Raw genomic sequence first — 470347 nt, forward strand, 5'->3', positions numbered from 1 at the left:
ATGCTACCGATGCTCAATAATGGAGAGAATACAAAAATCCTTTCCACAAAACAAAATCCTACAAACCAGACATGGCTCAAAATTAAAAAGCAGCAGCATAAATTATTTGCTCCAGAATTAAACTGCCTGACATTTAAAAAAAAGCAAAAAACACATTAACATCTCTTAGATGCCTCAACAGTGTTAAAACCGAAATACTAGCCGTGATCTAAAAAAGAGTGATAGTGAGTGTTGACAGAATCCCTTATTATTAAATTCAACTCCCTTTTGGAAGTAACATTTATTCCCCCCCACACACTTTAAAGTAAATATCTATAGGTTTTTAATAAATCCAAAGGCTGAGATATAAAAAAGATAAATGTCTTGCAAAATTTTCTATTATATGAGAAGCTTTTCAGAAACGGGAAAACGACCCTATCTTAACAAAGGGATTTCATTGGGAAGCTACAAGACATCAGTTAAGGAGCCTAATTTCATTTGAAACACATGGCTTTATCCTCACAACCCCCATTAATGTTTATGGAAGTTAAAGAGCACCATGCATAGAGAGTAACCTTGGTATGGAAGACTAGTTACTACTCTACTTTTTTCTTTAAGGCGCTTCAGCGATTAGTGTACATTTGCACAGGTTTGGAAAGAAATTCAATCACTTAACAATATTAGTCATTCAATCCTATTTTACCCTTTCAGACCCAAAGGTTGGCTGACATCTTCACTAATTTGTTATGCCTCTTCCTGAAGATCTTATGGATATGAAGCTCAGGAGATGAAAGACCTTGAGGCACGTACTTGCATTTCTTAACAAAAATTGTACGGTAGCCAGAAGAGTTTGAGTAAGGCCACCATCAGAGTTTCTTCCAATTGGTACTCCCAATTGTGGAGTTTCTCATTTAGCTACCATGTCTAGGAAGTGAGTTACTTGCAGGTATGTATAGAAATCCCAAGAAAGATTAAATTTAATTCTGAACAGTTCAAAAGTCAGTTGCATTATGACTTGGGATAAAAATCTCCAAGAATCTACTGTCCTTTGACAGCCCAACCTTTGAAGTTACCTGAAGTTACCGAAAGAAAAGCTGGTACCCTGCACACATCTGGGAAGTCAATGAGAATTTTGATAATAGACCAAGGTGTGGAACTGCTTTTTCCCCACATTTGCAGAGTGGTCCCGAGGACAGGATGTTCTCTGATATCCTGATGGAGCAATGTGCCTTCACCATAAATCAGATCTGAAGAGGTTAATATCCTCTTTTGTTTTCTGCCTTTCAAGCCTCATCAAGCTGATCATCAGGACCTCTTATGTCACATAAAAATCAATACCTGATCCATCCAGTGTTTTTTGGTTTAAGAGAGGATAGGGAACACTTGGAGAAAGACATTCATTTTTATCCAAGGTTTCAGAGTAACAGCCGTGTTAGTCTGTATTCGCAAAAAGAAAAGGAGTACTTGTGGCACCTTAGAGACTAACCAATTTATTTGAGCATGAGCTTTCGTGAGCTACAGCTCACTTCATCGGATGCATGCCGTGGAAACTGCAGCAGACTTTATTTATACACAGAGAATATGAAAAAATACCTCCTCCCACCCCACTGTCCTGCTGGTAATAGCTTATCTAAAGTGATCATCAGGTGGGCCATTTCCAGCACAAATCCAGCCTATTTCCTCTTGTTTTTTCCTACCCCCCCGCCCCAGATGTTCTGGTTTAACTTGGATTTAAACTTGGAGAGTGGTCAGTTTGGATGAGCTATTACCAGCAGGAGAGTGAGTTTGTGTGTGTATGGGGGTGGTGGGGATGTGAGAAAACCTGGATTTGTGCTGGAAATGGCCCACCTTAATTATGCACATTGTAGGGAGAATGGTCACTTTGGATGAGCTATTACCAGCAGGATAGAGAGTTTGTGTGTGTGGTTTTTGGGAGGGGGGTGAGAGAACCTGGATTTGTGCAGGAAATGGCCCAACTTTATTATCATGCACATTGTGTAAAGAATTGTCACTTTGGATGGGCTATCACCAGCAGAAGAGTGAATTTGTGTGGGGGGGTGGAGGGTGAGAAAACCTGGATTTGTGCTGGAAATGGCCCACCTGTTGATCACTTTAGATAAGCTATTACCAGCAGGACAGTGGGGTGGGAGGAGGTATTTTTTCATATTCTCTGTGTATAAATAAAGTCTGCTGCAGTTTCCACGGCATGCATCCGATGAAGTGAGCTGTAGCTCACGAAAGCTCATGCTCAAATAAATTGGTTAGTCTCTAAGGTGCCACAAGTACTCCTTTTGATTTTTATCCAAGTGACTCAGCCAAACATAGATCATGGTAAGCTATGCCACCTTTTATATACTTCAAAGAGTGGGTGCAGATACAGAATCTTAGTATGTATTGCTGTGATCAGGTTTAAGGTAATTTTTGTCTGATGGGTGGCCAGATTACAGTTCCTCATGCAGTGGATGTGTATGGTTTTGCAGACCCGTCTTCCTGATCTGCTCAGACTACTTCAGAGCTGTGGGTCTGATACCAAATTCAGCAGGACGGGCTGTCTCAGAGCTTGGTTTAGAAAACTATTTCTGCAATTTAATTATTTGAGGAGCCACAAATTAATGCTTGAAATCAAGACCTTAAAAGGATTCAGCTAAGATCTTAAGGACACTCTGTTTTCCTTCAATGTTGTATCTCCTGACCCTCCATTATTCTTTTTTTTTTTTTTTTTTTTTTAACAATTAGTAACATATTTAAGTTATAAAGCATTTAAAAAACAAAGTCAATGAAGTAATGGCTTGGTTCTTTTGATGCATCTGTCACAACCTAATGTTTATACATTGAAGTGTTACTATTAGAGCTGTTTATAGCATGTTTATGTGACGCAAGTGTGAAAGCAGAAATACTCAAAGATGATGATTTTTAACTTTTCTTTAAAACATACACAAACACTAATCTTGCCATTAGAAAATTACATCAGGTGACCAGTGCTGGGGAGGTAGCTATTAAAAATCATTAGTGGCATTAGCTTACGTGGGATCCCCCTTGCCCGTAGAGAAATCCCACCTTATGTTTCCACCTAAGATTTGGAAAGAGTGCTCTGTTTGGTAGATAGTGTTTCTGGAGATTAGCCACGGAGTCTTCCTGGTTGGTGGAAACTATTACAGATAAAGACCAACCTTTCTCACTGGTGGAGCAAATCTGCCTGGGCAGCTAGTGCTATTAAATGCAATCTACGGAGCAGTCTCTACTGATAGGTGAGTGCAATCAATGACTGTTGAAGAATGAGACAAATCATTCGGGTGGCCTGCTCACAGCACTTTAGTTCTAGACTAATAATGGTCAAAATGAGTGTTTCTAGAAGAAAAAGATGCATCACCTCTTTGAGGTAGCAGATCTGGAGCTGCAGCTATAAAATACAAAACACATTAGTGCAATATGTTAGGAAATACTACCTCCTTAACCAAAAGAGAAAAAATATAGTGTTTTAAGGTTTAAAAAATTAATGCTGAAGTTTAAACATTTTGCAGTTCTTGTTGAGGTTTAAATCAGTGTTATACTCATTTTCCAAGTTTGTACCCCTGAGTCAGATATTGAATAAACATTGTACAGTAGGTACAGAAACTAGTGTTCTGGTTAACAAACATGAATAGCCATTGTTTAAAAGTGTTAAATGATTATGATATTTTTCCTGTGGAAGTTTAACTAAGCACAGATTGAAGTGCTAATTGTAATGTCTAGGTAACAGATTTAATTAACTACCAATCTAAGCATGTAATTTCCAGCTGTTAGACTAAAAGTTTGCCTACCGCCATCACCCTCATCTAGACAGTTTGTAAATTGGTTTGGATTTAGTCATTCTGAATATTCATAATAAGAACCAGTTAACAACAGAAGCAGAACCCCTTTCAAAGTAACAAGTTGTATGAGATCATATTGATTTTGAAACACAACTTGAAAGCAGACAGAGTTCTTTGACTAGGATTCCGAGGAGATCCAGCCTCAAAACCCCAATATCTTTGTAGTGTAACAATTGAGTTTCTATAACTTTGGGTTTTTAGCCTGTATTAAAATGGAACATTAACACTTTAACTTAAATGTGGTAACATTCAGCTCACGAAAAAAAATGCTGCCGACTGTCTCCAAGGATAACCCATGCTGTTACGACAACACTAGGAACAAGAACTTCTTGAATGGCAGGTTCAGATGAAATGACGATTACCATGATTGCTAATCATTTGGTTTGTTCTGAAAAAAATTTGTAAAGGCCCACCCTGTGTTATTAGGGGTGGGAGAGTCTTCATAATCCTTTGGGGGGATCAAAAACTGTCGAGAATTAATGGAGCACGGACTTCCAAAAGATCCATTTTCATTGTTGCTTTGAATTGATATAGGAGAGTCTGGAGAGTCTAACTTCCAGACATTAGTGTTTGCTTGAGGTCTGTAGCCCGCAGTTTTATCTAAGTCCTCTTCTGTAGGTGAGTGACACTCCATTTTCATAGAATTAATTGGCAGTTGCATTTGCGGCTTATAGCCTGCTGTAGTGACAAAGTTAATTTCTGGCTCTTCCTCTGGATTAATCTGAGGCTGATACATTGACTGAATGTCAATATAAATGAGCTGAGAAGATCCCACAGGTTCATCTATTAGTGGACTGGAGATCTCCTCCTCAATGATTGGTGGGCAGTATGACACTACCACGTGGCTTCCTGTTTCTGGGTCAGACCCATCTTCAGGAAGCTCACTATCCGCTACAGGGGATATAATTTCTGTGTCTTCTATCTTAAGGACTGTGGATCGCGTTTCCACCACTTCCACACTATTCGGGGTACAAGGGTTCATTTCCAAGGTTTTAAGAGCTGTGTTCCCCTAAAAATAAGCCACAAGAAAAGCAAGAAAGTGAGGATAATGCAAAAGAGTTTGATATTAAGAAAACTGAATACTATTTTAGTTTATATAGACAGTATATTGTACTGTGGTTTGCTTAGTTAAATTGAGAAAAGTGTCACCATCTGTACACTGCAGCAGAGCAATTGTTTACTGTTTAAAAAACTATTCAACTTATTCAACTATTCAACTCCCCAGCTTCCCCATATATCTATTTGTATATCTGATGTTCAGCTCATTTTAAAATATTTTAGCAAGTTCAAACTATTCCTAAATTTTGCCAAAAAATATTTCTAATATAAAACCAACCACTATTTCCCTTTAATGCTGTCAGAGTAGATTACACAAGAAAGATAAGTTTGCCTTTCCATTTACTTCCAATTACAAAGTGTTAGTAGTGGGCATGGAAGGGAGCTGGCGAGAATGCCATACCCTCGCTTCGCACTGCTGCCAATGCAAGGAGGAAGGAAATTAACAGCAGGGGATAAGCCAGATCATACCATCACTTCTACTGACCCTTGGGACATATCTTCTTGATGCAACTGTACATTTTAGATCAGTGGTCCCCAAACTTTCCCTCTCGCACCCCTCCTTACCTGTAATAGAATGTGTTCTCACACCCCAACCCCCACTCCCACCCCCATCCCTCAGGCCGGGAGTGGAGTTACAGCCAGGGGCTGGTGGCTGGGCCAGAGCAGAGCTGGGTGGTGCTCCCTCCCCACCTCCGGGGGCTGGCCCAGGCTCCACAGTTTGGGGACCACTGTTTTAGATGCTTAAAAACTGAATTAAAATGAAGGTTACCTCACATATATTCTTCTGAAACTGCAATGCCTTACTGTTCTCAGGATTTGGAATGTCAGGGTAGAACGTTTCTTTAATCCTTTATAGAGAAAATTTAAGGAATTTTCAAAATTACCAACAAAAGTTCAGCATGTCAAAATAAGAATGCAAGAAAAACAGTCATGATGTTACTATCAGGTCATAATCCTCAACACAGGATTAATAAACTTTAACTGTTCAAATTTTTCACTTTACACAGTTGTGCTTTGGGCTGCATGTAAAAAAATGCACACACACTCTTCTGATGCTTCCACTGGAGTTTCAGGTTTCTGAAAGCTTGAAGATGGACTGCAAATTGATTGTGGGCAGATCACAAATTAAAAGTATGCCTAATTCTACACATTGTAATTAGGATTCTTCTTCATCTGACCTTGAATGCAGCCTCAGGTGGAGGGGAAGAGGATCCTAAGAGATCTTCTACTGCTCCCTACACACAGGCTAATGGTTAAGAGCATTGGACAATGAGCAGAAGATTTGGGTTCTTCTGGCTCTGTCACTGACTCACTGTGGGACCTTGTGGCCAAATCGCTACTTTTCTGGGCCTCCCTTCCTTCCTATCCTTCCCAACTATAAAATGGGAATAATACTTCTCCTCACTCAAAAGTCTTGCGTAAAGCCCACTGAAATCCTCAGGTGTTTTGGGAAGCATGACAGGGGGTACCAGGCCTTTTGAGGCCCCCTGCAGGAGCAGTGAAGGTGGGTCCTCCAGGCCTTCCTAGAATGGTTGCTTCCTTGCAAGCAATCAGAGCCCAACAGGCTCAGTTAAAAGCAGCTGAAGGGGCTTAGCAGGTCAGTCAGTGGTTAGGACCAGAAGGGTGAGGAAGGCTGCAAAACTCTTCAGGGAAGGAGGCCTGGGAGAGACCCTGCTCAAGCAGAGATAAGGCAGAGAGAACCCAAGACTAACCCTAAGGTAATAGGTGAAGGCAAGGAGACCGAGTGTGAAACAGCCCAGGGAATGCAGCAGCAACTATTAAGGAAAGCAGCACGTGGCTGCTGTCTGCAGGGTCCCTGGGTTGGGGCCCAGAGTAGCAAGTGGGCCTCGGCCCCCTCTCTCCCACCGGCCAGTGGAGAAGTGGCCTAAACCCTGAAGAGGGTAAAAGATTCTTTACTAAAAGCCCAAGAAAGGGGGCTAGATTTAAATGTGCCCAACAGGGACTGAAGAGAGAAGGCACCCTCAGGAAGAATGAGCTGAGTCCAGTTTGAGCCAGGGAACTGGAAGACTTGTTTATGTTTGTTTTTTACTTGAGTACCCCAGAAGAGGTTTGTCCATTTTAGATTGTGTGTGACTTGCCTGGAGTGCTGGGCCACTGAAAACCTGCCTTTAGCAAAGTCGGCAGCCTACAGGGGGTGCCAGGAGGAAAATAAGATTGCAGCACCACCCCCAGCCAACCAGAGGCACTCATGAGAGGTGAGGTCCACGTCCACCTCCCGCCCCAGGAAGGCAATAAATTACTCAACAAAAACAGAATTTAACTGAAAATGAGCGTTTACCATTCCCTCTTTTGGTAGCAAAGGATGCTGGTCACCACTCCAAGCACAACAGCTACTGCCACTGGGATGAGAATGGCAATGATCAACCCCATGGCTAGGAAAAAATAAAGAAAAACAGTAAGAGATATTCAAAGTTATCAGCAAAGTTCGTGGCTCACAACCCTTTTGTAACATTCCCAGATATTATAGGCCACTTTATAGATCAGTGGAGGCTCATCAAGCCCCATCTGCCTATAACGTGACCTATAGCACATCCTTCATTGCAAAAGACAAATCCTCCCAGTTGGTCAATTGTGAAATAGTGTGTAGAAAAGGAAGACGTTTCTGTTTGATCCCCTATTGGTACTAAGCCTCAGACGCATGGTGATAGGCCTGATTGCAAAGTTTATCCCAGAGAGCATAACTTCTAGTGTTTATTGTATTTTAGATGGCTATTTAAAATTATCAAACTATTTGTCTATTCTGTGGCAGTGATTTCTACAGGTTAATTACATGTTGCATAAGTGCATTGCCTTTTACTTAGTTTAGTCTTTTAAGATCACTGAGCATCTCCTCCTCTTCTCCCCTAACAAAAGTTGCCTGTTTAGCCTTCTGGGCAGAGTTGTTTCATGCACTTCTTCTTTCCAAACTGCGTAACCCCCTTTCCTCCCCCTTCCCCCCACCCCCCCCCCCCAACCCCATCCTCAGGTGGATTTAGTCATTTTCAATCTTTTGAGCAGTTATGAGTTCAGACCCCATCCATATGTATGAGTAGATGAAGTTTTTAAACATTAAGCATTAATTACTATGAGCTTCATAGTAGCTGTAACAGTTAAACAGCTGTAAGGTTAATTTTTTCCCCCAATCTGCAATTTAAAAATATGGATAACAGGCCTGGGATAGCTCAGCAGGAAAAGATGTCAGATGAGTCCAAGATAAAGATCATGATGCTCTTTGACTTAAGCACTGCCATGCTACAAGTATTAGCGAACAGGAATGTTCAACTTACAATTCTCCTTTGTCACCACATACAGGTCTTTCGATGGGCCTATCCCACCAACGGTATAGGCTCGTAAGTCCAGTCGGTAACTTGTTTTGCCTTGAAGATCAAGTATTCTCAAAGACTTTTTTGTTAGGTCAGTAATATTCTTAACTGTTAGCTCAGGAGACCCTGTTTTGTTTTGTGTTTAAAAATATAGGGAATGTACACATTAGAATATGTTCACAAAACTCAAACTTTCATATTGAACTGGAAAACAATCTTTTTAATGGAGCGAAATCATGCATACAGAATTATGCTGCAGAAAATCCACTACTGTGTCGTGTAACAGGGTGTTAATTAAGCGGCACAAAGGGTATATCTTCAGTGCAGAAGTAACTCTCATTATGTACACTTGCGTTACTCCTCTTAAGTTAGCCCAGCTCGAGTGAGGGCAGCCCTGCTATGAAGTAATACTCAAGCTGATGTGTCCACACTGATGCTGCACTAAGACTTCTGATGACATATGTCTGGGTTCTTAGCACTGCAGTAAGCTGAGCCATTCTATGAATTCTTTCCTAATGAACTGTGGGAGAACTTGTTTGCCCTGTCTGGCACATGGGGAGGAACTGTGAGAAGCCCTTGGAAGACTTGCATCCGTACTACAGAGTCATTGTGTTAGCAGATGACTAGTTGTGTTAACTTAAGTTTTAGCCTCTACTTCCTGATGGGCCAGCCAGCTTGAGTTAAAAGCATCACCATACTGGAATTAAAGCCTACTCACAATCCTAACCTTGAGTTGGGAGCAGAACTCGAATTTTAACTCTAAGTTTTCAGTGCAGACAAGCCAAAGAGTGAAGAAAAAGGATCCTGGCAGACTAAACATTAATAAACTGCTAGCTGAAAATAAAGATGTCACGCACTGAACTCCATCATTTGCTACAGACTTCATATAATTACATTTCAGAACATCTCTCGTAAGTGCAATTACATTTTATAAGGTTATTTCCTCTATCATTTGCACACTACCACAATTATCAGTTTTGGAATGAACTGAATGAAAAGTATCACACTGACAGGGAAAGAAACTGGCCTTCTCTATCTACAGAACGGAGATTAGCTTGAGCAATGGCAACACAACATTATCCCAACCACACTGCCGATGCTCTTAACTCAGTTCTGGAGGGTTCGCCATTTTCACACTCTCTTCTCATTCAGTGTTTTCCTCAGAGACTGGATGTTCATTGTCATGGTGACTTGTGTGGTGTGGGTACCCTAGTCAAGTAGAAATTCCACTTAATTCATTTACTCTTGCCCACATGAGCTGTTAGTATTTTAAATGTCTTCACCAGTTCTTAAAGGCCAATTTTAGGTGCTGAACAATGCCAACTGAACTGTAATTAAACAATTGTTTCTAAAGGACAATTCATTAGCGAGTGTAAGGAGTTTACAGGAAAATTGAGGACCATATATTTTATTTACCTTCTTCCATAAAATTAGTCTTTGAAGTACCTTTCTCCCCTTTTGCAAAGTAAAGAATATATCCCTTTAAAAAGCCCTGGCAGTCTTCAACAGGAATGTCTTCCCATTTTACTAATATTGACTCTGAAGAGGTTTCTTCTACAGTAAAATTTGGTGCTACCTTTGGAGCTGTGGAAAGAATTGAAAAAAAAAAAAAAGTTACACAACTATCCTTCCATTGTATGCTAAGAGTATGTTAGTATTACAGCATTATTATTAAGACTTACATGTTGATCACTACACTGAAAATGTTCTTAATAAAAAGAAAAGGAGGTGACATTAGCCAAGTGTCACTACATCAGCCTCCCTGTTGGTATATTATCACCACTAATTTGTATTGCAAGGGCATCTACTAATCCCAGTCATGGACAAGGACTCTATTGTGCTAGGTGCTATACAAACAGAACAAAAAGATGCTCCTGCTTGCAGTATGAACACACGTTAAAAATAAATCCAACTAGTGCAAACATTTAGAAAGACGCAACTTAATAGAAATTGTCTCGTTTTCAAATGTCTGTAACTTTGCTTTATTTGAAGAAATTGTGTTTAGTAACAACAGAGCCTGCATTCTTCACTGAGAAAAATATTAACGCTGTTTAAAAGCACTGCTGCGTCCCAGCCGGAGTCACAAGTCTCCATTGCAATACATGGGATCTAGTGCAGGGATCATAGCCAGGCAAATTCACACAACAGGCCTTAAGCTGGAGGTACAGATACCATCATGAGTGAAATTTTAGAAGCCAACTGTGTTCTTACAAAACAAGAAATTATATATCTATTATATCACAATTTCTGTTTTGAAAAATGACAAACTTAGTCCAAATGCTTTTTTGTTTTTTAAGAGAGGTGTAAATGGTTGAAAACAAGAGTTTAGAGTAAACATTTCATTTCATCTTCCATCATAGCATTAAGCAACAAGCAATGATCCCTACAAAGCATTACCTTGGCTCAGACTACGTGATCAGAGAAAGTTTCCAATAAAATTATTCCAAGCACCTGGCAGAAATGAAATGGGTCCTATAGCTCCAAAATATGCATTTATCCTTCACTCTCCTAGCTATTAAGTATAAAGAGGAGTTCAGACTTCCAGGAACAGAGCAAAAGGGAGTGCAGGGGTTGTCCTTAAATGTCTAAGGCATTCCAAATCAATATCAGCATATATCAGATATAAATGCAAATAGCAGTAGCTATAGAAACTCTGGAATTTTAATTAATGAGACAATTTGTACATTCATATTTTAAAAATGCAATTTTACTCTAAAAACTGATTTAGATATAAAGAACATTGTAGGTTTCTTTATTCACTGTGTCTCACTGATTTCTATATTAAATATACTCAGACATATTTTTACGTGCAAAGTAACTGAGCCCCACACACTCACTTTGGCTTCAACAGTCAAGATTAGAGTTGCGTGAATGACTGATTTTTTAGTTCACTGGCCAAACAAAAAAAATTGTTTTGCATCGAACCAAAGACAAATTTTTTTAAATGTTCTGGTGACCCAAAAAAGTAAAGAAAATGTAGGTTTCAGGTTGAAAAAAATATTTTTATTCAAAAACAATAAAACCTTTCATTTGTTAAACAAGCAAAATTGCATCATTTGAACCAAAAATGTGTTTTGAATAAAAAGAATCTACGCTTTTTGTTTAGAAAAACATTGATGATGAGATGAAATGTTTTAATTTTTCCAGAATTTTGTTTTGTTTTCCAACCAAAACAATTTGGTGAATTCAACCTGAATTCACAAAATGTTTCAGTCAACCTGAAGCTAATTCTTTGGGGAAAAAAGTTTTGGCCAACATTTTTTGCCCAGCTCTCGTCAAGATGGACTCTTTTCACACCGCAGAAGGCTGGTAAAAATGGTTCCTTGAAGCCCAAATTATACCTCAGCTTTACCTGTACAACCACTATCTTCACCTGTACAACTGTCTTTACCTGTACAACCCCTGTGCAACCACACTGGCTGTAAATGGGACTGCACAGATGTCACACAGCATAGGTGCTGACTCCATGCGTGCCCCAGGGCTGGAGCACCCACGAGGAAAAAATGGTGGGTGCTGAGCAATCACTCACAGCCCCCCTGTTATTCTCCCTCCCCCCAGCGCCTTCCGCCCATCGGCGGGCCCCGTGGATCAGTACCTTCCCCTCCCGCCCCACACCTCCTGCGCGCCACGATCAGCTGCTTTGCAGTGTTCAGGAGGGTCGGGGGTGGGGGGTGAGGGGAGGAGCGAGGATGCGGTGTGCTCGGGGGACGGGGGCCAAACTGAGCGGGAAGAGACGGGGCGGGGGTGAAGCTGGGGTGGGGCCTTGGGAAAAGGGGTGGAGTGGGTGCGGGGCCTGGTGCAGAGCCGGGGGTTGAGCACGCCCTGGCACTTTGGAAAGTCGGCGCCTGTGTCACACAGCATAATCTGAAGACAATGCAGTTACATGAGCACAACAAAGGGCATATTTGGATGCAGAGTGTGTTGTTGATGATGTGCAATATGGAAGCCAATCACCAGGCTGTCAAAACTCAGGATAACATTGTGGGGGTGACAGTGGGAAAAACGTCTTTTGACTTGCAAACTGAGCACATTTGTCACAGAAGTGAGTAAGACGAGGAAGGTGGAATTCATATTGCCATTTATTCAAACATTTTAGGGCTGAATCCCCATTTTAATGTCTGTATCCCCTCTCGCATTAAATATTACAATAATTTCAATCTGATTTTCAGACAACAGAATAAGAACCAGCTAGGATGCAGAGAGTGGAAGTTCACTGAATTAGTGAATAAGTGATACATTAAAAATCTTTATTAATGAACTCTGAAGGCTGGTGGCACTGAAAGAGAAAAAGGAAATATTCAGCAGTAAGGAGATTCTGCTTTCAGACTTGTTTTAATTTATCTAGCAAAAACTAGTACAGGTTAGTCATATTTATTTGATCTTGTATTTCTAAAGGATCTTAACAATAAAATGCACTTACGCAATTCTTTCATGTATCCCGTTATATTCTGTAATAACTGATATCCATTGTGTTTGCAGCCATATAGTGAAAAATTGTATCTCACACCAGGTTGAAATAGAGCTGCAGAAGAATATCATTGGTAAGCAAAATCTTTTTAGCAAGAGTTATATTTTAAGCTTTTACATGCATATTTTCATACAAAAACATTTAAAGTAACACCACCAATAATTAGACCACCAATTCTAAACTGGGGGTTCGTGGCACGCTGGGGGCCACAAACAGGTTTCAGGGAGTCTGCCAAGCCCCGCCACACTGCAGGGGCTAAAGCCCCACTGCCCTGGAGTCCTGCTGCCTGGGGCTGAAGCTGAAGAACACTGAAGCCGCAGGAAACAACTGTTTTTCTGCATATAGAAGCCTGAGCAATTGAGCTTCCTGGGGCCCCAGGCAATTGCCCTGCTTATTACCAGCTCTGGCTTTTATATGCAGAAAAACAGTTGTTGGGACACAAGTCGGCCTGGGAAAGAAAAAGCCTGAGAACCCCTGAATTAGACCATACGGTATTTACAGATAAATATTTCCCCTATTTAATCCCTACTGTATTTATACACAAAAGGTGTGCCGTTACTCGCACAGTTCAGAGTCAGTAAATCATTTTGGCCCACTCAGAGCAACCTAGACAGTTGAACAAATATAAATTACGAAAACGTTGGAAGCAGCACGAATTGTTGCTTTCCATTATGAAAGACACACTTGCAATGTTAACAGAGATGCTATTTTTCCTTCAAGGCTGTCCTGGTGCTTCTTTTCCCTCCCCAGATATAGTGGCTCATCAACTGATTTCTTCTTAGTTATTATAGCCATACCCATTACAGCACTGTTATTCAGGGTGACTATTCTCTTCAATAATGAGCTCCAGGCTTGAATCAAGTCTGTATAAAACATACATTGTTTTTCCCTCTTGTTTAGAGAGAGAAGATCCCAGGGGAAGAAAGTCTAAGGGACAAAGGAGTTCAAGAGAGCTGGCAGCTTTGCAAGGAGGCAATATTAAAGGCACAACTGCAAACTACCCTAATACAATGGAAAGACAGGAAGAATAATAAAAGGCCTATATGACAGGTTTCAGAGTAACAGCCGTGTTAGTCTGTATTCGCAACAAGAAAAGGAGTACTTGTGGCACCTTAGAGACTAACCAATTTATTTGAGCATGAGCTTTCGTGAGCTACAGCTCACTCCATCGGGAGCTCTTTATGACCTGAAAATCAAAAAGGTACCCTACAAAAAGTGGGAACATGGACAAAATGCTAACAAGTAGTACCAAAGAATAGCACAAGCATGTAAGAAAAAAACCAGAAAGGCTAAAGCACAAAATGAGTTACACCTGGCAAAGGACATAAAAGGTAATAATAAGAAGAGGTTCTTTAAATACATTAGGAGCAAGAGAAAGATGAAGGAAAGTGTAGGTCCTCTACTTAGCAGGGAAGGAGAGCTAATCACTGATGGCATCAAGAAAGCTGAGGTGTTTAATGCCTATGTTGTGTCAGTCTTCAGTGAAAAGGCTCATGGTGACCAGATACTCAACACAATTAATATTAAACAACCCAGGGGAAGGAATGCCAGTCAAACTAGGGAAAGAACAGGTTAAAGAATATTTATATAAGATTAAATATGTCTAAGTGACAAGGCCTAATGAAATTAAGGAACTACCCTGAAATAGTCTCGGAACCATTAACAATTATCTTTGAGAATTCCTGGAGTACCAGTGAGGTCCCACAAGACTGGAGAAGGCAAACATAGCACCTATCTTTAAAAAGGGGAACAAAGAAGACCTGGGGAATTATAGATCAGTTAGCCTAACTTTATACCTGGAACAAATTATTAAACAATTAATTTGTAAGCACCCAAAGGATAATGGGGGTAATAGACAGCCAGCATGAATTTGTCATGAACAAATCATGCTAAAACAACCTAATTTCCTCCTTTGACAGTGTTACCGGCCTAGTGGATGGGGGGTGAGGGGGAAGCAGTAGATGTGATATATTTTGATTTTTGTAAATCTTTTGAAACAGTCCCATATGACATTCTCATACACAAGGGAAATGTGTTCTCGATGACATTACTATAATGTGGATACAAAACTGGTAAAGAGACCATACTCAAAGACTAACCATCAGTGGTTTGCTCTCAAACTGGAAGGGTGTATCTAGTGGAGTCCGACAGGGGCCAGCCCTGGGTCTGGTACTATTCAATATTTTCATCAAATGTCTTGGATAATGGAGTGGAGAGTATGCTTATAAAATATGAAGGTGACATGAACCTGGGAGCGATTTCAAGCACTTTGGAATACAAGATTGGAATTCAAAATAATCTTGACATATTGGAGAATTTGTCTGAATTCAACAAGATGAAATTCAATAAAGACAAGTGAAAAGTATCAAAGAAGGAAAAATCAAATGCACAGCTACAAAATGGGGAAGAACTGCCTAGGTGGTACTACTGCTGAAAAGGATCTGGTGTTATAATGGATCACAAACCGAATATGAGTCAAAAATGTGATGCAGCTGTGAAAAAAGGCTAACATCATTCTGGGGTGTATTAACAGGAGTGTCATATGTCAGACACAGGAGACAATTGTCCCGCTCTACTTGGCACTGGGGAAGCCTCAGTTGGAGTAATGTGTTCAATTTGTGGTACCACGTTTTAGGAAAGAAGCAGACAAAGTGGAGAGAGTCCGGAGGAGAACAATTATTTAATCAATGATAACGTATTTAGAAAACCTGACCTATGACGAAGGGTAAAAGAAGAAAACTGGGCATGTTTAATCTTCAGAAAAGATGACTGAGTGGGGACCTGATAAGAATCTTCACAATATATTAAAGACTGTTATAAAGAGGATGAGGATCAATAATTCTCCATGTCTCCTCAAGGTAGAATACAACATAATGACCTTAAGTTGCAGCAAAAGAGATTTAGGTGCGATATTAGGAAAAACTTTCTATCTATAAGGGGAGTTAATCTCTGGAATAGGCTTCTAATGGAGCTTGTGGAATCCCATCACTGGAGGGTTTTAAGAACAGGTTGGACAAACACCTGTCAGGAATGGTCAAGGTTACTTGGTCCTGTCACAGTGCAGGGTGCTGGACTTGACTTCTCGAGGTCCCTTCCAGCCCTACATTTCTATTATTCCATCATTCTATAAGATGACAAAAGATTCAGCCCTCCAAAGCGCTGCATGCCCTTGACACTCGGTGAAGTTGCAGGAGGTGCTCAGTAGTAGTCTTTGCGCAGTCAAATGCTCAGACCTTGAGCCAACAATCTGATGCATGTGGGTTGATCCCTATGAGTGTTGGGAGCCTCGGTGCTGCCAAATGGGCTCCGGGCAGGTGCAGGGGTCTGACTACAAGAATTTCATTGTAGGGTTGAGGCTCTAGGTGACTGAGTCTTAAATGTTGGCTCTAGTTGGGGCCTTTATATTTAATTTATTAAGTTCTAGTCTTTGTAATGCCTTCTTGGACAGCAGGAAATATGCCTCTTTTCCTGCTTATTTCTTTTCTCCCCACTTTGCTCCCCACTGTTCCCATCACACCTGCCTTTTGCTTATTTCTTAGCCTGTCCACCTGCATCTAGATACCTGGAATGTGCCTTGCTCCAGGAAAAGTCAATTGTCTACTTATTGCAAGCCAACAGAGGAAGCTCACACTTTCTCACACTCAAAAAACCAATTCATTCTTTTCCCCCACCCCTCCCCTTGGTGTCCAGACTGGTACATTTGGAATCTGGAAGATTTGCCTGGGATTTTAACAATTTTACAGAATGCTAAAGTTTGGGCTTCAGCTACATTTCTTTTAGTAACTTCAAAACATTATGGAAAGTGTAAAGAAAATAATAGTTGAATCAAGAACGAAGAGATGGAGACAGCTGAGGAGAGAGAGAAGTTAACAGAAATATTAGCACAAAGAAGGTATTTTAAAACAGTACCTTTTATCCTTTTCCCCCTGATAATTTTCGGCATTCACTTGCATACCATGCAAGCTTTGAATTGGACAGCCTAATTTAAACAATGATTTTCTCTTACCAGATTTTATCACAGCATCTGTTGCATTTGAAGGAAACGTTTCCCAGTCCACACTACAGGGTTCAGATCCAGATGAAATACACCATTTTAATGTGTAGCCACAGGTCACGTTGGGGTCAGAATGCCAAGAAATGTAAATTCCATTTCCCATTGCAATTGCCAGCTCTGTTTTGACATTGTCTACAATAAAGACAGTATATAAAAAACATTAGATCTCAGCCCTGTATCTTTAGCTCAAAGGGCTTTCTTGAAGCCTGAACTACAGTTCTTAGAAAACAGGTATCATGAGAACACACATACAATGTGTTCACACTTGGAAAGAGGATCACGCCACTGGTTCTGTGAAATTGTAGTAAATTATACTGTACTTTTTGAAGCACTATAAATCAAGCTTAGACGTCCATAGTGAAGTCTGCAAGAGTAGTGCAGAAAGGAGATAAAAATTTCAGCAAATCCTCAGGTTTGGATACAAATCACCTTCTGGGGATAAGTTTCTGTTGCAGGGGTTCTGGTTTAAGTCAAATTGACAGCAATTTGGTAGAAGACTCCAGCTACTAATTCCTTTCATTCATCCACCCCCCAAACACCAGGCTGTTAACTAGTTCCTACAGAACCTCACCTCCACCTATGGCCACTATTCAGGTGGGGCCCAGTAAGTCTTAAAGATCCCCTCCACGAGCAACCAAAATACTTGAACACCCCATCACATCTTCAGAACCTCCTCAACTTTCCTTGAGTTTCAATGTTCTTAGCCTTGATCCCTGTTTGCTTGGATCATCACATTTTATTAAAACTGTCCAGTCTAGGCAAGACTGACTTTAAAGGGAAAGGCAAACCTCAGTAATTAAAAAAAAAAAATGTTGCAAAGAGAAACACCTTAATTCCTCACTGAGGCGTTGTGAATATTAAAGGGCTATGTTAATGCTGAGTGTTCTATGAGACCGTATGCTGTGTGCTAGCCGTACAACTGTTTGGAAGAAAATATCATTGCTGAATTGCCACTTAAAGCCATGTCAATTTCACCTCTTTTTGTATTCATTTCTCTCCATTTGATGGGACTATAAGGGTAAATGTATAGACAGGGCAAGTTCTTAAACTGTTAAAAAAACAACCCTGAAACACATAGTTTCTAAAAAGTTGAACATTCAAAGAAATCACAAGTTAGGGTGCTCGTTTTTTATGACACTTGCACAGTATTTTATTTCTAGAATTTTGTTAATATGAAATTAATTTACTGACAGCCGGCTCAATAGCATTCTCTCAGCAAAAAACAACACTGGATATTGAAGTGCTGTACGTGCATCTTTTTGCTGCAGTCTAGACTAGCAGCACAAATACTGCCACGAAGGAGGCCAGATAAGCACCCACATAGTAAGTTTGCTTCTCCTCCACTGTATCTTTTTAATTATGTTGAAAGCTCACATTAAGTAGGATATGACATAGGTTTTGCTTCCCTTTCAATTCTTTCATGAAACCTGTCTCGAGCATCAGAAACGTTTCTCTCTTATTGATGTTATAAACATGTACAGGATGCAGCCAGAAGTGACTGTATAGCAGCGTAATCCAGGTCAGTGGTGAGTCATGTTTCAAATAATTCCTATGTCAACTCGGAAGACAATTCAGAATGAGTATATGTTGGGTAACACCAAAGGGAAATTCAGTCTTCCAAATGTTACCTTTCCAGTACTATGCTGTAATAATCACAGAGTTCCGGCTGTCACCCTCGGTCACAGGCTACAGAGCTGAATTATCTAGAGAGCCCTACATTCTGCAGAGTCAGCTGCATTTGTTGCTCATGATGTGGAGTTATTAAAGTGATGCCATTAATTTATCTATCCTGCCCAATTCCTTTTCTTTCACATATGCAGTGATAAATTAATAGGAAGTGTCGCTATACAGGAGCTGAAGGCTATTTAGCCTGAGGACAAAACTCATTCTGGATAATGGGGGATCATGGTTACTGACATCCCAACTATCAATCTCAAACAAAACACATTTCTGCCTCAAGAGATGTGATTTTATTTTCAGAACTTCAGACAGAAAGTGCACAACTGTGATGTCTGTTACATGCCCACATTGGGTGTATGGGTCACATTATGTGCCTTAAGACAGGTCACAGCATAGGGCTGAGGGGCTAGGAAGCACAGCTTCTGCAGAGCTGCTACTCCCCGCTCCAGAAGAGTTGGGCGAGAGCTAGCAGTGCCTTGACTCTGTCTTCCCAATGTGCCAGACGACCCAGATGAATGGGAGTGGATGGGGAAGTAATCTGCACCAGGTATAGAGCTGACAGAGATTACTTTCTCCCTGGAGCAAGAGGGAACTGGGACCATGTTGTGATGTACGTGGTCTGCTCCTACTCTCCCTTCATGTGATCAACTACAGATGCATTTAGTTGATGTTCGAATCCCACAGAGTGGAAAACTGTTAAACAACTATGCAGCATTGAGGAGGTTCCACTGAAGAAAAACCTATTTTGATCCTCTTACATTTAATCATATTCATTTGAGTCAAAAAGATGGCACAAAAATAAATAAAACCTCCTAAAAGTTGAAGATTTGTGGCAAAGATTTAGCCTCTCCCTTGTTATTCCTGGGAAGTGTCCAGAAAACTGCAACACAGCAACCTAGCTTGTAACTGCTGCCTTCCTTCTATGCAACGAGTATAATTTGCTGGTGAGACGCTGCACTTAAAAAAAAAGCAGTGACTGTAGATTGAAAAAAGCACTCGTTACTTGCGCAGATCAGCTCAATTTTCTGAAACACAACCACCCAGCTGTTCCACAAGCTTCGAATGTTTTAAATCCTTGAATCGTGTACTCACCACTTGGAAGATCCACACTAGTTATCCTAGAAGGGGGAGATAAGCCAGCATGATTTTTGGCTGCAACACTAATTAAACAATCATTTCCCTCAAGTTTTATTTCAGTGCTGTTCAAGGGTACAGGGACTTCAAGCATGGTCTCCCGCAGGTAACATGACACTTCATGGGACAGTATTATTCCATTGGCTTCAGAAAGAAGTAATGGCTATGCAACAAAAAAAGCACAAATCACATTAAAACCAAAACTTTTGTTAAAAATCAGGACACAGGATTACATGCATCTAATACTCAAGAGTTGGGATTACCAGGCAAAAGAAGTCAGTAAAGCAAGAATGTTTTTAGGAGTTAACACATGAGCACTGAAGACAACTCTCAAAAGGGACAAATTTAAGGAAGTTATCCTGTTTGTGAAATCCTACTTAATTCCATATGCAGCTGTTTTTAGTAATATCTTTTTTTTTTAATCTTTTTTTTTTTTTAAAAGCATAGTCCACATTTCTGGAACAATGATGTTTTCGTTTAGGACACTAATTTTCTGAGTAAAGGCACTATAAAATATTTAAGAACAACAATTAGATTTACTGGCTTTAAACTTTGCAGACATTAAAAATATGTAAGAAAAGCAATGGACACACACACACACACACACACAGAGGTACATACCTTCCAAAAGACTGTTAGAGTTTCTCTGACAGGACTTCTCTCTCTCCAGATATCCGGTCCTCTTGCAGGAGCTAAGAAAGGAGATTTTACAAAATAAGGCAACTTTGTTAAGCATAATGACAGGTTTCAGAGTAGCAGCCGTGTTAGTCTGTATTCGCAAAAAGAAAAGGAGTACTTGTGGCACCTTAGAGACTAACCAATTTATTTGAGCATAAGCTTTCGTGAGCTACAGCTAGCTCACGAAAGCTTATGCTCAAATAAATTGGTTAGTCTCTAAGGTGCCACAAGTACTCCTTTTCTTTTTGTTAAGCATATGGCTTACAAGTTCAATATTTTGACATAAAAGACAGTTCAATAAACTTACGGGCTTCCAAAGTTGTGAGCTTTTTTGTCTCACTCCATTTACTCCATCTCCAGAAATGCTCAGAAGCTGAACAACGCACTCGGAACGTGTATGTGGCATACGGATGTAATGCGTCCACCCGAGCTCTGTAATTTGAGTTTTCTGCACCGGCCATTGAGATATTCCGCTGTTAAGAATTAATAGAATTCTATATGAAAACCTTTCCCCTGTCCCGTATCATGCTAGTACCATTACCTGGAAAATGTTTTTTAAAAGTCAACTACAGTATTAAAGTTGTACTATCAGGCATCTGTGTGATTATTTAAGAAGAATCTGTTATATAAAGTCTCGTGGGATGTAGTTTCTTTTAACGGGCAATGGGAATGTATGCTAAAAAGCTTCCAAACCAGAATATGTGGGGAAATAAATGTAAATGAAAGAAAATATATAGGGAAAATATTTTACATAAAATCACCGTTCACCAGTGAAAGTTTTTCAGGGGCCTATCATAAGAAGTTACACCTAGTATAGAAATTAAAATACCAATAACTACTTTAAAACGCATGTGGGTATATACTAAATTGTCAACATTAGATGCTGTATCCCATGTGATACTGGGAATTATCCTATACCATAAAGGAGAGTAATCACAATGCTAACAACACTCTCTCTGCTTTCCCAGCCCCCTACCATTTGATTCCCCAAAGTATTGCACTCTCTGAACCACCAGGAAGGACTGGTGGTCCACTGACCATAATTTGAATACCCCTTTCTTTTGAGCCGGTTCCATGAGGCTATATATGACAGCTATTATCACTGAACACTCTTTCTACATATGCATTAAATCCTGGCTCCACTGAAATCAATGGCAAAATCCCCACTGATTTCAATGGGACCAGGATTTCACCCGGGGTGCTCCTATGCTCAAGTGATGGGCATGGTATGAGAACCTGGACAGATAAAAAACATTCTTCCTCTGTAAAATGGTGCCTGCACAAAGCACACCCAAGAAAAAATGCTTGACCAACATCCATATCATTCAAATAAAATATATATCAGTAACAGTATTCCTACTAAGTGCTCCTTTTTCCTTCGAAGGAAAGCAAACATAATCAGGTTTTAGTATAAACAGTCAATTGCATAGTATTGAGTTTAAAGCAGTTAAAACAGTGCATAATAGTGACACATATGCATACTACTATAAATGTGTACAGTGACTCAGTGCCAAGGCTGCTGTGAGAAATCCTGACCCTGGGAACATTTCTTACTGAATCTACTTATCAATACACATCTATCGTGGCTGCCAAGAACTGGTCTCCAAAGTTAATTTTAGTCTGAAATTAGTTATAATTTTTCTTCTAATCCAAATGACAAATAGAAAATGTCAAAAAGCCAGCAATTGAGCATATGAGTGGAAAAGCTTCTGCCACCGTCACCAAAACATCTTGCAGTATCGATAACAATTTCACATCTATTCCTTGATTACACTGTACCCTGTTCACTTATATTCTAGCACAGTGTTTCTCAAATGCGGCCATGCATACAGCCACCAGGGGCTTTTCGTGCGGCCACAGCCTCCTGGGTAGTGATGGGGGCAAAGCAGCAGCTCCTCCCGTGGGCCGACCAGCAGCGGTTTGTCCCTGCCCCCTTCTGGAGCTATAAACACTGTAGGAGCAGGAGATCAGTGGGAGTTCACTGCCTTCCTGGGCCTTCATCCATGTGGAGCTGGGCTCCTTCCCCCAGCCACAGAGTTTCATGCTCTGACCCCAGGCTCACCCCCCACCGTCGCCCTGGCCTCTGCTTCCTCCTCCAGCCCTCCAATTGCCACTGCACCTCCGCCCCCATCTCCCCACCCAGGGCTTAATTTGTCCCCCATCTTGCCGGGGCTGAGTAAGTCTGCTCTGAAAAGTAGTATTAACAAATATACAAATATCGCTTTTCACAGTAGCAGACTTACTAACTAGCAAGTCTTAAAAAAAAAAAAAAAAAAAAAAAAAGGCAAAACATGCAAAGCACCTTATTTGTATTTCTATTCTGTTTAGGTCCAGTAAAGAATAGAGACAACTGTCAATAATTTTGTCTGGAAAAAAAACCTCTACATAAATACATTACAATGATTTGGACATGTATATATGCATTTTTATTTGTTTTTTCCTAAAGTTAATTAAGTATTTTAGGAAAAAAACTGTCAGAACGGCCACCAGCAAGAGTTGGTGGCCGCACACTGAGGCCACCAAAACATGTCTTGTGAGAACCCCTGCTCTAGCGTCTGGAGAACAAGGTAACAAAGCTACATCTTTTGTAAAGTTTTGGCCTGTGTTTCAATAGCAGCCGCCTAGGTCTAAACTTACTCATGTCTAAATGTCATTTCTTTCTGCTCTCCCCTCAAACCCTCAAGCAACCTGTATGGATTTTACTTGTGGTACTTAACCTACTAGTACTTTTTAGCACATTTTATAATTTTAATACAAAAGACTCAAAATCTCTCAAACCACAGAATACAAATCAAGATTTTGGAGTGCACAGCTTAGAAAGACCAGGTCAACACAGCTTTGAAACACTAGTCCATGAAGCTATATTTAAACCCAGAGACTTCCCCTCAGTGTAGTTTATTTAAAAAACAAAAACACAGACATTGCCAAAAAAAATGTTTTCTACTGACTACAGCAGGCTTTGGACCAGGGTCCAGGATATGGTAAAAGCTCTTTATCCCTAATACTTTCTGAGTTCTCAGGTGTTACACACTTACAGTAGATTTTTTTTGTAACGGTAGCTTTAAGAGATGAAGGGGGGTAATCTATAACCTTAAAAAGGGGCCAATTAATAAAATGTCTGGTGCTGCCAGCACAATAGAGCAGCTTTGCAAGGGACCTTACGAGTTTTTCTGGAGGCTGTAAAAATGTTAAATTAGGCTATGCCTGTACGTGGAGCAAAGGGGGTGTGTGATTCTCAGCTAGCGTAGAGATGCTCGAGTTAATACACTAAAAATAGCAGTGTCAGGGCTAACATGGGTGGCGGCTCAGGCTAGTTTCCAGGGAGTCCAAGCAGGAATGTTCTCAGGACAGCTAGCCTGAGCCATCACATGTGCTACCCCAACTACACTGCTATTTTTAGCAGGCTAGCTTGAGCAGGGCTAGTACAGGTATGTATATGTGAGCTCAGAATCGCACCCCCACCTCTAGTGTGGATCTAGCCTGAGAGGGACCGTTTATGATGGCTGCATGGGGGGGAAAAAAAAGTGACAGAACTCATAGTAACTGTACTGTGTGCATGGCCACTGAATCCCAATCAGCATCAAGTTCCAGGAAGTGTACCTCGCTTCTTCAACTTTGACTGAAATTTTGAGAACATCTGACAGGTACTTTTAGTTTTCTCTAAATGACAGATATAGAGGACTTCAGTCGGGATATCCTACTGACACACGCGGCTCATCTCGCTCAACAGGAAAATTCTTCCCCTCTCATTCTTTATATCATCCACAGATTGCAGTAGCGAATTGCTGAAATAGCTGACAAACACGTACACAGCATTTACTGAGATGCCACTTACACCAACTGTAAAAGTGACTTGGAAACTGCAAGACTGGAATCTTAAAACAACTTCAAAGAAAATTTTCAGAGTACAAGAGTAGTGATAATGTGTGCATGAGTGCTACCTACCTCCCAAAGACACAACCACTATAGTCTATCGCCTAAAAGTGGCAATTTAATAAAGAGACATCTTCAGAAAAGCAATTTTGCAAACTTATGATAGAACTCAAATATTATGGCTAATTTTAATGCTTTGCAACGTCTCAAAACACTACTTAGTTTTAGCCTGTTATGACCTACCACTGCACTGTGAAAAGAACTGGAAGTAAACGTGACTAGAGCTTCTCTGTAAGCTTAGGTTTCAGAGTAGCAGCCATGTTAGTCTGTATTCACAAAAAGAAAAGGAGTACTTGTAGCACCTCAGAGACTAACAAATATATTTCTTATTTGTTAGTCTCTAAGGTGCCACAAGTACTCCTTTTCTTTCTGTAAGCTTAGGAGCTAGACTTTTGACATTTAACACAGTTACCTATTGGTATAACCTATCAGTTTCTCTTTTACTGGTACAAAATTGTAAAGAAATGCATTTCAATAAAACCAACATTTCAGCAGAGCAAAATTACATTAAAAATAATACTCACCAGTTGTCGTTCTGAATTACTGTTACTAATTTCAATTTGACACAAAAGTCTGATTTGAATAAAGTTGCCAGGTATATACCAAGACAGATGGGCATTTGTTGAACTATTAGCGCTCACAGTGAATTTATCAGGAGTTTCCAGATTAACTGAAAATTAAATTTATAAAGAAAATCAACTAGGATTTTTAAAGGTGATAAATAATAGCTTTATTATTATTTTTAATTCTGTAAGAAAAATCTTACTTTTAAAGTAGTCAAAAATAATCAACAGAACAGAACATTCATCAGATTGATAATTATTGTGACAGCTGAGTGTTGTTTTAAAAATCAAACAATATATATTAGTCTCTTGCTATGAAGGCACGCCAGCAAGCAGTTTTTGTCCATACTGAAAATTTGGCTGACACTCGTGGGAATAGTTTTATTTTAGTCAGAAGCAGTAATTGGCATAATGGCCCAAGGAGTTAAAAGTAAAATTACAGCATAACATTATTCCTGTTAACTGCTACTGATTTTACTATAAAATAGCTACACTTTCGAAGATCACAGTGGCTGTTTCACAAGATCATATCAGTATTTGATCAAACAGGAAATTAACCAAAAACATCCATAATTAATAATTGGAAAGTGGGGCAAAAATATAAAACTCATATCCTACCAAACATAGCAGAGCAATGTTACATAACACACCATTTCCCACCCAGCTCTTTTCATTTCTTCACCTCTTTTGTCCTCCTTCTATCTTTGGGTATGTCTATACTACCTGCCGGATCCGTGGGCAGCAATCGATCCAGCGGTGGTCGATTTATCGCGTCTAGTCTAGACTCAATAAATCGACCTCTGAGCACTCTCCCGTTGACTCCTGTACTCCACCACCATGAGGCGCAGACAGAGTTGATGGGGGAGCAGCAGCAGTCGACGCACCGCAGTGAAGACACCACGGAGAGTAGATCTAAGTACGTTGACTTCAGCTAAGTTATTCACGTAACTGAAGTTGCATAACGTAGATCGATCCCTGCCCCCTAGTGTAGACCAGGGCTTTGAATACTGGCCACAGATCCTCTATGCCTCCTGTTGAGAAGATTCTCAGCCACTGGACTCGATGTTTTTGGGAAATAAGCACACAATGCATATGCAAACCCTGCATTTTGGTCACCTGACAGATACAGGGATGTGTGAACTCTCTGTTTGAGAACTATCTGCACAGTAATAGTACCAATGAAGGATAGAAAGACTGCATGCAGAAGGAAGAGAACTGAAATGGCAGAGGGGAAATGGCAAAGAACAGCATCTGTACAACAACCCTACATTCTAAGTAGTTGAGACAATTCTATTTCAACATTACATGATATTTTGCAACTTCATTGCCAATTCAAATAATAAAGCTGCTGTACATGGAAAAATGTATTAAAAATGCAAGCTCTATAATAAACATTTAAATGCAATTTTCTATTTATTATTTGCCATTAAAGTTTTCAGGAGGAAAATATGAACACTGAAGTTGTTAGGACACAAAATGCATGCATGTGTTATGGAGGCACAGAAGGTAAGTTCCACATTTTATTGCTACTTTGTAAAGACATGATCCTGTTAAGACATATGCATGTGTTTAATAACATCATGTACCATGAGCAGATACATGGAAGTCACAGTGTCACTCTCAGTGCAGAAAGTTAAGGCCACCACGGCCGCACATAAGACTTTGCAGAATTGGGTCCTAATAATGTTGCAAATTTAGTTATTAGAATTGACTGGAATATTATGTGCCACGTAAATTACAGATATTTAGCTAGTTACTAGTGCATGCATAAGATTCCTCTCCTAACATGGGGCTAAGCTATATGGTTTCTGTGCAGATCTGTCATCTCACCACATCCTTACCCGCTTGTCGGCACACACAATAGGGGAAAAAAGGACCTCTAATCCCAATTACTGAGAATCTAAACCAGTGAAGAAAATAAACCAAAACCAATTACAATTGCAACATTCCATATTAGTGCCCAATGAGTTATTATCTATTGCACTAACCCTCTATTTGATAACCCTTTTTGGTTTTGCACACTTGTTAAATGCTCACCTCTTTGATTTACATCAATTAAGAGCGATGATTCTGCTCGACCAAGAGGATTGGAAGCTCCTAGTGTGAAACTGTAGATTTTTTGATTAGCATGCACTGGAAAGTCACAGTGATGTTTCTTATTCAATTCATCTACTTTGCATGTAACATTTTCTCTAGATATTCTGTGAATTGAAAAAAAGATTATTTTTAATTTCTGAGCAACCCATTTAACAGCACTGAATTGAAGTTTCTTAGTACAGACTTCACTGGATGTAGATGCTAAAAGGAATGAATGGCAAGTCACTATGCCATTATTTAGTTAATGCAGTGTCATTATTTGCCTACCCCATGCTGCATTGTATAGTACATACAATTTAATGACACAATGTAGCTTGGATTGGCATTAGTCACAAAATCCATGGCTCCCAGCCCAAAGAGAATCCCTTTCCTTCTCCCTAGCACAACCTAATTCATCCTCACTTTAATTTTTACTTCCACCCTACTTCCTCAGAAGCCTGGGAAAATAGATAGATTCGGTAGTGAGCCCTGAGGTCAAAACTAGGCTTTAGAGTCCTGATTCAGGAAAATATCCATATTCAGGACAGCACTTAAGCACATGCCTATCGTTAATGGGATTTAAGTATTTGCTTAAGTGCTTTCCAGAATCAGGAACTAGTTGACTCAGCAGAAGGAGTAGGTTCTAGTGTTAAGGTCTTTGCACTGAAGATGACCAATCACCAGCCCCTCCCCATCTAAATCAGAGTCAGGCACTTTGTGTACCTCAGCTGATCTCGGGTATCTCTGGGCCACACAAGGAGAGAAGTTGTCCATCCCGTAGCCAAGACCCACATTATTTAGGTTTTTATATAATAAAGCCAAAATTTTGAATTGCATCTGAAAACAAACTGAAAGCCAGTGCTGAACAGAGAGCATAAGTGTAATATGATCTCTGTAAGCAACCAGCCATCCTCATCTATACTAGCAGAAATTTGAGTGGTTTTTAGGGGTAGCTCCATGTATTTGGGGCTGCAATAGCCCACTGTGCACTCAGAACAAGGATGAGAAAGCTTGGCTCGAGAGCCCTCAACAAATGTTAGGCAGCCGTGATCACTGGTTTTTGTGTTGACCAGTCCAATCTCATTGTTTTCTTCTGCACCCGCACCTGTTGGTCTTATCCACCTGTTGTCCACAGTCTTACACTTAAGTTGTAAGCTCTTCAGGACAAGGATCTTCTTTTTGTCATGTTTGTACAGTGCCTACCCCAATGGAGCCCTGAACTCAAGGTTCTACCATAATATAAGTAATAAATAATATAACTATCATCATCAAATGTCTTATAAAGAAATGTGCCCCCCAACCCTGACTATACTATCACCATACTACTGCAGCACTATATTGCAATCACGTGATTCTGTCTTCAAGTAATTTAAAAATTAGTTCCAACTTCCTGTGTATTTTTATATTTATTTTAAACTCTAAGCAGTGGAGAGTTTAAATGACTTGAGTGGGCATGCAGCAGTCATTCAGTATCCTGGGAAGCCCATAGTGGACCAATTTGTATTCTAACTTTTTAATCCTTCCTTGCTAAATGACTTTACCTTTCAAATAAAATATACTTTGTTTGCCGTTGCCTGTACAGTCCCGTGGGTCTGCCTGGGTTCCAGCTACACGTTATAGTAATAAAGGTGCGTGTTTCACAGTTCAGGTTTTGTGGCGTATCAGGGGCATCTGTAGCACGGAAGTAAGACAAAACAATTAGCCTGCATGTTCACAGAATACGTCCTAACATAGAAGGTCAGACAATTGCTTGGAAATCTGTAAGCAATATTTTGTTTCCAGAACACGTAGCATAAATAAACAGTGACAATTATGCCCCAAACCTGCAAACAGTCATGTGTGTGCTAAATTTTAAGCACATTAACAGTGCCCATTGAAGTCAAGCATTAGACAATGGGATTACTCCTGTATTTAAAGTTAACCACATATATAAGTTTTTGCAGGATCAGGGCACTGAACTATAAGCATTACACAATTTTACAAAACATGTTTCAAGATCCCAAACTGCACAATTTTGCCTCCAAGCGATTTAGGAAGGTTATTAGGTTGTGTGCCATGTTTTGGCAAGTGCAGGCCTCACTGTTGCTTAGAATCCATTTAAACAAATTATTCAAACAAGTGAACCCACATGCACTCTATGAAACATGAAATACTTAGTACATGCGCACACTGTATTTTATTTTAAAAGTTTCTGATTTTTTTAAGAAGACCACACATGTCATCCTCCTCCAAGATGCTTTACAAGTCTCCATCCCCCACTTTCATTTAAGCTTGTCCCTCAATTCTAGACCCCAGGACTGCAATGATCATAATCCCTAGCATAGGATTGATGGCAGCTCTCTCCGTAGAAGAGTCACTGCAGAATGACATGCCATACTCCCCCTAGAAACCAGAGCTGAGTAGCTGTGATGGGGATGAGCCTCTAGGGAGCTCCTTTCTCCAGCTGCTTGTGGGCATCTTTCCTCCCAGAAGCCAGGAAACCAGTTTCTTTCTGGCCACCCCGGACGGGACGGGCTTCACACTGTGTTCGTTTGGCGTGAGTGGTAAGGATGTCTCAGTTAGGATTATGAGAGACCAATATTCCCTCTGATTTTTGACAGTCCATGTGCGCAAAAAATTTCTTCTGTGCAAATTTTTGACAGGCCGCGTGCGCAAAAAATTTCTTCTGTGCAAATTGTTGTGTTTCTGTTCAAATTGTTGTGTGTGCAGTGTTTCGCCGTGTGCACAGGGTTTAAGATCTGTGTGTGCACGCACACGCGCACAGCTGAGAGGCAACAGTGTGAGTGATGTAAGCGTACACAATGAATATAGGTCTAATGTGCTAGGGGAAGAGCATTTAGCTCACCAGAGCCACAGGTACTCAAACTGACATCTCTGAAGCACATATAAACACCCCGAGATAGAGATGGTGCACTGTCCCTTTCCCCTTTCTATCTGGCTTCTTATCTTGTCCCTTTCCCCTGCATCCCATTGTCTTGCTGGACTGGTGCCTCCAAACAAGATGTCTCCGCTCCCCTCATGGAGTAGGCGGCAGAGAGACAGGAGTTTGTAAAACGCTAGGAAGGAAGTGGCTTGAACACACTAGACCTTCAAGGATGGACACATCTGCAAACCCTTTGTGGGCTGCACTGTCACTGACCTACAGCCAATATTGTGTGAATCCCTGACTTATATTTACATGTAGAGTTATCCATTTTAAAAATTCCATACGACTGGATGGTATATTAGAGGGATGTCCCCCCCGAAAAAAGGGTTCTTTTGTTTTTGTTTTTTTTAAATGACCTGTTTAAGATTCAAAATCAGTAACAGAATGTGCAGACTGAAGTACTAAACACACACCTTTAAAAACAGGTTTCAGAGTAACAGCCGTGTCAGTCTGTATTCGCAAAAAGAAAAGGAGTACTTGTGGCACCTTAGAGACTAACCAATTTATTTGAGCATGAGCTTTCGTGAGCTACAGCTCACTTCATCGGATGCATACCATGGAAACTGCAGCAGATATTATATACACACAGAGATCATGAAACAATACCTCCTCCCACCCCACCGTCCTGCTGGTAATACCTTATCTAAGGAGATCATCAAGTTACACTTACGCCTGTTCCTTTTGCAAAGCCCTAGAATTTCTTTATTTGAGTCTGAAAGGGCAAATAGTGGGGCAAGAAAGCTAAGATGTTAAACCTTATGTTACCAGCATTTCCAGCTGAATCTCATTTAGTGTTAAACTACCAAAAATACACATTGTGGTGTTCAAAGTGGCAGGTTGAATGTTGAACTTCCCTATCCGGTGCAGTAGCTTTTGGGTGTCTTGTAATGGTAAAGAATCAAGTTCTAAAATTATTAGTTTCTCATGGAAAATATCTTTTGAATGGAAAAACTTTAATCTGTTTTAGATACCAAATCATTAGCTGCTTGTGTAGGGTCATAAGCCTCAAAAACCTTCTACAAACATAATGACACCTTAAAACAAAATACTGCAAATGTTTAGTTCCTCTTTCCCATAACAGGCAATTTCGGAGTTCTGTGCTTTTCCTGCAGTGGCAGAGGGCACCACTAACACCTTCAACAACACAGTGCAGCTCCTTGCCAGTTTTAGGTGTATATTGTTTGAACAACGGATTGCTTCTCTGCTTACTTGCTAGTCTCCAAGTTTAAGGTGGTGTTTATTTCCCCACTGCCTTTGATGTAATATAAACTGGTTAAACCGCTATTCCTACCTGCATGCCTCCAGCTTTCACCCTGACCACACCACACGATCCATCATCTACAGCCAAGCTCTGCGATACAACCGCATTTGCTCCAACCCCTCAGACAGAGACAAACACCTACAAGATCTCTGTCAAGCTTTCTTACAACTACAATACCCACCTGCAGAAGTAAAGAAACAGATTGATAGAGCCAGAAGAGTTCCCAGAAGTTACCTACTACAGGACAGGCCTAACAAAGAAAATAACAGAACGCCACTAGCCGTCACCTTCAGCCCCCAACGCATTATTAAGGATCTACAACCTATCCTAAAGGATGACCCAACACTCTCACAAGTCTTGGGAGACAGGCCAGTCCTTGCCTACAGACAGCCCCGCAACCTGAAGCAAATACTCACCAACAACCACATACCACACAACAGAACCACTAACCCAGGAACTTATCCTTGCAACAAAGCCCGTTGCCAATTGTGCCCACATATCTATTCAGGGGACACCATCACAGGGCCTAATAACATCAGCCACACTATCAGAGGCTCGTTCACCTGCACATCCACCAATGTGATATATGCCATCATGTGCCAGCAATGCCCCTCTGCCATGTACATTGGTCAAACTGGACAGTCTCTACGTAAAAGAATAAATGGACACAAATCAGATGTCAAGAATTATAACATTCAGAAACCAGTCGGAGAACACTTCAATCTCTCTGGTCACGCAATCACAGACATGAAGGTCGCTATCTTAAAACAAAAAATCTTCAAATCCAGACTCCAGCGAGAAACTGCTGAATTGGAATTCATTTGCAAATTGGATACTATTAATTTAGGCTTAAATAGAGACTTGGAGTGGCTAAGTCATTATGCAAGGTAGCCTGTTTCCTCTTGTTTTTTCCTACCCCCCCCCCCCAGATGTTCTGGTTTAACTTGGATTTTAACTTGAAGAGTGGTCAGTTTGGATGAGCTATTACCAGCAGGAGAGTGAGTTTGTGTGTGTATGGGGGTGGGGGGGATGTGAGAAAACCTGGATTTGGGCAGGAAATAGCCCAACTTGATTGTCATGCACATTGTGTAAAGAGTTGTCACTTTGGATGGGCTATCACCAGCAGGAGAGTGAATTTGTGTGGGGGGGTGGAGGGTGAGAAAACCTGGATTTGTGCTGGAAATGGCCCACCTGATGATCACTTTAGATAAGCTATTACCAGCAGGACAGTGGGGTGGGAGGAGGTATTGGTTCATATTCTCTGTGTATATATAAAGTCTGCTGCAGTTTCCACGATATGCATCTGATGAAGTGAGCTGTAGCTCACGAAAGCTTATGCTCTAATAAATTGGTTAGTCTCTAAGGTGCCACAAGTACTCCTTTTCTTTTTGCGAATACAGACTAACACGGCTGTTACTCTGAAACCTGGTTAAACAATGGCTCATCTTCAAGCAAAGTGTTCTTGGCCATACAAACGGTGACTCTGGAAATGCAACAGGCAGAAGAAAGAGCTTCTGACAGTCACAAAAACATTCTGCTAGGTGTCAGAGTTTTCGCTGCTAACATTTCACACTTAGGCAGGGTACTGTACATATATGATGGGCAGAAGCCAATAAAATAAGCGTGGTAATGACTTATGTGTGCATGAACAGTCACCACTTCTTGACAGACCAAAAATCAGGAGAGGGTCCTCTTCTATAACATGCCTGCCCCTCTTCAGTGATCAGAGATAATCAAAATGGATATAAAATTGATATTTTGGTTTACAAACTTGGCTAGTGGGAAGTTGAGGATGGAGACACTTATCCCCCACCCTGGACCCTGGGGGGCTTTCTATACTCCACTCTCAGGTGGGTAAGGATGCTCTCAGCAGCTCTTTACCTCTCCTCCTTGTCTCTCCCCCATCCCACATACGCTCATCACAACTTTGATGGATCTGGGGCATCTCCTGTTGCTCTCCCCCATGATCATGAATAGCAGGGACATGATGGCTTTGAGCTGCCAGGTTATACTGGAGATTATCTATTTCTATTATGTTTACACTACATCTTTATCACTATGGCATCTGAGCATTGGGGGAGTTAACTGGGTCATTACAATAAAAACCAAACATCCCCCCACCCCACCCCCCAAATGTAAACTATCCTTGGAAACCAGGTAGGCCAAACTAAACCACTGTTTTAAAAGCAAGAGGGCTAGAGTCATAAAACCTTTTAGTTTCCTACTTATATTTTGATTTTATCAAGGTGAATAAACCATAGTGAACCTCATTTCAGTAACAGTATGGTATACTTACATCCTACAAATAATACTGTTCCTGCTGCATTATCTGGCAGCAGCGAGCACCATACATTTGTCCCACTAGAAATTGAAGCACTGACATTCTGCACTTTGATTGCACTGCTCCACTTGCTGAGGTGAAGGAGTGAATAACTTTTTGATCCGTATTTCATGTATTTTATACTTTCCCCTTCGTTGTATAAACAGCAAAATGTGACATTTGAGCCCACTAGTACCACTTTGTCTTGAGGAAATACCACAGCACTACTGAGCTTAGTATCTTTTCCTAGGAGGAAGAAAAATAATACATGATCAAATGATTTTTATAGCTCAATAAAGTAATATTACTTTCTTATATATTCAGCTGGTCAGTGCTAATACAAAGTAGGAGCACTCAGGCTATTCCGTTTTGCATAAAAACTCTCTTGTAAAATGTACAGAAATCTATTTTTAACATGTTTCACCCACTCAAAACATTTGTTACTGCACTTTACACATCTTTACATATTTAACTGAAACAGTCCCACAAGATCTACAATTGTCTATCAACTTTCAGAATTAAAAGGGAATATTATTCATTTAACGTTTATTTTTAATTCAGCACAATTTTAAAAGTAGCTAAATTCTGTGCAACATGCAAGAAAGTAAACGTACCAGGAACTGTTTTAATTGGGCTCCATTCACTCCATTCCGTCCTACCACTAAAATATGGATCATTAATATAACATCTAATTTTCACATGGTGTGAAGTACACTCCAAAGGTATGTCAGATGTCCAATTCCAAGAAAGAATAGAGTCTTTGCCAGTCAATTTTGAATCATAATTCATCTAAAAAGAAAAACAAATAAAGCTTTTTCAAAGATAGACATTACAGGCATTACAACCTAAGTTAGTACTACTTAGAAAATGGGGTTTCCCCCCATGAAAATTTTGACCCCAAAACCCCCCATAATAATGAAAAAAAACCATATATGCTGAAGTTTTCCAAGGAAATTTCAAATTTTTGGCAAAAGTTTCAACTGAAAAATGTCAAATAGGAAATGCTGGCATAGTCCCTCATGCCCCATTCTCCTCTATGTGCCGGGCTCCCTACCTGGACCAATATCCCATGTACCACAGACTCCCCTTGTGCTAAGCAGCCACAGTGCCTCATGGAAGGTGTCATCCAGCTAGGGAACCCAACCCATAGAGGATAATAGTGTCAAGAGACACTGTGATGGCATTTCTGCATACAAAGTTTTCAGGTTTTGGCCAAAGCCAAAGCCAAAACCAAAACCACTTTGGTTTTCAAGTGTTTGTTTAATGAAAAGTTGAAGTCTTTCATAGGAAGCAGACACTTTATGAAACACTTTATTTAGCCCCAACTCCTCCCCAATTTTCCATTAAAAAGCAGTTTTAACAGAAAATTTTCAACCACTCCTATTAGTTAATCACCAAAGATTTGTAGCGAGAACTAACTGGTAAGCAGGGATAGTCTTTCAGTGCTGTTTATTATATTGTAAAGTTGTATTCCAATGCTGGCCACAATTTTGGCCAGTCTGCATTGATCAGCCAACTCTACTAGAAACTGTTTTCAACTGGTGGTTTTTGTTTTTGTTTTTTTTTAAAGCATGAGTAGAAAGCAGTCATCCCAACCTGGCCTCTTTACCAAGGCCCTACCCTACCTCAAGACTGGAAAACATGCTGGCATCACAGGAAACATATTAAACCTGGATCTTAATAGAATGGTGCTAAGTCAATAGCTAATTACAGAACTAAACTAAATTCTTCTCATTTGGGCTTCTAAATACTGACAAACTACTCAATTGTGCTGAAAACATAATTACATTTTACATATAATAATATCTCTGAACAACATATGGACATTTTAAAAGTTCATTAATTATGGCATAGGATTTAGTCTGAAGCTGGAAAATGAATGCATTTTAAAACAGACAGTTTACTACTAGAGAACAACTTAAATTTACTGTTCCTGGTCCAGTTCTAGCTTAGGAAATTCATTCAACCCCCCCATCTACATCCAACTCTGTAAGATATCCTTTATTTCCTGACCTAAATTGTTCGGTGGTTTTGCTGTGCACAATTAACAACTGCTATGTTCCACCCAAGCAGTGACTACATTTCAATGTTGGGTGAACACACACACACACACACACACACACAGAGCAAGGTGCTCTGTAAATGTTAAAAAAACTGTTTCCTAGAGTATTCAGATATAAAAAGCTTCATCACAAACATTTTAGCCCTGTACGTTTTTTAGATATTCATTCTAGAATGAAATGTTTCTGTTTTGTGGGTGTATACTCTGCCTTCAGAGAGCCTTTAGCACATATCACAAAGTGGACACAAAACTAATACAGGAAGTGTTGTTATTCAGCAGTGTTTTCTTTTAGAGGGAATTGGCACTGTTTAAAATTTGCAATATTTCATTAAGTTTGCTGTGGTCTTTCTACTTCAACAAACTGACTTAAGTTTTTCTAACTTTATACAACTTCATTGACAGATGAAATGTAAATCTGTGATCACTATATCAGAACTTAAATTACCTTTCTTAAAGCCTTGAATTAGCTGTAATTCCTCCACCCGCACAGTACCCCCAGCTCACTTGTATTCTAATACTGAAACAAAGACTCATTTGCAATCACTGATAGTGAAGAGTCCTTGTATGAAAAACTACAAGAAAGTTAATCTTTATTTGTTAGAATAAAATACCTGCCTTACTGTCTCACAGACTTTAAGGCCAGAAGGGACCACTGTGATAATCTAGTCTGACCTTTTGTACATCGCAAGCCACAGAACCTTACCCACCTACTTCTGTAACAGACGCATAACCTCTGGCTGAGTTACTGAAGTCCTCAAATCATGATTTAAAGACTTCATGTCTTCCCTGACCAAATAAAAAAAATTATACTGATGTCATCCCCTTATCATCCCCAGCCCTCTCCCTTTAGTTTTGTCACTCCCTTCACTGCATAATATTTGGAATTAGGTTGTGAGCTCTCTGGGTGAAATCCTGTTCCAACTGAAGGCAATGGCAAAACTCCCATTGACTTCAATAGCAGCCAGGATTTCACTCCATGTCATCTTATCTGTGATGTGAAGCACCTACTATACTTCTGGATTATCTGAAAATAATAATATAAAAAGAAATTTAAAATCAGATCACTATGTGAATTAAATTGGTTTGGTTATTTTAAAAGAGCAATTCATGATCTGAGTAAGTCCATGCTTGCAATCTACACTGACACACAAGAGGAGAATACAGGCAAGCATTTCACTCCTATTAATCACATCTAAGAAATCAAAATACAGGACAAGATACTGCAAATACTTACTACTCATGCATTCAGCACTGTTAACAGCAATGGGACTCCCTGTAGGAGGACTACTCACGTGAGCAAGAGTTTGCTGCAGGAGGCCCTTACGCATTAGCCCAAACTAAATATTGTACCAATGTTTTAACAGTTACAGCATCTAGATAGGAAGTCCAGGGAGGTACCTGACAGGGGATGGACCTGGTGATGTAATATGCCTTTTCTTATCTGTAATTGCAACGATCATCTACATACCCTAGTGCACATATTTTCTCAATTATTAAACTTACAGAACAAAGTCACGTGTTGACAAAAATCTGAAGAACTACCATCCTCCAAATGTTTGTTTAGTTTATGACATTACACAATACCTTTATAATACGCACTATATTTACAGAGTACTGCATTAATTGCCAATGAAAGTAATCAGCCATTTGAAAAACAGAAATCTTTCACAGAATACAATACAATATACTTAATACAGTTTTGAGGAACCTAGGAAATAGCACTGATGAAGAAAGCTTTTTATTACTCTGAAAGGAAAGTACAGGGGCTTTCACTAGATCTGGAATCTCCTTTTTGGAGACTACAAAAGGAGCATTAAAACTTGACTATTTAATAGCACTCTTAAGGCAGTCACCAATCAGGAACAGAAAACAATGAAAGACCAATTTCATAAGGAAAATGTACCTCCACAGCAAAGACCCACAAAAAGTAAGATCTACTGGGAGAATAACATCCACTGGAAGATTATATTTTTCTTTTTTAAAGTAACTCTTTCCCATAATGATGATGAACTAATTTCTTATGGGCACTTTCTAAAAATTCAAAGACTGCAATTGTCATTGTTATGATCCTACCACATTTTATATAAAATATTTTTAAAATGTAAAATTGAACTAAGCAGAATTAACGTTTACGAGATGAAAACTTTACAGCACGTCATGTAAAGTATTTCGATTTGGCTTGTTTATAGAAAATTTTACATTTATCATTTAAAATAGAACTGGCAAGCCATGCCCTGGGTCGTGGAGTAATGTAGGTCATCCAAAAGAAGCTGTTAGGAAGATAAGATTAATCCTTTAAATCAACAGTATGACTGGAAAAGTGGTTTGGGATGGAATCTGAATTGCCTGCTTTTGAGCCTGCTGCGTTGAACCCAAAATCTGGAGTTCAGGTTCAGTGGCTATTCTGATAAAATGAGTGACTAACCTAGAAAAATCTCCCCTCCCAGTCGTCATCTCCGGTGACAAAAACGTTGGACTCATTCTACTTGCTACCCATCCCACCAGCACTGAGCAACCACAACCTATTGAGTTACTTAAACAGCACTTTTCACCATGCTATCTCACTGGTACGGACCTGGCAGACTGACACATTCAAAGTTATGCACCTTGGATTTAACTGGCACACCATCCCTGGGCCTAGAGTGAGGGAGGGCTTGTCCATGCAGCCTTGGCTCCAGGAGGTGGTTGGCTTTGCAGCGCTGCAGAACCAAACAAGCAGGGGTGGGGGCAGGTGGGGCCATTAATGGGCATAAGATACCTGCACAACTCTTAAAATAACAGGGAAGGGAAACAGTAAAATTCACTTGGTTCTAAATGGCACTGGCACTGCACAACTGAACAAAAACTGCTGAAGCTGCCAGTGCCGTGTGGAGTAAGTGCAATAGCCATGGCATGCCTTTCTCCCTATCACTTTCAGTTGTTTTAGTGCTAGGAGGTTCTCAAACACTAATAAAAATAAATGAACAACACCTATGTATAGCATGAGTCCGTAAGGTCTGTGTCCATGTTTTTCTGAACTCTCCTGCTTGTGTGACCCCTCCAAAATGTATGGGGGGAAGTGGGGGTAAAGAGGGGAAATGCATTTTCATAAAAAAAGCGAAAAAGAGGACTTACTAGTGTCACTGTCTCCATTGTTTCCTTACGCAGAATCTGAATCTGCCAGCTGGCATCTAATTCATGTTGGAAGACTGAGCCACTATCGTTCCACTTCATATATAATGTGTAAGTTGAAAAGTCGGCATTCAGATTAAGAATTTGGGGGGTGAGTGGAATAAGTGCTTGAAAAGAAACAAGGGAAAAAGCATACATTCAAAATAATTACCAGCAACAGCGCTTACAGGTGTTTAATAGCTGCAACTCTGAACTGGCCTGCTGCCATACCAATGTGAGGTTTGTTCTCATTAATTAAACTGGGTTGGGATTTGCCATTCCTCATGTAGGAAGCTTCCCAAGAAAGCACAGAAACATCCTCTGAAGTTTTGTTGGTGACTCCGCAGGCAGCATTTCTCCTGCTACATTAGGGGTGCCAAGTGCGATCTCCTCCAAGCTGCTCTAACACGTCTTTCCCACAGTTTTCTGTCAATGATTGGCTGAGAAAAATCTTTTCTTCATCCTAGCCCCTTTACCTTTTGTATCTATACAAATGAGACTAAGTCTCAGGATCGGCACTTGTCTAAATCATAAATTGTTGTGAATGCAAAGTAACGATCCTTCCGTGTTTGTTAGGAAGTAGTGTGCTCTTGGAGGGGCTGTTCTTCACTTGAGATAAAATAGAGGCCCTTTTGTCACTAAGGTCTCATGGTGCTTTTTGTGAAGTGTACCTATTCTACACAATTCCAAGTTGGGAAAAATATATTTTAGTTCCTTCTTCCCCTCTGCTTTAACTAGAGCAGAGGTTCTCAAACTTCAATGCATCGTGACCCCCTTTCGACAATTACATGCCCCCATGAGGGGGAACCAAAGCCTGAGCCAGCCCAAGCCCCAGGTGGGGGCGGGGGATGGGGAGAGAGACAAAGCCTTCAGTTCCAGTCAGAGGCCTGTAATCTGAGTCCCAATGCCCAGGACTAAAGCCCTCGGGCTTCAGCCCCAGGCCCCAGCAGTCTAAGTCAGCCCAGGCAACCCCATTAACATCGGGTCGCAGCCTACTTTGGGGTCCCGACCCACAGTCTGAGAACCGCTGAACTAGAAGGTTTTTTCCCATTTCCCCTTCTAAAAATGGTTGTTTATAATACTCATTCCAGAGTGACAGTTCCAACATGGGTACATTTCTAGGGGAGATGACAAGATTATATCTACGTTCTGTACACTGCTATGAAACCCATTAAGGAGGGAGGCAGCCCTGAAGCCAGCGCTGTGCAAGAGAAACAGCATGTCATTCCAGGGTCCCACGTCAGGAAGTTAGCTTCAGTCCTGGGGCTCTGCTCTCCAGCTACACATCAACTCAGCTATTCTCTCCCCAGCCAACCCTAATTGTTGTGCTTCCTCCCTTATTAAGTTCTACACCCAGCACAGGTGCAGCAAGGCCGAGCTAATTAAACAAGGCCTTACAGGGCAGGCCACCCTATTACAGATTGTTTTATTTTGCTTTTTTGGTCCTAGCAGCTGTGAGAGAGACAAAGGAAGATATCATTTCCCCTAAAATGTTGTGAAAAAATGGGCATAAATGGTGCTCAAGCAGTGATGGTTCAAGGAAATATCTTGGAGGTGAGAATTACCACTGATGGTTTTTTTTTTTTTTAATGTAATTCGCCTACCTCATCCCCAAACAAATTAGCCTGAGGGAATAAGTTGTTTTCTATCATGGCATCAAATACCATACTTGGCTACCAAAATATGCATTTAGCAGAAGTGCCTGTGCATGGTGGAGCACGGGGGTGTTCTGCATCTCAACAAGAGAAGCTCTTTATACAGGGAAATGTTGCCAAAGACAACTATTAAATCATCGTATCCATTTCCAGAATGTTATAGTTAAGTGTTCATATAAAGCCATTATACATAAACTTGATACTTACAAACATTTTCCTCAGGCAATACAAACGTTTCAGTAGCTAAAGGAGTTCCAGAAGCATTTAGTGTGGTTATCTGTATGTTAGTGGAGCCCATTGCCACTGGAATATCTGCCCTTTTCTCCCCAGTTTCAATACACACTGGAGAGAATGGCTCACTGAAACAATAATAAAGAAGAATTAGAAAAGTTCTCCATGTATTAGGAAGTTAGAGAGCTCCCTACTAAATTTAACATTGCAAACCTTTAAAGGTCCAATTTATTCTCAGAACAAAACTGTGAGAGATCAGAGTCAAATTTCAGAAGTAGTAAGACTTGGATAAGCTTTGGCAAAAGAAAGAAAGTTAAAAATTGTGATATTTTATTCAGAACACTACTCCAACCCTTTACTCACTCCAGACAGTATTTTTATCAAACGCCACAAAATAGCTTTGCGTTCTGGCCTTTTTTGCTTTTCTCATAACTTTTTGTGGTGAGGATGTGGGTGCAGAAAGGATGTTCATTCCCATCAGGGGACAGAGCTGGTGCTTCCTTTTGGGCTTTAGCCTACAGGGGAATAAGGGGGTTAATAAGAACATAAGCGGTTTGGCGCAGGGGACGGCCTTTTTTGGGGTGGGGGGCGGTATATGTAGAATGCTTGGCACAATGAGGTTCTGGTCTGTGACTCCTCAGCAATGCACATAATTAAGGCTACAGAGGTCACAGCAGTCACGGATTCTGTGACTTTACCAGACTTCCATGACTTCCAAGGCTTCAGGAGTTGGAGGTGGGACTGTGCGCCTCTGCCCTGCAACTGGAGCTGGCTGGAACCAGGACCCTGCAGCCCCAACCTTGCAGCTTCCACTGGGAGCTGCAGCCAGGGCCATGCACCCCATCCCCGCGGCGTCCTGGGCTTGGCGGGCCCCGCAGCCAGGGCCGTGCGCCCCATCCCTGCGGCGTCCCGGGCTTGGTGGGGGCTGCAGCCAGGGCCACACACCCCAACCCTGCAGCATCCTGGGCTTGGCAGGGGCTGCAGCTGAGGCAGTGCACCCCAACCCCGTGGCTTTCGCCAGGGGCTGCAATTGAGGCTGCGCGCCCCTGCCTGGCGGCTGCAGCTGGAGCCATGTGCCTCACTCGTGGCTTCCCAGGGCGATATGCCCCCACCCTGGCTGCAGCCAGGGCTTTGTGGGGGCGGGGGCACTGCAGCTGTGACCAGTGTACCCCTGTGCCGCAGGTGCAGCCAGCTGTGGAGCACAGGCTGTGTGTCCCCCATGGCTGCATCTCCCGCTGCGGCTGCTGACGCTGAGGCTGTGTCCCCCACCATGGCAGGGGGCTCAGCCTGTCAGCCGCCCACTCCCACCCTATGGGACTCCATTCCCCCCCCCCCCCGGCCTAGCCCTGCCCCCTGGTTATTTTTAGTAAAGTCACGGAGAGGTCATGGGCTCCGTGAATTTTTGTGTTTTGTCCCTGACTTTTACTAAAAAATAACTGTGATAAAATCTCAGCCTAACACATAATTAATGATAGATTTGATGGATAGATAGGATGCGGCTTGAGTCCTCACTCTCCTTAACATTTCATATGTAACTGGAGAGGAGAAAGAGATTGGAAAGTGCCCAGATCTTCCTCTCAGGGCTGGGGGGGAAAGGAAAAAGTCAGAACAATGCCCAACTTCCTGCTAATTAACTATTACTCACTTAAATGGGACCCTGGAGCTTTCCCCTTTTGAAGTGGTTTAAATAAGAGGACTGGGGAGGTTTTTGGACTTAACCCCGCAGTCCCTGACTGATAAGGCTAATACACCCTGTTGAGTCTCAAGTGCTGAAGAGGACTAACCCTCCCCCAGTGCAGAGACATTTCCAAAGGGATCTTGGCCACAGAGTATGTGGAGAGCATCAGGTGAAGGTCTGGAGGACGGGATTAGCTGTGGCTGAGCTCCCTTTCTGTGGATCCCAAGAATGTCTCCTCACCTTATTGCTTTCTGTGCCACCTGCCTACTCCACCATGCTAAGGGAAAGGGAATAAACAGAGGCAGCAGCTCACTGGGTGATCTTGTTCAGGATGCAGTTGCTCCTTCAAACAAGATGGTGGTGAGGGGATTCATTCAGTTCACTACTGACACACACACACACACACACACTCTTTGCAAACTGGGATGGCAACTGAAAATTCAGGCACACTAAAGTGCCACTCTCTCTGCACCACTGGAGGCAGAGAACCTGGTGTGTGAGGTGGGGAAAGGAGTGCAGCCAAGCCCTGGAGCTGCATGAACAAGTCTGAGCTGTCTTCACTATTCACAGGAAGAGAGGCATAGCACAAATATCAGCACCGAGGAAGAAGTCAGGATCCAGAAAAGACTTCAAACCTCATGCCTAGTGCATGACAGAAAATTGGCAGATTTTCATTCTGGTGAGTTACACATGGAATGCACAAAAGTTCTAGAGATGTGTCTGAAAATATTACACTTTTTTAGCGTACCTTAAAAATCTAAACTATACTCCATTTCAAATAGGCTATTTCAATTTTGTTTTCTACTCCAAAAGCATTTATCTTCAAAAGGGATTTAATATTTAAATTGGTAAAAAAAAAATACAGCCATTAAGGGATTTTACTTAGATGTAATCTAAGTTTCCTAAAGGCATTTTCATGTCTGAATCTTAATGCTTAAGGTCCCTGGTATTTCAGCACAGAACATATTTCAGGCATTTCCTTTTGGACTAAACCAAACTATGAAGATAACCTTTTGAGAACTGAAAACAAGGGCCATATGGACACTGAGAATTCAGAAGTAGGAGTGTGAGCACTCCCTACCCAATGTGAGGGGGTAGCAAGGTGTTCTGGCAAGAGAATCTTTGGCATACAGAGGTCCTTTGCTGGGAAGCTTACAATTGCCCAATTTAGAACTGAAAACATTCAGAGCAGAAGACACCATTCTAGATGTAACTGACTGGTGGACAGACATGCTCTGAGAAACACAGGATGATACAAATTTTATGAATATGGATTGAAGAACAATAATACATACATAATTTGATAAGAAGAAACAATTACCTGTTTGTATAACAGATCTTGTAAGTCAGTCCAAGGTTTGCACTGGAGGTGGCATCCCAGGAACAGATCATTCTGTTTAAGTCATGTGTAATACATTTCAAACTCCAGGGTGCTTCTGGAAAACCTGAAATTGCAACATCTACATAGTTACAATGTAACAATTTAATGCTCTCAGACTGATGCTCCATCAGATATACACATTTTACAGATTACCTCACGCTCATTTACAATACTTTTAAACTTCCATTACATAGTTGCAGGCCAAGATTTTCAAACATGACCAATAATTTTGGGTACACAACCTGAAACACCTTAAAAAGTACTCATCTTTGGAGGGTGGGTTTTCAACAGTTTCTGAAAAATGAGGCTCCTCTAAGGCTGTCTCAAGTTGGGCGCCCAAAAACTGAGGTGACTTTGTGTTTTGAAAATCTTGGCCCTTGACTGGTTCTGTATATTAGAGTCAATGGTATTACACTAAAGCAATAAGAGTAGCAGAATCTGGCTCCATGTTACGAGCAGACTCCCTCTGGTTGGGTCCGCACCATGGACTCCATGAAGGAAGTACACAGAAGATTCCTGCACTCAGACACATAAACCTGTTAGTCAATTCTCCCCTTCCACTCCTTTTCACACACAGAGGTGAGGAGTTTGTGCCATTTTTGTTTAGTTTAATGCCTGGGTCAATTAAACTCCTATTGAACCACAAAAGGACCCAATCCTGAGAGGTGCTGAGTAATGTCAATTCCCCTCCACGCCTGAGGGGTGTCAATGAGAGCGGAGATTGCTCAGCATCTTGCAGGATCAGGTCCTAAGTGGTTCACCCTCAGCATTTTGATTTGACAAGTGAATTCTGCTTGGGAAACCCTACAAAAGTTGTGTATATCCGATACACTTGCTTTGAAATAAAGTTTTAAAATCCCAACTTTCTTTTAATTGTTTGTAGTTATTGATTTTGTTGAGTGCTCAAAGGAAGTTGTCAGGAAAAAAGTAAAAGCTCTAGTTCATAGCTGGCCACATCACTATTGCTTAAAAAAATAAAATAAAATAAAAAAATCCAAGCTACTACTGTGCCTCACTGCAAATTAAACAGCTTTCTACCACTGGGTGTGATATGTGCAGTGCAACCTATCCAGCTTTGATCTGGACAATTCAGATGCTGTAATTCTGGTGAACTGAACTTGTTTAGCTTCTTGAGTTTTCAGTAATTCGAATACTTCAAACATACCTACACAACTTGAGAGGAACAAGGCACAACAGAATCCCCTTTACTACATTAAAGCTGAATGTAGAATACTTAAACAGCTGGGCCAGGGATTCTGTTACAGCCTCTGGGTGTAGCTAAAAGAAAAGGAGTACTTGTGGCACCTTAGAGACTAACCAATTTATTTGAGCGTGAGCTTTCGTGAGCTACAGCTCACTTCATCGGCCTTCTACAATGGATCCCTCCATTATGTGCAGGGTTTGGGCCAGTGAAGTTGCATCTTGCATATATCCTGTGTCCAAACCCCCAAACTCCACTGGTCAACTTACAATACTCTCCTCTACAGTCCAGCCTAGACAGCATTGCTCTACGGTGCGTGGAGCTGTGGAACCTCCGTGTGCAGGCTCTATGCACAGCAGAACTGCAGTGGGCCTGAGTGTCTGTTGCCCTGCACACTGTGGAGTCATTTACACCAGTGAATGTAAATTGCCGCCATTGTGAGGCAGAAGCACCCAGCTTTGCACTGGTGTTAGAGGCTACACAAGATGCAGGAAATTGGAGCATTAGATCCAGCATTTCTACTCTTAAGATCTTTCATTCCTAGAGAGGCAACATTATTTGACCCTGAGTACATAATAAATGCAGCACATTTATAGAGTAGGCACATATCCTAAGAGCAAGCAATCTAGCAAACAGTATCAAACTACACTTACCTGTCTCCTGACTATATATTAAGCTCAGCAAATGTAAGAAAGCTATTGCTAGGAGACATCGGAGACTTGGATTATCCCACATTCTTTTACCATTTACTATTTAGGATGACAACCTTAAGCAGGAATAAACTTCATCTTCCACACAAATTTGCCAGTTCTGAAACCAAAAACAAAACGAACAGTCTCTTTAAAATCACTGACACCCCCTGCTATGCAGCAAATAATACAAGTTTTCTATAGATGTATGTTTGAACAAGACTGAAATGCCAGACATATTACTTGTACAGATGCAGCAGTTACTTTAAAAGACCCTGACAAAAAGTTAATAAAGAACATAAAATCACTCTAAAAAGAAACCCGGACCTGTAAGTGGACATTCCAAATGGGAAATCACAAAAGTAGAGCTGGTCAGAAAATGTGACTTTTTCTAACCCCATGAAAAAAATTTCAACACAAATGAAAAAAAAATATTTTTTTTTGAAGAGCCAGCTTTTTATTTTAAAAAGTTGAAGTTTTCTGTGGAAAATATACACATTCCATGGAAAATTTAGTTTTGCTGAAAATCCTATTTTCCACTGAAAAGCAGTTTTGGTTAAAAAAATTTAAATTGCACTACACAGAAGTCTTTTGCACAGAAAAAGAACCACCACAAGAGAGAGACCTGACATATCAAGTCATTGACAACTTCCACTATATCTATTTAGAGTATCCTAAAATTGTTGTAGGAAGGAATCTTTCTAATAAAACAGCAAATTCTTACATAGATACCATGAATATTTCTTGAATTGAACCAGACAAGCACTTTTGCAGAACATGCTCACAGAAATCCCAACTCTATCCTGATAAGCAAGCGCAGCCCACATTGAATCATTTAAATACTAGGCCACCAAATTCTTAAATTCTTACCACCAAAAGCACTAATGTTTGGGGTGGGGGTGGGGGGTTGCCTTTTTTTTTTTTTTTTTAACCTGAGAGAAGTATGTAACTGGTGAGTTACAAGAAAGCCAATGACAAAATGTGGTTCTCCAATCCATACGCACAAGGTAACAATTCACTTATTTTCTTCATATACCTCCACTTACTTAAATCTTTTTCATCAAGATTCAAGCTCCTCACTTGCTCATGTTAACATCTCTTGCTCAGTATCTCTGCCTAGTATAGCTTTCTCTCTCTCTGCCTATAAACTTCTCCCAAGTCTCTTGCCTAACCACATCTTTTATTTTCTCCACTTGTCTTCCTCAGTACTGCCCTCAGGCCTTTCTTTGCTTGTCAAGCAACCTCCCTCACCTTGCTCATACTCCTTCTTAGTACATATTTCTTTTACAAGGACTTTCAAAGATAATTTCAAGTACTGTGTGCATGTCTAAAATTCAATTCCATGTATACTTGTCCTTCAGTGGATGTTTTATGCTGGAATAGGTTTGTATGCAGATTATGTTAGGACTGTCAATTTAGACTAAGCTGCTGGGAGAGGCAGAAAACATTCCACTCCATCCACGCCTTTTAAAAAAAACATCCCTATGCATGCTGGCACTCAAATGGTCTCAATTCGCTGGCAGAAGTAAATAAACAGTTGTCATTTCTTAACCAGTGTTTCTTTGCAACTGTATGTCAACCTCCTAACGGTCAAAACTATCTACATTTTTGGCTGTATCAGTGGACACAATGTTATTTTAGGACGTGTGAATTGAGGGTTTTACAAAGCGACCTTTTCAGTGTTTTGCAGTTTCTCTGGAACAAACTTTGTTTAACCCGTATTCATGTTTAATAATTAGCTTCTGTGTCAATTTTTGCTCCTAGGGAGGAAGATGGGAAAAGTTTACCCCCCAACACCTACCCCGTCCCTGCGGCACAGACACATTTGTTTTCTCCTTAATGCTGGAAAACTTTGAAAACAGAAGACTGAACACATCTATGAACATCATGGTTGCAATACAGGATGTGGCCTTATTATACTGAAGAACCATAAAAATTAGATGAGAAAGACCTAACAAGCATATAATCCAACCAGTCCATTTCCCTGCAAATCCAGAATAGTTCCCTATAATCCATTTACTAGTATTTTGTCCAGAATACTTTTAAAAGTCCCTAATGACAGAATTTCAATTCTCATCTTAGGATAGTATTTCCCAAACTATGGGTCCCAGGAAGGTTCTAAATGGGTTGTGGACCCAGGATGGAGGGGAGACCTGGGAAGGTGTGGGGTTGAAGGTGGAGAGTAAGCCCACCCCCCATTCATCCCACAGCAGTGGCTCCTGTCCCCACCGGTATGGGACAGATCCCTGCTCCGGGAATTACAACCGGGCACACAAGATCTCATAGCACAAGTGGACAGGCCAAACCAGAGTAGCACTGGGACACCATGTGCCAGGTTGCAATACCTCTCACTCAAATTTGGCCCAGCCATCCCTCTCTCATGACAGTGGCCAGGCCAAACCTGAGTGGTGTGGTGACTCCATGTGCCAGATCACAATGCCCGGAGCAGAGAGCTAGGCACAACCCCTTGGGACAGGAGCTACCACTGAGGGTAGGTGGGATCACTCTCCAAATATCCCTTCCCTCCACACCAGGTCAGGATTAGGTTGTGGTGCCAAGGCAGAGGTGCTGCTGCAGGTGGTCAGTGCCTTGTAAGTGGCGAAAGGAGCTGGCAGAGAATGACACTGGCCTATGATTCCTCCCCCCAAGTTTGGACATTGTGTGGGTTTAAAAACATAATGCAGTTGGTGGGTCACCTTTGTAAAAAGTTGGGGAACGCCTCCTTATGATTCTATTCCACAGCCAAGCACAGGTCACCATCAGGGAGGTTTTCAAGACTTTTATTTTTTTCTAATTTCATGTTATTAGATCTAGTAATATTTCTGTACACCAACCAATCTTCTGCTCCACTGGGCATTTACACCATTTGACTATGTATAGCTACGTGTCCCGCTCAACCCTGAAATTTAACCAAGCTATATTTAAGCTCTTTTAAAAACAGACTCACCCTCACAACTCAATCCCATTAGACCCCCAATCAATGTAGTTGTTCTTTTCCTAACACCCTCCAATTTATCAATATCTTTCTTGTAGTGCAGAGACCAGAACTAAATGAAATACAGTACACGCCTGTTTATCCAAACAGCCTCTGGGACATCCAAAACTTTTGGATAACCAGGTGTTCAGATAAACAGAAGTGCTATTAACTAACATAGGGCTATATGGGGGACACACTGGATTCAGATAACTGGGAGTTTTAGATTACTGGAAGAGTGCTGTATAGAAAAGGAATATCAGCTCCTTTCCTAATTTTACAATGCCAAGGCTTAGGGGAAAATATCCAGTGGGGAAAGGAACTAGGGGGATTCCAATGGGGAGATTTTGAGGAGGAAGAGAGAAAGATGTCATCTAAGGATGTTACAATGACACAAAATTAAGCCTCTCCAAACCCACAGGAGGTACATAAACACCACATCCTTTTTATATAATGGTGAACTGTGGTACAGAAACAGTGACATGTCCAAGGTCAGGCAAGTCACTGTTGGTCAGAAATGTAACTGAGTGTCAGAAAGGAGAGGAAGGGAATCGAATGTTTAGGGCATTGAATTCTCTTTCTGTGTGGCCTTAGTTAAGTCATTTAGCCTCTCTGTGCCTCAGCTCTCCATCTGTAAAATGGGGATAATAGCACTGCTCTACCTCACAGAGTTGTGAGGATAAATAAAGATTGTGAGGTGCCTGGATACTATGGTGACAGGTCATTAGCTGTAAGGATGAGATAGCTCATATTCATTTACCAGGGTTCATTTTTGATATAACCAGGCCAAACTAATTTGGGATCACACCCATGTGTGCTCAACTCTAATATTACCATCCGATGAATTGAGCTGTAGCTCACGAAAGCTTATGCTCAAATAAATTGGTTAGTCTCTAAGGTGCCACAAGTCCTCCTTTTCTATTAGCCTAAGGGTTGCTCTAACACTAGGAACTTACATCAGCATAGCTATGTTTCTCAGGGGTCTGAAAAATCCACACCAAAGACATAGCAGCTGTACCAGCCTAACCCCGATGTAGACAGTACTACATTGATAGAAGAGTTCTTCTGTTGTCATAGCTACCGCCTCTCAGGGAGGTGGATTACCTACACCAATGGGCATCAGTAGTGTCCACACTGAAGCGCTAGAGCAACGCTGCAGCTGTGCTGCTGTAGTGTTTCAAGTGTAGAAAAGCCCTTAGGTAGGCATGCCCAATGCTGAAAACCTGTGTTCAGACAATGACAGCACTTTCCAGTCTACTATAGGCCCAGAACTTCAGCTTCAAAGATCTCGAAGACAAATGGAAAATTTAAGTGGTTCTAGGAGGTCAATGCTGCAACACAGGATTTCATGTTTATTGTCTCTCAGTGCCTTCAGACCAGATTTGTTCATATTATTTTTTAAGTAGAAATATATTTTAACTATTTCTGTGCAAACTCAAGACCGATATTAGCACACAAGACCAATATTTTTTCAAGTATGCATGAAAAAACTGCACATGCACTTTTAGGAACAAAATGCCTGATCTGTATTGATATGCATACCCAACTCACAGTTGTGCATATATAAACACTTGAATTATCTGATCATTGGGCGTTTGTTTATTTTGTAAAAAATAAAAAATGCAAAAATAAAAAAAATGCAAACACTTAAGTTTGGCCTTCAAACCAGTTGACAGTTTCCCTTCAGCTAGCACAGTGATTCTCAATTTTTTTTTTTTTTTTTTTTACTGGTGACCCCTTTCACATAGCAAGCCTCTGGGTGCAATATCCCCTCTCTCTCTCCACCCCCAATCAATTAAAAATGCTTTTTTATATATTTAATACCATTATTAATGCTGGAGGCAAAGTGGGGCTTGGGGTGGAGGCTGACAGCTCACAACCCCCCCATGTAAGAACCTTGCAACCCCCTGAGAGATACCGACCCTCAGTTTGAGAACCCCCTAAGTTAGCAGCACTGAAGCAGTAAGAAACACAGTATGGGCCATATCCAGACCTCACTAGAATGAGTAGGGGGTTTGCCACCAAAGTCAATGGGATCAAGATTTGTTCTTTTATACAACTATATAATATGAACCTATCTGTTTCACTATGGCAATGGCTGGAGTTCTGACATAGCTCAGTACTATGACAACTGTGTGTTTATGCCTTGGAGGAAACAGTCTTGTCCCTTATGTATTGTTGCTACAAGCAGGTGTAACTCATTTACTGAACTGCCCTGCTGTGCAAAGTTACAAAACAACATTTTAGCAGAGGCACACTAAAAGTTCAAATAAAACAAGACAATCCTAAATCATTTCTCAAAACAGTTTGCTTCCAAGTCAGTGAGACACTAAAACAATGAACAAAAGAAACATATGCACATATGTACGGAGTATTAAAAGCATTAAATATAATCTGTTACAGAAAAGGAGTAGACTCATTGGCTCTTGCCTATTCTTCGGTGAACTATAAAATGTACTACTAGAAGAGTCACATACTGTAATTAAATGTTATTAGTCAGGAAAAAATCCCATTTTATAGGTTTCTTTTTCAGCTATAAAGTTACAAAATACATGAAGTAATTTTGAAACAGAAAGTTCTTTTGTCTTTTGATAAAAGCTGCCTCCAGTCTCCTAAAGCAAATTCACATGAGAGTTAAAAGGTCCTTCATTATCAGAGTGGAATACAGTTGTTTTAAATGAACCATGCAGCAACTGTATTCTTAAATCTCAATAGAACAATGCAAGCTTTAGCTTATCAGTTATATGATATACATTCACTAGAGCTCAGTATCTTATTAGTTTGTTAAATTAAAGCAAATTTTTGCCTGAGGCTTCTCTGAATGTGTCAGGAGTGACACTGGCTTTAAGTAGAAGTGATATTTACTGGCATACAGTAGACTAATTTTCAAGAGTTTTCAGAAACAGATCTTCTACTTTGAATTAAAAACAAACAAACATGAAAAAAGGCTCTTAAACAACAGTGTAAGTGTGTATACCCAAAGGCATATTCCTGCACTCTCTAAAATGAAGCCACTTCTAGGGTAGAAATGTAGCAGCCATTCTTACAGTATACAAATGTCCAAGTTGTGAAAAGAGCTAAGATCTTCTATATTAATGGCTTTTATTCCACCTACCTAGACAGACTCTTACTGTAGCCTTCTCAAAAGCTACATTAATGAAGATATCCTAAAGTTCATTCAGAGATTTTACATGTAGAAGGTTCAGGTATTTGCCTGCATACCATAATTGATAGAAAAGGTAGACTAATTCTGATAAGCAGCATGGGTGACATTACACCTGGATTAGGATCTGATCCTGAACCACTTAAGTCAATGGGAGCTGGTCCATACTAAACAGGAACAATCCTCAAAAGAGCCATTAATAGTTTAACAAACAGTTGACTAGCGAGGACTAACTTGTACAGATGATTTTGATGCATTCAACACAGTCATCTGTAGGGAGTGCTAGGTAATATGTCAGAGAAACAAAGGAGTGAATACAGTACACCTGGTAAAACATTTATGAGAAATTTATATTACACTTTGTGACTGTGTATCCTGCTATGAGGGAACAGGTTTTTGAATTTCATTTTCTCAGCTCGTCACAAGACCTTTAAACACATGCACTGATTACTTGTCAATGTGACACAAACACACACATCTCATTCCACTAAAAAGTAACTTTCACATAAAATATTTTGGTTGACTTCTATTCCCCCTACCTTTCTGCTATGTTTTAATATTTGAACTTATTGACTAATTCCTGCATGTCCCAATGACTGAGCATGTGTACCTAATAATTCACTTTCTGAAACAAAAATATTTATTTGCTTAGGTAATTGAGGCATAAAACTCAAGTTTTGTTCAAATGTAGCAGTTCAATGATGCTCCATTAAGGAGAAGAAAAAAAATCAAATGTAGAGTTCCAAATCTCTCTCTATGACAATTTACTTTAGAGTAAGTGTTTGGAAAAGACTTGGAAAACAAAGGAAACTATATGCAACTCTCTGGCATATGTTCTGCTGGAGGTCAGGCTAGATCAGGGGTCATCAACTTATGGCACGCGTACCAAAGATGGCACGCGAGTCAATTGTTAATGGCACGCTGCTGCCTGCCGGGTCCCAGCCGCCGGCCCTGCTCAGCCTGCTGTCAAACCCAGGCCGGGACCCCAGCAGGCAGCAGCATGCCATTTAAAATCCTGCCCACCCCGGCCCGCTCTTCTCCGTCTCCTCCCTCCCCCCCTCCCCGTTCCCCCACAGGGGCAGGGTGAAGAAGTTTGGTCCTGCCGGAGGCTGCCACACAGCAAGCAAGGTCCTCCCCTCCCCCGCCTTTTCCCCCAGTGCGCTGGGTGCCTGCCCCTCCCCCTCTCCCTCCCTGCCACCGATCAGCTGATGGCCCTTGTGAGGGAGGGGGAGAAGCGGAGCCACAGCACACTCCCTGATAAAGGGAGGAAGCGGAGTAGAGGGGGGGATGGGGCCTTGGGGAAGCGAGGTGGAATCAGGGCATATTCCCCTCCAGCCCCCTGCTGTGAGCCGCTCAGGGCTGGGAGCACCTCCCATGACCCCAGCCCACACCCCCAGCCTCCTGCCCTGACCCCTGCACCCCCCTCTACACCCCTTGCCCTGACTCTGCACCCCCTCACATGCCCCCAGGTCCCCCACCCCATGTCCTGACTCTTGCACCCCCCCACATTCCCACTCCCACCCTGAGCACCAAACAGCAGCTCCTGCACGCCCCCACACACATTCCCACCTGCACCCCTCGCACCAAATGGGAGCTGCCCAGGTAAGCACTCCACACCCAAACCTCCTGCCCCACTCCTGAGCCCTCTCCCTCATTCTAGCTCCTGGCCAGACCCTACACCCCAACCCCCAGCCTGCTCCTTCACCCCCAGCCCTCTGCTCAGTGCCCTCCCACTCTCAGCTCAGTGCAGAGAGAGAGGAAGAGAATGGGCTAGAACCAGGGAGAAGGTAGGTACCCACTCTATGTGGGCAGGGCCGGGATCCCAGACTGGCAGAGGATAGAGCGGGGCCGGCAGCCGGGACCCTGGCTGGCAGGAGCCGGCAGACGGAACCCCAGACTGGCAGCGGGCTGAGCTGCTCAGCCTACTGCCGGTCTGGGGTTCCGGCCGCCGGCCCCGCTCAGCCCGCTGCCGGTCTGGGGTTCTGGCTACCAGCCCCTTGCCAGCCGGGGTCCCAGCCGCTTGCCCCGCTCAGCCTGCTGCTGGCCTAGGTGAACGGAACCCCAGGCTGGCAGCGGGCTGAGAAGGCCGGCAGCATAAGATCAGCATTTTAATTTAATTTTAAATGAAGCTTCTTAAACATTTTGAAAACCTTGTTTACTTTACATACAACAATAGTTTAGTTATATAATATATAGATTTATAGTGAGAGACCTTCTAAAAATGTTAAAATGCATTACCAGCACGCGAAACCTTAAATTAAAGTGAATAAATGAAGACTCAGCTCACCACTTCTGAAAGGTTGCCAAACCCCTGGGCTAGATGATCCTAATGGTCCCCCCTGGCCTTGAAATCTCTAAGTTAGGGTACAAAGCTTATATTTTTTAAAATGTTTAGTTATCTGAACTAACTAAAATTGTGTCTGCCATAAACAGATAATGAGGAACAGTGAAAATATATACAGAAACCTTGGGGACAGCTTTTTCTGATTACAGGAAGATGCTGTGAGGCTGTGAAACTAGTGAAGGATAAGTATCAAATGCTGTATGGGAAATCTGCTCTACAGTGACTTATGAAACCTGTAAATTTTCTTTCCCCTAAGGTGTTGGTGTCACCACCAAGACAGCCAACTGAAGGTAGAAAAGATTGTTGGGGGAAGTGATTACATAGGGTGGTAGTGAAAAATCTAAAGGATAATAGATAATTCATATAGTGTTTGAGCCTGAGCAGTACGGAGCAACCATAATTCCCAATTCAGCCAAAGAGAATCGCAGGCACTTTGTAGGGTCAGGCCCTTGATGCCAGTAAAGATAGATTTGAGACCTGGTGATGAGCAGGAGGGAATGAAACAAATGTTCTCTTTTTTATTTAAGTGGAGTTGCATGTTTCTGAAAATAAAGGAATTAATTAGCAGCCAAAGGAAGAGAACACCCGTGGCTCTAGAGAAAAGATGTACATATCATAATACACATCCTAGTATTGCAGGATGCACAGACAAAAGTTCCCCCTAATTACACATTCATTCCAGAAGTACACATTTCTGGGAAACAAAAACACATTGCCAATACTGCTGACACTAAAGATAATAGGAATAGAAACAGAAGATTAACTTGCTTCCTTTAAGAATAGGCTTTGCTGTGACCTTCCAACATTCTGTCCTTGGCTTTCAAACTAATTGATGTGATACAGAATGAAACTACAATTGAGTGGTCATGCCAACATTCTTCTTGGCTTTTCTTCAATGGACTAAATTCTTTTCCAAAGAAATTCCCAAACTTAAGGCACAAATCTCCCTTTAGTCATCTAAAATGTAGGCTTTCCTTCTGTGTTTCGTATTATGGCAGTATTCCAGAGTACAAAAAAAAAAAGTGGGACAGTTTGTGAAGAAAAATGAATCCCCACTGGGGAATTTGGTTTCCACCAAGTTCCATGGAATCAATTCAGGGACTGGACTGTTAATTTTTTTCTGAAGGCAAACAGAATCAAAGAATGAAACAATTAATGATTGTAACTTATGCATGCACATGTGCCTTAGTAATCTGCAAAGGTGGAAAAGGATTTCCTTGTAAAGACAGCAAAGAGTATAGGATAGTTTACTCAAATATTGTACTCAAGTAAGTAGGAGAATGCTCAGGCAGCTCTTTGAACACTTTGCAGCGAACGCTTCTTGTACGTGCACATGCCAAGCACAAGGAGCTTGGAAGGGATGAGCGAGGTTCCACAGCAGTTTCCTCCAGCTGCGGAGTTGCAGTACAGAGTCTTTCAGTAGTTGGAACTGCAGCATATGTTTTGCTCCTGTGACCAGTGATCTGAGAATGGAGCAGAATTAACTTATGTGAAGGACTGAGACTTTCATAAAACCATTTTGCAAGTGATTTGTCATGAATACTATTTGCTGAGGGACACATTTCAAATGAATGACAATATAGGCTTGCCTGTAGAACCATTGTGCAGTAGGGATGCCCTTTATTTTGAGAAGTACATTCTGCCAGGACAAGAATTCTATGACAATTTCACAAGTGTTCATGGTTGGCTTCCATTAAAGTCAACATTTGAACCATTATACACACAGGTAAACTAAAGCCCTGAGGGTGACTTACCCTAAGTCACAAAGTTTGTGAGAGCAAGGAACAGAACTCCAATCTCTAATGATCAAAGTGGAAGCTCCGTGTGTTTTTTCAGTCATGAACTGTTTGATATTTTAGGCCAGTGGTCCCCAAACTGTGGGGCACGCCCCCCCTAGGGGGAGTGGAGGAACATTTTGGGTGTGTGCAGCAGGGCCCGTGCCAGCCCCCATGGGGGGGTGGGGAGGGAGTGCCACCCAGCCCAGCTCCACTCTGGCCCCTGCTCAGCTCTTCCCTAAATCCCTCTCTGCCCTCAAGCCAGTGCTGCCTCTAGCCCCAACACCTCCCCCACCCCCAGCTGCACCTTCAGCCCAAGCTCGTTTGCTGAGCCAACTGTACAGCAATGGATGGGGGAGCACAGACAGATTCCATTACTGGTAACGGGGGTGAGGGGGGCGACATGACGTGAGAAGAAAAGTTTGGGCACCACTGTTTCAGACTATATATTCCTCTATTTCCAATTTCCCTTTCCTTCACGCTATTTCCTGTGTATTTGGATCAATTAAAACTAAACTGTCACCTGATTAATATGGGAGATAGTTCTTAAGGGCAATTCTTTTCTTTGTTGTCTGCAGTATTGTTGTAGTTGTGCTGGCGCCAGGATACAAGAGAGAAGGTGGGTGAGGTAATCGGTTTTACTGGACCAACTTCGGTTGGTGAGAGAGAAAAACTCTTTAGCCCCACAGAGCTCTTCTTCAGGTCAAGTCTGACTATCTGGAAAAGGTAATTAAGAGTGTCATAGTTCAATACAAGGTGAAATAGATAGTTAAGCATAAGAAGTTAACAAGTTGTAAGAAACCATTCAAAATGAACTGTGCAATTAATACCTCTTCAGTCATAGGACAAAGGAGAGTTAGTGGGTTACAGATTGTCTCTATTGAGTCCAGGATTTTTAGTGTCTAGCAGAGTTATGACTAAGCTATCTTTTAAAGGTGTTGTGCTGGTTTCCTTTGAGGACGAGGACTGAGAGGTCACACATGGAACAATGCTTTTGTGAAAAGTGTTCACCCATGGGTGATAGGGTGATTGTGTTTATCACTTTTCTTTGAGAGTTCATTCAAGAATGAATAGCACAAAGTGTTTCACATAGGTGAGAGGGTTTTGGGGTCTTGTTGATTCATATAGAAAATCCCTTTTCTTGTTTCCCCTTCCATGCTCTCTACCCATCCATCTGTCCTAAAGGTGCAACCTTCACAAAGCAGGGGAAAGCATTTAATACATTGTGGTCAATAGAGCAAAACAAACGTGGACTAAGACACTTCTATTGTGCCTATTTTTCTTCAGAAATAATTCCTGTATGCAGGAAACAGGAACCAAAAGAGCTTAATCAAATTGTTGAATATAGTCCTGAAGGCATTTGGGATGAAAATAATGAGACGATGGCATGAGATTCCCCTAATCCATGTGTGTGCAACAACAGGACAGGAAACTTAGGCCCTGTCTACACCGGCAATTTTCTGCAAGTAAAGCAGCTTTCTGCGCTGTAACTCCCGATGTGTACACACTGCCACGCCCCTTAGTGCGCAGAAACTGCAGTTGTAGCACTGTAAAAAAACCACCTCAGCGAGAGGCGTACAGCTTTCTGCGCTGGGGCTACAGCGCTGCAATGCCAGTGTAGACACTGTGGTTCATTACAGCACTGAGACTGGCCTCCGGGAGGTGTCCCACAATGCCTGTTCTTGCCTCTCTACTCATTGGTTTGAACTCTACTGCCCTGCCCTCAGGTGACCAACTGTCATCCCCATCCCGTAAATTCCTTCGGTATTTTGAAAGTCCCGGACCTGTTTGCTCGGTGATGCATGCAGTGGTCTCAGTGCATCTTTCCAGGTGGCCATGCCTGCTCCACACATAAGGCAATCCCCCGCTTGGAGGAATGCCAAACTGCTGGTCCTCATCAGCATTTGGGGAGAGGAGGCTGTCCAGTCCCAGCTGCGTTCCAGCCACAGGAATTATGATACCTACAGACAGATTTCACGATGCATGACAGAAAGGGGCCAGGATCGGGACGCACTGCGATGTAGGGTCGAAGTGAAGGAGCTGCGAAATGCCTACCACAAGGCACGGGAGGCAAACTGCTGCTCCTGCGCTGCGCCCACGAGCTGCCAGTTCTACAAAGAGCTGGATGCGATACTCGGTGGCAACCCCACCGCCACGGCAAAGGCCCCCGTGGATACTTCGGTGGCTCACGTGCCAGTTGAGAGTGGACCAAGACAGGAGGAGGAAATCTTGGATGAGGATGTGGAGGGGGAGGGGCCCCAGAGGCAGAGGATGATTCGGAGGTCAGAGATGCATGCAGCCAGGCGCTCTTTTCTAACCCGGAGGAGGCTAGCCAGTCACAGCTGTCGGATGTTGGCGAAGTGCAAACAGGAGAGGAGGCCCATGGTAAGTGGGTCTGATTTGGGGAATTGCCGAAATGAGTTGTTGGAGGCAGGAGGGTTGCAGAAAGCTGGCTTGTCTCCCACCGCATGCCTAGTCTGAGCGGCGGAACAGGCTGTTTGTTGACTGACTTCCATGCTTCTCGGGAATCTCCCTCAGAGATCTCCAGGAAACTCTCGTGGAGATACTGGGCAATCCCCTGCCACAGGATCTTCAGCAGAGCTGCTTTGTTTCTTGCCCCATTAACGGTAACTTTCCTGCGCCACTGTGCTTTCACGGGGGGCGGGGGTGGGCAGGAGGGGTGACCATTGCTGCACACAGGCAAGCCACATGGGGGCCAGGGCGGAAGCTGCAAGCTTGGAGAAGACCCTCCCTTGATTCCCTGCTCACCCTCAGCAGCGAGATATCTTCCATAATGATCACATCCTGTGGGAAGTGTGGGGACAGGAATGATTATCAGGCCCCCACTAAAGTGCTGGCTCTCCCCAAGAGCCACATACCCAGTGTACAGCAGGGTCAGGGAAGCAGCGAACAGCGGAGAGTCTAACAGAGGGAGTTTGACTGTGATTTCACCTGGGGAGAGCCCACTGAGGCTTTCATCTTGCAGGCTTCTCTAAGTAGTTACTGCAACAGCTAAGGAAGCTCTTAGAAGGAAGGTAATATGGATGGTGAGCGATCAGCTGTTGTGACCTGCACAGGATGTGCTATGTTTGTCTTTCTTTCATAGGACAGAAGTGACTTTGTGTGTACAAAGTGCAAGCTGGTCTCCATATTGGAAGAGGAGGTTCAAGTTCTGGAGAAACAAGTATCAACCCTGCGTTTCATAAGAGAAAATGAAGATTTCCTGCACATACGTCAGGATATGCTTCTACCGGCACAACATTCTGAAGAATCACAGCAGGCTGTGTGGCGGGGACAGAAGGACAGTGAGGAAAATTGGCAGCATGTGACTTCCAGAAGAAGAAAGAGGACCATCCATGTACCAGCAATGCAGATACAGATGAGCAACCGTTTTCATGTTCTCTCCACAGGTACTAATGTGGACAGTGGACTAGATGATACATCTGATAGAAGGGAGCAGAAGGAGGCTTCACTGATTGGAAGGCATGAGATGCACTGTCCTAGGGATGGGGGTTCCACGACCACCACTCCCAAGAGAAGGAGGGTGGTGGTGGTGGTCAGGGACTCTCTCCTATGGGGGACTGAGTCATCTATCTGCCATCCAGACCAGGAAAACCGAGAAGTGTGCTAACTGCCAGGAGCTAGGATTCATAATGTGACGGAGAGACTACCAAGACTATTCAAGCCCTCAAATCGCTACCCTTTCCTGCTTCTCCACGTTGGCACCCATGATACTGCCAAGAATGACCTTGAGCAGATCACTGCAGACTACATGGCTCTGGGAAGAAGGATAAAGGAGTTTGAAGCTCAAGTGGTGTTCTCATCCATCCTCCCCATGGAAGGAAAAGGCCCAGGTAGAAACTGTCGAATCATGGAAGTCAACGAATGGCTACGCAGGTGGTGTCAGAGAGAAGGCTTTGGATTCTTTGACCATAGGAAGGTGTTCCAGAAGAAGGATTGCTAGGAAGAGACGGGCTCCACCTAACCAAGAGAGGGAAGAGCATCTTCTCACTACGTTAGCCAGCCTGCTTGCAGAGGGCTTTAAATTAGGTTCACTGGGGGAAGGAGACCAAAGCCCTGAGATAAGTGGGATACCAGGAGGAAGCATCAGCAGGATAGCGCAAGAGGGAAGAACTCCTGCCTCACACTGAGAAAGCAGGACAATCAGCAAGTTATCTTAAATGCCTATACACAAATGCAAGAAGCCTTGGAAACAAGCAGGGAGAACTGGAAGTCCTGGCACAGTCAAGGAACTATGATATGATTGGAATAACAGAGACTTGGTGGGATAACTCACATGACTGGAGTACTGTCATGGATGGATATAAACTGTTCAGGAAGGACAGGTGCGGCAGAAAAGGTGGGGGAGTTGCATTGTATGTAAGGGAGCAGTATGACTGCTCAGAGCTTCAGTATGAAACTGCAGACTCTCTGGATTAAATTTAGAAATGTGAGCAACAAGGGTGATGTCGTGGTGGGAGTCTACTATAGACCACCAGACCAGGGAGATGAGATGGACAAGACTTTCTTCTGGCAACTAATGGAAGTTACTAGATCGCAAGCCCATGTTCTCATGGGGGACTTCAATCACCCTGATATCTGCTAGGAGAGCAATACAGCAGTGCACAGACAATCCAGGAAGTTTTTGGAAAATGAAGGGGACAATTTCCTGATGCAAGTGCTGGAGGAACCAACTAGGGGCAGAGCTCTTCTTGACCTGCTGCTCACAAACAGGGAAGAATTAGTAGGGGAAGCAAAAGTGGATGGGAAGCTGGGAGGCAGTGACCATGAGATGGTCAAGTTCAGGATCCTGACACAAGGAAGAAAGGAGAGCAGCAGAATACGGACCCTGGACTTCAGAAAAGCAGACTTTGACTCCCTCAGGGAACTGATGGGCAGGATCCCCTGGGAGAATAACATGAGGGGGAAAGGAGACCAGGAGAGCTGGCCGCATTTTAAAGAATCCTTATTGGGGCTGCAGGAACAAACCATCCCGATGTGTTGAAAGAATAGTAAATATGGCAGGCGACCAGCTTGACTTAACAGTGAAATCTTTGCTGATCTTAAAACACAAAAAAGAAGCATACAAAAAGTGGAAGATTGGACAAATGACCAGGGAGGAGTATAAAAATATTGCTCAGGTATGTAGGAGTGAAATCAGGAAGGACAAATCACATTTGGAGTTGCAGCTAGCAAGGGATGTTAAGAGTAACAAGAAGGGTTTCTTCAGGTATGTTAGCAACAAGAAGAAAGTCAAGGAAAGTGTGGGCCCCTTACTGAATGGGGGAGGCAACCTATTTACAGAGGATGTGGAAAAAGCTAATGTACTCAATGCTTTTTTTGCCTCTGTCTTCATGAACAAGGTCAGCTCCCAGAGTACTCCACTGGGCAGCACAGTATGGGGAGGAGGTGACCAGCCCTCTGTGGAGAAAGAAGTGGTTCAGGACTATTTAGAAAAGCTGGATGAGCACAAGTCCATGGGGCCGGATGCACTGCAACCGAGAGTGCTAAAGGAGTTGGCAAATGTGATTGCAGAACGATTGGCCATTATCTCTGAAAAATGATGGCGGTCCGGGGAGGTCCCGGATGACTGGAAAAAGGCTAATGTAGTGTACATCTTTAAAAAGGGGAAGGAGGAGGATCCGGGGAACTACAGGCCAGTCAGCCTCACCTCAGTCCCTGCAAAAATCATGGAGCAGGTCCTCAAGGAATCAATTATGAAGCACTTAGAGGAGAGGAAAGTGATCAGGAACAGTCAGCATGGATTCACCAAGGGCAAATCACGCCTGACTAACCTAATTGCCTTCTATGATGAGATAACTGGCTCTGTGGATGAGGGGAAAGCAGTGGATGTGTTATTCCTGGACTTTAGCAAATCTTTTGACACTGTCTCCCACAGTATTCTTGCCAGCAAGTTAAAGAAGTATGGGCTGGATGAATGGACTATAAGGTGGATAGAAAGCTGGCTAGATCATTGGGCTCAATGGGTAGTGATTAATGGCTCCATGTCTAGTCAGCAGCCGGTATCAAGCAGGGTCGGTCCTGGGGCCAGTTTTGTTCAATATCTTCATTAATGTTCTGGAAGACGGCGTGGATTGCACCCTCAGCAAGTTTGCAGATGACACTAAACTGGGAGGAGTGGTAGATACACTGGAGGGTAGGAATAGGATACAGAGGGACCTAGACAAATTAGAGGATTGGGCCAAAAGAAATCTGAGGAGGTTCAACAAGGACAAGTGTAGAGTCCTGCACTTAGGACGGAAGAATCCCATGCACTGCTACAGACTAGGGACCAAGTGGCTAGGCAGCAGTTCTGCCGAAAAGGACCTAGGGGTTACAGTGGATGGAAGCTGGATATGAGTCAACAGTGTGCCCTTGTTGCCAAGAAGGCTAACGGCATTTTGGGCTGTATAAGTTGGAGCATTGCCAGCAGATCGAGGGATGTGATCGTTCCCCTCTATTCGGCAATGGCGAGGCCTTATCTGGAGTACTGTGTCCAGTCTTGGGCCCCACACTACAAGAAGAATATGGAAAAATTGGAAAGAATCCAGCAGAGGGCAACAAAAATGATTAGGGGGCTGGAGCACATGACTTATGAGGAGAGGCTGAAGGAACTGGGATTATTTAGTCTGCAAAAGAGAAGAATGAGGGGGGATTTGACAGCTGCTTTCAACTACCTGAAGGGGGTTCCAAAGAGGATGGATCCAGACTGTTTTCAGTGGTACCAGATGCTAGAACAAGGAGTAATGGTCTCAAGTTGCAGTGGGGGAGGTTTAGGTTGGATATTAGGAAAAACTTTGTCACTAGGAGGGTGGTGAAGCACTGGAATGGATTACCTAGGAAGGTGGTGGAATCTCCTTCCTTAGCGATTTTTAAGGTCAGGTTTGACAAAGCCCTGGCTGGGAAGATTTAGTTGGGGATTGATCCTGCTTTGAGCAGGGGGTTGGACTAGATGACTTCCTGAAGTCCCTTCCAACCCTGATATTCTATGATTCTAAGAGTGATTTACCCTGCCCCTGTGGCTACTCACCATTTTGGGGGTCTTGTGGCTCATGTGTGCTTGCCTGGGGTCAGCCAGTTAGTGACAGGTGAGAGAATACTGGCTGCGTTTTAAAGCATTGAATCAGTGTTCTCTGTGTTGCAAACATTACTGCTTCTGTAAAATGTTGCGTTGAAACTTCACAGAGATGACCTTGGGAGCCCAGTCTCCCTCTGTTATTGGCAGCTGAACGGCTGCACAGAATTAGAAAGCGGCCAAGAAGAACTAAGGAGGATTTTCTGCATGATGTTATGATGCACTCCGCTGCCGAGAAACAGGAATTGAAGGCGTGGCAGGACAGCGAGAAGAGGGACCGAAAGGAGAACACAGCATGCCAGAATGAAGCCATGGAGCAGCTCTTAAAGGTTATGGAGTGCCAAGCAGACATGCTCCAGGCAATACTAGCTCTTCAAACCTACCAACTCCGTACCCGCCCTCCCCTGCAGCTGCTGTTGCAGAGCTCTTTCCCATATGCCCCCCAGACACCGCCAACACACTCTTATCAACCTCCTGGTTCCAGTCTATACATATACCGCAGCATTCCACTCCTCCCCCTCACAGTCCAGCCCTGCGGACTCCCACTACCCACTGCACTCAACACCCATCCCTCTGCAGTTTGGCCCTGCTGAAGCACAGCACCCGCTGCACTGTACTCCAAAGGAGAAGGAAGGGTATGATCCCTGGACATACACAAATCTTTAGCCACCCTGGGACCCCTCCTCCTCCTGGGACCTTCCCTTCCCCTATCCCCCTCACCACTGATGGGGTTTTTTTTGGTTTGACTCTCTCCTCTGGTTGTTGGTTTTTAATAAAAGAATTGTGTTGGTTTGAAAGCAATCTTTATTCTATTATTTGAAAGCAAAAAGAGCCCTGCAAAGCAACATACAATTACGTTAAACCCACATATTGCATCATCTGCACCAATCACCTCCTAGCATTACAATCACTGCACTTCTGAGCATAGCAACAAATATTAGTGGCTTTCAGCTTCAAATTGCTGCCTCAACACATCCCTGATTCTTACGGCCCTGCGCTGCACCCCTCTAATAGCCCTGGTCTCTGGCTGTTCAAACTCAGCCTCCAGGCCCTGAGCCTCTGCGATCCAACCCTGAGTGAAGCTTTCACCCTTCCCTTCACAGATATTATGGCATGTTCAGCACGTTGCTATAAGCATAGGAATATTGTCATCGGCCAGGTCCAGCTTCCCATAGAGGCTGTACCAGCGGGCTTTTAAACAGCCAAAGCACACTCAACAGTCATTCTACACTTGCTCAGCCTGTTGTTGAACCGCTCCTTGCTGCTGTCAACGTGCCCCGTGTATGGCTTCATAAGCCACGGCATTAAGGGGTAGGTGGGGTCTCCCAGGATCACAATGGGCATTTCAACTGCCCCTACTGTGATCTTCTGGCCTGGGAAGAAAGTCCCTGCTTGCAGCTTCCTGAACAGGCCAGTGTTCTGAAAGATGCGTGCGTCATGCACCTTTCCGGACCAGCCTGTGTTAATTTCTGTGAAACGCCCACGGTGATCCACAAGCGCCTGGAGAACCATTGAGAAATACCCTCGTGATTAATGTACATGGTGGCTAGGTGGTCTGGTGCCAGAATTGGAATGTGTGTGCCATCTATCACCCCTCCGCAGTTAGGGAAGCCCATTTGTGCAAAGCCATCCACAATGTGACGCACGTTGCCCAGAGTCACGGTCTTTCAGAGCAGGATGTGATTAATGGCCTTGCAGAATTCCATCAACACAAGTCCAATGGTCGACTTTCCCACTTTGAACTGGTTAGTGACCAATCGGTAGCAGTCTGAAGTAGCCAGCTTCCACAGTGCAATCGCCACGTGCTTCTCCAACAGCAGGGCAGCTCTCATTCTCATGTCCTTGCGCCAAAGGGCTCAGGCGAGCTCATCACACAGTCCCATGAATATGTCTTTCCTCATCCAAAAGTTCTGTAGCCACTGCTCATCATCCCAGATGTGCATCACGATGTGATCCTACCACTCGGTGCTTGTTTCTCGAGCCCAAAAGCAGCGTTCCACTGCGATCAGCACCTCTGTGAATGCCACAAGCAATCTTGTGACGTAGCTACTACGCGTGGTGAGATCAGTGTCGCACTCCTCTTGCCTTTGTAGTCTAAGGAATAACTCCACTGCCACTCGCGACGCGTTGGTCAGAGCGAGCAGCGTACTGGTCAGCAGATCATGTTCCATTCCTGCAGCCCGAAGAGGCAGGGTGTGCAATACAGAAACCGTTGAAAGATGGTGCCAAATGAGGACAGAAGCACAGGGACTGCTGGGATGTGAAGCAATGCATCACAGGGCACTGGGTCTGGACCCAGAATGCCCCGCGATTCCCTCCGCCTTCCCACAACTCTTAGCGCCAGAAGAGGAAGAGGTGCTCTGTGGGATAGCTGCCCAGAATGCACCGCTCCGAATAGCATTGCAAATGCTGCAAGCGTGAACATGCTATTGCACAGGCAGCTGACAGTGTGAACACACAACAGCGGTTTCCCTTCAGCGCTCTCTGAGCGGCGCTGTAACTCCCAGCGCTGTAACTCTGCCAGTGTAGACATGCCCTTACAAGAAATCTGAAAGGTACAACAGTGCTGTAAGAGTCAGACCCAGAGAAAAAGGAGGACACAAGACAAGTGAAATCAAAAGCTATACTTAGCAGGCCAGATGAAAGGGTAAGAAGGGAGAAAGAGGCACCCAAGAAATTAAAGATTTATTTTTAGTCACCGTATCTAAACTTAAGGTGAACCTACCTAGGAGCTTTTGCAGAATTTCAGGCCAGATATAATAACAAACATTATGCAAAATGTAACTGGATAACCACTCTATTCTTAATAAATTTTGTATTACGTTAAAACAGACCCATGACTTGGGTGTTAACCTGAGACTCCTTTCTCATAACGTGTTCCAACGTTGCTATCTACAGTGGGACCATTAGCGTAAACTGACTACTAGCATTTTAACCTCTGAAGGCAAGATTTTACAGAGCATGAAGAGGACTTTCAATGGGAGCTGAATCTTACTCTTGAATCAAAAATCTCAGCCTGCGCTATCTAGACTTTTTCCATGCAAGTGGCTAAAATACAAGCACATCCATCATTGCTACATTTGCAAGAGCTGCACCAAGAGAAAAAAAAATCTAGTATAGACTGTTTGGGAATTTCATGCAGACTGTCCCAGAGAGGCGACCAGTCTTCATGCTATCACATGAGACCAGGATCCTTCAACAAAAGAGCACAGATTCCTCTCCCATAGGGCGTATCATTCCCAGAACTGCAGATGGGCAACACCTACTCATCTAGATGAAAACTGAGTTAAAAGGGCCCGAAAGTACTTTATCAGTTAAATCAGAAGTATCGTTTTCATGCCTTAAAGCTCAATATACCACATGATGGAAGCTACTATGATAGTTGAACAAGAAGTCACTAGCATTAGTTCATGATATTTTAACCTGTTTGAGCAAAACATTTTGACACCTACTGTAAAAGGCAAGTCAACAATATCATCTTAAGGTGAAGGACTCTACTATTTTATCTTTGTGAGTCTGAAAAAGTTATGCAAGCTTCTTGCTACCCTTGAATTCAGTGAGCTCAAATTCACACTTCCTTGAATTCTTGAATTGTGCAGCTATTAATTGAACAAGTACACTGACCAAGGACACAAGTCCAGGATTACTTCAGGCTATTTGAATACCCACTGCATATTTTCAGCACTTTGTTTCTATGCTATAAAGAAGTATAACCCATGCACAGAACACTGCAAACTTCTTTGGTAAATTTGTTTGAAAATATAATTAAAGTATACTAGACATAGATTTTCCCACTGTCAATCTGCATAATAAATCATTACATATATCAAACACTCACAGACATGCCAACATATGGTCTGAAATCTGAGAAATAAATTTTTGCTAATATAAGAACTCAATACAACTGTCATAAGAGCAAAGTTTTCAGAACAGAAAATTATTCACAGCAATACTGTCCACTGTGCTTTACTAAATGTATGCCTCAAAGCCCAATGTCAATGCACCTACTCAATAGTGTGTGTACAGGGTTATAGGAGAGGGAAGAGAAATAAATCTTGCATTTCTATTTTGGTAGATTCTAATACAGCCCCTATCACCACATTATCCAAGTGCCTAGTTTAGTAGATGCCATGTAGAGCCTGCCACGCAGAACCTGCCACTGGATGATCAAGGTATTAAAGGAGAACACAAGGAAGACAAGGCTATTGCAGAGAAGCAAACTGAATTCTTGACGTTAGTTTTCACTGCAAAGGATGAGAGGGACATTCCTACACCTAAGCCATCCTGGCAATTACAAGCCAGTAAGCTTAACTTCAGTACCAGGCAAACTGGTTGAAACTATAGTAAAAAAGATAATTATCAGACACACAGATGAACACAATATATTGGAGAAGACTGTACATTGATTTTGTAAAGGGTAATCGTGCTTCACCAATCTATCAAAATTCTTTGAAGGTGTCAACAGAGTAATCCAAGTGCACTTTGTCAACTGGACTTTCAGAAAGCCTTTGACAAGGTCCACACCTAAAGCTCTTGAGCAAAGTGAACAGTCATGGGATAAGAGGGAAGGTCCTCTCATGGATCAGGAACTGGTTAAAAGATAGGAAACAAAGGGCTGGAATAAATGGCCAGTTTTCACAATGGAAAGAGGTAAATACAGTGTCTCACCCAGGGATCTGCACTGGGACCTGTGCTGTTCAACATAATCATAAATGATCTGAAAGAAGGGGTGAATAGTGAGGTGGCAAAATTTAAAAATGATACTAAATTACTCAAGATAGGTAAATCCAAAGCTAACTGCAAAGAGTTACAAAGGGATCTCACTAAACTAGGTGATTGGACAATAAAATGGCAGATGAAATTCAATGTTGATAAGTGCAAAGTAATACACATTGTAAAAAATAATCCCAGCTATCCATACAAAATGATGGGATCTAAATTAGATGTTACTGTTCAGGAAAGATCTTGGAATCATTGTGGATAGTTCTCTGAAAATATCTGCTCTGTATGCAGCAGCAGACAAAAAAAGCCAAAAGAATGTTAGGAACCATTAGGGAAGAACATAAGAATGGCCCTACTGGGTCAGACCAAAGGTCCATCTAGCCCAGTATCCTGTCTTCCGACAGTGGCCAGTGCCAGGTACCCCAGAGGGAATGAACAGAACAGGTAATCATCAACTGACGCATCCCCTGTTGCTCATTCCCAGCCTCTGGCAAACAGAGGCTAGGGACACCATTCCTGCCCATCCTGGCAATAGCCATTGATGGACCTATCCTCCATTAATTTTTCTAGTTCTTTTTTGAACCCTGTAATGGTCTTGGCCTTCACAACATCCTCTGGCAAGGAGTTCCACAGGTTGACTGTGTGTTGTGTGAAGAAATACTTCCTTTTATTTGTTTTAAACCTGCTGCCTATTAATTTCATTTCATGACCCCTAGTTCTTGTGTTATGAGAAGTAGTAAACAACACTTCCTTATCTACTTCTTCTACACCAGTCATGATTTTATAGACCTCAATCATATCTCCCCTTAGCCATGTGTCATAAATATAAAGGGAAGGGTAAACCCCTTTGAAATCCCTCCTGGCCAGGGGAAAGCTCCTCTCACCTGTAAAGGGTTAAGAAGCTAAAGGTAACCTCGCTGGCACCTGACCAAAATGACCAATGAGGAGACAAGATACTTTCAAAAGCTGGGAGGAGGGAGAGAAACAAAGGGTCTGTGTCTGTCTGTAGTCGTCTTGGCCAGGGACAGAACAGGAATGGAGTCTTAGAACTTTTAGTAAGTAATCTAGCTAGGTATGTGTTAGATTATGATTTCTTTAAATGGCTGAGAAAAGAATTGTGCTGAATAGAATAACTATTTCTGTCTGTGTATCTTTTTTGTAACTTAAGGTTTTGCCTAGAGGGGTTCTCTATGTTTTTGAATCTAATTACCCTGTAAGATATCTACCATCCTGATTTTACAGGGGGGATTTCTTTATTTCTATTTACTTCTATTTTTTATTAAAAGTCTTCTTGTAAAACACTGAATGCTTTTTCATTGTTCTCAGATCCAAGGGTTTGGGTCTGTGGTCACCTATGCAAATTGGTGAGGCTTTTTATCCAACATTTCCCAGGAAAGGGGGGGTGCAAGTGTTGGGAGGATTGTTCATTGTTCTTAAGATCCAAGGGTCTGGGTCTGTAGTCACCTAGGCAAATTGGTGAGGCTTTTTACCAAACCTTGTCCAGGAAGTGGGGTGCAAGGTTTTGGGAAGTATTTTGGGGGGAAGGACGCGTCCAAACAGCTCTTCCCCAGTAACCAGTATTAGTTTGGTGGTGGTAGCGGCCAGTCCAAGGATAACGGGGGTAATATTTTGTACCTTGGGGAAGTTTTGACCTAAGCTGGTAAAGATAAGCTTAGGAGGGTTTTCATGCAGGTCCCCACATCTGTACCCTAGAGTTCAGAGTGGGGGAGGAACCGTGACACCATGTCTTTTCCAAGCTGAAAAGTCGCAGTTTTATTAATCTCCCCTCATATGGCAGCCATACCCCTAATCATTTTTGTTGCCCTTTTCAGAACCTTTTCCAGTTCCAATATATCTTTTTTGAGATGGGGCGACCACATCTGCACACAGTATTCAAGATGTGGGCGTACCATGGATTTATACAGAGGCAACATGATATTTTCTGTCCCATTATCTATCCCTTTCTTAATTATTCCCAGCATTCCGTTCGTTTTTTGACTGCCACTGCACATTGAGTGGATGTTTTCAGAGAACTATCCACAATGACTCCAAGATCTCTTTTTTGAGTGGTAACAGCTAATTTAGACCCCATCATTTTATATGTATAGTTGGGATTATGCTTTCCAATGTGCACCACTTTGCATTTATCAACCTTAAATTTCATCTGCCATTTTGTTGCCCAATCACGCAGTTTTGAGAGATCCTTTTGTAGCTCTTTGCAGTCTGCCTGGGTCTTAACTATATTTAGTAATTTTGCATCATCTGCAAATTTTGCCACCTCACCTGTTTACTCCCTTTTCCAGATCATTTATGAATATGTTGAACAGGACTGGTCCCAGAACAAACCCCTGGTGGACACCACTATTTATCTATCTCCCTTCTGAAAACTGACCATTTATAGCTACCCTTTGTTTCCTATCTTTTAACCAGTTACCAATCCATGAGAGCATCTTTCCTCTTATCCCGTGACAGCTTACTTTGCATAAGAGCCTTTGGTGAGGGACCCTGTCAAAGGCTTTCTGAAAATCTAAGTAATCTACATCCACTGGATCCCCTTGATCTACATGCTTGTTGACCCCCACAAAGAATTCTAGTAGATTAGTGAGGCATGATTTCCCTTTACTAAAACGATGCTGACTCTTCCTCAACAAATTATGTTCATCTAGATGTCTGACAATATTGTTCTTTATTATAGTTTCAACCAATTTGCCTGGTACTGAAGTCAGTCTTACAGGCCTAAAATTGCCGGGATCACCTCTGGAGCCCTTTTTAAAAATTGGCGTCACATTAGCTATCCTCCAGTCATCTGGTACAGAAGCTGATTTAAATGACAGGTTACAGAATACAGTTAGTAGTTCTGCAATTTCACATTTGAATTCCTTCAGAACTCTTGGGTGAATACCATCTGGTCCTGGTTACTTGTTGCTGTTTAATTTATTAATTTGTTCCCAAACCTCCTCTAATGAGATATCAGTTTGGGACAGTTCCTCAGATCTGTCACCTAAAAAGAATGGCTCAGGTTTGGGAATCTCCCTCACATCCTCAGCCATGAAGACCGATGCAAAGAATTCATTTAGTTTCTCCGTAATGGCCTTATCGTCCTTGAGTGCTCCTTTAACACTTCGATCGTCCAGTGGCCACACGGGTTGTTTAGTGGGCTTCCTGCTTCAGATGTACTTAAAAAAATATTTGCTATTACTTTTTGAGTCTTTGGCTAACTATCCCTCAAATTCTTTTTTGGCCTTCCTAATTATATTTTTACGCGTCATTTGCTAGTGTTTATGCTCCTTTCTATTTTCCTCACTAGAATTTAAACTTCCACTTTTTAAAGGATGCCTTTTTGCCTCTAACTGCTTCTTTTACTTAGTTGTTTAGCCACGGTGGTTCTTTTTTGGTTCTCTTACTATGTTTTTTAATTTGCAGTATACATTTAAGTTGAGACTCTATTATGGTGTCTTTAAAAAGTTTCCTGTCAGCTTGCAGAGATTTCACTTTTGGCACCGTACGCTTTAACTTCTGTTTAACTAACTTTCTCATTTTTGTGTAGTTCCCCTTTCTGAAATTAAATGCTACAGTGTTGGGCTGCTGTGGTGTTTTTCCTGCCACAGGGGTATTAAATTTAATTATATTATGGTCACTATTACCAAGCAGTCCAGCTATATCACCTCTTGGACCAGATCCTGTGCTCCACTTAGGACTAAATCAAGAATTGCCTCTCCTCTGGTGGGTTCCAGGACCAGCTCCTCCAAGAAGCAGTCATTTAAGGTGTCAAGAAACTTTATCTCTGCATCCCGTCCTGAGGTGACATGTACCCAGTCAATTTAGGGATAATTGAAATCCCCTATTATTATTATTATTGAGTTTTTTATTTTAATAGCCTCTCTAATCAGCCTGAGCATTTCACAATCACTATCACCATCACTGTTCCCTCTAAGCTGTGTGCGTGCGCACGTACACAGATCCTAAACCCAGCGCACACGGCCAAATACCACATGCACAAAATTTTGCACAGAAGCACAACAATTTGCATAGAAGAAATTTTTAGCGCACACAGCCTGTCAAACATTTGCACAGGAGAAATTTTTGGCGCACATGGTCTGACAAAAATTAGAGGGAACACTGATCACCATCCTGGTCAGGTGGTCGGTAATATATCCCTACTGCTATACTCCTATTATTAGAGCACAGAATTTCTAGCCAGAGAGATTCTATGGGACAGTTTGATTCATTTATGATTTTTACTTCATTTGATTGCATGCTTTCTTTCACATATAATGCCACTCCCCCACCAGCACGACCTTCCAATATATTTTGTACTCTTTTATATTTTGTATATTTTGAAAGAGAAAGACAATAAAGATAGAACATATAATAATGCCTCTATATAAATCAACAGTATGCCCACACCTTGACTACTATGTGCAGTTGTGGTCACCTCCTTCCACAAACAGTACATTAGAATTGGAAAAGACACAGAGAAGGGCAACAAAGTGATTGGGGTATGGAACAGCTTCCATACGAGGAGAGAATAAAAACTGGGGACGTTAATCTTAGGAAAGAGACAACTAATGGGGGATATGATCAAGGTCTATAAAATCACGTGGAGGAAATGAATAGGGAATTTACCCCTTCACATAACACAAGAACCAGAGTCACCCAATGAAATTAATTGACAGAAGGTTTAAAAACAAGCATAAGGAAATACTTCATCACAGAACTCTGAGTCAATCTGTGGAGCTCATTGCCATAGGATATTGGGAAAGCAAAAAGCATAAGCAGGTTAAAAAACCATATATAAGGTTATAGAGAATAGGTCCATCAATGGCTATTAGACAAGATGGTAAGGGCAGTAACCCTACGCTCTGAGTGTCCCTAAACATCCAACTGCCAGAATCTGGGAGTGGATGACAGTGGATAGATCATTCAATAATTGCCCTCTTCTGTTCGTTCCCTCTGAAGCAAGTGGCACCAGCCACTGCCAGAATATAGGATACTGGGGTAGAGGGACCATTGGTCTGACCAAGTGTGGCCACTTAAATTAGCCTAGATCAAAAAAGGCTGGTTGAATATAAAAATCTTATTTAATGAAATACTCTCAATTTTTCTTGTAGTGTTTATAAGCAAAAATATCAAACTATTTTGTACTTCATGGCCTTTGCTCTTCTTGCCAAAACAAAACAGCTTATTTAGTTTTATGATGGGATAACAGCAGCATGTTGCAATTCCAGCTACTTATCTAATACAAAGGATAATGATCTGAAATTGGAATCATACACTAAAGAACCTACAACTTTTAATACTGTGAAGTTTTTCCAATAAAGCATGTAACTTAACTGCTTAAAAGGAGAACACTTGAATATCAAAAAGCAGCACATTTGCTAAAATAAGCCTTCCGAAACGCAAAGTGAAAAACTGATCAGTGATGCTTCCATAATTAAATATCAGACTATCAGAGAATTTGATTTTCTACGGTGCCATAGACAGAAGTGCCTCACATGGAGATGCACAATCTTTATATTATAGTAATAAAATAATAAATTATCAAGACATAACTTTTCTATACATATTTTCCTTCATTAACTCATCTTTGAATCTGGAGCTTGAGCCTCCCCCAGTGTCCCCAACTACCAGCAGTCATCTGGAATCGTCACACTTCTCTGGTTCCCACAGAATGACTATTTCCAAATCTCTGAACAAGACTAACATTGGCTACTGAGTAATGAAGCAGTAAACAAAGAAATTAAGCATATCAACTATGTCTCATGACTCCCAGACTAATCTCCAATGGAAAAAGGTGCGTCTGTGACGATAATTTTACAGTTCAGTCCAGAGTGGGGGAGGAGTTATCAGAGAACAGAAACTAGTAGGTAAGAAGTCTTTCTCCCTCGTAAATCAGCTGCTAGCCCAGTACTGAGGAAATAGTGTATTAAGTTATGAGAGCTACTAATAAATGACAGGAAAGAAGCCCCAAGCTGAACAGACATAGCAAACTTGGAATTATTCCTTTAGAAAAAACATAAAACAAACCCACAACCTTGGATTTCACACAAAAACCTCCACTTAAGAGAATCCTCCTCCTAAAGGAAGCATTAGAAGAGAAAAGCAAATCCAATTTGCAACTTGTAGTGGACATGTGAAGTAAAGTCCAGCTTGCGCCTATGCAGACTGCTTCTTCCACCAATAATACTAAGGCTCGAGTGCGCCAGGAGAAGGCTGCTGTACCTACAGTGAGCGAAGTCTAGAGCAAATCACCCTTTTCGGTGTAAGGGTCTCAGATTAAATGCCATATAGCAACACTAGTCTTATAGGTTTCAGAGTAACAGCCATGTTAGTCTGTATTCGCAAGAAAAGAAGTACTTGTAGCACCTTAGAGACTAACCAATTTATTTGAGCATAAGCTTTCGTGAGCTACAGCTCACTTCATCGGGTGCATACTGTGGAAAGTGTAGAAGATCTTTTTATACACACAAAGCATGAAAAAATACCTCCCCCCACCCCACCAGCAGGAGAGTGGGGTGGGGGGAGGTATTTTTTCATGCTTTGTGTGTACGAAAAGATCTACACTTTCCACAGTATGCACCCGATGAAGTGAGCTGTAGCTCACAAAAGCTTATACTCAAATAAATTGGTTAGTCTCTAAGGTGCCACAAGTACTCCTTTTCTTTTTACTAGTCTTATAGTGCTCCCATCTCAAACTTCTTGGGTGAGCTGAGGGCCTATGAATACCCCCTTGTTTTTCTAAGTTTTTTTTTCTTTTGACTATTCAAAAAAAGTTTAATTTTAGAACAATAAAGATACCCATACCTAGATTCCAAAAACCATGTCTAGTATTAAAAATTACCAAATCAAATACAGATCTCAGTATGCTCACTACTTCTTCCAATCACCAGCTTTATGACATAACCATGGCCTGCAATATAGTTTGTTTCTCTTTCCTCCTGCCGGCAATAAAAAAATTTCATATTAGAAAGTCAGGTGTTGGTCACCTTTGAAGACCCTATGGCCAACTAGAGAACTGGCAGGTTTATGACAGACTCCAGAAATTAAACCTGATAAGAGAGGGGATGTGATTATTATTCACAGTGATTTAAGCAATGGTGTTTGTTTAACTTAAATGAGGACTCAGGAAGTTTCCAGTACGCAACTGTGTCACCTGTGACGTGACCCCACAAAACACAAGACAAGAGCCGACATTCTGAATATTTAAATTTAAAGAACAAAACAATCTAATTTAAACTTTTCTGGACTTCTTTATTCATTGTATGGCGGCCAAAATAACCCATCAATAAATTACTTGAAATGAAAAAATGTGTTTGACAATTATAAAACAAAACCCGCTTTTTTTGCCTCTGATATTGTAATCAATGGGGCTACTCATAGTAGTAAAGTTAAGCAATTGCCTAGTGTTTGCAATACTAGGGTCTTAGCTCTGATGAAGGCTAAGTTCACATTTCTGGAATCATCGTATGTATTTCTGTATTTAACTTGCTCACAGGCAAAACTAGCAGAATTAATATTTATACTTTGTATTGCAGTGGGAGCCTCATTGTGCACGGTGCTGTACAAAGGGATAGTAAGAAAGAACATGCTCCAAATCACTTAAAACATTCTATTTTTAAATTATACATGATAAATTCCTGTTTTTTTCTTTCACTCTGTTCTTTTAAATTAACAGCAGAGTGGATAAAAATTGATTTTTTAAATAAATCAATTTTTTGTATTTAATTTAAATATATTTTTCTTTTAAAAATAAACTACTTGAAATTAAATTTGAAATTAGGACAACCTTTAAAGCCTAAATTTAGTATAATCTATTAAAAGAATCTGAATTAAAAAGTAATATTCGAACAGTACATGTTTTCTACTGCCATTTTTAAGTCAGACCACTAACCTGGAGGAAGTCACCGGCTGGGCATCTGGAATCAGAATTTGTTGAAGTGCAAGAACAGCTTTTGATCGCAGAAGCCTCCTATGCAGATGCAGAGAGAATATTTTCTTCATTTCCATTTATTCAACTACTTCAGTTCAGTGATTAGTTTATTCAAAGTTGAGAAATTGATTAGCAGTTGAATAAGAAGCAGGAAAACTTGCTGTCCACTTCCCATTCTAAAGATGGGAAGTAGTACAGAGAGGAAGAGAGCTACTAGTTCTAAAAACATAAAGGACACGGTGATTATAAATAATACTTTCTTTATTTAATAAACCAATTTTAAATGAAAAACATGTTTTGATAAAACATGAGAAAAAATACACATCTAACACATCAGGCAGTGTTATTTAACTAAATTTTAAAATGCTGGTTTTGCGCATTTTAATTGAATTCTAATTTTCATTAAATAATCATTTATATCAAGGTTTCCTGCTTGCCAATTTAAATCATGATTAAGATCAGTGATTTAAGTCAGTTCACTCAGAATAGTAAACCTCATTCCTTGACCAACCCTGCCCTTCCCCCCCACACACAGAGAGTGAGTGTCAGTCACTTCGCAATGTTGTGGGAGAAAAAAGTCCACAGTGGGTGATGACAATAGTGTACTGTGAGGTATCCACGTCTAGTTACATAGTCCATAATCACCCGAACAGAATGGTTGTCTAGTTAGATTAATTTACAGATGTTAAAAGAAACTGACACACTGTAGGCAGGTGTCAAGAGCTGAAATACTACATGTCATGTAAGGTTTTAAGACACAGGAAATACTAATACAAAAGTAATTCATCAGAAAGTATGGATCTGTAGTTTCAGGACTATCTTGTTCCTTGGATTACTAAGAAATCAATTTAATTCTCGTGAACTACTGTCATTCCTTAAAAATGTCTTAGACATTCCAAGCTAAATAGATATTGCATAACCACTACCCGCTATTCTGTGTATTATTTATTTAATATAAAACCCCTAGGTCTATTTATACAATATTCATACACAATTGTTTGATTCTTTTAAGATACACTAAACTCAATCCAGACAGCACACATTTATTTTAAACAAAGTATTTATTATAAGTAAGGCTATGATTTAGTCATGGTACTTTTAGTAAAAGTCATGGGCAGGTCACGGACAATAAACAAAAAGTCACGGCCCATGACCTGTCCATGACTTTTACTATATAAATACCCCTGACTTCGGTGCTCTGGGGTGGGAGACATCCTGTGGACAGTGGAGGGCGTTCTGGCTGCTGCTCTGCTCGGGAGGGGAGAGGCCACCTGGGGTCCCACTGCTGCTGCTTCTCCCGGACCATTGCTCTGGGGCAGTGCCTGGCACCAGCTGCCTGGGGCCAACCAGTCAGTCGAACCAGCCACTGCAGAAGTCCCAGAGGTCCCGGAATCCATGACTTCCGTGACCGCCATGAAAGACTTGCAGCCTTAATTATAAGCCCATCTCTATAGAGATTTTTTTTCTTCATTGTGTATTTCGCAGAATTCAGCCAGAGATATAGTGACACTCCAGTCACAAGGCCAAGGTTTCTCTTATCTCACTTTTCTAAGTTCGGACATACGTAACACAATTAGCTTGAATGTCATGGTGTAACACTTTAACAAGTCACAATTGACTTTGTGTATGAAATGTTCTCATTCAGCAAAAATGTTCTCGATAGCTCACCAGAAAGCAAGAGTCATAAAACCTACTTAACATTTAAAACCCAATAACCCTGAAAGCCTTTGGAGAGTATTTTTTCAGTTCTATAACCTTACATATTGAAGATCTTCCCCTAGGATCCCTGCAGTCATTACACATGCAAAATTTATTTCAATTATTACATGAATACATAAGACTGCTGATATGTATGTTATATTGCCACCACATGCTGTACATCGGTGGTTCTCAAACTAGGGCCGCCGCTTGTTCAGGGAAAGCCCCTGGTGGGCCAGGCCAGTTTGTTTACCTGTCGCGTCTGCAGGTTCAGCCGATTGTGGCTCCCACTGACTGCGGTTCGCTGCTCCAGGCCAATGGGGGCTGCGGGAAAGGCGGCCAGCACATCCCTCGGCCCGCACTGCTTCCCACAGCCCCATTGGCCTGGAGCGGCGAACCGTGGGCAGTGGGAACCGCGATTGGCCGAACCTGCAGACGCGGCAGGTAAACAAACTGGCCCGGCCCACCAGTGGCTTTCCCTGAACAAGCAGCGGCCCTAGTTTGAGAACCACTGCTGTACATCATACTATCAGCAAACCAGGTTCTCAAACCTTCTCACTAGATTCACTGTACAATAGATGTTTAGAGAACAATGGGGACATAAACATAAATTGTTTTACTTACAAACATTTGCTCTTTGAACTTGAGGGATGTGGATTTCCCAACCCTCAACTTTTCCCCTAGTACCTGACACAGGACATTAAATATACTTTGTTTTCAAGTAACTCTGATTTATTTTTTAAATTTAGCAACCAACAAGAAAAAACCACGACTGTACCTTTGGGGCTTCCAAAATAGTAAGAATGTATTTAAAAAAAAAAAAATCACGAGAAGGCTTTCCATACCCTGTATTTTGTACTGCAAACTCAACTTCAAAGGAAATTAATTAGCATTGCCAGTAATTGGATCTAGTTTACAGCTAGCAGGAAACCACTATAAATGGTTTTCAAACAGAATAATGAAAGCTTATGTTCAAATAAATTTGTTAGTCTCTAAGGTGCCACAAGTACTCCATTTCTTTTTGCGAATACAGACTAACACGGCTGCTACTCTGAAACCAAAGATTATATGTGCCAGTTATTGAAAAGATGAAAGTGTCTAAAGAGCCTTTGCATGCTATTCTGCAGTTATGCTACAGCTGATCTTATATAAATATTGTAAGTAACCCCCACCCCACACACACACACACACACAGAGTCATGCACCCTGGTCCCAATCTTGCAAATATAAGCATGTGAGTAACTTTGCTCAGATTAAGAAATACATGCTTACAAGTTTTTGCATTGTAGACCAGGGCTGATTTTCCATACTCCTATGATGGAAGGCTCACACCTAAATTCTATCAAGGCAAGATTGGGAGCTAAAGCATTAAGAGCAACATTTAAAACCTGTAAAAGTGTGTGGGGTTGTTTATATGTGGCAGTTCTTGTCGAAACGTTGGTCCTATTAGAGAGACAAGGTGAATGAGGTAATATCTCTTATCAGATCAACTTCTGTTGGTAAGAGACACCAGCTTACAAACAAAACACTACAAACACACACATGTGTATAAGTATGCATAAAAGGGGAAGGTGACATTTTGTTTCATAAAACCACTGAGAAGCTGATCCTGCAAACACTTTACAGAATACCATGATTACACCCCATTATGTTCAAGAGACCACTTGCAGCAGTAAGTTTTACACTGTAAGTATTTGCAGGATATATCCCTAATATAGCACGAAATATTGAATAACCTCAATAAACATTAAACCAAGGGTAAGCAACAAAACCCCCAAACCTTATTTTTTGTATAAACTCAGCAGTAAAGTTTTCTATGTGGGTACTTCCACAGTGTGTACTAACAATGAAAGAGAACAACAAAAGAAAGAAATTGTTGTTTCCACAGAATTCAGAGAACAAAGCAGCACACACTAACATTAATATAGTACAGTGCTTAAATGTATACTTTCAACATAAAAATCACTTCTAGTATTTTTTTCTTTATAACATTTACAAGAAGCATTTGTTTACTGTAATGGGGGGGGGGGGGGGGGGAAGAAGTCAGTTTACCTGACAGCACTTTGCATATAATCATTTAGGTCCCAATAATGCAAATACTTAGTTGTGTGCATATGTATTTTACAAGGTTAGGGCCTAAATCAATTTCCCCTGCTTGAATGGGTACTTCATACTATTGGAAAAAATGGAAAAATGGGAAAATGCATTTCTAAGGGAACTACGGCATAAGGGAACTACGGCAGATGTAGTACTTAAAAAAAAAACATTTTTTAAAAGTACAAAGTTATATTAAAGTTGACTTTGTCCCTTTATTGACTCCCATTACAACCACCTATAGTAAAATACAATACTTACTCCATCCTTTTTTTTCCCAGCTTCCATTATTTGTTTGAAGTCATCAACTAAATAAGAATTAAAACCTTAAAATAGAATTTCTACTTTGCAAGTTTCCTAAATATCAAAGATGACGAGTTTGTGTGTGTATGGGGGTGGGGGGGATGTGAGAACCTGGATTTATGCAGGAAATAGCCCAGCTTGATTGTCATGCACATTGTGTAAAGAGTTGTCACTTTGGATGGGCTATCACCAGCAGGAGAGTGAATTTGTGTGGGGGGGTGGAGGGTGAGAAAACCTGGATTTGTGCTGGAAATCACTTTAGATAAGCTATTACCAGCAGGACAGTGGGGTGGGAATAGGTATTGTTTCATATTCTCTGTGTATATATAAAGCCTGCTGCAGTTTCCACGATATGCATCTGAGGAAGTGAGCTGTAGCTCACGAAAGCTTATGCTCTAATAAATTGGTTAGTCTCTAAGGTGCCACAAGTCCTCCTTTTCTTTTTACACAGAAAAGAAATACAGTAATACTATTAATGTGCATATAATATCAGTAATTAAATCTAGTCATGTTTTCAATCAGCAGTTTTCTAATATAGGCCATTTACACTCAATATCCTTACTAGTATTAAAACCCTTACAACCCTTCCCCCCAACTGCTGGTTTTATAAAACAAACAAGCATAGCCCAAAGCTGTATCAATCTTATTATATAAGGCCTCTTGGTCTTAGAAGTGTTATAGTCCTTATAGTAACAACATGGTACTGTGAGGCAACATAACTCAAGAGAATAAAAGGAAAATTTACCAATAGGATCATAGAAGTTAGTGACAGAAATTGTTTAAATAATCAGTCCATTCTCTTGCAGAATCAAGCATACTCTCCTAAAAGTGGGCATGACGAACTACAAGAGCAGCCCAAGGTCTGGATACCACGCCTTACTGCAAGAGGCTACCAGAAGCTCCATCGATTTAGTTCATCCATTAGAAGCTTAATGTGACTTGATGATAATTTACAACTACTCACATGGAGAGAAGATTTCTGATAGTAGAGAGCTCTTTACCCTAGTAGACAGAGGGCATAATGATCCAATGGCTGGAAGCTGAAGCTAGACAAATCTGGCTTAAAAATAAGTGCAATTTTGTAAACAGGGAAGGTGATTAACTCTTGGACCAGCTGATCTACTGATGTGGCAGATTCCTCATCACTTAAAGACTATAAATCAAGACTGGATGTCTTTCTAAAAAATATGCTCACCCAGAAATGATAGGCTTGATGGAGAAATTACGGGTGAAGTTCTGTAGGCTGTGTCATGCTCAACATCAGATTAGATGATCCAATAGGTCCCTTCTTGCCTTAAAAAAAACCCAATCTATTAACCAAGGAATAAAAAGGCCTACGGAAGGCAGCGTGGAAGGAGCCAATCCAGCAAATCTTTGAACGAAGGTTTGTAGCACAGGGTGCCAAATTTGTTATAAAGCTGATGTCGAAGAGAAATGATCCTCTGATTTGAACTGAGAGACAGCATTTGGTCAAACACATCTTCTTATGAACATATCATTTCATTTCACTGGAAAAAACAACAGACAACTATCTGTAATATGGAAGATGTGAGAACATTGTTCTATATCGGGATCTCATGCAATATTAATAACTCATATGCTTCAAGCAGATAAATGTATATGCTTAAGGCTTTATGTGCCAACAATTCTCTATAGCTCTATTTTTTTTCCTGTGGTGGTGGGGGGGAAAGGGAGGAGAAGTAGACACCTGATGACAGACAAAACGTGCTGCCTTCAAAACCTGCAAATAAATCCTGACAGAAGTTTTCTTGGTGACACTTGTGCCCATCTGACATTAAGATTGTGATTTTTTTTTAAAGTTCCATAGCAAACACACACACCATGTATTAAAGTCTCTCAAGAACTAAAACATTAAGAGCTTCTCTCCTTTGTCCTAGCTCTTGAGTGGTTCTAAAACCTCAAAGATTAAATGTCTGCCTTTTTTACCACAAGCTCTGAAGCTGCTCCAAAACCTGAAATAATATGAAAAGATCGGTTTGAGTGATTTCCTCTGAAGAAAGGATGCTTGTAATTCCCATCCACCTTTGAGCAGCAGAGTCCGAAGAAGCTCAGATAATACTGGGCAACATAATTTTCTTCTAAATTTCATTAGACATCAGAAGTACTTCTCCTCTGCTGTATTAACAGCAATTATTACTCAAGAGTTATTTTATAAGTCCATATTCAGACATTTTAAAGCCACAGGGTAAAATCAGATTATCTATTCTAACTTCCTGAATATCACAAATTAGAATTTCACCCAGTTACTACCCTTGTAGTGTGCCCAGTTACCCGAGCTTTAGCTAACATCACCAGATAATTTGTGAAGTGTTGACAAAAATGAGTTATATAGATTAAAGGCATACTGAAGTTCCTCAAACAAACGTTTACAATCCAGAAATTAACACAAACATTTATCATTTATGTAGTACCGTAAGAACACACTCCAGGTTCCTAAGGCCAATCTGCACTAATGTAGATATAGATCCCTCCTAGCATAGATGCAGGTTGGAATAGTTTATACCACTTCCCTAAATGAAACAAGCTATACTGGCAAATAGCACCTTTCTTGCCAGTGCAACTGATTCTCCAGTAGGGCATCTGCCAGTAGAGAAATGTTATTTAAAAAAACAAACAAAAACTACACATACTTACACTCCACTAACCAATATTACTGGTTATTAGCCCAAGTTTATAGCCCAATATTATTAGCCCAAGTTTCTACTGTAGACCTGCCCTAATACTGAACACACAATGTAGCCGAAACCCTCATTTAGTTATCTAAAGAGTGGCACCTTCAGACTCCCCATGGCTGGTAATGCAGCTCTGCATTGTTTGGTGCTGAAAGTATTAGCACCTGTTGTAAGGGAAACAGAATCCTGAATCCAAAGTGTGTCAGTTCTCTCAAGATGCAAAATGCACTCAATTTCACCAAGTGAGGCATGTGAAGTCCCGGTCCCAATCACTCCCAGCACCAAAATCACAGAACTTTTTTGGTGAACCACTTCCTTAGTTTTCATTGAATGTAGTGGAGACTCTCTTTCAAGGCAAATTTTACAATGTAGCGAGAGGGAGGAGTAGGGCATAGCTACAGTGTTCTCCCTGCTCCCAGGAGATGCATTTTATAAATGGAGCCTAATTTATGCCCCCCATCCCTCCTTGGAGAGAACCACATCCAAATCACAAGCAGAACCCAGCCTTTGGAGGAAGGGAGAGCTGTCTCTGCAGCACCATTCCCTCTTGACCTCACCTGGATAATAGTTCTGCAGTGTGACTACAAGAAGAGGGTTGGGGGACAGGGACTCTTCAGTAATCTTACATCCCCAAACCCACAGAGATTCACTGACCTAAGTTCCTACTCACAGGAGTCATTTTTTAAATTAGGCCCAGCCCCCCCTTCCCATGCAGTAGAATCCTTCCTACTAAGGAGGATTCCAGAGGTAGTGGCTGATATGGGAGACTGAAATGAAGCAACCATGGAATCACTGCCAAAAACGTAAATTATTGCATTTCCCCTGAAATCCAGGCTGAATTCCAGTGAACTGTAAGTTCAGGGGTCCGAATCTTCCATGTGCTCATAGGGAGGGAGGACAATGATAAACAAGAAGAAACTCCACAAACAGAAACTTACAGAGTTCTTAGTCTTTATGGGGCCTAATCGGAGATCCCTCTGGGGACAACCTTGGATAATGGCAGCGAAAGCCTGAAATTTGGCTGTTGTCCTACAAACAGGAAAGTACAAGAGTAATTTCAACATTAAATAGACTGTAAGGTCTTTGTGTTTGCAAAGCGCCTAACAGAAGAGGTCCCTGAGCCAACTGGGTCCTTTAGTCACTACTGCAATACAAGCAGTAATAAAAACAAGAGCAGCAGCATTCCAAATGCAGCTCCATCATTTGGACTGGAATTTTTTCACATGCTTCTCTCAGTCCAGCAGTGACAAAGGCAACTAAAACCTTTTGGGCCACAAGTCAGACACTTTTTTATTCGTTTTTGTTCTCTCGTTGCACCACTACCTCCAGTTCAGAGGCATTCTACATAGTGCACAGCAAAAATCAATGACCAAACAGGTAGCACATACAAAAAGAAAGAAATCAATGCTCCCATATCATCATTTAATGTATCAAATCAGAAGGCCTAGTTCTACCCAGGTAATACTTATTTAATATTTGTATTGCAGTAGTACTTAGAAGCCCTAGTTATCGACCAGGACTGCAGTAGGCACTGTACAAACACAGAACATGGAGATAGGTAGAACTAGGTGAGGAGTGGACCACCTAGGTAAGTTATATCACTGTAGTTCTGAGCAAGGCGTTTTCAACCTCATTTGCATAATTGTATTCCTCTGTAGTTCACTGTACTTAAATACACCTTCCTCATACTTCAAAACACATTCAAAGTCCAAGACTCCAATGTGAGATTTTAGTATAAAACAGTTTGCCTAATTTATGTAATTTAAATGCTTTAGCATTGTTTTAAGAAGCTTCCTGTTTCCTCCATTTCTTCCTTCCACTATACAATAGTAATGATTAACACACACAAGAAAGGATCATAGCTTATTTCAAGGTAGCTTTCTTTTATGAATAAGAATGTATATAACAAGATTGTTGGAGGAAAACAAAGACAAATATGCCCCAACAAGCTTTAGAACTACACAGAAAGGAGTGGCTACATTTGCCACACAAATCAGCATTCCTATTCCAAACTAATACATAAATAAAAAGGTTCTCCAACTCTTCAGGGGATGTAATAAAAATATAAATGGAAGGGGAAAAAAAACCCATGTACCTAAACACATCATCTACTGAATCATCTGTATGAAAACCTAATCCAGTTGCATCAACCTTGCAATATATTAATTCTACACCACAGAGTCAGTATAAAATGTGTTGTCAAGGTTCCTCCCCCACTCTGAACTCTAGGGTACAGATGTGGGGACCTGCATGAAAAACCTCCTAAGCTTATCTTTACCAGCTTAGGTCAAAACTTCCCCAAGGTACAAAATATTACACCCGTTATCCTTGGACTGGCCGCTACCACCACCAAACTAATACTGGTTACTGGGGAAGAGCTCTTTGGACGCGTCCTTCCCCCCAAAATACTTCCCAAAACCTTGCACCCCACTTCCTGGACAAGGTTTGGTAAAAAGCCTCACCAATTTGCATAGGTGACCACAGACCCAAACCCTTGGATCTGAGAACAATGAAAAAGCATTCAGTTTTTTACAAGAAGACTTTTAATAAAAAATAGAAGTAAATAGAAATAAAGAAATCCCCCCTGTAAAATCAGGATGGTAGATATCTTACAGGGTAATTAGATTCAAAAACATAGAGAACCCCTCTAGGCAAAACCTTAAGTTACAAAAAAGATACACAGACAGAAATAGTTATTCTATTCAGCACAATTCTTTTCTCAGCCATTTAAAGAAATCATAATCTAACACATACCTAGCTAGATTACTTACTAAAAGTTCTAAGACTCCATTCCTGGTCTATCCCCGGCCAAGACCAGCATACAGACAGACACAGACCCTTTGTTTCTCTCCTTCCTCCCAGCTTTTGAAAGTATCTTGTCTCCTCATTGGTCATTTTGGTCAGGTGCCAGCGAGGTTACCTTTAGCTTCTTAACCCTTTACAGGTGAGAGGAGCTTTCCCCTGGCCAGGAGGGATTTCAAAGGGGTTTACCCTTCCCTTTATATTTATGACACGCCCCCCAAATCTCAGCTAGGGTGAAACACTGGCTGGGATTTCTTCCTGGAGCTCTAGGAAAACAGAGTTAATAAGACACATGCATCTCTAAATATACTACCAAGTACATAAAGACTAACAATATTTTCCACATCTCAAGGACGATTTTAACCAGTTGATTCTGGGAAACTTTCACGGGAGAGTGCATCAGCCACTTTGTTAGAAGCTCCTGAGATGTGTTGGATGTCGAAATCAAAATCTTGGAGAGCTAAACTCCACCGAAGAAGTTTTTTGTTAGTTTCTTTGACGGTGTGAAGCCACTTTAGTGCAGCATGGTCGGTTTGCAGGTGGAAACGCCGTCCCCAAACATATGGGCGTAGCTTTTCCAGAGCGTAGACAATGGCATAACATTCTTTTGAAAGTATCTTGTCTCCTCATTGGTCATTTTGGTCAGGTGCCAGCGAGGTTACCTTTAGCTTCTTAACCCTTTACAGGTGAGAGGAGCTTTCCCCTGGCCAGGAGGGATTTCAAAGGGGTTTACCCTTCCCTTTATATTTATGACATGTGTGTTTAAAAAAATAAGACTAACATTTTATAAACTTGACCCGCAACCAAAAAAAGCATATCTATTGAGTCTCTGGTCTATTTTTAACTGAATGTTTCTCATAGAAAGTTTACTATATTGTTTTTATACAAATCCTATTAAATGGGCATGAAACAACATTACATTAGTCATTTCTGCAATAAAACAAGTTAATGCTCTAACAGGACTGTTACTGATAGATTTACAGAATCATATAATGTTCTAAAAGTGTCTATGGAGATTTATATATTCAGATAGCTTTGCTGAGGCACAAAAGTGTATAATATGTGTAAACCATGCACTGTCTGAAAACAGATCTGACCTTATTGCAGCAGTTCCCATTCTACAACAAACCCTTACAAAAATATTCAGAACTCTTAATTTCTGGGTTAAAGTCATTGTAGCAGTGGCTTTATGACCATAAATATGCAAGCTTATCCATAAGTATCTACACGTCTCTTGCAAAGAGAATCCCACTCCAGACCACAGCTGGCTGGTCCATGGTTCCACACCATTTAGAGAGGCTAGAAGCCTGGCTTCCTTGTGCTCTGTCCCTGCCTGGAGGACCAAAGGATTAGTGGGGAAGTCTCTCCTTTTCCTTGTGCATCTGCAAAGGGATTGGGTACAATATTTTCAAAGAGCCAGACTGTCCAGTTCAGGTCGCTATATCTGATTAAAGATATTGTTAAAAACTAGAGATAATACAGTGGAGATTTATCAAAGGTGATCTATCAAAGACGATGAAAAGATTAAATGGTGATAAAGGAGGGATTTACAAGAGGCCTATGTAAACAACAAGAAACAAGCACAGCAACTAACTCAAATGATCTGACCTCTGTACAAAAACTATACTCCCCCAACAGCAGTATTTCTATCTAAATAATCAGTTAGCTTAATGCAGTTTGTCATGGTCTTCACCAACCAAGACTGTTGACAACAGAATTCAGACACAGTAAAATTTCATAGATCCACCCCTTACCTTTTCTGCTTTTTCCCCAGCCTCCACCATCTCTCTTGTTCTTGGTCTACACTAGGCCCTGATCCTGCAAACCCTTATACACATACTTAACTTTCCTACTGAGAGCAGTCCCATTGAAGTCCATGGTAGTTAAGATAAGCACAAGCGTATCCTGTTTGCAGAATAATGGCTTACATGGTAAGATCCTTGGGGCAGGAATTTTCTTTATCTTCTAGTAAAAAAAAAAAAAAAATGCATACCTATGGTCCTAAATGAATTATTAACAACATGGGAAACTGGTTCAATTAGAATTGTTAAATCTTGATAGAAAATGGCTGAGAGGTGACAAGACTTAACATTTAAGTTACCTCTGAGGTACTAAACCGGTTAAGTCTGATGATCTGTTCAAGGTCATTCAATAGGCCAGAACTAATGGTTGTAAGGTTTGAGAGAACTATAACAAGAATTCAAATGAGGTACTATTTTGCCAAAAAGTGAAGAGGAAGAATAGACTTCCAACTGGGATGACAGACACAATCAAGATTACTTTACTTAAACTTGGTAACTGTATGGACTTTAACATGAGACATTAAGGTGTTTTGTGTTTGAAGTAGCCAGCCTACCTTCAGGAGGCAATGGGGACCTGTCCAATTTGGTTATAGTCTATGAGACTGGTTTTACAATACTTGGTACAAAAAGTTTAAGTGTTTTTAAATGTGAAAATCTCTGTAAAAAAGTGGGAATGATAATTCTTGGCATGAAGGCTGACAGCTGCTTCTGGCACTTGCTCTAAAATAATTTCTAGTACTTACCCATGGGTCCAATCCTACTTACAATGAAATTAGCCGGCAGTTGATCATTGATTTCAGTAGGAGGATCAAGTCCTTTTTATCACTATAACTTGTAAATCCTTTCAGGCAGAGCAGAGAGGGAGCAAATATAACACAATATTGTTGGTTCTGAGTCAAATTTACTTACACTTGAAGAATTTTAAGTCACGATACTATAAATTTCTCTCTTCTAAGCCACTTTTTATAAAATATTATCAAATAGATCATTTTTGTGTTGCATTTTAAAAAAGAAATATGTAAGACAAACTGGAAAAATGGGCTGAAATAAATACAATGAAATTCAATGAGGACAAATGGAAAGTATTGCATAAATACAAAACAAGAGATGATTGCCTAGGAAGGAGTACTGTAGAAAAGGATCTGGGGGTTTTAGTGAATCACAAACTAAATGAGTCAACAATGTAATGCTGTAGCAAAAAAAAAAAAAGCAAAGATAATTCTGGATGTATTAGCAGGAGTGTTGTAAACAGGACATGAGAAGTAATTGTTAAACTCTATTCAACACTGAGAAGGCCTCAACAGGAGTATTGAGTCCAGTTCTGGGTACCACATTTCAGTAAAGATGTGAACAAATAGAAGAAAGTCCAGAGGAGAACAACAAAAATGATCAAAAGTCTAGAAAACATGACCTACAAGGAAAGATTGAAAAAAATGTGTTTGTTTAGTCTGGAGAAGAGAAGACTGAGAGGGACATAACAGTCTTCAAGTACATACAAAAGATGTTAGGAAGAGGAAGGTGATAAATTGTTCTCCTTAACTACAGACGTCAGGACAAGAAGCAATGGGCTTAAATTGTAGCAAAGGAGATTTAGGTTAGACATTAGGAAAAACTTCTTAACTGTAAAGCCGTAGTTAAGCACTGGAACAAATTACCTAGGGTGGTTGTGGGATCTCTGTCATTGGAGGTTTTTAAGAACAGGTTAAATAAACATCTGTCAGGGATGATCTAGAGAATACTTAGTCCTGCCTCCATGCAGGGGACCAGACTAGATGACCTATCAAGGTCCCTTCCAGTCCTATACTCCCATGATTCCACAAACACTGAGCACTTAAAATTAAAATAGGCACAAAGTCCCTGCACAGATCTAGGACAGTATATAGTCCTGTACTGATAAAAACCAACAACACAGAATAAATAACCTAACCTTTTAGAACGAGAGTCATATTGCATCAACATGTCTAAGAATTTCCCATATAATGACTACTAATTGAACTAAATTATTCATATGTATTCCAAATTTCCCTCAAAAACCCCATCTAACAAATAAAAATTTTGTTTACATTTTGCTTTAAAGAATTTAATAAATACACAATCTATCAACTGCAGTCTTGAATAAGTAATAACTGTTTACAAAGCAAAACTCAATGTAACTCCTGCTCAGGATGGCAGTAGAGGTATAAATAGATCCTAAGACACCATTAGGCGTTCCTAACAAGTCATTCCTTTACCATGTACAGCGGACATTTATTTACCCTCCAATACCAACTGAGACGGGGGTTCAACGATTTTTTTTTTGAAGAGTGATTTAATAACTATTTTTCATTCTGAAACAAAAAACCGCTTAAACGACAGAATTCCTCTAGCAGAATCATCCCCCACCCAGGGAGCCCACCGCCGGTTGAGGACTGAACAGCAACACAGAAAAGCCAGAAACGCGTTTCCACCCACGCAGAACCGCATCAGCGAGCGCCAGCGCCGAGTCCTCCCTTACCCGCGTGTAAACACAGCCACCTCCTAAAACGGGAGATCCAGCGCCGGCTCCAGACCTGCGGGCGTCCGATCCCTGAGCCAAATAACAACGGCAGTGACCTAGCCGGGCTGCGTGGGACGGCGTGTGGCAGGGGGCACTGAGCCCGCTCCCCGGGGCACCTCCCGGTCCCTGTGTCCCACCCCCGCCACCTAGGGGGTAACCGGACATTTCTCTGACCTGGGGGGCTCGGCGCTGCGTGTTGGGGGAGGCGGCCCAGCTAGGGTCAGCCTGGGGAGAGCTCCACCGCCCCCGACCGGCTGAGAAGCCCTCGCAATGCCCGGTCCCCCTCCCCAGCCCTGCAGGGCCCCTCCGCCGACACTCACCCTCCAGCGCCTCTCCTGCAGCCTGGTCCCGCGGGCGGCGAGCCCTGAGCAGCGGCTACGCGGGGCGCTCCATAGCGCACGGGGCCCAGCTCCGGCTGCCGCCGCCGGCTCTGCGCTGCACAGCGGGGGCAGGAAGGCGGGGAGGGGAGTGCGAGGGCCGGCCTCTCCACAGGGATGGAGGCGAGCGGAGCCTGCGCGCTGGAGCGGCCGGCGGGCTGCAGGCGTTGACACGGCAGGACCGGGGTCGGGCCCCGAGGCGGAGGCGGCGGCGGCGGCTGCCCGGGCTCTGCCCAGCCGGCAGGGGAAGGGGAGGAGGCGGCCTCGCCGCCGGAGCGCACTGCAGCCCGGCGTGGGGGGAGGCGCTGTCGGGCTGGCCGGGGCTTGAATCTCAGCTGGCCCCTGACACTCAGTCACTTCTACTGCCCGGGGCTGGATTGTGCCGCAGAGCAGCAATGATACGGCAGGGACAGAGGAGGGTGCGGGGACTTGGAGCTAGTGTCACAAAAAAACAAAGGGGGGGGCGGAATCATTGGGCTGTTCTAAAGTCTTTGATCACCACTTTCCCCTTCCTCCCTCTGTCTCGGAGGCCCTGATCCTGCCAGCAGAGAGAGACATGACTCCGTTTCCAGTGAGCTGAGTGAAGAGCAAAAAGTAACGAACCAACTAACCACAAAGATTTATAAAAAACCCTTCACAGAGTCAGTTTCAGAGTTTTCCCTCTCAACGATCGTGGATTGCTGAACCCAGGCAGATCTGATTGCAGGATTAGGTCCCTGCCCAGTAAGCCTTTGTAACAGGAAGGTGCATTCCCTTATGTTCCTTTAATACATCATCTCCGCGTCCAAGTTTTACAGTGATTATGGTATAAACCACATTCCCATTTTAGAGTACTCTGTATTTTGTATGAAAGATGACAATTTTAATACAAGCATTCTGCAGATGAAAGGCTTGGTTTATCTTCCACATGCTGGTGCTCCTGATCTGTAATAAACAACACGCACACTTTTTTTTCATCCGGTCTTATCTTGCTTCCTCTCCCATCATAATATAGCACGGCTGCCACAGTTAAAGCAAAACTCATTTGCAGATATTGGATTTTACCTTTAGGACATTTATTTTACTTGTTGCATTATCTCTGGTTTCCCAATAAAGGATTTTCTGTCTTGTAGGGCTGAGTTTTGGAAAACAAACTGAACCTTCAAAATCAAAGTGCAGAAGCATAGGTCCAGATCTAAATTCTGTTACTGACTTTTATAGAAGCAGGGTCAAACCCTTGGGTGTTAGCATTCTGGACAGCCAGTGAAGAGGATTAAAATCCCCCTAGTAATAGGCTAGCTAACTTGTTTTATTGGTTATTACTTATAAAATAACTTCTCTGATGTCAGAGAAAACTTGTCAGTGGGTTGTAAATGTCAAATGAAAGTAAGTAGCACAGGCAGGGGCTATTTCCTTAATGAGAATTTCCTGGAGCCATTTAGTCTTGCCTTTAAAGACATGTTGAATTTATTTATGGCAGGGGAAAGAAACGGATGCCTTAATGGTGTGGGACTTTTCCTCTACGCATTGTTTCCCATTTCCGCAGTTGTATTTGGCAATCACTTTCCTTCAGCTAATGAAAAATAGGAGAGAAATGATGTGCTGAAAAGTAATATTTTGCATACTCTGTGCTATGCACATTTGATAGTGTGTGGACTTTTGCCAAATAGATTATATGAACATTTTAAAAAATTGCCTGGCCTATTAGTTGATACCAGTCCACATGACACTGTGCAATGTAAGTCAATGTTGTCTTGGAGGCCCTGTTAGATGTGACAGAGAAGTCTTTTTTATTAACTTTATAATCCCTTTTTAAAGTTATGTTTATAATGCAGTTAACAAGGCAGCTTTGGGGCCTGCTCTCACTGAAGTCAATTGCAAAACTCACATTGACTGCAATGGGAGCTGGAGCAGGCCTTTTATAGAAGGCATCATACTTGCAAGAATAGTTTTTTAGGAACATTGGATTGTGGATATATTTTTGGTACATCACAAGACAACAGCTTTTGCTTAAGAAATCTCAGTGGAAGCATCTGTGTGTTGCCAAGCTGCTTCCTGAGCTATTCTTGAACCAGAGTACCTTCTAAGGAATTCCATAATTAAGACTTTTAAGAGATAAAGATATCTCTCCATCATTAGGGACCCAATCCTGCAAATCCCAGGGATGAGTTGGCAATATGTTACCAGGGAGTCTCCACAAAATTTCCTGTTCTCCTTTGCCTATGACAAATTGTGTCCAATTTAAGAGGTGCAAAGTTTACAGAGAAGAGCAATGAAGGACTAAATATCTGTATCCTCATTTAATTTAAATAAATTACATTAATGAATTGTACATGCTCACGAATGTAAAAAAAAGAGAAAGATAAATCACCTGGCCCCCCCAAAAAAAATTAAATCTAATGCATGTGCTGGAAATGTTTATACTTTGCTTGTGTTCCGTTCCTGAAAAACATACCAGGTGAAATTAAAGTTAATGGCAGAAATCTCATTGGCTTACATGGAGCCAGGATTTCACCCACTGAGAATACCCAGGATTCTGAGAATTCAGCAGATGGATTGTGCTCCCTGTGCTGCAGGGAGCACTACATCTATCTTTAACACCCATGCTGCAAACTTTATTCAATTAATACTTATTGCAATGTTAATCAGCTATTTGCATGATTAAATGCTCTAGGAGGGAGCCTTTGTCTATAAAACTATTCTGCATGATGTACACTAACTCAGTATATTGTGGGATTGATCCCTATATGACACTGCTAGTGCAGTATCCAATAGGATTACTCACATGATTAAAGTTAAGCACGTGCTTAAATGCCGTACTGGATCAGATAGCGACTTACCTATATGAAACCAACCCTGCAAATCAGTGGAACAAGGTACAGAAGAGGTCTTGAAAGAAACCAGTGCAACTAAATACAAATTTCTAGATAAAGGATAAAAAACAAAAAAATGGTAACAGTCTTACTAACTGTGTAGTGGTGAGTGGAATTTAAATCTGATTTATGGATGTGAAATTAAACTGATTTACTTTAGTGTGCACAGTAGTAGAAAGAATTTGGGAATTTTAATTAGAACATATACAACAAGAAGATTTGTTAGTGTAACTATTTTGAATCCTTCCATTGGCTTCCTTATTTCACCACATCCAGTTCAAGCATCTTGCCTTGTGGAATAAGACTCTTCACAACTCTGCCCTTCTTTACTTATCTGTTCTTGTCTTCTATTGTGTTACCTCCACCTCCTTCATCCGGTCAGTGATACCAGCCTTGTCTGTCCAGCTTCTCACATGCCCTCATCAGTCCTTCGCTTTTCCTCTTCCTTGTACCCTTGAAGCACACTGTAAGGCTACTGCCCCCTTCCTCAAATCTCTGCTCAAGACCAACCTCTGCTGCCATGCATATAAGAACTCAGACAACCAGGAGTAGCGGGGGGGGGGGGGAATAATGCTTACTTTATGATTTTTTAAAAGCTTGATTGGTTCCCTCTCACACCCTTTATAAGCCTACTGCTTAGGCCTCAATCCTGCACAGCGTTGTGCTGGAATGGACTGCTGTACCCACCTAGAGCTTCAATAACTTCAAGGGGACTCCATGCAGACACCGCAGTCCACCTGCACACCACTGATCAGAGGGGAGGAGCTGATCGGCGGGGATTCTGGTGGGTGCTGAGCATCCACTTTTTTTTTCCGTGGGTGCTCAAGCCCCAGAGCTCTCATGAAGTCGGTGCCTATGAAGGGCGTAGCTACAGGGGGAAAGGGATAATTGTAGGATCAGGGCCTTCGGGCAGAGACCTGTATTCTGTGTGTTTCTGTGAAACACCTAGCACACTTGTGGGCACTATTAAATAAAGATTTTTACCCCTGTACTCCTAACATTTAGAATGTGGACAGAGGTGGATAGTCTGTTCTTATTTAAGGCCTGGATATCTCCATTTTCCACATTTCCCAGTGTTTAAATTACTCAGGTACTTATATGACCCAAATAATCACAGTGTCTGAGCACCTCACAATCTTCCATGTATTTATCCTCACAACACGCTGGGCAGGTAGTGCACTGCTATTATCCACATTGTACAGATGGGGAACTGAGGTGCAGAGAGGCTAAGGGCCAGATTTTTAAATGGATGTAGGCACCTAAGTCCCAAATCAATGGGAGTTAGGTGCCTAAATACTTTTTATCCCTTAGTGATTTGCCCAAGATCCCACTCCTTCCTATTGCTCTTGCAGGACCTGTGCAGCTATTAGGTGGGTCCCCCTGCAGCTCAGTCGCATCCAAAAAAGGTGCCCTAGGGAAAGTGAAAGCTGGTGACAGCTCAGAGATGGGAAATCTAGAGAGGCAGTGCTGTGGAGCATGGCTGGTCCTGTCCCCACTATCTGTGGACCCAAAATTCTATGTTTTGCTATTATCCCCCCACGTCATACACACTTACTTTGTCTCCTACATGGTTTTCCTTTCCCCCTTTGTTATTGCCCACTTCCCTATCCCTCCACCTTTGTCTCTTTCTCTTGTATCAGGCTCAGGATGACTAAGAGGCTGCTCAGGGCTACTCTCATGCTGCCCTAAGTACTACTAAAGCTTCCCCAGAACCTCTTTCCAATAAGCTCGCTTCATGGCCGCAACAGCAGTGACCACTGACCAGACATACTACCGCATCCTTAATGGGATACTGCACCCAGCAGCAAGGACCCACTGAGCACCCACTTGGAAGTCCAGGCCTTTGACAACTGCCCCAGATTTCCTCCTCTGGTGGCAGTCCTGCAAAGAGGAGTACCTGCTATGGACACTTTCCTCTTTGTCAATTAATGGGAAATATTGGACTGTATAAGAGCTAAAAAAGCCTTTGTGAATTTATATTTCAAGGGTCATTAATTGGTTAATATTTGTGCAGTGATCTGAAAATATAAAACATTATAAGTGTTAAATATTATTAAGTGGCATATATCAGCTTGGTACAATGGACTCCAACAGCACTACTCCTGTTAGCATACAAATTCTGCTGCAGATGTTAAACCCAGCTCTCAAGCAAATTAAACATGAGCCCCTAGCCCTGATGCTACTGCAACTGAAGTCAATGTGAACTTTACTATTGACTTCAATGAGAGCAGCACTGAGCCCTTCTGTTTATAACCTACGTTCTCACGAAATCTTTCCCATAAGATGAATTTGGCGGAGATGACTATTTTAAGAGAAATTTTATTAGAAAAATGGACAGTTTATCTCTTTACCATGATGCCTCACTGCTCATTTTTCATTCATTTTTTTTCCTAAGTGGAAAAATTTTAAAAGCCAATTAAGTTTAAAGAAATGCTTTAATGTCTTATCACAAACATGATTAATTCACAGATACAGCATTACCAATTAATACTCAACTTTGGCCATTGATAGTTCTGAAATTAACTGAACACTTCGCATTCACTATAATTTTAAATATCAGCATTATTTTACCTTATCTTGAGGAAATATGAAATCATTTATGTAAGCAGAATTTCAACAGCCGATAGAAAACTGCAAGGGTGAGGATTAAGTAAGATAAATTGCATTGGGGAGGGAAAGCAAGTTCTCTGTAGATGCTAATGGGATAATATTATACAGTCATGACTATTTTGGGTCCTGATCTTGCACTCTGTATTCAGAAAAACTTTGGTGAAAATGTTGCCTGAGAGCAGGATCAGATTCTTATGCAGCCTGGCAGTTATAATCACATGGATGATTACACCAGTAGATACATATTAGTACAAATCATTAGATTTTTACTTTGGTTGGGATCACAGAAACATTGAAAGAGACACAGAGATATCTGCCTAAACTACAAGAAAAGAGAGAGGGTTACCATGTCTGAGTCATTTTGCTCCTAAAGACGAAGGCTATAAACAACTTCCAGTGAACACATCTGCTCACAATTTTAAATGAATTTACTTTACACACACTCCCAGATCTTTTCTCTGTTTTTTTCTGATTATTGGTTTAACAGGCACAAGTATTCACAGGTACTGAATTTTAAATTGATAATCACAACTATTTGGAAGTGGTTTCCACATTGATCCAATCAGGAAATAGAAGTGATATCCTGTGACTTCTGTCCATTCACAACTAATTAACAACTCAAGTCATAATTATTGAGAGAGAAATTTGTGATAGATCTCAAATATCCCTTTATTCCAAGGGACATTATTCCTTTTACTCCCAAAATTACCACAAATTTGACAAATTTTATTGTTGAAAATTATTTATATTGAAAATTAAAAAAAATCATGAAAACAGATTATAGAAAGAGTTATTGATACTAAAGGAATGAATCCCAGTGTTTTAACTTCCCTGGATGAATGTTTTGTGCCCTCCATTTTGGGTCTTTGTCACAAATAGCATCACATTTGGGCCTTGGGAGGTTGAGAGATATGAATCCATACAGTTAAGAGACATAAAAAGAGCCAGACGAGGAAATTGTGATATTCCATGAGCAGAAAGGCTACACTTCTGTAATATGTTTTTATTTGTTGAAGCATTTTTTTCAGCTCTATTCTTCAGAAAGCCTGAGGAGCATATAGAGTAAAAAGCACAACAAGATATGCAGATTCTAAACTAGTGAGGAGCAATAAAGAGATAGCCAGATAGCAGAGCTACCATAGACTACTGAGATTTGCTGTCCAGGCATTTGAAAGAGAGAAAATGGTACCACCGATTCCTTCCTCCCCAAGGCTCTTTTGGTACTAGCTGCATAGACCTTCCATGGATTACTAAAGGAAGTCACAGAAATGAGTCAGTGCACTGTACCCAGGAGTATAATTCTATTTTAGGATGTTATGTTCCAACTTCACAACAACTAAAAAAACAAACAAAAAACTCCAAGGGAAGTTATGTTTTTGCTGCTTTGTAAAAGGTTCTGGGGTAATTAACTGCATTCATGTTACTGTTATCACTCTACAGATAGGGAGCAAGTCCCTTCCCATTGAAGTCAATGGCAAAGTGTCAATTGACTTCAATGGGAGCAGAATCAGGCTCTTGGTGATAGATATTTAAGGCCAACTTTACCCTAATATAAGCACATACAGTTTCCACTAAAGACAATAGTACTTGTATATGTGTATCTTAGAAATAGCCTTGATCCCAAAAATATCTGAGGTGAGAATATTAATTTGCATGTGGAAATCACAGCTACACAACTCTAGAGGACTGCTTGATAGGGTAATTCAGCTGTAGACCTGAATCAAATGTTACTATTTATGGTTTATTACTAAAGGTGAATAAAGCATCATGAGAAACATGCCTAACTCTAAGCTCATAACCAGGGTCCCAACAGATCATCTGAAAACAAAAGCTTTGAATTAACATACATGTTTAAAATGTTTGTGACTTTGATCAAACAACACAAAATTGCGCATGTCTGTGATTTATTTCTCAGGGCTTGTCCATATTTGAAATGTCACAGCTTCACCACTGCTAGTGTTGCCAACTCTGACTGAAACTATTCCAGGAGATTTTTTTCCCCAATGTGATGTAATGCCATTTTCTTAAAATATCCTACTCAAAAATATCCCAGATTGCTTACAATAGTCATTGGGGGGATCAATGCCAATTCCAGGGAACTCCTGGCCAATCCTGGAGGCTTGGCAACACAAAAACTGCAGCTGCACTGCTGAATTACCTCAGTGTAGACACTACCTACACTGATGAGAGGGGTTCTCTTGTCAGCATAGGTAATCCACCTCCTCGAGAGGTAGGTAGTTAAATAGAAGAATTATTCTAATGAGTTAGCTCTGTCTACACTGGGGTTCGCTCAGCTTAACTACATCGCTCAGGGTATGGATTTTTCACACCCTTGAGTGACATAGCTGGGTTGACTTAACTTTTTAGTTTAGGCCAGGCCTCAGTGTGGTCAGAAGGCAAGGAGCAGAGTTTCCCTGATCCAGGGATTCCTGAATTTTTTTTTTTTTTTTTTTTTAGCATTGTCAAGGTTCCTCCCCCACTCTGAACTCTAGGGTACAGATGTGGGGACCTGCATGAAAAACCTCCTAAGCTTATCTTTACCAGCTTAGGTCAAAACTTCCCCAAGGTACACAATATTCCACCCATCATCCTTGGATTGGCCGCTACCACCACCAAACGAATACTGGTTACTGGGAAAGAGCTGTTTGGACACGTCTTCCCCCCCCAAAAGACTTCCCAAAACCTTGCACCCCACTTCCTGGGCAAGGTTTGGTAAAAAGCCTCACCAATTTGCATAGGTGACCACAGACCCAAACCCTTGGATCTGAGAGCAATGAAAAAGCATTCAGTTTTCTTACAAGAAGACTTTTAATAAAAATAGAAGTAAATAGAAATAAAGAAATCCCCCCTGTAAAATCAGGATAGTAGATATCTTACAGGGTAATTAGATTCAAAAACATAGAGAACCCCTCTAGGCAAAACCTTAAGTTACAAAAAAGATACACAGACAGAAATAGTTATTCTATTCAGCACAATTCTTTTCTCAGCCATTTAAAGAAATCATAATCTAACACATACCTAGCTAGATTACTTACTAAAAGTTCTAAGACTCCATTCCTGGTCTATCCCCAGCAGAAAACCAGCATAAGACAGACACACAGACCCTTTGTTTCTCTCCCTCCTCCCAGCTTTTGAAAGTATCTTGTCTCCTCATTGGTCATTTTGGTCAGGTGTCAGCGAGGTTACCTTTAGCTTCTTAACCCTTTACAGGTGAAAGGAGCTTTCCCCTGTCCAGGAGGGATTTCCAAGGGGTTTACCCTTCCCTTTATATTTATGACAAGCATACAGGCATCCTTACCTCCAACTTTCTAATTTGAGATCTTAAGTGGAATGTAAGTGTTTCACAGGCCTTGTCCTGGCCCTCTGTATAGCAATGAATTTCGCTTAGACAGCTGTATTTAACAATTGTCTCCATTCCCAGATCTTTTGAAGCTGCCTTGAAAGGCCTCAGGCTTGCCAGTGTATTGCTCAGTAAATTTAACTAATTTACAGAACACATAGGGTAAAATCCTGCCCCTGCTGAAATAAATTGGAGTCTCTACAGACAAAATAATTATAAATTCAAAGCTGTGTTAAAAATTAGGGCAGTTAAAGCTGCTCCTGAGTTAGTTTAACTTGCACAGCTGATAAATATACATCAGATAACCCAGGCCTCCAGGAGCTTAATCATTTTACAGGAGAGTCTGTAGGTCTGAGAAACTATTTATTCACTGTAACTAGTACAAGTAGGTTTTCTTCTTTTTTTTAGTTCATGTTTTTCCTTCCCTCTCCACTCCCATTTTAATGGACTGTTAACAAGATTAAACTGTAGAAGCAGTTTTTCCTGTCTATGAAACTAAACCAAACCGTTCATATGAAAGCAATTCATGTACATCACCAGTGGAATGATGAGAACTATTTTCTTACTGTGTCCTGTATAAAGTGCACAGTCAAGTGTAAAGACAGCTGACTTTCAAAAGTGCTGAACACCCACCATTCCTATTTGCTTCAATGGGAGGTGCTGGCACTCAGCACCTGGAAAATTCAGGCCCCCTTCTCCCAAATGGTCCCAAATGGTCCAGAATTAGGAAATGTGTATACATATGCTTGCAGAAAGATTGTGTTGGACCAAATTCCACCCAAACACCACTTCCTTTGAATGTTTAATTACTTTACATACAGTATATCCTTCCTGTTATATAACCATATTCTTATGGGTTTGCTTATTTGTTTTATTATAATAGGTTTATACTTTGGCTGTAACACTAAGGGACCTGTAGGCCACAGCCTGTATTTTGAGCTAAGGCAAAGTTAACATACATATGTTTGAGACCTTTCACCTTGATAGATGGCGATGAGCTAAAGCATAAGATCCACTTATGGCTGCGACCTTTAACAGAGAGGATGCGTTAAAGCAGGTTGGTATAGGAATTTTCCTAAGTTCATACCCTTTTAAACTGAACAGGTACACCACAACTTGGAACTTGGAAAGAAGCAAAATAACCAGTTAGGACAGAAATAACAAATGTTATACCTAATCACAAAAGAGCCATGGTAACGAATTGATGTATATGATAATAAGTTGAGATCACTGATATACTAATCTATAGGAAAAAGACACTCCAACATTAATAAGGTGAGGAAATACAAATGAGGAAAAGGGGGAAAAATCCCCTACTGAATATGCATCAAACACAGCGGTGTCAGCATAACATATTATAAAAGTGGCATCCCAGCAGTAGGAGAGAGATATGTAGTTCTTAGGAGGTGCCAGATTGATGGTCACTGGTGATGAGGGGGAAGGTGATGATGATGAGGAAGACAATGGCTAACATTTCAGATTGTCCTGCTAGGGTTGGTGTGAGTATGTGGATGTGCAGATGTACATTCTGTAGTATCTCTAGATATATCTTATTAAGCTGGGGTGTTTGTGACTGTGCTAAATGTATTAATAAACTATCTTTGTCAATATAAAAGAGTTTCTATAGTGTCAGTGTTGCATCTGTGCACATCAGAGTTCCCAACTATGTAATAATTTGAATAATACTGGGCCTGATCTTGGGGCAAGAACCTGGCAACTCTCAAAGTGATAACTGGGGATTCTTAAGTAATCAATATAATTAATACATAATTTAAAGGATTGGGCAACAGGAACCCAGGAAGTAGAAGAAACGCTTCAAAATAAAATTAGATATGTTTAATTAATTCATGAGTGAGCTATACCATGTTAAATAAATGATGCACATTATTTAATAATTTAAGGCCCTGATCCTACCTTGAGAATTGTGCATGCACAGACAGTGACCATGCAAATCCAGTGTGGGATCAGAGCGAAAGCCATATAAAAAATAACCAGCTTCTTGTCAGAGATATGAGGTTATTCTTAATCAGGTTATTCACCTCTTCTGTCTAAGGTCCTATATTTCTAAGGATGCTTTACTATCTACCTCTGCTGAGAGGTATAATTTGATCACTATAGAGCTCCCAGCATTCTGTGATTCCCAAAATTTTTAAAGAGGTGAAAGAGCATCTCTTAAAAACCCAAAACTTAAGTTGGCAAAAGTCAGGGTTTTGGAGATGTGACATTTGGAGAGACAGATCTGAGTAGCACATGAGTAGATATGGAACCTTCAAACAAAGCCAGAGGGTTTTCTGATTAAATATTACATTGAAAACAGAGTCCCAGGTTTCTGATTTATTCCACAAAAAAGTCCTTGCACAAAAGTTCCAGCTCACTTCTTGTTTACTTGATGTTGCAGAAAAATTACTTAGGCTTTCCCGAAGGAATCATGTACTCCAGTGATACAGCTTCCTTCAGTCAAATGCACAGAAACACGCAGATAATCCCATTCTTTCAGTATAGTCAGGAAGAAATCATCTATCCTCAACATTTTTGGTTCTTGTACTACACCAAGAGCCAAATAATCAACTTTTTCAAATGGCTTTGTGTTCTGAAAAGCATCTATATCCTTATCTGTCAGGTTTATTCATGGCATCGTCTACTTTTCATTTTATGAACAAGTGAGATGTAAAGTAACCCTGATTAGATGAACACTGTAGGTCTGCAATTTTGCATTTTTATTGATGGGAAATACTCTCTGAAGACTGAGGTTCAGATCTGCAAGCTCTACTCACATGAGTAATATCACTGAGATGAAACAAACCTCATCCTGCAGGCCAACGTAGCTTTTTAGCCTTAATGGGAGTACGACAGGGCCCAAGGCAGGCTACAGTACGGTTGTTCATAAAGAAGGGTTTATGCATAGTGCACAAAGCTTCATGTGCTCCCTAGTTTGGTATTGATAGAAGCACTGTTTAATATTAGTCATTCACTGGGCTACTGTTACAGTACTAAGGGCCTAATACAGGGACGGGCAAATTTTTTGGCCTGAGGGCCGCATCGAGTTTCTGAAATTGTATGGAGGGCCGGTTAGGGGAGGCTGTGCCTCCCCAAACAGTCAGGCGTGGCCCAGCCCCCGCCCCTATCTGATCCCCCTGCTTCTCGCCCCCTGACTGCCCCCTCAGGACTCCTGCCCCATCCAACCCCCCTGTTCCCTGACGGACCCGCCCAGGACTCCTGCCCCATCCACCACCCCCCGCTCCCTGACGCCCCCCCAGGGACCTCTGCCCCATTCCCCCCCAACCCCCCGCTCTTGGTCCCCTGACTGTCCCCAGACCTCCTGCCCCTAACTGTCCACCACCACCCATCCAACCCCCTCCCCCGCTCCTTCCTGATGCCCCCCTGGGTCCCCCGCCCCATCCAACCCCCACTTCTCCCTGACTGCCCCGGACCCCTCACCCCTAACTGCCCTCCACCACCCCGTTCAACCCCCCCTCCTTCCTGACTTTCCCCCCCGGGACCCCTGCCCCATCCACCCCCCCTGCTCCCTGTCCCCTGACTGCCCTCGCTGCCCCATCCAACCCCTCCTCTCCTTCCTGACTGCCCCTCCGGGACCACTGTCCCCATTCAACCCCCGTTCCCCGCCCTTTGACTGCCCCGACCCCTATCCACACCCCTGACCACCCACTGAACTCCCCTGCCCTCTATCCAATCCCCCCCCCCCGCTTCCTGCCCCCTTACCGTGCTGCCTGGAGCACTGGTGGCTGGCGGCGTGGCTGCACCAGGACAGGCAGCCGCGCCGTGGCCACGCAGCACAGAGCACCTTGTCAGGCCAGGCTCTGCAGCCCCGCCGCCCAGAGCACTGTGCTGCGCAGCGGTGTGGCTGCGGGGGAGGGGGGACAGCCTCCCAGGCAAGGAGCTCAGGGGCCGGGCAGGACAGTCCCATGGGCCAGATGTGGCCTGCGGGCTGTAGTTTACCCACCTCTGGCCTAATACAATGCCCACTGAAGTCAATGGAAGGACTCCCATTGCCTTCAATGAGCTTTGGATCAGGTCCTATGTACTTGACATCTTTAAAGTGCCATTCTAACCTGGACTAATTAATCTTGACAAGCACCCTGTGAAGGAGGTATTGTCTCCATTTAACAAACAGGGAAACTAAAGCAGAGAGAGCTTTTAGTGACTTGTCCAAGGCTACACAGGGAGTCAGTGTCAGAGGTCAGATTAGTGCTCAGAAGTTCTTGCTTCATATTGCATGATCCAGCAGATCACACTTTATCTTGAAATATATCCTTAGCTAGATCCCTGAATTGTAACAGCAAATGTATTGAAAAAGACTACTGAGATTTTTTTCCCCACATAACACTGCTCAGGCTATGCCCACAACTGCACAGCTGCATCTCCACTGTTTCCTCTGAATCCCTGAAATGTATAGCACACTGCACATTCACTGAGCCTTACGCAGCACCACACAGCAGGAGTTAATGCTTAAACTAAACTTTTAATCTGCTGTTGTGAAAGGATTGCATGTTGTTTAAAGTCTGGGTTTAGTTCTGCTAAGACAAATGGAAATTAAAGGTTTTGGCAACCATTTTAAGGTCACCGTATAGACTATGCACAAACTTTGTGGTCACTTTTGCCACTACAGTCAGGACCAATGACTCACCCTAAAATATTTTTGTTTTCTTAAAATATAATTTTGATCTCAACTCCAGTACAGCACATATGGCCACATTTACTGGACAGCATCTTCAGGCCTAGAGGATATTTGTAAAATGCTCTCTGTTCTGCCTGTGAAGCTAAGATTGAATTCAGTGTTCCCAATAGGCAACAGATAGGGCTATAGTTCATTATTATTTTCAATTATTGTACTTTGAATCCAGTAGCAAATTGCTGGCTAAAAGTGTTTTAGTTACAAAATACCATTCACTGGATTCTTGTGCCCAATGACTATATATTCTCTATGACTGTGTCTAATCACATTAATGGAGAATCCTGAATAAACAAAGTCAATCAGTGGAGGCTGGTGACATGTGAAAACGGGCAAGGACACTTGACGTAAACCTTATTTTGAAAGAACAGAAGCAGGTTGGCTTAAAAAAGTAAAGTAAAATAAAATACATCAGACTCTGGCAACTAAGGCTTCAAATTTGGCTGTCCAACGTAAAAGAAGTTTGTCCCAATTTTTGGTATGTGATCTCATTCCCTCACTGAAATTAAAATGAAATACTATTTAAGCTAAAAGAACAAGGACTTGTAGCACCTTAGAGACTACCAAATTTATTTGAGCATAAGCTTTCGTGGGCTAAACCCACTTCATCGGATGCATGCAGTGGAAAATACAGTAGGAAGATATATATACACACAGAGAAGTTGAAAAATGGGTGTTGCCATACACACTGTAATGAGAGTGATCAATTAAGGTGAGCTATTATCAGCAGGAGAAAAAAACCTTTTGTAGTGATAATCAGGATGGCCCATTTCCAACAGTTGACAAGAAGGTGTGAGTAACAGCGGGGGGGGGGGGGGAATAAGCATGGGGAAATAGTTTTACTTTGTGTAATGACCCATCCACTCCCAGTCTTTATTCAAGCCTAAGTTAATGGTGTCCAGTTTGCAAATTAATTCCAATTCAGCAGTCTCTCGTTGGAGTCGGTTTTTGAAGTTTTTTTGTTGTAATATTGTGACTTTTAGGTCTGTAATCGAGTGACCAGGGAGACTGACATGTTCTCCAACTGGTTTTTGAATGTTATAATTCTTGACGTCTGATTTGTGTCCATTTATTCAGCGTAAAAAAGGTTTGTCCCAATTTTTGGCATGTGATCTCATTCCCTCACGTAAATTAAAATGAAATACTATTTCAGCTGGGATTGTCTAACTTGGCAGCATCTAAATCGGGGATCTAGACCTGATTCTTCTTGTTTTTCCAGGACCCACCATGGGGGACCAATTCTGTCCCTATGACCTTCCTTAGTCTGCCTACCTCAGCCCTTTCCCCGAGAGAGAGAGAGAGAGAGAGGGCAGGAACTCCCTACCTCCTCTCTCCTGGGTCTTCCCTCCCCAGCTGAGCACCCTCTTTCTAGTTATAAGGCCAAGCTTTGCCTCTTCTTGCCAGGAGGCAATTAAGTAATCAGCCACCCCCTAGACAAAGAGCATGACTAACTAGTGTTTTATCCCTTACCTTAGGTGATGGGGGTTAAGACTCATCACATCCCTAAAGATTTTTTTTTTTAACGTAAGGGCCAGGATTGTCTCTCAGTGCTGAGGCTGGGTCTACACTAGAAAATTGGGTCGGTTTAACTACATCGGTCAGGATGGGGAGAGAGGGTGTGAAAAATTCATACCCCTGAGCAGTGTTTTTAAGACAGACTAAGTCCCCATGTAAACAGCACTAAGCTGACAGAAGACTTCTCCCATCAACCTACCTAACACCTCTTGGGAAGGTGATTACCTATACCAATAAACGAACCCCCCAAGTCAGCGTAGGTAGTGTCTACACTGAAGCGCTACAGCAGCACTGTTCTAAGGATAGACCCTATACGCTTTTTCAAACCCTCAGACAATAAGACTTCCTTTCCTTGAAAAAAATGGGAAGGACTTTCATTTACAATGGTGATTAAATCCATTGTGAACTCCATAAGAATGTCCTCAGGACAACTCTAGCTATATTAGCCTGGCTTGATTTCTGCAGCATGTTCCGAATGGGTGACAAGCCCAATTACCATTTTTGATTGTTACCTTCAATTTTGGGGCCTGACTAGCAACCCAATGTACATTATATTTAGCTACAAACTGGCATGCAGTTACACCAAATGGCTCAGCATGAGCTTACAGTTACTGTCATGTTTTGGGACTTAAATAGTAAAATTAAAAAATATCCTTAAGCTAAAATGTAACTTTTTAAAGATAGGGATCATTTTTTTTAAGAGCCAGAATAGTAAGCTCACGGTTGTCTGACTGCATAAAAATAATGAAGAGTATGGCATGCCGCTGGTGATATGGTCTGAGGCTTGGCTTGCACACTATTTAAACAGCTGCTATCACTGCTGCACTGTCTAAGTTCAGGCCAGTCAGTTTTGGTGTGAACTCCTTTGCCATTAAGTCAGTGGGAGTGGAAGCTGTTCCACACCTTGCAGAATCTGGCTAGTTTTAATAAGAACATTACAACTAATATCATAAGGCCTTACTCTGTCAGGTGCTGAGTGTCCTCAGCTCCCATTAATTGGAGCAGAATTTATAGGTTTGTTTCAGAAGAATTTCACTCAAATGTATGGGTTTTTCATGCACAGAGGGCCTGTAGGATTGGAGCAGATCTCACAGCATCAATTCTGGCAAAGAATATGGCTGGGAATTTCAAAGGGGCCTAAGGGAGTTAAGTACCCAACTCATAGAATTTCAGTGTAGCTAAATCCCTTGGGCTCCTTTGACAATCCCAACTCAAGTGTCCAACATTGAGTCTGTGTGCCACAGAGTTTGAGACATCCCAAGGGAAATGAAATTTCTGTGCTTTTCTCTGTCAACATTTATTATTGTGCAATAGAACAATGAAGCCTAATAAAAGAGAGAGGCTCTCTTTAAGCAGGTACATTCCAGTATTTTTGTTTCCTTAATAAAATTGATTAAAATTGTTTGGCATAAGACAGCATGTGCCCATCAATGCCAGGTCTAGAAGTCTGTAGGAATTCCTGCAAGGCAAAAATAACTGGGCATTCTTCTAACTGAAAATATAACTATCTATATCAGCAAGGTGTTATTGCTCATAGACCCTGCAATTCTAATGTAGCTGTTAAAAAGAAACACTGAGATTGGTTTTCTCTTCAGTATTTTCTGATAGGTCTAAATCCCATTGTTCTACAACATTTACGGACTCTTTTGGGCAAAATTCTTCTCATTATATGCATTCTGGTTAAGTGGGAAAAGGGCAGTATTGCAGCCACAATAAAGTAGCAAGTAAATCTTTACTAACAGGAACCATGCTTCTTTTAATGGCCTGATTCAGCAAAAGAACTTAAGCATGTTCTTAGCTTTAAACATGTACTTAATTTCTTTCGTAACCAGGCGTGGTTTTAAAGTTATGAACATACTTCAGTGCTTTGCTGAATTGGGGCCCACAAACTGCCTGGAAGAAGAAGAAAAGGGCCAGTGTAGTACAGAAGCCACTACAACTCCCTGACATAATCTGCAGCACACTGGACCAAATTGCGTTCCAAATCTGCACAGGGGAAAGGGGGTTCTCATTGTGTTCATCTCCCATCCCCTACGTGAGGAAGGGATTCCTGGGCACTGTCCCCAACTTTCCAGATCCCGAAGAGCCTTCTCCACATGGTCCAGGGTCCGGGCAAGTGGAGAAGGGGAGAGCAGAGCAGCAGTGGGATGCGGGGGAGGCACCTGGGAGGGCAGATAGTTACCTGAAAAAGCTAATGCAACCTAGCCCAAGTGCCAGTGTACTGAAGTTACCAAGAAATTATGTATTATTAACATGCTTCCGTACAGCTGTTCTCAGACTGTAGGAACTAGGGTACTACTTCTCAGGGCCAGTCTTAGGCCAAATAGTGTCCCAGGTGAGGAGTATCTTTGGTGGCCCCTTCCCCCCCGCATTTGTTAAACTCTTGACTACCTTATTTTTATTGCATTTGTAGCCCATTTCATTACTTTGATGCACGATTTGCATGCATGATTTATCCCTGTCACATAAGACGATATGTTTTCACGCTAAGATCTATAAATCTAGGAGATTTGAGGAAAATGTAGTTCTAAAAAAGTCTGGAAGATTCCATGAGATTCTACAAGGGTCCAGAACATTGTAGGAGGTTAGTGAAAAATGAATCCACATATGGAATACCTGAAACATTTTACTTCAAACATTCTATTTTCCCTTTTGTCAGTAACAACAAAAACAGCACTCCAGGCTCGTCATCCCCTAAGTCCGGCACTCCAGGAGGTTGCCTTCCCCTAAATCTGGACCTGCTACTTCTGAAACTCATAAGTACTTGGGGTACCTCCTTTGTAATTTTAATCAGTGCAGATGGATTGTTACATTCTGAAACTATAAATCACGCCATGTAACACCTGGTTGTGGCTTTCACACTACAGTTTAAAAACCATTTCCACATACTAAATAGCATGGTAAATAGGAAAGATGGTCTTATAGAGATGAAGGTTCAAGGTGCTGGTCTGGAAATCAGGAGATCTGGGCTCAATTTTTGATTTCACCACAGATTTCTGTGTGTATTTGGACAAGCCACTTAATGTCTCAATTCCCCCAACTGTAAACAGATGATGATACTTTCTTTCTCCCATGATTTGGCTGTCTTGTCTATTTAGATTTCAAATTCTTCAGGCCAGGGCAGGGACTGTCCTATTATGTGCCTGAACAGTGCTTATGAAAATAAGGCCTCAGTTGGGGCCTCTAGACACTATTGCAATACAAATAATTTAAGACAAAAATGTGTGATAATGACATTGTAACTAGTTTAGCTACAATGAAGTTAATTTCCTGCACATTGTAACAGCAAGGTGACTGCAGTGCAGTTCATGTATAAAATAGCATGGTGATTATCAAAGTTAAATTAAAATGTTATTACATTATACCCTTTGTAACTTGTAGGGGGTTTAATAGCTGTAATTAGTTTTCTGAATCTTTTAAAATCACAAATTGTGCCCCCAAATCTGTATTGGGGGGTTCATTGTGTTCATCTCCTATCCTCTACATCAGTGTTTCCCAAACTTGGGACACCGCTTGTTCAGGGAAAGCCCCTGGCGGGCCGGGCCGGTTTGTTTACCTGCTGCGTCCGCAGGTTCAGCTGATCGCGGCTCCCGCTGGCCGTGGTTCGCCACTCCAGGTCAATGGGGGCTGTGGGAAGCGGCGGCCGGTACATCCCCCTAGAGATCTATATAACCTCTCTGTCAACCAAGACATTTAATTTACACCCTGCTTATCTCCATAATACCTGAGCACCTAATATTGTATGTATGTTATTTACATTGATATCGGCCTTTTTTGTTTTGGGGTGTAAAGAAGAACCCTGCAATGAATGTTTTAAATATAGCTCTGGAAAAATAATGTAGACCTGCAAAGTCAATTGAGCAGTTTTCATTTCCATAGAGCAATGGTTCTCCATCTTTCCAGACTACTGTACCACTTTCAGGAATCTCATTTGTCTTGTGTACCCCCAAGTTTCACCTCACTTAAAAATGACTTGCTTATGAAATCAGACATAAAAATACAAAAGTGTCACAGCACACGATTACTGACAAATTGCTTACTTTCTCATTTTGTCTGTATGAAATTTTAGTTTGTTTGACTAACTTTGCTAGTGCTTTTTATGTAGCCTGTTGTAAAACTAGGCAAATATCTAAATGAGTTGATGTACCCCCTGGAAGACCTCTGGGTACCCCCAGGGGTACACTACCCCTGGTTGAGAACCACTACCATAGAGCACAGCCATTATCAGCCTTGGTGAATTGAGCAAAGGAGAGCTACAGATTAAGATTTGCACTTTTGGCTCAAAATAAACTATTTATTGCAAGGACATAGGGCAGGAAGGTGAATTTGATGAGGCTGGAATACTAGCCAGTAAACAGGATAAGCACTCTCACCAAGAGGTTATATGTTATGAAGTGAGAGTCCTGAGAGAGAACACAGGAACAAGAGAAGTAGGTGGTAAGAAAAGAAAGTAAGTAGGCAATGATAATATTGTTCTGCTAAAAGAGTAAACAGGAGTAGCCTGTAATGAGATTATCAACTCATTCTGTGAGGTGACACCCAAATAAAATAACAAGGGAACAGGAGGAAACTGGAAGATAGCATTGGGTTTATGACAGCAACATAGTCCACGAGGTTACATAACACGAATAAAGACCTGTTTATAATATATTTCACTACAGTTGTAGCCATAGGACTGAATTATCATAGAATCATAGAATATCAGGGTTGGAAGCGACCTCAGGAGGTCATCTAGTCCAACCCCCTGCTCAAAAGCAGGACCAATCCCCAATTAAATCATCCCAGCCAGGGCTTTGTCAAGCCTGACCTTAAAAACTTCTAAGAAAGGAGATTCCACCACCTCCCTAGGCATGGTTTATATTTATATATTTATATTTATATTTAAACATGGTTTTTAATAGCAAGGGTTTCCCTGCCTAGTGCACTGCAAGCTATAGCATGGGCCCCTTTTGGCGAATGAAGTGTTTTTTCTTAGTCATGCCACCTGTAAACTCAGTTTAGTAAAATGATGTCTGATGTCACATCCGTGTGGTGAAACTGCATTTTTCACGCACCTCTGAATGCCTCTCTTGCCCAGTCCTTGTTCAGTAACTGGAGCAAGAGCAGATTTAAAGTCCCATGGCGAGATTCTCTAAGAAACACAGCACAGAACTTGCAGCCCCATGGGAGGGTAGCTTTAAGCCTTTGTACTCTCCTGATACTGGGCTTCTCCAGGGGCTGAAGGCCCCCAGAGTAACTGAGTCAGCCCTGCAGGAACCTCTCTTAATTACAGCTGCCTCCATGGGCCACCACCTGGAATCTCCATGGGGCTGTGGCCTGCAGTGGACACATCTTTCCAACCCCCACCCTGCTTGTGGCTCACCCCATACCAAGGCTTGTGAAGGGGTTCTCAGGAGCCAGCCGTATGGCTATCTTCCACTGTGGCTGTGCCAGGGCGATCCTCTCCCAGCCAAATATAGGGCTTTTGGAACCCCTTTATGATAGCCTGGCCCTTTTGCCTTCGGTACAGGAACCAGACTGGGAGTGAGGTTCTCATACTCAATACCTTGTTACTATTCATGGCTAGAAATGGGAGATTGGAAAAGAGAAGATTCTCAGCTACCCAGTGGAATACAGAGCATTTGCCTCTGATCTTGGAAGGCCCTCCAGTACTGTACCTCAGAATTATTACATATAAATCATCCACTGCAGGGTAATTTTTAGATTTCTATATGTTTTTGTTATAACCTCTTTCTCTGTGGTCTGTATACTTGTCTGCATACCAATAACATTTTTTAAAACTCTTTAACCACTTCTAACCTCATGGGGTTTGGGTTTTGTTTATAATGTAGCATTGTGAGGAACTCAGATACTCCAATAATGCAGGCCATATAAATACTTTAAATAGACAGATAGCATCTACAAAATATATGCTGGTTTGGCGTAATGGTTGTATTGGTACTTGTTTGGGATGACCTGCTTAACTCATTTATGGTGCAAGATGAACATTCCAAGCTCATGTCTATAATAAAACGGTTATAGCACAAACATCTGCCATGATTGCAGGGATTGCTGAACATCCATCCTCTCCCTGGTTTTTCTGAGTGCATTCCCACAGCTAATACCTAATACTCCCACAGGCTTTACCTTTGTTTGAATGGAATCATGTGATTTCTCCACTCGTAGACTGGGTTGGGGCTACAGTGCATTGATCGTGTTTACCCAGAAGGTACAAGTAGGTTTGGGTACCTGCAGTTCTTCCTTTTCAGAGTTTGAGACTAGTGGTGAACACAGATCAAATAGCCTTCTCCAACCAAAGCATTGTTTAATCTTAAAAGTAGGAATAAAGTATAACATAAGAGAAAAAGGATTTGAAAACAACAAAATGTCTACACATGTTTATCTCACCTAAGGGCTCATCATCCTCAGGATGGAGCTTAGGAAGGCTTCCCTTTCTTAATCTCCCCAAACCTTGGGGTCTGAGTGTCAGTCGGTTTCCTTCCACTGTGTCACCTCTCTGACCCCTGCTTGAGGGAGTGTCTTTTCAAAAACTAGTTGGGGGTCTTTATTCTCCTGTGTTTACAAGCTTAGACCCCAATCTCAAAACCAGTTTGGTAGTAACTACAAAGTTACCAACTAAGCTCAGCACTGGCCACAGCTGTTGAAAATAGAACAACAAAGAGAAGCTCTGGGATTGTCCTTTAAATGTTGGCAAATGGGTGGCTAGAAGAATATAAGAATGGCCATAATGGGTAAAACCAATGTTTCATCTAGCCCAGGATCCTGTGTCTGACAGTGGCCAGTGCCAAATGCTTCAGAGGGATTGAACAGAACAGGGAAATTTTGAGTGATCCGTACCCTACCATCCAATCCCAGCTTCTGGCAATTGGATCTTTAGGGACACTCAGAGCATGGGGTTCCTTCCCTGACCATCTTGGCTAACAAAAATTAACGGAAATATGCTTCATGAATTTATCTAATTCTTTTTTTAACCCAGTTATTCTTTTGGCCTTCACAATATTCCAACGCAACAAGCTTCACAGGCTAACCATGTGTTATGTGAGGTACTTCCTTATATTTGTATTTAACCTGCTGCCTATTAATTTCATTGGGTGACTCCTTAGTTCTTGTGTTATGTGAAGCAGTAAACAACACTTCCCTCATCACTCTCTCCACACCAGTCATGATTTTATAGACCTCTATCATATCACCTCTGAGCTGTCATTTTCTAAATTTATCTATCCATCCCTTTCCTAATGGCTCTTAACTTTTTGTTAGCTTTTCTGACTGCTACTGCACACTGAGCAGATATTTTCAGAGAACTATCCACTATGAGTCCAAGATCTCTTTCTTAAGTAGTAACAGCTAACTTAGACCCCATCATTTTGTATGTATAGTTGGGATTATTTTTTCCAACGTGCATTACTTTGCAGTTATCAACATTGAATTTAATCTGCCATTTTGTCACCCAGTCACTCAGTTTTGTGAGATCCCTTTGTAACTCTTCACAATCAGCTTTGGATGTAACTATCTTGAATAATTTTGAATTGTCTGCAAATTTTGCTCTCTCACTGTTCACCCCCTTTGTCCATATCACTTAAGAATATGTAGAACAGCAGAGGTCCCAGTATTGATCCTTTGGGGGAACGCTCCTATTTACCTCTTTCCATTATGAAAACTGACCATTTATTCTTACCCTTTGCTTCCTATCTTTTAACCAATTACTTGTCCCTGTGAGGACCTTCCCTCTTATCCTATGACTGCTTACTGTGCTTCAGAGGCTTTGGCGAGGGACCAGTCAAAAGCTTTCTGAAAGTCCAAATACACAATATCAACTGGATCACCCTATCTACATGCTTGTTGATTCCCTCAAATAATTCTATGATTGGTGAGGCATGATTTCCCTTTACAAAAAAACATGTTAATTCTTCCCTTACATATCGTGTTTATCTATGTGTGATAACTGTTCTTTACTATCATTTCAACCAATTTACCTGGTACTGAAGTTAAACTTACTGGCCTGTAATTACCAGCATCACCTGGAACTTTTTTTAAAAACTGGCTTTACATTAGCTGCCTTCCAGTCATGTGGTACAGAGGGTGACTTAAGCAATAGGTTACATACCACAGTTACAGGTTTCAGAGTATCAGCCGTGTTAGTCTGTATTCACAAAAGGAAAAGGAGTACTTGTGGCACCTTAAAGACTAACAAATTTATTTGAGCATAAGCTTTCGTGAGCTACAGCTCACTTCATCGGATGCATTCAGTGGGGAGATTTATATACATAGAGAACATGAAACAATGGGTGCTATCATACACACTGTAACGAGAGTGATCACTTAAGGTGAGCTATTACCAGCAGGAGAGCGGGGGGGGGGGGGGGGGGGAGAACCTTTTGTAGTGATAATCAAGGTGGGCCATTTCCAGCAGTTGACAAGAATGTCTGAGGAACACCCCCCACTGTTCCTTCTGAACTCTTGGATGAATACCCTCTGGTCCTGGTGTCTATTACTGTTTATCAATAAGTTCCAGTATGCTACTCTATTGACACCTCAATGTGGGAAAGTTCTTCAGATTTGTCACCTAAAAGGAATGGCTCGGGTGTGGGGATTCCCTATATCAGGGGCCGGCAACCTATGGCACACTGCTGCCTGCCTCAGCCGCTGGCCCCGCTCAGCCCACTGTCGAAACCAGGCCGGGACCCCGGCAGGTAGAAGCGTGCCATTAAAAATCCTGCCCCCCCCGCCCGCTCTTCTCCGCCTCTCCCCCTCCCCCCACGGGGGCAAGGTGAAGAAGCTTGGTCCTGCCGGAGGCTGCTGCAGAGCAGGCAAGGTCCCCCCTCCCGCGCCTCTTCCCCCAGCACGCTGGGTGCCTGCCCCTCCTCCGCTCCCTCCCTGATGCCGATCAGCTGATGGCCCTTGCGCGGGAGGGGGAGAAGCGGAGCCGCAGCGCGCTTGCTGCTCCGGGGAGGAAGCAGAGAAGAGGTGGGGACGGGGCCTTGGGGAAGCGGGGTGGAATCAGGGCATATCCCCTCCAGCCCCCTGCCATGAGCCGTTCTGGGCAGGGGGCTGGAAGCACTCTCATGACCCTTGCCCACACCCCCAGCCCTCTGCCCTGACCCCTGCACCCCCCACACACCCCAGCCTCCTGTCCTGACCCCTGCATCCCCCACGACCCCAGCCCTGACTCAAGCACCCCACACACATACCCAGCCCCCCATGCCCTGACTCCTGCACCCCCCTCATATGCCCTCAGCCCCCTGCCCTGACTCCTGCACCCTTCTCACACACCCCAGCCCCCTGCCCTGACCCCTGCAGCCCCCCATGACCACAGCCCTGACTCCAGCACCCCCCACACATACCCGCAGCCCCCTGCCCTGACTTCTGCACCCCCCACACCCCATGCCCTGACTCTTGCACCCCCCCCAATTCCTCCCCCCACCCTGAGCACCAAACGGGAGCTCCTGCACCCCCCCCCATTCTCACCTGCACCCCTCACACCAAATGGAAGCTGCCCAGGTAAACACTCCACACCCAAACCTCCTGCCCCAACCCTGAGCCCCCTCCCTCATTCTAGCTCCTGGCCAGACCCTACACCCCAACCCCCAGCCTGCTCCTTCACCCCCAGCCCTCTGCTCAGTGCAGAGAGAGAGGAAGAGAATGGGCTAGAACCAGGGAGAAGGTAGGTACCCACTCTATGTGGGCAGGGCCAGGATCCCAGACCGGCAGCATGCTGAGTGGGGCCGGCAGCCAGGACCCTGGCTGGCAGGAGCCAGCAGATGGAACCCCAGATTGGCAGCGGGCTGAGCCGCTCAGCCGACTGCTGGTCTGGAGTCCTGGCCGCCAGCCCCGCTCAGCCCGCTGCCGGTCTGGGGTTCTGGCTACTTGCCCCTTGCCAGCCGGGGTCCTGGCCACAGGCCCTGCTCAGCCCGCTGCTGGCCTAGGTGAACGGAACCCCTGGCTGGCAGCGGGCTGAGCGGGCCGGTGGCATAAGATCAGCATTTTAATTTAATTTTAAATGAAGCTTTTTAAACATTTTGAAAACCTTGTTTACTTTACATATGACAATAGTTTAGTTATATAATATATAGACTTATAGAGAGAGGCCTTCTAAAAAATGTTAAAATGCATTACTGGCACGTGAAACCTTAAATTAAAGTGAATAAATAAAGACTTAGCACACCATTTCTGAGAGGTTGCCGACCCCTGCCCTATATGCTCTGCAGTGAAAACCAATGCAAAGAATTCATTTAGCTTCTTTACAATGGCCTTGAGTGCTATGTTAGCACCCTGATCATCCAGTGGCCCCACTGACTGTCTGGCAGGCTTCCTGCTTCTGATATTCTCTAAAAAATTTTGTTAGTTTTTGTGTCCTTAACCAGTTGCTCTTCAAATTCTTTCTTAGCCTGCCTTATTATACTTAGTGGAAACCAGTTTGTTCTCTGCTTTTGTGCATTTCAAGATTCTTCCTAATCCGATTGAGTGTGACGCGGGTGAAGACTTTATACACTTGTGAGAGGAGTGTGATCAGATGGTAGTTGCTCAGTTCTTCTGGATTGCCTTTATTTATCAATAGTATTGTTTTTGATTTCTTCCATGCATCTGGAACACGCTTGCTATTGATGTAGATAGTGAACCGTTGCACCAACGCTTTGAAGAGAGTATCTTCCCCTGCTTTGAGATATTCTGGCCAAACATCGTCTGCTCCCGGACTCTTCCCTCTCTTTATGTTATGAATTATGTATTCAATTTTTTCCCACATAACGTTGGGAACTTCTTCTGTAACCTGCTGCGTTGGTGTATGCTGGACATTGACATGCAAGGAGTAGAAGTCATTGTAGAATTTTGTACATAGTTCATTCATCTTGCTCCTTTCCAATGTCCTTTCACCATTTTCATCTTTCAGTGCTGCCAGGATAATCTGTTTCAACCTAACATCTCTTTCTACCTTCTTCAGACTCTCATTTTTTTCAGCCACCTCTCTCAATTTCTTCTTTCTAGTCTTCTTTGATCTTCACATGAATTTCCTTGCATGGCATTCTGTATTCTTTGCCCATTTTTCCTTTTAATTTCATGCACGCCCTCCTTGCCACCAGATTCTGTTTCCTCACTGATCCTCAGAGGATCAGCAAATATGAATGTGACAGTACCTAAATAAGACATTTTTAGAATGAAATATTTATCATACAAAGGCATTTTTCCCATTGCAGGACTGCAATATTACAAGACTTCTTATTCTACCCAAAGTACATAAAGCAGAATCTTTTGATAATTGTGAACCACTTATCACCTACGAGTAAAGTATGTACTTGTACACCATGACTTCATCTTAGCCTGCTTGGAATGGATCCTCAAAGTCATATTTTGCATGCAGAGCAAATGAGGTCTTCTTATACCAGTCTTAGTATGGACATGGGCAATGGTAGTGCAGAAGTGGCTGAGGCACTCTTCTTTGTGGAAGGGGAGCAATCTAGATGCAGAGAGTTCCCTCCATCCATGGACCTAGGCAGAGAATCTGGACCATCTGTCTATTCCACTGGATGCATATTTACTGGACTTCATTCTGAAGAAACCTCTACTTTTTCTTTCTTTTCTTAAAAGTTCACTCTGTTTTATGCTTGCTATTTAAAAGTGGGTTTCTGCTTTGCTTTTTTAACCTTTTCTGTCCATGACCTTTAAAACAATAATTAGTAAATAAAGGCTCAGCTGGTCTCAATCCAACTGGCGGGCAGCAGCAGCTGGAAGGAAGCCAAAGTAAGCTTGGATCATGGTTGTGTAAATAAATATCAGCAGCACCTTGTTATTCCACTGTTTATCTTCTGTTATTCCCGTTCACCTGCAAGTGTATGGCTGTCAGTTGCCTCCCCCATAGATGCTATGTCAGTGTTGCTGCAGGAGTTATGTAAGGAAAACAGAGGTGAAAGTAAGCCAGTACGCCCCTGTATGGCGTACCGGCAAGAGACAATGAGCCGTACTGGGGTGGATCAGCTTCCCCAGGTGCAATTTAAAGGGCCTGCGGCTCCCAGCAGCAGCTGGAGCCCCCAGTCCTTTAAATTGCTGCCAGAGCCCCGCTGCTGGAGCCCTGGGGTAACGGTGGCAGGGCTGGGGCGGTGATTTAGAGGGCCCAGGGCGGTAGTGGCCTTTTAAATCGTCCCCGGAGCCCCACCGCTGCTTCCCCAGGGCTCCAGCAGGCTCTGGGGACGATTTAAAGGGCCCGGCACGGTAGTGGCAGCCGGAGCCCCGTCCCTGGAGCCCTGCTGCTGGAGCCCTGGGGAAGCGGCGGCGGGGCTCCAGGGATGATTTAAAGGGGACTGCTAGAGTCCCCGGCTGCCGTGGTTACCCCAGGGACCAGGGAAGGAGGCACTTGCCGGTACAGGGAGGGCTGGGGCTGGCTCTGACCTCCCCGAGCCATGCCCCTTCTGCCTGAGGTCCTGCCCCTTCTGGGGGCCAGAGCCGGCCCCAGCCCAGCCCCATACTAGTAAGTCCCTAGACTTACTTTCACCCCTGAAGGAAGAGAACTGGAAAATGAAACCAGTAGCACTAGATATTGCTCTGTGCTGGTGTGCAAAGGGGCTGTTAGTTCATGCATACCTGAACAACCTGCAGGTAGGATGGCATCAGTGGATGGGATATAGGTGATGTCTCTCTCACATCCTGCCCTCAAGCAAGCAGCAGGGCAGGATCCTTCTTCCCTTGCATTCATGACAGCACTAGATAAGTTGCCTGTTTACTAGCCAACTCCATGCACTCCAAGGATGTGCGGTCCGCCAGCTGGTGGTGGGATGTCCAGCCTCTTAGCACCAATGTAGACAGCAGTATGCTCTAGCCTGGCACATGCTGTTCCTTTTGATTTGCAACAGCCGTGAAGTGCAATCAACGGCATGCTTCCTATGCCCACTGAACGGAATGCAACAGGTGATCAGATATGGACAACAGGGGGTCATCTGGAGCCTGGGCTAAAATTCTTCCAGTAGCTGAATGAAGGATTAAGATAATTTCACTGTCTCTGATGGAGTCACGCTCTCCAGATATCATTACAGTAAACTACCCTTCACTAAGGCTCATAAAAATGCTTCTGAGGAGCATATTGTCTGCTTTTGGAATGGACTGTATTGCATGAATGGCAGGTATTGTGTCTCTCCTTGGTTATGAGGTTTGACTCGAGGAAATTGTGTAACCCCATTTTGTGAAAAATTACTGGCAGCATAGCACCAGCCTTCCAAATAAAGCATTTCTGTTCTCCTTTGCAGCATCAGCCAGGGCAAAATTTGGCCTTCACTCATTACATATCGTGAAACATTAGAGCGGGGACTTGGAGCCAGGACTCCTGATTTCTAATCACTGCTGTGCTAATGACCCACTGCATGTCACGGGCAGGTCTTTAAGGCTTACATTTTCAGGTGTGCCCTAATGGGTGCATCAGTTTTTGGGAGCCTAGGTTGAGACATCTTGGGCCTATCTTCAGAGTGTTGAGCACACACAGCTCTTATCGACTTTAAAAGGACTTCAGCATTGCTCCTTCATCACTGGTTTCTGGCTCTCTCTCTCTCCTTTCTGTTTATAATTATTCCACTCCTGTCTCTTAGCAGCCATTTACAATCATACCTTAATTCTAGCCAAGAAAGCAAGCAAATGTCTCCCTTTAGCACTCAATGCAAGTGGAGTTAATGGACTGTCTCCATGGGGTGCTCCCTGAGTGGTACAGTCTGAATATCTACACCAAGCTCCCATCAGCTTGTACTGCCATCAGGAATGGGATGCTGAGACTACCATCAAAACAAGTGTCTCCTGTGTGATCAGCAGAACAATATGCTGCTGGCTGATCAGCTAGTGTTACAGGATATGCTTTTCTCTCCTAAGATGTGCCATAAGGACTTGATGCACCAAATCCAGATTTGAATCTTTGGTATGTTGTGCTTCCTTTGAGCCTTCCCTCTCCTTTACAATGAGTATTAAACATTATGTCAAAACTGAGGAAATCTCTTTCTATATTTCAAGATATGCCTGCATCTATCTGTATGTTACAAGTGCATGTGCATCTGTTTGTATGCACATGCTAGCTTCATATGCACATGCTACATTCTTGTAACACGACTGCTGTCTTCTAGAGTTTTCTCATCATATTTTGAACTTAAATTTGTCTTAAGTATTTCAAAGGAACCCTAAGTCCTGCAGTAAATGTGCTGAGTACTGAAACTAGTAAAATGATAAAAGCCAAATTTAATTTTTTACTCCCCAAATGCCCCCTATTTAACCCATCTCAAGGCATACACCTAATTAAACATACATATTTTGCTTCCTTTATCAACAAGAACACAAGTTCAGATGACCTAGACTGGCTGCGTACTGGGCCAGTCTCTCAGCAGATCTTACAGTTGCCTGAAAGGTGCTCTAAATTACACTAACTGCCAACAGCTCCAAGGGGCCAAAATGGCAGCTAGGGAGCAGTGAGATGTAGGGGAGCCCCAGTGATGCCTCCTTTCCTTAGCCTGTCCCCTTTAGATGGGCAGGTTGTGGGAGCTACTACACTGATTCCATGTCACCAGATGATCCTGTTGTCACACAGGAGTGATCCTCTGACAGTTGGCTGCATTGGCTCTACAGCCAGATTCTGATCTCAGTGAGTGCAAAAGGTCACACCCCACCTAAAGATATAACCCTCCACCTCAGTTGGACCAACAGGAGAAGCAAGCACCAAAATCTATGGCTCACTGAGCACCATCTGTCAACAAGTCCTCAGATATTTAAATAAAGGTATTGTTAGCTTGAGCGTTCCAGCTGACCAGAACCACTGTGGTGATACCATCTACGGCTAAAGTGTCCTCACTAGGTAGAATGTAGTTGAAATGTTCTTCACTCTGAGGAGACATAAGTGATTAATTCCTTATTTGTCACAACACTCGCACACTGAGAACTAATTTCTCTGTTGCTCAGACATATTGTACACTACACAAAATACATGATAAAAGATTATGATAATCCTAATTCTCTGTACTTCCATGGTATAATAAGGCAGTGAGATGCTGAGGCAATGTTATGTGTAACTTTATTACACTCTCCTTCTTCCTGTACTTCATCTTAACTCTGCTGCAGCACAGACAAAATTTGGTCTTTTCAGAAATTAGCAGAGTTAAACCTCAGGGTTATTGTATGTAAAACCTTGGTAAGCAGGTGTTAGTAGTTACCATTGACTTCAGAGGGAGTACCTACAGTTTCTCAGTAAACAAATATTTAATGCACACAGAAAACATGGTAAATAGTATGTAATATACTAGTATTTAAAATACTATGAATAACTTTTAAACAAAATCTGACAGGCAGCAAATCTACTGGTGCTCCTTATACAGCCTTCCCCACTATGTTGATGTTACATATATCCTCTAAATCTTCAGAAACAACTGCTGAGCCTGTGAAGAAACTGCCACACACCAGTTCTGGGAGTTTCTGGGCTATTTTAGGTGAGTTGCTCTGCCCTGCACTATGCACATGTGCAGAGACACAGAGCAGTCAAAACAAAATTCATGTCTCCTCCTCACCGCCTCTCTCCTTTCCTTTGAGTTGTAGTATAAAATTTGTGGGTTACAATAGCAGCCAAAGATCTAAAAGCACTTATAAACTTGAATTATACATCACAACATGCTTGCGAGGTGGGAAGTATTTTAACCATTTTGGCCCAAGCCTGCTCCCTTTACTCATATGAGAAGTCCCATTTAGGTCAAGGACTACTTGCATCCACAGCAGTTTTCAGAATTGGGCCTGATCTTGGGAAAACTGCAGCCGAAAAAGGTTCAGGGCCAGATCATAAATAGTGATGAGCAACCTCAAATCCCACTGCTGTAAAGGGAAATTGATAACACTCAGCACTGAACAAGCCCTCATTGACAGATTTTCAAAAGGGTTCAGCATCCAGAAGCTCCCTTTGTCCCAGCCCCAATTGTGAGTGCTGAGCACTTTCACCAGTCAAACCCAAAGAGTCAGATTTTTAAATATCATTAGGTGCCTAAAGATATACCTAGGGACCTAGTAGGATTTTCAGAAGCACCTGGGACCAGATCCTGTAGCATATTTAGGCATCTAACTCCCACTGAAATCCCACTCGGAACAATCTACATCTTTAGGTGCCCAAATACCTATAAAATTCTGATTCTGACTTTCCTAGTTAGTGGATATGTCAAGAACTGAACTCAGTGGTTGTGCCTCTCAGTACTCTGGACAAACTGCATCTCCCCACAGCACACCCCTCTCACGTTACATTGTTTTCTTGCAATATCTGCAGACACTGTGGCACCAATGGGGCAATCTCTAGCCATCTTCTTCAAATCTAGTCCAGCAAAGTGTTTATAATGTGTGAAGGACTGTTATTTCCTGTTTTTAAGCCGCTTGTTATCTGGCACAATAAGAACTTTATTATTACAATGTTATTATTCTCCGGCACAATGAAAATACATTAAAGCTGAGAACATAACAATGTCTGGAAGATTAGGCCATTTATACTCACACTGATTAGTTTCATTCCTTTGGAAACTACCTGTTGGGTTAGAATTAGAGACTCACCCTTATCTACCCCCAGGATGGAACACTCACAAAATTCAGACCCAGATTCAGATGCAAATTTCACAATGGCCCCTATATTTACAACGTTTTCAACCACCTCCAAATTTTAAACCCTCTGATGTTTGGGTGTTCAAAATCCAGAGCAAAATTTTGCATATCAAGCCCATCCCTGTTGTTATTTGTATAATAGCAGATTGGAGCCTCATTGTGCTAGGTGTTGTACAAACACACACTGAGGGACAGTCCCTGACAGATTAAGACTGGGAGGAGAAACAATGGCACGGAGAGGTGAAGTGACTTGGCTATGGTCACACAGCATGTCAGTTGCAGAGGCAGAATAGAGAATTGTTAGGGATGGAGGGAGAAAGTTCCTATTCCTTCCCTCACCCTGATTCCCACGACCACCTTACTCTAAATCCCTATAACTCTTACTTGACGTGAGGAATGGAATTTAGCCTTTATTGTGTTATTGCATTTAATTTGCCATCCCAGCTGAAAATAGATGAGTTCTGAGATCACCTATGGTCTTATTTCTTGTGTCTATCATGCCAGTCTCCTCACCTACTCTAGGAGGAGCTTGGGAGAGACCACCTATGGGCTTCCTTTTATCTTGGATATGAAATAAAGAGATCTTTATATTGCTGGAAACATTCACAACTTCTATAACAAAAAAAAGCAAACAGACAGTTCCCCTCAGCCCAGACAGTACAGCACTCCCAGCCTGAAAATACAGTTTTAATTGAAATTACAAATATGTGGCCCAATTCTGGCCCTCCCCACATTTTGCCCCCTTTACACTCAAATCCTGGCTGTCCTAAGATGTACAAACCCAGCAGGATTCCTTGTGCTGTGAGCATGAAAAAAACAAATGAAAGAGGGCATGTAGGAGCTGTGGGCTGGTCTGGGCAGTATGTGCTAAAAAAGTCATAACATGCTGAACCAAAGATTCAGAGGTAGGGAGCACCAATATTCTCCAGGCTGGAGGAATTTTCTCCCCAGCAACCTGGCTAGATTCCACATGCCTACTTCCTTAGCCATGCCATAAAATGCCACAGGGATCTGCAAAAGGTCAGATATGATATAATTTGGGAAGGCACCCTCAGGAACAGGGTACAACAGTTTTGCTCACTAATTCCCCTGCTCACCATAGCTTGGGATCTGAGTTTCAGAAATGCCCACAAAGAATTGTAACTTCAAACAGATTAATAAATTCATAGATCTATAAGGGCAGAAGGGATTATCAAATCATCTAGCCTAACATCCAATACAATACAGGCAACAAAATTTCATCCACTTCCTCCTGCACAGAGCCTAACTTATCTGCATTTGACTAAAGCATATCTTCTAGAAAGTTCCAGTTTGGATGTGAAGACTTGAAGACACTACAGCCACAATTGTTTGCAAGTGCAAATGATTAGGTCAATTAAACGTCTGCCTATCTGATTGCACCTTCTAAAAAACCAGGCCCTGAAAATCAGGATGGTTAAACACAAAATTTAATTAAAAATAATAGGCTTGCACTCTAGTCAGCATTTTTATATGCTATCAAATACCAGTTCCTTTGTCTGTAAAAACACAGCTGAGGAGATAAAAAGTAAGAATCTGTAAGGCACCCTTATATTTATTATGCTTGAACCGATCCATTGTAATGTACATTACCCACCCACCTTTCTCCAAAGGAGGATGGATTTATGGGTTCAGCTTGCATGCTATTGTTGCATGACTGAACTTTTTTTGATTCTGGAATAGCACTATAATTTTTTTTAATCACTTGTGACATCTATCCCACTAGATAGTGAGCTCCACCACAAACATAGGTCTTGTCTACACATAAAACTAATCCAGAATAAGGTATGGTGCAATTTAAAGTGGATTAACTATTCCTGATTAACTCCATTTATTCTTATTCATTTAATCCACTTCCAAAATGGATTAAGCAAATTTGGAATAAGGTGTTTTTATTGAGGAATAAAATCATCCACACATGGAGTTAATCAGAAATAAGTCACGTGTAGACAAGCCCATAGGTAAATATCCCATGTTATTTATGTAGATCATGTTTTGGGAGCTGTGGTGCCTAAACTGATATTGCTGGGTTAAAATTCATTCACTAAAGCCAGAGATTCCTTGGCCCCTGCACAAGCATGCACTGTAAGGAGGTCAGAGGGGGGACCCAAGAAGCCTACTTCCCCTTTCTGTCGCATGCACGGCCTTTGCACTCAGCATCTCTGAAGATCAGACACTTATTTAGGTCAATGGGCCTGTGCATATAGGGACAAATCCTGGTCCCATTGAAATCAGCTGCAAAATTCCCATTCAGTGGGATTAGGATTTGACCCACAGGGGAAACCTGAGGACCCACACCAAATCTGAGGACAGTAAATGAGCTTGGCACTAGAAGGCTGAGATGGGATCCTTCTCCCCCTGAAGAGCAGCAGTTGAACTCATCTAGCCAGCTGCAGAAAAATTCCATTTCTGCTGTCTCCACTCTGACATGTAGGGGAAGAAGAGAGGTCTGGCTGGTAGGTATGCATAGTTATGGATCCACTGGCTAGTAGGTATGCATAGTTATGGATCCACTGGCCCTGCCCCCAAACCTCCTGTATCCTGTGTCAAGAAAGCACATCTGTGCTAGGGCATAAGGAGCCTACGGTGCAGCACAAGGGACGTGGACCCACTCTCTGCATCCTGTCCCTCCATGCTGGAGGATGTGCAGGGGGATTCAAACTGCCCCATCATGCAAGTGTGAAATCCTCCGATGGTTTGTTTGGTTATTTAAACTTGTACTGGAAATTTCTGGAATCCCGAGGCATTTTGTTTTATAATTTAACCCTTTATTGTAGTGTATTGGGGTGTACAGTCCCCCCCACAGAAACTAAGGGATGGAAAAAGCAGTATTCGGTCAAGAGGGCCCCACAAGGATTGTTAGGCAGAGACGGGCTCCACCTAATGAAGAGAGGGAAGAGCATCTTCGCAAGCAAGCTGGCTAACCTAGTGAGGAGGACTTTAAACTAGGCTCACCGGGGGAAGGAGACCAAAGCCCTGTGGTAAGTGGGGAAGTGGGATACCAGGAGGAAACACGAGCAGGAGAGCGCAAGAGCAGAGGACTCCTGCCTCATACTGAGAAAGCAGGATGATCAGAGAGTTATCTTAAGTGCCTATACATAAATGCAGGAAGCCTGGGAAACAAGCAGGGAGAACTGGAAGTCCTGGCACAGTCAAGGAATTATGATGTGATTGGAATAGCAGAGACTTGGTGGGATAACTCACATGACTGGAGTACTGTCATGGATGGATATAAACTGTTCAGGAAGGACAGGTGCGGCAGAAAAGGTGGGGGAGTTGCATTGTATGTACGGGAGCAGTATGACTGCTCAGAACTCCGGTATGAAACTGCAGAAAAACCTGAGACTCTCTGGATTAAATTTAGAAGTGTGAGCAACAAGGGTGATGTCACAGTGGGAGTCTGCTATAGATCACCAGACCGGGGGATTAGGTGGATGAGACTTTCTTCAGGCAACTAACAGAAGTTACTGGATCACAGGCCCATGTTCTCATGGGGGACTTCAATCACCACGATATCTGCTGGGACAGCAATACAGCAGTGAACAGACAATACAGGAAGTTTTTGGAAAGTGTAGGGGACAATTTCCTGATGTAAGTGCTGGAGGAACCAACTAGGGGCAGAGCTCTTCTTGACCTGCTGTTCACAAACAGGGAAGAATTAGTAGGGGAAGCAAAAGTGGATGGGAAGCTGGGAGGCAGTGACCATGAGATGGTCGAGTTCAGGATCCTGACACAAGGAAGAAAGGAGAGCAGCAGATTGTGGACTCTGGACTTCAGAAAAGCAGACTTTGACTCCCCCAGGGAACTGATGGGCAGGATCCCCTGGGAGAATAACATGAGGGGGAAAGGAGTCCAGGAGAGCTGGCTGTATTTTAAGGAATCCTATTGAGAACAAACCATCCCGATGTGTAGAAAGAATAGTAAGTGTGGCAGGCAACCAGCTTGGCTTAACAGTGAAATCGCTGCTGATCTTTAACACAAAAAAGAAGCTTGCAAGAAGTGGAAGATTGGACAAATGACCAGGGAGGAATATAAAAACATTGCTCAGGCATGCAGGAGTGAAATCAGGAAGGTCAAATCACACTTGGAGTTGCAGCTAGCAAGGGATGTTAAGAGTAACAAAAAGGATTTCTTCGGTATGTTAGCAACAAGACGAAGGTCAAGAAAATAGTGGGCCCCTTTACAGAATGGGGGAGGCAACATAGTGACAGAGGATGTGGAAAAAGCTAATGTACTCAATGCTTTTTTTGCTTTTGTCTTCATAAACGAGGTCAGCTCCCAGATGATTGCACTGGGTAGCACAGTGTGGGGAGGAGGTGACCAGCCCTCTGTGGAGAAAGAAGTGGTTTGGGACTATTTAGAAAAGCTGGACAAGCACAAGTCCAGGGCTGGATGGACTGCATCTGAGAGTGCTAAAGGAGTTATCGGATGTGATTGCAGAGCGATTGGCCATTATCTCTGAAAACTCATGGTGATTGGGGGAGGTCGCAGATGACTAGAAAAAGGCTAATGTAGTGCCCATCTTTAAAAAAGGGAAGGAGGAGGATCCTTGTAACTACACGTCTGTCAGCCTCACCTCACTCCCTGCAAAAATCATGGAGCAGATCCTCAAGGAATCAATTATGAAGCACTTACAGGAGAGGAAATTGATTAGGAACAGTCAGCATGGATTCACCAAGGGCAAATCATGCCTGACTAACCTAATTGCCTTCTATGACGAGATAACTGGCTCTGTGGATGAGGGGAAAGCAGTGGACGTGTTATTCCTTGATTTTAGAAAAGCTTTTGATACGGTCTCCCACAGTATTCTTGCCAGCAAGTTAAAGAAGTATGGGCTGGATGAATGGACTATAAGGTGGATAGAAAGCTGGCTAGATCGTTGGGCTCAATGAGTAGTGATCAATATTTCCATGTCTAGTTGGCAGTCGGTATCAAGTGGCGTGCCCCAAGGGTTGGCCCTTGGGCTGGTTTTGTTCAATATCTTCATTAATGATCTGCAAAAAGAAAAGGAGTACTTGTGGCACCTTAGAGACTAAGCAATTTATTTGAGCATGAGCTTTCGTGAGCTACAGCTCACTTCATCGGAGCTGTAGCTCACGAAAGCTCATGCTCAAATAAATTGGTTAGTCTCTAAGGTGCCACAAGTACTCCTTTTCTTTTTGCGAATACAGACTAACACGGCTGTTACTCTGAAACCTGTCATTAATGATCTGGAGGATGGCGTGGATTGCACCCTCAGCAAGTTTGCAGATGACGCTAAACTGGGAGGAGAGGTAGATACGCTGGAGGGTAGGGATAGGATACAGAGGGACCTAGACAAATTGGAGGATTGGGCCAAAAGAAATCTGAGGAGGTTCAACAAGGACAAGTGCAGAGTCCTGCACTTAGGATGGAAGAATCCCATGCACTGCTACAAACTAGGGAACGAACAGCTAGGGAGCAGTTCTGCAGAAAAGGACCTAGGGGTTACACTGGATGAGAAGCTGCATATGAGTCAACAGTGTGCCCCTGTTGCCAAGAAGGCTAACGGCATTTTGGGCTGTATCAGTAGGGGCATTGCCAGTAGATCGAGGGATGTGATCATTCCCCTCTATTCGACATTGGTGAGGCCTCATATGGAGTACTGTGCCCAGTTTTGGGCCCCACACTACAAGAAGGATGTGGAAAAATTGGAAAGAGTCCAGTGGAGGGCAACAAAAATGATTAGGGGACTGGAACACATGACTTACGAGGAGAGGCTGAGGGAACTGGGATTGTTTAGTCTGCAGAAGAGAAGAATGAGGGGTGATTTAACAGCTGCTTTCAACTACCTGAAGGGGGTTCCAAAGAGGATGGCTCTAGACTGTTCTCAGTGGCAGCAGATGACAGAACAAGGAGTAATTGTCTCAAGCTGCAGTGGGGGAGGTTTAGGTTGGATATTAGTGTTCACTAGGAGGGTGGTGAAGGACTGGAATGCGTTACCTAGGGAGGTGGTGGAATCTCCTTCCTAGGAGGTTTTTAAGGTCAGGCTTGACAAAGCCCTAGCTGGGATGATTTAGTTGGGGATTGGTCTTGCTTTGAGCAGGGGGTTGGACTAGATGACCTCCTGAGGTCCCTTCCAACTCTGATATTCTATGATTATATGATAAGCAGGGGGAAGAATGAAGGGGAGACTTTCTGAAGAGAGGAAGCTGGGTTGCAGCTTCTGAGAGCAAAGTGATCTGCTGGAGAAGGCTTTGGACAGAGCATAAGACCCCAACCAGAAGGGTAGGGACCTCTTTTCCCTTGCCCACTTCCTGTGGAGGGAGGACAACTGAACACTGGGGAAGAGAGCTGGCGAATACTTATTTGACCAACTGAGCCGGTCAGATTTTCTAAACCTTTTATTATTTTTGTTGCAGCCTTTGGAATCTCTCCAGTTTGTCCCCATCTTTCCTAGAGTGTGGCACCTCAAATTGGACACAGCACTCCAGCCAAGGCCTCACCAGTGCCGACTACTGTGGGACACCTACCTCCCATGCCTTACATACGACACTCCCATTAGTACACCGCAGAATTATATTAGCCTTTTTCGCAACTACCTCACATTGTAAATTCGTATTTATTTTGTACCATTATACCCCCCAAATCCTTTCCAACAGTACTACCACCTTCTGAACCAGCTACTCCCCATTTTGTAGTTGTGCATTTGATTTTTTTCCTTCCTAAGTGTAGAACATGCACTTGTCTTTAGTGAATTTCAGAACACTTCTCCAATTTTCCAGGTCATTTTGAAGCCTAATCCCATTCTCCACAGCTAGTAACCCCTCCCAATTTGATGTCATCTGCAAATTGCATTAGCATACTCTCAACTCCATGATCCAAGTCATTAATGAAAACATTGAATAGTACTGGAACAGCATTGACCCCTGAGATCACACTACATATGCCCTCCCAGTCTGATAGCGAATCACTGTTAAATACTCTGTGAGTATGGTCTTTCAATCAGTAGTGCACCCACTTTATAGACATTTAATCTAGACAACACTTCCCTAGTTTGCTTATGAGATTGTCATGTGAGATGGTGTCAAAAGCCAACTAGAATCAAGATATATCATGTCTACTGCTTCCTCCCGCCCCATTTTTTGCCAGAAGCTAGGAATGGGTGACAGGGGATGGATCACTTGATGATTACCTGTTCTCTTCATTCCTTCTGGGCACCTGGCATTGGCCACTGTCGGAAGACAGGATGCTGGGCTAGATGGACCTTTGTTCTGACCCAGTATGACCGTTCTTATGTCATCCTGTCAAAGAAGGAAATTAGGTTGGTCTGGCATGATTTCACAAATACATGCTGGCTAGTCCTTAAAACCCTATTATCCTCTAGGTGCTTATAGATGAATTGTTTGCTAATTTCTTCCAGTATCTTTCCAGCTATTGAAGTTAGGCTGATTGGTCTGTAATTCCCTGGGTCCTCTTTGTTCCCTTTTTAAAAGATAGGTATTATATTTGCCCTTCTCCTGTCCTCTGCGACCTCACCTGTCTTTCCTAAGTTCTCAAAGATAACTGCTAACAGTTCTGAGATTGCTTCAGCTAGTTCCTTAAGCATCCTAGGATAAATTTCCATCAGGTCCTGTCAACTTGAATACATCAAATTTATCTATCTATTCTTCAACCTGTTCTTTTCCTAAATTTGGCTTGCATTTCTTCCCCTTTGTGGTTAATATTGTGTTGAGTATCTGGTCACCATTAACTTTTTTTAGTGAAGACTGAAGCAAAATAGGCATTGAACACCTCAGCCTTCTTGTTGATGGTACAAGCAATGTGCCAAGAAATGCATATCAGAAATGAGACTGGCTCCTCAAGCATCAATCAGGTCTGGATTCAGCACTTACAATGGGCAAACTGGTGCATGGCATTAAAGGTCACCCAGTATCTACTAGGCCAAACTACGCAGCCCTGAATCTGCTGATGCCTCAACAAGCCACAGAGAATTCGGATTTCTGTGATTCTGGAGCAATAACAATGACTTCAGTGGATTTATACCACTGCTACTGAGGTCAGAAACACTATGTGAGCCAATGATCCAACCAACAGGGCAATGCAAGGAAAATGTCATAAGCTGCATTGATTGAAATAGTTGTCTGTGCATTACCTTCAAGAGGACCTAACCATGTGAATGTTCAATTGTTTTCAAACATCCACTGTTTGTCATTCTTTTCTAAGTATGAAGTAGGCTTTTAATTCATCCACAGTTTCACTTTAGATTCTCCCTGCCAGGGTGTTTGGGTTGCAACAGTGGGAGAACATTTAATTTGGTATAAAAAATAATGTTCATTCAGATTTCTCTTTATGGAAACCTTTCTATTATTCTCAAATTTGATAAAAGCTTTTTTTTTTTTTATCAAATCTGAAGTTGGTGCCAAATTGGAGCTTGCAATATCTCTTTTAAATGTGTTATGCTAAACATAAACAGGAAACTTTTAGCGTGCTGAACCAATGATTAGTGCTTCCATATAAATATAGGAGTCACTCTTTTCTTTCCTTGGAGGACTCTCTGTTGCATAATCTGCAAAAGGTCAATGACCTGGGAGCTGCCCAGGACATCCAAAACAGAAGCATGTGAAAAATAGCATTTATATGCAAACCCAAAGCCTCTTCCCCCTGAAATCAATGACCAAATTCACATTTACTTAGATGGGAGTGCAGTCCATGCCAATTTCTGAAATATTAATGCTTATTTCTCCTTTTGCTGCCAAAGATGCTTCCATTATAAAATTGCATAGGAACTCTCAGACCCACATTCCACACTCTAGCATTAATAATTCTTTCATGGATGCCACTCAGAAGTATTAGATCTAGCTAGAGTTTGGTATAAACCTATTGATTTAATCCCTTTTAAATTGCACAGCACTTTTTCATTCTGAAGAAAAATTAAACTGTCTCAATGCTTCCAAGCCAAGTGGTTGTTCCAGTTATATGGATATAAATCTTAGTTAGCCACCCACATTTCTCCTTTAATGCTGCCTGCCACCTTCCAAATGCATGTTAAAAGCAGAACCTAAGAAAAGGAGCTCTCTAATGTCCAGGCATGTTTCCCAGACAGTGCCAACTTAGGACAACAAAAGCACAGGACAGAATTTGTTAACTAGTACTCACTGTCCCCAGATCAATACACTCAGGAAAGGGGGGCAGGGAAATAGGAGTGTGCATTTCTTTAGCCATTTCTATTCCTTCAACAAGGATATAGGAATCACAGGAGCCTCAGAGATTCTATGACCTTCATGTGCCAGTCTTAAACTCCAGGCCAAACCAATAAACAGCTTTGAAAAAAAATAGAAACAGCTCTGGCTGAAGCATCTCTGAGCAAACCAAAAGGGAAAACTGATTGGTAAAAGAAACTCATGCACTCAGCTTTCTAATTTACTCACAGACAAGTTTAGACTTTACGCCAAGAGCCAGGTGGCTGCTTGCCTCCTGAAAGGTACTGAGAGCCCTGAACTTCCACTGCCACCAAGGGGAGATGATGGAGTTCAGCCCTGGGCAGGATGGGGTTCCAGAACAAGATTTCTCTCTCATTTTAACTGTGGATGTAGTTTGACTTTTTTTTCTTTCAGTTTTACCACAGGCAAGACCCCATTGTTCTTGCCTTTGGGAATACTGTACATCTGAGCTCTTTGTGCAAGACGTATAAATCTCTCTGTAAACACTTACGTACAATGAAAACACCATATTGGGCAATTATTTGGCAGAACTAATTTCTTCTGTAAGGGAAGTTGCACCACTAAAAACAAATTCCACCATGAATCTCACAAGAGTGAAGAATTACTTAAAGTTAATAACTAACTGTAAAATAGTTAACTTGCGAAAGTTTTTGACTGTTAGTTTTTACAGCAGCCTGTTGTGGCGCAAAAAAAGAAGTAGTGATGTTGTCTCCTCTACTCTTGATTAACAGGTGTTGAAAAAATTCAATACACAAAGTCTATAGATGAGACACAAATACATGCATCAAAGACCTGATCCAAAGCTCACTGAAATCAGTGGAACTGCCATTGACTTCAATGGGCTTTGGATCAGGCCCAGATTGTCTAGCATAGTTGCTGGAGCCAAAATCTTCACACTCGGGTATTTCTAGTTAGGCACCACCTTAAGTGGCCTGATTTTTCAAGCTTCAGTTTTAGCTTGAGGTGCTCAGCACCTCTGAAAACTCTGGTAACTTGTTTAACATTTCTACCTACAGATGTAGGTGTCCAATAGGATGCAAGTTTGAAAATATTGGTTTGTATTAATGTTTAGAGAGGATTTCAAAGCTATCTATCTGCCTGTGCCAAACTTACACACAAATCAAATATTTTGTATATTCACATGGCTACATGCTTGATTTGTTAACATATATTAGGTATGTGCTTGCAAAAGCCAGGCATGAGCAAATGTATATTCACGTGTCTAATCCTGACCATCTGCCCCTTTATTTACTAGGATTTTTTAGTGATCTTCTTGTAGCTTGATGATACCTGAAGCCTCATAAAACTGGTGTGGGTTTTGAACACTGAATGAAAGAACTAAAAGCTGTGAATATATTGCAAAGTTTGCTTTTGTCAAACATAATGAAAGTGAAAAGAACTTTCTTTTATTAATCATTTTCACATTTTTTATGTGGTTAGACTGGATTTTTGCTCTGCATTTGACCTCTGGTTTGACTATTTAACTTACCCTGGAATATTGCCTTTTTTTTTTTTTTCTTTTCTTGCCAGAAGGTTTGGAAATAGGTATTCGCCATCTTTAATGGGCGTGAACTTGCAGTCTGGATGCCGGAAAAACTCTCAAGAAGGTTACATTCTTGAAGTGAAATTAATGAGATTTTTGCCCGCATAAGGACATTGGGTCGTCTCCCATTTACTGCAGAATGTTTTCTCTCATATACAGATTCTCTACATCATGTTTGTTAGCAAGACAGCATGCACACAAATATTCTGGCAAGCAAATCTTCCACATGACAGATATAGATATGGGTTTAATTATGTAGAGAGACCCAAACCAGAACACTAGAGCTGAAATCCCCACTTTGGGGGAAATTTTAAGTGTGTGGTGTGTTTTATGGCTGGGGTCTTAATTTGTAATGAGCTAAACTAGAACACCCTGAACTTTGGGGCCTTTGGATTCAGATCTGACTCTGTATCTGAGCTAGCTTGGGTCTATTTCCAAATATACATTAGTTATATATAACTGCAGGTGGGCCCAAGTTACCAACCCTGAAACTATTCTGCAGTAAATGGAAGTCTACATAATCTTTTATGCAGGCACAATTTAATTATCTTCTCTTAAGGGGAAGTCTTTTTGAAGTGGTATAGACATTTTGGGCCATATTTTTAAAGGTAGTGAGACACATAGGGAGATTTTCTATATCATATAGTTGCCTAACACCCACTGAACACAATGGCTGTCAAGTGCCCAGGTGCTTTTGAAAATCCCACCAGGTGCTTAAATACCTTTTAAAAAATCTGGCCCTTTGGGCTTAGTTGTGATTTGGGGCCTAGCAGTGTCACTTTAAGAAAAGAAACGGCAACTGCAATTTGTGCCATTGTGAGTGGATCTTGCCAGTGGGTACCCACAGCTGTACGCACACATTATGCATAGTGCGTACCATTGTGGGGGGCAGGGTAGTCAGTGGGGCCAAGGGGCACTGTGCCCCAGGGCTCCCAAACAGAGTGGTGTTGTGACCCCACACACTGGGTTGGTGATCCTGCTGGGGAATTACTGAGCAATCCAATCTGGATAATATTCTCAAATCAACTCATGCCAAGAATTAGTTCCTCAGTGTATTCAAAATGATCTGGAAATAATCACTGATATTCCTTTGCCCATGATTGTACTGCAGATTTCCATTCAGTTTTCACTGGCTCTGCTGGTCTCTCAGCCAGCATCTACCTTCATATTGAGGTTTTCATTTGAAGAACCCTGACATCAGGGGTTTTTTGCCACACACTTGCAACACTGAGCTCTGTCCTTGAAACCCACCTGATGTAATTCTGCCTACACTTGATCAGTCATGTGCTGAGCAAGAAGATACTTAAGTCCTCCAGTCTGCAAATATTTTGATGACAGCTCAAGACAGTAAGAGCCTATAACTTTTCAGAAACCGAGATGTTAGATCTGGTCACTGCAACTGCATGCTCTGGTTTCACTGTATGTTTTTGAAAACAATGAGATGTGAGGGTGTTCAGTCACTTATGCTGAGAGTGAGACACATTATCAGTGTCAAACACCATGACTAAAACCATAGCCTGCACCATCAGAGAAGAAACAAAGATTTAGAAGAAAATATTCACAAGATTGTTTTGTTTTTCTTTAAGTTTTAATTTCTCTAAGAATTAGACTCTAGATATTAAGCATGTACAGCTCTGCGACACTTGCTTTGGATGTTTCTTTTGAGCACAGTGCCTCAGATCTCTAATCTCAACAGTATCAGAATGTTTAACAGTATTATTATTTATTTGTATTACCACACTAGTAAACATTACAAACAGCAGGTGCCTTAATTTCAGGATTCCATCCTGAGCTTAAATACGTAGAGAGGAGGCTGAACACACTGGTCTCACTGCAAATTTTACAACTGCACTGTATTTTTTGAAATGTTAAACCACCGTCAGGTGCCACCCCATATATCCCATCTGCATCTCATATTTACATCAGCCCTTTCGTCACGTGCTTCTGTGATACACATTAAAGGGCAAATATTGGGGACCTAGTAGGACCAGCAGGATTCTGCTGTGCATGAAAAGAGTAAGCTGCATGGAGACTGCATCGAAGGTCTACATCACCTGTGCTTTGCAGAGCACAACTTCACAGAAGCTGCCTGTCCATATGTACGGAGGGGGAACTTTGGAGGCTGGGCAGGGCTGGCAGATCTGCAACTGTGTGTGGTTCCACGCCCCCAAAAATGGGGTTATACATCAGCTATGGGAACTACTTCAACCTTCAAGATGTAGTAGCAGCTGCTAAGTGGAGTACCTCTCCACTGCCTCAGGGGGTGGATCCCTTCTTTCTGTCCCCTAAGGCTAAGCTCTTAGCAGAGGATTTTAGCCTAATTGCCCTTTAAATCAATTCACCCTGCTTGCAGTTGCACAAACATAGTCCACAAACAGCTGAAGACATGTGGGTTGGTAAAAGTCAAGTATTTCTCCCTGACGAGTATAGCAACTTCTCATCAGTCTCATCTCATGGCCTCCACGGATGGGGCTTGTGCTGTCTTGTATGACACTGAGTGCTGAACTTTCTATTACCTAAGCAAAAAAAGCCCAAACAAAATCATATCCTAGCTTCCTTGCTAGGAAATAAATTTAGAAAACTCATTTGTTCTAGGAATGACTTTCTTGCAAGTTGAAACTTAGCTGCCCTGCTCCTCATATTTAGTTTGCTGCAGTTCAGTTTCTTGGAGCTAACACAAAAAGTTCAATCTTAAAGTTTAGCTTCTAGTGGAAATACTGTGATGTAATGCTCCTAAGCAATTAAGTCTATAACAATAATAGTAGCACTGATCACAGGAACAACCTAGAACATATTTCCAATACATAGAAGTTAGCACTGAGCTGATGGATTATATTCATTTCCATTCGGCTGTGAATTGTCTTGATCTACTTAGCTGTTTACAGTCTGATTATCCCATTCTTATCAAGATCCATTCATCATTACAGTTGTTTGGTCTGTTTTAGCTTACCAATATTATGACTAGGATCTCACCTAGATATATATATCTATATATATTGATGTGTTGGCAGTACAAAGTTAACAAGGAATTAATCATTCTATCATGGCATAAACATGAACAAAGAGTCAGGTTGTCTGGTATCTCCGTTGCTCTGTATACAGTAAGGGGAGAGGGGTGTGGTTTTATTTTACGTTATATATTTTGCATTTCTCTCAAGCAGGAGCGGAGAAGTTAAATTACCTCAATATATGACATTGGTGAGACCACCATTAGAATGTCCAGTCGGGTGCCCATGTTTTTAAATGGATATTGAAAAAATTTGAAAGAATTCAGAGATGAGCCACAAGAGAGATTCTTGAAAACCTGCCTTACAATGAGAAAGACTAAAGGAGCTTGATCTTCTTAGTTTATCAAACAGAACATTAAGAGCTGACATGATCATGGTATTTTAGTACCGACACAGGGAGAAGAGATCTGATATTAGAGGGGTCTTTAAGCCAGGAGACAAAGGCATCACAAGGTATACGGCTGAAAATTGCAGTTAGAAAAATTCAAACAGGAAATAAGATGCATATTTTAATAGTAAGAAATTAACCATGAAAATGGACGCAGTAAATTCTTTCATTTGAAATCTTTAAATTGGAATTTAATGTCTTTTCTAAATGTCTTGCTTGCATATTTATACCTGCCTCTGGAAATTTCCACTACATGCATCTGACGATGTGGGTATTCACCCACGAAAGCTTATGCTCCAATACGTCTGTTAGTCTATAATGTGCCACAGGACTCTTTGCCACTTTTACAGATCCCGACTAACACGGCTACCCCTCTGATACTTGACACCATGCAAGGCACTGCATTTAGCCGTATAGAGTGGAAATCCATCAACCTCATGAAGAAACTTGCACGAGTACAGACAGATGTCATTTTCCTTTCCAAATGCAAACAGGTGGACATCATACCAAATGGACTGAAGGTGAAAAATCCCTTGCTATCTACACACTGCACAGACCACAGTGAGAGATTATGCCATACACTATTAAAGAAACTGAGGAACCACCTGATCAGCATCCTATACAGCAAACAGGAAAACATCAAAAAAGAGCTCTCCAACCTGGAGACTCTCATAAATAACTAACCTTCCATACAAACAGCCTTTACTAAAATAAGACAGGAGATCTACATTACACACTTCACCTCTCTACAAAGGAAAAAGGACTGTAAGCTGTCTAAAATCCTACCTGCCACATAGGGCCACAACAGCAATATTGTCAATCTATTCAGCTACACACTCAGCCCAGCAGAAGAGTCTGTCCAGCTACACAGTCAGCCTGGCAGAAGAGTCTGTCCTATCTTGGGGATTCTCTTTTTGCCCCACCACCCCCACAAACATGATACAGTTCTGCGGTGATCTGGAAGCTACTTTCACTGTCTCTGACTCAAAGAATACTTTCAAGATAACACTGAACAGCGCAATGATATACAGATACCCTCCCACCAACAGCACAAGAAGAAGAACTCCACATGGACTCCTCCTGAGGGTCGAAATGATAGACTGGACCTATACATAGAATGCTTCCGCTGAGGTGCACAAGCAGAAATTGTGGAAAAACAACATTGCTTGCCTCATAACCAAAGTCATGCAGAACGCAATGCCATCCACAGCCTCTGAAACAACCCTGATATTATAATCCAAGAGGCTGATTGTCATAAATATAAAGGGAAGGGTAAACCCCTTTGAAATCCCTCCTGGCCAGGGAAAAGCTCTTCTCACCTGTAAAGGGTTAAGAAGCTAAAGGTAACCTCGCTGACACCTGACCAAAATGACCAATGAGGAGACAAGATACTTTCAAAAGCTGGGAGGAGGGAGAGAAACAAAGGGTCTGTGTGTCTGTCTATATTCTGTCTTTGCCGGGGATAGACCAGGAATGGAGACTTAGAACTTTTAGTAAGTAATCTAGCTAGGTATGTGTTAGATTATGATTTCTTTAAATGGCTGAGAAAAGAACTGTGCTGAATAGAATAACTATTTCTGTCTGTGTATCTTTTTTGTAACTTAAGGTTTTGCCTAGAGGGGTTCTCTATGTTTTGAATCTAATTACCCTGTAAGGTATCTACCATCCTGATTTTACAGGGGGGATTTCTTTATTTCTATTTACTTCTATTTTTATTAAAAGTCTTCTTGTAAGAAAACTGAATGCTTTTTCATTGTTCTCAGATCCAAGGGTTTGGGTCTGTGGTCACCTATGCAAATTGGTGAGGCTTTTTATCCAACATTTCCCAGGAAAGGGGGGTGCAAGTGTTGGGAGGATTGTTCATTGTTCTTAAGATCTAAGGGTCTGGGTCTGTAGTCACCTAGGCAAATTGGTGAGGCTTTTTACCAAACCTTGTCCAGGAAGTGGGGTGCAAGGTTTTGGGAAGTATTCTGGGGGGAAAGACGTGTCCAAACAGCTCTTCCCCAGTAACCAGTATTAGTTTGGTGGTGGTAGCAGCCAATCCAAGGACAAAGGGTGGAATATTTTGTACCTTGGGGAAGTTTTGACCTAAGCTGGTAAAGTTAAGCTTAGGAGGTTTTTCATGCAGGTCCCCACATCTGTACCCTAGAGTTCAGAGTAGGGGAGGAACTTTGACACTGATAAAGGAGGTGCTGTTGTCATCATGAACAGGGCTGACTACCAAAAGATGGCTGCCAGACAACTCTCCAATACCAAATTCTACAGGCTACTTTCCTCAGATTCCACTGAGGAATACACTAAGAAACTGCACCATCTACTCAGGACACTCCCTACACTAACACAGGAACAAATCAACATACTCTTAGAGCAGTGGTTCCCAAACTTGTCAGCCGCTTGTGCAGGGAAAGCCCCTGATGGGCCGGGCTGGTTTGTTTACCTGCCGCGTCCGCAGGTTCGGCAGATCGCAGCTACCAGTGGCCACGGTTCACTGCTCCAGGCCAATGGGGGCTGCTGGAAGTGGCAGCCAGTATGTCCCTCGGCCTGCGCCGCTTCCAGCAGCTCCCATTCGCCATGATAGGCCGAATCTGCGGACGCGGCAGGTAAACAAACCAGGCTAGCCCACGAGGGGCTTTCCCTGCACAAGCGACGGAACAAGTTTGGGAACCACTGCCTTAGAGCCCCAACCGGGGCTATTCTATCTACTACCCAAGATCCACAAAGCCGGAAATCCTGGATGCCCCATCATCTCGGGCATTGGCACTCTCACTGAAGGACTGTCCGGATATGTGGACTCTCTACTCAGACCCTACGCCACCAGCACTCCCAGCTATCTCTGTGACACCACTGCTTTCCTGAGAAAACTACAATGCATTGGTGATCTTCCAGAAAACACCATCCTAGCCACCATGGATGTAGAGGCTCTCTACACAAACATCCCACACACAGCTGGAATACAAGCTGTCAGGAACAGTATCCCTGATGATGCCACAGCACAACTGGTTGCTGAGCTCTGTGACTTTATCCTCATGCACAATTATTTCAAATTTGGTGACAATATAGACCTCCAGACCAGTGGCACCACTATGGGCACCCACGTGGCCCCATAATATGCCAACATTTTTATGGCTAACCTGGAACAACGCTTCCTCAGCTCTCGTCCACTCACGCCCCTTCTCTACCTATGCTACATTGATGACATCTTCATCATCTGGACCCGTGGGAAGGAAACGCTGGAAGAATTCCACCACGATTTCAACAGCTTCCACCCCACCATCAACCTCAGCCTGGACCAATCTACATGGGAGATCCAGTTCCTAGACACCATGGTGCAAATACATGACGGTCACTTTAACACCATCCTATACTGAAAACCCACCAAACGCTATGCCTACCTTCATGCCTCCAGCTTCCATCCCGGACACACCACGTGATCCATTGTCTACAGCCAAGCGCTGAGGTAGAACCGCATTTGCTCCAACCCCTCATACAGAGACCAACACCTACAAGATCTTCACCAAGCATTCTCAAAACTACGATACCCGCATGAGGAAATAAGGGAACAGATCAACAGAGCCAAACGTGTATCCAGAAGCCTCTTGCTGCGAGACAAGCCCAAGAAAGAAAGCAACAGAACTCCACTGGCCATCACATACAGTCCTCAGCTAAAACCTCTCCAGTGCATCATCAGTGATCTACAACCCATCCTGGACAACAATCCCTCACTTTCACAGGCCTTGAGAGGCAGGCCAGTCCTCGCCCAGAGACCACCCGCCAACCTGAAGCATATTCTCACCAGCAATGAGACACCGCACCATAGTAACTCTAACTCAGGAACCAATCCATGCAACAAACCTCGATGCCAACTCTGCCCACATATCTACACCAGCGACACCATCACAGGACCTAACCAGATCAGCCACACCATCACCGGTTCATTCACCTGCACATCCACCAGTGTAATATATGCCATCTTGTGCCAACAATGCCCCTCTGCTATGTACATCAGCCAAACTGGACAGTCCCTATGTAAAAGGATAAATGGACACAAATCAGATATTAGGAATGGCAATATACAAAAACCTGTAGGAGAACACTTCAATCTCCCTGGACACACAATAGCAGATTTAAAGGTAGCCATCCTGCAGCAAAAAACTTCAGGACCAGACTTCAAAGAGAAATTGCTGAGCTTCAGTTCATTTGCAAATTTGACATCATCATCTCAGGATTAAACAAAGACTGTGAATGGCTCGCCAACTACAAAAGCAGTTTCTCCTCCCTTGGTGTTCACACCTCAACTGCTAGAAGAGGGCCTCATCTTCCCTGATTGAACTGACCTCGTTATCCCTAGCCTGATTCTTGCTTGCATATTTATACCTGCCTCTGGAAATTTCTACTACATGCATCTGATGAAGTGGGTATTCACCCACGAAAGCTTATGCTCCAATACATTTGTTAGTCTATAAGGTGCCACAGGACTCTTTGCCGCTTTTACAGATCCAGACTAACACGGCTACCCCTCTGATACTTTTCTAAAATAGAGGCTGTAGGTCAGCCACAAGCTACTGGGATTGATAGTGTTCACTTATCTAAAAAGGAGGAATCAATTTCTTCCACTGCAGGAATTACTGGGTGACATTCTATGGCCTGTGTTTTGCAGAGGGTCAGACTAGATGATCATAAGGGGCTCTTTGGCTTTAAAAATCTATGACTCAAAATAGTTTCCCGGGTTAATGAATTAAACATCACAATTCTTTTACAAAGAGGAAACTGATGCACAGAGAAACGAAGGACCATATTTTCAAATCCAGATGCTTAAATTACCAGCAAAACTTGTGCACAAACCTGTGTGTGTGTACAAACACAAATAGGTATTAATGTACACACAAAAATTATTGCACATACAAATTTTTTGGGCTTAATTTAGGCACCAAGTAGTGTAAGTTTATTTTTTTCATGAATTGAGCATCCAAATTCAGAATGTGAATACTGAAAATTGTGCTCTAAATGCATATTTCAACTTCAATTTTGGTCATGAACTGGGTCAGGGCCTGATAGCTCTTTGCCTTATCTTCTCTCAATGCTTGTTCTTCGTGTTGTCATTTCTTTTATGACACACTCATGAACATGGATAACTTCTGCCATTCAGCATCTGCAGCAACCTCCTCATAGCTCACTCACTAGCCTTTTTGCCCAACAGCTAGAACCCCCTCTAATGCTCAGCTTTCACAAGCCCACCAGCTCCCGTACCCAACCTCCTTCCCCGAGTGCTCCTAGTACCCACAAGCCCTACATCCTCCACCTAGCATCCAAAAAGGTTGAGAAATACTCATCTATAGGGAAACTCCAGCATCTTTGCCTCCACAAAACTTTTTCTTTGTATTAATGGCTCACAGATTAGGGTCATGAGCATAACCAGATGTTGGTGAATCCTTTTCCACCAGCGCCACAAACTTATTCCTTATGTCTGTTGCACTGACTAACATTTTCCCAGGTTCAGCCAATTGCATATGACAAGGAGGTGGTTTGTAGCAGAGGTAATTAATAGCAGCAGGATCAGACTGGACTGAGTGAATATTCAGAAGTACATTTGCAATAGTCCTGTGGGGTTTAGCAGTCAGATTTTGAACGTTATGGACTTTGCCTGTTGTATTTTCTCCTTTTCAGATTCTTCACAGTCAGATGTAGTATAGCAATTTTTTTTCCACTTCTGGGATGAAATACTCATTGAAAGAGCATGTCAGTGATATCAAAATGGATCCCTCTGTGAAAATGCAGCAACAATATTCCTCATATGTTCTGGCTAGTGCCCACAAAGCAGGAAGTTCTTTCAGTATGTGGATCCATAAGTAGGGGATGGCACCACCATGTTGCATGACGGACACATGACAAAATTACCGTACTTCGTGATGGACATTGGGGAGGAGGGGTTTATGTCATTCAATTTTTTGAAAAATTACCACGGACCTCAACGTTTTTACCACAGGCACTTGTGTCCGTGTACAGACACGTTGCTGACCCGTCCATGAGAAATGGAATAGGCGGTAGGCAGTCTGTCACCTACCCTGTTCTGAAGGAAGCCATGACTCTGAAAGTGTGGCATGGCAAAGTGAGACCTCCTGACAACAGTTATACAAACAGCTTGTTACACTGCTTTGGCGGCAGGATGGTACAATATTCTGCTGTGGGCAGAATAAACTGGCTTTCACCATGGCCACACCTTCTTTGTAAACAGTGCACCCAGACTGCCAGTAAACCAGCACAAACATCCAGGCACATGTGCTATAGCCTGCCACAGTACTGGCAGAATCTCACCTGGGCACAGTGCAGGTGTGGGAAGAATTTCACAAAAATAATGCTGTTACTTCATTACTCTTGCTAGGACCTGAATTGTTTCCTTTCCAGCCAACAATGTTCTCCTTGATTTGCTGACAAGTAGAAGTTTCCATTTCTTTGGTGAGATGACACTGGTAAGAAAAATGACAAGCTAGCGTGTTTCCTTATCCAAGCGTCTAATTTGGGTTTACTTTCCATGGGCTGCTTGATTTTCACTGGTGTTCATTGCTGAAAACCAATCTCCCTTTGGGGCTCTGTTTGTGGTTCCCTCAAGGAGCAGCACTGCAGAAAGAACCCAACCTAGCAAGGGGCAAGGACAACAAGCTTGAGTGATTACACCATAAAAAAATGTCAGTTGCAAAACACAATTTAACTTTGATTCCACAAATTACAGATAAATACAGAGGCAGAAAAATCAAAAGCAGAAACACACTGTTCTCTTTATTTAAAAATCCCCAAACTCCTATCAAATTACCCAGACCAATTCCAGACATTTACACAAACAAACTAGCTTCTTCCTTTTGCTCTTAGTCCACATACAAAACATGTCTGGATATAAAAGCAGACCAGAGAACTTGAGTTTAAAACACATTCTGTTTTTAAAATGCAGACATGCTCATCTTTACTTAAACACAGCAAGCACAGTCCTTTCCCATTCCCCCAAGATGCACTGGTGAGGAGGGGCCCACATATAAGACCCATTCTGTTGGAGCAGGGCCGAAAGCTTAAGAGGCTGTATAGGATGTGAAGTTTCAAAGAGTCTGGGGGCAACATCATCTCTAGCACACTTTGCTCTTCTCACTAAAAGGACCAGTGTGTGCTTCTCCACTCTCCCTGCCTCTGCCTAAGACCCCTCTACAGACTGTGCCATCCTTGAGATGGTGGGCTGCCAGCAGGTGCATTAGTAGGATCCCTTCCTTCTGAGTATTCAAGAGAGCAATAGACTTATAGTCTGTCCTGCTCCTGCTTGCATGCACAACAGGTAGGGGAGAAGGCTCCCAGAGCTCTCTGCCTTCACCCCATAGTACACCCATGCAAGACAGGGCAGGATTTTGCTTTCTAATATACAGGGAAATACATCCAGGTGGCACTTTTCTATTTTGACATACATCATAATAATCCTTTGCACTTCTGTAGCATCTTCTAGCTGAGGATCTCTAAGTGTCCACAAGCAGTAATGAATTAATCCTTTCAGTACTGAGGCAGGAAAATATTACATCTGCATTTCACAGATGGGGAAACGGTGATTAATTGACTTGCCCAGGATCACCAGGGAGCCTGCGGCAGAGCTAATAACAGAACCATGATCTCTTGACTCGGACCTGTATGTTTGCCACAAGACCATCCTTGCTTTCATCTACTCTGAGCCCTATGGATATTACACTGACGTGGTCATGTGGACCTCTGTAAAATCCTCTCATCCACTCTACATATAAATCTTTGACAAACAAGGGCACAGAAATTCTGCCTCTTTCAGCTTCTCTGCATCCTGTTTTGACTTTCTGTCTTCTTTGTAGCTGTCTGTGGTTTTCTAGACTTTCTCTCCGAGGTTGTCATCATTCAGACCAGGGTGAGAAGAGGCAGGTCAGAAGTTCTAAACTGCTCCTCTCCTGCAGGTCTCATCATAATCAGGGCTTATATACAGTCAACTACATCTAATATTTTATTGACAACATAACTCACAAGTTATTAAAAGATTAGGGGCAAACAGTTTGACCTTCCTGTTCCCACACAAATTTTTCATGATTGTCCTCTACACTAATTTTAGTCTTGTACAACAATGGGAGGAAAAATATGCATTGCAAAGTATTGTATATTGGGCATCAGGGGAGTCCATCGGAACCTCCTGCATCTCTGAGTCTCAGCTGGAACTTTCAGATTTAGCATCTGGAATCCCCACCTGATTTGCAGTGCTTCCTCCTGTACCTGGCTGTGCCAGCTTTTAACTTGCCTTGCACTTTAATCTTTGCTGTGATACTGTTATGCTGAGGGGTTGGACAAAACCTCATTGAGGCTGGTGGGCAAAAAAGCTGCTTTTCAGTTAGGAAGAACGTAAGAAATAAACAAGCTCTTTTATGGAACCACAGAGTTGAAACAATAGGAGCCACCACCCAAAACACAGGCACACAGCAAGGCTTGAGTAGAAGCTGAACCATGTAGCCCAAGGGGTTTCTCTGGAAACTGACATAGCAAATGCTGGGGCTGGGACATTGAGTGGTGGAGCTGTGTGTGCCTGTATTTGTTGGAGAAGCAGTAGCACAGACAAAAGGACACAGAGAAGGAGGAAAAAAGCTCCAGACATAGCTAGAGAAGCTGTGGTGGCATGACCCTGAGGAAAAAAACCAAGAGAGAACTTTTGGGTAAAGTTTTGACTGAAAGTGTCTTGGAATTACAAGCAAAAAAACTCTCTCCTGCTGTTTCTTTCCTGCTGTGTTCAGGGAAACCGAATTTGAGGTCCATTCTCTGTAAATAAATAGGATTGCACCCAAGAAATAACCTGACTCCATCAATTTATCCTAATGGAAGCAACCTGCTAGATCCCCAAAATTGGCTAACCACTTGGATAAAAAAGGGGTAACAAAATTTTTTTTTATGTTTAAATATTTTTGTCTGATTAACCCATCAACATTATTTGATTAACTACCTTGCCACAATTTATTGGTCAGAATTCTCATTTACTCCAAGACCCTGTTACACAGCCAAAGTGGTCTTAGGCCTTGACTGCACACAAAAGTTGCACCCCTTTAACTATACTGTTGTGAATACAGTTATGCCACTATAGCTTATTCCTGTATGCAAAAAAGAATAAGTTCTAGCAGTTCAGTGCAGCTTTATACCAGTATAACTGCATCCACACTAGGGGATACACGGGTATAACTATTCTGATATAAATGAAAATCAGCCCTTTATCTTTATCGATTAAAGTCACACTCCACACCCCACACTGGCTGGTGAGCATGGCCAGTGACAATAACTGACTCTGAACCTTGGAGAAAAAACCCTCAGCAGACGATCGTACGGTAAGCCACTGGTCTGAACAAGTTCAACACACCACAGCACAGCACTCGTTCCTTCATTAATCAGACATATAGGTAGCCAGATTGTTGGCGGTGTTGACAGAAACATGATCAAAAAACACTGAAATGGAATGATTGCCTTGCTTGTTCCTTCTGGCACCCACCCCAGGAAGCATTTCCCTGTTACACTCTATGCTCTGGTAAGGAAAGTCCCCATTTCCCTCCAAACCCAACCTCCTTCCTTTTCCTCCCTTCAAACTACTCTAACCTGTCACATGCTGTGCTGCCATTGCAAAGGGCTAATCTCCCGCCACTTGTTTCTGGATGGATGGCATTGCTTCTCCTTGTACAGCTTCCCAGAATAGCGATGGAATCGTTGATTTCTGACGCTCCATAAAATTATTAGTGGGGGCTCGCGCCACCAAGTGGTCAGACAGGGGTGTCAGGTCCTCCTCTTTCCTGGCACTCCTATGGACAGCTGCTGTGGTCCAGCTGTGGCCTGTCCTTTCCATGAGCCAGCCCACGTGTTTTATGTCCACTTCTTTCGAGGTATATAGAAAGAGTTCAGCAACAAGGTAGCCCTCTGGGTTAGGCGAGGGTCTCCAGGTCTCTCCCCATGCTGAGGTCTCACGGTCTTGATCTCTCAATCCTCAGGACTTTTTCTCTCCTAGACTCCTCCTATCAGGGCTCAGCTTCTGCCTTTGACACCCCCTAGTGGCTGATAGGGGAACTCAGGCCCACCCTCTCCACTGGGTTCCAATCTGGGGCCCTGCACCCCAAAGTGCTATACAGCTGCCTCATTGGCTCACTTCCTATCAGTCCCCTCTTTCCCAACAGGTAAAGACATTAAATAACTGTAAATCAAAGAATGAATTCTCAGGAGGCCTGAGTCTCCCAAGTCTCTACATTGCTATAATCAAGGCCTCAGGCAGCAAGAGCTCCTCCTCCAAGCCATGTGTACGGGGACTGTTGCCCCCCTACTAACATTCAGTGGGGGTGTTTTGGTTGGCTAGCTCCTAGTACTAAAAAGGGGGAAGGGTCGAAGGGGAATCAGGACCCTAAGACTGACAGCCCCCAGGAACAATCGGGAGAGGCCAATGCTCCAGGTCAGCCTGAATGACAGGGTGGGCAGGCTAATCAGGGAGTCAGGAGGCCAGGGAGGTCCCGTCCTCCGTGTGAGCTGGAATTGCCTGGGTTAGACAGAGTGGGGTCGAGCTGAGGAGAAAGCAGGGCCCCAAGCTGAGCTGGGGAGCAGAACTGCGCCAGATCCAGAGGGACCAAAAAAGCAGCCTAGAGAAAGCAGACCCTGTCCTGGGAGCAGAGCTGCAGCCCCAAAGCCAGAGGCACAGCCCAGAGAGAGCAGACTTGCCCTGGGAGCAGAGCTGCAACAACCAGAGCCAGAGGGGCCAGGAAAACAGCCCAGAAAGCAGGTCAGTGCTGGGAGCAGAGTCACAGAAGCAGCCTGCAGAGCAGACCTGTCCTGGGAGCAGAGCTGCAGCAACCAGAGCCAGAGGGGCCAAAGAAGCAGCCCAGGGAGCTGGAGGCAGAGCAGCAGCAGCAGTGCTGAGACAGAGTGGTGCAGCTGGGGCTGGAGCATTCCGGAGCTGGGTGCGGTGAACAGCTGGGGAGAGCAAGGGGGATCCTGGGCAGCGGGCCCAGCACAGGGAGATGCCTCAGCCAAGAGGCTCTGCAGGCCAGGCTTGGCTCGTAACCCCGACAGGGTGGGGGCGACACTGGAAAAAGGGTCCTACCACTTAGAGCCTGAGAGCGTGTGGCCACCACCAGAGCAAGTATCCAGCCAGGGCCTGAGAAGAAGGCCTGGGACTTACAAGGAATAGACTGAACTGCCCTGACATTCCAGAGACACTGTTTGTGATGTTCCCTGCCACAGAGCGGGTTGATGTGTTTCCTTTAACCTTTCCCATTTTCCCTTATTCTTTTTAAAATTAATTGTTGATTAAATAACTTGCATTTGCTTTAACTTGGATGTAATGGTCAGTGGGTCAGAGAAGTTCCGAGTGCAGAGAGAGTGTACCCCGGAGTGGGGACACCCTAGCCCCTGTCCTAGGTGACCACAGCAGGGTTGGGGGTCGAGCCCCCCAGGAATCCTGGGCCCAGCCTTATTGGGGTTATGAGGACTCTGCCATACAGGAGAGTGGAAGGGGAGTCCTCAAGGGCAGAGAGGTCACTGAGTAAAGGAAGTGGGAGTGAGGACTCAGATCCTTTTGCTAGCCCACTTCACCGGGGTAGTGCAGAAACCAGGAAAGTTCCCCACAAAAGCGGGACTATTCCCCTGCTTACATGTGCATGCTTTTCAGGTGTGGCAGGGTGGGGTTGCTTGGGCCCAAAGCAGCTGCTTAACCCCTTCCTTACAGGTGCGGGGTTTGTATACCTTCTGTGACATCTCCAGTAGCCTCCCATTGCTTGTTTTGTCAACCTAAAGCTACCGCCTGATTGATTAATTTTCCTCTGAATAGAGTTGTTCAGGAGCACCAAAAAAAAGGCTCTGTCCACAAAACACTTACACCAAATGTGAAACTTGACAAGATAGAGAGCCTTCATCACATTTGCAGATGAGTTAAAAGAGCTACCTATGGAAACCCTGACTAAACCCAGTCCAGCTGTGTTACCAGAACATCCTCTCATATTAGATCTGTTGTTATGTTGACATCATTACAGATGTATTTTTAAACTGATAATATATAGAATCTTTCATCCTAAAGGACTGCAATGTATTTTATAAGCTGCTTTTTATACACATGCCGGGGCAGAGCCACATGGACAACTGGAATGTGAAGCCTGAATAATAAATTCTCTGAATGACCAGCATTATTGGCCTCTCCAGGGAACTGGAATGTTGCCCACACAATGTGCATATAAGCCTATTTCTCCCTTCTGTGGGACTCCCTGCTCCTAACCCAGGCCTTGCACCCCTCCCTGCCATAAGCCCCAGGACTCTGCTGTTTCCTTTGAGGTTCTCAGTGACCTCTGCACCAATCAGATGCTCTCTGAGGCTGAGTACCCACTCTTCTTCCTCCCCGATTATCAAGGGCGTATCAGGTTGCTACTCTCCAATCAGCTCTCTTTAGGAGGGATGCCTGGGGTGCCTACTGCTTCTTACTCCCAACCTCAAGATCATTTTGGGGGGAGGTCAGGAGCCTGCTCTCTCTTCCCATCTGGTAGCAGCGTGGACATGAAATACTGGCTTCCGCTGAAGATATTCCAGTGCCCTTTTGTCACCCAAAGTCAGGTAAGTAGTTGATCAAACTGTCTCCTTATCTGTGTTTGCACAGAACCCTGCACAACTGGGCCCTGATCCCCAGTGGTGTCTTAGGGATTTAAATACTAAGTAATGATATCCCCACTGGGTGACTCTATATATTTTGGATGTTGTTTGTCTGTAGTTACCACTGTCCAGATGTGAAAAACAGATCTGACGGGCAGCAGTAGTGAACTTTGACTCGAGTCGATCAACATTTTTTTCATCAAAGTGTTGTTTTCAACAAAAAGTGGCTTTTCAGCTCAAGAAAAACTAATTTTCCATGGAAAATTTTCATTTTGGTTGAAATTTTTCATTTCTTTAAGCCAAAAAATCTGATTTTTTTTAAACCAAAACCTGAAAATTGTTACCCAAAACAGTGTTTCTTATAAAAATTCCTAAGAATAAAGAAAATTTTAAAATTTCCCATGAAAAATTCACTGATCAGGTCCAATTAACACCATGATCAGTGAGTCCCAGACGTGTCAGAACAAGCACAGTTCCTCATCCCTGAGCCCTGGTCAATACTACAAACTTATGTCAGTATAACTATGTTGCTCAGGGATGTGGAAAATCCTGAGCAACACAATTAGGACCCAATTCCTGGTGTGGACAGGGCTGTGTCAATGGGAGAGCTTCTCCATGGGCATAACTACCGCTTCTTGGGGAGCACCTACGCTGATGTGAAAGCTCTCCCGCTGCTGTAGGTAGCCTCTTCAATAAGTGTTACAGCAGTGGGAAAGCTTTCACATCAGCAACTGCAGTGCTGTAAGCTTCAGGTATGCTCATGAACTGGCGGAGACAGGGAACATTTCTCACTTGTATTCCAGTCTCCCCGCCCCATTTCAAAATACAAATTGCAGCTAGGGAGCAGCTGTCTGAGGAGCGACACAATGCATCACATTGTGTAAGCAGAGATTGCTGTGAAACCAACTGAGGCTAGAGCAGAGATTTCTGGGATACTATCTGAAGCAGACGGAGGAAAAACAAGCTAGTGAAATGGCCCGAGAAAAGAATGCAAAGTGAACATTGTGAGTTAATTGGGCAGGCAGGGAAGTATTTTTTTATGTGAGATTCCAGTATACAATCAATCAATAAATAAATAAATCTGGTCCTCCCTCAAAAACACAACAATGCAATACCCTTACATTCTCATTTATCAAGAGACCTGACAGTCAAGACCCCATGTCTCAGGAAAGGGGTCAGATATACAGCTACTTCGCTTCCTTAAATCTCTTATGGCTCTTTTGCAAGTGACAAGAAGCATACCTCTTTTCTTTAAAAAGAAAAAATGGAAATGAGCTTCTTGTCAACAAATAATACCAGAGCTTGCATTAATTTGCTTTGCTTTCCACGAAGACACAAGAGTTCAAAGAAGCTGTGACCTCCTGTGATAGCTAATAACTTGGCTCAGTCTAAAACTCAAGAACTAGAAATAAACAAACCAGGGTTGTAACTGGAAATTCAACATGACCCTTCCCAGCAGTTATAATCTCTGGAATGCTGCACTTTGTGTATGAAGACTCACATTTGAACTCACAAAACAGCATGTTTTGACAGTGCTCTGTAAAACATAAAGCACAATATAAGTGCTTATTTTGTGCTTTTGGTTAAAAAGATGAGGGCATTCTGTTTTCAGTGTACTGCAGTTCTAAATATGTAGGAGTCTTGTTGCCAATACCAGAGGCAACTGTAAGGCAACTGCCATATTGTGTGTTAATTCAGCTGTAGAATGGTACAGGGAGTCACACTGTGTTCTCTCTTGTAGAAGTTTATAATTGTACTTACTTGGTTAAACCAAAATAAAAAATGCATGTCTCTGCTCTTTGTGTACAGGAATACAGAACCATGCTACATGTCATTAAATGAAATCTGGTATTATCAGCTTTATGGGCATAATGCACCACTCTGAAACACATATGCTACTTTAATGAAAATGAGCTACATCAAAAGCTGGCAGTAATAACATGCTATAATTACATGCTCTGAAAGTGTTTACATTAAACATTTGAGCGAGTAAAGCTCAATTGATCAAGTGTTCACACAAAGCAAACACAAAACATGCGGGAGTGTGGCAGGACCAAAGCAAATTCATTACAAAATTGGAAATTCACAGACATTTTTAGCATTAGTCTCCAGCTGTGGTTGCAAAGCAGAAGGCAAATTCTAGAGTGTGCAGCCTCACCAGGTTTCAGAGCTCAGGGCCCAGCCTAAGTGGGAATATTTACACTACTGTTTCTAGCTCTGTAGGATCAGCCCAGTGGACCCAGGCTCTGAGACTTCCTGTCATAGTTATTTAGTTTTTTTGGTTTTTATTTTTGTAGCGTAGCTTTACTCACAGATTCGTAACCAATTCCACATCCTACTAGCAAAATATTGGTTCTTAAACCTTTCGACTTTTAAATAGATTTCATTCATAGATTGATAATATAGGGCTTGACCTTGCAAACCTTTAATCATGAGAGGGGTCCCACTGATTTCAGTGTGACTACATGTGTGAATTCACACAAACAAATAGAGGTTTGCAGGATTGGTCCCAGAACAACAAGCCACACCAACTTGTGTATTCTCCAGATTCCATCTCCACCCACCCAACTGAAAATAATATCTATACACACACAATAGAGCCTTGCAGAGATTAATGAATTAACCCTTACAACAACCTGCTCCCTTTTTCTTCCCAGATATCAAATCCCCCTCTATATGTCTCATAAGACGGTGTCCCCTGACTTTACTTTGTTGAGGCCCATGCCAGTACAGAATAAAACAGCCCTGCCCTAATTAATTATTGCTCAGATTATGCAGACCAGAATTCACAGATCCTTCACTTGCACCATGACCTGATCCAGCCACTAATATTGATTCTTAAAGCTTCCTCCTTTTAACCAGACTTGCTTAAAATGGAAGTCATGCTGATGCAAGTTTGGCGTCGATAATCTGCTTTACTGGTATCAGACTTCTTTCTTAGCTAGCAAATTGCCAGTTTCAATGTAAACTCTATTGCAGGCTGCAATAGGACAGATAATTTCTGCATACACTGTATTTCTTTTCCATGTTTTCCATTTTCTTCATTTTATGTAAATCCAGTGTATATTTTCATTTACAGTATAATTCCAGTATCCAAATTCCTTTTATCTGAAAATCCTAGTTATCCGAACCACAGGACTATATGGGAGACATACTAAATTAATTAATCAGCACTTCTGTCCTTCTGAATGCCTATGATCTGAAATTTTTGGATGTATTGCATGCCATTCAGCTAAACGGGAGTGTACAGTAAATGTGGCAGCTAAGCATTTCCTTGTCTTATTTCCTTCACATAAAGTTACTATGTTCTTCTAGCAACACTTTTTCTCTTTAAATAGCAGTTCTCTTCCAGTCAGGTTCAATGGCTTCCACATTAAACATGAGAAAAATATTGAAAATCAGCTTTAAAATATTTGGTAATAAATTACTCCTTTATTACACAGAACCATTAGGGTGTCTCCAAGGTATTGCAAATAAAATAATTTATGGTAAATGAGATTATTATTGCTGGGAAAAGGACCACTTAATGCCAGTTTTTATGGGCAAAACCAAACCAGAGCAAGTCAATGGGGGTGATCAGAAATATATAAAGCAAATACTTAAAAGCTTCAAGGATACAAGGTGGTAAATGGAAAATATATGCTGAGACTGCAGAGTTTAATATTTTGTAGAGATTTGGAACTCAGTCTATTTATTCTTATCTCAGGAAGATAGTGTGTCCAGAACATGAAGATAATAGGCTTGATTCATGACTCTGTTACTGTCATGTTACTGTCTGTTACTCTGTTAGATTTATGCTATGCTACTGACAGGAGTTACGCCAATGTGAAAGTGGAATAATATAGCGCTGAGTCAGGCACAGATAGGGTGTAACTGAAACAAAAATGTTCAGTGCTAGGAGGATTTGAATTCCTACCTGGAAACTCAGTCAATGGATCATCTCTGGTGTAACTACACTGCACTAAATAGTCACACGAGGGGAAAATTTGGCCCAATGTCCTGATGTATCAATAATATATCACTGCCTTACTTTGAAAAAAATTGTATTACTGAAAAATGAGATGCCAAGACCAGCTATACTGCTGCATCAATAAACCAACTGTTCAAACAATTAAAAGAGTAATTCAGAAAATACAAAACAGAAGGGCGTAATACATATGGGAGCCTATTTATTATCATTTGTGTTTTCAAAGTAAAGCTAATTTTATTTCCATATTTCTAGTCCTTCATTTAGTTCCCTGTTGCCAAATGACATCACAACAATTCCTTAGTCAAGGAGAATGGCGATGGAAGTATGTTAAAATCAGACATGCCCCTTCATCAATCTGGACAGCAAGGACCAAATCCTATAAGGAGATCAATACTCTCAGCTCCAGATTTGGCCTTCAGGGCCTGAATTTCACACTGCCCAAACTATATGGATCTGGCTCTTCTGGATGGCTGATGTCAAAATTCCAGACTTTTACTAAATTAATCTGGATCTTAAATCACAGGTTCAGCTAATCCTCAGATTATCATTAAGTATGAAAATCTGTCAGATAAATAATGGTCTGATTGATCTCAACAGGAACTGTATCTGTGAATCATTTTGAAAATCTTATTTAGATGCCTAAATACAGCTCTCAGTACTTAACTTGAGGCACTCACATTTAAAGTTTTTGAGATAAGGCTCACATCCTCACAAGGTATTCTTCCTCACAGTATTCTTGCCAGCAAGTTAAAGAAGTATGGGCTGGATGAATGGACTATAAGGTGGATAGAAAGCTGGCTAGATTGTCGGGCTCAACGGGTAGTGATCAATGGCTCCATGTCTAGTTGGCAGCCGGTATCAAGTGGAGTGCCCCAAGGGTCGGTCCTGGGGCCGGTTTTGTTCAATATCTTCATAAATGATCTGGAGGATGGTGTGGATTGCACCCTCAGCAAGTTTGCAGGTGACACTAAACTGGGAGGAGAGGTAGATACGTTGGAGGGTAGGGATAGGATACAGAGGGCCCTAGACAAATTGGAGGATTGGGCCAAAAGAAATCTGAGGAGGTTCAACAAGGACAAGTGCAGAGCCCTGCACTTAGGACGGAAGAATCCAATGCACCGCTACAGACTAGGGACCGAATGGCTCAGCAGCAGTTCTGCACAAAAGGACCTCGGGGTTACACTGGACGAGAAGCTGGATATGAGTCAACAGTGTGCCCTTGTTGCCAAGAAGGCCAATGGTATTTTGGGATGTATACATAGGGGCATTGCCAGCAGATTGAGGGACGTGATCGTTCCCCTCTGTTCGACACTGGTGAGGCTTCATCTGGAGTACTGTGTCCAGTTTTGGGCCCCCCACTACAAGAAGGATGTGGAAAAATTGGAAAGAGTCCAGCGAAGGGCAACAAAAATGATTAGGGGACTGGAACACATGAGTTATGAGGAGAGGCTGAGGGAAGTGGGGATGTTTAGTCTACAGAAGAGAAGAATGAGGGGGGATTTGATAGCTGCTTTCAACTACCTGAAAGGGGGTTCCAAAGAGGATGGCTCTAGACTGTTCTCAGTGGTAGCCTTGGCAGAACAAGGAGTAATGGTCTTAAGTTGCAGTGGGGGAGATTTAGGTTGGATATTAGGAAAAACTTTTTCACTAGGAGGGTGGTGAAACACTGGAATGCGTTACCTAGGGAAGTGGTGGAATCTCCTTCCTTAGAAGTTTTTAAGGTCAGGCTTGACAAAGCCCTGGCTGGGATGATTTAATTGGGGATCGGTCCTGCTTTGAGCAGGGCGTTGGACTAGATGACCTCCTGAGGTCCCTTCCAACCCTGATATTCTATGATTCTAAAGTATTGAGGTGTCCAACTCCCATTGAAATCAGTGGGAGTTAGGCAGCTAAATACTTTGAGATTCGGGGTCTAAATGACCTGTCCAAGGTCACACAAGTCAGGGTCAGAGCCAGAATTAGTGCTCACTTCCGATCCTTGAATTTGTGCACATGTTAAGGCACGCCATTCATACGGTTTTAAGATGGACACGCTTCTTTTTCTGTGGTTCAGTGCCCTGACTGGTACGGAGACAAAACTGGATGTAGTTTTCTCCAGTATAACAGAAGGGGACGCCATTTTGCAAAGCACACTGCTCTGCCCCCACTGGCATGACCTCGCATGCACCAGGCATGGTAGGTCATGCTGACAGGGCAGCACACTCTTCAAAATAGCATCCTCTGTGCAGCATGACCTTGCACACGCTGTGTGCGTGACATCATGCTACCGGGGTTGGGCCCAAGCCATTCCAGGAAGCACCAGAATGTCCAATACTCTGGGGATGGTGGAGGGATATGTGTGTGTGTGTGTGTGTGTGCGCACGCAAGTGAGCATGCATGTGTGTGAGAGAGTGAGCAAGAGAGAGTGCACGCACGTGAGAGAAAAAAAACCATATTCTTTTTCTTAAACGTTTTCATTTACATTTGTATATCGGTGATCGGACTCTCCTGGAATCACTAGCACATAACATGCTATAAATGATTAAATGGACAAGCAGTAAGTTATTGATAAATTAAAAAGAAACAGATTTATTCTGAAGACTTCTCACTTCACTTCCCTGCTGATGTGTTTTCAGGTAAAGAGCTCTGCTAAGAGCACTGGAACACCCATCCTATTAATAAACAATGAGGAATTGCTGTCTGTTGTTGATTATACAGTGAAGAAGCAAATCAAGACAGCAGCTAAAGAGAAAACATACCACTTAACAGAGAAACAAGAAGCAGAACATGATCTGACAGGATGAAAACTATGAATAAACTGCCATTCTGGCCTAGGTGAACAAACAAGGGCCAAATCCTGCTGGTAATGAAATCAGTGTGAGTTTTGTTGAAGGTGCAAGCTAGATACAGTATGTACTCTGAACATCATGTACTGTGCCAGCTCATTAATTTTGCCTAAACTTTCCTGATCAAAAAAGCACACTGCTCTGCCCCCACTATCCAAAATTTGAATCATGTAGTAATTCATAAAGACATAAAGGAGGAAGATTGGACACTTACTTAAGCATAAAAGCGTTGTAAGTGTAAGCACCCTGAGAGCTACATTTTTAGTTGAGAGCGTATGGGGATTGAGCTGCACGACTCCCAGCATTAATTGGTGGGAAATTCCTACACATCACATTAATGATGCACCCCAGCAAGAACAGATTTATATATATGAATAAGATATCAGGGGAAGAGAGGAAAAAAAGAGAGAGAATTCACTGGGTTTATAAACTCTGACCTAATCTCTCACTTTACTTCTCAGATTTTATTACAGCCTGTACAGTATGATTGTCCGCGATCTTTGACCAGCATGTTAATAAGCACCATTCACAGCACAGCAGAACAATATGCACAGTGTATGCTGAACTGGGAAGTGAGGCAGAAATATTTCCACTATATTCCTTTTATAGTGCATGTTGGAGTCATCTTTGCCCTCCCCCCCCCCCCTCAACCTTATGAGCTTTCAGGTTCAACTCCCCTGCCTGCTATGAATGCTCAGTGAAATGCTTGGGCAAAGCAGACCCCCGAGTAGTCTTTGTTTGACCCTCGGATCTGTTATAACTTAAGCATTTCGGTGGTTTACTTGGTAACAGAGTGCCATTGGAAACAAAGAACACCGCAGGGTCAGTTTCTTCTGTAGCAAGGAGTGGGATCACTGAGTGTTGTAAAGCCCCCAGACAAGATTGTGAATTCAGTGAAAGGGGCTTTAAAGAAAGATTTTGGGTGATAATATATTTACTCAGCATCAATGTTTATTGTTTCTCCCACATCATGTATCTTCTCTTTATCATGACTGTCATTTTGAAAGTCCCTTCCATGGTTTCTGGAATTGAAGTAACCACTGGGACGATAAGAACAAACAGAAACATTTTTAGCAAATAGGCCAATTAGCCAGAATTTTCAGCAGTTTTTTTCAGTTCACAGTCTTGAGTGAATTCACAGTCTTTGTCAGGACTGGAATGTGGGCCGTTTCACCTAATGGTTAGAGCTAGTCAGGAGCTGGGAGCCAGCACCACAGACTAAGCCGGAGTCAGGAACCAGGAATCAAGCCAAGGGTCAGGGTCAGAGCCAGGAGTCAAAAACCAGAGGCAGGGGTGAAAGCCAAAGCTACAGCAAGGGGGCAGGGCTGGGTCGGACTGGAACAAGACCAGAACAGGAGCAAGGTTAGGTACAAGGCAGGCACAGGTGCAATCACAGCTGCAGGCCTAGGCATTGAGCAGCCAGTGTGCCCTGCTGCTGCTGAGCTTAAATGAAATCTTGGCTCCTTTTAGCCAATGGGGGCCTGCCAGTCAGGAAATTCTGCTGCAGTCCCGCTGGGTTTATTAACCTGACTGAAAGCTGAACTGGCTAACCCCAGGCTCAGTGGAGGGAACTCAAGCCCATGGTTCCTGACACCTTTTGTGTTCTCCGTCTGCAAAGATTTGAGCGATCAACTTTTATTAGCACAAATTTGTGCAGAAGTGTGTACATTTTAAGCTCTTACTCTGGAATGCTCAAAGTAAGCAAATTGCTTTCTTGTGAGCATTCGTGGTAGAAATCTGATTCTAAGAGTTATGCTCATCCAATCAAGGAACAGAAACAATATCATGTGACTTACTAACCAGCAGTTAGTAACAACTAACCAGCAATTAGGACAACTAGCAGCAGTTTGAATTTAACCTACAAGCTAGAGAGAGTTCAAAACTTTGTGAATGATTTTTAACAATTTTTAATTCAGCGATGACTAAATTTGAGGAAACCACAATATTGTTATGGACAATCCCCAAACAAAATAGAAGCAAAAGTACATGCTGAATAGATCTAATTTACTTTAAACTCTGATTAGAGAATCTAAACAGGAATGTAGAAGGAACTGGTCTGAGTGTAGCAGAAGAGTGGCAAAATCATTAGGAGGCTCTCCTTCAGCATGTAATTTTCATTTATTTAGCAGACAAAAGCCAATAGCAAACAGTCTTGCCTTTTCTCCAAGAAATTTTAACAAGGTATTAATTAAAGAGAGAAAGAGAGAGACTAGCAGAAAATGGACAGTTTAAGCAGATATATGCCAGAGATCTGACACACCACCAACTTCCTGAGGAAACTATAATGCATTGGTGATCTTCCTGAAAACACCATCCTGGCCACCATGGATGTAGAAGCTCTTTACACCAATATTCCACATGAGGATGGACTACAAGCTGTCAAGAACAGTATCCCTGATGAGGCCACGGCACACCTGGTGGCTGAGCTTTGTGACTTTGTCCTCACCCACAACCATTTCAGATTTGGGGACAACTTATACCTTCAAGTCAATGGCACTGCTATGGGTACCCACGTGGCCCCACAGTATGCCAACATTTTTATGGCTGACTTAAAACAATGCTTCCTCAGCTCTCGTCCCCTAGCGTCCCTCCTCTACTTGCACTACATTGATGACATCCTCATCGTATGGACCCATGGAAGGAGACCCTTGAAGAATTCCACCTGGATTTCAACAATTTCCACCCCACCATCAACCTCAGCCTGGACCAGTCCACACAAGAGATCCACTTTCTGGATACTACAGTGCCAATAAGTGATGGTCACATAAACACCACCCTATATCGGAAACCTACTGACCGCTATACTTACCTACATGCCTCCAGCTTTCATCCAGACCACACCACATGATCCATTGTCTACAGCCAAGCTCTACAATACAACTGCATTTGCTCCAACCCCTCAGACAGAGACAAACACCTACAAGATCTCTATCAAGCATTCTTACAACTACAATACCCACCTGCTGAAGTGAATAAACAGATTGACAGAGCCAGAAGAGTACCCAGAAGTTACCTACTACAGGACAGGCCCAACAAAGAAAATAACAGAACACCACTAGCTATCACCTTCAGCCCCCCAACTAAAACCTCTCCAACGCATCATCAAGGATCTATAACCTATCCTGAAGGACGACCCATCACTCTCACAGATCTTGGGAGATAGGCCAGTCCTTGCTTACAGACAGCCCCCCAACCTGAAGCAAATACTCACCAGCAACCACACATCACACACCAAAAACACTAACCTAAGAACCTATCCTTGCAACAAAGCCCATTGCCAACTATGTCCACATATCTATTCAGGGGACACCATCCTAGGGCCTAATCACATCAGCCACATTATCAGAGGCTCGTTCACCTGCACATCTACCAAAGTGACACATGCCATCATGTGCCAGCAATGCCCCTCTGCCATGTACATTGGCCAAACCGGACAGTCTCTACGTAAAAGAATAAATGGACACAAATCAGACATCAGGAATGCTAACATACAAAAACCAGTAGGAGAACACTTCAATCTTCCTCGACATTCTATAACAGATCTAAAAGTGGCAATACTTCAACAAAAAAAACTTCAGAAACAGACTTCAGAGAGAAACAGCAGAACTAAAATTCATTTGCAAATTTAACACCATTAATTTGGGCTTGAATAAGGACTGGGAGTGGCTGGCTCATTACAAAAGCAGCTTTGCCTCTCCTGGAATTGACACCTCCTCATCTATTATTGGGAGTGGACTGCATCCACCCTGATCGAATTGGCCCTGTCAATATTGGTTCTCCATTTGTGTGGTCACTCCCTTCTCTTCATGTGTCATTATATAATGCCTGCATCTGTAATTTTCACTCCATGCATCTGAAGAAGTGGTTTTTTACCCACGAAAGCTTATGCCCAAATAAATCTGTTAGTCTTTAAGGTGCCACCGGACTCCTTGTTGAATACTGATATAGGCCTTTAAAATGTAAAAATATCTCATCACATCAAATTATACCAAATTGCCCTAGTGCAAATCAGGGCTTACTCTGTCTGTACTAGGGATTTGCATCTCTGCAGCTTCATCATGGGTTGGCTTTGATGGCAGGAATTGCAGAAGAACCCCATTGTAATCAAGGCCCATGCAGCCTACTTAATATCTGAACTTGGTCCATGACACAATTAACTTTGCAGCAGCATAAAATTGTCTTTATGTAAACAATTTAGACCTTTTTTTAATCTACAGAGAGAGAAGAATTTCTGAACATTCAGGAAAACATTTAGGAAAACCAGTAACTACTGCTCACCATATAACACCCAGAGCACAATCTCCCAGGCTGCTAAGTACTGCCTGCAAAGTGCGAGGCACTTTTAACTCTGCAGAAGTCAATGAGGCAATCAGGGCTAGATCCGCAAACGGGACTTAAACTCAGTGTCACAATGCCTAACTTTAGTTCCCGTGCTGTCTGTGGAATCCACAGGCTGGAGGGAGGCACCAATCTCAACCTGGGATTCTTAGCCATGAACCCTCTGCTGAAGTTAGGTGCTTAAGCAAGATCAGCCCTTTCTTGCACAAAAATAAAAGTGATGTGCTGTCTCCTTGCATAACCCAGCTGATAGGGAACTCCTCTGGATGTGGGAGAGTCAGGTTCAAGTCCCTGCTCCAATTAATATTTAAGTATATCACCATCTCTCTGAATCCCGCGGCCCCACCCCCAAGCCTGGAGCCCCCTCCTACACCCCAAACACCTCATCCCCGACCCCACCCCAGAGCCAGGACCCCCAGCCAGAGCCCGCACCCCAACTCTCTGCCCCAGCCCAGGGTCCCCTCCCACACCCTGAACCCCTCATTTATGGCCCCACCACGGAGCCTGCACCCCCCAGTTAGAGCCTTCACCCTCTCCCGCATCCCAACCCCATGCCCCAGCCCAGTCAAAGTGAGTGAGGGTGGGGGAGAGCGAGCCACCGAAAGAGGGGGAACGTAGTGAGCAGGGGGCGGGGCCTCGGGGCTAGGGTGTTTGGTTTGGTGCGATTAGAAGTTGGCAACCGCAGGGATTGGAGGAAGTACATTTTGGATTGAGGTTCCTAAATCCCTTTGTGAATCTAGCCCTCATTGTTTTGGAGGAGTAGGCCACTGGAGAAGAGCACTCCCATCTATTGAACTCCAGTTCACACCTTTTCCTCGAGGCCAGCTGCGCTATCACTACTTTGTTGTTTTCCTGTCTCTCAGAACTATACTTTTTTACAGGCTGGCAGTCCTTAGGTAATTGCTTTATATTTGAGAATGCTTAACTATAAAGAGAGGATAGAAGTATGAGGTTAAGCAATGCCATTTTCTTTATATTTTTCCAACTAAAATGCATAATGGTACTTCTATAAGGAGGCTGGCCCTGTATGGGGAGCTGGGCCCAGCTTCAGGTGTGACTGATCAGCTGTCTCCCAGACTGATCAGCTATGGATCTGGTGATTTTAAAAGCCAGCAAGTGGCTCCATTTGGGTTAAGAGCTGTCAAGAAGCCCAGGAGTAAAAGGGGGAGTTGCAGGGAGGAGACCTAGAGGAAGTGGTTTGACTCCTGTGGCAGGAGAACTTCCAGGCAAACAACTTCTAGGAGGACTGTAAAAGCACTGCCAGGAAGCAGGAAGGCTCTGGCAGGAAACCCTTGGGGGAGGGGTAAAAAAGCACAGTTTGTGGATGATTCTAAGGCAAATAGCCTGCAGATAGGAAGCCTGAAGGGAATAGATAGCTCTTGCAGAAGATGCTGGATTAGGGAGAAGAAACGATTGATGTGGAATTTGTGTTACCAGCTTTTATTAGCAAGAAATATAGCTGAAACCCTGAGGAAAAGGGCCTGAACCAGATGCTGGATGTGCTATCAGGCCTTCCTGGGCTGGGGAGACAGGCCAGCAGCCTACAGGGACTAATGAAGAGTGAAGAACAAATAAGGGCAAGAGACAGGAATATAGTGTAGGTAGCTACTGGGTAGCCAATACGTCTCAAAACTAATATGTATCTGCAACGCCTTTCCCTCCCCTATTTTTATTCTCAGCTGATCTAAAACAGAGACTTCCAAGAGTGCCAACTATTTAGACTTGGGTATGTAGAGAGAAAGCCAACTGATAATAATAACCTAATACATACAAAAGATTAAGTACAGTACTCCCAAATAGTGAGCTACTAATAATCTGTAGGTTACCTGGTGATAATATAAAAAGTGAAGACCAAAGTACATTAAATCCTTGACAGATTTAAAGAAGCAAGATACAAATTTAGCTAAAACACGCCCCCCTCCCTACACCCCCCACAAATCACTGACTCAGGTTTTACTATCACTTTATTTTAGAACTTGAATTTGTATGTTACTGTTTGCTCTGTTCTCCCATTAAATTATTGGTGGAGTTGGTAATGACTATAAAGTTGCCCAATACTTTCCATTATACACACCTGTTTTTTGTCACCAAACTTCAGCCATTCAAGATGAATTTTTAAGTTTCAGCAAAAATGATTCATCCCTTTCAGAGAATGAGCTTAGTGCAAAATAGGTAGGTTATCCAATGCTAGATGTTTCCAAAGTTATCTTTGAAGAGCTCTAAGAACTTCATGCTTTGGACGAGGATCTTGAAATATGGCACTGGTTCAGTCCCTGGGATATGAGCTCTTTTGCTATCTGCATGAAAACCCACCCAGATCTGGTCACGTTACAGGCCACTATACGGTATGTCTACACAGCAACTAGACACCTGTGGTAGCCAACTCTGTCTTAGCATGTCTACTGCAGGGGCAGGAAGGATGATACAATGTACCTCATATACATCATACACTAAAGTTCCACATAATGAGTTTCGCCTTTAAACTAGAGCTGGTTGGAAAAAAATATTTGTCACAAAAAATATCATCATTCTGTCTCTTCCTTAAACCAAGCAGCGTCAGGGAAGAGAGGGTGCAAGCGGTTAAGGCCTGTCTGGTGAGACTGTTTGTTTCTTCCTGGGCTACTTCCTATGTTAGCTCACTTTCTTCCCATGGGACTCGTATTCTCATCAGGGCAGGGAGAGAAGTGGGAAGGGTCTGGCTCAGGGTCAAGCCCCTAGTGCCTGTTTCCTAGACAACAAAGGAAAGGAAACTAAATTAACAGAAATAAAGAGCAGCATCAGCTTCTCTGTCCTTCCAGGATCCTCCAGCCACCTGTCCTACCACTTCTGTGCTCACAGGCAACTGAAGGTAGTTTGGCTCTCTGCTGTGCTCGTCTAGGAGTGGAGGATGAGATGCCTCTCTGTCTTCCCAGACTGGGCTTTCTGAATTGAACTTATCTCTTTTTTAAGCTCCTCCGAGACTGGCATACTTGGCAGGTGCAGTGGCCAGCTCCTGTTTGAGCCCAAGGCTGCTCTTTAACCCCTTCTTGCCTGATGTGGAGTTTGTACACCGTGTCACAATGACCATTTGTTTGTTTGTTGTCAGTAGTGCTCCTGATACACTAGGCAATTAAAACGTACGATATAGGGCCAGTCCCTCCCCAAACAGGTTAAAAACCCAACCTGGACAGACAAGAGTAAAGTGTTCAGGTGGCAACTGGCCAGTCCTATGTTGCCATGCCACCTTACCCAGGTGGGGGTCATGCTGGCCACTGCCTCAGCATCCCTTCTTGGACTCCTTAGCTTACAAACGGCTTTCGCATGTCCAATACTAATACCCCTTCCCATTGTCTTGTTTATTAACAACGTTCAAAAGGAAGACAAGGCTTCCAGCTGAGGCTTTTCCTTCAGCCAGCTTGTTCTCTACATTGCAGCCTCTCGAGCTAGTATTGGCTCCTGTGTTGGTGACCTGTCCCTCTGGCCAGGTCCCTTCTGAAATTCTTACCAAGCACAAAAGAGAGTCTTCTGCCTACTCTCCAACTGGGCCCAGTCCCTCCTTCCTGAGGATCTCTCCTCTGTCCTCAAATTTCAGAGGCTCCTCCTCTGAGTTCAGCCTGCAGCCTTTCCCAAGCTCTGAGTCTTTCCCCTCAATCCCTTCTGGGCTGTTTGAGTCTCTCCCTGCCCTTTACCGAGCAGGAACACCCAGAGCTTCCTGGAATCTTCCTCCTCTGTCTGGCTTTTCACAGACCTTTCTTAGCTACCTCCCCAGAGGCCCCACATGACCTATCTGTCACAAGACATAACTCATTTCCCTCACCACCACCTGGGGAGACAAGTTAAGTGTGTCCCAGGTGGGGCTGGGACCCATCGCGCCTTAAAGAGTACAGCAACCCGTTGACATCCTGATGCTCTCAGGTTGCTCTAACACAGCACAGAGTAGAAGATATGCACAGAGCAGAACAGGATTAGGGAAAGCTTTATGTTGGTTTGAACTTCACTCTCCATCTTCTAATCTATGCATTTTGCTCTGATCCTGTGTCCATTAAGTCAATAGCAAAATTACCATTGACTTCAGTGATGCAGGATCTGACCCTTTGAGAATAACTGAGAATCTGGTGCAATGAACATTTTAATCTGTGTTGAAACAATGGGATCCCAGCTGTACACCATTGGGAGTTGTTGCATGACTGGCATCATCAGAAAAAGGCCTAACCAGACAATCAGCATGCAGTATGGCATTGGCTAATCAGTGACTCCTTATCCTTCTGCCCTTGTCATATTATAATCTTTATTAAATCTAAAGAAAAACAGAATATATAAAGGAAAGGCATTTCATTATACATCACAGCAGTGTTTGCTTAGAGTCCCTGAAATTTGTCTTTCCTAGGAGGCCTTGGTACAAATATAGATTTCTCCTGTTGTCTAGTACACACTTACATATGACTTAAATTTGCTGAGAAAGTTAGCTTTGCTTTGTCTTAGTATTTAAAACAAGCTATTAAACTCAATAAATCTGTCTGTAAGGAAAGAAAATGATAATTTTCCAGCGCTGATGCTATAAAAATTCTTGGAATCAACCCAGATGAAAAACAAGCTTTGGGCAAAGTTTCATGTATCCCAGAGTAGCAGTAGTATACTTTCCATTGTGGTGATTGCCCCCAAATTAAACCTGCTTAATAGTATGTTACAAGGACGTGATCCTGTAGAAAATACCACTGCCTTTTGGGCTGTACAAATCCCAGGAAAGTTGGTGGCAGGCCGAATATCAAAGAGAGAGTGGCTCAGTGAAACAAGGAGGTATTGGCAAGCTCATAAGAACGGCCATACTGGATCGGACCAATGGTCCATCTAGCCTAGTATCCTGTCTTCCAACAGTGGCCAATACCAGGTGCTTCAGAGGGAATTAACAGAAAGGCAATCCATCCTGTCATCCACTCCTAGCTTCTGGCAAACAAAGGCTAGTGACACAGAGCATGGTGTTACATTCTTGCCCATCCTGGCTAATAGCCATTAATGGACCTAACCTCCAGGAACTTCTTTAGTTCTTTTTTGAACCCTGTTATAGTTTTGGCCTTCATAATATCCCCTGGCAAGGAGTTTCACAGGTTGACTGTGTGTTGTGTGAAGTACTTCCTTTTGTTTGTTTTAAACCTGCTGAGTATTAATTTTATTGGATGGCCCCTGGTTCATGTGTTATGTGGAGGAAAAAATAACATTTCCTTATTCACTTGCTCACACTAGTCAAGATTTTATAGACATCTATCATATCCCCCCTTAGTTGTAGGGTGACCAGACAGCAAATGTGAAAAATCAGGATGGGGGTGGGGGTAATAGGCACCTATATAAGAAAAGAACCCCAAAATCAGGACTGTCCCTATAAAATCAGGACATCTGGTCACCCTACTTAGTTGTCATTTTCCAAAGCTGAAAAGTCCAAACCTTTTTAATCTCTCCTCATACGGAAGCTGTTCCATACCCCTAATAATTTTTTTTGCCCTTCTCTGTACCTTTTCCAATTGCAATATATAATTTTTGAGATGGGGTGACCACTTCTGCACATAGCATTCAAGGTGTAGGCATACCATGAATTTATTATATTTTCTGTCTTATCTATTCCTTTCCTAATCAAATGTTAGACACTGTAAGCTTTTTTTGACTTCCACTGCACATTGGGCAGATGTTTTCAAAGAACTATCCACGATGACTCCAAGATCTCTTTCTTGAATGGTACCAGCTAATTTAACCACCACTATTTTGCACGTATAATTGAGATTAAGGGGGGGTATGGATCAGCGTTCTTGTCACACTCCCCATCAATACCCGGCCCAAGACAGGGAAGCTAATGATCCAACCAGCGGATCCAAATTTGGTGATGAATCCTTGTCACATGCCATGTGTGGCACATTGCTCATACACTAAGAAATCTGGATTATGTTTTCCAATTTGCATTACTTTGCATTTATCAACATTGAATTTCATCTGCCATTTTGTTGCTCAATCACCCAGTTTTGTGAGATCACTTTGTAACTCTTTGCAGTCTGCTCTGTGCGTAACTATCTTGAGTAATTTTGTATTGTCTGCAAATTTTGCCACCTCACTGTTTACCCCTTTTTCCATATCATTTATGAATCTATTGAACAGCACTGATCCCAGTTCAGACCCCTGGGGGACACCACGATTTACCTTTTTTCATTCTGAAAACTGACCCTTTATTCCCACCCTTTGTTTTCTGTATTGTAACCAGTTACTGGTCCATGAAAGGACCTTTCCTCTTATCCTGTGGCAGCTTACCTTTCGTAAGAGCCTTTGGTGAGGGACCTTGTTAAAGGCTTTCTGAAAGTCTATGTCCATTGGATCACACTTGTCCAAAAGTTTGACCCCCCCCCCGCCCAAAGTATTTTTGAGTCTTTTGGCAATTGCTCTTCAAATTCTTTTTTGGCCTGCCTAATTATACTTTTATACTTGACTTACCAGAGTTGATGCTCCTTTCTATTTTCCTCAATAGGATTTAACTTCCAATTTTTAAAGTGTGCCTTTTTGCCTCTACCCACTTCTTTTACTTTGTTATTTAGCTATGGTGGCACTTTTCTGGTCCTCTATGTTTTTAAATTTGGGATATACATTTAATTTGAGCCTCTATTACAGTGTTTTTAAAAAGTTTCCATGCAGCTGACAAGCATTTCACTTTTTGCTCCTATGAGTATTGCTGCTAGTGGAGAGGCGTGCTTCTGAAGTTCACTGTTTATTGCTGCAAGGAAGGGATAGTAACCTTTTGAACTACAAGGCTTCTCTTCAGGGTCCCTGGGTGACAGCTCTGCCTGGAGAGACCTGCTGGAGAACAACTGGAATGCCTGAACCAACATCCTCTGGCTTCTGTGGAGGGAGAAATACTCCCTACGGAAGGAAACAATTTCTAAGAAGTATATAATTCTCAGAAGCTTATAAAGCCTGCTGCAGCTGAACAGGGGCTAGATAGACTCCTTTGTTTGGAGGAGTTGGCCTCCCTAGCGTGCAGTGGTTCTGCCACCTATGCTTTGAGAAGTCAAATCTAAGATTCAAGATTGTGGTGGAAGTGCTGGTAATGGTAACCCCATTAAGGAGACAAAGTGTATACAACAAATTAGTAATCAGTTGGAGCTTGAGAAATATTATTTGAAATTATCTGAATTTTTAACACGTTCCTTTAAAAGCTAGATTTGAAAGCTTCTCATTTACACGAAGGCTTCTTTTTCTTTACCTTCTGAGACCCTATGAAATATGAGTTAATTTGCAGAGTACAGGAGAAAAATGCAAAAAACCTCTCAAACCACTGGTTGGCTGCTGATTTACAGCTCTGTTATGCCTTGTGGGGTGAATAGCACTAGAAGTTGTGGTAAGTACCTAATCATTTCCCCAGCCTTCTGTTCATTCAGCTCAGACTTTCTTGAAGGGAACCCTATTGAGAGGCAGAAGAGATGGTTTATGGATCTATGCTGGTGTATCTAGCTTTCATTGATTCTTTCTCCTTCACTTGTGCTTTTATATTACCTTTTGTGAAGACGGACATAACTGCTTTTCCTCGAAATTAGCCCTACTTGCACAGATATTAGTATACTCTCAGAGTGCTTATGAAAGGTTATGTTACCAAGAAGCTATGTACAGATTGCATTTTTATTAAATCACTTAGAGTAATTCTGTTCCAAAATCCTGACTGTCACAGAAGATCTTGAAGCAACTTAAAAGAAACTGAAGCATCTTCTTTGTTTCTCTCATGTCTAAACGAGTTGCTGATGCAAGTCCTCTCTGAATGTAAGATTAAAGGGTTTTATAAGTATTAGGTAAAGGTTTTGCTATTTTCATAGGAAGCAGATGACCAGGTTGATCTATAGCTCTAGCCACAAAGAACAGCTACATTTCTTTTTGTATTGAAGTTCACAACTTGGAAAGTCTACCGCCTTCTACCAAGTGGTCAAGAAAAATCAGGAAATATGCTACCATGTGAAAAAGTATGTACAGATCCAGCTTACTGTAAAGCAAAAAGTGCACGCATAAAATGGCACGATTGTCAGCAGCAAGTAGTTCCATTAAGGATGGACTTTTTTGTTTATCTTTGCAGAGCTCTTCTGCCAGGTAGAGCCAGCAGCCAAAGTTGATTATTTGACACATCTGATAAATATGTAAACTAAGTAGGAGCAAACTGTATTTACATAAACACACCCATAGTCTCTTTCCCTCTCAGGTAGCTGTCAGGGAAGCATTTATTCAGACCCTGCTACAAAAGCAAGCTGGGGGAATGTGGAGTAGTGCTGCATTGCCAAAACAAATAGTGCCGTTGTAGAAGTATTGTGTTGTATTGTGCTTGATGGTTCTGCAAGAGACGTCAACCACTATGAGACATGTTAACCATGGTTCTCCTCAGAAAAGAGACCAGGTGGTCTTTTGGTATGAGGAAAGGCCTGGGAACAGGGAGAATGCTAGCTGAGCAACCAGTTCTCTAATCTCTGGGAAGCCCCTTAATGTTTCTATTCCAATTAACCTGACTTGAAAAATTGAATAAAAGAACTTCCAAATTCAGAATATTTCTGAAAACCAGTGCTACAGTGTAGTTGAGCTTAAGTTTCCTAGACATAAACTGAATGTTAGTTTCCAAATTGTTGGGTTTTTGATTCAAACAAATGAGTCATGAGCAAAAGGGTATTCATCAAGGCAAAATAAACATTCTCTATGTTGAGAAGGGCATTATTAAATCTTCATGCCTCACAGAAAAAGACTGTGGGAATAAACACTGGATAAATTTAGCTTGCCTATACAGCTATTTATTACAAGGTCAGATCTGAGCTAAACACTTGCTCCCAGGTCTAGCAACCAGCCTTACATTCCAGACTCATAAGACACCTGGTATTCTTATTAACAGTAGTATATTATACTCTGAAGACACTAACTGAGATCAGGGTTCTTCTGTCCGTTAGGAATAAATACAACAGTATTAGACTTGTCAAGGGATGGCCTGGCAACTAGGAGACCACACAGTGTCTGTGCAAGATTCTGAATTTGAGGACAAAGCAATGGAGGAGCAGGGATGATTTATTAATGCTGGTGCATCAGGAGTTCTCCAGACAATCAGAAAAACGTGTGGAGTTGAAGGAGAAGCAAAAGATGAAAGGGAAGAAGGCTGAGGAGAAGAGAAGGAAGGAAGAGAAGGAGCTGCTGGCAGAGTATGTCTGCCATGATTGTGAGATGAGGGAATGAGACATGGAGTTTCTCTCAAAGCATGAGGGACATGTTTGAGAATCTATTCAAGGTCATGAGCCAGAGGGATGAGCCCCCATGAATCTTGGAGCCCCATGAAATTGCCTTAAAGTTACTATGTAGTACAAAATATTCGGAACAATTCCTGAGAGAGACAGACACTGAGCCACAGACCACTACACCATCAGCAGTATCAAATTCACTCCATAACTGATCCTGTGTGCCAGAAAGAGATACATTAGTGAGCATACAGTTCTTATGAGTGACAAGGTTTTGTCTAGAGTCTTATGTTTGCACATACTTTCACCAAGCTAGGGCTGCTGATATGCCCACTTTTTTAGTCTCAAGTGAATTTCAATAAATATAGATCCCTTTCTTTTCTCTTGTATTTAATGCCTGAAGAAACACAACATTTGAATACCAGTCAAGAGCATCAGTGTACCATAAAACAACCCCAGTGTGCCAAGCAACCCCATTATTTAGCCCCACGGTACTTGTCATGCAGTTCCAATATATTATCACAAATGAAATGGCATCCCATACAGCCTTTCCTTTAGCAGATCCTATGGCGGTAAAAAGCTAATTTGTTAGTTATCTGTAACTGCACCCCAATTCATAACTGTCCATCCCAAAGTATTCCCTGTGATCCTCACATATACAAAACACGCCCCAGTCACATGTATGGCATTAAAGATACTATAATCCAACCGAATTAGTAAGCAATGCCATCTTGTCTTTAGTTGACTAAAGGCACATTCCCGCACCATCCTGCAATTGCTCAGCCTGTAGCTGAACTGTCTTTTGTCCTATTGGTGCAGATCACGATAAGACTTTATCATCCAAGGCAGTGTGGAAACTGGGTCACCTACAATGACAGCTGGCCCAGACACCCCACTGATGATGACTGAGTTGTTAGGGAGGAACAATGTACCAGCTTGCCCACATTGAAACAGGCCAGATCGCCACAGCACCTTTGCATCATGCACCCTGCCGGTGCATACAATATAGATGTCCATGAATATGCCATTGTGGTCCACAAGGGTCTGCTTAAAGAGGGAATATGATCCTTTCTTGATAATGTACTTGCTTGTTTGAAATGGCAGGCATAGGATAGGTGTATGCGTCCCATCAGTTGCACTTGTGCAATTCAGGAACCCATCTGTTCAAACCCCTCAAATATTACAGAATTACAATATTTCTAGTTTTTACAATCCTGGGGGACAGCACAGCATTAGTTGTCTTGCAAACACCCGTGTGCCAGCCATAGATTTTCCAACCCCAAATTGATGGCCAAGATCCATAGCAGTCTGGGGTTCCAAATTTCCTCAAGGTGATAGCATCACGCTTTTGGACCATTGTTGGCTCTCTCATATCTGGGTGCTCTGCCACTCAGGTGCTGGAGCAAGCTCCTCACACAGCTCCATGTATGGGCCCACTGCTGGTCATCCCATGTTTCCATCACAATGTGTGGCCTTGGCCCAGAAGCAACAGTCTACGCAGAAGTAATCTGCCATTAAAAACAGCATCAGCTTGGTCCATGCCAAAAATTTCTAGAAGATAAACAGAAGAGGGAATTGGATTTTTCTTGCTTTCCATCACTGACTGAATGCTAATGGCCTTATCCTGCCAGTAGCTAAGAACCTCCTGAAAGGAAATGAGTTCCCTCAATTCCCATTATTTTAATGTAATTTGGGCTCACGCAGTGCCTCACTGAGGCTGACACTCAACACCTCACAGAAATAGATGCTAAATTAACTGTCAGGCTTTAAACCCACCTGTTCCCCAGCTGAGGTATTTAAAATTCCTCAGCTGCAACAATTTTCTTACATGCAGCTGCCTGAGTAATGATAACTTCTGTGTGCTGACCTTTTCTAGAGAATATAAATAAATTATTAGTTGCCATACTGTTATCTCCTGCACATAATGATATATGGGATGCACTCTTATATTTGGCCTCATTTAACTTAATAAAATCATGTCTTTGTCTGACAAATTGCCTTCACGCAAAATGCTAATTTAGTAGCAAAGATGTGCTAGATCTAACCTTAGTTCATGAAGCTTTGCAAAACTATCCATTTTGGTTTTGTGATTTTTCCTCATTTAAAAATAGCAGCTTTTCACCTCCAGAAATCAACTTCTGTTTTCATGGAAAAGAGCAAAATATTTATAAGAAACCATAATTGCACATTTTTGGAGTACTCTGTAAACCTGAGATTTTCCCTAAAAAGCCAGTAGTGAGGCCTAATTAACTAATTAACTTCCCCAAGTACTTAGCCAACATTCTAACAAAGTTGATGCAAAGGACTGTCATTGTTATGTCATGAGAGTCTGCACATGGCTTTTCTATGTGGACTTTCATTTAACAACCAGTATGAAAAGTTCCCATTCATTAAAGCCACAAGGAGGAATGTGCTGCTCCCATATTTATTAATGCTTCACTGTGTCAAACATGTGACTCTGTGGAAATTTACAGGATTTTAGGGACTAAACTTTTCTGGATATTTTATAATGTATTAATCTACGGCGCCACCTAGCGGCCACTAGTGGGTATTTTCTCTTAGGCCTTGTCTACACAGGAAAGGTATTGCCATAAGTCAGTGGTTCCCAAACTGGGGTTTGCAGAATGTTACAGGGGGTTCGCCAGAAAAATTTCACTAATGGCGGACAGAGGACCCAGGGCATTGGAGGCAGCAAGTGGGACCTGGTTGTAGGGCAGACAGCTCAAGCCCAAGGAAGAGCGGGGCTAGGCAGTTGGGGCTTGCAGCCCAAGCCCTACCACTGTCAGTGGGGGAGCCACCAGCCCGAACCCAAATGCTCCGTAGAGGACTGGCAACCCAAGCCCCAGCAAGAGAAGGGCCAGGTGCTTTGGGCTGGCAGGCCGAGCCCTGCCCCTGTCAGCGAGGGAGCTGGTGAAGCCCAAACCCCAGCGCTCCACGTGGGGTTGGTAGCCCGAGCCCCAGGGAGAGTGGGACTGGGCAGTTGGGGCCGGCAGCCCGAGCCCTGATGGTCAGCAGGACCTGCAGCCCAAGCTCAGTGGAGCTCAGTTGACCAGGGGGTCAAAGGGGTCCAGCAGCAGGAGCCCCACGGCGTGCAGAGCTGGGAGCCTAGACCGTGGCACAGGGCCAGTAGTCTGAGTCCTGTGGTGGGCAGGGAGGTAGCTGAGACCGCAGGCTTGCAGGTGGCAGCTCGGACCCCTGTCCTTGTCAGAAAAGGGAAGTTGGCATCAAGGGCAGAGTGAGCAGGGGCCGCGCTGTATGTGGGGGGTGGTCCAAGCTAATTTGTCCCTCGCAGGGCACCCTCATAGGGACAGACCTTGTGGCAAAAGAAAAGCTGTTTACGACCCAAACCAGCCGGAAGCACATTGTAGCCAGTGTAGCAGTGTTAAGGTGCCTCAGTAACTGTCATTCTCTCTGGAGTGCTGTTTTAATTCAGTGAGACTTGAGTGAATCTTCTCATTTTCTAGTTTGTTGGTTGTTCGCAGTCTCTCTGTGTTATTTTTATTAGAACTTTTGTACACAAGTTCAATGGATAAGTGGCTGAAAAAGGAGAGTGTAAAGACGCAAGGATCAGCTAGTGTTTCCTCAAGTCCACCCTGGAAAATCTAAGTCTAATGATCATGATGGTCCTGGAAAGTCACTTACAAAGAAAAGAAAATATGATGATAATTATATAAAATATGGCTTTACATGCATTGGTGATCAAGAATGTCCAAAACCACTGTGTGTGATTTGTGGTGATGTTCGAGCAAACAGCAGCCTCAAACCTTCTCTACTTCGGCGCCATTTAGAAACTAGGCATCCTGCACAACTCGACAAGCTTGTTTTTTTCCAAGTGAAAATCAGCTGAGAGGAAAAGTGACATTACCAGTTTTATATCCAAAGCAAGTACTGATAATAAAATGCACTTGAAGTGTCATCCCGCGTGAGCTACCGAGTAGCGAAAGCATCAGAAGCCTATACTATAGCAGAGAACTTGATTGATCCATGTATAAAAGATGTAGTTCATATGCTTGGAGAAAAGGCTGCAAAAAGGATCGATATGGTACCTTTGTCCAATAATATGTTATCACGAAGAATTAATGACATGTCAAATAATGTAAAGACCACAATTGTACATAGAGTGAAAAATAGTCCATATTATGCTATACAGTTGGATGAATCAACTGACGTAGCTAATCTAGCTATTTTGCTATTATTTGTACGTTATGTGAATGAAGGTATGGTTGAAGAAGACTTGTGATTTTGCCGACCACTGGAAGAACGTACAACTGGAGAAGATATCTTCAATGTGACTAATGCATATTTTCAAGAAAAGGAAATAGATTGGTTTCGTTGCCTAGGCATTTGCACTGATGAGGCCACATCAATGATGGGGAAGTATACTGGATTTGTAGCTCGAACAAAAGAGGTTGTATCAAAAGCCTCTTGGACTCATTGCAGCATCCATAGACAAGCCCTCGCAACGAAATGCATGCCTGAGGGACTGAAGGAAGTGCTAGACAATGCAGTGAAAATGGTGAATTTCCTAAAATCATGGGCAACAAATTCCAGAATACTTCACATACTTTGTGAAGAAATGGGTAGTATACACAATTGTCTGTTGACCCATACGGAAGTTAGATGGCTCTCACAGGGCAAAATCCTTGTGCGCTTGTTTGAGCTTAAAATGGAAATCCTAGTTTTTTTCAACAGCCACCCTTTCCACCTTGCCAGCTGTATGGAAAATAATGTCTGGCTCCAGAGCCTAGCTTATTTAGCAGATATTTTCTCAAGAATTAATTACCTAAATTTATCTCTTCAAGGCCTCAGTATAACAGTTTTCAATGTACAAGAGCGAGTTGAATCCATGATAAAGAAGTTGCAGTTCTGGGAAAGTTGTTTGGAAAACAATTAAACTGAGCGTTTCAGTACTCTTCATGACTTCCTGGCAGAACATAAACTTCAGTTGGATCAGTGCACTAAAACCAATATAACTGCACACCTACAAGGACTTTGCACAACTTTCAGAGAATATTTTCCAGCTATGTCAGGCGATAATGATTGGATTCACAACCCTTTTGATGATACCACTATCTCAACACAGATATTGAACACTGAGGAAAAAGAGAAATTGATTAAGATCTCCTGTGATTACGAACTGAAAAGGAGTTTCAGAAATCTGTCATTGATCAACTTTTGGCTGAGTTTAAGAAACGAGTACCCCCTTCTGGCAGAAAAAGCTGCTGCAGTTTTGTTACCATTTTTGACAACATACTTATGCGAGAAAGTGTTTTCCTCGTATGGACATCTGAAAACCAAATACAGAAACAGTCTTGATGCCAAACCAGACCTGAGACTTTATCTTTCTCCAGTGGTTCTGGACTTCCAAGAGCTATGCAGAGCAAAGCAAGCGCATCCATCTCACTGAGGAAATTTACACTTAAATCCCTGGAAATATTCATTTTTAGGAGGGGGTTCACGAGATTTCACAATTTAGTGAAAAGGGTTCGCAGGCTGTTAAAGTTTGGGAACCACTGGTACCAGTGAAGGTGTGAAATTAAACAGATATAGTTATATCAATATACCTCCCTGTATGAAAAAAAATAACACCCCTAACTAACACGGCCAGCAAAAAATATCCCTTTGCCGACATAGCTCATTTCGCTTTGTGAACTGGCATAAGCTATCTGGGAAAAAGAGTTCTTACATCTCCATTATGGGTGTTTGTTAGTATAGCTCTAATGGTACATCTATGACAGCAAACCCTTTTAAGGCCTACAAGCATCCACACAGGGAGTTATAACTACATTGGTTTAACTCTACTATTATGACTGGTAAAACGTTCCCTGGTACACAAGCCTTTAATTTTTGTGACTGTGTAACAGTGTGGCCTAGTCAACACTTAAAAATTTGATCAACCTACTTTGCCTGAAGCCAATTTTGAAACACTTGAAGGGGGGAGGAGGTAAAATGGGGCCCAGATGGGGCTACCTCTCCCTCCCCAGCATGTTCCCCCTGGAACCTGAAACTGTGCAGGGGAGACATCCCCATTCCCCAGGGAAACAAGATGACAACTCCCCACCCCCTACTGCAGAGAGGAACCACCAGAGACTCCAGGCAGTAGGAGCAGCTGCAGAAGTAGCTTCAGACGTTCATAGAACTATCTACAGTTTTGACTGGACTTTCTCTGCCCTGTGCTGATTGACTGTTTGCTCCAATCCTCTTGCCCTACTTCTTTCACGTCTCTACACCTGCCCCCAATCTTCCTCTCCCCTAACCTGTCCCCCTCACTTCCCTTCCATGTTCCCATCCCTTCACCTTTCTTTCCATTTAGCTGATCTCCCTCCAAATAACACTCGCCCCCGCAAATCATGAAACTAACAGGATGTTTGCTACCAACACATAGCTCACTCTGCTTGTTGTGTTCTATCCCCTTCCTGCACCCTGCGTCCGTCTCATCCGTTTACATTCTAAAGTCTTCAGGGCAAAGACCATCTACTACTCTGTCTTTGTACAGTGCCAACCATAAAGGGGCCCCATTCTTGGCTGATCTTTGGGCACTACCATAATACTAATATTAATAAATAATAATTGTAGCTGTTTCTTCTCTCACCAGAGTGAATATACTTTCTTTATGAGATGTCTACTGGAAGTTTTGAGTTGACAATTGGAAGTTCAGTTTTAAGTTATGTGGTTTGTAAAGAAGAAATTACTGTTGCAGTGTTGCCAACTCTCAGTGAGGAGGGAAAAACAACAACAGAAAATGTAGAAATGGCTAAAGTGTTAAATCTCTCTTGTGTTTCAGTTTTCACCAAAAATGTTAGCAGTGATCGGACAATGAACATAGTGAACATCAGTGTAAATGGGTAGTATCTGGCAGCAAGTTAAAGAAGTATGGGCTGGATGAATGGACTATAAGGTGGATAGAAAGCTGGCTAGATTATCGGACTCAACAGGTAGTGATCAATGGCTCCATGTCTAATTGGCAGCTGGTATCAAGCGGAGTGCTCTAAGGGTCGGTTCTGCAGCCGGTTTTGTTCAATATCTTCATTAACGATCTGAAGGATGGCGTGGATTGCATCCTAAGCAAGTTTGGAGATAACACTAAACTGGGAGGAGTGGTAGATACTTTGGAAGGTAGGGATAGGATACAGAGGGACCTAAACAAATTAGAGGATTGGGCCAAAAGAAATCTGAGGAGGTTCCACAAAGACAAGTGCAGAGTCTTGCACTTAGGACGGAAGAATCCCATGCACCGCTACAGACTAGGGACCAAGTGGCTAGGCAGCAGTTCTGCAGAAAAGGACCTCAGGGTTACACTGGACGAGAAGCTGGATATGAGTCAACAGCGTGCCCTTGTTGCCAAGAAGGCTAACGGCATTTTGGGCTGTATAAGTAGGAGCACTGCCAGCAGATCGAGGGACGTGACCATTCCCCTCTCTTCGGCATTGATGAGGCCTCATCTAGAATACTGTGTCCAGTTTTGGGCCCCACACAACAAGAAGGATGTGGAAAAATTGGAAAGAGTCCAGCAAAGGGCAACAAAAATGATTAGGGGGCTGGAGCACATGATTTATGAGGAGAGGCTGAGGGAACTGGGATTATTTAGTTTGCAGAAGAGAAGAATGAGGGGGGATTTGATAGCTGCTTTCAACTACTTGAAAGGGGGTTCCAAAGAGGATGGATCTAGACTGTTCTCAGTGGTACCAGATGACAGAACGAGGAGTAATGGTATCAAGTTGCAGTGGGGGAGGTTTAGGTTGGATATTAGGAAAACCTTTTTCACTAGGAGCGTGGTGAAGCACTGGAATGGGTTACCTAGGGAGGTGGTGGAATCTCCTTTCTTAGAGGTTTTTATAGCCAGGCTTGACAAAGCCCTGGCTGGGATGATTTAGTTGGGGATTGGACTACATGACCTCCTGAAGTCCCTTCCAACCCTGATAGTCTATGATTCTATGATCTGATGTTAAAATAGGGAAAAAAGTTAAGAATTACTTAGACAAGTTAGATATCCTCAAATTAGCATGGCCTGATAAAATACATCCTAGAACTCTTAAAGAACTGGCAGAAGAGATCTGAGCCATTAGAAATTATCTTTGAAAACTCATAGAGGACAGAAGAGATCCCAGAGAACTGGAAAAAGAGCAAATACACTACCTATCTATAAAAAGAGGAATAAGGACAACCCAGGCAATTATAGACCAGTCATCTTAATTTGCTACTGGAAAGATAATGGAGCAAATAAATCAAATAATCAATTTGTAAGCACCTAGGAGATAATAAGGTGATAAGCAACAGACAACAAGGATTTGTCAAGAACAAATCATGCCAAACCAACATAATATCCTTCTTTGACAGGATAACAAGCTTTGTGAATGGGGGGAAGGAGTAGATGTGGTGTACCTTGACTTTAGTAAGTCTTTTGATACTGTGTCACATGACCTGCTCATAAGCAAATTAGGAAAATATAGCCTGTGAGGTGGGTATACAACTGGTCGGAAAGTTGTACTCAGAGTAGTTATCAATGGTCCACAGTCAAGCTGGAAGGGCATAATAAGTGGTGTCCAGCAGGAATCTATCCTAGGTCTGGTTCTATTAAATATTTTCATAAGTGATTTGGATAATGACAGAGAATACATTTATAAATTTGATGGACAATACCACGCAGGGAGGGCTGCAAGCTCTTTGGAGGACAGAATTAGAATTCAAGATGATCTTGACAAATTGAAGAAACGGTCTGAAATGAATAGAATGAAATTCAGTAAGGACAAATGCAAAGTACTGTGCTTTGGAAGGAATAATCAATTGCACAAATACAAAAGGGGAGATGATTGCCTAGGAAGTAGTACTGCAGAAAAGGATCTGGGGGTTATAGTGGATCACAAACTAAATATGAGTCAGCAATGTAACACTATTGCAAAAAAGGGTGAACATCATGCCGGAATGTATCAGCAGGATTGTTGTAAGCAAGATATGAGAAGTAATTCTTTCACTCTACCAAGTACTGATAAGGCCTCAACTGGAGTACTGTGCCCAGCACAGGCAACTGGTAACTGCTGATAGTGGGTGGTTACAATGGCAGGCCACTTCCCCTCACCACCACAGTCATGGTCAACTTCCTGGTGACTGCCAAGGCACCCTCCAGCAACACCCTCTTGACCACGGGGCCCCCCTGACCATGACAGGTGAATCTTGCCCATATGCTCAGGGTTTAGCTGATCGCCATATCTGGGGTCAGAAAGGAATTTTCCTCCAGGGCAGATTGGAAGAGGCCCTGGAGGTTTTTTGCCTTCCTCTGTAGCATGGGTCACTTGCTGGAGGATTCTCTGCTCTTTGAAGTCTTTAAACCATGATTTGAGGACTTCAATAGCTCAGACATAGGTGAGAGGTTTTTCGCAGGAGTGGTGGGTGAGATTCTGTGGCCTGTGTTGTGCAGGAGGTCAGACTAGATGATCATAATGGTCCCTTCTGACCTTAGTATCTATGAATCTATGCCACATTGGGAGGTCACTCATATCGCCCACCCTTAAGGCTGGTCCTGTCAAGGTCAGCCTTATGGAAAATGGCACCCTGGCCCCTACTGCCTCCTGCCTCCACTGGACTCCCACCCCTCCCCACTGCCTCCTTGGTCCCCCAATCCCTTCTGGCCCCACTGCCTCCCTGGGCTTCCCTCCCCACAATTGCTCCTGGCCTCCACTGCCTCCCCTGAACACTGCCTATCCTGTGCACCGAATGAGGCAGGGGTCCTCTGGAAAAGATAGGATGTGATCATGTAATTAAAGACTGTATCACAATGGATAGGTACAAGGGGGCGGAATTAGGTTTGTAATATTAAATCTGTCATTTCCTAACTTTTTAGTGCTTGACTTTGGAACCTGAAATTTTTTTTAAAAGTGTGTGTGTGTGTGTGTGTGTAATTGTTTTCCTTAAATAATGGCATATGACCCTGAGTATTATTTTCTGATAATGATCTTGTTACTGTTATTTATGGTATTAAATTTTCATTCTTGTACAAACCTAAGCATTCTCTTACATGTTATAATAAATGTAGTCATACTGAGCCAATCAGATATCTCTTGATATAACACTTCTCTGCATCACCATGCTGCTATGTACTACAGTTGTTACCCAATCAGTGATACGACTTATGAATTCAGACTTTTAAAGAAGAAATTGATGCCAGGGCAGTACAAGGCTGTGGTACAGTCAGCATGTGCTCAGATATTTCTCTTGACAACTCTCCTCCTCGGCTACTGCAATAATGAAGCTCATTTGTTCAGTAGATTTTAATTTTCTCAGGGGTTGGTCAAAGATTGAAACTCCCACAGGAACGAAGATCTGCCATAAACCTCGCCATTTTATGGTCCAAACAAATAGTACACTTTATCTTCCCAAACACCATCTCATAGCACGTCAGCTAACAATTAAAGTGGTTTCTCACTCCAATGCTGCACCTTTTATATGTACTAACTCCTTTTTAAAATCCATTTTGGTTAGAAATAAAATCTTGCGGGAGGAACCTGCCCACAGAGTAAGAAAAGGGTTGCTATTACTTTTTTGTCAACTGCTCCCATGTATTATTTTCCATTTAAAAGGGCTTTAGATTTTTTTCATACAAGTTAGTTGGCTTTTAAAAGAGGCTCCACATATGGAGTGAGCTGCCCAGAGTATCCCAGGGGATGCTCACAATGAATTCCTGAAGACTGTTTTCAAGAAACAACAGACACTCATAAAATATAGAAAAAGATATTTCTTCGATAATGTGTTCCTGGAAGGTCTTCCATTGCCATGGTCTTTTGTGAAACATTTCACAAGCCTGTTACTCTTATTCTGTGGAGTCTCTGAATCAGTGCCTGCCACATGCAGTGCTTTTTCATATATACTGTTTCCACCATGGATACTGTACATATTTTCCCCTTTTCTTTAGAAGACTCACTGTGAATGTAGGTAGCATTGTTCCAATGGCTTCATTCCATCCCAAATAATTGAAAAACCTGCAAGTTATTCATAAGGGGCATATTTACCACATTGTAAAAGTCAGTACTCAGTAAAAATAATTGGCACGCCAAAGTAAATATAATGCTTAATCTGTATTTAAAGAGAGATGAAAGAAGATGCGGGTAAAGCTATAAGTGCCTTTGTGAAATATAGACCTTACCAGAGAAGAGCTGGGTTTAAAGGCTCAGATGCTATCGTAATTGAGTTTAATGTGTAAATGTATACACATCATCTTCAGTTTTAAGTATAGATAATGCCACAAAAGTGAAAGGTTTATTGTTCATATAAAGATCTATTAAATCATTAGATTTATACTGACAAAAGTAAGGTTGATATTCAAATCTAAGGCTAAAATTAGCACCTGATTTATCATCTTATGTAGCTAGTTAATACACCTTTTCCATTTCCAGAAACATTATTTTATAGCGGTGCCTAAAAGCTCCAGCTGGGATTGGGGTCCTTTTGTGTTAGGTGTTGTACAGACAACAGAAAGAGACAATCTGTGCCCTGAAGAAATTACAGTATACATGGACAAGACAGAAAGGAAGTATTATCCCCAATTCCCAGTTGGGGAACTGAGTCAGTAGAAGTTAAGTGACTTTCAAGGTTACACGAAGTCAGAAACTGAACCCAGATCTCCTGGTGTCCACCACAAGACAATCCTTCTGTAGATCTGATTCCTCTCTCTGTTTGAACAGATCACAATCATCTTGCATTTATTCATTGTTCAAAATGATGCAACCACATTTTCCTTAATTTGTTTATTCTATGTTTTTTTATTGAAAATCCAAAACATGGACTGTATTGCAAATTTGTGACTGTTCACATAAATCACATGATGCTGTTTCTGTTTCTGAATTGGAAACTCATTTAAAATTAGCATGAGCTCAAAAGTAATTTTCCTTGAGCATCCCTACTGGTAAAACTAATTTACATGAATATTTGCAGAAAGTAAACACAAAAGGGACAAGAACGTAACTACATCAAATTCATGTAGCAGTCTAACAAATATTTGCAATAAGCTTTTCTATATTTACGTGTCTAGGTGCAACAGCAAGAGTGACCCCAGCTAATCACAGCTGCCACAGAGAGCTGCTCTCTCAAATAACATGCTCCCAGATCATGCAGTGTCATTTCAGACATAACCATACCTTGAATTCTACCAGAAGGCAGATAGGTAGCCAGTGCAGAGCATAATGCTGTGGTGCATTCAAAGGATGAGCTGCTACATTCTGCATTAGCCAACTTCCAGAGACTTTTTCAGACTTCTCCAGAAGGGTTGCTGCAAGCAAAGCTTCTGTAGTATGGAAGAGCCACATCAGAGAAGTCACAGCCCCTGTAAGCCAGCCACAGAATTTGGGAAAAGGCAATTTTCTGACCACCCAGGAGCAGAGACAAATGTAATGTGATCCAGAAACTATTAATACCTAGCTCTTATGTAGCACTTTTCATCAGCAGATCTCAAAGCAAAGGGAGTCAGGATCATTACTGGGGATGTATTAGCAGGAATGTTGAAAGCAAGACACGAAAAGTAATTCTTCCACTCTACTCCACGCTGATTGGGTCTCAACTGGAGTATTGTGTCCAGTTCTGAGAGCCATATTTCAGGAAAGATGTGAACAAATTGGAGAAAGTTCAGAGAAGAGCAACAAAAATGGTTGATTAAAGGTCTAGAAAACATGACCTATGAGAGAAGATCGAAAACACTGGGTATGTTTAGTCTGGAGAAGAGAAGACTGAGAGGGAACATGACAACACTTTTCAAGTACATAAAAGGTTGTTTAAAAGGAGGATGGCGAAAAATTGTTCTCCTTAACGTCTGAGGATAGGACAAGAAGCAATGGGCTTAAATTGCACCAAGAGCGGTATAAGTTGTACATTAGTAAAAACTTTCTGTCAGGGTAGTTAAGCACTGGAATAAATTGCATAGGGAGATTGTGGAATCTCCATCATTGAAGACTTTTAAGAGCAGGTTAGCCAAACACCTGTCTGGGATGGTCAAGAAAATAGTTAGTCCTGCCATGACTGCAGGGGACTGGACTAGATGTGTTGAGGTCCCTTGCAGTCCTATGATTACCCTCATTTTAGAAATAGGGATGCAGAGTGACATGACTTACCCAAGGTCACCCAGCAGGCCAATGGCAGCACCAGAAACACACACCAGGTCTCCTGAATCCCCATCCAGTACTCCATGCACTAGTCTATAAGGACTTAACAGCACCTCCAACAGAATGTGCCCTTATCCTTCAAAGCAATCTTCTGCCTCCCTCCACCCCCACCCCTGCTTATCAACTCCACTTCCATTTTATCAGGGCTGAGCCTAAGCTAGATGCTCCCAGCTGTGTCTATAGCTCTCTGACCCTGTGGGGAAAACAGAGTCTGCAGTAGGTGGGTCTCTTGATAAGTGCATTCCAGATGTACATATATTGTTCATGTATTACTTGATCAGTGCTACTAGTGTGCTCTGCCCTGTGCGAGACATGGTTTCTTCCTTGAGTTTATAATCCAAGGTCCCAGTCCTGCAACATACAAGATGGGAATATTACTCCTGGGGGAATTCTGCACTACTGCGTTTGTGCAAGATTAATGAGCCATGCATCTTTTAATTTTTTTGCACAGAAAAAAGCTTCTGCTGAAATGTTGCTATAGTTCCACTTTTTGACCACCAGAGGGTGCTGTAGCATCAAAACAGCAGCAGCTCTCAGCCAGCCACGGAAGAGAAAGAGCCTGCCTTTTTTGCAGCATCTGTCAGGCCAGGTCAGGAGATAGGGATTCTGGGGAGACAGACAGTGTGGAGTGGAGGAGGGGTCAGGCATAGGCTCATAAGGGCTAGTGGGGGAGGACAGACTGGGGTAGAGGCTGAGTGTTTGTCTCTGTCTGAGGGGTTGGAGCAAATGCGGTTGTATCATGGAGCTTGGCTGTAGACAATGGATTGTGTGGTGTGGTCTGGATGAAAGCTGGAGGCATGTAGGTAAGTATAGCCGTCAGTAGGTTTCTAATAAGTGATGGTGCTAATAAGCGATGGTCACATAAACACCACCCTATACCGGAAACCTTATGACCGCTATACTTACCTACATGCCTCCAGCTTTCATCCAGACCACACCACATGATCCATTGTCTACAGCCAAGCTCTACGATACAACCACATTTGCTCCAACCCCTCAGACAGAGACAAACACCTACAAGATCTCTATCAAACATTCTTAAAACTACAATACCCACCTGCTGAAGTGAAGAAACAGATTGACAGAGCCAGAAGAGTACCAAGAAATTACCTACTACAGAATAGGCCCAACAAAGAAAATAATAGAACGCCACTAGCCATCACCTTCAGCCCCCAACTAAAACCTCTCCAACGCATCATCAAGGATCTACAACCTATCCTGAAGGATGACCCATCACTCTCACAGATCTTGGGAGACAGGTCAGTCCTTGCTTACAGACAGCCCCCCAACCTGACACAAATACTCACCAGCAACCACACACCACACAACAAAAACACTAACCCAAGAACCTATCCTTGCAACAAAGCCCATTGCCAACTGTGTCCACATATCTATTCAGGGGACACCATCACAGGGCCTAATTACATCAGCCACACTATCAGAGGCTTGTTCACCTGCACATCTACCAATGTGATATATACCATCATGTGCCAGCAATGCCCCTCTGCCATGTACATTGGGCAAACCGGACAGTCTCTACGTAAAAGAATAAATGGACACTTGGTCCTGCATCAGCATAGGGGGAGCTGGGCTGGATGACCTCTTGAGGTCCCTTCCAGCCCGACATTTCTATGATTTTATGATATGCAGAGGCTATCATGACTTCTCTGAATATTTTATATACTTCATTTTCAGCAGACTCTCTCTTAGTGAAAGGCAATTCTCACAGCATTGTCAATCCATCTGGAACCCAAACTCTCTAAAGAAAGCTTGTTCTTGTGAAATTTCCAGCAAGGTTTCTAGATCAAAGAGGCTTGATTAAAAATTCCAAAAAGTGTTGATGTTTATTTGCTTAAACTCTGCCAAACTTTCTGAAGTGCACCCATTACTGATACTTTTTATGGGTGACCAAGTCATCATGGAAAAATGTTTCTATTATCAGGGCAACTGAGCAAACTTCAATTTATTTCCTCCATTAAGAAATTATATATATATATATATTCCTGCATTAGCCATTGGTGCAATCGCTGGACCTACAGTATATGATATGTACAGTGCACATCCAGTGAATCTATTCAAACAGGATCTTTAGATGTGGTCTACAGTAGGTAAAATCATACCTGAATGCTTAAAAACTAAAACATATTGCACTAAATTGATGTGCAACATGACCAGAGTGCACAAGTATTTAAGAAGAGTTTTCTATATGAGTCATAATCAAAAGTGTATCTAAAAGGTAACGTAAATCACTGATTAATATAGTCATGTACATTGTGAGCCATAAGATTATTATAAGAGTCCTTCAGGTAAGTGTTGTTGGATATTTTAAAATCCTCATACAATACCTGAAAGCTGATGGTCTCAAGATTTGCAGGAACATGACATGTTTTCCTTGTGTCATTGTTTTTTATTGTTGTGCATTTTCCTCCATTGAACACATTATAAAGGATTTCACCACAGCTTTCTCCCACCAGAAGTTTAAATCTAGAGGGAAAGTAATTTACTGGAATTAGATACAGAAGAGTAAAAAAAATTTACAGCACTGTGAAAGAACTACTGATAAGAATTTCCAACTCACAAAGCTCAAATACCAGGAATGTACTCATTTTTATTGCTGTAACGCATACAGGTCCCAGCTGTGACCAAAGCCCCATTTTGCTAGTAGCTGTACATACACAGTTCTGGAGAGGCAGATTGTACCTTGTCGCAAAGCCGACACTCACCGGCACGGTGCTTCCTGCTGGTCATCCTGTGAATTAGCTCAGCTCCAGCTCTGGAGTGCCCTCTGCTGGCCAAAGTCTTGCCAGCAACTCTGACAGAGGGGTAGGAGGGTGGGTGGTGGAATGGACGTGAACAACACATCTCGAAGAACAGCTGTTACGAGAAAGTAAGTAACCATTTTTTCTTCTTCGTGTGCTTGTTCATGTCCATTCCACATTAGGTGAATTACAAGCTTACCTCTGGAGGAGGGTAGGAGTCACGAAACAACTGCTCGGAGGACCGCTCTGCCAACCGCCGCATTCTCTCTGGCTTGCTGGTTGACAGCATAGTGGGTCATGAAGGTGTGCACTGAGGACCAGGTGGCTGCTCTGCAGATCTCCTGGATTGGGACCTGTGCCAGGAACGCCATGGAAGTCGCTTGCGCCCTGGTCAAGTGGGCCATGACCGCCGGGGTCAAAACACCTGTGAGCTCATAGCACCTCTGGATGCATCTTGTAATCCAAGACAAAATCTGTTGCGCTGACACCAGGAGGCCTTTCTTTCTCTCGGCTACAGCCACAAACAGCTGTGCGGATTTGCGAAAGGGCTTGGTGCGCTCCAAATAGAACACCAGCACTCGACACACATCCAGGGTGTGCAAGCTGCAGCGACCTGGGTCCATATGGGGTTTTGGGAAGAACACCGGCAGAAAAATGCCCTGGCCCAAATGGAATTGGGAGAATACCTTAGGGAGGAACTTGGGGTGTGGTTGGAGCTGCACCTTGTCCTTGTGAAATACTGTATACAGTGGCTCAGAGGTGAGGGCCCTCAGTTCAGACACCCTTCTGGCCAAGGTAATGGCAACCAGAAATGCCACCTTCTAGGAAAGGTGGAGGAGAGAACAGGAAGTGAGGGGCTCGAAAAGGGGTCCCATGAGTTTAGAGAGGACCAGGTTAAGGTTCCATGGAGGGACTGGGGGGCATGAGTACAGAAACACCCTCTCCAACCCTTTAAGGAACCATCCCACCATTGGGTGGGAAAACACCAAGCCCCCCGAGAACCCTGGATGAAGGTGGAGATGGCTGCCAGGTGTGCTCTGAGTGAGGACAGGGCTAGCCCTTGCTGCTTGCGGTGCAGGAGGTACTCCAGAATGGCCTGCACCGGAGCCTGGCATGGCCACACCTGTCGAGGTTCACACCAACAGAGAAACTTTTCCACTTGGCCATATAGGTTTCCCTGGTAGAGGACTTTCTACTGCCAAGCAAAATCTGCTGCATGGGAAGGGAGCACTGGCTCTCCAGGGCGTTTAGCCCACAGAGACTCCAAGCCATCAGGTGCAGTGACTGCAGATCAGGGTGAAGAAGCCGCCTGCAGTCCTGCGTAATGAGGTCCCGGTGTAGGGGCAGGACTACTGGGGCCTCCACCGACAGCTCTAGGAGTGATGTGTACCAGTGCTGGCGGGCCCAGGCAGGGGCGATGAGGATCACCGCTGCCCTGTCCCTGTGCACCTTGAGTAGGACCTTGTGTACCAAGGGGAGCGGGGAGAAGGCATACATCAAGCCCCCTCTCCACGGGATCGCAAACACATGTGCGAGCGAGCCCGGGCTGCGGCCCTGGAATGAGCAGAACCGTGGGCACTGGGCATTGGCCCTGGTGGCAAACAGGCCTACCTGGGGAAACCCCCACCTGCAGAAGAGCAAAAGCATGACGTCCACCCTGAGCGTCCACTCGTGCATGCAGTATGACCTACTGAGGGAGATCTGCCAGCTCGTTTCATATCCCCGGGAGATAGGACACCTCGAGGTGAATTGCGTGGGCTATGCAAAGGTCCCAGAGGAGGAGAGCCTCACGACAGAGTGGCGAGGAACAATCCCCGCCCTGCTTGTTTATATAAAAACATGGCAGTAGTGTTGTCCATCAGAACTGTCATGCTGTGACCACTCAGAGTGGTGTGAAAGTTCTGGCAGGCAAGACCAACCGCCCTGAGCTCCTTCACATTAATATGGAGCAACCGCTCTGCTCCGGACCACAACCCCTGCATCATGAGGTCCCCCAGGTCAGCCCCCCGTCCATGGTCTGACGCGGCAGGTCCGGCTGTGGGGCGGCAAAGGGGATGCCTTCGCAAATCATGGGCTGGGACTGCCACCACCGCAGGGAGTCCAGCACGTCCCTTGGGGCTGTGACTACCAAATCCAGGGGGTTCCTGCCTGGGCGGTACACCCGAGCGAGCCATGCCTGCAGAGTCCTGAGTCTCAGTCTGGCATGTCTGACCACGTGCGTGCATGGTGCCATGTGACCCAGCAGCCGCAGGCAGCACCTGGCCGTTGTCATTGGAGACTGGTGTGGGGCGGTGACCGCTTGCTGGATAGCCTGGAATCGGGATACTGGAAGGCTTGCTCTGGCCTGCACCGCATCCAGGACCACCCCTATGAATTCCACTCTCTGCGTGGGTACGAGTGTGGACTTGGGGACGTTGACCAGGAACCCCAGCTCGTGGAACAATCTCAGGGCCACCTCCACATGGCCCCACACTTCCGCCTCGGATCGACCCGCCAGGAGCCACTTGTCGAGGTATGGGTACACCCGGATTCTCTGCCTCTGTAAGAAGGCTGCCACCACCGCCATACACTTTGTGAACACCCATGGAGCCGCGGCTAGACCGAATGGGAGAACCGCAAACTGGTAATGTTCTTGGCCCATGGTGAAGCATAGGAACCACCAATGTGCTGGGTGGATGGCGATATGAAAGTATGCATCCTTTATGTCGAGGGCGGCGTACCAGTCCCCCGGATCCAGGGAAGGGATGATGGTGCCCAGAGAGACCATGTGGAACCGAGCCTTGACCAGGAACTTGTTGAGCCCATGCAGATCTAGGATGGGGCGAAGGCCCCCTTTTGCCTTGAGGATGAGGAAGTACCAGGAGTAGAACCCCTTTCCCCTTAGGCTGTATGGCACCGTCTCTACCACCCCCGCCTCTAGCTGCAAGCAGACTTCCTTCTCTAGGAGATGCTCGTGAGAGGGGTCCCTAAAGAGGGACAGAGAAGGGGGATGGGAGGGAGGACAACTGCAGAGAGTACCTGTTCCACACCGTGCGTAAGACCCAAAGAACCCAATGCACTGCTACAGACTAGGGACCGAATGGCTAGGCAGCAGTTCTGCAGAAAAGGACCTAGGGGTGACAGTGGACGAGAAGCTGGATATGAGTCAACAGTGTGCCCTTGTTGCCAAGAAAGCCAATGGCATTTTGGGATGTATAACTAGGGGCACAGCCAGCAGATCGAGGGACGTGATCGTTCCCCTCTATTTGACATTGGTGAGGCCTCACCTGGAGTACTGTGTCCAGTTTTGGGCCCCGCACTATAAGAAGAATGTGGATAAATTGGAGAGAGTCCAGCGAAGGGCAACAAAAATGATTAGGGGTCTGGAACACATGACTTATGAGGAGAGGCTGAGGGAACTGGGATTGTTTAGTCTGCAGAAGAGAAGAATGAGGGGGGATTTGATAGCTGCTTTCAACTACCTGAGAGGTGGTTCCAGAGAGGATGGTTCTAGACTATTCTCAGTGGTAGAAGAGGACAGGACAAGGAGTAATGGTCTCAAGTTGCAGTGGGGGAGGTTTAGGTTGGATATTAGGAAAAACTTTTTCACTAGGAGGGTGGTGAAACACTGGAATGCGTTACCTAGGGAGGTGGTAGAATCTCCTTCCTTAGAAGTTTTTAAGGTCAGGCTTGACAAAGCCCTGGCTGGGATGATTTAATTGGGGACTGGTCCTGCTTTGAGCAGGGGGTTGGACTAGATGACCTCCTGAGGTCCCTTCCAACCCTGATATTCTATGATTCTCTGGTCTGGTGTAATGTTGGACCATGCACGGGAGAAACGGGACAGACAGTTCAGGAAACAAAGGGACGGATCCGGTGACTGGTCTGGTACGCTGTCCTCGAGCGCACCTGGCTTAGTGACCAGCTGGGGTTTGTGCTGGCCTTGGTTCTGGCCCGGTACATTATTGTTACTCTTGTTGTTGCACCGTCGCCTGTTATCCCTGCCTCGCCTACGGTAAGGCTCATGCCTATGGCGAGGCTGGTACTGGCGTTGAGGGGGAGGCTGCGGCTTAAAGGGCTTCTTCTGGGTTGCTGGGGTGTGCATACCCAGGGACTTAAGCATAGCCCACGAGTCCTTAAGGCTGTGCAGCCTTGTGTCTGTCTGGTCCGAGAAAAGCCCAGACTCTTTGAAAGGGAGGTCCTGGAGCGTATTCTGGACCTCGGGCAGCAGGCCTGACTCCTGGAGCCAAGCCGAGTGCCTCATGACCACCCCGATGCGATTGTTCTAGCTGCCGCGTCTGCCGAATCCAGGAGGCCTGGAGAGAGGTCTTGGCTACTGCCTTGCCCTTGTCCACCAGGGCCATGAACTTCTGTTGGGACCCTTGCGGGAGGTTGTCCTTAAACTTCTCCACTGCCGCCCAGGAGTTGAAATTATGCCTGTTGAGGATGGCCTGCTGGTTTGCAATCCTCAACTGAAGGCCCCCAGATGAGTACACCTTTCTGCCAAAAAGTTCCAGGTGTTTCGCCTCCTTGGCCTTAGAGGCTGGGGCCTGCTGTCCAGGGTGCTCCCTTTCATTTACCGCTGAGACCACTAGGGAGCATGGACTCAGGTGGCAGAACAGGAACTCATAGCCCTTAGATGGGGCAAAGTATTTACGCTCCACTCCTTTGGCCACTGGAGTGCTAGAGACCGGGGTCTGCCATATAGTGTTATAGTTGGACTGAATGGTCTTAATGAGCGGGAGTGCTATTCTGGATGGACCTTTGGGGCTCAAAATGTCCACCATGGGGTCCTCCTGCTCAACCGTCTCCTCAGCCTGCAATCCCAAGTTCTGGATGACCCTGCGCAGCAACTCCTGATGGGCTCTATGGTCTATCGGTGGAGGGCCGGACACTGCCGTACCCGCCACCGCCTCATCCAGGGATGACGAGGAGGATAGCTGCTGCTCGACCCCCTTTGGCTGGTCCTCCTGCTCCCCTTCTCCCATGGGAGGGGCCTCCGGCTTGGGCTGGGGCAGGAGTACATGGGATGGCACCAGACTCAGTGCCGGTCTCTCCAGTTTATCCTGGGGGGATGCTGGAGGCCTGGATACTGTAGCCTCCGGCACCGTCTGGCATCGGTGCGAGGACCGGGACTGCTGCACCGAGTAACTTGCCCTTGACAGGGCCCCTTGGTGCTCCTAATAGGCCCAGGGGGTCCAGAAGGGCCAATGGCCTGGCAGCCCCTGTTGTGGTTGCCAGCCCACTTGAGGGTTCCTGCTGTCCGGGGCCCAGTGCGGGTAACTATAGCAGCTGGAGTTGGTGCCAGACTGCGGCGATGCTGATCACGAAGGCCACAGTGGTGCCAACAATCTGCGTTGGTGGGAGAACGAGCAGCTCCTGACTGAGCGGGAGCAGTACTGGTATCCCCAGGACCGGGACCGGGACCTGGACCAGGACCGGTGCCAGCATTCCCTGGACCGGGACCGTCTGCAGAAGTCCTCTGGCGAGGGCCGTCTCAACCCTTCCCAGTGCCAGTCTCTGGGTGGTGCCGGAGAGCGGTGTGCCCTTTCCGGTGCTTCCTTGTGCCGACCCACTCCCGGTGCCGCGACCTTCTTCTGGGCTGCTGGTAACTGTGAGTCTGCGGAGTTGGAGCTTGACCAGGACCAACTCTGGGAGCGGTGCCAGGATGGCGTCATCGAGCAGCACACCATTGCCAGCTTACCCCTCGACAGCACCTGTGGCATGGGTGCCAGAGGGTTCTCCCTATGCTGGAGGGGACTTGCTGCCGACAGCTCGATGAGGTCCTTTGCAGCCTAAAAGGTGCCAGGCCTGGAGGGCTGATCCATTATGTCCTCGAGTGCATTGTCCGCACTGAGCTCATTTAGGTCTGGGCTTGGTGCGGCTTGTGCTGCCGGGACCACCGGTGTCAGTACGACGGCCTTCCCGGTGCTTGGGGCCTTGGGAGGCGCTGGCCTTCTGTACGGGGAACGACTGCACCTTCCTTTCAGTTGCACCGGGGGCCGCACCGGAGAGGATGAGCAGTGCTGGGGCCTAGTCTGGCACTCTGGGGCTGACAGTTTATGGTGCATAGCTGGTGCCGGGTCTCTCGATGGCTCCGGGGCACTATGCACCGAAGAAGCCTGGGCCGTGTCGGGCCGTGTCAGGCCCGTTGGCTGCAATGTGGCTTTAAAAGAAAGTCTCTTTCTTTCCTTGTTCTTGGCTTAAACACCTTGCAAATCCTACACCGCTCAGTTTGATGTCCGTCCCCCAGGCAACGTAGACACGAGTCGTGGGGGTCACTAACTGGCATAGGTTTGCGGCACGTGGCGCAAGCCTTGAAGCCGTGCGCTTGCCGCATGCCCTGCGGCCTGGGGCGGGTGCTGGAAGCTTCCAAGTACCTAATCACTTAAGTGTCCACAAAAAAGGTATGTTAACTAACTGATAACAGCTACTCTGAAAAGGCTAAGGGACTGCTCTTCTACGAGAGAGAGAGGTTGTTCCAGCGCCACCATGGACGGTAAGAAGGAACTGGAGGGGGTTGGGCCGGCAGGGATATTTATGCACAGCGCAGTGGTGCCACTCGGGGGGGGGGGGAGGCCACCGCCCAAAGGGAGCCGCTATGGGAAAAAGTTTCCGACTCCTGTGCATGCAGCGAGCGCGCACACCTAATGTGGAATGGACGTGAACAAGCACTCGAAGAAGAAGAACCCTATTTAGGGGCGGCAGATTTGTAGAAATTTTAGTGGGCAGGGGATTGGAGTGCAGGCTCTGGGAAGGAGTTTGGGTACAGAAGGGGTGAGAGGTTGGGCTCTGGCAGGTAATTTGGGTGGGGGAGGGGGTCTGGGGTGCAGGCTCTGGGATGGAGTTTCGGTGCTGAGTGCAGGCTCCAGGTTGGGGCAGGGGGTGGGAGTGCAGGAGGGGATGAGGGGTGCAAGCTCTGGGAGAGAGTTTGGGTGCAGGCTCCAGGCTGGGGTAGGAGGTGTGGGGGCAGGAAGGGGTGAGGGGTGCAGGCTCTGGGTTGGAGTTTGGGTGCCGGCTCTGGGGTGGGGGTTCAGGCTTTGGAAGGGAGTTTGGGGGTGGGAGGGGGCATGGGAAAGGGGTGGGGATGCAGGCTATGGGAGGAGGTGGGGGGGTGCAGCCCTTACTGGGGGCTCCTAGGCAGGGCAGACTGGGGGGGCCTCCGTGTGCTGCTACCCCCAGGCACAGCCCCTGCAGCATCCTATTGGCCACAGAGGCACTCGGGGCGAGAGCAGTGTGGGTAGACACAGACCCGCCCTCCCCAGGGACCGAAGGGAGAGGCCGGCAGCCATGTGTAGCAAGCAGGCAGGAAGCTGCTCAGCTCCGCTGTGCTGCCTGGTGGTGGGTGGGGGCCCTGAGCTGTTTTAAATTGCCTGGGGGACAAGCGGTGAGGGGAGCAGCCAGGGGTGGAAGGTGGGGTCGAGGGAGAGACCCGGCCGCAAACATTGCTAGAGCTGGGTCCCGGGCCAGGAATATCCCTGGTGCCGAGGCACCAGGTGCCCACAGAATTCGCCACCCATGACCCTATTGATTTCAGCAATGTTCCAGGTGGATGCTTATGTGGATGTAATTGCAGAAGCACGGCCTAAAAGACAAATATTCAAATACAGACTAGGAAACTCAGATGGACTTGGCTTCATATCGTGTCTTTAAAATAAGACCCCCCACCACACATTACCTTAAGAAGATATTAAGGTTGCAATGTCTCACTCAAAAGTTAGGAAATGCCCGAAGTAAGGTTGCCTGTGCAAACTTAATTCAGCCCCCTGGTTACATGCATTATGATACAGTCTTTAATTACTTGATTACACACTATTTTTCCCAAAGGAAAAATATACTCCGTGCCATCTTTATTATTCAAGCCATGATCTGAATACAGAATTATTCATTTCCTCATAGGCTTTTCTGTGCTGCTCATCACAATGGTATCTGAGTGATTCATAAACATTAACTGATTTATTTTCATAGTATCCCTGTGAGGTGGGAGGGAACTGAGACACAGAGAGATTAAAATCAAGTGTCCACTAATTTTGGTTGCCTAGGATCTGATTTTCAAGGTACTTAGCATTATATAGGATTGTACTGATTCAAAGCAGCACTCCCATCGACTTCAGTTGCAGCTGTGACTGCTTAGCCCCAGTGTTGCAAGTAGAGCCCTCAAAAAATGACGAACATACAATGGCCATCTGAGAAAAGTTTGCTTTAAGTGACTCACCCGAAACTTTGTGGAAGAGGCAGCAATATAATCCACTTCTCCACGGCAGCATTCAACTGGCTTAACCATGAAACCACCCTTGCTCTACCTGCAATCCCCTACTTCACTACATTCATTCACTACACTCCTTCCAGCTTTTGCACAAAATGAGACAGGGCACTTACAGACAACAGTCTCCTTCACTACCCAACCCTGATTCAGTCACAGAACTTGGTCCATCCTGTGTACTGAATGAAGCAGGATTCTGTGGAAAAATAGAATGGGATCACATAATTAAAGACTCTCATAATGCATATGCAGAGGTAGCCTTAATACTGGTATTTCCTAATTTTTAACTGCTTGCCTTTTCAATCTAGCATTCGTTTAACATAGTGTGTGTATACTATATAATTTCCTAGGTTTCTCAAAAAACTGCAAACTTTAAAAATAGAATTTCAGTCATGCAGAATCATACTGGGTCATTAACAGGATTGGAACCTTTAGATCCACTGCACAGACCCCTTCCACTTCAACTACCTGAGTAACAGATAACAGTACTTGGTCCTCATCCACTATACTAGACAGAGGGAGATTTGAGATACAGGGATGTTTGCTGAGAGCACAGGAAGGGTGATGAGACTCAGGAGTCTTGGATTCCATTCCAGGTTTTGGAGAGAGCGTGTTCCAGTGATCAGACTCTTCTGCCTGTTCGCCCTCTTCCCCCAGCCCCAGGTCGACCCCTTTCTGTCCCTGCACCAACTCCTTCTTATACCCCCACAACTGCTCCTCCTCGTGGCCTGAGTCCTGTCTCTTTGCTGTGTCCGTCCCCAGTCTCGCCCTCGAGGCTCCGCATTCAACCTCCAGTCTCCCCCGCCCCCGTACGAAAAGCGGTCGAGTTGAGGTTGGGTTTAGCCCACACTCTGGCTGGGTGACAGCCTGGAGGCAGGAGCCCAGAACCCGTCCAGCTAAAAGTGCTTCCTAAGGCCAGCGCGCGCAGGTCTGGGGTAGCTAACACGTGTTAGCGAACCCGGTGCGAGACGCAACCCCGGCCCCTCTCCGCACGCGGGACACCAGCAGCGCTCTCGGCCCCTCGCCTGCTTGTCGGACTAGCTCCCTGCACCCCGCCCGCGGCCCTAATTCAATCCTCCTCCTCGGGCCTGCCTGCCCAGCAGGCCCCGGGGGCAACGGGCCAAGATAAAGCAAGTCCCAGCCTCCTCCGCCTGGGAAAACGGCGCCTCCAGCCCGCGGAACTGATTCCACTTCCCCGAGCTGGAGTCAGCCAGGCAGGGAAATTCCCACCGCACCGTCGCGGCGGAGAGCGGCGGCCCCAGGAGGAATGCGCTGGCTGCCCGCCCGTCAGCCTTGGCGGGGGTGAAGCACCCGGCCCCGGCCCGAGGCAGCGGCGCAGTCCCCCGCGCCGCCGGTCCCCAGAAGGAGCCTGGGAAGCGCAGCCCCCTCCCGCTCCAAGCCGCCGTTCCCGTAAAGCCAGCTGGGGGCGGCTGATTCACCGCGGGGGCAGCTGGCGAGCACGGAGTCGGGCCAGTCCCCGCTAACCCACACGGCAGCCCGGCCCAGCTGCTAAAACTCCCAGCTTCCCAATCCCTGGTGAGCGAGCGGGGAAGGGAAGGGAGGGCTCTGCATGCGGCGTGTGCCCCGCTTCAGGTGCCTTCCCCTAGCCAGGCTAGACGCCTTCGTAGCGAGCCCGCGGCTACCCAGCCCCCGGCAGCTCCAGCAGCCAAGGCAGTGAGTACCCCTTTCCCCCACCCCCTCCTGCTGGCCCTCTCTCCCGCTCTCTTTACTCCGTTTATTTTCCAGGGCAGGATGATTCCTGGGCACTTAACATGGGTGGTGATTTGAGGGACGGTGGGAGTTCAAATTTATCTCCCCCACACACCATCCATGGCCAACAAAAGCCCTTGTGGTTCCACTGGTGGCGTTTGAAAGTGGGCTTTTCTATCACTAGCAAGTCTTTATTGCAAAGGTCTCCTTTTTGAATTTCAAACCTCCTATTGCTTGGTAAGGGTCTAATTAATTAACACATCCTGCAGTTTTGTTCTCCGACTCCTCTTTCGGTGACCCAGAGAGGGATGAATATTTTGCCCACAAATTAGGCCTAATTAGGGCTGTCAAGCAATTAAAAAAATTAACTGTGATTAAGTGCACTGTTAAAGAATGATAGAATACCATTTATTTAAACATTTGTGGATTTTTTTACATTTTCAAATCTATTGATTTCAAATACCATACAGAATACAAAGTGTACAGTGCTCACTTTATATTATTTTTTATTACAAATATTTGTAAAAAACAAGAAATAGTATTTTTCAATTCACCTAATATGAATAATGTAGTGCAATCTCTATCATGAATATTGAATTTACAAATGTAGAATTATGTACAAAAAATAACTGTATTCAACAATGTAAAACTTTAGCGCCTATAAGTCCACTCAGTCCTATTTCTTGTTCAGCCAGTCACTCAAACAAGTTTGTTTACATCTGCAGGAGATAATGCTGCTTACTTCTTGTTTACAATGTCACCTGAAAATGAGAACAGGCGTTCGCATGGCACTGTTGTAGCTAACATCACAAGATATTTACATGCCAGATGCGTCCATGCCGATGACACATTCTGCTTGATTACAATCCAAAGCAGTGCAGAAAGATGCATATTCATTTTCAACATCTGAGTCTGTCGTCATCAGCAGAAGGTTGATTTTCTTTTTTGGTGGTTCAGTTCTGTAGTTTCCGCATTGGAGTGTTGCTCTTTTAGACTTCTGAAAGCATGCTCCACACCTCATCCCTCTCAGATTTTGGAAGACACTTCAGATTCTTAAACGTTGGGTGGAGTGCTGTAGCTATCTTTAGAAATCTTACATTAGTACCTTCTTTTGTCAAATCTGCAGCGAAAGTGTTCTTAAAACGAACAACACGTGCTGGTCATCATCCAAGATTACAATTCTCCCCAAATTTGAGTAGCAGCCGTGTTAGTTTGTATTCGCAAAAAGAAAAGGAGTACTTGTGGCACCTTAGAGACTAACCAATTTATTTGATGCATCCGATGAAGTGAGCTGTAGCTCACGAAAGCTGATGCTCAAATAAATTGGTTAGTCTCTAAGGTGCCACAAGTACTCCTTTTCTTTTTGCGAATTCTCCCCAAGGAGTTCAGTCACAAATTTAATTAACGCATTTTTTTTAACGAGCGTCATCAGCATGCAAGCATGTCCTCTGGAATGGGGGCCAAAGCATGAAGGGACATACTAATGTTTAGCATATCTGGCATGTAAATACCTTGCAATGCTGGCTACAAAAGTGCCATGCAAATGCCTTTTCTCACCTTCAGGTGACATTGTAAATAAAAAAACGGGCAGCATTATCTCCCATAAATGTAAACAAACATGTTTGACTGGCTGAACAAGAAGTAGGACTGAGTGGACTTGAAGGTGCTAAAGTTTTACACTGTTTTGTTTTTGGGTGCGGTTATTTTTTTTGTACATCATTCTACATTTTGTAAATTGAACTTTCATGATAAACAGATTGCACTTCAGTACTTGTATTAGGTGAATTGAAAAATACTATTTCTTTATCATTTTTACAGTGCAAATGTTTGTAATAAAAAATAAAGTGAGCGCTGTACACTTTGTATTGTGTTGTAACAGAAATCAATATATTTGAAAATGTAGAAAAACATCCAAAAATATTTAATAAATTTCAATTGGTATTCTATTGTTTAACAGTCCGATTAAAAGTGCGATTAATTTTTTTGAGTTAATCGCGTGAGTTAACTGTGATTAATCGACAGACCTAGGCCTATTATCTGACACACCAACTTTGATTCATTTATCTTCCATTTTTTCCAAGCATAGTCCTTAATCATATCAGCATGGCCTTTACTGTTTGGAGTAATGTAGTCTCACTGTCTGGTTCTCTTGCACCTGTTTATAACATTTATTACTGAAAGCAAATTAACCTACTTTCCACCACCATTTTTTTATTATATGTTATATGAAAGTTCACAAGATGTTACAATACTTTTTACAAATGAGGTTACAACTAGGGTAAATTTGTAGCCTCAAATATTCCAACCGTGACCATAAAGTGGCTGGTGTGTTACTCTAGACACATTTGTCATAGAACTTAGAAAGAATGTTGGGAGGGGGAGCTAAAAGCTGGATCCTGACACTTGTTGGTCTCAGTGCAACAATTTCTACTGCATAAATAGAGAAAAAATATCAATGCTCCTCTTCAGACACCCTGACCCTGATGCATCCTGGCCCAGCAATACAGTCAAATACGACATCTAGTATCTGCTGGAGCAACTAATACTTGGTCCCGATACTTTGTTTCGTTGTTTAAATACATTGTTCCAGCAACAACAACAAAAAGCTGAACACATCCCAACAACGATGCTGCAAATCCTGCTGCTAGATCCTGCCAGATTTTGGCTCCAGTTTCCAAGATGCCACTACTTTAGAGAACATGTTTACCTGCTCCTACTGCATCTCAGAAATCCAGACCTGGACACATCTGATCACAATAGCCCTGCAAAAACTCAGCTTTCTCATCTGGATCCTGTCAAATCATACCAAATTTTGGTCACAAATGCAACTGTAAGTCAAAACAGAGGAAAGAAGTACTGTATTGCTTCTGCTGTCTCTCTCTCCTCATCCCCCACACTTACTTCAGCAAACCTCAACATATTTGGGTGGAAGCAAGCAGCAAAAACTTCAATAGATCACCTGTATCCTGCTGGATCAGGCTAATTTTTGGTTGCATGTCTCCCTCCCCTCCACGCCTGCAACCCACATTGCCCCCCTTTTACCACCCTAATTTAGGAGATATGCAATTTCCCCTAGTCCAGAGTAAACCAAATCCCAACATCAGTTCACATAGCTGATTCCTGAAGTAGATCATGATACTAGCACTCTTATTGCTGCAGGATCCCTTACGTTGGGCTACTGATTCCATCAGTATCAGTCACAGACCTGGACCCTGGCACTTTACAGACTGCGATATAGCATGTCTTCCTTGAGAGGTATGGGGAGTGCAAGGACTTCACATATTTGAAGAGACACATGAGCATGTAATGCTCTTTTTTGGGGGGGCGGGGGGGGAATAAAAGCCTTCACAGGAGACTATTATTAATTACATAATATCTTCCCTGTTTGGGTAATAATGCATGAGGTTAGGTTTCTAAAGAGCTTTGTATTTATCAGAAAAACAAGAGTAAGTGATGACTTAAGTACAACTTTATGTGTCTAGGAGACCTGAATGGTATCCGTTCATTTCTTACATATGCATTTTTAGAAGCCTGTTATTTACCCATTAAACACAACAGCTCATGAGATGCTTTCTGTTTCTCTCTCATGAAGATTTTATATATATATATTCAGAAAAAGACTGCATATGTAAAAGAGATTGACTAATTTGTAGAATTCAGCTGTGTATTTTTTCAAAATACTAAGAGTTAGCAGGTCATATTATGACTAGTCAATGCCATATTTAATTTCTTAAGGGTTCTATTTGGTTCCAGGCTGCCTCAGTGGATGCTACTCCACAGAATCTTTGTGAGCCTCCAAATACATACTAAGAACAAAGTAAAGGAGTACTTGTGGCACCTTACAGACTAACAGATTTATTTGAGCATAAGCTTTCGTGAGCTACAGCTCACTTCATCGGATGCATTCAGTGGAAAATACAGTGGGGAGATTTATATACATAGAGAACATGAAACAATGGGTGTTACCATACACACTGTAACGAGAGTGATCTCTTAAGGTGAGCTATTACCAGCAGGAGAGCGGGGGAGGAGGGAACCTATTGTAGTGATAATCAAGGTGGGCCATTTCCAGCAGTTGACAAGAACGTCTGAGGAACAGTGGAGGGGGGGGGGAATAAACATGGGGAAATTGTTTACTTTGTGTAATGACCCATCCACTCCCAGTCTTTATTCAAGCCTAAGTTAATTGTATCCAGTTTGCAAATTAATTCCAATTCAGCAGTCTCTCATTGGAGTCTGTTTTTGAAGTTTTTTTGTTGAAGAATTGCAACTTTTAGGTCTGTAATCAAGTGACCAAAGAGATTGAAGTGTTCTCCAACTGGTTTTTGAATGTTATAATTCTTGATGTCTGATTTGAAGATGTCATCCCATGTAGCGCAAGTAGAGTAGGGGCATTAGGGGACGAGAGCTGAGGAAGCGTTGTTCTAAGTCAGCCATAAAAATATTGGCATACTGTGGGGCCATGCGGGTACCCATAGCAGTGCTGCTGATTTGAAGGTATACATTGTCCCCAAATGTGAAATAGTTGTGTGTGAGGGCAAAATCACAAAGTTCAGTCACCAGGTTTGCCGTGACATTATCAGGGATACTGTTCCTGATGGCTTGTAGTCCATCTTTGTGTGGAATGTTGGTGTAGAGAGCTTCTACATCCATAGTGACCAGGATGGTGTTTTCAGGAAGATCACCGATGGATTGTAGTTTTCTCAGGAAGTCAGTGGTATCTCGAAGATAGCTGGGAGTGCTGGAAGCGTAGGGACTGAGGAGGGAGTCTACATAGCCAGACAATCCTGCTGTCAGGGTGCCAATGCCTGAGATGATGGGGCGTTCAGGATTTCCAGGTTTATGGATCTTGGATAGCAGGTAGAATACCCCTGGTCAGGGTTCCAGGCGTGTGTCTGTGCGGATTTGTTCTTGTGCTTTTTCAGGGAGTTTCTTGAGCAAATTGTGTAGTTTCTTTTGGTAACCCTCAGTGGGAACAGAGGGTAATGGCTTGTAGAAAGTGGTGTTGGAGAGCTGCCTAGCAGCCTCTTGTTCATATTCCGACCTATTCATGATGACGACAGCACCTCCTTTGTCAGCCTTTTTGATTATGACGTCAGAGTTGTTTCTGAGGCTGTGGGTGGCATTGTGTTCTGCACGGCTGAGGTTATGGGGCAAGTGATGCTGCTTTTCCACAATTTCAGCCTGTGTACGTCGGCGGAAGCACTCTATGTAGAAGTCCAGCCTGTTGTTTCGACCTTCAGGAGGAGTCCACCCAGAATTCTTCTTTTTGTAGTCTTGGTAGGAAGGTCTCTGTGGGTTAGTATGTTGTTCAGAGGTGTGTAAAAAACCTGTGTAAAAGAGTATGTTACTGCAGAGGAGATCTAGTAACTTAAAAGTGAAAAAGACTTCCAGCCTGCCAGACCTATTAGCACAACGTTGAAACTGTTAAAGAGTCATGCAAGTGGTAATAAAGCCATTTAACAGGCATTTGACAAACCCCAGGCATATTCCTGTCAATTTCTGAATTTACTGACAAAAGCAGTTGTGCATTACTGTAATATTTACTCAGAACATGTTAGTCTACAGAACCTTAGTTTAAAATTTGCTTAAAAAATATTTCATTAGTGAGTTGGTGAAGATTATAAAATCACATCTCTAAAAAATCCTTGCATAGATTTTTAGATGCACAATCATCTTTAGCCTTAAATGCTTGGATCTTCAGACATACAGTTTTTTAAATGACAGGTTTCAGAGTAACAGCCGTGTTAGTCTGTATTCGCAAAAAGAAAAGGAGTACTTGTGGCACCTTAGAGACTAACCAATTTATTTGAGCATGAGCTTTCGTGAGCTACAGCTAATATTTTTTACAAGCTAATGAAACTTGTAAATAAAAATATGTCAAATTAGCAGTAAACTGTAAAATAAAAGACTTTGGAAACAGGGCCTGATTATCATTTATAGTAAAGGTATTGTACAGCACTCTGGCATGGGTCTTAAAGTGAGTTTTCATTCACGTGAAGTGAGCTGTAGCTCATGAAAGCTCATGCTCAAATAAATTGGTTAGTCTCTAAGGTGCCACAAGTACTCCTTTAGTTTTTTAAATAAATCCTTCAAAAGACCACATTTATCTAAAATACACATTTTAATTTTAATTACTATAGAAAAAAAACTTGCTTCCAAAATCTTCCTGTCCTTTTGATCCATCCCTTTCTCCCTTCTCCCCCTTGCCCCGGATGAAGAGAGCCCTTATAGAGACAACACCCCTTTCCTTCCAGATAGCTGGACAGAGAGTTTCCCTTTCTTTACTTCTGACTATCTGATGAACTAGTTTTAAAAGAACCCTCCAGCAAAATCAGTACCTAGTAAGATATAAAATCCTTTATGCCATGCCTAAAATCCATGGAAAAATATTTTTTAAAGTTGGTGAAATTTCATAAACATGTCTATTGTTATGGAGATCACACAAAGTAAAATAGTGTTCCCTTTTTCTAAGGGCAATGAACATTGTTATGAACACACTAAATCTCTGTGACTTATTATTTTAAAATAATGTCTTTGTTTCAGTGAGTTAAATATGTAGTGATCTGGAATGATTACTTTATGAAGGCTTAAGAGTACATTTAAAATATAAAATCAGCTTAGAAATACTGATTAAGAAAATGTAAAAAAGAGAAGAGCTGCATCATGTATTCCATAATATTTAATGTTGTATTCAGCAAGACAGCTGACTTGCCCTTACTACAAAGTTTTTGGAAATAAATCTGACAAACTTCAGGGCATATCAAAAAACCTGTGACTGACATTTATTATTCACAAGTTTAGTGCTTTTAATTAGGTACCTTCTGCATGTCCAGTCTTCACCATCTGGCTTGCAGTGGAAAAGTGCTACATTTTCTTTAGAAAGAAATTGCAGAAGAGTGTTTTTTTTCAAATGTCATTTGGGTTCAGGGATTTGGCTGGAAGGTGGTGAGCAGGGTGAGGGAGGGAAGAGAGAAGGGAGACAGTGGGGAGGGATGGGGCCTGTGCAGAGTGGGGGCGGGACCTGGGGCAGAGCAAGGGTCAAGTATATGCGGGGCAACAGGCAGAAGAGGTGGGCTGGGGAGCTAGCCTCCCCAAGTGGCAGCTTCACCCACTGCCCATGACAGCAGGTAAGAATGGGTCAGCTCCCGCACACGCAGCGTGCACTGCAGTCTCCTTAGGCAGGGGCCGTATTCACAGAGCCGAATACGCTGGCGCTGTGCATTCTGTGAGAGGGAGAAGGTACAGGGGTCTCTGCGGGGAACGATGACTCTCCACCACCGTGAGGCGGGCAGGTGTCTTGGTATCCTTTGCTGCCTCCCCTCTGCCCCCCGGGCTGCCGTCAGGCATAGGGGCACCAGTTTCATAATACTGCATAGGGAATGCTCCTGGTGGCAGCATTCCATGTGATTCTCCCAACCCTTGCAACTCCTCTCACTGCACAGAGCAAAACCTACGTTGTCACAGAGCAGCATTAGATTACGAGTTTCCTTTGGCTGCTCTTCACACGTTTTCCTGAGGAAAGAGAGAGAGTGAGAAGAGGAAAACAGGAAATACGTGCAGGGTTGCGAGAGAGAGAGAGAGAGAGAGGAGTAAGCCAGGGAAAGGGAGAAAGGAATTAGCAAAGTGGGACTGAAGGACAAGAAAATTGCAGAAGAAAGTCCTACAGGGAAAAACTCAGCTGAAACCTGGTAGGTATTTGTGTTAGCATATTGTTTTTCAGAGTAACAGCCGTGTAGTCTGTATTCGCAAAAAGAAAAGGAGTACTTGTGGCACCTTAGAGACTAACCAATTTATTTGAGCATAAGCTTTCGTGAGCTACAGCTCACTTCATCGGATACATAAAATCCGATGAAGTGAGCTTTAGCTCACGAAAGCTTATGCTCAAATAAATTGGTTAGTCTCTAAGGTGCCACAAGTACTCCTTTTCTTTTTGCATATTGTTTTTAACAGTTTTCTTTGGTTTGTTTTTGCTTTTGAAAAGGACAGGCCTTTTAGAATAATGTCCCGTACTTCGGACACTCTTTGTTATCATTTGTCTTTTCTTTTTTTCCTCTTCAGCTGCAGTTTCTTTATTTCTGTCATCATCTGTCTCCTACGGTTTCTTTTTTTTGTTTTGTTTTTTAATTCCTTCACTGTCACACTCACTTTCATGCTTGACAGTTCTTAAGCCGGACCTGAAAAGGGATGGGAAGGATTGGTATAAGCAATGTTGCTGTTAAAGGGTTCTTCCCATAGCCATTGCGGGGAAAGGGAAAGGTAACATGTTAGTCGGGACAGTTCTTGAAGGAATAAGGTTGGTGGATTGCTAGGTGTGCCTAACATCAATTATCAACTATCCGATGAAGTGAGCTGTAGCTCACGAAAGCTTATGCTCAAATAAATTTGTTAGTTAGTCTCTAAGGTGCCACAAGTCCTCCTTTGACTTTTTATCCCCTCTACAAATCAAACCTTTCTTCATAAGCTGACCTCACTCACATGAATTGAGTTTGCATTATCAGGTTTTAAAAGTCACAAACTGAGGGTCCTTAAACTTGAGGAAACAGGCCAAACAGAGAGCAAACATTTCAAAGAATAGTGGAAACTTGGATCCTTAGCTGGTGTAAAATGGCATACCTGTACTGAAACCAATAGAGCTACACTGATTTACACCAAATGAGGATCTGACTCTGGGTGCTGAAATGTCCAGAAGAAAAATGTACATGACTAAAATAAGGAGAAAAAAATATTTGGCAAGTAATCAGTTAGCCTTGTGTGTATTTCTGATTTTAGTGCAGATGTGAAAAATACTGTTATGCAAGCATGCAAATTCCGCTGTTTATTGTACTATGGAAAATATTTTTTTTAAAACCCACAATTTAGTAAAATAGTTTATTTATGGAATTAATTTCTTACTGGTAAAATTTATGTAAACAGGCATCTTTGCAGACACAAAATTAGCCCATAAATGTAATTTGAAGCAGCAGATTTTTCTCTTCAAGCTAATGAAACTTGTAAATAAAAATATGTCAAATTAGCAGTAAACTGTAAAATAAAAGACTTTGGAAACAGGGCCTGATTATCATTTATAGTAAAGGTATTGTACAGCACTCTGGCATGGGTCTTAAAGTGAGTTTCATTTAACATCCATTTAAGGCCCCATTATATTACTAGAGTGGTGTAAAGCGGTTTAGTGTAAATAAATCTACTCACATATAGCCTATTAAATCTACACATATACAGCTTGGTCCTGTTGTGCCATACTCTAATATGGGACTGTATGTGCAGGTCACAGAATCCATCCCAAAATATGATGCTATCTTTTTAATCTAATCACTGAGTGATACTAGTATAAAATATTTGGTTGAACCATCGTAGTCAACTACCAAAGAATTGCTATTTCAAAATATGGAATTATTTTGATGACTCAAGTAAATGGCAAGGAAAAAGTATGAAAATTCCATGTCTACCTTATTCAGGCTACTCGAGTGAGAGTTAATCTTAAAATGACTGTTCAAGAATTATGTTTTATTGAAATTGAATTTGCATTTTATTCCAAGGTTGCAATTCTTTTTGTCCTCATGATGACAGCTGTGCATGTATATTGCCTTCCTGTGTGTTGCTTCCTGATCCCTGTTCCTGTTCATTTTCTGGCTCTCTAAACTCAGTGTTCCAGTTCCTATTCCTGTGTATGTACATAGCATTGGGTGTGTGCAGTTACCCAGGGCCTGCTGCTACAAACCTGCCATTTGTACTGTTATTATGTTTTGTTCACACTGTTGCTGACTTGCGTGGTTCATGGTTATTATATGTTTTGGTTTGATTGACCACTTACTTGCTTTGATTTCCTTGTGTTTTGGGATAACTGTTCTGGGGTGGACCAGAGTGTAACATTATGGTAACGAGTGCTTCTATTCTGCAACACATGCTACCTGCACATCCTTTGGCTGTTGACTGGCAATACTTTATTTGGAATTTTCTAAACTATGTGCAGATTCTGAACTTTCTGATGCTGCTAGATTACCCTCGCTACAGAACTGCTTAGCCCATGATGCCGTTGATATTTATGATGGACTCCCAGAGCCCAAGTCCTCCTTAGTCACTGAGGCGCTGCACAGCCACGTCAATTTTGGGACTGGAGATTCTGTTTTGCTAAAGAGGAAAACATATGTTGAAGCTTGCCAGCAGTCCAACAAAACCATATGTGAGTTTGCGTATCATTTGTTGTGGTTGGCCCAGGACTGTGAATTTGGGAACATTATGATGACTATGCTGAGGGATATTTTTGTGACTAGCATAGCCAAGGACTCCCTGGGTGAACAGTTACTGGCTGAAGATGTTAGAGCTCTAACTTTTGATGCTTCAGTTGCTAGGAGTGAGGCATTTGAGAGGGCTCGGGTTGAAAGGGGTCTGTGTCTCAGACTGCTGCTACCTTTGTGTCTACCCTTAAACTGTTGCCGGCACCCAGTGCCGAGAGGCTGAACAACAGCTTGAGTTGGTTCGTTACCCGGTGTGCTACACCCAATAATCACAACGGGATGGAGAAGCAGAAAAGTTTATTTGCAGCTGCAAAAAGGTAGAGGGAGAATAAAATCTCAAATCCTGCACCCAGAGCAGGAAGTTACACTGGCTTTTATACATCCTTTTTCCCAGCATACTTATCCAATAGCAAGCTGCCCCAAGTATCCATATAGCCAGCCAATCCAGTTACCAGCTAGTTCCCTGATTCTCTGTATCATTTATTAAACTATACATAAAGCTGCTTTATTCAGCATTGTTCTTCCATATCTGCCCTGTGTGGCCTTGCTTAGTTTCAGGCAGTCTGACTCTGCAACATATTGTTGCAGATTCTCAGCATAACTGCTGTGTGTGCCTCCAGGCGGGGGGGCCAAGGACACTTGGGCCTAGTACGCGGAGCTGCTGCGAGTGGCTCCAGGCGGGAGGGGGGGCCAAGGACACCTGGGCCTAGTGCAAGGGGTCTTCATCGACACTCGTGGTCTTCCATCCCCTCGAGTTACCTAGTGGCCATCCCCCAGTGTCCCCAACAAAATCATTAGCTGCTCCTGCTTCCATCACCCAAAGAAAGTCATATAATTCTACCTACTCCTGCTCCACACCCTCAGCAGCAAAAGTTGCCAGCTTCTCACTGTTTCTGCTGTGGTAGTACGAGTCACTTGGTCAACTTCCCTGCCTGCCTGTATAGAACTGCTGTGTGTTGGGCTCGTGGGAATGAAGAACACTTTAAATTAGAGTACTGTCGTATACTGGTTCGCAATGATGGGAGGCCTGAAATGCATGCTGTAAACATGGAGCCACATGAGACCACTTTTATCAGGGACTCTGATGTTTCCTTTCATATGGCAAGGCCCTGGGATCCCATATCAGATAAATTTATGATATACCTCTAAATGCATGGTGGATACAGGTGCCAAAGTTAACATTCTTCCCTCTGGATTAGTTCACAGTCTGGAAATTTGCCTGAATACAATGGTTATAAAAGGATGGAATTTGTACGCTTTGCAGACAGTGGGTGAAGCTATATCCTCTGTGCTCTACAAAGGCATAGCCTTGACTGCAATGTTTTATGCTGTTAAAGACACTTTGTGAATGCTGCTCTGTTGCGCTGTTTATAATGATTATTTTTATGAAATAAGTGATTGACAGTAATTGGTATTAATCATGAGGTAGTTTGTTTACTACAGGTATTTGCAATCTGAAGCTTTTGTATAAATGAAGATTGAATGTTTATGGCTCTGTGGAAGACACTTGAGTCAAAGCATTAGCTATAACTATATATTTTACATATTAAGAATTCTGTTTGTTACCTAATTCCTAATCAGATGTTAGTTATTTAAATGTTTAATACATATTTTTTGGTTTTTAATGGGGTGTTATAGCCTTTCTCCTTGTTATTTGGTTTAATTAACTACAATCACATACAAATATGATCAAAATATAGCATTATATTAGATCAGTGGTTCTCAAACTTTAGCAACCCGAGGACCCCCATTTTGGTTTAACATTTTTCACAGACCCCCAAACCCCCCACTTAGCTCCAGGCCCCACCCGCACCCACCTCTTCCCCCGAGACCCCACCCTGTCCCCCCTCTTCCCACTCTACTCCTGCCCCTTCTTGTCCCTGCCTCTTTCTGCCCCGTCTCCACCTCTGCCCCTCCTCTTCCTGCTCCTCCCCTAGCATGCCCCATCCCCGCTCCTCACCCTCCCTCCCAGCGCCTCCTGCATGCCAATAAACAGCTGTTCCTCGGTGTGCAGGAGGCACTGGGAAGGAGGGGGAGGAGTTGAGCAGCAGGGTTGGCAGACCCCCTGGAGTACCCTCGCAGATCCCAGTTTGAGAAACGTTACATTAGATCATTATAGTGCTGAATGCTGCAGCTAGCTCAGGAATATATATGATGCATAGAAAGGAATATAATATTGTACCAACCATTCTTAATGTATAATAAGTAACAATACAATATCCTAAATGAAATGCACTAAATCAATTGATGCTGCACATGGATGGAGTTAGGTGGTCACATTTGTATTCATTTTTAGAAAGTAGTTTAAAATTTCAGTTTAGATAAAAACTTTTTTTTTTAAACGAAAGTAGTTTAGGCAAAAGGCCTGATGTTGCAGTTCTTACTCAGTCAAAATTCCCAGTGAATTTAGAATAATAGAACCATAGGGTTAGAAGGAACCGCAAGGGTCATCTAGTCTAATCCCCTCCCAAGATGCAGGATTTGTGTGTATACCATACAAGACAGATGGCTATCCAGCCTCTTTTTGAAAACCTCTAGTGAAAGAGATTCCACGACTTCCCTAGCAGTTTATTCCATTGTCCTACCATACTTACAGTTAGGAAGTTTTTCTTAGCTGGTTACGTCTATGACATCAAAGTCAAAGAACAGAAGTGCACGCAAATGCAGATGTGCTCTCTCGCCTGCCCATGCTAGTTGAAAGGCGACCTGTAATCAAGACAGAATTTATCAGATTTGTCAACTTTTTTCACATTAGGTTTGCCCCAGTGACTTGTTTAATGGAAAGTTAGCTTGTATAAGGACTACAGGATTGACCCCCCCTGGTTAGAGATAAAGACCAGATAATTTCTGCTTTCTCATTTCATTGTGTGTGTGTCATGAGTGAGCTTGATCCTATAAATTGCTGAGTATGCTAGCTCCAATCTAGAACAGCACTTATGTAAATATTTAATTTTAAGTTGCTAGGACTGCTGATGTGCTTATGGTTAAGCATGTACGTAAATGCTGTGCTTAATCAGGGCCAGGGTATTCAGCATTTCACAATATCAAGCCCATAATGAGCAACAAATCAGATAAAATAATTTGGGCTAAATCCTACAAAACACTACAAGACATGACTCCTTTTGGGCTTAATTATCTTCAAACTGATACTAGTGTAAACAGGGAATAATGCATCTGAAATAAACAGAGTTATACTGGCATGAAATTGGTGCGAGTGCAAACAGACTCAGCACCCTGACTTTAAATGATTTTTCCCCTAAATAAGGAGAGAAAGAGCTGTGTCTCTGAACTCCTTTGGTATAATTGAAATAAAATCCATTAAATAGAATGTTGTCTGAGGTTTAATGTTACTTGCTTTGAAAGGATTCTGCTTAGTTGCATATTGCACTTATGCAGCAGAGACCATCCATTAGTCTATCAGAAAGGGAAATTTGTGCAAAACTCATATGAATAATTTTCCATTGATCTCTCTTAAATTAGATCAGCTAGAAAAAAAATTTCTAAACTTTTAACAGTGCAAATAACTGGTTTGCTATAGCTAGCTCTTGCAGCGGTCCTTTGGTTATATGTGAATTCACTGAATATGAACATACTATGTGTTATAAGTAGGGAGATCAATTATTTGGCCAAACAGTACAAAAATTCACTCCACATGACAAATTAATATATCCCTGAATCGGTAATATTTTAAACAAATAAAGTAGGTATTTCCATTCCTTTGACCCCTCTTAACTGGCAGTCTCATACAACTAGATTCTGTGTTCACTTACTTCAGCATAAATGCAGGGAAACTCATTGAAGTCGGCGCTCGTAGTACAGTATGTAAAGATAATTGATGTTCAAATTTGGGAGAGTCCACTGAATACATTTGTACTTGTAAGAATTTTTTACAGTGGGTAGGGGAGTGGTTTTTCTTGCTTCCCTAGCATGAGAAATTAAACCAAAATTGCTTCTGCCTGTGTCTTTAGAAAATGAAAGATTGCATAGCACTGTTCAAAGAGAGTTGAGAATAACCTGAATATCCTAATCAGCATTTTCTCTCTCAGTAAAACAAGTTCTAATGTCCAGCACTCTGTGGCTTATTGTAAGCAGGCACTAGTTCCTCTCTTTGTCTACATTCAGTTTACTGTAATTTATTATTTTGTAAAGTAACCCACATGGTTTCACATAGCGCTTTTCAGATTCTGTTCTACCTGCGAAGTGAGCCTGACAAAGCTATAGTTATCAGTTCTTTGAGTCTTGGACAGACATGAGAACAGTGGATTTATGTTGCGTGCATCCACAAAGACATCTTATTAGCTTTCTTTAATCTTATAATCTATGTATGTTAGAGTTTTTAGAGAAGTTTTCCATGCCGGCTGTAATAGATCTATACACAGTATGGTTTAAACACAGATTTTACTTTTAAAGCCTTGTGCTAATACAGAAACAAATGTGGCTGCATTCTGTTTGCCTTTACTAGAATGAGACAAGCAGCAGCATCAAATTAGATGAGCAACAGTTCAACTCCTGCTACTACATGCAGTGCTTTAGGGCAGGGGTTCTGTGCTTCAACTTTTCCTAAACAGTAACATGAGATTGGAATGCCATAGCTGATTCATGCTTTGGGGGTTTTTCTCTCTGATCAGCATTTCTTTTACCATCAGGAATTGTCCTTTTCTTGTACTAGGTTAAGATTACCACAATTGTTTATTTCTCATGAGATGAGTAAACCCAGCTCCACCACAAATATTCTATAGTTGGCAGTTTTAGTTAGTGATAAATTGAGGAGATTTTGTCCTGATTTTTGTAGTATGTATGTGTCAGATGATGGTTAAAACTTAAATAATGTCACAGGTCACATCATTGACACAAAGAACAGATGGTGACATCAACACCATGATTATCACAGGAACATGAGCATCAGCTAGTATTTCATGGTTTAAACAATTTTGAAGAAAGCAGAATGCAAATGGGAAGATCCTCTTGACTGAGTGGAAAAGAAAAACTTCCAAAGAGGAGGTTTGATTTTGCAAGTTTCTGAGCACCCATTAACCAATTCAAAGAGTCCTCAAATAGAGTTGACCTAAATCAGGTCCATTAAGCATGGAGTACTTTTCACAACTGCCCAGGGATACTAAGTTGGAATAACTGTTTCCTGTGGAAAATATCTTCTGCAGTGACAGGGCAAGGTGTTGAGACTGTGATGGGAATTGAGGGTGCTATGTATCTCACAACATCAGACAATCAGACCATTAGGTTCCAATGTTGCAAGTCAAAGCAGAATTCCTACCTATCGCAATGTGAGTTCCAGAGAGCAACTCAGCCTGTAAATGGTTTAGACAAGGCTGTGGGTAATTTCCGGAAAGGCAGAGAACTGTACATTTATGTCATATTAAAGCAAAGTGTGAAAACAAAATGTTTTCATTTAATTTCAAATAGGTGCTAAGGGTTTGATCCAAAGCACACTGATGTTCATGGGAGTCTTTCCATTGACTTCAGTGAGCTTTGACTCAGAACCTGTGTAAGGCAGATTTTGGTCCTAGAGCCACACGGTATTTTACAATTTTGTTGTTGTTCTCTCCTTGCTGAGGGGAATCTCTCTTTCACTTACATGGCAGACCCCTAGGAGATAAGATATGTGGAGCTGAGGATGAATATTCATGTTTATTGTTCAATTTAGTAAGATTTATTCCTTGAAAGGAAAACCCTCACAGCATTTTAAAGACCGATTGTTTTGTTAAATTAGCTTAATTTAATCTTTGATGGGATTTGTGGATGTTTCCACATAGTGTAACCAGATCCAAAAAGATAACTGTAATTTCTCTTTATGTCTTGTTTTCCTTTGTTCATGCTTCCTATATTTAAGTGATATGAGGCTCAATTTTCTAGCATGAAATTCAAACTAAAAGAAAGTTTATTCTTTCACAATTTGTCCTTTTCAGGAGAAGGTGGATAACTGATGGATAATTTTATGCTTTGGACAATATTCCTCTACACGGCGTTGTGCTTCAGTATATACCAAGGTCAAGGTAGAGATCTGAATGCATGCTTTTTACTTAGAAATGCATATACAACAAATAGAACTTTCTCTGTAGAAATTAGGGCTGGCTCATTTCCAGCTCTACTGTTATTAGGTAACCTATCATGCTAATAAATCAGTCTGTCTTCATTACAAAGCATGAGGGAGGGTCAAAAGCACCACAGTTCACCTTGTAAAATTACCTTTTGTTAAATCAATAATTCACGTTGATTTGAAATCAGACACATTTATCTATCTACTACTACTTTTCTCAGCCATTTTTGACCTGTATTTTCTTCTCTGGATTATTCATTTCCAATTTGCCCAGTTTTGTACTCCTCCAAGACTCCTTCATGTGACACGGAGGCCCATTGCTGCCAGCTTGCAAAGGGTTCATTGTTCTGTAACAGCAAATCCAAACAGGCCTCACAAACTCATTACACTTAGCGCACCACTTTTAGAGTATTTATCCAAAAAGGAAAGGAGTACTTGTGGCACCTTAGAGACTAACAAATTTATTTGAGCATAAGCTTTCGTGCTCACGAAAGCTTATGCTCAAATAAATTTGTTAGTCTCTAAGGTGCCACAAGTACTCCTTTCCTTTTTGGATAAATACAGACTAACACGGCTGCTACTCTGAATCCTATCCAAAAAGGGTTATTGAAGTCTCTAATCAGGCATACTGATCCTCATAATTGTTGTGAGATGTATGTACAGATGATATTAAGGAGTTATGTAAGGAGTACTGAAAATATGTTTTAGGGATATGTCTCAGGCAGGGTTGACATACCGGTTTTGGCCAGACAAAGGATGTAGTCACATGTGTACTCGATTCATATGTTAAAAAAGAATTGTAAGCCAACACAATGGAATCTGGTTTGCATACAATGTCAACATGAAGATGTAAGTCAACATGGAGCCAGCACACCAGGGAGTAAACCGCATGGGGTCATCCTGACTCTGGGGAGAAAACAATGACTTTGGGAAGTATAAGGAGAAGGCAGAAAGATATCCTTCATCCCTCACTGAAAAAACAAAAAAGACAGCAGTTTTTGCATTTATGAAAGGGGGATCCACATCGTGTTGGTTGGAGATGTTGAGAGAGAAACCCTCTCACCTAAAACAAATTTAGACAACAGTTTAGCCTGTTAAAGTTAAGTTTAGATTGTAGAAAGCATGGTATACTTTTTGTTTTATATGTAACCATTTCTGTTTACACCATTATACTCATTCATTATCTCTTAAATCTTAGCCTTTGATAATAAACTTATGATTGTTTTCACTGTAAATATATCTCAGTGCTGTGATGTTATATTGCATCTGATCCTCAGTTGAACCAAACAAGCTGATGTTTGTACCGTTCCTTTGGGAACAGCTTAGCTGGTAATTTTTGGGAGTGTCCAGTGGTTAAGGGCTGGACGCTACAGGGGAAGTGCTTCAAGGGGGTTCAGGGGTTGGGATGCACCTATTGCAAAGTAAGGGCTGGCAGAGCCCTGAGGAGATTGTTTGTGTAGCCAACAAATGGGTGACGTCAGGGAGCTGATGCTCACTTAAACACAAGCAAGTCTCTCTCTCTCTCTCTCTCTCTCTCACTGAGGCAGGGGGATAACAAGGTGACTCACAGTTCTGGGCATCCCAAGGAAGCATCACACTTCTTGTTGCATTTGTCTTGGTTGTCTCATCCATGTAAATGTCAGCATTGGTCTTCTGCCTTCTAGTCACACTTATCCAAATCTTAGGGCTAAATCCTCAAAATTTTGCACCACAAATGCATGTGCTATTTCCGGACACGAGCACATATGCATATGCTTAGATGGCAAGGGAAATTGTGTGGACACCTTTCACTAAGCCTGTGTATATTTAAATGAACATGGCTTGTAACAATAGTTTTGGAACCATGCACATGAATCCATAATTAAAGCATTGCGTAGGTTATTGTGTTATTGTATTTTCAGTGGTTATCATGAAAAGACAGCAGTTACCAAGGGCTGATCTACACTAGAAAAGTTATACTGGTTTGACTATATTAGTTTGGTGGCTGATTTTTTGCATAGTTATATACTCCTGGGGCAATTCTGCACCTAAAAATTCTGTGCACAATATTTTAAAATTCTGCATATTTTATTTGTCAAAGTAATGCAGTATAATCACTCTAGTTTCAACTATTTTGGCAATTTATTTAAACTACAATACAATGGATGGAGATTGGGAATGGGGAGCATTGAATGAAATCCCCAAATCCCCTTGCCTAATAGTAATGTAGATAGGTTTCACCCTTTATTTCTAGTTATTAGTCAACAAATATATGCAGCCATATGCTCAGTGTTACATCATGGGCAACTGAAGAGCAAGTGAGGACTGGGGAATCAAATTCATAATTTATATTGGCTACTGACCATCTCCAGAAAAGGAAGTAGCAAACAGTTCATGGAGCACATTTCGATAGGAAATTTTTTCTGTCCAAAAAGTTAGACCAGTTCTAATTGCTAAAGCAACATATGCATTTATAAGGCCATACTATCCTTTACACCACTCTGGCAATGTAAAGGAGCCTTAAAATTTTTACACCTGTTTTATGCTCCTGGGGGAATTCACAAAGACAATGGGAAAAATTCACTAAGCAGACAGGCTGCTATACTCTGCTCTCCTGAGGAGACAGAGCCTGTCCCACACCTACCTCCTCAGAAACACCCCGAAGCCCTGCCCCACCACATCAAGCGTGCTGCGAGAGGGACAGTGTGTCTCTTTCTCTCACACACATGACTTCCTAAACCCCCTCCCTCCCCTCACCACTCCCAGTGATTTACATTTCTACTGGCTGCTCCGGGCACCTGAACCAATCTGCCTGCACTGCTGGGGATGGGCATGTGACCACTCTTGCAGCTTCCCTTTGCTTCACCGTCAGAAGCCCTTTTTCTGTAGGAAGCAAAGAAATCTGTGGGGGACATCAATTCTGCGCATGTGCAGTGATGCAGAATTCTTCCAGGAATAAACAGTTATATTAGCTCTAGTGTGGATGCAATTATACTGGGAGACAGGTGCTTATACAAGATCAGTATAATTAAAGCAGAAAAACATTCTAATGTAGACAAGCCATTATCTGAGATACCACAGTTATTTCCCTTTTCTAAAAATCTCCATCACAGAAGTGCCAATTGATGGTTTCTTAAAGGAGTTGACTCTGTATGTGTAAGTGTAAATTAAAGGAGGAAAGCTTCTAATCCACTTATTGTAACTCAAATGTCTGTAGAGTCTTGAACTAGAAAATGAGCCCTTACAAGCACAAGAGTAGTGCTCAAAAATGCAGGCTGCAGCAGACCCATTAAGATCAGAAAACTGAGAGTGATCTACAAAGTTTCTTGAAACATGCAAAGTTTGACCATGTTTTTAATGAACAATCCACAGATTGTTCTGCAACTTGCACTTCTGAGCTTTTCTTAGTTAGTGAGGATGTTGATTTGGGTTTGTCAGACTTGTTGAATGTCAGAGTCTCTGATTCCAGCACGGAGTTTAGTGCTGAATTGTTGGGACCCAGAGTGTCTGAAAGTTGTCCATTAGTTGCTAGTGCAACTGTTATGGGCATGGATGCCGAAAGAGGTTCAACTATTGAAAGCATGGGGCAGAATTTTGACTTTGACAAGGCAGATCTGGCTACTTGGCCACAGGAGATTAATTTTGTTCACTATTTTTTCATAGAGAACAGTCCTGTTGCTAATTTAGAACAAGACTTTTTGCCTAGCAAATGCAAAGGAAGGCAAGTATTAAAGTCATGGTTCTCAAAAGTTCTAATGGGAAGTTACACCAGTAAGCTTGGTTGATGTACAGTCGGACTTTTACCTTTGCTTTGTTTGCTTTTCCAGCCACATTCTTCATCTTCTTTTGCGCACTGTCAAATTGGGTTCACTCTCTTTTTTCCATCTTAGTGAGCATGTATGCCAACATGAGTGTTCAAAGGAACACATTGCTTATTGGATGGATCTGGTTGGAAAAGGGTCTCACAAAAGGCATGCAAACCTGCTGTAAGTTGTAGAAGGACGCGTGGAACATTATTTTGCGTCATCTCATGGGTAATTTGCTGCACTTAATTGAGAGGTGAGGTGCAGTGCAGATGAGAAATTATACAAGCCTCGTAATGGCAGTGTCATAAATATAAAGGGAAGGGTAACCACCTTTCTGTATACAGAACTATAAAATCCCTCCTGGCCAGAAGCAAAACCCTTTCACCTGTAAAGGGTTAAGAAGCTAAGATAACCTCGCTGGCACCTGACCCAAAATGACCAATGGGGAGACAAGATACTTTCAAAGCTGGAGGCGGGTGGGAAACAAAGGGTCTGTCTGTTTGTGTGATGCTTTTCATAACTCCTTAAGTTAGTAAGTAATCTAGCTAGAAATGCGTTAGATTTCCTTTTGTTTAATGGCTGGTAAAATAACTGTGCTGAATGGAATGTATATTCCTGTTTTTGTGTCTTTTTGTAACTTAAGGTTTTGCCTAGAGGGATTCTCTATGTTTTGAATCTGATTACCCTGTAAGGTATTTATCATCCTGATTTTACAGAGGTGATTCTTTTACTTTTTCTTTTAATTAAAATTCTTCTTTTAAGATCCTGATTGCTTTTTCATTGTTCTTAAGATCCAAGGGTTTGGGTCTGTGTTCACCTATGCAAATTGGTGAGGATTTTTATCAAGCCTTCCCCAGGAAAGGGGGTGTATGGCTTGGGGGAATATTTGGGGTGGGGGGGGAAAGACGTCTCCAAGTGGGCTCTTTCCCTGTTCTTTGTTTAACACGCTTGGTGGTGGCAGCATAGGGTTCAAGGACAAGGCAAAGTGTGTAACTTGAGGAAGTTTTTAACCTAAGCTGGTAAGAATAAGCTTAGGGGGTCTTTCATGCAGGTCCCCATATCTGTACCCTAGAGTTCAGAGTGGGGAAGGAAACTTGACAGGCAGTTTTTGGGTTTACTTGAATTGCTTGCAAGTCATGATAGTGTGTTGTAAGTGCTATGAAAGCGCCCATTGATCTCCCTGGCTACATTCACAAAAGGCCTTTAGCTGGGAGCTCCCTAACACAGAAACAGCACTGTGTATTTTTTTGTTGTCTTTGTGCAACTGCAGATGCTTATGAAAGGTGTTTTAGCAACGTAAAATTAATTATGATTTAAGAACATAAATGATACAGGAAAGGTTAAGCGATCTCACAGTTTTTCTATAGAGAACTCAAACAAAGCGGATAGATTCAGAATATCTGATTACTGAGATTGCTTCAGGGAAGGCTAGGAAGGTTCCTTTGTAAAAGAACTTGATGATGATAGCATTTTTGTGGGGTGGGAGGGTGATGGAGGGGTAGGATTTGAGTTTTTAAACCAGCACCAGAACACTCTTGGCATGGCACTACAAGGAAGTCTAGCAAATCCCTACCAAACTCCATGTTCTTATAATTAAAAAAAAATGAAGTAACCAGAAGTTGGGTCTCTGTGACATTACCCAGGCTACAATCTGGACATCTGAACAGCGGTGTCCCCTCAACTCTCCAACCTGGGGTGCATTTTACATTGCTCTGCTGTGAGAACAATCACTCCTGGCCTATTCACACACAGCCTCTAGCATGCAAAATCACTCCCAGCTGGATTATATGAGTGCTCTAGCCAGTCACTCCTGAATTAATTGCAGAGCAACACCAGCAAATTCTCAGTCCTAGACTTGTTCCCAGAAATGTGCTTCTTGTACTGCCCAGCACCCTCCTGGACAATACAAGCTCATAGAAAGTCTGTCATTTCATTAATAGAAAATGATATGTACAAATGCTGTTATCTCAAATGGAGGTTCCCAAACACTTCAGTCCATGGAAACCTCCAGCTGCTCCATTGCCAATATGTAAGGTTCTCGCAAAACCCCTTCTTCCTGCCAAAGAATGTCCACTTAACTAGGTGATGTTCCACTTGATTTTCTTGATACCTGGTTGAGGTGTTGGCTAGCATTTTGTTTCTGGGGAACTGGTCTGAAGCTATTTTTCTAAACTTGGGACATGTCTTAGCAATTTCGTACAGTAGAATCATATAACTTTACATACAATGTTGACACACATTTTACCAGGACATAATGTTCCGCAGATTGAGTTTTCAAATGATACCTCACAAGGCATAATTTGTACAAAATTTATCATGATCTTGTAAAAAGGATGAACATGGGGTACAGATTGTCAGTGTCTCCATGCCATATGTTGCCCATGTGGTGAATGTAGTTCTTCAATCTTTGGAATGTTATAGTTGTCACATGCTGAATTCCTAGAATGTACAGTCTTCTTCCTACTTCCATCTTAGTCCACATAAATGGACTTTTACCCAAGTTAAACTGATACAGGGTGGCTTCCTAGTCTCCTGGAGAGCAGCCTCCCTGAATACACACACACCACCACCCGTAAAGTTCAGGACATCTCTAGTTATGTTCATATTATTTTTAGGGGTCCCAAATGCTAAGGACTGCATATGTTTGCCTGCTGCTTTTAGTATGTTAATTAGCATGACCCATTTCTGTTCCTTTTCCACCTGCATTGCTTTACTGATATTCTGTACATGGAGGCATCCTTGTCTCTCTCTGTGGGGTGAACCGCTTCATCTTAGTCCTGTTCTGGTTGTGGCTCTGCATTGTAGTTCCTCTGATCGGTGAAAGGGCCTTTTTCACCTTCTTCTTTTCTAATTCTACTTCCTCTGCATTCACATCAGGGTAGCTCTTATCTTCCTCCAGCAGAGGTACCTTTGAGGAGCCAGCCTCTCTCTTTGCATATGTCCAGTTCCCTTTGCAAGGCAGCCACTTCAGCCTCTAGGATTTCTAGCTTTTATCCATCTCAGAATCAGATTTCAATCCTCCCTTCCTTTGAGGGTACATCTACACTGGAATACACGGTATGGCCATGTCTGGCCTGGGTCAGCTGACTTGGGCTCACAGGAGTAAAAATTGCTGGATAGACATTCAGGCTTGGGCTGGAGCCTGGGCTCTGGAACCCTCCCCCCTTGTCTACACAGCAGTTTTATAGTTCCGCAGCCCAAGCCCCATGAGCCCAAGTCACCTGACTAGGGCCAGCTGTGGGTGTTTATTTTGCTGTGTAGATGTACCCTGAGGTTGATTCTGGAGCTTAATCAGCTCCTTATGTAGCAGTAAACACTGCTGTTCCCTGGTCCCCTTTGAGGCAGGTCAGCTCCTGCTCTTGCTGTGTAACCTGCACTAAGAGCCTTCCATGTGAAGCACTTGTCTCTTCCAGCTCCTACAGGTATTTAGCAATGTGCGTCTGTAGTCCCATCAGCAGTAGCAGTCTTCTCTTCCAGCTTTCTCCAGTCCATTATTGTATGGGTCTGCTAGGTAGCTGAGGGATCTATTGCAATTATCACATCTTCTATCACATCTTGGGATGATTTAATTGGGGATTGATCCTGCTTTGAGCAGGGGGTTGGACTAAATGACCTCCTGAGGTCCCTTCCAACCCTGATATTCTACGATTCTGTTTTATGCCCATCCTCAATGTTTGTGCCACAGAATACACAGTCCTTTGATGAACTATTAATTGTCCTTTTTGGAAAGTCTTTCTGGAGGAGTGATGTCAGTCAGCTTCTCTGTATCAACACAGGCCTCCTGGTAATCCCCTCACATGCTCCACCATTTTATCGTACATCTTATCAATATTTCAATGCCTCGGCCCTGCATTTCTATGTAGTGCTGGTCTGTCTTTCTTGGCAACCCAGCTTCTTCTGCCAGGGTGCGTAGTGCTACTGTTTCATTGACCAGTTCCTGGAGCTCACTGGTCTTAGTCTTCAGCTCCTTTTTCATCTAGCTCTCCAGGGAACACTTGACCTTCTCTAGCTCCAGCCTCTGTTTCAGAGCTTACTCCTCTGTTGAAGGAGAGGTTTGCTGTCTCGTGTTCCTGTACACTTCTATTTCCGTATGTTCCAACCTTTCAACAAGCAAGTCTTCTAACTTTTTCTGTCAGGACTTTATATTGGAAACTGCTTTTTTATGGTTCCTGTTTACCTCTGCTTGTTCAATTAGCTGCTTCTTCAGTCTTTCTTCTCAGCCTCCATCCTGTTTCATCTGTCCATCCACTCAAAGTCAAAAATATTAGCTGGACAACATCTATGTGCCCCAGGTCCCCACAACTTGAACAGCTTGTCTCTGGATTCTCACCCTTCCTTGCCCCAAGTTGGGTCTTCACAGTCCTCTGTGGAGGCTTTGCAGTAGCTTGGGCTCCAGCACCTTTTGGCAGGGTACCTTTAACAGCCCAGTGCTCTATTCAATATATTTTATATAGTCATTGTCCATAGAGGGGCAAACCCATCTTACATGCCCCACTTGTGCACACAAGTGGCCAAGCCCCTCACCTTTTTCCTTGTCAGTATCCATAGCAGCCGAATTCTCCCGGTCACTGGACCTCTTTGACATGCTGCTGCTGCTGACACTCCCAAGGTTGTTGCTCCCTCTCTATATGCCACCTGGGGAGGGGGAACATCTGCCTGCCAAAGAAGGTATCCATGCTCTATCACTCAGTCATTCTTTCTTTATGGGAAGGCATTTTGGATCCCGGCAACTACGCCGGTTGTGGATGGATGCCGTCCCAGGGAACCCTCTCTTGTCTACCCCGGCAGGCACCCTGCCCTCAGTTTCATCTTGGTTCTTTATAATGACTTGCTCTCAGGGCAGAGTACTTAAACAAGGTTCCCCCCATGCAGTCTTATTTAGTTAGTCTTTTCCCAAAAACACAGCTCAGCCCCCACCCTTCTTCATTTAGGACTCCTACAACTCCTCAGGGGCCGCGTCTGTTCTGTCAGGCTTGTTGCAGCCCTATAACTAGCTTCTCCCCACCTGGCCTCCCTTTGTAATTTCTAGGCAGAGAGGGGTCAGGTCCCAAACTCTTAAAGATACAGTAACCTGGGTCTTCTCCAAGCATTCATCTGGGATAACCATCCTCTCTCAACACCTGCCTCTGCCCTTCTCTAGGTCTTCTTCATCTCCAGTAATCCCAAAGACCTTAAACAGACATACCACCGAGCAAGGATTGACTGACATCTAGTCCCTACTACCTTTAAGGGTACAGTTATCCTGTTACAGGCAGCATGGGAAAAAGTACAAAGGTGCTTGTTTAACAAGTGGATGATGAAGACTGGCAGTATTGGCAGAGTGAAGGTTGGTGCCAACATTGTGATAGTGTGTGAGAGATAAGTGGCATTGGGAATAGGCCATGAAGGAGCTTGAATGTGAAGGCAAGTAGTTTGTGCTTGATGCTATGCAGTAGGGGGAGCCAGTGAAGGGATGCAAAAGAGGGGTGACATGATTAAAGTGACAAGCTAGGATATAAGTGGGCCAAGACTGCATTTGTGAAGGCCAGAGATCAGGATGTTACAGTAATTAAGATACAAGATAATGAGGGCCTGGATGAGAGATCTAACTGTGTGGATGGATAGGAAAGGCCAGATCTTAGAGATATTATGCAGGAAGAATAAGCAAGATTTAGACATGGCCTGGATGTGAGGCTTTAGAGTGAGATCTGAGTTGAAGAGGGTATCCAGGTTAGCAATGTTCCCTCTGATTTTTTCCATCCATGTATGGAATAAATTTTGTTATTGCACCGAGCTATGTGCGGATGTGCGCCACCAGTAGAAACAAAAACCCTAGATATAATATACATTTTAAAAAAGTTAAATAGGGACAAGTACTCCAGTCAGAACTGGTTAGGCATTTTACAACTCACTACTCAAAGAATTAAATTTCAGTGTAAGAGAAATAAAAATGATGAAATACCTAGACCAGTCAAAACACTAAAATAACACACTTTGAAAGAATTAAATTACAGAGAATATATGTGCATTGCAGGAAGTACCAAGAAGTAACAACAACAACAATACAAGTATGTGTTGGGAGGTGTGTGTGACAGATTGTGTTTTTGTGTGCGTGACAGTGTGTGTGTGTGCGTGACAGTGTGTGTGAGACACACTGACACAGAGAGAGTGTATGTGTGACTGATACAGTGTGTGTGCGTGTGTGATAGTGTCTGTAACACTGTGACAGTGTATGACGGAGTTTGTGACTGATACAGTGTGTGTGTGTGACAGATTGTGTGTGACAGCGACAATGTGTGACACAGTGTGTGCATGTCACAGAGACAGTGTGTGTGCTGGCTGCTGGGAAAGTTTCTGAGAGACACGCTGCGCTGTCTCTTTAAGACACTCACTGAAAGCTCTCCGGCTCTGTCCTTAGCCCTGTTGTCTCCCCTCCCCTGCTCCGCGGAGATGGGGTACATAGGGAGGGAGAGAGAGAGACTGTGAGTGGCTGCTGGGGAAATCTCAGAAACATGTACTGTCTCTTTAAAAAAGGCACTCAGCCACTCAACCCTTCCCTGCAACAGCTCTGAGTCCCAAGTCAGGCGGTCTCCCCTGCTCTGTGGAGATGGGGTGGGGAACAGGGGGGCACCCTGACATCAGCACCCTCCCCCCCTGCACAGCCAGGGGAGCAGCTGCAGGACGGAGCAACATGGGGGGAGGGGTACCTAAACACATGATGCCAGCTGTGAGGGCTCTCCTAATCAGCTGGGTGGCACTTAAATCTCTCCAGGGCAGCCACTCAAGTGCGCAGCTTTACCGCAGCTTTACCGGGAACACAGGCTGAGTGACAGAGACGATGGTAACAAGGAGTCCGGTGGCACCTTAAAGACTAACAGATTTATTTGAGCATAAACTTTTGTGGATAAAAACCTCACTTCTTCAGATGCATCCAGAGAGGATGGTGGCACTGACCACAGTGACTGAGAAATGAGGTTAGAGGAGAAAGTATGGAAGGGGAGGGATTAAAAGCTCTGCTTTGGTCATGGTGGGCTTAGACATCCATGAGGAGATGTCAGACAGACAAGCTGAGATTTTTAGCTTGGACAGAAAGAGATAGATCCTATCTCTCTGCTCCAAACCTGTGAGTCACTGGTTGAATTTGTGTTTGCAAATAATACTGCCCAGAAACAAGATGCAGAGGAAGAAGAGATGGGGGTGAAGGACCCCAGTAGTTAGTTGGGGGGGAATAAGGATGATTCTTTATATGAAAAAACCTGAAGGAGAAAGTAGTGAGGTAGGAAACCTAACTAAAACTCAGCACTTTCTAGTCATTTAGAACTCTTTACAACCAGACAGTACTAATATACTAATTGCTGGGCTGAAATACAGTGGCAATTCCCTCTCAGCTTTCACAGAGAATAAATGTTAGATAGATGCTATGACGCTTATAGATCATCCCCATCTGTGGAGTTATTATTGTTTTTATTATGATAGTGCCTAAATGTCACAGGGTGCCACTGGCCCTTTATGAGGGAAGAGGCCAATGCACCTGTGTGGGGCCCGCTGACTCCTAATTAGGCTTAAAAGAGGGCACCTCCGTGACTTCAGGGGTTGGGCTATCAGTGTACCTCCCCTGCCCCCAGGTGGGTGGCAGGGCTCGGGCTGTCAGCCCTCCCATCCCAGGGCTGTCAGCGCCCCCCTCTCAGGCCGGGATCGGGCTTCCATGAATTCTTGTTTATTGCCCATGATCTACCTGTGACTTTTACTAAAAATAACCATGACAAAATCTTAAACTTATTCATTATCCACCTTCAAATCTCTCCTTAAAACTCTTCTGCCATGAAGCCTACCAAAAAACCTTAACAATTAGGTTTCTGGTGTGCTAAAACCGTTGTCTGCCATGCTGAGCAATACTGTCACTTTGTTTTCTTGTACTTCCCCATCGATGTCCTCCGTGTCCATCTGTTGTCTCTTGTCTTATACTTTGAACAGAAGTTCTTTGGGAGAGGGACTGTCTATTTGTTCTGTGTTTGTACAGTACGTAGCAGGCACAGGGTGGAGGAAAGAGATAGAACATCAGCATGAACAAACACGGTGGTATCCAACAGCATTCTAGTTTCACATTTGTTTGTAGTTTTTAAATTTATTATTTGCTGTCGCCCTGAAAGGAGGAATGTCAACATCTGCATGCCCCAGGTTCAGGGAGTGTGAGGGGATATGTGGCTGGGCCCAGGTATGGTCAATTAGATTAAAAGAGGGGTATGCTCTGAGGAGCTTGGTCGAGCTGCCAGGTGGAGTCAGACTTTCCATATGAGAAGGAAATCTTGGCTCAGTTTTGTCTTCATAAAGCTGTCCTTTTAAGTTCATTTTGAAATGAGGCTAAAGGAAGCTTTTTGAACTCTCAGGTTTGTGATGAAAATGTTGACAGGCCATTTCTCTAGTGGCCCCGGTATTACAGCCTGTCCTGGCTCAAACAAATTTGATGGAGTTAAACAGGCATCAGTGTTAATATTTTTAAACCATATTTATTCTTCCAGAAATCCAGGAATTTCCACCTACATTCCTTAAAGTTTCCAAGAATTTGCCTCTGCAGCGTTTGTTGGTGGAATGGGATGTTAGTGACTTCGCCCACAAGTTTGAACTAGAAATGGTTTTTGACATTCAAGTTAGTCGAACTGAAGAAATGAATGTTGTCTGGACAGTAAGTATCTTTTAAAAAACATATATTTCAAATGTCTTCATGTATCAATATGATCAAAATCAAACATTCTGATGTGTAGAGGTAGCTTTGTCACATGGACATGTCCAAGGCTTCAAAAGAAAGGTCTACATCAGGGATTGGCAACCTTTGGCATGCGGCCTGTCAGGGAAAGCTGCTGGCGGGCCGGGACGGTTTGTTTACGTGTAGCATCCGCAGGTTCGGCCAATCATGGCTTCCATTGGCTGTGGTTCACCTTCCATTGGCTGTGGTTCAGGCCAATGGGGGTACAGGAAGTGGCGTGGGCCGAGGGATGTGCTGGCCGCCGCGTTCCACAGCCCCCATTGGCCTGGAATGGCGAACTGCAGCCAGTGGGAGCTGCGATCGGCCAAACCTGCAGATGCTACAGGTAAACAAACTGTCCCCGCCCGCCAGCAGATTTCCCTGATGGGCCATGTGCCAAAGGTTGCTGATCCCTGGTCTATATATTTTACTAGCGCTACACTCAGTTTAACATAGAAACATCGTCTGATCATGGAAACAGAATATATTAAGAAGGATCATTGAGTTCTAAGTCCATTACTAAGGTTTCTCCCAAGTGCATGAGGTGCCTTGAGGACTCCTCCACACTGCTCTAAACTCCATACTAAGGGTCCCTTATTAGAACCTCTATCCTTCTCGCTAAGAAAGATAAGACATAATTTCCATTAGAGTTTCTCGTAGCTTCCCTCAAGAAACATGAGTCTAGAATGGGGAAACAAGCTTTGGTCTCCTGTGTGTGAGCACACTACAGCTAGGCCATCAAGCCTGACTATTGATTTGTGAATTTTATTCCTGTTTTCTTCTACTCACCTACTTTAGATGGCTATTGCCCTTCTTGTTTTCCATGCCGAGGAAAGAGCAAGCATAGGCCTTAACAGTTGATGCCACTGCTGCCTCTGAGGCATTACCTACCAGAATCCAGTGCATTGCATTGTTTGTATATTTTTCTGTGCCTTCCTGAGAATCAACACACACTGGGAATATATGTGTGATGGGATCCCCGAGGTGAAGTCTGGCACTGCGGGACTGCTGTGCCCCCTTAACTCTCCAGCCTGGGTTGTCTCTCACAATGCTTTGCTAGTGACAAGCAGCAAACTCCTCCAGGCACTGTGATCACTCAGCACAACAACATGTGGAGCTCCACACCCAGCTAGATTGCATGAATGCCCCCAGAGCCACTCATGAATCACATAGAGAAAGGCACCAGCCAAACCCCGCCAGCTCCCAGCCTTGTACCTCAGGAATATATTGTCTTGCACTGCTCAAGACGAGTTGTGCAAATTTATTAATTGGTTCACCACTTCATCAATGAAAAGTGGATATACACCAGCCTTTGTAAACCTGAGCAAACACCCTTACCAAACACTTCAGGCAAACTCATTGGTAAAGATAAACAGTTAAATAAATGTATTAACTCCAAAAGATAGATTTTAAGTGAATATAAAAGTGATAAGCCAAAAGTCAGTTAGTTACCAAAATAAAATAAAATATAAGCAAACAGTCTAAACTGTCAACCCTATTAGAGTGGGCAACATCCAGATTAAGCAGTTTTTCTCACTCCACTGGATATTGCAGTCCTTAATATACAGGTTTGTCCCTTAAACCTGGGCCAGTCTCCTCTGTTGAAGTCTTCAGTCTTCTGAGTGCCCTTGTTGCTTGCAGCGTAGGTGGGGGAAGGAGAAAAGTGAAGCATGGGACCCCTGTGTTCTATTTTATACCCTACGTCCATGTGCTTGGAGAACACAAGTCCAGGCATGTCTGGTGGGCATTGCTGAGTAACAAGGTGAAGCAATCCCTGGGTGTGTCTCCTGTGAGTGAGTCATTGAATTGTAACTCCTCTGCTGGACAGTGGCTGGTGATGTCTGTTCAGCACTCACTCGGGCACTGGTTACCTCTTCCCTTTTCATTGTTTCTGGAGAGCTAGTATCTGGGCACTTCCCAAACCCACAGCATATTTTAGTGACAACCATACAACACATTCTCATAACTTCATATGCATTAATGATAGACACATTTAGATTTAAAAAAATGAGTTTCAGCAGATCATAACCTTTTCCTGATACTGCACACGGCCCACAATTATATACAGATGAGTAATATGGGGGTTACAGGACTCTCCCCCAAGGTATAGAATGTCACAACATAATCAAGAGGGAATAGCCTAAAATTGCTGCTAAGCTTATGCTCCAAGTGACCAAGTTAAATCACCTAGTAAGCTGGTGTGAAACAAATATGCTCCAGAAGTGCTTTAACAAAAGTGATATTTTTGAAATCTGTGTTTGTAGGGCTTTTAAATATATTTTTTTAAACCATCTGTTGATTGAAATGTGGGAGAATATTAACCACAGATGTTAAAACCTAGAAAAATCTGAGGAATGTTCTAATTCTCAAGGCCAGTTTATTATACAAGAAAGCCACTACCCAGGAGAATAGACCGAAAGGGTGGGATTTTTAGATGCATTCAGTGTTGATTGAACTCTGCTTCTGTTGAAGTCAATGGGAGCAGAATTAGAACTTATGCTGAATACTTTTGAAAATCCCATCTGCTAGGACATCAAGAATGCAACATACAGAATCATGCCTGTTAAAAACTAGTCTATACTAGAGGAAGGGAGGGTCCACACAGCTGAAAGCAAGAATTGCAAAACTCCCAGGAACTTAAATAGGGCCAGGATTTTGCCCATTGTGTTTTAAGGAAGCAAAATGCCTCCCAGGCTGAGTATGGTTCACAGTAAATTGCCATTTACACCTCTCTAATTTGTGTATGCAGCACAGAGGATGCTCCTTACCAATGAAACGCTATCACTCTCATACCTTACACAAGCTAAACTGACTTTTGGGCCTTTTGCATCTAAGGGCATGGCTACACTTGCAGATGTAGAGCGCCAGGAGTTAAACCATCCCTCAGGAGACAGAAGCAGGGAAAGTGCTGCCGTGTGTTTACACTGTCAGCTGCAAGCGCAGTGGCGTGGCCACATTAGCAGCTCTGTAACGCCACAGAGAGCAGTGCATTGTGGTAGCTATCCCACTGTGCAAGTGGCTGCAGCGTGCTTTTCAAATGGGGAGGGTGGAGTGTGACAGGGAGTGTGTTGTGTGTATGGGGGGGAGAAACTTTTGGGGGGCAGAGAGTATGTCAGCATGCTGTCTTGTAAGTTCAGACAGCAGCAGGGGGAAACCCAGACATCAGCCCCCTCCACCCCCACACGCCTGCCTTAGCAGCAGCAGCATTCCACAGTAATGGTTTGCTTTGTCCTGGAGCAGATAAGCAGGCCGGGTGTCAGACACGGAGCTTTGAAAGGGGATATCTGCATGCCTGCAGCCGGAGTTCAAAACAATGACAAGAGTGGCCACTTGACTTCAAGGAATTATGGGACGTTTCTGAAGGCCAGTCACAGCGCCGTAATGCAACACATCATCCACACTGGCACCCGGGCGTTTCAGCCAGGGCACAGCAAGCTTTATGCTTCTTGTGGAGGTGGATTACCAGGAGCGCTTCAGCTGCAGAGTCCGGGCGCTCTAAGTGCCTTGCCAGTGTGGACACCTGAGGAGTTAGGGCGCCCGGGGTTGATTTAATGTGCTCTAACTTGCAAGTATAGCCAAGGCCTTAGGAAGAGAGAGTTTTGGCTGTAGATCCATTTTGGAAAAAAATGTGATTAATGCCAAGAGGACAAATAGCCTTGATTAAGATAATAGCTAGTGCTTGGAAACAGACATGGCGTCCCATTAGTCTAGCAATAAAGCTAATGTTTCAGTATAAAATAAATGGCCATTTGTGGCACCCTTACTTAAAGAGTAATAGACTCATTATAGTTATTTAGATTTATTTACCATTTAGGGAAGAATATGGGAGCTCATTAGGTATTATCACTTCCCATAGAAATTGAAGTGATGGATTCAAAATCAACATGGTGTATGCTTGATTTGTCTTCCACCGAAAGACTGACAGGCTTGTAAATTCCAGGTCAGTAGGCTGAATTTATATGACTAGTATCCAATGCATAGGGTAAAAGCTTAACATACAAACTCCATTTGGTCAGTTGTTGTGTGTCAGTACCAGCAGCTTATGTTCTTTCTTCTTTACAATAAAATAGTAGTAAGTACCATAATAATACAGTGGATGAGTGATATAGTTCACGTTGAAGCAAGTACAGTTTGCATACTATTCAGAACAGAAGCTAAAGAGTTTCCCTGTAATTAAAAACTAACATTAAATCATAAAATACTACTGAAATCAATTGTAAAAGTCTGGGGAGCAAAGCCATTGACGAAAGCCCAGGTGTTATCTTATGAACAGAGATAGGTGAATTCTAATCCTAGTCAGAGCTGTCAGTGGAGCTATGCTGATTTACACCAGCTGAGGATTGGACCCAGTTTATTGTTTTTAAAAAGTGAGAAGCGTTCTGAACTGTACACTTGCAGCAGGCAATTTAATTAGGAGTGTGTGTGTGGGGGTTGTTTTGTCGTGGCCTTGAGCCATGCTCCTGCACTGGGGTTGTGCAGACTTGCAGCATGCTGGGAAAAATGCACCCCGCGCCCCTTCAGAAAACAGAGCAACGTTTGCCTGCATGGCTAGTCTGGTCCTTGAATCAGTTTGAGTCATAAGCACCAGGGGCTATTCCTGTGCACTATGTGCACTGGCAGGGATAGCCTCACATGGTCTCTGTACTCAGGAGGGTGTCGGGAGTGAGATTGCAAGGGATCTTCCACCAGGCAGAAACCAGCCTCTGTCCAGCCCTTCATTAATTTTGCTAGTATGTTATCATTCCCTTTTATATGGGATTAAAACTACTGACTTTCTGTATAAATGATTTCCTAAGACCTCTTTGCTATCATCAACGTCTTTTCCATTGTATATTTTAGACAGTCACTATCCTCTTGACTTTCATAGACAGATAAAAAGAAAGGGAGTACTAGTGGCTCCTTAGAGACTAACAAATGTATTTGAGCATAAACTTTCATGAGCTACAGCTCACTTCATCGGATGCATTCAGTGGAAAATACACTGGGGAGATTTATATACATAGAGAACATGAAACAATGGGTGTTACCATACACACTCTAACAAGAGTGATCACTTAAGGTGAGCTATTACCAGCAGGAGAGCGGGGAGGGGGAGACCTTTTGTTGTGATAATCAAGGTGGGCCATTTCCAGCACTTGACAAGAACGTCCCCTGAATAGATATGTGGACACAGTTGGCAACGGGCTTTGTTGCAAGGATAGGTTCCTGGGTTAGTGGTTCTGTTGTGTGGTGTGTGGTTGCTGGTGAGTATTTGCTTCAGGTTGGGGGGCTGTCTGTAAGCAAGGACTGGCCTGTCTCCCAAGATCTGTGAGAGTGATGGGTCATCCTTCAGGATATGTTGTAGATCCTTCCACTAACCCAGGAACCTATCCTTGCAACAAAGCCCGTTGCCAACTGTGTCCACATATCTATTCACGGGACACCATCATAGGGCCTAATCACATAAGCCACACTATCAGAGGCTCGTTCACCTGCACATCTACCAATATGATATATGCTATCATGTGCCAGCAATGCCCATCTGCCACGTACATTGGTCAAACTGGACAGTCTCTACATAAAAGAATAAATGGACACAAATCAGACGTCAAGAATTATAACATTCAAAAACCAGTTGGAGAACACTTCTGTCATAAATATAAAGGGAAGGGTAAACCCCTTTAAAATCCCTCCTGGCCAGAGGAAAAATCCTCTCACCTGTAAAGGGTTAAGAAGCTAAAGGTAACCTCGCTGGCACCTGACCAAAACGACCAATGAGGAGACAAGATACTTTCAAAAGCTGGGAGGAGGGAGAGAAACAAAGGGTCTGTGTCTGTCTGTATGCTGTTTTTGCCGGGGACAGAACAGGCATGGAGTCTTAGAACTGTAAGTAAGTAATCTAGCTAGGTATGTGTTAGATTATGATTTCTTTAAATGGCTGATAAAAGAACTGTGCTGAATAGAATGACTATTCTTGTCTGTGTGTCTTTTTTGTAACTTAAGGTTTTGCCTAGAGGGATTCTCTATGTTTTGAATCTAATTACCCTGTAAGGTATCTACCATTCTTTTACAGAGGTGGTTCCTTTACTTCTATTAAAAGTCTTGTAAGAAAACTGAATGCTTTTTCATTGTTCTAAGATCCAAGGGTTTGGGTCTATGGTCACCTATGCAAATTGGTGAGGATTTTTACCAAACCTTCCCCAGGAAGTGGGGTGCAAGGGTTGGGAGGATTTTTGGGGGAAAGACGTGTCCAAACTATGTTTCCCAGTAAACCCAGTTAAAGTTTGGTGGTGGCAGTGGAAATTCCAAGGGCAAAGGGTAAAATTAATTTGAACCTTGGGGAAGTTTTAACCTAAGCTGGTAAAAGTAAGCTTAGGAGGTTTTCATGCAGGTCCCCACATCTGTACCCTAGAGTTCAGAGTGGGGGAGGAACCTTGACAACTTCAATCTCTTTGGTCACTCAATTACGGACCTAAAAGTTGCAATTCTTCAACAAAAAAACTTCAAAAACAGACTCCAATGAGAGACTGCTGAATTGGAATTAATTTGCAAACTGGATACAATTAACTTAGGCTTGAATAAAGACTGGGAGTGGATCGGTCATTACACAAAGTAAAACTATTTCCCCATGTTTATTCCCCCCCTTCCCTATCCCCCTCTGTTCATCACACTTTCTTGTCAACTGCTGGAAATGGCCCACCTTGATTATCACTACAAAAGGTCCTCCCCTGCCCTCCTGCTTGTAATAGCTCACCTTAAGTGATCACTCTTGTAACACTCATTGTTTCATGTTCTGTATGTATATAAATCTCCCCACTGTATTTTCCACTGAATGCATCCAATGAAGTGAGCTGTAGCTCACGAAAGCTTATGTTCAAATAAATTTGTTAGTCTCTAAGGTGCCACTAGTACTCCTTTTCTTTTTGTGAATACAGACTAACATGGCTGCTACTCTGAAACCTGTCAGACAGATAAGTATCCTTTCAACAGTAGTATATTTTAAAATGACTTTTTGCAGATTACAAAGCCCCACCGTATCTTTTAAACCATTTCCTACCATGCCTTTTGTTCCCCATCCCATTGTAGGACTTTCAGCTCTCTTTCAGTCTGAGGACTACAGTCAAATATAAAATTAATTCTCCACCAATACAGATATATATAGTAGTAGTGTAGAGTGAGGATGTACATAAGCCTCCAGATGATCAGAAAACTATCAAGTGTGCAGCTGTGCGTGGAATGGTGTGTGTGCAAATTAGCATAACTGCAAGCACAATCAACCTATTGGTCACCTGAAAGTGAAATTACTGCTTTTGAACATACAGGGCCTGATCCACCACTGCATGACTCTGATTTTATGCGGACATAGCTTAATTGATTTCAGTAGAATTGCACCGGCATGGAGTGGAAACAATATGATTGTGAATCAAGTCTGTAATCATGCATGTGTAAATGAGGTCCATAGTTACACACAAATTTTTCTGAAAATCTGAGATGCAGGATTACAACTGGGATTTTCAAGGAGCTTTAGGGAGTTACACCACCAATATTACCTGGAGTTTTCAGAACCCAAAACAGTGGTAACTTACCATTTTTTTTCAGGCTGTGTTAGGAATAAATTAATAGGAACACAGAGCTTCTGTCTGATAAATGATTGATATAAGGAAGCATGCTCTTATTTAAAACTACTATTTATTAGATATTAAGCATACACACACACACTTGGTTTAGGAAATTCCAGATATAGTTACCAACAATCTGAGATGGTTTTGAGTGATAAACAGCCAGGTTTCCGGGGCCCTTTCCCCATACAGCTGATGGGGAGTTTAGCTGTCAGCTCCTTGCCCGAAGAAAAGCTCCCTCAGACTGCTCTGAGGTATTTACTTTTGCCTAATTTCTATGGCGAACTTTAACAAAGCACATAACCTATAGTGACTCCTAGTCGGTTAGCATAACAACCTCTACTGGGTTACCAATTTTTAAAATTTTAATAAATTTATTTTAAATATTTAAAATATTTTTACCTAACAACAACATGTCAGGGGCACCTAAACCCAGGTTGCTATTGACATACTTTTAATAATTTTTGTCCTATTTTATTATTCTGATTAACAAACTACAAGCATGCAGCTGTCTGACCTTGTGTCACAAAGGCCTAAGATTATTCCTAGCAATGTGATGTTTGGTTTTCAGTTGGCACTGGCAGAACATACAAAATGGCTGACTGTGGTACTGTCAAGTTCTGGGGCACACACAGGAATGTCAATTCCAGGGTAACAGCAACTCCTATTAGCCTATCTTATGTCGTAACAGCTAAACCTAATTCCAAACTAAGCATTCTACACGTGTCTTTGTTCACCACACTCCGCCTTAATAGCATGCTTACCTATTGTTTGTTTTTAGGAGTATTATAACACAACTCTCAGTAAATTGAAAAAAACTCTGCACTGGAGTTGGGATTCAGAATTACCTTTGGAATGCATGTCCCACTCTGTAAGAATCAGGAGCATGGTGAATGATGAAAGATTCTCTAAACTCTGGAGTCGCTGGAGTCAGTGGGAGACTGTGCTGGGTAAGCAAAGCAAGACTTTGGAATATTTCCTTGCTGATTTAATGCTGTGGTTTAATTTGCTAGTGTAAAGCCAGTAAAATACTGGAGTTCATGTCAGCAGTGGCTATGCAACATCAATGGACCATTTTAGAATATACTGCTAATACAGCAGAACCCTGTTTATCTGATTTAATTGGGATAGGCCTGGCTAGATCAGACAAGCAAAAATCCGGATAAACCAGAGAATGGGAAAATGTGATACTGCAGCGCCATCTAGTGGCCACAGGAGAGATCACCCGCTTCTGGCCTTGGAGTCCTGCTTGTTCAGTAAATGCAGGGAGCCAGTTAAGGGAGGGTCAGATAAATGGGGTTCTACTGTACTTGTGTGCATGGTTTCATAGAACCATAGAAATGTGGGACTGGAAGGGCCCTTATGAGGTCATCTAGTCGTCCTCCGCCTTCCCTCCTGCCCCACCCCTCAGCACTGTGCTGGGGCAGGATTAAGTATACTTAGCACATCCCTGTAAAGCATTTGTCTAACCTGGCCTTAAAATCTCCATTGGCAAGGATTCCACAGCCTCCCTAGGTAACATGTTCCAGTGCTTAGCTATCCTTATAGTTTTGGTCTCTCAATCAACATCAAGAAGACAGAAGTGCTGTACCAGCCTGTACCAAGAAAGCCTTATGTAGAGCCTATTATCACAGTGCATGGCCAAACCCTCCAGTCACTGGACAAGTTCACCTACCTCAGCAGTACACTGTCACATGCAGTTCATATTGATAGTGAAACCAACACCAGAATTGCCAAAGCTAGTGTGGCCTATGTGCAATTGTGTGGGAGTGCACAGGGATTAGTCAACAAACAAAACTGAGCTATCATGTATAATGAGCTACAAAGCTATCATGTTTCTAACTTTGATGTATGCATGAAAAACCTAGATGGTGTATAGATGCCATGTTATGAAGCTGAATCACTTTCACATGGGCTGTCTGAGGAGACTGATGAGGATAAGATGGCACGACAAGGTTCCAGAGAGGGAGATTCTCATATGGGCAGGTATTCCAAGCACCCATACTCTGTTGATAAAGTCACAGTTGAGATGGTAGGCCATGTCACCAGAATGTCAGATGGGTGACTACCAAAGATCTTTTATGGTGAACTAAAGCAGAGAAAGTGCTGTCAGGGACGCCAGAAGAAATGTTTCAAAGACTCCCTGAAGTTGTCCTTGAGGCATTTCAACAGAGTTTTGGGAAGATCTTGCTCATGATCATTCTACCTGGAGAAGTCTCATCCATACTGGAGCACCAGTCTGAGCAGAGGAGAACTACTGAGGCAGAACAGAAGTGCCAGCAGCATAAATCTCACAACAGCAGCATGTCCACTGTTAATCAAGTAACCCATAGTGGCATCTCTTGTTCAGTGTGCTACAGACAGTTCAAAGCTCATAGAATCATAGAATAACAGAATTGGAAGGGACCTCTGGAGGCCATCTAGTCCAACCCCCTGCCCAGAGCAGGACCAGTCCCAACTAAATCATTGGCCTGATCAGACCGTCATGTGTTCACAGAAACCAAGTCAATCAGTGATGTCATGGTCATCTTCAAACTCGAAGGACGAACAACATCATCATCCTTATAGTTAGAAAGTTTTTCGTAATATCTAGCCTAAATCTTCCTTATTGCAAACTAGAATGTTTACTTCTTGTCCTTTCTTCAATGGATATGGAGAACAATTGATCACTGTCCTCTTTATGACAGATTTGAAACCAGATATCAGGTCTCCCCTCAGCCTTCTCTTGACTCGAATAAACATGTTCAGTTTTCAATTTTTCCTCATACATTTTCCAGCCCTTTTTCCATTTTTTGTTGGACACTCTTCAGTTTGTCCGCATCTTTCTGAAAATGTAGTGCCCAGAACTGGACACAGTACTGACCAGTGCTGGGACAGTTACCTCCTGTGCCTTACATTTGATGCTCTGTGACATTGACACCTTGTATTCAATTTGTGATCCACTATCACCCCCAGATCCTTTTCTTCCTAAGTGAAATATTTCACACTTGTCTTTATGGAATTTCATCCTGTTGATTTCAGACCAATTCTTCAGTTTATCAAGATCATTTTGAATTCTAATCCTGTCTTCCGAAGTGTTCGCAACCCCTTCCAGCTTGGTGCATCTGCACATTTTGTAAATATACTCTCTACTTCATTATCTAAATCATTAATGAAAATACTAAATGGCACTGGCCCCAGAACAGACCTCTGCAGGACCCCTCTTGATACATCCTCCCAGCTTAACAGCAAACCATTTCAAACTACTCTTTGAGTATAATTTTTCAGCCAGTTGTGCATCCACTTTATAGTAATTTAATCTAGACCACCGTCCCTAGTTTGCTTATGACAATGTCATGTAGGACTGTGCCAAAAACCTTCCTTATATATTGTATCTATTGCTTCCCCGCTATTGAATAGGCCCTAAACCTGTCAAAGAAGGAAATTAGATTGGTTTGGAATTATTTGTTTTTGACAAATTCACATTAGCTATTACTTATCACCCTAGTTTCCTCTAGGTTTGAACAATTGTGTCATTTAGTGCATTTGTTAAAATGTTTTTAATGTCCTAGAAAAATGATAGAACTTCCAAGTATTGTTTAATCTCATTAGGAAAACTGTAGTCCGCAAATTAAAACAACAGATAGGAGTATTACTGTATAAAAGCAGAGAAGAAAGATAGCTGCTGGGTAGAGCCAGGAACTCTTGCTTCTTTTCCTAGCTCTGTCACTGATTTGCTATGTGACCTTGGAAAATTGCTTCACCTTCCCGTGTTTCCCTTTACCCAACTGTAGGATAGATAGAACAAGGCTTACTTTCCTTATAGGAGATAATGAGGATTGATTACATTTTGTATAGCACTTTGAGATCCTCAGATGAAAACTACAGTACAACTGCAAAGTATAAAGTCTGAGACAGCCTGCTCACTAACACCAATCATTGCATAAAAGTAGTAAAACTGTGAAAAGTAGTATAGATCTCATTAACTTTATTTAGAAAACAAACTTGTGTGCATGGAATTTCCTCTAAAGGGCTCAGTCTTGCAGCCTGTGTCCACTGGGACTAGTCACATGCATAAGGTCAGTAGGATTCTGATCACAATAAATGGAGTTAAATTTAAAATGGACTTTTATATGTTTTGAGTGTGTGTTTTTTATTATCAAAGAACAAAAGACTATAGGAGACGAGAGTGTTTTGTTTTCAGCATCTGGTTGAATGGCAGATTTCTTACCTGCATTCTTAATTTCAAGGTTTCTACTGAAGGAAATGAGAAATGTAAGTATTGAATTAGTTAATTAGCACGCTATATGATGTTTTTATTTTATAGGAAACTTTTAATGTTGTTAATCCAGATTATATTAAATCATGTATTTAAAATATGTTCAATTTTAGTTTCAGTAAAGTTATGTAAATTAAATGTTATACCTGGCTAGAAGGCAATTGAGTTGTACAACTCCAGGATCTCTTAGGCTATGTCTACACTGCATGCCTTACAGCGGCACTGCTGTGCAGCTACAGCTGAGCCGTTGTACGCGGTAGCTGCTCTTTGTTGCCAGGAGAGAGCTCAAAATAAAATAAAATAAAAAATAAATACCAAATATAAAAATAAAATAAAATAAATAAAACCACCCCCCAACGAGGGGAACAGTAGCTTTGTTGGTGGGAGAGCGTCTTCCACTGATGAAGTGCTGTCCATACCGGCGCTTTTCATGGTTAAAACTTTTGTCACTCAGAGGAATAATTTTTTCACACCCTTGAGCAAGAAAAGTTTTAAGGATGAAAATGCAGTGTGGAGACAGCCTGAGGGCATGTCTTCACTAGCAACATTAAAGCACTGTTGCAGCAGCGCTTTAACATGGCTGTATAGTTGTGGCACCGTAAAAAAACCAGCTCCACGAGGGGAGTAGCTACCAGCGCTGGTGCACTGTCTACACTCGCACTTTACAGCGCTGAAACTTGCAGTGCTCAGGGGGGTGTTTTTTCACACCCCTGAGCAAGAAAGTTGCAGCCCTGTAAAGTCCCAGTGTAGACAAGGCCTTAGTCTTTGAGGATAAATTTAGTCCTACTTCATTGTATATCCGTGATGTCCTTGGCAATGCTGCTGTAGTAAACAAGGAAGGTGTAATATCCTTACCACTGAAGTCTGACTTGTTCCTTTGATTAGGGCTCTTCTAGGAAGAAAGTGTCTCTTCGGAAGCTGTTGCATAATAATTCTTGGACTCTGCAGAATCACTTCAACAATTTCACAAAATTTGTAACAGCATCGTGTGTTCTGTGAATGTGGGGCATAAATTAACCACCTGTGATTCTTGCTTCACTGTCATCAGGCTGTAGTATTCATATAAACTAATACTGAGAATCAAGAGTTATTAATGTTTCTCTGAAGTTTATATTTTATGCTTCTTTTTTCCTAATGCAAGATTGTTGATTTGGCTCTGCATTCATGTACTAGTTTAATATGAATACACAGAAATCTTTCTGTAGCTAAGGTTATAACAAGGTTTCTATTATAAGTCTTCTGGGACTTAGATCCACAATGGTTTAGGCTCCCTTGGTGAACTCCTGGCCACATGGCAGTCAATGGTAGAACTCCCATTTGCTTCACTAGGGCCAGGATTTCACCCCTTAACTCTGTATTTCAATATTTCTACATTTTTTCAAAAATGTAATCTTAATTTAGAATTTCTAGACATTTTTATCATTTAATTAGTGTGGGTGTGGGATGGGGAAGGGATGAGGTTGGGGGTTAGGATTTCAACTACAGCTCTCTAGTAAGTTTTTTTTCTTTTTTCTTTTTTCATGTTTTGATACAGACTTATAACCTTAACTAGTTTCTCACAGGTTTGTGTCTGGCAATCGTAATTAATATTAAGGACAAGAGACACTAGCAGTAAACCAACTACTTACGTCACTTCTGAATGAACTTCTGTGAAATGTAATCGTAGAACCCAGGAAAAATTGGCTGAATACAAGGCAGTGATTAGCTCTTTCAGATTGACTGGAACAGCATAGTTTCTGGTGAACTTAGATGATTTTTAAAAATGTGTTTTGAAAGGATCACTAAACTTTTCTTCCTTAATGACCAGGAAATGGTGTGTTTGATCCCTGTCCAATGTTAATTCATAAATGGATCCCTTATGGCTTCAGTCTAACAAGAATAAAAAGATTTCATCCATTAAAAGGTGAGTTTGAAAAGCTTTTTATCTGCCAAGTTTAGTTATCCACACTGGTTCAGGTTTGCACAGGTCGTGCTTGGATTTAGATACTAGAAATGTTACCAAATGTAGCAGGGGAAGCACAGAGCCCTTAACTTGGGTCTTGGCAGATAACAAGCTTTTCAAACTCACCTTTTAATGGATGAAATCTTTTTATGCTTGTTAGACTGAAGCCATAAGGGATCCCTTTATGAATTAACATTGGATAGGGATCAAACACACCATTTCCTGGTCATTAAGGAAGAAATGAACACACATATCATCCCAGCTTGCCTTTGCAAAATCGTATGTACAAATCCTGTGTTAGAGGCCAGATGTAAAGCTCACTAAAGTTAATGGGGCAAAGAGTCCTGTGGCACCTTATAGACTAACAGACGTATTGGAGCATAAGCTTTCGTGAATGAATACCCACTTCGTTGGATGCATGCCAAGTTAATGGGAGTCTTTCCATTGACTTCATTGGGATCTGGATCAGGTCCTAGGGGGTGAAATTCACCACTGTACAAAGGCTCATGCACCACTTAAGTTTTATATCTTACGGGTTTAAGTAGGACTGAAGTGGGAGAACATCACAGGAGGGTGTACAAATGGATGTTTGCATGTTGATAGTTGAGGTACAATTACCAGATGTGTGCAAATGCCCAGTTATGCATTCAAAGTCACAATCACCTATCTTGAACACCCTTTGGAAAACTTGTCCCTAGTGCTTTCTCAGCTATCTAGTCATGGGGTAGACTGTTCACAAGAGACTCCACAGCATAAAGAAAGAATATTCAAGTTAAAAGATTTATTCTTTTGTATCTTGCAGGCCTAGATACTTCAGATGACAACACACCATACATCTTCCCAGAAGATAAAGTTGTAGAGGAAGGTTCAAATGTCACTTTTTGCTGCATTGGAGGCAAAGATAGCAGAATTGAGTATCTTTTGTTTAATTACACTGATTATTATTACCCAGATTCAAACACCAGCCAGCAAAACATGGTGATTACTATGAAGAAGGTGTTGCATGCAGAAGTGCCTGGCATTCCTGTCTTTTGTAAAATCTCTGGTAAAGAAAACAAAAAATACAGTGCAACGCTTCTCTTTGTGGGCAGTAAGTACACACTTTGCTTTGGGTCTCTTTTTCTGTTGCTGATGCGTGTGGGAGGGATTGCGCTCTACAAAAATCACTTGTAAAGTTCAAGGGGTCGGTTCTGAGCAGCTATAAATTGGCATTGCTCTGGTAGCCTCAGTGGAGCTATGCCTATTTACACCAGCTGAGGAACTGGCTCCAACAGCATGTCCTTACATTACACATTCCAGAGAAGAAAGAGAAAACTTTGTTTTCAAGTTTAAAGAGTGCAAGTAGATTTTGACTAAAAGAGGTTCATGGATGAATCCCAAAACCTATTAATGCTTTAGCAAACAGATAAACCAGGGAGCTTAAATTAATAACTTTGGTAGATACTAAAAATCATGGACTGAATAAAGACACTGGATTTATGGCTTATTACAGCAATTTACAACCCATTAACAACCCCTCCTTTTCCCCCTGCAGCTGCCTTCCTTCCCCAACTGGAGGGGTGTTAACAGGCCACTTCACCTTGAACAGTCCCTTGAAATGTTAACTACTTACGCTAAACAATCTGTTCTACTTTGTATTTCCCTATGACATTCTGAATACATTTCCCAGGCTATGTCTCCACAACAAATTACTTCGGTAAAAGTTACATCTCTCAGGGGTGTAAATAATCCACACCTGAGTGACGAAAGTTATACTGATCTAAACTCCGGTGTGGTCAGCACTTTGTCAGACATAGCTATCGCCTCTCGCTAAAGCAGGAGTTAAGCCGACAGGAGAGAGCTCTCTTGGTGCTGCATCTGCTGTAGTGTAGACATACACAGAGCTCTTCTTCAGGTCTGAGGCTAAGCTCGAAAGCTGGTCTTTCTCACCAACAGAAGTTGGTCCAGTAAAAGATGATACCTCACCTTGTCTCTCTAATATCCTGGGACTGACGCAGCTACAACACTGAATTAACAACCACAGACAAGCTGGGTGAGGATCTTTTATTGAACAAGATTGGAGAGAGAGAGATTTCGAGCTTACACAGCTCTTCTTCTGGTCAAACACAGTCACCTAAGAATTCAGCCTGAATATGCATAATACTAGCATAGCATAAAATGTTTCCCCTCCAAGTATAGACGTAAGTTTTAAGTTGGGTGACACCCTAAACATTGAATAGATCTTTATTTTACATAAATAACATGTTTGGAGTGCAGTGATCTTTCAGAGTACAGTACATTTTAGTCTGCTTTCTTCTCTGAGGCTGTCTTTGTATGAGTGCAATTGAAATAATAATGTCTGTAGTCAGCCAGGCTTTGTACATGTTAATCGTTAGTTTGTCATGTTGATCTTCTCCTTGGTTTTAATTACAAGAACCACCTTATGAGCCTGAAGATATTTCCTGTGACACTCGGGACATTAAGACATTAACTTGTACTTGGAATCCAGGAAAAAATACCTATCTTTATGGGGCTCATTCAACAAAATACCACTTGTTTGAAAGGTAAGTTTTCTCAACTGATTAAATTAGTTCTATGGTCTGCACTATACAGGAGGTCAGACGAGATGATCTAACGGTCCCTTCTGCCCTTGGAATCTATTATTTACAATCTATTAAAGTATTTTTCTCTGTTTGCTATAAGAAGTTGCACCCTTTTCCAGATCATTAAGCAATACATTCAAACAACAAAGGTTTAACAGCCCAGGACTTTGGAGCACCCACCATTAACACTTTCTCATGTTGAAAACTGACCAACTAGCCTCACTCTTCGTTTTGTCTCCTCACCAGTTTCTGATCCATCACACTAATAAATTACCTCTTTAACCAGGACTGACTAATTTTCTTTAATAGTTTCTTGTGAGAGGCTTTGTCAAAGCTTTTTGAGTGTCCAAGTGAGTCCTCGAAATATATTCTCTGTTACTCACTATTTTGTTGTCAAAAGGGCTGGATGGCTCATTCTGTTCCCACCACCTTGTGGTAGTCAGAGACAGCCCAGAAGCCCAGATCTGTTCTCAGAGTGAGCCACACTAATTTTCCCCCTTCTAGCCCTGCCTAAGATTAGGCATTGCTAATTAATTTTTGTTTAGAGACTACACACATTTACTTGCACAAACTCATCCCAGCCCCTTTCCCCCCCACACACCCCATACCCACCCTCCCCATAGGTGTAGTTTGGGCAGCATTTCCCCCCAAACAGAGGCAAGGCATGTGGGGGCACCCAGGGTCATATGCAGCAGATGGTGCTCCCCCATTAAGCCGGTCCTTCTCCCCCCCAGCACTGGCAGCCTAGGTATCACTCCAGATGGGTGAAAGAGACAGTGAACCAGGGGAACTGGCTTCAGTGTGCATGTCGTACCTCCCCCACAAAATAGCAGTCAAACTATGCCTATGCCATGCCCCCCCCCCCCCACACACACACAGTTGTTGGACAGTCTGGAAAGCATCAGTGTTCTATGGCCTGGATCCTACAAACAGCTATAGACATGAGTAACTTTGTGCATGTGAGTTCAATCCATTCAGTATAACAGCTTAACCTCTGCTGAAAAGCCAACAGTACTGAAAATACTTATGGGCTGTACTGAACCGTCTTGCACAAGGCCATTTTGGAATTGAATTGGTCAGAATTTTAGCATTTAACTCCCATGGAAGTTTTCTGTGGTCAACAGCAAGAACATGGGGAATTCATCCAATTCTCCATCCCCACAGATCTCCTGCAGAATACTGAGTGGCATGAACAGTCAGCCCATGAAACAAGATAGAAATATTAGATCACCCAAACAACCTCATTAGATAATCAGCCACAGTTGCTTACCAACTTCTGAAAGCCTTTTGCTTTTCAAATAAACCATTCCTGGGTACCCTCCTTTATACCACAGTTCTTTTAAAATATAATAGAAATTACTATTTCTGTTACATTTGTTGATAGAGAATTATGCACATACAACAACTGTATTTTTATTTAAGTTTTAGTTCTGTTCTAGGTAGGCATCACAGTTTCTGAATCCATTATTGCGCTTCTGCAGCATCTATGATTTTAAACCAAAGAAAAATAAACCAATGACTTTTTCCTCTCTCTTGAAAGGTTTTCCCAAAAAACATTTTGCTACCAAGAAACAGCACACTATCTAGAACCCATCCATTGTTCTTGGGCTATAGACCAGCAGATGATATACAACCTAACACTGACTGCCCAAAACCCTCTTGGAAAGAGAAGTGCTAATTTTGTCCTTGATGTAGCTCACAGAGGTAAGGGTTTTTCTGCTCCTTGTTGATGTTTTGAAGGGTCTTTTGGGTAGGCTGAAGATCACCACCATGAAACATTCTGGGGCCGCCCGTCCTATTTCTCTATGGGGCAGTATTGTCTGAAAACCTCTCAGATTTAAAGATAAATGATTTTTCCTTCCCAGCTTGCCCTGATTCCCATCTTCTCTGTGCCCACACTTGCCTGCTCCCTCTTCAGTTTCAGTTTTGCAGCTGCTGTTACTGATGAACACAATCCGATCTCCAGGTTGAGAGCTAAGTGATCAAAATGATCCCTTTTGTGGCCTCAGAATCTGCCAAATGTCCAAATGTGGGGAGTGATATGCAACAAAGGGCCTAAATGAGAGGCACAAAAAAAGGAGCCACTCAGGAAACGAAGTGCTGTGGGATCATTCCTTTGTTGTACAGAACTTTGACACCACAGTTTCACAATTACACGTTTCTGATGTAAATCTTCAAAAACAAAAGGGAGAGGACACCAAATTTGTGTGGGATGGACATGATTTTGGCACTAGAATGAATGATTCCCTCATAATGATTGGCATTTGAGTGGTAAATGCATTATTACAGCGCCTGAGGGAGTGGGCATATGCCCCCCAGGGGCAGTGGATGACAGGAGTACCAACATGCTAGTGCATGAGACAAGAAGAGCAATTTACCATAAGTGAAGCAGAAAAATTGACTACACAAAATGCTTTCAAATGCATAAAGGAAACACACTGAAAACACAAGAAAATGAGTTTCTTTCTCCAACTGCTTTCAGTTCTAGGAATTGTGGGTGCTTCTTGTAACAATACTAGCTGTCTCTTTCTGATGGCATAAAGCTTGAGTGCTCTTCTAACCAGTCTTTTTAGGCAAGTCTTGCCATTTTTCTATTGCTACAGATATTTGCTGTAGATTTTTTGCGGATTTAAAAAACATTAGCAAATAAAGCAAAACAAAATTTACACCCTATATTGTAGCTCTGCAGTATCAATAATGGAAGCATTCAAGGGTCAGATTTGGACACCATCTAGCCTAATACTGCTTATAGAGCACATATCATCTGAGGATCTCAAAGGACTTTAACAAGGGAAGATGAATAGAAGTAGGCCCTTTTTTTGGATGCAGAAGCTGAGCCACAGAAAGTTTAATTGATCTGCTCACATTCAGTCAATAGAAGAGTGGTGAATAGAACTGCAGGTCTTTGGCTCCAAGTCCAGTGAACTACTTCTGGGATGCAGAGCCCCACTAGAGAAGTAGATAAACAATAAAAGACTCAATTTCTAAAAGCATCACTTATTTTTACTAATACATATGTCTCTCTGCCTGGAATCCCACTGGGAGAGATGTAATGAGGAAATCCTAGACTAAGCCTCGTATTCACTTTCATTGCTCAATGAGAACATTTTGAAAGTTCTTGAATTCAAGTTTTTCAGAATCTAACTTATCTTTCCCTTTGGCAGTTCATCCATATCCCCCCTCTGACCTTTCTGTGGAACATATGAAAGCCACAGAAGTCAGTTTATACTGGCGTATGCAGCCCAAGTACAAAGCAATTAAGCTGCTATGTCAGATTGAAAATCGCCACCCAAGTGGGCAAGTGGAACTGGTAAGAAACTTAAGTTTCAGTCTAAACAAGCAACTGGGGTTTTGGGGTATGGAGTATAGTATATTTGTATCATGGTTTTTAATGCCATCGGTAGTGGGTGGGTGAATCACTGGCCCTTATTAGGTGGAATGCCAAACGTGCACAATATGTGTGATGGAATCACATTCTAGGAGAAATGTTCAGGTCTTTGAGGTTGTCAGTGTTGTTGGAGACCAGGTGAGAGACAAAGCTATTGTGAGAGGCAAGGTGGGTGAGGTCCATATATTTTATTAGATCAACTTCTGTTGGTAGAAGGGACAAATTTTCAGGCTTCGCAGAGCTCTTCCTCATGTCTAGAGAAGATGGCGCAAGTGCTAGAGGAGCCAACTAGGGGGGGCGCTTTTCTTGACCCGCTGCTCACAAATCGGGTAGAATTAGTGGGGGAAGCAAAAGTGGATGGGAATCTGGGAGGCAGTGACCATGAGTTGGTTGAGTTCAGGATCCTGACGCAGGGAAGAAAGGTAAGCAGCAGGATACGGACCCTGGACTTCAGGAAAGCAGACTTCGACTCCCTCAGGGAACGGATGGCCAGGATCCCCTGGGGGACTAACTTGAAGGGGAAAGGAGTCCAGGAGAGCTGGCTGTATTTCAAGGAATCCCTGTTGAGGTTACAGGGACAAACCATCCCGATGAGTTGAAAGAATAGTAAATATGGCAGGCGACCAGCTTGGCTTAATGGTGAAATCCTAACGGATCTTAAACATAAAAAAGAAGCTTACAAGAAGTGGAAGGTTGGACATATGACCAGGGAAGAGTATAAAAATATTGCTCGGGCATGTAGGAATGTTATCAGGAGGGCCAAATCGCACCTGGAGCTGCAGCTAGCCAGAGATGTCAAGAGTAACAAGAAGGGTTTCTTCAGGTATGTTGGCAACAAGAAGAAAGCCAAGGAATGTGTGGGCCCCTTACTGAATGAGGGAGGCAACCTAGTGACAGAGGATGTGGAAAAAGCTAATGTACTCAATGCTTTTTTTGCCTCTGTTTTCACTAACAAGGTCAGCTCCCAGACTGCTGCGCTGGGCATCACAAAATGTGGAAGAGATGGCCAGCCCTCTGTGGAGATAGAGGCGGTTAGGGACTATTTAGAAAAGCTGGACGTGCACAAGTCCATGGGGCCGGACGAGTTGCATCCGAGAGTGCTGAAGGAATTGGCGGCTGTGATTGCAGAGCCACTGGCCATTATCTTTGAAAACTCGTGGCGAACCGGGGAAGTCCCGGATGACTGGAAAAAGGCTAATGTAGTGCCCATCTTTAAAAAAGGGAAGAAGGAAGATCCTGGGAACTACAGGCCAGTCAGCCTCACCTCAGTCCCTGGAAAAATCATGGAGCAGGTCCTCAAAGAATCAATCCTGAAGCACTTGCATGAGAGGAAAGTGATCAGGAACAGCCAGCATGGATTCACCAAGGGAAGGTCATGCCTGACTAATCTAATCGCCTTTTATGATGAGATTACTGGTTCTGTGGATGAAGGGAAAGCAGTGGATGTATTGTTTCTTGACTTTAGCAAAGCTTTTGACACGGTCTCCCATAGTATTCTTGTCAGCAAGTTAAGGAAGTATGGGCTGGATGAATGCACTATAAGGTGGGTAGAAAGCTGGCTAGATTGTCGGGCTCAACGGGTAGTGATCAATGGCTCCATGTCTAGTTGGCAGCCGGTATCAAGTGGAGTGCCCCAAGGGTTGGTCCTGGGGCCGGTTTTATTCAATATCTTCATAAATGATCTGGAGGATGGTGTGGATTGCACTCTCAGCAAATTTGCGGATGATACTAAACTGGGAGGAGTGGTAGATACGCTGGAGGGGAGGGATAGGATACAGAAGGACCTAGACCAATTGGAAGATTGGGCCAAAAGGAATCTGATGAGGTTCAATAAGGATAAGTGCAGGGTCCTGCACTTAGGACGGAAGAACCCAATGCACAGCTACAGACTAGGGACCGAATGGCTAGGCAGCAGTTCTGCGGAAAAGGACCTAGGGGTGACAGTGGACGAGAAGCTGGATATGAGTCAGCAGTGTGCCCTTGTTGCCAAGAAGGCCAATGGCATTTTGGGATGTATAAGTAGGGGCATAGCGAGCAGATCGAGGGACGTGATCGTTCCCCTCTATTCGACATTGGTGAGGCCTCATCTGGAGTACTGTGTCCAGTTTTGGGCCCCACACTTCAAGAAGGATGTGGATAAATTGGAGAGAGTCCAGCGAAGGGCAACAAAAATGATTAGGGGACTGGAACACATGACTTATGAGGAGAGGCTGAGGGAGCTGGGATTGTTTAGTTTGCAGAAGAGAAGAATGAGGGGGGATTTGATAGCTGCTTTCAACTACCTGAAAGGGGGTTCCAAAGAGGATGGCTCTAGACTGTTCTCAATGGTAGCAGATGACAGAACGAGGAGTAATGGTCTCAAGTTGCAGTGGGGGAGGTTTAGATTGGATATTAGGAAAAACTTTTTCACTAAGAGGGTGGTGAAACACTGGAATGAGTTACCTAGGGAGGTGGTAGAATCTCGTTCCTTAGAGGTTTTTAAGGTCAGGCTTGACAAAGCCCTGGCTGGGATGATTTAACTGGGAATTGGTCCTGCTTTGAGCAGGGGGTTGGACTAGATGACCTTCTGGGGTCCCTTCCAACCCTGATATTCTATGATTCTATGAAGATAATCAGAGTATCACACCACCAATAGATGTTATCTCCCCTGCCTTGTTTGTCTCATATCCTGCCACCAGCATGGCTACACCACCACTGCAAAGGCCACTGAGAACATACAAATTATTGAGTCTCTGTAGGAGCAGCAAAAGAGATCTGATGAGAGATGAAATTCAAGAGCTAGGTTGGGACAGAGCCAATGGAGAGACTTTAGTAGTGAGTGATGTGGTCTGAGCAAGTGAGGAAGAGAATCGTAGCAGTTGCATAATTAATAGATATTTAAAGTCAAAATGGACCACTGTTGTCATCTAGTCTGACCTTGTGCATAACACAGGCCATAGAATTTCACCCAATGATTTCTGCATCTAGCCCAACATGGTTAAACAAGAACAAAACTTGTAGAAAGACATCAGCAGGCAAGCTGTCCCAGTTGTTAATAACCTTCATTTAAAAATGGGCATTTGTTTCCAATTTGAACTTTCACTTTCCAGTCACTGGAAATCTTGGGAGAAGCAATAATCGAGGCTTCAGGTGAGGAAGGTGCATGTGTCTCGGTGGTGGGAAGGGAATCGGGCCATGGACAAGTGTTTTTAAAATGTTGTGGAGGAAATAGCAACAAGATTTAGTGACAACCTGGTTGGATGAGGAGCAGGAAAGGAAGGAATCACAGATGCCCTCTAGCTTGTGAGCCTGAGACACAGGAAAAAATGGCTGTGTGAATAGCAATGGTGAAAGGAGAGAATGCAGAAAGCTTAGGAAGGAAAATAAATTGCTCAGGCTTGGCCATGTGAAAGCTTGAGGAGCTGAAAACCATCAGGCTATGTCAGAGTCAACTCCATTAGAGTACTGCTGATGACTGTGATGTCACTGTGACCAAAGAACTGTTGCAGTTGGCATTTAGACTTCCAGATGTATTATGCAGACTAGTCTGCATATACATTACTGCCCTCTGTTGGATAGAATGCTAGACTTGCTGCAGTGTGTAAGAGCTTGCTACCATGTACTGGCAGGAGGCCTTATAAGCTCTAATATTACTGGAGCTAATGGAGATTTCAGCGTCAGTTCCAGTGGTAGAGGCTGATGTGGAGGGGGCAGAATGTCCTGAATTACAGCTTGGTGTCTGTGCAGCTACAGCATGTAGTATAGCTGATGTCCGTAAAGACCTGTGTGAACATATAACTTCCTGGAGGGGGAGGAAGGTTGCAGCAGAGTCCATAACCTTGTTCCACATACTTTAGTGAGTGTTCAGCTTGCCTGTTCTTCACAAGTTCATCTAGGTTTCCCTGTGGTCCAGTCCACACAGGGGCAGCTCATCTCCAGAGTATTACAGGACAAGTAAAGCTTGAAAGCTTGTCTCTCTCACCGAAGAGAAGTTGGTCCAATAAAAAAATATTACCTCACCCACCTTGCTTCTCTAACTAAAGCACAAGCAGGAGTGCTCCACTTTTGTAGGAAGTGTACATGGACAGGCCTCCCTGGAGACCTCCCAGTGGATGTTCTGCCTCAAGAGTGCCAGCTGCGGGAGATCATCACAGATGATAGTTTAGAGGAGGGGACTATACAAAACATGGGGTCCCTACGACATAGCCACTTTATCTTGGGCAGAGTTCATCCTAATCCTTTTGAGGATGGTAGCAAGTTGTGGGGACACCCAAAGGGAGGGTCCAATGTGGAACATGTGTATGCTAATATCCCAATGGTATGTACGTATCCAGAACAGCATCCTATTTACCTGATCCTAGTAAGGAGGTCCATGTTTTAAATATTTTAAATTTAAGTTTTAGATATTTTAAATATATGATAAAAGAAAGGGGCATATGGACAACAACAGAAGCACCACAGGCAGAAGTGGGAGAAATAGGCTCACTAATTACACCTTTTTCAACCTACATAGATAAAAAATTAAGTAGCAATTTTGGCAGACCAACATGAAGGGATCCTGTCAACAGCATTGGCCAAAGGGGTTAATAGAGCTCTCTGTGCGCCTCCCATATGTCCATGTATTTGGACCTACTCTGACTTTTCCAGCATGTTTCCACATAATTTTCTGCATTGGGTCAAACCTGACAAGGCAGATGTAATAAACGTGCTGTTGGTTGAAGCAGGGGACAGAATGACTTCCCGAATCTTAGCCAAAAACCTCTTTCTCATGAAAGATGTCTGAACCCTAACCACGTCACATTTCTCCTTTGCTTTTGCAGCACAATAGTTCACCTGTTCAGTCAAATTCATATCCACACCTCACCCTAGGTGGCTTGCAGCCTTTCACCTATTACAACTTTAGAATGCGCTGTGGTGCAGCTAGCCACTTCTGGAAATGGAGTGAATGGAGCAAAACCCTCAGAGTCAGAACAAATGAAGCAGGTGAGTTCAATCCATTGGGAAATGGGGTGGGGGGAGGGAGGGGTTTGCAGCTGAAACTTGCTCTTCAAGTTGCTGTTCGCCATCTGCCAGACTGATGTCTGGAAATACCAGAAAGCTCGTTGTTTTTGGTGTATGGGGCTGCAAGCCTAAGAGCTGAAGGTATTGGGTCAAAACCATTTTAAAATATGCGCATATGTCAAGGTTCCTCCCCCACTCTGAACTCTAGGGTACAGATGTGGGGACCTGCATGAAAAACCTCCTAAGCTTATCTTTACCAGCTTAGGTCAAAACTTCCCCAAGGTACAAAATATTCCACCCTTTGTCCTTGGATTGGCCGCTACCACCACCAAACTAATACTGGTTACTGGGGAAGAACTGTTTGGACGCGTCTTTCCCCCCAAAATACTTCCCAAAACCTTGCACCCCACTTCCTGGACAAGGTTTGGTAAAAAGCCTCACCAATTTGCCTAGGTGACTACAGACCCAGACCCTTGGAACAATGAACAATCCTCCCAACACTTGTACCCCCCCTTTCCTGGGAAATGTTGGATAAAAAGCCTTACCAATTTGCATAGGTGACCACAGACCCAAACCCTTGGATCTGAGAACAATGAAAAAGCATTCAGTTTTCTTACAAGAAGACTTTTAATAAAAAAATAGAAGTAAATAGAAATAAAGAAATCCCCCCTGTAAAATCAGGATGGTAGATACCTTACAGGGTAATTAGATTCAAAAACATAGAGAACCCCTCTAGGCAAAACCTTAAGTTACAAAAAAGATACACAGACAGAAATAGTTATTCTATTCAGCACAGTTCTTTTCTCAGCCATTTAAAGAAATCATAATCTAACACGTACCTAGCTAGATTACTTACTAAAAGTTCTAAGACTCCAATCCTGGTCTATCCCCGACAAAGACAGAATATAGACAGACCCACAGACCCTTTGTTTCAGTCCCTCCTCCCAGCTTTTGAAAGTATCTTGTCTCCTCATTGGTCATTTTGGTCAGGTGCCAGCGAGGTTACTTTTAGCTTCTTAACCCTTTACAGATGAGAGGAGCTTTCCCCTGGCCAGGAGGGATTTCAAAGGGGTTTACCCTTCCCTTTATATTTATGACAGCATACATGTGCACAGAACAGACTGATCGGTGAAACTCGAGCTTTGGGTGAAACCAGATAAGGTTTCAGAACTCCAGGTGCATTATCTGAACCTTGTGCCAAACTCAATCCCATCACTTTTTTCCCTGATCAGTGAGACGTGCTGGCCAGCTCCTCTTCTTCCCTCTGCAACTCCCAGCATATCTTCTATGGTACCTCTGCCTTGGCTCCCTCCTCCCTGTAACCCCCTCTTCTTATGCCTCCCCTGACTGTTGGCATACCACATCTTTAAAAGGTTCTGTTTGTCTGGAATCTGTCAACCTCCTAAGTCTCCACCGCTTTAAATCTGAAGTTGTGGTACTTGATAGAGCCCAGAATGCACCAGATGAATCAGAATTGGTGAGATATGAAGTGGGTGCAGCTGGACCACTGAATGGGCATAGTAGTTGCTGTGCGTTTTGTGTGTGGAGGCATCATTCAGTGGTGGGAACATCCATGTGTGTTGGGGAGGGAGGGGAAGTGGGGCTCGGCACGGAATGAGCCAGGAGTAGTTTTTGTAGTTTCAAGGGAGCTCCAGTTTTTGGTATGGAGGCACAGGGTCGGTGAGTTTTGAGGTCTAGCTGAGTTGCAGGTGGGATGGTCTCCTTAACAAATATTAGCAAAGGTTTGGACAGTTCACCCTTCCCAATATACAACAGCTTTGTTTTATGTGATTGATCACAGCTCCCTCAGGGAAACTTGATGTCTGGAGAGAAGTTACCCCAGTTTTGGGAGGACGGAATGTGACCTTATTCTGGAAGGTGAGTCTGGGCACAGAAATGGTTAAGAAAGTTTACAGAAATGACCGGCACAGTATCTGGGGTATTTTTCCTGGCAGGGTGCAAGATTTCTCTCTCATTTTAGTTTTCCATTATGATGTGTGGCTCTTGTGACAATGGAAACCATAATCACCACTCTGCTTACACTGGTACTGAGAGAGTCTGGATTTTTGTTCAAGCCATGGATTTGGACCATATGTTGCTTTTTTTCTCCCCAAGAAAATGTAGTTTGGGTGCCAAAATGTTTTTTAAAAAGTGAATGAAAGCCTACTTTTTTAAAATTGTCCATTCAGTGAGCACAAATAGGAAACAACATACACAAAACCTTCAGGTTGCCTTATTTCAAAACTCCCAGTCACTTAAAAAAATATTTCTATATACTTACGGGTTAAGCAGAAATAATTCTGTCATTTGTTTAATGTCATCCATCAAGTGAAAACCAATTTTCTTTTTTCTGTAAAACAGAATATCACAAGTACAGTATCCTTCGTACCCTTAAAAGCTTCTACTATAAGAATCATGCCAAATACAATTTGTAGTAGTGTAAATTTAGCTGCAGATTAAATAGGTCTTGAAATATTTTCCATTTTTTTCCCCAGCCATTACCAGACTTTAGAGCTAATGGTGGAGATATTTCATTTGAGATAACCTGGGAAAAGTTAAAGAAAGCCTCTGAACTTGAACACATCTCCATTTCTGCATTACAAAACAGTACAACAATTTCCATCGATAACCATTCCTACAAAATCAGCGTGGCAGCAAGGAACAATATTAATTCTTCACTTCCTTCAGTGATGATCATCTCCCGAGCGACAGATAATGGTTTGTGTATCTTCAATCCAATTAAAATAACTTTTGTGGGTGCTTATCTTGTATAGTTATTTTACAGTCAGTAATATTTTATTTATCATCATGGAATAATTAATCTAGTCTTGGAATTAAAATGACTGTTTGCCACTGATGTGTTTAAAAACTACTTCCTTCTATCAATGGAGATCACTTAGTCTGTAAGATAATAGCAGTATATGTATCTTTATATATTCCCCATTCTCTACCCACCTGGGTTTTTTCACAAATATAATATGGTACATTCATGGGGTTATCCCAGTGAGCAAAATACATATAGGTTTAACCAACAAGGTCCTCTATCCTGCATTTGCATATGGATGCAAGGATCCCACTCACACAGAACTCATTGCAGAATCAGGGTCTAGTGACCTATTATTTCAGGCTCCAGTTTTGTGAGCCTGCAGTTCAGTTCCTTATGTTACAAATTTTAATGCAGTTAACCAACTACAAGGTATTTGAGTGATTAGCCTCTTAGTGGTAAGGATCAACTTTCAGGGTCCTTTCCCTATTGGGGGCGAGTATTTCATAATGATGAAACATTATTGAAAAGACAAAATCTGCAGTTTTACCGGTATCCAGTCATCAGGTATAGTAATGGCAATACTAGCATCCGATGAAGTGAGCTGTAGCTCACAAAAGCTCATGCTCAAATAAATTGGTTAGTCTCTAAGGTGCCACAAGTACTCCTTTTCTTTTTGCGAATACTAGCATAGTAATTCTACCAATCTTAATTAGACCTAAAGTATAGGTCTTCCTGCTAGAAAACATATATTATAGATAGATGATAAATATACTATTTTGTGAAGTGCTTTAGTCCATTCTTTCCAAGGTGCTGAAGAAAAGGTTGATCGCACTGACCTTGAAGAAGAAAGAGTTAATGGCACAGTTGATGGCATTTATATTTCTTGGAAGGCCACAAATGCATTTGATGGATACATTGTCGATTGGTGCAACTTTCCGAGGTCCCAGCATTGTGACTTTCAGTGGAAGAGATTCGATTTCAACACCTCCAGTTGTTTTATCAAGTCAGGTGAAAGCAGAACAATTCTTTATTAAGATGTTTATGCTGCAACTCTTTGTTAGGGCATTGAGTGGCATGCACCTGAATTTTAGGAAACAGATTCTGGGAACTCAATTATTAAAATCTAACAACTGCCCAGTGTGTCAGTTTTTTCTTTCACAGAATCATAGACAGGTAGGGTGGGGCAAGGACCTTGAGAGGTCATAAAGTCCAGCCCCCTGCACTGAGGCAGGACCAAGTAAAGACCATTGCTGACAGGTGTTTGTCCATCAGGACCATCTGTGGTATTGTTTTGTTTACTATTTTGATCAAACACCACAAACAGGTGGTCAACATTACTAGGGTTAGCTGGGATTTGGTTTAAACACCTCCAGTTGTCTTACCAGCACTAAGTAAGAGCTGTGTTTTCTAGGGCCTCCTTTTGGCAACTTCAGTGGTGCAAGATCAGGATTTTTAATGAATTATAGAGCTCCATATAAATCAAATGTGGTTCCATTTTGTTACCTAAAACTACTGAAGCTTAATTTTTTAAAAATGGCTTTATTATTTTCTAGCTGCTTTCATGCCTGGGGTCAGATACAACTTCAGGGTTTATGGATCTCTAGCTAATGAAGATTTTTTCCTGGGGAAGAAGGTTGGGTATACCAAAGAACTGGGTAAGCTGAAAATATTTTACATGTGTACATATTTGCTAAATGGGGCTCATGAAAATAAAGGGGAGTTCTGTAGCTGTACTGTCTTTTCTCTGCCTCCTTGCACTAACTACAAGCAATGTTTGACATACACAATATTGCTTCCCCCATTCCCATTGCATATATTTAATAAAACACTACAAAATGGCCTCTGGTGACTGCTATGAGGCAGTTTGGTTAGTACAGATGTCAGGAAAACAAGAGTCCACACCAGTCAGGAAAACTGAGCTATAACTACATTAGCAATAACTATGATTAAACAGTTGTTTCTGTGCATGACGTAGATGGGTCCACAGGTGTTCTGTGGTACCAGGAGGCTTTCAGGAAGAACAGGCTTAGTTCAGTTTTTATTTGAAAATCAGTGATGTTCAGTTTATAAACAACGCAAATTTAACAAGAGGCAACAGATGGGAATTCAGGAGCAATGCCAAGTGGGGAGATAAACTTTCTAGAAATCAAACATGTTTGTCAATTTCCTTCCTTCCAGCTCCTAGACTTAACCCTCAAGGGGAAATAGCTGAGATGACTTCCCATACTGTGACCGTAACTTGGGATTCTTATCCCGTAAATGAGTCACAGCCTGGATTCATAAGAGGTTATCATGTTTATGTGAAAACCATGGAAGAAGAATGCAGTTTGAAGGGATCAGCAAAACATGCTCTTTCAGGTAATTGATTCTTTGAACCCAGAAAGCTGCACACCCATCAATCCATCACATGCTGAAATGTGTGAAAAGCTGCAGATTTTTTGCTCAGGAGATCAATAAATTGGAGCCTCCTGAAAAGTTCCTCACACGTGCATGTTAGGCAGATAAACACACTGGGGAATAAATGGAATGATGTTGACCTCTAAAGTGAGGTAGCTGTTGCCTTCTCTCCAAGAACTGAGTGTAGAGTGCTTTTAATTGACAGAAGCAGGACTCTACCAATATACAGAAGATTACATAGGGCCTCATTTTGTAGGCCATTATGCAGGGAGCTTCCATTGACTTCAAAGTGCACTTCACAGGTGGAATGGCTGCAGTATCAGCTCCCTGTGCGGCACTGAGTTTTCATCTCTGATGAACTGAGCTCTGGCAGAGTTTTCAAAATTCCCACTCATTCTCTTTTTGGAAGATAGACAAAGAAGCTGCTATCAGTTTTATTATGACAGTGGGGATTTTTTAGAGGTAGTTGGGTCCGATTTGTGTGCTGATGTTTTCATAGCTTTAGGGTTGTGGCTCTGTGAAAATTCCCCATTTATTCCATTAAATGAAGATGTGCGTAGCTCTGCTCTACACAGCCTGTTTGTCTAGTGGTGAAGCTGACCTGGGGACTGTGTTAAGCATTTGCAGCATGGAGCTACTTGGCATATCGTCTCTGATTTTCTTGTCTCACATTGAACTCTACTCGAGATGACAAAATTTCAGTGCAGCCAAATTCTCAGACCCTCCCACTGAACGCAAAAAAAAAAATGTTTATTCTTACCTGTTGATTTCTCTTCTCCAACATGGACCGTGTCCTGATTCACCATCTGTAGGTCCATTCCCCTCTTCTGAGGGGACTGGTGTCAGGTAAAGCTGCGTGTCTGTGTGACCCTGGGCTGTCAGGGGCCTGCCCACCAACATCCTGTCAGAATAAGATTAACTGTGGAACAGTTGGCACTACTGTAACTGTACATACTTGCAAATATTCCCACCCAGGAAGGGTGTAAGAGCAAAGCCCAACCACCTCCCCATCTGAGGTACTGATTGGGGCTGGGGCAGGGGGGTTGTTATCTCAGGCAGAACCGGCGTTGAGGCTGGGAAGGATGAAGGATGTGGCTAAGAAACACTTGAAGTGGGAACAGATTGCTAGCCCTGGTTTCTCTGTGTCCTTTGTATTGAACGCATTTCTGCCTCTCAGCTACCAGTAAGGTGTTGCGGGGTGGGGGATGGAGGGTGCAGAGAGAAAAAATGGACAGAGGCAGACCAAGAAAACAAAACCTGCTGAAAAGCTACTAGCAAAAGGTAAGTGAATTGTGGAAGTGGAAACAGAGTTCGTAGCTTGGCAGGAGCAGAGACTTCTGACAGGAAGTTGGTGGCTGGTCCCCTATTGGATTGGCTCTCTGAGACACACTGCTGCTGCTATCTCCAGTCCAATCAGAAGAGGCACCATCCAACCCAGCAGTAATGAGGTAGAGCAGAGATTCTCAAAGGAATGTATTCTGTGGGGGTATGAGAAGCCGCTCTGCCTTCAAGCTGGGAGGCTTCCAGGGAGCAATGTGCCACCCTTACTTCTCTGCTGCTGCTCGCGGCAGCGCTGCCTTCAGAGCTGTGCGCCTGGCCAGCAGCTGCCATTCTCTGCTCTGCCTTCAGAGCTGGGCAGCAGCATGTGTATTTGTGTGGTGGGAGCTGGGAGGACGTAAAGGACTACAGACACAAAGAACGGGGACGCGATCAAATAAATCTGAGAACCACTGAGCTAAAGCATATCCCCCTTCCTGAAAGGCAATGCATATTAAAAAACAATTGAGAGTAATGGTTTGTAACATCTCCTTTGATTATAGATGGTTCAGTCCTATGTAAATACACTATAGAAAACCCAGAAGAAAAGAGATACGTGGTGAAAGACCTGATGCCAGAAACAACATATGCACTGGCAGTTAAAGCTTACACTGGAGGAGGAGAGACCCCCATTGATGCCTATATAAACGTAGATACACTACATGACTGTGAGTTTAGAAAATGAAAATATGATTTGGAGGAGCCAGCAGAGGAGGGGGGCAAGAAGGGAAATTAGCACCTGTCACTGCTGGCTTGTTTTCTAAAAAGATTAGGTAGAGATGAATGGATTTGAGAAGGATCCCAGTTAGAAGATTTATTAATGGATGCAGTCAAATAATACTAATTGCCAAATTAAATGTTATAGTACTTGAATAGCTCCTTTCACCCTAGAAACATTGCCGCATATTTAAAGCATTTTACCATGTTATTTAAACCTCATAATCCCCCTGTAAGGTAGCTAAGCAAATTTATACTCACTTTGCAGATAGCAACACTGAGGCTCATTTACAGAATGGAACCAGTGACAGAGTTGAAACGAGAACCCAGGAATGCTGACTCCTGGTCCTCTTCTCCAAATATTAGAGAGGAATTTTATTTAGTTCCAGCTAATTTTATAAACTATAGAAGAATATAAAACTTAGCATATATTGGCTGTTGCTTTCATGACCATGTAGCTAATTTTTGTGCAAATAAGAGCTCTAGACTTCTTAACACTGGTTTGTATGAAAAACTGGCTTACAAATCCACCAACTCTTGCATTCCATGCTAGATGTGACCAAAGAAGGGTTGCTGCATTAGAATCATGCTCACTAACTGTGGCCAAATTAGACATCCAGAAAAACAAAAGTAATTAATTACTTACCTGTAATTCTGTTCGCTTGAAGATATCACACCAGAATCTCACTCTTGGGACTTGTGTTCCCAAGCTGAAACTCCCCAGCTTTGTCCTCAGAAGAGGTGGAGAGTGGATTAGTGCATGAGAGCCGTACATTTTACACGGAGCAGCATGCACTACCATTACACCTCAGTGCCTAGACCCTCCCCGACAGCTAGTGAATTGTATGTAAAAGCAAGGTCTCCTAACCAAAACCAGTGAGAAGTAAAATAAAAATCCATAAACTAACACTTAAAAATGTCCCAAGAGAAGCCATCCCTTCTGTCCCCCCTTGGTTAATTTAATATCAAAACTCAATTTCCTTCTTCGTTACACCACTGCATGACTCCGTTGGTAACTGTTGTGGACACTTAAGCTCTGGGGACTCACTTCGGTTTGGTGCTGAGCTCCCTCAACTCCCTTGCTTTGGCACTTGGAACACTGTAGTATTGGGGCCTTTGGCCCCCATTAACTAAAGCAGTTAAGCATGTCCTTACGTCCTATTTACGGCAATTCTTTCTTGCACAGGGATAGATGGACTAGAGATGTTTAAGTGCTTTGCTAAGTAAGTGTCTTCAGTGCAACCCCCCCCCCCCACCCAAAAATGTAATTTTTACATTGATGTAACCATTTCAGTGTAGCACCCTAGTGGAGACAGGGCACAGGCAGGTTTTGCTTCAGTGTAGCTGCTTGAGGTAGCTCCTAGAGGGACATGGGGACTGAACTTGAGCAGTTACATCGAGGTCAGAACTACCCATGCTTTGTCTCCATTGGGATTTTACTGCAAGATAGCAATCTCAGCATAAAAACACGCCTTTTTTTGCTGTGAAGACATAGCCAACGGGAGGGTATTTATTTACATAGCTACTCCTTGAAATCTTTGATAGTTAGCAAATCAACTCAGGTAAAATGATGGTGTCTGTAAGTAAAAGGCAATTAAAAAAATAAAAGGACTGGTAAAGCTGAACTTTTGGCAATAAAAATAAATGCCAAAAAATACATGTGTTCACTTATAGATTTGCAGGCCAGAAGGGACCATTATGATAATCTAGTCTGACCTTCTGCATAACGCCGGGCACAGAATTTCATCAAGTGATTCCGTTATCAGCTCTAGTGACAGGTAGTCGAGGTAGAGCAGATCTTTTAGAAAGACATCCATGCTTGATTTAAAGATGATCTTTTATCCCAGAAGCTCTAATTGTATTGATTCAAACAAGGGAAAGTTAGAAAACTGTTTTTTGAAATACTATTTTTCTTTCATAGCAAAGATTTACCTTCCAGTTCTGCTAGTGATCATTCCTTTTGTAGTAATAACTGCTGTGTGCTTCTGGAAAATCAAGTGGTAAGTTCATTACAATACATTTTCCTTCTGTAAATAGAGAAATGGTCTGTTTTAATTCAAAATGGAGTTGTTGTTTGTCTATTTAACCCCCCTTCATAATACCTCCTTCATTTCTCTCTTTGAGCGTCTTAGTAAGTGGATGCCCTGAATATTTGGCTTGCTGTGGTGTATAGTACATGGCATCTCCACTTATTTCTGTAAGAATCTTAGCCCTGCTGTAAAGGTGAAGGGAGAATGAATGCTGACAAATGAAGAGAACAAAGTTTACTTGTTTGTCTGTGTTTTTCTAGGGTGAAGGATTGCTGTTATCCTGAAATTCCCAATCCTAACAAGAGCCAAGTCCTCTCATTTAATGGATTAAAGGTGAAGTCATTAGACAAATCCAATAACTTTAATTTTTCTATTCTCAAACTAAGGTCCAGCAAAATGTATTAGAAGAATTTTCTTTCTGTATTGACAATTATTTTTAATAATGATGCTCATTTTACAAATGGCTTGTCTGATTAATTTTACTTTTGGTTGAAAAAAGTCTCCATTTTCCATCGACATGACTCTGTAGTGATTAGTTTACGCTTTAAAGTCTGTCTTTGCAAGGATAGGCTCTAGACAGTTACTTCAAAAGTTATAAAAGCTCTTTCCACACTCTCAGACCTGTCAGAGCAAAGTCCTTCTAATGCCCTTTGATATCTTAGCTTTCAAAATTAGAGCTTAAATTTGACTATTCCTCTGAGACATGCACTACATCTTGACTATGGGAGTCCAGTAAACTATGCATGATTGCTGCTCCCTCTCCTGATGTTTGCTACAGCAAGAAGTTAGACTTCTGGGAGAACTTAACCTGCCAATGTTTATGTTCCTTGTGGATTTTTAGAAGGACAAGCCCCCCAGACAGGTTTAACACAGTCAGGATATGTCTACACTTACAGAGTTTTTGCGCTGTAAGTTTCACCAGTGATAGGGAACTGGTGAAAGTAAAGCGCTGGTTTGTATACTCACTCAATTCCTCAGGTGTCAGAGAGTGTTTACACTACCAGCACTTCCATCGCCAATGAGAGCAGCGCTGTAGGGCAGCTATCCCACAATGCAGCTCTCTCAATAGGTCTTGTCGGAAGGGGGATGTGCGAACGGAAGGCATTCTGGGTCCCGTGCTGCCGTGCTTCATGTCCCAGCAGCCCCATTACTTTCTTGTTTCTTCTGTGGCATTTTTTAAAAAATCTCCTGCTGTCTGGCTGCTTCCCCCGTCACATCTACAAACTAAGGGAAAGGGAGCTTCAAACGTCCCAGGGCTTACAAGGGAAGGGGCAGATGTCTGTGTGTCAGAGCAGAGGAGGTGCTGAACAGAGTGGTCGCTTTTGGAACTGTGGGATATCCTTCGGAGGTCAAAAGGGGTTTACAATAGTAGAATGTGTCTTCACTTTCACAGCAGCGCAAAAAGAACAGTGGTAAGAGCTGTATGCCTCTCGTGAAGGTGATTTTGTTTTTGCAGTGAAACTTCTGAGTTTCAATGCAAAAAGTCATTAACAAGTGTAGATGCTCCCGTGGTTTTCGCGCAAAAAAGGGACTTTTTGCGCTTTAAATGGTAAGTGTAAACATACCCTCAGTTGTAGTCTTAATTATGGTTTGCAGTGTTACATGACGGACACTAATTTAAGAACTTGTACATCTGTTCAAAGGGGCATGGTCTCTCATTGCTCAGCAAATTTCCTCTGTTGAGATGAGAAAAAGAGCTCTCCAAAACTGTCTTGTAATTAGATCCAGCTGAAGATCAAACTTCCAGCGAACTAGAATGATGTGTATGCCCTCCCCCTCTGATCCTATACATCTTGTAAAAATTCTGACTATACCGAATTTACTCTACATTTCTAAAAATGCTTAAAATAATCATTCCCTTTTCACCTAGTCAGTGTATTTTTCATTGTTCTAAAGTAACTGTCTTCTCATTGCTCTGCAGCTTAATTCTGAAGCAGTACTGAAGCTAAGTGACTGCATTCCTGATACTGTAGTATTGGAGAATACATCAGAAGCCAATACACTACAGCTGAGGAGCCATGGGACTATTTTAGAAAGTGAAAGCAAAGTTATCAATCCTTCCTGGGTGTATTTTATTCAAAATGAAGTGGGAAATTTGATGTGCACACAGTCGGCTCCAGAAGCTTGCACTTCATTTGAAAACTTAGCCTATTCTTCCCAGACTGCACTTGGTTCCAGCCTCTATCAGAACCTGTGGATGTCAGAAAAGAGTGAGCCACAGTTGTCTATCTTGTTGTACCAGCCACAGCATTACATTGAAATTCTGAGTGAAGACACTGTCACATCATTAAGAGAAATCACTGAGAGAGAAGGTAGTTTGAGATATATTTCACAAATGGAAGTACCTCGTTCTGAGGCTAAGTTGAGTGATTTGCCCCATTTCACTGAGCCCATAGAACATTCAAGTTACAAAATACAAACAGTCTTGGGTTCAGAGCTGGTCACATCTACATCTGATGAAGGCATTCAGAGTCAGGACAGCTCTACTTCTAGCAACTCAACAGCGTTATTGCTTCCAGGCCGGCATTAAAAACTGACCTGCACATTTAAACAATCCATATGCTGCAGTTCAATCAGAAGTTAAGGGCATTAAGTAGGAATTATAGGGTGAGATGGTATGGCCTGTTGTATCTACACATTCAGATCACAGCTGTCTCTTCTGGCCCTAAAATCTATGAATGCGAGAGATAAGATGCACCATGATTTGTGCAAGGTCACTAAACTACAACAGAGAACATTTTCATTCTCTGATCACAGCCAAGGGACACCCTTCACATGTATTATCCGGCATGGACTTATTGCATTGCTGACGCTAGCATAGAAGGCATGTATTGTGAACCTCAGCATGGAACATTACTCCTAACTTTGAACTCCCTGGCTTTGATTGGTTGGGGTCAGAATGTTAGTTAACTGTGTTTATTTAATTTTCCACATAACAGTAATAAAAAAAAATTGCCATGAAAGATCAGCTGAAGCCTTCATTCTGGGGGCTAAGTGTTTAAAGGAATTTATTGTGGTACACAGCACTAGCTGCACCTTTGACCCTTCTCTGGGCTCTCTGAGTGCACCCCTTCAGGTGCTAGGGCATGGGGCCTAGCACCACCTGCCTCTAGGGGGAATCCCATGATTCTCTCACTCTAAGACTGAATCTCAGGCAACAGCCCTCCTTCTGTGTACCAATCATGATTGCCCAACTGGGTTCGGCCTTGCAAACCCTGCAGCAACTCTGATCAGAAGTGAATATCAGGACCCAGAATGGCCTTTTCAGAAACAAAGGATTGTTTCATCTCAACAGTAGAAACAAAGCATAACAAGAGCAAGGGTGTTTTAACACAAGAATTACATACATCTCAATTTTACCTAAGCTTAGGGCCCAGGCACCCTCACTTCTGACTGCTGAGTTCAGTCTGCAGCTCAGCCCTGGTCTACATTACGAGTTTAGGTCGAATTTAGCAGCATTAGATCGATTTAACCCTGCACCCGTCCACACAACGAAGCCATTTTTGTCGACTTAATAGGCTCTTAAAATCAATTTCTGTACTCCTCCCCAACGAGGGGATTAACGCTGAAATCGACATCACAGAGTCAAATTTGGGGTAGTGTGGATGCAAGTCGACAGTGTTGGCCTCCGGGAGTGCTCCATTGTGACCGCTCTGGACAGCACTCTCAACTCGGCTGCACTGGCCAGGTAGACAGGAAAAGCCCTGCAAACTTTTGAATTTCATTTCCTGTTTGGCCACTGTGGCAAGCTGATCAGCACAGGTGACCGTGCAGATCTCATCAGCAGAGGTGACCATGGAGTCCCAGAATCGCAAAAGAGCTCCAGCATGGACCGAACGGGCGGTATTGGATCTGATCGCTGTATGGGGAGATGAATCTGTGCTATCAGAACTCTGTTCCAAAAGACGAAATGCCAATATATTTTCAAAAATCTCCCAGGGCATGAAGGACAGAGGCTTTAACAGCAGTGCCGCGTGAAACTTAAGGAGCTCAGGCAAGCCTACCAAAAAAAACCAAAGAGGCAAACGCCCACTCAGAGTCAGAGCCCCAGACATGCCGCTTCTATGATGAGCTGCATTCAATTCTAGGAGGTGCCCCTACAACTACCCCACACCTGTACGTGGACTCTTGCAAGGGAGTCTCATGCAACAGGGATGAGGATTTTGGGGACAAGGAAGATGAGGAGGGGGAGGTTGAAGATAGCGCACACCAGGCAAGTGGAGAAACAGTTCTCCCTGACAGCCAGGAACTGTTTATCACCCTGCAGCCAATACCCTCCCAACCTGGGCTTCCGGACTTTGAAGGCAGAGAAGGCACCTCTGGTGAGTGTACCTTTGTAAATATAATACACGGTTTAAAAGCAAACATGTTTAATGATTAATTTGCCCTGAAGACTTGGGCTGCATTCACGGCCAGTACAGCTACTGGAAAAGTCTGTTAACGTGTCTGGGGACGGAGCGGAAATCCTCCAGTGACATCTCAATGAAGGTCTCCTGGAGGTATTCCCCAAAGCCTTTGCGAAAGGTTTCTGGGGAGGGCAGCCTTATTGCGTCCTCCATGGTAGGACATTTTACCGTGCCAGGCCAGTAGCACGTAGTCTGGAATCATTGCATAACAAAGCCTGGCAGCATGTGGTTCCGGTGTTTGCTGGCATTCAAGCAACATCCGTTCTTTAGCTCTCTGTGTTATCCTCAGGAGAGTGATATCATTCATGGTCACCTGGTTGCAATAGGGGAATTTTATTAAGCGGACATTCAGAGGTGGCCGCTCCTGCTGGGCTGTTTGCCTGTTGCTGAAAACAAATCATCCCCGCTGTTAGCCACGTGGTGAGGGGAGGGGTGAAGTGATCATCCCAGAAAATTGGGCGTGGGGAGGGTTTAGTTGGGTTTGTGCTGCACGTTAACCTGAAAACATCAGCCCCTCCTTTTAAATGGCCAGTGTGTCTTTTTCAGTTTTACTCTCCCTTTTTTTCCCTCCTGCAGCTGCAAATGTTTCAACGCTGCCACTAGCATCTCCGTCCCAAAGGCTAGCGCAGATAAGAAGCCAAAAAAAAGTACTCGTGCCGAAATGTTCTCTGAGCTCATGCAGTCCTCCCACACTGAAAGAGCCCAGCAGAATCTGTGGAGCAGACAATGTCAGAGTCCAGAAAAGCACAAAATGAACATGAGGACAGGAGGGACACGTGAAAGGACAAATGGCTGGAGCAACAGGAGAGGTGGCAGCAGTGTGATGAGAGGAGACAGGATGTAATGCTGAGGCTACTGGGGGGATCAAACTGATATGCTCCGGTGTCTGGTTGAACTGCAGGAAAGGCAGCAGGAGCACAGACCACCACTGCAGCCCCTGTGTAATCAACTGCCCTCCTCCCCCAGACGCCCAAGAACGCAGTGGGGGTGGCCCCTCCGGGCACCCAACCACTCCACCCCAGAGGACTGCCCAAGCTACAGAACGCTGGCATTCAATAAGTTTTGAAGTGCAGTGTGGCCTTGTCCTTCCCCCCTCCCACCTCTCCCAGGTCCGGGCCCACCCCTCCCAGGCAACCTTGGCAGTTATCCCCCTATTTGTGTGACGAATTAATAAAGAATGCATGAATTTGAAACAATGACTTTATTGCCTCTGCAAGCGGTGATCAAAGAGGGGGGAAGGGAGGGCGGTTGGCTTACAGGGAAGTAAAGTGAACCAAGGGGGTTGGTTTTCATCAAGGAGAAACAAACCAAACTGTCACACCATAGCCTGGTCAGCCATGAAACTAGTTTTCAAAGCTTCTCTATTGCGCAGCGCGCCCTGCTGTGCCCTTCTAATTGCCCTCGTGTCCGGCTGTGCGTAATCAGTGGCCAGGCAATTTGCTTCAACTTCCCACCCTGCCATAAACATCTCCTTACTCTCACAGATATTGTGGAGCACACAGCAAGCAGTAATAACAATGGGAATATTGGTTTTGCTGAGGTCTAACTGAGTCAGTAAACTGCACCAGCGTGCTTTTAAATGTCCAAATGCACATTCTACCACCATTCTGCGCTTGCTCAGCCTGTAGTTGAACAGCTCCTGACTACATTCTGCATAGACTACATGATAATGCATGAGGTGTTTACAATGCTCATAACTGCCATGGTGAGCTGAGTGGGCTCCATGCTTGCTGTGGCATGGTGTCTGCAGGAGAGCAGAATTGCAGGGGAAGCGGTGGTTTGGATGACCAGTTTTGCAGACCTACTGCACTGTCTGCTGCCAGGACACAACAGCTGAGCGGGCTGCACGCTTGCCATGGTATGGCGAGACAAGAGCAGCCGAGCAGAGTTGCAGCGGAAGCGGCAGATGACAACAGTCATATAGAGGACCTGCGAGACCACCAGGAGAGCAGAGTGGAAGTGGAAGCGGTTGCAGCCCTACTGCACCGTCTGCTGAAAGCAGTATGGCGCCCACACAGAAGAAAGGCGCGAAACGATTGTCTGCCCTTGTTTTCACAGAGAGAGGGGTGACTGACGACATGTACCCAAAACCACCCACGACAATGTTTTTGCCCCATCAGGCATTGGGAGCTCAACCCAGAATTCCAATGGGCGGTGGAGACTGCTGGAACTGTGGGATTGCTAACCACAGTGCAACACTCCAAAAGTTGACACTCGCCTCGGTACTGTGGACACACTCTGCCAACTTAATGAGCTTAGTGGGGAGACACACAATTGACTGTATAAAATCGCTTTCTAAAAAATTGACTTCTATAAATTCGACCTAATTTCATAGTGTAGACAGTGCTTGGTTAGAGACCTTCATCAAAGCCTTCTTGAAGAAATTGAAGATAAGCCCTAGAAATCCAGGAATTCTGGCTGCTTCATGTTCTGCAAAACTTGGTCCAGACAGAGTATGCTTTCAAGGTTGATAGTCTTCTAGATGAAATAAGTGATCTGATGACTTTGGACGACAGACCCAACAGTACTAGTGCTTCCCTTTCCAATAGGAAGGCTGTTAGATGCAGCCAGTTTGGTCTGGATGAAGCAGAAGACCTTGTGAGAGGAAGTCCTGTCTCTTTGGAAGCTGTAGTGGCAGTACTATTTCAGCTCTAGTCCAAAAACCAAGGTCTCCTTGGCCAATGTGGGGTTACCAATATTACCGTCACCTGTTCTCATTTTATTTTCTGGGCCACGTTCCCTAATAATGGGAAGGATGGAAATGCAGAGGGGGCCCTGTGGCCGTCTGTGTGATAGTGCATCTGTCTCCTTGGATCTGGGGTCCACTCCTCTGGTGAAGTACTTTGATCTTGTCACATTCATGTGGTTTGTGAATATGTCAGTTGAGGGTAGGCTGAAAGATTGGACAATTAACTTGAAGACTTCCTGATACAGGCACAATTCAGAATTGCTCACCTTGGGCCTGCTGAGCCAGTTCACCTTCTGGTTCAGGTCTCCCTTTACATGCACTGCCCTCAGAGAGACGAGAGAGTGCTCCGCCCATTACATGATTTCCATTGCTCTGGCATGTAACCCTGATCATCTTGTTCTCCTGTGGTTGTTCACATATGTGACTGTGGTCATGTTATCCGACTGGTTCCTCTCTAGGCTGGAATGAACCTTGGGTAAGCTCAAGCTTGACTGCATAGTTCTATGAGCTATATGTTGTGGGTCCTTTCCTCCATGTTGTAGATGTCTTGAGCTGTTTGGGATGCCAGGTGTGTTCCCCTGCCCTCCAGACTGTCATCGGTTGTCAGGATCAGGGGATCTGGAAGGCATATGTGCATTTTCTGGCAGGCATTGCCCTGGGCTGACCACTGATTTAAGGAGTTGATCACCTGTACCGGAATCCTTATTTGATCTTTCAGGTATTCTGGGAAATGGGTTCCATACCTTGAAGATGAAGCCTTGAAGGCACCTGATGTGTGATTATGCACAGCCCTGTCCCATGGAGTGATCCCTACGCACAATACTAGAAGGCCTAGCAATTGAATTTTCACTGCAATAGTGGGCGCTCCTGCAGTTCCAAAACAATGTGAGGTCTTCTTGAACCTTCTGGAACCTCTCTAGAAGAGGGATATATCCTTGCTATCAAGGTATCTATGTCCACTCCCAAGTGAGTTATTTGGGTGGACAGAATCAAGGCGCTTTTCTCGAGGTAGATAATAAAGCCATTCGCATACAGGAGATTCAAGGTTAGGGATGTAACAGCGTGTGCTGTTTCTGATTAAGATGTCATGCAGGAACAAGTACAGATGGATCCCCTGAAACCTGAGTCTGGCTATGATTATCACCACCACCTTTGTAAAAACATGTGGGGCTCAAGACAGGCTGAATGGGAGGCATCTGATATTGAGATTGCTTCCTGCTATAGGAAAACCCTAGGAACCTGTGATAGCACAGTCTGCCAGGGATGTGGCTATATGCATCTGCCAGGTCCACTGAAGTCAGAAAGGTTTCAGAAGGGTAGCCATGTTAGTCTGTATCAGTAAAAACAGACAGGAGTCCTTGTGGCACCTTAGAGACGAAAATTTATTCGGGCATAAACTTTCATGGGCTATAGCCCACTTCATCATATACATGGAGTGGAAAATACAGTAAGCAGGTATAAATATACAGCACATGAAAAGATGGGAGTTACCTAACCAAGTGGGGAATCGGTGCTAATGAGGCCAATTCAATTAGGGTGGATGTGGCCCATTCCAAACAGTTGACAAGAAGGGGTGAATATCAACAGAGGGAAAATTACATTTTGTAGTTCTAACAAGGCCAATGCAATCAAAGTGGATGTGGCCCATTCCCAACGGTTGACAAGAAGGTCTGAGTATCAACAGAGGGAAAATTATTTTTTGTAATGACCCAGCCATTCCAAGTCTTTTTTCAGGCTTAATTTGATGGTGTCAAATTTTCAAATTAATTCCAGTTCTGCAGTTTCTTCTTGAAGTCTGTTTTTGAAGGGTTTTTTTTTGTTGAAGAATGGCAACTTAAGTCTGTTATTGAGTGCCCAGTGAGATGGAAGTGCTCTCCTACTGGTTTTTGAATGTTACAATTCTTGATGTCCGATTTGTGTCCATTTATTCTTTTGCGTAGAGACTTGGCCATTGTATATGGCAGAGGGCAATTGCTGGCACATGATGGCATATATTGGTAGATGTGCAGGTGAATGAGCCCTTGATGATGTGGCTGATGTGGTTGGGTCTTATGATGGTGTCCCTTGAATAGATATGCGGACAGAGTTGGCAACGGGGTTTGTTGCAGGGGTTGGTTCCTTGGTTAGTGTTTCTGTTGTGTGGTGTGTAGTTGCTGGTATTTGCTTCAGGTTGCGGGGCTGTCTGTAAGTGAGGACTGGCCTGTCTCCCAAGATCTGTGAGAGTGACGGATCGTCCTTCAGGATAGGTTGTAGATCCTTGATGATGCGCTGGAGAGATTTTAGTTGGGGGCTATAGGTGATAGCTAGTGGTGTTCTGTTACTTTGTTGGGCCTGTAGTAGGTGACTTCTGGATACCCTTCTGGCTCTATCAGTCTGTTTCGTCACTTCACCAGGTGGGTACTGTAGTTTTAAGAATGTCTGATGGAGATCCTGTAGGTGTTTGTCTCTGTCTGAGGGATTGGAGCAAATGCGGTTGTATCTGAGGTCTTGGCTGCAGACAATGGATCGTGTGATGTGGTCTGGATGAAAGCTGGAGGCATGTAGGTAAGTATAGAAGTCAGTAGGTTTCCTGTATAGGGTGATGTTTATGTGACCATCACTTATTTGTACTGTAGCATCCAGAAAGTGGATCTCTTGTTTGGACTGGTCCAGGCTGAGGTTGATGGTGGGGTGGAAATTTTTGAAATCTAGGTGGAATTCCTCAAGGGTCTCCTTTCCATGGGTCCATATGATGATGATGTCATCAATGTAGCGCAAGTAGAGTAGGGGCATCTGATGAAATGGGTTATATCCCACAAAAGCTTATGCCCAAATAAATTTGTTAGTCTCTAAGGTGCCACAAGGACCCCTTGTGGTTTTTTTTTTTTTTTTTTTTTTTACTAAAGTCAGAAAATTTCCCTGGGACAGTGATGACACCACAGAGATTAGGGTCTCCATTCAGAACTTAAAGAAAAGGAGTACTTGTGGCACCTTAGAGACTAACCAATTTATTAGAGCATAAGCTTTCGTGAGCTACAGCTCTGTAGCTCACGAAAGCTTATGCTCTAATAAATTGGTTAGTCTCTAAGGTGCCACAAGTACTCCTTTTCTTTTTGCGAATACAGACTAACACGGCTGTTACTCTGAAACCTGTCATTCAGAACTTAATTTTCTTCATCTACTTTCTGAGCCTCTTGAGATCTAGAATGGATTGGATTCCCCCCAACACTTCTGAATGATAAATATGGAGAAGAACACTTTTGTAGTAGCCAGGCAAGGTACTAACAAACTTCAACAGGACTTTATTTTTAAAGTGGAAACCTCTTTTCCAAGCTGCTGCTGCACCCTCTGTAGCTCTCCCTCAGCCTCTTCAACTCCTCCCTCCTGTTTCCTGTCCTTTCAGACTCCCAACAGCCAGTGCTCCCAATTCTAATAATTACAAGCAACATCTAAACACCACAAACACTGAGATTCTTTCTTCTGAGGGAATGGTCCCTATTACTCCCATATCCAGGAGGTGAAAATTTTTGTTCTGGACTAGACCTTGCTTTAAAGGGTCATTTGAGATGGGGGAGCTGAATGAAAAACAGATGGGGTGGAGCCTATAACTCAAGGGACAATCCCTGGCTCACTGATCTATTTCCTCCAGAAATGGGAAATCCTGCCCCTAGGCTTCAGCTCCTGGTGGAAACCTATGCAGTCTTTGTCATAAAGAGGCTTTGGGAGCAGCAGAATTCCCTTGGGCTTGGCTTTCTTCCCAAACCAAGATTCTACAGCTTTTTCTGGAGAACCTGCTGTCTCTGTGTTGGTAGTTCTGTGAGGATGAAGGCCAAAAGGAGCCCTTTCATCTGAAAACTGGTCTCTACTCTCTCTTAAAGGCATGGTGTGATGTCAGGAGGGACTCTCTAGATTTTGCAGCATTGTCTGCCACTGCCTTGTCTAGCTTCTTTCCAAAAAGCAGGGCTCCTGTGAACTTGGCAGAGCACAGCACCAGCTTTGAGCGTCTATCCATCTTCCACAAGGACTGAGCCATATGTGATGCCTGGTCACTGAGCTCGTGGCCATAGCTTTGGTTGAGATTCATTGTGTCCAATGAGGGAAACTTTCTTTAAATAGATCCAAAGTCAGGGTGACCTCTAGCCTTGATGGCTCAAGAAATCTTCCAGCCAGGAAAAAGATGTCTTAAGAAAGCAAGTAGCAGTCAGGGACTCTCTGAGGGAGACCTCAAAGCCTTTGAGAGTAGCCTCCGTTTTTCTATCCATGGGATCCTTCAGATAGAACCATATCTTGAGAGGGGGATGCTACGGCAGGGTCAACCTTTGGTATCTCAGTAACTGGAACTTTCATTCCTAGATCCTACAGAACCCAAGATCCTTTCTGATAACATGCTTGCCCTTGTTTGGCTTACCCCATTCTTCCCAGATTACTTCCTCGAAGGAGGAAGGTAGGGGAATCACAGCCTCAGGGGAGTATTTTGAGGGGAGAAATTGGCTCAGAGGCTTACTCTTGGGATTTTTTTAGGTTGAATCTGAATAGTAGATACAACCTTGTTGGTATATGGCCCTGAATTTCTCATGGTGGGGGGAGACAGGGGAAGGCTTTCCCCAATCCTGATCAAAGTCAGAGCCTGACAAGTCACCATTCTCTGTGGAGGGGGAAAAAAGAAGAGGACTCATACCACCTAGATCTTTTTACACTTTCTTCCTCTTTTTTTGCATCCTTTGATTTTTTTTTAGCTTACCTAGAGAGCTTATGAGCTGTTGCGGCTTTGGTGAAGACTTGTGCAGCTAGCATTGCCGAGAGCCTGATCTCAAAAGATCTCCTCCTGAGTCTTCCCCTGCTGTGTCCCATTCCCCCAGGGATGTGGAAGAGAAAAAGTTTCTAGAGTCCTCCCGGCCAAATTGGGAAGTGCTTATGAGCCCTGCTTCTTTCCCCAGTATGCTCAGGACCCATTTTGGGACTTGGGGGTCAGGGGAAGGAGGAGGAGGGAGGGATTTGTTACCCTGCAAAGTCTGCCCTGTTTTCCAGAGGCCCCTTGGGACTTACCCCTTGAGTCAGCTGGCTGGGGTCCTCCTTGTCCTCGGAGCCTTTACCTGCTCTGCCCATTGACTCCTGGTTCATTTTACCCATGTTGAAATCACAGCAACTCTAGTGAGTAGCGGATCCCACATGCCTGTCCAACTCATAGCCCTTGGACCTAAAAGAGTTAGATCTAGAAGGCTGGGTGCAGCCTGGGAACAACTCACTGTCTTCCAAGCCTCAGGAGGGCAGTCTAACAGATGGAGCACTGTATGGATTTCAGTTGGAGCTTTTTAGGCTACTCTCCCATACCTGGAAGTTGCAGAGAAGCAAGGGAGGCACTGCAGGGAGGCACTGCAACTGCAGCTCTCAGGAGTTCCAACACCCAGCTAAAAAACTGGCCAGGGAAGAGGAGGGGCTGAGAGGGAGATCACCACTGCCCCAAATTTTGACAAAGAAGTCCCCCACACCTTCCAAGCAGAAGTGAAGGTGGGAGCTGTCTGCATGCTGCCACAAAGGCAGAGAAATTGGAAACAAGTGGAAGTATGGCCAGACAATGCGACTCCAGAACTCTGATCTGTTTCCATCAGCAGCAGAGAGAGAGTAGCCTAGATGTCAAGAACTGAGACACACACTGGACTGCAGAACAACTGGGAAAGCTTCACTGTTTGCCAAGAGGACGTTTGAAAATCCTACATCAAGACTGGTTATCACTTACCTCAGAAATGAAGAGAACCCACCCACTAGTCCAGACCAATGGCAGCCACATCACATAAATTAATTGTACTTCAAAATAAGATACGATATGAAAACAGTCAAGCATTAGTAAGCCGATATCCAAGCAAGGATAATCCTTTTTGTGTTATTTTCTAATGACATATTAGTCAAAGAATAGTGGGAACACTGTAATAAAAACTATACACCAGTATAGTATATCCTGTTGAATCCTATGTCACTTGATATCTATACTATTATGGAAAAATTTCTTTATGGGTTATACTAAGAACTGGTCAAAAACTAAAAAAAAATCTGAAATTTTCATTTAGTTTTCAAAATGGAATTTTTTGCTTTTTGAAATATATCAACATGTTATCATTCATTTCCAAAATAGGAAACTTTCAAGAGTGATTTTTAATAATTTGAATTACTTTCCAAAAAACCACTTTGGTAATTACCACAAGTAAAAGATCATATGGTTAAAACTGTTTAAACATTTTTCAAAATTCAAAAATCATTTATGAAAATTTGTAATTTAAGTGATAAAAATTAAAGTTGATTCATCAATTTATAAAAATAGATTAAAATATTTTTCGGAAAATGGGAATTTTTCCTCAAATGGGCATTTCTGCCCAATTTTCATTTGAAAATTTAAGTTGTTCTAGTTATATTTAGTAACTCAAATACACTGTATAATAAGAAATTCCAACTCATTTCCAGTGCTTAGAGGTAGTTAAGACACCAGGACAAATTTAAGTAATTTAAGCATTTTATTAACAATGCATCCCTTTGATAAGATTATACTTCAGGAGGCTTTTAATGCCCATGAACATGAACTGTACGCACTATACAAAAACCAAAAAACACAAAAAAAGATCAAGGTGGGCAAAGCCATGATGAGACAAGCCTCTGTTTAAATTATACACAGCTCAATGAAATATTCTTACGGAAAATATATAAATACTTTTTCTTTCTATGTTACAGGTATACAATATAAATCAGATTTCAATGTCTGTTCAGTGACCTACAAACACTAGAACCTCCAAATATGTAGCAGCGTATTACTAAATAATAATAATAATAATAAAAGTAAAGAAACCACATGGGGCAGGGAAAATAAGTCTTGAGATTTTAACAATCCCTTCCCTCTTCAGAAAGACTAATTTACATCATCTCTTATAATGCAGTTTTAGGGATACTGACAGCCAATATTGGAACATTTTTTCAACTACATCTACAAAATGTCTGCCTTTTCCCCCTAAGACACTGCATTTTGTGCTAAAACAACCTATTCAGTGGCAAAATGGCAAGTTACACTTTTTTGGCATAAATTACATTTCTCAAATTAAATAGTGTATTTTACAAAGCAAGTCAAGCAAAATGTGCAATTTCTGCATGCTGTGGCATTGCTATCCGCCTATTTTACAAAAACAGTCCAAAGAAAATCCACATTCTTTAATGAACATAAAAATCTGTTGTGAACAAAAATATCTAGGAAATCAGAACATGGAGCTAATAAACAAATTGAAGAAACAAAAGGCTAACCTTTCCCACTTCCTGCCAAGGGGAAAACTAACACGGTTTCTAACATGTTCCCAAAGGTCTTTCATAAATTTAGGATTTTACTTTCACTACTAGTATGCCTTTAAATAAGCAGAGTGGTATAAGTGAATGTAACCGAAAAAGATTACAGAATCTTTTCAGCTGCCTCCACAGCGAAGCACAACTCGTTAGAACCTTCTGTGTAAGAGCAGAAAGGGTATGAGTAGACGGCTACAGGAGACATTTCCAAACCTAATCTAAACTTCTTCCATGAAGGAGGATTCCTCATTATGAATGTACATTCACTTTACAATGTTACATAAATTTGCCCAAATCTAGAAAAACAACTGTGGATTACAGTGCAGACTGTAATGGAAGCATCTGAAAACTTCGTCGCTCATTACTCATTCTCTAAATGTTTTAGAACTATTTCTAGAATAATTATTTCTCTTCTTTATACTACTATCATAGCCGTTACTGTTTTTTGTTCAACTCCCTCTCACCATAAATTAGATTCACATTCAAGATCACTGCATATGTTTCTAAGAATAATGGTAAAATATATGAATGATTTCTCACTGCTGCCTGGAACATACTTTAAGATGTACATAAATGCAACTTACTTCTGAGTGTTTCAACCCAACCCTCAAGTCACCCCCACCTCCAAAATCTCTAGACAAGTAAGCTTTTATGGTGTAAACTATTGAATACTTTATCATTTTAGTGTGTCATAACAAAAATCAGAAGACATCTGTAGGTAAATATTTAAGGTCAGATTAAACAGTAAAATTCTTTGATGAGCACTATTCTGTTTCTCACATACTTTATGTCCAATGGCCAAAATTACTGAATGTGCACACCTAGCCACAGATAAGTGATGAACTGCTGCAACTTTCCTTGACATTAGAGAGCTAGGAGTGTTCAACACCTTTGAAAATTGGACCTCTAATCTGATGCCTAAATATGGCTTTAGGTGTTTAACTTCAGGGACCCTCCTCTGAACATTGTGGCTATACTGTAATATTGATTTATTCATGAGTTCTAAGTCACAGCAAATGCAACTCTTGTGAGTATACTTAAAATGCAAATACTGTAACTGAATGCTATAGGCTTTAGCAGATGTTAAACAGCATTACAAATTTTTAGGTTTGGAAAGATACAGAGTGGGCAGAGTCTGTCAGCTTCTTGTCTCCTTCTAAAATGCAGGAGGGGAATTAAGTATAAGGATTTTCAATTAGGTCTAAAATAAGCTGCATTTTACAATTCTTATTTTTCTCTTTATGTAAATATACCTAAATGATATTAAAGGAGCAGAATAAATGCTCTTAAATTAGGAACTTTGCAAAAGGATATTTTGAAAATTCACTCTAAAATTCAAAATTCACAGCTTATAACTAATGCAAATGTCACAAATTACTCCAAATCATACAGTACCCCTTCATTTGTCAATTAACATTAAAAATTAGTGTGAACTAAATGTGAGTTCTAGAAATGCTGTATCTATGAAGCTTACAGAACTGACATTACATCTATTATGCATATTTTGTTGAAATCTAATAACATTGATATAGATATTTGAAAAATTAATCTTCTGCTACCATTGAGATCAACCCTTAAATTTTTAGCAATGTTTCCATACATTAACTTCTTGGTGTAATGATTCCCCACATAATTGAGTACTTCAAAATACATAAGCATTCAAGGGTGGAGATCCAGACCTGGCGGCGAACAGAGGAGTTAACAGAGTAGCATCAATTTTTAGAAGTATACTGAAATCTTCATTTGCTTGCTTTTTGTTTATTGAGAGACTTTCTAATGTTCTTTCTATATTGTAGATAAAAACATTGACAAAGTTTTGTTTTTTTAAATAAAGGTGGATAAATGGTTTACATTGCCTTAACTGCAAAAAATAAACAGATTTATTTGATTTAACACCATCTAGAGTTCTTAAAACAAAGAGTTCATACTCTATCCTAACTGAGGTAGTGTTGGAAACTACTGTATAACATATGCTAATCCCATTTTTGATGGGAATACTACATTATTTGCTTTGGAGTTTATATCACTATTTCTTATATTGTGGTTATTTTGGTTTTGCAGAAATGTTTATTCCTTAAGACCAGAGAAGTCCAAATAACTACTGTTGGGTAATGTTTTCCGTTATCGAATATATTTCATAGACACAATATACTGTTATTGGTGTCATTGATGGTAAGAGTTAAAGTGGTTTCCTTCTGCTCTTTCCTTCAGTGGGATCTCATAAAAAGATGAAAAACTCAGGGAACTAAATTTTACTGTGAGAGAAGCAGTCTGTAGCCCTTCAACTGCTTTGCTGTCAGGTGTTGGCATAGAGTGACATGCAGTGCACTCAGTGAAATTAATTCTGCAAAGCAATGTTAGGCAACAACATGAAATTGCTTTGTCCCCAAAATGAATTTCCGATATGATAAAATTAATTCTACATGTCATTAGGAACTGTGTTTTGCTCTTATTAGCTCACAGGGCTATGGAAATCTCCAATAGCACATTATTTAATAAGGTAACATGAGGGTTATGAAATATTGGGATAAATTTAACCTATCTTCATCTAAACTATCTAATCTGACACTTTAATTATAACAAAGGTAAAAGTGAATGGGTTAAAAAGATGTTCTATCTAATACAGTCCAGCTGAATGATTCACATATCAAAATCAGGCTTTCTAATGAAGGTGGCCAAGCTACTGTATATACAGATTTGCATATATTTGTATTTAATTCTTGTCAAGGCTTCCAAATCTCTTTAGATACATAAAAGATTTTTTTTTTTAGGTTGCACTCAATTTATCAACCTCACTAATAACATGATGAAGGCAGTTATTGTACCCATTTATCGGTCATTGTATCAAGTAAATTGTGCAAAAGATCCTAAAGAACACCAATATAAAATTAAAGTACTGCTCTTTCAAAATTTGGTATTTAAGGCTTTTCGCTACAATTATTAGCATTATCTGGTGATCAGTCAGACATGAAAATTAAAGCAAACATTTGTTTTAGAAAAATGTTTCCCATGGAATGTGGAAATTACCTACTACTATGTATTTTACCAAAAAAAGCAACAATGATCAAATATTTTCTAGTTTAGCTGATACAGTATTCACCCCATCTGATACAAATCATGCTTGTTAAAGATTTTCATTTAAGAATAAGACCGATGTTCTCAATACATGAGCATGAATACAGAAATCCCAAACACCACATGCATAATGTACAGGGAAAACAATCAAATTTCAGTTGATTTAAAAAAAGGATTTGTTGCTTTTTAAATCAGAAACTGTAGTGAAAATCCTTAACCAATTTAGATAACATGTTGTATGTAATTGCCACAAAACTGGAGAGAGTGCTAATAAAATAAGAAATCTTGCAACTATAGTAACATTAAAATAACTTATATAAGAAAACCCCGGATTCACGGAGGCTTTTCTTTCTATCTGAGGTTATGAACCCCTCAAGTAGTGTTACAAACATTAAGAAAACTAACATAGAAGGGCCAACATTAGTCTCTTGGTGTCCATGGTTACAGTATGCCCCACTGTTGGCAATGGGATATACTCTCATGTATCCGGACTCCTGGCGTCCAGGGGTTAATAAACAAGGCATCATTCTGTTTATCTGGAACAGAATTTGAAGTCAACCATTTAAAAGAGGTCTCTGCACACTGTCGTATATTGTTTAACTGTCGTATTAAAAATGAAATGAAAACCTGTGCAGGCGTTCAGTGCTTGTTTCTTGCATATATTGGTAACTACTATTATTAAAACTATGGTAATGAATCACAATTCCCCAAGGGCTCAGAGGGCTGGGGCAGTCCTTTTTGTTGAGAAGAGTCTTCAATTCACTCTTCATGTACCAGTAATTTCTGGAACTGTCTAGGAGATGGTGCTCCTCTCTTTGCTGTCCAGTCAATCAGAAGTTGTCTGAAGCTTTCAGCAAGTCCATATACCATGCACTGTACAAAACTGAGGTCAGGATTCAGCGGATGTGTCAATTACTGGTTGTTTTGGTGGTGTTGTTAGAACAGCCTCTGCTTCTTCATGCATCTAAAGGGCAAAGAGGATGCAGTATTAACTTACAGGTGTTCTACCACGAACACATCATAGAACCACAAAATTGGCATGAGTGCTCACTTCAGTTACAGCACGATGAAGCCTGAATCCAATTGGTGCATCTTTTGAAATTAATACTGTGAAGAACTGGGAAATACCTATTTTTTATGAACATTGTGCATGCCTCTATATGTTGATGGGTTACTTACCATGGAGGGAATGCCAAATATAGGTAAGACACTATAAGAATAGATGTCTGTTTAAATCCCTGTCTCAGAGTGATGTGCACCTTCTGGCAAGTAAATCATACTTTGTTTTAAATAAACTGCTCCTGAGTTACTGCATACTAAACAGAGGCTCCCGAAAGGAAACCCTTCCCAAGACCACTGGGGCCTAGTAGATATCATGGTTGGAAACCTGGGGATGTAACTCAAAGACCAAAAGATCCAGTAGCTGGATTACAGGGTCCTACCGAAAGAGAAGTAGAGGCCTGGACCTATCACTTGAAAAGAGTACACATGGGATGACAAAAGGGTCTCAGAAGGGGCAGCTTACCCAAGGATCATGACAAATAAATCTTCACTTCAACTTACTTGTAAAAACTGTACATCTTGAAATAGCTCCTGAATGAACCTTCGAGATGGCAGTCGAAATGTGCAGTGTGCTAGCAAGTAGGACACCTCCGAGTAAAGGCATATGTCATCAAACGCTTGGGGGAATTTCTCTTTAATGCTAATTATTTAGGAAAAGAAAGCAATTTTAATATAATCTCACACGTAACCATCATAATATATTTGTTAAAAAATTGTTCAGCTAAATGTTGGTCATAATGGTTAACAAAAACTTATCTCTTCAACAACAGAAGTTGAGAATTTTGAATTTGATGAGCCAAAACAAATCAACTCATGTAAGAAGAGAAGCACCTAATCCAAATGATCTACAGCGATTATTATACTGTTTGGGTTACATTAGCTAATATTTTGTATCCAATTAGGGGAAATTTAGATTAAATGAAGTTCTATACAAGTATACAAATAAAAATCTCAAATTGGAAAGCACCATTCATATCCTGAGGCTAGATTTTATTTTAAAGTGAACAGCACAGCATAGTAGTTTATAACCAAATAGTACAGTATATAATTAAAAGCAACAGGCACTCACTCATTGTATGTAGTGAAGCATTAAGAAAATTCATACAATGAGGACTTCAAGCAGTCACTTTTTTTAAATGTACAAAACCACTGCATATCAGATGCACAAAATATCATAATGGTTAAAGGACTATTATGAAAGAAAACGACACAGAGAAAACAAGTAGATATTAATTTAAGGTTTATTAATAAATCTTAAAAAGGCAAGTCCTTAAAGTTTGTCATCCCTCAACCTGTCCTTAACTCCCACCAGTACATAGGCATGACAGAGTTCCTACAAAATTGTACAACCATACCAAAACAAGTATGTGCAGTGCTTAGAGTGCACTTATTAAGCAAAAACTGAGCCCTAATTTTGGATTCACTTAGTTGAGACATCATGCCAACCCATCTCTACAGACTTATGATGAAATCAGTTTTGATGCTTTTTAAAGCCAGGAGAAAAAAAATGAAAAAAAATATTAGTTACGATTTTACAAGATATATACACTGAATGCTGGTAAAAACTATAGTTTGAAGGACATGTTTTACTTACGTTAGGAGTCCAGTTTCATGGCCTTTTGTTCCTACTGAACTACTCAAATTGATTACTAAGCGTAAGACTTCTTTTCGCAGCAGTATTCGGCACACTGGTGTATCATCTGGGATTGACTTTACTCCTTAGGAAAATAAATTCCACAGTATTAATTTCAATCAGGACACTGTTTCATTGTGTTAAATGGAAGTGTCATGTACTATATACAGCTGAACTGTGCTAATTCACAAAAATTGCTGCATTTTGTGAATTACCAACACACACACACACAAGCTAAAAAATACAAAACCAACAAAAATCACTAAATATACTTTGTTCATTTATTTTATTTATTTTCACACAACAGTAATTTAGTTTTAACTAGTTAGATTACAGCTTCTTAAGTAAACTAGTAAATATTGTGCAATATATTTTACAACAACAAGGTCTTAAAGATGCAACACCTAACTACACTTCTGTCCCTGCTGTGGCACTGGCAGACCAGGTACCAGCTCTAGCCACGGCTTTAGGCCTTGGCCAAGCACTCACAAATTCACTGCTGGAAACCAGGCTGTTTCACCCGTGTGTTAGTATGGATAAGATGGGTACTGGACTTATATCAAAGTGTTGAGTCTTTAGGAAAAACTTAAATAGCATGTGATAAAGGTATTGTAAGTGAGACTGCTGCATGCAATAATCTCACTTATCATACCTTTATCACATGCTATAAAAGTAATATTTACGTTTTTGCTTTGTAACCACAAAAATATGTTTGCGCTGACGCTATCATCTCCTGCCCATCAAGAAAGGCCATCCAGACTAAATGGGCCATTGTGGAACATCGGTATAGAAAGACTTTGTTAATTGCCCCCTCACACCATGAAGCAGCTACATGAAAAAGGGCTCAAGCTGATGGGATGAATTCTGGAAGAAGGAAATAAAAATAGCTGACAAGAACATTTTTCATCTCTTTTGCTATCTGGACTCTCACAGGGCCAGAGCTATGAAACAGAAGCAGACATCCACAAGGTCACCCTAGGATAGCCCTAAAAGACATTCAGAGCTGACATTACTACAGCTCGGTCACCTACTGGAACCACACACTAACTCATTTGTGTATATATGCTTGCCTGCTTTAACCTTGTAATAGCTCTCATTTCTTTTTCCTTAATAAATCTTTAGTTTATTACTGGATTGGCTGCAAGTGTTGTCTTTGGTGAGAGATTTAAGGTACAGATTGACCAGGGGTAAGTGACTTGTCTCTTGGGACTGGAAGCAATCTGAATCTTGTGTGACCCTTGTTGCACAGCAACCAACTATCATAAAATCCAGCTTGCTGGGGTGGCAAGAAAGACAGGAATACCCACGTGGACTATGCGACTCTAAGAGTTCACATTTGTTACTGGGTTGGTGAATTCCAATTATAGAACACACAACCAGTCTGGGATCTCTGCCTTGGTGCTTGACGGTATGCCCTGAGGCTGGCATTCGTGGTCATGAACCATTCCACACAACATGACACTTCCCACTACATTTTTGCTCAGAATTAGGTGGGAGATCTGCCTTTGTATGTGAATTATACGCTGTTTGAGTTAGAAAGGTTCTACTTTATATGTAAAGTAATTACAATAATTCAAATTATTACAAACCAACAAGGAATTATATTCAAAGAGAAAATGTCTTCCCTAATATTTTAAAAGAAATCCAAACTATAAAAAGCTTAACATTTATCAGTTTATAATTGTGTTTAAATATGGTCCCCTATTCTATTTTAAAGGTCCAAAATATGGAATAGAATATTCTTAAGATACAAACACCTTTAAAGATAATTTTCAGTCTGCTAACACTAGGCTGGAAAAATAAGATGATTAATTTGATTTAAACTGAGGTTCAGAGAAGTTTAACTGACCTGCCAAAAGGCCACACTGAGTAAATGATAGAGCCAGAAACAGAACTCAGCTCTCCTGACACCCAGTTTTGGTGCTCTATTCATGCTATCTTCCTGATACTGACAGGAAAGCACCTAAATCATTTTAAAAAAACCACTGCTGCTCTATTACAGTAAATGCAAACAAAATTGTCTTTTAAAATATGTAAGTATAAGAAAGAAAATACTTTAAAAAATGAATTAGTACTTTTCTAATACTAGCAAGTTTGCATGCTTACCTAGTACAAGATCTGTACTCTTGGCACTACCAGCTGAACCATGCGATACTGCATCACTACATCCTGAAATCCCAGAAAACTTTGAGGAATGAGAAACCACATCTAAGTGATTATGTATGGTCTGCCCGCACCAATCAGAATATGGAATGTCAGGAAAATCTGGAAAAAAAATTGCCTATTTCAATTAACAAAAAGTACTGAAAACATACAAGTATGCATTTGAAGGGAGAAGAAAACAAATTGCAATGTTTAGTCCACAATATGTTGATGCATGAGAAATGGTAATTGTCGGTAAGTGTAAACAAACCCTCAGTATTTGCAAAAAGAAAAGGAAGACTTGTGGCACCTTAGAGACTAACAAATTCATTTGAGCATAAGCTTTCGTGAGCGACAGCTCACTTCATCGGATGCATTCAGTGGAAAATACAGTGGGGAGATTTATATATATAGAGAACATGAAACAATGGGTGTTACCATACACACTCTAACAAGAGAGATCACTTAAGGTGAGCTATTACCAGCAGGAGAGCGGTGGGGAAAAATCCTTTTGTAGTGATAATCAAGGTGGGCCATTTCCAGCAGTTGACAAGAATGTCTGAGGAACAGTGGAGGGTGGCGGGGGGTAATAAACAAGGGGAAATAGTTTTACTTTGTGTAATGACCCATCCACTCCCAGTCTCTATTCAAGCCAAAGTTAATTGTATCCAGTTTGCAAATTAATTCCAATTCAGCAGTCTCTCATTGGAGTCTGTTTTTGAAGTGTTATTGTTGAAGAATTGCAACTTTTAGGTCCGTAATCGAGTGACCAAAGAGACTGAAGTGTTCTCCGATTGGTTTTTGAATGTTATAATTCTTGGCGTCTGATTTGTGTCCACTGATTCTTTTACATAGAGACTGTCCAGTCTGATCAATGTACATGGCGGAGGGGCACTGCTGGCACATGGTGGCATATATCACATTGGCAGATGTGCAGGTGAACCAGCCTCTGACAGTGTGGCTGGTGTGATTAGGCCCTATGATGGTGTCCCGTGAATAGATATGTGGGCACAGTTGGCAACGGGGCTTTGTTGCAAGGATAGGTTCCTGGGTTAGTGGTTCTGTTGTGTGGTGTGGTTGCTGGTGAATATCTGCTTCAGGTTGGGGGGGCGTCTGTAAGCAAGGACTGGCCTGTCTCCCAAGATCTGCGAGAGCGATGGGTCGTCCTTCAGGATAGGTTGTAGATCCTTGATGATGTGTTGGAGAGGTTTTAGTTGGGGGCTGAAGGTGAGGGCTAGTGGCGTGCTGTTATTTTCTTTGTTGGGCCTGTCCTATAGTAGGTGACTTCTGGGTACTCTTCTGGCTCTGTCAATCTGTTTCTTCACTTCAGCAGGTGGGTATTGTAGTTTAAGAATGCTTGATGAGATCTTGTAGGTGTTTGTCTCTGTCTGAGGGGTTGGAGCAAATGCGGTTGTATCAGACTCATCCTGAAAATTTGATAGCAACCAAGAAACAGATTTGGATGAACAGGCAGAATGGTGTGACCAATGGCTCCAAAGGGTAGTGCTTTCAGCACCTGCAGTAGGTCCTGTTTAGGAAAGGCTGGTCTGACCACAAGTCTAGCCACTCTGACTGCTCTGAGAAATCTGGATACTTGAAGATTTTTTGACAAGGAACCTGCATGTAAGATGCTGCTTAAGGCGAACACCTGGCATGATATGGTGTTGGGCTCAAGTCCCTTGCCCACATTGTCCTCAAGAAAGTCAGAATAGCTGGGATATCAGGGTACACGGGATTTTTATTGATTTTAGACACTATGCACTAAACATCAGCTTGGAAAAGAGGAGACTAAGGAAGGATATGATAGAGGTATATAAAATCATGAGTGGTGTGAAGAAAGTGAATAAGGAAAAGTTATTTACTTGTTCCCATAATATAAGAACTAGAGGCCACCAAATGAAATTAATGGGTATCAGGTGTAAAACAAATAAAAAGAAGTTTTTCTTCACTCAGCGCACAGTGGAACTCCTTGCCTGAGGAGGTTGTGAAGGCTAGGACTATAGCAGGGTTTAAAAGAGAACTGGATAAATTCATGGAGGTTAAGTCCATTAATTGCTATTAGCCAGGATGCACAAGGAATGGTGTCTCTAGTCTCTGTTTGTCAGAGGGTGGAGATGGATGGCAGGAGAGAGATCACTAGATCATTACCTGTTAGGTTCCCTCCCTCTGGGGCACCTAGCATTGGCCACTGTCGGTAGACAGGATACTGGGCTGGGTGGACCTTTGATCTGACCCAGTATGGCCATTCTTATGTTCTTGTCCAGATGGAGGAATAGGCATTTAGCATTAAAGCCAATTTCGAGGAGATTAGAGTCCCAATTACTAGGGAGGATAGAGTGTTTAAAGCTTCCCTGTCAATAGCCAAGCTGTCAGTTGTAGATGGTCTAGGTCTAGATTGAGGAGAGGACCTTGGTGAAGGATATCTCGTCTCACTGGTACATATAATGCAGTTTCAAGGCCAAGTCTGCCATATCTAAACACTCTACTCAGCCAGTGTGAAGCCGAGCTATCACTTTTGCTTCTTCTTGCCTTAACTTCTGAATCACCTTCCCTAAAAATGGGAAAGGTGTGAATGCATAAAGCAGGCCTTGTGGCCATCTGTGTCAAAAAGCATGCACTTTGAGGGACCTGCTTCTCTGGTATAGTACTTCAACAACTTTCTGTTCTTGTGACCGGCAAACAGGTCAACTGCTGGAGGCCATATTTCTGTGAAATCAGGCTGAAGGCTTCCTAATTCAGATATAATTCTGAGTTGACTGCACATCAACCCAGCTAGTTTACCTTCTGGTTCAGTTCTCCCTTTGTTTGCTTGTATTGTATATGTACTGCTCTTGTGGAAAAGAAGTTCTTCTCATCTCATTCCATTATTTCTATTGCTTCTGCATGTAGAGTTGAGCTCCAAGTTCTCCCATGGCTGTTGATACATGTGACAGTGGTAATGTCCAACTCAAAGTCCCCCCAACAGCTCATTGGGCTGACACAGCTAAGGCATGTGCATACCTGCTTATGACTTACCCTTGTTAAGGAATTCACATTTCTCCCTGATCACACCTTCAAAGAATGGGTACAGTGGGATTGCTGTCTCAGACAAAGATTTGGAAGGCAGGCATTTGCCCTGAGACTTTTCCTCACATATCTGCTCCTGTTGCATCACATGGTCTCAAATTTAAACAGAGGAAAATACCTTTGCTGCATTTCTTCCATGCCCTACTCAGAGCCTGAATATGAGAGCTCTCCTTCCTTACCTCAAGGGGTGGTGCTTTAAGTCAGGGCACAAACACCTCTTAGATTTCTACGTTTTTTCCTCATTTTTATTCTTTTTTGGTTTTTAAAAACTTTTTTTCCCACCGGCTTTAAAAGATTTACCACCCAGGTGTGGCTGGAGCAGGGTCTCTTGCAGCTCTAGCTCTTCTGGCTCCATGTCTAGTTGGCAGCTGGTGCCAAGTGGAGTGCCCCAGGGGTCGGTCCTGGGGCCGGTTTTGTTCAATATCTTCGTAAATGATCTGGAGGATGGTGTGGATTGCACTCTCAGCAAATTTGCGGATGATACTAAACTGGGAGGAGTGGTAGATACGCTGGAGGGCAGAGATAGGATACAGAGGGACCTAGACAAATTGGAGGATTGGGCCAAAAGAAATCTGATGAGGTTCAATAAGGATAAGTGCACGGTTCTGCACTTAGGACGGAAGAACCCAATGCACAGCTACAGACTAGGGACCGAATGGCTAGGCAGCAGTTCTGCGGAAAAGGACCTAGGGGTGACAGTGGACGAGAAGCTGGATATGAGTCAGCAGTGTGCCCTTGTTGCCAAGAAGGCCAATGGCATTTTGGGATGTATAAGTAGGGGCATAGCGAGCAGATCGAGGGACGTGATCGTCCCCCTCTATTCGACATTGGTGAGGCCTCATCTGGAGTACTGTGTCCAGTTTTGGGCCCCACACTACAAGAAGGATGTGGATAAATTGGAAAGAGTCCAGCGAAGGGCAACAAAAATGATTAGGGGTCTGGAACACATGACTTATGAGGAGAGGCTGAGGGAACTGGGATTGTTTAGTTTGCAGAAGAGAAGAATGAGGGGGGATTTGATAGCTGCTTTCAACTACCTGAGAGGTGGTTCCAGAGAGGATGGTTCTAGACTATTCTCAGTGGTAGGAGAGGACAGGACAAGGAGTAATGGTCTCAAGTTGCAGTGGGGGAGGTTTAGGTTGGATATTAGGAAAAACTTTTTCACTAGGAGGGTGGTGAAACACTGGAATGCGTTGCCTAGGGAGGTGGTGGAATCTCCTTCCTTAGAAGTTTTTAAGGTCAGGCTTGACAAAGCCCTGGCTGGGATGATTTAATTGGGGATTGATCCTGCTTTTGAGCAGGGGGTTGGACTAGATAACCTCCTGGGGTCCCTTCCAACCCTGATATTCTATGATTCTATCTTAAGCGATCTGAATAGATCTCCCTCTCTGTTCTCCCGCTCCGGGTTCCACTCCCTCTTCCTGGAGGATGGGGTCTCATTGCTAGAATCCCCAGACTTGTGTTGAGAAGAAGCGGAGCTGCATGTGGTCTTACTTCTTTCCCCAGAAACCTTAGGACTCACTTTAACATCTGGTGGGGAACAGAAGAATAGGTCATGGTGCTGCTTAATGGTTTCCTCTTCTGACCTTGGTATGCCCTAAGATTTACCCCTTGGGCTGGCCAGATGGTGTCCTCCCCGTCCTTTGATTCTCTCCTCAATATGCTCTGAGACTCCTGATCAGGCTTTTCTGCATTTAAGTCATGGCTCCTTGGGGTAAAGAGGGACCCAATAAGACTGTCTGACTAAATCCCAGGCCTTGGCAGCATGAGGGTCGGCTGGCTATGAACAGGCCCTTTGAAGAGCCTGTAAATGATGCCTTACACAGATTTAGCTTGATGTTCGAAGGAGTGCTCCGTCATGCCTGTACCGGCAAGGTAATGGCCAGATCCTGGTGGCAGATACCACTACATTGCTTTTTACCTGATCGGAGGAGGAAGGAGAGTAAAAGCTCACAACTACCTGAAAAATGATTAAAATTAAAGCTGGCAAAGAAATGGTTGAGGGCAAAGTGAATTGCCTATGAACTGCTGCTGTGGAAGCAGAAGATCTGCACCAAGCTAGAAAATGGGATGTGACCAGAAGGGGCTATGTTACAGCACTGAACTGCCTCTGGAAACGGAAGGCAGAAAGCAAACAGCCCATATGTATCAGAATTGTGGGAGAGGCTGGACTGCAGAAAAAGGAAGTGTTAAGCTATTTTAACAGATGGAGAACTGAGGCATTACTCCAGTTTTACATCAGCATAATTCCACTGGACTTCTGTTTACTACATCTCTTCTCGGACAGACTCCTCAAGCATAAACTGGTTATTTCCATTTTAACATACATATTGTCTGACATGGAAAAAAGTATTTTTTTTTCCAGTTGGTTTGAAAGTGAGTCTCAGTTTTCTGCATGCTGATCTATGTGCAGGCTTGAATTAGGTTTCAAACTTGCACATTTTAAATAACGTTCTTTGGTGAGCTTTTTAAAAAAAATTAGAAAAAGAATGTATGCACACAGTTGCATGAACACCAACAGAAGATGCAGAAAATTGGGAAATTACCATCTAGAAATATCACTGCTGATTGCACAAGATTTTAGTGCTATACAAAGACAGCATAGCCATTAAAAAGGATGTATTATTTTTGTTCATCTTCACAACAGACTACATTAGTATTTTTATTCAGCATTTCTATAAATCCCATTGAATCATAAGCAAAAGCAGACAGTAATGGAGGCAAACTAACCTGTATGACTATATGCAGGGTTCACTCTGTTATTATGCTGATATCCCAGCATCTGGATACAGACACAATAAAGGCAGTTATCATCTGTGTGCTCCTGTAACCCAGTGTCTTCTGTGTTTTCTAAAAACTGCGAGGCATCTGAACGACTTGTATTCATTATCTCTGTGAGGCTGATCTGCTGTCTAAGCATTTGGAAGGGACTTTTGACAACATCCGCAGTCCCAGATGGATGGCCTGTAGACACACAATTAGAAATCAGAAAAAGCAAGATCAAAGTTAAGATTACATTCTTTTAATTAAATTCCTTTTAAAATTAGCCAAAAAACAACAAAATATTTTTAGTTGGGAAGTGGGGTATCTCCAAGAAGAGTTGTTAGTATTAAAACCCTGATTTCCTTTCTGTAATAAATCTCAACATCCCATACAACCTCAATTTCTTTATGAGTAAGACAGTCAAAATATTGCAAAATTAATACATCCATAAATTCAATTGCACATTCAAACTGAAGAATATATACACAGCCAATAATTAATCTATTTCAAAATATACATAATAAATATTGACTCCCTTTCAAAATAAAAGAATGAAACTTTGGTATAAACTCAATATACAAAAATAGAATCTGGTATTTGACCCTCTCTTTTACGGGTGCAACAAACTGATGTATGCAATCAAAATGTTTTGTATAATAGTTTTTTATGTGACAAGTTTGACAACCACAAAACTTACCAAGACACTGCAAGTGCTGCTGACATACAGTTAAAATTACAACAAAGAAGAAAAGCAACCCCATAACATTAAATAACCAGGAAGCCCAAAAATAAACCAAATCCCCCACTTTCCCTTTACATTGCCACTAACAATATTTCTTTCTTCAGTAGCTCTTTAAAAAACAAACATGTGTCTTGCAGTGAGTCCTGAAGGTCAGTGGATTCTGACTATTTTGGACTAAGAGGGAAACACATTCCCAAAGAAAACATGATATCCACCATCTTTTACATCAAAAGAACACCATCTTTTACACCATACTGGAGTAGGGTGGGGTGTCCAGCTCAAGCGCCCCTGCTGATTTCAATTGTTACAATATGTCACAAGGAGAGAGGTGGTATTTCAGTAGAAAAATCACAAGCGGTAAGGCTTTGTAGGTCAACACCACCAGGAAATACAAAAGTAGTCAGAGAAGATCATGAGACAGTGGTTGAATATGCTTATGGCAAGAAAGTCAGGTTACCAAGCAGGCAAAGATGATCATCCAGAGGAAACGGGAATCTAACCAATCTTCCAGGTTACAAACAGTGAGCAACAATTGGCAGAGACATACCTTACTATCAATGCGGGAGAGAATTTCTGCCTGGTTTACAGTTAGTTTGCTTTCTCTAACCCATCATGATCAGTTGTTTCTCATTTGGGCTCTAGTTCATTTCCCTGGTCTGTTATCTTGCTTCCAAGCAAGACCCGGACACCTTGCAAGCAAGATCTGATAAGGGGCCAATGCTCCGTTATCCTGAAAAATCTAAATTCAGTCCTCAAAACTGAACAGCTAAGAATAACTTTTTCAAGAAGGGTAAGGAAAAAAAAAAGTATGGTAAAGTCAAGCTATATAGTTAAATGGTATTGAAAAGAAAAAACAACTACCTCCTACACCAGATGCAAAGACTCTAGTTCCACGGTCATCAAATGGAGGCATGGTTTTCTTTTGGAAATAAGGAGTCTCCTTAACCTGAAACATTTTAAATGAAAGTTATGCAAAAGTGTTTCAAGAAAGTCAATAAAGGATCTTTGAACTAATATGCAGAATTTTTTTTAGATTTTATTGAACAGCTGGAAACTGAAGCTTACAAAACAAGATGATCATAATTAGTTACGTTTTTATAATCTATATAGCCAACAGACAAAGTGCACACAATAACCTGAAGATTATATCATTTGCTGCACCTACAAATATTTCTACAATATCATACATGTGAAAGGTGCTTTAAAGACAGATCTCTGCTCAATGGAGTTTAAGATGCAAGTAAGGGCTTGATTACATGGGGAAGTTAGTGTGCAGAGACCCCAGAGAGTGTCCACGTCGGAAGTTAGTGTAGCATATCTACTCCGCACTACCAGCTACTGTAGGCTTCCCCCTCCCCCCGCCCATGTAGACAAGCCCTTATGTATGGCAAAACAACTAATGGTAGAGGGTGAAAGGAAATGTTGAAAGGAGGATTACAACAGTAAAAATCAAGGAATAAATTACTGTATGTAGTTACTATCTTATTAGTTCTTTGTTTTTTCCTCTGTGTACATAGTTTTTATATATTATATATTAATATATTATATGATAAATTTAATGGAATTAGGCAATATTGGTGAGAGATCAGTACTGAAAGTCTAACCAAAGTGAGTCATGAGCAGGAATTTGAAGGAGGAGTGAAACTGCATCACACAGGATCAGAGGATATTCTATACTCCCCTAGGAATAGCTAGGTGCACTGAGCTGGAAGTCAGGATAGGGAATGAAGAACTAGGCACAAGCAGTGGTATCTGCAGCCAAGAAGATGAGAATGAGTGAGTTTGAATATGATGAAAAATGATCAGAAAAGAGTGCAGAAAAGCAAAGAGTGAGGGACATTCAAGGAAAATTATTTTAGATACAGCATGCTGGATAGGAGAGTAATATAGCCATGGCATCAATCGGGTTTTTTAGCACTAGGGGTGTAGAAGATGGGTCACACTTTGAAGATAAATTATTCATTACTTAGATTACAGTAGCACTTACAGAACTCCGTCAGGATAAGGGCCCCATCATGTTAGATGCTGTACAAATAGTAGGAAAGAATTGGCCAGATTTATCAAGTCTGAATGTGTGCACTGAAGAGTACGGTAAAAAAAATTCCATCCAGTTTGTGAAGCAGGGTAACAGGGAGATTGGTGCAATTATTAACAGAAATGAGGAAGAGGGCTTTGGGGATGAACAGAGTTCCACATTGCACTATAGTTGTTTTGAGCTGGCTGGCAGCTTGATGTCCATAATTGTATGTTATCATCTGTATAGCTATTTAGGTATGTGTATGGGTAGAGAAAGTTGCAGAACATTACTGAAGGGATACAAAGTTAGATTTGGGAATCACCAGCAGAGAGATGGCAGGTCTTAAAAGAAAAAGTTTACCTAGGAAAAGCGTGCAGTAAGAGGAGGGGGCCAAGGACAAAACCTTGAACACCACCAACAAAGAGGAGGTGAAGCCAATGAGGAAAATTCTGCTGAAGGAGAGTTTGATGAGAAAGGCAGAGATACAGTCAAGTGAATGTTAAAAGAGGGGGAAGTGACAGGCTATCAGTAGATCAAAGAGGATAAGGACATGGAAGAGCCTCTTTAAGTTGGCCAGTAGTGAAAACAACTAAGTGGAGCAGAGGAGAAATGAAATCGCAGAGGACTTACAAAGGATTAGAGAAGAGAAACAGGCGAGAGAGCATGTAGAGGAGAAGAGAAATGAAGCAGTAGTTATTTAATGAGGGGAGTGCACTGGGAGTGGCAGAAAGAGGAAAGATCAAGTGCAGATGTAGGGGGTGCAAAATGATCAATTATGCCATTAATATAAAACAATGTCAACAGGAAGTCCTATTGTAATGAACTACAAAGTAATATCACATACGTAGCTGTTAGCGACTGCTGAGATTTCAACCGCAAGAAGCATAGGTTTTCTACTTTAATTCACTAGCATTTTGTCTAAGAACAGGTAACTTAAATGAAGAACACCCTTCCAAAATCATGTCACAACAACTGATTGGAACTTTTTTGTAAACTTTTTTCCTTCCAATGGTAGGAAAGTGTCCCCAGTTCAGAAACGTGTCCAACTCAGAAATTTCAGTATCCTGATATTCCTACATATGTAGATCTTCTCACTGAAGTAGATGAGAATTTCACATATCCTAACAGAATCCTGAATCAGTGGGGGAAGTTTTGCCATTACTCATGAAAATAAATGCAAACTCATTTTTATTCTGTACATCAGTTAAACACATTGCTGTGTACATACCTGAAATATTTCATTGATATCCACTGGGAGAGCAAGGCCAATGTAATCATCAGTACTACCATATGTAGCATTGGACACCATGGACCGAACAGAGGAGGAACGCTGCAGTGTGTTTTGGTTAATAGGGCTTAATAAATCTTCTTTATCTAGTGAGGCATAACTTAAAGCTTTCATGAACCTGTAACATAATTAAAAGAACAAATAACAAACTTCTGACAATCACTCCTTTTTAGATTCTGCATCTATAGGTGGGAGCTGTTAAGGTTGCCAAACACATCCCAATATATGACCCCATTTCCTGTTACTTATGACTTGGCCAAACTTTAACCACTTGGGCTTAACTTTTCCATGCTAGGTGTCTCTTCAGGTTGAAATTTTCCAAAAGAAATTTCAGCCAAAATAGTTTATCTATTTCCAAGAACAAGGTCAAGGATATATACATTTTGCCAATGTTAAAAAATTTCTGACAATCTTTATTTGGGAAACTAGCATCCCCATGATTTGGGGAAAGGACTTGAAATCTGGCAAGGTCTTGCCTCTGTGCCAAGGATGTGACTTTTGATATCTGTTCGAATTTGCCAACTTACAAGCCTCAGGATGGAAAAAAGTCACATTTCACATATGCTCAACAGAGATTTCAGATTTCAGTGGCTAAATCAGGGGTGGGCAAACTACGGTCCGCGGGATTGCCACCCCCGTGGTGCCACGGGCCCCGCAGCTCCCATTGACCAGGAACGGGGAACCGCGGCCAATGGGAGCTTCGGGGGAGGTACCCACAGGCGACGGCAGCGCATGGAGCCCTCTGTCCCCCTCCCCCAGGGGCTGCAGGGACATGGTGCTGGCCGCTTCCAGGAGTGGCACAGGGCCAGGGCAAGCAGGGAACCTGCCCTGGCCCCGGTGCACGCCGCTGCCACCCCGGAGCCGCTCCAGGTAAGCGGTGCCGGGCTAGAGCCTGCACCACCAACCCCTCCTGCACCCCAACCCCCTGCCCTGAGCCCCCTTGTACACCCCGCACCCAACCCCTTGCCCTGAGCCCCTTCCTGCACACAGCACCCCCTCCCACACCCCGCCCCAGCCCTACATTCGTGACCCTGCATGCAATTTCCCCACCCAGATGTGGCCCTCAGGCCAAAACGTTTGCACACCCCTGGGCTAAATTCTCTAAAGATTCTGTCTTCACTAGGCATGTTCCTGGTGCTGAGCTGATCTCTTCCTACAATTGCAGCTCTGGGCTGCTGCAGGCCATTCCAGGTCTGGGCATTAGAACTAAGAGCAGGGACTCTTTCTCCTATGTGCTTAATGATTTCCCTACCCTGGATGGGCTCAGGAAGACTGGAGGAAAAAAACACCTGAACTGAATGCAGAGGGGACAAGATCTGTACCCAAGGATGGAGAATGGAAGAAATGGGGACAAGGAACCTGGGAGGGTGGACTGGCATTGGTGAGAGGAGGAGAGGGAAATTGGGACGGGGAAGTCTGGAAGTCTGGCTATGCAAAAGACTGGGACTGAAAGCCAGTGGGGTGGGAGACAAGGTGGGAGACAGATCTGATAAAGAGCCAGAATGCAGGGCAAAAACTGGTACTGGCTGGAAAAAAACAGACAGGAGTTGGGGCTGAAGGGCACAATGAGATGAACCAATGCGGGGCTTGGGACTGGGAGCCAGTGATGATAGTGTATGCAGGAGGCAGGACTGGGTGAGTGGGGAGAAAGAGATCATATGATGTGCCAAGCAGCGGAGAACGGGACCGACTGATCAATGGGATGAGAGTTTTGAGGAATGGAGACTGGTAGTGGCTATGGAAGAACAGGAGGACTGGGAGGGGTGGGGAAGAGACAAGAACATGTTGGAGGGCATGGGGCAGAAGGGGGACATGTTTTGAGGGAATGCGAAGAAGAGTCTGTGCCCACTAGATCACTCCCCCTACAGATCTTGGAACAGAACCCAAGATTCCAGAGTCTCCCCATCCCCCTGCTGTCAGCAAATATCTGGCAAACTGTCTCTCTCATTCCCCTTTAGTACTGGTCCACATAGAGGACAACCTACTAACACCTATCAGTTACTCTGTTAGCTCAAGTGGCAGAGGTATGTGGTGGATCTAAAGGTCTCAACCCCACCAATGACCCATGGGGGAGGGGGGGTCAATATTATGCCATATAATTAAATTTCTTTTTCCCCCCCTTTCCCATTTGTTTTTTAAAAACATAGGAAATTAAATACAAAAACTATGTTAAAAGAACATTGTTTGCCAAGTCAAGCACTCAGAGCTTAGGAAATAGGACAATTAAGATTACCTGTTCAACCTTAATTCAGTCCCCTTGTGTGCATACTCAATCTTTAGTTACATGATCAAATACTACTTTTTTCACAGGACCCCTGGCACACTCAGTATACATGAATCAGGGCTGTGTAGTGAAGGAGATCATCTGTAGCACCAGTGCTTCATTTGCTGGTCTCATGGTTAAAGCAGGTAGGAGAATTGGATTTTATTCTTGATAACTTATTCTACTATCTCTGTGTACCAGCACTAATTAGAATGGCAACTGATGCAGAAAAAAATTCATGCCATTAATCTAGACCTAGACAACTACTTTTTACAATGAGTGAACACCACAAAACAGCCATACCACTTTAAATGTTCTAATGACACCTATTTGCCACTATTTTCCTCATTTTCAACTGCAGTGCTATGAATTTAATATTAACCTATGAACTTTATTTTTCTCAGGGAAAGACCAGAAGAAAAAACACTAGTGTAGGTAAAGAATGAGGACATTTTCCTGAGATCTAGTAAGTAATAATGTCGGATCATATTAAAGAAGTTCTATATTAAAATCACAAATGAATTTGATTCCCCATAGTTTAAATTCCAGGGTTTTACTAATTAAGAGGTATCTTGGTTTTTGGTACTGTTTCTCTCCCTCTCTGTGTGAAACTTGCAAGCTGCTAATTGTGTTAGTACATTCTAAGAGAGTCTGTTCTCAGAGCAATACATTGTAACAACAGAAGGAGCACACAGAGACTCCCCACCCTTTTGTTGTATTTATCTCGCTTTGTTAACAATTGTGATTAAAATAGAGATTGAGGATGTATGTGGATGGATGCTTGGTGTGGATAATAAATAAATGATCAGGGAGGTGCCAGCCTAAGAATCCAGTGTCCATTGGCGAAGAAGGCATCAAGTGGAAACAACCAGAGGACCCCCCCAGAAGGCAGACTGGAATCCACCCAACAGCCTCAAGGATGGGAGAACCGAAGAACAAGATAACATCTGGCAGCACGGAGCCATCAGGAATGTGCCATCTGCTGATTGATTCAGCAACAGCATGATGAAGCAATTCCCATAGACTGGCATAGGAATAAATTCCTATAAAAATGGACTCTAGAAAGTGAGAACTTTGGGGTCTGATTCTTCAAACCAACTTCCAGGAGCATCGGATGTGCATCTGACAAGGCCCTGCTCCCTCCTCATGTCCAGGCCACCGGCCAGCGGCTTGGCATGCGCAACTCTAAGGCTGGTAACTATGATAACAACCTTGCAGAATGTGCGTGTGTGTGTGCGCGCGTGTGTGTGTGTGAATAAATATGAAATTGAATGGAATATTATAGCTATAACTAACTGCTTAGTATGATTCTTTCTGTATTCACAATAAATGTGGCATTTTGCCTTTTCCCCTTTAAGACCCTGCTGGTTTTTATTTTATTGGTATAACAACAAAACAGGTGAGAGCTTATATGATGATTTGGGGCATGACCTGAAAGATGCTCAGTAATCATAACTTAAAGGGAAGTTGCGGGCACTAAGCACCTCTCGAATTACATTTGACTAAACAAGGACCATATCCTATCATAAGATCAAGATTTTCAAAACTGTGCACTTCAATTTAGAACATATGAGAAAGTCAAATATGTCCTATTTCATGCTGCTGCTGCTGCTTGAGAAAGCAATGAGCAACAGAGACAGGCAGCAGATGCCTGCCTCCTGTGCAGCAGCTAGGAGGCTCCAGAGAAGAAACAACTATGGTAATCTCTCCCCTTTCTCTCACATCAACCAGTATGCTGGTGGAAGGATGTGTGTGTTGAAGGGAGAGGGGGGAGATGGACCAAGAAACAGAGCTAGAAAACTCCTTCTCCCTGCCAGAAGCAGTCTCAAATCTGAGACAACAGTAGTCAAAGACTAACACAAAAGAGAAAACTCTGGAAACCGAGTCCAGGGACCGTGACCTGATAAAAAGGGGGCATGTGCTGGGACTTCAGCAGCTGGTGGTTTCTCTCTAGCAAAGGCAAGACTGTCAATGTCATGAGACAAGCATTTTATGTAATGGCCTAATCGTTGCTTCAGTATGCCTGATATCACACTCATATAAAGGAGACATTGACTTTCTCTAAAAATGGGTCCCACGGATGAAATTCTGGACCCAATGAAGTCAGTGACAAAACTCCTATTGACTTCAGTGGGGCAAGAATTTCACCTAGTGTCTCCCTGTGCTGGACTTAATCCAGGTCTAATCCAGAGGTAGTGCTCTCAGTTTAAAACCTCAGTAAGTGAAACTCTAGAAAATAAAACACTGTTTGTTCTCCTTGCATGAGCCCAGAGAGATCAGCCTGAATCATTATTATTTCAGCTTAAGTAATATTAGTATTTATTAAAAAACAAAAACAAAACAAAAACCTACCAAAAAAGTTAAAAGGGAAAAAACACCAAGGTAAATAAGAAAATAGTTGGTCCTGTGCCTGATCTACCTGGCAGAGAGGAAATGAAGACAGTTATGTGTGCTGGGCCTTTTAGAACAGCAACTAGGAAGTTCAGATCCCTAGTTGATTAATTATTCCTTAACACAGTTACACTTCTTCCAAAGGACTTGCAGATCATTAGGCATTGAATGTTACCTATCATTAGCAGAAAACTGAAGAAGTAATTTTCATGAGAAAAAAAAATTAATTTGCAGATATGCTTGTGAAATAATAAGTTAGCATGGATGCCTCTTACCTGCTTGGCGTTAGCCGAGAATCCAAGCTCCCAGACTTCATGGTAATAGCGTCAGTAAACAGCACATCCTTTGCTGGAGATGCTAAGGCTTCTGAATGCGACAGTGAAGGATGCATCCTTTGCTGCTGTAAGCGTTTCAATGTAGCGTAGCCGAAGGCATCTCGAGAACTTGTATAACTAAAGTTGTAGTCAGCAAGACTCTTTATGGTAGCAAGAGAAGGAGCTTTAAGGGACTGTGCTCTTCGAGGAAGTGTATGAGAAGACCCCGGCGGCACCAGGGATACAGAAATTGATTTTGAAAGAGGCAGGTGGTTAGATTGTGGAGTTGAACAGTGGCTTGTCTTAACTGTTTTTGTACTTACCACAGTACTCAAACTTCCACAGTCAGTGTCTACATTTGTAGTGTCCACACCCATCGTCTCCCTTGACGGACTTGAGCTCATTGAGCTTATGCCACTTGTTGTGGTATCCGTATTAAAACTTAAGCTACGACTCTTGAAATGTGTTTGTGTAGAACCATCTCCTATTAGTCTCTCTCTGCTTGTGTTTTCCCTGTGATTTTCATTTCCAAGACCTTTTGGCAGCTTTAGATCATTTTCTCCAATACTTGGGGTACTACCTGTATCTTCCATGTGCTTGCTCCCAACAAATGAAGTTTCTAAGCGTAAAGTATGGATTTTAGGAACTTTGAACCCAGGAGTGAATACATCCCCAGGAGTAAAGTCTATACTACTGGAAGGCTCTGTTACTGTACGATTTCGCCTCAAGCCTGACTTACTGTCTGATGATGACAGTTTGCCTCCTTTAGGATCGCTGCTACTTCTATGTTTTTTATTAGGCAGAGTAAGTGAATTTAGGATGCGATTCTTCACAAGTCTGCTGGAAGCAAAAAAGGGAAAAGGACTACGATCCTTATCCTTTAAGGGTCCAGGTTTGTCAGAAAATGTTTGTTCTGCATCCTCACTGATATCTAGGAAAAATGTGCTAGTGGAAGTACTGCCAAACCGGTCATCCTCCATGATAAACATACCTGAAATTAAATAAGGATTCTTATTGCGGAATGCTGGTATTTCCAGAAAGTGTAGCAACTAAACTGTAAAAAACCTACTGAAAAATTACTGGAACTTGATACACAGCAAGATCAGGTAAATACATTTAATAATTCTAAAACAAAAAGAAGTACACATGTACGTTATGATGCACAAATCACATTTTAAATGAGCATTTGTTTCCTGCTTAAAAAACAATCCCCTTCCCTTGCCCTTTCTTAGTTTTGTGCTTTGGAAAAGATGGCTGTTAATTCCACCTAGAGCCAACGCTAAGAAATTTCCATGAAAACAAACTGTAGTTACATTCTTTGTTAATAGAAGCTGTATGAAACTTAAAATCTGAATTACACAGCTTGATTTCACCTTTACTATTCATTCGAATTTTGTTCATTTCCTCATATGACATTTTTAAAATGTGGATGCCTAAATGGTTTGTACAAATATGAGTTTTGAGCATAAGCTAGATAGCCACCTGCACCAGAAATTTTAGTCTTCATAAAAGGGGAACCAAAAAACCAACGAGCTATTTCAAGGGTTTTGAAAGGTATTTTCTCTGCACGTATGCATCTGCTAACACTTTGAGAATTACATTTTTGTGATCTCCCAACCTACACTGTTTGTTTATTCCTGATGACCATAATTATTGAATCTTATGATCTACAGAACAATTGCTTAAAAAGAGCTGCCTGTCACAAATTTTCTAGGATTTCCTTTTGCCTGTCAATATGTACAATTTCTTTAAAAAAATAGTAAGGCAAGTAACCTGACAACTGAAGGCGTCTAAACATCTAAAGGATTTAGGCACACAAGTCTCACTGAAATGCAATGGGACTTGTGTTACTAAATTCCTCACAGGCTATTGAAAATAATCATTTCCTTTGGTGTTTACAATGACAATAGCAGTAAGTATTACTATGCTTTTGTTTCAATTTCTGCAACATGCAGTACTTGCATATACTAGTTTTTGTGCCCATCAGAAAAGGAAAACATCTCTTCAAATCCTGGTTTGTCAGGTTACTTATCTTTTACAAAATCCTTTATATGTTAAAGATTTCTTTAAAAAGAAAAGGAGTACTTGTGGCACCTTAGAGACTAACAAATCTATTTGAGCATAAGCTTTCGTGAGCTACAGCTCACTTCATCGGATGCATTTCATTATTTCAAAGACATAGCTACATTATTGTATTTAATACTTAACCTCAGACTAACCTTCAATCAGCAATGCTGCATTCTTTAGAGCTATTTAAAGATGTCTAAATAAAGTATGTTTAGCAGCAGATTTAAATTCCCAATATTGGTCACAAAATGAATGTATTATTATTATTAAGCCTAGAAAGTTTACACCAAGGTTATAGGTATAATAATACTGTACATACAAAAACATTTTCTAGACGTTGTTTTGAAAACTTACTAGGAAATATTTACCACTGTATCATTAATTCTAGTTATGCTTACTTGATGGTGCAGATTCACTTTCACTGTTATGCCTAGAACTGGTGGACCCCGAGTTCAAGCTAAGAGTGCTGGGTATAGAAGAGAGTTCATTGCAGAGTTGCTCCATGTCATCGGGGACTACTGGCCACAGCTGTCTACGACTGTGCCTCACTGCATCCCAATTGTGCTGCTTCAGAATGTCACAACCTTGTTTAGTTTTGGCTATTAAACCAAGCACGTAGACACAGGTTCTGTATTTAATAAAAACAGTAACAATAATATGATTTAATCAATAGATCTGAGTTACTCAAACATACATTTGATTTTTAAGAGGAAACAAAGTTGCAAGATAATCCAATATAGATAGACCTTGTAAACCAGTTGAGTAGCTTTTTTTGTTCTATCTAATGGAAAAACAAATCAGAGCAAGTGTCGTACAGGTAACAACTACACATTAGATTTATAAAATGGAGAAAAAAAACCTTGTGTAGTACAATGTTAATATTCCACAGTTTTAAAAAGTTGATCAGGAAAGGCTAAAGTTAAGGTTCTTACAGCAATGTTAACCAGTTCATACTTCCTGTTTGTTTTACGGTACAGAACTAAACAAAAGGTAAGAAACTGCCCATGTAACAAGAAATACAGTAATAGAAAATTATAGGCTGAACCGGTAGCCTAACACTTTCCATTATAAGACCGCTTTTTCAGTTGTTTATAACTATGACAAACTAACTGTTAGGGCTGAAATTTTCTGTGTTGAGTATCTGCCTCAGACTGCTGCTCGTTGTGGGTTGTTTTCTGTTTTTGTTTTTTTGGTGGGTGTGTGGTTTCTTTTCCTGAAGTTTCAGATAATATTCCAAAAACAAGTTTAGGGGAAAATGTCATTTGCCAATGTTAAAAAATTACCATTTTAAGCAGAAGCTATAGCATGTCCATGCTTTGGCACAGGAACATGAAATTATGCAAAGAGATGTACTGATGTCAGGGATATGCCTTTTGCTGTCCTTGTGAAAATTCAGCCAAATGTGGCCAAGTTATAAGCCTTCTAAAATTCTCAGTTCACCCAATCTCTATAGAGATTTATTATGGCTGCAGCGGACTGAGCAGAACTGCAACTGTTCTTCCTGCCAGATGGGGGCTAATCTGGTGCCACACACAGGAATTGAGAGAAGGGAGACATCTCTCCTGTCCTCTCAATGCTCCTCATGCTGGCAGCTAGGTAACAGAGAAACAGAAGCAGTGGTTCTGATTCAAATGCAGAAAGGTGAGGAATGGAATGGGGTGGAAGGGAAGAGAGAGAAAATACGAGTAGAGGAGGAGATAAGGTTGCAGAAACCAGACTGGGTGGGTGGAGCAGAGGGGAACAAGGGAACAAAACAGTCTAAAACCACTAGCATGCACTCTGCTGCCACAAAATTGCTATGGGATCCATTTAACTCAACATATTAACTGTGTTTTTCTCATTTTCTATTACATTCAAAGAGTCTATGGGGTAATGTGATAATAGGCTTTTGGAGACCAAATACATTTTATCGGTTTCCTCCTAAAATCTTGTACAAATATTACTGGATAAAAATCAAAAAGTAGAGATTTAAGAACTTCTAAAAATTTTACTTGCTTCTTTAAAAATAAATAAATTAATGCCTTCCATGATGACCTTTTCCTAACCTAGTTTCCATGACACTTCCTGCAAATAAACTTTTGACCTATTTAGAGGACCTGGAAAATTTCTCAAACTTTGTCAATAATGTTTAATAAAGGACATCCAGTGTAAGCAAAAGTAGAAATCTTTATACATCTTAGGCTTGTCAGGAAATACTATTTTCAGACTTTAATTTTAAAATTAGATATACATACCCCCTAATGGACAGAACTTCACAGTGCTGGGCAAGTGCCATTATGTCAGGAATCACATTCTCCTCTTGAAGCAAGTTAAGGCCCCAGTTAGATGATCCGATATTTCCCTAGAATGAAGTTATTTGCCATCAAATATAATTAACTGCTGATGTCATTTGTAGTGGTGCCCACAAAACTCTTGGCATACTAATAAGGTGAAATGCCACCTGGCCACAATTTTAGTACAACTTCAAACCTTTAACTTTTAAGATCAGATAGCCAATCCTTCTGGTATTTTTCATCTGTGAGCAATGAAGGACTCAGGGCACCATATGTCACCCTGGGCTCTGGGATAACAGAACAAGGATAATCCTACATTTCCGCTCATCATACAGGCACTTTACTTGTTCCCATCAATAGTCAACTTGGACTGGGGCATAGAGAAAAAAACATTGGTGAGGGAGGGAAGACAGACCCATGATATATGATGAAACTAATGTCCAGTTTTGTTCCTGCTCCACCCCAAAAGGATTTCAGACTTCCCTTCTATCTCCCCCCAGTGGGCCAATTGAACCAGGTAGGTTCAAACCCACTAGTCGATGTCTCCCCTCAAATGTTTTGGGAAAATGATGGTGACACTAAGCAGGTCACAGCAAGTCATATCCCCTGAAGATTAGCCACACATATTACCATACATGCTACATTATGGCAGTCCATTCTTTTGCTTTGTAAAAAAGTGAAGAGTAATAATGATTTTTTAAAAAGAACAGGAGTACTTCTGGCACCTTAGAGACTAACAAATTTATTTGAGCACAAGCTTTTGTGGGCTACAGCCCACTTCATCGGATGCATAGAATGGAACATATAGTAAGAAAATATGTATATATACACGTACAGAGAATGTGAAAAAGTGGAGTAAGAAGCTAATTAATTAAGATGAGCTATTATCAGTAGGAGAAAAAGAAAACCTTTTGTAGTGATAATGAAGATGGCCCATTTCGACAGTTGACAAGAAGGTGTGAGGATACTTAACATGAGGAAATAGATTCAATATGTGTAAACCCAGCCACTCCCAGTCTCTATTCAAACCCAAGTTAATGGTATCTAGTTTGCATATTAATTCAAGCTCAGCAGTTTCTCCTTGGAGCCTGTTTTTGAAGCTTTTCTGTTGCAAAATTGCCACCCTTTAAATCTTTTACTGAGTGGCCAGAGAGGCTGAAGTGTTCTTCTACCGGTTTTTGAATGTTATGATTCCCGATGTCAGATTTGTGTCCATTTATTCTTTTCTGTAGAGACTGTCCGGTTTGGCCAATGTACACAGCATTGCTGGCACATGATTGCATATATCACACTGGTAGATGTGCAGGTGAACAGCCCCTGATGGCGTGGCTAATGTGATTAGGCTCTATGATGGTGTCACTTGAATAAATATGGCAAAGAGTCCTGTGGCACCTTATAAACTAACAGACGTATTGGAGCATAAACTTTCGTGGGTGAATACCCACTTTGTGGGATGCATCAGTTGCATCCGACAAAGTGGGTATTCACCCACGAAAGCTTATGCTCCAATACGTCTGTTAGTCTATAAGGTGCCCCAGGACTCTTTGCTGCTTTTACAGATCCAGACTAACACTTTTACCCATCTGATACTTGAATAAACATGTGGACAGAGTTGGCATTGGGCTTTGTTGCAAGGATAGGTTCCTGGATTAGTGTTTTTGCTGTGTGGTTACTGGAGAGTATTTGCTTCAGGTTGGGGGGCTGTCTGTAAGCGAGGACTTGTCTGTCTCCCAAGATTTGTGAGAGTGAGGGATCATTTTTCAGGATAGGTTGTAAATTTTTGATGATGCGCTGGAGAGGTTTTAGTTGGGGGCTGAAGGTGACAGCTAGTGGCGTTCTGTTATTTTCTTTATTGGGCCTGTTCTGTAGTAGGTAACTTCTGTGTACTCTTCTGGCTCTGTTAATCTGTTTTTTCACTTCAGTAGGTTTCCGGTATAGGGTGGTGGTTATGTGACCATCGCTTATTAGCACAGTAGTGTCCAGGAAATGGACCACTTGTGTGGATTGGTCTAGGCTGAGGTTGATGGTGGATGGAAATTGTTGAAATCATGGTGGAATTCCTCAAGGGCTTCTTTTCCATGGGTCCAGATGAAGAAGATGTCATCAATGTAGTGCAAATAGAGTAGGGGCATTAGGGGACGAGAGCTAAGGAAGCGTTGTTCTAAGTCAGCCATAAAAATGTTGGCATACTGTGGGGCCATGCGGGTACCATAGCAGTGCCGCTGACTTGAAGATATATATTGTCCCCAAATGTGAAACAGTTGTGGGTGAGGACAAAGTCACAAAGGTCAGCCACCAGGTTTGCCCTGACATTATCGGGGATAGTGTTCTTGACAGCTTGTAGTCCATCTTTGTGTGAACAGTTCTAAGCAAAAGAATAAATGGACACAAATCTGACATCAGGAATCATAACATTCAAAAACCGGTAGGAGAACACTTCAACCTCTTTGGCCACTCAGTAAGAGATTTAAGGGTGGCAATTTTGCAACAGAAAAGCTTCAAAAACAGGCTCCAAGGAGAAACTGCTGAGCTTGAATTAATATGCAAACTAGATACCATTAACTTGGGTTTCAATAGAGACTGGGAGTGGCTGGGTCATTACACATATTGAATCTATTTCCTCATGTTAAGTATCCTCACACCTTCTTGTCAACTGTCGAAATGGGCCATCTTGATTATCACTACAAAAGGTTTTCTTTTTCCTCTTGCTGATAACAGCTCATCTTAACTAATTAGCCTCTTACAGAGAACATGAAAAATTGGAGTGTGTGTGTGTATCTATCTATCTATATATCTTTTTACTATATGTTCCATTCTATGCACGAAAGCTTATGCTTAAATAAATTTGTTAGTCTCTAAGGTGCCACAAGTATTCCTGTTCTTTTTGCGGATGCAGACTAATATGGCTGCTACTCTGAAACCAAAGATTTTTTAAAGAGCCACATGCAATGCATAGTATTCCATCAGCAAGACCAGGTAGGATACCAGAAGAGTAAGTCTTGTGAACGACTTTTACTTAAAACTAAATTCCTTAATTATTTCAGTATGTGAAAAATTACAGCAGAAATAAGAGGAAAGAAAAGCAATAGACAGATATTTCTATTACTAACCAAGGCCCAAAGGGCTGCTTTCAGATGTTTAATTCCTTCCCACTTATCCAACATCGGGGAACGAACAGTGTAACTTAAATCTGGGACAACACTCTAGAGGACGAGAACAAAACAAACTCAGTTCAAAGTGACTAAATATTGAAAGTTTTAATACATCAGGTTCTCCTAAAGCTTTTAACAAATGTTTACATACACACACTTTAAATTGGACAGTTCCAGCATATAAAAACTTTGACTGATTAACACCAAAAATGCCGAAGGAAAATTATAAACTTAACACTACCTCATCTGCCAAAGAAGAGCAAATGATTCTGTAGTCAGTGCATACAACATGTTAATACTTACTTTTACACCATTGGAAAGCCTTCTCATTGCAGTTTTACAATTCAAAGGGTAAAGAGATTCCTAGTATATTCTTTTTCCTTTCCCTCATATCCAAATGATTTACAAATCAGAGATTAATAGCATGATTAACTTCATTTAGGGATGGCATTATGTAATCTCCCCAGCAGAGCTCAATCCAACATACTTCAAACCTAATCACAATCCCCCTGTTGTCTGGGTATACCAAAAGGAGGACAGGAGACACTTGATATGGATTTTAACCAGGCTACAACTTTATTATATAGATGTATGGGACTACCCGGCAGATAAAGTGTACAGTGTAGGCAAACCCATGTTTATTCAAATTGTTACCCGGGGCTTCCACCAGCCACCCTTTATTTTTCATCCAAGTTCCCCCAGCCAACCCATGGCTTGGACCTTACCATCCACCCCACTTGTAGAGGGTTAAGGTTGGCTATAAGAACGGGGGGCAAGAGGATTTGGCTCCCTGCCATACCAATCATAGGAGTCTCCAAGCCCCCTCCCCCATTCCGTTCCTTTATCCAGCACATCCTTTTTAGTCCTTTACCAGGTCATTTATCTGGTAAGTGGATGCCTTCCCTAGGGAGTACCTGCATAGGACAGCCGCCCCACACTTACAAAATGAGTTGCGACATAAGGCCTACCACCTTTTCTTCTTACCAGGAAAGGTCCTCCCTGACACCTGTTGGTGGAGTGAGGATTTTTTGCCTTCCCCACAAGGCCAATCTGGTGGTGCAGGAAAAATTACTTCCCAGCCTTCCTTAAAAAGAAGCAACCAGCACAATGCCCACAACAGGTCCTAGACCAACCTGATATTTGCCACCTCTTGGGGAGGGACAGAGGGTGCTGCCTTGCCTGCTGTGTGGAAAAAGGGGCTTACAATGCCCAGGTCTTGCACCTTTATAGCCTTCCGACCTCACATTCCCAGGGGGTGAGTCAGCGCCGCAAAGCTGACCACTGTTCACTTTTTGCAGCAGTTTCTGACCTCGTTTCCCTCCCTCCCCGCGGCCATAAAACACAACTGCCTTCCCTTGGCAAGCTGAGACACCATTCCCCCTGCTTTTGGTGCGGTCACTATCTGAGTTTCGGGCCTCTTTTGTACAAAGACTGTCAACAATTTCACATTCTGTCTAATTGTGCAATGGTTTTAATTACATGAACAGACAGAGGCTCACCAGCAGCTTGAGTGAAAGCATCAAATATAATTGTTAGTGAATTATGCAAGTTTAATTCAGGTCTCAAAAGGGGACGGATTCATTGAATTAACTCAATGCATTATTTGACCCTCCACTTGAAGTTATTTTATTTAAACAATTCTATAAAACTCACTCTATAAGATAAGTTTACAAGTTAATTTTTAAAAATGAAAAAAGACTTATTTATTTCTCTCTCCATTTTCAAGGACCTAAAATACACATTTAACAAAAATTGTCAATCCATATTTTCTATATGCATAAAGCAAAAGCATAGCTTTACTAATCATTGCTTATAGTGTTCATCCAGCTAAAATATACTCTCCAGAAAGCATTTCTTATTGGTGATGTGTTTGCCTTTCCTATTTCGGTCCTGACCATTCAGAATGATCAGTTGTAAGAAGCAGATTGAAAGATATTTCTCTGATGTTTTCAACAACAGGGAAGAATTTCACATGATGACAGAATGCAGGTAAAGATTGTCCTTGCAAGATATAACTTCTTTGAAATTTGGAAAGTCCATAGTTTTATGAATCTTCATTTAATGACTGTTCAAATGATGATCAAAACAGAGGTTATCCAAGTCAGTTATTCCAGAAGGGTTACATTACACTTGAAAAGTTGTTTTTACTTTCAGTTAGGGCTGCCAAGTAATTAAAAAAATTAACAGCGATTATACATACTGTTAAACAATAGAATATCATTTATTTAAATATTTTTGGATGTTTTCTACATTTTCAAATATATTGATTTCAATTACAACACAGAATACAAAGTGTACAGTGCTCACGCTATATTATTATTTTTGATTACGAATATTTGCACTGAAAAATTGATAAACAAAAGAAATAGTATTTTTCAATTCACCTAATACAAGTACTGTAGTGCAATCTCTTTATCATGAAAGTTGAACTTACAAATGTAAAATTATGTACCAAAAAATAACTGCATTCAAAAAAGTCTGTTACCTGTTCCGTAACTGGTGTTCTTTGAGATGTATTGCTCATGTCTATTCCACAGTGGGTGTGCGTGTGTGCCACGTGCACCGGTGCCGTAAGTTTTTCCCTTAGCAGTACCTGTTGGGGGGGAGAGGGGGTGAGCACCGCTGCAACCCCTGGAGTGGTGCCTCTATATCGCGCTAAACAGAGAGCTGCGAGTTCCCCCCACCCTCGGTTCCTTCTTGCAGGACAACTCTGACAGAGGGGAAGGAGGGCGGGATGTGGAATAGACATGATCAACACATCTCGAAGAACACCAGTTACTGAAAAGGTAACCGTCTTTTCTTCTTCGAGTGCTTGCTCATGTGTATTCCACAGTAGGTGATTCCAAGCTATATCTGTTGGAGGTGGGTAGGAGTTCACGAGTTCCTGGGACACAGTACTGCTCTGCCGAACCCAGCATCATCCCTAGTTTGGGAGACGATCGTATAGTGTGCAGTGAACGTGTGAACTGAAGACCAGGTGGCAGCCCTACAGATGTCCTGGGTAAGGACATGGGCTACATAGGCAGCCGACAAGGCCTGAGCCCTCATTGAGTGCGCCCTGACGATCGGTGGTGATGGAACCCCTGCCAGATCATAGCACGTGCGTATGCATGAGGTGATCCAGCGACAAAGGCGCTGGGTGGAAATAGGCTGCCCCTTCATACGCTCAGCCGAGGTAACGAAGAGTTGTGAGGATTTACGGAACAGTTTAGTACGAACCAGGTAGAAGACCAGTGCCCTGCGTACGTTGAGCGTGTGGAGGCGGCATTCCTCATTGGAGAAATGGGGCTTGGGACAGAGCATGAGAAGGAAGATGTCCTGTTCCATATGGAAGGCGGAGACCACCTTTGGGAGGAATGCAGGGGATGGGCAAAGTTGGACCTTATCCTTGTGGAAGACCATATATGGAGGTTCTGAGATCAAGGCCCTGAGCTCCGAGACACGTCGGGCCGACGAGACTGCTACAAGGAAAGCTATCTTCCAGGAGAGGTGAGACCAGGAACATGTGGCCAAGGGTTCAAAGGGAGGCCCGGTGAGGCGGGACAACACCAGGTTTAGGTCCCACTGCGGTACAGGGGATCTAGCATACGGGAATGAACGGTCAAGGCCTCTCAGGAAGCGGGAGGTCATAGTATGGGAGAAGACCGAGTGCCCTTGCACTGGTGGGTGGAAGGCCGATATGGCCGCCAAGTGTACTCTGACAGAGGCGGTTGCCACTCAAGGATACACTGGAGTGGTGTGGACAATGAGGGAAGTCCCCGCTCCCCCGGAAAATCTGGACCACTTCGCCAGGTACGTCCGGCATGTGGACAACTTCCTACTTTCTGGGAGGACCCGCCTGACTTCCTCAGAACACCTCCTTGTCTAGCCACTGAGCTGCCATGCTGTCAGGCGGAGAGCAGCCAGATTGGAATGAAGGAGGTGGCTCCCCCGTTCTGGGAGAGGAGGTCTGGGCGAAGCGGCAACCTCCTTGGAGGGGCCGCCAACAGGTCCAGTAGGGTCCCATACCAATGTTGACGGGGCCAGGCTGGGGCGATGAGGATGTGCCTTGTCTGTTTTCACTTTTTCTAGAACTTTGCCTATAAGGGGAAAATGGTGGAAAAGCATAGAAAAGCTGGTCCAACCACTGCAGGAGGAAGGCATCTGAGATCGAGTCCCTTCCCAACCTCCGCCTTGGAACAAACCCGGGGGCAACGCCGGTTCTGGCGGGGCGCGAACAGATCCATGTGGAGAATTCCCCACTCCTGAAAGAGCTGGTGAGTGACCTCCGTGGGGAGCGTCCACTCGTAATGGGGGGAAAAAGCCCTGCTGAGGCGATTGGCCTGTGTATTGCGGGTGCCTGGTAGGTGGAAAGCCCTCAGGGAGATGTTGTGGGCTATACAGAACTCCCACAGGCTCAGGGCTTCCCGGCAGAGGGCCGAGGACTGTGCCCTACCTTGCCTGTTGATGTAGAACATTGCGGTGGTCCTGTCCGTAAGGACTCTGACCACCTTGCCATGAAACTGTGTGACGAATGGAGGGACGCGTCCAAGGTTGACCACACATCCCTTGGGTTTGCATGTTCCTTATGTGGGCTCCCTGGCCCAAGTCCGACGCATCGGACACCAGGTCTATTGATGGGGCTGTCTCCCGGAAAGGAACCCCTTGGAGCATGTTGCCTGGGGAGGACCACCATTCTAGGGAGGCAATTACTGGGTTGGTACCGTGAGGACCTTGTCCAGGCCGTCCCGTGCCTGGGAGAAGTGGGAGGCTAGCCATAGCTGGAGGGGCCTCATTCGGAGCCTGGCGTGGTGGACCACATACGTGCACGCCACCATGTGTCCCAGAATCTGAAGGCATGCCCTTGCTGTTGTCACCGGAAAAGCCGTGACTGATGCGATGAGACCTTTGAGGGTTTCGAACCTGCCCACTGGGAGAGAGGCTGTGGCCCTTAAGGAGTCCAGTAGTGCCCCTACGAATTCTATGTGCTGCACCGGGACCAGCATTGATTTGGTCTCGTTTACCAACAGGCCGAGATTGGAGCATGTAGACAGGAGCAGATCCACATGGGCCCTCATCTGAGACCGTGAGTTTCCCTTGAGAAGCCAATCATCCAGATATGGGAACATCTGGACCCCTTCTCATCTAAGGTAGGCCGCCACCACCACCATACACTTTGTGAATACCCTGAGCGCCGTGGATAGGACAAACGGGAGAACTGTGAACTGGTAGTGGTCGGGCCCCACCAGGAACAGGAGGAAGTGCCTGTGCCTTTTGAAAATATGGATGTGGAAATATGCATCCTGAAGGTCCAGGGCAGAGTACCAGTCCCCCAGGTCCAAGGAGGGGATAATAGAAGCCAGGGATACCATGCGGAACTTAGAGCGGACCATAAACCAATTGAGATTCCGCAGATCTAGGATTGGCCTGAGACCCCCTTTCGTCTTTGGGATCAGGAAATAATAGGGAGTAGAAGCCCCTGCCCTGGAATTCTACTGGCACTCTCTCCACCGCCCCCAGGCGCAGTAGTCGTTCCACCTCCTGACCTAGGAGGTGAATGTGCTCTGGGTCCCCTGAGCCCACCAGGGATGGAGGTGGTTGGGCAGGGGTGAACTCAACTGCAACATGTAGCCCTTGGAAATGGTGTTGAATGTCTGAGGTTATTTGTGATCATTCGCCACGGAAGGCAGACAATCGGTTGCTGAACACAAACTTTATTAGTAGAGGGGTTTCCATGGCAACTACCCTGGTGCCCCCCTGCAAATAGTCAAAATCGCCTCTGTCCCTGCCTCTTGACCTTAGAGGGCCCAGGCTGTGGAGCAGAGCGGGACTGTCGTTGAGGCCGGCAATTTTGGTCTCTCAGCCTCTTGAAAGGGGACTCATATCTGCTCTGTGCAGGGTGAGCCGACGTCTGCGGTTTGGCCTTGTCCTTAGCTGGAGGGACGCACAGGCCCAAGGCCTGCAGGGTGGTGTGAGAGTCTTTCATCCCGTGCAGCCTGATGTCTGTCTGTTCGGCGAACAGGGCTTTCCCGTTGAATGGCGGGTCCTGCATGAGGGACTGGACCTCCCCCGAAAGCCCGGACAGGAAGAGCCATGACTCCCTGTGCATGGAGATTGCAGAGGCCATCGAGCGAGCCACCGTATCCGCCGCGTCTGACACTGCCTGCAGGGAAGCTTTGGCTGCCGTCGCCCCCTCATCCACCAATGCCTTAAAGTCCTTCCTATCCCACTCTGGGAGGAGTGGCTCGAACTTTGGCAGGGACTCCCATATATTAAAATCATATCGGCTCAGTAAGGCCTGATGGTTGGCCACCCAGAGCTGGATGTTAGGATATAGATATTCAGGCCTGTCTGTAAAGGCCTATACTCTAAGAATTTAGGTGTATTCTTATCACTTGGCTAGTGATAGAGGTATAAAAGAAAGAAGTCACTGTCTGCCGGTGTAAGGGCCTTCTCTTACTGTGACAGTCTGAGGCCCTGTTCTTAGGCTAAGGCCTTTGGCTAAGCAGCAGAGGCAACCATAAGCTGGGAAGCGAACAGTCACATCCTCACATTCCAAACTAGTCACACTGAAATAAGGTGCTATTGGGCTGTTAGGTATTATCAGGACAGGATTGTATTCCTATCACCTCCAGAGAAAGGGAAGTGCCTAGAAAATGTAAAAGGAAACTTAGTTTGATAGCATCCTGTCTGGCAAGAACTCACTTATCAATAGCTGGGATGTGAAATCCTCACTTCTGTATTGTTTTGTCATTATAGTTCCCACTTTGCTATTGTTTGTCTGTATAATCTCTGTCTGGTTCTGTGATTGTTCCTGTCTGCTGTATAATTAATTTTGCTGGGTGTAAACTAATTAAGGTGGTGGGATATAATTGGTTACATAATCATGTTACAATATGTTAGGATTGGTTAGTTAAATTTCAGGAAAATGATTGGTTAAGGTATAGCTAAGCAGAACTCAAGTTTTACTATATAATCTATAGTCAATGAGGAAGGGTGTGGATGGGGGTGGGCATGGGCATGTGGGTGAGGAAAATGGGAGCAGGGAATGGGGGTAAGAAAATTGGAATCATGTTTTGCTAAAGGGGGAAATGGGAACAGGGAATGGGAGTAAGAAAGTTGGAATCATGTTTGGCTAAGGGTAGGAATGGGAACAGGGACACAGGTCTAAGGCTCTGTGGTGTCAGAGCTGGGAAGGAGGACACTAAGGAAGGAAACTGGAATCATGCTTGCTGGAAGTTCACCCCAATAAACATCGAATTGTTTGCACCTTTGGACTTCGGGTATTGTTGCTCTCTGTTCATGCGAGAAGGACCAGGGAAGTAAGTGGGTGAAGGAATAAGCCCCCTAACACTGGAAACTCAAAGAGAAGTAAAGTTTTCAACCAAAAGAGTCTAGTCTCCTGGCCTCTTTATTCTTGGGGGTGGGCGAGGGCTGGCTCTGCTGCTCCCAGTGGTTCACAGATTCCACCACCAGAGAGTTAGGTGCCAGGTGAGAGTAGAGGTATTCATGGTTCTTGGCCGGCATGAAATACTTCCTCTCAGCCTTCTTGGAAATCAGGGCCAGAGAGGCAAGAGTTAGCCACAAGGCATTGGAGATATTGGCTATTCCTTGGTGAAGGGGTAAAGCCACATGGCCCGGCACCGAGGAGGACAGTACATTAAAGAAGGAATTGGACAGGCCCTCCATCTCCTCGGCCTGCAACTGGAGGCTCGACGCCACCTGCTTTAGCAGGTCTTGATGAGGCCTGAAGTTTTCCTGTGGAGCAGAGGGCGGTGGTGCCGTGATGGTGTTATCTGGTGCAGGAAAGGAGGCCGGCACAGGGCTGTGGGCCTCAGCCGGTGCATCAACCCCCAGGTCGGAGTCTAGGCGCAGAGCCGACGACTCATGACCTGTCAACTTGTCCCTCTGCCTAGATAGCGAGGCCGACGAGGCCTCAGACGCCCCGGCCACCAAGCGGGTTCCAGGCTGGGTGGGTATCGGCGGCCACGGTGCCCATTGACACCATTGTCCCTGCCATGGGGCCCCTTGCCACTGTCCATGCTGCAGGCCCAGTGGCACTATCTGGTCGGGCGGTACAACCCAGCGAGGAGTGGCTGAGTGCTGAGGCCGAAGCCACCACCGACCGAACGGTACCGTAGGAGCAGCGGTGCCTATGATGCTGTCTTCCATGGGACCAAGACCTCAATGTTGAGACAGGTACCTGCCGGAAGTACTGTCCCAAGACTCGCTTCGGCGCCTGGACCTGCGGTGGTGGTGACACGCGGCAGGAGCCCCGTGTGTGATGCCTGACAGAGCGGAAGCATCAGTCACACAGAGACCAGATATGATAGCTGCGTCGTGAAGAAGAGCGCCTTTGACACCTATCTCGGTGCCTGCGTCTGCTGCTGCGTGGCGTGGAGGGACCCGGGGACCCCTGCCCAGATGGAACCCTGGTTGGCGTCGAGGGTGATGGACACGAGCTGCGAGTGGACCGGTTGCTGCGCACTGAACGAGGCAGAGAGTGGTCTTCAGGGTGAGAGCTGCGACGTTCTGGGGAGGCCTGTCGAGTGCTGAGAGGTGGTTTGCCTAGGGACCAAGGGCCCGCCACTGGCAGCGCCCCAGGCACCAGCAAGCTCAGAATGTCTCATGCGGCCTGTAGAGCCTCTGGCGTTGACGGCATCCTGACTGCGGGAGAGGTGCGTGTCGACGCTGCCAGGCTACTCCGCTCAGCACGAGTCAGAGGTTCCGAGCTCGGGGGGGGAACCGAGGGCTGTCCAGCGCGGGACCAGCCTCTCACCCTTCATTCTCTCAGCGCTGCTGCGAGGTCGACCTCTTCCTTTATTTCTTGGAAGGGGAACGGTGCCGACCGGTGGAGGGGGCTTCGCTGCGCACCAACGATGCGGCGCCTGGTGCTGAGTCCGCACAGTGTGCCGGAGTTGGAGCGAGTGCCAATTCCATGAGGAGAGCGTGAAGCCTGATGGGTCTCTCCTTCTTAGTTCGCGGCTTGAAAGACCTGCAGATCTTACAGCATTCACTCACGTGAGTTTCGCTAAGCAGCAGAGACACTCAGCATGTGGATCGCTCCTTGGCATAGAATGGTGACAGGAGTCGCACGACTTGAAGCCTGGGACACAGGGCATGCAGTGGGCCACTCTAACAACTGAGAAACTACTTTCTACGAGCTAACAACACTAGCTAAAGGTACCACTAAGATCAACTGGAAAGGCTGCAGCAACGCTGGAGCAAGATGTTCTGATGCACCTTCACTGGCGGCAAGAAGGAACTGAGGGTGGGGGGAGCTCACGGCTCCCCTTATAGCGTGATATAGAGGCACCACTCCAGGGGTCGCAGTGCTGCTCCCCCACATGGGTACTGCTAAGGGAAAAACCGGCACGGGTGTACATGGCGCGCACGCACACCTACTGTGGAATACACATGACCAAGCACTCGAAAAAGAATGTAAAACTTTAGAGCCTACAAGACCACTCAGTCTGGTGCAGGACCACTCAGTCTGTTTCTTTCTGGAATGGTGGTTGAAGCATGAAGGGGCATACGAATGTTTAGCATAGCTTGTGACGCCAGCTGCAAAAGACCCATGGGAACATGTTCTCACTTATCAGTGACATTGTAAATAAGAAGTGGGCAGCATTATCTCCCCTAAACATAAACAAACTTGTTTGTCTTAGCAATTGGCTGAACAAGAAGTAGGGCTCTGTGGACTTGTAGGCTCTAAAAATTTTTTTGAGTGCAGTTATGGAGCAAAAAAAAAAAAAATCTACAGTTGTAAGTTACACTTTCACAACAAAGAAATTGCACTACAGTACTTGTATGAGGTGAACTGAAAAACACGGTTTCTTTTATCATTTTTCAGTGCAAATATTTGTAATAAAAAATAGAGTGAGCAGTGTACACTTTGTATTCTGTGTTGTAATTGAAATCAATACATTTTAAAATGTAGAAAAACATCGAAAAATATTTAATAAATTTCAATTAGTATTCTATTGTTTAACAATGCGATTACAACTGTGATTAATCGTGATTAATTTTTTTTGAGTTAATCGTGAGTTATCTGGAATTAATTGACAGCCCTACTTTTAATTTATCTATAGTCAATGTCCTCACCTGAACTTCCAACAAATGACAGCCTGTTTTGTGGTGCACCAGTTGGCCATAAAGGTGAACTGGCAGGTAGACATGTGGCCGCTGTAATCTGGTAGAAAGAGAGATGATCTGTTTAGATGGCAATAATTATGACATTTTAAAAAGCAATCACAATTCATGTCTTTCTTAAAACAAGTTTACGTGTAACAGAAGTTACCTTTGGTTGCTCCGACGAACATAGTTATCGCCATCAATAGGTTTACGGTAAGTGGTAAGTGCTTCATTAAGTTGTTCTTCAATTAATTCAACATATTTTAAATTGTACTCCTAAAAAGGAAAATTAAAATATAGAGCCTATCACCTTGTTGATAATATGACCGTCAACAAATGTTTCTAGTATTTACAATATACTACCGTATTATGGAGAAACTATTTCTGACTATAATCAAGGTTGAGTTTTTCAGCTAGTGCAGTAATTACAGTACTTAGAGTACAGAATGAATTTTCTGAAAATTTACAGTGAATCTCCCCAACTACTTTAGGGGATAAAATTAGTTAAAAAATGGATGCTAAGAGAATTAGCACCTGATATAGCACTTTTTCTCTCAAATAATCCTAAAAGGACAAGAGATAATTCAAGCTTTTAGTTTAAACACTGAAATCTTGTGTGTAGGCTATATTTGAATATTTTTTGTAGGATTAATGGAAAGACAGACTTATTTTAATAACTAATTTTCTCCATCAACAGAGGCTGAAGAATTATGGACCTACTATAGAGGATTCCAAGAACTGCCCTCTTTCAAAATGGCGGTCATCTCCAATGGCTCTCAGTGTACTGAAGCAAGAAGCTGCCCTCGGGTACCTATCTCTCCATTGTTGTCAGTGAGTCTGAGTGTTCCTGTTCACTTTCTAACAGAATAGTGTGTCAACATCTTCATTAGACCACCTAAGCTTCACTTTCTTTGGTAACCATTAGAGCCAGTAGCCATTTGGAAAAAAGGCAATTCTTTGTGAAAGAAATTCTCTCTCCCAGAGAAGGTATTACGCACCACCTTCTGCTGACAACTCAGCAGACCCACCACTCTTCTAAAGCATCTAATCTGTCATGTAGTTGTGTACATTTGGGGAAAAGGGAACTGTTGCCAAATGTTGGAGGGTTTTTTTGTTAATTTTATATCATCAAAAATCTCATCAACATGCTCTTAATAAGACAAGACAGTATTCACACAATGGAGTGAAGAGTCCCCAATAACAGGATGTTTCACTAGAAAGACTCACAAACCCTTAATCATTGAAGCAACAGAATGTCCTGACATTAATATTGTACAACTGTGAATTCCTTCCAAGCTTCTAAATGACTATATTCACATCGTCCCTCCTTTAAAAATAATTAGAATTACCTTTTGCCATTTCTCCATTTGTTTTGTTACATAACCTCTCTCATTTAGATAGGAAAACCCCTTTGGAATGGACAGAAATCTGTAAAGTAACAACAGACAATGAATAGTCCATCTCTAACAAACCACTTTGAGTATGAACGTTTTTCTGAAATGAAAAGATGCATGTAACACCTACCTTAGAAGCAAAAGCAACCCTTTGTCTCCAAGATGGGAGAGAGCAGGTTTCATCTGGATAAGGGCGTGAAGATTGGCCTAAAAGAGAAGAAAAACTTATTTTAAAATCCTGAATTTATGTAAGCCATTTAAATTAAAAAGACAACTATTTATTTAGAATAAGAAATATCTATATAGAAGCTCTGAGCACCTTTAAGAATGAAAATTACAATAGCAGTGATAACCACCCAGAAGCACGTGAAATTGAAAGTATATGACAGAGAGTAATCAACATCACAAAAATGTCCTACAATATATGCTATTGTAGTTCACTAATATTCATTATATAGGCACTCTGTAGCAGGCAAATTAAAACACTCTGCAAAGTGTAATTATCAAAAAAGGAAATTTGATTTAATTTTTTAAAGAAAGAAAATATAATTTTTCTACATACATTCTTAAGTTATTGCTGTAGACTAATGATGCTCACCTTATCTTCACACGCCTCATCTAAGATATCAAGTGCTTCAGAAGATATGGTTTTATTTTTATCATGCAGCTGGGTCACCAGTAATTCAATCCCCCAGTTACTAAAGAATTCTACATTGGCCCTCAACAATACTCGTAAATGTTTTGTTGCATATAACCTGCAGCTCTGCAAAAGGAAAAAAAAAATTTGCAAGAGAGAATATACAGTAGTTAAATATTAAATGGATTTTTCATATTCAAAAGCAGTGCACTTCCATCATAATGTTACACAGCAAATAAGTGCAGTTTACACATTGTTTTGCATGTGTTACTAGAATTACAACGGTCTACATGTTTTTCTCTTACAGAAAGTGTGATGTAATTATTTTTTCCATGACCACAAGTTATCTGGTCAGGACAAGTCTCACTTGTCTCATCTGAAAGCCAATACCATCTAACAGTCCACTGTCTTTGGCACGGTGTAGAAAATTGTCAGTACAGTTATAAGTGCTGCCTTGTGAATTGCCAGCACTATTTCATACAGGACAGCTTCTATGCTCTACCTGCAGCAATGATTTGAAAAATCTACTTTTCTCTGATGAGTGGGAAAGCTGGCCCTGGTACCTGAAGCGATTTATACTATCAATTTTTGAAGAATTTAAGATCTCTTACAATATGTTGCTTAAGTTGTGAAGACAACCTTCTAAATGTGAACAAATTCAGTGCGGTTTTCCCAAGCCAGACAACTCCAATGCTTATGTTGCCACTTGCAGCTTTCCTAAGTAGCAGAGTGAAATGAACAAGACATTGGTCCATTGCTGCTACAGTAGAACCTCAGAGTTACGAATGCCAGAGTTACGAACTGACCAGTCAACCACACACCTCATTTGGAACCGGAAGTACACAACCAGACAACAGCAGAGACCAAAAAAAGCAAATGCAGTACAGTACTGTGTTAAACGTAAATTACTAAAAAAAAAATAAAGGGAAAGTTTTAAAAAAAAGATTTGACAAGATAAGGAAACAGTTTCTGTGCTTGTTTTGTTTAAATTAAGATGGTTAAAAGCAGCATTTTTCTTCTACATATTAAAGTTTCCAAGCTGTATTAAGTCAATGTTCAATAGAAAACTTTTGAAAGAACCACCATAATGTTTTGCTGAGTTATGAACAACCTCCATTCCCAAGGTGTTCGTAACTGAGGTTCTACTGTACTCAGAACCCTGTGGGCAGCAATGAAAACTGGTAACTATCAAGTCAATTTCACTATTGCTACTGGGGAAAGCTCTGAGGAAAAGTGGAGCCAGGTAGGCTTAACCTAGGCTACAAACATTTGTTGTTTAGCTTAAGCTTATCCCTACGAGAGTTGCGGACTAACTTTTACATGCATTAAATAGCTAGTTAGCTGGCAATCAATTAATTTTAGACAAGAAGTCTAGTGAAGACAAGCCAAATGATGGTGTAGGATGAGGGTTCTGGGGAGAGCAAAAGCGGAACTACAAAAATTCCTTGATTATCTGGCTTTGCTCAACACAAGGGTAACCCCTGCCCTCCAAGTCTCCCCCTCCTCCCACACCACAAACTTAGACCTCATGGAGTTCCTCCCTATCTCACGGTGGGAGAAGCAAGAAATCCAAGAGTTTCTATCATCACGATTTCTTTAAAGGTTTCAGAGTAACAGCCGTGTTAGTCTGTATTCGCAAAAAGGAGTATTTGTGGCACCTTAGAGACTGACCAATTTATTTGAGCATGAGCTTTCGTGATAATCGTGATAATCAAGGTGGGCCATACCTCCTCCCACCCCACTCTCCTGCTGGTAATAGCTTATCTAAAGTGATCATCAAGGTGGGCCATTTCCGGCACAAATCCAGGTTTTCTCACCCTCCGCCCCCCCCCCCCCACCACACACACACAAACTCACTCTCCTGCTGGTAATAACCCATCCAAAGTGACCACTCTCTTTAAAATGTGTATGATAATCAAGGTGGGCCATTTCCGGCACAAATCCAGGTTCTCTCACCCCCCACCCCACCCCCCCCCACACAAACTCTCTCCTGCTGGCAATAGCTCATCCAAACTGACCACTCTCCTTACAATGTGCATGATAATCAAGGTGGGCCATTTCCAGCATAAATCCAAGTTTAACCAAAACGTCGGGGGGTAGAAAAAAACAAGGGGAAATAGGCTACCTTGCATAATGACTTAGCCACTCCCAGTCTCTATTTAAGCCTAAATTAATAGTATCCAATTTGCAAATGAATTCCAATTCAGCAGTTTCTCGCTGGAGTCTGGATTTGAAGTTTTTTTGTTGTAAGATAGCGACCTTCATGTCTGTGATTGCATGACCAGAGAGATTGAAGTGTTCTCCGACTGGTTTATGAATGTTATAATTCTTGACATCTGATTCGTGTCCATTTATTCTTTTACGTAGAGATTGTCCAGTTTGACCAATGTACATGGCAGAGGGGCATTGCTGGCATATGATGGCATATATCACATTGGTGGATGTGCAGGTGAACGAGCCTCTGATGGTGTGGCTGATGTCATTAGGCCCTTTGATGGTGTCCCCTGAATAGATATGTGGGCACAGTTGGCAACGGGCTTTGTTGCAAGGATAGGTTCCTGGGTTAGTGGTTCTGTTGTGTGGTATGTGGTTGTTGGTTATCATTCACATTGTAAGGAGAGTGGTCAGTTTGGATGAGCTATTGCCAGCAGGAGAGTGAGTTTGGGGGGGGAGGGTGAAAACCTGGATTTGTGCTGGAAAGGCCCACCTTGATCATCATACACATTTTAAAGAGAGTGGTCACTTTGGATGGGCTATTACCAGCAGGAGAGTGAGTTTGTGTGTGGGGGGAGCGGAGGGTGAGAAAACCTGGATTTGTGCTGGAAATGGCCCAACTTGATGATCACTTTAGATAAGCTATTACCAGCAGGAGAGTGGGGTGGGAGGAGATATTGTTTCATGGTCTCTGTGTATATAATGTCTTCTGCAGTTTCCACGGTATGCATCCGATGAAGTGAGCTGTAGCTCACGAAAGCTCATGCTCAAATAAATTGGTTAGTCTCTAAGGTGCCACAAGTACTCGATTTCTTTAAAGAATATGAATTCCAGTCCAAGGTCTTACTGTCCACTTTCAAACTGCCATCTTGACACAAACTTCCTAGTCCCCACTCTCAACCACCCACCTCCCTTACCCTCAACCTCTCACCTTCGCATACAGAAATCCTTCAATATTTGCCAGCCTCAAAGAAATACAGGGCATTTATAGTAACTGTCTGACTTCCCATCCCCTAACTCCCTCTTGGCACTTAATTTTGTCCTCTCCAGTCTACAGAAGAGCTGCTCTCACCAAGGTATATCACTGAGATAAGGTGGGTGAAGTAATATCTTTACTGGACCAACTTCTGTTGGGGAAAGAGACAAGCTTTCAAGTTGCACACAGCTCTTCTTCTGAAGAACAGCTCAAAAGTTTGTATCTTTTACCAACATAAGTTGATCCAATAGAAGATATTACCTCACCCACCTTGTCTCGCTAACATCCTGGGACCAACATGGCTACAATACTGCAAACAAGGTATACAATGACTTTCTTGGGCAAGTCTCAACTTTATTTATCCTTTTTGACATCACTCAAATTGAATTCCTCCACTGGTCGCTACTTGTCTACGATATCAAACCTAAACTTCTTGCTCTTTTCTTGAGGATCCAGTAGGCTTCTTTCCTTAGCCTATATTATCCCACTCACCTCCTTCACTCCAGCAGTTCCAGTGTCAATGCCAATTTTTGTATCCTTCTCTCACTCTGCAATCACGCCTTCCCCTACGCATCTTTCTAAGATTTACTTCAATCAGCTCATGTGTTAAAACTTGTTTTCACTAGGATTTTAACATGCGTTAGCTAACATTAAAAATCCAACTTTCTCCTAGTGAAGATCAGGCCTTCCAGTTATTCATCAAGATGATAACTTGGCATTGGTTTATATTTGGTTCATGCATTTAAGAACATTTCCCCTCCACCATCAGCTCCCTCAAACCTGAGGGCTAGAAACTATTAAATAAAAGCTTAAATTCGAGTCCAATTAGGTGGCAAGGAATGGACTCTATGGCAAGTTGTGCAGTTAACAGTATCACAGAATACATGAGGCCCACGTTATATTTTAAAAAGTTTTCTGTGGTATGCTAGGAGAGTGTGTGTTACATAAAGAAAAATGAAAGCCTGTTTTAATGAATGAACATATGACATTTTAAATTAACCAGTTTTAGGTTACTAAATTAAACAACAAAAGAAATAAAATATTTAATAATAAATATTGACAAGCAGGGTGCTTGATTAATTACACTTACATCAGTAGATGCAGTTAAAATTTTGGAAAGGATCACTCTTGCTAACCCATCTCTGCTGTAATCCAAACTAGAAACTGTCAGTTTTAGAAAGTGATCTTGGTTCTTCAAGGAGCAGAGATTAAGAAGACTGAAAAAAGTTGAAAGAAAGTATTAGTTGGAATCCACTTTAAACTTTAGTATTTTATGCATGTACACATAATATATACACCACCTTGCTAATTATCATTTTTACCATTCAACATAATGTGTTGAGTCAAAATTAAGGTAAGGACAAATGTTAATCTGATACTGGCTGCTTAAGAAACATTAGCATGATATTTGACAATACATGCTGACCGCCTTTTTCTCATATTTCCAGCGCGTAGATAGGTTTCAGAGTGGTCTGGATGAAAGCTGGAGGCATGTAGGTAAGTATAGTAGGTTTCCGGTATTGGGTGGTGTTTATGTGACCATTGCTTATTAGCACTGTAGTGTCTAGGAAGTGGACCTCTTGTGTGGACTAGTCCAGGCTGAGGTTGATGGTGGGGTGGAAATCATTGAAATCTTGGAGGAATTCCTCAAGGGTCTCCTTCCCATGGGTCCAGATGATGAAGATGTCATCAATGTAGCACAAGTAAAGTGTGGGGGGGGTAAGGGGATGAGAGCTGACGAAGCGTTGTTCTAAGTCAGCCACAATAATGTTGGCATACTTAGGGGCCATGCGGGTAACCGGAAACCTACTGACTGCTATACTTAGCTACATGCCTCCAGCTTTCATCCAGACCACATCACACGATCCATTGTCTATAGCCAAGCTCTAAGATACAACCGCATTTGCCCCAATCCCTCAGACAGAGACAAACACATACAGAATCTCTATCAAGCATTCTTAAAACGGCAATACCCACCTGGTGAAGTGAAGAAACAGATTGACAGAGCCAGAAGGGAACCGAGAAGTCACCTACTACAAGACAGGCCCAACAAAGAAAGTAACAGGACACCACTAACCGTCACCTACTGTCCCCAACTAAAACCTCTCCAACGCATCATCAAGGATCTACAACCTATCCTGAAGGACGATCCCTCACTCTCACAGACCTTGGGAGACAGGCCAGTCCTCGCTTACAGACAGCCTCCCAACCTGAAGCAAATACTCACCAGCAACTATACACCACACAACGAAAACACCAACCCAGGAACCAAACCCTGCTACAAACCCTGGTGCCAACTCTGTCCACATATCTAATCAAGAGACACCATCACAGGACCTAACCACATCAGCCACACCATCAACGGCTCATTCACCTGCATATCTACCAACGTGATATATGCCATCATGTGCCAGCAATGCGCCTCTGCCATGTACATTGGCCAAACCGGACAGTCTCCACGCAAAAGAATAAATGGATACAAATCTGACATCAGGAATCATAACGTTCAAAAACCAGTAGGAGAACACTTCAATCTCTCTGGTCACTCAGTAACAGACCTAAAAGTGACAATTCTTCAACTAAAATCTGCAAAAACAGACTCCAACATGAAGCTGCAGAACTGGAACCAATTTGCAAACTGGATACCAACAGTCTAGGCCTGAATAGAGGCTGGGAGTGGTTGGGTCATTACAAAACCTAAACTTAATTTTCCCAATACTGATTTCTCCCTATTATTACTCACACATTCTTGTCAACTGTCTGTAATGGGCCACTCTCATACCACTTCAAAAGTTATTTTGCCTCCCTTGGTATCCTGCTGTTAATTGATTTATCTTGTTAGACTCTCCTCACACTTGGTAAAGCAACCCCCATCCTTTCATGTATTTATACCTGCTCCTGTATTTTCACTCCATGCACTTGATGAAGTGGGTTCTAACCCATGAAAGCTTATGCACAAATAAATTTGTCAGTCTCTAAGGTGCCACAAGGACTCCTCGTTATTTTTAGTGTGTAGACAGAAACAGTCTCCCTGATGCAGTCACCAAGATGTTTTTGTCAGTCAGACATGCATGGAAAAAAAGGCTATTCTACAAAATCCATCTGTATTACAGGGCTTTTTCCGAAAAGGTTGGAGAACCCAGTGAGATTTGGGAGGTTTTTCGTTTTGTTGGACATAGATCTTTATTTACTATTTGCAGTTTTTATATGGATTGTACATGTTACCCACAGCATATTACAAACTGAAGTAAATACGAACACTCACCACTGAAACACATTGCATTTTTCAAGCATTTTCACTCCATGAGGGTGACAGGAGAGTGTACCAAAAAACAGAAAGTAGTGCTGACTAAGGGTGCTTAGTAACCCATTGTTCTGAAGACTGCGTTCTGGTTTCATTCCAGAGGAAGAGTTCAGCCAATGCACAATATCTTTTACCAATTCCTCCAGATAGCCTTGTCCATCCTACCCAAAAGAAGTAAAAAGATATTTTCATTTATTACTGGTAATGAACAGCTTTAGTTGGTTTATGTTTACTAATATGTATTGATTTAAATTTTTCAGAATGCACTTACATCAAGATGATAAAATAAAAATGTTAACTAGCGCAAACAGTTTAACTACGTGAAAAAAGCTAAAGGCAAATATAAAAAGACTGTTTGGTTTCAGGGGGAGCTCTGTACCAATTTTGACATATGAAGTATGACAGTTATGAAAAGTCCCCTGAGTAAAGACAAAGTAAAATATTTTAGTATAGTTGAAGGAAAGGAATTTGAGCATGATAATAGGGATACATCTCTGGTATTGAACAAGAGGCCAGGGAACATCCCACAAAACCCATTTCTACTTTAAAAAACATCACAAAACAAAAAACCCACTCCTTTTTAATAAACAAATCCCCACAGTACTGAGGCACTTCTATATCTGCTGGCCAGCGTGCCACAGGATTCTAATTAGACTTGCCAAGATGGTCTTTTTAAATTTTAAAACCCTAAAGTTTTCTTGCAAAGCTCATTATTAAAATTAAGATTTTGCTTGTCTAGCACAGAGAACTGTCATTTTTTCTTATATCTTGCAGCTGAAATCATTTCTCACCTCTTCAGATTCAAGAAGAAATTCAGCAAACTGGCAACCCACAACAGTGAGTTGCTTAGACTTGGCATAATCCAGATCCAGGTTGGCATACAACTTACTGCTAGGCTTGTAAAAATACAGCAGTCGTCGGACAAACCTAATTAAGATTAAAATGAGAAGAATTAATTGATTACCCTAAAAAATTCTTACTGTGCTGCAAGAAATAATTTATATGAACATGTGGTCATGAAAGGGATATTTTGTATGTGAGGAGTTAGGGTGATGGGTACCAAGTAGATTTTTCCCCAAATTACTAAAATTGTAGTCTGCAGAAACAAAGATCAGGCAGCTCAAATAACAAGTATATCAAGAGAACAATTTCAGAGATGTGACCATGTGAAGAGTCACAAAAGTTCTTTCTATGCCTTTTGGGAATGCCACAATATAAGATAAACAAAAAATTCAAGTTATCAAGAGGAACTTTTTTTTTTTTTTTTTTACAGTGAACAACAAAAGCAGGCAATAAAACAAGTTAATTCAATTATAATCTCTTCTGTAACATTTCTCCTGTGGAAAATTTAGAGATTACTCCCATCTGTCTGTCTAGAAGAGTGACCCACTTCCTGTATTAAACTATTCTTCTCTTGGCAGATTTTTAAAAAAATTAATGTGTCCTGGTATTTGTTATGTATTCCTAAGAGAAGTCAGACCACATAGTGGCTAGTATGTGTTTGTCTTCAAGAAAAATACATGCCTTCTACGAATGTCACCCCATATTTTCCCAAAGTGATACTTCTTGTTTTGACAGTTTAAACAGATCTCGGGCATTACTAATGATCAAATATGAAGCCCTATAAGTGTCTCAGTGCAAAGCTACACTGATTCAGGTGGAACCAATTCAGGATTGCAGCAGTGGGGCCCTAAGTTTGTAATTAAAATATATATTAATATTTTCCATAAATCACTAGTCATTTAGTATAAGAGAACACAGAATGCTTTTTAAGGGGTATCTATGACTCTCTCTACAAACACTGATTTTTTTTTTTTATTGTTGTTACAGCAGGAATGAGAGAACAGGCCTCTGTCCAAGTCTAACTGACAAAACACAGGGCAGAGAAATTCCTGAGGAGTCCTCTCCAGGCTGTTTTATATTTTCACACAACAACCAACCTATAATGAGAGCATGTGAGCGAACGTAAGTCATAATTAAACATTCTTATGGATTATGTTTATGTGCATCTCTCAAAGATTAAGTAAGGCTAGCAATAACTTGAACACCACAATTATGATTTAATCATTTTTAAGAGCCATTTTGATTACTTTAATAGTCATAAGATTTTCACAACATACATTAGACTAAATGCACTAACACACAGCACAAGTTGTGTATTTATACAACGGAGAACATAAAGCCTGAAGGAAAAAAAAAAGTGTTTTGGTGTCAACAACTTTTGAGAATGATCCAGTTAACAGTTCATAGCTCTGAGTCATCCAAGACTGCAGAGGTTTTTTTTTTTTTTTAATCTATGTTAATTGCAACCAAGAGTTAGAGTAAAAGCATGGAGATAGCGGTTTGCAATTCTGCAAGTGCAGTAATAAGTTTTATAATAAAGTGTCCTCGCTTTTCACAATTTATTGAGCATTAAAAAAATCACTCATCCACTGAACAATGAATGAATACAGTACAATGTAGGAAACAGAATAGTAGACATTCCTTTGAAAAGAGTATTATTACAAATTAGTGAATCTGGAAAATACTCCTGTATCACGTATTACCAGTTAGCAATTACTTTTGTATTGTGTGTGTATGAAAGGGTCACGAGGAAAGAGGAATACAGTTAGATTGTGGCCATTATGATCATCATGACACCACCACTCAGGTTTAGAACAGAATGTAAAGGGTAGCAATCCATTTTTACATTTACATTACAAAGTAGACTCATTATTTTTACTAAAAGAAATTCAGAGGTCAAGGTGTAGTCCTTAAGGTTGTATCTTAGCAGAAGGTTTTCCTCATAAGTCTACACAAAAATATCTTGTCATGGCAGCAAAATGAGGGAAAACTAAAAGATTGTTTATTCAGATCAATGTCTAAGGTCTACATTATGAATGACATCCCAAAGATATTTACTAACACTTGAAGCTGGGAGTAGAAGTGAGAAAAGAAAAATGCCCTTGTTCCAAAGATTACAAATGCAGATGAAAAGCACTGTTAGAGTTTTTAGTTCTTAAAAAACACCTACATTTGATTTCAAATTGTTGCCCCCCCCCCCTTTTTTTTTTTTTTAAATCTTCACCCTTTTGTTTTATTTTTTGGTACCAGCTGAGTGACCAGGTTTGCTTTACTCAGGAATGTTTCTCAAAATGTTTCTCAAACACTAAATTGAAGAAATATAATCTTTTGAGGTTTAAAATGTAATGAAGAGTGTTTGGCTATTTGATATACTCCTGTTTTAGGGGATAAATATATTAAAAATATTTGCACAGAAAATAACTCTTAGCATACATAAATGGCTCCTTATATTTAAGCTTTACAACTTAATTGCCTAATTTTCATTTTCACAGCAAATATACAGAGTAGAATTTAGAAATGTTGCATTTCTAAGGAATAGATGATTGAAATATTTCAAACACCCCCCCCCCCCACGGGAAGTCTAAATAAGTTTTACATACCTGTGCAACTGTTCATCTTTATAGTTCCTTAGATTTACATTTGGCCACTAGAAAAAGAGCAGATATGGCATTATGTAAGACTTGTACATCACTCTTGAGTTATTCAGTAAAATTTCTTCCCTTCTACATGGACACAGATGCTTCAGTTACTATTTAAAAATTTCTCATTAGTTATTCTCTTTGTGCATGAAAGAATCTAAAGAAACCTCTGAAGAATGATTTCATTCCAGTAACAATTAAAGTGTCATTACATCTTTATTTTCTTTCAATTAGCTTCACAGTTGAACATAGTTACTCACTCATGGTTCTGGCTGTTTATAAATATAAAACTAATGGTTATCAAGTCTAGAAACATTTTTTAAAAATTTATGTATTTATTTATTTTTTATGGAAAAGCCCATTTTCTCTCTGGTGAGGAGTTGGGGTTGACAGGAGTGGGCCATTTGTGTCTGTGTACAAAATTCCAGTGAATAAAATTTCAAAATATTGAAAACCAAGTCTGCTTATTTTTCTTATCTATAAATAAACAGCAACTTTAAAAACAGGCATTTTAGAGGAACACGGGCTACATGAATTGTTTGTATTAATCAAAATTAATAAGTTTGAATAAATTCAACATTTTGATACTGCACCTATTAAACAGTATTTTAATAAGAATTTCTCTGCTCCCCAGTTGATGTTTATAAGGATCTTTCGGCCAGGCCCATGAACACCACAAAGCATGCCTAAGCCCACCCCACCTTGAACCACCACTTCCCCTTTGTGCTCATTCTTTCCTGTTGTCTCTTCACAGTCATCTGTACTTTTATTGTTACTAATAAACACCCTCTTGCAAGGTCTTTGGGAAAAAAACACACACATGAACACTGTCCCTCCTGCCTAGGCAAGGCATGAGCAATATCATCATGCTAATACACGAGAAGTAGGGCAACAGATTATGTAGTCAGTATCACTTTTCACTAAGTTTGAACAGCACAAAGTTAACAGCTAACAAAAAATAAAGAAAAAAAATTCTACTCTTTCAGTTATAGCAATCCTATGAATGATTTGTAATACTAGCAGTAAAAAATTATCAGATAAATGTGATTTCTAAAGTCAACAGTGCACAGCTGTCTATTCTATTCCTCTGTCACTCCCTCCTCATTAGCATTAAATAGAATTTAACATTAGTGTTAAGGAGAACACTTTATTTTAGCAAAGCATTTCATGGTGCTGCATGATCATTTGAATAGTTCTGAATACGAGCAATGTCACTGACAAATATCTGAGACCTTTCACCTAAGGGTAATGGATAATAGTCAATGCGAATTTGAAGAATGGTATTTAGGTGGGGAGTTGCAGGGATATGTGCTAAATTGGGTTTTTATTAATAATCTAAAATGGGTAAATACCAAATAATTCATATTTGAGGTACTAACTTAAAAACACCAGTGAATACTGAGAGATAATAAAACGGCATCTAAACAGGTTAAAATACAAGCAGAAAACAAAATGGGATTTCATTTTGGAGGATCTAAAGCTTCATTCTTTGAAACATTTAAAATTTAGTTTGACAAAGCACTAAAAAAATATATTGTATGGAAAATCCTCCATTGGCAGGAAAATTAACCAGATGGCTTAGCAGTTTTTTATTATCTAATTTCTCCAATTTTATGAGGAGAAACCTTAGTGGTCTACCAAATGCAATTCTTGTTTTTCAATTCAGAATAAGACAACTGAATAGAAAAACTAGAAGTCATTTTGAAAAGCAGAAATACCAGAGTATACAAACACTCCTGGTGAAAAAAAACAAACAGGAACCTACTTCTATTAGAAGATTTCAGAAGTGTCTACTTATAGCTCTCTTCTAATACTACAAACTTTAAGCTCACATAAGAAATAAGACAAATTATTTTTTCAATCTATTTCATAAAACCATTATTATGAATTTTCTTTGCTCACCTTCAGTATGGTCCCTATCAGATTCCAATTCCACTCAAGGTTCTCTTTATGATGAAGTACTTGACTATCTCTAAGATTCATTACAAGTGCTTCTTCTGTATCCTAGAATATTAGAAAAGAAGTGAAAATAGGAAGTTTCTTTGCTGCAAATTATCCTAACATAAAAATGCTTATGATCAAATCTACAATCGTTTAATGAACTGTTGTTGATTATATTGCAACTGTACTAATGTTTGACAAACAGCATTCTACATCAAACAAGGTTACACTATCAGCAGTGAAATAAGCATTATAAAGTCTAAACCTCAAATTAATTTATACTACATTTTTGAAACTGAAGATAAATTCCAATGAAAAGCATTTCCTACTTTTTTGCAAAAACCTATCATGTGTGTATACAACTCAAACTGCAGCATTCTGGTGCCGCAATGACAGTCTAAAAGTAAAACTGACTAAAAACTAGTCTTGAAATTAAAGAGAACTAGTTTAGTTTCATTGCCAAAGCTTAGAAAAAGTAGTCTGTTGCATCTTAGCAGTAGGTTTGCAAAGTAGCAGACAGCATAAAAAGCAAAAAGTAAATTAGATTTTCAGAATGCCTTCTAGTTCTGTAAGTCAAATATGTTCATTTTTATTAGAGTTAAAAATTTCATTTGCGAAAGAGGCAATTACATTTATTTTATTAAAGTTAGAAGCAAACCTCACAATATCCCTTAAATGGTCTGGCTGCTGAAGAGAAAGTGCATAAAAGATCGTGGGTTAAAATCAAACAAACAAACAAAAAAACCCCAAACAGAAATCGTGATATTAAAAAAAAAACAAAAAAAACCCCAGCATTTTTGGAGAATGATTTAAAAAAATCACAACATAAATTAACGTCAGAGTCTCTGAAATTTAACATTAAGCTTACTACCAGTTAAATGGTTAATCAAGATACCTTTAAAACAAAGATATCTTTCTGCACACGGTATTGATCCCTTTTTTGGTGTGTTGAGATTGCCTTCTGAACAATATGATCTAAATGGAGGCTGTAAGGTTTAGGTCCTCGTTTCTTCATCTCATGAAAGCGTTTTAAGCAATTTAGCGCTGCGCTGGCTCGTCTAGTAGGGAAAAATATTGATATTTATCACTGTTTAACTGATTTTATTACAATAAACACAGGCCACTATTGCTAAGTCTTGTATTAAATAAGCCTGGGTCAACCAAGACGTTGTCAATGAAAAAAATCACATTCTGAATTCAAAAAGGATGAGTAAAATTACTGTCGTCTTATAATTCTAGAAGGAGCAAGTTCCAACAGATTTATACTCTCCAATCTTGTACCTTCAGTGAGAAATTAGTTTTGATAATCTTAGCGATAGGAAACCAGGGGAAACCAGGACATAGGCCATTCAGGAGTTAATCAAACTAGCATCAGACATCAAATAGCTTATGAAATCAAATATTCATCATAAACTTTAACACTGAACTATAGAGACATACCACTTGCCTAGAGATAAGACCTAATGGTGTGCATTAATTACAAGTTTACAAATGCTTGAAAAGGATGGTTTGGCAGCTTGTGTGCGTGTGTTTTTAAAAAGTACAGCAATCCTACGAATACCAGCACTTGTAGATATGGATGTAATACTTGGATATACACTGTTCCCTACTTGGGAGATATTTTCATGTACCTTTTTTTTTTTTTAAAAACAATTTTTAATACATGTGTTATTTGATGGATAACTACACTCACAACTTGTAACTTTGGAACTCCTAGATCAAGACAATGCAGACAGGGTCAGGGTCCCCAGATATAACAGACGCAATATCAGTAAGCCCTGGTCTACACTAGGACTTTAGGTCGAATTTAGCAGCGTTAAAACGATGTAAACCTGCACCCATCCACATGATGAAGCCCTTCATTTTGACTTAAAGGGCTCTTAAAATCGATTTCCTTACTCCACCCCTGACAAGTGGATTAGCGCTTAAATCGGCCCTGCTGGGTCAAATTTGGGGTACTGTGGACACAATTTGACGGTATTGACCTCTGGGAGCTATCCCAGAGTGCTCCATTGTGACCGCTCTGAACAGCACTCTCAACTCAGATGCACTGGCCAGGTAGACAGGAAAAGAACCGCGAACTTTTGTATCTCATTTCCTGTTTGGCCAGTGTGGCAAGCTGCAGGTGACCATGCAGAGCTCATCAGCAGAGGTGACCATGATAGAGTCCCAGAATCGCAAAAGAGCTCCAGCATGGACTGAACGGGAGGTACGGGATCTGATCACTGTATGGGGAGAGGAATCCGTGCTATCAGAACTTGGTTCCAGTTTTTGAAATGCCAAAACCTTTGTCAAAATCTCCCAGGGCATGAAGGACAGAGGCCATAACAGGGACCCAAAGCAGTGCTGCATGAAACTTAAGGAGCTGAGGCAAGCCTACCAGAAACCCAGAGAGGCGAACGGCCGCTCCGGGTCAGAGCCCCAAACATGCCGCTTCTACGATGAGCTGCATGCCATTTTAGGGGGTTCTACGTGTTGTTTGACTCCTTCAATGGAGATGGAGGCAACACAGAAGCAGGTTTTGGGGACGACGAAGAAGATGATGATGATGAGGTTGTAGATAGCTCACAGCAAGCAAGCGGAGAAACCGGTTTTCCCGAAAGCCAGGAACTGTTTCTCACCCTGGACCTGGAGCCAGTACCCCCCAAACCCACCCAAGGCTACCTCCTGGACCCGGCAGGCGGAGAAGGGACCTCCAGTGAGTGTACCTTTTAAAATACTACACATGGTTTAAAAGCAAGCATGTGAAAGGATTAATTTGCCCTGGCATTTGCGGCTCTCCTGGATGAACTCCCAAAGCCTTTGCAAAAGGTTTCTGGGGAGGGCAGCCTTATTGCGTCCTCCATGGTAGGACACTTTACCACTCCAGGCCAGTAACACATACTCGGGAATCATTGTACAACAAAGCATTGCAGTGTATGTTTGCTGGCATTCAAACAACATCCGTTCTTTATCTCTCTGTGTTATCCTCAGGAGAGTGAGATATCATTCATGGTCACCTGGTTGAAACAGGGTGCTTTTCTTCAGGGGACACTCAGAGGTGCCCGTTCCTGCTGGGCTGTTCGTCTGTGACTGAACAGAAATATTTCCTGCTGTTAGCCACGGGGAGTGGGGAGGGTTGAGGGGGTAGCCAAGCAGTGGGGGGAGGCAAAATGCGACCTTGTAACGAAAGCACATGTGCTATGTATGTAATGTTAACAGCAAGGTTTACCCTGAAAGAGTGTAGCCACTGTTTTATAAAATGTGTCTTTTTAAATACAGCTGTCCCTTTTTTTTTCCTCCACCAGCTGCATGTGTTTCAATGATCACAGGATCTTCTCCTTCCCAGAGGCTAGTGAAGATTAGAAAGAAAAAAAATGCACTCGTGATGAAATGTTCTCTGAGCTCATGCTGTCCTCCCACACTGACAGAGCACAGACGAATGCGTGGAGGCAAATAATGTGAGAGAGCAGGAAAGCAAAAAATGACCGGGAGGAGAAGTGGCAGGCTGAAGAGAGGGCTGAAGCTCAAATGTGGCGGCAGCGTGATGAGAGGAGGCAGGATTCAATGCTGAGGCTGCTGGAGGACCAAACCAGTATGCTCCAGTGTATGGTTGAGCTGCAGCAAAGGCAGCTGGAGCACAGACTGCCACTACAGCCCCTGTGTAACCAACCACCCTCCTCCCCAAGTTCCATAGCCTCCACACCCAGACACGCAAGAACGCGGTGGGGGGGCCCTCCAGCCAACCAGCCACTCCACCACAGAGGATTGCCCAAAATACAGAAGGCTGGCATTCAATAAATTTTAAAGTTGTAAACTTTTAAAGTGCTGTGTGGCATTTTCCTTCCCTCCTCCACCACCCCTCCTGGGCTACCTTGGTAGTCATCCCCCTATTTGTGTGATGAATGAATAAAGAATGCATGAATGTGAAGCAACAATGACTTTATTGCCTCTGCAAGCAGTGATCGAAGGGAGGAGGGGAGGGTGGTTAGCTTACAGGGAAGTAGAGTGAACCAAGGGGTGGGGGGTTTCATCAAGGAGAAACAAACAGAACTTTCACACCGTAGCCTGGCCAGTCATGAAACTGGTTTTCAAAGCTTCTCTGATGCGTACTGCGCCCTCCTGTGCTCTTCTAACCGCCCTGGTGTCTGGCTGCGCGTAACCAGCAGCCAGGCGATTTGCCTCAACCTCCAAACCCGCCATAAACGTCTCCCCCTTACTCTCACAGATATTGTGGAGGGCACAGCAAGCAGTAATAACAGTGGGAATATTGGTTTCGCTGAAGTCTAAGTGAGTCAGTAAACTGCGCCAGCGCGCCTTTAAACGTCCAAATGCACATTCTACCACCATTCTGCACTTGCTCAGCCTGTAGTTGAACAGCTCCTGACTACTGTCCAGGCTGCCTGCGTACGGCTTCATGAGCCATGGCATTAAGGGGTAGTCTGGGTCCCCAAGGATACATATAGGCATTTCAACAGTCCCAACAGTTATTTTCTGGTCTGGGAATAAAGTCCCTTCCTGCAGCTTTTGAAACAGACCAGAGTTCCTGAAGATGCGAGCGTCATGTACCTTTCCCGGCCATCTCATGTTGATGTTGGTGAAACGTCCCGTGTGATCCACCAGAGCTTGCAGCACTATTGAAAAGTACCCCTTGCGGTTTATATACTCGCCGGCTTGGTGCTCTGGTGCCAAGATAGGGATATGGGTTCCGTCTATGGCCCAACCACAGTTAGGGAATCCCATTGCAGCAAAGCCATCCACTATGAGCTGTACATTTCCCAGGGTCACTACCCTTGATATCAGCAGATCTTTGATTGTGTAGGCTCTTTCATCAGAGCAGCCCCCACAGTAGATTTGCCCACTCCAAATTGATTCCCAACTGACCGGTAGCTGTCTGGCGTTGCAAGCTTCCACAGGGCTATCGCCACTCGCTTCTCAACTGTGAGGGCTGCTCTCATCTTGGTATTTGTGCGATTCAGGGCAGGGGAAAGCAAGTCACAAAGTTCCACGAAAGTGCCCTTACGCATGCGAAAGTTTCGCAGCCACTGGGAATCGTCCCAGACCCGCAACACTATGCGGTCCCACCACTCTGTGCTTGTTTCCCGAGCCCAGAATCCGCGTTCCACGGCATGAACCTGATTAGCACCATGATGCATGCACTGGCAGGACCCATGCTTTCAGAGAAATCTGTGTCCATGTCCTGATCACTCACGTGACCGCGCTGACGTCGCCTCCTCACCTGTTATCGCTCTGCCAGGTTCTGGTGCTGCATGTACTGCTGGATAATGCGTGTGGTGTTTAATGTGCTCCTAATTGCCAAAGTGAGCTGAGCGGCCTCCATGCTTGCCTTGGTATGGCGTCTGCACAGAAAAAAGGCGCAGAACGATTGTCTGCCGTTGCTCTGACGGAGGGAGGGGTGACTGACGACATGGCTTACAGGGAGCTAAAATCAACAAAGGGGGTGGCTTTACTTCAATGAGTATTTCAGGCAGGACTTCACGGAGGGTTCCAATAAGAAATGGTGCACCTAAGTAATTGTTCTTATTGGAACAAGCAGGTTGGTCTGGCCTCTGATTGATACATGGCTAGATTTACCTCGCTGCACCTTCTCTGTGAGTGACTGCAGTGTAACCTAGAGGAATGAGTCCCCTAGACGGTGGAGGGGGGAAGCAAATGAGTAGAAAACAAATCTGGTCTATTTCTTGTTTTGATCCACTCCATCTATCTTTTACATCTTTGGCTGGCAGCAGACGGTGCAGAAGGCTAGCCATCCTCATCTCTTGCCTGCCCGGCAGAAGATGGTACAATAGGACTGCTAGCAATCCGTATCGTCTGCCTGCTCATCCCAAGATGGTTCAATAGGACTGACTGCAGGACTAAAGAGAATGACCTGGTCAAGTCACTTCTAATATAGTCCCTGCACCCATGTCTGCCCAGGTGCTCCTGGCCGACGTGGCCAGGAGCACCTCAGATATGACGATGACGGCTACCAGTCCTATTGTACCGTCTGCTGCCACAAGGCAATGGGTTGCTGCTGCTGTGTAGCAATGCAGTACCACGTCTGCCAGCACCCAGGAGACATATGGTGATGGTTACCTGAGCGAGCTCCATGCTTGCCGTGGTATGGTGTCTGCACAGGTAACTCAAGAAAAAAGGCGCGAAACGATTGTCTGCTGCTGCTTTCACGGAGGGAGGGAGGGAACGGGGGCCTGACGATATGTACCCAGAACCACCCGCGACAATGTTTTAGCCCCATCAGGCATTGGGATCTCAACCCAGAATTCCAATGGGCAGCGGAGACTGAGGGAACTGTGGGATAGCTACCCACAGTGCAACACTCCGGAAGTCGACGCTTGCCTCGGTACTGTGAAAGCACTCCGTCTAGTTTATGCACTTAATGCACTTAGAGCATTTTCTGTGGTGACACACATACTCGAATATATAAAACCGATTTCTAAAGAAACAACTTCTATAAATTTGACCTAATTTCGTAGTGTAGACATACCCTAAGACTACATTTCTTCAGTAGAGACAGGTAGAGAGAAATGGAGTTAAGTGGCTAAGGACTCCTTCGACCCTTTGAATTATTTTCAGAGGGGCCAAGAAGCAGAAAAATTGTAATCTAAAGAGAAGTCAAACCAGTGTGGAGGGAGGCGTGCCATTTCTACTCTTCAGTTCCTTTCCTCACCCACTGTCCTAACCAAGTGTGAACGTTACCAGTTATTGCTACAGTTCTTCTATTCCTTCCCTGGCATCCACTTAAGTCCAATGTTAACAGATTAAAATTAGAATTTCACCACTTCTTTTAATATGCCAACATTTATATTAAAACCATTTTGTGGATTTTTTTTTTTTTTTTTTTACACTTTCAGCAGAATTTTTAGACATGTAATACTTACACTTTCACAAATGTGTCACCACTAAGACTTTCTATGGCTTTCTTCATACTAACTACTCTCGCAATGCAAAAGAAATACAGGCAGAATTATAACCACATAAAAAAGAATCCCCCCTCACCCCCAATATGTACAACTTAGTTAAGAGTTAACATTCTTGCCAGATTGTACTCAAGCTTTTCAATAACACCTTGGAAATACACCTCTACCCCGATATAACACGGGTTCGCATATAATGCGGTAAAGCTCTGACACGCTGCTCTGAGCAGCGTGTTAAGGGTGCCAGGCCAGGCTTGAGGGGTTGGATAAGGGGCAGAGGGTCTCTGGGGCAGCCACGGGCTTCCCCCCACCCCACCAGGGTCTGGGAGGCAGGAGCTGGGGGGGGCACTTTTGGGGGCCCCACAATCCCAGAGTGCCCTGTGGCATTAGCGGGGGGCTGGGAGCAGCCAGCTCCGCTTCCCTTGGCCCGGCCCCAACCTTGTCACTCGGGGGAGGGATCCCTCCCGCACTCACCAGCAGTGGCGGAAGCGGAGCAGCCCGGCCCCAGCCTGCTCTGCTCCGCTTCCCGCCACAGAGGACCTTTCCCCAACCCCCCTCAGCGACACGGGGCTGGGGCAAGGAAAGCGGAGAGGGCTGCAGCAGGTGAGTGCGGGGGGTGGGTGGTGGCCTTTCCCCAACCTCCCCACAGGCGGGAAGCGGAGTGCTGCGGCTGGGAGGTGGCAGAGTGGAGCGGGCTGGGGCAGCGTTGCCACTGCCGGTGAGCGCGTCAGGGGGCAAGGGGTGTGGATGGGGTTGGAGCAGTCAGGGGACAGGGAGCAGGGGGGTTGGGTAGGGGGTGGGGTCCTGGGGGTGATTAGGGACAGGGGTCTCTGGTGGGGGCGGTCAGGGAACGAGGAACGGGGGGGCCAAAGCAAGTTCGATATAACGCGGTCTCACCTGTGAAGCGGTGAGATTTGTCATCTCCCGAGGACCGTGTTATATGGGGGTAGAGGTGTAGTCACAGAAACCTTTATTATTTTTAGTATTTATGATACCACCTACAACCATCAACATAGCACCAGAAATTTTACAACAGTAGTTTAAAAATAATTCAGTGATTATCATTAAAAGCACAACAGAGAAAGTAAAATATCAAGGAATTTCTTTCCTGGTTTTATCACCACCAGATACAAATTTGAAAAGCCAGATCAAAAATAATACTGAGAATAACCTGAGCCATCGCAAATAATGACAACAATATTTTGCACAATTTACTACAAAATTGTTTAGCTTTGTAGAGGACAATACTTAAGCATACTCAATAAAGTAAAAGCACCTAGAGTTATGGTTAGGCAATTTATAGAAATTTGGAATAAATAAAATTAATCTGACTTCTGCCCCAAATGCAAAAATTCACTCTTCTGAAATTGAACTGCAAAAAAGTGAAATTTCAGTAAAAAATCGTAAACATTTAATTAATTTTCTTCTTTCATATTTACTGTGAGGAATAAATGGCTTTTATAGAAATTTAGTTTTCGTCAGTATTGCTGGTATATAGCTCTCATTTCATTATTGTGACAGTGCCAGACAAAAAACTATGATTGGTGTGTAACTACTAGCAAATACAGTATGTCTGCTCCATCAAATGCAGTGGTAATTGTTTGAAGCTTCTGCTTTGTTTGCACCTCATGTTTAAACAGACCTACAGTATAAGAAACATTTTGAAAATTAGTGGAAGCCTCAAACAAAAGAAGCTGTAGCAGAAGATAGAAGCTATTTCTCTGGGTTTTTTAAATCACAGTCTCTTGGACAGTCCATCTTTCTGAGACTGAGCATTTCTAGTTCCTGAGTTTTCAGACAGAAAGTCTAACATTGCTCTTCAGTTTTCCTATTAATGCTTCATAAATTTGATAAATTACTAATTAATATAGCTAGAGTTAAAGGAGACAAAATTCAGAACACACCTCAAGTAATGTGGTTCATACTGTTGGTTAGATATTAATTTACATTATTATTATTATTAATAATAAGATCTCTTCTTAGTAATATGAACTGCCTCAAAAATAATTCTTTTAATACCTGATGCAAAGTAATTTTGATATGACAAACTTGCTCATATCAAAATCTTTCTTCTAATTCTGTCTTAATTTCAGAATTAATTATGGTCACTATATTGCAACTTGGAACTTATACACTGTACACTGAAACAATATTTACCTGTACTGCATATATGTACTAACCATTAATAACTACAGACATAAATCCAGTAAGGGTCAAAACACATTTATGTATGCACACTTGTTAAAAAACAGCAGTTTTTACTGTAATAAATATATATTGAATATGTTCACACATTCTCAGTATCTTAGTACAACGTAATATGCTTACAGTCTTTTCTCCTTCAGGATATCAAATGATGCTGCCATATTCATTAGCGTTGGTAAGCAGTGCAAGTGATGGCTATGTGAATGAGGAAGGATTGTGTTTGCCTGAAAGAGATACATTTGTTATTAAAAACTTGGTCCAGCTATTCATCAGTATTACACTTTTTTGGCCATATTCCACAAGCAATCAGCACACAAAAATCCCACAGACTTTAACAGAACTTTCCTATGCAAAACAATGATACAATATGGCTCCATTTACTCTTTTCATATAAGACAGCTCTATGTTAGAACACTTTCTTATACATGATTAGAGATTCCTGTTATAATAACCCTTTTTTACTAAAAAGACAACTTTGAAATATACCACATTTGTTAAAAGGCATTTAAAATAGTTCTAGAGACTGCACTTGCCTCTGAAGTCTCCTGTTAACTTGTGGTTTTACAATCAAATTAAACCGTGAAAATGATAATACAAAATGTTGTCAAATGCCCAAAGTCAACAAACTGAAAGATAGCAAAAAATACTCCTTTCAACCATAGTAGTCCATGATGATATTTGTTACAATACTCAGGAAAAAATATGAAACAGAATTGAGAGGTTTTCAGTTGCTAGTGACCCTTTGGAATACTCTCAACATTTGGCTGCCAAAATGTTGTTGCAGATGCCACGACTATGGAAGTGCACAAAAATATTTCTTCAGGTGTTGAAATAAAGATCAAACCCCTATTGTTCGGATGGCAAAGAATTTAATACAGTCAGAATAAATTTTAAAGGCCTACACACAAAAATCTATGTCATAAGAACATTAAGATTCAAAGTCAAGCACCAAAATATCAGAAAATACTAGAATGCAGGGTTGCCTGTCAAACCATAATTTACTCACTCCCCCTTCACACACACACCCCCCACCGCCTGCTCTCGCCATGGCTGTATGCATTATGACAAAGTCTTTAATTACATATTTTTTCCATTGTGCCTTTGCCTCATTCAACACACAGGATGGACCTGCTCTGGGATGAAAAACGTTGCATAATGAAGATTTCTCTGTAGCACTCCTCCCTCCCCCTTTATTTGTTGCAGAAGTTGCAAGGTGTGTAGTGAATGAAACAAAAGACTGCAGGAAGAGAAAAGTTGATCTCATGGTTAAGGCAACCTTAACAATATGTGACACTACCAATCCTATCTATAATGAACAATAAGCCCTGACTTACCATGTGCAAAAGTTCTCCTAACAGGATTGTTGCTCTAACAGACACATGGTCATCACTGCTTGTAATTACCTCAACCAGACCCTTAAAGAAAAGTAAAAATTTACTGAAATAGCTGCATTTAATGTATACATATTTTATTATTATTTTGAGGAAATGATAATTCTAACAAACTCTGTACTTACTTCTAAAAGTCCATTAGTAATAAAAGCTGAAAGCACCAAAGCCAAATAATTATCCATGAGGTCAGGTCTAAAAAAAAAAACAAACAAACCATGCACATAATGTAAAATGTGTAGTTTCTTCTTCTATTTTTATTTCTCATTACAAAAGTTAGAAAACAATACAGCTTGTGTCACAAACACCACAACAATCATCCAGTCTCAGTTACAAAATGCTACCTTGATCTGGCTCGATGGGGTAATATAGTTTTAGATTCAGCTGCTACAAAACCATCAGAAAGTCTCCAACAGTCCTGAAACCGACCTGGATCTAGAGCAAGAAAAATGTGGACACCAGTAATTGTAACATTTAACTTTAAAGGGTCATTTTAATACCTGCAGTTGCATTTATTAGAGTAAATTATTCATTACATTAGCAACAAGTGGTTTTGTTTATTTCTTCTAATCTCAAGTGTAGACCAAAACAGTACAAATATGATTTTCACATTCTTCACTTTAATATAGCACTGAACTTGTTATTAGCAAATATCATAATTTAGATTAACTAAAACTTAATATGAGACACACAAGGTGGCTAAGGTAATATCTTTTACTGGATCAACTGAAAGAGACTTAAAACTTAGAATGTACATTACATGAACACCAGTTCTCAGATTGCAGAGAAGTAGTATTGCTAACTATATGAGTATGATTTGTTCTACTAGACCCTGACTGCTAAACAGTGTTCAGCCCCCATGTTCATACAATAGAATTTTGTAATTTAGATCAAGCTTTAGTCAGCAACTCTGCCCAAGGTTTAACTTGTGAGGCTGGGAAAACTGCACACTACTGCAGGGTGAAAGGGAGAGGCTGTCCTCTGTCCTTCCACCCGGGTGCATACTCCTGCAGTGAAAAACAAAGGAGGGGCTGCTTCTACAGAGTTGCAGGAGAGTGTGGCTTCTACTGACATAAAACTAGCATCACATCTGACGCTGCAGCTTCACACATCCACCTCAAGGGGATTATGGAAAATCTGCAGTACGGATGAGAGTTCCTATATAATAGTAAACATACAATGTTTGTTAATTATGTACTACTAGTAATCAAAGGCAGATATATTGGGTATTTAGAAATTAAACATTAATGATAAGTGCTAAATTTATAAATATTAAAATTAGAACTCTCAATGTATTACTTAATAAAAGCACTTCTATGTTGCTCTGGTAGTTAAGTGCAGTAGCTGGTGTAACAATCACAACATAGGAAAGTGAGTTCTGATGTTTGTAATCTGCCTGGCTGTAGGTAGGGAAGTATATTTGTAAAGGCACTGGAAAGTCTATTTGCTGTGTGGAAAAAATGCAACAGAAAGAAAACTATTAAAAGTTAGATGTTTAGAAAAATCAAAGATTACTTTAAAACACGGTTTTAACAGTCAAAGTGCTAGCTACAGGTTGTCATGGGTAATAATACCTTTAAATAATATTAGCAGCAATGATGCATTTCAGAGGTGATGTTCTTTGAAACGATATAATTAGCCTACTAAAACTTAGCTCACCTAGAATTCTTGTGTATTGCTGACATGTATCCTATCCCTCCAATGCATCTTAGATGAAAAAAGTCTACACAGCAACATTATTATTTAAATTTGACAAATGAATCTAAAAAATTTACTATTTTAATTAGACTCATTTGGAATATGTTTAAGTGAAATGTACCACTGGTAGCAGCAAGGATTCACATTATTAAAGGTGAATTCTCTTATGTAATAGGATATAATCTGACAACATTCCCCACCCTCCCAATAATAGATATCAACTATAGATTTCTGTGACTCTAACTTGAGATAACTCTTTCTCTACAGTCAAAGTATCCTGTTAACCTACAGCAAAACATTTACTGGTGTCCTTTAAGATTAATTGCCCCCCAGTGATATATTTGAAAGTAATCAACAGCTGAAAACAAGCCAATTTTTAAACAAGTATTTTTTAAAAACAAATTAAATGATGAAATTGTCAATATTGACATGATTTACTGTGGCACGGAAAACCCCAAAGGACTCAAATTTTAGAAGAAATAAATAAGTAGGATAACCTGTACTGTGCATTGATTCTTAATACCTACCTACACTCAGAAGTGCTTCTATGAATTCTTCTGTCACAACAGGAAGAGGAAGGCGAAATATATCATAAAGAACCTCAAGTAGACCTCGCTACAAATACAAAAGGAAAATACTTATTTTCACAAGCTATTAGAAACCAGAACTTCACTTTAAAACTAGTAGAAAAAGTCAGTCTTGAAAGTTAGAAAATTATCCAAAATGAAAAATACATTGAAATGTAACTATTTGAAGCAGTTTGAAGCAGACTATCAAGCAGCAAAAACTCAATTTGTCTTGACTTTATTTTTAAACTTTATCTTTATGTTTTTTATGCAAAGGAAGCATATAATGAAACAAAAAAACACATACAAGGAAGAACTAGCATTTAAAGTTCAATGTTCATAATTTGCTAAATCTGTTAAAAAAAATTAAACACCAAAACAAAACAAAAAAATCCTGAACTCAAAAAGGTCATGCAGTGACTAAATAGATAAATAAGTGAGAACACGGTCTACGAATATTAGCATCTAATATGTACTAAACTTCAAAGGTATGCAATATTTTCTTGTGTGACTAGACATCCTCATATTTTTTCCAAGTGTTTCTATTACATAGAGTCATTTTTTTTCCATGAATGCAGGTAGCAGAGAGCTCACTCAGCCAGCCTGCATATGAAGTGGAAATTGCAGATTTTCTAAAAGTAACTTCTGGCCACTAGAATAGTTACTACAAACCATTTCTTAATGTTAACTAATAGTTCCAACTCATCCAGCACTCCTAAAATACACAAGCTTGGAGAAGGGAAAATAGTAACAATGTTTTTGAGAGAACACTGTATATAATATTCCGTAACGTGTTTGAGAGGTTTAGAGGATGTGTGAAACGTTGGTATGGTCTCCAACACTCACTCTGCATTGCTAATCGACCCTTAAAGAGTCTGGAGTCCAGTAGCACCTGTTTAATATCTTGCTCTGGAAGAATAGCAGGGACTTAAAGTATCTTTCACATTAAGCCAGGTATCTTTCCAGATTTCTGTTGAGATAGTAAGGCTATGTTTTTTTCCAATTTTCTTTGAGACTGAGAGGATACTGCAAGGATACTGCAAAACATTAAGCCATCTAGAAGTAATTCCTACACAGTGACTTGTTTCCATATTTCTTAACTTGTTCACCTAGAGGAGAGAGAGTTAAACAGACCAATTGTTTCCTATCAGTGTATAAATCCTTGAGCATAGTCACTGAAAGAAGGAACTGAGAGACAGCAGTGGCTGGTATTTGTTACACATGTAATAGAAAATCAGTTGATCATCTTCAATTTTTGTTAATCCTTTTTCTATCCAAATGGTCTTAAGTATGGAGTTGGCCCTGATCCTGAGGTGCAGGTTATCCTATAGTGATACAGAGGATAAGTAAGATTGGATGCTGTAACGTATTGCAGTATGCCCCACGTAGAAGCAAAGATTGGATTTTTCCTTAAGGGTATGGATAGACTCCAAATGGTATAAGCCACCACTGGATGTGAGCCACCTTATGATACAATGCATTTGGAATGCTGGATAATATAAATACAAATCTGGCAATACCATACCTCCAGTTGCCCAGGATTTCAGGGTCTTGTGACACCCAGGAGGCAATTTTTTATCCCATTTAAACTTCATAATACACCTATTTTTATTTGAACAAAGGGCATGGGAAAGATTTTGAAAGGCAAGAGGCTAATCATATAAGTCAATCCTGGGAAAACATTCATTTTGGCTACTTCCATTCTCCTCAGTAAAGATGACAGGACAAGACACCATCTTGCTACAACCTTGGAAGTTTAACTATATAGTGCATACTTATAGAAACAATTTTCAGAAGATTAGGACAAATCTTAACACATTAGTAAGTGATTTCCATGTATATTTGAAATTGAGAATACTGAAATTGACAAGGGTCTAATCTTTTGGATATACCCATTGCTTGTGATTCATTCCAATTAATGAGAAAACCAGAGATCTCTCCAAAAATGTCAACTACATCAATTATGGCACAGATGAGGATGGATTCTTCAAAAAAGTACAAAAATGTCATCAGCATATAAACTGATTTTGTTCTTCTCAGTTCATATCTTGAATGGCGGAGAACTGATAACATACACAGCAGTGTTTCAAGAGAGATTAAAAAGGAGAGAAGACAGAGGACAACTCTGTTGTCCTATTTTCTAGTTGAAATCCTGGAGAAAAAAATCCATTAGTTGACAAGGGAGAGTTGTATAATACACTAATCCAGTTCAGGAATATTGGACCAAATTCAATTTTTTTTTGTTTATTTATTTATTTTTTTAAAAAGAACAGCCATTGGATAAATCCATTCAACCCTGCCGAAGACCTTCTCAGCATCTAGAGATAATGCTATAGAGGAAATTTCTAATTTATGAGCTTGCTGGATTGAGTAATTTTTCTCCTACTATTACCAGTCAATCTTTCTTTAATGAAACCAGCCTGATGGGATGATGGTGTTCAGTTATGTAGCAAAAATTTTTATAATTATTTTGCAAATCTGTATTCGACAGATATGGGCAGAAGCTGATACAGTTGCAACTGTCTTTGATCTTCTTCAGTATTAAAATAAATAAAGCAGTTGTCATTTCACTAGACATAGCTTCCTTTTTGGACTGTTCCAGGGAAGACCTTTGAAAGAATAGAAGATAACGGAATACAATGTGTTTTGTAATTTACAAATTTACCATGCGTCATCCATTCCTGGAGCTTTGCCAGAATTAATTTTTTTATAGCGTGTTCAATCTCGTGTTGAGAAATCTTTATCAAAAAACAATATTTGTTCTGAAGTTAGGGCATTAAAAGGCAAGTCTTCAACAAAATGATCAAATCTGTTAGTGTCAAACAAACTGGTTGTCTGATTTATATAAAAGCTTGACAGAATTGCTTTAAGTGGTTATTTATATCTATTAGTTCAAAGATGACACTCCCATCTCCTCGTAATACGGAAGAAATATTGTTACCGGATAGTTCCATCTTAAGTCTTCTGGCAAGTAGTTTATCTCCTTTGTCTTCCCCATTCATAAATGTCTTTGTTTGGCCGTCAAGTGTAAATTCAATTTGGCTGGATAAGCATTTATTAGATCTATATTTGGAGCAGATTAGGGAACACAGGAGTTATTCACTATTTGGGTCAGTCTTGTGCATTCTCTCCAAATCGTCTATTTCCTTGGCCAGAGTCTAGTAACTTGAGTCTCTCTCCTTTTGGGAGGTATACTTTCGCATCCACCCAGTAGCTTTGCAGTAGCTTTCAGAGCTTCTCAAAAGATGGTAACTCAGGCAACCGAGTCCTTATTTTCTCATATGAAGTTATAGTTGACTGAATCAACTATGCAATAAATTTTTGCATCTTTTAGTAGCAGAGTATTCAGCTTCCCACCTAGAAGACTTCAGTGAAGTGTAACCAGCATCTATGGTGAATATAATTGGCATATGATACAAAATTAGCATATCAATAGCTACTTCTAGGCATGCTAGAATCAGATAGGAAAGAAAAGTCAATTCTAGGAGTAAGATGAATGTACTATACAGAAATAAGTATAGCCATGCTCCTCGGTTTGTCTCAGTCTCCATATATCTTTTAAATAAAATTCATTAATTAATAATGACGGCTGGCCTATTGTGTTTTGAAGCTGAGTCTTACGTAATTGGATTTGTCCAGATGTCTTTCTAGGATAGTATTTCAATCGCCTCCCTTTAGTACAAGAATATCTTTTATATTACAAAGGATGTTGGCAGTGTCTTTGAAAAAATTAGAACGACCTCCACTTGGATTGTAAAGGCTTCCTAGAATTAACCTTTTTGAGACAAAACCAGGATCATCATTTAAGAAGGATCATCTTCCCTCAGGATCAGACCAACACTGTATAAAATAAGATGGATGTGCTTTTGCTCTTAGAATTCAATGATGAATGATATGCTACACCTTCTTGATTCTTTTGGCATCTATTTGTCAGGCTTGACAAAGGCCTGGCTGGGATGATTTAGTTGAGGATTGGTCCTGCTTTGAGCAGGGGGTTGGACTAGATGACCTCCTAAGGACCCTTCCAATCCTGATATTCTATGATTCTATGATTTCTGCTAGATTAATTTCCTGAAATCAAGCTACTTGGCATTTATTTTAAAATCTGAGGTGTCTCAAGATTTTTAATTATTTTGGAAGATTTATTGAGTCCCCTCATGTTCCGGAATCATACCCTAAGAAAATTCATGGCAAAGTTTTGAAAGATATATTAAGATATACAACTTGACTGTAAAGATATGTATTTCTAGTTAATATTGTTAAACCACATCTCTAAAATATGGTGTGTATTCATACACATTCAATACTGGTTAGTTTTCAAAGAATTTATGCCTTCAATTTGGCCTCTAAGGTTTCAGGTATACAAAAAGATCTATAGTTAAATATCCAAAGAATAAATAGTTGTATTCCAAAGTATATCTGTAACGGGGGCAGCGGAAGACACTTAAAATAAACCACTGTGAGCATGTTCAGATCCCTGATGGCATCTGTTTCATTCTCTCTTCCCCTCCCATGTTATCTAATAATATTCTAATCTTCACTAAATGCAAACACATTTTCTAAGAACATGTATAATAAATATATGCATATACACACATGGAGTCATCACATATAAATTTCCAACTGATTTGGTCAATGAAATACTAATCTGAATAAGTACAAAATATTCATATTCATAATATGAAAATGTCCTGCACAAACTGAGTAACTAGTGTTATTTATGGTTTAGGTTTGAAGTACTTTTCATGTCAGAAATATTGACTGATCCAAAGGACTTGTGGTTAACATAACATGATCTATCAGAGGAAGAACTAGTGAAGAGACTGTCTAGCAGTGCAAGTTGTGATGACTGGGGTTGATAATACTTCCTTGAGTACATGGTGCTATATCCCCCAGCTTAGTGTTAAACTGTACTCCATGCATTGCAGTGTTGTTTGTACTCAGCTCCAAAGGGGGTAAACTGAAGAGTTCAGCCTAACTGCTAGATTATATAGGTGATTATTATTATAGCATATCTACAAGGATACATAAGAAAAATGGATTTTTCAGCATGTGAAAGTATGCTCTTTATGGTGAGCCATTATGGGTTTTTTTTGGTAAAATCTGGCTGCAATATTAAGCATCTTACAAATTTTGCAGGAAGTTTTGCAAAATCTTTTGAAGCCTGCTAAATCCATAGTGAAAGTATATGGGACTTGATGCTGTAGCTGATATTGGTCCCCTGGGATTTGCTTTATGTCACTGAATGCAGTCCTCTTTTTGTTAAGCTCAGCTGAGAAGTCAGGACAAAGAAATCTTGGGCCCTTTGTACATAAGGGTTTTGGCTTTTCTGGCAGCATTCATTAACATTACTTTATCATTGAACTTCAGCAACCTGAAGATAAGTCTGGGCTTGTCAGATTCCAACTTTCTAGCATCAGGAATTCAATCAATCTTTCAATATTTTAGGGAGGGCAACAAGGAGTCCAATTTAAATGTCAGGGAGCAGCTTCTGGAGAAAGCTGATAATATTCTTTTCCTTTAGACCTTCAGCAATACGCAAGATGTGAAGATTGTTTCTTTGAGATCCATTTTCCAAGTAATCTTGTTTTTCTTCCAATTTGTTTAGTCTAAGTTTTAAGGAGGCAGTTTCTTCTTTAATTTTACTCGTTTCAATGGCAGCCTATTGTGGCTCATTTTCCAAGTAACCAATTCTCAATTTTACACCTACTTCTTGAGAGAGGCCACAAATATCTTTTGAGATTAAATCCACTTGGTCCTGAGGAATTCCTTCAGAGCCATGCATCCGATGAAGTGGGTATTCACCCACAAAAGCTTATGCTCCAATACGTCTGTCAGTCTATAAGGTGCCACAGAACTCTCTGATGCTTTTTCAGTGCCAGGATTCCTGAGGTAGGTTCTGCTGTGGCCCTTCTCCCCCAGCTCTTTAGGTGATTCTGGTTTAGGTCTTTGGTTGCCTCTCATTTTTTCCCACTGGAATCCATGTTCAACAGTTTGAAGTTTATCCAGGGAATTTAGACCTTTAGGACAGAAACTTAGTCAAATTTGCTAGAAAAGTAATAATTAATATATGGGGTGACAGGAGCTCTAGGACTAGGCAGTCATCTTTCTCACAGAAACCTTCAAGGTGAGAGGCATGTGGTATCCAACTGCAGATTTTTTTTAGAAAAATGATGCTAGCTATATCAAAATTTGGCCACAATAAAGTAGAAAATTACTGTCAACTGTTATATTACATTTTGTATTGTGTTTTGTATAAAGACGCTACAATGCTAATTAAATGACAAAAGGGGGGAATTTATGGGTTGCCACTCCATTCTTAATTAGCAAGCAACGTACAAGCCTTGCAGTGTGTCCAAAATATAGCTACTAAATGATACACAAATAAATACAAAAGTCAAATTAATGTAGTATTATGTATTAAAAACAATAAAATATTTCTGTGTTGACAAAGTAATAAAATGAAGGAAGTTAAATATGAAAAACACTTATTAGAGCAACTAGCTCATCTCCCTGTCAATGAAGGATTGTCTCCAAGTACACATTTTCTAGTGTTTAGTCAGTCTCCAACTACATGTGTTTTTTCCTACTTCACACAGAGACATGAGTGATCAATTGCATTAAAAAAAAATCGCTGGAAGCTACTGCACTTTCGCTTCTCTCTCATTCTTGCCAGGATCATGGACAATTGCTGCGACAAAAATTGCCTCAATCTCAGAAAGAAAGTTCTTTTCAGCTCCAATTAATCACAGTGTAAGTCCATATAATGGAGTTTTGATATACATAGGAATAACAATCAGATAACATGCAAATAAAACTTATGTACTCTTCTAGTTACTGTATCTATATATCTTAAGTATTTTAAAGAAAACTTAGCAGAATTCAATTTTTATATTTTATAATTTCAACTGATTTTAAGCTTGTTTTAGATCTTTACTGATTTAAATTTTCACCATTGCACAAATTTATGGGTTTTAAGATTTTCTTTGATAAACTTTAATTTTCACAGTTGTTGGAAATCATGGGAGGTCTGAATTATTAACAACAAACACAGATTCAAAAAGTTAAAGCTTTTTAATCCTTAAAACACACATTGTCAACATCACGTCAAAATATGCAAAGTAACTATCCTTTAATCAAACTCTAATACGTTTTCAAGCAGCATTTTTCTTACTTTGCGTATCTGTAAATTTTAACAGTGATGTAATATTTTTGGATGGTGTGTGTGTGGGTGTGGGTGTGTGTATATATATGTGTGTACAGTAAAAAATCTGTTTACCAACATTTACAAATAAAATCCAATCCTTCCAAGGCTCTTTACAAGAGCCTGTTTACTGTAGTATACGACTGCCACATGATCTTTCATGTAATTATCCCCACAACACCCTTGTGAAGCAGAGCACTGCTATTATCTTCATTTTACAGAAGGGGAATTGAGATACAGAGAGGATAACTGATCTATCCAAGATCACACAGGAAATCTGTCGAGGATTTGAATCCAGCTCTTTTACGTTCTAAGCAAGCAACCTAACCACTCGACGAATCTTCCTACCATTAATGTTAAAATTAAGGGTTAAAAATAAACAAGAAACACACACAAATGCACACAGTTTTAGAATACTATTCCCTCTGTAATTATCTTATTTATTGCCTACCCGTATTTCCATATTTGGTATACAAAGTACCCCAATAAGAGACTGGATCCCAGAGTTGCCAGGTTTGCATAAATTGATAATACCTAGAACACACAAAATATATAATTAGTGTCTCAATCAAAACAACAAATGTTTTAAAAAACACTGCTTGAAATACTAATAAAAATAACTAAACAATTGTCTCATAGGATTATGCAGTTACTAAATCATAACTACAGTTTTTCCTCTAGTTATGCAATCCCCAGCAACAGGCCATGTGTGCTTTGCATATTCACTAGTTATTTCTCAATAATTATGGTCCCTATGCAGCTCCTTGTATTCTGACTCTGATAATTGTGTAATTATTAAATTAAAATGTAATAGATTGCTCTGCCTCCTGTACACAGAAATTTAGATTTGTTTTCAAGCAATAAGACTGAGCTTTAGCTGTAAATTAATTTTAAATGAAGGAAAAGCAATACAAGGCAAAACAAAATGAGGTTGTCCAACTTTATTTTTGTACTTGTTTCTCTAATTTCTCTTCTCCTTTCTACAAGTTAGTTATTATGGACACAAGTGCATTGCTATCTTATCCCAGACACTCCCTCTCAATTCTGGGGGTAAATGTAGATTTTCTTACACTGAGCTAAAGACCTAATTCTTCGAAAAAAGAATTTTTCTGAGTGGATGATCATACTGCTTTGTAAAATCAGCCCTTGAACAAGTTGTCACAGTACGGGAAGCCTAAAATCACCTCACGAAGAAGGTAAGTGATCGCCGTCACTAGGAGCCTTGAGAACACCCTTGGCGCTGAGGGGAGGCTGAAGGGAAGTACTTGGTACTGTAAATGTTCCTGGCCTGTATTTAAGCATAGGTATTTTCTGTAAGAGGGGTGTATCACTACATGGAAATAGAGATCTTGTAGGTTGAGGTCCGAAAACCAATCTGCGTCTAGTGAAGTGATTTATAGCTGCCAGTCATCATCCTGAACTTTTGAGACTAAGAATGTATTTAGTAGTCTAAGATCCAAAAATCAGTGTCCACCCTCTGTCCTCCTTTGGCACAAGGAAATACCTCAAATAGAACCCCTTTCCTTTGTGAGGAGCTGAAATCAGATCAAAGGAGAGAGTCAAATCAAATCAAAGGGGAGAGTCTATTTCTTGTCTCAGTAAAAGCTCATGAGAAGGGTCCACGCATAAGGATGGGGAAGAAGGGTAGTTGGATGGTATAGCCCAATGCTCTAATTTCTATGACCTACTTGGCTGTACAGATCCACCTCCAGGCATGATGGAAATGGCAAAGGCAGTCCCCAAAAGGGGGTATGTGGGCAAAGCATTGCAGCTGCTGAACTAGAAGCATGAGAGGATTCAAACACTTGACTGAGCCACCAAAAATGTGGTTTTGATAGTGACTGGGTACTTGCTGAAAAAGGAAGAGCACCCCTCTTTCTTTGGAACTTCTGTCTCTTTCTGTGCAGTTCAGTGGATCTATGAAACTCAGAGATCTGAGCAAAGCAAGATCTCTGGGAAGTCTGTGAACTACTAAATCATCTTTTATTTGCAGGAGTATATATAGCCAGAGATTTTAATGTGGCGCGGGAGTCTTTAGCATGTGAAGAGAGTCATCTGTGGTTTCTGAGAACTTTTGACCACTGAAGAGGAGGTTCTCAACAGTTTTCTGAACTACTCTCACGATCCCAAGAATTGGAGCCATGACACCCTGCACATAACTACCACCATAGAGATGGACCTGGCAGCAGTGTGTGTGGCATCCAAGGATGGTTGGAAAGATGTCCTGGCTATTAATTGACCCTCCGTGACAATAGCCTGAAATTATTGTGTGTTCCTGTGCAATATGATCAATGAAAGCCACATATTTATTATACTTTGTGAAATTATATTTTACCACAACCGGCTAACAGTTTGCAGCCTGAAATTGTAGTGTGGCAGATGAACAGAATTTCCAACCAAAGTGGTCCAAGCACTTTTGGTCTTTGTTATATGGGGTACACTTGGAGCAGTGTTTGCTTAATGAACTCATTCACTGCTTCTACCATCAGAGAATTAGGTGAGGGGTGGAACAACAAAAATTCAGTGTTCTTGGAGGGGACATAGTATTTTTGTATCCACCCATTTGCAAGTTGGTAGAACAGTTGCAGGTGTTGCCGAACAGTTTTTGCTGAGTCCAGGAGTGCCTTATTAAAGAGTAACATACCTCCAGTGGGTGTTGCTGATTGTAAAACATCAAGCGATTTGCGATGCTAATCCTTCATCTCCTCGAGTGGCATTTGAAGATCAGCTACCCCCTTTATAAGGTCTTGAACCTGCTAGAAATCATTGGTCACGGATGGTGGTGGAGGCATGATCACATCAGCTGCAGAAGATGAGATAGGAGTTTGATGGATGGCTTCTTTATCTGCTCTAGCCTCCTTTTCCTCAAACGTCTCCTTAAGTTGGGGTCCCAGTTAAGGAGGAGAAGACTGAGCATCTCTAGCCTCCCAATTCTTTGGAGCTGGTGGCCAGGCAAATTGCTGTCTGTATGCAGCCCAGGCATCGCAGTATGGCCACTGCAGGGGCCCATATAGGAGAAGGGGTGGCATTCAGGGTTGGTGCCACCACCTTTGGTGTTGTGCACCAAAGGTCTTCCCTATGAGTGTCAAAGAACTGATTTCTGTATGGATAGCTATGAGAACCCTGCAGTGACATGGAAGAGACTGAATAGGTCTCCCTCACCTTCTTGATATCCTCCAATGGACGGGGGGCACCAGCAGAAAAGGATGGAGAGCCTGGCAGTACCAGAGAGCGACAGTAGTCCAGAGACCAGGGTCTCAGTATTGAGAAGCATTCAGTAACCATGAGCAGTGGAAATTCTGGTTCATCTGCCACTGATAAGTCTTTTGGGTATCTAAATTCCTGTGGTACCAAGTGGAGGATTGGTGCTGATGCGGTAGCATGCTTGGCAATTGAAGCAGAGGAGTACCACAGATTTAAAGTGTAACAAAATAGGCATCGATCATGTCTAATGCTTTAGTTTGCATGGTACCGAGGGTCCCAATTGGGGAGGTATCAATGACAGAGTTGTACCTGATGGTACCAGTCTGGATGAATGCTTGTCCTTGCCCTCCTTGTACTTTGTAGATGCTACTGGGGTTCTGTCGGAGCACTGTTTTTCCTTAGAGCTCAGGGACTTGCCAGTACTGGAGAAAGAGTCTTTCACCTCTAAGGCGCTGAACCAAGAGGTCGAAGCTTCCGATACCATGGACTCAGCAGGAGGACCAAGGTTTTTGGGAGCAGCCTCCTTATGATGAGAGCCAGAGCTCCGCTTCTGGGAATCATCACTGGGATCTCAAGATTCTTCCATTTCTTAGGGGGAGATCTGCACCAAAGTCAATTGGTGCCTAGACACAGATGTTCAGGGAGGGTCTCCTAACCTGATTCTGAAGCAGATAAAAGGGAGCGCTTCAATCAGCATCATTAGCTTCAACCTGGTCTCCTGATTCTTCCTTGCTCTAGATTTAAGGGCCAGGCAGAAGTTACACATCTGGGATATATGTAACTGTCCGAGGCAGGTAATGGTCTCAAGTTGCAGTGGGGGAGGTTTAGGTTGAATATTAGGAAAAACTTTGTCACTAGGAGGGTGGTGAAGCACTGGAATGCGTTACCTAGGGAGGTGGTGGAATCTCCTTCCTTTGAGGTTTTTAAGGTCAGGCTTGACAAAGCCCTGGCTGGGATGATTTAGTTGGGGATTGGTCCTGCTTTGAGCAGGTGGTTGGACTAGATGACCTCCTGAAGTCCCTTTCAACCCTGATATTCTATGATTCTATGATCAGGCAGCAAACACATTTAGAGGGGCTGTCACTAACTTTCTGACAACAGAGGCAACTTTTGAATCCTAGAGAGCTGGGCATGCCCTGCCAGAAGAGTAAGGGTCTCCAGAGGGAGAAAGCGGCATAAAGTTAATCCTCTCATTATGTATCTACTAACTACCTAACAAACTACCACCTATTACTAAACTATAAACAAAGAGTTAGCTGAAGCATGCTCAAGGCAGACAAGCTAGGCCTCAGTCTCAGGCTGAGATGGTTGAGAAGAAATTGAGGGTGATTCACCTGCGCAGTCCCATATAGCTATACACGAGCAGGCCAAATGGACACTACTATTGAAAAATCTCGAGTCAAGGGCTCACAAAGCACTTGAAGTGAAGCACCTATGTGGACACTACTTGAAGAAGAATACACTATCCCAGGATATGTTTATCATATTGGAAAGTGGAAGCACCCTTAAGTTATCACTGTATTATAAAATACAGTAACAGAGAAATTAGGTATGGAACAGCCCAACAGGACGAGTCAATGACTGCCAAAAAACATGCATGCTCTGTCTTAAATGCAATCTCCAATGAACAAAAATTTGGGCTTCTGACCTTTTTCAATTCTTTGATGTACAAAAAAGCCTAAAGTTTATGTATTTGTTTTAAAAAGGTATTTTCCATTTGAGAATGGAAAACTACAGATGACTAGGAAAACTACTGAAATGGTGAAATCACGAAAGCTAAAAGTGAAAAGTGAGAAGGGAAGGGATTTTTAGACAAACTTTAAAAATTAAATGTATTTACTTCTGTAAATATTTCAATGACTAATTTTTTGGATAGAAGGAAGGTTTTATCCAAACACCCTTATACCACAGCTCACAATATGCACTTCTGAGCCCTCCCAATTCTACATTCCTGATATTTATAAAGGTAAAAAACACAAGTAGGAAAAAGTTAGCTTTTTATTTGTTTTAAAATATTTAAAGCCACCTTTATGTATGAAAGCAGCAAAAGAGGGCACAAGCCCTTTTTAAAAATCCTTTATAAGTACACCTTAAAAACTAAAATTATGGGGGGGGAGTACCAAAGGGGCAGAAAAAGGGACAAATAATAAAGAAAATGTCAAGGGAAGTGGCATATTACAAGCCCACTGTTCCTTTAGTCTTCTGAAGGGCCTTTCAGGTTTTTAAGCTAGCTCCCAGTGCGTGGGTGAGGGAGGTTGTATAAGAGGCAACCAGGGAATGGTTTGTTAGATGTTTCTAATCAGACATCTGCCTGACGAGTTTGCACCAGCATAGCCTCACCAATGACTGGCCACTGATTGCTGTAATTGGGGCAAATCCCTCAAAAACCTTAGGTGATGTCTACATTGGGGATTTGCCCCAATTACAGCAATCAGTGGCCAGTCATTGGTGAGGCTACGCTGGTGCAAACTCTTCAGGCAGACAAACAGTGGCGTTATTTGCACTGGTTAGTGAATAGGGCAGATCTCCAGTGTAGATAAAACTTTAGACTACGGTGATCATCAGCCTCACCCATCAAATATCAGGAAACACAGCTAAAGTAAACAGATATTGGATATGGAATTCCCAAATTGGCAACAAGAGTTGCATCTCTTGGTGAGGAATGACAATCAGAGCACGCCACATAGTGGAACCTCATCTGATTTGACACATCAAAACACATTAATATCATTGCAGACAAGGTACTGATGAAGACAATACAAAGTAGACTCATAGGAACAGATTCTATATTTAAATGAGCCATTCTCTCACTCTTTAAACTCCCTTCTCTGCACACAAATAGGGGGTAGGGGCGGGGTGAAATAAAACAAACCACTTACCTGCCCATGACCGAAATGCTGCCACTATTCCCATTTTGCTAGCTAGGAAGCGTGCTTCTCTGTCCTCTCTGTTATAAAAACAACAAATGCCAGACAGATATACTACCATTACGTTACTGTTAAACCTAGAGCAATACTTTGTTTACCAGCCACTTCAAACAAGAGTACAACTAACTATTAGAGGCTTTTTGATGGGGAATGGGACACAACGTAAAAAATTCAGGTTCCATATTTATAATATAAAGATTACAGAATCAGAGTTTTAATTTTATGACTTTTTTTCTTGTAAAATTAAAGAACCCAATCTCCCTAGCGAGTTACCTTGCTAGCCATGGAATGCTTCTCTAATCTAAAAATGAAAAAGCCAATTATAAACAAGATTTTTTCAATTTTAAAGATAGTGGAGGGGATAAAAGATCAGGTTTTAAAAATATTTAGCAAGTGATTCATACAGAGGTGTCATCGTTATTTGTCACATTCTTTACTATGGTTAACAATGAACTTTTAAACTACTGTGATAGGCAACAACCCCTAAGATAAAACATTCAGGCCTCTTCTGTTGAAAAATGTATTTCTGAGAAGATGTAAGTTCTGATTTAGACCACTACCATCACAGACCAAAATAAAATCCCACAATAATTTTATAAAGAAGTCACATAACTTTATAAGCATTTGGATAGCAGATTTTTCTTCAGTTGACATAACATTTTCAGAAGGATGCACCTTGGCATTTTTGACCATCAAGCCAAGAGAAGTTATTGTAATAGTAAATGTTATAGATATTCCCCAGTCAACTACACAAAGAACTACGCGGCTTCACAGAATTCACAGAAAGGGATTCTCCCCCATAGGCCAACCCCTGAACACAGCTGTAGCAGCATAAAGTGATCATGAAGTCATTTCACTAGCTGGGACAGAATTCTCCAAACACAAAGACTACGTAATGTTGCCACAGCAACCTTAGACACAATCTCTTGGGAGGCCCAACACAGAGGGTGCAGGGTAGGGACAGAGCACATCACTGTGAATATTTTGGGCAGCACTGCCAAAAATTATGCTAGGGCCACTCCAACCTCCAGAACAGCCCAGAATCAGGAAGGCAAAAAAGTAATCATAAAGCCACTAAGATCCCATCTACCATGGGCTGTACCCCCTCTAATTTTCTGGTAGTATAACACACAACCATACCCATGGATTTTTAAGGCCAAAAGGGGTCTATAGTCTGACCTCCATAATGCATATCACAATTTTATACAGTAATCCCTACATCAAGCCTACAATTTCTGATTGAGCTAGAGGATCTATTAGAAAGCCATCCACTTTTGATTTAAAAAATTAAGCAATGGAGACTCTATGACAACCCTGGTAAGATGATACAATGAGCAATTATTAAAATCACTGGTAAAAATTTGCACTTTTTTTCTAATTTGAATGTGTCCAGCTTCAACATGAAGCCACTGGCTCTTGATTTGCCTATATTATATTAAAGACCCCTTTACTCTCAGTAATACTCTGCCCATACAAGTATCTCTAGATCATGATGAAGTTGTCCCTAACTTCTCTGATAAGCTCAATCTGTTTAGCTTGTCTTTTACTGTAAGGTAAGTTTTCCATACTTCAAATGATTTGTAGCTCTTTTTAAACCCTTTCCAATTTTTTCAACATCTTAAGTATGGACACCAGAACTGCACTTAGGATTCCAACAACAGCCTCACATAGGTGGTATACAAAGTGATGCCAGTTCCATATTGCTATGTGATATTTCTGTGTTTGTACAGCCAAGGATTTCATTAGCCTTCTTAGCCACATCATTGTACTAACAACATATATTCAGTTACTTATCATGATATCGATGTCCTTTTCAGAGTCGCTGCTTTCTAGGATGCAATTCACAATCTTTTACATAAACATGACCACTATATTTTGTTCCTAGATGTAGGTCTCTGCATTAGATATTAAAAGGCATGTTGTTTTAATGAGCCCATTTTACAAAGCAATCCGGATCATTTAGTGTAAATTACCTGTTCTCCTTACTTACCCAGTCTGTGTCATATGCACATTTTACCAACAATTTTACATTTTCTTCCAGCTGATAGAGGCACAGAATAGGAATGAGCCAAGAACACAGCCTTTGTGGGACCACACCAGAAACACTCACATTTGATTATGATTCCCCATTAATAATTACTTTGAGATCTGCAAATTAGCCAGTTTTTATTTTCTTTAATATGTGTTATATTGATTATATATAGCACTAATTTTGTAATCAGAATATTGTTCAGTACTGGTTCAAATGTTATAAATAAATAGCATATTGTCAGTTTCCATCAACCAAACCTGTAATATGACCACAAAATAATATCAAGTTTGACAAGATGTATTTCCAAAAAACCATGTTGACTGTCATTAGTTATGCTTCAAATCTCTTAATTCTTTTCTGATTGCATCCCATATCAGTCATTCCATTATTCTGCTCTGAATTAATGTCACGCTAACAGGCCAATAGTTGCCCTGGTTAACCAATTTACATTTTGAAATATGAACATGATATTAGGTTTTTTTTCCTCAGTCCTGTTGAACTTCCTCAGTTTTCCAATAATTATTTAAAAAAACAAAACCAACGTCAGTGGTTCAGAGAACTCCTTGAACAATTTTTTTTTAAAAACAAGAACTCTAGGGTGCAAGTTAAATGGTCTTGCAGACTTAACAATATTTTACTTTAATTGGTGCTATGTAACAACTTACTGCTCAATACAAACTATTCCTTTACTAATAATATATGAATTCATCATCCAACTTCTTTCCAAATACAGTCAGAAATATTTATTGAATCTTTTGCCTTTTCAGTATCATAACTTACAATTCTACCCTCTCCATCTAGAAATGAACCTATGTCACTGCTAGAATTTATTCTTTTCCTGAATTTAATAAAATTTTTAAATTCTCATTCTCTTTAGCTTCCTTTTTCAGATGTCTGTACTTCATAATTTATAGTGCTTGCTGTCAACTTTTGTCCATGTTTATATACTGTATTTTGTCACTATTTTCACTTCGCTTATTAGGCAGGATGTTTTGAGAGGTTTTTTTTTTAAACCTTAAATAGCCTTCTTAACTGATTACAGACTTGTACCGCTTTAATTATCTAGCGAACATTATTAAACAATTCCCAATTCAATTTTTTCCTTCTAATCAATTTTGCTGTAATTTTTCAGTTTTGGGAAATTGGCATTGTAAAGTGCCAAATACGTTACATTTTGGGATTATATTCTGTTTGAACCTAACGAATGTACTCAGATTGTGATTACTGGCACATAGGCAACCACTAATTTTTAGTTGAGCCATCAACTGTTTTATGTCAAAAAAAGATATGTAATACTAAATTACCCAAAGTTGAGTATAATACTCGGTTAGAAAATTATCTATAATTTAGAAGGGAAAATTAGATCTTACCTATAAGGTTCTTATTACACTCCTGGTCCAACATTGCTCTCTGCCCAGGAATGGAGGCAGAAAACTCTGGAGAACTTTAGTATGGTATGAGCCTAGCCTCTGTATGCAGACAAATCTACTGTTTTGTCTCCTTGCTTCAGGGACATGGAAACACCCCATAGTTCAGAGTGTTGTGCACAGAGATGCCATAAACTCCAAAAATGGTTTACTACTGGCAGAATGACACCTTGAGCATATGTCCTCCAGGCTGAAAACCTACAAGGTAATGAAGTTTTCCCTCTATCTATATATTATAGACAGAAGCTTATGGAACTGTTTCTCCTGTTTTCTAGTCTGATATGATGGTCTACACTAGACCTCTACTAATCCCCCTCTCTTTGCTTTATTGGTCAGAAAATTATCTAAGAACATTCCAGGTCCTGTGCTGCTGAGCTGTCAATTAATTTACATCAAAGATACCATTACCTGGTTTAGAAGAGCATTTCTGCAAACTCCATCCTTCCTAAACTGAGTGTATGCAGAAATTTTAACATTCTATTCATGTGATTTCTACCAGATTTCAGTAATACCAGTTTCTTCTGATGAATGAGCACTTAACTTTTGTTGATTTCTCAGGCTTCTAGCATTGATATACAGGCAATTTTTTTCTCTTTTTGTCCCTTCATCAAGGGTTATATGCTTGAGCATTAGCACTATGTTTAGCCCCTTCCCTTTTGTTGTTAGGTTAGTCCAGGAGGGTATTATACTAACTAGACTGTCACCCTGAAGGCTGGTTTGCCTACTACTGAAATGACACAAAAGGGGTCCAATGTTCCTTGACACCAAAACTCTCTACTTCACACAACAAGGTTTATAACTCCATTTCTAATTCATGCCTTTGATAATTTAAAGAGAACTACATTTATAACCCATTTAATTTTTAGTGTTTAAGTTATAAGTAACTCAACAAGCTACACAGTTTACACTTTTAATTTTACCTAGGCTACCATAAATCTTTATTCTTTTACTTTTGTGAACTATAGTATATTTAAATCTCTTACAATGGAAAAAAATGTTCAGTTATAATACTGCAACTTTACCACAACCTGTGACACAAGAAATAGTACTAGTACTTACTTCAGCTGTCCTTCTGCTGTGTCCGGATTGTGCCTGTAGTGAAAGTCTGTGTATGGAGCTAAAATTCGCTAAGCAGATAGAAACACACACATAAGTGTATCCTCTTGACAAATTAAAGAACTTTGTTCCTTCCCCACCCCCACCCCTCAAGTCTTCAATTTATGCTTTTATTTATCCATTTAAAGATTTTAAAATAACGTGTTTCACTTAAAAATTGACACTTTTATAGTAGAGTACAGAATAAAATTTGAAGTGAACAGTAAATTAAATTATTCATGTCACTAATTAGTAGCAAAATAACCAAAACAAACTTTTACCCCTCCCCACCTTCAGGAAGAAAGAAATTATTAGCCTAAATGGCACTGTATCCCCACTTGTCAGAGACAGCTTTCAGTTACTAGTGAGAGTTGCAGTAAATTCTACACTGTGTTCACAAAAAGGACACATTAGTCAAGACAGAATAAACAGCTATATCCATGAGCACGAAGTATCTGCCTAATTCTCATTTCAAAACTCAACGATGCTCAATTCTATTAACATTCATGATACAAATCAGCATCTGATTTATCAATTTATTCTTGTACAGCTAGATATATTCCTCTCCTTGTCCAGAGAAGCAAACCAGAAGGCTCATGTACTAATGTGCACTAGCACATATTTTGAAGTGGTAAAGTAAATCCAAAAATTTATTAATTTCTCTCATATACAGAGCAAACAGCTCTTTTCCTAGAAGCTGGAACAACCGATTACAGGTTTGAGTCAAGCTTATTCTCAAAGTGAAGCCCTCAGTTACTGTACAATAAGTTATACCAGCAACTGTGGTCCACTTCCATTTTTTTCCTATTTTGAAATGGTACTGCATCTTGCATGTGACAAGTCACCCACGCTTCAGGATTTCAAAATAAATATAATTTAATAACATTTAAGAATGGAAAAGAAAATGAAATTACTACCTCTAATTCAACATCTGCTCGCACATATTGTCGAGTCTTTGGATGATTAAGGAGGTGCAAAACTGTAGTTATGAGAGCCTCATTTATTCGGCTTAATTGACAATCAATCACATTTTTCAAGATGGTACTTAGTCCACCCCGAAGAGCTACCACCTCTGGATTTTGAAGTGCTAAAATAGGAGAAAAATGTCAATTTAACAACTCAAACGAAAGTAAAAATTTTAAGTGCCTCCAATATAGTAACCGCCATACTGGATCAGAACCTTGATCCATCTAGTTCAGTACCTTGTCCCAAACAGTGACCACCCCACAGATGTTTCAGAGGAAAGTGCAAGAAACCCTACAGTAGGCAGATGTGGGGTAACCGGTTGCCCATGAAGGTTTCATCCTAATCCCTAATGGTTAGAGATTGGATTAAATCCTGAAGCAAAAAGTTTTAGCTCCCTTCCAATACTCTTTGTTAGAATTCACTTATTTAAACCCTGGATATTTTTATCCACATAAACCTCTGAAGCCTCTTTGAATCTTGCTAACTATGGCTAATACTGGAATATGTAATGGCATTATCTATAAACTTGCAGCAAGAAATCAGGAGTGCAACCCATTATATTTGAGATTAATATATCAAAAATTTGTTTATAAACTTTTTTTCCTGTAAATGCCATCAGGTGGTGGTGGTCATAAAAAGCTTTTAATGAAGTCAAGTTATGTTGTTGATACCCCCATCAGCTGCTGACATATTGCAATAATATTTCATCAATATAAATACTGGCAAGAGTCAGTCACTGCACAGTGCTTCTTGACAAAGACGAATATGCTTGCTTCTGAGCACACACACAAGAGTACATGGACATTTCATTATAGGTATATTGTTTTTGGAATAGAATGAATTTGCATTGCGGTATAAATGTTGTATATGTGTCAAAGATAGTTCAGTTTCTACTTTTTTAAATCTAAAATTTAAATCTTGAAAACAGCAGTTACACTTATTTCCCATCAGTTGATACTAGCATGAAATGATCTCAATGAAACTGTTCTACACTAATTCTACAAAGCATGGTGGATGCAATAAAGGTCACATTGTCCAAATGATCTCTGTGAAAACAGACTTATTTTTTGTTGTCAGTGGATATTACCAATTTTAAAACTTTTCATGCAAATTAAATGTTACAGTTTAATATCTGATTGGAATGCATATTAACATGTGTAATAAATGTGGGGATTAACATATTAAAAAGACATGGCCAACTTGAATACTTGCATTTTTCTCCGAAACTACTGCCACCTATTATTACACGTAATGGTCACCATTACTATAACTGAAAAGTACTTGAGGAAAACATTTTGCAGCTTCATTTGCACATTTGACAGTGCCTAGTAATTTTCAGTTTCCCCCTCCCACAAAGACAATTATTGCCAGTTTGTGTGCGTCTTTTACACAGCAGCTGACATGGGGGGATGGGAGGGAGGGACTTTTATTTTTTTATAGCAAAGATTAATTGTAAAAACCACAAAAAATGGCAAAGAGCTCAGGACAAGGATAAAATCGTCAATTTCTTTGTTTTTTGGGTGTGTTTTTTTTTTAAACTGACTAGATTTCAAATTGACTGACTTTTTTGACAACTAAAAATATTCACTAGATTTGTGGCATTTTCACAAAAAAACCCATGATTATCTGCTTTACAAACTACCTACTATAATATATTCGATTACTTGGGGGGGGGGGGGGAGAAAAGCACTTTAGTAAAAACCTACAAAAGAAAGGATCCTTTAAAGATTTGATGAGTTGATGCTTTGTATTGAATTTGATAATTGTTTCAACATTCTCACCTAGTTCACAGATAATGGCAATACAAGCTCGAACCATTCTGTCTCTCTCCTGAAGGCCATCATTTCCAACTGCTATCAAGGAATTAGTAATAGAGCTAGGGAACAAGGAAGCATTCACAGTGATCATCTGCCAAAAGAACAAAAACCAAAAAAGGATGAGCAATTTCTAGGTTGCCACATGCACACCCACGTCCAGAATCATGTGTATAATATGATGTAGCCAAACATATAGCCCCTTATATTACTTGCTTATATTACAAATCCTCTAAACCACTGCCTTCTGGTCTTTAGCTTCTTGGCTGACCCTTTTGGTTTTCTATCTTATTCCTCCGTTTGTATTTTAATTTCTGCACATGGGCATTAAGAAAATGGAAGGGGAGATTGTTCCAGAGGGTAAAGCAGCAATGAAAAAAGTGATTACTAGCCTACTCAGAACTTCTGCAGGAGCCTCTGTTAAATTTTACTGAGAGAGAGAGAGAGAGATGGACTGCAGTATCTTAGGCCTTGTCTACACTAGACAGTTTTGTCGACAAAAGTCGGGTTTCGTCGACAAAACAGTGGAGGTATACAAACTGCAATGTTCCTTCTACCGACAAAATGCTCCTGCTTTGCCAACAAAATAAAATCACCTCGATGAGAGGCGTAGAGATTTTTGTGGCAAAGTTATATTGACAAAGTGGCAGTGTAGACACAATGCTTCATTATATCACTCTAAATAGCCTCCAGGAGGTGTCTCACAATGCCCATCCTAACCGCTTTGGGCAGTGGTTCAAACTCCGCTGTCCTGCACCATGTACACAGGCATCCACCCCTCCCCCTTTAAAGGCATGGAAATTACTGAAATTCCACTTTCTGTTAGCTGGGTGTGGACAGCTCACATCGCATCTTCTCAGCTGACCATGGTGGCTCCATGCAGCAAACGCTCTCCTGCTTCGAGCACATTTGAGTTGCTGGATCTGCTGGCACTGTGGGGAGAACAAGCTGCTCAGTCCCAGCTCCGCTCAAGCCATAGGAACTTCGATACTGATTGTCAGATTTCTCATGGCTTGTTAGATACAGACTATGTATGGGACATGCATTAGTGCCGTGTGAAGACAAAGAAGCTGAGGCAGGCATACAAGGGAAGCAAACCGTCGCTCTGGTGCTGAATAACTGATGCTTCTATAAGGAGCTGGACGCCATCTTTGGTGGCGACCCCACCTCCACTGCCAAAAGCCCTGGGGATACTTCAAATGGGGCTGGAAGCGGAGGACAGTGGACTGACCCTGAGGATGAAGTCGTGGACAAGGAGGTTGAGTTGGAGGACGATGTGGTGCACACATCAGGGTTGTCCAGTGGCACAGCAAGTCAGGACCTCTTTTCCACACCAGAGGGGTCTACCCGGTCGCAGCAGTCTGTCTCTGGTGCGCATGATGCAGGAGAGGAGAGCCCTGGTAAGTGAACTTTTTGAGTTGATGCTCCTCGGTTATATGAGATAGAGCTGTCCTTTGCTCTGTATATTCAAGAAGTGGGTGAAGGGACAGAAACGTACAAGACCAGCGGTGTTTGAGTGTGCTCTACATTTCCTTCTGCAGCTAAGCAGTACAGCAGAACAGTGTGTTAAGGCACACCAAGATTTCATGGGAATCCTAGAGAGATTTCAGGGAAACTTTCCTAGAGGTACTCACCAATCCTCTGCAAAGGTTCTTTCCTCCACTTTCTCCGCACCAATTGGCAATCACTTGTGCAGGGATCAAAGTGGCACAAAGGCGAGCAGAGTAGGGACTGGGTCTGAAGCAGCACGCATGCAGAAGATGCATCCTTGTTTACCCTCAGAAGTGAGAGATTGGCTTCAATGACCCCTGATGTGTAAAATGGTGACAAAATTTACAATATTGGCCCTAATCCATGCTGACTGTTACTTATTACCTTATTATCTTCTAGATGTTTGCAAATTGATTGCTTAATTATTTGCTCCGTTATTTTTCTGGGTACAGAAGTTAAGCTGACTGGTCTGTAATTCCCTGCATTGTCATTATTTCCCTTTTCATAGATGGGCACTATCTTTGTTCTTTTCTAGTCTTCTGGAATCTCTCCCATCTTCAATGACTTCTCAAAGATAATCGCTAATGGCTAAGATATCTCCTCAGTCAGCTCGTTGTGTATTCTAGGATGCATTTCATCAGGCCCTGGTGACTTAAAGACATCTAATTTGTCCAAATAATTTTTAACTTGTTCTTTCCCTATTTTGCAATGGACTACATTAATAGAAAGGGGTACTTCTGAATGGTATTGCAGGTGCTTGTGGATCACTGTGAGTGTTTCACTGACATTAACGCGGGGTGGTCCAGGAAGGCGCATGACATATGCATCTTCAGTAACACTGGCCTGTACAGAAAGCTCCAAGTAGGAACTTCGTTTCCAGATCAGAAGTTTCCGTTGGGGAATGTTGAAATGCCCATAGTGATCCTGGGAGATCCAGCATATCCCTTACTCCTATGGCTCTTGAAGCCTTACATGGGAAACCTGGACAGCAGCAAGGAGTGCTTCAACAACAGGCTGAGCAGGTGCACAATGACCATAGAATGTGCCTTTGGCAGATTAAAAGTACGCTGATGCTGCCTTTACGGCAGGTTAGACATAAATGACCAAAATATTCCTGTGGTCATAGCAGCCTGCTGTGCACTCCATAATATTTCCAAGGCTAAGGGTAAAAAGTTCCCCCCAGGTGGGGCGTGAAGGTGGATCACCTGGCAGCTGAATTTGCGCAGCCAGATACCAGGGCTATTGGAGGTGCACAGCTGGGGGGCTATTCAAATCAGGGAGGTTTTGAGGCAACATTTTGACAATGAGCATGAATAATGTGTTCTTCTATACTGCATTCTGCCATGCTTTGTTAACTTGCCGCCTTGCATAAAAATTGTGATGATTCCTGACTGGGATTTGTAGTCAGCAAATGATTAGACTGCCACTATATTTTACTACCAGCAGCAACCACCGTCTGTAGGAGACAAAGATTGGTTATCTTTCAGAGAGTTTGTTTTTATTAAATACCAATTAACACCACCCACAAGACTTGGTGGGAAGGGAGATAAGAGTGCAGGGCAGTGAAGGCGTTAATAGCGGTGTGTAAGTCCAGCTATCATTTTAGAAGCTGTATGAAAGGGTGGAGTGAATAGGATACCAAGACGTTCCAGGATAGTGCAAAGAATGTGTGGGAGGAGTTTGGAGAAGGCATGGAAAGCAGTTCTGTATCAGCTGCAGGGAGGGGCCAGCATGCACATGTTCTGCCAGGAGAATGATGCAATCCCACCACTCTGTGCTCATTTCCTGAGCCCAAAAGTGACGGTACCCTGTGTGCAGCTGCTCCATGAATGCTAAAAGTTACCTGGTATTGTTTCTTTCCATGGCACAGAGCAGGTCAGGCAACTCTGATTTCTGTTCAGATTGGAAGCTCATGATATACTGCATGATCATCTGCAATGTATTCATAACAGTGACCACAACAGTAGAGAGCAGTGCAGGATCCATCCTTCCACACAGAGATGGCTTGCACATAGTAAACAGTAGCCATTGAAAAATGTCACAAAACGCAGTCGGAAGCCCATGGAATGCTGGGACGGAAAGAACTGCATCATGAGACATTGAGCCCCCACCCATGCTGCACTGCGATTCACTCTGCCTTGCCACAACTCCTAGCTGCAGAAGGTAGCAAGTAGCAGAGTGGGATAGCTACCCACAGTGCACTGCTCTCACTGTTGATGCTAGAGCACCGACTGTAAATGCACTCAGCCAACAGAAGGAGCGTTGTATTAACATGCACAAGCGATATAATTACACCAGTTTTTAAATTGTCGGCTTAACTTGCGTTGACAAAACTCTGTAGTATAGACAAGGCCTTTCAAGCTACTTCCTTTCTTCAGGGCTTAAAAGCTCTGCATGGCAGTCACTTCACAGCTACTCAGCTGCTGAACTGCAGAAATGGGCCTCCCATCTTGCAGAGCTACTAAGGTCCATAGGAAGGGAAACTGTGTTGCAGACTGGAGTAGAAAGAGCAGCCAGCAGCAGAAGGGACTACAGTACTCCTGGGGTTAGATGGAGGTGGCTGCCATGTGAAGCTCATAAATTCTGCTTTAATGAAGCTGTTCTCCCAAACATTACAACACAATTCTACTCTGCCATATAATCTGTGGGGCTGTGTCACAAACCTTAGGTCTAATACACAACATAAGTACACAGGGCCTTTTAAATACATATATAGCACTACATGGCAAGTAGGGATAGTTAATTAAAGTTAGGCAAATTTAAGCTAAGAAAATATCTGCTTTATGGTTTGTGGCAAGTACAGAAAAGGCCCCAATCAGCAAGTAAAAGGTCAAGAGAATAATAAGCAATATTGCTTACAGTGTGGGAAAGATGTACGGTTCAAAAGTAACTGACAACATGAAAAGCTGCAGAAACAAGACAGAGGAAAACTGTCTTAAAAGAAACAAGCATAAACCCTCCCACTGTTCTACTGGTAAGCAAAAGGGCTGGGGAGAAAGGAAGGACTTGGAAGAAGGAAAGTAGCAAGGATGAACTGCTTCAAACTGAGTTTTTGCAAAAGCTAGCTGAGGTGCATAAAGAGAGCTATGAATTTGAAGGTTCTTTGTCAGACTCTAGCTGATCATGCTAGGGTATGTCTGAATGAGATGATCATCCCTCGGTGTGGCCAGTTTGTAAGTGTACTGCTCATATGCTTAAGAATACTTTGTTACTGTTTTGGATATAGCGACTGCTTGTTTTCAGGCAGATAGATATGTTTACAGCAATTGTATAAATACTATGTGGCCTTTGGATTTAATAAAGTAATTTATGGTTCAATTAGTGTTGTGGTAATACCTTTCATAAATAATAATTCTAACATTCTGGCAACCATGAAGGGACTTCCACCAACATTAATTTCAGTTGCTCTAAAACCCCAGGGTAAAGTGTAGTGACTTATCCTCTGGAGCCATTATAATTTCTCTCCTAAAGTAAAAATCACGAGCAAAAGAGAAATGGAAAGTACCTTGGATACCTATGCAGAAAGCTTCTTGGCAAAGCATGGCAGAGGTCCATTGAATACCACTGAAATTTTAAATAATAAGACCAGAGGAGACCAATATTAATACTGCCTTCTTAAACAATCCCAAGGTAAAGAAAACAGACAAACGCAGCTGTGTTACAGGGATTGTACTTGGGGGCTAAGGGCGGGTGCCTACACTACAAAATTAGGTCGACTTAATTTAGGTCAACCTGCAGCCACCACAGTCATTCAATCAGCTGTTGGTGTCCACACTACCCTCCTTTTGCTGATGGAGTGTATCCTCACCAGAGATTCTTGCAGTGACTAAAGTGGGGCATTGTGGAAAAATGACAGCCATGCAGGGCTCACAGCTGGAGCCCCTCCATTCACTCGAGGGTGACAGCCCCAGCTGTGAGCCCCAGCCAGGCTCAATTTCATGCTGCTATTGTCTCCTCTCAGAGCAGCTGCAATGTGGGGAGCTGGGAGGCCTGGCCCTCAGCACCTAGCAGCTGCGTTCAGAGCAGGGAGCCCAGGCAGCAGCCTGGCTGGGAGCAGGGAAACCGGGGGGAAGCAGGGCTCCCTGCTGGGAGTGGGGAGCCTGGGCAGCAGCCCATTGGGAACAGGTAGCTGGGAGCCCAGGGGGCAGCTGGGCTCTAGTTGGGGCCCCCCATCCACCCAAGTGTGACAGCCCAAGCTGTGAGCCAGGGATGGAGCCATGAAAATGAAGAGAAAATTTAGTCAACAACCCATGTTAAGTAAGCGTCTACATAGACACTGCGCTGCCCTAACTACATCGACATACACCCTAAACCTTTTGTGGAGCAAGGCTGTAGTATAGACAGACACACTTAGGGCAACATAAGCTGCCTTACACTGACCTAACTCTATAGTGCAGATCAAGCTAGTCTTTGCAGGCAAAGTGCACCACCTTGAAGAATGAGTGCAAAAAGCACAGAAATAAGCTCAGAGCTGCTGAGAGAGATCAGCTGATGAATGTGTCATTTTGGGAGATAAACAAGTGATTTTTAAGGAGAGAGAGTGAGTTAAAAAAGTAGCTTTTGCACAAATTAATGCTGCAAATTTTGGAGGGAACTGAACAGTCAAAGTTTGCAGAAGTGTTAACAATAGAAACAGAACTGTTAATGAGGATGTTAAAGTGTTAAAAGGTTGGTTTAATAATGAAACTAACTTATGGCAATGCAATACAATTCTAGTGGTCATACCCAGTGGAAACCAGGTAGTCAAATCACGCAAAGGGCTGGTCAGGTGGTGAGACTACCCCCACTACACTTTTGCCCCAGTAGCCTTTACAGATCCTCTGAAGGAAAATGGGCTCTTTTCCCAAAGAACTTGTCTGTAAATAATCAACTGTAAATGACTGCTGCATGCAGAGACACATCATCATTTGACTATGGATGAGTTAGTCAAAAAATCACTGAAAAGGAAATAGGGATTTCTATATGGCTTGAGTACTTCCAAATGTACAAATGGGGACATAACCTATGTACAGTTGTGCAGAAAGATTATTAAAAGCAACACAAGGGGTCCTGATCAGCTAAAACAACAGACTGTAAGAAAAAAGGGGGACAACACCTCGTAAATTAGAACAGAAATACTGCCTGTCAGAAAAAGAAAAATGTAAGTGTAAATGAGCTTACTAAAGTTGCAGATAGCTGAGACACTGAGGAAAATAAGGGAGTGAAAATAGCAGTTAAAAAAAAAAAAAAACCATTGCTAGGATTCAGCAATTAGCAGAGCCTAGGCCCAAAAAGTTATCTTGCCTGTGAAAATTTATCTAAAGCATAAATATAAAAACAAAATGGCAGTTTAGAAATGTGAGGAACTTAAAAGTATCATATGCTCATAAATTGCAATTTGCAAAGTTAACCATTTTAGGAAAGAAGGTTGAGGCTCAGTGGCAGGGTAAACTGAGCAAGTTTAAAGTATTTATTTGGTCTTTCATAATAAACTGTTTACAGTACAGCAATGGACCTCAGAATTTAAAAAAAAAACAAAAGATCTAAAAAGAAAATGTAAGATGTGTGAAATAAATTGGCTTTTAAAAAAAAAAATCCACTAATCATCTATCCAAATCTTTCATTCAAAGTTGCAAAGTGGACAGAGATGTTTTGCCAAACACAGATATCTAGTGTCATGTGGTTTTGTTATTTAGCATTTATAAAAGCATTGAGGTACCAAAAGGGTTAAAGTTCAATATCCTCTTAAATAAGGGCCAGAGGACATGGTCAGAACTGTGGCAGGGCCAGCCAGAACCAGGATAATGGGGAGAGATCCTTTTTCAGTAATAAAACAGCAGCTAAAAGCACTGCAGAAAAAGAATGAAAAACTAAAGACAGTGCACCTCTTAAGAAACAGCAGGGGGGGAAGGGGGGAGTGCACAAGAGACACCATATTAGAAAGATTGACCCTTAAAGGTGGCTATGAGAAAGTCACATTGATAAGGATACATGGAAACTCTTTAAGCACAAAAAGTTACACTTCATGTGGAAATTGATATGGCTAATATAATGCAATAGCAAATAAAAAGTGGAAATTAAACTATAAGAGTTATGATTAACTGTGAAGTAAATGTCATTAGGGAGTAAAAATCTATACCGTGGTGTTTTGTAAGTGGAAAAGATTAACAGTATAAAAACTAAGAAATTGTTCAATAGATTGAAATGCCCCAGACTGAAAAAAAATCCTACTAATGGCTTAGGGCTAACCCTATTAAGAAAATGCTGTGCAATATGTAGATGATATTCTGGTGCATACTTCTGATAGGGAAAACCATTTAAAATGTACTGGAAACCTATTTGCAGGAGGTTTCCTTCCTGGAACTAACCCTGCATCCTGGCCAGCAAGCTCCAGAAAAACAAAAGGGTGAAGTGATTTTGGAGCTGCCCTTCTCTAACACAGAAACAGTGCTGCTATCTCACTGGGCAGGACAGGATTTTGTCAGGATTTCTTCCCTGACTACACAGCAAACACTGCACCTCTCTACCAGCTCCTGCAGAAAACGGTAGAATGGGAATGGACATCCCCCCATAGCATATAAGTTAAAAGAGGCTTTAACAAAAGCTCCAGTTCTTAGCACTCCAAGTTATATAAAACCTTTTGGATTGTTTGTTGCAAACAGGGACACAGCCATTTCAGCTGTGTTAATTCACGACTATCATGACAGAAAAAAACCTATTGCTTATGCTTCCAGGATACTGAATGGAGCTGGAAAGTAGCATACCCAATGTGAAAAACATTTATCGACTGTTTGGTGAGCTTGACACATTTAAGATGTCTGATGGGATTGGGGGACACAATTGTACACTGCTCATACTCCTTTAAAGTATCTTTTGACACTATACCATCTCTGATTTTACCAGACTAGTCCTAGATTGACACAGTGGTCCTTGCTGTTGGAAGAGCACCAAATTGAAGTCTGTCATCTTAAACAACCCTCATCTTTGCCTGCGAGACTGTTAATTGTGGTACTCCACGCAAGTATCCTAGAAAAGGAGCCTCTAACCATTTTATCCCATGCGCAATACATATTTTAAATTCTGAATGGCTTCACCCTGAGGGTCTGACAATATATGTTGATGAGTCATCTTATCACCAAAAATAAGATGTACGGTTTGGGTGCCTTCGGTTTAGGTTAAACATGTGCAGTACAGGTGTAGTACACACTCAACCCAGTATGCTGAAGTGGCTGCTGTAGGAGAGGTATCGTCACTCTGTAATAAAGGACAAGCACCGGCAACTATAACACGTTCAAACTCTCAGTGCATCTGTGAGGCTCTGACAACATATCTCCCTTGGTGGAGTATGAATTTATTTTGCAGTACAGATCAAAAGCCTTTACACCATTAAGCCCTTTTGTCCTGTGTATGGGAGCTAGCTAACAAATTGGGTAACTCAGTGGGTATGTATGCTTAAGGTAAAAGCTCATTCCAGACACGGGGAAGTGAGCAAGAAAAACAATAGGGTGGATGAAGCTGCTGCTAGTGGAGCTCCAGTATAGGTCCCACTCATGATTATCCAGTCCTTGGTGTTACCACTTGAGCACAAGCAGAAAACACTGATTTAACAACATTACAAGAATCTGATCCAGAAGTATTTGCTCTTAAACAAAAAGTATTACATGGGGAGTTAAATCAGTTAAATGGCAAATTGCTCCTTGTGAGGGAAAATTTGTTGCTCACTGAAGGGGATGATTTACCTTACCTGGTCTGAATTCTACCACAGCCCCTTAAAAGGGAAATGTTAAGATGTGTGCATGATGTATCATTGGGAGCCCAACAAAATACTGATGCCACTTATCAGTGACTGATTAAAATGGCCTGATTATAAAAAAAAAAGTTAATAGATCATGTTAACAATTGTGTTATTTGGTGCTAAAAGCAATTCACCAGGGAAAACAAAGTGTGGATTTATTCAGGAACAGCACCTCAGGGTTCCTTGGGAAAGACTGCAGATTCACCATGTTGGGGAGTTATTGCGCCCAAGAGGCAGCAAACTAATATCTACTTGTAATTGTCGATGTCTTTACTAAATGGATAGAAGCCTCATCTACTGGAAAAGCCCTGCTCCTGTTACAGCAAAACTATTAGTAGAAAGTCTTTTCCAGGTGGGGAATGCTCCAGAGACAGAGACCAGGGAACAACGTTCACAGTGGAAGTGATGAAAGATGCTTGCATTATGCTGGGAATAGAGCAAAAATTCCATATTTCTACCAAGCCAGAAGCATGTGGCTGAAAAGTAAGTACAAACAGAACAGTCAAAACAACGCTAAAGAAAATGGTGTGTGAATCAGGCAAAGATGAAAAAATGACTATGACTCTTCCGACTTTAATGGGAACCCAAATAAAACTGGATAACTGGTGTGTCTCCTTTTACTGCTATAACAGGCAGAGAAATGAGACTCCCAGAACAGAAGAGTTGGCCATAAAACAATGGATAAGACAGATGGGGAAAAATTATAATTTATGTGTCTAGTGCACAGCAGGATCGTGCCAAAAATGAGGACATGCTTTAACTGACAAGCCCAAAATGCAGACTGGCAAGTAGGGGACAGAGTTCTGGTACACTTAACCTTGGGAAAAAAAACATTTCCAGCTCCTAGATGAGGAGGCCCCTACTATATAATACAAAAAAGTCAGCACTGCAGTTTATCTGGCACAGTACCTTGAATTTTCCATGTGTATGTTAGACATGAGAGGCATTATACATGCTTTGTGTTTCCTGTAAATTTTACTCAAATAAGGTCTCATGAATATGTACCTTTTTGAGAATCAAGAACAGCAGAAATAAGGGTGGCACAAATACCATACGATGAAAAGAAAAAAAAATTTCCCAAAGTGGAGGTAGAACCCAGTAATGGATTGGTATTATAGTCCCTTAAAGAAGCGCTGTACAGTGATGTTCAACTGCTACATGTACCTATGTTGTTCAGCTTGACTTCACTGCATTTGCCAAAAGGATTATGTCCACCAGAGCTTGACCAATTGTATGGCAAATGATAAAGGACTATTGTAAAGACTTTGTTGATAGAAATGTAGAGGTAAAGGCACTTGAATCAATTAAAAAAAGATGCTAACAGAGCCCTATCTGCCAGTGATTTAGCAGAGTGGTTTAGAGCAGGAGCATCAATCTGAAACCTGGACCTAGTGGACATTAAGACCCTGTGGGAACATGACTGAGCATTCCAACACAAGCTGGCTGCGGACACACTAAGCACAATGAATGAGCAAAGCAAAGAACTCATTAATCAAAAACTTCTGAATGTATATAATATGCACAGTATAGTGAATGCATTTAAGGAAGTACAGCATAAAGTAAATGAAATAATCAACCAAACCAGTGAGGATCATCAAAGCAGGGCAACAGCCAGGCCATAGCATACCCTTCATACACAGGGTATGCACTAGACAAAAATCAGCCTCTCTCATTGATACATAACAAGGTAAACTGCCCTCTTTATTCAACAGAGAAATTGAAAACTTGGTATGGCAGAGATCATATTGATAGGGATAAGGAGCCCTACCGCCTTTCCACAATTAACCCCCATGATACTGGGCCCTTGAGAGGGTTGGGGTTTTTTTTGCAATTTTTTTCTTTTTTCTTTTTCTTTTTTTTGGGGGGGGGGGGGTTGTTTTACACCATTCACACAATCCATATCAGTAACTGCAAAATACCACCAGTAGGAGTACTAGAAGACAATGAAGCCGATAAGGTTTGAGAAGTTTGTTCTCCTCAAATACTGTGGCAAAACAACAACAGGTTCTGGAAAGCCCTGGACTTGTCCTGTTGCTTGCACCTAGGGGACACCCACATGTGCAGGTATAATGTTTTACAGTGTTGCCAACAGGTGGGTTCTCTCTGGGGGAGCAATCTCCAAACTTCACAGTACTGTTGAGACACTGGGGAACTGGTGAAGTATAAGCCACTTATGTTGGGAATGGTAAATATTGCATGGTGGCTGGAAATCACCACTTTTGGTATGAATCCAAAGATTGTTATTCTGATTGGCCAATCTTTTGTTTCCACACCAAAATTCACTATGGGGATAAATGGAAAGACCTTACATTCCATGCCCATTTTTCATATTGTAACTGAATTACAGGCTGAAGTCAAATTACAGTAGAACGCTTGAAAAGCGGTACCCAAGTTTGGGCGTCTTCGAGCTTGGAAAAGACTGTCTTTTCTTCTCCGAGTGATTGCTCATGTGTATTCCACAATAGGCGATTCCAGGCTATATCTGTTGGAGGTGGGTAGGAGTTCACAAGTTCCCAGGACAGAGGACAGCCCTGCCGAACCCTGCATCATCCCTGGTTTGGAGGATGATTGCATAGTGCAAGGTGAACGTGTGAACCGAAGACCATGTGGTGACCCTATAAATGTCCTGGATGGGGACACGGGCCACAAAGGTAGCCAACGAAGCCTTTGCCTGAGTCAAGTGTGCCCTCACAATGGGTGGCAGGGGGACACCCACCAGCTCATAACAGGAATGGATGCACGAAATGATCCAATCGGAAAGCCGCTGAGTGGAAATCGGCTGGTTCCTCGTGCGCTCAGCCGAGGCGACGAACAGTTGCGAGGACTTTCTGAATGGCTTGTTCCACTCGACGTAGAAAGCCAGAGCCTGCCGCGCATCAAGTGTGTGGAGACGGCACTCCTCACTTGAGACATGAGGTTCGGGGCAGTGGACAGGTAGAAAAATGTCCTAACCCATGTCGTAGGCAGAGACCACCTTCGGGAGGTCAGGGCCCCGAGCTCCGAGACTCGCCTGGCCGACGTGACTGCAACCAGGAAGGCCACCTTCCATAAGAGGTGAGATCAGGAGCACGTGGCCAGTGGTTCAAACGGGGGTTCCGTGAGACAAGCCAGCACCAGGTTTAGGTTCCACTGCGGGACCGGGGGGTCTAGAATATGGAAAGAGACGGTCCAAACCCTTAAGGAACCGGCCAGTCTTGGCATGGGAAAATACCGTGTGCCCTTGCACCGGCGGATGGGAGGCCGATATGGCAGCCAGGTGCACCTTGACTGACGAGGGCGCCAGGCCCTGGGACCTCAGGTGGAAGAGGTAATCAAGGATAAGCTGAATCGGGGCGGCCACAGAAGAGACACCCTGGTCCGCCGCCCACCTAGAAAACCAAGACCACTTCGCCAAATAAGTGTGGCGAGTGGAGGGCCATCTACTTTTGAGGAGACTGCACTGAACCTGTCTTGAGTACGTCCTTTCCTCTCCACGTAACCACTGAGCAGCCACGCCGTGAGGTGAAGAACTGCTAGGTTGGGATGGAGGAGGCGGCCCTGGTCCTGAGAGAGCATGTCCGGGCAGAGCGGCAACGGCCACGGCGGAGCTACTGCCAGGCCCGTGAGGGTCCCGTACCAAAGCTGCCTGGGCCATGCTGGGGCAATCAGGAGGACCCTGGTATTGACCGTCTTTATCTTCTCCAGCACCCTGCTGATTAGAGGGAACAGGAGAAAGGCATAGAGAAGCCAGCCTGACCAGGACAGGATAAAGGCATCGGAGATAGCGCCCCTCCCTGGGCCCTCCTGGAGCAGAACCGGGGGCATCGACGGTTCTGCCAAGTCACAAATAGGTCCACCTCGGGAGTTCCCCACCTTCGGAAGAGCCAGTGGTCCTTCTGGGTGGAGGGACCACTCGTGTTGTGAGGAAAAGTCCCTGCTCAAGTGATCCGCCCTCTCGTTCCGGGTGCCCAGTAGTGGAAGGCCTTCGGGTGGCTGTCGTGGGCTATACAGAAGTCTCACAGCCTGAGGGCTTCGTGGCAGAGGGCAGAGGATCGTGCCCCGCCTTGCCTGTTGATACAGAACATCGAGGCCGTGTTGTCCGTGAGGACCCTGACTACCTTGCCCTCCTGGTGCGAGCGGAAAGTCATACGCCAGCCACACCGCTCTGAGCTCCTTGACATTTATATGTAGGGTCAGGTGTTGAGCCAACCACAGGCCTTGGGTCTGACAGTTCCCTACATAGGCCCCCCAACCCAGGTCCTACACATCGGATACCAGCTCCAACAACGGGGCCCTGTCCCTGAACGGGACCCCCTTGGAACATGTTGTCTAGGGTGGACTACCACCGTAGGGAGGTGATCACAGAGTCTGGCACGGTGAGGACCTTGTCTATCCTGTCAGTAGCCTGTGAGAAGTTCGAGGCCAACCAGAGCTGGAGGGGCCTGATCCTGAGTCTGGCGTGATGGACCATGTATGTGCATGCCAACATGTGACCCAAGAGCTGCAGGCAAACCCTGGCTGTTGTCACGGGGAACCTTGTGACCGAGTCGATGAGACTTTTCAGGGTCTTGAATCTGTCTGGTGGGAGAGAGGCCCTGGCCGACACTACGTCCAGGAGTGCCCCGATAAACTCTATGCATTGGACCGGGACTAACATGGACTTGGTGTTTACCAACAGTCCCAAGGCGGTGCACGTGGACAGGAGGAGCACCACGTGATCCCTCACCTGCGACCAGGAAGTGCCCTGGACAAGCCAATCGTCCAGATGGGGAAATATCTGGAACCCCTGCCATCTGAGGTAGGCCGCTACCACCTACATGCATTTTGTAAACACCTTGGGGGCAGTGGACAGACCAATTGGAAGGACCGTGAATTGGTAATGATTCTGTCCCACCACGAAACGGAGGAAGCACCTGAGCCCCTCGAATAGGTGGATGTGGAATTACACGTCCTGTAGATCGAGGGCAGCGTACCAGTCCCCAGGATCCAGGGAGGGGATGATGCAAGCCAGGGAAACCACACGGAACTTGAGTTTCACCATGTACTGGTTCAGACCTCGCAGGTCCAGGATGGGCCTGAGCCCCCTTTTGGCCTTCGGGATAAGGAAATAAACAGGAGTAATACCCCTTGCCCATGAACTCCTCGGGCACCGCCTCTATCACTCCTAGTCCTAGGAGCCGCCCCACCTCCTGCTCGAGCAGAGCTTCGTGCGAGGAGTCCCCCAAGAGGGATGGGGGGTGGTTGGGCAGGGAGGAAGTAAACTGGAGGGTGTAACTCCAGGAGATAGCGTTGAGGACCCCATCAGTCCGAGGTTAGCCGTGACCATTCTGGGAGGAAAGCACACAACCGGTTGGAGAAGGGGAGCTTTATTGGGGGTGGATCCCTGATGAGGACTGGCGGGGTGCCCCCGAGAGTCCCATCAAAAGCGCCTTTTCCCCACCTGCTTGCCCTTGGAGGACCCAGGCTGGGGGGCAGGCCAAAACTGCCTCTGAGGGCATCTCTTATAGTCTTTCTGCTTCTTATGGGCGGCCTCATACTTCGGGAGGGCAGCCTGGCCGGGAGTCTGCTGTGGTTTGAACTTAGGTTTTGCCAGAGCTGGGACAGAAGCCCAGAGTCTGGAGGGTTGTGAGGGACTCTCTCATGCCATGCAGCCTTATATCTGTTTCTGCCGCAAACAGAGCTTCCCCGTCAAACGGGAGATCCTGCATGGAAGACTGCGCCTCGCTGGACAGCCCAGAGAGCAGGAGCCATGATGCCCGTCTCATGGACACTGCAGAAGCCATGGATTGTGGGGCCGTGTCCGCAGCATCCGAGGCTGCCTGCAGGGACACCCTAGCAGCCGCTACCCTTCCTCCACTAGTGCCTTGAACTCCTTCCTATCACTCTCCTGGAGGGAGTCCTCCAACTTGGGCAGGGAGCCCCACAGATTGAATTCATACCGGCCCAGGAGAACCTGATGGTTTGCCACTCATAATTAGAAGCTCAAAGAAGAATAAATTTTCCTTCCGAAAGAGTCCAGTCTCAGAGAGTCTTTATTCTTTGGGGTCGGGGCTGGCTGACCCTGTGTCATAAATATAAAGGGAAGGGTAAACCCCTTTGAAATCCCTCCTGGCCAGGGGAAAGCTCCTCTCATCTGTAAAGGGTTAAGAAGCTAAAGGTAACCTCGCTGGCACCTGACCAAAATGACCAATGAGGAGACAAGATACTTTCAAAAGCTGGGAGGAGGGAGAGAAACAAAGGGTCTGTGTCTGTCTGTATGCTGGGTTTCTGCCAGGGATAGACCAGGAATGGAGTCTTAGAACTTTTAGTAAGTAATCTAGCTAGGTATGTGTTAGATTATGATTTCTTTAAATGGCTGAGAAAAGAATTGTGCTGAATAGAATAACTATTTCTGTCTGTGTATCTTTTTTGTAACTTAAGGTTTTGCCTAGAGGGGTTCTCTATGTTTTTGAATCTAATTACCCTGTAAGATATCTACCATCCTGATTTTACAGGGGGGATTTCTTTATTTCTATTTACTTCTATTTTTTATTAAAAGTCTTCTTGTAAAAAACTGAATGCTTTTTCATTGTTCTCAGATCCAAGGGTTTGGGTCTGTGGTCACCTATGCAAATTGGTGAGGCTTTTTATCCAACATTTCCCAGGAAAGGGGGGGTGCAAGTGTTGGGAGGATTGTTCATTGTTCTTAAGATCCAAGGGTCTGGGTCTGTAGTCACCTAGGCAAATTGGTGAGGCTTTTTACCAAACCTTGTCCAGGAAGTGGGGTGCAAGGTTTTGGGAAGTATTTTGGGGGGAAGGACGCGTCCAAACAGCTCTTCCCCAGTAACCAGTATTAGTTTGGTGGTGGTAGCGGCCAGTCCAAGGACAACGGGGGGAATATTTTGTACCTTGGGGAAGTTTTGACCTAAGCTGGTAAAGATAAGCTTAGGAGGTTTTTCATGCAGGTCCCCACATCTGTACCCTAGAGTTCAGCGTGGGGGAGGAACCCTGACACCCTGCCATTCCCTGTGGTTGACTGACTCTACCACCAGGGAGTTGGGCGCTGGGTTGGTATACAAGTACTCATGCCCCTTAGTGGGTACAAAGTACTTGCGTTCCATCTTCTTAGAGATGGGTCTGGTGTTTGCCACAGGGCATTAGAAATCTTAGCCACCCCTTCATGGAGGGGCAAGGCCACCCTACCCGGTGACGACGAAGACAGCACATTAAACAGGGAGTCTGAGGGCTCCTCCCTCTCCTCTACCTGGAGGCGGAGGCTTGCTGCCACCCTCTTTAAGAGTTCTTGATGGGCCCTGAAGTCCTCCTGCGGGACAGAGGGGCAGCAATCACCTCCTCCAGGTGGGGCAAGGAGGCCGGTACGATGCTCTGGGTATTGGCTGGCACTGGATGGTCCACCATCTGGTCGGATTCCGGGCATGGTGCCAAGGACTCACGTCCAACCGACTCCTTTCTTGGGGGTCTGGAGAGGGAGGCCGACAGTGCTTCCGAAGCTCTGGTCACCGAGTAAGCTCCCGCCAGGGGCCACGGTGCCCACTGGGCCAACCACGACGCTCAGTGCCACTGCACCTGCTGTGGCACCGGCAGGGCCGGCTGTTTGGGTTGGCTGGCCTGGCCCATTGAAGGACGGCTATGAATGGAGGCCAGGCTGGCATAAAATCTGCTGTCTCTGGACCAGGAGGAGTGGCGGAGCCGGGATCTACATCAGACACGGGACTGCAATCTCAACGTGGAGGACTGGTACTGACGGTAACAGCTGCTCCACGAACGGCCTCGATGGGCAGACCCACAACGGCGAGCGACGCCCCGGGCTGCAATGTCTTGGCGGAGACTTGGAGCAGGAGTCCGAGCAGGAACGGCATCAATGACTGTGCCATGACTGACTGCGGTACCTCCTCAGAGATGAGCACGGATGCCTGCCGCGGTCCCGTCGATATTTGCTCCTTGAGGATGAGCAGTGCCGAGAGTCCCGGCCGGCCGGAACCCAGCCAGACAGTCTGGTCGGCATCAAGGGCAATCCACGTGGACTCTGCCCTGAACGGTCGCTGGGCGGCGACTGGCATCGGGAACGTTCCCTCGACCGAGACCGGTACCAGGATGGAGGCGACTAAGAAGATCCCAGCAGCGGCTTGCCTCTGGAGCGTGGGGGTGACATCGGCAGCACTCCAGGCACCAGCATAGATACAGCATCCCAGGCTGCCTGGAGGGCATTGGGGCAGGCCTGTTCCAAAGGGGCCGGGCTACTCCATTCAATGTGAGTTGGAGGCCTGGGACCCGGTGGGGATCGAGGACTACCCGACATGGGCCTAGCCTCTGTCCCAGACTTCCCTCGGTGCCGCTGTGAAGAGGGAGTCTTTCTGGCCCTCTTGGCATGCCCCGTGGATGGGGAGTGGTGCTGACTGGTCGATGGCACCGGAGGGTCGCCGCGTACCGATGCTGCGGTGCTGGGTACCGGTTCAGAGCTGCGTGCTGGAGTCAGGGTCAGTGCCGATTCCATCAGGATGGCCCAGAGCCTAATGTCCCTTTCTCTTTTGGTCCGAGGCTTAAACGACTTGCAAATCTTGCACCTTTTGCTGATATGGGTTTCACCCAAACAGCGCAAACAGTCTGCGTGCGGGTCACTTCTTGGCATAGAACGCCTAAAAGAGCAGAACGACTTAAACCCCGGGGTGTGCGGCATGCCCCGGCTGGGGTCACTGACTAACTAAACTAACTAACTACACAGCTAATTAACTACAGGTACTAACACTGAACGAACAAACAGTTCTGGGGAGGAGCTACAGCAAAGCTGGAACAGAGCAGTTCCGACACACCTTCACTGGCGGCAAGAAGGAACTGAGGGTAGGGGGAGCGCACAGCTCCCCTTATACCACACCAGGCAGGCGACACTCCAGAGGTTGCAGGGGGCACTTCCCCCACCCCCAGGTACTGCTAGGAGAAAAACGTCCGGCACCGGTGCATGTGGCAAGCACACACACACACGCCCCCACCCCTATTGTGGAATACACATGAGCAATCACTCGAAGAAGAACTAAAAATTGTAAATAGGCAGGAACAGGGAATTTGGTAGTTAACTAGTCCTTTCTGGTCAGAACACTTACAAAGTAGGATTACATCCATGGTGAAGATGGTCATTCAAAGCTTTGGCAGTTGTCAATGCGACTGTGATAACTTATTTTGGAGGTTGTATTTGTCAAATTTATTAATTGTACAAAATGTTGCAAAATAAAAAGAAATGTTTGAAATGCTTAAATGTAGTAAAACCCACATGGTATGTATGGTTTTAAGGTGGGTAATGTAGGGATAGTTAATTAAAGTTAGCGTAAGTTTGCTTAAAAAAAATAGTATCTGGTTTGTGGCTAGTAAGGAAAAAATCCCAATCAGCAAGTAAAAGAAGATAATGAGAATAAGTACTATTGCTTACAAAGTGGGAAAGATATATGATCAAAAAGTAACTGATAAAGTGAAAAGCTGCATTAATAAGACAAAGGAAAACTGTCTTAAAAGAAACAAGCATAAACATTCTCACTGTTCTACTAGAAAGCAGGGGTGGAGGTGTGGGGAAGAATAGGAAAGGAAAGCCTTAGAGAAAGGAAAGTAGCAAGGATGAACTGCTTCAAACTAGGTTTTTGCCAGAGCTAGCAAGTTAGCTGAAGTGTATAAAAAGAGCTATGAATTTGAAGGTTCTTTGTCAGACCCTACCTGATCATGCTGGGCCATGGCCAGAACGAGACTGTCATCCCTAGGTCTGGCTTATTTGTAAGTAAACTGATCGCATGCTTATGAATACTTTATCACTGTGTTGGGTGTAGGGACTGCTTATTTTTAGGTTGTTAGACATGTTTATAGCAACTGTAATTACCATTTGGCCTTTGGATTTAATAGAGGGATTTATGAGTAAATTAGTGTCATGGTAATACTCTACATAAATAATAATTCCAGCACTGCCCCAGAAGTAGACTATTTAGGACCCCTCATTACAGAAGGACATACTTTACAGATAAGTGCAGTGATTCAACAAGAGAGTCTTAAATGACTGTCTAGCCATCACATTTAGGTCAGAGTAAAAAAACAAAACCAGCCAGCAATAAAATTTAGACAATCTCAGCACAGTTCTGTTCAGCTGATGTTAATTCAAAAGAGTATGGCAAGAAAGTAAGTACATATAAAGTACTCTACAGGGAGCTCGACAGGCTCTGTTTCATTTTGTCTCCTGCTCTTGAGCTTTCCCCCAGTTTTGCAATGTACTTTGACATTAAAGGAAACTATCATTAATACATTCAATAAACAGCACAAACGCTCATATATTCTTATAGGGAACAGCATCTTGTTTGTTTGCACTACTATATTAGGCAAAAAGTTAGCACATTTGTTATTACTACATGTATTTTCTATGGTGCCTCTCTATGTAATATCTTGGCCTTATTTACATGAGTTGGAATTTACATGGACAGGATGAAGTTAGCTTCCACAGAGAACCCTTAGGCGCGGAATTTCCTCTGCTGAATATCAGACAGATCATGAATCTGGCCAATTTTTATACAACTGTATAAGACATCTTTCTACTAGTCTGAGAATTTCATCTGAAGAACAGCCCCTTGCTGTGAGCTCTGAGGAAAACAGAGACCTGGTTTTGCCTCAAGATAGCTTATCTCTTTGGGACAGAGTACAAATTTTGTTTCTCTTCTTTGAAGAGCTTATATGTAAATACAGTGTAATGTGTTCCCAGGAGTCTGTCCTATCAAACAGATGAGTTATGTAGTGAACCAGTTCTATAAAGATACACCATCTTTAAATAGAAAATGCTCCCAATATACATCCTGGAACTTCTGACAATTCTTCCCTTAAAACCCTGTACAGACCAGGCTTGGTATTCTTGATAGTTCTAAAATTTAAAAAAGCAAACAGAACCCCTTTTCTCAACCTTTATTTGCTCTACACACATTTCAGGCCTTCTTTATGTTTCACATAGAGCAGCAAAAAAAAAAAGTGAACAAGCCTAGTTTGCTTCCTTTGCAGGTCACTATTAAATGAGAAGTCACTAATGCTAAACAGATTTAAACATACAAAACAAGTTTATTTTTGTAAGATGTTTTTAAGAAACTACTGCTTGTCATACCATGATGCTCTTACCCACAAAACAGGAAGCTCTTTAAAACCGAACTTCAGAGAAAAATCCCAAATTCCTCACCCACCCACGGACATACTGAGCCTTTCATTTACTATAATGGTACAAATAAGAATTAATTAGCAATAGTGGGTGGGACTAATCACTTTTACAAAATATCCCCTCCTGGTCTTGAACTGACAGGATAAACGTTATTACACTCATCATGTTGGGAGAGTGTAAACAATCTCTTAAAATGAAGGCTGCTTTGCTTCTCAGGTTTCTTTCTGTTTTTAGAATATGGGAAGGAAAAGATCTTCTGTTAAATAATCAAATTCCTAATGTTTTATTACAGTAAATGTCAGCTGAACTCTGCCTTTATTTTAATGCAGATTTACATAAATTTAGGCCTCTGAAAGATCAGCGATAGGTAAATGAGAGCTTCTTGGAGGCAGCCAGGAGGTTCTGTCAAGAAGAAAGCCAAATGTGGAGTCTTAAAAAAAAGCATCTCTCCTTTAAAGAGTAAGGGGTCACATTGAAATGACCTCATCTTGACCTCTGTCTGTAAGGTCTGAAATAGAACAGTCTCCTTTTTGAATTATCCAGGAGAGAGAATGATCCAGGATTCCTTCAGATATGGAGAAGTGTTTTACGGAGCTGCTCTGCAATGCTTTCTTCAGAGACCCAACATTCAAGACAGTTTCTACAAGAGCTTCAAAGTTCCCAGTGGGAAACTGGCTGCCAGATCTGTTTGGAGATGGCAAGTATCTAGCATGAATGACCTCCAAAGGGTACAGGCACAAGAGAAAAAGAATGCTTGTGCCAAGGCCCTCCATGAAGCTAAAAGTCAGGATAAAAAGGAAAGTTTATAATGGTCCACAATGAAGATGTTTTTCTTTCCGTCTCCTATTCTATTTTGGATTTTATACCAATCCCATCACTGAGATCTGAGTACCTTCCAGAAGCACATAAAGCAATACAATTATCATCATACATATGTGAAGTTTTATTTTATATCTGTAGTACTATGATATTTTGTATGGTTATTGAAGGCAAGGTTGAAGAAGTGAACCTTGAACTTGGAGCAGAAAGTGGTGAATTCTTTGGTGGTTCTAACATCCAGAGGGAACCCATTCCAGTGTCTGACTGGCTCCAGAGAAAGCAAGGTCTCTTACACAAACAAGATTTATGCATGCAACAAACAACTTCACTGTGGAGAAGCATAGCTATGTTCCTTGTCTTGGAGCTTTAGACAATCTTTTAGGTATCCTGAACTCAAAACACTGAATACCTTGAAGAGAAGGACTGAGACATTGAATCTGACTGTAGGAAGCTAGCGTACTTCACAGAGGACAGGTCTGATATATCGTATGCTGCCAAGGAGATGTGTCGCAGTGTTCTTTACTAGCTGGAGTTTCCTAAGGGCTGACTTCATGCCCAGATATATTGTACTGCTGTAGTCGAGCCAGGAGGTGACTACAGTGTGTATTACTGAGGCCAGGTCATTTTCCTCCCAGGATAGGACACAGTATCCTTGTCAGCCAAAGATGTTAGGAAACATTGCTCACCAGTGTCGCTATATGAGGGCATAGCATCACAGAGGAATCCAGTGGCACTCAGACTAGGGACTGAATTGACTAATTGCAATTGTGTATCTTCAACCAAAGGAGACTATATCAAGGATACACATTCCTCAAAGACATTTCCTCTGCATCCATCTTATTGAGGTTCATCTTCAACTAGCTGTCCTTCATCTGTGTCCTGATCTTGACCAAACACCGCACAAACTTGGTGACTGCTTTGTTATATGTTGTGACATAGAAGGTAAAAAGCTGTGCCGTATCTATGTCCCATTGGCAGGTAAGTCCATGATAATTCACCAGTTCTAGTAGCTGCATATAGATGTTAAACAGGACTGAAGGAGAACAGTCCTTGTGTGACTATGCACGTGTAAGTTCTAGTAGTGAAATGAGTAATTTTCTATCACTATCCCTTGGGTGCATTGTAGGATGGACTAACGCAATTTGAGAGTTCCTCTGCACTCCAGTGGCATTCCTTGATCTACTATCAAATGAGGGAGAGAGGTCAAGGAATATGAGAATGGATGCCTGCCCTCCACCCATCAACAAGAGACTATCTATCAGCACTATTAATAGTGTCCATTCCATGTATTGATCTGAAACCAGAGATTGTACTTGTCTTAGATTATGGAAGGTCTCCATTTAGCTGGATTGTGACTTTTGTCCATATAAGAGAATCCAGTGAAGGAAAAAGTCACTATTACCCTAAAGGACGTTTGCTTTTTTCCCCCTCATTCTTTGAGCCAAAGCTGTTTTACCCAAGAACTTAAGGCTTGCGTGTAAGAGCTATGAATGCCACAACTGAGATACATATGAACAACAAAGGTTTTCTTAAAATGGACTCTAAATTTTGGTGTCACAGATATTCTCAAACAACTACATAAACACAGGAAAAGCAGTCATTCTGAACTCACTGTTCCTGTGGACACCACCCTTTGGAACTGCTCCAAACCTCAACTGAGTCTTTAGGTAAACCTTTGTTCTGTTTCTGTGATGTTGATGCTGCCTAGAGGAGTAGGAGCTGAATGCAGAACACTCAGGTCCAGTCAAAGGCAGAGTACCTTATGCCAGAATAAAGATCTCATCATCTGTGACTAGTCTACAAGTGTCAAGTAGGAAGGAATTACAGGTGCTAGCTACAGCCCTACAAATCTCATGCATTTGAGCGCAGGATTGACCAGCATAGCTCAGATTGACTAGGTCCTCTTGCAGCCCTGAGAAAGGTACCAAATAAAGCTGTGGAATAATCCTCAGAGTCAGAGGATTCTGAAGGGGGCCATCATTCTTACAGGGCAGAGACAAGCTCCTCTATCCAAGACTGTCCATCTAGAAAAGTAACACAGGAAAGCCTAAACCAGCAAACTAGACTTGCATTGTTGTTCCCAGGTTGTCTTACCCTCTGAAGAGGGCTGGGCCTCTTTAGGGTGATATCAAGAGAACCAAAGCTCCTGCCAAAACCCTATCCAAAATAGGGGTATTCAGTGGGATTCCCTTTCCACACTCAGGGGAAGGTTGTCAATGGCAAAAGATGAAAAATCGAGCCAGGTCTCATCTAGTGCCTTTCCTTTTTACTTTAGAGATAGCAGCCAAGATATCTGACTTTAGAGATAGCAGCCAAGATATCTGCAGCCAGCATAAAGTGAGATAGGGAACCAGAGACTGTCCAAAGATGGACGGTTGATGGGACAGTTCTGTAGCAAATATGACTTACTGATTGGGCTACTGATGTAGCCAACATGAGAACAGTACACAGTTAAATTTTTACCTTTCTCACTAATCGAAGAGCTTGTGTTCTCTCTACTTCATTACTCTGTTGTATGTCAATGCACCTAAAATAAAACAAAAATTAAATAAAAAATGTGGTTTGTAGATAGAAGTTACCCCTATTCCTAACTATTAACACCTTGGTGCTACTATTCAAGAGATTGCATGAATACTATAACAAACTTGCTGTCCAGAAATTCTAGCTTTCAGAGAGCACATGGATCATGACTGGTCACAGAACTTTAGTTTGAGGTTTCTCTTCAATAATAATCTTTATTATAGATGAAGGATCATTAAAACAATTTTCTTATATACGCGCATTTACATAACACTGTGGCGAGATATAAAGGTCTTAATAGTAGTTTTGAGATGCCTACAAAACTGCTAGTCATTTCAGAGGAGTACCAATAACATATTTATAATATACCATATCATCAATCTCATCTTTCCAGACAAAACAAACTAAATTAAATGGCATTAGGATTGAGAGTAACTATCCCCAAAACAAACATGGAAATTCAGAGTTACAGTTAAACTGTAAAGAAATCCAAACATGTTAAAGTATGGAAATATAGTTAAGGTATCCAATTTTATTTCTGACATGTAGTCATGTCATACAATTACAATTAATTCAGAGTTCAGGATCACATTAAACTGATTTTTAGAGACAAGTTTATTTCCCCCCACACATATACTTTTGTTTCCTCATGGTATCATTTCACATGATAGCATTTTCTTTGGATTTGTGTTTCTTTTGATTTGGTTGGCATTCTTGTATAATATTTTATTTAAAAAGGAAGTTTCCCAAAAGAAAATAGAAAATACCTTAAAATACCAAGAATCAACATTTACAGAGAATATTAAGATAGTCATTTCCACACATACCCCACAATCAGTCAAAGATGAGAAAATTAAGTAAGTCATTGTAATATAATAAAATCTAGGAAAATTACCTAGCTATCAAGTAATCCACTTTCAATTTTAGCACCTTTTGTAGAACACTGGAGTCTCGGATGAGATAGCGAAGGGCTCGCAACCCTGCTGCTCGCACCTCTTTTGCTTCATTCAGTAAAGCTAATCGCAAACTACAATGGAAAAAAAATAAGTAGGAAAACAAATTACACAACAACAAATAGAGCTCCCATTTGAGGGACAGACACGGTTTACTTACATGAAAATAATTTAACACTTAAAGGGAAATTTTCCTTACCTTATTAATTTTCTTCCTTTGAGATCTACGCCAGTCCAGTCACTTGGGTAAAGCACCTTTCAGCCAGCAGATGTAGACAGTACATTGAGATTTTTGGTTCTGTCACTCCCCCCATACACAGAGGTTTGAAGGCTCCCAGACTTAAGATGAATCTTTGAAAGCAGGTCATATAATATTATTTGCTAAGTGAAATATATCAGAGAACTGATACTTTGTTCTCTCATGTGTGACTTGCTATTTGGGGGGAAAAAAATCAAGAGGAGATAATACTGGTCTTCAAAAGAAGGTGTTCTGCACTGTCAATATTATAAAGAAAATGGTTAGGAAAATTTCCCTCTCCGGTAGACCATGTCAGTTCATACATATGGAACTTATAAGCGGCGTCCTGCATGGAATAAGGAAGGAGTAATGCCTGATTGCCTGCACTACTCACTAAGTCACATAGTAGCCACTTCCTGAACATTAATTTGAAGTACTTAGAGAAAGTAAACAAGGGAAAATATGTGGCTGCTTACATATCACTAGTAATGATGCAGCTCATAATGTAGATAACTTTCTGGTCAGGTAGACTGAAGAAAAAAAAAGTCTTATCTGCACTGTAGCCAGTTTCCCTACCTAAAACTTTATCCACTTAAGGATATTGATGCTGCACGCTTTTTTTTTTTTTTTAACCCCTTCTCTTTCCTTGTAAGGTGCTTGTGCACGATAAGCAGCTATTCCAAAAGCCCAATCTGTTGTACCTTTTTGAAGATTAACCTTTGTAAGATTTAGATGCTAGGACCTAGTTTCTTTGCTATTTCTAGACTTAAAGCAGAAAAACAGCAAATCTGGTCATATATCATCCAAAATTGGGTCATATATCACCTTCAGCATTAAGAGTTTCATCATTAAGGAAATATTCTAAGAATTGCCTCCTCTCAGTGAAAAAAAATCAAGTGTCTCTCTTTATAGGGCAGGGCCCCACAAGTTTTTCTTCTGCTAGCTGAGTTGGTGACAAACAAACAGTAGGTGGCTAAGATATTCTTCCTCTAAAAAGGTTAAAATACAGGAGTAGAAATGAACTGGATATCAGATTTAAGTTCCAAGTAAGTCTGGGTGGGCATGACTACTAGCTTCTTAAGAGCGTTGAGTAAGGATCATGTTCTCATGAATTTTGGCTGTGTCACCTGACAAGTACTCTAACATTTTATACTAGGAAACCTAAAGGATGGACCCAGATTACGTAGCAGCCCTTTTCAATATAGTAGAGTCTTTATTTTCCTGTTCTGTGGTCCTTAAGGGTGCCAACGAGTAGTTTGTTTGGCTACTCAGGACACATCAATCCAAGGGTTTTCAGTTAGGACAACTAATTTCTTCCCTTTCTCACCAAGAGCACCCCCTGACAGTCAATTATATTTCTGGCATGAGAATGCACAAACAAAGCTTTTGGAACCTTGTACTAGCTCAAGAGACTAGAATTTCCTAGTATTAAAAATACTGGATGTTTCCTCTCCAAATTTAAAGTAGGGGCTACTTTTATAATTAAGAATAGATCCTTCTTGAATGACAAAAGGACAAAGTTTAGAGAAACAATTTTTAATACTTCAAGTGACTGGCTCTTGGAACAGCTAGTTCTAGAGCTCAAAAGAATAGAAGATATTTCTTGATTTAGTCTTAAGTTACACACAGGACCTAATTCAAGAACGGACAATAGTTTAGCAACTAATGGTGACCACATTATATTTAGGGTTAAGGCTCAAGGGGGAGGCAGGGTACCAAAAGTAACTGACACTAAACTTTAGAAAGGGAGATTTTAATAAAAAGTGGCAAGGCTAATCAATAAACCCCTAAAGTTACAAGCAAAGGAAGTAAAATCCACAAGTAAAATCCATGGCACAGATGCTACTTTTAAAAAAAAAAATAGAGTCTTAGACATGCATATTGCTAAACAAAATGTGACCCCAAAAGACAAGGAATAAATCAAAATGACTGAATGGCAAGGTTTGAGAGGCTATTCAAACTGCCTTTACTGCCTTTCAGGAGTCATCCCATAATGCTCCACACTGACAATACAATCGATACAAGCACTCCTGGTGAGAACGTGCACTGCTGACAAGTGTAGCGTGCACACAAACAAGCGATGTAATACCTTCAGCTACTGTATGCTGACATGACTTAGGTCAGATCGAAATGGTATTTCCAAGAGTTCTGAAGGAACTTATGAAGTAGCTGAGCTGCAAATAAAAATACGCTATCATTAAAAACAGCCACTGTCCAAGAAAATTCAAAGGTAACAAATGTAAGTATATTTTAAAAAAAGCTTCTAGGAGTGATCCAAGCAATTACAGAGTAGTGAGCCTTATATATGCACCTGGAAAACTGGTTGAAATGTGAGTTAAAATAGAACAAAACTCTTATAAGATCATATGACAGAATGTGACCAGCACAGTTTGTGCACTGGAAAACTGTGTCTCACTAATCTCTTAGAATTCTTTGGACATATCAATAAAGCGGTGGATAAAGGAGAACCAACTGACATAATATTACTTCCAAAAGATCTCTGATAAAGTTCTGCAGAAGAGGCTATTAAAGAACCTAAATAGCCATGGGGTGAGAGGAAAAGTATTGTCATGGATCACAAACTAATCCTATTCTTTATTTTGTCTCCTATGTAAACTGTCAATTTTCATCATGACAAAAGATGAACAGCATGGTCCCTCAAGGATCCCTAGTAGGTTCCACGGTGTGTGATACATTTATTGTGATCTGGAAAGGGAGATGAGGTAGCAAATCTGGAAAGAAGAAGGGTTTAAGTTAATCAGGATCAGAGAGAACTATGAGGAACTTCAGAGAAACAAACATGCTAGGTGAATGGGCAATATGATGGCATAAGAAATTCAATATTGATAAATGTAAAGTAATGTACAGTGATGGGAAAAAAGTTATACTACTCATTTATTACAGGATTCTAAATTAACTGATCCGCTCAAGGAAGGGCCTTGGGTATTACTACAGACGACTCAATGTGCAGCTGTGATTAAAAAAAAGCTAACAATCTGTTAGGATGCATAAGGAATAGGATGGTAACTAATACAAAAATATTATAGTACTTTTATATAAATCAATAGTGCAGCCTCATCTGGAATATTGTGTATAGTACTGGTCACCCCACCTCAAAAAGGACACTGCAGAACTAGAAGGGAGTTCAAAGAAGAACGACAAGAATGATCAAGGTCAGAGCGACCTAATGTGAGGGTCTGAGGCAATAGGGCTATTCCTATGAATATCCTGAATTTTCCCTCTCAACTGTGGAGGGAGGGAAGGAGAAAAAAACAAAACAGACATTTCCAAGTTGCCCTCATCGCTGTGGCTCTCTCCTTCCTGAAGAGGATTTTTGTTCCCTAGTGATTACCTCTTACAAACAAGGTATCTGAAGGACTTCAAGTCACCAATCTTAAAATAGCACTGGTCCCCATGGTGGGTATCAGGAAGAGAGAGAAGATATTTGATCCTGGAGGAGATTCATTTTCCCTCTTATGCTTACTCTGGCCACTCTGACTACCCCAAGGTGAAATGACATTCCTATGTACCTTTTTTACTTCCTAGTCCTTGAGCTTGGGTAGAGGGGGGCATGAACCCCATGTATGGATCTACTTTGTGTGTGAAAGCTTGGTACTTCTTGGAATTTTTGTAGGAGTCAGTTATGCTATACTCCTGTGAGGACTAAATCACTGCATGTAGGATAGAGTCCACAGACTGACAGCTACTCCAGGACAGGGCTAAGAACCTCAAAGACTTCTGAGGCCCAAAAGTACTCCACTCTCTCCTTTGCTCAGGAGTTTCTTTCACCTGTCAATGGCACTGAGACTCCATCTGCTGGAGAAAAAACAACTGAACTCTGTGAGCTGTCAAGATCCTTCTATGCAGGGAATGATGTCAAAATCTGTCAGTGTACTGTCTCCATCTGTTGGCAGGAAGAAATTATAATCAAGCACATGGACTAGCAAAAAGGACCAAAGAACAAATTCTAACAATTGCATTTATTCTTGGATAAAAATCTAGCAAATATACACATGGTCTTTAGTTTGCTTAAATATTCCATTGTAATAATAGGTTAAATTAGCAACCTTATACACCTCTACCACGATATAACGCGGTCCTCGAGAGCCAAAAAAATCTTACCGCGTTATAGGTGAAACTGCGTTATATCGAACTTGCTTTGATCCACCAGAGCGTGCAGCCCCGCCCTCCCAGAGCACTGCTTTACCACGTTATATCTGAATTTGTGTTATATCGGGTCGCATTATATTGGAGTAGAGGTGTATGACTAATTCTTAATACCTCATGGTTCAAGAAGACACAAACATTTTTGTAGAATACTTCCTGTGTCTCCAGCAAAACAAATGTATTCTTTAAAATAAATTAAAAACAAAAAGCAAGTTCTTTAAACAGGCTTCTATCTGAACACTTTAAGCATTCTGACATAGGTATTTTTGAAAATGTTAACCTAAATGACTTAGGAGTCAAAGTCTTAAGTCCTATTTTCAGAACTGACTCAATCACTTAGTCTCTACTCCTACTAACTTTCAATTAAACTTAAGTTCCCAAGGCATTTTTGAAAATGGAATATAGGCACTTTTGACATTTTTACCCCATAGTTAAATACAAGAAATCAAAGAAGAAAATAGCAACACCATACACTTAAAGATCCAGGCAGAACAAAAAAAGACCAATTCTTTATTCTTCTTTTAAAAGATCAGTATCAACAATACTGGCTTCAACAGCAAGCATTAAAGCATTGCTTTAAAAATGAGCATTTCTATATAAAGTTCTTTATCCTACAATGACATTTTCAGAAGATCACAAATGACACAGCCAAGGCTGACTGTTCATCTCTGAAGACTTCGTCAGCTTCTATACCCATCTGATCACTACTATGGCAGAATAAATTGCATATATAAATGCATGAAGGTACTGAATAGACTATTTCAATGCCTTTTTAAAAGACAGACTCTCACGCAGATCCTTGAGCAAAGCATCTTCCATGAAAAGGGTCCTCTTTGGCACATCTGCCTATGGATTTTCAGAAAATATCATCATTCTTCCTAGAGAGGGCTTATAGATTTTTATGAGTTTGTTGGGTGTGAATTTTATATCTAAAAATGTTTATTCTTCCTTAGTCATGTCCTGGACTAGGAGGACTTCCTAACTTGGAATTGGAGTACTTGTGGCATCTTGGAGACTAACAAATTTATTTGCACATAAGCTTTCGTGGGCTACATGCTCATATAAATTTGTTAGTCTCTAAGGTGCCACAAGTACTCCTGTTCTTTTTGCGGATACAGACTAACACGGCTGCTACTCTGAAACCGGACTTGGAATTGTATAACAAAATGCACTAGACATGCACCTCTTGAGACCTGTATTAAAATTTGATTTGGTAAAGAAATGAAACTTAATTTGGACATTACAGTCTCTACATCACAAAGCAAGCAAACAATCTGACATGAATTCTAATATACTCAGAAAGAGGATAATGAAAGTGTTATAATTCACAACAAAAAGGAGTATTAACAGAAAGGTACTCAGTAGCACTGACTGAAGCATTCAGTTCCATCTGAGAAAACTCATCATTTAGGAGAAGAAAGTTGCAACATGGTCAGTTTTTCTGAAAGAAACTGAACAAATCCCCACAAAATTTAAGGCAATGTTTTCTGATTTGATTTGATTTTTCTTTGGATCTACTGAGTTCTCAGTATCAGAAGTTCACCTACACTGAATGGCAAAACAATTAGGTTGACTGGAAGAGCCAGCCGCATTTTTGTTGTTTCTGCTACCTAGGCTGAATCCACGGCAAGTTAGCAGTGTCTGTGCAGAAAAGAAGGGATTTAATAAATATAAACAAAAATATTTTTATTCTAAGACATGGTGATAAGATCGAGGCAGATTCCTTTAGAAAGTTTATCTAAAAGTTGCCTTAGTTGCCAATAGGATGATACTGCAAAAAACTGTTAAGTCTCTCTTCAGGGAATTTAGTAAACTATTATAGAAACTTACAGGTGAAATCCTGGCCCCACTTATATAAAAGGAAGTTTTGCCATTGTCTTCAGTAGGGCCAAAATTCCATCCCAAGAGTTTCTGCAAGCCTTTATGAGAGCTACATTTCAGAATATTCTTATTTTACATTACATTCGTGATTAATGCAGCATGAGTTCTGTGCCTTACGTAGAAATGATGTTCTAGTTTATTATTTCCTGAGTTTCTCTTTCCTATTTCCATAAAACTGTTTTATACTTGTATGATTTTACGTATTGTGTGTTATGGAATATTAAACCATTAAAAAATAAGAACTACAAAATACTTGAATTGGGTTTTAAAACTACTTAAAGTTGTTTTCTTTCATTTAATTCAAAACAGCTACTTTAAATGTATATTGTTTAAAGTGTCCAAATATTGCTCAGAAGTAATTTACAGAATACTTACCATATTATGATGTCATCATAGGTAAAACCTAATTTTTCTTCAGTGTGGCCAGTATTACAAAGAAGCTGCAAGCAAAACAAAATATTCATGTTTGATAATGCTTTAAAACTGATTTATTCTTTAACGCTTAAAAATATTGCCAGAGACTTTTAAAAGCAATCTAGAGGATTTAGCACTTCTTCCATGAAAATTAACAGATGATGTGTCAATCTCAGAGTGATTTAAAAATCTCAACCATTACTTTTATATAGAATATTTCATTCATTTAACAGCAGACATACCGAGCTCTTCTGCAAAGCTGTACAGAAACAGTGTAGCATGAGAATCAACAGAATTCCCTCCCAGTCAATTATTGGACTACTCAGTCGTACAAGCACTACTTCTGAAGCTGTTTCCCCGGTCTTCTTGAAGCACTGATCAGATGATTCACTACATGCACTAGTTGGGTGACTGGTCAAGAAGCCTGAAGATGGCTAAACTGAACTACAGTCAAAGCACTTTCTTTTAAAGATCTGCACTCAGGGGGTTCTTTAAGCAAAGAGAAACAGACAGTCCATTTCCATGTTTTGTAACAGCAGCACAGACTTTCGGACCAAAATTTTCAGAAGCAGCCACTGATTTTGCGTGTCCAATGTAATACATCTTTGGCTTGATATTCAGAGGTGCTGAACTCCCATAGCTCTTTAGAATCAATAGCAAATGAGGCCCACAGTGTCAAGTTGAGTACCCAAAAAGGGAGGCAATCTGTAATTAGCGTCCGCTTTTGAATCGTTTGGTTTTATCTATGACTTTCCAGTAACAGATTGATAAGTACAGTTACCATACCATATCTGGGCCTAAAACCAGACAGAGGTGTCAAGAAAAAGGTCTAGAAAGTGCTAGTGTTACTTCTCCACAATCTTCCCTAAAGAAGGAAGACTGGAAATAAGATAATGGGTAAAAACCTCAAAATCTAGTTTTCGCTTCTTGAGTGAGATCTGACAATTCCTTTTTGCCTTTCACTAACAAACTCCTCTAATAATGGCCTCACCACCCCATAATACAATTAGACTATTCAAGTACAATATAAATCCCACTCAGACTGGAGCTCAACCTTTTTCCAAGCACTTCCAGAACCTCAGTGAATAACACTGGTTGAAACAGAACAGACTTTGCATATGCCCCCTCTGTCCTGACATCAGAGACTGACAGAATCTAAATCAGAATGAGCTTACTAACGTACACCAAAACCCTCACAATGAGAAATACAACAGGAAAGGGGTATACCGACCTCAAAATAGCAATCTTTAACATTTGCTTAAAGATTCTTACTATATTTCTGGCTCAGTATTCACAGAATGCATCCATGAAGTGAGCTGTAGCTCACAAAAGCTTCTGCTCAAATAAATTTGTTAGTCTCTAAGGTGCCACAAGTACTCCTTTTCTTTTTGCGAATACAGACTAAAACAGCTGCTACTCTGAAACCTATTCAGAGTGTGTGTTTAGTGCCATCAATAATACACAAACAAAATGTAATATTGAAAATTTAGTATCCAATATACTTACTGTTCAATGTACTAAGCCAAAATATTTAATGTGTGTTCTGTATTCTCCCTATCTCTGTCACTCAGACTCCTGTAATCAGTGGAGCGCAAATCATTTAGATAGGATTCTATTTTTAAAAACCAGATTTTGCTGCCGATAAACTAGATTTAAATGATTTTTTAGGTATACTTCCTGCAAAAAATGTGACCCTTCTAGGTTTTATGTTGTGACTCTTAGTCCTTTCAATGTTAAGGCCATTTAAATTTAAAAACCACTTCACAAATACATGTAATTAGATGTAAGTACATCTTGCTTAATGAATTTTTTTCTATACTGTGAGAAAACAAAAAACAAACACAGTTGTATGTTGAACTCCAACACCATTAAAAAGGAGCAGACCAGATAGTAAAAACTTGATCTAGAATGGCTACATTTTGCTTCAAAACTATTCTGAAATATTTGGGATTATGTATTTGCCTTAAAAATAAGTACACACATTGTTACAAGGTAATTTCAATAAATTTACAAATATAAAGCCTAATTTTTCTCCTGGTTTCCAAATTGTAGTGAGCTCAACACCAGACATCTGCATGCATTAACTGGTTATGACAGTGTGTCACATCCTGGTATTAACCTATTTTTGTGACTCCACCTAATATTGAATTGCCTATGGCCACTTTAGCATTTCTACTGATGTCTTATGAAGTGTAAAAATTGGTTGACAAAACGGTGTGAGGAAATACTTGCTAAAAGTGTTTTTTTGTTGTATTCCAGACAAGTGAGTCAATACTTGTTTAGGTACATCATTTTAGGAAAAATTATTCACGCCCTCTCCCCCCAAATGTAAATATCTGTGAAACAAGAAAGTTATGCTTTCATAGAACTTTCTTCAGGAGCCTTAACAAGCATTTTCACTTTGAAAAATCTGAGTGATAATTTAAGTATGAAAAAAACATCTTTCCAAAGAGCAAAAATATTCCCTACTGAGTAGAGAGATTTCTTTTTTTCCTGTATAAGAAGGTGTGAGAACTAGAAAACAATGTCAGACAACAGTAGTATTGGCAGGTCTGAAAGCGTGGGTAATTCTGCAAAGGATAAGAGAAAGATGAGTTTTTCCAGTATCATGCACCAGGATTAAGATTACACTACTGGCCTGTAAATTACTTTAAAATGGGATTAGTTATAAATTACAAAGTAATATCTCTTTGAAGGGAAGCTGGAAGACTGTCCACCATGTCAAAGTTGGTGAATCATAACAAAATAATTTTAGATACATCAGATATCTGCAAGATTCTTCTCTACGGTATATTTTTAGTGCTTTGTACAGTCCATTCTCCAATAAAGTTCCTTTTAGAAAATATTCAAATTCAATATATTGAAACTTATTCCTGAAGAAAGAGAGGCTTAATCTAACCCTCATTTGCAAGGAAAAATTCATAACTTAATCTGATTACACACATGGTTCCATAATTCTGTTTCTATCCTAATAGTTTTAATGTGAATTGGAGAGCAAAAAAGAATACACAGATACAGAATTCACACTAACATCAGAGCCAGACGTTAACTATAACTAGTGGGTATATGCCATGTAATATGCTATAGAGGTAAAATGTAACATTGGAATTTTCTCTCATTAAACAAACAGATAGCATTCTATTGTTTTTAAAAACTGGTCAAAAAAGAAACCTGGTTTGACTGCAATGGTTTCAGTTTTCCATCAGCGTAGAAGAACACATGCCTTCCAGCACTCCCAAACCCCACCAGTCCTCATTGAGTTCCCTCTGTTCCCACTATTACAATAGTGGAAACAACTCTCCAGGGATCTGAGAACAGCCTTTTAAAGACTTCATCTCCATGGATAGTAGGAGCATCAAAACCATACTATCACAGCCTACAATACCCTGACAACATCTTCAGAGTTCTTCACTGCTCTCATCAGGTCTTCTCACTTCTTCTGTAAGGTCTCCAGACAACTTCTCAGCTAAAAATACATTAAATAATTTCCTAATATTACTTTTCCATGCAAGCCATTGCCATTAACTGGGCCATCTGCATTGTTGTTCGATTTAGTTCACTAACTCCCTGTTGCCAAGCCTATTTAATGATGTCACCTCTACTTATGATTTTGTCCCTTATTTCTCTTCCCTTTGATCATTTTTACCCCTTCATCTTTGACTTCGCCTTATATCTCCTCCTCTCACTATTTTTCTACTTTCATTACTCTAGTTACTTCATTTCCACAACACAACTGCATTATGGAAGGAAAAGAAACAGAGGAGAGGATAAATTAAAACAGTGCTCTAGAACAGTGGTGGGCAACCTGCGGCCCATCAGGGTAATCCACTGGCAGGCCGTGAGATGGTTTTACATTGACCATCCGCAGGCACGGCTTCCCACAGCTCCCATTGGCCGGGAACGGCAAACCGCGGCCACTGAGAGCTGCGGGCAGCCATGCCTGCGGATGGGCTACTTCCTATTGAACCACCAAGATGGGCTCATAGCCACAATGATCTTATTGATGAAACCTTCACCCTTCCTCTCTTCATCTCTGTCCTACCATTTTCTGTCATGCTTAAAATCAGATTTTAAGAAATTCAGTGCAAGGTCGTGGTCTTTTTATTTGTCCTGTAAAGTGCCAGGCACTGTTACAAATAGGAATATTAAAAATTATGCTTGCTATAAGGAAGGCAAGGTAAAGATCTTAATGTAAAAAAAAAGAGAGAGACTTAAGATAAAGAGGAAGTAAGATGGATTGCATATGTGAAGGAGAAAAAATTTAAGGTATTTGATATTACAAGCATTTTGTTCACTTTCCATAAGACATAAGACTTCGTTTTTGAGCACATCACCATTACTCAACAAATAAGCCATTTGTAAATGTTTCTAATCTGGTTCATTAAAAAAATGCTGTTCACAGTGTACACAAATACAATGACAACACTGGAAACTCAAATCTTCCAGAACATTGTCTTCAACTAAATAAGAGAATAAGTGTCTTTACAATGCCTCCCTTCCCATCCCTAATTACTTAAATGAAGAATGAAAATTCATATCTGGAATAATTTAAATGGTATGTTATGCAAATCATATTAAAAAATATTTTTATGTTCATTCTTCTCCCCTTCAACGCCCCCCTCAAGTTGGAATGTTGAGGAAGGAGTGATACAGGGGATAAAATGGATAAACACTTAGATTTTTTACTTCTGTTCAACTATTGTTCAAATACAAAATAATTTCTATTGAGAGAGATTGGAGTCTAAGGGTATGTCTACACTACGGAATAAGGTCGAATTTACAGAAGTCGGTTTTTTAGAAATCGGTTTTATATATTTGAGTGTGTGTGTCCCCACAGAAAATGCTCTAAGTGCATTAACTCGGTGGAGTGCTTCCACAGTACCGAGGCTAGAGTCGACTTCCGGAGCGTTGCAAGGTGGATAGCTATCCCACAGTTCCCGCAGTCTCCGCTGCCCATTGGAATTCTGGGTTGAGATCCCAATGCCTGATGGGGCTAAAACATTGTTGCGGGTGGTTCTGGGTACATATCGTCAGGCCCCAGTTCCCTCCCTCCCTCCGTGAAAGCAGCAGCAGACAATCGTTTCGCGCCTTTTTTCCTGAGTTACCTGTGCAGACGCCATACCACGGCAAGCATGGAGCCTGCTCCGGTAACCGTCATCCTATGTCTCCTGGGTGCGGGCAGACGCGGTACGGCTTTGCTACACAGTAGCAGCAACCCCTTGCCTTCTGGCAGCAGACGGTACAGTACAACTGGTAGCCGTCATCGTCATGTCCGAGGTGCTCCTGGCCACGTCGGCTGGGAGCGCCTGGACAGACATGGGCGCAGAGACTTAATTTAGAGTGACTTGACCAGGTCATTCTCTTTAGTCCTGCAATCAGTCCTATTGAACCGTCTTATGGTGAGCAGGCAGGTGATACGGATTGCTAGCAGTCGTACTGTACCATCTTCTGCCAGGCAGGCAAGAGATGAGGATGGCTAGCAGTCGTACTGTACCATCTTCTGCCGAGCAGCCATGAGATGTGAATGGCATGCAGTCCTTCTGCACTGTCTGCTGCCAGCCAAAGATGTAAAAGATAGATGGAGTGGATCAAAACAAGAAATAGACCAGATTTGTTTTGTACTCATTTGCTTCCCCCCCTCCCCTGTCTAGGGGACTCATTCCTCTAGGTTACACTGCAGTCACTCACAGAGAAGGTGCAGCGAGGTAAATCTAGCCATGTATCAATCAGAGGCCAGGCTAACCTTCTTGTTCCAATAAGAACGATAACGTAGGTGCACCATTTCTTATTGGAACCCTCCGTGAAGTCCTGCCTGAAATACTCCTTGATGTAAAGACACCCCCTTTGTTGATTTTAGCTCCCTGAAGCCAACCCTGTAAGCCGTGTCGTCAGTCGCCCCTCCCTCCGTCAGAGCAACGGCAGACAATCGTTCCGCGCCTTTTTTCTGTGCGGACGCCATACAAAGGCAAGCATGGAGGCCGCTCAGCTCACTTTGGCAATTAGGAGCATATTAAACACCACACGCATTATACAGCAGTATATGCAGCACCGGAACCTAGCAAAGCGATACCAGGCGAGGAGGCGACGTCAGCGCGGTCACGTGAGTGATCAGGACATGGGAACAGATTTCTCTGAAAGCCTGGGCCCTGCCAATGCATGCATCATGGTGCTAATGGGGCAGGTTCATGCTGTGGAACGCGGATTCTGGGCTCGGGAAACAAGCACAGAGTGGTGGGACCGCATAGTGTTGCGGGTCTGAGACGATTCCCAGTGGCTGCGAAACTTTCGCATGCGTAAGGGCACTTTCATGGAACTTTGTGACTTGCTTTCCCCTGCACTCAGGCGCATGAATACCAAGATGAGAGCAGCCCTCTCAGTTGAGAAGCGAGTGGCGATAGCCCTGTGGAAGCTTGCAACGCCAGACAGCTACCGGTCAGTTGGGAATCAATTTGGAGTGGGCAAATCTACTGTGGGGGCTGCTGTGATGCAAGTAGCCCACTCAATCAAAGATCTGCTGATATCAAGGGTAGTGACCCTGGGAAATGTACAGGTCATAGTGGATGGCTTTGCTGCAATGGGATTCCCTAACTGTGGTGGGGCCATAGACGGAACCCATATCCCTATCTTAGCACCGGAGCACCAAGCCGCCGAGTACATAAACCGCAAGGGGTACTTTTCAATAGTGCTGCAAGCTCTGGTGGATCACACGGGACGTTTCACCAACATCAACGTGGGATGGCCGGGAAAGGGGCATGACGCTCGCTTCTTCAGGAACTCTGGTCTGTTTCAAAAGCTGCAGGAAGGGACTTTATTCCCAGACCAGAAAATAACTGTTGGGGATGTTGAAATGCCTATATGTATCCTTGGGGACCCAGACTACCCCTTAATGCCATGGCTCATGAAGCCATACACAGGCAGCCTGGACAGTAGTCAGGAGCTGTTCAACTACAGGCTGAGCAAGTGCAGAATGGTGGTAGAATGTGCATTTGGACGTTTAAAGGCGCGCTGGCGCAGTTTACTGACTCGCTTAGACCTCAGCGAAACCAATATTCCCACTGTTATTACTGCTTGCTGTGCGCTCCACAATATCTGTGAGAGTAAGGGGGAGATGTTTATGGCGGGTTTGGAGGTTGAGGCAAATCGCCTGGCTGCTGGTTACACGCAGCCAGACACCAGGGCGGTTAGAAGAGCACAGGAGGGCGCGGTACGCATCAGAGAAGCTTTGAAAACCAGTTTCATGACTGGCCAGGCTATGGTGTGAAAGTTCTGTTTGTTTCTCCTTGATGAAACCCCCGCCCCTTGGTTCACTCTACTTCCCTGTAAGCTAACCACCCGCCCCTCCTCCCTTCGATCACTGCTTGCAGAGGCAATAAAGTCATTGTTGCTTCACATTCATGCATTCTTTATTCATTCATCACACAAATAGGGGGATGACTACCAAGGTAGTCCACGACGGGTGGTGGAGGAGGGAAGGAAAATGCCACACAGCACTTTAAGCACAGCACTTTAAAAGTTTACAACTTTAAAATTTATTGAATGACAGCCTTCTTTTTTTGGGGCAATCCTCTGTGGTGGAGTGGCTGGTTGGCCGGAGGCCCCCCCACCGCGTTCTTGGGCGTCTGGGTGTGGAGGCTATGGAACTTGGGGAGGAGGGCGGTTGGTTACAGAGGGGCTGCAGTGGCAGTCTGTGCTCCAGCTGCCTTTGCTGCAGCTCAACCATACACTGGAGCATGCTGGTTTGGTCCTCCAGCAGCCTCTGCATTGAATCCTGCCTCCTCTCATCACGCTGCCGCCACATTTGAGCTTCAGCCCTCTCTTCAGCCCGCCACTTACTCTCTTCAGCCCGCCACCTCTCCTCCCGGTCATTTTATGCTTTCCTGCACTCTGACATTATTTGCCTCCACGCATTCGTCTGTGCTCTGTCAGTGTGGGAGGACAGCATGAGCTCGGAGAACATTTCATCGCGAGTGCGTTTTTTTTTTCTTTCTAAGCTTCACTAGCCTCTGGGAAGGAGAAGATCCTGTGATCATTGAAACACATGCAGCTGGTGGAGAAAAAAAAAGGGACAGCGGTATTTAAAAAGACATTTTATAAAACAGTGGCTACATGCTTTCAGGGTAAACCTTGCTGTTAACATTACATACATAGCACATGTGCTTTCGTTACAAGGTCGCATTTTGCCTCCCCCCACCGCGTGGCTACCCCCTCAACCTTCCCCCCTCCCTGTGGCTAACAGCGGGGAACATTTCTGTTTAGCCACAGGCAAACAGCCCAGCAGGAATGGGCTCCTCTGAGTGTCCCCTGAAGAAAAGCACTCTATTTCAACCAGGTGACCATGAATTATATCTCACTCTCCTGAAGATAACACAGAGAGATAAAGAACGGATGTTGTTTGAATGCCAGCAAACACACACTGCAATGCTGTGTTCTACAATGATTCCCGAGTACGTGTTACTGGCCTGGAGTGGTAAAGTGTCCTACCATGAAGGACACAATAAGGCTGCCCTCCCCAGAAACCTTTTGCAAAGGGTTTAGGAGTACATCTAGGAGAACCGCAAATGCCAGGGCAAATTAATCCTTTCACATGCTTGCTTTTGAACCATGTATAGTATTTTAAAAGGTACACTCACCAGAAGTCCCTTCTCCGCCTGCTGGGTCCAGGAGGCAGCCTTGGGTGGGTTCGGGGGGTACTGGCTCCAGGTCCAGGGTGAGAAACAGTTCCTGGCTGTCGGAAAAAACGGTTTCTCCGCTTGCTTGCTGTGAGCTATCTACAACCTCATCATCATCTTCTTCGTCCCCAAAACCTGCTTCCGTATTGCCTCCATCTCCATTGAAGGAGTCAAACAACACGGCTGGGGTAGTGGTGGCTGAACCCCCTAAAATGGCATGCAGCTCATCATAGAAGCGGCATGTTTGGGGCTCTGACCCGGAGCGGCCGTTCGCCTCTCTGGGTTTCTGGTAGGCTTGCCTCAGCTCCTTCAGTTTCACGCGGCACTGCTTCGGGTCCCTGTTATGGCCTCTGTCCTTCATGCCCTGGGAGATTTTGACAAAGGTTTTGGCATTTCGAAAACTGGAACGGAGTTCTGATAGCACGGATTCCTCTCCCCAATCAGATCCCGTACCTCCCGTTCGGTCCATGCTGGAGCTCTTTTGCGATTCTGGGACTCTATCATGGTCACCTCTGCTGATGAGCTCTGCATGGTCACCTGCAGCTTGCCACGCTGGCCAAACAGGAAATGAGATTCAAAAGTTCGTGGTTCTTTTCCTGTCTACCTGGCCAGTGCATCTGAGTTGAGAGTGCTGTCCAGAGCGGTCACAATGGAGCACTCTGGGATAGCTCCCGGAGGCCAATACCATCGAATTGTGTCCACAGTACCCCAAATTCGAGCCGGCAAGGTCGATTTAAGCGCTAATCCACTTGTCAGGGGTGGAGTAAGGAAATCGATTTTAAGAGCCCTTTAAGTCGAAATAAAGGGCTTCATTGTGTGGACGGGTGCAGGTTTACATCGATTTAACGCTGCTAAATTCGACCTAAAGTCATAGTGTAGACCAGGGCTAATAAACATTTTTCTATCACTAACGCTTAGTGAACTTCATTAATATAAGTTACAATAAAATGTAAAAATCAATAAAGATTATACATACAAATAAATGCCTCTGCACAACAAGCATTCTTGATGGCAGTTTCACCAAGACCAAAGACCACACAGGTTTGGGGAATAAGCTATCATTTTACCCTCTACAGATGGTTCTGTCTCATCAGGGTTGAAACACTGGCATGAAAATGTAGACTATTACACTGACTCGTCATGTATCTTAGTGGTTTCTCAAACTTTTGTTCACAGAACATTTGTCCTTTTTGGTCCAGAGAACAGCATAAGAACCCAGGCGTAGGGAACTCGGAAGTTGCTAGGAGGAGGTCTCTCTTCATGAGTGATCAAAATGATCCCTTCTTGCCTTGGGATCTGAAAGTGATGGTAAGCCACTCCTGAATCTCTTAGGGTATGTCTAAACTTCCAAAATAAAAACAAAGCCACATGCACACATGGCAGAGCATCTCAAAGCCCATGTCAACTGACTTGGCTTTGCAGGGCTCACACTATGAAACTAAAAATAGTGATGTAGACATTCCTGCTCGGGCTGTGGATGGGTTAGGTTCTGTAGCCTGCTATGTGCAGACTAGAATCAGGTCAGACTAGAATTGTTATGGTCCCTTCTGGCCTTAAAAAAAAAAATCTATGACTCTGTACTGCTATATTAAGCCCCGTGGTGTGAGCCCTGCAAGCCCAAACTCAGTTGACCCAGGTTCTGAGACCCTGCTGTGGTTTTTTTTTTTTTTAAAAACACACAGTGTAGACATACTCATAGAGGGTTTAAGATTACAAGTCTTCTTAATTTGGCACCTTTCACTAATGCTAGTTTACATATTCCAAAAGCCCACAAAATAATACTGTAGAAATTCAGTCCTTCACAAATTAACACAGCTGTTCTCCAGTTATGGTCCACAGAACACTGGTGATCCATGAAGCACTTGCTGATCACGAGGTTGTGGTTCCTCTATGTTTGCTGATGCTAAATTGTGTAAAAATCAGTTAAAAATACATTAGTTTTCTAATATTACTTTTTCATGCAAGCAATTACTACAGTTGCCACACGTGTTATGGAATCAAATGAGGAGGGAAGTGCTCAACACAATCACAAATGGGAGGGGCAGAGGGTCCACAAGATTCTCAGTATTAAAGCCCATATATCTATAAATATAAAAAACATTTGGTAACTTTTGTATATCTGTACTCCTATTGTATATAATGGAGAAGAGGTTGCAATTTAATCTGAAAATTTTATTAGTAAACAAAACCCTCTTAATTACATTAAGTTTTAGAACAAATCTCCAATCTATTAATTTGCCAATTTCTTCTCATTTCACCTTCATATGCCTTAAGTACATCAATCTATTTGTACAGAATGCTAAACTCTTGTTAAGAATAGATACACTGATCAGAAGGACTTTTGATCTCCACGTTTAACAATCAACATGCACTTCATTTCATATATCTATAAGTTCAAACATGGCTAGAATACAAAACTGTCCTCTACATTCCAATATTTGGCTTAGATACTCATGTAGTTTACTAAAATGGAAATGGGCTAGCATACCTTTTAAATTCCTGGAATTAATACAAGCATACCAAGAGAATTAGTTTGTAAGTTTTAACATTAATACACTTTTGCTGCCTGTCACTCATTCGTATTTACTGGCTATAATTCAGTTCTGAAATTCACATATTTCAATACAACAGAAAATCAAAAAGAAAAATAGAACAGATTCTTGGAATGGTTAATTTAATATTAGCACAAAAATGTTACGCTAGGCCACACAGTGGCTTTTTATCCCACATATTTCAATGAAGATCTTTTCGTGCTTATTGTCACCCATGAGTTGTTCATGTTACTGGGATGAGTCATAGCAATTCTAGCACCATAGAAGCATGACTTAGAAACAGCAGCTCAAAACAGCAAACCCACAGAAGGTCCACAGCATATACAAAATTGAATATAGTCTATTAACTGTAATGAATAGGTAATACATTAGTGAGATACAGAATAACATAGAATTAAATAATAATGAAAGGCCTTGTGACATGCCCTAAAGATGGCAACAGAATCTAGATCTGAACTAGTCTACTCCGAAAAAAGAAAAGGAGTACTTGTGGCACCTTAGAGACTAACGAATTTATTTGAGCATAAGCTTTCGTGAGCTACAGCTCATTTCATTGGATGTATTCCGCAGCTCACTTCATCGGATGCATTCGAAATGCATCTGATGAAATGAGCTGTAGCTCACGAAAGCTTATGCTCAAATAAATTTGTTAGCTTCTAAGGTGCCACAAGTACTCCTTTTCTTTCTGCGAATATAGACTAACACAGCTGCTACTCTGAAATCTATTCTGAAAGTTTGTTACACAGCTGACTCTCTTTGACAGAACGTCATTGTGGGCTCTTTCATGTTTCATCATAGCCTTTCTGAACCACCTTGTATCACAGTAATGTAGCTGTCATGGTGGATCACGCAATCAGTCGATGAATGCAAGTGTTAACACAACAACTTGAAAAAGCAATGGCAGCAGACTAGAAGCCAATGCAAGGACCAAAGGCACAGCCTATACTGTTGAGCTGTCAGGTTACTATGTATTGCATGAACTGAAGGTTCTGCCTTACACTTCCCCATTCTGCCCTTGCTACAGTGAATTTCAGCAAATATATGGACCATTGTGGCTGGATTCTCATCTAGCAGGAAGGGGCAAAGTTTCTAGTAAATTGGAAGGCAACAATATGAAAGGGAAGGTGAAAACAGCTTTGACAACATTTCACCAAAAAGAGCCCCCACAACTTTCCTGAATTGCTTACGATCTCTTTTCATTCTCTTCTAGAACAAAATGTTGCAGTCAAAGTAATTTCTGCTCCTATTTCTTTCTACTCTCTCACGCCGTTCATTCACCTAATCCACATGCCTTCTTCCTTTTCCACCCCAAAGCCTGCAACAGCTTTCCTTGTGCAATCAGACCTCTCCACATTAAAATCCCCCCTGTGAACATGCTTCTATAAAGCCTTAAGATGATGTTCACTGCTCTACTTTAACACATCCAACTGCTACTGGCACAGCACATATAAATTTTCATCTGAACTAGTTCACAACATCCTTAGTACAAGGAGCATGTCATCTTTACATATAAAATTCCGAAGTTAGTACTCAAAATTAGTAGTAATTATTATCTTTACAGAACAGAAGAAATGCACGGAACAAGAAAAATGAAGTGTCTTTTCTGTTACACAAGCCTAGTGAACTGCTTCATGAAAAAGTCAGTTTAATTTTTGCCACCATCATGTGCTCTTATGAAGAAATTTTTTTTTCAAGCCTATTAGTAGCATTTTAATTATAATAGCAAAAATTCATAGAGCCTGCAAAAATTAATTCTTCATACCTGCAAACTCTCATTCCCAAGAGAACTGGACTTGTAACTCTTATTATAAGCAATCTGAAAAAAGTCAGAGCCAATATTCTAAATAGCTATTAGACAAATATATTTAACTGCAGCACATGAGTCTTTTTAAATTAAAATAAAATCCTCAGATTTGGCAAAAATATTACCCCACTTTTACCAAACCTATATTTGGTAAAACTGAACCAAGGGATCTTTGTTCATGCAGAAGTCAGATAAATTAATTTGGACTTTTCCTGCCAGAACTCATGTCTGATGTTATGATTTCTAGCCATTCTGGGACATTTGAATGTGTTAGCTTCAGATTTATTTTCTTTTAAAAGGATTGGTTTTGAACAGAATTTATTGCACAAAATAGGTCTACTTTTTTTTTTTTTTTTTGAATGTATGTATTTACATTCCAGGAATTTTCAAACAAAATCCTTTAGGATTTTGTTGGTCTGGAGTAGATATACTCATTACTTTATCTACTGAAGTGATGTCAGAAGGTAGGCACGATTGTGACACATGTACATGCTTAAGAGATCATATCACCAGTTCCCTCTGCCCTCACCTTAAAAGGAGCTTTTAACTCTTAGGATATAGTCCTCACTAAATAATGGCATTTCAACCATCAAATCAGCGAGTGTTAACATAGAAAACGTATCTATAAATAGGATAATTTTGAAAATGTTACATTTTTTCATGACATACTTAATTTTACCTAATGCTGATGACTAGCAACCCACAAACACATGAATGCTTATATACTGCTGGCCCTCTGACTGAACATTTGCTTGCTTTTCCATTATTAAGGCTACAATTCTGTCACAGAGGTTGCGGAAGTCACGGAATCTGTGACTTCCAAAGATCTCCGTGACTTCAGCACCGGCGGCTGGGCGCTGCAGGGTCCTGTCGCCTCCCGCACCGGCAGGGCACTGTGAGGCACCCCTGCTGCCTGAAGCAGCAGGCCCCCAAGCTCTGAGCCTCCATGGGCAGCAGAGGTACCCCAGAGCCCACCGGCTGCAGCAGCAGCAGGGGGACCTCCGCAAGCCCCCAGCTGCCACTGAGGGGGACCCCACACAGCTCCCCACTGCAGCAGCGGCAGGGGGGATCCCTGCAGCTCCCCATTGCCAGGGAGGGAGTAGGGGGACCCTGCAACTTCCCACCATCATGCGGGCTCAGGGGACTCTGGAGCTCTGAACCCTCAGAGATGATGGGAGCCCCAGAGCTCCCAGCCACCCTACAGCTGCCCAGCCCATTCCCATTTTATCATGGATATTTTTAGTAAAAGTCAGGGACAGGTCACAGGCTTCCATGAATTTTTCTTTATTGCTCGTGACCAGTCCCTGACTTTTACTAAAAATATCCATGACAAAAATCTTAGCCTTACCCTAAAGGGGACCCACCCATCTTTGATCCCTTCTGTGATCACAGAAGGTCTGTAAGGTTCCCAACTTCTTGCTGGCTAATATTGAAACCATGTTAAACTTTTTTACGAATTTCCTTGGGTTTTTCCCCATCCCAATGGTATTTGGGAAGGAAATGACAAGTGGTTTATATACCAGCATTTGCTCTACTTTTACAATTGTAATCAGTGGAAAATATCCACTGGATTCCAAGTATATAATTCAGAAGCCATTTATAGAAGCCTAAATTATAAAAAATTATTAAATTTACTCACATGAACTTTTTCACCTCATATTTGCCTACTGTGAGGTTTCTTGCCCGTTTCAAGCCTAAGAGTAGAATATAAATAATGAACAGCAAAAAAATCTTTCACAGGATATTATAAAAACCTCTTTCCAAGAGACAGAGGTTTATTTAAAAAACAAAAATTTAAAAAAACCATTTATTTCCACTTGCATTTCCTATCAAACCACTCACTAAGGAAAATCACCTATCCAGCTTACAAACATTACAATCTAGATCAATCTAATATCATAACTCCAAAACATAACACTCAAACACATTCAGACTCCTTAGGTCCGTAACAAACTCCTTTTCAATACCAGCATACAACCACCAACAGCTCATACATCTTTTAATTCCTCAAAAAACACAGAGATGTAAAATCTTATCTCTGTCATCAGCAAGATTAAGAAACATGCTTGTGTTAGAAAAATCTATAACGTATTTATCAAGAAAGAAATATAAAAGGTCAGAGTTAAGTTGTGCAAGAAATTTTTTTTGAGGATTTGGAGGGTACATCTTCAGTGAAATCTGCCTACAAGTCTAACCTTTCCCTTTCCCATTTTACTCTCCTTTGTGCCTCCATTACTACTAATATTGGGGGATGGGCAGCCTTGCAGGCAAATTTGCCTAACACGCACAGCTTGTGTCTCCTAGCCCACTCCCTCCAACCTTTTTCCAACTCTTATGGCATGTCTACACTTAAAACGCTACAGCAGTGCAGCTGTACCATTTCAATGTACACACTACCTATGGTGATGGGAGGAACTCTCCCATCGGCGTAGGTAATCCACCTCTCTGAGAGCTTGTCTACACTGGCAAGTTTTGTCACCAAAAACTGACTTTTGGCAACAAAACAGCAAGACCATACACACTACAATGGGACTTTTGTCGTGAAAAACGCCCAGTTTTGGCGACAAAAAACTTCCACCCCTATGAGAGACTTTAGTCTTTCCCCCTTCCTTTATTGTCAACAAAGAGCCAGTGTAGACACTGCTGATTGTTTTATCGACAGAACTGGCTTCCGCCAGTATCCCACAATGCCTATCCTGATTGCTTTGCTCAGTGTTTTGATCTCTGCTGCCCTGCAGACATGCGCCCCTCCCCTTTCAAAGCTCTGAGAAGTATCTGTGTGCTGCTCCATTTCCAAATCATTGGAATGCTCCTGTTCTGCCCTGCACTAGGAACACTAGGAACAGACTGCTGCTGCAAGGGGAGGGGGACAGACTGCTGTGCTGCTTTGCCATTCCTCAGCATGGAGAGCTCACAGAACTACTCATGATGCTGCTCTCAGCAGCTGAGGGGGCTGTGGGAGAACTCTGAGAAGAAAGGCATCTAGGACAATACCATGTCTCTATCAATAGCCTGCAGTTGGAATGATAGCCTGGCGTAAAACTGAAGAAGGGAACAGGGATGGCTTGGGAGTGGAGTAGAGATGTTTATGAGAGAAGTGGTGCTGTGGAGCTGGGAAAGTTGAGCAGTAGCATCATGAAAAGAAGTGGTTGACAACGGAAGTACACGATGGCCACTGGGACATCTGTGAGCTCTTGATCACTAAGGCTTTGTCTACACTGGAAACTGAATGACAGTTCAGGTTGCTTGGAGGTATCTCGTGTACTTCCAGAAAGTCAAGTTCAGCAAAACTCAAAACTTCTAAAAGCAAGAAATACAGAATTGAGGTAAAGGTCAATGCAACCTTAATTTTGACTTCCTTGAGCTATAGGAATAATCTCCGTGCACTTCAGCTGCACTCACTGTATAAGGTGTAGCTGTGTTGAATGATGCAGGAATTAGATGGGTTTCAGAGTAACAGCCGTGTTAGTCTGTATTCGCAAAAGCTTATGCTCAGATAAATTGGTTAGTCTCTAAGGTTCCACAAGTACTCCTTTTCTTTTTAGGAATTAGATGGAGCAACTCTGCAGAGTTCTGATTGTTATACAAGGTGATGGGGGGGGATATGACTCCACCCCTCACCTCACCCCTATGCATGATTAAAGGAAAGAGGTGCACAGGTACTTTCAAAGATCTAGTGTGCCTCCTTTCAGCACCGTGTTGCGTAGGTTGCATTAGTAGCAGGGCTTCTTCTTGCAATGGGGCTTCCCAACAGTTAGTTACAATGGAAGTGTGGACTATGGGCTTAATGAAAAGTAAATGAAATTTAGCAATAAGTGGTATTGCGTGCATAAGGTGAAGGGGTTGCAAAATTTAAACAGATGTGAGGGTTTTTTCTGAGTAAGGCTAAGCACTTGAGTGTTGAGCAGGTAGAGGCAGCTCCTGTTCAGTACAGCACAAAGGCAGAGTGCAGGTATGTGCGTTATGGGCATACTGGGCCATCTTTCAAACAGAGCAGAGTTAAGATTTTGTGGAACTGCACTTTAGCTCTATTTCATAGTTTTCAGCCTTTAAGATTTGCTGAACTCAACTTCCTGGAAGAGCATGAGATAACACAGAGTTAATGTTGTCCATTGGTAATCAAGTATGTCAGTGAATTTCCTTCTTTTGTCAATTGGTTCCCGCAAAGAGTGCCATATACAGCTGGGGTAAATGCCCAGGAACTGAGACAATTTTGGATGGGGACAGGAGAAGGGTGTTGGTAGAATGGGTCAATCTTAAAAATAAATAGTTGCCCCTCCCCACCTCCAGGGGGCTTTATCTCAGAAATCCCTTGGTAAAATGACCCCAAATGCGGACCACCAATCCTACCCTGCATACCACATTTCACGATATTCTGAGAAGCCATGTGGATTTCAGAGCACTTAGAAGAGTCTAAGCTTTAAAACAGAAAGTTGATTTTAACCTTTAACTGGAGATCTGCTATAATCACAGAATCGTAGAACTGGAAGGGACCTCAAGAAGTCATCTAGTCCAGTCCCCTGCACTCAAGGCAGGACTAAGTTATCATCTAGACCATCCCAGACAGGTGTCTGCCTAACCTGCTCTTAAAAATCTCCAATGACAGAGAGTCTACAACCTTCCTAGACAATTTATTCCAGTGCTTAACCACCCTGACAGTTAGGAAGCTTTTCCTAGTGTCCAACCTAAACAACCGCTGCTGCAATTTAAGTCCATTGCTTCTTATCCTATCCTCAGAAGTTGAGGAGAACAATTTTTTTCCCTGCTTCTTGTAACAATCTTTTAAGTACTTGAAAACTATTTTCCACATTTAATTCTCCACATTAAACAAACCCACTTTAAAAAAAAACAAAACAAAAAAACACTTTCCTCCATCACCATGTTTTTTAGACCTTTAATAATTTTTATTGCTCTTCTCTGGACTTTCTTCAATTTGTCCACATCTTTCCTGAAATGTGGTTCCCAGAACTGGACACAATATGTCACTAGATGCCTACTAAACTCAGAGCAGAGCGGAAGAATTACTTCTCGCATCTTGCTTATAACACTCCTGCTAACGCATCCCAGAATGATGTCTGCTTGTTTTTGCAACAATGTTACACTGTTGACTCATATTTAGCTTTTGATCCACTAGGATCCCTGGATCCTTTTCCACAGTACTCCTTCCTGGGCAGTCATTTCCCATATTGTACGTGTGCAACTGATTTTTCCTTCCTAAGTGGAGTACTTTGTATTTGTCCTTATTGAATTTCATCCTATTTATTTCAGACCATTTCTCCAATTTGTCCAGATCATTTTGAATTGTAATCCTATGCCTCAAAGTACTCGTAATCTCTCCCAGTTTGGTATCACTTGCAAACTTTATAAGAGTACTCTCTTTGCCATTATCTAAATCATTAAGATATTGAACATAAGTGGACCCACAACTGATCCCTGCAGGACCCCACTTGATATGCCTTTCCAGCTGGACTGTGAACCACAGCTAACTACTCTCTAGGAATAGTTTTCCAACCACTTATGCACCCCACCTAACACTAGCTTCATCTAGGTTTTATTTCCCTTGTTTGTTTATGAGAAGACCATGTGAGACAGTATCAAAAAGCCTTACTATAGTCAAGACATACCACATCTACCACTTTCCCCCCTCCCTATCCACAAGGCTTGTTGCCCCGTCAGAGAAAGCTATTATTTTTGGGGAACATGATTTGTAATGAAGACTTGTGCCAAACAGGATTTTTTTCCCCGTTTAATTTTAAAATTTTAACAGAATTCTGTGATCAAAGCACCATGATAATGCAGAGTGAGTGAGTGTAGTTTTGATTTGCAGTAACTGTGGTGGTTTAAGCTAAAAGATGCTAAACACACATTCAAAAACACCCTTTCGGGGCTAAAGTTCAAAACAGATTGATTTAATTGTTTTTCCTAGAAGAGTTATTAAACTATTTTATTCAAAATGTTTCAGAAAATTCAGTTGTCCTCTCAACAGTACTTGTGGTAAACTAACACTGGAATCACGACTAATTTCATAATATTGACACACTATGGATCAAATGACTGATTGTCCTGCACACTTACACATGGCTTTAGCATCCAGCCAATCAAATAAGAAAATGTGCCAAATTTCTCAACTGTGAGGGTGACTCATTAGAACAAACCACAAATAGAATGGTCAGAATCTGAATCTCTTGGATGTCTTAAAATCAAGACTGAATACCTTCCTGGAATAAATGTTTTAGCCAAACTCAAGTTATGGGGCTCAATATAGGGTAACTGGGTGAAATGTAAGGCTTGGGATATAGAGGCCACACTAGATGATATAATGGCCTTAAACTTTATGAATCTATGAATTATCAGTTGCCTAAAGAAATAAGGATCTCCCGTGAAGAAGAATATGAAAACATACTTTGGCTACAGAATTAAGCATGTAAATACTTTGTTTGTGCTTTGTTAGATCCATTTGGGATATCCTCATGAGGATGACATGACCTTTCATAGTATAATCCACAAGTATTTATTACTCCTGGGGGCATTCTGTGCCTAAAAAATTCTGCACACAATATTTTAAAATTCTGCAAATTTTATTTGTCAACATACTATATAATCGTGCCAGTTTCAATTATTTTGGTAATTTATTTCAAAATACCTGTCAGCAAGTATGTCTGTAACAATACAGAGACACACAAAAATTACCCCAGGAGAAGAGAGTTAAAGAAACCCCTATGACAACCCAGTTCCTATTTCTCTGTCCCCTTTCTCCCCTCCCTGAGCCAAGCTGTGGGGCCCCCCTCAGCCAATAGCTTTTCAGGTCCTTCTAAATACATCTTTATTTTGTGCTACGCCGATTATATGAATTGGCTGCACTTCTGTACAGTGTGCCAAGTACATACTTACATAAGATTTAGTTCTGCAAACATGCACAAAGTTTCATAATTTAAAATAATTTTTAAGCTCCTTTGGAGAAGTTACTTCATATAATGGATTCCAAATTATGTTTACTCGTGAAAATACATCTTATTTTCCTTAGCATGGAAGTGTCAAACTAGCTTATGAAAATCAAGCTCACTTGCTTCTGCTTCATGTACTGCCTCTAACCAACAGAAAATGTTCTTAATGTAGAATCATTATGAGGAGAAATGATGGCTGTAAGTTGAAGGAAACCAAAAAGTCTCTTAGGGGTAAATCCATAGATACATTCTAGAGTAGAAGCAACTTTTTAACCCGAAAGCTGTGTAAAGATACAAGACCGTGTGCTCTTCAATTTAGACACACTTTGATCTAAACAAGAACCCCTCCCCCCTCCAAAAAAAAAAGAAAGAAAGAAACATTAACCTAAGATGCCAACAGCACTCTGGACTCACTTTAAAATGTTCCAATTTTTCCACAAAGCAAAGAGACTTTCCAAATCTGGCAGTCCACTTTTGAATATAAAAAAACGTTTCTAGAGGAAAACTTAGAAGCAGTTACTGGATCAGCAACTACTGATCTAATCACTACTACTTACTGCTAGCTACTAATTACTGAAACAAACGGTTGTATTTAGACTAGGTTTCTACATTCTTGGCTTAAGGTCATATGTATAAAACATAGTATCTATCTTTTAGGACGGGATGGGCAAACTTTTTGGCCCGAGGGCCACATCGGCATAGCGAAACTGTATGGAGGTCCGGGTAGGGAAGACTGTGCCTCCCCAAACAGCCTGGCCCCCGCCCCCATCCAACCCCCCTGTTCCCCATCCCCTGACACCCCCCCCCCAGAACCTCCGCCCCATCCAACCTTTCCCTGCTCCCTGACTGCCACAACCCCTATCCACACCCCCACCCATAACTGCCCCCCTGGAACCCCACCCCCTATCCAACCGCCTGCTCCCTGTCCCCTGACTGCCCTCAGGACCCCCGCCCCACCACCACCACCGCATTACCATGCTGCTCAGAGCAGCAGGAGCTCGCAGCCCCGCTGCCCAGCAGAAGTGTGCTTCCCGGTAGGAGAGGTGGGCCAGAGTGCTGGTGGCACAGCACACTGAGGCTGAGGGGGAGGGGCCAGGGACTAACCTCCCCAGCCGGGAGCTCAGGGGCCAGGCAGGACGGTCAGCCGTAGTTTGCCCACCTCTGTTTTAGGAGATATGTTGAATGTTGTACTATTGACGCAGCAGAAGTAAATGCAATACATTCTAGAGCATAGGACATAATTTAGGGAAAGCAAACAGAGGGAAGACAAGATGGTGGGAGCACTTCCATTTACATTAGTTTACTTAAATAAAGAATCCAATTGTATCTGAAATCCCTGCTTAAATTAAAAACCCATTTAAATCCTGACTCCCTACTTGTATCAAATTCTACCACTGCTTCATAGAGAGCTCATATTCAATTAGTCATATGTACTCCTGTCTCTTTCTGAAATACAGCTGAACAGAGGAGAAATTTAACCAAAAAGTAACTGTTTGATGGCATACACAAGGAAACTGTAAAAGGAATATATAAACAGAAGCAAACAGGAAAAAATATTGATTCCCTGTTTTGGAAATAAAGGTAAGCCTCATCTCATCCTATTCACTGACTCTTTGAACATAAAATGGTCAATGTGACCAGAAGTCGCCTGTTCCAGGAAGAGATAATGAAGTATTAAAATAGAAAATCATTTTTACTGTACATCTAAAATATACCACATTTACTCCTTCATTTTTCCTTATTAAAGAAAAATGAAAAATAAAACCAGAAGATAGGAAAGCATAATGAATTTAAGAGTAAACATCTCTAAATATTCTGGGACCAACAATAACACCGCCTATAAGTAAGAAACTGGCAGATGGTATCTGTGTCAGTATGTTTCCTAGGGTCACATAACTGAGGCTCTGCCTAGGGTTCTAAATTCTTGGCTTGTTACTCAGCTCCGTCAGTCATATGCTGCAGACAGTGTCAAGTGTGGGAATCTATAAGATTCACCTTAGCAGTAAACTATTTCTTCAAACTATTCCACATATACACTCATATCTACAAAAAATGAAAAAACATATTAGATAAGTCAAAACTGGTTTTTAAAGAGGAAAAGTATGCACTTTGTAAAAGTCAGTCTTAGGAATACCAAACTGACACAAAAACAGAAATATTTAGACTATTTGCAGTGGGTTGGAATTCTATAATCACTTTAAAAACTCTAATCTTTTGCAAGACACTGAAAACCTGAGTACCTAACCCCGATTATGTCATTCATCTTATTTCAAAGTTTCAAGACATTGTTGCTAGCTTGATTCAAAACAATATGATATTTTCAATAAATATACAATATACTCTGCAAAGAGCTAGATATTTGATATATATTTGTCAAGGGAAAAAAAGATCTGTTTGTCAGTGTACAAAACTGTGTTAGAAGTTGGTCTACTCATAGTTCTGCCACTAATCGGTCTTTCCTAATCTTCCTAGCCACTAGATTTTCACAGAATTCTGAACTAGGTGAAAGGAAACTGCCTCTGTTCTCCAGGCCTCTGGATGATAGTGTCTTCGGCTGCACAGATAACAGTATATTTGGATGCTTCATTCCTCAAAATTTGAGACCATAATTATTGTTAGGTGTGGTAACCACAGTATCAAAGAAGATGAAAGACTGCACGACATGGCTACAAAGTATTGGTCCTCAACTGCAATTCTCAAGAACCATAGTTGGCATGGGAATTGGGATGTGAAGATAACACAGTGGAGTCGCATCTTACGCAGGGGTTAGGTTCTAAAGTCAGCGCGTAAGGTGAAAATCGCGTTATAGTCAAAATTACCCTTGAAAATCCCTTAAATCGCCCATAAAGTACAGTATACTGTACATGGTTGTGTATACAACCCTGTACAGTAATGTATAATGTATACAGTAAAGAGTACATATGCAAACTATAATTTTACAGTATTGTATTTTTAATTACAGGGGGTCGTCAAGGTTTGATGTCGATCCAGGAGACAGATGACAGAGCTTGGGTGATGGAGAGCGAGTCGTAGATGAAGTGGTTGGCTCTGGTTCAGCTTGAGAAGTTGATTGCGTAGGCTCATCTACTGCTGGTTGTTTTTCCTTGAAAAAACATGGTGATTGGCATCTGTCGCTGTTGTCTCTTGAGGTGCTCAAACATTTATTGATACGGTCTCAAATCATCCGTAATACGATGTGTGATTTTGAGGCTTCGTTCCATAGAGGGATCGTATTCAGAAATTAAATCATTCAAGTGTTTCGCTGCTTGGAACACTTCAGCAAATTTATGAAGATTCCAACTTGCTGGCTCTTCCTGTTAGTCGTCATCATCTTAGTCTTCTATAGACCAGTGCTACTCAAAGCGGTGGTCTGCAAGCCATCGGCTGCCGGTCTGCGCGCATATTGAAAAAAAAAATTGCCAGTCCCCCACATCAGATAACTTGAGAAGCATTGCTGTAGACGATTTCATCAGTTCCTCTAACTCTTCATTAGTCAATGTTTCTCTATGGCTCTCAATTAATTCTTTAATTTCTTCCCCAAGGATGTCGACAAAGCCATCACCACCCACTTGCCTGGCCACCTGAACAATGCGTTTCACTTCTTTGTCAATGGTCAGGAAACCCTTAAAATCATTCATGCATTCTTTCCATAGGTTTCACCAACATGTATTGACTGTTTCAGGCTTGATTGCATCCATTGCCTGTTTAATATAAGTGATACAATCGGCAATGTTGAAGGACTTCCAACACTCCATCACATAAAGATTGGGATCAGCATCCATAGCGCTACGTATCCGTGAGAACATAAGCCTTGCGTACATGGCCTTGAAACAGCGAATCACGTCTTGGTCGAGAGGTTGGAGGAGATATCGGGGGGGGGGGGGGAAGACTACTTCAACATCGTTATGCGCAAACCAGAGTGCCGCAGGGTGGCCAGGAGCACTGTCTACGATCAGCAACACTTTAAAGTCAAATCCTCTCTCTTCAAGGTACCGCTTGACCTCCGGAATTAAACATTTGTGGAACCAATCCAGAAATAATGCTGCCATCACCCAAGCCTTTTTATTTGATTGCCAGAACACAGGCAGGAGATTTCTCTTCTTGCCTTTTAGGGCACGGGGATTTGCAGCCCTGTAGAGCAAGCCCGGCTTTATTAAATGCCCAGCCACATTGCCACAAAACAACACAGACACATGGTCTTTAACTGCTTTGAAGCCAGGGGCTTGTCTTTCTGATTTTAAAGTGTAAGTGTGGTTGGGCTTTTTTCCCCCTAGAAGAGCCCAGTCTCGTCAGCATTAAAAACTTGTTCCGGAAGATAGCCCTTTTCTTTTATGATTTTCTTTAATTGTTCGGGGTAGGCTTTTGCTGCCTCTTCATTGGCAGATGCAGCTTCACCAGTAGTCTGCACGTTTCTGAGGTTGAAGTGATTCCTAAAACTGTTAAGCGAACCTTAGCTGGCTTTGAATTCCTTCTCATCAGAAGGCTGTCCCTCTTTGGCGGGAGCTTTGAACAGCGCATAGAGGCTAAGAGCCTTCTCTTCCAACATGTTGCCATCGATAGGCACGGGTTTACGGTTCACGTCTTTCAGCCATAAGTTTAATGCCTTTTCAGTCTTCACTAAAGTCTTATCACGCACCTGGCTCGTCACGGTAGCAGTTATTGGAGCACTCGATACCACGGCTTGACTAATTTCTCTCTCTCGAATCTTGATGGCACAGATGCTAAATTCATTGCAGCCATATTTATGCGCCACATTGGAGACCGACATACCATCTCTCAATAAGTCCAACACAGCCAGTTTTTCCTGCAGTGTTGGAACAGACCGCTGTTTTTTCGGTTGAGCACCAGATGAAGTAGTTGACTTGCATTTAGGGGCCATGTTGTATGAAAAATACATACAGTATCTTTGAACACTAGAATCCCACTCAGCGCGGCGAGATGCTTGCACTATGAGAGGCACACGAGAACTGAGACCGAATGAGGGAATAGCAGATTCCCCTCTCCCATCTCACGCTCATTCCGAGGCATATGCTCATTGAATGGAAAGGTGGGTGGACGCGCCCGCACTATTTACAGATATCTTGGTTTTGTTTTTTTTTGCCGAGCACATATAGCTGAATTCACATAAGTTAAATGTGCGCATGATGCGACTCACCTGTAGCTCTAAAGGAAGCCAAGCTATATCCTGATGAGTATCAGGATCGTTAGTGTCTCTATGGGAAATCTCACTTTCATGTCAAAGTTAAACAAAATTTAAAATAAGCCTATGAAACTGAGGTAAGGCTTCTTATCTGCCTGTAAAACTCTATGCATACTTTAAAAGATTAAACATGAAATGGCCCTGCTCCCATTTGTGTGCAAAAGACTATGATACTCAGACATCTAGGTATTATACATTATCATTTTTGCAAATGCTTTTTAGGACATAAGGAATAGACTGAGGCAGTTAACAGCATAATATAAATGACATAATTGGCCCATAGAACAGATTTATATTTGAAAGATCAGGACTGGTCACAAGTCCCACTCTTTTTTGATACTTGAAAAAAAATTTAAAGTAGAAATCTATGCTTTTTTTCAGATAGGGACAGTAATGATGGATCCAATGTCTATCAGGGTGTGCATCACTAACATTTGTAATTAGATGGGAGAAAAAGAAAGTTTAAAAAATTTAATTTTTCATTTAGAAGTGAAGTTGGGGCCTGGCCTTCAATCACAAAATATTAGGGTTGGAAGAGACCTCAGGAGGTCATCTAGTCCAATCCCCTGCTTAAAGCAGGAACACCACTAACTAAATTATCCCAGCCAAGGCTTTGTCAACCTAAGCCTTAAAACCTCTAAGGATGGAGATTCCACTACCTCCCTAAGTAACCCATTCCAGTGCTTCACCACCCTCCTGGAGAAATAGTGTTTCCTAATATCCAGATCTCCCCCACTGCAACTTGAGACCATTGCTTCTTGTTCTCTTATCTGCCACCACTGAGAACAGCTGAGCTCCATCCTCTTTGGAACCCCCTTTCAGGTAATTGAAGGCTGCCATCAAATCCCCCCTCACTCTTCTCTTCCGCAGACTAAATAAGCCCATTTCCCTCAGCCTCTCCTCATAAGTCATGTGCCCCAACCCCCTAATCATTTTTGTTGCCCTCTGCTGGACTCTCTCCAATTTGTCCACGTCCCTTCTGTAGTGGGGGGACCAAAACTGGATGCAATACTCCAGGTGTGGCCCCATCAGTGCCAAATAGAGGGGAATAATCACTTCCCTCAATTTGCTGGCAATGCTCCTACTAATACAGCCCAATACGCTATTGGCCTTTTTAGCAACAAGGGCACACTGCTGACTCTCATGCAGCTTCTCATCCACAGTAATCCCCAGGTCCTTTTCTGCAGAACTGTTGTTTAGCCAGTCGGTCCCCAACCTCTAGCGGGGCATGGGATTCTTCCTTCCTAAGTGCAGGACTCTGCACTTGTCCTTGTTGAACCTCATTCGATTTCTTTTGGACCAATCCTTCAATTTGTCTAGGTCACTCTGGACCCTATCCCTACCCTCCAGCTTTTCTACCTCTCCCCCCAGTTTAATGTCATCTGCGAATTTGCTGAGGGTGCAATTAATCCCATCATCCAGACCATTAATAAGGAGGTTGAACAAAACCGGCTCCAGGACCAACCCTTGGGGCACTCTGCTTGATACCAGCTGCCAACTAGACATCAAGCCATTGATCACTACCCGTTGAGCCCGACAATATAGCCAGCTTTCAATACACCTTATAGTCCATTTATCCAAGCCATACTTCTTTAATTTGCTGGCAAGAATACCGTGGGAGACCGTACCAAAAGCTTTGCTAAAGTCAAGATACATCACATCCACCACCTTCCCCATATCCACAGAGCCCATTATCTCATTACAGAAGGCAATCAGGTTGGTCAGGCATGACTTCCCTTGGTGAATCCATATTGACTGTTCCTGATCACCTTCTTCTCCAAGTGCTTCAGAATGGATTCCTTGAGGACCTGCTCCACGATTTTGCCAGAAACTGAAGTGAGGCTGACTGGGCTGTAGTTCCCCGGGGTCTCTTTTTTCCCCCCTTTTCTAAAATATGGGCACTATATTTGCCTTTTTCCAATCGTCCGGGACTTCCCCCGCGCACCATGAATTTTCAAAGATAATGGCCAATGGCTCTGCAAACACATCAGCCAACTCCCTCAGCACCCTTGGATGCATTAGATCTGGACCCATGGACTTGTGCACATCCAGCTTTTCTAAATAGTCCTTAACCAGTTCTTTCACCACTGAAGGCTGCTCACCTACTCCCCATACTGTATTGCCCAGTGCAGCAGTCTGGGAGCTGACCTTGTCTGTGAAGACCAAAGCAAAAAAACCACCGAGTACTTCAGCTTTTACCACATCATCTGTCACTATTTTGCCTCCCCCATTCAGTAAGGGTCCCACACTTCCCTTAACCTTCTTGTTGTTAACACACCTGTAGAAACCCTTCTTATTACCCTTTACATCCCTTGCTAGATGCAATTCCAATTGTGCCTTGGCCTTCCTGATTAAACCCTGCATGCTCTAGCAATATTTCTATACACCTCCCTAGTCATCTGTCCAAATTTCCACTTCTTGTAAGCTTCCTTTTTGAGTTTAGACTCACCGAAGATTTCACTGTTAAGCCAAGCTGGTCGCCTGCCATGTTTGCTATTCTTTCTGCACTTCAGGATGGTTTGTTCCTGTGCCCTCAATAAGGCTTCATTAAAATACAGACAGCTCTCCTGGATTCCTTGCCCCCTCATATTAGCCTCCCAGGGTATCCTGCCCATCAGTTCCTTAAGTCTGCTTCTCTGAAGTCCAGGGTCCGTATTTTGCTACTCTCCTTTCTTCCTTTTTTCAGGATCCTGAACTCAACCATTTCATGGTCACTGCTGCCTAGGCTGCCACCCACTTCTACTTCCCCTACCAATTCTTCCCTGTTTGTAAGCAGCAGGTCAAGAGAAGCACAGCCCCATGTCAGTTCCTCCAGCACTTGTACCAGGAAGTTGTCCCCAACACCCTCCAAAAACTCCAATCAGGAAACCCAAATGCACAGTGCACTTCAACTGCTCTGAGCCACAAGTTGCAACAACCACTTTTATTACACTAAAAGAGTATGGTACGAACTTGATGGCATCACAAGCTGTGTCAGAGAGAAGTCTGTTTTTATACCTCTTGGGAGTTTTTGAACCCTTCCATTCATCTACAACCCTACTTTTTGGTGTAGGGCAGTGGTTCTCAAACTAGGGCTGCCGCTTGTTCAGGGAAAGCTCCCGGTTGGCCAGGCCAGTTTGTTTACCTGCCGCATCCATGGGTTTGGCTGATCATGGCTTTCACTGGCTGCAGTTCACCGCTCCAGGCCAATGGGGGCTGCAGATAGCGACATGGGCCAAGGAATGTGCTGGCTGCCCTTCCTGCAGCCCCCATTGGCCTGGAGTGGTAAACCATGGCCAGTGGGAGCCGCAATTGGCCGAACCTGCAGACGCAGCAGGTAAACAAACCAGCCCGGCTCACCAGGGGCTTTCCCTGAACAAGCGGTGGCCCTAGTTTGAGAACCACTGGTGTAGAGGGAGCACTTGTGAACTTGTAATCACTGAAACTACAGATTCTTAATCCAGTAGATAAGAACTCAAAACCCTGTTTGAATGATTTTTATCCTTTTTATTCACACATTTCTTTGGTGGCACCCACTCTGCCCACAGACATCAGAATTTTCTGTGCTTGATGGTGGCTCTGCCAGAGGGTGAAAAAAAAAATCTATTTTTAGGACAGAAACGAACTTCCTGTTCTTATCAAACTCAAAAAATAAGTTTCTTTCTTGTTTATGTAGCATGTACACTTGGATAATTCTAATCTCCCAGATGTTAGCGAATAGGAAAAACCTAACCATTCTGGTTTTGAATTGAGATAATCCCACTTGATTTGGGGTAATTATAATTCTTTGATCCCCACTATAGTGGGGATCAATTCACTGGATGTTATAGACCACTGGCATTAAATAGCCTCCCCTAAACTGTCCCAGATTCTTCTGAAGGGAAGGAGGAAATTCTGCCCTTTTATGAGAGAAAAGTTGCAATTGTTTGTGGGATGCCACAGTAAGAGTTTTTTTTCTGAATTCTGATGAGCTGGAAGGGTGTTATTTGGCTCTTTTGTTTATTTGGCTCTTTTGTTTAGCTGACTTTGATAAATTAGTGTAAAGTATTTCAAATAAAGAGGAAGAACTTTTGATGTGTGTGTCATGATAAGGAGCTCTGGATGGGACTGCTGGTCCAGGACAGATTTCTGAAAAGGAAGTCTGGACAAAAATTGTTGAGAATTATCCAAAGGGGCAAAAATCTCACTACACACTGCAGACTCTCCAAATTCTCTGTAAAGGCTAAGCCTGCATGAAGCGGGTGTCAAGAGATTCAGAGCCGGCCTGGAAGAGAGAGATTTGTCAGTGGTACTGAGGATGATCAGCTCTACTTTAGGACCTTCTGTGCTTTGTACAATGGTAGATGTAACTTCACTTGTGGTATGAAGAGCTCTTCCTGTAGTGAAGGGAACCGTGGGTGAAGCTGATCTGCTTGACTGCATCGACGCAGACAGCACTGATGCATAGCTCAGGCACTCAGAGGAACTCAATTCAAGTTTCAACTTCAAGGATGCACACTTTAAAGACTTCGGATTGGCTTCTGGACAGGTTTCAAGGAGTCCTTTGTCTAACCGCTCTTATGCTCAAATAAATTGGTTAGTCTCTAAGGTGCCACAAGTACTCCTTTTCTTTCTGCATGAGAATGAAGCAGATTTGACAACCTTCACTGTTGTTGGAACCAGTGGCATGAACAGGTATAAAAAATTGGCCACTTTTGGAGGGGCACTTTGTGTCCCTGCAACCAGAGGAGCTGCCTTTCCTTCCTCCACCCCCACCCCAACTCCTGCGTCCAGAGGAGCTGCCTCTCCCCGCCACGGCCCGGTGGAGTTGGCTCTCCCTCTCTCCCCCACGGCCCTGTGACTAGAGAAGTTGTCATCTCCTGCCCTGGACCAGCACTGAGGAGCTAGTTCTCCCCGCTACAGGAGGTGGAGCTGGCTCTCCTCCTTTCCCACAATGGCCCAAGGGCCAGTGGTGCTGACTCTCCCTCCCTCCACCGCCCAGGGGCCGAGCAGTTCGCTCTGCCTGCCCCAGGGGAGTTCTGTGCCCAGGCTGATTTGTGGGGAACTGTGCCCCTGCTTGCCCCCCCCTTGTGCACACCCCTGGTTGGAACTTAATAAAAATTAGTTGATGTACATGTAGTAATAGAATCCAGATCATTTTCTTAACTATGTTGGTTTTACAGTGACAGGAATAAATATTTTAGTCACTAAAGATAGCAGGTATAACTCAAATATACATAATGCGAAAAAGTGTCATAATTCCTATTCATTTCCTTTTATCAGAGGATTTTGGTATTTAAACACAGAACAACTTAAGAAGTTACCTGTATCATCCTTTCCATCACAGATTTCTGAATGAAATTTCAGTCAGGTTTTTCCTTCCCCAACAACACTCGCTGAAACTGTCAGCGAGGAGACTATATTTTCAAGCCCATATAATCACCCCCTTAAAGTAGGAGTTTTGAAGTATGAGTAAGTATGGAATAAATGTAACTGGAAAGGGATTAGCTTGATCAAAAGAGATACTAAATACACTTTTAAAAACATTAGTCAATTTCCATACAAAATCAGGATCTAATATACTACTAAGGCATTTATATACTGCTCACTATTTTGGTGTTTGTGCACCAGTTACCTGGACTGAAGTGAAAACTATAAATCATACCACCGTGAATCAACAGTAAATATAAGTAGGAAAAAAAAGGCCTCTTACCTAACCCTCTCTGTTCTAGTCTACCCAAATTCTGCTTTTGAAATATTTCTTGCCTCCTGTTAAGACCAAGCCACAACTCTTCTCTCTGAACTGCTCTACTGGCTATCCATTGCTCTGTGTATTTCTGCCTTACATTAAAAGGTACATTTCTACTTATAACCGAATTAGTCTCCTTTCACTTTCCCCAGATCTCTGGAAACACTCCCTCTATGTCCTCCCCCCCCGCAAACATCTCCATTCCTTTTTCCGTGCAACTCCATTCCCCTCTCAAACCTATTCCAGCTTTGCGCACGTCATTCAAATTTCTACTAAAACTCACTTCTGTCACAAAACCCATGAGTGAATTAAACAAACAAAAATTCAGCCACCAAGAGGTAAGTGAACTAATGCATAATCTTGTTTGTTCTCTCTCGCCATGGTGTCACATCTAAATTCTGAATCATAAATTCTTCGCAGCAGGGACTACTGTGAGGGTCCTAACAAACATCTGGCATAGTAAAAATAAAATAATCATTAAAAGAAATTACCACTGAACAAGCTGTACCAGTTAAGTTCTTACCTTAGTAAAATTATTCAAGTGGCCTAGTTTTCTCATATTTGAAACACCTTGTAATTTGGCCACATTTTGGAGAATCTCCCTCAAGTTATCATAGGGTTCTGCAAAAGAAACAGATTATTGGTAGATATGATTCAGAAAAACAAGCATTCACCACATATTTTCCCAAACATAATAGGTACCCTGTTCATTTTTCCGGCTTTTGGTTAAGGATCTAGCCTGTTTTTCTTCAAAGAGTTCCGATTTGGCTTACACCTAGAACCGCAATATGCGTATTTGCGTTCCCAGAATAAGTGGCATAAGCCCAAGAAGTGGACACACACCTATTTCAAAGGAAAATTTTAGCAATACCCTGTTATTAAACAAACTTCAGCAATTTGTAAATCTAGATATTTAAAAATTCTCCAACACTACAATACCTGAGTACATCATAAATCTTAATGAATTTATCCTCAGCATCTCTGAGAGGGAAGTATTACTTGCTTTTTACAGACTGTGAATTAAAGCACAACGAATGAGCAATTTGTTCAGCATCACTCAGGAATTTTGTGGTCAAATTAGGAAGTGACCCTGATCTCCCAAATACTAGTGCAGTGCCTTAGCCAGAGGCTATTCTTCCATGATACCAAATTGTAGGCATGCATTGTTTAACAGAAGCTGTACAACATTCAATAAAATATTCACCTTCTTAACTTTTCTGATATTAATACCTTATATTTCCCAACCAACCACTACCCCAGGCCATACCACGGCCAGAGAGGGACCCGCTAGGAAGCGGCGGCAAGAAGGAGTTTGCCTGGAGGTGGATCTATTGTAATCAAGACTCAGGGAACTGCTTTTCTAAAGCAGCCAGGACCGGCTACAACTGAGAACATGGGACATTAGCCCTTTCAAGTAATCCTATCACAGACTGGAAAAGCATTATTAGTGAAATATGTAATGCATTTTCTACTGTCTTAGTGAAACTTGCAGCTGGAAAAAAAGGACAGCCAGCTCCGTGCAAAGCAGTTTGAAAATGACTGCTCTAATCACAGAGAGCGCTATCCCCCATAACTCCATAAACACATTACTGGTCTCTGTCGTTCAAAAAGATTTACTGCAGATCACAAAATCTGAATAAATGGACAAGTCTCTACTCAAGACATATCCTGAACTGATGTAGAAGAACAGGGCAAGAGCCTGCCCTACCACTAGGAGATGCAACCTTTACTCCTAAAAAATTTACTCCAACAGTCTAACTTCCAACTGAACAGTCAGTAAGCACCATCAATTAGGTAACTGGTCAAACACATACACGATAGCTTGGGGAGAGAGTGTATGGTAGAATGTTATGCATCAGGGTTAAACCAAATAAAACCCACTAAACAAACTGAGGTCGATATAAAACATTTCTACACATATATTTGGATACCACATCAAAAGCATTTACTTTTGAGAGGATCATACAATTTAAAGATGGAAGAGATTCTATTGGCAGGTCCATCATGATCCAAGTTCAGGATTATTCTGTATAGTTTATTTTTCTAGCATTTTATCCAGTTTTAGATGCTTCAAGCTGTCAAAGCCAAAACAAAGGAAAATTAAAGAGAATGATGCTAGGGTATAGTTATGGTACTGCTTTCAGTTTAGGTCATAACCCCTCATTTCAGGGCTTAAACCGAAGGGGGAAACTACCTCCCTGTTATTTGTCTTCTCTGAAAATATAATTTAACTGACTCCTATTCTTTTTGGTTTTGCTTTTAGCATGGCATAGGTGGGAATTTCCCTAGCTCACAAAAGCTTTTGGACCTGTAACACACAGCTGCCAATACCGCCAAGCCTTCTAAAATGTTCATCTTCAGTTCTCTGATAAACGGGGAGCAAAGAATGCCGTAAATTATCAGACTTAAGCCGATAAAGTTTAAACTTTGAGAGGAAGGAAGGTGGACAAATAGGAATTTAGTGATATCTTCAGAGAGGCTGAATTATAGGCAAGTATGTTTCTCTAATGATACAGTCATTCTTATTCATACAGAGTACAAAGCTTGAAAAAAATTTTGCTAAACTAATTTTCTAGCTTACCGAGGGGCCAGAAAGCATCCCAAGCTTTTCATGCAACTCAGAGTCCTGGATACTTTCCAAAACCCCTACCATCAAACAGGGGGAAAAAAAAAAAAACACACACACACACACAAATCCCCCAGTAAGATCTCATTGCAGCACAATCTTGCTGTCCTGGAGAAGGGACTCCAGTATACAAGCTACAATATAAGCAGGAAATTGAGAGGACAAGTGGTCTTTTCTATTACTAAACTACAAAGATGAGTAAAACAATTTGGTCCATTGTGATCTGTTCATACCAGCAATATACAATTGCAGAAGGACCAGGCTGATAAAGAATTACAGAATGCCACCTCAGAATACACTTGTTCAGGAGAGAAGTATGAAGTAGTCAGCATGTAGGTCAAACATTGTCAACTGAAACCTTAGTTCCAATCAATACTCACAGGGAACGGATTCCAACTAGGTAAAAGAGGCATGGCTCATTTTCATATCATTACCAGAAATAAACTTGAATAAAAGGGCGTAAGATGAGAGAAATACCAGTGGGAGGGGTAGGGTAAAACACAGAGTGAACACAGTTTATGGAAAGTAATCTGGCTCAGCCTGACCACAGCCATTCTTTTCCTACCTGCAACAGAGATATAAATCCTCACCCTAACCAGATCTGAGGTTCTGCAGCTAACTGGATTCCCGTTGAATCAAAGATCCAAGATTCAGTGCATAACTTTCTCCTTGACATCCCTGTAAATTCTTATATCATGGCAGCAGGGGGAAGTCCAGAACTGGTGTGTGTATATTTGCAGAATAATGGATTGAAATTTCCTATAAATAATAGGAAAAGGTAGGAAGATTGATTGGCAGTGTTGCCAACTCTCACGATTTTATCATGAGTGTCACAATGTTTAGTTTTCCTGAAACACTAGCTCCTAGAATCAATCTTTCATTTAAAAAAAGTTTTTTAGCCCTCCTGCTTGAAAATATGACAATCATAGAATCATAGACTTTAAGGTCAGAAGGGACCATTACGATCATCTAGTCTGACCTCCTGCACAACGCAGGCCACAGAATCTCACCCACCCATTCCTGTAACAAAACCCTGAGCTATGTCTGAGCTACTGAAGTCCTCAAATTGTGGTTTAAAGACTTCAAGGTGCAGAGAATCCTCCAGCACATACGCTAAAAATGCAAAATCAGAAAGCAAGAAGAATCCATATTTTACAAAATTCTCATGACTTTTAAGCACTTGAGGATGGAGATACGTTATGATTCAGGTGGGGTAAATGTGGTGAGTCAGAGATTCTATTCCCTAGCGTGTTCATGATAACACCAAAGAGCTCTACTTCATAAAGCAGTCAGTGAAGGGATGGACCACACGCTGTAATCATCACACTAGCACCAGTGACACCACCTTCCCCTAGCAGATTTGGCAGCATTGTCTGACCACATGTAAAAATAATGTTCCAACCACTGTTCCTGTTAAGCATATACTGGCAGAACAAACAGGAAGCATGGTAGATTTCCACAAAAATGTCAATGACTCTATAAATAAGTTAATTGATTAATGTGTAATTTCACACACATCCCTTCCAAGATGCTTGATCAGTAGTTAATACAATAACCAGTGCATGTATTGTGAGTATATTTACAGTAGAAACAGCAGGCTGAAGCACCAGCCAATATCACTTCTATCAAAGGATCCAACAAAACTAGTCTAAAGCAGAACTACCCAAACTTCCCCTTCTACACTGGAGTCTCATAACAGCCCCGCTGCTAACCCACTCCCATCTACTGCAGAAAGTGACTCACCCAAGAGGTTTCAGAGTAACAGCCATGTTAGTCTGTATTCGCAAAAAGAAAAGAAGTACTTGTGGCACCTTAGAGATTAACCAATTTATTTGAGCATGAGCTTTCGTGAGCTACAGCTCACTTCATCGGATGCATACCGTGGAAACTGCAGAAGACATTATATACACACACAGAGACCATGATCTCATGGTCATCTTTCATAGTCTCTGTGTGTATATAATGTCTTCTGCAGTTTCCACAGTATGCATCCGATGAAGTGAGCTGTAGCTCACGAAAGCTCATACTCAAATAAATTGGTTAGTCTCTAAGGTGCCACAAGTACTCCTTTTCTTTTCACCCAAGAGGAGCACAGTGGTGGCAGCATTTAGTTGGCTCCACCCCCGGAGGTGCCCAGGGCAGAGTGGCATGGAATGGACAAGGGGTCCTTGCCTTCCCCCCCTCTTGCCAGAGCCTCTGACTCCCACAGGCTCAGGACAGTTTAAAAATACCCAGGGCTGTTGACCAGTGGGCATCCAGGACTGGGCAGCAGCAGGAAGAGCACTCAAGGAGTTCCCAGAAATCACGGAGGGGAGAGCAGCAGGCGGCTGCTCCCTGGGGAGGGCTGGAAGGGACCATGCTCTCCCCATCTCCTTTACAACCTCTGGTAAAGGAAGGGTCCTGTCCTGCCTTGGACCGGACACTTGGCTGGCCGGAGCCCTGTGGAAACCTCACTCCCTGACCCCTGATAACGTCACGGCACCCTGCCTAGGGGCGAAAGTGCCTCACAGTTTGAAAACAAAATGGTCTAAAGTGCTAAAAGTGAGCTCAAACAGAAACTTCCCTAAAGTCTTCTCTCAAGTAACTAGAACTAAAGGTCAGGAACTCCTTTCACCTCACAACATTGTACTTAGAGACATAAAATGGGTGAGGGCATATCTTTTATTGGACCACCTTGTCTCTCTAATATCCTGGGACTAATTTACAACTACAATTCATGCAAAAGTTCATTTAACAACTCCGATTAAAAATTATATAAATTTTTTTTTCTTCCTCTCACTTTAAGAGGACCACAGAATTAACAACCCCAGACAACCACTGTGTTATACCTGAATCACATGAAGATTATACAAAGTATTTGGGTGCAATGGAGTTGTTCGCAAACAAGCCTCTGAGAACAGCCTTCCAAACTCGATGCTGTCCACAGGAATTAAGCAGAGCATAAAGGAATAATCTGACTAGAAACATTCAATGGAATTGAATCAATCACTGGTCAGAGTTAAGTAGATAGATGTAAATTATTTTTTGAAAGTGAAAGTTCTTTACAAGTACTCATAGCTTATCAAGGTGTTCATGCAAGTTTGGAAGATCGTCACATATCAGGCTCATTAAGAAGTCAATAAACAATGTTTTATCAGTAAACAATGCAATCTGAGGCACTGCATGTGAATGAAGGCATAACCTTCACTATCAGTTTATTAAGGTAATGTCTGGAGGGAAAACTATTCACAATGACAATAAGCACTCTGAATTCATACCCACATGCATGTGAAGTCCAGAATTCAGAAACTACCCCAAAAATTTGAGTTCCCTCACTCAAGTAGGCAATGCATCTGACTTCTAACATTTATAGGCGTTGTTCTCCAAGACACACCATGCTGCCCTTTTCATAGATGTGAATAGATTAAGGATTATTTGTTCTTTGTCCCCAATCAAGGATCAGAATCCAATTGTGATAGATCTGTACACACAATTAAAAGAATCTCTGAAGACTTTACACTGAGTATATGATTCCCAGACAGAAAAGATGGAGTTTAGTAGAGGGCATGTATCAGTAATTTAAGAGTAAAAAATATATATTAAAGGGATGCAATTACCACACAAAACATAACACACCACACAGCATAACTCTACATTTCCTGGGTTTAAGATTACACTTAAAAGAAATCCAAATATGTTAAAAATACATAGTTAATGACCAAAACACACTTAACTCTGCCCTGCAATGACAATGACTGCACCACAAGTAAGGTGGGGCAGAGTTTGTCTGGGGCTCTGGTTTATGGTGGGGGCGGGGGGGGGGGGGGAGAAAGAGGTCAAAAACTGCTGTAAAAAAGATGCTCGGTGGACAGCTTTGCAGCAATGACTCCCCCCTCCCAGGAATGTGAGGTCCAAAGGGCATAAAGGTATGAAACTTGGGAGGGGCAAGTGTGTCTGTTCCACGCAGCAAGGAAGCCAGTGCCCACCCTCCCTCCCCTAGTGGAAGCAAATGGCAGGCTGGGTTAGGACCTGCTGTGAGTACTACACTAGTCGCTCCTTTTAAAGGGGGGCTGGGAAGGAATTTTTCCCACACCACCTGAATTTGACTTCGGCAGAGTGAGGTTTTTTCACTTTCTCCACAGTGGGTGTGAGAGAACCTTTTCTGGTGAGAGAAAAAGGTGGTAGGCCATGTCACAATTTAGGGCTTGGCTACACTTGTGAGTTAGAGCGCATTAAAGCAGCCCCGGGCGCCCTAGCTCACTACCCATCCACACTGGCAAGGCACGTAGAGCGCTCTCTCTCCACGGCTAGAGCGCTCTTGGTACTCCACCTCGGCAAGAAGATTAACACTTGGTGCGCCTTGGCTGAAATTTCCAGGCGTCAGCGTGAACGAGGTGTTGCATTACTGCCTTCTGATCAACCTCCGGGAACGTCCCATAATCCCCTTAAATCAAGTGGCCACTCTTGTCATTGTTTTGGAATCACTGCAGGAATGCACATATGCCCTTTGAAAGCTCTGTTTTGACAGCTGGCATGCTTATCTGCTCCGAGACAAAGCAAACCATTACTGTAGAATGGTGTGGGGGGGGGCGGAAGGGTGCGGCGGGGGGGGGTGTGTGCTGCTGTCTGAACTTACAAGACAGCATGCTGACATGCTCTCCTCCCCCCCCACATACACACAACACACTCCCTGTCACACTCCACCCCATTTGAAAAGCACGTTGCAGCCACTTGCATGCTGGGATAGCTACCACTATGCACTGCTCTCTGTGGCCATTGCAAGAGCTGCTAATGTGGCCACAGCAGTTCACTTGCAGCTGTCAGTGTGGACAGACTGCAGCGCTTTCCCTACTGCGCTCTACGAAGGCTGGTTTAACTCAAAGCACTCTACATCTGCAAGTGTAGCCATGCACTTACTTTGTAAGGTTGGGCGGATGTCCAGTGCAAGTACTCCATAGGGAAGGCAGCCAGTGACCAGATAAATGGCCTGTTAAAGGACTTAAAAGGAGGTAATGGATAAAAGAACAGAACGGGGGAGGGGATTGGGAACTTCTCTGATTGGTATGGCAGGGAACCAACCTCCCCTCTCCCCCCATTCTCATAGCCCACCTTAACCCTCTTATGAGGGTGGTGGATGGTAAGGTCCAAGCCAAGGATTAGCTGGGGGACCTGGATAGAAACAAAGGGGGGCTGGTGAAAATCCCGGAGAACTGATTTGAATAATCATGGATTTGCCTGCACTGTACACTCCATCTGCCGGGTAGTCCCAGACATCTATATAATAAAGTTGCAGCCTGATTAAGATCCATAACAAGTGTCTCATGTCCTTCTTGTGTTATACCCAGACAATGAAATACCTATAGGATTAGGATTAAGGCATTTTAATGTTTGTGGTCCCTGACTAGACTAAACTGATTTTTAAATACTGGATTTTTTTTTCATATACTCCCCCCTCACGCAGATGTGATGGAGCAGTAAAAAGCTCTCAAAGCTCACTGGTGAATCTGGATTTTAAATTGCAGTTAATATATTAGTTTAGAGAGCAGTACTATTAAAATGAGCATTATGTGAAATGGAGGTACTTCTATTAGATAATTGGGACAAAGAAAAAGATTAACAGGTGAATCAATTTAAATCAAGGCCATTTAAATCATGAAGTGGAAAGCCTCAATTTAAATGAGCTTTTCCATTTGTACTTCAGATATTTTCTAAAAAAGGCACACTCATTGACGGATATAACCATTAAATCATGTTGATTTACAATTAAGTAGAATCTTTATACTAGATTTGGTACATCTTTTTGTGACTAGAAGGGTACACTCTATCACATTTATTTAAGCAATTACATAACTTAATATTTGCAAATTCTTACTAAGTTTTTAGTATTTAGAAAATGAATAATTAACTTCTCTCTCATTATTTGTGTCAAGAGCATTAGGACAGTAACTGGAATTTAATTAAAGACACAAAACTGCATATAAAATGTATTTTTATTAAACAAAATAACCGTAAGCGTTTTGGATACATAACCATCTTTTATCAAAATATGTTTCACAATTACAACTAAATGATTTATTAAACAAGAGAGATTAATTGTACTCATTGAATTAAACTGATTATTTCAGGGCAGCCTGGGAAACTTTTCAAATACATCTAAGTAAAAGTAATGGGAATGTAAGTTCCTACTTGCCCAAGTCTCTTGAAAATGAGCAGTCTCCTAAATTACTTAGGCTGTCCTTCAGACTTTTAAAAATAGTAGATTTCATCCCCTTCTCCCTCCTTGTTTTTATTCATAGACTGGATGAGGAAAAAAAAAACAAAGCTTTCCAGCTTTTTCAACTCCCAATAGATTTTCCAACTTAGAATATTTTTTCATTTGAACTAATTCAATCTGTGCTGCTGAAGAGACTACTGCTGTCTAAAGCTGGTTTAGCACTTCAATAAACTCTGCGCAGGTGCTTAACTAATGACGTCTACCAGTCCAATGGTGTAACTTTTTTAAAAAACATTAGCAAAACCTGTGCTGCTTAAATAGTTCACCGCCAGCCCTGAAATTTATTACGATTGGCATGACTGATGGGCATTAATTGTCACCAATGCCATAGCTGCATCATCTTGTCTAGGAGTTAGGCATCTACCCTAGTACTCTGGGTTGAAAATATTGGCAAGAAAAGGAGGAGTAAGTGCTTGATCCATCTGCTTCTTTACAGCCTGCAACAGAACTTTGTTGTTGGGTTTTTCCTTTCTTCAGTGTCTCTTGAAGTTCTTTCAAAATTGCAACAGAATCAACAATACAGCAGCAATCTTTCTGCAATTTATCCAAGGCTATGAAAATATGTTTCAGTATAGTCAGGAGATCTTCCACATTTCTCTTTAGTCTGATGTTGACTACTGTGGTGTGATAGTTCCATCTGCGTTGTCATGATTTTCTTCACAAATTGTCATCAGAATTGGCCAGTTCTTAATAAATAGCTCAAAAATCAATCACTGAATTCCACTGCACATCTTGGGGGAGAATTAATTTGGATCTTCCGGCTCTCTTCAGTGAAGCTGAAGCAAAGTGATTGGTACCAAAGTATTCTGCAATTTCAACATTTTCCGTTTTTCTGGAGTTGTACTTAAGTTTTTGGCTAAAGACGTACCAAACAAGCTCCGCATCCATATATTATAAAAATTGCAGGTTCCCTTCATTATCTTCTTCTAGATTTCTTCTCATACATTTGCAACATTGTCAGTACAAAACTATGCACTTGACACTTTTTTTTTTGTTCACAGTTTGTTACAGCTTTTACTGCTACTTCTTTTAAGTATTATATTAGGAAATGCTCACACAGCATATCAATTGTTTCTGTAAAATAGACAACCCCATCTTCTGTTATCACAAAATCACCTACAATTGGATTATTGTGTACACACTGCTCCACCCATCAAGACTCAGATTAATGAGTATCCTGTCAATGTTTTTTTCACACTGTTCAATTTCCCTCTCCTACACTGCATCAACCAACCTTCAAGTGACGTCTGCTCTTTTGGGTGGCGCATAGCCTGGTTGTAATGATTGAACCATGTCAATGAAATGTTTCTTCTGAAGATGATGAAAAGGAGAATTTGTTGCATTAATGAACCAAGCAATCTTTTCATCTATGGAGTCTTGATGGAATTTGCTGGTCCTGATTACAAACTCATCCGTGGTTATACTGGATGGCGAAGTCTTTTTTTTTTTTCTTGGGGATGGAGGGGGGGGAGGAGGGATACAGGTAGTTTACCTTCTGATGTATGCTTACTTGCAATGCTGCTGGTGGTACCAGTAGATGACTCCAGCAGTAGACATGGCAGATGATGGGCATTCATAACCTCTTATGTCTAAGGTGGACCCTGAAACAAAAATGGTTAAAAAATAATGAAAGATTCCCCCTACTGCAGATGTTTGTACCAATGTTTAAATGATAGAATTTAATCAAAAAGTATTATAGGGAAATAGATAAATAGATAATCCTTATGATTTAAGTCTATTTAAATCCTTATCTTTAACAACATCCCAAACAGTTTGAAAGAACATTTAAAATGTTAATATTCATGAACTGCCTAATAAATACTTTTAAATAGGAAAGCTTCACCTAGGATATTTGATTATATTGAGCAATAAAAAAAATCTGAAAAAGTACAGCCGTAAGAGCAAAAATAGTAATTGATAAGTACTCCACAAACATACCAATTATAATTTGAAAATAAACATTTTGAAATTCATAAGTAATCCACCCAAAACACAAATTTATGACAATAATCTAAGCTATCTTTTATCATAGTAAAACATGGTAGGCAGTCGATAATAATGCAAAAATAATTTTACTAACCAGTTGACCCAGACTGTTCAGAGATGCACTTCATCTTCAAAGTCATTGCCTTCTGAAGAGCATTTTTCATAATGTTGTTTCATTCTGACAGCCAAGTCTTGCATCTCTTTGTTGCACTGTTTACATTTGGCATATGTTCCTTTTTACTTAGAGGTACAGGCATTTTCTTGAAAATATTCCCTACAGAATCTTTTTAGGACCTGCAGGCGTGACAGGCTTTTCTTTCCTCCCAGTCTCCAGATGTTCAAATCAACACTAGAGGCTGCTCTCTGAAGAATGTTGTCCTTTCTTCCCACAGTCCTGATTTGACACCAGTGCTGCTCCTTTCTGGTTGCATACATTGCTCCTTCTCCCCTTGTTACATAATTTCCCTGCCACACCCAACCATTACCCCCCAGAAAAAAACAAAACAAAAACACTAACAAAACAAGACTTCTGCTCATGTAACCCACATACCTTTTGCACGGCAGTATTTTATTTGCTTATAGGCCATTGAGATATTAATGCATGCCTGTTTGTTTGTATCTCTGTGTACTCATGCAAGGAGACAGAGACTTCAAGAAACCATCCAGAAGCAAGGGCTGGTAGTTACTGGGCAGACCAGTGGTCTTCCATGAGTTGGAGAGCAAATTTTCATGGTGGGTGGAGACATAATTTGAGAATTAAGAAAATCAGAGCTCAGGTAGGGAAAAGCTATAAAAAAGTCCCGGCCTACAGGCCATCTGCAGCCCAAGAACCTCCCCAATGTGATCTGTGGGGCTCCAGCAATTTTGGGGCCAGGTCTCTCCCTTGGCCCTGCCTGCTGCCCCCCCAGACACTCTCCCTCACCTGCCCCCCCCCCCCCCCGGTACGCAATTTAAAATGGCCCAGGGCCGCGCCCACCAGCAGCAGAACAGCGGAGCTGAGCGGCTTCCTGCACGCTTGCTCCAAGTGGCTGCTGGCCCCTCCCTGCGGCCATGGGGCGGGGCTGTGCGTCCACACGCTGCCCCTGCCCTGAGCACCCCTGAGGCCAATGGGAAGCCGTGGGGTCGGTGCCTGGGGACAGCAGCACGCAGAGGCCCCCCCAGCCCGCCCTGCCTTGAAGGCCCAGGTAAGCGATGACCCCCCCACCCCTCTCCCAGAGCCTTCACCCTCACCCCCTCCCACCCCCAAACTCCTTTCCAGAGCCTGCACCCCTCCTCCTTTCCACACACCCCTTCCCACCCCTAAACTCCCTCCCAGAGCCTGAAATCCCACCCCCTCCTCCTGAACCCCCACCCCTGCCCCAGCCCAGAGTCTGCACCCAGCATCCAAACTCCATCCCTAAGCCTGCACCCCAGATCCCTTCCCGCACCAAAACTTCCTCCCAGAGCCCAGCTTTTTAAAATTGAGAAAGAAACTTTCCCTTTGTCTATTGTTCTCTGGCTGCAGGGACACAAAGCAGCAATGCTATAAGTAGGAATGCTGTATAAGGTTTGAACCAGGTATGAAAAAGTATCTTCCATACCTAGAAGAAATTATTTGGATAGGGAATGTTTAGTTAGACACAATAAGCTTTATTTCTTATTTTGGCTTGTGGATCTCCTCTGTGCTGATGCTCTTGTTTGCTTACAAACTTTAAGCTGAACCCCCAAGAAAGCTAGTTTGGGTGCTTAATTTTTGGAATTACTCTTAAAAAATCTAACAAAAGCCTAAATTCCAGATTTTTTTTTCCTTTTTTGTTTAATAAAATTTACCTTTAAGAACAGGGATTGGATTTTTGTGTCCTAAGAGGTTTGTGCATGTTGTTGGATTAGGTGGTAGCAACAGCTAATTTCCTTTGTTCTCTTTCTCAACTCTTCCCCAGAGGGAGGGGTGAAAGAGCTTGAGGGTATCCCACAGGGAGGAATTCCCAAGTGCTCCTTCTTGGGTTCAAAGGGGGTTTTTTGCATTTGGGTGGTGGCAGCGTTTACCAAGAGAAAAGCTGTAACCTTGGGAGTTTAATACAAGCCTGGAGTGGCAAGTATTAATTTTTAAAATCCTTGCGAGCCCCCACCTTCTGTACTCAAAGTGACAGAGTGGGGATTCAGCCTTGACATGAGCATCCAAGTAAGGCCCAGGGACGATTGTAGATGTCCCAGCAACAGAGGGTGGTGGAAACAGTACTGTCTCAAGACCTCCCTTGCAGGCCTCCCCTGCTGTCATCTTTTACAGCTAACTCTGACTAGCAGGCTTAAGTCTTCCTGTCAATAGGTATCCAAGTAAAGTTTTCCAAATCTTGGGTCTACTGTATAAATAAATATACATGTAGAAGAGATAAATCACTCTTACATGAGACTCTGTAAATTTAAAAATAAGTTGTACAACTTACTAGGCGTGGATAACTAAAATCTGTATGAAAAATATACCATCATATGCAGTAGCCCGTTTAAAATGACCATAATTGTTATCTTTGTGTCTTTTAAAATATCCAATCTCTTGCCAGATTACTTTCTTCCTTTTTATTTTGTTTTAAATCTAAGTTACATGTGCATACAAGGCACCCTAAGCTAATCGTTTCTTTTCCTTTAAGTGTTCTCAGATTGGAACCTTTTTTGAACCAAATTCATAGGAAATCCAGAAAATTATTGGGTTTTACAGTTAAGTTATAAAGTCCCCCCCCCCCAAAAAAAAACAAACCAAAAACAGATTTTATAATGGAAATGGTGACACAACTTTATTATATCAACTATAGCTACAGTATTTACCTTGAACAGAAACACAGAGAAAAGCCAGAAGACCTGTTGTTCAGGCAATTTCAGGCTGCCACATAGTTAACACTCAAGATACTTTTACATTTTGGAGAAGAGAAGGGGGAAATTGAATCAAGGCCATTCCTGAGCAGGTAAAGGACATCCCTAATGGCTGAAACAAATGCTAAACTTCAGGAATGCTGCTTTGAGAATGAAACTCTTAGTGCTGAGGGAGGATACCAGAGAATAGTTTTAAAATGAGAGAGTTTTGTGCTAAATTTAAAACATCAACCTGGTATCCTGCAAGCGGTCACACAGATATACAGAATAAAATCAGTTACAATACAGTTTTGGAAGATAGTATGGGCCACATGTTGTATCCAGCATCTCTTATAATCTTGTTTTTACAGCGTTATAGTAAACTGATATTTTCAAAGCACTCAGAATGCACTATGTATTTGAAGCAAAGCAGTAAACCCGAGAACATTCAACAAAAGATCATAACTGAAGCCACAGAAGCCGTATGTTGAATTGAACCATCTGAAAAGGTCCTATGCTCTTAATTGTTCAGTCCCTTTAAAGTTAATTATACAAACGAAAGTAGTGATCTTCTGAAATGTCAAATATTAATTTAAACTAGGCTATAATTTATTATTATGAGTTATTACAATAAATCTCCTCCCCCTTTGCCAACTCTAGTCAGAAAATTCTAGCTCGTCCAACCATATCGGAAAAATGTTTAAAGCTAACTTGACAAAAATACATACTTCCCTTCAGTTAATATGAAATAGTCATTGTATCCGATCTACCAGACAAGCCTCCTTTCAAAAATACATAAAAGAAAAAAAATCCAACAACTTTAGGCCCTTCATAGTAGATATCAATTTTTGAAAAGTATCTATTTTTCAAATGTTGACATGGAATATCAATTGATATCAAGTAATTTAAGAATGTTAAATAAAACATACACGTTCTTATTGAACCATAAAGCCAGACAAACCTAAGTTCAATTTTCTTATTAAGCTTAAGTATTTTTGTAGTTAGCAAATAAAAAAAATAGATTGGAACCACAGGCCAACAAGTACAACTACATTAGTAAAGGTACTCTGCAGTTCATCAGAACAATTGTAAAATCAAACATAGGCGTGCGTATGGGGTGTGCCGGTGAGCCCAGGCACACCCTAATGCAGGGGTGGGCAAGCTTGTCCTGCCCAGCCCGCCTGAGCTTTCGGCAGGGAGGTTTCCCCCGGACAGCGCTGCAGCAGTGTGGCTCCAGCGGGACCTGAGCTCCTGCTGCTCAGAGCCACGTGGTAAGGGGGTGGGGCTGCGAGTTCCAGCGGGCCGCTCCTGGACGCTGCACACAGAGGCTCCAAGAGAGGGGGGAGGTGAGGGTAAGCAGGCTAGGGCTGGGGGGGGGTGTTGGATAAGGGGCAGGGAGTCCCGGGGACAGTGGATTGGATCGTGGGAGTTCACGGGAGTCAGGAGGCGGGGTGGGGGGTGGATAGGAGTTGGGGCAGTCAGGGGACAGGGAGCAGGGGGAGTTGGCGGGGGCGGTCCCCGGGGTCATGGTTGGGGGAGGTTTTGGGCAGGTGGTCTGGGAACAAGGAGCAGGATGGGTCAGGGATTCTGAGGGGGGCAGGAAGTGGGTGGGGATTGGATAGGGGGCAGGGGCAGGCTGTTTGGGAAGGCAGAGCCTTCCTTATAACACTTCCTTATAACACTACCAATTACTTCACTCTCTCTGCAATAAGATTATCTTTGCACTTAACGTTTAAGGGTTTGTCTATACTGCAATTAAAAAACAATGCTGGTCCGGGCCAGCTGATTCACGCTCATGGGGCGCAGGCTAAGGGGCTGTTTAATTGTGGTGTAGACGTTTGGGCTCAGACTGGTGCCCAGGCTCTAGTACCCCACAAGGTGGGAGGGTCCCATAGCTCAGGCCTGAGCACAAATGTCTAAACCGCAATTAAACAGACTCGTAGCCCAAACCCCACAAGCCTGAGTCAGCTAGCACAGGCCAGCTGTCGGTGTCTAACTGTAGCGTACATAGGCACCAACTCTGTGGGTGATCCAGGGCTGGAGCACCAATGGCGGAGGGAATGGTGGCTGATGCGCACCCACTGGCAGCCTCCCCACCTCCCCCATTCCCTGCCAGCACCTCCCGGCGAGCCCCGCAGATCAGCCCTTCACCCTCCACAATGAATATAAATAAGTCAAAATACCGAACACAAAACCATCTGATGCACACCTTCCTGCAATCCTGAAGGTTTCAACTGCTCAGTCACTGAGGCCAAACATCAACAAACAGACAGAACTAAAGCGTTGCCAGGTGTCTGGCAAACACTAAAAACTCTCTGGCAGGCAAAGAATTAATTGTATAAAGTTGTATGACAGTTTTATTATTTCTAAGAAATTCGAAATAAAATACACAATATAAATGTTTTCTTTTCTGAACACCATCTTCAGTGACATTATTGGCCCGCTGGGAGAATTTGAGGACTGGCACTGGCCCTAAGGTAAACTGAGTTTGAGACCCCTGCCCTAGATTGTGGTGGACCTACTGAAAACTAGCACCACCTCCTCAAGTGCACTCAAAGAAATGGACTGCCTGGGCTCTGATGCATCCTGCTGCAGACAAGACAGGCCTGGTTTCTCCTTGGCTCAACACTTAAGCATCACCAGACACAGGAAGAATTATGACTGTCCAGTCCCATTTCTGCCTACTAAACTCGTCTCCCCCTTCAGAGAAGTAGGAATAACAATCTCCTGCTTTGATAGGAATTGGGACAGAGGGTAAGAGAAGAGAAAACAGATCCAATCTGCACCTCTTCTTCCCCTCCTCCCTCCACACCAACCTAACTTCAAAACAGTTACCCACAGCATCAAGGAGAAGTAAAGGCTACTATTTCACTGGAGAAAAATAGAAGAAACTGAAGTCCAGGTGACCTGTTTGGAGAAATAACTAACCCTTTATAAAGTATCACTTATACTTTAAAGTCATGTGTTAATTAGTTCTCTTGGGATAGGCCTTTCTGGCTTACTCCATTTAAGGTTTACTAGCATTGCTTTCCTGGACCTAATCCTGCAAACCCTTACTCCCATAAATCATTTCTAATAGTAATTTCAATGAGTCTGTCATGAGTAAGGATTAGTTTTGTGACAAGACCCCCCCCCCCCCCCCACTCATCCTGCACACACTTTTGTATGTGCATAACTCTACAGACAAAAAACCTGGAATCATTCTTGTGGAACCTTAGATACTAACAAATTTATTTGGGCATAAGCTTGTGAGCTAAAACCCACCTCATCAGATGCATGGAGTGAAAAACACAGTAAGCAATACAGGTCTTTTCTTGTGCTGTAATATATATACACTGCTTACTGTATTTTTCACTCCATGCATCTGATGAAGTGTGTTTTAGCCCAGATTCTAACTTTCCAACATGCTGGGGGGTGCTCACTGCTCGACTGCAACTGCTCAACCCCCTGCTCTGCTGCAGTGGGAGTGCCGTAACCACACAAGGCACATTCAAGTGCTGCCACGGCAGTGCTTTAGCATTGCCCAATGTAGACTAGCTCTAAGAAAGGGGTGGGCAGTGGGAGGGGGGAGAAGAGGAATAAAAAGGAAGACATGGTGATTGATGATTTAACTGGGAATTGGTCCTGCTTCGAGCAGGGGGTTGGACTAGATGACCTTCTGGGGTCCCTTCCAACCCTGATATTCTATGATTCTATGGTTATTTTACCTATACCAGAGGCCAAGAAAGCCAGTAGGATAGACAAAGGGAGTAAAATTGTTGAAAGTTCCTGCAACAAAGAGAGAAGGACAGGAAGATGCAATAGCAGATAACTGAACTGATGAGGAAACACCAAGTTGCTTGAGGGTATAAATACCAAAGTAAACTGCATCTCACCTCCTGAATAGTCATTTCCTGACAAATACCTTGCACTGAAGCAAACAGAGAACAAAAAGTGCTGGGGACGCCCTTTCACCCACTTCCCCTCAGAACAAGGGCCTCCATCCACCGATCTACACCACAGGGCAGAGGCAAACAACTTTTTAAAAATGCTATGCACAACTGTGTAACATGTCTATGCATACACAGTTAAGAATTAGAATCTTTGCACTTCTGTCTACTTTGGTAATGATGGGTGAATGAATGGCCGATTCTGCCTTTTCTTGTTAATATTTTTGCTAATTATTAAAGTTATATTTGTTTTCAAAATATGAAAGCTAGGGTTTATTAAGCAAACAGTCATATCAGTGTTAAAAAGTAAAGTAAAAAGTAGTCTTAAAAAAAAATCAGTTTCATTAATACATTTGAAATCTAGCCAAAAGCACAAAGTTATACATACTGTATCATGAAATATTAGCAATATTATAGAATCATTGAAACGTAGGACTGAAATGGCCCTTGACAGGTCATCTAGTCCAGTCCCCTCCACCGGGGAAGGACTATGTATTATATCAGTGGTTCTCAACCAGGCATCAGAGGCCCCCTAGGGGGCCGCAAGCAGATTTCAGGGGGTCTGAAATTAGACTCATTAGGGCTCAGGGCAGAAAGCTGAACCCACGCCACCCTGAGCCCTGTCAACCAGGGATGAAGTCCAAGCCTGAGAAGCTTAGCTTCGCAGGGCCCACTGGGAACTGCCCTACTTGGTACCCCCTAACACCAGCACTGGCTTTTATATGCAGAAAAACAGTTGTTGTGCCACAGATGGGCCCATGAGTTTTTATATCATATTCAGGGGGCCTCAGAAAGAAAAAGGGTGAGAACCCCCGAGCTACACCATCCCTGACAGATGTTTATTTAACCTGTTCTTAAAAACATCCAATGATAGCAATTCCAAAACCTCCCTAAGTAATTTGTTCCAGCACCTAACTAACCTTACAGTTAGGTTTCAGAGTAACAGCCGTGTTAGTCTATATTTGCAGTTAGGGAGTTTTTCCAATGTCTAACTTAAATCTCTGTTGCTGCAATTTAAGCCTATTACTTCTTGTCTTGTCCTCAGTGGTTAAGGAGAGCAATTTATCACCTTCCTCTTTATAACCACCTTTTACGTACTGAAGACTGCTTTATCCCCCTCAGTCTTCTCTTCTCCAAACTAAACAAACCCATTAACAAAAAACAAAAAACCACATACCACGTTCCTCCTACACCATGTTTTCAAGATGCTTCATCATTTTTGTTGCTCTCCTTGGACTTTCTCCAAATCTCTCTCTAAGTGCAGTGCCCAGAACTGGACACAATACTCCAGCTCAGGCCTTATCAGTGCTGAATAGAGTGGAAGAATTACATTTTGTGTGTCTTGCTTACAACACTCCTGTTAATACATCCCAGAATGAGTATTGCTTTTTTGCAACAGTATTACATTGTTGACTCATATTTCATTTGTGATCCACTACAACTCTCATATCCTCCTCTGCAGTACTCCTTCCTACGCAATCATTTCCCAATATATTTCACGTTACTGTACAATAGCAAGGTAAATTTCATAGTTAAGCTGAATCTATGCCCGGATTCTCAAAGTGCATGCATAGAGCATTCCAGGGTCTAGCACCCCTGCTATCAGCAACCTTGTCAATAGGTTCTCCTCCTATATGCTGCTCAAAGTCACAGATAGCCACAAGTAATAACTTCCCCTTCGAGCTCATAAGTGTTGGGCAAAACACAATATGCAGAGATAATACAGTGGAGATATTTCTACCATCAAGCTAGGAGAAACATCTTCACTTGCCTTTCAACCTATCAAATGGGCTCTCCATATACAAAACTAAAGCTATTTGTAGTTAAATAGTTCTTACTCCCATTAAGACTTCTAGTATATGGTTTCATAAATAAGGAAAGCAGAGAGTAGCCCGGATTACCCAGCAGAGTTGATCCATGCACCCCATTAATGTCTAAAGTACTACTGGGCAAAAAAAGTTCCCTGTTGCAATCTTGCAAACAGTTGAATATCTTGGCATCATGGACTTTTCCTGACCAAGCAACATTAATCTTGGCAAACCTGTGACTGTGATCCACCAAGAACAGAAGAATTATAACGAAGCACCCCTTTTACCTGATAAACTGAGGCTTTGGCATGGGACAATACCACGAATTTAGCACATAGGTCATTTCAATAGCCCCAGCACAACTAGGAAACCCTAATTTTAATTTCCAACAGTCATCTCCTCCATGCTTCCTTCCATGATCACATGATGCAGCAGCGCATACTGAAAATTTTTACCATATCTTCATAAATCAAACTGTGGATTTCCCAGTGATGAACTTGCCCCCAGTCACCAGTGGCAACTGCAGAGTTCCAAAGGGTAGTTGCCACTAACCTCTCCACGCTGAGGGGCGCATTCATCTGAGTATTCTGGGGTTGCTCAGCCCAGGACTCCAGGAAAGCACTTTCCTCATCCTAAAGGCCTGATGCTACTTCTAGTCATCCGAAGTCTGCAAAACTATCCAGTCCCACCACTCCACATTTGCTGGCATGGCCCAGGAGAGGTTCTCCAACAAATACATATATCACAGAAAAACATCCATGTGGTGCCATCTGTGACTCCACAAGGAATTCTAACAACTCTCACCACCTCTGTGCTGTTGCCACTGATGCCTTGCAGCAGGTGCTCTTCTATAATAGGATTTATTTTTCAAAGCACAATAGTGGACAAGCACACAACATTCCTCTGTGCCTCCTCCAGACAGCATGCTGGAAATGGTGTGGATGCCAGTCCACCAAGTGACCTCTGGGACACAATTCTGCCAGCTTCCTGAAGATCTCACCATCTACCATAAAAGTTATCTAGAATTGTCATGAGCGAAGAAGCAGCAAATGCAATACTTACCCATACTGCAGGGCACTGCAACTGATGCAGCACAGTGCTGTATGGACACATGGATTGAAATGTAACCTGTCTTGTACTGCTGCAAATGCAAACAGTGTGACCACAGTTTAGTTACACAGATATAAGCTAAGTAAAATAGCATACTTTTCAGCATTTTTAAGTTGAGAGTGTCCCTTTAATGTTAATTCAGTCTTGCTGTCCATGTATTTTGGTTCATGTTTCCCTTTAAATGTGTAGATTAATATATTTTATACTGTTATAGGTCTACAATAAGACCATACAAGATGTATAACGTAGACAAGTTATTATGGGAAATGCTGTAATTCCCTTTGTTTTCCATTCTCCCCAAATATTAATTTTGGGGTATCTTTGCATGTAGTCAGTGCATGGAGAGACTGTATGAATGTGCATGCATATGTTTTCTCAAAAAGAAAAGGAGTACTTGTGGCACCTTAGAGACTAACCAATTTATTTGAGCATAAGCTTTCGTGAGCTACAGCTCACTTCATCGGATGCATACTGTGGAAAGTGTAGAAGATCTTTTTATACACACAAAGCATGAAAAAATACCTTCCCCCACCCCACTCTCCTGCTGGTAATAGCTTATTTAAAGTGATCACTCTCCTTACAATGTGTATGATAATCAAGTTGGGCCATTTCCAGCACAAATCCAGGTTTTCTCACCCCCCCGCCCCCCCACACACACACTAGTCTCTAAGGTGCCACAAGTACTCCTTTTCTTTTTGCGAATACAGACTAACACAGCTGTTACTCTGAAACCTGTCATATGTTTTCTGCAATTTAGAAGAGTCTGTGATGAAGAAAGCCTAGGTTGTTTTACTGATTTTTGTTTGCTTGTTTCACTTTTAACTATATGTATTGGGGTGAGAATTGACTGTGAGGAAGGCAAAGAGAAAGGGGAGAAAGGGTTTCCAGTAGTCACGTCTATGCCCATTTTCTTAAATTGTTTTACACGCAGGAAAAGAAGTAAGAGCTCCCACAGACACTTTGTTCTTATTTGTTGTCTCATGTTGCAGATAGAAGACAGCTAGTTTGCGAGGTCATGGGAATTAAGAATTAGCTGGGCAAGAGAGTTGGTAAATAGAAGCATCTTCAAATACACTTTAATTTTATTTATAACCAATAAACAAGTGTTGATCTTGGGCCCTAAGCACCACTGAGATAATTAAAAGCACATCACAGATTAGAGTTAGCAGCTTCTGCTCCGCCCAAAACCAGAACATAAGGAAGTTGTCCAGATGTGAAAATCAAAGCCAAACTACACTAATGGCTGTTGATTGTGAGTGATTCATTGTGCTCTTTTCTTCCCCATAATCTTGAGGAAAGAGATGAGCATACTTCAAAGCCAAAGTACAACAAATTCAGGCCATTACAAAACGTAAATAGGGTGAGAAGAATTATAAGATGATGGTTCCTCAAAGAAAATGTCCTCTTTTATAAGAATGGGGTTCTAGTGCCACTGTTGACTACAGCTGTGGCTAGGGTAGATAAAAATCTAGGCTTTTTTTAAAAAAATAATTTAAAAACCCCCATTTTTCAATTTAAATCGGACTTTTTAATTCAATTAAATTTGAAATTGACAACTTATGTTAAGGCTTACATTTTAATCTATTAAAATCATTTAAATAAAAAAATATTATGCAGTACATATTTGCTGACAAGTTTTAAATAAAGTCAAAGCACTGGTGGAAGTCACTGGCTAAAGCCTGGAACAAGAGTTTGTTGGGGTGCTAACCCACATTTTGACAGCAGTAGCCTCTTCTGCAGGTGAGCAGAGAATATTTTCTTCATTGTGATTTACTCAACTACTTCAGTTCAATTACTAGTTCATTCAGAGCCGAGAAACCAATAGGGAGTTGAAACCAATGAAACAGTAGGAAAGCTTGTTTTCCTCTTCCAATCTATGAATTAAAAGTAAATGTGCGAGGGTGAGATCTACTGGCTCAAAAACCTTAAAGGACACAGTGACCAGAAATAATCAGTTCTGTTCCCTAACTATAGATAGGTTTCAGAGTAGCAGCGAGTGGGGGTGGGGAAGAAACCTGGGGAAATAGTTTCACTTTAACTGGACAGTCTCTATGTAAAAGAATATCACTATAAAAGGTCCCCCCCTTCCCCTCCGCTCTCCTGCTGGTAATAGCTCACCTTAAGTGATCACTCTGGTTACAGTGTGTATGATAACACCCATTGTTTCATGTTCTCTATGTATATAAATCTCCCCACTGTATTTTCCACTGAATGCATCTGATGAAGTGAGCTATAGCTCACGAAAGCTTATGCTCAAATAAATTTGTTAGTCTCTAAGGTGCCACAAGTACTCCTTTTCTTTTTGTGAATACAGACTAACACGGCTGCTACTCTGAAACCTATACTTGTCAATGACTTTTTGCGGTGAAACTCAGAAGTTTCACTGCAAAAAAAAAAAAAAAACACACCTCCACAAGAGGCGTACAGCTCTTACTGGTGATGCTTTTGCGGCGATGTGCAAGTGAAGACACGTTCTTCCCGTTTACAGAGCTTTTAGTCTCTGCAGGTTATCCCACAGTGCCTAGGTGACCACTCTGGCCAGCAGCTCTGCTGCTCGGTAAACAGACACCCATCCCCCACCCTGTAAAGCCCTGGGAACTTTGAAACTCCCCTTCTGGTTTTCTTTGCAAGTGCTCACTTATCTGGCCAGGTGACAATGCCTGCTCCTCGAAGCAAAGGATCCTCTGCTTGGAACAATGCTGAGCTACTGGAGCTGATCAGTGTTTAGAGAGAGGAGGCAGCTGTGCAGGACCCCAGGATACTCCACAATCACCGCCCCCCTTCCCACAACACCTATCCTCAAAATGGAGAGAGCTGCACTGTGGAATAGCTGCCCTCAGTGCGCTGCTATCATAAGCGATGAAAGTGCTGCAAATGTAAACACTCTCTGATGCCTGTGGAAGTAAGTGAGTACACAAACCAGCGCTCTTCTTTCACCGATTCATCATCATTGTTGAAACTGACAGTGCAAAAACTCTGCAAGTGTAGACATAGCTTAAGAAGCAGCCAATGCAGATCACAGAGCACAGGTGTCATGTGTTGCCAAGTGAAATACATCACGTCGTAAGAGAGCTGCCACATTCTCCCAACAAACTCAGTTTCCATTCCAGGTAGATTTAGGTATAGCTCCAAGCAGAGTGCCTTGTTACAGTCTAATCTTGATGTAACTAAGGTATAGGTTACAGCAGCCTATTAATAATTCTAATGGATAAGCCTGGAGGATGGTAGGAAGTGCCTTGGTTTTAGGCTTCTTCTGCAATTTACTTTGGCATCTCTTGTAAAACATGCAAAATTTCAATGTGGTTTTACCCTGAATGTTAAAAAAGAACTCCCACAAGCTGACCACATTGCAGATCATACAATGCAGCTATTGGATTTGAAGCAAGAATTAAAATTCATGGAAGTCCTATGATTTTTGTTATACAGGAGGGTAAGACTAGATGACCACAACAATCCCTTCTGGCCTTAAAAATCTATGGGCTTGATTTGGGTGTTCCAACCATTATCTCCAATTTCAATGTAGGCGCTATTCTACATATAGATCAGCTACCTAGTTTGGAATTTAATCCCTATTGACTTTTATAGTCATCTGAATGGGGTCAGCATTTAATAGTGACCTCCCTTTCCAATCAGGGTTCCATGTAACTCACAAAATGCTATCATAAACTATTACAAAAGGATTCTTGAATTCTCAGACCCCTTCTCACATTCTAGCGGTTTCTTCTGCCTGGAGGCCACCAGGGTTCAAGAATGAGCTCTGACAGGGTGGAGTTGGCAGTGGCCAGGAAGCCCCCTGAAGTCTACAAGTCAATACAATCATTTTATGCTGAAGTACAAAACTATGGTTGAGGTCAACATCAGTTTCTCCTCTGTTTCTGGCGAAGAACAAGTAACAGGTCACCCTGAACTCTTTCAGGGGGTATGCAGACTAATTAACATAGTATGCCTCACCCTATTAGTTCCTTCAAGTTGAATGCATAGGGAATGTAACATTAGTGATGACTCAGGCCCATTAGCCCTGACTTGCACCATTCTGAGTAAGCAGTGTAGCACAAATAGCCAAAGCCTGTTTACTTTAGGTCCTGTCCACTCTCCAACTTTTAACTTTGATTTTGTAACCAGATAGACGCATGTTCACCTTAACTAGTTACAAGTAAACACGAACTTGCATCTACACTGCAGCTTTTCTACCATCCCAGCATCCATGTTGCTGTGTAAACATGTTTGTATCAGTGTGTAACTGATAATTTTCCCCCTTAAAACACTCAAAACCTCTGGCAAGTGTTAATTTTACCAGGAAAGAGGTTAAGAGGACTAAGGTAAACTCACTGAGGAAGATTTCAGAGTAACAGCCGTGTTAGTCTGTATTCGCAAAAAGAAAAGGAGTACTTGTGGTTAGTCTCTAAGGTGCCACAAGTACTCCTTTTCTTTTTTCACTGAGGAAGGTGGCTCATTACTGCATCCAGATATAAGAGGAGAGGAGCTAGGATGAGCATTCCTGACGTAGGGAACATAGGACCAACCAAGCCCCTGGCTGGATGTAAACTTTATGTTCTTTGTTAACATAAGCCAAAATCCAAAGAGGGTTTTTTTTTATTTACACCATGTGGGGACTTTGGGAGGAGTTGGGTAAAAATCCTGATCATAAAGTGCATTACTGTGACTTATTATTTGTTGTGAAGTAGCTCTCAAGAGCCCCAGTCAGATTGGAACCATATTGCATTAGGCAGTGTAAAACCATAATAAAAGAAAATTTCTTGCATTTTGGGAATGCTGAGCAGCTCTTGGTCTCAGCAAGGGACAGTGCCCGGAGGATATGCCCAGAAAAGCTACACCAGCTTCACGTGAAGCCACGCACTCTAGAATGTCTTACCACACAGATAGCTGGGAGGAAGGAAGACCAGCCAAAGTGATGACAGACATGGTTGGGTGCCCTGCCTGCTTTATGAACACTGGTTCAAAGTTACTCACTCAAAGACAACCAGGTGCCAGTCTAGGCCTCTTGCAGAGGCAAAGCACAGTTAACTGCCATGTTTTTAACCATATGTTTGAGAGCCATTTTAGCCAAATAATTGTATGTTAAAACTTGTTCTAAACAGGTTGTTACTGATTAAACGTATAATAAATAAGGAGACCCCTTGGAAATAGAAATGGATAATGATTAAGAAAAAGAAATCAGATATTTCAGGTTATTTCAACAGATTTTTAAAAAAATATTTAGCTCTCTCAATGATAAAAAGTGTTTTTTTAAAAAAAAGATCACAACAAATATTTTAAATAATTTAAATATCTCTTGTAGCAAATACAGATGCATCCTTCAAAATAAAAGAGTGAACCAAAAATATATTTTTAAAAAAAACTTATTTCTGATTGAAAATATCATTATGTATATACTAATGCATTGTTTAGTGGGTCATGAGATTAGGAGTTCGGAGTGCTATAACCAGCTGTGCTAACATCTTTCTGGGACGTCCTTGTTGATTTAGCCTCTCTATGCCTTAGTTTTCCTTTTAGTAGGCTGGGGGAAAATACATGCTAGACTTAGTGTGTACAAAAGCAGTAGTTTTCCCAGATGAAGACACATGGTTGGTGATACTAAGGGCTAGTCTACACGAGAATCAATGCAGCTGCACAACTGCATCAGTGGAGCTGCGCCGCTGGTAGTGTAGACGCGCTATGCCGATGGGAGAGAGCTCTCCCATCTGCATAACAAATCCATCTCTGTGAGCCGTGGTAGCTATGTCATTGGGAGAAGCTCTCCGGCTGACATAACGCTGTATGCACCAGGTCTTAGGTTGGTGTAACTTACACCACAAAAAAGGTGGCTTTTTCACACCCCTGAGTGACGTAAATTATGTCGACATAAGTGTTAGTGTGTACAAGCCTTAAGGTAGTGAGCCAGCTGATGTATCTTCTGTCTTATCGCTATTAAGTTTGGGGGACAAAAAGGATCACACTTCTGTGCTTGGAACTTGCCATCATGTTTGGTAGGACTCTGGGCTAATTTACTGACTTTGAAATCAAAGCTTAGTTGGTGACTGTCTAATTGTGGGTAAGGTGCCCAGCAATTAGAGCTGCTCTAAACTTAAAAATTAGATCTACCTAGCTACCTTGCTCAGAGCTGTGAAAAATTTCACATCATGAGCTCTATAGTTAGGTCGACCTAGCCATTGTACAGATCGACCTAACTACAGAGCTCATGATGGGTGAGTTCAACAGATGAATTCTTCAGTTAATTTAGCTACCACCTCTCAGAGAGGTGGATTAACTACATTGACAGAAAAACTCCTTCCATTGGTTATAAGTATATATGCTATGGTGCTGGAGCTGCAGTAGCAGTACACATGGCCTTTCAGATGAATTAGCACCTGATTTATAGCATGGCTCTGAAGTGAAAATAGTGCAGATTTTCTGAACAGGTCAGTAATTGAAGGCGGCTGAGTTAGAGGGGGCAAGTCACCCATTCCAGCTGAGGGTGGGACCCAGGCTTTAAAAAAAATAAAAATAAAAAAAGCAGCATTCAGGCTCCCAGGATATAGCTACACTGCATTTTAAAACCCACAGCAGCAAGCCTCATAGCCCTGGTCTACAGACTTAGGATAACACTATGACACTAAAAACAGCTGTGCAGATGCTGTGGCTCAAGCTGGAACTTGGGCTCTGATGCCTGGGGATGGGGGAGGGCTTCAGAGCCTGAGCTGCACTATTTACACAGCTGTTAAACCATAAGGTGATCCTGAGTCTGCAGACCCAGGCTCAGCCCTGGTCTACACTACAAACTTTGGTACAACTATGTCTCTCGGGAGTGTGGAAAGTCCACACCCCTGAGCAACACAGATAACCAACCTAACCCCAGCATAGACAGGAGGCTTCTCTCGTTGACATAGCTACTGCCTCTCGGGGAGGTGGAGTACCTATGTTATCAGGAGAAGTTCTCCCATCGGTGCTGCTGCTGAGCTGTAAGTGTAGACAAGCCCTTAGACTTGCTGCTCCAGATTATAAAATTGTATAGATGTATCCTTAGTGGCTGGTAAGATGAAAGCAGCTGGGAGACAAAAGCTATGTTTACACAAGGATGAAAAACCCACGGCATGGCTGTGGCTGGCCCAGGTCAGCTTAAAAAAAAAAAAAAAATCAGTGTAGATGTGCAGGCTTCAGACTGGAGCAGGAGCTCCAGGAACGCTCTACTCTTGCAAGATCCCAGAGCTCAGGCTCCAGTCTGAGCCCAGACATCTACATAGCAATTTTTCGGCCCCCAAGCCCTGCAAGCCCAAGTCAGCTGACCCAGACCACCAGTGACCATGCCTCAGGTCTTTTTATCTGTAACTCCTAAAGGAGTTAGCCAGCTGAGTAAGGCAAGGATTTCTCTCCTCCCCCTTAACTTGCAGGTACTCTACAAGGAAGAACTCACACTGGGAGGAAAATTGTGTATCATCAGCACCACTGCTAACTCTTCCTCAGCCTGCACATGTGGGGGTCCTAGCCAAACAAGGCAGCCTGACCCTGGAGGCTTCTACCCAGGTCCTAGTCTTGACTTGCAGGGAATGCAGCTGCATGTCCCTGCCAAGAAAAATCAGGCAAGGGGAACCACCCAGCATGAGAGATGTCTGTTGGTAGAGTTACTCAGGAAGCAGGTATGAGGGCTAGAGGAGGAAGTGGGTCATCTATGTCACATCTGGGAGCTACATCAGTGGAATGAATACAGAAATGCCTAGGTTGGTGGATGCTAGCCAATTAAAGAAGACTATAGCAGCATCAGAGAAGGAAGGAGAACTAGCTGCTCTACTGGGGGGGTTGACTGGCAGCTGGTCATCTCGGACAGTAGATAGTGTTCCATCCCTCACCCAACACCCCATCCAAGTCAAGAACTAGTATGCTGTACCGGCAACAGGAGGAGAGGATCAGACCCTAATGGGTGAGGAAGAGGAGCCACCTGCCCCTAAGGCTGGGAGACTCACAGCAACCACACCTAAGAGCAGATATAGGGTAATGCTGACCAGGGACTCGCTTCTGAGGAGGACAGAGACATCCATCTGCAAATCTGATGGCCCAGGGTCCTGCCTGCATAGAATCTGCATTTAAGACATCACAGGAAGGTTGCAGAGGCTCAGCTGTACCACTGACCACTACCCCACACTGCTCATCCATGTGGGCATTAATGATACCGACAGGTATAATTCTGAGCAGATCTGCAGTGACTCCAAGGCTCTGGAAGCGAAGATGAAGGAGTCAGGGGTGCAGGCGGTATTCTCAGCCATCCTCCTGGACGAAGGTAAGGGCCCCTGCCGGGACACATACATCCTAGAGATGAATGCCTGGTTACGCAGATGGTGTTGATGGGAGGGCTCTGGCTTCCTTGACCATAGGATGTTGTTCCAGGGAAGAGGACTGCTGGGAAGAGATGGAGTCCACCTGACAAAGTGGAAGAGCATCTTTGGTCACCAACTTGCCAATCTAGCAAGGAGGGCTTTAAACTATGGGCTTGTCTACACAAAATGCTGCAGCAGCACAGCTGCACCACAGCAGTGCTTCAGTGAAGGCACTAGCTACAATGATGGGAGAGGTTCTCTCATTGGCATAGGTAATCCTTCTCCATGAAAAGCTACTCTATGGGTTAAGACGGTTTAACTGCTTCACTCAGCGTGTGAAATTTTCACACCTCTGAGTGACATAGTTCTACTGACCTGATTTCCTAGTGTAGGCCAGGCCTAAGTAAAAAGGAGGTAGGGTCAAAAGCCCACAGGCAGGTATATATTTTTTTAAATAAGGTAACCTTTACAGAAGGCTAGATGTTGGGGGTTGGAGGGAATGGAAAATTACAATACACAGTTACAGGAATAAGAGTGAAAATGGTGGGGAAAGTCTGCTCAATTTCTTTGATGTCTATATACAAATGCAAGCAGTATGGAAGAACTGGAAGTATTAGTACATACGCTAAATTATGAATTATGACACCATTGAGACTTGGTGGGTTAAATCTCATGTCTGGAATTATTGGTATAGAGGGATATACCTTGTTCACAAAGGTAAGGCAAGGGGAAAAAGGGAGGTGGTGTTGCATGGTACATCACACAGGTGCCAACTTCCCAATGTGCCGGGGGGTATTTAACCCCCGTCTCTGCCCCAGGTCCCGCCCCCTCCCCCACTGCACCCCTTCCTCCAAGGCCTGCCCCGCCTCTTCCCGCCCCATTCCATCCCTCCCCCAGCACGCCACACCCTAGCTTTTCCCCCTCCCTCCCAAAGCCTCCTGCATGCCATGAAACAGCTGATTGTGTGTGGCAGGAGGGAGGCGCAGATTAGTGGGGCCTGCTGGTGGGCGGCAAACACTGGGGAGGTAGGGTGGGAGCTGATGGGGGCTGCCAGTGGGTGCTGAGCACCCACCATTTTTCCCCCATGGGTGCTCCAACCCCAGAGCATCCACGGAGTCAGCACTTTTCGTACATCATACTCATGTTCTCAAGAAAATTACAGGTTAAAGAATATTTAAATAAGGTAGATGTATCCAAGTCAGCAGGGCCTGATTAAATTCATCCTAGGGTACTTAAACTAACCGCAGCAATATCGGAATCATTACAGATTATATTCCCGAAGATAGGTGAGGTCCCAGATGACTAGAGAAGGGCAAACATAGTACCTATTTTTAGAAAGGTGACAAAGATGACCTGGGAAACTACAGACTAACTTTGATAACTTGTTCCAGGGTCTGTCAGGGTATCAAACAATCCGTTTGTAAGCACCTAGAGGACAACATGATTGTAAGGAATAGCCAGCATGGATTTGTCAAGAACAAATCATGCCAAACCAACCCAATTTCCTTCTTTGACAAGGTTACTGACCTAGTGGACAGGGGAGTAGGAGTTTCTAGACAGGATATCTTGATTTTAGTAGTGCTCTGACACAGTCCTACATGACAGTCTCGTTAGCAAACTAGAGAAATGTTGTCTAGATGAAATTTCTATAAAGCAGTTGCATAACTGGTTGAACGACCATACTCAAGGATTAGTTATCAATGGTTCACTGTACAAATGGGAGGACATATCTAGTGGGGTCCCGGAGAGATCACTTTAGGTCTGGAACTATATATTTTTTTCCATTAATGACTAGGACAATGGAGGGCAAAGTATGCTTACAAAAATCAGCAGATGTCCCCAAATTGAGAGGGACTGCAAAAACTTTGAAGGCCCAGGATCAGAATTCAAAATGACCTTGATAAAGTGAAGAACTGGTCTGAAATCAAAAGATGAAATTCAATAAGATAAGTGCAAAGTACTGCACTTAAAAAGGAAAAAATGCACTACTACAAAATCGGAAATAACTGGCTAGACAGTATACTGCTGAAAAAGATCTAGAGGTTATAGTGTATCACAAATTGATTGTAAGCCAACACTGTGATGCAGTTGCAAAAAAGGCTGTCATCATTCTGCAGTGCATTAACAGGAGTTGCACATCTAAGACACTGAGGTAATTTTCCCCACTCTATTTGGCACTGGGGTAAGGCCTCAGCTGGAGTACTGTACCCAGTGTTCACTTTAGCAAAGATATGGACAAACTGGAGAGAGTCCGGAGGAGAACAACAAATATGATAAAAGGTTTAGAAACCCAATCTATGAGGACAGGTTTAAAAAAAAAAAAATCAAGCATTTGTAGTTTTAAGAAAAGGAGACCGAGGGGACACCTGGTCAGAGTCTTCAAACATGTTAAGGGCTGTTATAAAGAGGGTAGTGATCAACTGTTCTCCATGTCCTCTGAAGGTAGGACAAGAATTGATCAGCTTAGTTTAGAGGAAGGAAGATTCAGGGTAGATATTAGGAAAAACTTTCTAGCTATAAGGATATTTAATCACTGGGAATAAGCTTCCAAGGGAGGTTGTGGAATTCCCATCATTGAAAGTTTAAGAACAGGTTAGGCAAACACCTGTCAGGACGGTCTAGATACACTTGGTCCTGCCTCATGGGCTGGACTAGATAACCTTTCAAGGTTCCTTCCAGCCCTACATTTCTATGACTCTATGAAGGACCTACAGAAGAGTCAAATACGGTTGAATTTTTAGTGCAAGAAAACATCTTTGACAAGGAACACAGAATGGTTTTCACAGTGGTCCCACACGAAGCTGCAATCATAGAACTGAAACACCTACAGAAGTAAAAATTGTCAAAGCACAAGGCATTTTCCCCCATTCTATTAATATCAGACATTCAGTTGCACACACAGCCAGAATGCCTCACTGTTCCAATGGCCCAGAATGGGAAGTGGTGGCCTCAGCTCATTGCCAAATAGGATTGCTACCTGACTTGGATCATGTCTCTGAGTCTTACTAGTCAATACGAATGAATCAGTTAAAATGCTATTACTAAGTTCCCCTGGATATGCTATATTAACTTTTTGCCAGGTTGTTTCACAACATCCTCAGCCAATGGCAACTTTATATTGTTTTTTTTGTAATGCATTTCAAACAAAATTTATACAAGGATTAACAGAGGTGATAAGATCTAATGTACAGTTCTACTGAAATCAATTAGATTTTGTATGCTCTCTCTATTAAGTACATGTACAACATGTGAAACCTGAATGTACAAAGTCAAAAGGAGTTACTCTCCATATGAAGCAAACATGCAAGTGTTTTACTTTATGCACAAGTAGCCCCACTGACTTCAGCAGTACCAATCATTAATGTGTTTGCAGCACTGGGAACTTAGTGGTTCATTTTGTTTATAGAACTCACCCACTTCAGTTTTAAAGACCACCACATTAGCAACAATCTACATTATATTTGTGGTAACCAGTGTTAAAACAATATACCACAAAACCTCTCTTTTTAATTTTTTATTTTTATTAGACAGGTGCAAAAAAGTATCAGAAACTTTGTTTTTCCAGAACTAAAAAAAATAATTGATCTTGGTGACATTTTATTTTGTAAATAAATTATGTATGGCCTGAGACATGGTATGTCAAGTTCCAGCCTATAGGTAAGTAGAATTGCTTATTAATAACTTCTCAAAACAGGGCTCATACCAAAAAGTACCCTTTTTTTTTTAAAAAAAAAGGAGGACTTGTGGCACCTTAGAGACTAACCAATTTATTAGAGCATAAGCTTTCGTGAGCTACAGCTCACTTCTTCAGATGCATATCGTGGAAACTGCAGCAGGCTTTATATATACACAGAGAATATGAAACAGAGCCTATATAAATATAAAGCCTGCTGCAGTTTCCACGATATGCATCTGAAGAAGTGAGCTGTAGCTCACGAAAGCTTATGCTCTAATAAATTGGTTAGTCTCTAAGGTGCCACAAGTCCTCCTTTTCTTTTTGCGAATACAGACTAACACGGCTGTTACTCTGAAACCTTTTTTTTTTTAATTACTCTGTAAACCTGGAGCTACTGTTTCTCTAATACAATTACACATGAAATGGAAAACCTTATAGCTGTTGCTATAATTCCTGAAATATTTTTCTAACCAGTATCCTATTTCCTTATAGTGCGCAGACTATTTTGACACTCAGCTTCCATCACTTCCCCATCACCCTACCTCCTTGTGAACACGCATCTAGTCACAGCATTAACATTAAGATCTTCTGAAGCAAAACACTTATATTACAGGCATCAGCTCAGCACAACCAGGTTTATATACAAAATGCAACCCTCATTCTCTTCCACAAATCAAGAACTTTAGATAAGAACGTTTTTGCCTTTAAACTTCGGGGGAAATATCAATGCTGCCAGCAGGGCAATTTGTTTTCCAACAGAGTCAGAGAAAAACCCCCAAAAATAGTTAAACGTATACGTTCGTCCTCAACAATCATGTTAGCTAGGCAGTGGTTTTGTATTTGCCTAACACATGGCTGATTAATGTTACTCCTGAGGGAATTCTGAGCCACTACATGTGCGCAGAATTTATGTCCCCCGCAGATTTCTTTGCTTCCCTGCACAAAAATGACTTCCCTGTGCTTCCTTGCCAGAAACCTGCAAGAGCAGTCAGACACCACTCCCTAGCTGCCCAGGAACATCGTTTCAGGCACCCGGAGCAGCCAGCAGAGAGCTAAATAACAGCAGGGCTGGGGATGCCCCACCCAGTGGCTCCTACCCTGAGACAGGACCAGCTGCGAGTCCCAGCTCCTACCCTGAGCCAGGACCAGCTGCTAGTTCCAGCTGCGCTGGAGGCAGGAGAGGATGAGACTTCCTCTTCCCCTGCAAGACTTATCCCACCCCCAGAAACATCCCCCAGCTGCAGGAAGCTCAGCATCTTCCCCTGTTTCCCGCCCCCATCACTCCTCAGTTACGGGTAGGGGGGAGGGGTCGCTGTACAGGGAGCTGCCCCCCCATCCGCCCAACCCCCCTATATCCAGACCTCCCATTCCCAGACACCCTCACCAAGCCTCCCCCCGTACAACCAGAACCTCCCTAGCTCTCCTACCCAAACCTTACCCCACTGATCCTCAACCCCTCCATCTAGAGCCACCTGCGCCCAGAAACCCTGCCTCTGGATCCCAACCCCTGAACCCAGACCACCCTGCATTCAAACCCTCACCATGATGAGTCCTACGCCCCTGCACCCCCCTGAGCCCCCACACCACTGACCCCCAATTAGCTTCACCCAGACCCACACTCCCCCAGCACCCAGACCCCTCCACTGAGCCCCAACCACTTCACCTGGAAGGCCCTGCAGAGTCCCATTGCCCCTGCATCTGGAACCCCGACCCACAACAATCCTCTGTGCATCCAGATCCCCTGCACACCTAGACCCCCCACTGAGCTGCCTGTACACAGATTGTCCCACAGAATCCTCTCACGCCACATCAGGATCCCCCACACTGAGCCCCTCCATACTTGCAATCTGCCTGTTTGAGCCTGCATGCCCCACATGTGGTGCACCTGGCACAGAGGGGCAGGGCCCCAGCATGTTTCTGGGATATGTCCAGGCCTTGTTCTGTTTCAGGGTCGGGTGCAGCCTCACCCGAGTCCAGGGCACGGGGTGAGGAGGCTGCAGGGTGATCTCCCATCTTCATGCAGCCAGTGGCCTGTGCTACCCAATACCATGCTGGAGCCTCTGCATTTGTTAATTGAAACTTGAAGAAACTTGCAGAATTTAAAAATATCATGCGCAGAATTTTTAATGTTTTGGAACAACATTTTTATTTTTTTTGGCACAGAATGCCTTCAGGAGTATTAATGTGTAGCAAGTGTCTTTATAGTACCGTAATATTTTGCCACAGAAAAGGACGTATGTTTAACGAGAGCCAGTCAGCAAACTTTGAAACAAACTAACACATACAATAATTACGAGATGAAGTGCTTTCTTAAGCTATAACATGGTGACAGGAAGTCCAGAATAAAGAGGTCTTAAGTAGGGCTGTCAAACGATAAAAAAAAATTGCAATTAATCACAAGATTAAAAATATTGTCATGATTAATCACAATTTTAATTGCACCATTTAATAATAATAGAACACCATTTATTTAAATATTTTGGTTGGGGAGGGGGAGTGTGTGTGTGTATGTATATTTTTGGGGGGCACTGTCTCTTTAAGCAGAGTATTCAGGAGCCTGAACACTTTTTCAATCAGCAGCAGTTGCTATCTGCAGCACTCACTCCTGAGCCAGCAGCAGACAGGTTCCCCCTGCTCCCCGACCCCAGCTCAGCGCAGCACACAGAAAGCAGGCTCCGGGTCTGGAGCAGCTTGCCCAGGGATGGCTCTATGGGGCGGGGGGGGGGGGGGGGGAAGGAGGTAGGAGCAGCAGTGGAGCAAGGCAGCAGGAGGAGGGGCACTCATGCCCCGGAGGCACACAGCAGCACCCCTTGAGCACCGCACCCTGGTGGGTGATTAATGCTGGTTAAAAGAACATGTTAATGTGTTCTGAGTTATTCACATGCAAAACTGCAGTTGACAGCCCCAATTATTATTTTTTATTACAAATATTTGCATTTTAAAAAAGAAAAAAAAGATCATGCTTCTACTTGAAGATTGCACCAAAGGGCATAAAAACGTTTAGCATAACTGGCATATAATTACCTTGCAACGCCAGCTACAACAGTGCCAAGAGAACACCTGTTCTCACTTTCAGGTGATGATGTAAATAAAAAGCTGGCAACATTATCTCCCATAAATGTACATGAACTTGTCTGTCTTAGCAATTGGCTGAACAAGTAGCAGGACTGAGTGGACTTGTAGGCTCCAAATTTTTATATTGTTTTGTTTTTGAGTAGTTATGTAAAAAAAAACTATTTGTAAATTGCATTTTCATGATAAAGAGATTGAACTACAATACTTCTGAGATAAACTGAAAAATACTATCTCTTATTTTTACATTGCAAATATTTGTAATAAAAATATTAAATAAGCACAGGTTTCAGAGTAACAGCCATGTTAGTCTGTATTCGCAAAAAGAAAAGGAGTACTTGTGGCACCTTAGAGACTAACCAATTTATTTGAGCATGAGCTTTCGTAAGCTACAGCTCACTTCATCAGATGCATACCATGGAAGCTGCAGAAGACATTATATACACACAGAGACCATGAAACAATACCTCCTCCCACCCCACTGTCCTGCTGGTAATAGCTTATCTAAAGTGATCATCAAGTTGGGCCATTTCCAGCACAAATCCAGGTTTTCTCACCCTCCGCCCCCCCTCTCCCCAAACTCACTCTCCTGCTGGTAATAGCCCATCCAAAGTGACCACTCTCTTCACAATGTGTATGATAATCAAGGTGGGCCATTTCCTGCACAAATCCAGGTTCTCTCACTCCCTCACCCCCATACCTGGATTTGTGCTGGAAATGGCCCAACTTGATCACTTTAGATAAGCTATTACCAGCAGAACAGTGGGGTGGGAGGAGGTATTGTTTCATGGTCTCTGTGTGTATATAATGTCTGCTGCAGTTTCCACGGCATGCATCCGATGAAGTGAGCTGTAGCTCACGAAAGCTCATGCTCAAATAAATTGGTTAGTCTCTAAGGTGCCACAAGTACTCCTTTTCTAAATAAGCACAGTTCACTTTGTGTTCTGTGTTGTAACTGATATCATCATATTTGAAAATGTAAAAAAATCCCAAAATATTTATAATAAATTTAAATTGGTATTCTATTATTGTTTAACGGTGCGATTAAAACTGTGATTAATGATGATTAATTCTTTTAATCTAGTTTGTTTGTTTTTCATTCATCACTTGAGTGAACTCTAATTGACAGCCCTAGTCTTAAGCACCACAACTGATCCTACAAACCAGGTACATATGGGAAGAGATGGCTATAGGATCTATCACACCGAAAAATTCATTCATCAGAAAATGCTGAAGCAATTCCAAGCACGATCTGATACACAACACTGCCAAAATGAGGTGGAGCTGCACGTTGATTTAGGGTGAGATTTGGGCTGGAGGGAGTAACAGGGGAGCCTCTGGAAAGGCAACTGGAGTTTAGAGTACTGGCTAAATTAATAGAACTGTCCAAACCCCAAAAGGTGTAAACAGCCCCATCTGCAGCCAGCAAATAATGACCCTGAAGAAGAGTCTCTCAAAAACAACTCCAGAGGACGTAAACGTACATTAGATGTAAACGTACGTCTACCAATAACCCATCGCCCCCACCCCGCACACGCACGCACACACACGGAGGTGGGGAAGGAGAGCTCTACATACCTAGCAATACCCCCTCCCCAGATCTCACCCCTTCACTGCAACAGCTGTCCAGACTAAGACCGAAAATAGCATCCCTACGCTCCTGCAGTTTGGTGACACACCGACGCACAAACTGATCCCCTGACTAGAAGTCTAGCCCCCGACGACAGCCCATAATCGCCAGCGGCACCACCCAGGGCAGCGGACGAGCCGCAGCCCCGCTCTCACCTGGGACGCACTCACTCTGCAAGGCCCCTCCTTTCCACAGAGCAGCCACCGCCCACGGCTTTGGCGGACCCCCGGGACGCACCCAAGCCCCTCGCCCAGGGGAGGGACTGGACATGCCTCCCCCGGCCCAGGCCCCTCTCCCCTGGCCGCGCCTTACAGGCGGGGTTTCACCCACCTCCCATGGGGCAAGGGTGGGGCTGGACTCCTAGGACACCAGCGATGCCCCAGCCCGGCCTCCTCAGGGCCCAGCCCCCCCCGGCACGGGGCGCCCCCCCGGCCTCGCTTACCTCGGCTGAGATCAAGCGGGACGTTCTCCTCGCCGCTATCATTCCGACCTGTGTGGGGGGGAGAAGCGGAGAGCCCGTTAACCTGGGCGGGGAGGGAGTGATGGGGCCGGGGGAGCAGCAGCAGCGGCGCCTCCCGCCGGGCCTAGCCGGGCTCCTTACCTCGGATGCGGAGGTGCCTCAGCGAGCGGGCGCGGAGGTTCACCGCCATGTTTACGGCCCCGCAGTCACAACACCGGAAACCTCGCCCTCTCTCGCGAGGAGACCGAGCCGCCGACGCCGACGACTCCCGCGGCCCCCACCGGCCTGTCGCGAGGGGGCGCGGGAACGCGCGGCGGCGAGCGCGAGGAGCTGGGCGCTCGGCGGGGCCTGGCGCCAAGGAATGACCCCGGCGTGCCAGAGGGGAGCTGGCGGAGCTCAGCGAGGTCCCGGCCTGGGCTCCCCCGCCTTGAGAGAGGAGGCCGTCAGGACACCCACCCACCCATCGCCCCGCCCCGCCCCGGCTCGGGGGCTTTCCCTCGGCACCCTCCAGGGGGCGTTTCCCTCCATTCGCTGCCCCCTTTCCCCACCAGGGCAGGGGGTGTCTCTTCACCACCTGCACATTAGTATGATTTATGACGTCCACCATGGGGGCAGCCGCCTTCAGGGGTGTGGGGGGTCCCCTGGCCCCACAGCTTTAGCAGCAGAGTTGGGGGCCTCTCCGTAGCGCCTAGCTCGCTCCTAAACCTTTGTATGCTGTCTGCTCCCCGCCCCCACCGAGTCTTTCACAATATTGCAAAGCCCAGCATTCAAAAATCCCGAGATGTGACTTAAAATTGTGAGGTTTTTTTATATATATAAGGGGGGGGGGTTAAGTGCTTCCTGGGGTCATTGTTTACTGGGTAGACTTGAAACACGTGTTCACCCTCCTCTGTAACCATGAGGGCTGGAGGCTTTTTCTTTCTTTTTTTAAATTGGGAGCTGGAATTCTCACTGCATTCCAGGAGCTAGGGCTTTAAAAACACCGAATGTCCCCAGACTCGTAACAAAAATCACAATTGGTAAAAGTCAGCATTGCCAACAAGTCACTAGACCAGATTGCTGCTGTTTAAAATACTTTTGCAGCCTTGTAACAGACTTCCCAGCAGCTTTACCTCTGACCTGCTAAGTGGTGAAAATGAAAATGTTGAAGAAAAGGCCCAAAATGGCAGATTCAAAGAAACATTTTAAAACACTTCAGACTGCCCCTGTCAACTTACCCTGTTGTGCTGCCTTCAGTCTAATTCTACACCTTTGTAGAAAACGTGGCAAAATGCCTTCTTTTCCAGGAGAGCTTGCAGTTCTAGAAATGACTTCCTAAAAAATTGTTTCAGCTAAACAACTAAAGATGGTGGTTGGGTTTGTCATGTGACATTACTTTTTTGACTCCCATTACAAAAACGCCACACCTTCTATAGCTCATGCCTGCCCTATTCAGGCAAAAGTTTAAATAAGCAGAAGTGATTTACAACATGTGCTAAAGGTCAGGAAACTCTGCTTCTGAAGGACCACAGATGAAGCAAGTTCTTAGCGGATGTCCCTACACATAAGAACACCAATGTCCTGATATTTCAATCTCCGTTACCTCAAATATCTCAAGTAGGGTTGCCAGTTTTGGTTGGATGTATTCCTAGAGGTTTCATCACATGACATGAACTTTAATTAAAGATTAATCTTTAATTCCTGGAGAGTCCAGGACAGTCCTGGAGGGTTGGCAACGCTAGCCTCAAGTGATTTTAATTGCTCAGGTCACTAATGGGAAGAAAGGTGTTTTCTCACACAGCCAGGATAGAAAACCATATGGAGCTGTATAGATCAAGGTGAACACCTTGAATTGCACCTGCAAGCAAATAAAAAGTTAGGATAACAGCTTTGTGCCCTGCAGCTGATACTACTAACTAAGCAGATTACTAGCCATTCTTCTCTCTCTGAAGTCTACCCGGCATCCCTGGGACAACTGGAAGGCTAGAGGTATCCTGAATTCTGAACTTTGGCAAATGATGGCTATACTCCTTCAATATCAGGAGAGTCACTAGCTTGTCCACCATCTCACCATGCTTCCTCTCATCCTAGCCCTTTTTCCCACTTTACACCTAGAAATCAAAAGACCACTGGACCAGGGGGATGAGGTGGACGAGGCTTTCTTCCAGCAACTAACCAAAGTTATTAGATCGCAGGCCCTGGTTCTTATGGGAGACTTCAATCACCCTGACATCTGCTGGGAGAGCAGTATAGCAGTACACAGACAATCCAGGAAGTTTTTGAAAAGTGTAGGGGACAATTTCCTGGTGCAAGTGCTGGAGGAACCAACTAGGGGCAGAGCTCTTCTTGACTTGCTGTTCACAAACAGGGAAGAATTAGTAGGGGAAGCAAAAGTGGATGGGAACCTGGGAGGCAGTGACCATGAGATGGTAAGAGTTCAGGATCCTGACACAGGGAAGAAAGGAGAGCAGCAGAATACGGACCCTGGACTTCAGAAAAGCAGACTTTGACAACCTCAGGGAACTGATGGGCATGATCCCCTGGGAGAATAACATGAGGGGGAAAGGAGTCCAGGAGAGCTGGCTGTATTTTAAAGAATCCTAATTGAGGTTACAGGGACAAACCATCGCGATGTGTAGAAAGAATAGTAAATATGGCAGGCGACCAGCTTGGCTTAGCAGTGAAATCCTTGCTGATCTTAAACACAAAAAAGAAGCTTACAAGAAGTGGAAGACTGGACAAATGACCAGGGAAGAGTATAAAAATATTGCTCGGACACGCAGGAGTGAAATCAGGAAGGCCAAATCACACCTGGAGTTGCAGCTAGCAAGAGATGTTAAGAGTAACAAGAAGGGTTTCTTCAGGTATGTTAGCAACGAGAAGAAAGTCAAGGAAAATGTGGGCCCCTTACTGAATGAGGGAGGCAACCTAGTGACAGAGGATGTGGAAAAAGCTAATGTACTCAATGCTTTTTTTGCCTCTGTCTTCACGAACGAGGTCAGCTCCCAGACTACTGCACTGGGCAGCACAGCATGGGGAGGAGGTAACCAGCCCTCTGTGGAGAAAGAAGTGGTTCGGCACTATTTAGAAAAGCTGGACGAGCACAAGTCCATGGGGCCGGATGTGCTGCATCCGAGAGTGCTAAAGGAGTTGGTGAATGTGATTGCAGAGCCATTGGCCATTATCTTTGAAAACTCATGGCGATCAGGGGAAGTCCCGGATGACTGGAAAAAGGCTAATGTAGTGCCCATCTTTAAAAAAGGGAAGAAGGAGGATCCTGGGAACAACAAGCCAGTCAGCCTCACTTCAGTCCCTGCAAAAATCATGGAGCAGGTCCTCAAGGAATCAATTTTGAAGCACTTAGAGGAGAGGAAAGTGATCAGGAACAGTCAGCATGGATTCACGAAGGGCAAGTCATGCCTGACTAATCTAATTGCCTTCTATGAAGAGATAACTGGCCCTGTGGATGAGGGGAAAGCAGTGGATGTGTTGTTCCTTGACTTTAGCAAAGCTTTTGGCATGGTCTCCCACAGTATTCTTGCCAGCAAGTTAAAGAAGTATGGGCTGGATGAATGGACTATAAGGTGTTTAGAAAGCTGGCTAGCTTGTCGGGCTCAATGGGTAGTGATCAATGGCTCCATGTCTAGCTGGCAGCCGGTATCAAGTGGAGTGCCCCAAGGATCGGTCCTGGGGCCGGTTTTGTTCAATATCTTCACAAATGATCTGGAGGATGGTGTGGATTGCACCCTCAGCAAGTTTGCACATGACACTAAACTGGGAGGAGAGGTAGATATGCTGGAGGGTAGGGATAGGATACAGAGGGACCTAGATAAATTAGAGGATTGGGCCAAAAGAAATCTGATGAGGTTCAACAAGGACAAGTGCAGGGTTCTGCACTTAGGACGGAAGAATCCCATGCACCACTACAGACTAGGGACTGAATGGCTAGGCAGCAGTTCTGCAGAAAAGGACCTAGGGGTTACAGTGGACGAGAAGCTGGATATGAGTCAACAGTGTGCTGTTGTTGTCAAGAAGGCCAATGGCATTTCAGGATGTGTAAGTAGGGGCATTGCCAGCAGACCGAGGGACGTGATCTTCCCCTCTGATCGACATTGGTGAGGCCTCATCTGGAGTACTGTGTCCAGTTTTGGGCCCCACACTACAAGAAGGATGTGGAAAAATTGGAAAACGTCCAGCGGAGGGCAACAAAAATTATTAGGGGACTGGAACACATAACTTATGAGGAGAGGCTGAGGGAACTGGGATTGTTTAGTCTGAAGAAGAGAAGAATGAGAGGGGATTTCATAGCTGCTTTCAACTACCTGAAAGGAGGTTCCAAAGAGGATGGATCTAGACTGTTCTCAGTGGTAGCAGATGACAGAACGAGGAGTAATGGTCTCAAGTTGCAGTGGGGAAGGTTTAGGTTGGATATTAGGAAAAACTTTTTCACTAGGAGGGTGGTGAAACACTGGAATGCGTTACCTAGGGAGATGGTGGAATCTCCTTCCTTAGAAGTCTTTAAGGTCAGGCTTGACAAAGTCCTGGCTGGGATGATTTTGTTGCGGATTGGTCCTGCTTTGAGCAGGGGGTTGGACTAGATGACCTCCTGAGGTCCCTTCCAATCCTGATATTCTATGGCTCTATGAAAAGAGGCTATCATCCAGGTTTGACAAAAAGTAGACAAGGTGCATATCAATAGCATTGCAACACAAAACTTTTCATAATTTACCTTAGTGACAATGCAACTTTGGAGAACCGTAAAATACAGAGCTCTTGGGTCAATAGACAAAGTTCCAATACCTCCCTTTGAGATCACACAAAGAAGAATGAAATCATTCAAGCAATCTCATCTACCCAAGGCAGCATCTTCCAATGATTCAACAGAGCTTTGGTGTCAATACCAAAGACACTTAAGATTTATCTAAATCTCCAGAGTCCATCAATCTCTATCAGTAGACTAAGGACATGACTTGTTCCTGTGAATTTTTTTTTTAATTGACTAATCTCATCCAACAGCAGAGCCTGATCCAAAGCTTATTGAAATCAATGAATGTGCATATGAATTTCAGTAGGCTTTGGGTGGGGCCCATAAGGCCTGGAAAGATTTAATTTAATTTCATATATAAATTATGTGGGCCCAAGCTAAAAACTGCATTTGTAAGTGATTCTTCAACCACTTTTGCAGGGAGTGTAGCAAGATAATGCAATTATTAAAAGAATAATGTCAAGTAGTTTATATCCACAATTTCACTTACTGTAACATTTATAATCTGATAGAAAATATACTCCATATTTTAAACATTTGACTTTTAAATCCACCCATTTGTGAAAAATAGCTGTTTATTAAGCAGAAGAAAAGTTTAAAAGACTTAGCACACAAGCCATGACATTAAACTATGAACACACAAATTTAAAATAATAGCATGAGTCTCCTCAGGTGAGCTCTGCACTTCTCAAAGTGCAGTTTTACTCTGAAAAGTGTCTATATAAAAATGAAACCTTCTTACTCCACAGATCATCATCCTCTCTCTATTTTTTTAATCAGATCTTCAGCCAGTACTGGTATCTCCTCCTAACTTTAGTGACTAAAATGAGTTTTATACCTCTGCAAATCAATTGAAAGCAACAGATGGCACAGATGTAATTGAAGGCCTAATTTAACTTTCAGTACCTTTATTATTGGTAATGGCATGAGCTTGCTTGACTAGCAGATCTTTAAAAAAAATCCCTTTGCTTGTAAACTGAGCCCTGATATGAAAATTGTCTTGTCTTTACAGGGATTCTAGCAAGCATGTTTGATTAAAAAAAACATATGACTATACCATTAAAATTGACTTCCATGTTCTTTGTTAACTTTTAAAAATTAACTTAATTCTTCTGAAAGCCATGGGATTGAGAGCTCTGGATATCAAAGTCTGATCTATCCATAGAACTGGGGCAATGTAGTTCTCACTTCCTCATACAGTTTTGTCAATATACCTCACACTTTAGCCTGTAAATGTGAGAGAAGGTGTCAGGGTTACAGTGTCAATTGCACCTTAGACCCTTAGTCCCTCTTGAGTGCACCCCTGAGAGAACTGGGTTACAACACCTCACTATAGATAGAATGATACAGTACAACCACTCTTAAACTGGTTCTCTTGGCTGCAGCCCCTTGGTTTCCAACCATATTAACAACATAGGCCCAGCTTGATTTTAGCACCTGTTTTCCTCCAGAAGCCTGTGGCAGTATAACTTTGCAGCTACAAAGAAATAGCATCTTCAAAACAACACATTACTTATTCATTCCTCAAAGCTATAAAACACATAGAGCAAAAGGTAAAACCAATAAAAGGCCCACCCATATGGGTCTTTTTTATATCTTTGATCCTAGGTTCAGTCTTAGGAAGGGGGTAATCTATTCTAGCCTGGATGGAGCCAAACAAGGGATATTCCTCCTTAGTTCCCCCCTCCTTTGTTTCCACAAGGAGCTTTATCTTTGCCATTATCTTGTTAGGACTGACAAGTGATTAAAAAAATTAATCCCAATTAATTGCACTGCTAAACAATAATAGAATACCATTTATTTAAATATTTTTGGATGTTTTTACATTTTCAAATATGTTGATTTCAATTACAATACAGAATACAAAGTGTACAGTGCTCACTTTATATTTATTTTTATTACAAATATTTGCACTGTAAAAAAACAAAAAAAATTTTCAATTCACCTAATATAAGTACTACAGTGCAATCTCTTTATCATGAAATTTGAACTTTCAAATGTAGAATTAAGTATAAAAAATAACTGCATTCAAAAATATCCACTCAGTCCTACTTCAGCCAGTCACTCAGACAAACAAGTTTAGTTACAATTTGCAGGCGATAATGTTGCCTGCTTCTTGTTTACAATGTCATCTAAAAGTGAGAAAAGACGTTCGCATGGCACTGTTTGTTGCCGGCATTGCAAGATGCGCTATGCAGATGCGCTAAAGATTCATATGTCCCTTCAGGCTTCAACTATCATTCCTGAGGACATGCATCCATGCTAATGACGGGTTCTGCCTGATAACGATCCAAAGCAGAGCGAACTGAAACATGTTGATTTTCATCATCAGAGTCAGATGCCACCAGCAGAAGGCAGATTTTCTTTTTTGGTGGTTCAGGTTCTGTAGTTTCTGCATCTGAGTATTGCTCTTTTAAGATTTCTGAAAGCATGCTTCACACCTTGTCCCTCTCAGATTTTGGACAACACTTCAGATTCTTAAATCTTGAGTGGAGAGTGCTGTCACTATTTTTAGAAATCTCACATTGGTACCTTCTTTGCGTTTTGTCTAATCTGCTGTGAAAGTATTCTTAAAATGAACATGTGCTGGGTCATTATCCAAAACTGCTATAACATGAAATATATGGCAGAATGTGGGTAAAATAGAGCAGGAGACATACAATTCTCCCCCAAAGAGTTCAGTCACACATTTTATTAACTTTTTTTTTTTAACGAGCATCATCAGCATGGAAGTATGACCTATGGAATGGTGATCGAAGTAGGAAGGGGCATACAAATGTTTAGCATATCAGGCACGTAAATACCGTGCAATGCCGGCTACAAAAGTGTCATGTGAACACCTGTTCTCACTTTCAGCTGACACTCTAAATAAGAAGCGGGCAGCATTATCTCCCATAAATGTAAACAAACTTGTTTGTCTTAGTAATTGACTGAACAAGAAGTAGGACTGAGTGGACTTGCAGGCTCTAAAGTTTTACATTGTTTTGTTTTTGAGTACAGTTATGCAACAAAAAAAATCTACATTTGTAAGTTACACTTTCACTATAAAGAGATTGCACTACAGTACTTGTATGAGGTGAACTGAAAAATACTATTTCTTTTGTTTATAATTTTACAGTGCAAATATTTGTAATAAAAATAATAATATAAAGTGAGCTCTGTACACTTTGTATTCTGTGTTGTAATAGAAATCAATATATTTGAAAATGTAGTAAAACATCTGAAAATATTTAATAAATTTCAATTGGTGTTCTATTGTTTAACAGTTCAATTAATTTTTTTAAGTTAATTGCATGAGTGAACTGCGATTAATTGACAGCCCTAGTTCTTGTGGTTTCCCCTTTTATCCTCCTTTGATTTAATTGGTGGCCTACAGGCAAATTAATATCAAACAGATAACCTGAGGGGTATATGCTATTTATAAAAAATACTACACATAACTCCCTCACTCTCCAAATATGGTAATTTCTATTTCCATATCCAGCCAATCCTGAAAATGGCATAAAAGAGTGCAGTTATGATAATGGTTTCATGATATGGAATTGTGTTCACTAGGAAATGTACCAGGATTAATTCATTTCACACAGGCCACTAAAATGCCATGTAATGGCATTTAGTCACTACTAACCTCTGGTCTGTATTTAAACCCAGGTGTGGCTGAAACTCAGGGAGCTAGGGGTTGGTAACAACCAAATACAAGGTTTTTGCTTTCAGCACTCCCATTATAAAAATTGTTCTAGCACCCCTGTTTGAACCTGTGACCTACAAATTATAAACTATTAATCCCATTACCAGTGCCATACAGACACTTACTCACTGTGTTAAAAAGAACTCCACCACTATTCTCCCCAAAAATGGGGCTAATTACAAAAGAGTAACTTTTTAATTGTCGGATAATATTCTTTGTTGTTGCAGAACAAGTCAGTCAGCCAGTGGAGGGAACACAGTTTAACCAATGAACTCCATCCCACCGCTCTGCTAACAAAAACAGAAATTACCTATGATGATGACACACAAAGCAGTGTCATATCCAATGGGAGCCATATTTATTTCCACTCCATCGAAGACAAGGGGAAAACCAATGTTTGCAACATTAAAAAAAAGGTTGAGGTTTTATTTTTAAGCTTCAATTATCACAAAAAGAGTAAATAATGAAAAGTACAGTAGCTTTAACTTGCACTTGGATATTTGCCAGGTGTCCACAGAAGCATGCTGCAGAATGAGTCTGCTTCCCTATCCAGTGACTTGTGAAGCTCATGCTCTGGAAAGAGCTGCCTTCTCAGGATTGGGAACAGCACAACTTGGATCCTTCGTACTGCCCACTCTCCTCTTGTTTAACAGGTAATGCAGAAGAAAAAATGATGTATAATTATACCAATATAAAAAGAAAAAGAGTACTTGTGGCACCTTAGAGACTAACAAATTTATTTGCTTATAAGCTTTCATGAGCTACAGCTCACTTCACTGGATGCACGTGCATCCGATGAAGTGAGCTGTAGCTCACGAAAGCTTACGTTCAAATAAATTTGTGAGTCTCTAAGGTGCCACAAGTACTTCTTTTCTTTTTGCGGATACAGGCGAACACAGATGCTACTCTAAAACCCTATACCAAAATAGTTAAACTGCTATTGTTATACAGGTGTAACGCTCCATGTGGACACTTTTATGCCAGAATAAGATTGGTGCTTTTTTTTTTGTTTAATTTAAACCCCTTTCAAAGAGACATGCCTCAGATTCAGCAAAACAGCATGACCTAATTGGATGTGATACCAACGCAGCACTTTACAAGTTTGTCATTCTTTAAAATAGGAACAATATACAGTCCTAACTGATTGCAACCAGGTAAAATATACTGTATGTCTAGTTATGGAGAAAAATAATTTAAAAAATGCACATAACCATGCAGTATAAAATATAAAAACTCTGACAGCTTCAAGCTTTTCAAGTGACACATCAGGTCTTGCTAACTTATATATACTATGTGGTTTGGTTAACTCTTGCTTAATGCAATCATGCATTTATGGGTCCATTTATGTAAAGTTATTCATGGCATTGTGCACCACATAAGCTCTGAAAAGCTGCAGACATTGACTCTGCCTGTTCTTGACATATTAATAATGGAAATTTGCTCTGAGGCAAAAGACTTTAAGAAACAAAACTATTATATGGCTCGAAATTTAAAGTGTTGCCACAGAGAGGAGGATGTATATAAATGAGGCTCTTCACCAACCCAAATTGGAAATCACCTGATTCAAAACTTTAGTGACTGCAGAGACAATTTTCTTTTAAATTTTGTGTCTGTTCTTCTGAAAGTTGCAGTCACATCTGCGGAAGCCTTTGACTATGTGCTTGGGTAGTGACTGGAAAAATGCTAACGACATATTTATACCAATATTCTTTTACATTCATATAACTGTATGAAAATGGATGAACTCCCTGAGAATTTACTGGACTCAATGTACAGCATGAGAACTGGCTACCCTCATACAGTCAGTATGAAATGGCTTATTGTGACCATCCATTCTAGTAATGAAAGGGGTAGAAAAAAGGGATGGGATGCAAAAGAAAACAACTGATACTTTTTATTGTTTTTCAGCTGGCCCCAGTGAGACATGTGGTTATGGCTTTCTTACACCTTACAGACTCCCTGTTTGAACTCTGAAGGAAGTTCCCCGGGTGATAGTGAGAGAAGGAAAGTGCATTTGGCCTAATTTCAGATTCTATTGGATAATTGGAATGAAACTCAAAATACCAGAATCATAGTTCTCTTTAGTGGTTGCTGAATCACTGAGCCTCTGCTACTGTCACCCACTGAGTTAAGAATCTTGCACAAAAAGAGTCTTTAAACAGCAGAGCCATAAAAAAATATGAATGTGCGGGGGCCAGAGACACAGGAGCAGGTGAGCAGTGAAGAGGGATAAAAAAAACAAGGAACAAAGAAGCAGAAGAGCAGGGGACAGAGCATCCTGGTCAAAGAATCGGGACAGGAATAGGACAGAGAAGCCGACAGCATGGGGCAGCGCTCCTGGCAGGGAAAGGAGTATGGTGCCAAAGAGATAGCACTTCTTCAAACCAACACAGAGACAGAAGACTGCAAAAGACTTGGAAATAGTGTCCAGAGTAGAAGAGCGAGCTGGGGAGAGTGCCCAAAGTGCCTGGAGAGCTGGCAGAACAGGGAACTAGGGAATGTGGCCCTTCCATCCGTCAGGAGGAAAAGGAGACAGGACTCTCAGTTTGTGTGTGTGCACATTTTGGAAACAGTTCCCACCTAAAATGCATGCATACAAATGGGAAAAGCAGGGAGCTTTTCCTGGTAAGAGTTTGAAAATCAGAAGTCAGGCCAAAAACGGATTAGAAAAAAAAGCCAGGTTTAAGGGTTGTTGGGTTTTTTTATTGCCTCATAATGCTTGTGCTTACCGAGCTGGCAATATTGCTGCTCTCAGGCTGCTGCTTTATCTAAGGGACATTGTAAATGTCCTATTCAAATAGCAGCAAAATCCCGAAAAACAAACAAACCCTATGTTGATA

General features: G+C 42.3%; 4 protein-coding genes across 18 annotated transcripts; 1 reads left to right on the forward strand and 3 right to left on the reverse strand.

Moving 5' to 3' along the window:
• Positions 1–3876: 3876 nt before the first annotated feature.
• Positions 3877–89909, reverse strand: LIFR (LIF receptor subunit alpha). Of its 5 annotated transcripts, XM_073343805.2 has the most exons (23): positions 89584–89909; positions 75297–75374; positions 56132–56325; positions 55098–55296; positions 45317–45473; positions 43403–43526; positions 40380–40531; positions 38482–38645; positions 33920–34094; positions 33282–33551; positions 28340–28469; positions 26760–26923; positions 24684–24829; positions 20534–20699; positions 20170–20240; positions 19507–19711; positions 16687–16866; positions 12633–12734; positions 9629–9796; positions 8177–8338; positions 7189–7282; positions 5659–5737; positions 3877–4839 (listed from the first exon to the last, which is right to left on the reverse strand). In XM_073343805.2, the coding sequence occupies exons 5-23, from the start codon at positions 45396–45398 to the stop codon at positions 4201–4203; spliced, it is 3273 nt and encodes a 1090-aa protein (XP_073199906.1). In that variant the 5' UTR covers positions 45399–45473; positions 55098–55296; positions 56132–56325; positions 75297–75374; positions 89584–89909; the 3' UTR covers positions 3877–4200. The 5 variants fall into 5 exon arrangements, with proteins under 5 accessions (XP_073199906.1, XP_073199907.1, XP_073199909.1 ...); XM_073343806.2 differs by lacking the exon at positions 75297–75374; XM_073343808.2 differs by lacking the exons at positions 55098–55296; positions 56132–56325.
• Positions 89910–115046: 25137 nt separating this feature from the next.
• Positions 115047–186812, reverse strand: LOC140911925 (uncharacterized). The gene is made up of 2 exons (XM_073346084.1): positions 186505–186812; positions 115047–115638 (listed from the first exon to the last, which is right to left on the reverse strand). Exons 1-2 carry the CDS (start codon positions 186810–186812, stop codon positions 115047–115049), a joined length of 900 nt encoding a protein of 299 aa, XP_073202185.1.
• A 7008-nt stretch (positions 186813–193820) lies between these two features.
• Positions 193821–259937, forward strand: OSMR (oncostatin M receptor). 5 transcript variants are annotated; one of them, XM_073343814.2, is made up of 18 exons: positions 193821–194162; positions 210361–210447; positions 222775–222938; positions 231378–231546; positions 237599–237886; positions 239210–239339; positions 240919–241082; positions 242543–242688; positions 247566–247728; positions 249548–249624; positions 250242–250464; positions 251321–251521; positions 252067–252168; positions 252692–252871; positions 254731–254895; positions 256866–256944; positions 257235–257307; positions 258896–259937. In XM_073343814.2, the coding sequence occupies exons 2-18, from the start codon at positions 210378–210380 to the stop codon at positions 259502–259504; spliced, it is 3003 nt and encodes a 1000-aa protein (XP_073199915.1). In that variant the 5' UTR covers positions 193821–194162; positions 210361–210377; the 3' UTR covers positions 259505–259937. The 5 variants fall into 5 exon arrangements, with proteins under 5 accessions (XP_073199915.1, XP_073199917.1, XP_073199913.1 ...); XM_073343816.2 differs by having other exon boundaries at positions 193821–194024; XM_073343812.1 differs by lacking the exon at positions 193821–194162 and adding an exon at positions 201439–201889.
• A 10598-nt stretch (positions 259938–270535) lies between these two features.
• On the reverse strand, positions 270536–459536 carry RICTOR (RPTOR independent companion of MTOR complex 2). Of its 7 annotated transcripts, XR_012158870.1 has the most exons (39): positions 459217–459536; positions 459058–459105; positions 421917–422014; positions 390479–390543; positions 383760–383891; positions 382808–382871; positions 359082–359208; positions 357252–357421; positions 356299–356366; positions 351733–351800; positions 346101–346183; positions 338407–338494; positions 336526–336616; positions 336310–336376; positions 336128–336208; positions 334917–335017; positions 326570–326732; positions 325636–325737; positions 323695–323741; positions 321043–321178; positions 320213–320412; positions 318038–318164; positions 313719–313883; positions 313251–313327; positions 313076–313154; positions 311893–312002; positions 311697–311784; positions 301572–301664; positions 298423–298529; positions 296587–296816; positions 294083–295112; positions 289094–289271; positions 286710–286794; positions 285074–285307; positions 279242–279400; positions 277097–277220; positions 276004–276142; positions 275215–275404; positions 270536–273150 (listed from the first exon to the last, which is right to left on the reverse strand). XR_012158870.1 is itself a non-coding variant. In XM_073343818.1 (38 exons), exons 1-38 carry the CDS (start codon positions 459263–459265, stop codon positions 275330–275332), a joined length of 5148 nt encoding a protein of 1715 aa, XP_073199919.1. In that variant the 5' UTR covers positions 459266–459536; the 3' UTR covers positions 270536–275329. The 7 variants fall into 7 exon arrangements, 6 of the variants coding, with proteins under 6 accessions (XP_073199919.1, XP_073199920.1, XP_073199922.1 ...); XM_073343818.1 differs by having other exon boundaries at positions 270536–275404; XM_073343819.1 differs by lacking the exon at positions 459217–459536 and adding an exon at positions 431783–431873 and having other exon boundaries at positions 270536–275404.
• Between the last annotated feature and the right edge of the window lie 10811 nt (positions 459537–470347).

Source organism: Lepidochelys kempii, chromosome 5 (genome assembly GCF_965140285.1).
Source record: "Lepidochelys kempii isolate rLepKem1 chromosome 5, rLepKem1.hap1, whole genome shotgun sequence".
Lineage (NCBI taxonomy): Eukaryota > Metazoa > Chordata > Testudines > Cheloniidae > Lepidochelys > Lepidochelys kempii.

Bases quoted from the DNA above. Each gene is read 5' to 3' on its own strand.
- LIFR (XM_073343807.2), bottom strand. From the start codon at position 45,398: ATGTGGGATAATCCAAGTCTCCGATGTCTCCTAGCAATAGCTTTCTTA. The intron at 43,527-45,316 runs GTAAGTGTAGTT...TTGCAATTTCAG, and splicing joins AATATATAGTCAGGAGACAG to GTTTTCCAGAAGCACCCTGG. The intron at 7,283-8,176 runs GTAAGTTGAACA...ATTTTTTCCTAG, and splicing joins TGTGGTGACAAAGGAGAATT to CCATGGGGTTGATCATTGCC.
- LOC140911925 (XM_073346084.1), bottom strand. From the start codon at position 186,812: ATGGCGGTGGTGGCAGCCTTCTTACAGAGGCAGAGAATCCGGGTGTAC. The intron at 115,639-186,504 runs GTGCTGCCTGCG...ATTCATGTGAAG, and splicing joins TCTCCAATGACAACGGCCAG to ATCAAAGAAGACTAGAAAGA.
- OSMR (XM_073343814.2), top strand. From the start codon at position 210,378: ATGGATAATTTTATGCTTTGGACAATATTCCTCTACACGGCGTTGTGC. The intron at 231,547-237,598 runs GTAAGCAAAGCA...TGTATCTTGCAG, and splicing joins TCAGTGGGAGACTGTGCTGG to GCCTAGATACTTCAGATGAC. The intron at 251,522-252,066 runs GTGAAAGCAGAA...ATTATTTTCTAG, and splicing joins CAGTTGTTTTATCAAGTCAG to CTGCTTTCATGCCTGGGGTC.
- RICTOR (XM_073343818.1), bottom strand. From the start codon at position 459,265: ATGGCGGTGAACCTCCGCGCCCGCTCGCTGAGGCACCTCCGCATCCGA. The intron at 346,184-351,732 runs GTAAGTGGTTTG...TGTGTGTTCTAG, and splicing joins AGCATTTCGGTCATGGGCAG to GTATTATCAATTTATGCAAA. The intron at 276,143-277,096 runs GTAAGTAAAACA...CTAAATAATTAG, and splicing joins CATGAAACTGGACTCCTAAC to CATTAAAGAGAAATTCCCCC.